Source organism: Muntiacus reevesi, chromosome 12 (genome assembly GCF_963930625.1).
Source record: "Muntiacus reevesi chromosome 12, mMunRee1.1, whole genome shotgun sequence".
Lineage (NCBI taxonomy): Eukaryota > Metazoa > Chordata > Mammalia > Artiodactyla > Cervidae > Muntiacus > Muntiacus reevesi.
The window spans coordinates 65565014-66141729 of record NC_089260.1 but is presented as its reverse complement, the minus strand read 5'-3'; the positions used below and the strand labels follow the sequence as shown (position 1 = coordinate 66141729).

General features: G+C 45.4%; 1 protein-coding gene and 1 long non-coding RNA gene across 17 annotated transcripts; one reads left to right on the top strand and one right to left on the bottom strand.

Annotated features, from left to right (window-relative positions):
- The first annotated feature begins 104900 nt into the window (after positions 1 to 104900).
- Positions 104901 to 105137, top strand: LOC136145102 (small ribosomal subunit protein eS27-like). The gene has a single exon (XM_065903331.1). It carries the CDS (start codon positions 104901 to 104903, stop codon positions 105135 to 105137), a length of 237 nt encoding a protein of 78 aa, XP_065759403.1.
- A 35279-nt stretch (positions 105138 to 140416) lies between these two features.
- On the bottom strand, positions 140417 to 561524 carry LOC136144681 (uncharacterized). Of its 16 annotated transcripts, XR_010658627.1 has the most exons (10): positions 561306 to 561524; positions 495148 to 495610; positions 421591 to 421723; positions 369264 to 369410; positions 330750 to 330813; positions 268587 to 268789; positions 161764 to 161991; positions 157319 to 157383; positions 145349 to 145615; positions 140420 to 144401 (listed from the first exon to the last, which is right to left on the bottom strand). It is a non-coding gene; the product is annotated as an uncharacterized lncRNA (long non-coding RNA). The 16 variants fall into 16 exon arrangements; XR_010658626.1 differs by having other exon boundaries at positions 140417 to 145615; positions 561306 to 561523; XR_010658623.1 differs by lacking the exons at positions 140420 to 144401; positions 145349 to 145615; positions 157319 to 157383; positions 161764 to 161991; positions 268587 to 268789 and adding exons at positions 320009 to 322977; positions 325238 to 325343; positions 367092 to 367241 and having other exon boundaries at positions 561306 to 561521.
- Positions 561525 to 576716: the final 15192 nt, after the last annotated feature.

Sequence of the window (576716 nt, the reverse complement as noted above, 5' to 3'; positions counted from 1 at the left end):
ATGTATAAAATATTTTTGGTTAGCAAATGTTCAAAGCCCATTCAATTTGTCTCATATAAGAGACAAGGACTCATTGGAAAAGACCCTGATGCTGGGAAAGATTGAAAGCAGGAGGAGAAGGGGACAACAGAGGATGAGATGCTTGGATGGCATCACCAACTCAATAGACATGAGTTTGAGTAAACTCTGGAAGTTGGTGTTGGACAGGGAGGCCTGGCATGCTGCGGTCCATAAGTTTGCAAAGAGTTGGACACAACTGAGCAGCTGAACTGAACTGAATGTTTCAATTTAATAAAATGGAAAGTAACTCCATTCTCTTTTTTCTAGTGTTAGTCTCTTCTATGTAGGCATCTCTCCACACCCAACGGTACTATATCCTAACTGCAAGGAAGAGACGTAAATACTATTTTGAGCATAGCTCCACAAACTCAAAGCTGTAAAGTGACCACAAAACACGTAGAGGCAATAAAGTTGGTCCCTTTTTTCTATTTAGGGATATTGTGAGAATAAATATATGTAAAAATTTTAAACCCTTCAGAAAAAAAGGTGTTATATAATCCAAGTGATTACTCACACCATTATCCAGCACAATCTGAGCCTCCATCCCTTAGAGACAGTTTCATTGTTAATTTCACTGACAGCAGTTGATAAAGTTGACATTTGGTTTTAATGGCACTGGCTAATAAGCTGTCAGAAGTTTTCACAATCTTATCAAGTAATATACTACATTACAAATATTAAAAATTACTCTTGGAATTAACATAATCTACTTTGAACACTCCATTGACTTCATCTGATAGGATATGCCAAGTTTTGTTCTTTTCTTTTTTTACTGTAGACTTACATAGGCACCCACTATGAGGAGGAATGTTTACAGAGTCTTATACATTTACACATGTGTATGATTTCTACATATGTACTTCTGATGATGAATATTCAGTCTGCATCAAAGTAACTGGCATTCTTGCTTGATGTTTTGATCTTTTGAAAATACACACACACCTGCAGCACCTGGTTCTGCTCGGATCCCTGTATAGCTTTCAATTTTTGAGACTACTCCAATCATTATTATGGAAAGAGTGTTGCATTTAGAAAAAAAACCTAAAGATGAAATCACAATGATTGCTTCTATTTATTGAGACTCTCCTCTGGATTAGTGCTTTTCATAATTATTCATTTTATCCTCACTACAACCCTTTAAAGATAATTTTATCAATTTAAACTCATGCGTACAAGCGACAGAAAACCTAGTTCAGACCTGCTCAAACAAGAAAGAAGATGTATTAACTTGTCTGCAAATTCAGGGTAGAATCCAGGAAACTCAGGCATGATTCAACCAATGCCTCAAATGATATCCTTGGAATCATTTTCTCCATCTGCATCTTCTAGATAAACTTGTTTTCTCAAAGTGCTTGTGGTGACCATTAGCTCTTAGCTCAAACTCACAAGTATAGCACCCAATCCAGCAGAAGAGACAGAATCTATTTCTTCCATCAGCTTAGAAAAGAAAAATCAGAATAAAATTTTCTTGGTTCTGATTGGTCAGGCTTAGATCATGTGACCCACCCTAAGCCAATTATCAAAGCCTTCTGGTATGTATACTCTAGATTGCTTTGTTTGACTTAACCTTAACCTATGTCACCTGTTTGCACTCTGGAGAGAAATGATTGAGATAAATTCATTCAAAGCCCAAGAACCAAGGGTGGGGTGGGATGGTACTATAAAAAAAAAAAAAAAAAAGAAATTGTGAAACTGTTGCTATAACAGTGGAATAGGGAGAAAAAATGGATAAAAGGCAGCAATATCAATAAATATCCATTACAAATTGACACTGTCTTCATTTTGCCCAGGAGAAAAGAGAGTTTTAGAGAAGTTAAGTGACTTATCATACATCTAATAAATGACAGGGCCAGACTTTGAAATAAAACCTCTGTGTCTCAAAGTTATCGTTCATTGTTGTCTTCTGCGATGCAGTAAAATGCTAGCCTATATGGGAAGCAGTATACCTAATTGAGCCTGAGAAAGTCAGGTCCCAGGTGTCCACTTTCTTTGGGAGAGAGAGAGAGAGCTAGAAAGCAATGCCACATGTAGTGCAGTTCACCTATACTCTCAACCGTGAAGCTGGTTCAGAGGAAAATCAAAGAATTTGCATTGATGGAAAGGACTGTGGGGTGGGAGGATACTGGTATCAGATGCTTTACACAAATTTTTGCTGCCCTTCTCGTCTTTAGTGAGAAGTTAGGAGAGTCATGTAACCTCTCTAAAATGTGAAATAAAGGATAATGGCACCTAACTCCCACACACTGGGCACTGCTCAAAGAAACTGATATATTCTAAAATGTCCTGTAAACAACCATGCACTTACAAATATAAGATACTGCTATGAACATGAAAAAGGATTTATATTCACCCTTATAGCTCACAACGTAGTGCTGGGTGGACAAAGGTATCTCCAAGCTTGTGAATTTGATTTCAATGATGAATTCTTTTCGCATTTTTAAAAGTCTCTCTGTTCTGCAATGCCAAGATCTTCACATATTTTATAAAAGTGACTCCTTTTCATTCTCTGCTGGCTCATCTTCTACTTGCCTTCAAAATGTTGGAATGCCTGGAGGTTCTGGCCAAGACTCTGCCTCTTCTTTGTAACCGCTTTCTAAGTAATTTCATCAAGTCCCGCTTTCCTATGGTCTGTATACCAGTAAGTCCAAGAGTGTCTTCAGTCCTGACCTTCCAGATATCTGCATCTAACTACCAATCTCACCTCCACTTAGGCTTCTAACAAGTATTTAAAAATTAACAGTGTCAAAACAAAATTCCAGATTTCTGTCCCCATTCACTTGTCCCCATCTACTCTCTCCCTACTCTTTCTCATCTCAGTGAGATTATTCTTAGTAACTGTTTCCTACATCGCTCACATCTGATATATCAGCAAGTCCCATTGACTATCTACTTTCACTCATCACCTTGTTCCAACCCTTCAACATTTCTCTGTATCCCTGTGATAGTCATTTTACCAATTCCACTCCTTCCCTCTATAATCTCTTCTTCGGACTCTAGTTAGAGTAATGCTTTTAATTGTGCATGAGATCTCCTGACTGCCTTGCTCTAAGCCTTCCAATGGCTCCCCATTGTCCTCAGATAGGTTACTAAATCCTGTGTCCTCTAGCCTTGGTACACTTCTCCAATGTCATCTCTCACAACTCTTCTCCTAACTCACCACGCTTTAGCGTTCTCAGTTGTCTTTCATTTCCTGGGATTCCTGCCTTAGACCCTCTCCACTAACTGTTTCCTCTGTGGGAAATCCTCTTGACCATGCAGATATAAGCTTAGATGCAAATCCCTCAAAATAGCCTTTCCTAATCATGCAAACTGACCTAGCCACCCATCACTATCACATCACCTACTTTAATTCTCTGCATATATGAATACATATCACTACTCACTTTTCTTGTTTATTTAGCTGCTCATCGGTTTGTCTGCTCCCACTATGATGTAAGTTTTATATGACCATAGACTCTAAATTATTTACAGTATTGTTGTCCAGGCCTAGAACATTGACAAGAACTATTGAGTGAATAAAAACAATGGAAAAAAAAAGATGAATGAATGTGTGAATGATAGACAAGTGATGGCTTTTATTTTAAAACTTGGGCCACTTGGACACTGACCTTGCCACAGGTGGTTACAGTATATATGAGATTGCTAACTCTGTGACGGCAGGAACAAGCCCTGAACTTCTGGAACTCTGGACAGGCTTTGTTAGGACAAAGGGAATTGAATCAATCTTTACATCTACCTCGTCACAGGGAGATTGCACAAAATTTTCTGTAGCAATGATTGGTATTTCTGCTTGGAGTAAAGGGCGGCATGATTTTAATGAAAGAGATTTGGATATAAAGTCAGCCAGGAATGGGCTACTCTACAGACTCTCATTCCTACTCTACCACGTCCTGGTCACATGCTCCTCATTAAGCCACTCAGCCTCTCTGACTTGCTCTTTCTCACCGATAAAATGGCAGTGATGATAACTCATCTTACCAAGTTCTTAGGATACTCAACAAAATGAAATAGTATACTCAATATGTGGAACATATCTAATAAATGCTACTTCTCTTTCTCTTGTAACCTCATTGGTCATGGACCATAGTAACTCTATAGTTTATTAGAATATTATATATGCCAAACCATGTAGGTATTGTGGGGGATGATCACATAGATGAAATGCTTTTGGTCCCTGTATGGCTTTCATTCACTTACCTTCTAGATTCATGCTTCCTCCTTCTCCCCATTCTTCCTACTGTGTCCTATGTGTTAAAACTATGTGAACCAAGTCAATAGGTTTTCTTGCCTTCTAGATTATGGTTGGGCTTGATTTTGATTGGGAAGCATCAGTGGTCAATTGGAGAGAAGGAAAGAATGTGGTCAGATAATTTATTTCCTTGGCTCCATCTCTTAGAGGGGGATGAGGGCTAAGTGCCTCCTTCAATAGAGTCACAGCCCTCTCCTGACCTGTTTCCAGGAACTGTCCCTTCTCTTTCCACTTTAGGTCCAAGAGTGCTAAATTCTGCCTTGATGGTAATTATTCCTTAGGGCTTCCAAACTCCCCAATGACACATTTGGAAATGTACTTAAACTTTCTTTGCAGTACCCAATTTGAGTGCATCATCTCTTCCCTACTCAGATCTTGCCCAAAACACTTTCTTGCCTTGAAGGGTTCACACCCTAAGAACACATCATACCACATATCACTAATAGTAGATGGACCAAAGCAAGAATTCTTCACTGCCATTGCACTGACCTTGTGTGTATCAATTCAGCAGGGGAGACTGACTTTATTCATTACCAAGCTTTCACAAAAAAGTCATCAAAAATACCTGTGTGTTTATGAAACAGCAGTCAAAATTAATAAGTTCTGTAAGTTAAATGTTATTTCTTTGGGATCACTGGTTCTCAACTGATCAAGTCTTCTGAAGAACTTCCAAAAATACATCTACCTACTTCTGGTCTATCATATTTCAGTACTGACAGCAATTTCATCGCCTGATTCGATTACAAGGCATAACTAAGAATATACTTAATTATAAAGCAAATATTCACAATGATGGGAAGATAGGAGAATAAAAAACCACTTACTCAAGCCCCTTCTGAGATAAAATGTTCCTTTTTGGAATAAGTTGTCCTAAGGTGTTTAAAAGCATTGCTTAAGGAAAACTCTGCTCCAAATAAAGTTATAGCTTAAGAAAAGAGATGCACATGCCTAGGCCAACTCTAAACCAAAAGAGCTGGAGTCTTAGGAGGTGGAGCCAGGCAACTATACACTTGCCAAAGTAACTCATGCATTTCTAATGTGAAGCCGAACTGAGGACAGTAGCTTTCAATGTTCCTGGAGAGTCCAAAGGAGAGGGACCCAATACCAGATCAAATGCTGTCATGCATTCTCACAATGAAATTGCTCCCAGACTCTCAACCTCCAAATTCCTCTCAGCCTGGCCTCTGCTTCACGTGATTTTGGTTTAGCAATCATTGTTCTAGTATTTCCAATTGACTTGGCCAACAAAGTGTGAAGTATTTGTCTTATAGCTTGTCTGGCATTTCCCTTGAATGCACTTAATAGTGGCCCTCTGGTTTCAAGATAAGGATGCTGCATGGCATCTGCCTAGAGCTCTCAGCCCACAGTCTGCCAGGACAACAGTGCCCTATGACCTCCACCCTCCAAGAATGACTAGACAGGTGGAGTATACACTATACTGCTATAGAAAAAAAAATCATTTTCAGGAATCTGCTTCATTGGAACACATTTTTCACATCTCTTAGCATATTGAAAATGTTCAAGAAGGCCTCATAATCACTGTGATCAAAGTATATTGTAATTACCCAAGCTTAAACAGACCAAAGTACTTTGGTAATGAACTCATTCAAATCTCTTAATGCACATGGATTTGTGCTACAACTGTCCTTACCCCCAGGAGCTAATACATGCGGTAGTTCTTTGTAAAATGTGGAGTCTTCTACACATGAATGCCCTGGAGAAGTGCATGGCAACTCACTCCAGTATTCTTGCCTGGAGAATCCCGTGGACAAAGGAACCTGACGGGCTACAGTCCATGGTATCGCACAGAATCAGACATGACTAAGGCAAGTTAGCACACATGAATGTGTTATCATTTTTATTTCTAAAATCATACTATAGACCCAAGAAAATGATGTTACAAACAAATAGACTTAAGATAAAGGAAGCAAAAGCAAATTAAATACATTCAAATCATTTAATAGTACTAGTGTTGAGAATGGAATAATATTCAATAATTATGTTCTGCTAATAAAGGCTTTACAGAACAGAATATTATGCATTTGTGTAGATTTAGGACTGAACATTCAAAAAGGCATGACATGACCAAATATCTGAAGCACATTTTCTTTTTTTTAATTTATTTTTATTTGTTGGAGGCTAATAACTTTACAATGTTGCAGTGGTTTTTGCCATACATTGACATGAATCAGCCATGTATTTACATGTGTTCCTCATCCTGATTCCCCCTCCCACCTCCCTCCCCATCCCATCCCTTTGGGTCTTCCCAGTGCACCAGCCCTGAGCATTTGTCTCATGCATTCAACCTGGACTGACGATATGTTTCACCCTTGATAATATATAGGTTTCAATGCTACTCTCTCAGATCATCCCACCCTCGCCTTCTCCCACAGAGTCCAAAAGTCTGTTCTATACATCTGTGTCTTGAAGCACATTTTCTTCAAGTTCAGATGGACAGAAAAAGTGGTCAATGGGATGGTTAGTGAAGAAAGGATGGTTCTTGGAGGCAAAAGTCACAGTGTTACAGATCTGAGTAATACAAATATGATATGGCTGTTGCTGACTCTCTTGGTGGCAAAGCCATCCCGACTAACTTCCCATTGGACAAGCCAGCCTCTCTTCCATGGTGACTCCACTGTTCCATAGTGGGTTTGCCAGTAGACTCCATCTCCAGCTAAAACAGAGAAGGCTGACTCTTCTCTCTGGAAGGACCTTAATGTCAATTCATTGTGAATAACATCTGTGAAATCTAAAGAAATAACTTGATGTAACTAGAACACATAATTAGAAACTGATATATCAGGGACTTTCATATATCTTGTTCATAAATCTATTCAGTAAACATTCTCTGAGCACCTAGGAAGCACTGGCCCCATTTTGTGCCCTAGTAAGCTCCAGAGGGCCCCAAGGCATGGTGCTTGCTGCTCTAGCATGCACAAGATTATATTAAAGAAAGATGTGTTTTCTTAACTAATATCTGGCAAGTGTTACAATAGACATATGAATAGAAAAAGATGGGGTCATGGAGATGGGAATGATTTGGCTGCACAGGAAATAAGCAGGTTTGGCCTGCCTTAACTTTCCTTCAGGTTGTGTCATAGTTTCCAGCCTAGACTGACTACTTTGACTAAACCTCTCACCCACTCTTAATGTCAGCACACCCCATTGCTTCCAACCCAGTTTTGCTGAGATCTATAAATTCCTGACCCTCAACCATTTGATAACATTTCTTGCTTCCTCAGATATCATCAGGCAATGTGATAAGTTGAGCCCAATAGTTTTGAGTTTGACTTTTGTTTGTGTCACTACTGGTAAACCCTGGAGCCAAAAGATTAAACACTCTGTTTAGAAGTTCTGCATCAAATGAGGCTTCCAGGAATGAGATGCTGAGACAGAGTTACAAGTGCAAGAGCCTTAAAGGGTGGGTGGTGCAGGATGAGCCAGTGAGTGACAGAAAGAGGAGGGAGTAGGACTGGGCAGGGAGAGCCTCAGTCTGCAATGCAGATCTGACAAAGTTTCAACCAACAGAGACAAAGACTACTCATTAGAACAAGGGCATTCCTTCATCAGCCACAATTGGGCAAAAATGTGTACCTCCTTGTGCCCCAGAAGAGCACAGTCTTGCTCAAATGTTTTGGCCAGTCCAAGAGTTCTATAGCTGGAATATGTCATCTGACCTTACTCCCTATGAATGAACAGTAAGTTCTTGGTTAAATAGTTAGCTGAGCCCTACATCCCAATGGTGAGCACCAATCTTCAAAGACTTGCTATAGCACCGTCTTCTCTCTAGTGATTGCTGAGTTAGCATATGGATGGTTATGCCTCACAGTTTTTGGAAATTGACTCCAAATCTACCAATAACTCACAGACAGTTCAGGCAACTTCAACCACTCTATATTTTAAACAGCTGAAATTTAAGATGCTCCCCTCCCCCCAACAAAAACAGCTATGACAACAAAATGTCATTTCTTTATGTGAAGTGAAATGCAGTCTCTCAGTCGTGTCCAACTCTTTGAGACCCAATGGAGTGTAGCCTACCAGGCTTCTCAGTCCATGGGATTTTCCAGGCAACAGTTCTGGAGTGCATTTCCATTTCCTTCTCCAGGGGATCTTCCCAACCCAGGGATCGAACCCGGGTCTCTCTCATTGTAGGCAGATGCTTTACCCTCTGAGCCACCAGGCACAAAAGGATCCTAGTTTTCACAACAAGCTATTATTCTGAGACCTGTGTTAACAATCATGAGAGTGTTCATTGTGTAAATAAATTATAGATTATTATATATAGTTGAGAGTGATGGAGTAACAGTAGACAATGGTGGGAAAGGAATGTATTTATAGTTAAAACTAGGTTTGAATCCTGAACCTGTCATGACAGGCTGTGTCTTCAGGAAAACTACATAGTTTTTGGAGCTACAGATTCCTCACCTGTAAAATAGAGATAATAATACCCATTTCATAGCCTGTACATATAGTGGAAGACTCTATATGATGAATTAAACAAGAATTTGCTCATTTCTAAGGACCGCTTACTCCTTGGAAGAGAAGTTATGCCCAACCTAAACAGCATATTAAAAAGCAGAGACATTACTTTGCCAACAAAGGTCTGTCTAGTCAAAGCTATGGTTTTTCTAGTAGTCATGTATGGATGTGAGAGTTGGACTATAAAAAGAGCTGAGTGCTGAAGAATTGATGCTTTTGAACTACAGTGTTGGAGAAGTCTCTTGAGGGTCCCTTCGATTGCAAGGAAATCCAACCAGTCCATCCTAGAGGAAATCACTCTTGAATATTCACTGGAAGGATTGATGCTGTAGCTGAAACTCCAATTCTTTGGTCACCTGATGTGAAGAACTGACTCATTTGAAAAGACCCTGATGCTGGGAAAGATTGAAGGCAGGAGGAGAAGGGGATGAAATAGGATTAGATGGTTGGATGGCATCACTGACTCAATGAACATGAGTTTGAGTAGGCTCCAGGAGTTGGTGATGGATAGGGAGGCCTGGCGTGCTGCAGTCCATGGGGTCACAAAGAGTTGGACATGACTGAGCGACTGAACTGACTGAAGGACCCCTGGTTGTTCCTGATGGTTATGTGGCTTTCTCTACCTAATGGTGCTCAGAAGGAAGACATCACTATCAAGCTCTGAGTTTCAAAACAGAGTGTTGCTTGCTTGAGTACAGGGAGATAATAACCGTGAAACCTAAACTGATTCTAGAAAGAGAAAAGGATGTCTCAGAACTCCCATGGTTGCTTTTTTTTTTCTCTTTCCCTTATTTATGTTTTTAATATGTAAGGAACTGGAACTTGGGGGAGGGACAGTAAGGAAACTATAGAAAGGGGAGAACAAAGTATAAGAGTGGGGGAAGCCACACTCTAAAAGGAAAACAGAAGTCTTCCCAAGTACAGAAAGTAACTGGAAAAATTTAGAATGGATGAAACCACCAGCTTGCTGGTGCTCTAAGAAGAGAGCTAGGAACAGTCCACCCATGCCAGGACTGGTGCAAATCTCAGGATTCTAAGCAAGAATCCAAAGACACAAGGCCCAGAAATGCTGATTGTGTCTATAGTTACTACCTCCAAGATCCAGCATGATTCCTTGTGGATTTTTTGCTTCACCTACAACTCTATAAGTAGTTCCTTTATTAGACTCTACTTAAATCATCCTAATTTCCACATGCCATCTGTTTTCTTCTGGGAACACTTCTTTTACAGGTGTTAATATTATAATGCCAGAAGATCACACCTATTTAGGAAGATTATAAAAATCAGATGCTTTTTTTAGACCATGAGATAACAAAGAGGTTAGAATCATTTTGGAAAATTAAGGACCGTGTTCTGACAAATATGCCAGAACTTTTTAACTAAAAAAAAAAAAAAAAAAAGTCACATTCATTTTCAAAGTCAAAGTTTAAAAATAATCAATAAAAAATAGTTTTCTCTATATGTTTCCTTCCCAAATGCGTGAGTGTGTGCTCAGTCCCTTCAGTCCCGTCCAACTCTTTGTGACGTCATGGATTGTAGCCCGCCCGTCTCCTCTGACCATGGGATTCTCCAGGCAAGAATACTGGAGAGGGTTGCCCTGCCCTCCTCCAGGGGATCTTCCTGACCCAAGGATCGAAACTGGGTCTCCTTCATCTCTTGCAATTCAGGAAGATTTTTGACCCAATGAACCACTTGGGAAGACCTTCCTTCCCAAATAATTCAATGCAGAAGCGATTCAGGGGGACATTGAGTAAGATAGGTGTCTGTGGGTGGAAGAGGCAGATCATAGTCACACAGCCCCAGCTTTGGAGTCTGAGCAGATTAAGGAGGGGACCTGCCCAGCAGGGCTGCCCAGCCCAGAGGATTAGAGCCCAATCAGATGTTGGGGAGCGCCCCAGGGGAAGGGCAGCCTGCCATGGATGTCAGAGTCTGACTGGCCTCTGGAAGGCATTTATGTGGGAGTGTTAACCTGCAGGGTTACTGCAGCCTGAACAAGGTAAGAGGCACCTACACGTTGGGGATGACCATATTGGCAGTCAGGTGTGGGATGTCAGAGTTCAGAAAGACTTAGGAAACCTGATGTAGAGGGCATCCCAGCACAATATCAGAGCCTGAGTGGGCAGGGAAGGGTTTCTACATGAGGGAAAGGATTAGCCCAATGCAGGGCACCAGAGTCTGGGCAGGGCAAAGAAGGCATCCATGTAGTGGAATAACAGTGGCAGCAGCCCAACCTGAGAGGTTGAAGCTCAGATGAGGAGAGGAAGGCATCTCTGCAGTGGGCAGAGAACTAGCAATGGCAGCAGAATTATGTTACAACCTGGGCAGGTGAGGAGGGTGCCCAGGAGGAATCAGGGCTAGACAGTGACAGAGAGCATGAGAGCCCAAGCAGGGTGCACAGGTGATCTCTGCAAAGGCAAAGGGCGACCTTTGTGGTAAGGAGCTGTTATCATACAGAGAGAATAATCAAGTAAGTAAGCGCATTAAGGATAATGGCGTCAAGATTCTCGTGAGCTGAGTTTTAAATATAAAAAGAGAGAAAACCAGAATGAACCTTGTAGTGTCAAATTGGAATTAGAAGTGCCAGTAAAATCTCATGGTTTTTAATATATAGATGTTACATATATATTTAATATATAGATATATAGGCACAGCAAAGAGGATCATGCAAATGTGTATATATGTATATCTAAAGTATATGCATATATTCTCATGCTCTGTCCACAAAAAGGACCAAAGTGCTGAGTCATTCTGATAGCAATGATCACATATGGCAGTCAGCTCTTGGTTTCTAAAAAGTACTGTTTTCCAATTAAAGGAGTCAGAGTTACTTGGAGAAATAACTGAATCTAAGGCTGATACAGGGACAATAAAAAAAAATGAGCCTGGGGCACCTTTTTTGGCCAGTGTAAAAAAGTGCTCAAAGATGGATGGGGACATGTCAAGAGGACACACATGTCAACCTAGAAGAGCTCCCATTCGTCAAATTACAGACAATTAGAACATCAAAAAATAATAAGAGTAATGGGCTATGACTTATTGAATAAAAGAAGAATCCAAGTGTCTACATTGATATAAATATATCAATGAATAAATTGAAAGGTTGATGAATAATGGGATATTTACATAGTTCCATATGTAACATCTCCCTTCAAAACATTTTTATAACTACAAAAGAAAAAGGAATAACTTTACAGTGGAGAAGCCCGGTAGAGTTCACTTAATCAAGTGGTTCATGCTAATATCACCAGTAATGGGACAAGAGGAAATGATGTGTAACCTGACAGAAACAGCAAAAAGGACACAGCACCACTTCAGTGGTGTTCCTACTGAAGATGCGCATCATATGTCTACTGATTAACAGGAGACCCGCCTACATCAAGGGAACAGTCTACAGAATAACTGGCCAGAAACTGTTCAAAAATATCAAAATCATTAAAGTCCAAGGAAGACTGAGAAATTGTTCCAATAAAAACAACTATTGTAGAATACCTGGAAAACCTTAATTGGGGCTGAGGATTAGACAGTAGTAATGTATCCATGTTACCTTCTGACTTTGATAGTTGTTTTGTGATCATAGAGAAGAATGTTCTTATTTACAGAAAATGAACCTTAAATGATTTGAGGGTGATGCAACTTCCTGTTGTAAATTACTCTGAAATGGTTCAGGGGGAGAAAAGGGAAATTCTTTATATTGTACTTGCAACTTTTATTTAAATCTGATATTGTTTAGAAAGCACTCTGAAAAAATTATTGAAAGGTGTCATCACGATCTAGCATTAAGCCTCCTACCCCTCAGTTGCTTTGAATATGCAAACTTTGTACTTGATAAGTATTTTTGTCTTTTATTGCTCCTTCAGCAAAAAGAACTCAGACCTATTCTTAGGAAGATAATCTGGGTCATATAATTTACAGGGTAACAGTTGGCAACATGACAGTCCCAGTGAGATTTCTTTCTCTTTTTTTCTTAGCTAGCTGCTTCTACTTAGAAATAAAACTTTAAATATTCTTCTCTGACCTTTTTTTGCCTGGGAGGAGAGTTTAATTACCTGCCCAGTTTACATAAATTATGTCGACTGTTTGTCTAAAATTGAATCCTGGGCAGAGATCAATATGGCCTCAGAAAAGCCAGAGCAAATGACTTCTCTCAAATGCCATCAAAGGTCACCAGAACCTTTCCTGCTTGGATGGGGACATGTTCTGTTCAACAACCTGGAGCGTGTCACAGGCCTGCTGCCTGCTGCCTTGGGTACCAACCACAAGAGCATGATTGATCATCAGTTAGAGGACATTGGGTACAAACTCCCTCAGGAGTCAGCTGTGTAGAATTAATTGAATACCATGACGAGTCTGATTCATCATCCTCTGAAAAGGAGAAAATGGCACAGAAGACACCCAGAGCTTGATGCATGAGGTTTCATGGAGGTTAACTGCTATTTAGACTTAGGGTCTTGATGGTCACAGACAGTGCAAGTGCTATTTGGTTGCAATTGTACAAAGAAGAACCTTTCGATCTCTCTTTAATTCTTCTTCTTCTTCTCAGGAAGAAGTTATTTGATGAGGGCCAACTCTTCTGTCTAGCTCTATTCAAAAATATTCCAGGGCAGTAAAATGAAATATTTCATGGTGGAGGTATAAGTAAAGTACAAAATGACTTTAGACTGCAATACAATTTTCATCCAAGAGATTCAGAGAAAGCTTCATAGTGGATAAAATGTTTGATCAGCAACTAGAAGAAGGAATATAATTACAGTAAATATTAAGAAAATGAAGGCAAGAGGAAATAGCAAGAGCAATGTCATAGATATCATGTAAATTTGAAACCCAGCAATTACTTTAGTATGATGAAGGCCTCACGGAAATAGTGTTGGAAAGAGAAAACAGCTCATGGATGCTGAAGTCAGGGGCTAAGAAAAAATATGCATTTAGTATAAAGCCAGAAGGAGAAGAACCAACTAAGAGGAATCAGTATCAGTTCAATTACTCAGGCATGTCTGACTCTTTGTGACCTCATGAACTGCAGCATGCCAGGCCTCCCTATCCATCACCAGCTCCTGGAGTTTACCCAAACTCATGTCCATTGAGTCGGTGGTGCCATCCAACCATCTCATCCTCTGTCATCCCCTTCTCCTCCTGCCTTTAATCTTTCCCAGCATCAGGGTCTTTTCAAATGAGTCAGGTCTTTGCATCAGGTGATCAGAGTATTTATTGGAGTTTCAGCTCCAACATCAATCCTTCCAATGAACACCCAGGACTGATCTCCTTTAGGATGGACTGGTTGGATCACCTTGCAGTTCAAGGGACTCTCAAGAGTCTTCTCCAACACCATAGTTCAAAAGCATCAATTCTTCGGCACTCAGCTTTTTTTATAGTCCAACTCTCACATCCATACATGACTATTGGAAAAACTATAGCCTTGACTAGATGGACCTTTGTTGGCAAAGTAATGTCTCTGCTTTTTAATATGACAGAAGCACATAGAAAAGCTGCAGTATCCCATAAGGTTAAAGACAAAAGAAGGAGAAGAAAAAATGATGGACAAGGTTAAATTGTAGGGAAAAGTCAAGGAATTAAAATGAAGAAACCACTGACAAAATGATTGCTAGAGCAATTCCAACCTCAAAAAACATGGAGCATGTCAAGTCTCAAGGGAAAGGACGAGGTTGAATTGAAAGTCAATGCAAAAGATGTGGAATGACTTTTCTTGTAATTTGGTAGTGAATGAAGACAGGATGGAAATAAAGACAATAGTAAAAAGAGAAAGAAATAAAAGGAGAGGTAAGGGGGTTGATTTGACAATGAAAAGCACACCATTGTGATAGCATTGAATGTTGGTTGCAACATAGAATGAGAAATTGGTGCTCTAAGGAAAAGAGCTGATAAATGTTATATCAACTTTTCTTGAGGTGATGAGAAGAGATGGAATTGAAAGCATAGGTATAAGGATATCTCTTCAGGCAGAAGAAAGAAGGTAAAGGTAAGAAATTTCAAGATGCGTATGATGATGAGCATTTGAGGAAATGAGATGAAAAAATTCAAATTAGGTGGCTTTACTATTTTATAAATGTGCATGAAGAAAAGCAGGTGTGTAAGGAAAGGAGATCTGTGAAATACACAATCAGTTCTGAATAGAAATTTTGGGAGGGAGCAGAGATTTCAAACAGAGCAGAAAGATTTTATGTTAATAAAAGAACTATATTAGGGCAAGATAAGGTATTTTATTGTAAACTACTGTGACAAAAAGAACTCAAAGAATTCAGTGACTTTTCAGCAACTGTGACGCTGTCAAGATCCCCCCCCATGCGCCGCCCCCCCCCCCCCCGGAGAAGAATGTTGGATCTCTTTGTCCTCTCAACCTTTCGATCCTCTCCCATTTTATTTCAACCCAATAAAATAGCTTGATCATCCCTCCCCCCTTAAATAAAGAATTCAGTGGCTAAGAGAACAAGATGCTTATTTCTTTCTCATGCTCAGAGTCAGGTCTCCAAGTTAGCAATTGTTCTTCCCCAGTTGGCCCCCACTTAAAACCCAGGTTTGTAATGGCTTTGTCATGTTCAACACATGACTTCTAAGTTTGTTCCATGTTATCATCTTGGTGGAAAACAGCTTAGAAGAATTTGCATGGGAGGTTTTATGCCCAGACCTGAAGTTAGAACACATCATTTCTGCCCATATTCCATTAGCTAGGATCCAGTTCTATAGCCCATCTGATGTGGGTGAAGAGCTAGTAGTCTCTGTGGAGAGATCTATTATTCTATTCTAAGGGATCAGGACTAATGTTAATACACCAGCTCTCTTAAAGCTTAGGAAGTTCTTTCACAAAGCAGACAATACTAAATTATTCATGATATAAGCTTCAAAATATGTAGGACTTCAAGGGCCACAGGCTTGCTGGAGCTCTCCTTGGTGCTGAACCGTGGGTAGCTGCCTGGATCTTTCAAACATAAGTAAGATTTCCACAGAAAAGGGTAAAGAGCACCATAGCACATAGCCCTTGAGATGCCATATAAAAATGAATATTGTTGTTCATACAGGAAATTCCCTTGAACACTTTAAGGTTTGTCCACTTGATAAGGATGATTGAGTCAAGGAGTGAAAGAAGCCTAAGGATGAGAATTAAATAATCTAGAATATAGTACAAATTTTGTTATTAAATCGCTAATGATCTAGCCAAGTCACTTCTTTCCTCTGTTTCTCAATTCCCATCTTTTAAACGCTGATAATGGGCTCAGTGGATCTCATAAATTCTCCTAGTTCAAAAATAAATGTGTAGTAAGGCCTTTTAGAGTTGATAATGTTTTATTGCCTCTGTGTCTCATGAATATGAGTAAGTGTTCAACAGTAAGGCATTCTGTAATACTGATGTTTGGAAGACAAAATATAACTCCTTTGTGGAAGGTACAGGTTTCAAGAGCCTTAAGTAAGCTCACACTGAAGGAAATACAAGAAACCTAGGCGTCTGCAGGGAATTAGAAATAGCTCTATATAATAGAGAAAAGTAAGAGCAATCAAAATGTCCAGATTCAATAGGAATATTAAATACAGGAATATATACTGTCATTAAAAATAGGGGTTTTAAAGTTTAGTTAACATAATGAATATTGAGGAGTCATTAAAATGTTTGGTTAATTGTTTAAGATAATAGAAGTATGTTGTGGCTTTCATCTCTAAAATGTCAGTCCTCTAAACAGTTTCCTGTATTTCCCCTGAGCCTCCATGACCTACCTGAAGTCTACATGTCCCACTAATTATGTTTATTTTTGCTTCATCAAGTTGGGATGTATGCTTCATGAGGGCCATAATATTTTTGTCTATTTTGTACTTTGTATTAGCTCCCAATTCTTAGAAAATTACTTGGCAGATAACATTCAATACTATTTCCTGAATGAATAAATTTAATGTCAAGTGAAAAAGCAGATAAACTTAGTACTGCACATGATGACTCTAAGTTTATAAAGTTAATATATATGTATATGTGAGTCTGAATGTATCTTGACTATCATAGATTTATTTTTTCTTGAGATGCAAAAGTATAAAAGAGGTATAAAACACTCTTTAAAAAAAAAAAAACCTCGGGTGATTTTATTTAACTTTAAATTCAGTCTGATCATCTGTGCTATTGGACTTCCCTGATGACTCAGCAGTAAAGAGTCCACCTGCAATGCAGGGGATGCAGGAAATGCAGGTTTGATCCCTGGGATGGGAAGATCCCCTGGAGTAGGAAATGGCAACCTGCTCCAGTATTTTTGCCTGGAAAAACTGTAGCTCCTCTAAGGGCAGAGGAGCCAGGTGGGCTACAGTCCAAAGTGTCACAAAGAGTAGGGTGCTCAGTGACTGAGCTCTTGCGGTTGGTCTGTGATATTTAGTTGCATCTGTGCATTTCTGTGTGTGGTGTGTGTGCATAATAATGCCATGTGGATGATTCTTGGTCCCGTCTTTCTAATTTTCTTCAACTCCATGGCCTCCTCTGTAGCCTAAGCTTCCACCATCATCTCACGCTTGAACTGCCACAGAACCTTTTAATAGTAATTTGTGTCATCACTTTTAATCGTATAGTCCACTCTTCACACAGCATTATAGTTGAAAACTGTAACATTGATTCTGCCATTCTCCTATGAAAAGCCCTCATCAGCTTACCTTTACACTCAGAATAAAATCCAAACTCCTTATTAACCATGACCTAAAGACTCTGGCCAAATCTTCCAACTTCACCTCTTGCTAAGCCTTCCCACACTTACCTCAAAACAAGAATTTTTTGTTGTTCTTTTCCCCTTGTCCTCAAAACACAAGATCTGAGGCTTCTCTCAAACCTTTGTACTGAGCTTATCTCTGCCTGAAATGCTTCTCCTTCAGATGATTTCAAGCTAGCTGCTTCTCATCCTCTAGGCTCCTGGTCAATATCGTTGCTTAGAGAGGCCTTCAGGACCACTCCTTTGCTCCAATTCCACATGAATCACCACCTTTCTACTGCCTAGCTGTATTGAAGTTAAGCATTTATCTTTCTCTGAAATTGTGCACTTCTTGTGTGTATCTATCTTCTCTAAAAAATAAATTTTCTGTGGGCAGGAAAAATTATCTGCTTTCTCTATATTCCCAAAACCTAGCATGACCCTATGTACATGGAGTTACTCAACAACTATCTATTCAGTGAATGAATGAATGATTCTGACCTCAGCTCATACCTTCTCCAAAGTGTAATATTCCTCCTATTTCATCCTTAGTATCTTTCATTCTCATCCCTGCTAATTAACCTCATTTTGACTCTTTAACTGTACTTTTATAAAATGTTTTCAATCTCATTGAGATATAATTGAAAGATAAAATTATAATATATTTGAAACATATATCATGATTATTTCATATATATTTACACATGTGAAAGGATTTCTCCCATCTAGTTAATTATCATATCCATCAGCTTACATATTTATCTTTTTATATTCTTGCTGAGAACACTTAGGTTTTACTCTTAGCAATTTCAGTTATACAATATAGTATTATCAGCAATAGTCATTGCATTATACATTGGACTCTCAGGCGTTAGCCATCTTGTAATTGAAAGTTTGTACTGTTTTACCAAATTCTTCCTATTTCCCTGGCCCTCAAGTTCCATCCATATTGTTGCAAATAGCAAGGTCTCTTTCTTTCTATTGGTTTAATAGTTCAGTTCAGTTCAGTTCAGTCTCTCAGTCATATCCAACTCTTTGTGACCCCGTGGACTGCAGCACACCAAGCTTCCCTGTCCATCGCCATCTCCTGGAACTTGCTCAAACTCATGTCCATTGAATCAGTGATACCATCCAACCATCTCATCCTCTGTCATCCCCATCTCCTCCTGCCTTTAGTCTTTCTCAACTTCAGCATCTTTTCCAATGAGTCCATTCTTTGTATCAGGTGGCCAAAGTATTGGAACTTCAGCTTCAGCATCAGTCCTTCCAATGAATATTCAGGACTGATTTCCTCTAGGATGGATTGGTTTGATCTCCTGGTTGAATAGTATTCACACATGTGTGTGTGTATATATAAAACATCTTCATTCATTCATTCATTCATTCATGGGCACTTGTGTTGTTTCCATATCTTGGCTATCATGGATAATGATGCAATTAACATGCTAGTGCAGATAACACTTCAATATCCAGTTTTCAATACTTTTTGGTATATACCTAGTAGTGGAGCTACTGGATCACATGGCTGTTCTATTTTTAAGTTTCTGTGGAACTTCCATACTGTTTTTTATCATAGCTGTGCCAATTTACATTCCCACCAAGAGTGCATAGTGGTTCCTTTTTCCCTGTGTCCTTGCCAACACTTACTATCTTTTGTCTTTTTGAAGACAGTCATTCTAACACCTGTGAGGTGATATCTCATTGTGGTTTTGATTTGCATTTTCATGATGATTCACGATAATGAGTACCTTCTGTGTATCTATCAGCCATTTGCATGTCTTTGGAAAAATGTCTATTCAGTTTGCCCATTTTTTAATCAGATAGATTGACTGGGGCAGATGGGTTACTATCAAGTTGTATGAATTCTTTGTGTATATTGAATGTTAACCCCTTATCAAATATATGACTTGCAAATATTTTCCATATACTCTAGTTTCTTTTCAGATCATATAAATCTTCCACCTTTCACTTTCATGAGATTTTGAAGCAAGGATTGGACTTCAAAAGATAAAAATATGAGCAGAGGACATTCCAGGATGAGGACATGTATGAGAAAAAGCACAGAGAAAGGTAAAGAATTTGATGATGTTCATTAAAGGCTTTTGTAGAGTCCATAGTCATCATATTAAGCAGAATTCTTTAGTTAATAAGGGCCAGACAGCCAAACCAAAGTGTTTTAAGCCAGAAAGGAAATTTATTGCTTCATCTTCCAAGAAAATTCTAGCACTGGCTTCAGGCGTTGGCCCATCCAGGTGATCAAAAAATATTATCAGAAATATTTTTCTTTAATCTTTTATATCTGTTTCTTTATGTTGGCATTTTTAAGTCATCTTTCTGTTGGTGGTAGAAATGACCACAAATAATTTCATCTTAAATCCTAATAGCTTAGCAATATTAAAAAATCAAGCTATTTTCTAATAGCTACAGAAAAAAATTTCAAAAGATTTCTGCTAGTCAGTTAGGCTAGCTATCTATTGCTTTGTAACCAATCACCCTAAAACTCATCATTCAGAACAATGATAATCTGTTGTTGCTTATGAGTCTACAGTTGAAATTAGTTGTTCTGATCGTCTCGGTTGGGCTCACTGGCGCATCTGAAGTCAGGAAGGGGACAGCTAGCTGCTGATCTTGTCTGGGCTCTCGGTCTTGTTTGGGCAATAGCAGACCGGCCGCTCTAGAGTGACATTAGTTAGAACAACCAGGCTTCCCTCCATATGTCCCTCATCTTCCAAAACTTTTTCTAATGGCAGTTGCATGGGTCTAAGAGAGAGGATGGAAATTCACAAATCAACTTGAGGTTGAGACTTAGAATTAGTGTAACATTACTTCTGCCACAATCTATTGGTCATACAAAGTCACAAGGCCAGTTCATATTGAGAGAATTGGGAGGAACTCACTGGAAAGAGTTTTTGGGTTTTTTGTTTGTTTGGTTGGTTGGTTGGTTTTCAGCTGTGCTTGGTCTTCATGCAGCATACAATCTCTTCATTGCAGCACATGGGCTTTCTCTAATTGCAGCACGTGTGGGCTTCTCTCTAGTTGTGGTGCACGGGCATAGTTGCCCTGAGGCATGTGGAATCTTAGTTCCCTAACCAGGAATTGAACCTGTGTGCCCCACATTGGAAGGTGGATTCTTTACCACTGGACCATCTGGGAAGTCCCCAGGAAGAGATTTAAAGTCACATTGCAAAGGGCATGGATACAGGGAAGGTGAGAAATGGAGATCGTTTTTGCAATCAATTTCATACTGGTCTTGTGTGAAAGTCTCATCTTAAATTAGTTTCTATGAACCAAGTGTGAACAAAAAGCTTAGCAGTGATGGTTTCTAAGGGAAAACGAAGAGCTGTTCCCATAAGAACTGATGATTAGAAAGCAAACTCAGCCATTTTCCACTATGAGGATGTGTAAGCAGGAAGTCAGTTTGTCATACTGTTTTAGAACATAAGGTTTTCATTCAGGCTGTTGATGTTGGAATCATAACCCTGTCACTTCCTCTGTGTGTTTAGAACATTACTTAACCTCCCAAATTCCAGTTTTCTCCTCTGTAGGATATAAATAATCACAATTTTCCCCTTTAATTTTGAGGATTAAATCAGACAATACAAGTTAAGTGCTTACAAGGGAATCTGGCACTTAGTAACTTAAATAGATTTTGTTTGTTTGGTAGGTTGGTTGATTTTGTAGCTCCCCATCCAAGTGCCGAACTCATAACCCCTGTGGTGGAGCGTGGAGTCTTAACCACTGGACCACCAAAGAAGTCCCATGTTTTGTATTATTATTTGACAAAAGTAAAGTTTTGAAAGATTATGACAAAGAAGGGATGTAGGAATATCATTTAAAGGAAAGAAACTTGACTTTCTTTACAGTGATGGAGATGCCTCCCTTTCAACTCCACTGTACTTGCCTTATAGAATTCAGTTTCTAGTATCATATTAGATCCCCAGGGGAAAAATGCCCTTCCACAAAGAAATTTAAGCAAATTTCAGGCTTAAGAAAACAAAAGCTATAAATATAAGCCGTGGCAAGGACACAAAACTGTGTCAGCATGGTTCCAGGCTAGTACCGGAGTTCGTCATCAATTATTAAACAAGGTCAATATTTGTGGCACAAAGAAGCGTTTTAGCATATATTATTTATGCAGATGGTTGTAGTAGGTTCTCCATCCTTGAATAGGGAGCTTTGAGAGTGGAATACTATTAGCAAGAAAACTACTTGGCACAGGAAATAGGTTATCTTCTTTTCCAGGAAATTGTTTCTCTCTCTCTTCACCATCTTATTTCTATACCAGGAAAGAATCTCTCATAAATCTGTAATTACTGTGCTTCTCTGTGCCTTATATTATGGAGAAGGTGCTGTAGGGAAGGTGGAGGGAGGAACAAAGAAATATTGTCTCTGGCCCTCAGGAAGCCTACAATCTGGCTGAGTAAATATAATTTCAAGTATGAAGCAGGAAAATGATATATATTAACAAATGCTGTAGCATGGAAAAGAGACAGATATTTAGTGGTTCAGTTCCAACAAGAAGTGATCAACATGAGCTAAAAATTTATGATGGGCATACCAGGGTATGGCATTTCTCCCAAAGTGTGATTGGGAGGTGATGGATACCACCCATTAAACAAGCAGAAAATAGCACAGGACAATGTGAACTCATGTACATTAGGTCCATGGAAAGAGCATGCAATGTGATAGTCCACTGACAACCAGAGAGGCTAGAAAACATATAGGGATTCTAATGGTTGTCTGTTAAATGACCAGATGGGGGATTTGTTTTGGATGTCAAAAGAACAGTAGTATTAAAAATAAGTGAAAAAAAGAGGCAAAGGACAGAAATCAGAATTCACAGAAATTGAAACCAGGTATATTGGACTCTTCCTCTCAATCACTGCCCTTCCCCACTTTCTGTTTGACTTCATCAATCCTCAGTTTTCCCATCTGTAAGATGGAAATTGCAATAGTAGCAACTGCATGAAATCTAAGTAAAGTGGTTAACACAGTGCCTACCACAAGGTAATCATTCAGTAAATGTTAGCATTATTCTCTTATTATAATTTGGAAAAGTCAAAGGATTAGAATGCGAGGGCTAGAAGAAATATGACACTCCATCAAACCTAACAGTATAATCTAGAGATAGGAAGTTCTCCTCTAATGATCTTATTTCTGAAGATAATGTGGAAATTCAATGAAGTTGAGTAGGAGACTTTTATTTGCATTTATCTACTGAGATATGTCTACTGATTTCCTCCATAGAGGGCTCTTATGAGACCAACTTAAGAAAGCACATTTCCCCAATTTTCATCAAGGATTATAACCAAGGTCAATCTGTATAGAGATGAGCTTTCAGCAGAAACAGTGATTTCATCATGCTCAATGAGTTTCATCGAAAAACTCTTCCAGATAATGACTAGAGTAAAATATGCCCAGGTTCCTCCTTTGTCTCTTTATTAATGAATCTGAGTACACAGAAACTCAGTAAAAGTGACAGAGAAGACTCAGGGACCTCATTGAAATCATCCTTACCAGGGGCCACCTGCATCTCACAAAACCAATTTTCCATTAATAAAAGGCCTTTTCCAGAGTGAGATGCTGCTGGGTTTGTACCGCGTGTAGTGAAGGGGCTCATTTGAATGGTGGTTGAGCCCCAAGCAAGCAATTTGAGCCCTGTTGCTACGGGATTCCATTGGCTTCACTCTTGTCGTGGCTTGGTCCTTTCTTGGGACCAAGGAAAGGGACCCTATCTCCACTTTTGACCAAATTCAAGCCCTCATTCTCTCTTGCATAGACTATTGGGAGAGCCTCTTCCTATCAATCCATTCTCTACAGGGCTAACTGAAATATCTTCTTCAAGCACAGACCTGCAAATTCCCTACTTTTTTAGAGACATCCACTGGTTCTCCACTTTACCTCTTAGATTTTGCTGCTGCTGCCACTATTGTTGCTACTATTGCCATTATTCCCTGTGGCCTGGACAGTAAAGAATCTGCCTGCGTGCGGGAGACCTGGGTTCAATCCTTGGGTTGGGAAGATCCTCTGGAGGAGGGCGTGGCAACCCAATCTAGTATTCTTGCCTGGGGAATCCCAAAGATAGAGGAGCCTGGAAAGCCACAGTCCATGGGGTCACAAAGAGTCAGACATGACTGAATGACTAAGCACAGCATACAGCACATTGCCATTATGATCATCACCACCATCATCATCATGATTATCATTTCTAGACAAAATCCAAACTCCTTTGAATATAATTCAAGATCTTCAAAATCAGTCACTATTTCAAACTTTATAATAATTAGGATAACTGCCGTTTATTGAAAGTTAATACATCATAGGTCCTGTGCACGATGGTTTAGTTGCATTATCTCATTTCCTTCTTACGACAATCCTGATAAGTAACCTTATCATGCCCTTTGTCAGATGAGGACACTGAGGCTAGGAAAAGTAATGTATCTTGCTTAAGGCTACACAGTCAATAAGCAACAGTCAGAATTCAACCCCTGACTTGTTTCACTCCCAAACCCATGCTATTCACCATTCTCTCAGGCTCGTCTCTGATCACTTTTCCCATCCTCCCATCTCACCCACACCTGACTGCTGGCCCTTCTATGAGAGAATGATTCTACAAATCTTTTGGAACTTTGCATGTACTTTTGCTTCTCCATAGGATGCTGGAGCATCCTCCAACCCATCACAGTGAAGAAGTGCCCTCAAATGCCACCCTAGCAGACTCTGTGAGCACCCTGCCCAGTGTCCATGTACAGCACTGGGTGAACTCATCCGTCACAGGCTGCAGGCACTGGCTGCTAAAGTTATAGCTTCCTTCTCCAGAAAGATTGCCCTTGGCTTTCCTGGAGATGTGGCACACAGACACCCACCCACCCAGAGCAAATGATTTGAGTGATGAAGGGAAATAAAACCTCAGATCCCTTGCATTAGGTAGGACCACCTCTGTGGGGCATTATGAAAAGACATCTTTGCATAGGTCCTTCCTCTGTCCTATCCCGCTTCTCTTATTACCTGGTTCCCCTAAGAGTACACCCTAAATAAATCCCTATCTCAGACTCTGCTTTCAGGGAACTGACCCAAGCCTGGCTCTTTTTCTGATATGTCATTCCTAACCTTCCCAGAAAGAGTTCACGTCTTCATCATTAGTGTTTGAATGACATATTTCCATCATGGCATTTTATCACATTGTTCTGATAATACTGTACTGAAAGTCCTTCTCTTTCAATAGATCATTGGTTCTTCTAGGTCAAGGACTATACCTTTGGAAGCTCTGTACCCTCACACAGTGACAGAAATTCAGGAGGCACTTTATTCTTTCCAGCTCATGAGAAACCCTCCATCCCGCCTCAGACTGGAAGCCCCCAGGTGCAGAGAAACTTGGCTGTCACTGTCTGTCCCATCTCCCAGCCCTCCTTCCCCATGACACAGGCTCTCATTATCACATTGTGTTTAGTTCATCTATTTTAGGGCCAGCTTTGCCTTTGCTTTCTCATACACAGACCCCTACTTGTCTGACTCCTTGCCCCATCTCTAGTTAATCTTTCCCTCTCCCTTACTTCTCAGACTTCACACAAGTCCAGAATTCAGGATTACAAACCATCTCATCAGAGCCAGCCCCTTGGCTGGATGCAAATGTATGACTTCTTTAATTTATAAATGTCATGTTTTTCAGAGGGAGGGAGAAATGTCCCATTAAATGATATTCATCTCCCCAATTCTGTTAATAAGCTAATAAAAAAGTTAAAGAGAAGTTCATGGAGAGAGATTGACTTCTATAACAGTAGGTTGGCTCAATAAAATATTAATAAAAAACACAACACAATCTGTCTGTGTCAGATTCTTCAGTGAGAAGGACTAAGATTGTAACTGACCATGTAGGTTTCTACTCATTTGTCTGAGATGAGGTTGCAGTGTCTTTTCTTTCTCAGTTAATTAATTTATTTTAATTGAATGATAATTACAACACTGTGATGATTTTTGCCACACATCAACATGAATCAGCCACAGGTATATATGTGTTCCCCCGATCCTGAACCCTCCCTCCCACCTGCCTCCCCACCTATCTCTCTGGGTTGTCCCAGAGCACCAGCTTTGGGTGCCTTGCTTCATGCATTGAATTTCACTGGTCATCTATTTAACATATGGTAATGTACATGTTTCATGAAGTGTCTTTTCTATCTGAGTTGTTTTTTTCATAATCAAATAGGCTTTAGAACACAGGCTGGATAGATAAAAAAGAATCATTCAGTGAGAAATAGGTTCTTTAAATATGACTCAATTAATGGTCACAACTCTATGCTAGCCCGGGTGCTGAAGCTCAGAGAGGGAGATTTGCTTTCCTATGGTGGCAAATATCAGAGCTGGATCTGAACCCTAGTTGATCTGGCCCCAAAGTCTACTCCCTTTACACTGCACCATTTTTATGAGAAAAAGTGAACTGAAGTGAGCTCAGCCGTGTCTGACTCTTTGGGACCCCATGGACCAGTGTTCATGTACATGAGCCATAGCCCACCAGGCTCCTCTGTCCATGGGATTTTCCAGGCAGAAGTACTGGAGTGGGTTGCCATTGCCTTCTCCAGGGAAACTTCCTGACCCAGGGCTCTAACCTGGGTCTCCCTCATTGTAGGCAGATGCTTTTACCTTCTCAGCCACAATGAGAACATGCTATAAATCGGGGAAAGGTCTGAACAAAGAAGTGATGATTGGAAGGAAATAGAGAAGGCCAGAAAGCTCCCTTAACTTTAAACAAATTTATGAGTTGGAGAAGCAGCTGAGGTGAGATGTGCTTCCAGCAAAGAGATGAAGTCTTTCAGCTAACAGTGTTCTATTTATAGCATTTGGTAATACAGAAGGTGGGAGACTAGGTAAATAGTCAGCGTTTTAATTAGTATTAGAGAAAATTGCCCAAGAATGTTGCACAGCCAAAGCAAAGCAAGAATGTAGCAGAGGATATGGTTCTTTGCTGGATGGATAAGCTTAGTCCAGCGATCAAGAGTGAGGTATTAAAATTCATCACTATGATTGGAGCCATGGATTGGGGAAAGGGGAGCTCCCAGAAGTAAGGGCCACCATTTGTGAAAACAAGCCATTACAATACAGGGTTCCCTGAATACGGTAAAAGGTACGAATGCAATTATTTGGACTTCTCAGTTTATTTTTATTGTTATTCAGTTGCTAAGTTGGGTCCAACTCTTTGTGACCCCATGGACTGCAGCACACCAGGCTTCCTTGTCCTTCGCTATCTCCTGGAGTTTGCTCACACTCATGTCCATTGAGTCAATGATGCCATCCAACCATTTCATCCTCTGTCACCCTCTTCTCCTCCTGCCATCAATATTTCCCAGTGTCAGGGTCTTTCCCAATGAGTCGGCTGTTTGCACTGTTTGCATCAGGTGGCCAAAGTATTGGAGCTTTAGCTCTAGCATGAGTCCTTCCAATGAATATTCAGGGTTGATTTCCTTTAGGATTCTTGGTTTATGGAGAAGGAAAAAAAAAATTAAGTGATAGCCAGACTAAAATTTGAAGTAGCATGTATATTGCAGAAAGCTTAGGTTTGCAAGATACTCCCCTCTCCCACAGCATCTGAGCCACATCGGCTTCCCTCCTGCCACAGGACCTTTGTACACACTGCTCTCCCTGCCTTGGGCAGAGATGCTGTACTTTTCTCATCAGCATGGGTCAGTCCACATGCTATTCTTTGAGTGGCACTGCTCTAACACCCTGTTTTCTCTAGCTCATCTGGCTATAATGGTTACTAGGTTTTAGGTTTACATGATCTCTCAGGAAGAAACATATTGTGTTTTCCCAAGATGCAAGTTGAAAAACTGCCAGCAGATGAGATGTGTTTTCAATCAAACTTTCTTGGCTCAAAGGTGAGACCAAACAGGAAAAAGTGATGGAGATGAGTACACAAACAAACTCTCTGATTGCACTCCTACAAAATATATCTTTGTATTAAAGGAGTGATATAAATTATTTGTTCACTACTGGAATATATAGATGATACATCACAACTTAGAGCAAGATTTATAGAAACGTGAACACTTAGGTACAGGCTGGTAGTTTTTCCATATATTAAACTTCAATTATCATCAATCATAGCTTAATCTAGCTTTGATTCTTGCATTATCTCATCCATTCTTCATAGGACCCAGGCTGTGTGTGGTAAACAACTTCTACTTTCCTATGCAGAGGGCAGACCAATATATCTATGCTAACCTAGTCTAGTCCCTTGAGCAATGTTTTAGATCATAGAAGTTCCTTTCTTCCATGAGATTCAGTGCTTGACCTTGCACAGCCTATCTAAGACAAAAAAAAAAAAAAAAAAATCTTTGGAGCAATCCAGTTGAGCCTCCTTTATGTGTGTGTTTGTGTGTGCATTTGTATAAAATCAACTCTTTTATTACTGATTGGGCTAGAATATGCTTCAGTAACAAAGAAGGCCCAAATCTCAGTGACTTAACAAAATGAAGGTTTAGCTCTCACCCATGCTATGTGTCCTGAAATAATCAGCAGGATCTCCAACTGAAGTTCCATTTGGACAGATGGTTTCATGATTACATGGAAAAGGTAACATGTTAAATCATATCCTGGTTCTTTTTCTGAAATTAACTTTTATTGGAGTATAGCTGATTTACAATGTTGTGTTCATTTCAGGTTGAACCCCTTTTCTTTCATGAAGTAAAACATCTGTCTCTCCTGCTTGCAGTGTTTTATAATGAATATAATTTCACATAAAAACATTGGGTTACAGAATGTTCTGCAGGGTTCAGTTCCCTCTTTCTTGTTTTTAGAATCTCCACGTGTGGAAAAGAGACAAAAGCAGGAGACCAGAAGCAGAAGATAAAAAAGATGGAGAAAGAAAAGATGGAAAGAGGTGTCAGACTGGAGAGACATAGAAGGAGGGCAGGTCGAATTTTGGGGAGAAGAGATAGAGGACAGCCAGAAGCCAAGTGGCTCATTAGAGCAGAGTGGAGTCCTAAAGGGCTTCATGGATTCAAACACAATCAACCGGCAGTAACTGAATTGTCACACTGCTTTTTCTATTGGGATTTCTCAACCACATGAGAAACCGCCAAGCTGTTCTTTAAGTGTAATAGTTGCTACTGTGGTCTGGCAGAGAGGGCTGCTGGCTTCATATGGTATGCATTCTTCTCTCTTCGTTGATAACAGTAATACTCTCAGCCCCAAAGTTACATCTCCTAGGCTCTCTTGCAGAGGAATGGCCAATGATTAGTAAGGCAAAGCATTTAGATGGATATTCCGGTGGAGTTACTGAAACATGAGCTGAATCAAGTAGGAGATGAGGCTTATTGCTCTTGCTTATCCCATCCCATTCTTTCTGAGCAGCTCGATGGTTAGAGACCCAGTGACATGGTGGGCCATGAGGTAGCCTTGAGATGCAAATAGGTGTTAAGGAAGTCTAGGTAAGACAGAGGAGTCTGAACCTCTGATAGATAGCTTTGCAGTCACTCTGTCTACCTTGAACTTGATTTATATGCATCAAAATAAAAGCCTTATATGTTGGGGCACTATTTTCAGCATTTTCATGTATGTAATTGTGCTTGATCCCCACTGGTGCATGCAGCAAATAAAATTTGGCTCACATTCTATTCTCAATGCAAAATCACTTTCAAAGTGATGAAAAAGGACAGGCAGTGGTATCAAACAGACTTACTTGTTGTTTGACCTTCGGCAGGGGTCTCAACACCCCCCAGCCTCTGTTCCTTCCTCTGTCAATTATAGTTAATAATTCCCTTGCAGGGCTTTTAAAAGGATTAGATCAAAGTGTAGAATGTGCTTTGCACAAATGAATAGCTCAATAGTTATCATAATTAAACAAAATTTCATTCTCTGGAAATAAGTCAATGCTCATTTATGTATTCAATCAATATTCTAAATAGTTATTTCAATGCCGAGCAGACAGAATTACAGTCAGGATTATTAAGGCAAATAAGGCTGATTGGCTGAGGCCAGATATTTTGAGAGATGCTACTGGCAGCTGTTAAACTGAAAAGAAAGAAGCAAATAGACAAAACATAGTTTCTGTATCTTTAAACAATTTCACATTTGCTAATTTAGTCATGAAGCTGAAAGTGTTCCCCTGCTTCTCGACATCTCTACCTGCTGTTGCTTCTGTCCAGGTTCCTAATTCCATTAATTACTACTGCCCTTGATGTGCACTTGAACGTGAATTTCAAACCCTTGGTGTAATTGATGTTTTGGAGCTGATAATCCCTTGTGGGGGCTGCCCCATGAGTGCATTACAGGATGTTCAGTAGCATCCCTTGCCTTTCCCCCCTAGACGCCAGGAGCACTTCCTCTACAAATCCTAGCAATAAATATGTCTGCAGACATTGCCAGATATCCTGTGGGGGCAGAAATTCCTCCAGTGAGAATCAGCACCGTGTGAGTTAAACTTCCGCAGCACAGGGAAGTTTTGCACTGGGGTTGTGTGCTTTGCGCTGAGGTTAAACTTCAGTGAGGACTAGCTCTGATTCACAGGTAGCATAGTTGCAGAAGCCCAGTTCTTCCCTCACAGCCTCTATAGGACCAACTTCCTTGGACCTATTGTTCTTGCCATAAAGGGCATCTTAGACCACTGTCTTTGAACATAAGCTACAAATTCCCACACAACCTGACTACCTTCATTTTGCTTTCTCACCACCTTGCCTTCAACCATCTTACAGTCACAATGGCCTGCCTTCAGCTCCTGGACAGTGTCAAGCTCATCTTGTTCCCCAAGACTTCACATGCCTTGTCCTGGTCCCACCTCCCTCTTGGCAGAGCTAACCCGCAATCCCACACACTCCCCTAGACAATCATAGGATGCCTTGTTGCAAGATTTCCTAGAGATTTTCATTTAATAGCACATCTTATCATTGGAATGAATGCACTGAAAAAGATTAGTAAAAGTCCAGTTTCCCAGCTCAATTTTCAGCCTTGATGTGGGCAGAACCTATGTCTGACCTGACTGGTACACTATGTGCAGCATCTTGCCCATGACCTGGCATGAGGCAGGTGCTCAGTAAATGCTAACTGGTTGAAAGGACTAATTTTATGAGCAAAAAAAATTTCAGTAAAATCAAATGTCTGTAGGAGACAAAGAAATTACTATAGTTATCACCCTATGTCTTTCTAAAGAGTCCCTATATGTCCAAGAGAGATCTGAGCATCTCTGGAGCTGGCAATTGCCAATCTTCCTTCTGTCAGATCCTCTTTTTTGTCTTACGATTGAATTGATGAGAAAAACAAAGACGGAAACACATTTGTCAGTTCCAGGAATATCACAACCCAGTGTAAGTTTTGGAAGCTTCTGGAAGCAAGCCGATCCTGAAATTCACAATGCGTTCATTTTAAAATGACCATCATCCATATTCTCTCTAAATTTGAATGTGTAAAGAGAACTTATTCTACAGGAATGTTCTTTAACACTTGATATTTCCCCAAAGTTCTATGATGTTAATAAGGAAAGATCTTGTAGGAAAGTCTCTGCAAAATTTTTGTTTCAAAACAGAGATCACAAACTGGACTACTCAAGGTTCCATCTGGCCAACAAGATTCTTTAGCCAGAGAGAAATGGTAAAATCAGTCTCCAACATGTAAAAAAACAGAAAGTCCCACATGAAGACTTAGATGTCCAGGTTTTCATAGAAAATCAGTCAGTCCAATAGCACTGGGATTACCTTCTCTCATGCTAACATTTGATTAGACTAGAGTGTAAATGCTGCTACTCAGAAGAGTCAGCATTCCACTTCTACTGTGCTGGCATCTACCAGTTACCACTTGGCCCTTGGAGGCAACCTCCATTTTCTGCCTTGTCTTGTTCTTATCATTATGAGGAGTACATATTCCTAATATTCATCTCTGATATTAAAAGCCTTGCAAACATGAACTCACATAAGCCTTATCTACCTCAAATCACAGAAGTGACATTTTTTCACTTTTGAGGAGTAATTGTTCCCACTTTCCAATGTATAGAACTTTGCTCTTCAGTGTGATTGCTGCTAGCCACATGTGGCTGTTTAAATTTAAATTAATGTAAGTCAACTGAAGTTTAGTGATAAAGCATTTCGAGAAGGAATCAGATGCCATCATCACCAAAGAAGTGAGACTAGTATGTAAGTCCAAACCAGGATCTATGAACAGGAGAAGTCAGATGGACCACAAGGCCCAGCCTTATATTCCCAAGGGCCACAAATGTACATGTTTTGATGTCGTCTCCATGTGAGGTCAAACAGAGTCGCAGAATTACAGAGGGAAGATAACTTCACCTGGGCGCATTAGACATGTAGACCATAACCAAACCCATCGTATAGTGTCAATTAATTCTCCCGAATAGATCAATTATAGTATGCTTTTGTATTAGAAGTATTCTTTTGTAAAATGTGGACTATAAAGTATGATCACTTTTGCTTAAAAATGAATTTAAACCAAACAAAGTTCAAAATTCAACTCCTCAGCCACAGTAACCACATTCCAAGTGCTCAACGGCCATGTTGGTGAGAGGCAGTCATGATGAAAAGCTCAGATAGGGAACATTTTCTTCATCACAGGAAGTTTTATTGGACATTATTGCTCTAGACTATTCCTGGAAAATGGAGGAAGTAGAAAAAGAAAGAAGAACAAGGAGTTTGAGAGACCTGATTCTTTGTATGGACTGCATGGTGTACACTCAAAAATTCATAGGTTGAATTCCTAGTCCTTAGTATCTCAGAACCTTATTTGGTTATAAGGTCTTTATAAAGATAAACAATTTAAAGTGTGGCCACTAGGATGGGTTAGTGTGATTGGTGTCCATATAAAAAAAGAGAAATTTGGACACAGAAACATGCATAGAAGGATGATGATACAAAGAGACACAGAAAGAAGATGGCCATCTACAAAGAGAGAGGCCTGGAACAGATCCTCAAAAAGAACCAACACTATTGACACTGTGACTTTTGACTTCAAGCCTTCAAAACTGTGAGATGATAAAATTCTCTTGTTGAAGCCACTCAGTTTGTGACCACAGACTTCACCCACTAAGACATTCATGGTTCATTCATTTGTTAACTGAATCAGTGGCTGCCACACACTTATTCAGTACTAAAAATAGCAGAAGGCATGAGGGAGTATCAAGATAATTGGATCTTCCTCTAAGAGACTCCTAGTCTAGTAGGGGTGATAAAAACATTATCTAAGTTAATATAACAAACGTAGAAAGAGATAAAGGCTCTGTGAAAGTTCTTGGGGCTCCCTGAAAGTAGATGGATGATTTAAAAGGATAATAGTTCTCTAGACCCTGCTGTAAGGCTCATTATGATGAGGCTGAGTAAGCTCTTAGAAGTAAAAGAGTACAATTTGCTACTTGTTTTAGTGGACAATACATGAATTAGTAGTGCTACCACTTCCTCCCTGCCTCAGTCTCCCATTTCTTTTCTGTGAGACCCTCATTGTCTCCATCCTCTACACCATGGATGGAGCTGGTGACAAATGTTAGTGATCCTGCTCAGGGTACAACCTGCTGCTGGTGTTCAGTTCAGTTCAGAGGCTCAGTCACGTCCTACTCTTTGCATCCCCATGGACTGCATCATGCCAAGCTTCCTTGTCCATCACCAACTCCTGGAGCTGGCTCAAACTCACGTCCATTGAGTCAGTGATGCCATCCAACCATCTCATCCTCTGTCATCCCCTTCTCCTCCTGCCTTCAATCTTTCCCAGCATCAAGGTCTTTTCTAGTGAGTCAGTTCTTCGCATCAGGTGGTCAGAGTATTGAAGTTTCAGCTTCAGTATCAGTCCTTTCAGTGAATACTCAAGACGGATTTCCTTAAGGATTGACTGGTTGGATCTCCTTGCAGTCCAAGGGACTCTCAAGAGTCTTCTCCAACACCGCAGTTCAAAAGCATCAATTCTTTGGGGCTCAGTTGCTGGTGGGTCTGCACCAATAGCACTTATCCTTAGCAAGACCCCAAAAGTCAGTTGGAATCTTCACACATCAGTCAGTGAGGAGCATGAGCAGTGCAAGAAGCCCCGGTATAACCAAGGCTAACTTTGTCAGATTTCCCTGCATCCCAGAGCCTCCTTTAAGCCTACTTTGTTGTCCATCTCCTCCAAGGTTGTTTCATCAAAATCAAGATCTTCTCCATAATTTCACTTACTTCTAGGACCAACTTCTTAGAATTAGCACCTAATTATCATTGGCTCAACTATTGGTTTCATTTAAAAAGATAATTCACTTTCTTATCAGAGTGTGAAAGTTTACAATCTGACACTCATTTGCATTTTCCCCTCAAATTCCCAGACACAATCACAAATAATAATGTCACTTGCTTAATTAAAGTCTTGCACACAGTTCAGCCTCATTGTGGGCAGAGACCACGTCTTGCATGGTCTATGTATATTCCTAGTAGGAAGCCCATACAGCAGGTTGCTGTTGCATGTTGAATGGTTGAAATATTTTTATGAACCAAGCATTTTTTTAATGTGAAAAGTTTCTCACTGTTAATAAATTAGTTTTATAGACAACAAAAGGACTATGCTATTTAAGAGGATGGAAAAATGACTTCCTGCCAAAATGATCATGAAAAGCTTTGTGGAGGAGGCAGCATGTGAGTATAATATTTAAGGATGAAGAGACTCCATATACGTGCAACTGGGAGGAACAAATGATACAGAACAATAAAAGCAAGGTCCAGAAGGCAAGAATGCATGAAAGACAATTATAATACATAAATCGGAATGGTCAATTGTTGGCCAAATTGGGAAGGAGCTTTCTATTTATATAAGTTTTCTACAAGTAGTAAGGAATTACTGAAAGATTTTGAGAAAGGGATTGATAAGTTCAAAACCTTTATCAGGAATATTAATTTGACAGTAATGCTTGAGATTGATTGAGTGGAGAGAAATTGGAGGAAAAGAGAACAAGTATGAGAGAGGGATATTTCTATGTCTCTATGTTTATATAGTTTTTTATACAGATGCTGTGACTATTGTGCAGTATTGACATATTCATCTGTCAGACTAGAGAAAGCTGACTATCATAGCATCAGAAACAGGTTTTACATTTATTTCCCTTCTGTTTAGTAATTTTTAAAGCCTTTGAAAATCTCCATCGTGCATTAATGTGCAACTTTCACCCACTCTTACAGTGAGAGTGGTGCTGAAGGATGTGCCAATCAAAGAACAGAGAGTTGAATTCTCTTGGTCTAGTTTGGTGGTTTTTCAACCTTAACTTCACATTAGAATTTCAGCTACAGAGCTTTTTAAAGTCCTCAGATTAATTAGGCTAGAGTCTCTTGAGGGCAGAAGCTAGGATTCAGCATTTTCTAAAGCTCTCCAGTAATTCCAATACAACCAAAGCTGGGAAACATTAGTCCAGAATCTCCCTTCTCCTCTGGAAAGTCTCCATCAAGAGGTAAACCCTGGGGACTTCCCTGGTGGTCCAGTGGGAATTTGCCTTACAATGCAGGGGATTCAGGTTCCATCCCTGACCAAGGAACTAAGATCCCACACCCTGCAGAGCAATTAAGCCCACTTGCCACAATTAAAGGGCCGGTGCACCACAATGAAAGACACAACATGATGCAAGGAAGATTCTGGGAGCCGCAACTAAGACCAAAAGCAGTCCAATCAATCAATCAATAAATAAATGAATAATTTTTTTAAAAAAAGGGGTAAATCTTGGCGGTCTGCTTTTCCTTTATAAATATTCATGATATTTTCTTTATGGCTAAAGGTCTGTTGCTTCCATGAGAGAAGAAATGTGGACCTGAATTAGGGTAACAATAAGAATGACAGAAGATGGCATGAGCGGTATCACAGAGGAAGGACTAACCACCAAAAAGAATTGGATTCAAGGGTGGGGAAAGGAAAGAAGTGAATCAAAGTTCGTGGTGAGCCTTAGAGTCTGTATCACTAGGTCTAAAATAAGAAGTGGGATGATGAACAGGATTTGTAGGAAAAAGATGAGCTCAGCATTGAAGAAATTCAGTTAGAGGTGTCAGCAGAACATTAGGTGGCGATGTCACAAGAATTAGATATCTACGGATAAAGCTTTGGAAAGAAGCCGTATTTGCGGAAATAGATTTGGGAATTAGACACATAGAGGTTAGGAGAAGACACAGCCTTGGATGAACTACTAAGGGGAAGGCCCTAGAAAGAGAAGAGGGAGAAGCCAAGGACAAGTCCTAGTCATATTTCATCACCCAAACCCACAAAGATCATCACTTCTGTTTATATGATTTTCAGTCCTTTGTACTATGTCAGAGCATTTCTCTCATCTCATTGATCTAATAATTGTCTCCCAGCTCCACGTTCAACTTCGTCAAGGCCAAGGCCATGAGCAATTAATCTTTGCACTCACCAGTGTTGAACCAATGCCCAACACATAGCCGGTCAGTGAACAAATGCAAAAGTGAATTAATTGAAACTATGCAGCCCCTGGCAGGAGCCACAGAAAAATAATACAGTCCTATCCCTGTAGTGACCCGGCCTATCACTATCATGCCACATTCTCTCACTAGCCTTTGCTCCAGTCACTCACTGTTCATTGTAATAAATAACATTGAGCCGGGGATCTATCCAGTACTTATGAGGCACATGTTACTGTGCTGGGCAAAATGAATAAAGCATCATTTTTTTTTTTTTTAGAAGACTTGGCTTCTGACTTCAAGGAGCTTATGAGCAAGCGTGGGAACGAAGTCACCCCCTCTGTAATGCCTTCCCTGATATTGCCAGGTAGACTGACGCACACCTTCCTTCACTCCCTTAAGGCTTGGCACATGTTAATACGATAACTTAACACACTTCCTTCTGATAAATTTTTCTCCTTTACTGCAGATGAAACACTATTCAAGAGAAATATTTTTCTAATTTATCCAGCTTCAATGTCTAATACACCTACCTTCTATTTCTCAATCTGCTGTTGTTTCTTCTGCTCCAGGGTATTTGCACAAGCTATTTCCTCTGTCTCGAATGTTAATTCTCGATTTCATCTAGTGTTAATCTATTTTATTTTAAAATGGTCAGCTTAGGTGTCACTTCCTCCAAGAAGCCATCCCAGATTCCAGGTTAACTGTGGGTTAACTGACTCTCCTAAATGATCCATGACCCAGAGTTCGTGTCTATGTCAACCGTAGTATATTGTATATAGTATAGTCATACAGCCTTGCACCCATTCACATTGTGTCATAAGCTGCTTTTTGATGAAGATTATGTCTTAGTTTACATTATGTCCCCAGAGGCTAATTTAATGTCTGTAATATATTCAGCTCCTCAAAGGAGTTGAATGAATGAATGAATGAATGAACCCACACAGTAGGCATTTAATAGGTTGCTAAATAAAGTGAATGTACAGATATGAAACAATTAAAAAGTTTAACTTGAGAAGAACATGTGACAATGTGAATGTGAGAGATGGATATACTGTGGAATATAGATCAAGAGTACAACAGGAGTCCAGAAATAAGGCTGATCAATGAAAATCAATAGCAACCAATTGTCTATAGCATTCTGAATGACCTCAATAGCAGATAATAATAATTTAGTCCACCTTCTATACTTTTGATATATTTTATTGTCATTGCAATGAACAATGTTTTTCTTTTCCAAGGCAACGTTTAATAAATCTAATGATCAAACTCTTGAGCAATCAATAAAAAGTTATTCATAAGTAAGCAAACTTTTGGTAATTTTAAGCAGATTTTTAAACATATACTGAATTTAGAAGGTGCGCACAATTTGTATAAATGCTTTCGTGAGTTCCAGTAATTCATAAAATTCCACTAATTTTCTGAGTTTAGAATATATGGTGTGTTTAATAATAATATGTGTTACAGAAATTCTATGTTTAATTTTAAAATGTTAAGCAAATAAATCCTCCAAAATAAGTGTAATTTATCCTGTCATTATCTATTTGTACTTACCATTGTCAAACTTTACAGATCGATGATTATTATAGTATTAGTGTGTCAGGTAATGATTTCTTTATTCATTGTTCCAAAATCATCATCTGGAAAGCACAGCAGATTGACTCTAATCAGCCACACATAACTCTGAGTTAGAGATATTGATAAGTGAATGGATAGATGATGAATAAGAGACAGACAAATGAAGGTATAATTCATTAACTGCTTCCTATGGGTGAAATATTATATAATGTGCTTTGTTCATACAAGCTAATATACTCTCCATTGCCGTGAGAGAACGGAACATTGTAATTCACTCATCATTAATTAGAATACTGGGCTCAGAGAGATTAATTAAGTCACTAAAGATTGTTAAACAAAGAGGTAGCTGAACCAGGTTTGAACCCACATTTCCTGATTCCAGAACTTTGGAACATTCCGTGCTGCGGTGCTACATTGTCTTTTATGACCAAAAATCGATTATGGTTGAGATCTGCTCACATTCCCTTACCCTGAACTCTGCTGTTCTTATCAAACAAGTGATAGGGCTGCAGACTTGCCCAGGCCCCGAAACTTGCAATCCAGCCTCAACATTAATCTTTAACTAGCTGAACCAAGCAGCCTGAGACGGGCTGTTGACCTTGCTATCTCGAGCAACCATGTAAGGGATGCCGTATCCAAATAAGAATTGTCCTTGGGGAGAGACTACCACTGATCCATTCTAGTCACCAAGAAGGTGAATGGATGGGACAGTTGAATCACTTCAATTCAGATTGCTCCTCTCATTGTTATCTTAGTGGATTCTCTAACTCAGGATTTAAAAAGCAAAACAAAGGGTTCATTGAGAGCTATCACCACCCCCTCTCTCCCTCCACACATAATTATATAATTTTTATACATACATATACATTATATATACATATCTGCATTTACATATATGTGTAAAATTATATAAGGTTACATGGAAACTGAAACCCAAGTGCTTATATGTACTCAACTATACACCTGGATTTTGCATGCAGCAAGGACATGGATTTTTGGTTTTGTTTGCTAGTTTGGAAATCTGTGAATCTGGCATAAATTTAGAACTAAAGGAACTATCTTCAAATGAGTAAATAAGTGTTAGTTGCTCATTTGTGTCCAACTCTGCAACTCCATGGACTGTAGCCCACCAGGCTCCCCTGTCCATGGAATTCTTCAAACAAGAATACTAGAGTGGGTTGACATTCCCTTCTCCAGGGGATCTTCCTGACCCAAGGAATGAACCTGGATCTCCTGCACTGCAGGCAGACTCTTTACCATCTCAGCCACCAGTGAAAGTGAAAGTTGCTCAGTCGTGTCCGACTCTTTGCAATCCCCTGGACTATACAGTCCATGGAATTCTCCAGGCCAGAATACTAGAGTGGGTAGCCCTTACCTTCTCCAGGCGATCTTCCTCAACCACCAGGGAAGCCCATAAATTGATAACTAAAGGAACCATCTTTTTTTTTTTTTTGCCTATAATCCTTTTTTTTTAAAATTTTTTATTTTTCAGTGGGTTTTGTCATACATTGATATGAATCAGCCATAGAGTTACACGTATTCCCCATCCCAGTCCCCCATCCCACCTCCCTCTCCACCCGATTCCTCTGGGTCTTCCCAGCAGGAACCATCTTTAAATGAATAAGCAACGCCCAGTTCTTCCCAGGTGGTGCTAGTGGGAAAGAACCCACCTGCAAAAGCAGGAGACGTAAGAGACTCGGGTTCAATCCCTGGGTCGGGAAGATCCCCTGGAGGATGGCATGGCAACCCACTCCAGTTCTTGCCTGGAGAATCCTATGGACAGAGGAGCCTGGAGGGCTACAGTCCAGAGGGTTACAAAGAGTTGGACACAACTGAAGCAACTTGGCATGCACGCACTCACTACAAAAGATTTTGTAAATCTCCATTGCTTTGGACAGAAAAAGAACAACTTCCATACTTCACGTTATGAGGATATTTTCCTCCTCTTCTGAGAAGACCATCTCTTCATGGTCCCTACAGTTGTGCTGTGATCAGTCACCTCGGCCACAGCTGTTGGAATTTAAAACACTCCCCTTGTCCCCTTGGAAAGACTTCTTTTTGACTATTACTTGCTTCCATGTGGCTTAAAGCCATACTGCAGACGATTCCCATTTTGGATACAGTGAGAAATGTTTCTAACTTGTAACAGCAACAAAAAGATGCTTTCTATAACATTGAAATAGAGAAAGTTGTCCTTCTGAATATTTAGCATAGGGAGGTTGCTGGGTATAAGAGATCCAATGGGCTTGCTCTGTGTGGTCACAATCAGAAAATATACCAAAGGTACCGGAGCAAATGAGAGTCCATCACAGACAAGCAAGGTGGCGAGCAGTCACGGAGCCTCTGTGCTTCATGAATAATGGATCATTCGGTCACAGCTGGCTAAGGGTGTCAGTCCCACTCTTGTGGCAAAATCGCTGATTGTAACCTTTTTTTGTTTTTTTTAACAACTAAGTTAACAGAGCAAAGAGAAATGTCAGTGGCTGTGTGACTTGCCATTAAGTGAAATCTCTTTCTGCTGAGAAAAAACCTTGTCATTTTAGTAAAAAGAAATATTTTCAGAAGGTCATTTTAGATATACAGTAGTACTCTTTTGACATGAAATACCATACACAGAGGAGGCCCACTGGGAAGAAAGGAGCACAGGGTTTTGAGATAGAGGAGCTGAGTTCAAATCCTGGATTCACCACTTACTTGCTATATAACCCAGTACAGTCATCTAGCCTTGCTCAGCCTCATTTGCTTCATAAATAAAATGGAGATGGTAACCACTTCTTAGAAGGGCTGTTGTAAGTATTAAATGGAAAACAGTGTTTCTTCTATAGAGCATATTTGTTATTTTGGAAAATATTAACACCTCCCTCTAACTCCATATGTGATCCAATACAGTAAAACTCAAGAGACAAAAGACAGATCAACCACATTCTAGCGACTGTCCTCATGACCCAAAGTCTGTATATCAAGCAATCATTAAACACAGAACTTCTCTAAGGTTTAGTGCCCTGGCTTGTAAACCAAGGGTAACAATAATAATGTCTGCTGTTCCTACTTCACAGAGTTATGCTAAAGCTCAGATCAGATAATGATGGTGAACAGTCTGGAAAGAAATAAACAGCTTCATGCACTCTTTTTTTTTTTTTTTTCCCCTTTGGTAGTCCCTGGTAGGTATGGAGAAAGACCACACAAGTCCAAACACTGTAGCTCATATTCATCTTTCTTGTTTATGTTCCTCAGTATCTTGGGGTTTCTCTTCCCTAAGACAACTGAATATAAGAGATTTTCAGCCCTAAGAAGACCTCTTTGGAACGGTATAAACTCAAGCATACTGGGCAGTCTGACTGCTTATGGTTGTTTGGTTCTAAACAAGACCATTCCAGTTTGGACTGAAGAGTAGAAAATGAAGGAATCAGTCAAATAACATCCAAATAATATTACAGAGCATTTTAATATCCATCTCCTCCACATGCCTTTGGAAAATGTTTGTTTATTATTAGCATTTTACAGATGAAAGAAGCAAGGTTCGGAAAGTTTTACAGCTGTCCCCAAGTCATGGAGTTCTTAAGTCATAGTACTAAGAAAGTTCATTACAAATCCTAGGTTTTATCCCCAAAGGACACTTTTTCTTATTCCACAAGGAGAATAGACATGATAGGAACAACTATGAGGAACTTTGTGGTACCATGAAGATGAGGACTATATGCAGGGTAGGGAGTTGGGAAAGAATTTATAGCATAGACAGGCCCCAGAGATGGAGTTGAATTGGACTCAGCCTGGCCTAGTGCTCCCTGTGGATGGATGCAGGAGTCAGGATGAGTAATCCACCAGAGGCAAAGCCTTCCTTTCATCTAGCTCTGTTTTGATTGTATGGATGCTCACTTACTAAGCTGTGTCCTGCTCTTTGTGACCCCATGGACTGTAGCCCACCAGGCTCCTTTGTCCATAGGATTTCCCAAGCAGGTATACTGGAGAGGATTGCCATTTCCTTCTCCAGGGGGTCTTCCCAACCCAGGAATCGAACCTACATCTCCTGCATTGGCAGGTGGGCTCTTTACCAGTGACCACCTGCGGTACATTCTGTCTTTCTCCCTACAGCAGTCATGCCTTGTTCTGTGACCATTTCATGAGCTATCCCTCAATTTCACAGACCAATTATTACTCTTGGAGCCACGGAGCCATAGTCTGCCCAATTTTACAGACCAACTATTACCCTTAGAGAAACAAAATATACCAGACATGCAGCGGGAATTATACAGGGAGTGGAAAGATCATGAGCTCTCTGAAAGGAAGCTTTTTCAAATCACTCCTTTGGACAGATTTGGATCAGAAAAATAAACATTTTGCAAGGTTAAGAAATTCACAATTCAGGGTTAGTGTTTTATTATGTCTTTGTCAACCAAATGTCTCCATGCTTCATTAACCCATGGACTCAAATTTAGACCCATATTTTGCTAACTTAGTTACTTCCCCTTTTCTAAGTTCATGACCTTATTTTACTCTTGGAGGTCTCTCTCCTTGGTCTTTTGGCTCCCTCTGAGTCCCTGAGGTTGACTTCCATGCTGCCATGGGCCTCATACTTCAGGGGAGGCTGTATTTGGTATTCCTCTTGGACCATACATCCCCTGCTCCAGAGTCACTTTTCTTCTCTCGATGAGAAAATGCTTCTCACTCATTCACTCCTCTTCTCAAAGCGGATTCCACAGCATCACTGTTCAGATTCTAAGGGTGAGTGGCAATCACTTTATTTTCTCTCCAGATGCAAGTGCCTTGCCCCGCAGTTGCTTAAACATAACAGCCATGGCACTAAAGCCAGCATTGTGATCTAGTCCCCTCCAAACCTTGGGTTGAGTTACTAAATCTATCTTCCTAGACCTTGATTCTGAGAAATGGAACATTTCCTGCCAAACGGGTAAGCACAGTACGTTGCAGTCACTGCAGCCACTCACTGACGGTGAGCTGGAGGGCCCTGAGGACACTCAAGGAAGAAAGAACACCTACCACACAGCAGTCCAGGACTGCAGCCACTCCCCACCGTGAGCCGGAAGGAGACTCAGGATCTGAAAACACAGGGTACTGGCCCCACACAGTTGAAGTGCATATCAAAGGAATGATTTCAGTGAGCCCAGACTCTTGCATCTTCCCATACATAAAAAACACTAAATTCCTCCACTTGTCATATCTGGTTTCTTTAATTAGCAGTAATCTTTTGATGTTCCCACCTACCTGTTCTTTGTTGCAAGACTCCTATATATCCTAACTCCTCCTCTCGCCTACTCGGAGCAGTTTCTCAGAGCTATCAAAAACATTTTCTCCTGGGCTGCAGTCCTCATTTTACCCCAAATAAAGCTTAATGTGCAACTTTCAAGTTGTGTAAGTTGTTTTTTGATAATACATATAAGAGACTTTCCTCAGGAGACCCACAGTTTATCTTTGAAATTTAGTTTCTATTGTCTCTCCTAACTACTCCTTCTTCATTCTTCTCTGTGAGTAAAGTTCAACATGTATATTAAAGGAGTTCTTTCTCAGACGGCTTCTAACCCAACTCAAATGGGCTTTTAGAATAATCACCTGAGCTCTCTCCCCAGAAAACTATTTCCATTCCCACCCTAAACCAATGGAAAATCCAAATGTTGCCTATTATACTTCAGGAAGAACTTCAGAATTATAACAATTTATGACTTTCTTCAAGATTTATGACTCTCAGGAATTAGCCTCTATAACACAAGCTTTTACTAATCTTTTTTTCTCCAAACCCCTAAAAGTACTAAAATTCAACAAAGGTTAACAAAGGCTTGTTTTGTGCCAATGACTGCATTAGGCATTTTCATGTATTTTTTCTTATTAAATATTCAGAATAACTCCATGTGGTAGGTATTATTATTATTGACATATACAGTTAAAAACCTTTATGCCCTAAGAGCTTAAGAAACTGGCCCCAAATCACTCAGGTTGTAAGACTTTTGATCTTTGTTATTTAAATGCAGTAATCTTCAAGGCCACTGCAGTGGCTTCCTCTAGTGATCATACTTACAAATATTTTGTCTTGCATTTTTCTCTTTTCTGTTGATGGGGTCTTTACTTATCAAGATATTGTCAACTGAGGAGATCTAATCCTTCTTTCTCCTTGGAAGAAAAGCTATGACCAACCTAGACAGCATGTTAAAAAGCAGAGACATTACTTTGCCAACAAAGGTCTGTCTAGTCAAGGCCATGGTTTTTCCAGTGGTCATGTACAGATGTGAGAGTTGGGCTATAAAGAAAGCTGAGCAGTGAAGAATTGATGCTTTTGAACTGTGGTGTTGGAGAAGACTCTTGAGAGTCTCTTGGACTGCAAGGAGATCCAACCAGTCCATCCTAAATGAGATCAGTCCTGGGTGTTCATTGGAAGGACTGATGCTAAAGCTGAAACTCCAATACTTTGGCCGCCTGATGCAAAGAGTTGACTCACTGGAAAAGATGCTGATGCTGGGAAAGATTGAGGGTGGGAGGAAAAGGGGATGATGGAGGATGAGATGGTTGGATGGCGTCACTGACTCAATGGACGTGAGTTTGAGTAAAGTCCGGGAGCTGGTGATGGACAGGGGGGCCTGGCGTGCTGCAGTCCATGGGGTCGCAAAGAGTCAGACACAACTGAGTGACTGAACTGAACTGAACTGAACTGAACTGAATCCTTCTTTTTGATCATGTATCAGTGCAAAACAAATTACCCCAGGACATAGCTAAAGACAGTAAATTTTATTATATCACATAGTTTTGTGGAGCAGAAATCCAGAAATCCAGGACTCAACTAAGTAATTCTCAGTGTGATGACTATGTCACTTTGTCAGTGATATTTCCCTAGTGGATGGACTGCTCTGGACTGTTCGAGAGCATTTGCTCACATGGCTATTCCTTGGCAGGAGTGGCTGGAAGGCTGGACTTCACTGGGACTGTCCACCAGGTCACTTGCCTTGGGTGTTCCAGCATGATATTCTCAAGAAGCCAGTCTTCCCACATGGTATTTCAGGATTCTCAAAGAGGATGTTCTAAGAGGCAGGGAGCAGAAGCTACTAGTTTCATAAACTGGCAGATGTTCATTTATACCGTATTTTGTTGTTCAAAACAATTGAAGAGTCTTCTTAGGTTCAAAGTGATGTAACAGAGACCCCACTTCTTAAAGGAAGAAGCACCAAAGAAATTATAGCCGTTTTTAATTTGCCATAGCTTCTTACAGATTTTCTAAATATATATTCAGTAAATATAAGTGGAAAGAGATAATGATTATATTTTAATAGTTAGCATTTTTACTGCCTCCAGATGGCCAAGCTTACTCTAAGGCAGATTTTCTCTACCTCAGCACTATTCGCGTTTTGGACGGGATGATTCTTTGTTTTCGGTGGGGGAGGGAGGTGCTGTCTCATGAATTACAGAACGTTTAGCAGCATCTTTAGTCTCTTCCGAGTAGATGGCAATAGCACACTACCCAGTTGTAACTATCGAAAATGTCTCAACACATTGCCATATGTCCCCATGAGGACAAAATTGCCCCTAGTTAAGAAACACTTAAGCACTAAACACTGGGATACCGTATAGTGTATGTGCTAAATCGTTTCAGTCGTGTCCGACTCTTTGCCACCCCTATGGACTGTAGCCCACCAGGCTCCTCTGTCCATGGAATTTTCCAGGCAAGAATATTGGAGTGGGTTGCCGTGCCCACCTCCAGGAGATCTTTCCAGATCCCGGGATCAAACCTGCATCTTTCACGTTTCCTGCATTGACAGGTGAGTTCTTTACCATCAGCACCTCCTGGGGAGTCCCCGAGGGATACAGTATAGTATCACATCTAATCCCCAGCAGGGCATAAGGCAGATACTAGAACTATTTCCACTCTATTGAAGGATAAACTGAGGCCCAGAGAGTTAAATGATTATCTATGGTCACTTGGGAGGATTATCTAGATCTGTCTGACTGTAAGGCCTAGGTCCTTTCTACCATTACATTAATTTCCACTTTCTATTTCAAAACGTCTCAAACCAGCTCAATATCATGGGCCAATTAACCAGTTCTCCAAAGTCAGTGGCAAAACCCCAATCGCCTGCCTCCACTGAGGACCAGCTGAGGCAGTCCGGGGTCCTAGCGTGATCCTTGACCTGTTTTAGGACATCTCCAGCAGAGAAGGCATTGACTCACTCAAAATTAGCTGGCACCTCTGTTCCCTGCCCCGCTGTTTGCTGATGGGGGAATTCAAGCCTGATCTGGATCGGCGCCCGCCTCTGGGCTGCGTGCCAGGCCTTGCACTGGAGCACGGGCACACACACGCTCACCTGGTGTGCAGTCTATTTCAGAACACTCCTCAGCTGCAGCTGCTGCAGATGCCTGACAGATCCAGCGCACACTGCATCCACCCTGGGCTAGAGACGCACCGTTTCTGGTGCAGGCTTGTCCTTGCAGCCCTCTTCTTTTCAGTCCTCTCACTCATTATGACCTCTGCCTCCCCTCCCCTCCCACTGTCTCATTCTCACCCACCCCGCCATCCCTTCCCCCAAACTTACTATCTTTTAGGAGGTGATTATGCAACTGGAAATTAACAAATGAAGGTAGAACAGAGCTGGGGACACAAAGAGGGGAGCCATGATCCTACTTGGAGGCCTGAGTGACTGCTCAGGGATGGCTTCAAGTGGAGGCAAAGAGGCAGAAGTTTTCCAAGAAGCCCAAGTGTGGGATTTTCCTGGTGGTCCAGTGGTTAAGGCTCCATGCTTCCAATGCAGCAGCCATGGGTTCGATCCCTGGTCAGGGAACTAAGATTACACCTGCTGCATGGCCAAAAGAAAAGAATAAGCATGAAGACTTCCAAACTAGAGAGGATATTTCAGGCAGAAGGAATCTTTTTTTAAAAATATTTATTTATTTATGTGGCTGCACTGGTTCTTCATTGCAGCACATGGGACCTTTAGTTGAGGTATGCAAACTCTTATTTGCAGTATGTGTGATCTGGGTCCCTGACCAAGGATCAAACCCAGGCCCCCTGCATTGGTAGTCTTAGCCACTGGACCACCAGGGAAGTCCCAAGCAGAAGGAATCTCATGTGAAAAGATGGAGATGCTCTAAATAATGCCATGTCTTGGAGCCACCCCAAAACTCTGGGATGATGAGAGCTTGAATTACGAAGAGGAAAGACCAGGGGTTGAAAATGGGGAGCTGGAATATTCTTTGTCTGTAAAGGAGTAGGACTTTAAGGAAAGGCATGAAAAGTAGGATTTGTACTTTACAAAGATTACCCCATCACCTCTGAGCTGCATGGTTTGGGGAGGGGATATAACCAAATACAAGGGACTGATGGAAACCCATTAGGAATATGTTCAAACAATTTTCAGTGTAATCATTCAACAGCCATTAATTTAGTACCTACCCTTGCTGCCAGACACTTGACTAGACAGCCAACATGGAGTGGTGAACAAGGCTGACGTTACCCACACACCTACCTGTGTCCTGTTCTGGTAAGGGTGACAAATGTTAAACAATAGGCACAATTAATCACATTATTAGAATGAAACGTTCTAGGAAGTCTACTGGCCTATGAAAGTGGGCCATGCTGGGTCCTGACACAGTCTGAGGGTGGCAGTCAGAGACAGGGGCAGTGGCTCCTTCATATTAGGTAGGTTAGTCCCCAGACAACCTTGCGAGTTATTAGTCATGATGCTACAGAAAGAAAGGCTTAGGGCAGGGAGTCAAAACTCTTCCTTGAGGCATGATTCCCAGATTCTGAGTAGCGACAGCAAGGGTGGAGAGCAGGGGGTAGGGGTGATTCGAAACGAGATGTCTTCATTCTGCCTGATCATGCCAGGTATGTGAACTGGAGGACTCAGGTTTCATCCTAGAGTCTAAGGAATGTCTTCCTCCCTCTCTCCCTCCCTCTCACCAGCTCCAACTCTCTCCCTCCCTCCCTCTCTCTCTCTCTCATGCTCACTCCCTCTATCCAGGCTAAATTATTTTATTGAACTGTGCGGACAGAGCCAGCCAGCGGGGTGACATTGACTCAGAGATGGAAGCTTGCTGTCCCTTGCATCAGAAAAGCAGAGAGTACCCATCTGGCAATTGGCAGCAGACGCAAAAGTAACTTATGCCGAAGATGACTCAGCTCTGGCCCTCTCAGCAAGGCTCAAACATCAGCTATTTTAAAAGAGACAAGGTAGCTTCAAGAAGACCTCAAACGGATTCGATAGCAAGCTACTACTCACTAGGAAGCTGGTGGGCAGACAGTGCTGGCTCTTTTATGAGGACGATGGCAGGGTGCTTCCAGGGACGTGAGCATAAGGGCTGCCAATCCAGGCAAGTCTTTATGTCCGGGTCGAGTGTGGCATTTGTCTCGGTCACCTGCAAGCTGGTCTTGAGAGCAGGCTTGTGACTGGCTGACTCATTCTGCCTGGCCCCAAAACAGCTAGGTGAAGACAGCTTAGAGAGTGAGGGAGGGGTTCATATAAATGCAAAAACATCTTCCAAGCACTTCTGATGGAAGCTCTAAGGCCCAGTGGGAATGGCACAGGCCAGGAACCACCTAGATGAACTGGGACGCTCAGTCCCACCCTCCGAAGCTGTGTGGCTGGAATGTCTCTGCACTCAGTGCCTCGTGACATGAAGGAAGGGAGAGAAAGATGGGCTGCTGTGTCATCGGCCTCTTCTACAAACCAGGCTCCTCACTCATCTCCCCTGGTTGGATCCTCTGTTTCCCCATAGGAGACCACTGAACAGATGATGACAATACATCCCTCCCTAGGTGTCTGTGAGAATCAATGAAATAATATAGATTAAGGGCTTAGCATCACAAATCTACAAAGTATGTATTGTCATGAGCATTATTACTATAAATACTGTTGTTGTTTAGTCGCTAAATTGTGTCCAACTCTTTTGCAACACCACGGACTCTAGCCCCACTTTGTAGAGGAAAAGCCTGAGTCCAGGAGGCCACATAGCAGGTGGTCTAATCCAGTTCTGCCTGACTTCAAAACCCCTCTTCTAAACCCTATCAAAATAGTGCTACCCTGCCTCTTGCCTCGTGGAGGTTGGCTAAAACCCATGGGAAAGAGTCCAAGAGGGAAAAAAAGAATTTAGTCAAATGTTTCTTGAACAAATAATTTAATGAGAATTAAAATCATTAAGAAACTATTAGTAAATCAATTTCATATATTAATAATTAAAAACCATTTCATAAATATTTATCAAGGTCTATTTATGTGCTAGTCATTGTGCTGCTACGGGAGATAAAAAGGAATTAGACATGAATTCTGCCTGCTTACCATGTATAGCCTAGCAAACATGCAGAAATTGCTCTAGTGACAGTAGGAGTAAATAATAATAATAATAAGATAATGCACTAGCCTAGGCTGATGTGCAGTACATTCCAGACACAATAATTGGCATCTTGCCAGCATCATCTCTTTAGCATTTTAAGCAATCTTATGTGATAGGAATTATTATTTCTGTTTTACAGGGGAAAGAACAGAGATCAGAGAGGTTATACAATGTGACCGAGATCATATCATCTGGAAGTGGGACAGAACCGAGAGGCAAACCCAGGTCTGTCTGACCCAAATTCACCCGCCTAACCTTCATGCTGGACTTCCTCATTCTCTCTAACTCACCACTGTGAAAACAAACTGATTTGACTAAATGACTTTAATAAAAAAGCAGAATTATACCAATTAGCGCTAATAGAGAACACCACCAAATAAAGATGTGTGAACTCTCTTTTGACCTTCCAGTTTCCCACTTTGGTACACACCAGGACTTTCTATTGCCACCCTGTCCTCCTGAAGGGAGGAAAGCAAGTGAAGAAAAAGCAAATCCTACAGCAGCGAGCCCAGCCACACTGCTCTTTACAGAAGCCTTTGTATTTGCAATGCATTCAAGACTGTTTAGGGACAGCAGGTGAGCGCCTTCCTAAAGACACAGGCCTCCATCCTGTCACTTTAAACAGCCCTTCTTTATACAGTAACGATAGCTTGATCCTTCTCCCAAAGCTATATTTGAATGACATTAATGAAAAGGAAAATAATCCTGTCATATCTGTCTCATTCTCTTCTTCTAAGTGGCTCCAAGATTTCCAAACCAGACACAGATAGGCTTGAAGTCGTGTGAAGCATATAATTGGGGGCCATAATAAGGGCAAGAAATTAAGTGTAGTTAATGGATTCTTCCCCTTCAAAAGCACACCAAGGAGACAGTTCTCAACAGAAACGTCACTGTCTTGCAAACTGCCGGCAGAGGGAGGAATGTAATTTTTCACTGGATTCAAGGTGCTTGTGGTGACTGACACGCTCTCCACACTCCGTCATCACAAAGTCTCCCAGAGCTGGCACAGCTGCTTACCAGTTTCTCTCTCCCTCCTGCAGCTCGTAGGCACTGTGCTTCAACTGCCCAGAGATCCTTGCATCACTCAACACACTGAAGACTCTGTTCCATAAGCCCTATCCACAAATCACATCAAGGTCAAGTTCAAAGCCCAGCTCAGAATTCACCTTACTGATGAAGCTTCCCCTGACCACCTAGCCTGAGAAGATTAAGGATTAGTCCCCTTGCCCCCTGCCTCCCTCTGATATGGTCATTATCGCTGCATACCTGGGGTATGCCTTGGAACATCGTTCTTCCCCACTTAATTGACAGTCCTAGAGACTGGGCTTTAGTGAAATCATTTTTATGTCTCTGTTTTCTGGTGAAAAAGAAAAACAGCTCTCATTCAAGTAGGGGAGACAGTCAATGAATGAGAAAGCAAACACATAAGCAAGCAAAATATTATAGATTGTGATAACTTCTTGGCAGGAAGATAAATGGATGATACAGAAGAGAATAGAGGGAAAAGGCAACCTCTAAGCTTGGGCGATCAGAAAAGAGCTGTTAGAGGAAGTCAAATTTATGCTGTGGTCTAAAGGAAAAGAAAGATTCAGGTCCACTATGAGCCAGGTCAAGGACAAGCCCATAGGAGCCCTAATGAAAGCTGTGGAAAGAGTTCAGTACGTGTAGGGAGCTAGGAGGCCAGTGTGATGATGAGAAGTGGTAAGAAACAGGCAGACAGAAGCAAGACTAAATACAGAGTAGACACAAGGCCAGGCCAGACCAGGCTCTGCCTTGCAGGCCACAGAAAAGAGTTCTGGATATTCTAAATGCAGTGGGAAGGTATTAAAATGTATTTGATGAAGGAGTGGGGCTTCCCTGGTGGCTCAGCAGCAAAGAATCCACCTACCGATGCAGGGGATGCAGGTTTGATCCCTGGGTTGGGAAGATCCCCTGGAGAAGGGGATGGCAGCCCATTCCAATATTCTTGCCTGGGAAATCCAGTGGACAGTGGAGCCAGGCAGGCTATAGTCCGTGGGGTTGCAAAAGAGTCGGACACGACTTAGCGACTAAACAATAACAATGAGAGAGTGACATTATTTGACTTGTGTTCTTTATTATTTATCTACTTATCTTTTTATTTTATTATTGGAGTATAATTGCTTTATAGCACTGTGTTATTTTCTTCTGTACAACGCTGTGAATCAGCCCTATGGACATATCCACCCCTCCCTCTAGAGCACCCCTGCCACCACTGTCCCCTCCTCAAGCCCCCAGGTCATCACAGATCACCAAGCTGAGCCCCCGTGCTACTCAGCAGCTCCCACTGGCTATTTCACACCAGGTTGTGTGTCTATGGCAACCCTGCTTTCCCAGTTCATCCCACCCTCCCATCCTCCATCCAGGTCCACACGTCCTGTGTCTCTACTTGACTTATGCTTTTTAAAAGCCCATTCCGACTTCTACACAGGAAGTAAATAGATTGAAGATCTAGGGGAACAAGAGTAGCAGTAGACAGTCCGGTTACAGGGGTTATTGCTCCATGACCAAACTCAGGGTCGCCTATGGGTGTGTATGTGCATAGTCATTCAGTTGTGACCGACTCGTTGCAACCCCATGGACTATAGCCCGCCAGGCTCCTCTGTCCATGGAATCTTCCAGACAAGAATACTAGACTGGGTTGCCATTTCCTACTCCAGGGGATCTTCCTGACCCAAGGACCGAACCCACATCTCTCGCGTCTCCTGCATTGGCAGGTGGGTGCTTTACCGCTGCAACACCTGGGACAACCCCTGTTCTGGGCAGAGGCACTCAATATAAAAGAGTGAGTGAAGGAATGGGTTAGATTACCCTGGGGCTTCCAGAAAACTTGTGGCCAGCCAGTGCTTTACCAGCCGCTTGTGATTAACATCTCTTCCTCCCCCCTAACACCTACAGCACCCGACTTATTCTGAAAAACGTTCATCAACCACATTCTAGAAATTCCTCATTCATCTCAGGCCAAGCTTTCCCATGTCAGAGGCTTGCAAGATCACCATCTTGTCCTAGTAACATGGTATCAAGTTTGACATCTTTTACTTGCCACTGTTCATTCCTGTGAATAAGAAACAGCCTCCTGTTTCCGGCAAAGAAAAACAAAGGGAAAGCAGGTTCTGCTCCAACCAGACAGAGAAGAAAAGGTGAAGAGAAGGGCGGAGGGAATTCTAATGGGGGCTTTCACCGCCCCCCGCCCCGCCCGCTAGGAAGCTGGCTGAGGGCCAGAGTTGGAGTCTTGACTTTAAATCCGTAAAACCTCAGCATCCCCGGAGCAGCCAGGAGGACGGAGTCCGGACGCGCGGCGGCGGAGGAGTTCCGGAGCAGCGCAAGGAGCCGCTTTTCCCCGCAGTCTCCTGGTTTATGAGCTGGCCGGCTCTGAAGCCCGGACGGGTGGGTGCATTTCATGCCGAGTTTAGGGTGAAAGCGATCTGGCAGTTTCCATTCTCAGGGTGCTCCGGGAAAGAGAACAGGGTGGTTGAACACAAGCCACGCTGGACTCGTTCCTAAACCAACAGGAATCAGCTGCTGTCTGACAGAGGGGTCTGCTAACAGATGTTAGCCGTTCTTTAAGAGGAACAGAAATAAAGGGAATGAGAAGGAGCTGAGTATTCCATACGGATATAACTCTAGTAGAACTGTTCCCCAGTAGCCTCTAGTCCTGGTAAGGACCATTACAAGGGATGCAGAAGAAGTTCTCCAACTGACATACTTAGAGAAAATGTAAAAGCCAGAAAGCGAAATGAATTTTTGAGCTAGAGGATTTTTTTTTTTTTTTTTTTTTGCTGTGTAACAACGTGAATCAGCTCTATGTATCCGTATATCCCCTCCGTCTTGAGCCGTCCTGCCACCTCTTTCCCCTCTAGGTGACCGCAGACCACCAAGCCGAGCTCCCTGTGCCAGGCAGCAGCTTCCCACTAGCTCTCCGTTTGACATATTGACACGTTTATATGTCACTGCTGCTCTCCCCGTTCATCCCACCCCCCCCAACCCGTGTCCACGCCTGTGTCTCTACTTGACATGTGTTTTAAAAGACCATTCTGACTTCTATATGGGAAGCAAATAGACTGAAGACTTAGGGGAACAAGAGAAGAAGAAGAGAAGAGAAGGAGAAGGGGAGAGTCCAGTTGCGGGGCAGTTATGATCAAATAGCACCGCTTCTTATGAGGAAGTTGGCATGCCAAGGCAGGGAGTGTCTTCCCAAAGCTGCTGAGCTGTTAAGGGCCCAGCAAAAAGGTGCCCCAGGAAACCAAGCTCCGCTCAGTCCGGCCTCTTTCCGACACCATCTCCTGTTTGTTGTTCAGGAAACACTGTAAAGTAGTCATGAAGACGTCGGCTCTCCATGCAGACCTAAGGTGGAATCTTTCTGTGACACCCACCAAATCTGTGACCTTTTACAGGTTTCTTCCCAGGAAACCAATGGGAACAATATCACCTGCCTCCTCAATATGAGAAATGAGACAATGGCTATACCGTCTGTGCCTTGTGCTCACAGATTTTTTTTTTTTTTTTCTGTTTGGATATTGAGGTAAATGGTTTTTCCAGACTTTGGCAGCTGGGTGGGGCCTTGTGATGAGTTCTGGCCATGATGAAAGTATACAGAAGTGATATGTCTGTTCCTAGATATCCACAGGCACCACTTTGCTCCTGCCATCTTTCCACACTGACTTTATTGAAGATAGCAGCATCCCAAAATAGCAGAAGCTGGATTCTTGAATCATTGTGTGGAGGAAAGTTACCTGATCAAGCATATCCATGTTGAGTTTTGTGAGTGAGAACAAAACATTTTGGGGTTAAATCATATTTTACAGTATTATTTGTTACAGCAGTTACTTGTTATTTACTCTGACCAGTAAAGTCTCATTAAATAATAGCTGTTTTATATGGCATATTTAACTTTAGAATCTACACAAGCTTATTTCAACAATACTATGAAGACCAACTCTGCTGAGAGACACCATCAGGTTCTAAAGCCTTTGACTTGTCAATCACTGAGGAATTCAACTGTGCTCCATATAATCCCTCTATAGATAGCATTTGAATTTGTCAAGTCATCAATTGAGGGGAGTTATCATTCTTTAAAAGCATTCTTTAAATGATTAGTAAGTTCCAGAGAGTGTTCTAGATACTATCACACATGGTGTCCTATAAGATTATGAATAACTATTATCACAGCCACATCCACTCCCACCTCCGGTGGCTTACACATTCCATTCTTTCTGCCAAGAATACCCTGGCTCCAGACATCTGCATGGCTCACACCCTAGCTTTGTTCAAGTCTCTGGCTACTTGGTCTGAAACAGTGTCCCTCTGTTACCCACATCAGCAGGCTCCATTCTTCTCTGTCTCAAGTGTGCATGTCTTGCCATTCATTCTCAGCTCCATTTGTCCCAGTGGACCAGAGCCCCAGTCACTGATGGAAAGGGTGCTTCTTAAGTAAGGTCACTCTGGGTTCTCATGTTCTTATTCTAAGAATAGGAAAGAAAAATATTGAAGGTTATATAAAAGATATAGTATGTTGAAATTTACATAAGCAATTGTGTGAATCACTATTTTATAACAAAGTAGAAAAAAACATATGCCTTTAGGAAAGCATGAATGGTCTCAGATTTTGTTATGTATATTTTTTTAGACCAGTCTTTAAAGATCTGGCCCTTTCTTTCAGTATCTACCTGTTAAAAGGTTATGATGACCCTTGCTCACATCAGGAACTATTGCCAGTTGTGTTACTGATGGGTCTTACCATTGATAGTGAAAACCAGTGTCCCTACTGAATAAAGGACACAAAGGCCTCGTGATAATTCTTCTGGAGAAGTGACTAGCGTTTGCAGCTTATTAGAAACAGTGAATAAGGATTTTTTGGATGTGCCTATAAAGAAAAGTGGGCACTTGGCCCCCATGAAAGTCTACCTTTTGCAGTAAGCCTGGTGACTGATGAAGTAGGTTTTATGTAAAATGTAAATTCACATTTTGTGGAAACTGGAAGTTCATCCATCTAAATCATTTCTGTTATAGTCTGTGACGGCTTCTGAAAATTGCCAGGGTAGGTCTTTTATTTGATCTTTCAACATTATTGGAGGTCATATAAACAGGATTATATGAAGTCTTTCACTGTCAATTAGTGTAATTCTAAATCAACATTCTGTCAACGATGTGCAGGTTTTACAGCATAAGGAGGAAGAGAGAAGAGCTCACTTTTTTCCTTCAAATGGATTTCCCTGCTTTTGGTTAATGCTTAATTAAAATGAGAAAACGGTGGGAGTTCCCTGGTGGTCTAGTGGTTAGGACTCAGTGCTTTCACTGCTTTCACCGGGGTTCAATCCCTGGTCGGGGAACTGAGATCCCACAAGTCATGTGGTGCAGCCAAAAATAGAATAAAAAAGAGGGCAGAAGGATGGAAGGTGAGACAGGAGAAGGGAGGGAAGGAGAGAAGGTGGGGAAAAACTCTACTAAATTTATTTTAAGATGTTTGCGGAAATTAATCCATTCCTTATTTTCATCATAAGAAAAAACTTAGAGTTACTGAAAGGTTAAAAATAATCCATTTTCTATGAAAACTGGATATATAAGTGGTATTCCAATTTTAGAATCTAAAATATGACTCTTTCTGAACCTAACATGTAGGAGACTTATTTTTAGCTAATAGATCTAACACAGGGCACTAATTTTTTTTCATGGAAATGAAAAACAGATCAAATTACATTTATTCATGGAATATCTGCCCTACCATTAAGTGTAATTTACTTGACTTACATTCACCTTCAAGGATTTCTGAGTGTTTCTGGGACAATACTTTCCATTAGTCTAACCGCTTTCACTTGAAAATCTTTATAAATTCTGGATTAAATTTTCTCCTTCTCCTTTATAACTGCATAAGAAATTTCCTCAGAATGGATGAGAAAAAATTTAGCATCAGGTAAATTATCTCACTTACCTCTACAATATCTGTGTTAAAAATAAATGAAATGCTCAAGCTAATAAAGTTGGGAAGAGTCAATAGATGAAATAGAACCATCCAGTGAACAGGTGCTTTCCTGACCTAGTGATCTGTGATCTACAAGGTCTGGCTTATTTCAGGCACTCCATGTTTTGTGCTCCAGAATACATTTCACCTCCAGAGTTAGACCCCCATGTTGGAATCCTCTTACTCCAGTAAGTCTGCCTCTTACTCTCTGTGTGACCGCCAAGTCTTCATCCATAAAACAGGGGACATGATATTCTCTACCTCTGGGTTGCAATGAGAACTGAGTCACCTAATATATGACAGTGACCAACTCCATGTCTGCCATGCTACCCTCATTACACAGTCATCCCCATTCACCTCCATAGCTTCAAAGTTAGCCCTGTGTCCATTCTTGCCTCCTTTAAATCCACTCTCAAAATTGCAGCCAGAGTAAGTTCTCTAAAATATAAACTTGGCCATATTTTTCCATGCATTAGGTAATGTAATGTGTCTCCATTGTTCATAGAATAGTGTCCAGGACCCCTAACGGGGCAGATTACACCTTTCCAAATCCAACCCTGACTTCCTCTTCTGCTCTTCCCCTGCCTTTCTTTTCTTCACCTATTTCCTGTCCTTTCTCAGAACTTCCGGTCACACAGAGCCATCCTTCTACCTACTTGTGCTCCTCTGTCTGTACTTCCCCTTGCCTAGGTCTTTCTTTCCAATCTTTTCTTGAAAAGATTGGATCCAAAAATAATTTTTTTTCTTCCTTAAAGCAGAAAACCTCAGAGACTTCCCTGGTGGTCCAGGGGTTAAGAATCTGCCTGCCAGTTCAGGGGACATGAGTTTGATCCCTGGTGCAGGAAGATTTCACCTGCTGCAATGGCGGCTAAGCCCGTAGTTACTGAGCCTGTGCTCTCGAGCCTGTGCTATGCAACAAGAGAAGCCACCGCGATGAGAAGCCTGTGCATTCCGACTGGAGAGCAGCCCCCGCCTGCTTTGCTGTAACTAAAGAAAGCCTGTACAGCAACGAAGACCTAGTGCAGCCGTAAATTAATTAATTTAATTTTTCAAAGAACGGAAGAAAACCCCAGTCTCTCCGATGCACAGAGAAGGGAAAGGTAATCTGCTCTAATGATGTTCAGAGAGGAGCAGGTGCCAGTTTGCTTATCAAAGAGAGGATCCATTATGGACTCAGCAGGCCTGCAGCTTTGCTGGTTCGCACTGTGGCCTATTTGCTTGCACTGCTAATGTAGTCATAATCTAAGCATTCCCAAAGTCACCCTGGCCAGCTTACAACATATCTTAAAAAGCATCTGCAGCACAGATTGAACCAATACTTTAGAAATATTGGGAAATGATAAACATATGATTTTGCTTAATTAAATACGTGGCTGCCTTTAAACTTGGAGAGAATTTCTTCTCATACGCTGCTAAGCTGTACTTGTACACACAGGCAGTGAGATAGCCACTACTCAATTGGACAGATAGCTGAAGTGTACTGACAGTTTCTGTTTGGGATTATGGTGAGTCTGGGGACACATATAGAGGGTATTTATAGGCCCCATGAAAACCCACACCCTGGCAAGGCTTTATCACCCCTTCTTATGAGGTCTTTTTTAAAAAATTTATTTATTTTTAATTGAAGGATAAATGCTTTACAGTATTGCATTGGTTTCTACCAAACATCAACATGAATCATCCATAGGTTTACATGTGTCCCCTCCCACTTGAACATCCCTCCCACCTCCCTCCCCATCCCACCCCTCTGGGCTGTTACCAAGCTCCCATTTGAGTTCCCTGAGTCATACGGCAAATTCCTGTTGGCTATCTGTTATACATATGGTAATGTATGTTTCCATGTTACCTTCTTATGGAGTCTTGAGAGAGATAGATGCACAAGAGAAAACAGAAAATAAAAAATCAAGGGCCACCTTATTTATTTATATATTATATAATTATATATTTTTTTATAATCATATGAGCTTTCAGCTGCTCCAATTATATGTTCTTCAGTTAATTGGGCTGGAGACATGGCTTGGCTCACACAGTGCACCAAAGCTTAAGGAGTTTCACCTACCCTCCAAGTTCAGACACAAATCCATGGTCCTCTGGGGAGGCCCCTTGGGAAGAAAGATTTGAGAGATTAACAACTACAGCATATGTTTAAGAATAGTAGAGCAAGAGTAACATGTATGGCTTCTGCTGTATAGAATTGTTAGATTACTATTTTAGTCTTTAACGAGAATAAGACAAAGAAAGTGTATCATGGCTATGACCACAATCTTATAACAATCATATGTATATACAACAGTTATCCTGCCCACTGGTCTGCATAGTCTGAATAGTGTTCTAGAATGTTACTTTTCCAGTACCCTCCAACTTACTTTTACATTAAACTTTTTGGGTCAACACTCTTGGTCTTGAAGTCCTGGAGGAAGTCAGTTCCAGACTCTAAACTTAACCTTATACATCTTTCAAGTGATGTATGAGGCAAAATGCATCTGTGGTTCTTTCTGGCTTGGGTGTTATATTATGTGACCGAAAATAAACTTGACCCTCTCTAAAGCAAGAGTATTAGTGAACTCCAGTATTTCTCCCAATAGCAGAATGCATTCCTTTCAGATGTAAATTTTCTTTTCAAGCCCACTCACTTCTATCCCTAGGCAACTCTTTTATAGGAGTCTGAATGAGAGGTGATTGACTCAGCAAACATGTATCTTCACTGCTAGAACGGAAGTCCCAAACACTTCAATTCAGAAAGCTTAGAGCATTTTAAAAAAACTAGGAAATCTACTTAATCTGCTTTCTAGAGAATTCTAATGAGAATCAACAGAGTCAAAAACAAGGATAAAATTTTCCCACATGAACATGATGGAATAGTCAGCATTTTTTCAGTTTTCTTTCAAGAAACCATGTTTTTAAAAATACAAGTAAAAAAAAAAAATACAAGTAATATCTTTAATGCTACACACTATATAGCATTTTATTTATTATAATTTCTGGATGACATGAATTATTACATGTGAATTTTTTAAGCAGAAAAAAAAAAGAACAAGATAGAAACATAATAGGAAGGAAAAGTAATAGGCTTGCTTCAACAATTTATGGATTCAGATGTGTTCAGCAAACTTGTACTGAATGCCATTCTGTGTCAGTCACCAGTCTAGTACTGAGTATGCAACAATAAGCAAAGCAGATAGAAACCTCTGTCTTTGTGAACTTTCATTCTAAAGAGGAGAGATGGACAATAGACCAAAAAAACATATTATACATCAAAAGATAAAAGATGGAGAAAAATAAAACACAGTAAGGGAGATAGAGCAGGCCAAGGGAAAGAGAAGTTGCTGCCTTAGATAGGGTAGTCAGGGAAGGCTTCATAGCTAAGGGGACACTCGGACAGAGACCTATAGGTGAGGGAGTGTGTGCATGTGTGCATACGTGCCTGTGTGCTAATTTGCTTCAGTTCTGTCTGACTCTAGAAGGAGGATGACAGACAAATATCCCGGAGAGAAGAAAGGGGAAGCATTAAATACCCCAAGGCAGAAATGTCTTAGCTTTTTAAAAACTGTGTGGCGCCCAGCATGGCCAGATTGCCTGAGGACAGAGGTAAACAGGAGGAAGTACAAATGGAGATTTTAGCTGGGGCCAACGTGTACATGGATTTGAATATAATTTTAAGGATTATATCTTTTTCTCTGAGTGACAGGAAAAAATGTTGAAGAGTTTTAAGCACAGACATGAAAAGATCTGATTTCTATTTACTTTAATTAATTTATTTTTTAAAGATTTTTTTTTTTTAACATGGACCATTTTACAAATCTTCACTGAATTTGTTAGAATACTGCTTCTGTTTTAGTGTTTTGGATTTTTGGCTACAAGGCATGTGGGATCTTGGCTTCCCGACTAAGGATCGAACCAAACCTGCACCCTCTGCATTGGAAGGCAAAGTTTTAATCACTGGACTGCCAGGAGGCCCCCTCTATTTAATTTCAAATGATCACTCTGGGTGCTAAGTTAGCTACTTGTGTGCTCAGTTGCTCAGTCATGTCTGACTCTTTGTGATCCCATGGACTGTAGCCCACCAAGCTCCTCTAGCCATGGGATTTTTCCAGGCAGGAATGCTGGAGTGGGTTGCCATTTCCTCCTCCAGGAGAGCTTCCCAACCCAGAAATTGAAACAGCACCTCCTTTGTCTCTTGCATTGCAGGTAGATTCTTTACTGCTCTGCTACCAGAGAAGCCTGATTTGTTGCCAGCATAATTGTAAATCTCTAGAATTGTCTCTGAAGTACCAGAAAAGAAGAGTAGAGAATTGGGAAGAGATTGTACAATGGGGATCTGCCTGAAGGACAGATGGACAAGACCAGTTCAGTTCAGTTCAGTCGCTCAGTCATGTCCGACTTTTCGTGACCCCATGGACCACAGCATTCCAGGCCTCCCTGTCCATCACCAACTCCCAGAGTATACTCAAACTCATCTGCATTGAGTTGGTGATGCCATCCAGCCATCTCATCCTCTGTCGTCCCCTTCTCCTCCTGCTTTCAATCTTTCCCAGCATCAGGGTCTTTTCTAATAAGTCAGTTGTTCGCATCTGGTGGCCAAAGTATTGGAGATTCAGCTTCAACATCAGTCCTTCCAATGAACACTCAGGACTGATCTCCTATAGGATGGACTGGTTGGATCTCCTTGCAGCCCAAGGGACTCTCATGAGTCTTCTCCAACATCACAGTTTAAAAGCATCAATTCTTTGGCACTCAGCTTTCTTTATAGTCCAAATTTCACATCCATACATGACTACTGGAAGAACCATAGCCTTGATTAGATGGACCTTTGTTGACAAAGTAATATCTCTGCTTTTTAATATGCTATCTAGGTTGGTCATAACTTTCCTTCCAAGGAGTAAGCATCTTTTAATTTCATGGCTACAGTTACCATCTGCTGTGATTTTGGAGCCCCAAAAAATAAAGTCAGCCACTGTTTCCCCATTTATTTGCCATGAAGTGATGGGACCAGATGCCATGATCTTAGTTTTCGGAATGTTGAGTTTTAAGCCAACTTTTTCACTCTCCTCTTGCACTTTCATCAAGAAGTTCTTTAGTTCTTCTTTAGTTTCTGCCATAAGGGTGATGTCATCTGCGTATGTGAGGTTATTGATGTTTCTTCTGGCAATCTTGATTCCAGCTTGTTCTTCATCCAGCCCAGCGTTTCTCATGATGTACTCTGCATGTAAGTTAAATAAGTAGGGTGACAATATACAGCCTTGATGTACTCCTTTTCCTATTTGGAACCAGTCTGTTGTTCCATGTCCAGTTCTAACTGTTGCTTCCTGAACTGCATACAGATTTCTCAAGAGGCAGGTCAGACCATTTTGCCTCCAAATTCAATTTCAAAAGGTATGGAAGTTGAGTCCCAAGAATGCCTTTAATCTCAAGACTTAGCAATAGACTGTGAAAGAAACTGGGGAGGTGTGGTGATGTTGGGCTCACCCCAGGGGCTTCTAAAGCAGGAACATATCAGTGTGGGTAGTAGACATAAGGAGAAGGTTATCATACATACTTTCTTGGCACCAGCTATATGTCTGCTGAGGCAGGCACCACATTTTATAGCAATGACAATGAGCTAGGATGCAAGTTTTGGAAGCCCAAAGGACAGACTTCAAGTGCGTCTAATAACACAGAGGGCATTTGTGTTTTCTGTCTCCATCTATGACATAAACTCTCAAACCTGGAGAAAACCACTTTCTATATATATATATATCCTTGTGCACACTATTTGCATAACTCTGTGATTACAAGGATTTTGCATGGAACATAGACAATTAAAATGAAAAAAGATTAATAGTGCATGTAATTTGCAGAAAGGGTCCCAAAATAAGGAGGTAGCAAAATGACTGAAATTTAGAAATCCATGATCCAATTCAATGCACTTACTGGATATACCATGAAAGTGAGGAAGGGAATATGACCTTTACAAGGTCACATAGGTAGCAGTGATAGTAATGTTAAGTAGAACACACAACTCCATCCTCTCACTTCACTGTAGGATCTCACAAAGCAGATCTCAAAACTGAGAAGCAGACAGCAGGCTAATCATATGACGTGAGGGTATGGGCATATTTATGCCCACAGCCATGTATACCATCTCCAAAAAATAAATGGCCACACAGAGAGAACATACAGAGCCATGAACCAAACTCTGGCACACTTACCCCATGGCATTATGACAATAATTTATAATGCTATTGCAATTACAGTAGAATTATGGCATGCCCAGTACCTAATAGAGCTGTGTGCATACTCTCGAGAAAGACAAATGGGCTGGCACGTCTAGCTGCAGAAATTAGATTAAATGGCTCCATCCCCAATCTTGCCATTGATTTTTGCAGCCTTCCCATTAACATGAGACTTCACATACCACCCCTCCATCATTTCTGGGAGGTGAAGACATGGTTTTAAAGTGTAAATAATTAGACCTTCAAAATCCAAGGTGACAAATCTTACACGCTTCCAGTTGCTACGAATCAGGGCCCATAAATCAGAGACTCTTTTGAGGATGGGTGCGTGAGCCGAAGACATGTTTACGGAGTGAGATTGCTTTGTGTTTCTCTTTCTTTCTTCCTGTTTCCTCCTCCTTAGGCACCCTTGCCATTGGATATGAATCAGCTTTATTGGGTCACTGTGTAAATCAGGACATTTTTGTAAAAAGGAGGGTGGGGCACTCTTACCCAATGACAGTTAGAGTAACCTGGGACAGTTCCTGGAAAGCAAGCTTGTGTGTTCATCCTAGTTTGAGGTCATCTTGCCTTATATCAGTAGTGTAGGTCTGTGCTTTCTCATCTCGTAAAATGCTTTTCTGTAGGATGTTAAATATTGCCAAAGAGATAATACAAAAAGAGGTAATAAACAATACCTACAGTGGCTACCTTTTATTGAGTGCCTACTTTGTGGTCCTAAATGTCTAGAGTTGTGATTAAGAACATAAGGTTGATTTTAACCATCTGGTAGATTGATCAGTCAGTTTGTGCCTCTGTCTTTAACAAACATAAAGCACTGGTGCCAAGTAGGATTTGAAGAGGTGAGCTTTCACAATTGCATGCAGAATTCTTTGTACATAATACTCTCTAATCCTTTCAGAAGCCTGATGAAGCGAATATCATCAACCTGATTTTTCAGATGAGAACACTGAGGGTCAGCAAAGGTAAGCTGCTTTCCAAAGTCACAGAACTCTTAGAAGTTGGAAAGTTTGTGTTCAAACTCAAGTCTGTCTGATAAGTCTTCACTTCACTATTTTACTGTTTTCCATCAGAAGTCCTAAATTAGTGTTAGCAGCAAGAAAGTTGAAATGCTGTTTAACCTAGGCTTACATACTTCTTAATTTTCTCACTTACCCATTCCACACTCTTCAGGCACTTTATATGTCTATTTATCTATTTGCTAGTGACTTATACAAAGACATGTCATTCTGAAAATATTTTTGGTAGTTTATAAAAACATGTGCATTTTGTAAAAATATGTTATGAACTCAGGAAGAAAGGAAGTCAGAGTAGAGAAAAAATAAAATGAAGGAAAGGATAAAGTTAGTATTGAAAACTTAAACAAACTTTTACTGAGCTGACCCAAGTAGGACTGGTAATTTAGAAGTAAGATGATAAGGTCGCATTACTTCATAAACTTGGATTCTAATGGAGGACTTTTAATGGATATTCTAATATGCAAACTATTACAGGGTAGCAGGGAAAATTTTAAAGAAATGTACAAGACCTGATTGGGATTGACATAAAACACAATACTATATATAAAATAAATAACTAATAAGGACTTACTGTATAGCACAGGGAACTCTACTTAGTATTCTGTAATGATCTATATGGGAAAGAAATCTTAAAAAACAGTGGATATATGTAAAATTGATTCACTTTGCAGTACACTTGAAATTAACACCACATTGTAAATCAACTATACTCCAATAAAAACAGGTTTAAAAAAAAAAAAAAAAGACCTAAAGTAGATCCAAGTAAACAAAAGCAAAGCAAACAAAAAATCAAAACAAAAAGACCCAGTGAGAGCATAACAGGAGGACCCACCCCCATCATAACTGCACACCACTCATCACAATCTGAGAGTTTCCTAGACTGGCTGTTGTCTGTCTTCCTACTATCTTGTTTGCGGGGGTATTTCCTCTACCTGCCACATTACAAGTGCTTAATGAACGAGGGAATGCATGAGGCTCAATTAGAATTGCAAAAAGTGTTCTATTTTGCGCAGCTTGTAAATTGCAGAGCCATCTCTGCTCTGACTGCCTCCCCAAGACCTTGGAGGTGACCTGCTCATGTCCTGCAAACACTGAAACAAGGCAAAGACTCAAAAATAGTCGATGAAGAGTGGGTCAGTGAGTATATATCAACTCAAGCCAAAAAGGGGATGGTGCTTACTAAGGGAAGAATGGTACTTCTAGAAAAACCAGCATGTCAAAGATGAGTGATTTGTCACTTGACACACCCGGCAAGAGACCAGTGAGGTGTTTAAACCCAACCCCCTCTGGCTTCAGGCCTGTCTCATTTCCACCAGAACTCCTGGCAGAGATGAAACTGGGCAGGAGATTTGAGAAAATACCCGGATAAAGAGAGTGAGAAGGAAAATAAGAGGTTTAGGGCACAAAGGAAGGACAAAGGAAGGTGGAAGTCAGAATATACAAACACTTATTGATTCACTGTTTTGTGTGTTTGTTTTTTTTTAAACAGAGACGGATTTCAGCAACTGAGAAAAATTGCTGTGCATTAATCAATGCATCATTAAAATGCATTGAGACAGAGTGATGGCCTTGGCTTTGTGAAAATTTACTAGTTTAGCTCCCTTTTTAGTTTCTTCACATTTTCTTGTATAGAAATCTCACCGTGTGCTTTGAAAATTGGTTTGTGAATCAGGAAAAACTCTTGGCCAAGTTCTAGAAATTCCATGTTCTAAAATGAGCTTTTTCAGCTGTTACAGAGAATGGAGGCAATAACTTCCCTGCCTTTGGGCTTCAGTTTCTGCTTGTGACAAGTGAAAAATTTGGATTCAGTTCTTCCCAAGGGTCTTTCTAGAGCTGTCCAGACCAGTAATGGGAGATCTGGTTCAGAGCCCAAGCCTGTGTCTTTTGTGTGTGTGTGCCTCAACTCTTTTCTCTCTCTTAATTATTCCCTGCTCTTATAAGCTGAGACGAAATAGAAAAAATTTCCATAAAGCTATAGAGTGTGAGGACCCCTTTGTATTAGCTTGTTTTGAGGCAGGACTATCATCTGCCAGCCCTATCTTACAGGTCTCACGAAACTATGAAAATCAGATAAAGCGATGTAAACATATTCTGGACACTATGCAAGAATATTCTGAGATAGACTGTTATTTCTGCAGGAAACAGTGGGAGGAAATTAAGCAGGAGATGTAAATGCAGCAAGCACCCACAGGAAGTTGATTTCCAAGAGTGTTCATTGTCTCTCAATGGACATAGAGTGTCTCAGTGCCTAGGTCCTTCACCCACCTTTTTTTGTGTGCGTTCTTTCTCATTCTCCTTTTTTAATTGAGAAACTTCCTTTCCTTATTCCCTTTAGCTGTTTCATATGTCATTGTTCTTTAGGGGTGGAAGCTATTTCTGTTATTCTGTTTCCTTTTCATCCAACCATGTAATACTTTTTCCATATCTGGTTGTCTCCCTCTGGAAGGGGAGCAGCAAATTGGATATCTATGGGAGCTTGGTGAAAGTCTCTTGCCTAGATTTAAATCTCCAGTAGCGTTTTAAATACTTAGTATCAGCCAGGTCCCTAAATATGTCTGAGATAACGACCATCATTTTTGTATGAGCAATGACATATAGCAAATTATGGAATTTATGGATTCCCTGCAGTACAAAGTATTAAAGGCAGAAACAATTAGTTGTCTGGAAGTTCAGGTCTGAGAGACTGTATCAGATACATTTGTGTGTTTTCGTGGAATCTTCCTAAGAGGAAATATTTCATTGTCTGTCTTCTGAGAAACAGTTACACTAGATGCCAAGAACCACTTCTCATGGTTTTTGTCTTCATAATGGAATAAAAGAATAAGATTTGTTGATTATTTTAAAATTCACTGTCATCTTCACTAAGATAATAAACCAAAGGATTACTTGTTTAGGGGGCTTACTAGATGGCACAGTGGTAAAGAATCCAACTGCCAGTGCAGGAGACACAATAGACAGAGGTTCAATCCCTGGGTCAGGAAGATCCCCTGGAGAAGGAAATGATGACTCACTCCGGTATTCTTGCCTGGGAAATCCTACGGACAGAGGAACCTGGTGGGCTACAGCCCATGGGATTGCAAAGAGTCGGACACAACTTAGTGACTAAACCACCACCACCACCACTTAAGATCTACAAATGTTTCTCTGCTGAAATCTCTTTCATTCTTACGCTTGAGACATTTTGAGAGCAAATGCCAAAAATGTTGGAGAAAAGGTAAGGAAAAAATTATGATAAAAGGAGGAATAGTGGCTTTTCAAAAAAGAAGATAAGGGAAGAAAAAAACAGCAGGCATACTACGCTCCATGAACTCTGTGCAGATCACTGACCTAGAGTTACCTGCTTTTATTAATAACAGTTGCAAACTTTATAGAACACCGATTCCATGCCACAGACTGGACTGTACACTTGGAGAGCATTGTTTCTTATATTCTCCTTAACAGGGAGATTAAGCAATTTGCTCAAGACCATCCATCTAATAGTTGAAGAGCTTTGTCTGACCAGGTGGGTAATTCTGCTTAATTCTGTGGGTTCTCTATTAGGGACTTCATGTGCCCACAGACACAAACCACATGCTAAGAGATAAAGGAATAACTTGATATTCAGACATCTTAACACCTTTAATATATTTACATATTAATTTAGATCTTGATCAAGAATGGATCCTGGACACTCACATATCCACTATCTATGCACCTTACCATGGCCCACAATGACCTGCTTCACATGACCTCTGGCATATCTCGAGTCATATCCTCCTCATGCGGTAAATTTTTGAAAGGTCACAAATACTTTGCAGTGCCTCCCCCACCAAGAAGTGAAGTCATTTTCCTGATCTTTTGATTCTGGACTGGTCTATGGCTACCTTTGACCTGTTGCAGTTGGTGGAAGTGATACTGTATGTCTTCTGAAGCAGGGCCTCACGGGACATTACAGCTTCTACTTCATAGTCTCAAATGCTCCGTCCACATAAAGAAGTCCAAACTAACCTATTAGAGACACGGTCCATCAAGAACCAGTAGCATCTGCCAGATCGAGGCCCTCCTTGACCAGACAGGCACCAGCATGACTAGAGTGCCAAGACACGTCTTGAACCACTAGGTCGGTAGGTGGTATGTTAGGCAGCAAAGGATAACGGGGCTACCATCACCCTTCAGGCTCTGGGCTCCGGCTTCTCTGGTCTTCTCTCGGTTCATTGCACACACTTTGTCATTCCCACCACAGGACTTTTTGAGCCCTGTACATGGGAATTTTCCCCTCCTGCCTTATCCACTGGTTTACTCCTTGTCATCCTTTAGGCCATGGCTTAAAAGTCACCACCAGAGAAAACCCTTTCCTGATCATCTACATACAGTAGATTTCTGAGTCTCCATACCAGTCCCTTGCTTGGCTTTTCAATGCATGCATATAATTTGCAACTGGTTTGTTATTGCCTATTTTCCTCCTACCCAAGTGTAAGGTCCGTGAGAGAAGGCAGAATATTTATCCCATTCTCCACTGCAGAGTGCCTGGCAGAGGGATTCGTCCACTTTCCCTTAAACTTCCTTTACCATTTTTGTGCACACTTCTGCCCAGTGGACTCTCACTCTCAACAACCAGCCCTTGCTTCTCCTTTTGGAGGGCTGCCCCCATGGCTGATGAAGGCCAGGTGGATTTACCTGCAACGAAGCACAGAGAACTGAAGACTGGGAATGTGCATAGCCCAGGCCACTCATCAGGAAATGGGGTGCGTGCGTGCGTGCTCAGTCATTTCAGTCGCGTCCGACACTTTGTGACCCCATGGACTTTGTAGCCCGTCAGGCTACACTGTCCATGGGATTCTCCAGGCAAGAATACTGGAGTAGGTTGCCATTTCCTCCTCCAGGAGATCTTCCCAACTGAGTGATCGACCTCACGACTCCTGCATTGCTGGCAATTCTTTACGGCTGAGCCATCAAGGAGGAAGTGGGGTAGTGGGTGTAAAGACTCCAACCTCTTTACCCCTAGGCCAGGACAACTCTGGGCTCTGACCTACACTGCCCGCGGTTCTCACCTACAGGAGTGAGCCAAGTTCTCCTCCACAGGACCTTCCTAGCTTATTTTCTTATTGTGTTCAAAGTAACTGTAGACCCTTGATTGGCTTGCTTCCTTTTCCTGTTTCATTTCCTCAATCTCCTGCAGGTTTTAATGGGAACTCTTCCTAAATGAGTGAGTTTCATGCAAATCCTTATGCTAGATTCTGCTTCTGGAAAAGTCACCCTAAGACACTGTGTTGACCGAATAATTTCATGACAGCAATTCTTGATTTCCACATGTTTCCTTTTCTTGTGGACTTTGTTAAAGCCATCTCATAATCAGAATCCAGATATATTCTGCAGCATCACTGGCCTTTGTAGCCGTGTTTGTGCAATCATTTCAGTGTTCTCCTGCACTTTGCCCTAGTGTTTTATAAAGACAAGTGGGAAGTGGAAAAACATAAGCACTGACACTAGCAGTTAAACGATTGAGACAAAGATAAAAACCACTCAGTGTGCTGAAACAAGCGAATCTTTGGTTATATCAGAGTCCCCAGTGGACTGAAGCCGGTCATCTTGATGTTCAATTGTGAAGAGACAGTACCAAATTAAAGAACATATAGGATATTCTAGAAATAGGCCATCTGGGACTGTATTGAAAAATGAGGCTTATTGAAAGATATGGAGAAAGCTTTAAAAAGTATGGAAATTATGAAAATTGTCACCAAAACCCCTTCCAGAGTTCCAAAGCCTGAGAAGTCCATGAAACCAGAGAGCAGTAATAGAGATGAGCTTGCCTTGTGTTCCTTTGTGAAGAGGGAAAAATAGTCTCATCCTCAGGTCTCATCTGACAAATGTTTGACAAAACCTTGCAAACTCCTGTTAGTCACCCTCACAGTCTCCTGATGAATTTCCTACTCAGTCCCTCGAAATCACCACCAGTAAGTCCTTCTTGTGCATTTTAAAATAAATTGCTTCTTCTTACCAAATGTCACTTTAAATAAGGTAAAAAAATTAAGTTTTGAAGGCAAGCAATTGTATAAAATGTGAGATCTACTTTTGCATTTCATGTTCAAACCAATTGTTAATGTTTTAAATATTCATTGCATAATTTAAAACTTTAGTAATGCTTCTGGATTCATGGAACAAAACTCCTCTGTATCACAGGCAAATTTTGAGTTTCTTCAGTCCTATTCTTCCCATCACACAACAGGTGGCTTGAATGATTTTGCAAACAATTGGACTGTCTTGGTTTGACGACCAAGTCTGAACTCCTCAGCATGACTCACAAGCCTCCACGTGATCTGACCTCCATGTTTCTGCCGGTTCATCAAACTCCTGCCCCTTTCCCCACCCATCTCTCTGCTGATAAAGGAACGCATGGAGCTACATATACCCAGGAAGAGCCCAGCTCTTCTCCCCTGCAGGTCTTCCCGTCTCCAACATGCCCTCCCTGGGACTTGGTCCAGAGGAGCCATTTTCCTTGGAGTCCCCAATTCCATTAGCCAGATTGGAGTGTCCATCCTGTATAGCCTTCCAGAACCCTGGTCTCCTTCTAACATAACACTTGTACCTTAGTTATAAAAATAACGCCAGCTCACTCCATTAGATTATAACCTCCCTAAATAAGGGTATCACCTTAACATATAATAGTATATTACATATAATAATATAATATAATAAGTAATAATAATATTATTATATGTAATATAATAAGTATATTACCTTATACTCAGGGCTTTAACTCATTTCCACATATAACCAGTATTATTGCAACAACACTACCAGATAAGTATTCACAGTGGCCCCCACTTAAGAGGTGAGAGAAAGAAAGGAGAAAGAGAAATTAAACGATTCTCCCATGACCAAATATCTAGTAAGCAACAGAGCCAGCTCTGTGACATTCATGTTCAAACCCTGCCTCCTACTCCAGGTCCAGGATGTGAGACCAACAAGTACCCAGTAAGAACTGAAATAGCAGACAATTCTACCTCAGGGAGGAAACCCAGATCTGAGCAAGGATAAAAACAGTTTTAAACCAAAGCCCTCACTGTCATAATCTGAAAGGAAGCAAAGAGCTAGCTAATAAAACCTAGAGTTTAGGGACTTCCCTTATAATCGGCCTGGATTAGTGGTTAAGAATCCTCCTGCTAATGCAGGGGACATAGGTTCCATTCTTGCCCCGGGAAGATTCTACATGCCATAAAGCAACTAAGCCCGTGGACCACAGCTACTGAGCCTGTGCTCAAGAGCCTATGCTCTGCAACTAAAGAAGCCACCGCAGTGAGAAGCAGGCTCACCTCAACAAACGAGTAGGCCCAGCTCACCGCGACAAGAAAGCCCTCACATAGCAACAAGACCTAGCACAGCCAGAAATAGATAAATAATTAATTAACTTTTAAAAAAAAAGTTGAAAGAAACCCTGGATTTGAAAGAACCTCTTACCTCCAGTGTCATGAATTGATTCTGGAATAATGGTGCATGCATTGCCTTGGGGACCAGGAGATCTGAATCCTAGTATCTAGCTGGGTGACCTGCCTCTTGAGGCACCTCAGCCACTTCATCTATGAGCTAAGCAATAGACGAAATTGATTTAGAAGCCCTCTCAAGATGAGATGTTCATGTTCTGTGATTCCAACAGAAGAGTTCTGCTTTAAAGACAAGCACTTTCTGCCCTTCTGTCTCTCAAAGGTCACCTCCCCATCATCATTGTTGTCTCAGTGCGAAATCCTGGTTTTGTAAGTTCTAAGCAGTGTGATCTTGGAGCTTACTTTTGACTACTGAATGCATCATTTTTGCATCTCTGTCTCCACCCCTGGAAAGAGAACTGACACATTACTGCTTAGCTGCCAACTTAAGTGTCTGCGGAGTGTCTACATGGCACTGGCCATAGGAGGGAAAAGATATTGATTTGCAGATTTTTACAGGGTCGTGATACATCATTATTTAAAACAATCCTAGCGAATAGATAGATAGGCTCTCAGAGGTAGTAGTGTCAGCTCTGTTTCCACCCTTTGGGTCAATGATTGATTGAAACAGCTGACAAAGGAGAAAATGACTGCTTGCCATCACAATTTTGTGTTCAAGTTTGATTTGAATTAACACATGGGACAAATGCAATGTTTATACAGACTGTGGTTGAAAAATATTGGCAGGATACAGAGGTCAAGTCCATTTAGCACACAAACACTGTTAAAAAATCAAAATGGTCAATTCCCATTCACAACAAATGTAGGGAAAATTTGGAAGTAAGATTTCATTTCCCTTTAATTTTCTTGGCAGCTCTTTGGTCTGATATGAAGCGTAGTCTAATTTGCATACTCATAGAGTCACACTAAAATTCCTATCTCCTGATTTACGTTGTGTGAACTAATCTTCATGGAGTCAGTTCATTTTAGGTGTCTCTGCAGCTGCTCAAGAAGATGAAAAATGAGAAGAGGAGAAACAAGAGGGCGAAAAAGAGAATGAGCAGAAGGGGAAGAAAGGAAAACTTGACCTCAGATTCAAAGCTTGCAGTTTCAATAATAGCCATGGGACTTCCCTGGCGGTCCAGTGGTTAAAACTCCACACTTCCTTTGCAGGGGACATGAGTTCAGGGAACTTAGACCCCACATGCCATGTGGTACGACTAAAAAAAATTTTTTAATAAAAATAAATAAGTATCACTTGAGCAAACCTCACTACTAAAAATAAATAAATAATAGCTAAAATATCAGATTCTTTTGCTCCTCAAGAAGAATAAAACCAGAATTTCCTTAGATAAGAAAAACTTTTATACACACAAATATATGTAAACACAAAACATTTACCTTTCAAGGTACAGTGGTGTTAAATTAAGGTATGTAGACTATTTCTAGATAAGGCTATAAAGAATTACCAAACTAGTATAATGTTAATAGAATGATTCAATACTCCCTCTGTTTTCTACTATCTGTGCATCTGTGTCTGTTGATGGATAAATGGAGTCTTAAATTTGGTGTGTCAAATAAAACCCAAGCATCTCTCAGTGTTCATAAACTTTTAGAACCACAGAATGTGTCGTCTTGAGGTCAAAACTGTCATTTTATTTATTTTTGAGACCCTTATGCTGAGAAAGATTGAAGGTAAAAGGAGAAGAGGGCAGCAGAAGATGAGACGGTTAGATGGCATCACTGATTGAATGGACATGAACTTGAGCAAACTCCGGGAGATAGGGAAGGATAGAGGAGCCCGATGTGCTGCAGTCCATGGAGTCACAGAGAGTCAGACACAACTTGGTGACTGAGCAGCAACAGTTGCTTTACAATGTTGTGTTAATCTCTGCTGCACCATGAGGCAGATGCATACATATGCAAGCATATATGCACGCAGATATCTGCTCCCTCTTGGGCCTCCCTCCCACTGCTCTGGGTCATCGCAGGGCACAGAGCTGAGCTCCCTGTGCTATATAGCAACTTCCCACTAACTACCTGCTTTAGGCATGGCAGTGCAAAGCCATCATTCTAATATTAAAGAACTGCCGCCCAGAGAGCTTTGTCTTCAGAGGGGCAGAGGCGGCTGGACCTTCAGCAATGGTTCTGCTCCCTTCACACAGCAGAGCTGCTGGGAGCGGGCAGCAAGTGTCTTGTGGCCTCTGCATCCAGATGAGACCATGTGATCACATCAGTGGAGAAGCTGGAAATGTCACTCCCAGACTTCTCGGCACCTTAACCATCTCAGGTTAAGAAGCAGCTGTGCTTTCTCCTACCTCCCTTCCCCCATTTCCTGACTAGACCCAGAGGATGCTGAGGCCCTTGAGGGTGCTAATTCCACAAGATGGGAAAAACCTACATTGCTGAATCATCAAGTGGAAAACATTCCTTGTAAACCAAGAATATCCATACAGTAGAGTTCTGGGAGCAAAAAGCTAACTTCACGCTAAACCACTGAAATGTTAGAGATTTTGCTTGTTCCTGTGGCTTAGTGTGACCCTAAGTAGCATGGGTCATTAGTACTGGTCAGATTTTCTGATTTTCTCCTCAGGATTCGTGCCATTATTCAGATATGCTTGCTGTATCCATGACTTCTTGTGTTTCTGGATCCAAACTGGACCCCACTCCTGGCCATGTCTTTTTCCTCTTTGTCCCAAGAACCTAGTACAGTGTCAAACTCACAACAAATACTCACTGAACAAAAGATCAACAGTTACATCTGCTGTAAAGTGGGAATTGAAACTTTTAAATACCTGAAAATCAAGACACTGGATCATATGATTTCGTGAGTTCTTAATGCTCTGAAATCTGCAAAATTTCTAGCCCCCAAATCCTCCATATTCTACTGCTTTGTATGTCTTCAGTTTACCTTAGTTCTGACTTTGTAAAATTTCATTCTTGTGATTTTCTTTTCTAATATCTGTCTATATTTAATATTGCTCAAGCTGTCTGGTCCTGGATTGAGATGGGGGCGAACATGCCTCTCTTTAGCTTGCTAAGGCACATCAGAGCAGCTAATATTTATTAAGGACTTAATTTAAAAAGCACTCTGCTAAGTGAATTATATGAAGTGGTTTACTTTTTCAACACTTCTATTAGCCCCATTTCATAGGTAATAAAACTTTCTCAGTGAGATTAGGCAACTTGTCTTATAATACCACATACTTGGTAAATAGCAGAATTGGGATAAGAACAGAGGTTTAAGAGCGTAGGTTTCTACATCTCCAGTCTCTGCCACCCAATTACAAGCAACAGAGATAGACTCTGGGTAATCTAAGCCAAAAGAGAAATTTATTAGAAGGATTAAAGATGAGGGCTAAGGAGCAGGCAGGGCTCAAAGCCGTTCCTTGAATCCAGTTCTTGTTCAGTTGTCAGGTCAATTCTGACTCTTTGTGACCCCATAGACTATAGTTCTCTGTTTGTGGGGATTCTCTAGGCAAGAATACTGGAGTATTGTCCAATAATGGTGGAGGGTTGTCATGCCTTCCTCCAGGGGATCCTCCCAACCCTGGGATCGAACCCGTGTCTCCTGTGTCTCTTGCATTTCAGGCAGAACTAATGACTTTTAAATGCTAGTTCATGCTTAAGCACTCCCTCATCTGCAACAAAATGAGAAAAATAAGTTCAATGAAGTTAATTTTTCTTGAAGTTAAATATATTGACATTTGAGGTAGGGTGTCAGTGTCTTTTAAGAATTCGTGGTGACAGAATATGCTGTTGGTTTGGGTGGTTTAATATATTTGTGTATTTTCTAAATGCCAAATCAGAATGTTGTCAGCCTTATGTCTGCCCATCAATTTTTCAAGAAAAGATAGCACAAAGCTAGTTCCAACTTTAGGACTCTTGGCATCATTTATATGCATAAGTCCTTGAGTATTAACACACAAAAATGCATTCCTTCTCATGACTTTTATATTCATCCCTTGGAAGTTCCTAACAGCCAATGCTCCAGGATTACTGGGAAGAGATAATTGTCTTAGTAATTTGTAAAGTGGGGAATAAAGGAAAGAAGAAGGGAAATAGGAAGAGAAAGAAGAGATGAGGAAAAGAAGGGAGAGAGACAGAGAAGGATGGAGACTTCAGCTCTATGCAATTGGTCCTAAAAGGTTGTTTTTCTCCCTTTGAGCTGGAAATCTACTCCAGAAAAATAGATACATGATACATACATAAACAGGTAGATACAGAGATAGGGAAGTAGATAGACAGAGAGACGGGTAGATAGATAATAAATAGACAATGGATAAATGGATGGATAGATTAAGAATATATGGTTAAATGATGGCTAGAGAGATAGATGAATAGATGGATGGATAGATGATGGATAAATAGATAATGGATCGATGGGTGAATAGATAGCTAATGGATAGATGGATGGATAGAAGATAGTGTCCACCGAAATAAAATGCACAGCCTAAAAGCGAGGGTGGGATGATCGGAGAGAACATCATCAAAACATGTATATTATCAAGTGTGAAACAGATCGCCAGTCCAGGTTGGATGCATGAGACAAGTGCTCGGAGCTGGTGCACTGGGATGACCCAGAGGGATGGGATGGGGAGGGAGGTGGGAGGGGGTTCAGGATGGAGAACACATGTAAATCCATGGCTGATTCATGTCAATGTATGGCAAAAACCACTACAATATTGTAAAGTAATTAACCTTTAACTAATAAAAATAAATGAAAAAGAAAAAAAAAAAGAGAGAATTTTGTTTTGTTTGGTAGATTTGCTGAGGACTTAAGCCCAGAAGGCAACTTCTCAGATAACTCTGAGAGTCTGCTCCAAAGAAGTAAGGGGGAGAGCCAGGATATATAAAAGGTTTTGCAAATCAGAAAAAAGAAAAGAGAAACAGTAGGTGGAACATCAAAAGATTCATGTTAGTTCAAGAAAAGCAGATGTCTCTAGTTAATGAATTTGCTGCTTATCTATGCAGGGTGGGGGGGGTGTGGGGGGTGGGAAATGCAAGAGTTTGGGCTTATTGAAATTATTCCTTTGATATGCACCTTCACTATCTAGGGCCTTCCTGCTCTTCTGTATCCCAAATTGCCTCACCATGCACAGTGGGGGGTGGCTGCAGTGGTTGATGACTTGATGGCCACAGCATCCTTTGTTTACTGCAGGCAGCTTCTTCATTCCCGATCGATAGATAGATAAATATATTTTTAAGGCTTCAGGAACAAAGATGCTCTAGCCAGATGTTCTTTGCTCTTACTAAACAGAGCAGAGGAGAGCAAACAGTCCACATAACCAACCTGTTATGCTGAGGTAGGTTAAACTGCAGCATAACTCCTCTGAAGAATTGTGGAGAGCAATTTAAATAATGTCTTAGGGTCATACAGCAACATTTTTAAAAAGATGCTATAATTTTATATTTTTAAAAGTAGTCTATAAAACTGAGCAAACAATATGGTCAAGGTATCATATTTCTTCCTAATTTTTTTTACACAGTCCAAATATCCTCTTACAAACATACATATTGATGGGTGTGTTTGTATGTATGTGTCTGTATGTTTTTTTCCCACCAGGATCCAATTGAGGCCATTGAGTTTGGAGGCTGCTGAAGTCAAGAGTTCAGGTTTCTCTTCGCTGGGCTCAGTGCCTCCCCTTCCATTCTCATTTAAGCATTAGCTGGGAGCTGGGGATGTCAAGATTCTTGCCATGGAGGGGAGGAGGATGGTCTCCATTGCCTGGAGATTCCAGGCCCATCCATCATCCAAGACAGAGCCATTCACATTCCTGAGAAAGAGAGAGAAGCCTTGCAGGGCAAGCAACTAATGGCCAACTAATCAACTGCCTTAAAGATCACCATTCAAACTACAGACAAATTGATCCAGCCAGCGCTGTGCAGTCAGCTGGCTGGAATTCTCCTCAACCAAGAACATTTGGCTTGCTCAGATACCCTGTCATGTTAGAAAGTGACTCGTTTGCTCTCTGCTTCACTCTGATGCATAGACCCAGTTGCTGTGGGTTTTCTTTAGACTGAAGATTTACCAAGAATGAGGGAAATTAAAAACTTGGCCTATATGTAAATCCATGGCTGATTCATGTCAATGTATGACAAAAACCACTACAATATTGTAAAGTAATTAGCCTCCAACTAATAAAAATAAATGGGGAAAAAAACAAACAAATTTGGCCTAACTTTCTAATGGTACAATTTTTAATTAACATGATGGGGGGAAGGAAAGAAAAAGTCTGTATCATCTATCCATATAGATATCAGTTGCCATTTAGTTGCTGTAGCTTATTTTTTTATTGCACTGAAAACTCCCAAGATATATTTTGAGATTATTTACCCTCTTTTATAATTAGAATTAGTAGGACCAGCATCTTTTCATAAGATAATGTTCTTAAAATACTCGCCATCATTTTGAAGACTTCTGCCTTTGTGAAACCTTTAATTCTAGCTTTTATGTTGCTGTGTTATGCTACTAAATTCATTTTAGATGAAAAAATTCTCTGACTCTTAGTCCAGAGTCACTCAAAACAGGCTGCAAGAATTTTTGAGGCTATAAAGACATATCTACTTTTTTATGATAAAAACTTAGTATGAACAAGGCTCTATACCATAGGGCAAAGGCCCTGACACTTAAAAATAACCAGCTGTCAGGGGTTAAATGGTACCTACCACTCCCCCCAAAAATATGTTCCTATTTTAACCTTTGAAATCCACTAATGTGAACCTATCTGCAAAAAGGGCCTTTGCAGATGTGCTTACGAAGAATATCAAGATGAGACCATTGTGGGCTATATGGATGGGTCTTCTATCCAGTGACAAGTGTCCTCATAAGAGATACACAGAGAAGACTTGGGAGAAAAAGAAGAGAAAGGTAGAGTTTTGCAATCACTAGATAAGCTATGACAAACCTAGAAAACATATTAAAAAGTAGAGACATCACTTTGCTCACAAAGGTCCATATAGTCAAAGCTGTGGTTTTTCCAGTAGTCATGTATGGATGAGAAAGTTGGATCATAAAGAAGGCTGAGTGCTGAAGAATTGGTGCTTCCAAACTGTGATGTTGGAATCCTCTGAACAGCAAAGAGATCAAACAACTCAATCGTAAGGAAATCAATCCTGAATATTCACTGGAAGGACTGATGCTGGAGCTGAAGCTTCAATACTTGGGCCACCTGATGCCAAGAGCTGATTCATTGGAAAAGACCCTAATGCTGGGAAAGATTGAAAGCAAGAGAAGAAGGGGGTGACATGAGATGACTGGGAGGAGATGGTTGGATGGCATCACTGACTCAATGGACATGAGTTTGAGCAAACTTTAGGAGATAGTGAAGGACAAGGAAGCCTGGTGTGCTGCAGCCCATAGGGTCACAAAGAGTTGGACATACTTAACGACTGAATAACAACAAGCCAAGGACACCTTAAGCATCCAGAAGCTGGAAGAGCCAAGGACTAATTCTCCCCTAGAGCCTTCAGGATCAAGTGACCCACCTGACTCCTTGACTTTGGGTTTCTGGCCTCCAGAACTGTGATGACAGAATAAATTTATATTGTCTTAAGTCATTCAGTTTATGATAATTGATCACAGCCAACCTAGGAAACTATTAATAACACACCATCTGTGTGATCTTGGATGTGGTACTTAAAATGGCTGGGGCCACGTTTCCTTCATCTATTAGATGAGGAAAGGCACACATATCTATAGGGTTTTAGGGGGAGTTAAACCTAAAATAACATAAAAAACCTGCTACTTAGTGGGTGCTCAATAACAGTATTTGTACCTATCACATTGTTGTTACTAATACTATGAATTTCACAAAAATTGAATCAAAGCAATAATCAGGGATTTTATTTCCTGTCCCCAAAATACGTGATGAAAGACTGGCCTGCTTTTAATGCAAGGTTTAAACTATTGAAAGCTTACATTCAGGGGTTTGTTTTTTTTTTTAGTGGCCTCACCCTACACTGAGATAATGATAAATGCTAAGCTGAGTAAATATTAAACTAAAGAAGCGGTCAAGGAAACAGGTATAATTAAGCTGGTGTTACAGTCTATTAACCCCCTTTATAGGAAGAAAACAATGGTCTTTCCAAAATAGAAACCAACTTGAACCATGGGCTGGAAAATCTCATGAGTATGTAGTCTGATTGGATTAGCCAGTCATGTTTCTCCTCTCCTTAAACTCTGTGGACACCCCATTTCAGAGAGAAGTTCCATCTCTCTTTTTGCCTTGCTCACGTGTCCTCTCAAGGCATTCATTCATTCATCTTTTCATTGCTATTGCTACCCTCCCTCGATTAGGATCATTCACCTTCATTTCCTTCACTTCCATCACCACCCTCCTAGTCCAGGCTTCAGGAATGCTTTCCTGGATGACAGCTGCTGTCTCGTGGACTTTATTTTTCCCACCTGGGCACCTCTGTAGACCGTTTGCATGCAGCAGCGAGATTGAGTAACAAAAACACAAATTACTCCATGCTGACACATAGCAATGGCTTCTCACTGCATGTGGAGCAAAATCCAAGTGCCTTGCCTTGAACTCTGCAAGCCTAACATGACCCAGGTTCACTTCCCACCTCTCTTACTAGTCTGGGTCTCTCCAGCCTCCTTCCTGCTCCCCGAACACTCCAAGCTTATTCCTTCCCTCAAGACTTCCCACATCTTCCCCCCTCCAATGGTCTCCGTGCCAGGCCCTTCCCTCCCTATGGCTGGCCCCTCTAGACCCTCATGTCTCACTCCCATGTCACCTCTCCAGAAAGCCTATCTTTGACCATCCACCACTTTCAATCCCATCACCCTATTTAATTTTCCCCTTAGTGCTTACCACCATCTGAATCAGAGTGTTTGTTAATTTGCTCACTTAGTTTCTGCCTGTTTCCCTCTACTGAGTATAAACTTCTTGAGAGTAGGAACTTTGTTCACCTCATTCAGGCTGTGTCCCCACTGCCTAGAATGGCACTTGGCTCATCCAAAGTGACCACAAATATCAACTGAATATTCAACAAGAACTGACTCAGGACAGTACTAAGGGATTTTTCCCCCCAACAGAGAATATTTGTTAGGGTCTGGAGATGAACCTAGGAGCCTGGTGGGCTACTGTCCATAGAGTCACAAAGAGTCGGACACGACTGAAGCAATTTAGCACAGAGATAGTTCATACTGTCACGTCTGATGTGTGTACTATTGGCATCTGTTAGTAAGCAGAGACCAGGGGCGCTGTCAAGCATACGGCAACGCACAGGAGGGTTCCTGCACTGACGAACTGTCCAATCTAAAGTGTCAACAGTATCGAGATTGAGAAAGCCTGACTCTTAGTCCTCAAGTTGCCTACCAAACGTGGTACAAAGTGTCGAGGATCAGTGCTTGATGCAAAAGATTTTAGGAGGGAGAAAACAGTAACCACAGTGTGTGATGACCGATTTATTAAGGATAGGTCCACAGTATATGGAGTCTTAGAAATGGCATATAATCCAGCCAGAAAGAGTTCAGAAATGATTTATGGTTGGGGTGGGGGGAAGGGAGGAAACAGCCAGGCTTTTTCCACCCTACCAGTTTTTCCTAAACTTCCAGGACCATATCCACATACCACCTGTTCTATGATGTAGACAGTATTTTTCTCTAAATCCACTGAGTTTTGAACTAAATACCTGTAAGATGTTGATCTCACTAGTTTTATGTCATTGTAATCCTCCTATTAACTCATTTTTAAGGAGTTTTATTGAGATTTAATTTATGTATCATACAATCCACCTGTGTAAAGGGTACAGCAAAGTGTTTTTTTATTCCAGCAAGAAGCAGAGTCACAGATATAGAAAACAAACTAGTGGTCACCAGTGGGGAGAGGGAATTGGGGAGAATTGATGATATTGAGATGGCAAAAGGGGGGTTATAACAGGATTTTATGAAATTATATGTGTGAAACTTTTGAATTTTGCAAAATGTAAAATTTAAAGAATACGTCATTCAATAAAAAAATGAGCAAAATTCAATTTTGCTAACTCCAATGATTAAAAAAAAAAAAGGAAACCAAAATTTTTTCAATGTGTTCACAGAACATGCAGCCATGACCATAGGCAAATTGAGAACATTTTAATCGAGACCAACTCTGTTTTGGGCTTCCCAGGTCATTCAGTGGTAAAGAATCCACCTGCCAGCGCAAGAGACCTGGGTTCGATCCCTGGGTCGGGAAGATCCCCTAGAGAAGGAAATGGCAACCCACTCCAGTACTCTTGCCTGGGAAATCTCGTGGGCAGAGGAGCCTGGTGGGCTATAGTCCATGGGGTCGCGAAAGAGTCAAACGATTTAGCAACTAAACAACAACAAACACCCTTTTGAAAATGCTCATGTGCATGCCTCCTGTGGGCCTCTTGCTGACTGACAGTGATAGAAAGTCCTGCCCTTTGGGAGACATCACGCAGCATCCAGCCTCTGAGCCAGGCAGGTGTGATCAGGCATCTCCTGATGCACTTGGCCTATGGTTGGCACAGGCAGGAATGAGTCAGAAAGGGCTAAGTCCTAAGAAGCAACACGATGGGGCTTTGTGGTTTGTGGAGAAGCCTGAGGTCAGGAAAGGAACCGAGAGCAAGGTCATTTCATTTGAGGTCTCGCCTGCACAGGTCATGGTGAGAAAGCCTTGGAAGTATCAAAGGTTAGGACCCAAGGGTGAGAGCAGGGGTCAGCAACTGCAGGAAAATGCTTATAGCGACAGGGAGCAGGGGGCCAAGCAGGTCAGCCCAGCCCCTCTGCTCAGGCCCACAATACCTGGCCAGCCACCTGGAGTCAAGGGTCCACCCAGGTCCTCTGACTGCACTTTCTTATTCCCCTTCTTCTGCAGCAAGGGGACAGGTAGGTGATGATGCCGCGTTCCCAGAAGATCCAAGCCCTCGCTGCCTCCCTCCTCTTCACCCCTGTAGGTCCCGGAAGATCTGTTTACAAGGATCCTGACAGCGCCACTCAGATGACCAAAAACTTTACAAGACAAAAATAGCACACTCAGCCTTGAGATATGAAAATACTGATAGAACGGCACAATTTCTGCACTGGCATCCTTGTCTGCTGAGAGATCAAGCCCTCTCAGGGTTGCAGGAGGCAGCTTGATAAGCATCACATAAACACAGAGCTGGCATGTGAAGCTTTCATTTCTGTTCTGACACCAGACAGTCTGTTACCATGGAAATTGTTCCGTCACCTTGCAAATGCAGTCTTCCTTCCAGAAGTGTGGAACAACCAAGCATGCCTGCATGGTTGGGAACTGAACTTGGCGAAGAGTTGTCCATCTGTCCTGTATAGAGCATACCACTCTAACCCCTCATTTTGAGCCTTTTGACCTCATGATCAAGGATTTCATTGCATTAATAAAGATTCTTTTTTTAAAAAAAAAAAAGAGTAGTTTCTTCTTTGCTGACAAAAGCATCTCCATCAGTCATCTCCTCTCAGCCATCAAAAAGATTCCTGGTACCTCACTGATCTCAAAAAACCCAGCACCAACTGAGGGTTTAACTAGCCTACTTCTGAGTCTTGGGGACAGTGTTGGAATTCTTCAGAGCTATTTGGCCTCTAAGAAGACATTTAGTCATCTCCTGAAAAGATACCTTCAATTCAAATCAGGCAAGACTGGGAGGTGGGGTGGAATGAATTGGGAGATTGGGATTGACACCTAGACATTACTGATGCACCCGTGCCTACTGGCTCAGTCATGTTCGACTCTGAGAGCTCATGGGACTGTAGTTTGCCAGGCTTCTCTGTCCATGGGATTTTTTTCCAGGCAGAATACACTATGGATACTATGTATAAAATAGATAACTAATGAGAACCCACTGTATAGTTCAGGGAACTCAGTGTTCAGTGCTGACTTAAATGGAAACGAAATTCAAAAAAGAGGGGATATATGTCTACATATAGCCAATTCATTTTGCTATACAGCAGAAATTAACACAACACTGTAAAGCAACTATACTCACTAAAACTTAATTTTAAAATATCAGACCAGACTGCCAATTTCCAGGCAGTGTTCAAAGTGTCATAAAGCTGATCTCAGCTCACCACTTGTTTCCACACAAAAGTAACAAACTTTGTGAACCTTCTTTCCAGTAACAAAATGCTGTCTGTATGTTTCCTGATTAGGTCTCATAAGATGGCTGAGGACGATAATGCTGCTGACAGTACCACTTAGGTTTCCCCCGTGGCTCAGAGGTAAAAAATCCGCCTGCTTTGCAGGAGACACAGGAGATGTAGGTTCAGTCCTCGGGTCGGGAAGTTCCCCTGGAAGAGGAAATGAAAACCCACTTCACTGTTTCTTCAGGAAAAATCCCACAGACAGAGGCGCCTGGCAGGGTAAAGTCCATGGGGTCCCAAAGAGTTGAACACGACTGACCACACACAGGCACCACTTACCCAGTGAGTCTGGGAAAAGTCAGACTGGTGTCTTTTGACTCCAAATTCCCAGATGCTCAGAGCATATCACATACCCTCAGGAAACAACGGTGCCTGGCAGAAGAGGATCAGTGCGGAGAACATTACAGCCAGGTGGTTTGGGGTCATAAAAGAGGCGAGGAAATCCTATTTTAGGAGAAATGAGGGTGACTTCAGTAGAGGAAGGAGTGTTTGATGAACCAGAGGTTTGAAAGTGGAAATCAGGAGGAGATTCTTAGTCACAGGGAATATTTACAGGTTTCCCTAAGGCTGGCTTCCCTGATACGGAATGAGTAAAAAGTTTGTCTTACGGGGCGCTCAGGGCTGGTGCACTGGGGTGACCCCGAGGGATGAGATGGGGAGAGAGGTGAGAGGGGGGTTCAGGATGGGGAACACATGTACACCCATGGCTGATTCATGTCAATGTATGGCAAAAACCACTATAATTTTATAATTAGCCTCCAGTTAAAATAAACAAATTAATTTTAAAAAAAAGAAAAGGAAGATGCTGAGATGTCATTCCTAGTAGGAGACAAAGAGGTGATGACACAGTTAGAACATAGAGGACCTAAACAGCATAGTCAATAAGGTCAATTTTGGGGTATATTATATTGTAATTTACACTCTTATAAAAAAAAAAAAACTGTCTTAAAGGCTTTCCACGTTCTTGATTCCCATGCTTTTCATTTATGTTTTGTGGATTAAATGAGTTAATCCAATAAAGCACTTAGTACTATTCCCAATGTGAAATAAGTGTTAAAAAGTTATCTATAGGATGGATCTTTGATGAAAATATTGATGATCACTGAATGTTTTCCCATGCTTGTCAATAGTTATTTCTTAAGAGGAAAAAAAAAAAAAAAAAAACCCTGGTTAGGAAAGAAATGACTGGCCATAAACTGTTTAGGAAAGAAATGAGTGGCCATGTATCTGTTTCACCCAGATTTTATGTGGTTGGTGCCTTCCTGATTGGCTGGAGAATGCACTTTGAAAGGTCAAGACAATGACAGTAAACTTGCACAATCTATATAGATAGTAGGCCTTGGCTCCTCCCACCACAGACTCAGACGCAAGGGCAAAAGTTTTTAAGCTGTCACAAAGCCCATGCATGTTATTGTCTTTAATTCCTATCAGTAGTGAGTGCTTCAGTGTATTATTGCTTTGCATGCATGCTCAGTTGCTTCAGTCATGTCCAACTCTTTGGGACCCCATGGACTGTAGTCCACCAAGCTTCTCTGTCCATGGGGATTCTCTAGGCAAGAATCCTGGAGTGGGTTGCTGTTCCCTCCTCCAGGGGATCTTCCTGACCTAAGGACTGGATCTCCTGCATTGTAGGCAGATTGTCTACCCACTGAGCCACCTGGGAAGCCCATATGATTGCTTTAGTATAGAACAAACTCACACTTAGGGAATTCTGAGGACCTGACTTGTCTCCAAGATGAAAATTCTGTTCTGGTTTGCAAGGGGTTGGAGAAGGTTGGAGAAGGGGTTGGAGGCACGATGCTTCGTGGCTTATGACCGAGTATCACACTGATTCGCTTTTACCCATCACTTTTACAGTGCAATGAAAATGGAAGAGCAATGTGACTGACACATCCACAGTTAAGTTAACCAGCACGTGTTAACACAATCACAGATAAGGGCCCTGAGCAACACACATCAGTGCTTGGGTTGGTCACTTGTCCAACACCTGGACACCTCTGTCCTCGAAGCCTGTGGAGAACATTTTCTCAACAGTGTCAGTCTGTAAAGAGGTTGCACTTCAGACGGTATTGATTCTTCTATAGTGTATAGAGTTCTCCAGAAGCTTGCTCATGGGATTCAGATGAATTCCCTTTCCATAGAGTTAGACAGAAACCTTGCAGTCCTGAAGGCAGCACAGCTGTTTCACCGTGTTAATTCCACCTATGGTGGTCCAGTCTCTTTGTATTTGCTGCTTGCAAGTCCTGTGGTCCAGTGTTGGCTGGTCCAAGTGATCATCTGAAATGCTGAATTATTCATCAACTCTCCCCCAGAGCCTAGGTTGGGGACGGGGGTGGTGGGTTGAGGGGACTGGAGAAAGGATGTCAGCAGCTGCAAAGTCTAGTTTTTTTTAAGGGATGAAAATAGATATAAGGCAGTAAAGATTAACACCTGAAGATCTGTGGTCTGTCATTTGTTCAGAAAACATTAACTGAGCACCCACCGTGTACCTGGCATTTTGCACAGGCACTGGGTATGCAACAGTGAAAAGATGGAGGTGTCTCCTCTCTTCCCGGAGCTTCCAGACTAAGACAAGATTGAATGCACACTGTCGCAACAATATTTAGCATCTGGATAGATTTAACATTTTCGAAAGCCCTCCTCTGGTCCTCAGATGACCCTAAGGAAATAAATATTATCATCTTTATTTTAAATGAAGTAAGTGAGATTCAAAGACCACTTAAAGAAAGTCAGAAGGTAAGACATCATTTAAGACATCATTATAATGGGAGATTGAGAGCTCTCATTATCCTTAGGGTAAGAAGATTGACCTCCCAGTTCCTCAGGAGCTGGGATGATATTGTACTTTAAAAACTATGCAAAAACAACAGTTTACCTCATACATAACTTCAGTATTAAAAAAAAAAAAACAAAAAAAACCTTTTTCAGGGTGGTTGACGTAGGGGTATGGGGGAGTGTGAAAAGTAGAGCACCTACACAACTTCCCCAAGGGTGAACCTCTCCCACACTACAGGGGCAGGGCTCAAGGCAGTAGAGGACCCTAATTCCCAATCACTAACTTTGGCATCACTCCCCAGGGAACAAGATCTAGGGGTGGCATGAGCTTCATCCGCTGCTGATTTGCGACTCTTTGAGACCCCACGGACGATAGCCCACCAGGCTGTCTATGGGATTCTCCAGGCAAGAATTCTGGAGTGGGTGGCCATTCCCTTCTCTAGGGGATCTTCCTGACCCAGGGATCGAACCCAGGTCTCCTGAATTGCAGGCGAATTCTTTACCACCTGAGCCATTAGGGGTCAGAGGGCAAGTGGCAGTACACCTGGATGTATTGAGTTTCTGTTACTTAGCCACCACTGGGCCCTGTAGGCATGTCACAGGATGTTTTCATTGTCACCTGCAGGAAAGGAAGATCCTGAGTCAAAGAACATGGAGCCTCTGACCCCAGATAGAGCTCAGAGGAAGGGAGAAGCCAAGGTGGCAGGAACATTCCCTAAAGTGCCCCACTCTCGCAGAAGCTCAGAGCTAATTAGTCAACATGCTTTTAATGGAGCCAAATACCATCAAAGGAACAAGCTTTTCCTCTCAAGGTTACATCCATCAATTGTTCCCATGTAATGACAATAGAGGGCATGAATCTCCAAGGAATTCAGCTTTGAGTAGAAATGGAGAGGTGGGGATTGGGGAAGTGGCATTTGGATTTGTCTATAGCTCCAATTTCTTTTCATGAATATTTCATTCAGATCCTGTATTAATCATTAACTAGACTGCCTCTGACTCCCCTGCACTCACTCTGTCACTCAAGCATCCTTTACTGTCTCCCATCATCTTTCTCTCCCTCTTCTCTGACTTTTTCCCCATCCATTCTCTATGCCACATCTTTGGCTTTCTTTCTGGGTTTCTTTCTCTCTGTCACAAGCACTCACACACACATACACACCCCTTTCTCTCCTGCTCACCATCTCATCTCACTTTTTGAAATGTATCTAAATGTACTGTAAAAGATGCATAAGGTGGGAGGAGAATACCCCACTTTCAGATAGCCAGGAGCCAGAAAAATCACTCTAAGAAGATGCTCACGTGTGCAGCAGGGTTCAGAGCCTGAAGGTTGCAAAGTGTTCCAATCATTAATAACCCAGCGGGCAACCTATACAATAACCCAGCACAGACTCCCAATTTATTTTGCAGGAGAGGACGATTCACTCAGGCACAACAATTCCACTGAGGACCAAAGTGCTCTCAAACTCTCTGTTCCCTTGACTAGAGGGAGTCTGCCTTTCCCATAGCAAATCTTGTCAATTTGTTTGAGAGAACTGATAAAGATTAAAAAAAAAAAAAAAAAGATCAGGATGTGAGAGAGCTGGAAGAAGAGACAGAAGGTTAAGGTTTTATGACTTTCCTTTAAAAAAAAATGTAGGAAGGGAAAGCTGTCGGTGCCCTTGCATACAGATCCATCTGATTCATCTCCAACTTTATCATCTGCTTCATTTTTTTCCACCCCTGACCCAAATGTTCTCCTTGTTCAAGCTAAGCCTCTGTGTTCAAATAATATTAAGTGATCGGAATTTTCTTTCTCTTCTATTTCACCAAACTAAGGCATATGTGAAAATGATTTCCCAGAAATGTTAACAAGCATTGGTTCTAAGTGATAAGACTAGAAATTAGTTCAATTTTCTTTTTTATAGTTTTGCCACATATGTTTCACAATGAGCATGCATTACTGTTGCAATGGTATGACAAAAACTTAAATATCAGCAAAAATCCTCTACATTCACTATGTCAAACCCACTTTCTCCACCACAATCTCTGGTGACTCCCCATCACGTTAACATCTGCCTGCTCAGAATTAGCAGCACCTTTTTGTCTTCATAGCATTCATTTTAGTCTTTAATTGGAGACTTCTATGCCTAGTTTCTCATTTAAACTTTTTGACAACCCTGTCAATAAAGATGATTGCTCCCATTTGACATATGAGAAAAATGAGGCTGAGAGAGATGAGTGATTTTCTTGTATTCACATACTTAGTGCCAGACTCATCTCTGGCAACAACTCTTCTAGACTTTCCTAGCTGTTGATAGTTGAGAGAGTGGCCACAGGATTTTTCTTAATGGTTCCACTGATCCTCAAAGGTAGGTTCCTTATTTTTCAGGGTCAGACATTAGACAGCTCTGAATATGCTGAACATAACCACAAGACGAAACTCTCTGGACTCACCACTCTCGTTAGCCCCTTCTACCCCTGAAATACATGGCCCCTAGAACGGGTGCCATGCACCAGTGACCCCCAAGCCCAGTCTAGCAGTGCACGCAGGCCTTTTGCCAGGTGTTCACCTTTCTCTACTGCCCACAGCCTGGGATCTCCAATTACAGGGTCCCCTGCTGCACTGTACTTGCCCAACATCAGTAATCACCACATCACTAGCATCTCCACAACCACAGGAAACCTAAATTGCATCTTTTAGATCTTAATATGATTTTTCTTTACTAGCTTGTGAGACGAGTGCAATTGTCCGCTAGTTTGAACATTCTTTGGGATTGGAATGAAAACTGACCTTTTCCAGTCCTGTGGTCACTGCTGAGTTTCCCAAATTTGCTGGCATATTGAGTGCAGTACTTTCACAGCATCCAAAATCACTGCAGATGGTGATTGCAGCCATGAAATTAAAATACGCTTACTCCTTAGAAGGAAAGTTATGACTAACCTAGACAGCATATTAAAAAGCAGAGATATTGCTTTGCCAACAAAGGTCTGTCTAGTCAAGGCTATGATTTTTTCAGTGGTCATGTATGGATGTGAGAGTTGGACTTGAAGAAAGTTGAGCGCCGAAAAATTGATGCTTTTGAACTGTGGTGTTGGAGAAGACTCTTGAGAGTCCCTTGTACTGCAAACAGATTCAACCAGTCCATCCTAAAAGAGATAAGTCCTGGGTGTTCATTGGAAGGACTGATGTTGAAGCTGAAACTCCAATACTTTGGCCACCTCATGTGAAGAGTTGACTCGTTGGAAAAGATTCTGATCCTGGGAGGGATTGGGAGCAGGAGGAGAGGGGACAACAGAGGATGAGATGGCTAGATGGCATCACCGACTTGTTCAACATGAGTTTGAGTAAACTCCAGGAGTTGGTGATGGACAGGGAGGCCTGGCATGCCGCGATTCATGGGGTCGCAAAGAGTTGGACACAACTGAGAGATTGAACTGAACTGAACTTATTATTTTTTCTGGGCTGTTTCTCATGCAACTCCTAAGAGGAGGGTATTTACTCGGCATGCTCAGAGCTACACTAATAACAGGGGTTCGGGATGGGGGTCGGGGGCGGTGTCGCGTTTATAGCCCAGGACAGCTGCATGTCTGTGAGTTGCAGCTTCTCCCTAGGACTGGACAGGTAGGGGACAGGAGGTCACAGGAGGGTAGGAAAGGGGGTCCTTTTCATGTGAATGTTGCTCACCTCTGTGGTTTTGTGGTTTTGTGGTTTTGTGAAGACATGAGAAAAAGAACTATGAACCTTAGATCAAGTTTTGGCATCCTGAGATGTTGGGGCATTAGTTTGTTAACATTGGGGTGGCCAAAGAGTTCTCTTGGATTTTTCCATAGTATCTTATGGCAAAACCCAATACTTTTACTCATCAAAAGGAAAGGGGGATGTCACAGAGCACCAGGCTACACAGCAGCTTCCTGCCAGCTGCCTATTTTGCACATGATAGCGAATACATGTCAGTGGTACTCTCTCAATTCATCCCAGCCTACCCTTCTCCCACTGTGTTCATCAGACTGTTTTCTATGTCTGCGTCTGCATTTCTTCTCTGTAAATAGATTCATCAGTACTATTTTTCTAGGTTCCATTTATATGAGCTAATATACAATATTTTTTTCTCTTTCTGACTTACTTCACTCTATATAACAGGCTCTAGCTTCATCCACTTCACTATAACTGAGAGAGGCTCAAGAGGGAGGGGATATATGGTATTATAAAGCATTTATCATTGTAAAGCAATTATCTTCCCATTTAAAAAATAAGAGAGAGAAGAGAGGAGAAAAAAGAGATGTTGTCACAAGCCTTTAGGATCAACCCAAACTCCAAGTAAGACATCAGAACTTCTACGATCTACACTCCACCAGCACCAGCATCCCCTTCTCCTTTCCTGGTTCTCAGCACTTTTCTCAATGCGTGTCCTACTCCCCAGGCAGGCTGGACTAGCAGCAGTTGCCTGAACAGGCTGCAATCTCTCCAGACCCCTTGTATTTGCACCTGCTCTTTTCCCATCATTTTTGCTTGCTAAATTCTACCCATTCTGTACCACTCACTTGTATGATACCTCCTCCAGGAAGCCTCCTTTGACCTCCCCAGTAAGCCTAGTCTGGACTAATGATCTCTCCTTTGTGTTCTCCCAATATGCAGGCTCACCTGCATCACTGCACATCATCACTGCACACCATCACTGCACCTATTGTGATACAGTGCCAGTTTCAATTTCAATTACCTCCATTCCAATTGATTGTCATCTCTTTGGGGGGGGGGTAGTTATATCTTTTATCTCTTCAAATCTAGTCTGCTGGGTGGAATGTGGCAGCTTTAATTTGAAGTCAAGTTTCTAAGGGGATGTCTTCAAATGTTTTCCGTAACATCAGGCTTTGCCCCTGATAAGAAGCCTGGGCAGTCATTACTGGAGATAAGATGAGAAGGGTAAACAGATGTTTCACTGGCAGATCAGGGCACAGTAGGACCTTCTCAACAAAGGCCAGAGCACAGGCCAAGACCTTTGACCAGGAGATTAGTCTGGGGTCTGATGTGAAGGAGAGTGGGAGTATAAATAGGATGAACCATGGAGCTCAGAGCTACAGCACAGAGAAAATGGTCTTTTTCACAGTTGATTCCCTAGTGCCCTGGTGATGCCTAGTACTTGGCAGGCACTTGATAGATATGTGCTATAGTAATCAGCCAAGAGACTTAACCATTGAGCTCCTTAGTATCTATTTGACTCCTGGGTTAAATGTAGTCAGTGTAAAAATGAAAAGTGGATTTACCCTTTTTCCCTTTCTTTCTTTCTGTCCTTTTTTTTTAAATTCTTCATTTCATGCCATTGAGTTTTGGAGAGAATTCAAAGCAGAGATGAGTCAGGAATGAGCAGGGCTGGTGGGAAGAGCATCCTTCTGGTACCTCTCTTCTGATGCTCCTCTCCTGTTCTGAAACCCTGTTGTCTAGCAGCTCCCAAAGGGTTAACTCCTGGCAGATTGCCAAATTTGCATGCAGGCTTGAGGCTGACAGTTTCCACTTTCTCTACCTATAAATCAATCAGACGAGAGATTTTCTGGAACTCTTACTCTAAGTTTTCCTTTGATCACCATCTTGTCCCGGTTATAAACTCATTCTCTGTCTTGTCGCAGCAGCAGGGGAGACAAGCTGCGTGTTAGCGGACTGACTGTAGATTCCTTGAAAGAGGCCACCTGCTGATACTTTCAGCCTGCAGGACTGCAAGGGAGAGCCCCATGCTTTTTTTTTTTTTTTTTTTTTTTTTATGCTTTTAAACACCATGGGAAGGATATGCTGGAAATAGACGCAAACTCTACCTAGCAAGGCCTGGCAGTGTTCTTGGGGCTTAACTTCTTCTCCCTAAGGAGCCACAGTGATGAAAAATATTGGATAAGTGGGAGGGAGGGATGCTATGAGCAGAAGTGGGATATTAACCAGTGCCACTGAGCTAAAGGTTTCTCTCCTCTGGGCCTCAATATCCTTACCCATACAGATTAATGACATCTAAAGTCCCTTCATATTGGAAGAGATATAGTTATTCCTGGGGAAATGGATGGACAGATAGATAGATAGCCTTTAAAAAAACCCAGAAAGAGAAATTGTATAAAGTGAGATGATAGATGATAATAAAGATGATGATAGAGATAGATGGATGATAGATATATAAGAGGGAGGGAAACAAGGAAGGAAGAAGGAAAAAAGGAAGGAAGGGAAGGAAGTTCACAGCAGAAATGGCATAAGAAGATATAGATCCGGACTAGAACAAGACCCGGGTTTGAATCTTTGTTTCATCTGTTATTAGCAGACTTTACTTAATTCCAAAATATGTGCATTATCTCAGATGTTTAACGTCTTTGGGTCCCAGTTTGCTCAACTGAAATTAGAGAACATTTCACTGCCTATCAGTCCAAGATAAGATAATATTTGGAAATTGCCTTGTATTACCTCATGAAAGTAAAAAAAGTGTTAGTCACTCAGTTGTATCCAACACTTTGCAACCCCGTGAATGGATTCTTTACCGTCTGAGCCACCAGGGAAGCCCAAGAATACTGGCATGGGTAGCCATTCCCTTCTCTAGAGGGTCTTCCCAGCCCAGGGATTGCATGGCAGGCAGATTCTTTACCATCTGAGCCACCAAGTATTGCCTCACAGATGCCTATTAGATGTAGCTCAGTATAAATTACTAAAGCATTAGAGAATCTCATTGGTTCTCAGAAGAAATGAGATATACATGCAATTGCCAGATTTGTATATTCAACTGCTACTGAACATCTCCACTTAGACATATCACACTTTCTCATACTCAACCTGTTCCAAACTGAAAGCTTCATCGAACCCCCAAACCTCCCCTTTGTCCTCCTCTCTCAGTGACAAGAACTGCCATCCAGCAAGTTTCTTAAACCAGAGGTATGAGAAACATTCTCCTTCTCCCTAACCTTCAGGCTAAGTTTCTCATAAATTCTTATCAAGTTGAATTCCAAAATACTCGAATCTCCCACTTTTCAACTCTTCAATGACCCTACCTTAAGTCAAGATGTCATCATTTTTTCTGGACCACCTGGGAGCCTTCTCACTGTTCTTTCTGCATCTATCCTTGTCCTTTCACTTTCTTTGATCCAATCTCCATATAGCAGCAGAGATTCTCTTCTCTGAATGTGTTAGTTGATAAGGCCGATTATTCACTAAAAACACTTCAATGCCCACTTTTGCATTTCAGATATTATCCAAATACAGTAAGTCCCCTACATACAAACCTTCAAGTTTCAAACTTTCAAAGATGCAAACAAGCATGCCAACGCCTGTATGCCAGCTGCCGTACTGTCCTACTGTACTTTAGAAGGTACTGTACTGTAAGATTAAACATGTTTTCTTTGTTTTTTGTCTTTCTATTTATGTTTGCATTATTTGTGTGAAAAGTATGATAGACCTATTATAGTACAGTACTGTATAGCCCATTGTGTTAGCTGGGTACCCAGGCTAAGCTAACTTTGTGGGATTTATGAACTGGGCTTATGAACTTGCTCTTGGAATGGAACTCATTCATATGTAGGGAACCTACTATAACTTACCATACCCAGCAAGGGCCCCTTGCCAGGGCATGTCCTGCCAACTTCCAGGCCCTAACCACACCACTCTGCTTCCATATCCTCAAACACACCAAGTTATTTCTCACTTCAGGATCTTAATTCCCATCTTCACCTATTCCTCTAAACTAACTTCACTCCAATCTGATTAAAAAATGGACAGAAGACCTGAATAGACATTTTTCCAAAGGGAACACACCACATGAAAAAGATGCTCAACGTCACTAATAGTTAGAGAAATGCAAACCAAATCCACTATGAGATACCACCCAACAGCTGTCAGAATGGCTATAATCGTAAAGGATACAGACAACAAATGTAGGCTAAGATGTGGAGAAAAGAGAAACATTGTACACTATTGGTGAGATTGTAAATTAATGCAGTCACTCTAAGCTAATTCCATCCTACAGGCTTGTTACTATCTACCTATCCTCCATCACGAACATCACTCAAAAGCCTTTCTCTGACTCCTTGATTAAATAGCCCCCAAGTTATGCTGTCTCTGAGAAGGCTCTGTGTTTCCTTATGATTCTCTCTTACAGTTTGGAACTCTGTGTTTTTATGTATATGATTCCTTATTTGAAGTCTGTTTTCCTGAATCAGATTACAATGCCCACAAAAGCAGAGATTATATATTTTTTGTTATTGTTGTTCACAACTGTATCCCCAGTACTTAGTTCCAAATGCATATAAATATTTAATATAATGAAATATTTGTTAAATGTTGGATAGATAAAGCTGCAACTTCAACCAATTCTAATAAAAATCAAGGCCAAGTTTTTGTGGTAACAATGTTTCATTAGTTTTTTCAGAGTTAAACCTCAAAAATACCAGGAAAACAGGATATCTCCAAGCTGAATTTTCTAGCCCCTTGAAATCAAGGGATTCCAGAGTTGAAGGGAAACAAAAAGTCTTCTCATCCAATCTCCAACCTGGAATGAGAGTTTTTAACTTTTCTAACCTTACAATCCTTTGTTTATAAAATATACTAATATCTTTCAGGGATGAAATGGTGGAACTAAAGGGTTTTTTTTTTTTTTTTTTTCTTTTTAACTACTTCCCAATTGATTGATATTTTATTACTGTTCATAATGCAAATAATATTTATAAATGCATTTTCAATTCTCTGGTTTATGTAGTGAATCTATGTGATAGGGAAAAGGTTTGTCCAGATTTCATGTAAATATCAGCACCATTATCATAAGCAAACTTTTACTGACCAGGGGCCTATATAATATGAAGCTCTGGGTTCTTGTTAGCAATAAGGTAACTGCAGTCTAAAAATATTGAGGATTTTCTCCAAGTTATATAACTGATAAAAAAAAAAAAAAACCCTAACTTGAAAATCTCACTTCAAAATCCACACAATGCATAGATTTAGAAACTAAGGCAAATCCTTGAGGCAGTTTATCAATCATCACACAATGACCATCAGGCTCTATATACATGCCATTTCTAGATTCTCAATTTTCTACTTACCTAATTTCTTCTTTTCCCTAATAACATTTTCTTTCTTAACAAGTTCATATTTTATCCCATTTTTAATGATTATAAAATCAATTACTTACTCCAGGAAAATCCTTGCAAAATAAAGAGATATTATCCCACAGTTCAGTCAACCAGAAGTAGCATTATTCATTTTTACAGTCCAGATGCATAAAGTTTCAGGCTTATAGTGTCATGTCTCCTATAGAGATTATTTGTGGTGACTTTTTTTTTTTTTCAAGGAAAAAGCAAATACCAATGTCTTTGCTATTTTTTAAATCATCAAAGAGTAATCAATAACCTCCCTTGAAATGTTGATCAAACAAATCCTTGCTGGTTAATATTGACCAACTAATTTAAAAGTTTCAAAGGAGATGTACACAATTTGCCCAAGCTGACTTCGAAACGATGCCCAATCAGGTTAATGTTTACAGCCGCAAGGTGCTCACCTCCACTAAAAACCAGCCTTGCACATCAGCCGCACAGGAAGGACCGCTTGCACTGGAGTTAAAGCAACGCTCCAAGATAAAGAGTAACCCAGCTGGAAAGCCGGGGTCCAAACACATCTGGTTTCCATTAACTGGGGATTGCAAAAGTCTCCTCAAAGGCAGAAGACATTCCTCCCTCCGTACCTAAAATCTCTTGCCTCCTCCAAGGTGGTAGTTCCAAAAGAAGGCCCTGAATCACAGAGTTGGGCTCTGAGCTAAAGAGTTAGCCTTTTATGCTGATATAATTTAAGGTTTTGTTTAATAACACAAATAACATATGCTTATCACAAACCAAACATAGAAAACACTAGTCATTACAAACAAGATTTAACTGATATCCCCACACTGTTACTGCCTTTGAAAATATATAATGAAGCAAAGTCATACCGATGGTTTCTCATATTGCTATTTTGTCATGTCATCCTTTCTAACACTTTAATCTTGCCTGGCTTCCAATCAAATTCCATCAATCCCTTTTAACATTTGTACATTTAGACCCGCATCCAATTTTTCCCTATTATGAACACTTTAGCAATGAGCATCCTTCCATTCAACAGCTCGTTTTACAGAGATTTAGAGTTCCTGCAATGCCAGGCACATAGGGCCTGAATATTTTGATCATCTTCACAATTACATCTTTAAGAAAAAGGTCCCAGAAGTGTAACTCTTGGTCAAAGCATACATTTTAGACTTTTTAAAAGCAATGTTTTGGAATATAGTTGCTTTATAATGTTGTGTTAGTTGCATGTGTGCAAAAAAGTGAATCAGTTATACATATGCATATATCCACTCCTTTTGTAGAAGAGCCTTTTCTCTTAGAGGTCATTACAGAGTATTGAGTTGAGTTCCTTGTGCTTTACAGCAGGTTGTTAATAATCTATTTCATACATAGTAGTGTGTATCTGATAAAAACTCTCCAGAAAGTGGGCATAGAGGGAATCTACTCAACATGATAAAGGCCATATACATCAAACCCACAGCAAACACTGTTTAGAGTTTAACTGGAATTGCCGATTGCTCCTCCAGAGAGGTTGTGCATGCATGTGTCCTCGGTCACTTCAGGCATGTCTGACTCTTTGCCACGCTATGGACCGTAGCCCGCCAGGCTCCTCTGTCCACGGGATTCTCCAGGCAAGAATCCTGGAGTGGGTTGCCATTTCCTCCTCCAGGGGATCTTCCCAACCCAGGGATTGAATCCAGGTCTCCAGCCCTGGCAGGCAGTTTCTTTACCGCTGGGTCACCTGGGCAGTCCTGGAGCAAGAGTATTATGTGCAAATTCTCAGGTGCTCCCCCAAGACCTACTCTACCAGCATCGGTGGGACCCAGTAAGCCTGGTTTTAACAATCTCCACATGATTCTTATGCTGAGTGAAGTTTGAGAACCATTGATTTAGAGCAGGAGAAACAGAGTTATTCGTTGTCCAACCAACTAACTCACATCTCCCTGACCACTCCTAGTGATTTCATGTCTCGGTAACACTTTCCTGAAGATGACTGATGGGTTTCCCAGGTGACACTAGAGGTAAAGAATCCACCTGCCAGTGCAAGAGACATAAGAGATATGGGTTTGATCCCTGGGTCGGGAAGATCTCCTGGAAGAGAACATGACAACCCACTCCAGTGTTCTTACCTGGAGAACCCCATGGACAGAGGAAGGAGCCTGGGGGCTACAGTCCGTGGGGTCGTAAAGAGTCGGATACGACTGAAGAGACTTAACACGCATGCACAAAGCTGACTAATAGCTAAGTCCTCAACAGAGACCCTGAGGAGTTATAAATGCAGGTTTGCCGACCTGGCAAGAAAGTGAACTCCAGAACTGAGGTGGGCAGAATACAGAGATATGTAGAGGGACAGAGGGAAGCGGTCCCCTGCAGGGGCACCAAGAAGAGAAACCACAGGGTTTTTGTGGGGGAAGCAGCATGTAGAGGCTGGGGCTTAGCTGGAAGACTGGCGTTAAAGGATGGTCCCATCCCATTTTTAACTCTGTCATCTTGTACTACCACTGAATTCTCTTGATCCTCAGTTTGCTATTTTGCTTCTCAGGAATAAAACATCCCATCTTGCCTGTTGTTGTGAGGTTCACATACACTAAGCTATGTGAAATGCTTTGGAAACTGTAAAACCCTGTCTGCATTCGAGGGTGACATCATTATCAGAGCCCCGGGCTCAGGGGAAAGTTACCCTTCCTGTGTAGTCCGTCTTCCCCATTCGGACCATGAAATTCACTTCTTCCCCAGCCTTCAAAGGCCCCATTTATCAGCCATGAGTGCACAAAGCAATCTGCCTCCTTGGCTCCCTTTTAAGGGGTATCACTTACACTTCCCAGTTGGAATATTATCTTTCTTATCTACAGACTGCAGAAATGCGTGGCCGACCAGCTCTCTAAATATGTATGGAAAATTACTTAGATGGAGCACTCTAGTTGCAGAAAAGGAAGGATACTGTGAAAGTTCAAAACCCTGTTGAGAAAGGCAGCATGATGTTTGGAGTTCAAAGACATGAGCTCAGATCACAACCTTCTCACTAGGATGAAGTGGGGGTCTTTGAACATCGCAAAAAATAATATGACCAAAAGATAAATCTTGATTTACTCTTGAAAACTTGCTTCCTCCTGGATTCCCATCTCAGGAAACAATATCATGGTTTCTTACACCGAAATCTGATTGATTATTTTTAATTTAAAAAAAAAAAGCTTATTTTTATTTACTTATTTGGCTGCACTGGGTCTTTAGTTGCGGCATTTGAACTTTTAGTTGTGGCTTGTGGGATCTAGTCCCCCGACCAGGATCAAACCTGGGCCCCTGCTTTGGGAGCACAGAGTTTTAACCACTGGACCCCCAAGGAAGTTACCTGAATTATTCTTGATTCTCTTCTTTCTCTCACCTTCCGAGTCTAACTGGTCCTTGTGCCTGTTGATCTTAAACAAGTTGCCTAATCACCCTGCGTGTCGGTAGCATGAGTGCGTGTGTTCTCACTTGCCCAGTCGTGTCCGACTCTTTGCAACCCCATGGACAGTAGCCCACCAAGCTCCTCTGTCTATGGGATTTCCCAGGCAAGAATACTGGAGTGGGGAGCCATTTCCTTCTCCAGGGGATCCTCCTGACCCAGGAATTGAACCTGAGTCTCTTTCGTCTCCTGCAATAATAGGCAGGTTCTTCACCACGGCACCACCTGGGAAGCCTGAGTGTCAGTTGCTGTCTATGAAAAAATAAAGGATAATAATGGATCTCATCCCAGGCTGTTCAAAAATTAATTTAGACAACTTCCTTCTAGTCCTTGACCATCTACCCTGCTGGAAATAGCAATAATCACTATTGAGTGTAAAGTGACACCTCTGAGACCCGAGGCATAAATTTTCATGGGGCTCAACTGTAGCCCAGGCACTACACAAAGAAACAGCAATGACAAAACAGGAGCGTTCCTGTTCCCCAGGAACTCATAATACAGGGAGTTAAAAGCGGGTGGAGGAAGAAATAGACAAAAGAAACAAGATGAATTTCAGGATAAGCGTTGTTTAAAGAGAGACTTATGATCCTTTGAAAAGTTATTTGACTACTTTAAACTGATGGGTATTAAAAGAAGACTATCCTCTCTAAAAAGGTCACATTTAGGCTGAGATTTGCATGAAAAGAAACCAGTCACATAACCAAAATGATGGAATAAGATGTTCCCGACAAGGGGAATAGCCAACGCAAAGGCCCTTAGGCCAGTGAGCTTAGAAAGCTTAAGGCATATCAAGGTTAGCATGGCTGGAGTTTGGAGAGTGCTAAAGAGCACTGTCGAAGAGGGTGGAGGAGGCAGATCACAGAGGGTTTCACAAGCCATGGGAAAAGTTTTGTTTTTTGTTTTTTTCAGTGATAAGGGAGACTCGCAAAGAGCTTTAAGCAGAAAGTGATTTAGTCTTATTTGCTTTTTTCTCTGGCCATGCCATGCCACATTCAGGATCTTAATTCCCTGGCCTGGGATGGAACATGTGCTCCATGCATTGGAATCACAGAGTTCTGACCACTGGGCCACAAGAGAATTCTCTCTTTTACGATTTTTAAAAGATCACTCTGAGTGCTTCATGGGGAATGCATCGTAGTCTGACAAGAGTAAAAGAGAGACCAGAGAGAAAAAGATTTGCCGTGATTCAGGTAAGAGAAGATGGTGGCCTAAACTAAGGTGGGAAGGAGGAAATAATTAAAAGTAGAAAATTCTAGATGTATTTTAACAGAAAATCAAGGGGACTTTGTGGCCAATGGGACCTGGAAGGTGGAAGAAAGAAAAAAATTCAGACTTTCCTAGTGGTCCAGTGGTTGGGACTTCGCCTTCTAATGCAGGGGGCTGTGGGTTCAATCCCTGGTCAAGGAGCCAAGATCCCACATGCCCTGAGGTCAAAAATCCAAAACACGAAGCAGAAGTGATATTGTAATAAATTCAGTAAAGACTTTTTTTAAAAAAATGGTCTACATTTAAAAAAAAATTTGTAAAAAAAAGGAAAACTCAAAGATAACTCAGAGTTCTGGCATGAAAAAGCATAAAGTTATTTGGTGGGCAAAGTTCAGGGGAAAACAGGTTTGTAAAGGAAAATCAAGAGTTTTTCTTTGGTCACGTTATTGTTATGATGCCTGCAGCATCCATGTGGCGATGTCAGGCTGGCATTTAGATATATAAGTCTGAAGAGATAAAAATTCAGGAGTCATGATTCCTTTCAAAGATCCATTTCTCTAATTTATTACAGATTGATATGATCCGTACTCACAGAGGATGAAATGGTTGGATGGCATCACTGACTCAATGGACATGAGTTTGAGTAAACCCTGGGAGTTGTTGAAGGACAAGGAGGCCTGGCGTGCTGCAGTCCAAGGATTGCAAAGAGTCGGACATGTTGAGCAACTGAACTGAACTGGTCCTCTTGGTTATATCTCAGGAAAACACAAGTGAAAGACATTTCTGCCTGCAAGATACTCTTAGAACCATGGGGAAAAGAGACAGCTAAAAAAGGATACCTTACTATTTGGCAAGTACTAGGATGGCAGGGTTCATAGGGTGCTAATCTGTGTGACCTTCAACCCCGCTCTTAGGTGCCTCTGATCCTCAGTTCTGCCACTCACTCATGGGGATGAAACCACCTTTTTTCCCAGCAAGACAATAGGCACATCTCAAAGGAAATAATGCCGATGGAAGTAAATGGAAAACAAAGAGCCTGAATTATTATCCCACAGCAAAAAAACAAGGGAGGGGAGAAGCTGGCTTGAAGAGCTTATTCACAAATTTACCAGCAAAACACAGGGCTAAGTTCTGGCTGATAGGGCTTAAATGAGCCTGACTATCTAATCACTGCAGCAGGAAATATAATTCTTTACAAAGCCAGTGCAGCTATGAGGGAATTTGCATGAGATAGGATGGAAAAGTTCCTCTGCAGTTCCTGCAACTGAGTGATAGCTCCCCAAAAACACACACAAAGGGCTGGAGGCTGTTTGTTCCAGACCAACTTACCCTTGAACCTGAGCACAAGTTGAACGCTTGCGTTTTCTACCCATGACATCACCCTGCCCAATCGCAAAAGCCATGAGCCACAAAGAGGATATGTCCCGGGTTAGAACTTTGACACTGACCCCTAATAACTGCCGCGTGTGACCACATCTCTTAGCCTCAGTTTCCAGAGTTGTAACATCATTATGAGAATCATCTCCAAGGTAACTGTGAGGATTTTGCAAGACAATGCAAGCACACAGCTTGGTGCACGGGACATAATGAATGTCCCAACAGTGGAGAGCAAAATGGCACCTGAGTTTGTTCAATCTTCACTCACTCAAGGAGGCCACAGATGGGTTTTGACAGCCTGGATACAGGCAAGCAGGGTATGTTTATGGAAGGAACAAATGGCATGCAGAATAACTACATGAAGTGCTTGAAGGAAACAATAAGAGACCTCTGGCTATAAGTACCTTCCGCTGTACTAGAGACCCTTTCCTACTGATCCCAGCTGGTGCCCAGAAGTTGGTAAAAATCAACTTTATAATTCACTGTTTCAATAGCCCCTTTGTTTGAGAAGACTGACATTGGTGCTCAATGGGAGAAAAATGAATAGCTCTCCCATCACTATGTAATTACCTCCTTTTTTATCCTCCCCTCTAACGAAAGGCAAGACTGACTCTGACAAGGGGGATGTTAAAACCTACTTCTGCTCTGGTGGGTTAAAAAGAAAATGTCATTTTAAGGTTCCTCTGAACCTCATTGGTTCAGACAGCAGGGAGAATATTCATTGAAATAAATTTTATTCACTTTGTAAAAGTTGAATTGCACAAATAGTGAAGGCCTGCTTAGGCTGACATTTTCCAAACTCTATTGATTGACACATTGGATCAGTATGAAGTTAGTAGATATTAGAAGGAAGAAAGGTTTGGGAAAGACTTAAATATAAGGTTTGGGAAAGACTTAAAACTTAAAAATGACTTAAAACTTGGGAAAGACTTAAAACTTAAAGCAACTGTAAAAGCTGAAGCATTCTTTCTATTATCAAGTTCTTTATGTTTAGAATGCTACTGTGCATTGCCAGCGTCCAGTAGAAGGTGAACCGTTGCCCAAATTCACTGGCTTTCCAGAGCATCTCAGAGGAATGAACCAGATTAACTTTACGAATCCCTTCTGACCCAAATCAGCTGTTCATTTCCTGCCACATAAAATTCAGTTGGGAGGTACAAATAGGCTGCAAATGCTTGCATTTTCCAGGAAATGTCCTCTGACAAGGACTCGTGACTCTACTCATATAATCATGTAAGGATTCCTTTATTCATCGAATTTACCTTAGATATCTGCTTTGGACCAGACACTGTGATAAAGGCAGAGAGCTGCTCTCTTAGAAAGACAGTGCTGTTGAATTAGAGAGGTGAGAAAGAGAAGGGGAACCCAGGTAGAATAGAGGATTTTAGGATTAGAGAAAGCCTGGCGAGGCAGAAGTGTGCAAAAGAAGAAACTCCAACAGATGGAGAGGTGAGAGCCGAATTTAATTATGTTTGTATTTGGTAAGAGTTTCCTGTTGGAGGCTCTTTGTAGAATGTCAGGAGCACAACAGTAAAAAGGCAGGAGACTTGTCTTTGAAGAGTTAATTCTTTGTTGTAAAAAAAGCAGATGGTGGAGTGGGATGAACTGGGAGAAGGGGATTGACAGACATACACTAGTGATACTATGTATAAAATAGATAACTAGTGAGAACCTACTGTATAGCACAGGGAACTATACTCCGTGCTCTGTGGTGACCTAAATAGGAAGGAAGTACAAAAAGGAAGGGATGCATATATATGTATAGTTGGTTCACTTTTCTGTACAGTAGAAACTGACATAGCTGCATAAACCAAGTGTACTCCAACTAAAAAAAGGAAAAAAAGCAAATCAGGTTTTTCTTTGGAAAGACAATATTGGCTAACACGTGCAAGGTGCAAGATCATGGCTTGGATGGAGGCAGTGTAATTTACACAAAAATTTTACAAGGCTCCCCTAGTTGGGGAGCTGAGATCCTACCTGCCTCATGGCCAAAAAAAAAAAAAAACATAAAACAGAAGCAATATTGGAAGGTGAAATCTTAACCACTGAACTGCCATTTTTCTCATTCTTATTTGCCTCTGTGTGTCAAAAGCAGAGCACATTCTCAGCATCCAATAGATGTCTGCTGAACGGAATGCAAATACATGCTCCCCTATGATGTAAGCTCTTATTCACCCTTGAGTCCACAGCTCGTAACACCATGCTCAACACATGACTGATGTTCAATAAAGATTTGTCAGATGGATGAATAAATTGATCATTGGAACCAGCCCCCAAGGCCTGGGCATCCCATAGACAAGTCAAGCCAGGATGACCAGAAGCACAATCTCACTGAACCCCTTAGAGAATTTCAGCCATCACACATTTCTGTTATCAAGAGATAATATGATAGAAGTCTCATCTGTATTTTACACCACAGGGGAAATTCTGTGGATGTTGCCAATAATGATTGCTCACATTTTCCAGTCTTAACAACAAACAAAATGCACACCCACCATTTCCCAGAGAGTCAGTGAGAGACAAAGATCCAATTGAGGCAATTATACTCCACCTCTACTGTCCACAATCATCTACCACTGCATAGAATCTAAGAGATCACATTAGCGCTAGAAGGGACCTCAGAGACCAACTAGTCCAACCCCATCATTTTATATTAACAGATACAGGAAAAAATAACCTACAGTTTTCTTTTCCCCACATCATTTTACTATGGTGTTCCCTGTTCTAAGACCTGATAAGACATGACACTATTTATGAATATTTTATTTCTCTTCTAATTACTTATCATCTTACAAATAAATGCATACATGCATAACTGACAAAAATTAAAAATTACTTGGGAGAAACATTGTTATGCAGCCAGAATCTAGAGAACTAGAAAGAATCTGGGATTCAATGTCACCATTTGTCAATAATGACAGTTCATGACATGGATATAGTTTTCTACAGGAATTTCTAAGCAGAGCCATGGTGAGCTGAATGCCCACATTTGAAGGAGTGGGCAGCGGTGGAGGAATAAAAGCATAAGTGGCTGTGCTATATCACAAACAATTGCCAGAGGGGAAAATTTGTGTTATCAAGAGTACTCATCACTCTCAGGGGAGTTTCCAGAGGCCTCAAGAGCTGCCTCCTGTTCTGACCAACTCTTACAGCTTTGGAAACTGGTTCCCCATATTCTGAGTCACCCCGGTGAGCCTTCCTTCTCTGCTGCTGGAAAGAAATGAAGAGCCCAATGAAGATTAATAAACCCAGTCATCAAGTCTGTTCTAGAAAACCAGAGGCAAAAATCTCTTAAAAATATAGTAAGTCCCCTACTTAAGAACCTTCAAGCTGTGAACTTCCAAAAATGCAAACAGGCATTCCACTGATGCAACCTGAAGAGGGTTGACCTGGAGTCTGGGAGGGAGACAGTTAAAGAAGTCAAAGACACCTGGATGGGAAGCTGCAAAAAAGAGAGAGCACTGGGCTGTGTAGTTAGTTGCTCCCTGGAGAGGCTTTGCAGAGGCTTCCTTGTCCCCTTCCACGAAATCAAGTGAATTTCCTTCCTTCTGCCTTCTTTGGATAAATATTTATTGAGCACCTGTAATTTGCTTGATCATTGATATCAGGGCCAGAGTCATTGCTGACCAGGCCCACTCTTATCCACCCCACCCCCGAAACTATGAAAACACCATTTTCATAGTGGTTACTTTTATTTTTTACCATTAAAATCTTTTTATTTAAAAAACAAGTGCATTCCACCAATGTTAGTTTTAAGTTACATTTCAACTTGCCCTCTGATTGTGTTAGTTGGGTACCTAGGCTAACCTTGACTTACAAATAAATTGGACTTACAAGTGAGCACTTGGAACGGAACTCTTTCATGCATAGGGGATTCACTGTAAGGTTCTTCATGCTTCTTTCATACCATATCTTGCTTCTTTCATGTCATTCCCCTCTAGTGCCCTGTGCAAACCCTAATCAAGCCGAACTTCACCTTTAGCCTGATTCAATGGCCCTCACACACTTCTCATTGCCTGGATCTTCTTTACTGGACCACTGGTCTTGCCTGGTCTGCTTGACAGCCCCCAGCGAGTGCTTCCCTTACAGCTTACATCCCAATCTTCTGTATCCATCAGTATTTATCTATCCACCAGTAGACCATGAGCTACTGAGGACAGGCTGTGACCCACACCTCTGTGTCTAGCACAGTGTCAGGGAATGCAAATTTGCCAACTGAATGGATGAAGAAGTAAAGCTTTGGGGAGAAACCAAATTTAAATAGGATGGGAGTGGAAGGTGACATTGTAGTTTGTCCAATAATTTGGAGGGAAAAAGTCAGCTAGATTTCATTATAAATGGACTCTCCAGATAGACTTTCATATGCCTTTGTGCTTAGTAAATATCCAAGGCTATGATTTTTATTAAGTGCTTAGTAAAGATGTACTTCCCAACATACTTGTCCAGGGAACACCCTCTGTGTGTGTGTACAGTACTTCTGTTAACATCTCCCAGAAATGATGCTCAGGAGATGAAGTTTTAGGGCATCCCCAACTGGACCATTTCCTTAAGGGTGAAACCATTGCCAGAACGTATGTTGTCTATCAATGTCTTTGTTATAAATCCCATATGCACCCTTTCCAGCAGTGACGACCTCCTCACGAGAACATGCCTCTCGCAAAGGATCTTCTTCATCCCTCTCCAGAAGAGGAGAAGAGGAAACAAAAGAGCCCCAATCCCTATTTCATGGATGTAAAATGCCCAGGATGCTATAAAATCACCACCGTCTTTAGCCATGCACAAACAGTAGTTTTGTATGTTGGCTGCCCTACTGTCCTCTGGCAGCTTACAGGAGGAAAAGCAAGGCTTACAGAAGGATGCTCTTTCAGACGGAAGCAGCACTAAAAGCACCCGGTATCAAGAAGAAAGGGAAACCATCCCAATAAACACGTTTTGGATAAAATAAATAAATCCCATATGCAAGGCAAAAACCGCTATGACCAACTGAGTTAAATCCAGAGTACTTCAAGTTAACTTCGACGGTGAAACTCCCACAAAGAAGTTCTTCCTCTGAAGTTATGAAACATCCACCTGGACCTTTGTCCCAGAAATCTCTTACACATTATTTGTGGAAGAAAAAAATAAATGACTTTACCCAGCTTCCTAGCTTGTACTCTTTTCAACTTTAGATAAGAAAAGGATACCAGGAACAGCTTCTCACAGTTACATTCATATAACCTAGTTCTGGGTTCTCTATAAGAAAATAATACAGAAAATAATGAACCAAAACACACCTTTTTAAACCCTGGTAATTTCTCCACCATTGATATTTTTGTGGGCATAAACTTCTTGTCAATTATTTATGCATGTTTTGAAGCCCTATAGGTGATTTACAAATGAATAAGGTAGAAAGGCAATATGATTTCAAAATTCATTAAAAAACCATTTGCTGACCAATTCCTCTAGCAGTGCTAAAGGGACAAATGCCCAGTTCTACTTTTTGAGGAGCATAATTGCTTACAGGGCTGCAGTAGTTTCTGCTGCATAATGAAGTGAATTTTTATATACATACATATATCTCCTCTCTCGTGAGCCTTGCTCCCTGCCCATCGCACCCCCCTGAGTCATCACAGAGCTTCCTGTGCCATACAGGGGCTTCCCTCTAGCCATCTATTATACGCCTGGCAGTGCACAAATGTCAGTGTTACCCCCTCAGTCATTCCCACCTCCCCTTCCCCTGCGGCATCCACCAATCAGTTCTCTACATCTGTGTCTCCAATCCTGCCTTTCTGTAGATTCCAGATATATGTGTTGTGTGTGTGCTAAGTCACTTCAGTCGTGTCCGACTCTTCGCAACCCCATTGACTGTAGCCCACCAGGCTCCTCTGTCCATGGGATTCTTCAGGCAAGAATCCTGGAATGGGTTGCCATTTCCTCCTCCAGGGGATCTTCCCGACCCAGGGATCAAACCCACATCTCTTACATTACAGGCATTGGCAGGCAGGTTCTTTACCACAGTCGCCACCAGGGTGTTAATAGACAATATTTGTTTTTCTCTTTGTCACTTAAGATGAGAAAATATGATCTACTATCAGGAAAGTTGCTGTGTATTTACAAAAATTAATCATAATTTTAAAAAATAGCTATGACAGTAATGTTATCTAGTTTATGAGACCACTCATAACATAAAAGCACATCAGTTCAGTTCAGTTCAGTTCAGTCACTCAGTCGTGTCCGACTCTGCAACCCCATGAATCGCAGCACGCCAGGCCTCCCTGTCCATCACCAGCTCAGATGCTCAATACATACTGAGGAAATAAGTGCATAAATGAGTGAATATGTAGACAACTTTGAAATGGATGTCTTGACATGTCAAGACTGGGCTACCCAAGGACTGGGAACGGAGAGGGACCTAGCAAATGAGCACTCTCAAATGGACATATTTTAAATATACAGAGAGGATGGACAGGAACTCTCCTAAGTAAGTAGGGTGGCAAGAGAAAGGAGGTGATTCAAGGGCAATGACTAGACCTGTTTGACCTGAACGGGGAGTCTGGGTTAGGATACAGCACTCACACTGGACAGTTAAATGGGGAAAAGTCCTAGAAGGTCACTAAATTCTCATTATGGAGCTAGGACTTTATCCTAAAGCTAAAGGAAACCACAGAGAGAAGCTTTGACCTGAGGAGTGACAGATAAAGTCTATTTCTTGGAAGAAAGATGTTTCCTCATTGATTTCAAGGAGGGAAATATTCATTGTTTAGATGTTGAAAGAAAGGATCTTTCTCAAATCTGAAATTCTAGGGAACACCATCGGCGCAAACCAGTAGTTCAACATTCTGATCAGGCAAGGAATTGAGTAGCCAGTCCCAGAGCAGCAGCTGTGACATCAGACAGGGTAGGTCTCTGCTGCTTAACAGTCATTAGATTTGGGGCAAGTTACTTAACCCTGCCAAACCTCAATTTCCTCCATTGCAAAATAGGGATAAGAATAGTATCAACCTCATAATGTTGGTGGTAAGTATTAAATTAGATGATGAATATCAACTGTTTACAAAGTACCTAATCCTCAGTAGGTAGTCAAAACATAATATCTATTATCATTAGGCTTGAGAGTACAATTAACATTTTATCCCCTCAATAGGTCCTTGTTAAGAGCATCATAAACCAATGAACCAACTTTAAAGATGCTAATTATTTAGTCTTCTCATGAGATTTCAGAATATGTTTTGAGGGACTCTTGTAAATCTGAGTTAATATCTTTGTTACTGCTATTAATAAAATTGTTACATTTGGGTTCTCTTAATTATATACTACATGGATGGAATGTTAAGTGACATCAAAGGTCTTTTTGTGCCCAGCCTGTTTCTTGCTATCCTAACTCAATTTCTATTTTCTGGTGACAAAGTTAGAAAACAGCAATGCCAACTTATTCCCCATGTCCATCTAGGGACTTGTCTAAGTTCACTTAATCACCAGGCAGTGAGGGAGCAGGATCTGAAATGTAGGTTTTTCTTACATTCAGGATGGTTCCCACGCACATCCATGAAATGGCTTTTTCCACCCCCACCAAAATATGCTAACTAAGCAGTGATACTAAAATGAGAACAAGTACTGAAGCATCCACTTGAAGGTACAGGATGCGCAGGTATTTCCTGACATGTGGCAAATCTATAGCATTCACTTTTCAAATGACTCAGATACGTATTCTGACGGCTTCATTCAATTTTTGCATTAAATATAGGAAATCTTATACAACAACCAACATGCAAATATCTAAAGTGGTGCTTTTTGGCTCACAATGCTTTCTCTGCACCATCTAATCAACCAACCGGAACCGGTGTGGAAAGAGTAGAGATAACTTTTATATTTTGGTATCAAAAGTTTCCAAGCTGTTTGCCACATCATCAGAGGATCTCATCTGGACATCTGTACTCTCCCAACTGATACACCAGGCTCTGCTGTTAAAGGACAGCCCCGAGCTGGAGAACACATATCTAAGTATAGATCACAGCCTCATACCTCTTCATCCCTATTAGCAGAAGTCATCAAACACTAACTGAAAATAACACTCAATGAGTTGGTCTTGGTTGGGTGAGAAGGTACATCTGGTCAGAAAGTATGACTTTGCAATTTCCTATAATAATTAGGAATTATTATACCATTTTAATAAATGTTCCTGTCATTAGCACTAAATGCTGCATACTAAATACATAAATAAATACTAAACACTAAATGCTACAGCTAGGTCAAAGTGCATCCCTTACTGCAAAACTCAGCTCAAAGGTCCTTTTGGTAAGAGCTTCCATAACTGGCCTCTGTGTTCACAAATTATTCTGCAAATACCTTTCTATTCCAGTACCGTGCATGTTGCACTGTGTTGATACATTAACACATCACTTTCACAACAAGCTGTGATCCCCTTCGAGGTAGGAATTGTCAAATTATGTTTCCTAGAGGACAAGAGGCTTCCAGCTCTGGGGAAGTCCCCACCCCTCGGACGCTGGAGCAGACCACGTGTTTACCCACAGCAGATACAATGCATGCATTCTCAATCGCTCAACTGTGTCCGACTCTTTGCAACTGCAGGGACTGAAGCCCAGCAGACTCCCCTGTCCATAGAATTGTCCAGGCAAGAATACTGGAGTGGGTTGCCATTTCCTCCTCCAAGGGATCTTCCCAACCCAGGGGTCGAATCTATATCTCTCGCATCTCCTGCATTGGCAGGCAGATTTTTTACCACTGCGCCACCTAGGAAGCCCATAGGTTAAGTGGTTGAATGCAAATCAAAAACAAGGAAGGTCACCACAGGAAGACCAAGGCAGACACAATCAGTGCTGTAAACCCAGAGGTAAAATATGAAGATAGATGTCCTCAGCCACAGTATTAGAGAATAAGCAGGAAGTGAAGTGTGATGTGAAATATGGTAGAAAGGCTTAGGACAGAGCGAAAGTAGGGTAGAAAACAGGAAGGTCATTTGTCGAGATCTTCAATTCTCTGGTGATGACTTGGCGATAAAGGAGAAAGTTGATCATCATAAAGGCACAGGATTAGACTAGAGATTTTTCTTTTTTACATTTCCTGTATCTGGCACATTCCCTGAAACAAATCAGATATTTGGTAAGTATTTACTGAATAAATGAAAGAATCAATCAATCATTCGAAGAGTCTTCTAAGGGTTGATCTATGTATTCCAACAATAATCTGTGCTTCACTTATACCGTAATTTGACCATCTTCATTGTAGCAATTCTCATGGCTTACTTTTATGTATCTATGGATCTCCCCTAATTAAATGATTGTCCCCAAAGAGCAACCCAGAGTCCTAGAGAAAGCATGATACCAAATCTTGCACAGAGTATGTGTACCATAAATGCCTGTAGAGTTGCACTGAACAATGCTGAATTTAAATGAATTGCTTTTCAGAACAAATTCGTTTAGTGGTTCAAAAGAAGAGCTTAGTTTTAAATCAAAGGCAAAAATAGAAACAGGAAAAAAAGAAGCACATGAAACAATATTCTATATCACTAATCTATAGAGAAATAGAAATCAAAAACCACAATGAGATATCATTTCATACCCATTAGCATGGATATTAAAGAAAACAAAAATAAGGACAAAAAAAAACAGAAAATAATAACTATTGGAGAGGATGCAGAGAAATTAGAATGTTGTGCATTGCTGATAGTAATGTTAAATGGTACAGTTGCTGTAAAAAATGGTATGGTGATTCTTCAATAAAATTACCATAGAATCCAGCAATTCCACTCCTAGGTGTATACCCCAAAGAAGATACTTGTATACTCATGTTCATAGCAGAATTATTTATAATAACCAAAAGGTAAAAGCAAGCCAAATGTCCTTCAACAGGTAAATGGATAAACAAAATGCAGCATATACATACCACAGAATATTATTGAGCCTTAAAAAAGAAGGAAATTCTAACACATGCTACAATATGGATGAACACTATGAGTATTATGCCAAATGAAATAAGCTAGTGACTCATATGAATGCACTTATCTGGGATACCTGAAGTATTCAGTTTTATAGACAGAAAACAGAATAGTTATCAGACTATTGTGGGTAGAGAGGAATGGCGAGTTATTGCTCAGCAGTAGAGTTTCAGTTTGGGAAGATGAATAAAAGTTTAAGAGATGGTTGTACAACCACGTGGACATACTTAATGCCATTGAACTATACACTTAAAAATCATTGAAATTAAAATGGTGTTTTATGTCACGTGTCTTTTGCCACAATTAAAAAATACATATCTTATTAGCAATTTTTTTAAAACTTTTATTGGAGTATGGTTGATTTATAATGTTTTGTTAGTTTCAGGTATACAGACAAGTGAATCAGCCAGAATTTTCAAAAATTGTTAATTACTCCAACTTATTAGGAGCTTACCATTTTGTATAACTCCCCTTTCTATCAATTTTAATAGAAAATAACTAACAGCCACGAAAATGTATATGAGCACTTGCAGATAAGCACCTCAACCACAACCATACTCATAGACACACACATACATTATCTTATAGTAAGGATTTTTTTATAAGCCAAATTTCTGACTCTAATAATAGAAACCAACGTATCTTACCTCCAAGACCTCTCAGTTAATTATCTTCCAAATGAGCAGACAGGTTTTATTCACTTTTCATTGCAAAGGACTCCTGCTCACAGGATCTCTCACATCCTTTGAGTATCAAGACTCAAAAAGCAGAAATAAGCCTAAGAGTGAGGTAGAAAAGGCCAGTGAGTGTTGGGTCTCTTCCTGATCTTGCAGAGAAAGGAGGTGTTTCTCTTCCCCTCCTACAAGAGACTCTACTACAGTAAAGCTCACTCGGAGGCAGAGAGAAGGTAGAAGAATTTCGTCTAAGGTATCTGCCCACACAAGACCTTGATGGATGTCACACATATGACCACAATACTAATGAGATGTCTGGTTCTGCCCCCAGCCAATCCTGAGTCTTGGACCCAGATCCCAGACTCAGATCCACCCAAGATCTCCCAGAAGGCCTGTGCTTCTGATTATGGGTTTAATGAACAGATAAACCAGTGCACAGAATGGGTCCCTGCTCACTTTAGAGGTTTTTCTCTTCTCACCAAATTTGGCCCCCATCCTTTAGAATCAAATCCAAGTTCCACCCTGTTCCTAAACCCTTCTCCCAATTAATTAGGTTCTCAGGGATTTCCTTCCTCTTGATTCCTAAATAATGGATCTGGGATGCCCTTCAGAAAGAGCCTTTGTGTAATGGTGTCTCTAAATAGTGTACTGAGCCCTTGCTCTAGTGTTTGATTCTCAGTTAGACTGTGATTCCCTAGTTAAAGCTCACTGCTGTGACTTTTCTTTCACCTCTGCTTGATGTCAACTACATCATAACATATTCCTGGAAATTCATTAAGTGAGGGAAACAGTTCAACAACAGCTTTATTGGGGGTAGAAATACAGTCTTTGCAATACCACCCACATTTAGCAGATCTTATAAATAGTAAATGCTCAGTAAATGTCTGGGAACTGACCATCTTGGGATAGCAAAGAATACTTCCTCTGAAGATCAGTTTTTGTCTCCATTAAGCCAGCAGTCCCCAACCTTTTTTATCCCAGGGATTTGTTTCATGGAAGACAATTTTTCCACAGATTGGGGTGGGAGGATGGTTTCGGCATGATTCAAGCACATTGTGTTTATTGTGCACTTTATTTCTTCTGTTATGACATCAACTCCATCTCACATCATCAAGCACTAGATCCTGGAGATTGGGGACCCCTGCCTAAGCAATTAGAAGCCAAAAGAAGGATGCTCCTGAACTAACCCCCAGAGCGGAGGAGAAGACATGTGGACTCCTTCAAGGATCAGAATTGTAGGGGAATTTGTGCAACTAAAAAGCATAATCTCCTTTTCCAGAAAGGAAATCTAGCTTCAGAAAGAAGTGGTGTATTTGAGGTCACACTGTGAGTTAAGCACAGCTCTAAGACTGGGGCCTAAGTCTCAAAAGTGAGGTAGGTTTGGAATCTTCTCAAAGGGTTTGTAACAGTCCATTTGGAAACTACTTTCTGTGATAGCAGAGAGAAGTTCTCAGCGATCTGTTGCACTTCAAGCTCTGTGTTATAGATTAAGAGCGTTGCTCAGAATCTCCCTGACTTTTACAAAGTTGTCCTCTAAAATCATTGTAATTCTGGGGGACAAAAATGATATTCTAAAGTCACCAAAAGTAGAAAGTTGTGGGAAGGAAAGTAGAAAGTTGTGAGAGGATGAAGATTCCTTCCAAACCTAGGTATTTGCTGCATTTTATTATGCACATGTGCTAAGTTGCTTCAGTCGTGTCCAACTCTTTGCAACACTATGGACTATAGCCCACCATGTTCCTCTGTCCATGGGATTCTCCAGGCAAGAATACTGGAGTGGGTTGCCATCATCTCCTTCAGGAAATCTTCCCAACCTAGGGATCGAACCCACATCTCTGATGTCTCCTGCCTTGGTTGGTGGGTTCTTTACCACTAGCGCCACATGGGAAGCCCACTTCAAGATAAATAAAACATCAACCCAGGAATTTTCAGAGAAGTAGAAGCCACCCACCCTCCTTGTTATGCTGCAGTTATTTCTTTCCTCTGTAAATTATTAAACTTTTACTTCTCATTCAAGGAACTTCTGTTCAACACCAACGAGGTACCACATACTGTGTTAAGTCAAAGGATCCAGAGATGAATTAGGCAAGCTCTTTGAGGAATTCCTTTGAGAATTCCTTGAGCTCTTTGAGCATTCCTTGAGGAATGCTGGAGACAGGCAAATAAACAAATAATTGAAAAACTGTGCAGGGTACCATGACAGGTGTTTTCAAGGTGCTTCAAACATATCCAGGCACAGAGGAGGCACTCAATAAACATTTGTTGAATGAATGAGTGAACTAATGAAATAGCTAGTAATCAATAACTAATTAATTAATTAAAATTTGCCCAAGGAATTTAGGGAAGCTATTTGCATTTATTCAGGGTAGATTTCCTTTTAAATTGGATTTCCATGTAGAGAAGAGGCTTGTGTACGCAGCAGGGGAAGAAGAGTGTGGGATGAATTGAGAGAGTAGCATTGACATATATACACCACCATGTGTGAAATAGACAGCCAGTGGGGAGCTTCTCTATAGCACAGGGCGCTCAGCTCGGGGCTCCACGATGACCTAAACGGGTTGGACTTGGGATGGAGATCCAAGAGGGAGGGGATATGTGTGTGTGTGTGTGTGTGTGTCTGTGTAGAGCTGATTCAGTTTCTTGTACAGCAGAAATTAACACAACATTGTAAATCAATCATCCTTCAAATAAAAAAAATGTTTAAGAAAATAAATAAATAATTAACTGGGTCTCCAAATAAATTTTTTTAAACTTAAGAAAAAGATTTAATAAAATAAACTAGGTCTCCATTCAATCAGTCATTCATTCAAGTGCTCATTGATTGATCCATGTGTTGAGCATCTTAATGGGTTACTAGACACTGTGAGAAGCTGAACTGAATAAAGCAAGGCCCTTACTCTCAAAGATTATAGAACAATAAAACTACTAACATTTTATGATACATGCTTTGTTCTGATCTCTGCACGCTCCATTAAAATGTAAGTTCCATGAAGGCAGAGTCATTCTCTGCTTCCTCTCTGCCGTATTAGAAACACCTACAAAGAGTCCCTGGAGCCAGGTCAGGCCTCTGCAGCTAGTGACAGAGCAAATCAATGAGTGATTGAAGGAGCAGATGGGCCGTACATTGACAATATTGTGAGAGCTTGGAGGAGCAGCATCTCATTAGCAACGTCTCAGGAACAGATGGAGGAAGAATTCAAGGAGGAACAGAGAAGGATCTGGGAGGAGAAAAACCAGAAGGGTGCGCTGTCATAAAAGCCAATAGACAGGACAGAGCTTCCCAGGGGAAAAAGCTGCACCCAAGAATCATTTTTGACCACTTTGGCCCCAGGGCAGGGACTAGGATGAGACAAGCTAGGAGCCTTGGGTGCAAACTTTAAAGGGACACTCACTCTGAATCGTTCAAGCTCAGTGTCAGCACCTGCAAGCTACACTCCCTTAATTTTGTGTCCATGATGCCTCCCTTGTCTCACCCTCCCCCAGCCCTGTGGGGCCCAGCTCTGTGCCAGAAAGATATTTCCCTTGTGGTCCAGTGGCTGAGACTCCATGCTCCCAAGGCAGGGTCCCAGGTTCATTCCCAGAACAGATCAAGTTCCATCAAGGAACTAGATCCCACATGTTGCAATTAAAGATTCCACATGCCACAACTAAGAACCAGTGCAGGCAAATAAATAATTTTTTTTTTTTTTAAGAAAAGACACAACCCCTTTCTCAAGAAGGTAAAGGTCTAACAGGCAGACAGACATAATAAACCCATCAATGATAATGCAGAAGGTGAGTTTTGGCAGGAGTAAGCAAAACGAGCAGGAGAATCAGGCAGGAGCACCTCAATTGGACCAGGGCTCAGAAAATGTGACGGTGATGAGCTGGGACTAAGAGATGATCACACACGCACAAGAGGAAGGGGAGCACAGCTTTCCGGCCACGGCGGCAGCACGCGCCAAAGCTACATCAAGTGTCCCGAAACGGTGGCGTGGTGGGGTAGCCGGAAGTGAGAAAAGACTGGTCTAAATGAGGCTAGGGATGTAGGTTCCCGTTATTCATCCTGTCAGCCTGAAACCCCATCTTTATGTTTACAGTTCTGTTAGTATCTGGGGCAGTTTTCCTTGGAAACGAGCTGCTGCCTAAATTAATTGACAGGCCCATCAATCTACTCTTCCTCCCTTCCTCCTGGCCTCGGAGAGAACAGGGAGGAGGCCCCCACTGAGTCTTTGCTGCTCAGTCAGAGGTATTTTTAGTCCCAGCAGAAAATAACGGCAGTGTGCATTTAATAAAAATATCAAGCTCTGGGAATGATCTAGGGCCAGCGTTGCAGCAATCAGGGACGGGATATGTTTCCAATTGAATTACTACTGTGGTCATGGTTATAAAAAGAGAGAGGGAGGAGAAAAATGTTAGGCTGGTCAGTTTCTCGGGAGCATTTAATCTTGGTTCACTCTAATTTTAATGTTCGAAGACACATGAGCCAGCTCTGTCCTTAGGAGTTATTTCAGGGGGAACTGGTCCATGCCCACAACTTGCAGTTGACACTGGACAGCCCTACTCCGTGAAGTTTTCTTTCTTTTTTTCTCTTCTTTTCTGTCCCCCCTCCCTCTCTCCCTCCCTGCTCCCAGTTTTGGCTGCCGTCAGCTCTGCTGCTCACAAGCTGATGGGACACAGTGTGAATAATTACAATGAGGGTAAATTTAGACTCTGATGGAACCGAGGGAATGTGAGCTCAGAAGCTGGGCTCAGGGGTGAAGAGGAGCATTTAGAAAGAGTCCAGGAGGTACAAGCTCGAGGTTGTCAAACAAACAAGTTACAGGGCTGTGAAGTACAGCTCAGGGAATACAGTCAATAATACTGGAGTAAATCAGTATGGCGTGTCGCCTGTAAAAGTCACTATATTGTATACCTGAAATGAATATAATACTGCGGGGGTCTTTCCAGGTAGGGCTGGTGGTAAAGAACCCGCCTGCCAGTGCAGGAGTTGTAGCAGACTCGGGTTCAATCTCTGGGTTGGGAAGATCTCCTGAAGAGGACATGGCAATCCACTCCAGTAGTCTTGCCTGGAGAATCCCATGGACAGAGGAGCTTGCTGGACTACAGTCCGTAGGGTCGCAAAGAGTCGGACATGACTAAAGTGACTTAGCACTCAGTGTAATATTGGAAGACAGCTATATTTCAATTTAAAACAGTAATTTAAAAAAAAAAAAGGCAGCGCCAACACGAGTCATGAAGATTGTGCTTCCCCAAGACTTCCTGGGGGGAAAATGTCCCCATTTTTTAGATTGTTATAACCTGCTCTTTTCAATCTGATCATGATTTATCTCCACAGCATGGTCTCTGTCTGTTGTTCCCCTTACACCCTTTGTGACCTTCTCTAGTGAAAAGAGTAATAATTAGTTGCTTCTTATTAAGGGCCTCCCTAGTGCCAGGCTCTGGCTAAGCAATTACAGAAGTTATGTCTCTTCATCCTGAAACTTACATCAAAAAGCAGAAACCATTAGCAATCTGTGACTGATGAGGAGACTGAAGCTTGAAGTCACTAGCTAATAACTGGCAGAACCTGGATTCTGGCTCATTCTAGAGCCCATCCACCCTCTGCCCACTGCCCTCTGACTCTAATCTCCCAGTTTGACCCAGTTCTTTAGAATGTGCTTCTTCACACCTCTCATATCTTACATAAGCTGCCCCTTTCCTTGGAATGCATTCCGACCCATTTTCCTAGAATTCTCTCCTAAATATCTTACTTTCTGTCCACATCTGTTGTAGCATGTGTTACTATTAGCATTAGTAATAATCACTATTGTATATTCAATTTATATCATACACCAGGCATTGTTCTAAGTGCTTTGCATGTATTATCCAATTTAATTATCACAACACACTTAAAAGACAGCTACTGTTATGATACCCACTTTACAGAATGGAAACTGACACACAGAAAAATAAACTAGCTTGCAGAGCTGGTGAGTGGTAAAACTAGAAAAAAAAAATCTCATGAATTGAGTAATCACTATGTAACAGGTACCAGACTTAACACTAAACATGTATCTTTACACGTTATCCTCACAGCAATTGTGTAATTAATACCCCCATATTACAGATGATAAGGCTGAGGCTCAGAGAAAGTTTTAAGTAGCTTCATCAGGGTAACAGATCCAGGATGGAAACTCAGGTATGTGAAGAGTCCAAGCCCTCTGCTCTTTCACACAGTACGATGAGTTGCCTCCATCACTGTCTTCTCAATGAATCGTCACTTTTTAAGAGAAAAGCCATGTTTTATTGATCCCTCCCTCCCCAGTACTTCACACAGGTCTCTGGTACACAATGGGCTTACAGTAAATGTTGGATGAGAGGATGGATAAAATGCAGGGCATCAGCAACCCATTTCAAATATGATGTGTTTAAATCACTGGGAGGAAAAAGAAAAAGATGACATGTTTATGAAGGGCGTTCTTAGGACAGAGGACTCTCCCCGTGTGTACAGCTCCTGCCAGCTGGTCCAGGCTGCCAGGGCAAGTCAGACTCGCACGAAGGAAGGCTCTTCCCTCAGACAGGTAGGCTGCTGCATGAAGAGAGGTCCAGCCCTGCCCTCTGGCCCCTCCTCGCTCGGGGTCTCCTGCCCTCTCTGAGCGGACCCTCCCTCACGAGGCCTTGACACCAAAGTCTAGGCTGTGTGCTGGGCTCCTGATGATGATGGCGGGACCACTGTTTGTTCTACACAGCATCCCCTGGGTTCCAGCTATCCTTACTGGCATCCTCTACCATATCCCTTCCCTGCTGTTTTGCCACATGCCAGGGTCAGAAATCCATGATGTCTTTTGGAATAAAGAGTTAAATGTCTGAAAATGAAATTTCGCTAGAGACACTTTCCTTTTTTTCAATTGGAGGATAATTGCTTTACAATGTTGTGTTGGTTTGTGTTGTTTTCTGCCATACAATATCATGACTCAGTCATAAGTACACATATATCCCCTCCCCCTTGAGCCTCCCTCCCACGCCCGCCCCCAGCCCACCCTCTAGGTCATCACAGAGCACAGAGCTGAGCTTCCTGGGCTCCGCAGCAGCTTCCCACCAGCTGCCTGCTTCACACGGGGCTGTGTGTGTATTTCCATGCTACTCTCCCGATTGGTCCCACCTTCTCCTTCCACGGCTGGGCCCTCAAGTCCATTCTCTACATCTGCGTCTCCATTCCTGTCCTGATGATAGGTTCATCAGTACCACTTTTCTAGATTCCATGTATATGTGTTAATATGCAATATTTGCTTTTCCCTTTCTGACTTACTTCACTCCGTATAATTTACAATAGTCAGGGCATGGGAGCCACCTAGATGTCCATTGACAGATGAATGGATAAAGAAGTTGTGGTATATATACATGTATGGCATCCCAATCCAGTACTCTTGCCTGGAAAATCCCATGGATGGAGGAGTCTGGTGGGCTGCAGTCCATGGGGTCATAAAGAGTCGGACATGACTGAACAACTTCACTTTCACTTTTCACTTCTATCCATTGGAGAAGGAAATGGCAACCCACTCCAGTGTTCTTGCCTGGAGAATCCCAGGGATGGGGTCGCACAGAGTCGGACACGACTGAAGTGACTTAGCAGTAGCAGTAGCATATATATATATATATATATACATATATACATATATGATATGTGGTATATATACATATATATATATATAATATATATATATAAAACAATGTAACAGCGCCATATTACTCAGCCGTAAAAAGGAACAGATTTGACTTTGTTGAACTGAGGTAGATGAATTATTGGAGACTTGAGAGCAGATGACAGAGTCCCCAGAGAAGCCACTGCCTCTTCTTCACACCTGCCACTCTTTACCTTTCAACTGAACTTGTATAGAGGTGCCCAGAGTCCAAGAAAGCTGGATTCCAAGCCTGCTTCTGTCACTGCTTAGTCACTGGACCTGGGCAAGTCACTATTCTCTCTAAGCTTCCATTTCCCATCAGTAAAATGGGTATAACATCCCCAAATTACAGTGTGGCTGAATGATCAGAAGACAATATGAAGGAGAGGCAAGAGAAGACAAAGTTCATAAGGATACTTCTTGCAGTAGATGCAGAATCTCAGATCCACCTCAGGTGACCAGATGTCCTGGCTGGTCCAAGACACAAAGATTTTGAAGGTGTGGAACTTCCCGTGTGAAACATGGGAAATTCCTAGACAAACCAGCACAGGTCACCTACCACATAGCAAAATGGGAATAATAAGAGCTCTTTCCTTACAGAGTGGGCTTGGGACTCTATGAAAATGTATGGAAAGTGCATGTTTCATTTCCTTGTGTTACCACAGTTCTCTGGTTCTGCCCATTGATTATTGTTATTTTCTAAACAAGGGAGTATGATGACTAAAGAAAAACCACGCTGCCCTTGTTAATCTCTGAAAGAAAGGCTCCCTCCTGGGACTAGTGGCTGTGTAGGTGACTACCCTGTCCTGAGGACACTGAGTGGTTCCTAGGAGCCCATAGGAACAGATTTCTGTGATGCTAAATTTAAGCTAACTTTACTCACCTGCTTCATGCCAATCTGGTACCTTGCAGCTGTTGGCTGGGAGAGGGCCAAGGCAGAAGACTCATTTAATGAAATGACTCAGGCCTTGAGCTGAGAGAACAGAGGAAGTAAACAGGTCAACTCTTCAAGTTGCACCCAGGAAGGATACACAATTGCACAGCATCATTTATGGGCACAGTTCAGGTTGGCAAGTCTGCTGATGATGCAGTCAACAGGCCCAGTGCCTGGCACAGAGAGAGCACTCAGTAACATGTTAAATTTAAAGTATGTTGACTTCGAAGTTATTTTGACAACCTCATTTGAAATATTAAGCATTAATCATAGTCTTATTTCAAATGTATTTTCCTACCAATATCTCCTATTAACATGTTCTTCCTACAAAATGGAAGGGCACAGCCTAGAAAGCTTTTACTTTAAAATCATTAAACCTGTTTGCAAATCCCCAGAATAGGATGGAAGCCTTCCTCACCTTGGAAAAATTTGTAAACATTCAAGTAAGTAATATCAGAACATTGTGGTAGAATCATGGTGATTGGTATATGAATGCTTTTAACATTTTTGTACATGTGACCATGTTCATAATGAGATTTAGAGGGAAAAAACGGAAATCCACAGATGCCAAGATCAATCCTCATCCTAATTCTCTTAAATCAGGCCAGAAATGGCTGAAACGTGTGACTTCATACACCTGAGTGGACAAGGGAACATTTGTCCAGAGAAAACCAGATCCCCCTCTAAAGTAGAAACAAAGTCACACCCTTGCTGAGTCACTCCTGAGCTGTGACGCTGCAGCATAAGGGAGTGAAAGTCAAGTGCATGTGATAATGGGCCCATGTACCCAGGGGGAGGCTGACATCACCACAGGCTCATCTGTTAGATCATCAGAGTGACCTGTTTGATGGGCCTGGAAGAGAACAGTCAGCCAAGGCCTCCCCAGGCCAGCAGATGAGGAGCTCAATCTTGGCAAACGATGACTCCATCCTCCACTGTGATCAGATTTTATCCTCTGGTTAGCTTTTATTTGGTTAGTTATATTCAATAATCTCCTCTGGTCTGATCTCTGGGTAGCTTATGTTCACAATGATGTAATTGTCCCTGCTCTTTTCTTAGAATAAGAACTGCTGGTCTGTGGACAAAGCTGGGGATATAACACCATATCATAGCTGATTTTATATATACAACCAGCTATTGACCCCATGTGAGTCCTTTAAATCACCTGGGCTCTGATTTCTTCCTGGCACCCTGGTACTAGATAAACACTGGTCATAGATTCACCATGAGCTCACCATGAGAACCGGATCTCCATCATATTTATATCCTCAGAGGCTAACCTAGTACCCTAAGACACATAAGGCTCACACAAAATAAATGTCAACTGAACTGAAATGAGGAACCAGCCACTACTGTGAATGCTGAGATTCTGAATCTGGTTTTTGTTCTTTCCTGCTTCCCAGGTGGTACTAGTGATAAAAGAACTTGCCTGCCATTGCTGGAGACGTAAGAGATGTGGGTTCAATCCCTGGGTCAGGAAAATCTCCTGGAGGAGGGCACAGCCATCCTCTCCAGTATTCTTGCCTGAAGAATCCACATGGACAGAGGAGCCTCCAGGCTACAGTCTAACATGACCGAAGGGACTTAGCATGCATGCACGCTGTGTACAGTGGTCTCGCTACACATCTGATGTTTGCTGTAACTATTTTTAATCCTTCTCACACCCTTATGAGGCACTCACCATCGCCCTCATTTTACAGTTTGGGAAAACTGAGGCAGACAGAGCTTTGCCACTGAGCCAGGATCTGAATCCGCACTGACTTGACTTCAAAGCCCACCCCTTCATTCTCATCATACTTCATTCTTTCCTCATGGGAGACAGTAAGTAACAGCTTTGTCCACCCTTGACAAAGCAAGAAAAACTGGGCAAGTGCAGGCCAGGGAGCTCTTCTTAGGAAACACTCCAAACACCCTTTGCTTCCAGCTACCTAGAAAGAACAAAGAAACAAATAAATCTCCTCTTCGTTGTGGGCCTACTGCAAGCTGCATCACAGTTTGGGGTCACCCAAGTGATGAGAAGTCCTTCCAAGGTGACACAAAAAGGCTGCAAGTCATTCAAAAATGGAAGCAAAGGGTCTTCAATACAAGGGGGCTGATTGATCAAAGCATGGGGAGAAGACGCTGCAGACCATGACCAAACAGTTGTGTCCATTCATCTTTCCTGACTACACCCTTTCTCCTCCCCAACACAGAAAATAAGTTCTAATCCAGAGCATGGCTACACCTGCCACATTCTGTCTCCATGGCTGTGGCTGCCCTGAGATTACTCTTTGAAGAGGAGATTAAAAACTTCCAGTCAGAAGAATGATTCCTAACATTGGTTATCCTTGAAAAATACCTCTGACCTGCAAGAAAAAGGGCAAATCACGCAATGATGCCAGAAAATTTATTCTGATCAGTACATCCCATTATTCCACAAAAGCCACACAATTGTCATGTCCCCAGCCTGAAGAGACTCGTTGTTTGTTTCTAGGCAAATGGTATCCAGTCAGTAGGACCCCTTCATCATCTGGATTGTGCCAGACACGGTGCATGGTACCTCTAGCCCTTTCTCCTCATAGCGACCTTTGAGCTAGGTATGCACACCCAATTTACAGATGAGAGAATTGGGGTTTCATGGGGCTTCCCAGGTGGCTCCGTGGTAAAGAATCCACCTGCAATGCAGGAAATTTGGGTTCAATCCCTGGATCGGGAAGATCCCTGGAAGAAGGAAATGGCTACCCACTCCAGTATTCTTACCTGGGAAATCCCATGGACAGAGGAGCCTGTGGGTTTACAGTCTGTAACTTCAAAAGAAGAATGCAACTAGTTTTTTTAACTTTTTATTTTATATTGGAGTACAGCCAGTGAACAACTTTGTGATAGTTTCAGGAGCACAGTGAAGTGACTCAGCCATACACATACACATGTATCCTTTCTTCCTCAATCTCCCCTCCCATCTAGGTTGCCACTTAACACTGAGCAGACTTCTCTGCGCTTATACGTAGGACACTGTGGATTATCTATTGTAAACAGAGCAGCGTGTTCATGTTGATCCCAACCTCCCTACCTATCCCTTCCCCCTACCCTTCTCTTCTGGTAACCATAAGTTCATTCTGTAAGTCTGTGAAGGAAGAAGACAATTGAAATCGGCTTCATATAAGCTTCATATAGGTTAAAGCGTCGGCCGGCAACTCGAGACCCGGGTTTGATCCCTGGGTCAGGAAGTTCCCCTGGAGAAGGAAATGGCAACCCACTCCAGTACTCTTGCCTGGGAAATTCCATGGACAGAGGAGCCTGGTAGGCTACAGTCCACGGGGTCGCAAAGAGTCGGACACGAATGAGCGACTTCACTTTCTCTTTCATATAAGTAGCATGGCGTCATGTAAGAGGACCGTGGCCCTTGGCTCAGTCACACTGGGTTTGAAGTCCACTTACCAGCTGTGTGACCTTGGGCAAGACAAAGAAACTCATTTACAGCAACAGGCACGATACTGCTTTTATCCCTGAAGACTGATCTGAATCCTACTTTCCCGCATTGCAGGCAGATTCTTTACCCTCTCAGCCACCAGGTAAGCCCCATATGTGGGACAGTGTTTGATATACTGAAGGCATTCAGTAAAAATCTGGTGACTCCTAAGAAGAAACAGAATCCAAAATAAGCAGAATACAAAGGGAGGGAAATGAAATAGCACTTCCCCCCAGAAGGTAAGACCCCCAGAGATCAGCTGAACTGAGACTGAAACAGCACGGGAAGGAGTTTGGGCTAGACCCAGGAAGGGGAAAATGGAGCCATCACAAGTCCTTGGGCAGAGGAGCGGCGTGGTGAGAGGAGACATATCTGGAGACCTCCCTGGTCTCGGGGACATGATGATAATTTTGGCTTCACTTTAGTTGCCCAGCTGCAGTACTGAAGCATTGTCATTGTCTGATGCTTATAGTATTACAATAGTTTTTCTCAAACTAAGACTGGCTGGCAGCAGAATTCATTACGGAGCCTGAGAAAATTACATGATCCTAGGACCAGCCCAGACTTAAGAATTCAGGCAAAAATTGGAGATAACACCCAGGAATTCACAGCCTTCCAAATACCGCAGTGGTTCTGATTCACACTGATGTCCAAAAGCCATTCATCTAAAACAAGAGGTTTTAAACTTAAAAAAGAGTCCTCATCAGAGCAAATCATCTTATCATCATCAGGGTTCCGGGTTTCCAAGGACCATTCATAGTATAATAATAAACCAAAGACAGTTGCAGCCCTCTTTTAAACTGCCAGACACCTAAAAATAAAGTCAGCAAGCAATGTGAGCCTCAGAAAAGTAGCCAGAGGAGGAATTACAATTAGTAGCTGACCCCCTGTTACAGGGCAGGACTTTTTTTAGACCTGTAGCTCATGCCAATTCAGTGGCCTAGGAGTAGGCCCAACTGAAGTGCCGCTTATGCTGCTGGCTAAACGGAGTCCTGGAAAGTGATCGCGTCTCTCGCCAGCTCTGAGATGTGAAGCGAGGCTGCAGAGCTGGTGGAGCTAAGTGGGAAGAGATTCAATCAGGTCAATAGCATTGACTCAGCACCTCACAAGAGGAAGGTAAACTGGAGGACACTCAGGTGAGAGCACTAAGGCCCAGCCTCAGGGAACTGCGATCCAGGGTAGTATAAAACCCAAGAATAGGATATTATAGTGGGGAAGAAAAAAAAAACATGATTAGGGGAACAAAGAAAAATAAGAAATTGATTTTAAATAGGTTAGGAAAGAAAGGCTCTGTGGAGGAGGTTGATAATTGAGCAGGATCTCAATAGCATGGTTGGGACTGTAACAGGAAGAGATGAGAATGGGCATATACAGGCAGAGACAAGGTTACCTGCAAACAAATAGTCAGGAAACTATGAAATGCTGAAGATTCTGATATAATGGAGGTGTTGCTTTCTTTCCCAGAAATAATGGGGCAAGTGCCTAGAAAGAGAGATTGGGGACAATTCATGAAATCTTTGAATTCCAGAAGAAGAAATAGGAATATTAGTTTGTAGGCAACACAAGAAACCCTATTAAGATAACTTTGAAAAAAAAATGAAACCTTGATGACAAGATGGAGAGTAATTTACAATGAGATTATGTAGAGGCATTTATCAATCTTTCTTATAGGTCAGATAAGTCTGTACCTCCTTCTAGGATGGGGTAAAGGAGAGAAGGACTGTATTCTTAGAGTGTCTGCTTCTTCTGAGTTTTACAGCCCCAGGGAGACAGAAGGCACTAGAAAAATATTTGCCAAATTGGTTTGCAGGCAGGCAGGTGTGGCTGGAGCTAACTTTATCGTCTAGGCAACAGAGATCGTGAAAGTAGTCCTTCTTTGGGCAGCATTGATAGCAAAGAGATAAGTGAGGAGAGAATCCACATTTTTCTTTTTCTTGGTTTACAGCATAACTTCCCTAGCTTAGCCCAAAGGTTATGTGAAATACTGATTGCAAACACATTCTAATTTCTATCGTCCCTGTGTCTATAGCATTTTGAAATGTGAAGTCTATACTTCTAAGCCCAAAATTTAGGCTAGCCTTATACCCTTGCTCTGAAAAAGAAAATGTGGAGGAAGAGAACCAGTTCTGAGCCTAGACTTCAAGAGGCCTTGAGTAATTCCACTGTCTTTTGGAAACATGCTACCTCCATGAACAGAAGCCCAGGTCAGCCTGTTGAAGAGTTGGAGATTTCCCATCAGATGGCATCTTATACCAGCCCCTCCCCAGCTGACGTAGCAGCTGGCATCTGATGCATGAGAACAGATAAGCCCAGCCAAGCCCAGCCTAGATTTGCAGAAATATCCAGCTGACCCATAGACTCATTAATAATAAATGGTTGGGATTTTTTTTTTTTTAGTGTGAATGTTGTGGTGGTTTGTCAAAACAATAGTTAACTGACACAGTGCTCCTCTCAATGAGAGTTTCTCATGGTCAAGGAAGCCAGGTCCTCTCCGGAGATACACTGTAAATCAGGTTATAGAAAGAAAAAGTAGAATTTTGAGCATCTAGCTGAAGTTGTTATTTAGTCGCTAAGTCGTGTCTGACTCTTTGGGACCCCATGGACTGGAGCCCGCCAGGCTCCTCAGTCCATGAGATTTTCCAGGCAAGAATACTGGAGTGGGTTGCCATTTCCTACTCTAGGGAATCTTCCCCCAGGGATTGAACCCGAGTCTTCTGCATTGACAGGCACATTCTTTACCATTGAGTCACCAGGGCAGCCTGTCTAGCTGAAGAGGATTTGCTAAATAACATAACTTTTTTTATTCTTTCATCAAGCACGTTGGCCATCAGCCATGTGGTTAGTAGGCACTTAGTACTTAAGTAAAAGCACTTGGTAACCCAAACAGGCCCCACCCATGCGGAAATATGGAGAGTGGTCCCTTCACAATTTACAAAGTGCTTTCATAGCCACTAGTTCGTTAGATTCTCATAACTTCTGGAGAAAGGCATTATTGTTAGCTCCCATTTACAAATAAGGAAATTGAGGGTGAGAAAGGCCAACTAATTTTCTAAAATGATGCAACCAGCTAGTAAGATTGCATGCCCTACTTCTCATCACTATGGGATGAGAAGACAGCCTATGGTTGCCCCAGCTCCTAGGACCAGAGCAGTAGATCCTATAATTAGATTGCAAAGGGACCAATGCAAGGACAAGGCTTCAAACCCACAGCTCTGACTCCAAGTCCTCCGCTTGCCTTCTAACATCAGCTCTGCCCCCCAAAATTTCTCAGGGCCTTCCCTACACAAGTCAAAGTCAGAGATAAGAAAGGAATGCACAACATTTCTCGGGGTCTTCCCTACACAAGTCAAAGTCAGAGACAGAAAAGGAATTCATAATCCATATTGCCAGCTCCCAACTCGAGAGCTGAGTGCAGAGAGGGTGTCTGCTCTACAAAGCTACAAATGTCTAGGGATTCAAGCAGGGTAGGATTCAGGTGAATGAATCTTGGCTTATAATGATTCAAATATAGATCCACTACTTAGAGACCAGCCAACAACAATTTTCCCCCTGCATTCCAAGAGCTGAGTGTCATCTAACCAATAACCCTTCCTGGGAAGCGAGATATGGCCTGCAATTCTAGAAGCATCTGTGCCCTGAGCATATAATTAAGTCAGAGGCAAGTACAGCTGGAGAAAGTAGGGAGGCATGCATAAACTCTTCAATCTAGGAATGTTGGTGAACCCTGTCATTACCTACCCCGCGTGCTAATCTATCCCACCGGGACTCCATAAACTCTGTGACTCTAACTGTTCTCCAGCTACAAATGCATGAGTCTTCTTCTGGAAGACTGTAGCTCCCCTCCTCACTCCCCTCATTGAGGGCTTTTCAAAATCATCACCAAGACGATTCCTGAGTCATTGGGAAAGAGACTGATCTAGGTGATTTAAAAGGAAGAATGTTAGCATTGGGAGGTGGGGGGAAGAGTAGGTTTTAAATTGAAAAACTCTATTAACTCTATTCTACATATTCACTGTGTGATCTTTAGCAGGTTACTAAACCTCTCTGAACTTCCATATCAATAGCAAAACCTGCCTCCTGTGGTCAGTTATTAGGAATAGGGCTGGCCAATGGCTGGTGCTGGAACATGACAAGTGTTTGGTCAGCATCTTTCCTCCTCTCCATTATAGATATGAAATGCTCTGGTTTTGCCCTCAAATAAAGTTAAAACAAAACCAACAAGCCCAAAACTCAAAAGAAACACATAAAAGGAATAAGTAAGTGAAAGTCACTCAGTCGTATCTGACTCTTTGTGACCCCATGGACTGTCCATGGAATTCTCCAGGCCAGAATACTGGAGTGGGTAGCCTTTCCCTTCTCCAGGGGATCATCCCAACCCAGGGATTGAACCCAGGTCTCCCTCATTGCAGGTGGATTCTTTACCAGCTGAGCCACAAGGGAATTTGGTGAAAATTACCCTTAAACTCTTGGTTGTTATTGAAATTCTGGACTTTTTGCTCCATCTCTCCAAATAAACCATAAGCTAAGCTAGGGAAAATTTTTAATACTTTCCACATTGTAAAATAACTGCAAATATTTTTTAAGTGATTTAAGAAGTGGGGATTGAAAAGGAAGTGTTATTTCCATTTTTCCTCTGATTATCAATTTTCTTGTGAAAAAATGCTTAAATTAAGGATGGCCAAGTTCTGGGATTCTTCTTTGAGTGCAGCCACAGTATCACACTGTCCACTTAAGCAAACCGTATCATGGCTGTTTTACCCATTTGTAAAACTGACATTTTAGTACTTTTCCATCTTAGTCACATTGTGAATGCATGTGACCCATACAAAGGCAGGGATCTTATGTATTCATTGTGTTCTTTGCATTTAGCAGGTTTTGACACATGGTATATAGTCAGTTCACGGCAATGGCGTAAGCAACAAACATTTGTTATTTCTCTTGAGCCGGCAGGTTTGGATGTGCTGTTCTGAAGTCATCTGGGCAAAGTGCATCGTGACTGGACATGCACATGCATCACCTACCAGCTAGTGGGGCAGCAGGGGCCTGTCTGGACCAGGAAGCCCTCAGTTGTGATCACTGTGTTTTGCTCTCAGAGATGATGGAATCTTCTGAAGAGCAAAGGTTTAGCAGGGCAGCTTTAAACTTCTAAAACAGGAGACGCGGTTCCATCCCTGGGTAGGGAAGATCCCCAGGAGGAGGAAATGGCAACCCGCTCCAGTATTCTTGCCTAAAAAACCCCCTGGACAGAGGAGTCTGGAGGGCTGCAGTCCTTGGGGTCACAAAGAGTCAGACATGACTGAGCACACAATAGCATTAAGAGCTATCCTGGGAAAATGACTCCATCAGACAGGTCCACAAGAGTAAAAAGAAAAGAGATAAGAAATCAGATGTTCTCTTTCCTTTATGTTCTGCTGGAGGAAATATGCAAACTTTCTAGAGGGCAACTTGGTGATATGTGTCAAAACGCAGCCTGGCTGCTCCGTTGAGCTTATGGCTGAAAGGTTGGGGAAAGGATAGACAGAAAGTGGCAGGGAAGAGGCAAAGGAGAAAAGATGGGAGGCTGGATAGGAAGTTGGGGGAAGCAGAAACCTGAGAAAGAATCCTGCATCTTCATGCCCTCTGACACCTCAGTCCTGAGCTCTTCCAAAGACAGCTGATGAAGACAGCTGATGCCCTGACCCTAAGCACTGTGTCTCTCCTCACTTCCTGGAGAGAAATTGTGGGCAATTAAACACTTATGTAGGAATCCAGGTGGAGCAAGCACAGGCTGCCTCCTGGTCATCTCCAGGGGCTGGAAGTAGAAGGCAAATTCCAGGGGACAGCCCTGAGCCTCCTGGCAAGGAAAAGAGCTATTGAAACTTGCTGAGTACTGAGCGTCAAGAACAGATCATACTGAAACCATGAGGTGGGTGTGTAATGCAGTGTCCAAACCTAACTGGATTTCTTAGCTTCCCATCTCTGTGAAATCTCCGCAGGGGGAAAAAATGCCTGTATTTTTTTTCACCCTCTCCCTTATCTGTTCCTGTGTCTGGCTGCTGGGGTTAGTAGCAAGCTCTGGAAAGTCTGGAATATGTTCTCTATTGTGTTCTTTCTGTGAAGAAAATTACAGCGTGAAAAGGAAAGGGGGTGGAGAGGAACATTACATTCTAAACAGTCTCGGGGAGATAATTGCAAAGTCTGTTAAGCACTCTCATTGCTCCCCCCACCCCCTCCCTCGGCTTCTCTGAATTTCTTCTGCTTCTAGAATCTGGTGAAGGACATGCTGCAGAAACTGCTGCTGCAGGTGGACCAGAGAGCTTCAGCCGGTGCTTCCCCGTGAGGCACCAGCTGCTTCTGCTCATCTTCCTGCAGCAGCCTGGTACCCACCCCTTGCTGCCCACAGGGAAGCTTTAGAAGGTCCTACTTAGGAAAAGATGGGCTGTTCTGTTTTTGTCCTTTTTCTTGGTGGTTTGGGTTATTCCTTTAGTACTCTGTCTGTTTGGCTAGGATTCAGTTTGGGGAGTGGGGGGTGAGGGGTGTGGGTCCAGAATTATTGTGTAACTGCCTCATTGTTCTGGGAATTTCCATGTACACAATATCTGTCATTTATTGATTCTTTACTATGTATTCAAAAGCCTGTCAAGCATCTATGTCACTTATTTCCTTTAACTCCCACAGACTTCTGGAAGATTGATTGTACTCTTATTTCCAGTTTCGGGATGAGATGTTGGGTCTCCAGAAGTTCAAGTCACTTGTCCAAGTTCACAAGCAAATAAGTGGCATAGCAGAGATTTGAACCTAGTTCTACCTGATTCTAACCTTTATATTACCATGTATCTGAAAGATCGAGGGCGGGAGGAGAAGGGGATGACAGCAGATGAGATGGTTGAATGGCATCACCAACTCAATGGACAGGAGTTTGAATAAACTCCAGGAATTGCTGATGGACAGAGAGGCCTGGTGTGCTGCAGTCCATGGGGTCACAAAGAATCAGACACGACTGAGCGACTGAACTGACTGTCCCCATACTCCCAAATTGATAAAAGGCCATCTCAGCCCTCCACGTTCTTGAAGACTTAAGAAAAAAATGGCAGATACCTTAAGTGAAGATGGTTCTACGGGTACCAACGTGATCCATTTCTGCCCAATGAGATGCAAACAGAAAAGGTTTCCAAGAGAGTGAAGGACTTCCCCAAGGTCACAAGGCTACAGATTGAGGATGGAGGAAGAAAACCACTGAACTTCTTCCAGCACAGAAATTTAAGGAATTGTGACTACCAGATCACTTAGAAGATGCTTGAAATTGTGCTTAAAATGGTCATCTCCCCCACTGCTGAGCACAGCTTGGAAGAAAATGCCACAAATGAACAAACAGTAGCAACAACGAAACAAATCCAGAAAAAACATTTTGGTTTCCTTTTTCCCTTCTTCTTTCTTTCTTTCTTTTTTAAATCTGAGCACTGGGTTTGTTGGGTCTGTATTTCCCCATTGCACAAATGAGGAAATTGAGACTCAGAAATACTGAGTCACCTGTGGTCTGAGGGCCAGGGGTCCGTCCTCCACACCAGTGTTTTTCCAAAGTGTGGTCCTGGGACCAGCATCATCAGTGCCACTTACCAAGGAACTGGTGGGAAATGCAAATTTTGAGCTCCACCCTAGGACCACTGAATCAGAAACTCTGGTGTTGAGGCCCAGCATTCCAGATTTTAACAAGCCCTCCTGGTGTTTCTGATGATGCTAAAGATTAAGAACCACTGCTTTACAGTGGTTAGTAACTAAGAGCTAATAACAAAATCCAGTTGTGAAATCTGCCATTTTAAAATGTTCTTGCTTTAAACTACAGATATTCTGCATGTAGTTTTGGGTTTTTTTTTTAATTTTTTGTTTTCAAATTTTTACAATGCTGTGTTGGTTTCCGCTATGCAACAGCTCAAGTTAGCCACAATCATAAGTATATGCCCTCCCTCTTGAGCCTCCCTCCCTTCCTCTAGCCCAGCCCTCTAGGTTAACACAGAAGCGCCAGACTGGCTCCCTATCTTACACAGCACTTCTCACCAGCCATCCACTTTACACATGTCAGTGTATATGTGTTGGTGCTACTTTCTCCATTCACCCTACTCTCTCCCTCCCCCCCTCCCTGGCTCCACAAGTCCTTTTTCTCCGTCTGCATCTCCATTCCTTTCCTGAAAATAGGTTCAGCAATATCATTTTTCTAGATTCCATATATATGCATTACATCACACCAGTCAGAGTGGCCATCATCAAAAATCTGAACGCCCTTTTATTTTGGCCTTGGAGCAATCAGTTGTGAAATAAGATCTTAGCAAACTTTCAGAAAGCTAATGGACAATAAAGGAGGCTGAGCACTGAAGAACTGATACTTTGAAACTGTGGTGTTGGAGAAGACTCTTGAGAGTCCCTTGGACTGCAAGGAGATCAAACCAGTCAATCCTAAAGGAAATCAACCCTGACTATTCATTGGAAAGATGAATGCTAAAGCCAAAGTTCCAATACTTTGGCCACCTGACCACACAACTTGCGATCCACTGGTGTGTTAGGTGTCTAGCATAGAAGAGCATCTTGCTGCATTAAGTACAAAGAGGTGGTTAGGGGAGGCTGTCCCAAGTTTTTATCCCTTCTTAAACTGTACTTAGCTGGAGCTGAACAAAGTGGAGTCCTTGCCAGCTGTCAAGGTATAAAAAGCCTTGTTCGATGTGTTCCTTTCAAGAACCTGGTACTGCTGAGAAACCGCAAAGGTGAAATGACTTGCCTGAGGTCACCCAGCTGCAGTGAGGTTGGGAAGGCAATCCATGTAGTACTTTCAGCACCAATACGTAGCGAGATGAGTCTGACTGCCAACTGGTTTTAGCAGATGCTGCAATACAGTGTTTGCAGTCATCACTCATTCTGCCTCCCTGCAAGGACTGTCACACAATTTGGAGGAAAATGTCATTAAAAAAAATCAAAGAACCACATCGGAGTAGGGTGTTTTGTTTTGTTTTTCTCCTATTTTTAAGCTTTGGGTTTGTTGTTTTTTTAATGTTTTCAAGATTTTTCAGTGGTAAAGTGATAAAGTGGTATTATAAGAGGACTTAGAAAATTCTTTCATTTTTCATAGCAAACAAAATCTGAGCAATGTTCAGTTAATATGGAGAGCAAACAGCTACTTGCAGTCTCTTTGCTCTCTGTCCTGCATCTGAATTACTGATAGAATCGACCCCCTTCCCACCCTAGCTCCACCTTCCTCTCTGCACTTTTTGAATTTCTGCTCTACACCCCTGCAGTTTCTCTTCAGCAATTACCAGCAGTCTTCTAGTCCAACCATTCACTGACTTTTGAATTCTCCTCTTGTCTTCACTCTAGTGCTTCACCTTTCTTTTTCATTCATCTCCTCCTAGAATCCATGCTGTCTGCCTGACTCCCAAACACTGGTGACCTCCAAACCTTTCAGACTTCAGTCCACATTCTTCTGGGATGACACATCTGAGTATACCAATAACCTGTATATTGATCCTGTGCTGGCTTCTTTTCTGGACCTCAGACTGGAATATCCAAGTCTTTGCAGGATTTTGAAGTATTTCAAACTTCACATGGTCCAAACCGAACTCATCTGTCCAAAAGCTGTTTCCTCCATAGTCTAAGACCAGATGTTGTCATTGTTATTGTTTAGTTGCTAAGTCATGTCTGACCCTTTTGCAACCCCATGGACTATAGCCCACCTGGCTCCTGTATCCATGGGATTTCCCAGGCAAGAGTACTGGAGTGGGTTGCCATTTACTTCTCCAGGGGATCTTCCCAATCCAGGAATCGAACCTTCATCTCCTGCATTGGTAGGTGAACTATTTACCTCTTAGCCCCCAGGGAAGCCCAAGACTAGATGTACCACATCGCTAACTATTCAATTACTCAGGCCAGGAACTTGGAGTTATTGTTAATCCTAACTGATTCTCACAAGGGTCACCTCCATAACATACACACACATACATGACCCAAACATACACACACAAGCCACACACATGCTTTCTCTCTTACACATATGTGCGCACATGTGTGTGGCATACACATGCTTCATTCATGCACACACATGTGTACCCATATGCTTTCTCTCCTACACACACATATACATGTACACACATGCACGCACACACACACACACATAAACCCCATATGCAAAGGCCAAGTCCTGTCAATTTTGCCTCTCTATCCTCCCCACCTCTCCAACCCTGCTACCATGACCCTTGAGCTGAGACCCTCATCATTGCTTACCTGACTATTGGGAGAACTTCCTGACTGTTCTCCCTTCTTTCTTTAAACCCAAGCTCCATATCAAAGCCAGAGGTATATCTCTAAAATGGAAATCAAGCATTGTACTCCCCTTCTGCACAGTTCCACATCTCCTATTGTCTGTAGAATAAAATTCAAGCTCATAGACATGGCCATCAAGATCCTCCTTGACCTGACTCTGAAGTCCCTTCATTAATAACCACAAGAAACTCTCTACTAATGAGCACCTTGATATCCTCAATTACTTCACTGAAGATCCAGACATAATTTGTGTCAATAGAAAACTAGTAATTCTATAAAAGTCTGATGGAAAGGTGATCTGTGAAATAAACATTTGAAACACATCATTTAGTTATACCAAACTACCCTACCCTCCATTGTCAAAGCATTTAACTAATTGAAAGATGTTGGTAAGAGAAGATATGCAACTACAGTAAAGAATTGGGAAATTCTTTTTGCAGTGACATAGATATACAGTAATTTATTTAACCAGCTCGCTACTACTGAAAATAAGCTTCATTACCAAGCTTTCCAATCAATATTTTTAGAATATCAGTGTGTCCATCCTAGGGAGAAGGGATTAAAAAAGCATGAGGGTAAAAGTGGGAAGACTTTTTATAAAGCAATAAATCAGCTAAGAGACAAATCGGTGAAAATGGAGATGGAGACAAAATCTTTAAGACCTAGAAGCCTTGGCCTTAAGAAATTTAGTACTCTGGAAGAGGCACAATCATAATTTTAAAGCATTCATTTATTGAACACACATGTATTGTCCACTTACTATATCTCTGGGGGGTTCTGTCAAGTCATGCAGATCTAGTATGGAGTAAACATGTAGCCAGTCTCTGCCCCTATGGAATTTTCAGCCTAAAGAAGAAAAATAAGTGAGTATGTCAAGAGCAGCTAACCTAGTCTGGGGTACGGGGTGGGGAGGTGGCTTATCACTAAGGAGATTCACTAAGCAAGTGGTTCCAGAAAGAGGAAAATCATTGACTCTGTGGTTCTCTAAGTCCTGACCCGCAGCAAGCACATGATCTGGGAATTTGTTAGATGTGCACGGCCTCAGATCCCACCCCAGACCTTGTGAATGAGAAACTCTGGAGCCGGGCAGAGCCCACAGTCTGGTCTTTACAAGTCCTTGGGGCCATCCTTACATAGCTAGTCTGGGAACTACTGCCTAGAAAGCCAAAAGATGCAGGAGCAACTTTGCTTGTCTGATGCCAACCTAGAAAGGTTTAAGACAGGAAGTGACCTTTGAACCAGGTCTTCAAAGGAGAGTGAGAGTTTTTCCAGGGGAGAAGCGGAGCTGGCCAGGAACATTCCAGGAATTTCAGGAGTTTGTACTTCTGAGCCAGCTTACAATACTACCACCATCATATTTCCTAAATAAATTTGGGATGAATTTTGGGGAAGTGACTTAGGCACAGTTATTCATTGCATGTTGCAAAGAATTTAAATGTTCATCAGCAGATGACTTCTTGAATAAACTCCAAGTCATACATGCAAATGAGTTCTATCCCTCTCTTTAGAAAAAGAGAGGGCTATGTCTGCTAGTGTGGGGTTGAACTTCAAAATCTAGTACTGAGTACCAAAAGGAAGGTGCAAATCACATATATGTCATGCTGTGTGTGTGTGCGCTCATTTGCTCAGTTATGTCTGACTCTTTGCGACCCCATGGACTGTATCCCACCAGGCTCCTCTGTCCATAGGATTTCCCAGGCAAGAATGCTGAAGTGGGTTGCCATTTCCTTCTTCAGGGGAACTTCCAGGGATTGAACCCGCATCTCCTGAGCCTCCTGAATTGACAGGCAGATTCTTTACCTCTGAGACACCTGGGAAGCCATTGGTATATCATGTATTTCTTGCTACTTTTGCGTGAAAAAATGTGACTATGTAAATGCTTGCAATACTGCAGACAGACATAAGAGCCAGGGAATTGGCTCTCTGGTGGGAAATTCAGGGTGCAGGACAGAAATGGGAGGGAGATTTTCATTGGATACAACTTGGCATCTTTTCATTTTTGATGTATGTGCATAGATTCTAAGAAATGGGCAAGGAATCTCATCTCAGGCATGAACAAGTGGTGGAGTCAGGGGAAGGCTCTGGTCTGTTTTGAGGGCCTCCAAGTAGGGTCCCCACATCAGTCTCACCCCAAAAGAATTCACTCAGGAAGTTCTATTTAAGATAGGGAAAAGATTCCCATTTTATCTGCTTGAGTAACCACAGTTTGTATTTGCTTCTGTAAAAATACCGGTTTATCAAGTCAATGGACTTGATGGTGACTTGATGGCAATCTCCCACCCATCCGTCACAAGAGTGTTCTGTTTGCACATTGCCCAACAGCTGGGTCCACATGACTCCATAGCTCTATGAGCTGTGTCAAGATAAAGGCTGGCTTGGAAGGGATCTGACCTTCTCTGGGGCTTAAAAAAGGGCGGGGGTGGGGGTGCTTTAAACTAAAAGGCACTTTGACTCCAGTAAGAAAAGGAGTATCTTGGATTTGTTTGCTGAGTCATTCAGCAAGGTTCATTGAGGACCTAGTATGTGCCAAGGATATCAAGATGACTAAGAGATAGTTCCAGTCTTTACAAATCTTTCATGGTTTCAATATAACACATGTATAACACTGAGAGATAAATTATAAAGAGATGTCTCAACAAGAGCTAGAGAGCACAGAGGAGTAAGGGGTGAATCCTTCGTAAGATTGGAGAGGTGGGACAGGGAGTGGAAAGGAAGGAATTGTGGGAAGTCTTTAGAGGAGGTGGCCTTGGTGATGAGCCTGGTAGGATGTAGAGAAGGACAGTCCAGGTAGAGAGAAAAGCAGCACCAAGTTTTTGGAGGGTTGAAAATTCATTTTTATGCAGGGATGATGCTTATGGAGTTGGAGTCTGTCTCCAATTCCTGTCCCTGCTCTCAACTTGCTATATAATACTAGACATCTCATTTAGTCTCTCTGATTTGCAGTCCCAAGTGTAACTTGTGTACATTGTAAAAGCCAAGAAAGAGAGAGACAGAGACCTGTCTCAGTTTGAAGCAGGAAGGGATACAGAATTACGTGTCACAGAGGGTCCTGCCTGGGTTTAGTACAGCGTATAGTCATCTCTGCCTGAAAACACTTGTGTTTGATTCAAAGGCCACAGAGTAAGGATTCCAAGGTTAGCTGGTGTCTGTCATTCACACTGCCCCATGTCTCCTGTATCTGGTCAATTTCTTAAGAAAATAGGAAGCAAAATAAAAGGGGTTAGACAACTGAGAACAACCAATTGTTGATGCTTGGGAAGAGCTGGAAGATGGACTATTCCCTTAGCCTCATGTTGGTTCCTCTGACTGTACCACCTGCAACCTCCCTCTATTACTGACCAGACTCAGCTTCAACATCAACTTTCTGCATCCCTTCCCCAATCCACAGAGACAGGTCAGGTTAGGGTCAGGTACTATGCATCTATGCTTCCCAACTCCCCATGCTTCTTTCATTATAGCCTTTATCACACTGAATTGTTATTGTCCACTAAGTTTGTAGCATTCCTCATTAGACTGTTTGTTTCACTAGGACAGCCATCATGTCTCCTTTCTACCCCCTAGTCTGTTACCTAACATGGAAAAAGTAACTGTTGACTTTGAATAAGTGAATGAGTAAATGAGAGAATGGAAGATGGTCAGTTCAGTTCAGTTCAGTTGCTCAGTCCTGTCCGACTCTTTGCAACCACATGGAAGATGGTCAGCAAATGGCAATTAGCACAAAGTGGTCAAAAAGACTAGTTCCTCAGAGCATGAATGATACCCTGGGATTCCAGTGTAAGGGGGAGCAGAAGACATCCCAGTCAAAGAAGGACTGTATTACAGTTCTTGTTGAGACCATATTTCATCCCCCAATGATGGGATTTCGAAAATTCAGGTGGGTTTTTTGGCCATTTTCTACAAGGATCAAAAGGTATAATTTGTTCCTATCCTCAATAGTTATTTTCAGATGACTGGGGCAAATGAGTTTTAGAAAACATGAAAGTTTTGTTTTAAAGAAAAGATAAGCCATTATTTAACGCAGGAGATGGCAGGCTAGAATAAAATAAATGGGAAAATTGAAATGGACCTCAATTGAGTCACTGGAATAAGTGGAGAAGTCAAGGCAGATCATGCTGATAAGGAAATTGATGATGTTCTTGGTGATGATAATTATAATTATGGTGAGAGTCATCAATATTTTGAGCAAATGTTCTACATTCATTATCTCATTTATCCCTCACAATAACCCAAAGAGATAGTCAGTATTCTTATCTTATTCTTCGGATGAGGAAAATCAAACTCAGAAAGGTTAAATAATTGCTCAGGATCATACAGTTCCTAAGAAGGATAACCAGAAGTTAAACCCATGTCTGACTCCAAATCTCATTCAGCTAAAAAAGGCTGTTCTACCACCCATGTTTCTCTTCTGGGTTAATATTCTCTTAGTTAGGTTCTTGACATCTTCATCCTATTATGCCTTTTATCCAGAATAACAGAGTCATTGCTAAGAAGAAATAGACTTTATATTAAACTTATTCCCTGGAAGTAGGTCAAAATAATCCTGACTACCCACACCGACTCAACAGTGATTTCACCTGAATATTCCAAAATAAAAGACTGCTGTTACATAGCAGTCAGCCTCCAAGACCTGATTTCAGAAGATAGAGGTAAGACCAGATGTGCTGGGATTAATACAGACTTCATAGAGGGCATATCATAAGACCCATGAACAACGGAATTTTCATATAAATCCCATCATGTCTGCTCGCTGTTCTTTATCTAAAGGTACTCTTGAAATCCTTTCTTAAACTTTTTCAAATCCTTTCTTTGGAAAGGATAATTATATTAGGTGCCTGATCATTTCCAGGGAATATAATCAGTATAGCCTTAACTAATTGCCAGCTCTTCAAAGACAGGAAATATGACCATTAGTTCTCATTTACCTAAAAGCCAGGAGATGGGATAGTCTCATTAATTTAATAGTCTGGTGAATTAAAAAAGACTAGAGATAGCAAAAGACGGATTTGTAGATTTCCAGATTGTAGACTACAGTAGAACACAGTACATTTAACCTCATATGATATAATAATGTTTTACAACTTAGAGAGGACTCTGAAGAACACTACCAAATAGGATACACCAATGCCATGAGGGAAATAATGGGATTATCTGCATTAAACATAGAAAATCTTAGAGAGATTTAATTATGTTTCCCAGGTCACCCAGCAAATAGGAAGCAGAACTAGAATCTGAGCTGTGTCTCTTAACTCTTCACTCTGTGAGCAATGTCCTACCCCATGTTTTTTTTATCATTCTTTCTTTCTAGCCAAGACAAGCATAGCCAACATGGATAGACAAGCTGAACTTACAATGAGCAAAAGACAGAAGTGCAGCTAGTCATCTGTCTTGGTACAAAGTAAATATGAAATGTTTATTACCAAATATAGATAGTTTAGAAGCTCCTTGAATACAAGAGCCATGTCCTGTGGACCTGTTTATGCCTGGAGCTCAGCAGAGTGAATGTTTGTTGAATTCAGCAACTAACATGTCACTATTCTATTTGGATAATAATGTGTTTGGAGGGAGTCCTGAGCTATGAGCCAACTCTCTTTCAATTAATTACTCTATCGAGTCAAATCAAATCAAGAGCTTGTATTTGGGCTGAAAACATTCCTGAAAAGAAATCTTTGTGACCTTTCACCTGGCAACGTCATCTGGTGCTGTCAGGAGATATCTCCTTGAGAGTAATAATAAAAGACACACTAAGTGACATCAGACTGATGACATCAGAGCCTCGTCTAGATCAGCCAGTGGGTACCAAACCAAGGTCTGGCTTCCAGCCACAGCTTGCATTTACATGCAGAACACACAAGATGTCCCTAAAAGAACCAGAGGTTCAGACTAGAGTTATCCCCAGCCTCCCGAAGATGCCCTCAGCCATGGAGCGCTGACAAAGCTTCCATGAGGACAAAAGACAAGACCACATTTTCAGAGATGACCAGTTTCCATCCCTGCTGTTGACCACTGACCACATCTCATGCCTATTGCCTCTAGGTCAATACAAATGGGAATGAATGGCCAAAGGTTTGGGTTTCAGACTGTTGTGATTTTAAAATCTTGATTCTGCTAGCTGTGTGACCTTGGGCAAGTTAATTAACCTCCTTGAGCCTTAAATTCTTCTTCTGTATAATGAATGGGCACAAAAATTACATGAGATAATGTGTGTAAAGCACCCAATGCATTGTAAAGGAGCTGAGTCACATACATGTAGAAGTTACATATAGTTCAAATTACCATTGAGAATCCCTTAAGTTGCCCAGAAAGGGCAATATATATTTTCTTTTATATATAACTTGCCACAGTAAAATAAATATATAAATATATGATATATACAGTAGTCAGCATATATGCAAGATATGTGCAGAAATATAATTTTACAGTATTATAATTACATACAAAAGAGTGCATAATTGAATTTGCATGGGTTAAGTAGACATAGGGGAAAACTCTACTCTAAATAGAAGTTGAGCATTTATAATGTTACTTTCCTGGGGGTCATAGAAGCAAAGATGCACAAATGACTAATAATAGTGAATTAAGCATATTCCCTAGTCAAGGCTCTCTTCTTCTATTTCATGTTTCTTATTTAATCTTCATAACAACCCTACAATGTGGTTTCTATTATTATCCCCATTATAAAGATGAGGAACCTAAAGAACAGAGAGGTTGAGTAACTTTAATAAAGTCAACACAGAGTCTGGCCCACAAAGAAGATTGTGACCTAGTTATATAGATGAACTAAGACTAAAATTGATACTACAGAAATACATGTAGGATGATAGTCTGGAAGGATAAAAATGAATAGCAAGGGAGTGATACAGATGACAATCCATAAAACTAGGGTCTCAAAGCTAGAAGGACCCTGAATACACCTAGTCTTATAAGGGAAGGAGAGTTCACTGAAGGATCAGCAGTTCAGAAAGGACATTCTGAAGATGAGACCTAAGTTGTGCCTTGAAGAATGAACTTTCCTAATCAGGCAGTAAGAAAATGGAAGCAAGAGCATGTATGTTGATTATGGGGTGCAAAACTGGAGGCAGGCACATGACATGCTGTTTTGTGGATATATATGAAAATCCTAGTTGTAGCTATGATGGGAAAAGATAGGGGTGGTGTGAAAAATAGACCAAGGTCATATTATGTTGGCCTCTGGTGTAACACTGCAAGGAATTTGACTATGGACCTTAGGGAACCTCTGAAGACGGCTGAATTATGGAGCAAAAAGAGAAAAAAGATATTTGGGGAAGATCAATCCTACCGCTAACCTCATATGTTTTGGGCCATCAAGCCAGTTGGACTGGCCCTCCCCAAGACACAGCTAAAAAGAGTTCTCCGGAGGTCATTTTTACTCAGCAAGCAAATAGTTAGACAAATATGTCTTCTTTCAGGATGAATCTGGACTTTCCAAGCCCCTGGCGGACATCTTCACACACAACCCACAGGGCTTCTGCTGAATGTCCTTTGTAGCTAATGACATAGTCATTTCTGGCATCTTACGGTGGCGCTTTCTTTTTATTGCGCCTGGTAAATTAAGTCTCCTGGAAAACACCTTCCCTGAACCTTCTCCCCTACACTTACGTCTCCATTTTCACTGCTTCCCCAAATTAAATTTATATGTGTACTTGGCAAATGGTTGACAGAGATGTAAACCTTGTCTACAGAGACATCCTGACTCCCAGTGCCTGGAGTTTTCATAGTAAAATAAAGTGTTTTGTCCCCAGTATCTCCGTAGTATAGCCATCCCATTTTAAAAAGATCCAACAATTTAGGCAAGTTTATTTTACAAAGCTAAGAACACAAAAATTTAATCAAATGAAGTTCAGGTCATTTTAAAGAAATTGAAGCTAACTCAGCATTAAATAGCTCCTGTGTTGCATTGCAATGCCTATTGGCAAAGTGTGATATTTTCATCAGCCCTGTCTATTTGAGAAGATAAAATGTAAATCCTTTGGCCTGGAATTTCAGGTTTCTTATATTTGATTCAAAATTACCTCTGGAAAATTTCATTCGTTCCCACATGTGGCACATGGAAAAATCTCAACAAGTGGTAGCTTTGAATTTCAAATACACAATCAGTGATTATTTAATTATTTTACATACCTCTTAGCACAGTACATAAGAATAGCTCCCTGTAAACACACATGAACTTGAATTCTCTCATTCTAGTTCAAATAGATGCATATAAGCACGATCATATTAACTAAAACTATATCACAGATATTTCTTTTGCAAAGCAGTTTTTTTTTCTGACCCCAAAGTTCATAAAGAAATAGCATTTAAGGTTGAAAAACTAGAGCTTAATCATCTGCCACCTTCTTCATAGTTTATCAGTTACTAAACAAATAAGCCTAGTAAGTGATTCATTGTTGTCAAGTGCATATATGTGTGGCAGGAGAGGGGGGTGGTGTGGGATAGGAAAGTCATTTAATCAAAGAAAGGAAAAGAAAAAAAATTAAGGGTCCAAGATGAGTGAAAAGTTAAAATCGTGTTGTTCTTTCTAAGTAGCAATCATGGTTTGTTCTCAGTTTAGATGGTGGGGTTTTTTTAATTACCCGAGATACAGGAACACCCATCAAAGAAAGAAAATCTCATTAAATATGCTCCAATTAACCTCCTTAACTCAGGCTAATAGAGAGGGATGAACAGATCATGAATTTGAAGGATTTTCAAAAATGCCATTGTAACACCTTCAAGTTCACATGGGGACCTCAGTCACCTCACTACTAATTAAACAGATTCACCCTGAAATTCTCTGAATAAGATATATAATAGATTAGAATACTGAGCACACAGTCTGTTCTATACCACTCTAGGGGGTAGGAGAGAATACACTCATAAAAAAGAACTAGGGTCTTCTCTGGGTGAGAGGCATTCAGATATCCAACTTCATTTTAAGATAGCATGAAATAACATAAAATGGAGCAAAAGTTTGCAAGCCGTATGAACTTTCAGAGTGAAGCCATTATTGTGGTTACAAATAACCAATTTCCTTTTATAGAGGAGATACTATTATAGCTGGGCTTTGACGATGAAACTCACAGGGAAAGTTAAGGACTTCATCTCTGTTGAGTACTTACTCTGTGCCATGTCTTTTATATGCCATGGTTAACTTAATTCCTACAGGTCTCTAAGGTGTGTGTTAGTCACTCAGTCATGTCTGACTCTTTGCAACACTATGGAGCCCACCAGGTTCTTCTGTCCGTGAAATTCTCCAGGCAAGAATACTGGAGTGGGTTGCCATTCCTTTCTCCAGGGGATCTTCCTGTCCCAAGGATCGAACCCAAGTCTCCTGCATTGCAGGCAGATTCCTTACCTTATGAGCCACCAGAGAAGAACAGTCTCTAAAGTAGTTATCAGTATTATATTCTCATTGTAACAATTATAAGAAGGTACTTTTCCCAAGGCCATACCACCGGATATTAGGACTCAGGATCCTAATATGGGCCTGGATCATCTCAGAGCCTCTGTTTTTACCTCTTCTTTGGCCTTGTGGCTTCTGCAAGCCATTATGAGGTCAGTTGCATGAGAGACAATGGCTAAAACCAATGGACCAGAATCTCCATCATTGTAAGCAGTGAGTGCATGAGAGCTTTGTAAGCAGTTCATTCCTTTAAATAGATTATGCTCATTGCCAATACTGCTTATACTATTCGTTACCCAGTATAGATTAACTAATTTACAGCTGACTTACAGCTAATTTATAAAATGAATGAGGATGATTGGAGTGAATTGAATGAATGTCTCTCTCCTCAGAGACAGAGTAAAGGTTAACTTTAGCCCAGTTCAAGGCTAATTATAATACATTTTGCAAAAGACAGAGTTAGTCAGAGGTCTAATGAGGTATTCCCAGGGCTTCGATTAGGGCATCAAGCTGCCAGGTACTATCATATAGCTGACATCTGTGTGAAAGACCAGGGAAAATATAAGAAAGCTGTTAGAATGTGGGTAGTAAAAATTTTAGAGTGCTTACAGATATAACAACTCCATGCCTTTCCCCCCACAGAATGGCTAAGGAAATCAGATTTCCTCCATACAGCGGGGTGGCACGCAGCCATTAAATACATCACATTATACCATTTTTCAATCTCCTCTACAGGCACCTCCTCATATCTCCAAAGAGGAGTACTTGGTTCTTTCTAATTGACTCTCGCCCATCTATTTGCATGACTTTTAACACAGTTCAATGCTCAAAACCTCTGAATTTATATCTCTATACCTCTCTCCTGCACACTAGACTTACTCCTCAACTTTTACCTTGACATTTCCCCTCAAAAGTCTGATAGACATCTCAAACATAACATATTCTCAAATGAATGATTATTCAATAATTATTCAATGATTATTCAATCAGAAGTATTGATTTTGGCCTCTCCTTGCCTCCCCTTTGCATCCCTGATCTGTTCTTCCCAAGGTTTTTCAGCCTGTTTGTGGAAACAACAGGTATTCCATTGCTAAAGCCCAAAGACCTTGAAGTCAACCCTTGACTGCTCACTGTCTCACATGCACATTCAATCCATCTACCTTTACTGTTATCTACTATCCAATACTGTACTCTCATCTCAACCTATAAAACAGATGTAGGGCAGGAGCACTTTTAGCTACCTTTCTACCACCTTGGCCTGAGCCACCATCACTTAGATTTGTGTAGATTTCTTCATTGCCTCCCATGATCTCCCTGCTCCCTCTCTGGTCCCTACATTCTAATCTCACAACAGCCTGAGTGGTACTGATGGCCCTCCATCTCATCAGAGTAAAAGCCCAAGTCCCAACTAGCAACGCTGGCACTTCTCTTGTGGCTCAGATGGTGAAGAATCAGTTTGAAATGCAGGCAACCCAGGTTCCATCTGTGGGTCAGGAAGATCCTACAGAGAAGGAAACAACTATACTTTCCAGTATTCTTGCCTGGGGATTTCCACGGACAGAGGAGCCTGATGGGCTACAGTCTATGGGGTTGCCAAGAGTCTGGACACAACTGAGTGACTAACACTTTCACTTTCACCTCTTTACTAGTAACCATGAGACCCTACATGAGCACACACAGACATTGTCCATCTGTCCTTATATCCTTGCAATGTATGTCTCCCTTGACAACTATAGTCTGGTTACACTGGTCTCCTTGCTTCTCCAAAAATGACGCACACCTTCTCAACTGGGTCCACCATCATGTAGGTTACTGGATCTGGTCTCCTTATCTACAAAACAAGGTAATTTTGTCAGAAAATCTCTCAGGTTCCTCCATGAAGATGTTATGACTTTATAGCTGTTTTCATCCACCAAGAGTGAAGACCATGAGACCCCAAACCTAACAAGGGGGCAATATTATGAGCTCTGACCAATGGCAAAGAAAAATCTGTCTTTTCATATCTCTTCACCATTGGCCCTGCAGATTGAAATTAGATCTAATATAAGCTATTTTTTACTGAAGAGTGGAAAATTAACAATAGTCCATGGAAATAGTATGTAACAATTAAATATTATGGCTATGGTCACTGTATTATAGGGGCTTCCCTGGTGGCTCAGAGCATAAAGAATCTGCCTGCAAGGAGCCTGGCATGCTACAGTTCAAGGATTGCAAAGAACTGGACATGACTGAGTGATTAACACTTTTACTGTATTATAATAATAAGGAAAATTATTCTGTTAAGATGCTAAGGGAAAGAAAGGAAACAGGTTTTACAAATACTGTTATAATGAAAATGTGAAAATAAGGAAGATTTGTGGAAGAAAAATCATCAATATGCTAAGAGTAACAGCACTGAAGTCACGGAATTAAGAGTGATTCTTTTTTTTAAAACTTTTCTGAATTTTCTACATATGGTTTCTAAGTTTATTTTATCACCATTGTAAATAATGAAGATATAAGTGTGTATGTGTATTTAATCTTTCAAACATTTAAACCTGGAGATTGCTTTCCAGCCAGAAATAATATAATATACTCTTCCAATTACTGAGTCCATACACCACAGGCAAATTGGAAACAGTGTTCTTTGAACAAGAACACGGTAATAAAAGATTAACAGGCAATTTCCCTACATTGATGTGGATCAGCCATGCAGTCAGCTCAGTTGGCAGCCAAGAGGCCAAACACACAGACTTGGGTATTTTCTCATTACATAGACAAGGTCAGTAGCATACTCACTAAGTCAAATTGATGGATATACTCAGAGGTCCTCAGAGGGATTCTATATTCTTTTTATTTTCAGTGATGCCAAGATGCTATCCGTAGGTAAAGCCTCATCATTTAAGAATATTCACTAAATTTCCCAAATTGCAATCAAGTCTATCCAGTATATTCAGTCTATATGGATCAAGGAATGCAGAGTCCAAAGTTGTAGATTCAAGGTCTTCTCTATAGAAACTGTTGACTTCGGCCAGGTTACTCAGTCACAGGTCCCAGTCTTCTCATCTACAAAATGGGGAAAGACCTTTGTCATTCTAAAAGAAAGAAAAAAGGAAAGAATAGGGGAAGGAATGTTTTCCACCTTATGGGATTGTTATGTGCATTCAATATTACGGCAAGTTAGCAGAAGATTGGAGTTATGATACACACTCAAAATGTCAATCCTTTATCCATTTAACAAATGTCTGTTAAAAATAAGATGTCCCAGGAGATGTGGATACACAGTGAACAAGGCTTATTCCTCTGCTCTAAGGATGTATCTAGCTGGTAGGAGAATTCACAGAGATGAAGAGTATCACAATCCTGTAAGATATGCATCAGACCTGCCCAATACAGTGTCATGGGGGAGAGGTGAGGATAGGACAGTGGGACAGTAAATATGCCCTAAATACACTGAAAAAGGATTTTAATATCAACAGCAACTTGGGCGTTCATTAAATGCTAGACCCTGTTCAGAAATTATCAAAATTTTTCATTGCATTATCTCATTGATTTGATTCTATTATTAATCTTCATTTTAAGGTAATTGAGTGACTGAGTGGTTAGGTAACTTTCTTGGAAACAACACAGCTAGTAATCATTGGAGCCAAGAATTTGAAGCCAGGAAGTCTGACTTCCATGGGCATTTCTTTTTTTTTTTTTTTCCATGTGCATTTCTAAGCACTGTGTACACTGCCTTCTTCACCGGCTATTGTGCTTGTCAAATTGAGGTAACAAGCGTAGAGTGTATAGAAATATTGTCTGTCACACAGTAAATGTTCAATAAATGGTAGCTAGTGTTAGTAATAGTAGTAGTAGCAAAAGCAGCAAGAGTAATAGCAAAAGTGGTAATGAAGTACTAATAGTAGTACTAAGAGCACTAGCAGTAGTAGTGGTAGTAATAACAGTAGTAGCAACAGCAAAATATAAAGCACTCTATAAATTCCAGTAGTTATTATTAGTCTGGGCTTAGAAGCATTCTAAGAAGGAAGGTGAAAAGTGTTCTTTACTTCTGTACCACATGGTTCCGTTCTCATGAAACCCGTTTCTTGGTACAGAAGAAGGACTCACACATATCCATATTGGACAGCTGGAGATTTAGAATGAAAATGATTTAAGTTTCAAATCGAAAAGTTGCATTTCCAAAAACGAAAATATTTATGAAAATGTCATCTTTTAGGGTCATTGCAGAGGAAGCACTGTAGTTAAGTCTTACGAGACAGTTCGCATGCCCAAAGCCCTATATAGCAAGCTCATCACAAGGACCAGATCATTTATTCCTCACAAGTGTTCTGTAGGATAGATATTATATCAGCCCCTCTCCATACACAAGAACACTGGGGTTCAGCAAAGATAAACTGCTGACTCAAGATGACATTAATTCCCAGAGCCATTCATTCTGCTCACATGGCCACTGGGATGAGGGGAAGGCACCACCCGAGTGGAGATGGCTCAGACTTGGACGAGGGCAGAAGACAAGCCAGGGCACCCAGAGAAGATGGGGCGCTGGAGCAGGAGGCTGAAAGGAGGTGGGTCTATAGAGATATAGGAGGTGTGAGCTGGACCAGCTGTCAGGAGGGACCCAGCCCTGCCTTCTCTGAGTTCCCCACCCAAGAAAAACCACACAGCAAGACACACTTGTTTAGAATGTCTTGTTGGGTTCTTTTTCGAATGTCTTGTTTTTAAGTTGCATTTTGTTTTGTCATCTATACCAAGGTATAGGTGTAGATGTCATCTATACCAAAATCAGAACACCAAGAGAGCTTTTGGTTTTTATTTGGTTCCTTCCAAAATGCACCCAAATGAGTAGAACATTTTTAAAATGCTGCTTTGGGTTTGGGATAATATTTGCAGCCACACTGATACACACATTTGACCCCCCTCCCCATTAGTACTCACCTGAAGCAATCACAGAATTTTCAGAATGGCAGCCACTCATTCAGTCAACAAACATTTATTGAGCATTTACTCTGTATCAGACCACCCACTCAGCAACATAGGCATGGCAGTGAACCAGAAGAGACACAACACTTGTTCCCCTGGAATTCACATTCTAGTTGGGAGAGAGATGGGTGTTAATTCTAAAACCAAATGATTAAGATGATACCAAATTGAGACACACTCTTGGGCAAGCAAGAGTGACATGAAAGAAAGCTATTTGAGTAGAAGACATATAATAGGTTGGGTGGTCAAGGTAGGCTGGGAGAAAGTGATATTTGAACTGGGGAGAAATAGGGAGACGGGACCCTCAATGTGAAGGTCTGAAGCCAAAGAGAGCCAGGGGGAGGGAAGAGCTATGCAAAGTGCTACCACTGCTGAAAGTTTGGAGTATTTGAGGACCACTGAGAAGGCCAGTTTGGCTGGATCACAGTGTGTAGGGAGAGAATAGTCGGAGATGAACTCCAGGGAGCAGATCAGGAAGAAGTTTGTCAATGTGGTACAAGGAGCTTGAATCATACTTGCAGAGATATAGATGCTATTTGAGGACAGTAAGCAGGCCAGAGAAGGAGCTTATTTTTATTGAGAAAAGCATCCACATGATAACTGTGTAGAGAGTGGATTATAGGGTGCAGAGGAAGGTGAGAAACCAGTCAGGAAGGTATTACAGAGGATAAGGCATGGACAAGAATGGTTTAGGTCTACTCAGAGCAAAGCAGACAGATCTGAAAAATGTTTTCAAGATAGAGGGAAGAGGTATCATTGACTGAGTGGATGTGGGGAGGATAAGGGAATTAGTGAAATCCAGGAAGATCCCTAGGTTTGGGCCTGAAGATCTGGTGTGTTGGTGTCAATCAACAAAATTGGAAGTTGGGTGAACAGCCGGTTCTGGTGCCACTGGGAAGGGAATTCAAGGATTCAGTTTGGACATAATAGGTTAGAGATGTTATTAGTGTCAAGTAGGCATTTAGATGCAGGAATCTACAGTTCAAAGGAGAAGACAAGGCTGGACATGAAGATGTTGACTTTTTCACCTTATAGATGGTAAGTTTGGCATGTGATTGGATAATCAACTTGGGGAGAGAGAAGGAGAAATTGTATTTGAACCATCTCAAGATGACCACTGTGAGCTTGTGTCTGTATTTATTCCTTATTTATAAAACAGAAGTAATAACAGACCCCCCAAAAGGTAGTTTTACAAATTAAATTCTACTTGTATATAAGGTCCTAATCTGTATGACCCCAAATCTTGATCTAGTCCAATGTCTTGTTAAGGTCCCAGAAAGGTCAATACCATAAGAGTTAGACTTTCTCAAGAGAGAGGGCTAATTAATTAGCTCATTTTCAAAGCCAAGATTCTGTGGTCCTAAGGTATCCACCCACCCTGCCTTCTTTCCTCTTTCTCCTTGAGCAATTGCATGTACAACACATTTTCACCCAGCACACAGACACACACACACTACTTTGGGGCCATTTCCCTGGGCAGCTGAATCCCAGGAAAGAATAGATCTTTAGGAGGGCTGACTCGATGGTACATGACTCTAGGGAGTTGTAACTGGCATGGGTCAAGTCCCATTACACAAGGTCAAGTGGCAGCTAAATCCCCTTGGCTAGAACAAGTCGTGGCTTTCCTTAGAGCTCTGGGTTCATGCCCAGAGGGTGAGAGGCCAGCAAAGGAGTCTTCAGTCAGAGGGGTACTCGAGGACACCACCATGCCTATTCCCTTCACTGCCCTCTCTGCCACACCCCAAAGTCCAAAAGAGACTGTCAGTGTCCACAACAACCCTAGCTAACTTTTGCTGAGTGCCTATTCTGTAACAGACACTTGTGTAACCACTTTCCGTATATAACCTTCTTCAGCCCTTCCAGGATCCTATAAGGTGCATATTATTATAACTACCAAGTTACAGATGAGAAAACCAAGACCCAGGGATGATGAGAGGTCACCGTCCAAGGTCAAACAACTGAGAAGGCATGGAGATTTGAACACAAGTTTTCTCTCAACCACAGCACTCTATCATTTCTTAGTGGTGTAGCATGTTTACCCCTTTCAGTTTATGTCAGCAACACTGACCTCCCAAGCATACAGAGGGAAGGGTCCTGGATGAGGAGTTGGATGAGTTATAGTTTCAGATCTGTTACTGGTGAATTATGTAGCCTGGAGTAAATTACTTACCTTCCCTAAGCCTTAGTTCTCCTATCTTCAGGGCAGAGTGAGTGGTCTCTGCCTCCTGAGGAGGGCTGGGAGCACAGAATGTGAAAAGCGACATGAAAATCATTTGCAAAGTCTCAAGGGAGGATTGTGCATAAGATTAGGAAGAACTCATGGTGATGATGTTGATATTGGTGCTACTGCTGATAATGATAATGGTGAACACACACAGGAATGAACACATCTCAGATGTCTCTTCCCTATTTATTAAGACAGAATAGAACCTGATCCATAGATAGTGTTCAATGAATATTAGTAAATAAATAAATAGTGAAGGAGAATGAGAGAATTAATAAAGGAGAATTCAAGAGATTCCATGCTCTTCAAACTTTTGGGCCCAGAAATGAATCACTTGAATATATATAAAGTTGGGATTAGCATGAATTTCAAGGTGGATTCTAAACCTTTATTCAGTTGTATCCTTCTGGGACTTCAGGAAGGTTTGGGGAAGGAAGCAAGAGAGAGAGGAAGGGAGGGAGGAAGAAAGGAAGGAAATGTCCAAATCACATATTTATTAATTTATTACAAACAGAACCTAGAGTTCAAGGTTCCCTGACTCCATTGGTGTTGAGAAGGCACAGTTCAATTCAGTCACTCAGTCATGTCTGACTATTTGTGACCCCATAAATTGCAGCATGCCAGGGTTCCCTGTCCATCACCAACTCCCAGCGCTTGCTTGAACTCATGTCCATAGACTTGGTGATGCCATCCTACCATCTCATCCTCTGTCGTCCCCTTCTCCTCTTGCCTTTAACCTTTCCCAGCATCAGGGTCTTTTCCAATGAGTCAGTTCTTCCCATCAGGTGGCTAAAGTACTGGAGTTTCAGCTTCAGCATCAATCCTTCCAGTGAATATTCAGGACTGATTTCCTTTAGGATGGACTTGTTTGATCTCCTTGTGTCCAAGGGAGTGCACAGATGAAGCCTTAAATCCTTGAATAACTTCCTGAAGATTCACTATCAGAGTTATTCAGCATAGAGTACAGGTTAAGATTGTGAATTCAGATTGATCTGTGTTCATATCTTAGCTCTAGGACTCACAAATTTCGTGACCTTGGCAAGTTATTTAGGCTCCTTGTGTCTCGTTTGTCCTAAAGAAAAAAAAAAATCTTCCTTGTAGAGTTAAATGTGATAAAGCATGTAAAGACTTTCAGAGAGCTCCTGGGAAATAGTCAAGGAAAGTCAGTTATTGTTACTGTAAAGTTTTGATCCCCAGAGAAGATGACCAGTTAAGCCACCATCAGAAGAATGAACATGAGAGGTCAGGATACAGACTGGAGGGTACCCAGAGATGAACTTGGAGTAGAGTATCCTCCCACCTGTTTGTGGACAAAAAGAATAAATTGAGGAGAAGCAGGCCCTCATGTTCCTAGATGTGCCCAGTTCTCTAGAATCATCACAATGGCCAATACCTGAAAGTGTCTTGTCTCCCATAGGTTTTCCAGAAAGTCTCAATAGTGGTAAAGACCATGTGATCCAGGAATCCCTGGGCTCAGAGGCAGTCATCTCAGGGGCTCAGTGAGACTCAGACCTGGTAGACCTAGGTTGCGTGCTTCCTGCACCAGAGCCTGAGAATCTTCAGGACAGTTACATCATGGAGTCACGCAGAGGCTGGCATCACCAGGCTTCATCCTCCTGCTGATTAGGAAGCGGGTTAACTACTATCATGCGTTTATTGTCTACAAAGCCTACAGATATAACTAGGGGTTGGATTAGCTTCCTCAGACACCCTCTTAAAAAAGCACAGCTTCTGGCTATTAGAACTAAGAAATGACCTCACACTCTTCACATTTCATATCCTTAACAATGATTCCTAGAAAGGGACTCAAACGAACCTCACAGCTTTACCTGACAAGTTAAAGCCAGAGGTTCAAGCACAGCACAAAGTTTTAAGTGTCTTTATGGGTCCTTCAACCGTATTCATCACACTGAAGCCTTTTATTCCTTTAGAGTATAACAGCAACCATAAGTAAGGCATTATGGTAGTTATTGAGTAAACAGAAATGCATCCTCTGTCTTAGCTGACCAGGAAGCTTGTGGATGATAGAAATGGCTTTTTGGCTTGGTTTCTCTTTTATATTCTTCTGCAGAGTTAGTTGAATTGATCTCCAGGGGGATATGTCTCCTTTCTCCTAAGATCCTTCCATGACCCTATTCTCAATGTGACTCATTGAAAAGCTCATGGAATGGGACTTTTGGAATGTTGGCAGTTGCTTTTTGTATAATTGTTACTCTTTTCAAGGTCAAAACATAGAATTCCTTCCCCTACTCAACCCAGACATCACCATGTTTGACTGTTATAAGGTAGATCACCGGCAATCTCTTAGTTTCTTTGAAATCTTTACTCATATTCTCTCTCTCTCTTTTTTTTTTTTTTTTGGAGTATAATTGATATCCTACTTTGTGCTGATTTCAGGTCAGCAAAACGACCCAGTTATATACATCCACATCCATTCATTCTTCCTCAGATTCTTTTCTCATATTGGTTGTCGCAGAACACTGAGCAGAGCTCCCTGTGCTGACAGTAGGTCCTCGTTGGTTATCTGTCTTACATACAGCAGTGTGTGCATGTTAGCCCCAAGCTCCTGAGTTATCCCTCCCCCTGGCATTTCCCCTCTGGTAAGGGTAAGCTTGTTTGCAATATCTGTAAGTCTCTTTCTGCTTTCTAAATAAGTTTGTTTGTATTGAGCTGGTCAAAAAGTTTGTTCAGATTTTTTCGTAACATGTTACAGAAAAACCCGAATGAACTATTTGGTCAACCCAAATGTCATTTTTTAAGTTCGATTCCACGTATGAGTAATAGCATATGTTATTTGTCTTTCTCTGTCTGACTTACTTCACTTAGGATGACAATCTCTGCTTCTTTGTTGTCGCTATTAGGAGTCAAAAGAAGGCAAAGAATCCTAGAAAACCCCTATTCTGCCATCGTCCAACCAAGTCTCATTTTCAAGTTAAGTATATGGGTCCAGAGATAGAGGCAGAGTCAAGAAGCCTCGAGCAGCGGGCTTGCACCAAATCCTAGTGTCTTAGTTTCAACCGAGTGCTGGGCAGCAATAACAGGAGTGGAGGACTCCATGGCTTGATGCCACGATATTAACTCAAAGAGGAAGTGCTGTGCTGAGGGTATATTGCCTCCAGGGCATTTTTCCCCTCAGTCTCATGGTTATCCCCAGGAGACCTTGGCCACTCTCAAAAACTTGGAAACGTAGCTTGGCCAGCAAGTTCATTACATGTAATTCACTGTCTCATTTGATGTAGAGAATCAAATTTGGTGAGAGAATCATGGTTCCCAGTCAATTAACATTTATGAAGATCCATCTGTAAGATAAGTTGATTCAGTTATTCCCTCAATATAGCTTGTGTCCTTTTCACATGGGAGAGGCAGCAGCGTGTGGTAGTCTTAGAGTTCCAGATTTAAAGCCAGGCAGCTTTAACTTGCCCCAGGGACTGGTTATTTACCAGCTAGTTGTTTGATTTGGGTGGAAATCCTCTCATCTTTATGAGCTTGACTTTCCTCAACACTAAATGGGAGCAAAAGTTTCTATGATATAGAACTTTTAAAATAAAATCATGATCAGATGATTCACATGGCACCTGGGACATTAATTACAAATAATAATAATGATAATGATAATAATAATATGTGCTAATTTAGGGCTAGACTATTTTGTATGAGCAGGCTGTTTCCTATCTCATTTAAGGAAAACTTTTGAGAAATCCTTCAGCTGTTTATTTTGCATCTGAAACAATGATCTCTTAGTAAAAGGGTAGCATGTTTGCATACGTGTCCTACTTGGGCCAGCACACACTGACACAGATGAGTTTCACTCTTGAATCTGCTCAGTCTTGTAATTTTCTTCTCACTCAGTGAGATTTTGACCTGACCTCAGTGTTTCCAGTAAATCATTCACAATAAAGACATTTTAGGGCATCATCTGTGCCTTCATCTCCTTGTCGCCGAATTGGAAGTACAGTCCATTGGAGTGGACTCTTACAGTGTCTTTCTGCTGCATACATCCTGAAATGAATTTATATCACACAGAGAAAAGATCATTTCTTCCAATTCAACAGCCAGAATCGAAGAGGAAGTGAAATGAAGTCAACGGATTTTTTAAGAAATTATAAAACAAGGTGTACAATGTAACTTCATATTTTCTCCCTTTTGTAAAGTGTGCTTTTACATAGCAAAAACCCTGGAAAAGATACACATACAACTACCAATAGTGGCAAACTCTAGAAAGTGAAACTGCAAGTGATTTCCTCTTATTGTGTCTTTTTTGGTACCTTCAGAAAAGACTCGATGACCCTGTGTTGTTTGTGTAATTAGGAATGGCACAGTTAAAAAATAGATTGAAAAAGCACTGTACTTAGTGCAGTGGGGCTCCTGCCAATGCAGGAGACGTGGGTCTGATCCCTGGTACAGGAAAATCCCCTGGAGAAGGGCAGGACAACCCACTCCAGTCCTGCTGCCTGGATGCAGTGCTATGGGCAGAGGAGCCTGGTGGGCAATAGTCCACAGGGTCACAAAAGGGTCGGACACTACTTAATGACTAAACAAAAACAACAGCTTAGCATAGTACCAGGCAAATCTTAGATGCTCAATGGTTGCCTAACGATGTAATGAATGGTCCACAATCTGGGCATTTCCTGAGGAGCTCACAGTTCAGGTTCTCTGGCATATCCATCATCCTGACTTCACCACCGAATGATCTCTCCAAGATAACAAGAGCAAGAGGAAGGAGAAAGAAATGGATAACAAAGATTTAGGAAGGACGGTGCAATAAGTGACAAGTTACATCCCTTGATCACAGAATGTTGCACCTGGGACACATGCTATGGAAACCCCACTTCCTGGGCACTGTGCAGGCACCTCACGGAGATCACAGTCTCCCACTCTTTCCCAACTCTCAGCATGCAGATGGGGAATTACTCAGACCCATCACAAGTGTAGTTAGTGACAAGGATTTGAATCAAGGCCTCCTAACCCAGTTCAGGGCTCCTTTGATAAAGAAATACATCTATGAAATATATGTGTATATATATGTATATATGTATGTAAATTCATCTTAATGTAGAGGCTCAGATGGATGATGGGAAATCAAAAACATCAAGAAGAACCAGAAGACTGAAGAAAAAGAAAAAGGTATATTTATGAGCTCCATTATAAACAATCTTCAGTCAATAGTATTTATGAAAGGCATGAATGTTTTCAGAGCCATGAGAGAATCACGCCACAAAGACAAAAGAAGTAACTCACCCAGGGTAGAGAACACCTCATCAGCCCAGATTAAAAAAAAAAAAACAGAGCCATTGAGCAACAATTTGTGGGAGAATCTCCTCTGTGCATTTAGGAAGTCATTCCTTGCTCTGTCAAGTTTTTTTGTTCAGAGAAATAGAGCAAAGTTTATTTGTCTTTTTAAAATCTCTGGATCCTTGCCTTCTACCCACCCCAACAAAACCCCTACATTAAAAGACAGAAATTGGTAGCTGACTCTATTGTTAACCCAAACCCCAAAACTGTACCCCCAAATGTCAAAGGGATGATTCATACATACATTGCAGATATACCTACAGACCATAATGTGCAGTCCATGAGAAGAAGGGGAATTGAGCCTCTTACATTGCAATTCTCTACTTAAAGGCTGTCCCTTCTTCCAGAACATTCTTTTTTTTTAAAATCAGACACAGGACACTGCATTTTAGCCAGGATCTCAATGTACTTCATGGATATTATCTAAAAGCCAGTATCAGTTTTTCTGTTCTTTAGACATGTTTTGTACACAACAGTTTAAATAATTTAAATGTGATACTGAGAGTTCATATTTTGACAGAGATAAAGGTCAAAAATGGAGATCATATTCATTCCTCTCTTTCCCAGGCATCAGTTCTCTGGTGGGAAAGGCTTGGGGAATGCCATAAGAATTTTGGAATCACTTGATCCCACCTGCTGAACCTCAGTCTCCTCCCCTGCATGGGCGCTGACTGATTCTACAATCTGGGAGACAACTCTAGACAATGATTGTCAGAAAACTTTAATTCCCTGGGAATCAACTCATTATAAACATGAATTAATTGAAATTTGGGTTTTGACTTTACTGTTATTAATAATAACATTACTGAAAGTATCATTATACTCTTATAAAGCTCTTATAAGCAATGTTCTACTCTTACAAACAAATTTCAAAATTTTATATTGCCCCAAACAGTAGAAATTTTCACACATGTCAAAGCCAAAATGGGTGGTACTGATCAGCCATAGTCATGGTCCTGATTCTAGCAAATAGGTTCCTCCTTCTCATTGCTCTGTCATCATCAACATGGGGCTCCCTGTTGAAGGTTAACAGCTTGTCTATGTCTGCACCAAGCAGGTCACCAGGAAAGAACATGAAAGGGACCATGAGAGATCCTTATGTGCTGGACCAGGAAGTGAAACATTTCACTTTGACCGCACTCCATTGGTTAGAGTTCAGACACATGACCACACTTAATACAAGGGAAGCTGGGAGATGTAGACTGTGTGTCCAGAAAGTAGAAGAAACAGACGTGTTGTGTTGCTAGCCAGTCTCCATGACAATAGGGAAATAAAATCAGTACAGTAACAACAGTTTCCAGACTATGCCCTTGAGGCTACAGAAGTGAGACCTAGTCTAATAACACATCTTCAGTCCTATGCAAGACCCCTGTGTAGAATAAAGATCTGAGAAGTTTTTTTCCTCTAAGAAAATATCACCATAATGGGAAAACTCTTGAGAAATGAAAGCAAAGATATATCATAGGGCAAAAGAAGAGTTTCAATAAGAGTTGAAGGAGAAAAAAACCCGAAATATCCCTAATTAGTTAAAATCTTTAATTTACCGCAAGTTACATTCCTTATTCAGTCCAGTTAATTGGGAGGTTACCCTAACCAGTTAATAAGCCATGGTTTTTTAACAGTGATATTGTAGTTTTGATTATCCTAATGAATTCCTATGTATGTATAATTCACCAGAGATTAAACTGAAGCCAGGGGAAAGAAAGAGTGAGGGAGGGAGGAAGGAGAAAAGAGGGGACAGAGAGAAAAAAAGAAGAAAGGGAGGAAGTGAGGAGTGAAGGATGGAGGCAGGAGAAAAGACAAGGGAGGGACGGAAGCGATTCCCCTGTGGAGGAGTGTTTTCTCCACCGTTTTCTGACTGGATAAGGACACTTGGGTTTGAAAGCCAGTCTCCCCTGCTCTAATTGAAGTGATGAAAAGTAGCTCTGAGGAAAGACACCCAAAAGTATTTGAAACCAGGTTACAGCCCCCTTTGGTAATTTGGTTCTGTAAGAAACATACATGCTGACAAATTATCTTTAACTCCTCCAAGAAGATATCTGGTTCTTATGGGAATTTGAATTTATTTCAAGGGTGGGATGGGAAGGAAAGTATTCATGACACCAGTTATTAAAACAGATTTCACGACTGGAAGCCTGAAGAGTCTCTGGCAGAAAAACACCTTAACTCTAATCAAAGCGAACTGATGTCCTTGATGTTGGAGGTGTGCAGGATGAAAGATGAACAGGTTGTGCCTGTTCACAAGTATCTACATCAAACCAAATACTCACACTGACTTGTCCCCTTGAATCTGATCCGTCATCCGAGAAACGGAAACACCGAGGTGTAGGTTCACCTGATATTAATGAAAGTAAATGAAATTAATGCACTCACACATCACAAATGGAAGTACAATTTGGAAGGTAGTTCCTTTGGAAATTGTATCAAGGTTAGATACACTCATATTTTTTGAATCAATCATTGAATTTCTAATCTGCAATGCTCTTAATTTCAGGGAAACAAAAATTCTTAGATATAAGATGCTTATTGCATAGTTACGACAGCAAATGCTAACAATGGGATTGTTTCAATCAGTTTGTCATATAGACTATAATAAAGGTGTGTGAAATTAAGCTGTAGCTTTGGTTTTATGCAGTTTATTACATACTTGCTGTTGCTGTTTAGTGGCTAAGTTGTGTCCAACTCTTTTGCGATCCCATGGACTATAGCCCACCAGCCCCTCTGTCCATAGTGCTCCCCAGGCAAGAAAACTAGAATAGGTTGCCATTCCCTTCTCCAACCTGCACTGCAGGCAGATTCTTTACCACTGAGCCACCTGGGAAGCCCTTATTACACATTGCAGATCAGTAAACTCGTAATTATTGAATTTTTAGAGATCTAGTGTCAAACAAGCTGTCACCTCAGTCTTTAGATTTAAATGAACACTTTGGTATGTGCTTTCTGAGTGGCTAGAATATTGTATTTCTCTTTCTAAGTTTGGGGCGTTTTGATGACTTTACATTTGGGAATGAATTGAAATTGAATACTGGGGTCACTTTGAAGTGGATGCAATTTTGCAAAGCTTGGAAACAGGCTTAAAAGATAACATCAAGTGAAAAAGTATGAACGAAACTTATTGGTAGAGTCTGGTGACAAAAAATGAAGCAGAAATTAACACTTTGAAGAGAAAAAAGTCCTGCTTTTTTTCAAGTTTCCTTCCTCTTTTCAAAATTTCTTCAAGAAGGAGGAGCAGGAGGTTGAGTGCCGAGCCTGGACAGCCGCAGCAGTCTGGGGGGCCAGAGGGGCTGGAGTCCTGGGGACAAGAAGTCTAAAAGGCACAGCCAGTGTAAAGAAGCCTATTCAGTGTACATCTACAGGGTGCAGAAGCAGGTGCATCTCGTCATCGGCATCTCCTCCAAGGCCATGCGCATCATGAACTCGTGGGCTGAACCATCCTGACATCCGAGAGGTCCAGACAGCTGTGCATCTGTGGCTGCCTAGGGAGGTGCCTAGGCACCAAATCCTTTGGCGCACGCTGTGTCCAAAGGCACCAAATCCATGACCAAGTACACCAGCTCCAAATGACCTTGGACCTGACCTTAATAAAGGCTGAATTGCTAAAAAAAAAAAAAAAAAAAAAAAAAAAGTCTTCAATAAAAAAATTAAAGTTTTCTTTGAGAAAAAAAAAAAATATATATATATATAAATTTGAAAAGAATTGCCTCTTCCATCTACACCTTCCCATACCTTAACTGTAACACTCATGTAGATTACATGAAGCCTGATATGAGCCAGGTGACTGCATTATCTTCTATGCAGCTGGGTGGGCTTCATTCCCAGAAGCAATGTGAGCCCTCGGAAGGACAGATATTTATGTTGCTAACCAAGTGTCCCAGGTCCACAACCACTTCATATGGAACAAGGATGATGATAATGAGCATCTATTTACATTCTTTCTATGGCTTTTTTGTGTGGGCCCTTTTTAAAGTCTTCACTAAATGTGTTACAATATTGCTTCTGGTTTTGTTTATTTATTACTATTTTTTTTTATTTTAAGATTTTTTAAACATTTTTATTTTTCATAGTTGTGCTGGGTCCTCGTTGCTGAGCATGATGTTTCTCTAGTTGCAGTGGCTTCTCTTGTTGCAGAGAACTGGCTCTGGGCCCCTCAGACCTGAGTAGTTGTGGTACATGGGTTTAGTTGCTCTGTGGCCTGCGGGATTTTCCCAGACCGGGGATCAAATGGGTGTCCCCTGCATTTCAAGGCAGATTCTTGACCACTAGACCACCAGTGAAGTACTGCTTCTGTTTTTATGTTTCGGATTTTTGGTCACGAAACATGTAGAATCTTAGCTCCCCAACCAGGGATCAAACCCATACCCCTTACATTGAAAGGCAAGTCTAAACCGCTGGACCACTGGGGAAGTCTCTGAGCATTCATTTAGAAAAGGAATTCACGCAAGAATCCTATTCAGTTCTGCTGCAGTTCTTTACCCTGGATCTAGAAATGACTTCTCAGGCTGACGACGTATAAGGCAGCGGGAGTGCCAGAACCTCCCTCGCCCCTCGTCTTTGATGTGACTGTACCATCAACACAGAGGCCAGCTCCTAGAAGGCGCGCTGAGTCAGGTCTCCTGGCCGTCAGGCTCCTTAGTGCTCCTGCAGGCAGAGGGAGGTTTTGTTTCTCTTTCGGTGACAGCGGCCTATCTGAGCCTATCTTGGTCAGGACCAACTGCATCATCCTAAAATGACTGCTTTTTATTTCTCCTGCATTTGATCAGATGCTCTGCCACTAAAATTTTAAAAAACAGTGCTTAGATCCTGTTGAACTGGGCGTGAAAGATTCCCTTTGCTCCAGGGTTCTAATGGAAGAGACTTAACCTTTAAATTGTGAAGAATCTCAAGGATCCTACTAGCCTGTGATCCCACTTTAGCCCCCAAGTCCTGTCTCCTCCTCAGTTCAAGAGTTGGGCTTGAGGAGGTAATGGTCCAAATTCACCACATCACTTCATAGTATTTCCTGAGAACCAGCTGAGTATACTGTCCCATGTTACCTCCCGGCTTAAGACAGCAGAGACATGCCTTAAACAAATGATTCCAGTAAGTTACTAACTAATTAACCTCAACATGCCATAGGAGTGTCCCACAGTGAGGCATACTTCAGTCTAAGTAAGTGATTTTTCAATCAGGGGCAATTTTGCCCCCCCTTCCCCCAAGGGGACATTAGACAATATCTGAAGACATTTTTGGTTGTTGCAACTTGGAGGGAGGTGAGGACGTGATCAAGAGTATTGACCTTGAATAGGCAAAAGCTAGCATGCTGCTAAACACCCTACAATGTCAGTAGTGTCCAGGTCGTGAAACCCTGGTAGTTTTCAGACATGCCTTTTTGATTCAGGATGTGTGGGGTGATCCCTGAAATCCGCATTTCTCCTAAGTTCCTAGGTGATGCTGCCCTTTTCTGGACTAAGGACAATGCTTGGAGAACTGTTGGTCAGTATTTTCAGAGACAATATCCCCAGGAAAATAACATGTAAAGGTTTAGGAAGAGTTGGCTGGAGAAAAAGGGAAAGATACACTTTTGCAGGCAGTATGTGCAAAAACAGAGATGGGAAGTTTTAGCATGTTTAAGTAATGAAACTAAGAAGCATGGGATTGAAGAAAGCTGGAGAGAAAGCCAGGGGCAGATTTCGCTGGGTTGTAGTAGAAGTATAGGACTTCTTAGGTGACTCAGTGGTAAAAGAACTCACCTGCCAATGTAGGAGACACAGGAGAAGTGGGTTCGATCTCTGGATCAGCAAGATCCCCTGGAGGAGGAAATGGCAACCCACTCCAGTATTCTTGCCTGGAAAACTCCAAGGACAGAGGAGCCTGACAGGCGACAGTCCACAGGGACACAAAGAGTCAGACACGACTGAGCAACTGAGCACACATTTTAGAAGTGTGGCTTTTATTCCATTGAAAGCATTGGAAAGACACTGGAGAGACTTTTAGCAGGGAATGGGGAATCTTGACCAGGCAGTTGAGGGTAAAGGAGAACTTGTTGCTTGTAGTTCAGTAAAAGAGCATGGCTTTTGGAGCCAGACAGTCCTGAATTTCAATTCTAGTTAAGCCTCTTTAACTAGTTACATGATCAAGGGCAAATTATTTCAGTTTCTATGAACCTCCGTTTCCTCATCTGTAAAATGAAACCATTCGGACCTGCTCCACTAGATTGTTGTGAGAATAAGTGAGATCACGTTCATAAAAGTGTCTGGCACACAGGAGGTGTGTGGCTCAACGAATGCTAATTCTCTTCTATTAAGCATCATGATGAAAGGACCAGGGGCCCCTCCAGGACCTAATCTGCATCTCAAAGAGCACTCAGCAAAGCATGATGTCAGCAGCCCAGGTCTGTCCAAAGAGTGCTTGCATCACCTGTGTGTGCCAAACGTATGTCAGGGCCTGCTGCTGGCAAGTTTACAGGCAAATGAGGCAACCACCAACCCACACAAAAATGCTGCAAAACTCATGCTAGGTTTTCAGATACCATCACAGAACTCAGGCCAAAGTTACCTAATTTATTGACATTTGGATACTTCAGAGGCTCTTTTATCGGCCCCGTATTGTTTTGTAGCCTGACAATGGGAAGGGGAAACAGCGCTTAAAACCACAATAAATAATAATAATATTTAGCACTTAAGTAACCTCCACCAGCTTCAAAGCCACTTATAAGCACTCACAAATTAAGACTCACCCAGCCCCAGCCTTGGGAAAATGTCATTATCTTAGTTTCTTCAACACAGCAACAGAGGATGAGACAATAGAGTTGTCCAAATTCTGGTCACATGGCTTCAAAATCAGCTGCTTTAATTCAATCCAGGCTTCTCTAGAGGGTCCATTCTAGAAGAATCTGAATATTTCCTTGGATCACAGTTTATGCAAAATGTTTGATGAGAAGAGCAAGTTCCACTTTACAAGACTCCTTTAAAATAATAATAAAAAAGACGGAGAGACACAGATATAGAGAATGGACTTGTGGACACAGTGAGGGAAGGAAAGAGTGGGACAAATGGATGAAGAAGCAGTGACATGTATAGGCTACCATGTGCAAAGTGTATAGCTGTTGAGAAGTTGCTATATAACACAGGGAGGCCAGCCTGGCCCTCTGTCATGACCTAGAGGGTTGGGATGGGGGTGTATATATGTATATAATGATATTGATGAAGCTATTTGCAGGGTAGGGCTAGAGATGCAGTCAGAGAACAGACTTGAGGACATGCCAGGGGAAGGGAGGGCTGGACGGAACTGAGAGGGTAGCACTGACATATATACAATCCCGTATATGAAACAGGTGGCTAGCAGGAAGCTGCTGCATGGCGCAGGGAACTCAGCTCAGTGTTCTGTGACCTAGATGGGAGGGATGCGGGTGGGTGGGAGGAAGGCTCAGGAGGGAGTGGGTGTATATACACAGATAGATGATTCGCTTCATTGTACAGCAGAAACTAACACAGTATTGCAAAGCAATCATACTTCTATTAAAATGTTAAAAAGAAAAGAAAGAGTTCCTTGTGAATCTAATTTTGTACAGAATTTCCCAGCACAAGCTGAGTTAGACTTAATTGGAAGGTTGGTTTTCTTAGCCAGAGAAGTGGTAACTCTGAATCCCCAACTCTCTCACTCTGCCATCTCTCAGAAAACTGAGTGAAAGTCGGGATTTTTTTTGCATGTGTTTGGTAATTATATAATGATGATAATAATGATAGTATCTCAAAGTTTCCTCATCTGCAAACTAGAGATAATGGACCACAGGGTTCTCATGAGGACAAAGTATGAAGAATGCCAGGATGGCAATCAACACAACAAAGCTTTCCTTATCATTGCTGTGGTTGATGCCATTGCCACATTTATGTGACTTTATTATTTTTCATATATTTCTCTTATGCTCCGTATTACAAGTCCATAACAGTCCTCTTGTAAAGATAAGCAGTTAACATTACCCTCTGTGCAAATGTGGGCTCAGAGACAGCAAATGGACTAATCTAAAACCACACAGCTGGTCGCTGTTATTATACCTCAATATTATTTGCACAAAAAAATGTATTAAATCTGAATGCAAAGTTCAGCTATGATGCTGCTAATATCTCTCCTATAGATAGTCTTACTGGTTATCTTACCAGTGGGCAAACTCACTGGTTATCTATGGTAAGAAAAATGAACTCCTATAGAATAATACAGCTACCCATGATCTAGTTGCAGAGATTAATTTCTTAAATTCTTTGTGTTTTTTGGCAGTAATTACAAAGCTCAGAAATAAGAAACCAACTCAAAGGAATAGAGTTGTTAGAGTCAGAGAGAGTGTAAAGCCCAGCTCTGTCCCTCACCAGCTGTGAGATGGTGGGGAACTCAGCTCTTCAAAGACTCTGCTTCCTCATTTATAAAATGGGAACAATAAGATCAACTTCCTAAAGTAGCTGTGGTACATATATACAATGGAAGTTTACTCGGCCATAAAAAGGAACACGTTTGAGTCAATACTAATGAGGTGACTGAAACTAGAGCCTGTAAGAGTAAAATAAGTCAGAAAGAGAAAAACAAATATTGTATATTAATTCATATATATGGAATCTGGAAAGATGCTACTGATGAACCTACTAGCAGGTCAGCATAGAGAACAGGCTTGTGGACACACTGGGGAAGGAGAGGGTGGGACAAATTGAGAGAGTAACATTGAAACATATACATGACCATGTGTCAAACAGAGACCAGTGGGAATCTGCTCTAGGTCTAGGATGCAATGAGCTCAATCCCTTGCTCTGCAACAAACCAGAGGAATGGGGTGTGGTGGGAGGTGGGACAGAGATTCAAGAGGGAGGGGACATGTGTATACCTATGACTGATTCATGTTGATGTATACACACACACACACACACACACACACACACAGGCAGAAATCAACACATTATTATAAAGCAATTATCTGCCAATTAAAAAATAATTTTAAAAAGTCAACTACCTTGGGTTATTGAGGAATTAATAAAATAGATAGATAGATAATTGAAAAGCTACAGGAGGGCAGAGTTGGCTTGAACTCAAGAAGAAATTCCGAGTGATACCCCAGCCTTTGTGGGCTCCAAGGAAAGAGAATTCCTCTAGGGACCAGAGGTTGAAAAGTGACCTCTGACATCCCTTCGAGCTCTTAGATTCTGTGACCCTCTCCAAGGAACAGACATGGTGGTGATTAACATTCCCTTTTTCCCAAGATGGGTGGTGCATGCTTTCATCTTTCAATGTTTATAAATGCCTTTGAAAATGGAATGTGCCACATACATACTAAGAGCTATTATTAATATGGTGTCTAAACACCTCTCTCCACATGATAGTCAAGGAACAAAGCATTAGGGGTGAGAGTAAGCTTGTGTGGTGCACACACCCGAGTTAAGGAATGTTTTTTATTCTCATCCTGCCTTGGGAGAGGCAGGCTACTTCACAGAGGCCAGAGATGGAGCAGAATCAGGGGCAAGCAAGGCTTGAGAGAATTGAGTAACAAGGTTGGAACATAATTAATCAATGAAGTTTTTATTTCTCCTGTTTGCTATAAGATACGAGCTAAGAACTATAGAAAACGTAAAAGCATCATGATACAAGGCCCTGCACCAAAGGACAAAAAAGACAAAGATATTGACCTAGTTATCTTCTGACGTTTGCCCTCAGAAGATAGACTTACAGGCCCGTAGTGGTTATTTAAGTTGGTAAGTCATGTTTGACTCTTTGTGACCCCATGGACTGTAGCTCGCCAGGCTTCTCTGGGCGTGGGCTTTCACAAGCAGGAATACGGAGAGGATTTCCATTTCCTTCTCCTGGGTATCTTCGTGATCCAAGGATCGAACCTGCTTCTCCTGCATTGGCAAGAGGATTCTTTGCCACTGGAGCCACCACGGAAGCCCAAAAAAGCCAGTAGACCAGGCTCCAAATGCAACACTGAGCAAGAAAAGATCTTACTTGTAGAACTCAGTGGGTAGGTCATCTAAAAGTTTTGCTGCAATTACAGGAGCCACGCTTCTAAATTTATTCATGAATACTTGAATCCCATTAAAGTTATTAACCCCTCTTCCCAAAAATATGCACGTGCAAATATAACCTTGCATGATATATCTCATGGAACCCCCAAATTTCCTAAAGCTTTATCCTCCTGGGCCCTTTTCCAAAGCTCTTGTGTAGCTGTAGCCCCTAAGTTGTGAAATTAACTAACTCTGAACAGATTCAAAGTAGAGAACAGATCTCCAACTCTGGGTTCTGGGCATCTAGCCCAGTGCCCAGCATATCACACACCTAAAATATGTGCTTGCTAAATAGATAAACACAGAATTAAAGTATTTAAAAGAACAACGAATCCTACTTTAGCTATATTTCTAAAGGTCTTTTTTATTTGTTTGATTTGGGGGTTGTTGTTTAATACTTCATACTTCTCAGGCATTTGACCCCCATAGGCTAGCAAGGCAAGAATAAATAAATGAATAAGTGAATTACCCATTATCTTTTCAAGAACAAAGGAAGATTGAAGCATTTGTTATCTTAACCCCAACATAGGATGCAAACACTGTCTTAAAGAGCTCCGAGAAACTGTGTAGATTGCAAAATTTATACCTAAAATGGCAAAATCAAAGAGGTTAGAGTTTCCCAGGTGGCGCTAGTGGTAAAGAATCTTCCTGCCAATGCAGGAGACCCAAGAGACTCAGGGTCAATCCCTGAGTTGCAAAGATCCCCTGGAGTAGGAAACGGCAACCCGCTCCAGTCTTCTTGCCTGGAAAATTCCATGGACAGAGGGGCGTGGTGGACTATACAGTCCGAGGGGTCGCAAAGAGTAGGACACGACCCAGTGACTAACACTTTCACTTTTATCACTTTCTCTTTGTAAATCCCAGAAAAATAGCAAACCAGCATGTAAAGTAAGCCCTTAATCTATCTGAGCAGAATCATCCTCAGTACGCATTTTTAAAATTAATTATCGGAGTAGAGTTTATGTACAATTTGTGTTAGCTTCTACTGTACAGCAGAGTAAATCAGTTATATGTACCTATATCCTCTCTTTTTTGTATTTCTTTCTCATTTAGGTCACCACAGAGCACTGAGTATTGTTCCCTGAGCTTTAGAGTAGTATTAGTTATCTATTTTATACAAAGTATCAGCAGTGTATATATGCCAATTCCAAATCTCCTGCGTGGTGAAGAAACGCCAGCAGGTCACAGCTTAAACTCACCCTGGCTGTGAATGTTGCCAGGATAAACCTCTCTACAAGACAAACGCCCCCTGGCAACATTCACCTGAAAAAAATGAATCCTGTCACTCATGCAAGGTCCTCACTTACAGAAGTCAAGACGGCAGGAGGGAGGGAGGCAAAGACGAGAGGAAGGAAAGATTGAGGCTAGGAGGATGGGAAGGACAGAAGGAAGGTTCAGAAAGTCCAGGCTTCTGGCTTCCCCTCGTTCTACATCAGTCATTCCCCTTCAAGAGATAAATAAAATCATGCCATATGGGTATGACAGGATGCAAATGAGGAGCAGGAGAGAAAACACCTTAATAGCTGCTGAGAGCCAAAACCCAGATGAGAAGCCGTGCGGTGCCTCAGCTCCGGGCGCCCCACCCCCAGCCCAGCGCCTTTCTTTGCATGCTACTCCAGAGCTTCAAGCCTCGAGGGCTTCCAGCTTCCGGCCACCTTGAGGGGCTTTTTAGTAAAATGCCACAAAGACAAAATTAGAAACCGGGCTTCCTTTTTCCCTCCCTCACTCTAGCAGTTACACAGAAATCGGCATCAGCTGAGAAACACACCCTCCCAGTTCTCTGACACAAGACCCAAGAGGAGGCTGGGTTTGAACAGCTACCGCCACTCTTGCCTCTATTAGACCCTCTCCACTTGCCTCTATCGAGCAAAAGAAAACCATGCCCTTCACGCCTGCATTCTCACCATTTTCCTCTCTTCCCTCTCCTTTCCAAACGTGTGACCCCAGGAAAATGGCTCAAGTTCTTTGACCCTCATTGGTGAAATGAGAATTAAAAAAAATCTTGTCTGCAAAGGGTACATGAGAAGATGCTCAACATCGCTAATCATCAGGGAAATGCAAATCACAGCCACAAGGCGATGTCACCTCACACCTGTAAGAATGGCTATGATCAAAATGAACACAGATAACAAATACTGATGAGCATGTGGAGAAAAGGGAAGCCTTGTACACTGTTGGTGGGGATATATATAAATTGGTGTTGCCACTGTGGAAAACATTATGGCGGTTTCTCAAAAAAAAAAAAAAAAAAAAAACTGAAAGTAGAACTACCCAGTAAAATTCCATTCCTCTGTATCCAGAAAAAAAGCACTAATTGAAAAGAAAGATATGTGCACCCTAATGTTCATAGCAGTATTATTTATAATTGCCAAGATATGGAAGCAATCTATATGTCCATTCACATACGAATGGATAAAGAAGATGTAGTGTATATATATTGGAGAAGGAAATGGCAGTCCACTCCAGTATTCTTGCCTAGAGAATCCTGTGGACAGAGGAGCCTGGTGGGCTGCTGTCCATGGGATCGCACAGAGTCGGACACAACTGAAGCAACTTAGAGTGAATGCATGCATTGGAGAAGGAAATGGCAACTTACTCCAGTGTTCTTGTCTGGAGAATCCCAGGGACGGAGGAGCCTGGTGGGCTGCCATCTATGGGGTCGTACAGAGTTGGACACGACTGAAGCAATTTAGCAGCAGCAGCCGTGTATATATAATATATACACTGAATACTACTCAGCCATAAGAAGAAGGAACATTTGTCATTGAACATGGGTGATCTTAGAGACTACTATGTCAAGTGAAATGTTAGAGAAAGTAAATTTTTTTAAAAGGCTGTCCACCTGCAAAGGTGCCCTTACTGCCAGTGTGAAGTTCAGCAGCAAGCTGGTCACTCAAAGCTTAGTGGTTTGCTGTCAGCAAGTACCATGGGTTCAGCTGGTTTATAACCCCCAAATCCAGCCTCAAACATAATCCTCAAGGAAAAGGACCTGCTGCACTTGTCACTTACTAGAGGGGCTTGCACACTTGCAGGTGATCAAAATACGCTGCAAACACCAGAGTTGGGAATAAAAGGATGCATTGATCCTTTTCTTTCCTCAAGGCTGCTTTTTTGTGTCATTTACATTTATGGAGAGAAGAAATAAGGGAAAATGCTTCATAAAGGTTGTTTTTTTGTTGTTGATTGTTTTGTTGTTTTTTTTTTTTCCATCAGAGTCAAGGCTTGGTTCATTTGTATGTAACTTGCATTCAATTTTTGGAGGTCATAGCTTTGTCAGTTAACCTGAGATGGAGGAAGGTGAGTCATGGAACCTGCAGCGTCTCTCCACAGACTGCTTCTGACGGGCGAGGTCTGCAGAAAGGCTGCTCCGTGCGCTCACATATGACCCACTCGGGAGGTGATTCGAAGTGGTGCCTAGATCAATGCTATTCCTCTCCTGTAAAGTTTTGAAGTGTATTTTAAATAAGTATGGGTCAGTATTGATACTCATCTTCCATTTGAAGTACTAAGATCAATTTTTCTTCTATCATGTTTCTATTTAAGCTTTTTAAAAATTACTCTAAAGAAACTATATAAGATGGACAGTAAAACAAGTGGTATCCAACTGAGTCAAAACTCTGGTTCTCCAGGGATAATTTATTTTTGAGAAGCCATGGGTGGTACAGAAACTCTGAAACAAAGACAAGGTATCTGGGCTCCGGTTCTAGCTTAAGTGATTTTTCTGTGAAAAAGTAAGCATACCATATTACATCTCAGTTCACAGATTTTTCCAATCAATGACAGTGGGGATAAAGCTACATAGTGGGAGAAACCTTTTCTCTCCCTCAGTCCGCTCATGCAAAGCATCCTTATACTTAAAGTTTTACCCTACCCTACTACTCTCTGTTTGAAAAATGTATTAACTTACTTATTTCAGTAATCACTTTGTAATATACACATACATCAAACCATTATATCTTAAGTTGCATAACACCTTAAAATTATGCAATGTTATATTTCAACTGTATTTCAGTGCAGCCGAAAAAATTTTTTTAAATGTACACACACACGCTCTCACACACATCACATAGTAAGGGGTTACATGACCAAATGAAAGACTTGATTTTCCAAGAAAAACACACCATCAAGTTTCCAGAAAAGAGGGATTTGTTGGAAATCCAGCAACCTCTGTTGTAACATCAGTCCCCATCAGAACAAGATCGGTTTTTACCAAGGAGCTGCCATTTAGAGCAGAGATCTGTAAACTACAGCCCATGGGGCACATCTGGCCAACCACCTGTTTTTGTAAACAAATTGCTTTTGGAACACAGTCAAATTTGCCCAGTTACTTATTGTCTATGGACGCTTTCATGCTGCGATGACTGAAACCTGACTCAACGAATACAACAGACAAAATAACTGACTGTCCCAAGGCAGGATTCAGTCATCTCCAGCCTGTGAGTTCTTCCTACATAGAGGAAAGCTAAAGGGTCAGTGAGGATGGAGTAATTTATTCAGTGCAAGACTCCTCATTTTACCTCTTTGACAGTCATGAACCAATGTGGTCAAGAAGAATGTCACAGTGGGTATGGGAGCAAGATATATCATAGGACTGACCCCCCCTCAGAAAATACATCCTCTGTGTAAATGTTTTCCTAACACCATCAAGATCACAATAGATTACTAATGCTACAAGTCAGTGTTATTAAAAATATTTGAATCATTAAATTGTGTGAATGACTAGTAATGCCGAAAGCCCTCAAGAGACCTACAGTTTGACTTCCGAGTCTAAAAGAGACTTTAAGTCTACTCTTACTAGCCAGTGAGCCCAGGGAGAGGATGAGAAAATAAGGAAACTGGAAGTTAGTAAATCAGTCTCTGAGTAAATGAGAGAGAAGAGTCTTCGATTCTTAGACCCAGCTACCTAAAATTTTCTTAAAGTCTCTGTGGTTTCACTCACTGCAGATTGCATTATTAGTCAGGAGACGTTCATGCTCCCAACACCATATCAGGGAGTGATGACCAGCCTCCATGATCCGAGCTTGGCCGCATGACTTGCTTTGCCCAATGAGCTACAAGTGGGAAGTGATAGGAGGTCAGAGCTTCGTGTATTTCCCATCTGTCTCTCCCGTTCCTGTATTCACAATGAGAAGTGGATGTCCAAGTGTCTACTGCTGCTTCAGCCTGGGTCTGGGAATGAGGGACATATGGAGGGCTCCTGAAACGACATGCAGACGAGACCCAGTCCACAGACCAAACCTGACCCATAGCCCCAAACACAAGAAATAAAATTCGTACTGAGGCCACTGATATTGGAGGTAATTTGATGCTACAGTAAATCTGAATAACACAGTTCCATCTTTGTCAATGAGCCTGTGGAAATGGTATGTTTATTAACAGATTCATAAATTAGATCCTTATGAAAGCTTGAAAAGTAATTAAATGTCCGTTACTTCATTTTTCACATAAGGAAGCTGAGATCAGAGAGTGAGTTGCCAGAGTCTGTGCCAGAGCAAAGAGAAGAGGCCTTGTGAGCCATAATTCTTACCCTGATTGGTTTGATTCATCACCGTGTCTTCTTAACCAACTGTGAACTTAAGCACTGTAATCTAATAAACACTCCACACTATGTAAAAGTCCAGAAATTGTTAGCAGGAAAAAAAAAAAAACCAGCCAAATTATTTTTGGATAAAAATAGGAACCAGTATATCAACAGTGCACCAGATCTCCTCAGAAATGCTCCATGAGATCTTGGCCAGATGAGTCTTAACACTAAATACAACCACATTTTATTTTTCAACCCAAGAGTTGACATTCACGTGCTTCAAGTGGTGTTCCAGATTATCTTTCCAAGTAATCTAGATGGTCAGCAGTGGTGCTACTCTCCAAATAGCTCAGACATATGCTCGGATGAGGCAACAGATATCTGATTCTTATCTGCTAACTCAAAATCAGTTCAGCTGATTTTCCCTATATTCCTAGAACTTCAAATTAGGAGAAACTATTTTAGAACATGGTTCTATGTTCTAACAAATAAAGCTGAAATTTGAGGATCTGAAAGATCTGGTTTAAGACCCCACCTCTGCAAATAGCTAGTGCATACCCTTGAGAAAGTCATTAAATCACCCTAAGGCTTGGGTTTTCCTTCTGGAATATGGAGACAACACTACTGCTACTTCATAAGATAGTTCTAGAATTAGCACAGATAATCAAAGCACCTGGCACAATATCGGGTACAGTGTGAACTTTCAATAAATATTAGCTATTAATATCTTTGTTGGGCTTCCCTGATAGCTCAGCTGGTAAAGAATCCACCTGCAATTCTGGAGATCCCAGTTCGATTCCTGGTCTGGAAAATCCACTGGAGAAGAGATAGGCTATCCGCTCCAGTATTCTTGGGCTTCCCTAGTAGCTCAGATGGTAAAGAAGCCACCTGCAATGCAGGAGATGTGGGTTTGGGAGACCTGGGTTGGGAAGATCCCCTGGAGAAGGAAAGGCTACCCACTACAGTATTCTGGCTTGGAGAATTCCATGGACTGTATAGTCCATGTGGTTGCAAAGAGTCAGATATGACTGAGAGACTTTCACTTTCAGTATCATTATTATTATTACTAGGTCCCCGAAGGATGACCATTTGCCCTACTTTTTGAAAATTAATTTTATTGAGGAAAATTGCGCATATAATAGGACTTCCCAGGTGGCACTGGGGGTAAAGAATCCACCTGCCAATGCAAGAAACACAAGAGATGCAGGTTTGATCCCTGGGTCGGGAACATCCCTTGGAGAAGGACATGGCAACCCACTCCAGTATTCTTCCCAGGGAAATCTCATGAACAGAGAAGCCTGGCAGACTATAGTCCTTGGGGCCGCAAAGAGTCAGACCCTACTGAGAACCTGTTAAGAACATGGCACAGTTTGGTGAGCGTCGGCAAATTTATTCAGTCATGAAAGCACCACCACAATTGCATTATAAAACATGTCCATGATACTAGAAAGTTCCCTTGTAGCCATTTAAAGTCCATCAGTCCCAGCCCCAGCCCCAGGCAACCACTCATCTGCTTCCACTAACGTGGGATGTCATTATAAATAATTGTTTCCTGGTCTAGAGCTCTAAGTATTTTGTGTCTGAATTCCATTCCTCAACATATTTTGAGATTCTTTCATGCTGTAGAGAATATCAATGGTTTAGTCCTTTTCATTGTGAGTAATATTCACCATTGCTTGGCTATATTACCATTTCTTCATCCATTCATTTGTTAATAGGAATTTGGATTACTCCATTGGAGGGCTATTATGCATAAAGCTGCTCTGAACATTTGTGTACAAGTCTTTTTGTGGGAAAGATTGAAGGCAGGAGAAGCAGGAAGCAGAGGATGAGATGGTTAGATAGCATCACTGACTTACTGGACTTGAATCTGAACAAACTCTGAAAGATATTGAAGGACAGGGAAGCCTGACATGCTACAGTCCACAGGGTCACAAAAAGTTGGACATGACTTACTGACTGAACAGCAACAATGTTTTGGGGACACATGTTTTAATTTCTCTTGGATAAATACCTAGGAATAGGATCTATTGGTTGATGACATGTGAACATTTGATTTAATAAGAAATGCCAAAAACATCTTCAAAGCAACAATAACATTTCATACTTTGACCAACAAGCCCAAGAGCTCTGCTTGCTCACATTCTTATTTACACTTGATAGGGCTCAGAGAGTAAAGAATCTGCCTGCAATGCAGGAGACTCAGCTTCAATGCCTGGGTTGGGAAGATCCCCTGGAGGAGGAAATGGCAACCCACTCCAATATTCTTGTCTGGAAAATTCCAAGGACAGAGGAGCCTGACAGGCTACAGTCTATGGGATAGCAAAGATTTGGACACGACTGAGTGACTAAGCTCACACACACTGTCAGTCTTTTTAATTTCAGCCACTTTAATGAGTACATTGGTGATTTATATGGTTAAGTTTGCATTTCTCTGAGGACAAATTAGATAGTGTATCTTTTCTGATATTTATTTGCCATCATAATATCTTTTTGTGAAGTGTCTGTTCATAACTTCTACCCATGGAGAGTAAAGGGCATTTTATTATTATTATTATTGTGTTGTAAGAGTTCTTTATATACCCTCAATATAAGCCCTTTGAGATATATATATATATATATATATATATATATATATATGCACATACCATCAAGAAAGAGTATTTTTGTCCAAACTGTACATCCAGCCTATTTTAAACATACTAAGGAAACATCACTCTTCTCTAAGACAATTAGTTCTGAAGTCTATGATGGCTCTATGTATTGGGTGGCTTGGACTTACCTAGAAAAAAAAAAAAAAAAAGACCATTTCTTTATAGCAAGAATTGAAAGACTATTGGCAAGAGTCAAACCTGGCCCCATCAAAGCTTGTTTTTGTGAATAAAGTTTTATTGGAATACAGCTATACTCATTTGTCTACATATTGTCTGCTTTTTGTTCCACAAAGGCAGGTTGGGTTTTTGCAACAGAGACCACAGGGCTTTAAAGCCTTAAGTATTTACATCAGTTCCTTTACTAAAAGAGTTGACCAGCTGGTATTTTATAGCATTAGCCTGTTTGTTCTCATCCAGCTGTTGGATAACAGAAAAGAAATCTGTCACTTCCTTCAAGAATTTAAAACAACTCTGTTTCCCCTCTATTCTTCAGACTAAATAAATATTGCTCACCTTTTCCTGAAATGGGTTTTCAAGCATCAACATGATCTTTGCCTCCCTTCAGCTTGTCAATTCCCCTTAAATTGCCTCGCCAAAGCTGTCAGCTTTCCTTATGATCAAATCATTACAGGAGATAAGAAAAACATTTATTCCTTTAACTTAGACTGCACAGATTTTTAACAACCTCATCCTATGAGTGACTTCAATTAGAAATGTGGTCAGTTACAACCCCAAGTGTGATTCTTCTGAGAAGGATCTCTCCCAAAGATTCTTTGCTCATTTGTTCATCAGTTCATTCAACAAACATTTGTGAAATAATTCTATGTTCAATGCATTGTATAAATGGTAGTTTGAATCAAAACATAAGATGCTACCTTCACACCAATTCAATTCTGTGAATGATAACTCACATTCCAGCATGTCATCTGTGGCACTGGCTATTGTTAAGATTATCTATTATCTTGCAATGTGCTAAGTTGCCTCAGTTGTGTCCAACTCTTGGTGACCTCATGGACTGTAGCCCGTCAAGCTCTCTGTCCATGGGATTCTCCAGGCAAGAAAACTGAAGTGGGTTGCCATTTTCTACTCTAGGACACCTTCGTGACCCAGGGATTGATCCTGCATCTTTTGTCTCCTGCATTGTCCGGCGGGTTCTTTACCACTAGCGCCACCTAGGAAGCAAACTGCTTAAATGTGACATGTAAATAAAACAGCCATCTACATAGTTCATGAATAAATAATTTGGGCCAACTCAACAGAGAAGCCTCAAATATCTCAGTTCTATGTGGCATCAGCTAGAGTCCTCAGACTTCACTCACTCCATGTGTTCTCTACAGCATGGTCAGCGTCACCATCCAAAAGCTCATGTCCTAAGAGAGAACCAGGCTGAAGCTGCGTGACTGTTTCTAACCTAGTCCTATAAAGGACTTAGGGCCACTTCTTCCACATTTTATTTGTCAAAGCAGTCATAAATTCCTGCCCCATTTCAAGCCAAAGAGAGAACTAGATTCTCCCTCTTGATAGTATGTGAAAGTAGACATAGTCAGGTCTTAAAACTGCCACAACTGCCATCGCTCTGACCGGAGTGATGGTTCTCAAACCAGGGCCATGAGGATCTCTGAGAGTCTGGGAACTGAACTGAGTTTCTTCACTATAAGGACAGAGTTTTAGCATTTATTCTCCTAATCATTTCTCTCAGTTCAGTTCAGTTCAGGCACTCAGTCATGTCCAACTCTTTGCGACCCCATGGACTGCAGCACTCCAGGCTTCCCTGTCCATCATCATTTCCTGGAGCTTGTTCAAACTCTTGTCCATCGAGTCAGTGATGCCATCCAACCATCTCATCCTCTGTCATCCCCTTTTCCTCCTGCCTTCAATCTTTCCCAGCATCAGGGTATTTTCCAATGAGTCAGTTCTTTGCTTCAGGTGGCCAAAGTATTGGAGCTTCAGCTTCAGCATCAGTCTTTCCAATGAATATTCAGGACTGATTTCCTTTAGGATTGACTGCTTTGATCTCCTGCAGTCCAAGGGACTCTCAAGAGTCTTCTCCAACACCACAGTTCAAAAGCATCAATTCTTTGTCTCTCAAATTTCTTTATAGTTCATTTCTCTCAAGAGGTAGCTATATATTTCTGTATATCTGGGTCCATTTATGAGGCTCAGAACCAAAGAAAGCATTCCAGTGGCCTGTATAAAATAGGACCCTTCAAGGTCCTTTTCTCCTGTCTGGAATCTGTCACTTGGAGCTCAGCCTCAGGAAGATGACCCCAGTGTCTTTATGCAAAGGGGAGGACAAATGTTCCTGCTTTCCTTAGGTCTCTGAAGGACACCATGGATTTCTTCTGATATAACTGGATAAAGGGGGCTCTGTATAATAAGTAAGCTTTCCCAGCATTGTCCCCTTAAATACCTTCTCAGATTCGCGGCCAATAGTGCATCCTGAGTGCATTTAAAGTAAACTGGGCTTTTCTATTTGTAACTAGCATTACTTTTTCTTTTTTTTAGCATTACTTTTTTAATGTTAACTATGAACCGTATTGGGCTTCCCTGGTAGTTCAGTGATATCTGCCTGCCAATGCAAGAGATGCATGCTCGACCTCTAGGTCAAGAAGATCCCCTGGAGGAGGAAATGGCAACCCATTCCAGTATTCTTGCCTGGAAAATTCCATGGGCGGAAGAGCCTGGTGGGCTGCAGTCCATGGGGTTGCAAAAGAGTTGGACAGGAGTGAGTGACTGAGAATGTACGCATGAACCCTATTACATTACTCAGGGAAAGACGGATGGTGGTTTGAAATAGACCCCGGAACAAAAGCAGTGAGAGTGCTAAGGAGTACAAGCATATGAACTTTGAAATTAACATTCCATCTTCCGTGACATTACAATGTAACCTGGTGAAATCATGTAACCTCTTCGTGCCTCAGTTTCCTCATTTTTCAAATAAGAAGAAGCCAATGATAAATGCTTACCAATGTTCCAAGCGACTTTCAATGAATATGGAGGACAAAAATGCTTTGGGCTTAATTTCTGCCTTCCAGGCACCAACAATAAAAAAGAAAGAGCAAAATAGAGCAAACATGTGACTTAGAACTAAAAATTCTGCTTCCAAATAACTTCACTTAATTTTTCTGAACCTCTGTTTACTCTATAAACTGCAGGTGGCCATCCTTGTACAGCCAGTATCCCACAACTATTGGGCTAATCAAGTGAGATAATGAATGCAAAAAAGCACCATAAACCATTATAGCCTCTGCACCTACATCTGTCAATGGTGGTATTAGACCAAAAAAAAAAAAAAAACAGATGTGTGAGTTGATCAGGTTCTAAGGTACTAGTGTTGAGAAAGTGGGAAGAAAGAGCAGGAATAAGAAGTCAGTTGAGCTCTGACCTTTTGGTCTGAAGCTATAAAACAACAAAGATTCAACCAAAGTATCTGAAGCATGCAACGATGTGATTACTGGACACAGAAAGGGGATAGGAGGAAGGGTATGGCTAACTGACTCAGATGGAGGACCAGCTGGAGAGGGAGTAAGGGATGGTGGCTTATTGTACGAATCCCCTTGCCTGGCTCTGATCCTGAATACAACACTTCTAAGCTGCATGAGGTTGGTAAGGTCATTAAACATTCTGTGCCTCAATTTACTCATCTTTAAAATGGAGATAATAATAGTGCCCCCTGCATGATATTGTGACAGTTATGTTTGCTACTGCAAGTGCTTAGAATTTGAATGCTTCCCGTAAATACTCACCATGTGTTATATTTATTTCACTCAGTTAAAATATTTATTGAGAGTTCAATCCATGTCAACCTCTGTTTTAGGGACTGGATACACAATCATGAGCAAAACAAGATTTCTGCCCTCAAGTAACTTGGAGTGTGTCCTAGAGCAGGAGACCCCAACCTCTGGGAGCTAATGCCTGATGATCTGAGGTAGAGCTGATGTAATAATCATAGAAATAAAGAGCACAATAAATGTTATGTGCTTGAATCATCCCCAAACCATTCTGCCCGCTCTGTCCATGGAAAAAATGTCTTCCACAAAACCAGTCCCTAGTGCCAAAAAAGTTGGGGACCACTGTTCTAGATAAGTTCTAGAAAGACAATAAATTCTTTTTTTAATTTTTATTGTATATTGGAGTAGAGTTGAGTAACAATTTCTGTCTTAGTTCCTGGTGCAGAGAAGAGGGATTCAGTTATACATATATAAGTATCTGTTCTTTTTCAAAGTCTTTTCCCATTTAGGTTGTTACAGAATACTGAGCAGATAAATTCTTATAAAGTATGTCAGTTCATGATAAATACAATGAATATCAGTCAGATGGGGTAGGAGGACATGAGATTAAGGGGTTGCAGTTTCAGTGGAGTGGCCAAGGACACTTCCTTGGTTCTGTGATATACTGAGAATGTAGGCAAAGGTCCAGTGGGCTGCCCAGGTACACCTCAGGATGGAGGCATTCCTTCTGCCTACTATCAGGACCTCTGGCTGCTGCTCTGAGTCAGTCAGAAAGATCTTTCATCTCAGACCCTTTCTCAGAAGGCAGCCTGCATCTATGACAAGAACAAGCACCTAACCATTTGTCCGCAACCAGAACAATTCTGAAGGGCCATCCCAGCTCCCTGTGGGGTTGCTGGAGGTCTCCATAGAAGCTGCACCACGGTCCAGCTTCTCCCTCTGCCCAGTCCTGCCTCCCTCCCCATCGCAGATGCTGTCTCTGAATTCACTCCCTGATTAGCTTCCTCCACACAATCCTCAGAGACGCCGTCTCTTTTTCCCAGGAAATGTGACCTATGACAAAGGCTAAGTAGCTTGGACCTTATCTTTCAGCAGAAAGTGGTGGAGCAAGGATTAGCTCCTGGGGCTGCCTGCCCTTGTGGTTATCATCAGCTGTGCTGCATTCCAGTCTGTTCTAGTCAGTGAGGCAGCAGGAAATTTGGACTTTCTGAGCAACCCAGAGCATGGCTGTGGATAAGAAAAGGAGAGGAGATGTTAACTTCAAGAGCAGAAGATATTAAGTTGCCCCCATGGAAACCCAAGGATGGTGAAAATGCATCAACCCACGTTGAAAAGAAACTTGTAATGTTTTAGAATTTGATTCATTTTTTTGCTATAAATTCTTAGTGATTTTGTTATAAACGTGCAATGGCTTATTCTATATAAAATTTTAAAAATAAACCTCTTTCCAATTAAGTGCTAGCTTTAGTTTGGTTTTCTATCAATTCTGTTCTCATACATTTTAGAATGGCATTTGTATCTTGGGATAAAGTAACTTTGGGGAGCCCCCAAATGTGATCTTCTTCCTAATCTCAACAATGCACTTTATATCTAGAAGCGTAGGATACACCTGCCTTTGGCTTCACCCTGGATCCCAGACACAGTAGGTCCAGGAGATGGCAAAATAGTAAGTAGACATCCCAGATAGGGAAAAGGAATAAAGAAATTCTTTAGGTGTTGGGAAAGTCTCCCTGCAGCCATGTCATGAGCCACTGGAGAGGAATTTAGGAGAAAAAAGAAAATCAGAATCACTAAAATAAAAATTTATGGAGAACAAAAACCAGTAAAAACATCTAACCCCTGAGGAAAACAAGCTAATTCCAAACTTACATAATTTTTATAAATATTTTGAACCCACTCTAGATGTCTGTAAGCTGCATTCTCACAACACCTCTATATGGAAGGGGATATTAGATTTACCTTAAAGGTGTATATACTGAGATTCATGGCAGGTAAGCGATTTCCCGAAGTTTACACTTGTAAATGGAGAGTGAGTGCTTCAATCCTGATTGGCCAGCTCCCAGTGACATTCTCAAAAGCAAGAATTCCTTTTTATGACCGTTGGAAGTGCTACTCAGGGAATAAGTTCCAATTCTTTCACTGTCTTACTCTTTGCTGCTCTGAGATGCAACATGGTAACCCTTGTTAAACTTGATCCAGCCAAGTGGATTCTTTTGAGTTTATCTGCAAGTCTGTGGAAAAGTATCACCCTCTCTGAAAATAGAGTTGTTCCCTTTATCTGTGGTTTTACTTTTTTCCGTTTCAGTTACCCATGGCCAAACTTGATATAAAAATAGTTAATAAAGAATTCCAGAAATAAACATTTCATGAGTTTTAAATTGTGCGCCATTCTAAGTAGCTTCATGAAATCTAATCTCATCCCACTGCTTCCTGCCTGGGATCCCCAGCCCTCGCCATCATCTGCTCCTGGCATCTGGTCACCAGCATCATCACAGTTTAATGGTCCAGGATCATTGGAAGCAGATGACCCACCTTCTGAAGCATCATCAGAAAGTCAGTAGCCTAATGCTGTATCATAAAGCCTACGTCAACCAATTCACTTCTCATTATAGGCATTTTCGTGTCACAACTTCCCAAGAAGAAGGGTGAGTACATTACAAGATATTTTGACAGAGAGAAAAAAAAAAAAAGGTCACATTATAACTTTTGTCACAGTCTACTTTATGATTAGTTATTGTTGTTCATCTCTTTCAGTGTCTAATTTATCAATTAAACTTTATCATAGGTATGTATATAGAGAAAAAACCATGGTATGTACATGGTTCGGTACTATCCATAGTTTCAATCATCCACTGAGTGTCCTGTAATGTATCCCTTCAGTGGATAAGGGCAGACAACTACTGTATTTGTAAAGACTAAAATTCCTTTCACTCTCCCAGAATCTTTCAGACCTCCTCTGTGGCATTAACATCCGTGAATGACCTCTGCCTTATCAGAGCTGATGTGGAAAATGCTACAAAAATTTTAGTTGCCCCACCATCTTCAAACAAGTCCCATCCTCCCCTAGAGCCAATGAAAAGAATGATACGTTGGTTCTGAGTAAGAAATGATTAAGGGAGAGGCCCAATGATCTCTCTGCAAATGACTCTGAATTTTACTGAAGCAGTGTTGGCCTCTTTCCATTTTAGAATCTTGGATGAATGTCTAAACCCTGGTAATGCCTCAGAGCAAATGCTATCTAATCTCTGACATTTATAAGAACTCAGTGAAATCCTGTCAGACTTAAGTATGAATCATGATGCTGAAATATTGTTTTTATCTTCTGTATTCTTTGAGCAGTGTGTCCTTGAGCATTTAATCTCTCCAAGCCTCTGCTTTCTCATCTACTAAATGGGGAGATCAATGGTGGTTCACATACTGTGCGGGGCTAATGTGAGCAACAAGTGATTCCTTCAGTCTTATCGTGGCTGTCAACTGCTTAATGAGAGAAATCGTAATCATGTTCCCTTCCTGCCTCCCCATGCTCAACAGCCATTGGGAGATGCCCATTGTCCAGATCTTTCATCACCTAGCTTCTACCCTCTACCTCTCCAGGTTCTGCAGCACAATCTTCCTTCTCACCACAATAAAAAATGTACCATTCCTGAGACCCTTCACCAGCTTTCATTTTGCATCACTCTATTCAGTCAGCTTTCTCTGACTGGAGACCCCTTGCCCTTGCTTCTGTCTGCCTGGTAAAATCAAGTTCATAATTTAAAATCCTAGTCTCCAGTGTCTCCCTAGAGTAACTTTCTCTGTGCCTCTCTTGTCAAGCCCTAAGCTCTATGGAACTTTGTCCATATCACCAGCCAAGACCAAAAGCATTCTGACTATACTCAAGTTTACCCCTGGAGTTACCAGGATCAGGACCCAGTAACTCAGGTCTCCTGGCTTCCCTGTTCTCTTTCCACAGAGGCTACTGTGGGAAAAAAATGCAAAATAATTCTAGGAATTGTGGGAGACTCTGATGAATGCCCAAGATACTTTTCCATGTTTCACAAAGCTAATCTACCCCGTCATTCTAATAAAATTGTAGAAATGTGATTGACCAGATCCTATGACTCACTCATGGCTGGCTCTGTCTCCTCAGATAAGGCAGAAGAGAGTTGGGTACAGAGCTTATCCAGATAATGAACCAGAACAAAAATGAACTCAGGGGCTGTTATCCCATCAAGGGTCTCTGATAGTGACTAAAACCCCCAAAGCAGGTTTCTGTGGTCTCAGGAAAGACCACCTCAGTGAAATCACTAGTCCCTGCTGTATTTGGCTTTGATTCTGACAGTGACAAGACTTGCCAGTTAAGGCCACTGGCTGCAGTCACAGGTTGGGTTTGGGCAGCAGAGCTGTCCACAAATGAAGGATTCACTTTACGTCAATGGAACCAAATGAATCTGCATTTAGTGGTGATTTGAGCCACAACCTCAAAATAGAATTGTGTCTCCTCCAACTAGAAACCGTTCCTGTACGCAAAAACTGAAACACGTCAGGATGCATTTAAGTCACAGGGAGCGAGATGCTGCTGTTTTATCCAGGGAGCCATAAATTCTCATTGGAGTGGGATGCCAAGAGATTCTGTAGGCAAAGTGAAAGTGAGAACAAAGTGATGACTCTGCCTTAGAACAATAACATGAGGTCTTTTGCATAACACTGTGTTACAATTATCTTGATAGAGCCTCACAAAACCCATAAACGTAGGCGAGCAGGCAACATAATTGTCCTCATTTCACACAGAAGAAAAATGAGGCTTGAAGACTGTGAATGAATTTCCCAAAGTCATGCAAAGGAGAATCAGGGCTGGAAACAGTCCCCAGTCTGACCCTTTTCCACTCCACTAAGCAGCCTTCTACCCAGGGGCTTTTGTGCCCCATCAAACAGAAATCAGAACCACTGAGCTTCTATAAAAGAAAATGGAAAGTTCTTTCATTCCAAAGGAAACCACTTGTTTCCGAGGCTATCAGGTGATAATAAGAGCTATTGATAGTTAGTAGTATTAATAACAAAGCTAGACGAGGTTTTCCTATTCGTATTTTTGGTCTTCACTCTCCGCAGAATGCACTTTAGTAGGAAGTGTGTGCATGCGTGCTCAGAAGCTGTCATGTCTGATTCTTTGCAACTTCATGGACTGTAGCCTGTCAGGTTCTTCTGTCCATGGGATTTTCCAGGCAAGAGTACTGGAGTGAGTTGCCATTTCCTCCTATAGGGGATCTTCTCAAACCAGGGCTCAAACCCTTGTCTCCTGCATCTCCTGCACTGGTAGGTGGCTTCTTTACTACTGATCACCTGGGAAGCCCACTAAGAAGAGAATAAACTACATCTGGAAATGCATGCAATTTGGCTTCACACAAGGGTCCAAACACGAACTCTGCTATATGTGACCAAGGACAAAACCATTGATTTCAATCTGAATTTCCTTACCCTGAAAATAGGGAAAATAAATTCATCACAGAAATAAAGCAGGAAGTGAACAAAATAGCATGTGAAAAGTGCTTCACAGGGTGTGCCTGGCACTTAGTAAGTCCTCAGAAATGTCTGAATCTGGAGAAACAAACTCCTTCGCCACATCATGTCTGCTAATGATGAATAGGCACACACAAGCTCTTTCAAAGAGAGGTTTCATGCAACATGGCCCCACCAGAGCACTCCTCTTTGCTCAACTTCTCACACTTTATGAAGAAGGGGCATGTTCATGATCAGGGAATCAAATCATTGTCTTTAGATCTCTGTCACTGGGAAAGGAATTAAATCAGCCTTTGAGCCACCAGTGAAAGGATAAGTCATTCTCGTCTTTATTGGTTCATATGAAACACATCCTGGCCATCTGAAAGAAACCCCAATACTGGGAAAATGCTAGATGTCAGTTAAAATTTTTGGAGCACCTACTAAGTGTTGGTCTCTCCATCCACAATGGCACATTTGAGCCTTGCAAGATTCCTACAGGTAGACTCTAGAAAAATAAGATTCTCTCCACTTTACAAGTTAGGGAATCGAGGCTCAGAGCGGTCCAAGGTCTTAGAGCACCTACAGTGGCTAAGCCAGGGTTTTAACTTTGATGCTCTTTCCCTTTCCTTTGGGACTAGGGCTTGCTGCCATTCAACCCTCATCAAAGTCAACATCCAACACAAAGTACCAGAAGTGAGCAGGGGCAGCTGAGAGCAGGAGAGGCCCCCACCATCGACTCATGACCCAGGGATCTGTGTCAGACTTTCATGCACCCTGCCTCCTCACTTGTCGAATGTAACAGTCCCTTACTTGGTTTAGATTTAAGTCAGTCTCAAGTTACCAAGTAACCTGATTCATTTCAGAATTTCACATGTGTAGTATGTTTCCCAGAAAGCCATTTGGAAGAGTATCTTTTCTTTAAGTTTGTTTTTTCATTATTCTACTCCGAAAAAAAAATGTCTTTTTCGCATTCATCCAATGTTTATGGAGTGAAAGCTATGTGCCTGGCCTTCTAGTAGATTCTGAGGATAGAGAAACCAATCCAACAGACTCCATCTCTGTCCTCATGGAGCTGAGAGTCTCCTGGGAAGAAAGGACTAGCAAACACTGAATTCTAAAAGAAGTTGGTGCATGCTGGTGCATGCGTGCTCATTTGTGTCTGACTCTTTGTGATCCCATAACTGTAGCCTGCCAGGCTTCTCTGTCCCTGGGATTTCCTAGGCAAGAGTACAGGAGTGGGTTGCCATTTCCTTCTCCAGAGGTTCTTCCCAACCTAAGGATGGAGATTGCATCCCTTGTTTTTCCTACATTGACATTGGCATGCAGGTTCTTTACCACTGGTACCACCTGGGAAGTCCCTAAAAGAGATTAGGTAATCAAAATTCTGACGACTGCCCTGCAGGAGCTTAGAATGCAATGAGAGCGTTATCAAGGGATGTACAGTAATCTCAGGGTCAAGGAGGGCTTCCCTGAGAAAGTGATGTTGAAGGGGAAAGCAGAAGGATGAGTACAAGTTAACCAATTGCATGGGGGTAGTGATACTCCAGGCAAAGGAAACAGCACTTGCAAAGCTGTGGGGGCAAGAAGGAGCATGAGTTGTTTGAGGAACTGAAGGAAGACCAGGGTGCCTAAATCCTAGAGACCCAATGTGGAAGGAAAGGATATGAAAACAAAAGAAGGATTCAGTCTATTAAGTTTTTTCTCCTTTTCTTCCTCTTCACTTTCTATTCTCCTGGATCATGATCTTGCTTTGTAAGTGTGGTTGGAGACACAGACAGGGAATTTCCTAAGAACTGTAAGTGTACAGAGGGTACAAATTTCCAGTTACAGGATGAATAAGTTCTAAGGATGTATATGCAGTGTGATGACTGTAAGTAATAATGCTGTGTTGTTTACTTGGAAGTTGGAAGAAAATAGATCTTGAAAGGGCTTCCCAGGTGGCTCAGTGGTAAAGAATCTGCCTGCCAACACAGGAGACACAAGAGACACAGTTTCGATCCCTGGGTTGGGAAGACCCCCTGGAAGAGGAAATGGCAATCTGCTCCAGTATTCTTGCCTGAAAAATCCCATAGACAGAGGAGCCTGGCAGGCTACAGTTCATGGGGTTGCAAAGAGTTGGAAACCACTGAGTGACTGAGCACACACACACAAACCTAGAAAGTTCTTACCATACAGAAAAAAAGTAGCTGTAGAGGTGATGGAGGTGTTATCAACCTTATTGCAGCAATTGTTTCACAATATACACACACAGTAAATCATCACATTGGGCACCTTAAACGTACACAATGTTACATGTCAATTACATCTCAATAGAGCTGAAATGGAAAACAAAATTCAAAAACCATGAAAAAACGTCTGCTGTGCACAGTCTTGTGTATGACTCTAAGGAAACAGGATAACCTTAAGCAAACAATACATTTCAGGGAGTTTTCCTTTCTTCTGCAAAACAAGAGTGTTTAAACATCTCAGAACACTTACAGGATTGAATAAGGTAATGCACATAAATCTACTGAGTGCAGTGACTGACATGAATAGTTTTGTGCTAAACTATTTAGCTTAACTATTTAGCTTTCTTATTCAGGTGACTTAGGAAACAGGAAAGATGCCTAGGTTAGGAGGGGCTCACTGGTGTAACAAAGAAATGTTATGCACAATGGCTCAAACATGATAGGAATTTACTTTTTTGCTCACTCATGTCTAAAACAGGTGTTCCTGGCTGATGGCCAGCTCTCCTCTGCACAGCAGAGAGGGAGTTTCATTCCCTCTCAGGTCTCCGTCATGTTCTTCTGCATCAAGTTGGCAGAAAGGACAAACTGTGGCCGAGGATGGCAAGGACTGTAGGAAGTCAAGCTTGTCAACGGCCCCAAGAAAGAGAGGAAATGGGTGTAAAGGAATAGCCAGCCACCAGGGTCACCCCACCAACATGATGGGGTGCTCTCTATTTTTAGATCAGCCCAAAGAAATCAATGTACCTACTAATAGGAACTACACACATCCTTCCTGCAACACCTCCTTGAATCTAGGATAAGTGTGGCAACAAGATCATTATCGTCCTCCCAACCTATGAGTTCCCAAGAAGTATGAGCAGCCAGACTTCCTCTCCTTGATCAATCACCACAAGCACCCAGTCATCAATTTTTTTTGGTTTTCTTTCCTAAAATATGTGAAAATCCTTCCTCTTCCCAGGATGACCTCTACTGTCCTTTATCTTCACTTCCCTGATTCATGATGACCATTCACTTACTTCATCTTTAGCCAGACTGGCTCCCACCCATCCACCCCAACTTCTAGCTCCAGTCCACCCTCCTCTCTAGGGCCACCAAAGGACTGGGCCTCAAATGCCAATCCCAAGTGCAGCTGCAAATGGCCTGCTTTAATCCAATTTGGTGCATCATGGTTTGCAATACAAAATCCAATTCCCTGAATGTGACAGCTAATGGGAACTGGTTCCATCTCCAAGACAGCCTCATCCTTCTCTGAGACCTGTATGGTATCCTGCACACAGCTGCCAAGCTGCTTCTCTCCGCCAGGTCCTCTTGGCTTCTGTTGACCTGTTGCGTGTATTTCAAGTCCATCACAGACATCCCCAACTCCCGGAAGCATCCATGACCTTCACCTTGCTACTATATATTTTCAAAATAACCTGTGTACTTATTTCTCTTTGGACTATCACTGTAGTGATAGTGTATCTACTGGTATTTCATCCATCCACCCCACCATTCCTGAAACTCTCAGCAAGTAGACAATTTTGAGAGCGTTGAATGCCATTCTAAGGGCTTGGAGGTTAACCCTGGAATATAAGAGGAATTGCTGAGGATTTTTGCAAAGGGAGTGATACTATGTGTTCAATATTTTAGTAGACTGTGGGCAGGACTAAGTGAATGCAGGAAAACTAGCATTGAAGGAAGAAGACACTAGGGTGGCATTTGTTCTACACTCAGGATCTCAAGATTTGGGTCCCAACTCAACCAGACGTTATCAGTGTGACCTTGTGCATGCCACCTCTTAGAGTCTTGTTTTATTTATGAACAAAATAGAAATAATAAGTCATTCTGAACCATATCACCAGGTAGATGTGAGGACATAGCAAAATAATGAATACTAAAGTACTTTCTAAATTCTGGTGAAATTATTAAGGTTAGTCATTAAAATCCAAATAAATCCAAAATAAGACAGTCTCAACATGTCCTCAATGTCAGACAGAGTCCCTTCTTGAAGTCAGATGCATCCCAGGATAGCCCCGTATTCCCCTGAGCCATGCAAGCCTAAAATTATCTCTGCTGGCCTGTCACCTGTGAGCTGACTTCCAGTATCTGAAGGCTTGTCATGCAAAAGAAGGGGATTAATTCCACGGAGCTGTGTGATGGTTCCCAGGAGACAAATACTGATTCAGCTTTTGGAAAAACTTTCAGACTCTCACAGCTGCCCAAAGGCTGCCCAGGGCTGAGAGTGCAGGTGGGTTGTGAACCCCCGAGACTGAAGATCACTGCGGCAGACTCCACGCATCAGTGGGGTTTGGACGGTCAGCCTCTACATTTCCTTCCAATTCTAAACCTCCACTGTATGCTGCCCCCATTGATACCTCTACAACTGTGCCTGTTGCTCAGATTGTCAGTGTATAACACAAAAAGTTTGATTTCGAGTTTTTCTTCCTCCACTAGGCTAGGGTCGTCCAAAGGCAAGGACTGGATCTCCTCCAACTTGGGATCTTCAGTGCCTGAAGCAGCTTTGGGGAGGCAATAAACCCTAAGTAATTGTTGGTAGAATGAATGGATGGATGAATGAATTATTCCAAGTGTGTTGGGATGACGCTAACACCCCAGAAGAAGAAACATGATGATGTTATAAAGTTCCGGCTAAGATAAGTATTTCATAGTGAGGCTTGTGTGTGATGATGTTGGTCTAAATTAATACTTTCCCACTGGGAGTCTTTCAGCTCCTAGAAGTCCTATTTTTAATATTAAGAAAAAAGCCAATAAAAGTCGGGAGTTTCTCCATGTTACTGTGTTCCCCAAATTCAAAACCATCCGTTTCCTCTGCATTTAGCTGGGAATTTATCAGTTTGGTATGGCCATTCTTTATCTCCTGTAGCAAACCATCATGCTGGAACTTTAGACATGTGATCTAATTTAATCTTTATGTGAAACCTGTATGGTAGAGCATGCTGTCTTTAACTTACAGACAAGAAGACAGGGACTCAGAGATGTTTGGTTACCTGCTCAATAATAGAAGTTTTTAGTGTCAGAGGCAGAATTTCAATTCAGTTCTGTCTTGCCTCTAAGCTCAAGTTCTCCCCACATAACACTCAGCTTCATTTCAGAGAAGGCCTCTCTGATGTGTGTTTCTATCACCGAGATGCTTGAGATGGAGGTCCATCTTGGTCATTAGTAGTTCCCTCCCTTTGATGAAAACAATGCAGTCTACTGACCACTCAAAAATCCCTGAGTTTCAGCCATAAAATGTAATGAGTTTGTGTCAGTTCAAGTGAGGTGGATAAACCACGAGCCTGTTACACAAAACGAAGTAAGTTGGAAAGAGAAAATATCTTGTATTAACACATATATATGGAATCTAGAAAAATGGTACTGATGAACCTATTTACAGGGTATGAATAGAGACGCAAACCTAGAAAACTGACTCGTGGACACAGTGGAGGAAGGACAGGGTAAGCCGAATTGAGAGAGCAGCGTTGAAACACTTACACTACCATCTGTACAACAGACAGCTAATGGGAAGTCGCCGTATAACACAGGGAGCTCAACCAGCGCTCAACCCAGTGACCGCCTGGAGGGGTGGGATGAGGTGGGGATGGGAGGGTGGTTCAAGAGGAAGGAGACATATTTTACTTAGGGCTGATTCATGCTATTGCATGGCAAAAACCAGCACAATGTTGTAACACAATAATCCTCCAATTGAAACATTCAGGGGAAAAAAAAACAAAAAACCCAAACTGAGTTTAATGAGAAGGCAGATCACTATCCATCAAAGTAGACCTGACCTCATAGACTTCCCAGCCTCAGAAACCCCGCAACCTCCCTCTTCCAGCTGAATCTCCTTCTTACTCTCAGATGTTATTAGGACTCCAAGAAGTCTCCCAGGCAGGCCCTCTATGCTAGACCTTGTATTTTGCTAGTGTTGACAACTTAATACATGTCCACACTTCCTTTTATGGGGAAAGATAAGACTCTGATGGTAATCAGAGCGCCAGGGTAGGAAGTGCCACATTCCTCCATGTAAATATTTGATTAAACTTTCTCCGAGCCATGCATCACTGTGCCAAGCCCCCAGAAAAGCTTCAGGTCCACAGATCTGCAGGTGAGATACCTCAGCAATGACTTATGAGAGGTTTAAAAACCAAGGCCAGAGCAATGTATTTCTGGAAGGGGTGGGGAGGCCTGCTCTACGTGACCGAAAGCTGTTCTGAGGAAGCCAAGAATAGAGGCTAGGTCTCAGCTGGGGTGGAATTTCTCCTTTGGTCAACGGATTCCTGAAAAGGGGGACCTGTTTGAATGTTGGTTTTTTTTTTTTTTTTTTTTAAAGAAATTACTGCAGCTATGTAGCTTGTGTCCATGTAAGTAAAAAAATTAATAAATAAATAAAAATGCAGAACTAATCTGAAAGTCAATAAGCAATTACTTACATCCATCAATGCAGTGGGCAAACAATAATGAAAGCGTTGATAATCATAGCTAACATGTATCAAGTGCTAGGAGTGTGCCGTTTTAGGTTCTTTGCCTTTAATCCTCACAACTTTCTCCTAAGGCCTCTTAAGGTGTTTACAAGGGAGGCAGGGAAAGGTTGAGTAACCTGGCCAAGGCTGCAGAGAAAGCAAGTGATGGAACAGAAAGCTATGCAGACATTGGAAATTCTATTGCAAATGAATATTTGTTGACTTTAAAGTATGTTCATGATATTAAAGGGAAAAATGTAGGTTCCCAGATTGTGTGATTTCTTATTTTTTTAATTATAAGAAATGAAAAGCCACATCATACCCATTAGGATGGCTGCTTTTAAAACACACACACACACACACCCCCCAGAAGATAGAAAGTGCTGGTGAGGAAATTGGGAGTGCAGAGAAATTAAAACTGTTGATGGGAATGTCACATGATTCAGCTGTTGTGAAAAACAGTATAAGGATTCCTCAGAAATATAAAAATATAATTATAAAATTTTTGAGCTTTACATTGAAAGCTATTTGTTGTTGCTGAAATAATTCCTTCTTACACTGGAGACCAGATGTGTTGGTCTTAAATCATGAAAATATTTCTGTCAACATGCTGTCTGTCTTCATGAAGGTCCTGAATGATAATCTATTTTTGACCTTATAAAGGTAGACATTACTCATACCTGAATTGTGGAACAACATATCCCATATACCTGGCTATCAGAGGCCAACCTTTTCTATTTTAGATGTTCAAAAAATGGCTTTCCCTCATTTTTGTTGCCTGTACTTTTGATGTCCTGTTTTCTTTCTAAGGGCCAACCAATTCTAAGGTTTATCTTATATGAACATCATTGAAATAAACACTTCTGTGACAGGTTGTGGTTCGTTGGAAAGTTGTTGTGATCAATTCCACTTCTGAGTATATACCCAAAAGAATTGAAAGCAGGACCTCAAAAAGATGTACAGATCTCATAATAGCACTATTTGCAATAGCGAAAAGGTAGAAGAAACCCTAGTGTCAATCAGCGGTTGACATGGTCCATACATACAATGGAATATTATTCAGCCTTAAGAAAGGAGGAAATCCTGATACATGCTACAATGTGGATGAACCCTGAAGAAATTATGCTAAGTGAAATAAGCCAGTCACAACAAGACAAATACTGTATGATCCCATTTAAAAGAGTTATCTAAAGTAGACAGATTCACAGAAACAGAAAGTAGAGTGGAAGGTGCCAGAGCCTGGGAGGAGGGGGGCAGAGGGAGTTAGTGTTTAATGAGTGTAGAGTTTCAGTCTTGCAAGATGAAAAGAGATCTGGAGATTAGTTGCACAGCAATGTGAATATCCTTAACACTAATGAACTACACAGCTAAAACTGATTAAAATGGGGCGGGGGGAGAAAAAGAGAAAAGGAGAAAGAGAAAAAACAATTACAATATATACGGGAAAGGACATTTACCTGTGTGTGTGTGTGTGTGTGTGTGTGTGTGTGAGTGTGTGTGTGTGTGTGTGTGTGTGTGTGTGTGTGTGTATGTTCAGTCACTCAGTTGTGACCACATGGGCTGTAGCCGACCAGGCTCCTCTGTCCGTGGGATTCTCAAGGCAAGAATATTGGAGTGGGTTGCCATTTCCTTCTCCAGGAAATCTTTCTGACCCAGGGATTATATCCATGTCTCTTGCATCTCATGCATTGGCAGGCAGATTCTTTACCACTGAGCCACTGGGAAGCCCCATATATATCAGTGTGTTGGTATATATCAAGCAGGCAAGTACTGTACATCCCTCAGTTAGGCCCATATACTCAGGTACTCAGTCTGTGTGAGTGAGGGGCTTACAAGGAGTCTGAATAATCAGAAACAGGGGGTCTTCCTCCATTGAAGAGCATGGATGGCTGGAGTAAGGAGTCAAAAAGGTAATTTTGAGCAGAATATGCATTGCCGGCTCAGACGGTAAAGCGTCTGCCTACAATGTGGGAGACCCCGGTTCCATCCCTGGGTCGGGAAGATCCTCCAGAGAAGGAAATGGCAACCCACTTCAGTTCTCTTGCCTGGAAAATCCCATGAATGAAGGAGCATGGTAGGCTACAGTCCATGGGGTCACAAAGAGTCAGACACGACTGAGCGACTTCACTCACTCATAGGCAGAAAAGTTTGCCTGCTCCTACTTTAAGATATATGTGGTATTTTGTCTAAGGGTGATTGACACCTGTCATTTTCTGCCCCAGTGCTCCAAGATGAAGCAGTGTAAAATGGCAAGACCAGCTGAAAGAAGTAGGACCTTATATTCTAAAGCAGACTGGGGGTCATCTTTTACCAAGTTCTTCCCACCTCTCTTTATGCTAGTGAGCACTGTCAAGTGCTGCAAAACAAGAAAAATGTGGTTAGTGGTAGGCAGTTGGGAAACTTATTGGTTTTCCACTAGTAGATAAATGTGTTGTATCCTAATCAAAAAAAAGCCAACACTCTAAGGCGCCCATAGCTATAAGAGTCGTAGCCTATCTGAGTGGTTAACCTGGTGGTACTGAAATGACTCATCAGAGTCTGCAAATTTACTGCTATTGATTTCATGGGTTTAGGTCCTCGTTCAATACTCAGACTATCTGTTAATGCTACAAATACTGCTGAAAACCTTCATATCAGAATTAGCTGTGGAGGCTCTTGATTTGCCCTCATGTTTTTCCTTTAGATTTCGCTGGCTATGCCATGTGGCATGCAGGATCTGAGTTCCCCAACCAGGGTTAAATCTGTGCCCCCTGCAGTGGAAGCAAGTCTTAACCAGGCTTCACCTTAACTGGACTGCCAGGGAAGTCCCACCCTCACAGTTTTTTATCAAAATAAAATATTTTTATTTGATCAACAGAAAGAGAGGGAAAAATCGGTACGTCTTCTTTATCATGAATATATATATATTTTAAACTTCTAATTTGGAGTATAGTTGTTTAACAATGTTGTGTTAGTTTCAGGCATACAATACAGTGATTCAGTTATGCATTTACATGTATCTATTCTTTTACAAGTTCTTTTCCCAATTAAGGTTTTTTTTAAAGAATCTTTGGCGGGTCTCGGCAACTGAAGACACTGAAAATTTACTCCACAGTCAATGGACTCAACCTCCGAGTTGTTGATCTGGGCAGTAACAGTCCAAGGTGCTAAAAGCTTGCCAAGAACAGAGTGCTTAATTCGGTCTGGGTGTTTCCAAGTATGAAATGGAAGACAGGAGGCTTGCCAGATATTTCAGGTAGAAAGAGACTTAACACTGGGAATTGAAAGTTGGAACAATGGTGGGATGGGCTAGAGTCAGGTTTGTAGGGAAATTTGCAAAGGCTAGAATGCAGTAAGTAGTGCTGAAGTGGTAAACTCTCAACAGAGCAACATCCCACATGTATTGACACCTACTCCTAGACAGAACAGCTGCTACAGAAAATAAAATCTTCTCCTCTTCGGCCTTCAAAACGCCAAACTGGCACCTCTGCCTAGCAGAATCTAACCTTAACCCCTGCAGGCAGAAACCGAGGGAATGTACTGTCAGACTAGCTTCTCCCAAGCAGAGGAGGATATAGAAGGGAGCAGAGAACAAGGTGGGGTTGGTTTTAATAACTCAACTTTAGAGAAGATTCAAGAAGACTTCTTAGAGAATGCGATGCCAGAGACGAGGTTTTGAAAGACCAGAGTTGGCCAAGCCCTGGCCTTGGTTAATGATTCATCAAAGGAGTTTCCCTTTCTATGCTGCAAGAGCCTGAATTAGGGAAGTACCACCATCCCAAGAAGTGTTCATCTTTTGCAACCAGAAGAAGAGGTGGCTATAAACAGCCCAAGTTTATCAGCATCCTATGTTCAAGATGGATCACTGCAAGCAACTTTTCCACAGAAAGAGAGTTAAGAATGAGAGTTACTGAATCAAAGAATTTGGTACCTTCCTCAATAGAAGTGCACGTGGGAAGTATTCCTCTGAAATCTCAGAACAGATTTCATAGGCACTTTGGAGTCGTTGTGTCAAGAGAAAGAAACTGTTGACTTCAGTGGGTATCAGGGTTAGCCTCTCCACCTTGACCTTAAACTCCATTTCCCTGGTAGCCCCATCCTAACCTTCCCAGAGACACGTTGGAACTCTCCAGAGCACCAGCCCACTGGCAGTTCATCTTTCATCTTTCTCTCAAAGTTTAGATTGACAGCAACTTTGCAGTGCTGGGAAGATAAGGGGAAACATAAATGAAGCACCTACAGTTTCTCTTGCTACATTAGATGCTTTATGCCCCTGATGTGTTGAATCCTTGACCTTTGAGATAAACATATTTCCCCCACTTGCCAGATGAGGAAGCAAAGACCAAGAGAGGTAAAATAATATTTCTGAGGTCACACACTCACTGCTCTCCTCAAAAGAAAATAGTGAAATCTTCATTCTTCTACTATAAGGGAATTCTGAATTCCATGGGACATTCCTGGAATATGGAGGTTGAAACATCCTTAGCTTTGCAAGACTGGAGAAGCTTGATCTTATCTTGCGTCCCCTCCTTCCCCCTTCATCCCAAGAAAATATCTCGCGATTGTCAGTAACATTAGCCTCAGTAGGGTGCCATCTCCAACCTGGCCTCTCTCTGTATCATTTTCCCAAAGACACAAAAGACAGAGAGGGCTCTTCTGAGACTAGAGCTTATGTAGATATTCAAAATTTCTGGTCAAATTCATCTCAGGGTGGTTTACTTCTTATTTTTTGTTATCTTCTTTAGCTTCTGCTGTTTCTTTGCTAGTCAAGTCGATACTTATTTGTGTTAGAAAGATAGAAAATATAGGTAGACCGAAAGAAAACTAATGGAGAAGGAAATGGCAATCCACTCTAGTGTTCTTGCCTGGCAAATCCCATGGACAGAGAAGCCTGGTAGGCTATAGTTCGTGCAGTCGCAAAGAGTTGGACAAAACTGAGCAACTAAAACACACACACACACACACAAAGAAAGCTAAAATCTAGAAACACATTACAATGATAAATTCATAGATCCTCTGTAAGGCAAGGAGTTCAGCACTTTATTTTTTTTCCACACACTGTCTCACGTAAGAATAAAATAATTCTCTGAAGTTTTGGGATCCAGATCATGGCTATGACACTATTATTTTATACATTACAAGCATTTTGTTTCCTGAATGAATATCTGACTTTAATTCAATTTTATAACCACAATGGTGACACTGAAGCTCATCTCTTCTTTAATTGCTATCACTGCTCACTGAGAGTCCTATATGGTTGACAAGCTCTTAACTGTATTTTATTGCCCAGTTTGCAAACACATCTTAAGGAAGTTTTTCAAGGAGAGATTGCAAATAATATATTTTATCTCCTTGGCACATCCAGTGATAGCATCCTGTTCACTGCATACATCAATGTTCACTGGAACATATATGGAATATTCCAAGATCACATCCTTTTCTTTTTGAAACTCTGCTGTGGTCATGGTCAGTCGATCAGTCCTGTCTGACTCTTGCAACCCCATGGACTGTAGTCTGCCAGGCTCCTCTGTCCATGGAGTTCTGCAGGCAAGAATATTGGAGTGGGTTGCCGTTTCCTCCACCAGGGGATCTTTTTGACCCAGGGATTGAACCCATGTCTCTTTTTGTCTCCTTCACTGGCAGGCAGATTCTTTACCACTGGGCCACAAGAGAAGCCCTTGCTATTAAATTATCTTCTGTCATTTCATGAGCTGGAAAGAAGATGAAGACTGGGTTAATTTTTATTGACATGAAACAACGCCACTGTTTCACCTCTGAATATTTACAGTTTTGTATTTACCTTGGGAGGCTTGTCCTTCTCACTAGGCTACTTGGACTTGAGGCTCTTATCCTTGTGCTTTCCTGAATGAGGGTATCTTGTTTCTGCCTCCTGCGGGCTTTCTCTCCCTTTAGTTTAGCAATGCTAGTATCCTAGGTGGAACAGTAGCAAAGGATCTGCCCGCCAATACAGGAGATGCAAGAGACGAGGGTTCAACCCCTCTGTTGGGAAGATCCCCTGGAGGAAGAAATGGCAGCCCACTCCAGTATTCTTGCCTGGGAAATCCCATGGACAGAGGAGCCTGGCGGGCACAGTCCATGGGGTCACAGAAGACTCGGACACCAATAAGCACACAAACATACTGGTGTCAGGCAGCTGTACATTTTCTGGCCAACATCTCTGAAATCTCCCTCATCGTTACTCTCGTCCTTTCAACACTTTGTCTCCTTTTTCCTAAATTCTGAGGGACTTTCTCAGACATGCCCTCCACACCCATGGTAAACTTTCGTGCAGCGGGAAATAGCGATACTGCCCTTCCTCGCCTCTCACAGGGACTTCATTCCAGACATTAGGCACATATATTTTTCTTGCTTCCTCCCATCATCATCCCTCAGTATGATTGTTTTGCCTTTTCCCCTCCAGATCTTTTGTCCAGATGCCGCTGCTTCTGTTTCAAAGAGACCTTCAGGCAGATTATGCGAGTCTCATATAGCTTTCTGAAATGACCACCTGGATTCTACGATAAACTGTTCTCTGGATTTCTCTGCCTTAGTCCTCCCACCTGATCTACCTTCCTGTGGCAAGATTTATCAATCCCCCCTTCTTTTGTTGATAATGATATTGTTGGTTTCACTTAGCCTTGGATAGGACCAGGTTGGTTTGCCATTGTTGGATAAAGCCAGGAAGAGTGATTTGCGGATTTCCCTTGTGGCCTAGTGGGTAAGACTCTATACTTCCAGTGCAGGGGTCCAGGTTCCATCCTTGGTCAGGGCACTAGATCCCACATGCCACAACTAAGAGTTCTTATCATGCCATAACTAAAGCTCCTGCATGCCACAAGGAAGATGGGAGATACCGTGTGCCGCAGCTAACTCCCAGTGCAGCCAAATAAATAAATAAAATATTTCTAAAAGAGTATTTGCTCCATGCATGCCCTGGGGGTCAAATGCTCTTCTCCAATCCACAATTTATGTTCACAGGTTGAGTCCACATCCTGCTTCATACCCGGCTCTCATCTGCGATGCAGGACGTTGAATATGCTTTCCTCTTGCTCAGCCTTCAGTCCTGCCTCTGGTTCTCAGAGCCAATGCAGGATGGAACAAGCTCCCCACCCCTGCCAGGCAGAGGCCACCCAAGACTCCACAACTAGGTAGCTACTTTCAGGCTTTGGCAGCATCTCTTGCTTCCCCGTGGCTACTTCTATCTCTCCCTGTTTTCTGTCCAGCATTTTCTGTGACTCTAGCATCCCTGTGACTTCATTCCTGTGATTTCCAGCATTTCCTAGCGCTTACCTGGACTGAGGAAAATGGGAGAAAAGGGAGAGATAATACTTCTAAAATCTCCAAAGTAGAATTTTTTCATGAAGGAAAGCAGCAGAGTGCCGTATGCTAGAGTCAAGACAGCTGGTCCCCAATCCAGATCCATCTTCTCCATAAACACTGTGAAACCATTCTAGCTCCTGTCCTCAGGCTGTTTTGTTTTGTTTTGTTTTTTAATTTTTTTATTTTTTAAGGCTGAGCTTCCCAGGTAGCACTCTGTTGTTGTTGTTCAGTCACTCAGCCCTGTCTGACTCACAAAGTGTCACACTCATGAGTGTGCGCGCATGCACGCACCGTTGCTTCAGAATATTGTGCTCGTTTTTGCCGTACAGCGAAGTGAATGAACTATTTGTGTACATATATCCCTCTTTTTTGGATTTCCTTCCCATTTAGGTCACCACAGAGCACTCTACAGTTCCCTGCGCTCTACAATAGGTCCTCATTGGCTAGTTTTACATAGTGAAAGTGAAAGTGTTTGTCGCTCAGGCGTGTCCGACTCTTCGCGATCCCATGGACTGTAGGCCGCCAGGCTCCTCTGTCCCTGGGACTCTCCAGGCAAGCATACTGGAGTGGGTTGCCATTCCCTTCTCCAGGGGATCTTCCCGACCCAGGGATCAAACCCTGGTCTCCTGCGTTGCCGGCAGATTCTTTACCATCTGAGCCACCAGGGAAACCTTTTACAGAGTAGTGTATACATGGCAATCTCAATCTCCCAGTTCATCTCACCCCCCTTTTTCCCTGCTTGCTGTCCATGCTTATATTTACTCAGGCTCAGCATTCCTCCTCATCTATGGTTTTAACAAGAAGAACTGAAATGCTCAGCTTCTTGCTAGCTTCTCAGCCAGCTACCATTTTGAATCAGAACTCAGCAGCAGTTAACTTTGAACTTTTTCAATTTCCAAGCACCTGTTATTTTAAAGGGGCAAAAATATGTACACCCCGAAACTGACGTCCGTGGTGGCCTGTCCTCTCTTCTACAGTCTGGTTGAAAACATTCACAGAGGAAGAGGAAAAAAAAGGGGCAAAGTTTTAGTTCAGTTTGGATTATTTTATTTTGTAAATTTCTTCACAGAAGCTTTCAAACTGCAAGTTTAGTTTTCACTCAGCACCTCAGCCTCTGCAGGCTGTCCCAAGCCGTGGGCTCTCAGCCTCTCTGCCAAGTGGCCCCGGCTGGGTCTGTGAAGTCTCATATCTCACAGCCAGTCATGCAACCTGCAGAAGAAAGCTCTTTCTCACCTAGAGGCCCACAAGCTTCTTCCTGGGCAAGGAGGCTGAGCCCCATAGTCAGAGAAGGGGGATGGAGCACCCACTTACCTGCTGTATGAAAGAGCATCTTTAGGAAAGACCTCACTGACATCCCGATATCTAAGCCAAGACTTGCGGGATGGAAGGGGAAGTCATGAGGCTATCTGGGAGAGAGCCGGCTAGGCAAGGAAAACCCCTGTTGGGAGCTTCTTAAGGAAGATGTGAACCTGGCACACTTGAGGCTCAGCAAGGGAGCCAGTGTATTTTAAGTCAAGGGAGGTGAGGGATAGGATGGTGGTACCAGGGGCCATCACACCAAGGGTCCAGTAAAAACTAGAGGACTATGGCTTTGAGTGATTGAGATAGGAAGATGGTGAACCAAGTCCATGGAGTCGCAAAGAGTCCGACAAGACTGAGCGACTGAACAACACAAATGGATTTGTGCGAGTGAGATGGGAGCCTTGGGAGGACTTTGAGCAGGAGAGTGGCAGAATATGATAAATAATGTTGAACAAATGTTATCACTCCTGCAATGAAAATAAAATACTGATGAGGTACAGAGGACTCAGCAGAAACAGGAAGAGTCACTGGGGACCAGCTTTTTCTGTAGCTTCATGCTGAGATGGTAGGATGAATGAAGGAACATCTACATGCTTGGAGGTGGGCCCCAGTCCAGGGTACTTTGTGAGATTCTAGAGGAAAACCTGTGTTAGGTCAACCAGCGAGCGGCTCGAGCCGAGCTCTCACCACATGCCCTGTATCCTCAGATTCCAGAAGCATGTTCAAAAACAAACATCCAGCCCGATCAATTTAACTCAGAGTAACAAGACAAGACTTCCCTGGTGGTACAATAGATAAGAATCTGCCTGCCAATGCAGGGGACATGGGTTCGATACCTGGGCCAGCATGATTTCACATGCCTTGGGGCAACTAAGTCCAAGCACCACAACTATTGAACCTGCACTCTAGAGGCCAGGAAATGCAATTACTGAGCCCATATGCCACAACTACTGAAGACAGAGCACCTAGAGCCCATGCTTCACAACAAGAGAAGCCACCACAGTGAGAATCCTGTGCACAATGAGAGAGTAGTCCCCACTCACCGCAACTAGAGTAAAGTCCACGCATGACAACGAAGACCAACCACAGCCCCAAATCAGTAAATACATAAAAGTGACAAGACCCCTCCAACTAATAAAAAAAAAACAAAATGACAAGACCACCCAATCCTAGATGAAGTCCAAAAGGAACAACCGCATCTTTCCACACTGGATCAGAGCAAAGAGAAGGTCTGGACAGAGGACTCCATGCTAAGCGTGAGAAAATAGGGAAGAAAATGGCATTTCAGCTATGCAAGCATTCTAGAACACAAAAGGAAAAGGCAAGACAATCTGCAAAAGAACAATAAAAAGCTCAGCATGAAGTCATTTATACAAGACTCAAAAACAAGATGATGAAGCAATACGCTGGGATAAAAAGGCAGATTACCAGGTTAAGGAAACACTTGAGGGTCAAAGCAGCATCTGTACGAATCAAATAAATAAATGTAAACCAGTGGAGAACAGGTTAGGTGCAACTGAAAGTTCAAATAACAGCCCAAAGCAAAGGCTTTAGAGCCTCACAGTGATGAAAAAGGAAAAGATAAATGAATAAATCAATTACAGATGATGATAAATAAAGACTTCAAAGCTGTCCCATATTAAGATCACACATATTTCTTAAAGAGAGTAACCAAAAAATGGGATTGTTTCAGAGACATCATTTCATATACATTTGAGTTATTAGAAAAATACTAAATCTCAAATCATAAGAAATTAATATATTAGAGAAAAACAGTACAATATACAAGGAGGCACTGAACTTACTCAGATCAACATTATCTATAGAGGAAGATTTTTTTCTAGGAAGATGAAAAGAGGGTGAGGTAGGCTCCAGGCAGTCTCTGACTTCAGCACAACCATATTCTTCCAGAAGAAATCAGACAAATGCCCACAAAGTCCTGAGTAAAAACATCACTTAAGAATGTTAAAACTGAAGATATTCTGAAACATGAGCGAATTGAGGAACTATTTGAGCCCTTTTGGAAAATACGCTGGAAGACTAATCGAATCACAAAATAAATTTATTAAAACACACAGACACACATCCCTGTAATGTGAAGACATAGTTCAAAGAACAAACTACAGGGGTTCAGTTCAGTTCAGTTCAGTTCAGTTCAGTTCAGTCGCTCAGTCGTGTCCGACTCTTTGTGACCCCATGAACCGCAGCACGCCAGGCCTCCCTGTCCATCACCAACTCCCGGAGTCTACCCAAATCCATGTCCATTGAGTCAGTGATGCCATCCAAACATCTCATCCTCTGTTGTCCCCTTCTCCTCCTGCCTTCAATCTTTCCCAGCATCAGCGTCTTTTCAAATGAGTCAGCTCTTTGTATCAGGTGGCCAAAGTACTGGAGTTTCAGCTTCAACATCAGTCCTTCCAATGAACACCCAGGACTGATTTCCTTCAGGATGGACTGGTTGGATATATATTCCTTTAAGTAAGAATAAACAACAGCCCAACAGCAAAAACTTTGATTGCTGAACAGAACATGTTATCAATCATTTTAAATTTAAAATTATAAAAGAAACTAAAATCAGGGCAAAGGAAAGGAGATAGGAGAAAGTATCAGAGGATGAATCATTTATCTTTTTTTATTTTATTGAAATATAATTGATGCACAATATTATATGTTACAAGGGTACAATATAGTGATATATAATTTTTAAAGGTTGTACTCCATTTAGTATAAATATTGGCTATATTCCCTGTGTTGTACAATATATCCTTGAATCTTATTTTATACATAATAGCTTGTACATTTTAATTCCTTACCCCATATTGCCCCTCCCTCCTTCCCTCTCTCCACTAGAAACCACTAGTTTGATCTCTCTGTGAGTCTGCTGCTTTTGTTATATTCATAAATTTGTTGTACGTTTTAGATTCCTCAGATAAGAGACATCATACAGTATTTGCCTTTGTCTGACTTTTAACTTAGCATGATGCCCTCCAAGTCCATTCATGCTGCTGCAAATGGCAAAATTTGATTGTTTTTATGGCTGAGTAGTATTCCATGGAGAGTGTGTATGTGTGTGTGTGTGTGTGTACACGTGTGCACATCACATCTTTATCCATTCATCTTTTATCGACTCAGGTTGCTTCTATATCTTGGCAATTGTAAATACTGATGCTATGAACATTGGGATGCATTCATCTTTTTGAATTAGCATTCATTATTTTGTTTTTTTTTTTTTCTTTGAATATATACTTAAGAGTGAAAGAGTGAAATTGCTGGGCCATATAGTAGTTCTGTTTTTAATGGGAGAAAATATTTTCAAGAGGTTAATACCCAAAATATATAAATAACTTGTACAACTCAACATCAAAAAAACAAATAACCTGATTTTAAAATGGACAGAAAACCTGGATAGACATTTTTCCAAAGAGGGGATGCAGATGTTCAACAGGCACATGAAAAGGTGCTCAGCATCAATAACACTGTGGAAAACAGCGTGGGGTTTCTCAAAAAAACACTTAATCTTTTAGAGTAGGAGGTTATATTTAATTAGTATTGCCTGAAAAATTGAAAGATGTCTATTAAAAGGGGGAAAAAGGAAACTAACTTACTTGGTTTCATTAAGTTTTTGCTTAATGTAACTTAGATATTTGAGGAAATAGTATCACTGCCCATGGAGAAAGAAAGAAACATGATCTAAATTTCAGCAATTTCTTCAGTTTCACTTCAGTTTATTTTTCTTTGGTTATATTCAAGTGAAATTATGTAATGTTTTATTTGAAAAAGCGTTATGATCTATAATTAGTTAGCTAATTTTTTATCCACCTAAGTAGCTTTACATACTTCCAACCTACCTATCTGTGCACAACCTACCTATTTTTGTCTGGAATGATGTCCTCCAGAGCTAATGTTGGTTATCTCTTGTTGGTGGCATTTTGAAGTGATTTGCTGATTTCTTGCTCATACTTTAAAAAAATTCTTTAAAACTGTTTTATCATGAGCATATAACATTTAATAAGAAATAAAGTCGTGATGTTTTAAAATACATATGGTGGGAATTCCCTGGTGGCCAAGGGTTAGGGCTTTGCACTCCCAATGCAGGGGACACAGGTTCAATCCCTGGTGTGGGAACTAAGATCCTGCATTCCACACAGTGTGGTCAAAAAATAATATAAAGAAGTACATATGCTTCCTTACATCTCAAGTAGTAATAAATCATTATTTGATGGTGTTCTGAAGTCAGAATTATTCCTCAATAGTAACTGATGCATTGGAGGTCTGCTATGAACCATGTTCAAGTTAGAGGCGGCTTACTACACGCAGAAACAGAAGAGCCATGTACCTCAATGGTAGTCGTAGATGCCTGTACTAGGGGATCAGAATCATGGCTGTCCTTAATAATATTTTTATTGTTCCTATTCTTGTCTAAATTATCACTACTGCAGAGGTAGAAATGACTGAAAGCATAGGCTCTGAATTCAAATTCTGCTTCTACCATTCACCATCTGGATAAGACATAGCTTTACTAAGACTGAGTTTCCCCCATGCCTACTTCCAATGATCTCGTGCAGGTCAACATGATCTGTTTGAAAAGCACTGTCAAGCAGTACACTTTAAGAGCTTAGTAAATGTGGGTGTTTACCACTAATGGATATATAATATCTGAAATATGAAAAAGAAGGTGGGTAGAAGTTATACCAAAAAAAGTGTGATTCCATTTATGCTTACACTTATTTTCATTAGCAGGGGAAGGTTATGAACAAATAAAACAGGAAAAGTGGGAGCAAACAATATAAGCAATTGCTAAAATTTTGTAACACTGATTCAAAAGGACATGAGTTTGAGCAAACTCTGGGAGATAGTGAAGGACAGGGAAGCCTGGTATGCTGCAGTTTGTGGAGCTGCAAAGAGTTGGACATGATTTACTGACTACACAACAACAAATTATATAAAACAAACCACAAATGAAGGCATTAGAAATAAAGAGAAAATGGAAGATGGAGGCTTGGTGGAGGGGAATGCATTTCAGAAGAGGCATGGCAAATTATGGAGAGGCTGAAGGGCAGGATTTAAGGATCTGAAATTCTGGTCAGTTCCTCATTTACTGAGTCCCTTCTCCATACCAGACACTGAAGACTCAATGCTGAATAAGACAGAATGTCTTCAGAAAACTCACAGTCCAGAAGGCAAGGATATCAGTCCGATTCTTTCACAATATCTGGTGACTTCAGGGGCGTTTAATCAACAGTGATTTATTGAGCAACTACTATGTACAGACAGAGAAGATACCAAAACCTGCTACCCTCACAGAGCTCATTACATACTTCAGGAGATGGACAATTAAACAGGCAATCTCAAGACAATGCAACAAATGCTAAAATGAGTAGAATATCTTTTTTTAAGAGATTACATGAGATGGAAGAGCAGAGGTGTGGTTTAGGGGGTCGACGAAGGTCACATATAAGCTGAGACGATATTAGGCAAGACAAGGGTTAAAAGAGAGAGTTCTAGTTGAAGGAACATCCTAAGCTCAGGATGCTATGTCAGTGCAAAGGAAGATGACATAACTGGGAGACAACAGGCTGGCGGGTGGAGGAAGGTTAATCAAGGCCAGATTGTGAAGGGTTCAAAACTGAAGACAATAGAGAATAGAGCTCATGCCTAACATTTGCAGAGAGCAATGACATAGTGTAGACTCTGTTTAAGGATGAGCTTGTGTTTCCCTCAGAGTAAGTGTGGCTGAGCATTGAACTCAGGGTCTGGGGAGGAGGTGACCTTGACATCAGAGGTCCAGTTTCCTGGACTCACTCTCTCAGGGTGACTCCCTTAAATTCCGATGAATTCTAGGCTGGAAGTCCGTTATAACTCCTAAATTCTGCAGAACCACATGATGTTTGTAGAAACAGTCTCACGTGTCATAGATAGGGTCGCACAGAATGGTAGAGAATAGAGCTTTCAAAACAAATAGAAACATACCAGGACTCCACTGGGGTCTTTGTGGAAGGCATATTTAATGAGGAGGTGACTGCATAAGCAGAATAGAGACAGAAACAGGATGGGAGAAGTCTACAGTCCATCTGATTTTCCTAGGCTGGAGCAAGGTGAGTTGGGGCTAATCTCTTAATCTTTTTGACTCAAGTTTCCTATCTGTAAAAGATAATAACCTCTATTTCAAAGGACTACTAGAGGGATAAAATGAGATTATCTCAATGAAAAAAAATGAAGCGCTATCCAACTGCAAGTGAATTTTGCTATTATTTTCATTGTTTAATTTTTAGAAATAATTGATGTATTTATTTTTGACTGTGCTGGATCTGCGTTGCTGCACAGGCTTTTCTTTAGTTGCGCGGGATTCTCATTGTGGTGGCTTCCCTTGTTGCAAAGCATCGGCTCTCAGGCTCGCAGGCTTCAGGAGTTGTGGCTCCCGGCTCTAGAGCACAGACCCAATCAATAGCTGTCCTGCATGGGCGTAGCTGCTCTGTGGAACATGGGCTCTTCCCAGATCGTGTATCTAACTGTGTCTCCTGCACTTTGGCAAGCAGATACTTTATCACTGAGCCAACAGGAAGCCCCACTATTATTTTCAGATAGGGAAGAGAGCATAATTCTTACTGCTAGGACTATGGAGTTTAAGTTTGGGTTCAAATCCCAGTCTTGCAATTACCAACTGTATGATCTTAGGCAAGTTTCTTAACTTTTCTGCATCTCCAGTTGTTTGCCTATAAAATGGAGAAAATAACAGTAGCCACTTCTTAAGCATTTTAAGAGGCATAAATAACTTAATCATGCAAAATGTTAAAACAATGCTGGTGTAAGTATTCTCAGTCATTATCAGCTAATAGTAGTTGTTGTTATTGTTGTAATAGTAGCACCTAATAGCATTAGTAGCAGTAGTATTTTTGGATTCTATGACCTTGATTTTTATAAGATACAGATGGGGATAGAAAAATAACATATTAATGCAAATGAGACTTAATTAGCACCTAACCGAAAGCTCATGTATTTTGTGTTTTTCAAATCTAATAGCAAGAATGCTGTATTATCCCCAAATTAAATATGAGGAAATAGACTTGAAGAAGTTACATGAATTTCTTATGATCACACACCCAGAAAAGGCTATGCAAGGGGCTGTCCTGAAGTTTCCTGATGCTAAATTTGGTGTTCTTTCTGATATGCTCAGCTGTCTCTCTGGGCTGGGTATGGCATGCTTTCAAAATAATAATTTTGAGGCATCTCCCAGCAGGAATTTCCTTTAGGATGAGCAAAAGTTAAGCCGGATGGTATGAGAAAGTCTTGCTGTTCTTTTTAAAAAGTCTTTGTCTAATCTACTATTGTCTTTCAGCTCTCTCCTCCAAGAAGAAATCTTCAATTAACCATTAGCTTATGTTGCAAACATTTGTTCTTAAATGCACTCATTCATTCTTGTAGGTGATTAAGGATGATGGGTATATAAATATACAAGTACATAAATGACAAGCCAAACCATGTACACATGGTAATTTAATTTTGAGATGAGTACCATGTTTATGCACTTCTATCAGGCCGCCTACTTTTGATGAATGTGCAATTTCTTTCTCACCATTTTATCACTGCCAGTATTTAAGTAAATATTCTAAGTGCACTGCTAGAGAAAACTGTGTATGCCATTCAGATAATTTGCAGCTGGGAAAAATAAGCAATGGGATCCTCTTTAGATTCAAGTCTGGCAAATTGATGCTCCTTGCTTTATTAATGTTGTGTGTTTAGCAGGTGTCCTGTGATTTGGAATATGCCATTAGTCTATGGCCAAACCATGCTGAATGCTCTTGATCTTACCTAGAACATGTCACTGGGTGATATAACATTGATCCTAGATGAGAGTATAAGATTTAAGATAAAAGTTCAATTATTTGACTGAAAATCACCAAGAATACTTCAGACATTATCACAGATTACAGAATTTTAGGGTTACTGAAGTAGACAGAGGGCTTCCTAGGTGGCTCAGACAGTAAAGAATCTGCCTGTAATGCAGGAGACCCAGGTTCAATGCCTGGGTCAGGAAGAACCCCTGGAGAAGGGAAGGGAAACCCACTCCAGTATTCTTGCCTGGAGAATTCCATGGACAGAGGAGCCTGGTGGGCTACAGTCCATGGGGTCGCATAAAGTCAGACACGACTGAGGAACTAACACACACACAAACAAGTAGACACAGAGGATACAAAATCTAGCTAAGTGAGATTAACCACAGATGAAAGAAGAGGCAGGGTATTCGGGAAAGTAGAAACTGGATGAAAAACTAAGATGATTCTGTACGGGAACCCAAAGGGAGTTTGGTGTTGCCAAAGACAGAATGTCAGAGATGAGACAGAGGTGGGCAGATGTCAAGTTGTAGAGGGTCTTGCATGCTTCACAAAGGGACGTGAGCTTTTCCCTGAGGCCATGGAAGGTTTTAGGCAAGGAGTGGCACAGTGAATGTACATTTCAAGTCAATCACAACAGCGGAACTATGAAGAGGAGCTGACACAATGGTGTCATTTCAATAGCAGGTCTAGAACTCCCAGCATCCCTTGCTCTTCACTCACTGTTGAATGTGGGTCTGAAGCTTTTGAAGCACTTCTTTTCTCCCTGCATAGCCAGGAGGCTTGGAGAGTGATTCCAGGAAGTCAGGAACCTTCTGGGTTGTCAGAATGAAAACTGAAAAATCATTCCCAACCATGAGCAAAGTCAAAATGTTTTTTGGTTTCATAGAGCCCAGTGCTGAAGGATTAATAAGATATAATATGAAACCAGAATGGAGACTCTGGGTGGCCATACACTCTCCTAGGGCTTTGCTGCATCCTCCAGGGTGTTGGCTAGAGCTGAGCTGTTGTACAACTGTGGGTTTTGCAAACCTGAGCTCATAAGTTTCTTTCCTCAAGCTGCCTCCTCCCCATACCTCATGTTGCAACTTCACCCCTCTATGAACCTCTGGGGTCTCAGGGTTTGAAGTAAAACTGAAAGTTCCAAAAGAACCACAAGAGACCTCTCCTCCCCAAACTTCTCCTCCCCAAAATACCCTCTTCTTGCACTGCATGTCTCTTTCACAGATGATGGGTTTGTCTTTAGTCTGGACTTTGTAATGAAAGGACTCTATGCTTGCAATCCAGGCTCTTGGTTCTGATTCTGGCTCTACAACTTTCTGACTGCCTGAACTGCAATCCATTTTACATGTTGAGTCCCAACTTTCCATCTGCAAATTAGGAAATTAACTAGACAATGCCTGAGGGAGCTTTCAGCTCTCTAATGTTCTGTGATTGTAAGAACATCCTGTTATCCATTATTGTCCTGGATGCTGAGGAAAAGTAAAATGAAACAATCCCCAAGCCCACATCACCATCATAATAGAGCCATGACATTGATAACAGATATTCAAATGATGTTGTAGGCAAATACTTATGAAGATTCTTCAGCTCTATTATCAAGTGAGGAAAAGGCTACAAAGAAGCACAGTGTGACCTCATTTTTGTAAAATAAATAAATACACAGAAAAAAATACCCAAAATATAATTTCACAGTCATCTCTGGTCATGAAACTTTCTATGTTTTTATGGTTGTTTATTTGTATTTTTTTTTAAATTTTTACAAAGAAGTTAGATTAGTATTACAAAGAAGGTACATTAGTATCAGTTTTACAGTAATAAAATAAACTTTATAATAAAATAAGCATATTCTACAGAACAGACTTTTGAACTCTGTGGGAGAAGGTGAGGGTGGGTTGTTTCCAAAGAACAGCATATATATTATCTATAGTGAAACAGATCACCAGCCCAGGTGGGATGCATGAGATAAGTGCTTGGTCCTGGTGCACTGGGAAGACCCAGAGGAATCGGGTGGAGAGGGAGGTGGGAGGGGGGATCGGGATGGGGAATACGTGTAACTCCATGGCTGATTCATGTCAATGTATGACAAAACCCACTGAAATGTTGTGAAGTAATTAGCCTCCAACTAATAAAAAAATAAAAATAAAAAAATATAAATAAAAATAAAAAATAAGCATATTCTCTGGAGAATCATGAATCTGTTGATCATTCTTATGAGGAATTAATGATGACTTTGCAGGGGACATGACATGTCCCCCATGTCTAGAATGTGATGATGAAATGAGAGTATTTCATTTCTCAGCAGTCCCTTTCCATCCATTGTCCTTTTCTTTTCTCCTAAATACAAGATACAGTTTCTTATGAATAAGCCTGACTTCCCCCACTGAGGCATGTACTACCTGAAGGCAAAAGGCAATTTTCCTGGCTCTCTGGTAACCTCTCTATACACACCAAGCATCTGTCCCCCAGAATATACAGAGTAAATGAACTTGCATTTATAATGGGGATTTTGTTGAAAGCAGAGATGTTGGTTTATACTCTGTTGATGCTTGTGCTGAATATTCCATCTCTGGAAGTTGGCTGGTGCACTGATTTCCTGAATCTAAGGTCATGGGTTTACTTCCTGATTCACTCAGTTTCATTGTTCTCTTCTGTAGCTTGGATCAAAATCTCAACAAGGTGTGGCAGTCATTGCACTGTGTAGAGGCAAAAAAATAAACCAGCAAAGTACAAGGGACCTAAGGTATGAATGAATGGTTCTATCCTATGAGTCTTCATTGAGCTGTCAAGGTAGGGCAGAGGTGGAAGCAATGGCGGGAGGAAAATTAATGGTCCCCACTAGTTCTCCTGTGCGTGTGTGTGTTACTTGCTCAGTCATGTCTGACTCTTTGTGACCCCGGTGGACTGTAACTCGCCAGGCTCCCCTGTCCACTGCATTCTCCAGGTAAGTATACGGGTGTGGGTAACCTTTCCCTTCCCCAGGGGATTTTTCCAACCCAGGGATCGAACTCAGGTCTCCAGAATTGCAGTGGGTTCTTTACCATCTGAGCCACCAGGGAAGCCTTTAGTGCCCTTACCTCATCTCAGCTACTCAGCTTTCCCCACGTGGCTCTCCTTCCTTACACAAATATCCATCGCTTACGCTTCATGGTTGTTTGTACACATCTTATCTAATTGTTGAGTAATACAAATAGAAAACCTTTGAAATCTCATATTGGTGTGGCAGTTAACAAATTACTTCTTTTTAAACTTTATTTATCTTTGGCTGCACTGGGTCTTCATTGCTGCTTGCAGGCTATCTCTACCCATGGCGAGTAGGAGTTACTCTCTAGATGTGGTTCCTGGTCTTCTCACTGTGGTAGCATCTCTTGTTGCAGAGAACAGACTCTAGAACACGCAGGTTTCAGTAGGTGCAGCATGTAGGCTCTAGAGCCTAAGCTCAGTAGTTGTGGTTAACAGATTTAGTTGCCCTGAAGAATGTGGAATCATCCCAGCCCAAAGATGGAGTCTGTGTCTCCCGCATTAGCAGGTAGATTCTTAACCGCTAGACTCCCAGGGAAGTTCAACAAATTATTTTTGTATTTAATATTTCATTAAATCCTCACAATAGTACTGTGGACCATGTATTCCTTTCCCTTTATAGGTAATAAATCTGAGCTCAAAGAGGTTAAGCAACTTGCCAAGAGTTATATGGTTAGTAATTGGTACACTTGTACTCAAATAGAGGTCTGTTTCATCCTAATGAGTGAAAAGAAGACTTGATATTGATTGACTCCTACTAGATTAAGGTACTTTACTTAATAATCGTATTTAATCCCCTTAATCTATCATCCTCTCTCCTTCCATTATGTCCTTCCCTATTATGTAAGGTGTCTTTTACATAGTGAAAGTGAAAGTCTCTCTGTCGTGTCTGACTCTGCAACCCCATGGACTGTACAGACCATGGAATTCTCCAGGCCAGAATACTGGAGTGGGTAGCCTTTCCTTTCTCCAGGAGATCTTCCCAACTCAGGGATCGAACCCAGTTCTCCCACAATACACATGGAATCTTTACCAGCTGAGCCACAAGGGAAACCCAAGAATACTGGAGTGGGTGGCCTATCCCTTCTCCAGCAGATCTTTCTGACCCAGGAATTGAACCAGGGTCTCCCACATTGCAGGCAGATTCTTTACCAACTGAGCTATCAGGGAAGCCCCTTTTACATAGTAGATGATCATAAAATGTTGATAAGCATCATTGCTGTCATCATCATTATCCTCATCTTCATATTGCAAACTCTATCTTTTGAGTCCTCACTTCTGGGTTTGATCCCTGGGTTGGGAAGATCCCTTGGAGAAGGGAAAGGCTACCCACTCCAGTATTTTGGCCTGGAGAATTCCATGGACTGTATAGTTCACAGAGTCGCAAAGGGTTGGACATGACTGGGAGATTTTCACTTTCACTTTTCAGTCATTATGGGTCCTGCTCTTTTTATTTCTTCATTCATGCACTAAAGAAAGAGACTTACGGGCAGCAAGGACAGATAGTTAAAATCAGTAGTAATAATTGTCTGTGTTTCTTTTTCTTCTTTCGAAAAATTGCTGCCTAATTGTTTCTACTGTCTGTGACCATTCCCAAAGAGATGTTTGGTTCATCGAATCCCTACCTAATTCCCTCCACCAGCAATGCAGTTAATTCCACTTGCAAATTGTCTGTTTCCAAGTGGCCTCACCATTGCCTTCTGCAAAAGTCAATAGGGTTTAACTCTACATTATTCCCTAAATGATTCACTTATATCCTGGGATATAATTCCTTTTCTTCCTTTTCAGAAAGTGTTCAGAGCCTGTTCAGTTTTCTAGTCAACAAGCATTTGTTTAGTGGCTATTGTAGCCCAATTCCTGATTTAGGAATTGGGAATGCACCAAGAGATGAGATCTTGACCTTCTGATGGTATAACAGTGGACAAAGATAGGAACTGAGGTAATTTTAATCTGTACCTAGGATATAAATATCTGAGATTTACCTAGGAGATCAATCTCCATTTTATAAACATTAAAACTGAATCTCACTTTTTTAAATGGTTTTCATTTTTATACTAATTATTTTTATCCCAACAGGTTGAAAGTTTTTAAAAGATCATGTACCCATTTTTTTTCAAATACTATTTTAAATGGTTTTAATGTTTCACAGTTTTCTTAAGATGCCAGTTAGAGCTTCTAATTAGCATGAGGTAGTGTTGCTCCACTAAATTGATTTCATTCTAGCAAAATTAGAAAAACTTGACATTTTGCTGAGCCTGTGCATTACTAATAAGGCTAAATATATTTTTTCTATTATACTCACCACAATTTGTGTGTGTGTGTGTGTAATCCTGGGGGTTCAGGGAGAGCACTTTAAGAAAATCTGTTAATAGGAGAATAATAATGCTAATGTCAAGACCAAGGACCTAAGTCTTGTGGTCTACTCATGTCTCTCCATTTATCATTCACTCACTAACCATTCCTTGAGCCCCAGCTGCGCTCTGGCTAATCTGATATATACTGTAACACAAAGAGATGCAGAAACTCTCAGAGAAGGAGGCTGAGAAGCGTAGGCTTGTGAGCAGCAAACCATTCAAAGAAGTTAGACTAATGCAGAGGAATACTGAACAGAGAGATGGAGGAGGCAGGAAAAGATCTGGCTTTTCAGAATTTATATTTCTGCTTCTTTTCAGACATTTTCTCTTTTGTCATGGTTTTCCTTTTAATTGTTCAAAATCCTTTAAACTCCGTTTGCCCCCCATCATTAGATATTTGAATTTGTACTATCTCACTGTTAAAAAGAAATACATAAGGCCTTCATTTATTCCATAAACACTTACTGAGCATCTACTAAGTGTAAGACACAATTCTCCCATGTGGGATTAACAAGCGGATTCAGATAGAAATTCTGCGGGCAAGAAGTTCTCTGTCTCATACAATATAGCTAGATCATTAGGTAGATATATTCATGCCATGAAAGGAATTGCTCAAGAGCTAAAAGAGATGCCCAGTTACACTTCTAGAACAAGTGACTCTATAATTCAGGGCTGGTGAATTATGAAACACAGGAAGACTAAGTTAGAATACTTAGGGCAAATCATGCAACTTGAACTCCATGTTAGAGAGCTTGGACTACTTTTAGTGATCAATGAGATGCCATCCATTGAGGCATCACAGAACAATGGTTAAAAGAGTACAGATCCAACAAAAAAAAGGTGTAAATAAATCACGATATGTGCAAATAAAGGAACTTATTTAAGCCCTTAAAATAAGTGATAGAAGAATAAGTAACAGCTTGAAGAGAATTTATAATTCTATCTGCATAGAAAAGCCAAATTATAAAGCAATATATCCAGTGTTATCCCAGTTTTGTATCAGAAACAAAATACAGAAAAAAGCTGGAAAGAGAAATGCAGAGATTTCTTCCTGGTTATTTCAGAGCATAGGGATTATGAGGGATTTCATTTTCTTCTTTGTGCTTTGCTTTCTTTTTTCTATTTTTCAACTGAGTACTTAATACATCCCTAATTGCTCAGTATTTGGTTTGTTTCCAACTTCCATTACTGGAAGTAATGGTTTGCTGAACATCCTTATACATAAATATTTGTGTGTGTACCTGTCAATTCATGTTAAGTGGAATTTGGAATCATGAGGGATGCCTACAGGACACATGTTAGCTTAGTATTAAAATTTTTAGCTTACAAAATAAAAGGAAACCTGGACTCCAAAGCCAGACTCCCTATGTCTGAACATGAACTCCACCACTTCCTAGACTGTAACCTCCAACACATTACATTTCTTTTCTGTGCCTCATTTCACTCTTTTTAAAAGGAGGATATTAATTGTACCCTGTTCATGAGGTCGTTAGAAAGATTAGATGCATTAATTCCTGTGAGGGCTTAAACAGCAGGGCCCAGCACATAGTGAGTGCTTAATAGATGTTAGAAATCATGGATTTCTATTGTTGACAATGCAATAAAAAGTTTTCTTATTTTGTTTTTCCCTGGTGTTCTTTTTTGATCATTTAATCTTTTCTATTAGGACAGTATCCCATAGCCTTCAATTAAAGCCTCCTCTTTTACTCTCATAATTTCTCTCAATAACCACTTTAGAAAATGATTTTTAAGGACAATCCCCAGGTCACAGCATACGAATCATTTATTTTTCTGCTCTTGATATGAAAACTTATTTTTTAAATATTCCTTCAACTCTCCAACCACTAGCCACAATATACTTTGGCACAGAAGTTAGTTAGGATGTAGTTCTATGGTGTCAAAATCAATTTTGAAAGAACACTGGGATCCCTAAAGGATTTCAAGCTTCACTTTTCAAGGGAATATTACAGCTCAAACAAGCATGAGTTCTCAACATTTCCCTCTGGGCCCTTCCTGAGATATCAGATGAAAGCAGGAGAAGAGGTCTTTTTTATAAAGTAGAAGATGCTCCTGCCAGAAGCAATTGCTTAGCATGGAAGAAAGCATCCTTTAAAATTTGGGGGTTTTGTAGAACATCATCCTATCACATAAAATGTTCTGTTAAACAAAGCCTTCCTTGCAATATGAGGCTCCTTTAGAATCCGAGTATTCTATACACAGGCAAAAAAAAAAAAAGCCCTTTCCAGAATCCTTTGTGCTTCCCTCGCTACATATCCATAACTGACAGAAAAATACATATGACTCACAGGAAAGAAGTGAGAGCTGCACATCATCATACTTGATGCTTCGACTCACCCTGCTACTAATTAACTGGGTGACCTTGCACTAACAGTTACAATATAACTTCTCTGAATTTCAATTTTCTATCTGCAGAAATGAGGCATAGCATCAGCCAATTTCCAAGTTCCTTTTGGTCCAACATCCTAACACGCCTTTCTTTCTTTTGTTGTTTCCTTCTTGACTTGGCTCAGAGTTAGGAATGCATTAAATGTTACAGCAGAATTCCCCTTGGCACTTGGAGAGGGAGGGTGAAAATTCCCACGCGAACGCTTTCTTCCTTAACACACAACCTATATTTATAGGAACCGGTGAGGTGTCAGATACCGTTATGAGATGGAGACAAGTTATGCACAAAATAAAAACAGCAGAATTCTTTTGAAGTTTACCATAGCTAAGACAGTTAAGCAAGGGATGACAATTAAATTTGATACGTGCTCTAACTTCGAGGATAACCAGCTTTGAGATGCTGTGATTTTAAAGTTGGACCAACAGGAGAGATGATTCTAATTGTCCTGATGTGTCAGTTCCTTCAGTCAGTCCTCCCTGACTCTTCTCAAAATCTCTAGTCCAGGCTAAGCAGATGCTCCACCTCAGGATTTTCACATCACCCTGTGCTTACTGCTATCTGATACATTGATTGAAAAGATCTCTGCATCTGTATTTACCCCAATAGACTGCAAGGACCTCAAGAAGTAGGACTATTTTCATTTCATTTCGTGCCTCTACCTATGTTAGCAGAAAGTACAGTCCTCGATGCCTAGTTGGGGCCTAGAAAAGATTTGTTAATAAGAAATAAGAAGTCATCCACGTACCATTTGAGAAGAGCTGTGACAGGTGGTTGGACTCAAGATCTATAAAGTTTGATCAGCCCAGAGTCAAGGTTCATCTCTGGCCAACATAGTACTCTCTTACACAGAAAGTGTCCAAAATTCATTCCCATGTAGAATTTTCTTTTCCTGCCCACGTATCTGTAATTCCCACCTTTAAAAGTCATCTGGGAGCACTGAAGCGTCAAGAAATGTTGTTAGCAAAGCTCTATAAATTCTCTGCAAGAAGGTGGATACACATACACACTGGCTATTTCTCTGGCTTTTTCTGTTCAATATTGAGGTCTTATCAGCAAGTCCCTAACTCTCATTTCAGGGTACATGTTTCTGATAAATTCAGTAGAAGTCCAAAATGAACAAAAGTACTTTAATACAACTCTAAGGCATTGGCACTACCATGCTGATTATCTGAAAGCTGATGAGTAGCTTTCTGATCAAGTTCTGGAGTATCCCTGCCAGGCAAGCTCTTCTGTTTACTTGAATCAGAAGAGAAGCTTCATGAGTTTACTGCTGGCTCGTTGTCTGGGAATGTGCAGGTGAGTTATCAGCAAACACCTTTGCCCCCGCCATTACCGGGCCCTGATCCATCTTTCCTCTCTGATTCCTTCTGCCCCTCCTTGTACTTGCTAAGCTGGGTCTCTTTGTTCTGTCTGAAAGCCCAGCTCTCTTCCACCTCCTTGCCTTTGCTCAGAATGAACTCTGACACTAACACTCTTCCACTTCCTGAACCATCTTCACTTTTTCAAATCTTTCTCATTTTCAAGGTCCAAATCACACAGTCAATGCTCCAAAATGTCTTTTCTGATTGCTCCAGCTTAGTATAGCTTTTCCCTCCTCTGAGCTTTATATGGAACTGTCTATTTATACACAGCCTTCTTATAACTTCCTGCCTGCTGTTCTGGGAATGCATGGTCTGGCCTTATCTTCCCTGCTAGCTGCAGGTTCACTGAAGGATGATTCATGGCTGTATTCCCAGCACCCACTACACAGAGGATGCTCAGCACGTTTGACAATGGACACGGAGTGGTATTCCCAATCTAGGGTTTCTCATTCTTCAAAATAATAGAGGAAACTGGTATTTGAAAAGAGTGAGGAAAAACTGAGAGATTTGGTGACTATAGAATTTCCTCAAATTGCATCCTTTGTTCTTTCTGGTCTGTGCTCAAGGTAGGCTGATTCTTGGGTGGAAAGCGTTCAATTTCAAGGAAACTATGAGCAAAAACATAAATATGTGAGGAAGCATGGACTCTTCTGTAAACTGTGGAGTGACTTGAATGCAAAATTCATAATGGGAGAAGAGATGTAACTGGAAAGGTGAAGAAAGCTTCAGATAGTAGAGTCATTCACATGCCATGTGAGGGGACTGGAATTTTACCCCATGGCCATTAAGGATGTTAAATGTGTGTGTTTCTGAAAGATGACCTGAATGTAGCTTGAATAAAAGCTAGAAATAGGCAGGGAGACCAGCTAAGGGAAAGTTCATTACAATTCATTGACTATGCAATTCTTTTGATTTATTCTGTAGTGGAAGAAGGAGAAATGGTAAATTTGGAGAGCATGCAAACACCTTTTTTTACAATTAAAAAACCTGCAAAATACAAATGAGCTAACTGTACATGGAAACCTTCAAAAAACCAAGGCAACACACAAATGCATTTCCTCAGGCTAAGGGAAGAAAGCAACTTCAAATTAAGCACTGTTTCCAGGCACATCATATTTATTCATTTTACTTACACAGTGAATTACACCTATTTTTATTTGAAACATCCATTTTTCCCCAGAAAATGAGGAGGACAAGGTTTACTACAGAAGCTGGCTGAACTGAGGGAGAGGAGCAAGACATAGATGATTAAAGTCAAAAATGATTTTCAAAGTAAAAATAATAAAAAATGTTTTCAAAGTAAAAAAAAAAAATTGGTTTAACTCTTCATGCTCACATATCATTGGGTAAATTTTGATTCATTTCTGTCCTGGGGTGAATAGCTGAACTCAAATGAAATAATTAGTGTTTACTGAAAAAGGTGTTTCCCTTCATCTTAGTTCCTTTTTTCTTCTGTTTTGGATATTCTGCATTCAGGGGCTGCCATTTTGAGAGTTCTAAAAATAATATGTAAAGAGAGGTGATAAGTGGAGACAAATCCGAGGTGAAGAAGGAACTCAGGGCTGGTCCCTTGAATTGTGGCCTTCCTCGCTCTTGACTGGGCCGAAGACTTGATGAAGAGCCACAGAGCAGACATTCTTGTCCAGGTCTGCTGTGAATACACTAAAGTCCACTTTCCTATCTGATAAGTGGGGTTAACAACAATAATATTTCACCTTGGGAATACATTACGCTATGGTACAGCAACTATAATCTGTAGACTAAATCATCAAGTCCAGCAAGCCCCTTGTTTTGGTTTCAGTTCAGTTCAGTTCAGTGGCTCAGTCGTGTCTGACTCTTTGCAACCCCACGGACTGCAGCACGCCAGACTTCCCTGTCCATCACCAACTCACAGAGCTTGCTCAAACTCATGTTCATCGAATTGGTGATGCCATCCAGCCTTCTCATCCTCTGTTTTTGTTTAGCCAAGAGCTAAGAGTGATTTTTTACAATTTAAATGATTGGGGGGAAAAGATCAAAATGATAATGATGTTTTGTGGTATGGAAATAATGCGAAATTAATTTTTGTGTCCATAAATAAAATTTCATTAGTGTACAGCTATAACTATTCATTTACCTATTGTCTGGAATATTTCCATATCGTCTTAGTTCAGGCTGCTATGACAAAATACCATAGACTGGTGACTTAAACAATAGAAATTTATTTCTCATGATTCAGGAGACAAAAGAGTCCAAGATTAACATGTGAATAGATTTGGTGCCTGATGAGACCTACTTCTGGGTTCATATTCAGCTGTCTTCTTACTGTCTTCCTCACATGGTAAAAAGCAGAGAGAATTCTATTCTTTGTCTTCTTATAGGGGCACTAATTCCATCATGTGGGCCCCACCCTCATGACCTCATCTAAACCTAATTACCTGCCAAAGGCCCCACCTCCAGATGTCATCACATTGGGTACTTAGGGTTTAAACAATGCAGGAGGGACACACATCTGCAGGAATAATACAGTGAAGTGCCAGAGTTCAGTAGCTACAACAGAGACCTCATGACCAGCAAACCTAACACATTTACTATCCGATCCTTTCAGAAAAGACTGACTGACACCTGCTGCTCCAAGATTTTCACAGCCCTACAGGTGAGTCCCCTCCATTTCAACATTTAACAGTGAGGAGACAAGGGTACAGAGAGTAATTTCTCTAGTTAACTATCATACAGGAAGTGGACTCAGAATCCACACCACCCAGCTAGCCAGACACCAAAGATTCCTTCTGTCCATCCTGCTCATTCTGTCTTCCTAATAATCTATATTGCTCCTCAAAGCCATCATTCAAAACCCGCTGAATGAGTCTTAAGTTGAAGTTCCTGGCTCCTGAGAAGTCTTTCTCCATTTACAGCCTCTAGGACTTGTTTTCTCTTACTGAATTTCCATATCACTGGTGGTTCCGTTCTTTTTGGCCCTTAGCCACCCACTGCAGTCACTGTTCCTTTCCCAGGAGAATGTGAAACCTGTCGAGAACAGGTGACGTGCCTTTATTCTTACACCCCTGCTATTAGCGTAGTGCTGACATGATATGAACTCAAAAGTGTGTCGATTAAATGAGTATGACTTAATAGGTGAGCGTGTTAGGGAGTTGGCAATCAACATGTCTACAATGCTGTATTTAAAATAGGTAACCAATAAGGACCTACTGTAGAACACAGGGAGCTCTGCTCATTATTATGTGGGAGCATGAATGGGAGGGGAGTCTGGGGGAGAACAGATACATGTATATGTATGGCTGAGTCCCCTTGCTGTCCACCTGAAACTACCACTACATTGTTAATCAGCTATACTACAATACAAAATAAAAACTTAAAAAAAATAGGTGACTGTGAATTTTTCCCTCTGCTGAAGTAAGATCATTTAGGAGAGGGATCAAAACCTCTCCCCACAGGGAAAAGAATAATGCTAGTTCCCAATTGTCTACAATTAGAGATTCCATGCATTGATTGACACACTTCCCCAGTGGCTCAGCCATAAAGAATCCACCTGCAATGCAAGAGTCACAGGAGACTCAAGTTTGATCCCTGGGTCAAGAAGGTCCCCTGGAGAAGGGCGTGGCAACCCACTCCAGTATTCTTGCCTGAAGTATTCATTCCATGGACAGAGGAGGCTGGTGGGCTATAGTCTATGGGGTTGCAAAGAGTCGGACATGACCGAAGTGACTTAGCATGCATGCTTACATGCACTGATTATAAAATTAAAGATATCCTCCAAGCAGTGCTTGTTGAATTGAGCTCACTGACCTTCCACCAGGTCTCCCTTCTCTTGGCATGAGTCTTCATCAAAAATTTCCCATACACTCTTGTTTTATCTCAATAAAACTTACTCAAACATTCAGCCACTTCACTCAATAAGTACTTATTTCTCACTCCGTTTCCAGTCCAGTGTGGGTCAGCAACATCTTCTTCTATTTAGAGTTATTTAGAGACCCTGGATTGTTCGTTCAGTGGCTCTGACATTTCCTAGGACCTTGGAGTTTCCATTGTACCCTCTGCATCCAGACAGCAGGCAAAGAGTGGGAGAGAACATGAGAATTTGCTGCCAGGGATGGCAGATCTGAAAGTGATAGTTGCCATTTCTGCTCATTTACTATTGGTTGTGACTTCATTACACAATCACATATAACTATAAGGAAGACAGGAAATTTCATCGAATGATATGCTCAGAAGGAAGAGGAAGAGGTTTGAGGAGTGTCCAGCTAATCTCTGCCACAATCCCCATCAATATAATTTTTCAATGGGAAAAAATAACTGATTTTCTGTTGAAAGAAGGCAACCTCTGTTCAAACATATAACACACAACCATTTTCTATGACTCTAGAATGCCAAATTCTTGTGCATTCCTTCAGAGATCACCCAAGCAGTATGCCATGATGATTACATATTTCAAGAATGCTATATGTTCGGTAAACCCTAGAGACACTTCCACTGCCTCCCTCTCATCATCTGTGGGGCTTCCCTGGTGGCTCGGATGGTAAAGAATCTGTCTGCAATGCAGGAGACTCAGGTTCAAACCCTGAGTTGGGAAGATCCCCCAGAGAAGGGAATGGCAGCCCACTCCAGTAATCTTGCCTGGAGAATTCCATGAACAGAGGAGCATGGTAGGCTGCAGTCCATAGAGTCACATAGCGTCAGACATGGCGCACACTCACACTTCTTGATCAAACCCTTTGGGTCCGTCTGGTCAGACTTGAAGGCAGAAGAGCAAAGTGACCTCAGTGAACCTTTCCCATATGAAAGAGTGATGAATGTGTAAAGCAGCAGAAAACACATGAAACTCCGAGAGCGTAAATCCTAATTCATTGTGAAGGTAAAACAAAGGAAGTTCGTGTGACTTGTTCACAAACAGCAATTTTTTAATTGTCAAATGAGGAACTCTACAAACCTGGGTGGGGTTTACAACATGTTTGGTCTAGCTGAAACAAAGTGGGAAGTGAAAGTCCTAGGATAGGATAGAACGTTGATTAGGGGTGCAAAACCTACCACAAACATTTGGGTTTGTTTTTCAAACTCCTTAAGATCTCTGTTTCAAAGGGAAAACCCCTGACAATTTGGAAGGTAGCCATGAAAACGTACTACTCAGGTTTCCTCCAATGGGAAGCACTGTTGACTGAATACCTCGTGGCTGGGTCCACTACTGCATTCAAGCCAAGACTACACCCCTCAGAAGCTTTCTGCAAATGATTGAGGATGGCAAGGGGAGCCCGTTTCTGCAGGACAGGGAGCTGCTGTCCTGAACAGTTTGGGCTCAAGAACTCCTATTGGCCAGCCAAATACTAGATTTTAGAAATGCACTCCAGCATGAGATTCTTCCTCTCCAATTCTTCCTTCTTCCTCTCCTTTCACAGGTGTAAGATCCGCATCAGGGTCTGAAGGCTCTCCCTGCCTCCTTCTACTTCCTCCTGTTTCTCCACAGGTGTTTCCTCCAGCAAATCTCTTGGGCATTGCTTCCAGTCCTCATATGAGCTTTTCAGAACCCTGACTTCCACATTAGTCCATTCAGATGTCCAGGTGATCAAATCAGAGACTTTTTTTTAAAAATAGCTCTTCCTTACATTTGGTGTGGATTTTATCCAGAAAGTTAGAAAGAACTGATCATACAAGGGCAAGTGTTAGGCTCCCCCAGTGGCCCAGTGGTAAAGAATCTGCCAGCCAATACAGGAAACACGGGTTCGATCCTTGACCCGGGAGGATCCCACATGCCACGGAGCAACAAAGCCCGTGTGCCATAACTACTGAGCCTGTGTTCTAGAGTCCAGGAGTCGCAACTAGAAGCCCCTGAGCCTTAGAGCCCCTGCTCCAAATCAAGAGAAGCCACTGCATTGAGAAGCCTGCACACTGCAACTAGAAAGTAGCTCCAATTCTTGTCAACTAGAGAAAAGCCCATGCAGCAACAAAGGCCCAACACAGCCAAAAATAACAAATAAATAGAATTTTTTTTCTTAAAAAGGAGGGCAAGTGTTCTCATAGTCCTTGACCCAAGGAATTTCCAGCATCCACTGAATAGCCACAATAATAAAAGCGATAGTGTTAGTTGCTCAGTCATGTCTGACTCTTTGCGATCCCATGGACGGTAGCTCACCAGGCTCCTCTGTCCATGGAATTCTCTAGGCAAGGATACTGGAGTGGGTATCCATTTCCTTCTCCAGGGAATCTTTCCAACCCAGGGATTGAACCTGTGTCTCCTACAGTGCAGGCAGATTCTTTACCTCTGAGCTACCTGAGAAGCCCATAACCACAAGAGATACCACAACAAAATCTTTTCATCTTAACTCTGCAATAACCAGGTAAGTTGTATGGGTGGAAATTAAATTCTCCCTTTAGACGTCAGAGGTCCTAGAATGATGAAATGACTTGCTGAGGTGACCACGTGTTAGCGGATAGCATAGTGAAGACCAACATCGTCCAGGCCCTGGTCTCCTACATCCTCCATGCTGTCACATTACAAAATTACATCTTTCATATCCAACTGCAAGACACAGTCAACTCAGTCAACATGAAGTAGCCATTTTGATTGAAATGATAAGCCAACTCAACCCAAAGAAATTCATTTCTGCAAAACAAATAGATGTCAATTCCATGGGTAGTTTTTAACCACCCCTAGTTGCGTGGTCAGAGTCATTTGCAGCAACTTGAAAGGCCCCTCATGTTCTGCATATAATGCCCAGCACCATGCCCAGAATTCACTTTATTCTTTGCCTTGCAGTTATTGGACTGGCATTGGGGTTTCCAATCTATTTTTCAAATATGACAAATGGACAGTTGTCTTTGTGAAAGGCACTCATGTCAATGGCAGACTGAAGACCCTAACATGTTGGCAAAAGCAACATGTTGGCAAAAGCAACAAACACTGTTTGTTGCAAACAGTGTGCCACAACTACCCTCGCTTATTGTCCCCATTTTGCAAATGAGAAAATTAAGGCTTGGAGATTAAACAACTTACCTAGTGTGTCCCAGTTAATAAATGATAGAGATCAGATTCAACTCAGATTAGACAATCACTCTATCATTCTAGCAAAAAAGAACTAAAGAACCTCTCGGTGAAGTGGTGAAGTGAAGAAGTGAAGAACTGAAGAGCCTCTTGATGAAAGTGAAAGAGGAGAGTGAAGAAGCTGGCTTAAAACTCAACATTCAAAAAGATAAGATCACGGCATCCAGTCCCATCACTTCATGGCAAATAGATGGGGAAATGATGGAAACAGTGACAGACTTTCTTTTCTTGGGCTTCAAAATCACTGCAGATGGTGACTGCAGCCATGAAATTTAAAGGTGCTTTCTCCTTGGAAGAAAAGCTATGACCAACCTAGACAGCATAGTAAAAAGCAGAGACATTACTTTGCCAACAATGGTCTGTTTAGTCAAAGTATGGTTTTTCCAGTAGTCATGTACGGATGTGAGAGTTGGACTATAAAGAACACTGAGCATCGAAAAAATGCTGCTTTTGAACTGTGGTGTGGGAGAAGACTCTTGGAGAGGCCCTTGGACTGCAAGGAGATCCAACTAGTCCATCCTAAAGGAAATCAACCCTGAATATTCAGTGGAAGGACTGATGCTGAAGCTGAAACTCCAATAATTTGGCCACCTGATACGAAGAACTGACTCCTTGGAAAAGACCCGGATGGTGGGAAAGATTGAAGGCAGGAGGAGAAGGGGATGACAGAGGATGAGATAGTTGGATGGCATCACCGACTCAATGGACATGAGTTTGAGCAAGCTCCGGGAGTTGGTGATGGACAGGGAAGCCTGGTGTGTTGCAGTCCATGAGTTCGCAAAGAATCAGACAAAACTGAGAGACTGAACTCAACTGAACTATCATTCTATCTCCATCCCAAGGATACTCCAGAATCAAGCATAAAAGCTTTGGCCCAACTGTGGGATTAAACAAGATTGAAATCATGATGAACCCAGGAGAATTGCCTGTTTTTTTAAAAAATATTTTCTACAGTTTCATTCAAGCTGAATGAACAAAGTGATACCTAGAAAGGGTGTTTAGACCTTTTGAACTATGAGCTCAATGGAAGAGGTTTATAATTATCTCATTAAATTCTTGATAACAAATGTCTGCAAGGTTCTTGGTGATTTCAAACCATTTCTCTTTAATATTTTCTGCAGGTCTCTGTGATTTTGTTCACATTCTAGTAGAGGAGTTTGAAAAGCCATCTTCTCCAGAGAGAAGATGAAAGGGAACAGTTTATCTTGCCGAAAATGGTCTTGGTCATGCCTGGGCATGTAGTCTTGCACTAGCGGTTTCAACCTCCCTGACTTCTCCTTGACCACAGTGATCAATCCTGCAAGTGGACAGTGTCGTACATTAGATTCATCTCTTACCATTTAACCAAACCTAGGAAGGCTCACCTTCAGACAGAAAGAATAGCTCCAGGACTGCCAGACTCTAAGAAATGAGGAAACAGGAATAAAAAGTGAAAAAAATAGGATAACCTGATCATAATGTATTCATTCATTCATTTATTAATTGCACAAGAAAATATATTCACTGAGTGTCTGGTTTAGGTCAAGCTTAAGAATTATGAACAAAACAGATATGTTCTCTAGCCATGAAAAGCAAAGAGAGATGCCAAAAGAAGTACCACCCATCTCGTGGACATGCCCCATTCCTGTCCCAGCCCTGGCTGACGAATCATGGTTCTTCACAGTTCATCATGGTTGCCACACTCCCCTTGCCAGAGCTTGGTCTGGGGCTGGACATGTGACATACTTCTGGCCAGTGGCACATAAGGAAATTTACAAGAGGCCTTCTTGGAAACTTTCCCTCCCTCATACATGAAAGGAGCTCTTTTTGCACCTGCTCACTTCATTCTCATCTGAGATGATGTCTTAGGAAGACATGATGCTTGAAACTGAGGCAGCCGTGTTGCAAACCATGAGGACAGTCATGGCCAAAACTCTAAGGATGGAAGAACAGAAAGACGTGCAGAGTATGGGACCTCAGTGATATCAAAAAGGTGACATGCGTCAGTGTTTAGCAAGTATATCATCAGCTCAGATGGGTTTAATCCTTCTCAGGATGTACAGAGCACCATGTTTTATGCATAATTACAATAGATAAACATGAAAACATGCCGCATCCCTTTATTCCAGTTCTATTTTGTACCAGGAGATGGACAAGGTGCTTTACACAATAACTTTTTTCTTCAGCACAACTGATGCTCATAGAATTAAGGTGGGGAGCCATGTCCTACTCACCCACATCGGCTACAGCTTTTAACCTCTAACATCCCTTCCCCCTTCTTCTTCTAATAACACCTCAATTTTCTTATAAGTAACTACAGTCCATTCAGTTCTGGATGAATCAGCAATCATGGTGTCTGGGTTCCCCTCCCACATACCTGACACATAGTAAGTCCTAAAAAAACTACTAAAGGTCTCTTTAAGGGAGACTCACCTTCTCCTAACCTCATTTTATATACTTAATATATATAAAAATTTGCCCTCTTCCCAAGATTTGGCTAAGTTTTGTTGTGTTTTTTTTTTAAATTGGATCATCTATTTCGTATATTTTCTAAGAAACCACTTATTCTAAATGGATTTACCACATAACTAAAGTTTCTGCTAAGCAGACAAGTAAAGCTCCAGTCTCCCAAATCCCAAGTTTTCTCACCACAGACTCGCCCTGGAGGTAGGTAGAGAAGGTACATGGTTACCAGGGAAAAGGGAGTCAGAGGAGAAATATGTGGGAAGACTCTTATCACTCACATGTGTTAAAGAAATATTATCAACAAACACCAACTCTGAGAACACAGATTTCCCTGAAAGCACACTGTCACTGCCAGGAAAAGACTGCGCGTGTTTAACACTGGAAAGAAATGAAGAGACAAGCTTTGCCTAGAAGGTTCACGGGTATTTGCAATCTGTTGATGTTCTTACTACAAACTTGTAGATTCACACTGCTCAGACTATTTACTGCAGAGATTAGCCAGCTACAACACAACGGCCAATCTGGCCCATCACCTGTTTTTGGAAATACGCGATTATTGGACCACAGCCAAGCCTATTTGTTTAGATATTGTCTATGGCTCTTTTCATGCCATGGGTTGAGTCTTTGTGACACAGGTCATTTGTCTTGTAAAGCCTAAAATCTTTACTCTCTGGCCCTTTACAGAGAAAGATTGCTGACTGTGGGTCTAGTATAACAGTATCAGCAGTGACGATCAGTTATTGAACATTTAGATACACTTAGGTCTCAGAACCTCTGAAGCAGGTACCCAGTCTCATTTTTCCAAAAAGGAAGGAAAATGAAGCACAGAGAACTGTTGCTGTTGCTGTTGTTTAGTCACTCAGTTGTGTCCGACTCTCTGCGACCCCATGGAATGCACCCTGCCAAGCTTCCCTGTTCTTGAGGATTTCCAGACAAGAGTATTGGAGTGGATTTCCATGTCCTTCCCCAGGGGATCTTCCCAGCCCAGGGATTGAACCCACATCTCCTGCAAGTCTCCAGCATTGCAAATGGATTCTTCACCAGTGAGACTTAGTAACCTATCAAAAGGCAACACAGGCAAAGCGAGGACTCAAGCCTAGACATGCACATCCATTTATTAATAGTTGTTGATCAACTGCTATGTGCCGGGCATGTGCCAAGGGCAGAGGACAAAGCAGGAAAACCACTGTATCATTGCATTGAGACTTCCCTGACTGTCTAGCGGTTAGGAGTTGGCGCTGTCACTGCCGGGGCTAGGGTTCAATCCCTGGTTGGGGAACTAAGATCCTGCAAGTCACAGGGCCAAAAACAAACAAACAAAAACAAACAAACAAACAAAAAACCCTGCATGATTTTGCCTCATGGAACTTATGGGGGATGGAGAGAAAGTGCTGTTATATAGATAATCACATGCATTTATATATTACATATGATTACCAGTTGTGTGAGAAAAGTTGTGAGAGAAAAGCATAGGGTATTAGAGAAAGAAAAAGAGGAGTCAAGAGAAGGTAGGAAGAGGGAGTCCCTTCAGCTGGGTTCTCAAGACAGCAGAGCCTGCGGTAACGCTTCCCTTGTTGTTGTTGTTTAGTCACTGAGTCGTGTCTGACCCCTATCACCCAATGGACTGTAGCCTGCCAGTTCCTCTGTCCTTCGGATTAAAGCTTATTTGTGAAGGCTTTCTTGGGAGGTGCAGCCTAGGGCCACAAGAGAAAAGCAAGGGAGAGCAAGATAAGAAAGAGGGAAAGCAGATGCGAGGTGATGTTGCCTAAGCTGGCAACAGTCTGGGGAAAAATATAGCCAATGGCTCGGATGATAGGCCATCACGGGAAATGTGGCAAGTCATCCAGGATGAAGGAAGGGAGAGAGACTCGTCTGCTGGCTTCTTCTCATCTCCTGCCTTCCCTGAGGAAAGCTGAGACAACCAGAGGTATTAGGAGGCCAGACGATCCTCAGGAGAAAGCCTGAGGTGTTGGGAGCCAGGTGATACTCAGGAGGTGGTGCTGTCCATTGAGAGAGTCACCTTAGTACAGAGGGTTGGAAGAGGCTCAGAAAACCTAGGAGACCCACAGAGTGAGTCAGTCAGGGGCCAAGGTCAGGGAGCCTCTCTGAGGAAGTGACCTTTCCACTTGAAACTTGAGAACTGAAGTGAATGAATGGGAGGAAATGTTACATAAGCTGAGGTGAAAGGAAGTGCAAAGGTCCTGAGGCCAGAGACAGATGGGCATATTTGGGGAACTGAAAAAGACTTGGGGCTCGCAAGTTCCATCTCACAGATCCATACTCCCGCTCCACCATTTATGAGCTGTGTGACCTGGGGAAGTTTCTGAATCTCTCTGAGCTTCTGTTTCTCCTCCAGGAAAATGGAGATCATCCTTGTTCTTATCTCACAGAGAGACTGTGGGATTAAACTAAGCTGCATCAGGCATTTAAGTACTTAACACAGTCTCAGGCTCATAACAAGCAAACAGATAGTGTTAGCCATCATTTTTATTTTTATTACTACTACTGTTATTATTTAATCAGGCCTATTATTAATAAATTAAAAAATAGCTGGAGAAGGGCCCTGGAATTGGCATGCTTAGAATATTCCTGTGATGGTCTATATTACACTTCATCCTTCTGTAAAAGGTTTGTGCATCTATACCCTTAAAAAACTTCCCTGCAGGGCAAGTGAATTTCCCAATTCTATTGTTAGATTTGGCCCATTGAATTTGTTTGGCCAGAGGACTGTGAGGCACACCCTGCAAAAGTCTGACTTGACTGCATACCTGAGGTTGCTTTCTTAGATTCTTGCCTTCTGCCCAACCAGCCCATTGTACCTTGGGGCTGTTCTTCCAATGCAGTCACAGGCCCAAAAAAAGCCTATGGATCTCACTCACAGTCAGCCCACAGTCCCAGGCAGAGGCCATGATGACTGAGTGAAATTCGCTGTCATGTCTGACTATTCGCGACTCTGTGGACTATACAGTCCATGGAATTTTCCAGGCCAGAATACTGGCATGGGTAGCCTTTCCCTTCTCCAGGGGATCTTCCCAACCCAGGGATCGAACCCAGGTCTCCTGCATTGAAGGTGGATTCTTTGCCAGCTGAGCCACAAGGGAAGCCCATGATGATTGTAGACACCATGTAAAATGAAAGGAAAATAAATTTTAGTTATTATAATCACTGAGGTCTGGAGGGTAGAGAGTTCTTTGTTATTCAGCAAAACTGACAGATGCACTCTCTAATGATTCTTTTATGCATGAAACTATCAGGTGGCAATAACGATAAAGAACCAGACTGCAAATGCAGATGTAAGAGATGAAGGTTTGATTCTGGGTTGGGAAGATACCTTGGAGGAGGGCATGGCAACCCACTCCAGTATTCTTGCCTGGAGAATCTCATGGACAGAAGAGTCTGGAAGGCTATAGTCCTAGGGACACAAAGAGTCAAACGCAACTGAGTGATTTAGCATACACACGAAAAAATAAACCACTGAGGTTTTATCATGGGCTCTTAAGGCAGTTTCTCTTGTGCAAGGAGAGATACTTGTGTAGAGACACAAGTAGATGCACGTATGTATTGAGATGGAAGTATGGGAGATGACAATATCAGAGAATTAGCTCTATAGGCTGACATTAAGAAATACCCAGAGCTAACAATGAATACCTTCACTCAAATCTCTCAGCCCTGTTTGTTAAAGGGGCAACCCCTTCCTACTTTTTACACACACCCTCCTTCTGCACATACCACCCAGGGTGTGATTTCTGTTCCCTTCTAGGCATCTTGAGATGGACATTTTCATTTTCTGCTGACAGCAGAGGGGTTTGATATCACCTTTCTAAGCTGCCAGATGGATGCTGTACTTTTTATTGTCGTCATTAACACTATCATCATCATTGTCATTACTGGGTTGGACTCAACAATGCATCTTGATGTGATGAATTAATTTGGGGGATCAGAGTCCTGAGACCAAGGTCACTGGTCAATAACTGCCAAAAGCCCTGGAGAAAAAGAGAAGCTGGCAGTATTCAGGATCTGGAAGGGGACATCAGCAGAGCTTGCTGACCTGGCGTGAACCAGGCCCTCTGAATAGGCACTTCACAAAGACCCACAGAACTTTGCCAGCTTGGCATCTCCATGCTACCTCACTGACCCTCACTGAGTGACCACACTCAGGGCTTTCCAGTGACTCTGCGGGGAAGCATGCCACCACCACTAGCTGAGGTGGTCATTCACTCTTTATCGGCATCACTGCAGTTTTATAGTCTCTCTACAGTGTTGTTCATTCAGCCTTTCTTATCTCCCAAGCCTTTTATAACTCTCCCCGCTCTTTTCATTCTTCCGACTATGCAGTCCAGGCAACTGGCTTTTCTTGCCTGCTTCCTTGCATGTCACAAACTGGCACTCCCCACAGCCTTAACTTTAATTAATTCTTTGTTTTGTTTGACGTCTAGCCAACAGCCAGCAACTCCCTGGGTTTTATTCCCGGTCACTCAAATAAATAAACTAAAAGTTAATTTGTTGTTCATTGATTATGACTAACTGCAGAGCTGGTATAACAGGAAATAATGTTTTTCTAGGCACCCACAGTAGCACAGTAGTGGTACTGGCTTTTGTTTTGGTTTAGCTTAGTCAGGAGTGGGGGGTAAGGATAGCTTTTCTTTAATGTTCATTATCTCATTTGATTCTCTCAACAGCCTGGCAAAGCAGACAGGATGGGAATTATTAGCTGCATTTCACAGATGAGGAACCCAAGCTCAGAGAAAGTAAATGACTTGCCCAAGGTGACACAGCTCAAAAAAAGCTAACTGTGGCTAAAATCCAGCCAACCGGACTCTCAGTTCAGCCAAATGGTTGTGAGTGGCTCCATCTCCCATCATGTCACATGGGATAATATTGATACTTTACATAATGCATCTGCCTTGACTTTATCTGGGTTATCCAGAATGGTTTCCATGGACCTGCAGCTGTGTGAGAGCTCTATAAGAAAGATTTTCTGGGGCCAAATATACATGGACCAGGTTGTATGTACTATGCCTCCCTCTGCATTTCACCATATTGATTCACATATGACAGGCTCTGAGAAGTCCTGCTGTACACGACTTAAACACGTGTGTGACCCGAAATTGTCTGAATATATTTGACCATAAGGAGGCAAGAGTGGAAGCAGAGAAACTACACCCCAATGAGACAGGCAAAAGGCGGGAGACATCTGAAAGAAAGGAGATGGTAGAGGAGTTGGTAAGACAAATAGATTCTGGAATATTTCAGATGCAGAGACAACCAGATTGACTGGTGGAGAGGATATAGTGTAAGAAAGTGAGAGGAGACAAGCTGTCCAGAGATATTAGGTCTGAGCAGCTAGATGAGCAGAATGGCCTCTTACTGAGAAGCTCTCCTGGACAAATAGCCCCGCCTTCCCTTACAGCATCAGATCCCTGGCCTTCAAGGATTGCATCGTTTCAGTTTTAACTTTGTGGTTGAGATTTTTACAATGGGTGAGGACTTAATACTGTGTCCCCTGTGTCTAACACACTGTAGTCAATAAATATGTACTGAATGAATGAATGAGCATAGGGTACTGTGTAGGAGCTATTTAATAAATTTTAGCTACTATGTTATTTGGAGAAAGAAATGGCAACCCACTCCAGCCTTCTTGCCTGGAGAAGCCCATGGACAGAGGAGTCTGGTGGGCTACGGTCCATGGGGTTGTAAGAGACTGAGCATGCATTACATGGATTAATAGTTCTCTAGGGGATCTACCCAATCCAGGTCTCCTGCATTGGCAGGCAGGTTCTTTACCACTGAGCTACCAGAGAAGCCCAATCCATCTAGTTCAGTTCCGTTCAGTTGCTCAATCATGTCCGACTCTTTACAACCCCATGGACTGCAGCACGCCAGGCCTCCCTATCCATCACCAACTCCTGGAGTTTACTCAAACTCATGTCCATTGAGTCAGTGATGCCATCTAGTATGTGGGTATTATTAACTTTACTTGTTGATTTAGTATGAAGTGGGGTGTTGGAGAGAAGTAGAAGAGCAGTGCCCACTGATGGGAAGGAAAAAAATGATCAGAAGACGTAGTTCTAATGGGAGTCCTGTCCCTGTATTTCTGTACTTGGATGAGTTCCCTCCCTTCTCTGAGTCAGTTCTTCCAATCCTATTCAGGGAGGGGTAGAACAATATGATTTCCATCAGCCCTGCACTCTGCCACCCAGAAGTCTAAGCAGAAGCCATGACCTGTGTCCTCAGGAACGTGCCTTGCAGCACGCTGCCCAGTACAGACTGGCTCATCAAATGTTCCATCATCCAGTGCAGCCTCAGCCCTTTAAGTGCAGCATGGAGAAAAACAGTGGTGACTTCCTGGAGGTTTTCCTTCTTCCTCCTTCCAAGAGCCTGAAGTACCAAAGGAATATGGTGCCATTTGTAGGAGGAAAAAAAAAACAACACATTTTCCTGGTCTGCTTATGCTCAATTCAGCTGACAAGTCTTCAGTAAGAACTTGCTTCTTTCCTGCCCCCAAAGAAGGACCACTGGGCAAAATTCATTGCTCTTCCAGACCTTGCCATTCTCTGAACCTTATTTCCTACATCAGAACTAGTACTTCTCTTTTTATCTAGATAGATATTTTTTTTAAAAAATTACATTTCTCGTCTGAACCTTTTGTGAACCATTCTCCCCAAAGGCTAGTTAGTGTTGGCTTCCTGGATCTGGGCAGCGTGCGTGACCACCTCTCCCACCATAGTCCATCCAATGGCTCCAGAAGGTTTCACTGGCTCTATGAGAGTCCTTGCAGACGAGGCTACTGGGCAAATGGTGTTCAGCTTCAGCTCAGTCAGTGTTGTCCTCACTTGGTTGCACAGAGGAAACATCTACCCTGAACGGGTCTCCCCCTGGGGACCATCTACTCTATCATTGCTTTTCTTGGTGCAGATGTTTTTGAAAAGTCCCCTGGTGTTAAGACCCTGCTTGCCTCTTCCTCTCCCCAGAAGATGTCACTACTTGATAAAGAAAAACAGCAGCTTGACCCCAACCCTTAGCCCCCCACTGCTATTTAGCATGCAGTTCTCAGCAGTTAATAGCCAAAACCCAAAACCTACCCAATCCTTCCTAATATTCTCACCATTGATTTTATTGTCACTGTTACTGTGAAAAATATTCATAGCACCACATCAGTCTTGCTTTGCAAAGACCCCATCATGACAGTCATTTTATTTCCTCCTCAAACTGACCCTCATGGCTACTTAGCCTAGTTTATAGGTGGGAGGACTGAAGAACAAGGAGATGAACTGGCTTACATAAAGATTATCAACCCATGTCTTCTTTTTTTTTTTAATTTTTTACATTTATTTTTTTATTGAAGGATAATTGCTGCATGGAATTTTGTTATTTTCTGACAAACCTCAACATGAATCAGCCATAGTTATACATATATCCCCTCCCTTTTGAACGTCCCTCCCATCTCCCTCCCCACCCACCCCTCTAGGTTGAGACAGAGCCCCTGTTTGAGTTTCCCAAGCCATATTTGCTTGCTATCTATTTTACATGTGGCAATGTAAGTTTCTATGTTACTCTTTCCATACATCTCACCCTCTCCTCTCCTTGCCCCATGTCCATAAGTCTATTCTCTATGTCTGTTTCTCTGTTGCTCCCCTGTAAATAAATTCTTCAGAACCATTTTTCTAGACAAGTTCAGGTGGTGAAAAAGAAGGCATCAGAGTTCATTGACTGAGCCACTCTTCTAAAGGCAGGCGAGAAAGACTGGAACATGATGACAATTCAAGACAAGAAGCACCACCCCATAAAGACAGAAGGGAGGTGATTTGAAAGCCAATGGCTTGGCTAGAGAGCAACCCAACATCCTTTCTATTTTCAGGATTTCCAGAAAGTACACAATGGAGGCCCAGGTGCAAAGACAATGGCAGCAGCAGAGCCCACCAAGCCATCATGGGGACGGGATGGGATCAGAGATCAGGCTGACGCTCCAAGGAGCCTTTGTCACCGAGTGAAGTGCCTGGATTGCATAGTTATGTCATGGTCAGTGATGCGTTTCAAGTAGCACATAGATGAAAAACAGGGGAGAGGGGACAGGCTTTACTGGAAGTTCATCAGCGACTCACCAGAACAAGAGGCTTAGAGAACAAGATCACAGTAGTCTGGATGATTAAGGAAGAGAAAGTGCAACAATGATCTTAGAGGAAAAAGAAAGAATGCAGTTGAACCAGCCATCAAAGCTGACCTAGTTGTCGGTGAATTCTAAGCAAGAGTTATACAGCTGGGATCCCAAATCTGAGAAGCCAGGTCTCAGAAGTATCCAATGGACCAAGCCCTGGATGTTTCAGCTCTGGTGGCTTAAGGATGAGGGTTGAGTGTATACTCTCTGAAATCTGTGGTAGGTAGAGGCCCCTACTCTGCAACAAGACTACAAAAAAGGTGCTCTTCCAATAGAGAAGGAGGTTGGATGCTGGACAGCTCCCTAAAAGGAAGTTCAAGAAAGCCTACTACCACACGTGAGGTTGGTATGAATGCTTATAAACCCAATGGTTCCTCCAAAATGTCCTAGAAGATGTGGAGTACTCTAATATTCATGGTCTATATCAGTAATATCTATAATTTAATAAATACCTAGTATGAATTGAGTTAGATAGTACTATATACACATATTATCACAATAGATTTTCAAAACAGGCCTACAATGGTTCTTATTCATTCTATCTTGTAGAAGAGAGATTTGAGACTCAGAGAGGCAAGACAACTTTTCCAAGACTGTACAGCTTACAGTTAAAATTACAACCCAGACCTAGACATCTATGCAAAACTGCAGCTCTTTCTACTTCTTGATACCAAGATCTCTGGGCGAGACCAGGTAACATGAATTTCCAAAGCAAGAGGTCTTCGATGGAAGAGGAATTAAGAAGCTGTGGCAGCCAAGTTGCAGAAGACACTTTTGATAGAAGTCCGAACCAACTTAACATCTGACATCACTCACCAAAATGAGAGGAAAGTAATAAACTGTCGGGATAATTCCAACAGTGCATTAGTTCTGGTGTGTGTGTTTTATTATATGATTCAAATAATAAATAGACAAGCGTGTGTTAAGCAGTACACTGATTTAAGTGGCGTGTTTTTAGTATTTTAAAGTCTTTATTGAATGTATTACAATACTGCTTCTCTTTTATGTTTTGGTTTTTTGGCCATGAGGCTCATGGGGTCTTAGCTCCCTGAACCGGGGTTGAACCTGCACTCCCTGCACTGGAAGACAAAGTCTAAACCACTGGACCTTCAGAAACATCCCAAGACACTGTATTATTAGATCCTATGGAGGATGCAAGAAGGTGTAAGCCAGGATGTTTCTCTGTTTTCATTCAAACACCTTGAAATCTTGCCGTCTTCTTATATGCTTAGAAAGGTCACTAGTAATTTGAATTATACTGGTTCAGATATGAAGTGACAAGGGTCCCTAGGAAGGATACTCAGGAGGGTTTCACAAAATTATTAACATCTGAGCTCTCCACTGAAGGTAAGATTTCAACAAGTGAAAGAGAGAGAGGACAGCATCCCTAGAAGAGATAATGCTAAATGCAAAGGCAGAGAGAGAGCTTGTTCCAGCCAGAGCTGAGAGGTGATAATATTATGGAGTGAGATAATTTTTAAAAAGACACTGCAATAAGTATATAAGCGATTTTGAATCTGAGGTAAAGAAGCTTGGCATTTATAGTAAAAGTGACGGGAATCTGAAGGAGGCGCTTGAACTAGTCAGGGACAAGTCCAGCACCAACTACAGTGCTCAGAACCATGTATCTGATACATGTTTTCTAAGTGAAGGGATGAATGAATACCATGTGTAGTATGTGCTGACAAGGAAAGAAAGAGAAAAAAATTACCACTTATGATCCTATGACAATAGCAGCCTACATGATATAGGTAGAAATAGAAAAGCTATATGGAAAGTTTGAAAGCAGTGAAAAGACATCATAAAAGGAAAAGAGGCTTATTCTGATTCTAGCTTTATTTCCTGAGCAGTAGTTTACACCAATAAGAGAAGGACAGGGAGTCTTCAAATAACCTCAAAATTCAAGAACCCATAATTCTACCAGCAGAGTTAAATATGCCTATATATGTCTCTGGAAGACCAGAGACTGAGTCAGAAGAAGGAAAGGAGAAGCAGAATTTCTAAAAGCAGAAAGTAAAATATATGAAAATGAACACATGCTAAGCTTTAGAGCTCGTGTTTCACCTTTTTGTTAACTGGGTAGTTGATCTTCAATTTACCTGTGATCTTATTATGCCCACTTTGCTGATTGGAAAACTGAGGGTTGGGGACTTGACTCCAGGAAAACTGATTCTAAATCCTGGTTGATTCTGTTGTTTGTTTGTTTCTATTTTCCCATATGGAAAAAGAAGAGAGTAGGTGAAAAGAAAAATAGAGAGAAAGATGAAATCCTAGGAAGTCTCATTGGTAGATGTCAGAAAATACATGGTAGGCTGTACCACACAGGGAGCCATATTTGAACCTATGCTGAATTTTTCTCTTTGACATCAGTTCAGTTCAGTTCAGTTCAGTCACTCAGTCATGTCTGACTCTTTGCGACCCCATGAATCGCAGCACGCCAGGCCTCCCTGTCCATCACCAACTCCTGGAGTTTACTCAAACTCATGTTCATTGAGTCGGTGATGCCATCCAGCCATCTCATCCTCTGTCGTCCCCTTCTCCTCCTGCCCCCAATCCCTCCTGATGAGATAGGTATGTATAATCATCTGCTCGCCTAGGAGAAATAGCAGTGAGTGACAATCATTTTCTCTCCTGAGAGTAATTTTTTTTTAATGCAAAGACATTTTATATATGTAGCTGATTTTTTTTTTTTTAACAAATCTGTGTTGAGTCAATAAACATCCATCTTCTCCATTTCTCCTCTCTGCACCATTCAGTCATCAAATTCCAACAGATGTTGAAGAGTTCTCACCTAAGCCAATAATCCCCAGAACGACATAAAGCTACAGTCATTCTCATCAAACAAGATCTGACCACTGGAAACAAGTACCATAGCTTCAGTAATTTGGTTTCTCGGGAAGAGCCCCCAAAATGTTAACTTTCCCTGCTTGGAAGGATCAGAAACCTGGGAGAAATCATAGATGGTGTATTCCTTGTGATCCGCACCCTTCTTACCAAGGGGATGACAGAGATTTCATAAAAGCTTTATGAGACACAGTGAAGCACAAAGGCTGTCAGCCGCAGTGGCCTTCACAAAGACCAGTTGTTGCCATCACTTTTTCTCTAATAAAGTTTTAATAGAAAGGTTATTCAAATTCTGTGTCTGCTAGGTCTTGGGAGGCCTTGTCATGATTCATTCAGACTCACCAGGTTCTGCCAAAGGGGAGGAAATGATCCTGAGTTACCCTCCACCAGTGACTTAGAAACTCTTCTGAAAAATGTGCTTGAATTTAACACCACAAACAGCTGGCTGCTGTTCTTCAGTCACTAAGTCATGTCTATTTTGTGACCCCATAGACTGTAGCCTACCAGGCCTTTTTGTCCATTTCTGGAGTGGGTTGCCATTTCCTTTTCCAGGGCATCTTCCTAGGGATCAAACCCGCCTTTACTGCATTGGCAGGCAAATTCTTTACCACTGAGCCACCAAAGAAGCCCTATTATTTGGTGAAGCCCTATTATTTGGTGAAGAGCCTTTTTTTAAAGGACAACTAAGCAGTATTTATCAAACGAGTGATAAAGTACATGCCCCTTAAACCAGACATGCCACCACTAGTGATTTATTCTAAACTAAAAATTAGATGCAAAAATTTTAAAGGATAAGGATGTTCATTTCAGAGTCATTTTTAATGAGGGCCCCTGAGAAACAACCCATATATCTATAAATAGGGATTTGTTAAACACACTGTGGTATACTCATGTGCTAAGCTGTGTCCGACTCTTTGCAACCCCATGGACTGTAGCCTGCCAGACTCCTCTGTCCATGGAATTCTCCACGCAAGAATACTGGAGTGGGTTACCATTTCCTTCTCCAGGGGATCTTCCTGACCCAGGGATCAAACCCACGTCTCTTGTGTCACCTGCATTGCAGGCAGATTCTTTACCACTGAGCCACATAAGAACTTTGTGGTGTATTCATACTATATAATATTCAGTGCTAATTCAAAATGGTATAAAAGTCTTTCCACTGATCTGGCAGGAAGTTTATGATATATTTTTAAGTGGAGAAAAAAGATTTCAAAATAATAGTTGGAGTCATATTGCATTTTTATTCAAAAATAGATTGAAATAGTCCTATATTCCTAAGTGCATATATTATGAATATAGTAAAAAAAAAAAACAACAAAAAAAAAACTGTGACATGATGATACTGGGACAGCCTGGTGCCCACAGTAATGTCCTAAGATTTGGCATATCTAAAGTTAGGTAATTCTAAAGCCCCTGAAAAGAAGAGAGAGGTATTTTTTTTTTTTTTTTTTGAAGTGGGTGCCATCCTGCCTGCTGTCCATTTTCCAGAGGGAAAAAAAAGGGCATCTCTTGGAAATCAAGCATTAGAAGGAAAGATTTCCTCCTTGGGTCTTTTGTCTCTGGGACACGGTCCTCAAAAGTTTTTAAGTCTCGTAACCCTAGAGAGTGAACTAGTTAAGGCATTCCCAGTGCTGAATTTTCTCTGTGCAATTCCTAAGGAGGCTGTAAGTTCTTTTCTACTTCTGATCTGTTCTGGTGAATCAACATTAGCAACAGTGATCACTACATTTACAGGACCAGGTGCATTGTGTCTAGTACCCAGTGCTCGCCACAGCTATAGGTGAGACGGGAGGGAGTGTCCATGTGTCGCAGGAAGGACTAGCTACCATTCCTGAGCATTTGGAGAAGGAAATGACAGCCCACTCCAGTATTCTTGCCTGGAAAATCCCTTGGACAGAGGAGCCTGGCGGGCTACAGTCCATGGTGTTGCAAGAGTCGGACACGACTTAGCTACTAAACCACCTGAGCATTTATGTGAAGCCAGATAGTCTCCTAAGACCTCTACTTAGAGTCTCTTGTGATCCTTGTAAGAACCTTTAGAAATAGCAGTATCAGGAATTCCCTGGAATCCAGTGCTTAGGAGGGAATGCTCTCACTGAATAAGGCTCAGGTTCAGTCCTTGTTGCGGAACTAAGATCCCACGAGCCAAAAGGAAAAGAAAAAGAAAGAATGGTATTCCCTCCACTTCACCACTGCGGAAACTGATGAAGGGCTATGGAGAGACAAGTAAGGTCACAAGGTCACACAGTGTGTTCATGGTGGGGATGGGATTCAGATTCAGGTAGTACGGCCCTAGAAGCTCTGAACACTATGCTCTATTCCCAAAGGACACAATCATAAAAAGGAGGTTTATCCCTGTTCAAACCGAAGTGTTGCATCAAGAAACAGAATGAACCGGAGGCCAACCTGATGGCGTTGTTCCTGTTCAGTTGCCAAGTCCCATCTGACTCTTTGCGACCCCATGAACTAGAGCTAGGCTTCCCTGTTCTTCACTCTCTCCTGGAGTTTACTCAAATTCATGCCATCCTCATCTCATCTCATCCTCTGCTCCCCCCTTCTCCTTTTGCCTTTGATCTTTCCCAGCACTGGCGTCTTTTCCAATGAGTCAGCTATTCTTATGCGCTTTCCACATGGCACTAGTGGAAAAGAACTTAGCTGCCAATGCAGGAGACATTAGAGATATGGGTTCGATCCCTGGGTCAGGAAGATCCCCTGGAGAGATACATGGCAACCCACTCCAGTATTCTTGCCTGGAGAATCCCATGGACAGAGGAGCCTGGAGGGCTACAGCCCATAGGGTCACAAAGAGTCAGACACAACTGAAGCAGCTTAGCACACACACACAACCTGAGGGTAGCACAAGGATTTAAAGGGAAGCCACCCCACCCCCAAATGTGAAGTCAAATCTCACCAGGACAGGTGGACACGGGCCTGCCCTGCACCACTGTGTCCACCCAAGATTCTCCGTCCAGTGCTCATTTTGGGGGCTCTGCTCTCCATTTTATTCTTTAGTAACATCAGGAGGAAGCCTACATCTCCCTGTGAGATGTGCCTGTTTGGTTCATCTGATACACATTGCTGACCCAGGGAATAGAGTGAGGTGCTGATGTTACAAGGCTAAGGTGCTCCCAGCCTCCTGGTGAACACACCAAGAGACCGGATTCTGGACTGTGACAGACATGTATGCAAGAGTCTGCAGAACAGAGAGGAGGGCCAGGGCAAGCAAAGCCCAGGGACACCTACACCTTTGTCACAAGTTGACAGGCATCGATCACAGCATATTTTCAGGCTTCTTGCCACTGATCTGAAAGTGGGAAGTGCTTTGGTCTTACCATTGAAGCAAGCTAAGATGTTTGAGGCAAGAATCTCTTAGCGGATCCCCTGAGATCACAGATGACCATCCCACAAAGTCATCATCAGCTGTTCACCTCTCTCTGACTATCATAACAGTGACAATAGCCGAAGTGACTGAAAGGCATCAAATAAACCTGAATCACAGACCAAGGCTGCCTTTAGACCCAGTACAATAGGCTTGTCTCACTCACCACATGCATCATCTCTTATAAAAGCTCTTTCCACTGGATATATATGCCCAAACATACACACATGCCCTGCTCACATCCCCTCAAACACATCCACTCATGCATGAGCACAGATTCTCCTGAAGCAAATATTATTTTTAAATATTTGAGGCCAGTGACCTGCGGGTCTGTAGAACTTGAATTATTCCTGCAGCAGCGATTTTCCTTTCAAGCCAAGATCAGATGCAAGTCAATACGTGTGGCCTGGATGCTGTGTCACTGAGTAAGAACTGCATGTAGATGGTGTCAAATTGAGCCCAGCATGCAACTGATCCATAATCGTGTTTGCTAAGAGCATTTAGCCTTCCGGCTCCAGGCTCTCTGATGTCTGTCTCAGAATTGTGTCAGGAGCTAATGGCAGAAAAAGAGCAAGTGTCATTTAGCTTAATTGAGCAATCATTAGGACTTCCTCCAATAAAGAAAGTAGGCAGGGGGTGGGGGTGGGGGGTAGGTGGGGGTCAGTGAGCAGCTGACCTCCCTGGAGCTATTCAGGGGTCTTGTGCCCAGGGTCTACCTTACACAGGACAAATACATCTGAAGTTGCCCAACTTCCCAGCTTGATCTAATTAGTAAACACCTTCAAAGGGATCAAGTCTACCACACACAACAAAGGTGGGCAAATAAATATTTAAAGAGCACATCTGTGTAGGTGGAGCGGGGAGAGGAAAAACAGACTGGAAACAAATATGAGTTCACTTTGGGAGCTCTGTTGTGTAATTGTCCTTGCCCTTGCCCCTGCACTGGCCAAACCTGCCCCTTCTCCAGGGTTTCGATGGGGCCTGACACCCCAGACACTCAGCCAGTCAGCCTCCAGAAAGAACTACCTCAAGACGCAGACTCAACCTGCCTTAACCCTGGTCACTCAACACCACCATTGTTTTGGATGTGAGAATTGAATAAGATCTTTATAAAGGCCTATTAATAGAATGGAACGGTGCTATTCAGCAAACTCTTATTAACATGCAAGTGACTGCTGAAATTGTTGTTTTTAATCGGGCAACAATTTAAGCTAAAGGACTAATTCTCCAAGGATGGCGTGTCAGGCAACACCAGCAGTTATCAACAGCACCTCTGCTGATGATCAGCCCCGTCTACATCATTTCCTGGCTCTTTGGACTTTTTCAGTGACTTACGGCCAATTATCACATAGCTTCACATCACGCTGCCCTGGAACAGCAACTAATGAGACCTCCCGGGTTCACCAAGGCTTTCAAAGACTCCGAGTACGTGGCTCACAAATGAATGACAATCAGCTCCACCTCCACGGCCGACACTGGAGCACCAAAGACATTTTCATAATTGAATTTAGGCCTAGGAGCCATGTTTGGAATGGGAGTTCAGTTCTCTGGAGTGAATTGTCTAGGTAGACCAATATATGCTTTTCAGTGCATTTTGTTTGCCATGTCAGAGGGGGAGGGTAGAGCATAGCATTCATGGGGCACCTGCTGCATGCCAGGTATGATGCTGGGCGCTATCCCTTCCTTCTCTCACTTAAGGCTCATGACGAACCAGAGGCTCGTCTCACAGAGGAAGCTGAGGCACCAGTGCATCAGTGGGCTACACACACTCCAGGGTGCTGTTTTCTGTTTGGTGTTCACTGGCTTGGCTTTGGTTTCTCTGCTGTACTGTGCGTACTTTGATCATTCATTCAGCAAAATTGTAAAATCATCAGTCCTCTTTCCATTAAATTTGCAACGTAGTTACAGTGCTGAACCTGTATTCAGTCATTCATCCATTGAAGACATAGTTATCAGCCACTAGGAATAGAGAAGTAAAAATTTTTTAAAGTATCTATTATTATGAAGCTTATATTTTGGAAGAGAGACAAACAATCAAGCAAATAAGGAAGGAAGGAAAGAAGGGATGAAGTTATTTATCAGAAAGAGATGAATGTCATGTAGGGAACTTGGACTGAACAATGTGATAGAGAGGCAGGTGGTATCATTGATTGGACACTCAGGACAGGATTCCTGAAGGAGGAGACCTTTAAGCCAGAACTGAATGACAAGAAGGAGGAGGTCATAGAAGAGCAAGGGGTAGAGATTGCAACCAAAGAGACTGCAAAAGTTCTGAGATGGGAAGGAGCTTTAAGAATACAAAGAACAGAAGAAAAGCCCAGTATGGCTTGAACAGGTGAAAGAATGAGGGTTAGAGCCACACAAAATGATGTCAAAGAGATGGATAGGAGCCAGATGGCACAAAGCTTTGTAAGTCAGGATAAGGCTCATTCATAAAATATTTGTTGAATGAATAAATGCACAAACCTTGAAGCACCATGGAAATGTAAATACCAACTGCATTTCAGGAGTTCAGTTTGTCAAAAAGATGAAAGGAATCTACACCCATTCATCCAAGAAGTATTTACTGAGGCCCTAGAGTGGTGCCAGGCATGGTACCTCATGGTGCCAGGCACCATGGTACATAGAGGGGGTACCAGAATGAATAAGCCAAATTCCTTGACTTCAACCAACACATGGCTTTAAAGAAAGATACAAGACCATAGCACAGAGTAGCAAGCTCTTTAATGCACTATGTGAGCACATGGAAATCTACCATCCTAGCCTGAAAAAGTCAAGGAAAAGGCTAAGACAGCATATGAACTGCATCAAGATGAAGAGCTCAGAGATAAGTTGATCTCTGAAGACTAGGAAGGTCAGGAAAATTCCCCAGAGAGAAAACTGGACTTAAACTGGGTCTTTAGATGTAAGCAGGAGGGGCTCCCACTTGAAAAACAAGGTCTTCAAGCTCCTGGTTTGAATAAAAGGTCAACATCTCGGTGGGGTATTTGAAGCTTCCCACACCAACTGCTTGTGGCTCAGCTGGTAAAGAATCTACCGCCAATGCGGGAGACCTGGGTTCAATCCCTGGGAAAATCCCCTGGAGAAGGGAAAGGCTACCCACTCCAGTATTCTGGCCTGGAAAATTCCATGGACTGTATAGTCCATGCGATTGCAAAGAGTCAGACATGACTGAGTGATCTTCACTTTCACTTTACCAACTGCTACTCCTAACCTACACTTTCTCTGCACACACACATGCTTACCCTCCTGCTTGTCCTCCCTCTCTGCTGAAACATAGATGAAGTGACCAGCTAGTCATTTCCCAAACTGGTTAGCATCTTAGCCACTCTGAATGAAAGTCCAATCCCCATTCAAACTAAGAAGACCATGTACACTTTCCTGATGTTTAAATAGCCCATGGATAGAAGACTCCTAATATAACCATATGTTTCACTTTGGAACGGTTCATTTTCCTCGGCAAAGATACCCATCTTTAAATGCAACGGAAGACTGCTTCCCCAGTGCAGCCATTCCTTGATTCTAAGTTTAATCTTGGAAGTCTTTCTGGTCACCTATGGCTGGGTAAAAATCAGTAGGAAACCATAGCAGCATATGAGTAAGCATTCATCTTTCATTTATGAATATATAGGTCACCCAGAAAGACTGTATTGCAGGCTCTAGGTGGCTCTGTTTCACATGGCTTTCATCCTCCTCTGGGACCAGTGGGCCAGCAGCATTCTGTTCCGGTGGTGATAACAAAAGTACAGAAGACTGAGTCCTCCAGAGGCATGCTGTAACTTCTGCCTCCATTTCATTGGCCAAAACAAGGGACACATCCAAACCCAAGCTCCAAGATAGTGCTCAAGAGAACATACACTCTGCCCACCATAAGGTGACTGCAAGAATAGATGCAGTGGGATAAAAATCGCAACCACGGACGTTAAAAAGAATTCATCCCACTTCTCCCACTAATGTCAAATCTCAGAAGGTAGAGCATATGTTCTTACAAATACCCATACTTTCCAGACTAAGCCTCCTCACTCCTCACTTGGTGTGTCCTCAGACACCCTCTCCTTGCTCCAAGCCCTGCAAATTCCCGTGTGTTAACATCTCTAGCTAATGTGGATGGTGATCAGATGTGGCCATGGTGCGTCTTCCAGCATGGATTTGCCAGAGAAGGAGAGTGGGTGCATCTGCAAGAATTTGCTGCTTAACAAAACACTTCAAAAACTACTAATAGCTCATTCTTGCAGTGGTCAGCTAGGCAATTCTTCCAGTTTGGGCTGAACGTGGTTGAACGCATCTGGGCTCACTCACGTTTCTGCCATCGGCTGGCAGATGGGCTAGAGGTTGGTTGGTCCAAGATGACCTTGGTTAGGACACCTGAGGTCTTTCTTACATTGCCTTCCTCCAGAAGGGTAATCAAGACTTATTCACATGCCTGTATCAGAACTCCAGTGGTTCCAGATTGTGTAGGCAGCATGCATGAGTAGGTTCCAGATGGCACATCACTTTGGCCACATTCTATTGACCAAAGCAAATCACAGGGTCCACCAAAATCAAGCAGAAGGGAAACAGACTTTTTCTAACTTGGGGAAAGCCGCAAAGTTCTTTGGCCATGGTAAGCAATTTCTCTTTACAGGGGTCTTCTATACCATATGTCCATGAACACATGATATGTAGCCAAGTTGACCTTAGGTTTTGGTCCACATGACACTACTGTACTGACTTACAGAGTTAGAAATCAGTTAACAAGTTCAGACTTTGAGTCATAAACTGTTATCAAGTAAATTCATATTACAGTTGTATTCATGCTGATGATCTGAACAAAAGTATAATCCTTTTTTTTTTCTATTTCATCTCCATTGCTTTAGCCAGCTTCTATCCTTCCATAACCATTCTTGTAACAATCCTTTGTATAACTTTACAAAAAGTGAAAATGTTAGTCACTCAGTTGTATCCGACTCTTTGAGACCCATGAACTGTAGCCCACCAGCTTCCTCTGTCCATGGAATTCTCCTGGCAAGAATACTGGATGGGTTTCCATTCCCTTCTCCCAGGGATCTTCCTGACCCAGAGATTGAACCCGGGTCTCCTGCATTGCAGGCAGATTTTTTATCATCTGAGCCACCTCAAAGAACCCACCAAATTCTGAACATCATCATCATGTACTCCTTTACCATATTTGGTGTAAGAAACAGTTGCTGTTATAACAATTGGTTCTTGCAACAAGTTCAAGACAGACAGATCACATTTTCTAATCTTGCTGCATATTTCAGTGGTGGCCATCTCATTGGCTGCACACAGGGTACTTGGCAACCACATGAAGTCACACAAGGATGAATCAACATTTGATAAAACACAGTTCAATGGTTAATTGGTGGCTCTTCAATTGTTTTTTTCAGAGTCCTTTTCTAAAAAGATAAACTATTATATGAAAATTCAACATGAAAAACAGATAAACTTGGGACTACTTTAGCTGTAAGAGTGATATTCTTGAAGCTCTTCCTACTCAACTTCTCTCATCTCCATTAAAGTATCTGTGGGCTCCTTGGGACAAAATTCAAAAACCACTGGATGAAACCAGTGTTTTCAAAGTCTGACAAGCATGACCCTCAGTAAGTAATGTATTTTACACAATGACCCAGAACACAGGTTCACGCAGATCAGTAAATCAATTGTTTCTCAACATTATTTCACCCTCAGTGCAATACATTCTATATTTTCCATTCTATGCATCTTACTTTGTAAATATTGATCATGAATTACCTGGTGGCTCAGCCAATAAAGAACCTGCTTGCATTGCAGAAGACCTGGGTTAAATCCCTGGGTCAGGAAGATCCTCTGGACCACCACCAAACAGCTCATACCCCATGGTTAGAAGCCACTGAGTTTGGAGACCTTTCAGTATTGTAAATCTCTAAGTCTATCATTCTAAAGCCATTCCCTCAATGCCCACTGTTTATTCTCAGGGATAAGGAGAGGTTGCTGATGGACATCACCTAAAAGAACAGAAGTTAAGTTCTGGAGAAGCTCTAATAATGCTCCCAAGAGTAATGGAGACCACTTGCCCTCATGGACACTAACAAAACCAGTAGATGCGTTTGTGAGAAGAGTTTACTCTGGAGTCAGACTACATAAGTTAATTTCCCAGTTATGCCAAGTGAAGCCTGGGTTACTTGGGCTTAGCAGAAGACTCTTGAGAGTCCCTGGGCTACAAGGAGGTCCAACCAGTCCATCCTAAAGGAGATCAGTCCTGGGTGTTCATTGGAAGGACTGATGCTGAAGTTGAAACTTCAATACTTTGGCCACCTAATGTGAAGAACTGACACATTGGAAAAGACCCTGATGCTGGGAAAGATTGAAGGTGGGAGGAGAAGGAGATGACAGAGGATGAAATGGTTGGATGGCATCACCGACTCAATGGGAGTTGGTGACGGACAGTGAAGCCTGGCATGTTGCAGTCCATAGGGTCGCAGAGTCAGACATGACTGAGTGACTGAACTGAATTGACTGAATCTATCTACAGCTCAATAATTACCTCCTGTGATATTTAGGCCTAATAACAAAGGATTAGCCTTTCAGGTTTGTGAATAGTATTAAATAAGATAATATATAATGGAGTTAGCACAGCCAGGTACAGTGCGTGCTCAGAGTTCCCTAATATTAATAAGGGAATAGATGGCTTTTTTCCCAAGGTAGTGGGCTTCATAACTAAGACAAAATATGAAGTGATCTCTTTCCTCCCCATTTTAATAGTCGGAGGGATCTCTGTTCAAATTTTTTCTCTGCCACTTGAGAGTTATGGTCTTAACAGTGGTCATGGATGACTCACACTTTCTGAGCTTCAAGATCCTCAGCTGTGAAATGGGAATAACAAAACCTATTTGGCAGAGTCGTTACGAGTAAAAATGAAATAATGAATGTAAAACAACTGGCACAGTGCCTGCTACCTAGGAAGAGCTCAATAGAAAAGAAAGAGAGAGACACAGAGCCCAAGAGAGAGACAAAAAGAGAGAGAGACACCCTGACAATATCTGGCTTTTTAAAAAGCACTTCGAAAAGCAACTGCTCATATTTGAAAATGATAGAAGAACATTCAAGTTGTGTGATAAACAGCCAACTGCAACTAAATCATATTGGTTATCTTAGCTATGATTTAGCGCTCTAAAATGCAGAGCCCTACCAAAAAGTTCCAGCAACATGAAGTCATAAAATTCATCATTTTGGGGTATGTGTGTGTGTATGTGTGTGTGTGTTTGTGATAGAGAGAGATCTCTTTGGCTCAGCAAACATAATTGTCTCCTGTGTGCCACAAAATATATTGGGGTTATATAACAATTAAAGTAAGTTCCTACCATCAAGAAACCTATAATCAATCAATATTTCAACCTCAACCCCCTTTTCACTGAGTACTTTCTGTGTAGCAGGCACTGGGCCCGCTGTTTTAAAGACATCATTTTACCTGATCCTCAGAGCAACCTGGTCACACAGGATTTGTTACTCTCATGTCACAGTCAAGAATCCCGAGGCCACAAACTATTAAGAGATGGAGCAGGAATGTGAACCCAGATCCCTCTGACCATGAAAGCCTAAATCCTCTGAAAGAAACATCCCAGTTCTGTTCCCATGGATTCATAGATATAGACAGAAAGATCACAAGATATTACATAACATACCAACCGCATTGGTTGGCACCTCTATAGGGCTGTGATTAAAAATATGGGTTTCAGGCTTGGCTTGACCTGGCCTCACATTCTTGCTCTATCACTTAACACTTAATAACACTAAGCTCAAGAGAAAGAGAAAGTCAGACGGGTGCATGATACAGCAGAAAGTTTATGTAAATATACACTCACACATGTGTACACTCAAACCATAGATTCAGTGCTAGAAGTTACCTGAGTAAACGTCCATTCAATGCCCTTACTCTGCATTTGAGAAAGCCAACAGGGAGAGGATCAGAGTTTTCCTGCCAGGGGTCCCAAGGTAGGGAGAACTGGGGTCACCAGACTCCCATCCCACTAATCCAGGGCTCTCTCCAAAGCCACACCCCCTTCTACCTCCCTCTATGAATGTGCTCAAGTTTTCAAACGGTGACTCCCCCAAATCAAAGGAAGTGCCCGCCCACAGATAAAGCCGATTCTTGCTGTGGAAAAATATCCATCTCGTTCTGAGATCGGCCTCTATCCGCTCATTTGTGGGGGTCACAAGAAGGGCAGGGGAATGCTTTCATGACGTGACTCCTGGGTCTCCACACCCAAGAATGCAGGAAGGTTTAAATAAATCAGACTGCAGTCAAGAATGCAGACAGGCTCCCCCACATGTTCTGTGTGTTTTTTTTTTCCCCCCCTGGGTGGATACCATCAGCTGTCCTGTTGCTAAGAGACGGGAGTGGGTGGGAAAAGCCAAGAGCCCTATTTTTCAAACTTATCTACAAAACCTGTTGTGCCTCTGCTCCCTCCAGGGGTTCGGCTTTCTTAAGAACAGGATGTTACAACTCGTTAGAGGGACAGAGTGAGAAGCTTTTTTTGGGGGGGGGCGGGGGGGCGGGACATGAACAGAGCTTTTCCTGGACCTCCAATGTCATCCAGCAGAGTCCTGGGAGCTGCCAGTGATGGGTCTGATGCAATGTTTGGGAAAGAGCCGCAGAGTACACATGACTCAACAAAATATTCGGATTTGCATTCCTATCTCTTGGGAAGCCGGACTTATCAGCACCCACAGTGCTGAGGGCCGGTGAGAGTGCTGGGTTGAGTTTGTCATCGGAGAATTAAAAGGAATTTTTTTTTTAAAAAAAAGAAAAGGTTGCGGGGAGGTGAACATTTGAATCACTCCGGGACTTTCCTTCTAGGTTACATTCCAATCCGACAGACCCAAACCTGGCAGAGCTATGCTATTGCTCAATGTCAAAAACATTCGCCTGGAATGCAGGACATGTGAACTTGGACACCCCCTGCAGCTCCCCTGTATGGCCCAGCAGGCTGCCTCCACTATAAACACACTGGTCCGGGGACCAGATGCAGAGCCCAGGACATGTTCCATAGAAAAAGGCAGGGACCTGAAAGGTAAGCTCTCAGCAGCATTCCTCCCCATCAGTCTTCGTAGACTCACCATCCACTCTGATGAGCCCAACAGAGATGTAAAATGAGCCCTTGGGAACAGGTCAGTGGATCTGTTTGCCCTTAGAAGAAAGCAAGAATATGAACTAACTTCCTCCTTCTCCAAGTTTGCCCTTGGCCATATGAGACTGGACCAAAAAAAAATTCCTGCTACAATTCCTTATTTCCAAAGAACTCTAAGAGCAACATATAAGAACATCTAATTCCCCATTGTGCCCCCAGCCCATGCACCCCTCCCACCTCAGTTTAAATAGTCAAGGTAGCAATCCTTGTTACACTGGTATAAATGAGAACATAACACATTGTACCCAAAAAAAAGCCCATTTAGACCTTGCAGCCTGTTCCAGAGCTCATTGCCCCAGCCAGCAAAGAACTAATGCTTGGCAGAGTCTTCTGAATAACTATATACACATCACAGCATCCTCCTTTCTACCTCTAAAACCAGCACAGAAAAAAGGAAGCCATCCAGGCCTTGTGCCATCAGCAACAGAGAGTAATAGAGTTGAGTGCGGGGTGTGAGGGTCAAGGATACACAGATTCCTAAAGACAAAAATACCTAACTGAAATCAAACGCTTACTGTAAAGAGGCAGATGGCAAAAACTTGATGACTGTCTACTATTTAATTTTCACAACAACCCAATGAGGTATCTATAATACCTTTTCAGATTTATCACCAGTAATAGCCTTTGAAGCCCCCCACTACTCAGAAGGTGAAAACTTACTGCTAAAGAGGGATGATTATTCAGGCCAGCTGTCACAGCTGATGCAATCTTTCACATAGGACAGCAATTAGCTGAAAGAAATCCCAAACCACTGATGCCCTCAATCCCTAATTACCCATCTGGGTTTGTGGTTTTGTCAACCAAAGAGACACTTGGAGTAGCAAGTGAAAGGGCTGTTCAAAGAAGATTTTTAAAAGGAGGCGAAGCATCTCTTCTTGGAAGACTGACAGGTGGGAAGATACCAGGCAACCAAGCTAAGTGAGACCAAAGGCAGGATGTCGAGAATTGAGCTAGTTGCCCTTTAACCTCTGGAGCTGGGGAGGAGGCGGTGGAGGTAGGAGGGGTTAGGAAGTTGGATTGTAATAACGCTGACCTCAGGACAGATCCCACTGTTGTTTTGGTTATGGACTGACTGCGTGACGTGGGCGTTTTATTTGTGGAGGCATCAGAATGCAGCAGCCTGGGCGCCAGCCACCATGTTTGTCCTGCCACTCTATAAAACTCATTGTGAAAAAATAAATAAATAAAACTCATTGTGTAACCAAGTCATTTCTCCCCTGTGGAGGAAAAAAGAGGGGTGCTGACCAAAGTGATGCATTCAGAGGCAGGGTTATAAACTTTATTCAGGTATTTATGAGTTGTCTATCACAAGATCAGGTTTGATCATATCAATGTATTGTCAATAGATATAACAATGAGTTACACTGACATCTAAATTTGTATTTTGAGAAGGCAATAAAAGTGTTTGAAATTCTCCGTTACATTGTCCAGAATATAAAAACTCATGCCATTCTCACAATAGATGCCCCTTAAATAGAAAGATGCTTTGTCATGAGCGGAAGAGAAGGGTGATCACTGCCAAATTAAACTTTAATACTATTTACTGAGCCTTTGGGGAAATGGCCAAAAGGAAGTGGTCAACATCATATTCCTAGCACCACTGCAATGCAAAGTGTATAGCAGTTGCTGAGTAAATCTTTCTTGAGTAAATCAGTGGCTCAATGGAACTCAATTAGATAGAGCAAAAGGAAATCTTTCTCTAATCAATATTTGGGATTTTGTCTATAAGGAACAACTTGAGTCAATCCGTCCAGGCCATGACTTTCTTTCATCACCCAAAATCTTACCCTCTCATTCTGTATTTCCAACATCGGTTTATGGAGTTTCCCCTCATGAAATGTTCTTCCCCTACCTTTTTTTTTTGGGGGGGGGGGGGCAAACTCCTGTTCCTACTTTGAAACCTTTCTCAAGTATTCCCTCTGTTGAAAGGTTGTTCCTGCTGCAACTCTAAGGACAACCAATGGCCTCCTATTTTGTGTCCATATCAATACACAGCACATAGCACAGTGCCTGGCAAATCAAAGCACCTCAAAACATTTTGATTAATAAACAAATAAATAAATAGATGGCCAGCAAGAATATAGACAATTGAAGTATGTCAATCTACAGCAATTAGGAAACTACTTTAGTTAGAATCAGATTCTACACTAAACATCGTGAGGGAGGTGGGTGGGGAAATCTGCAAAATGAAACTCCATGGAGCTTTTGTCGTACCCTCAACAGCCTCAGACTATTTGGATTGAGACCAATTAATAACTTTCTCCAAAGCTTTGTACCCAAAAGGTACATTAACACTAATATCACCATTGAAATATTAACCATGTTAAAGTAAGAGCTCCCAGCAAGCCCACTACTGGGCATATACCCTGAGAAAAACACAATTCTAGAAGACACATGTACCGCAATGTTCACTGAAGCAATATTGACAATAGCAGGACATGGGAGCTCTCTAGATGATCATCAGCAGATGGATGGATAAAAAGAACATAGTACATATCTACAGTGGAATATTACTCGGCCATAAAAGGAATACATTTGAGTCTGTTGTAGTGAAGTAGGTGAATCTAGAGCCTCTTTTACAGAGTGAAGTAAGTCAGAAAGAGAAAAACAAGTATCATGTATTAACGCATGTATATGGAATCTAGGAAAATGGTACTGATGAACCTAGAAGAGAAGGAACAGCCTGTGGACACAGCAGGGGAAGGTGAGGGTGGGACAAATTGAGAAAGTAGCATTGGTATACATATACTATCGTGTGTAAGACAGATAGTGGGAAGTTGCTCTATAACACAGGGAGCCCAGCCTGGGGCTCTGTGATAACTTAGAGGGGTGGGATGGAGGGAAGAGAGGGCAGCTCAAAAGAGAGTGGATATATATGTTTATATATAATTATGGCTGATTTGCATTGGACTTCCCAGGTGGCAAAAGTGGTAAAGAATTTGCCTGCCAATCAGGAGACATAGGAGATGCAGGTTTGATCCCTGGGTTGGGAAGATCCCCTGGAGAAGGAAATGGCAACCCACTCCAGTATTCTTGCCTGGAAAATTCCATGGGCAGAGGAGCCTGGTGGGCCATAGTCCATAGAGCTACAAAGAGTTGGGCATGACTGAGCAGCTGAGCACATGACAGAAACCAAAAATAGAACATTGTAAAACAATTTTCCAGCAGTTAAAAAATTTTAAAAAAAGTACAGGATCCAACATCACCTCTGAAGGGCTTCTGCTCACTCCCAAAAGAAGAGTCAAAGCAGAAGCAACTGCCTTCCTCCTCTGCAGACAGTATATGTTTTAAAATAATATTGAACATTTTCACAAGTCCCTTTGACTCATGCAATTTGTCATCCAGACACTTATTTCCTCCTGGGCCTGTCCTATTTCCCCTTGGATGGGGAAGGATCATTCTATTCAAAGGGCCCAAGTCCCTTAAGAGACAGATGTGATCTAAGGTGATAACCTCCAAAGCAGAAGCCCAAGGACCAGAGCGGGAAGTGGTGGCCACACGGAGGAAGTAGAATGTCCACTTCCAGCCATTTCTGCATTCGGGGGGCATTTGCACCACACAAGAAAAGTCGTGGGGAAACTACCAAGCCTGGGGAGCCTCTTCTTCCTTTCACCAGCATTTCATTCTCTCTGTGAAAGCTTTGTGAAGCATCCAGGTCACAGAACATTCATGGTGTTGGTGAGGAAGTATATATGCCTACATATGCACACTTCAAATCCCCAGCAAAAGGTCTAGAAAAGCACACAAGGAGACTGGTCACTGTGCTTCCCTCTGGAGACACGAATGCGATTGAAGGGTGACCAAGAGGAACTTTTGTTATTTATTCCAGATGCTCCTGCCTGGTTTGATGTTTTTTTTGTTTTTTTTTTTTTACCACAAAAGCATATTGATTTTGAAATTTTTTTAAATTAATGAAGATGTCAAAATGAGGATAAAGGATCCCTCTGGGCCAGTTTGACCTCAGTGACTGCCTTTCTCCCTGGCAGCTCTGAGTTTCTATTCTGTATGGTTTTCCCACCCTAGGCATGGAGCCTGTGGGTGCACAGATTGTCTTGTGTTTCAACATTTACCAAATCCCTCAGGTGGGAGTGGGGGGCTCACGAGGAAGAGAAGATGCTGGCTGAAATTGATCTCAGCACAAAGTTGAGTCTTTCATGATCTCATTTTGGTCTCAGACCTCCAGAACCGATGTACCACTGGCTGCGTTTTGAGGACGAAGTTCAGAGACTTCAGTAACATGCTCAGGCCACACAATGGATGACACAGCAGGAATTAGAAGTCAGAACAGCCAGGCATCCCCGTTTCTGTGATGGCCTCATGCTCCTCGCTCAGTTCTATTGACCACTGTCCCTCAGTGTCTCCTAGGAGCCCTGGCAGGCCAAAGACATCCTCCCTTGACCACTCCTGACCTCTCCACTCACCCACTCTCACATCAAAAGTCACTCTTTCCTGATTGAGTTGAGAAGGAAAATGCAAAGCTCATGCATTTTATTAATACTACCCCTGGGGTTCCAGGGTGTGAAGTCAGTGTGATCAGCAACTTCTCACTACCAAATTACAGGGCTTATTCTCGGACTTCCTCATCATTCATGGTATGATTTGAATGCCCAGGTTTCTCATCCACCTGTCTGCTCCATAATAAGTTCATTCATGTTCAAAAAATAAAAAAGATAAAACACAACAAAACGATAGAGGAGACATGACCAGTATGAAAATGTTTGGGGGGTTTTAGTCAAAATTGGTCCAGAATGAGTCAGCAGGGAGATGTGGATGACAGGAGAACAAATTTGAACTTGAACAACCTTGAAAGGACTGAAGCGGAGTGGAGAAAGTAAAATTAAGCCCCTTCACACAGCATAACGGCAAGTTTCTTAGCCTCTTTGAGCCTCAGTTTCTTCATTTATGGAATGGAGCTCATAATAAAAGCATGTGAGTAATTGTTTAGCAGGGCACACACTAATTCTCTCCAGAAACAAAGCCAGCTTCATCATTTTCTCATCCACACTAATAGGATACACTATTAGTCTCTGTAGTTTACTGATTAGGAAACTAAGGTGTCAAAGTTCTGAAATGATAGAAAATGACTAAAACCAGGTCTACCTGACTCTGAAGTCCATTTTCATAACCACTAAGCTATACTTCCTCCTTCAATAGAAAATTTAGAACAAAAAGAAAATCCCCATAATCTCATGTCCCAAGAGATAAACACTTTCACCCTTTTAAATACTTTTAGATTTTCTTCCATAAATTCATAAATAGTATGGTTCAAAGTTGGGGATCATCCATGACATTCTAGTTTATAATTGGCTTTTTTTTTTACATTTACCAATACATACTATAAGCATATTTCCAAGTCAATAAACATTTATTCCTCCAATCATTCTTGAAGGCTTCTTGCTATTTGTTCATATGAACTGTGAACACGCTGTAATCTATTCAACCAGTTCCCCATCATATGTATTTAAGTGGTCATGTTAAGTTTTTCACAAATGTAATCAATGCTTTAGTAAGTATCCTTGTTGCTAAGTCTTTCTTTTAGCTATTATTGTTAAGGTTGTACAGAACTGGTGGATAATGCCTTGTTTCCTGAGAACAGTTGACAGGACTGACTAGTATCATTATACCTAGAGAAATAAGACTGCAGAGGCAAGAATGGGAATAGGATAACTGTCCTCAGATGACTGGGGAGGTGCGTTTGGCACCATGACCAGACTTTCTCTAACAATTTTGAGCAAGTAGGACCACAGGACAGCAGAATTCTGCTGACTGCAAAAGCACTCTCCACAAGTTCAACTGTCACAGGACATATTAATTAACCTACCTCAAGAAATGACAAGTTTCCCCAAGAAGTAAGAAGTTCAATTTCATTGTGATCTCCCCCATTCTTCAAGGATGTTATAGAAGAAAATAATGTCTTCATTTTAGGGTTGCCCGAATTTGGAAAATCTAAACTCTGTCTCTGACTTACAAACTTACAATTAACGTAAGGAACCTACTAAAAGCCAAGCATGTTACAAACATCATCCTATTTAATTCACAGAGTGCTCTAATAAGAAATAGAGTGCAAGGGATAAACTAACTTACTTCAGTGAACACAACTGGTAAATCCCAGGGATTCAAACCTAGATTTTTCTAATACTAAAACCCTTGCAGGGACTTCCCTGGTGGTCCAGCAGCTAAGACTCTGCACTCCCAACACAAGGTGTCCAGTTCAACTCCTGGTCAGGGAACTAGATCCCACCATGATGCAACTAAGAGTTCATATGCTGCAATTAAAGATACCCTCATGCGGCAATGAAGATGGAAGAACCCATATGCCACAATTAGGACCCGGCCCATACAAACAAATATTGGTAAATAAGTAAATGTTTTAAGCAAAAAGAATTTCCTTCCTTAAAAAAAAAAAAACAACTTTGCAGTCAGGTATAGTGATTCAAAGAATGGCTTTCAGAGGAAAACAGACTTGGGCTCAAGAATATTCTTTCACTTAATACTAAAGTTTGCATACTTTATTCAGGAATATATTAATTCTTTTTTAAAATGAGCACATCTGTGTTATTTATTAACATTTTTGAGCTCCCCAGCTTCCAGACACAAATCCATAGCATGCTCATACACATCATTCATTCATTCATTCACTGCTCGACTATGAACTAGTGCCATGACTACAATGGATGACCAAGACAGTGGTAGAACCTGACCTAATGGAGCTTCTGGCTTCCTAGAGAAGACAGATCCTAACACATGACCATAGTCAAGAGTGGAGAGGCTACTATAGGGATAAACCAAGATGCTATGGGAGCACATTGCAGGCACCCCACTTTATCAAGGCAAGTGAGGATAAGCTTTATAAATGGGTCACATTAGGCTGATCTGTATAGGAAGAGGAAGTGGTAACAGAAAATGAAATACTGGGTGAGAGCTGAACTACTGAAGGATAAAGCACGAAGGGGTGAGAGGTCATGGGAAGGCTGGGAAGCTCAGCAAGAGCGTCTGTAGGTATTAAGACTTCACCTTGAGGCTGATGGTGACCCATAGTGTGGGGTTCAAGCCAAGAAGTGGTATGAAGAGACTGGCATTCAGAGAGCTCATCGGGGTACACGTGTGGACCAAGGTGGGCAGGCCTGGAAGCAGAGCCTTTGGAAACAGCTTCCCTCCAAAGCACCCAGGTGAACAGGGTGTCTCTGTGAATTCTGTGTGGAGCTTAGCAGGGTAGTTTCCACTAGGATTTTCAAAAGCGAAACCAAGAAATATCTGGGTGTCTGGACGTCTTTCTCCTTCTTTGGTTCCACATGTCTAAATCACAGCAATTCAGAAGACTCTCCTTGGCAAGAAGAGCAGGATTCTTCTCATTTCTGGCCCCAAAGGTCCACCTCCAGGGAGCCTCAGCCTCAAGCCAGTGCAGGGGATGGAGGGGGAGGGGGAGCTGGCAGAATCAGGAAAACCAGTTCTTAATAATAATGGGTCGCCTCCATATAATAACAGCTCTGGTTTACAGGGCACTTTCACAGACATTATCTCATTTGATTCTCACAGTAAATGGGGAGTCGGGCAGGGGAGGAGGGAACAGGGCAATTAGCATTGGCCCCACCCTTTCAAATAGGACCGCTGGTGGCTCAGAGAGGTTAAATGATTTGCCCGGGATTACAAAACCAGTGAGTAGTGGGGCTGGGAATGCGAGCTTTATGACTCTCATTTCATGGCCTCAGCTCCCTCCCTTGGAGCTCTATTTTCTGGAAAGTGAGAGTGATTCTTTCCGCCTGTGGATACCGTCTGTGTGCCCATTGTCTCCTAACAATGGGGAAGTCAAGGCTAGTAAAAGATGCCTGGGTGGATGGGGCACAAAACAGGACGGTTTTGAATGCCACGGGCAGGGGATTTGATGAGAAGGAAACGGGCTGTCAACGTGTGCCCAGGCTGGGGACCAGCTGGGTGTCCCAGAGGCAAGAAGATGCCAGCCCGTGTGCCTGCCCAACAAACAGGGAGAGGCGAGAAGAGCAGGAACTCCAGGGAAGAGTCAGGTGCTGCTGTGGCTGAGTTCCTTTTGCTGCCCTCCCCAAGCTATCACAACATTGTTAATCGACTACACTCCACGGTGGGCTTCCTTCCCTGGGGGCTCAGACAGTAAAGATTCTACCTGCAGTGCAGGAGATCTGAGTTCGATCCCTGGGTCAGGAAGATCCCCTGGAGGAGGGCATGGTAACCCACTCCAGTATTCTTGCCTGAAGAAGTCCATAGAGAGAAGAGCCTGGCGGGCTACAGATGTGACTGAATGACTAAAACTTTCATTTTCACTTCATACTCCAATATAAAATAAAAAGTTAAAAAAATCCACTACGAGTCATGATCCAATTAAGCTCCTATAGGTCACTAATTAAGGTATCTCTAAAGTATCTTAATCTACAAATTCACAAGTCTTTTTTTCATTTACTTTTTTTTCCCCTTGCAATCTATTTGCTCAAAAAACTGAGTTATTTGTCCTGAAGAATTTCCTAGTATATGAATTTTGTGGTCCAAAAAAGAAAAAAAGAAAGAGCTAGGGACTGCTAGAAGGATAAGCCCTTCAGCAAAGTCTGAAAGCCCATCTAGAAGTCAGAAACAAGAGTAAATTCCATGGACAGCCCCACCATTTTTGAGGAGGAGCATCCAGGTAAAGTGTGCTTGCTCTGGTGCTTGTTTATGTCACCAAAGAGTTGATGTGAAGAAAGACCTGAGGTTCTGTGTCTGGACAACTGGGTGAAATCCACAAAGCAGAAACCAACTCACGTGGCCCTGCCAGCCCTGGGGTCTGGCAGCTGACCAGGAAGCTGTGAAAGGTTCCTGTTTGGGGAGCACTTGAGCTGTGTTGCTCCCACCCCCAGAGAACCACAGAAAGGAATTTTGCAAGGATGATCCACAAACAGCTATGGGGGAAGGAAGGAGGGGATGGTTTCCCAGGATCCTTCTCGCGACCCACATCAAATTGGCCCTGTGGACTACATCCTGAAGTGGAGCAAATCAGGGGACACGCATGTCAGACCACAGGCACCCGAGGCACTTCCTGCAGACCTACCCTACCCCAAACTCTATGCAGAGCCTTTTATTCTTAAACCCATTCAATCCTTTTAACACCCCTGCACTGAGCTGAGGAAACTGGAGCCCAGAGCAGATTAGCTCTCTGTTCAAGGAAATGAACTGCAAGCGGAGATTTTTCCGGGAGGTCTGGAAGCTCGGAATCCATGTCCCTCCCACTCCCCACAAAGCCTTGTGAGTTTGTATGCTCGAAATAGCATGGCATGGGGGGGGAGAGGAAAGGGATGTGGAGCAGAGTGGAAACTGTGTCTTAAGCCACCACCCTGACTCACTTGCCTTAATAAGCATCTAATGACAGCTGAAGTGTCTGACTTGGGGGAGTGGGGTTTCCAGAATAGTCCTGCGGAGGGGAATCCAGACTGCCTGTGACTGGGGTGTGAATCAGCACAGCAACTTCCAGGTCAAAGAGGAAGCCTTAATTAACAGCAGCCCCAGATGGGAAAGGAACAGTGACAGGACTATCTGACAACCCTAGGACCCAAAGAGACTACATCTTGGTTTCCCAAGTCCATCTCCAGCGTTTCAAACCATTTTCTAAGATGCAAATTATTTGCAACCAAGCTTTCCTACACATCACTGATACATGGACCCCCATCCAGCTTCCAGTCTTTACTATTGCAATGACCACCATTGGAAATGCTCCTGACCTCTTCTCTGCCTCTCAACCTCTGACCCATATCCCCCCAGGGTGGGAGTGGGAGATAAATTTGGAGTTTGGGATTAAGGTATACACACTACTATATATAAAATAGATAAACAGTTAAGGACCTACTTTGAATTCTTTTATTGTGTCAGGTACTGTACCAAGTGTTTTATAAGCATGCGTGCATGTGTGCTCAGTCACTCTATCATGTCTGACTCTTTGTGACCCCACGGACTATAACCCACCAAGTTCCGAGTTCCTCTGTCCATGGAACTCTCCAGGCAAGAATACTGGAGTGGGTTTCCAGTGGGGATCCTGGAGATCTTCTCAACCCAGGGATCAAACCCACATCTCCTGCCTCTCCTTCAAGGGTAGGCAGATTCTTTACCACTGAGCCATCTGAGAAGTATATACCAGATGGCTTATATACCCACTTTATAAGTATAAACTTATTTAATTGTGGCTACAATATGATGAGCAGGTATTTTGTTAGCCCTGCTTTACAGATAAGGATCTCAAGGGAGGTTAAGTAATTCACCTAATAGGACAAGTTTACCAATTGAGGAGCAGGGATTCAAACCTTGGACTGTCTGAAGCAAAATCATTCTATAACATGGCCAGTTAGACAAGACCTGACGGCGACCTAAAGCCAGGGGTCAGAGTAAATAAACGGACATTGTTCTCATGTCACGCTGAAGGCTGCAGCTTATTGTGGGACAGCTATCTCTCTGGGATCTGCTTTTGTCACTTATTTTTCCTGATGTGGCTTTGGGGCCAACTCACTAAGGAGGCCTTTTGCTTCTTTGTCACAAGCTGCTAATTACAGATTAAAATAAAGGATAAAAAGCAGATTACCCAGGTGCATACCTCTGCAGCCCAGCTGGACACCACTCCTTACTCTACTCGTTCCTTTCCACCTGCATTTTATTGCAGAAAGGCGATAAGTTAATTTCAAATGCAAGTGACAGCCTCAGTCCCTGAGCAAATGCTGAGGAAGAGTCACTGTACCAACTATCTTTAAATAAGAGCATTGTTTTCATGAGCAAAAAATCTATATATTTTATAAACTTATTTTAGAGAAGTGCTTACTATGACAGATTCTCATAGCAGTTTACCAAAACCTGTTATCGCTTCTTCCTGGGCTCATAGGACTACATATCCCAATCTTCCTTGTGGTTGGTTTTGGTCATGTGACCAGGCTGCAGCCAATAGGAACTGAGAAAATATGATTCACACCACTTCCTGGTCTGGCCCCTAAGAACCTTCCTTGGATGCTGTCCTCCACACTCCTTTCACTTCCAGGTGACTGGGATAGTGATCAGCGTGACCTTGGAAGCCATGAGATGGAGATGGTGATGGTATGTAGACGGATGTTGACTCAGAGTCTCTGAATGACTCCATGGGGCAGATTTCCCAGCTGTCAGTCCTGGGAACCACCCTGACACTTACTCAAATCCTATACTTCTTAAAATGATTATAATTCGTTGTTCATGAATATCTTTACCCAGTAGAGTATAAACTCAGGACAGGCATATTAAGTTCCTGACTGCCTGTTAAAGCACCTAGCAAAAAGTGGTAACTCAATCAAGTTTTATTGAGTTGTCAATGTCAATTGACCTTATTAAATTCACTAACTGCTTCTTGACTTGTTTATTCTTCACTGGTCTTGTTTTGTTCATAACCATGTTTGAGGTGGTATTCTTAAGAGAATATAATTATCCCATACCCATAGGCAGATGCCTAAATTTCATCCTTAGAGTACCATCACTTGATGTAAACATTTGAACTCTCCCTTCCCTGGTGGATTAGATGGTAAAGCGTCTGCCTACAATGCAGGAGACCTGGGTTCAATCACTGGGTCGGGAAGATCCTCTGGAGAAGGAAATGGCAACCCACTCCAACCTTCTTGCCTGGAGAATCCTCTGGACAGAGGAGACTGGTTAGCTACAGTTCATGGGGTCTCAAAGAGTCGGACACGACTGAGGGACTTCACTTACATAAAAAGTGCCCTGAAACAGAATACTTTAAGCAACTTTGAATCACTGATACTTCTATGTGAAAGAGAAACTGGAGTCACTTCTTTAGAGGGCTAGAGAGAATGTAAGGCCCTAGAAAAGAGGTTTCTACTTCCAGTCAAATAGAAGTAACAGTGATAGGATTTGCTTTTACAAGTGAAATAAGCAAAAAGCAAACAATGAAACAATGATTCGCAAAACAAAGGGAATCAGAAAATGGGCATGATACCTGAAAGATGGTGTGGAAATAAAGAATACTGGGCAAAGAGGCAAAAAACCTGGTTTCTAGCTCAAGTGAGCCCTGAAGTTGCCCTAGCTTTCTGCCTTGAGAAAGTTTCCATACCTCACCATGGGGAGGGGGAACTCTGTTGGAGCCCAGCACACACAGTGAGCTGAGATGAAGCTAGAAGTTCAGTAGCACAGCTTGGCTAGAGCTCTTAGGACGCAGAACAAGACAGGAGGGAGCTGCACAAAAAGACAACTTCAGGACACATGAAGGCAGGCGTGGGTGGGATGCATTCAGAGAGTAGGGCTGACATGTACACAGTACCCCGTGTAAAGCAGACAGCTAGCGGGAGGGGGCTATACAACACAGGGAGCTCGGCTCAGTGCTGTGAGGACCTGGGGGTGGGATGGGGGGCTGCCGAGAGGGAGATTCAAGAGGGGAAGGATATATGTATACTTAGAGTTGGTTCACATTGCTGGACAGTAGAAACTAGCAATATTGTAAAGCAATCACACGCCAATAAGAAAAGACGTCTACACTATACATATAATTGAAAGGTTAAAACGTAAAAGACTGAGCATAGCAAGGAGTGGGAAGGATGCAGAGGTACTCGGAACTCCCCTCCATACTGACGGAAATGTAAATAGTACAAACGCTTTGGAAAACAAAGTGTTTAGCAGCTCTTTAAAATGTTATACATATACCTGTCATGCGACCCAGCATTCTATCCCTGGGTATTTTCACAAGAGAAATGAAAGCACATGTCCAACAAAGACTTGTACAAGAATGTTCATGGCAGCTTTGTCTGAGAGGCCCAAACACGGACAACAGCCCATGTGTCCATCGACAGGCAAATGGATACACATACCGTGATACATCCTTCCCTACAGTGGATACTACATAGCAATAAAAAGAACAAATGATTGATATATGCATCAATATAATTGTGCTGGTCAAAAGAAGCCGCATGCACAAAAGAGTGTAATGATTAACTCCATTTATATGAAATTCTAAGAGATGAAAACTAACATACAGCAACAGAAAGTAAGTCTTTGGTTCCCTTAGGGATAGATGAGCGTGGAGGGGTTAGACAGAGAGGGGCTGAAGGAAGGGATTATCAAGGGACACAGGAAAACTGTAGGGTGATTGATACACTCATTATCAGCATCATCTTGGTTGTAGAGATGTTTATATGGGTGAAAACACATGTTTCGAAACAGACTATACACTTTGCCTGTGTCAATTATAAATGGATAAAGTTGAGTTTTCTTTAAAAGAAAAAAGAAAGAATGAAAGAAAGAAGATAGAGATGTAGATGTCAGTAATAACGAAAGCTCCTCAATCTTGCATAAAATGAGGTCTGAGACACACCTGCCCTATGATTCAGTAATCCCAGGAAAAGTCACATTCAGACATCTGCTGGGACCTCCCCAGAGATGGCTGATGTAGAATACTGCTCAAGGAGAAAAAAAAAAAAAAAGACCTGGTTTCTAGCTCAGACCCTCCTTTTCCACACTGAGTGTCTTCAGAGGGAAAGGCTGTCACGAGTTGATGCAGCAAGAGCCAGGCTCTGACAGTGGAAGGCAGCAAGGATAACAGCAGAGCAGGAGTTTGCAAGAGACACACCTGGATTGGTTTTTCTGTCTTGTCATTGAAGAGAAAGGACATGAAAGGGTGTATACAAAGCTTCACACTGTGAACCTCCTTTCACAACTGACCCGCATTCAGGTCAAGAACCAGAAAATCATCACGACCCAGGAAGGCTCCTCTTGCTTCTTTTCAATCACTGCATCCACCCAGCAAACCTCAATTGGATTCCCACTTCCTCCCCAGTAGCAGTGTGACTTTCAGTACATTTTTCTCATCTATCAAGTGGAGCCAATAGTGCTAATTTACTAAGTGTTATTTGCTAATAAAAGAAGAAAGGGAAACAACATGTCTGAATAACCTAGCATAAGGCTTAACATGCCAGAGGTGTTTTACACCTGGGAGATCCCTCCCCAAGAAGAAGTTTGGAAGGGCTGGACCCCAGGGGCAGGGGAGACCAAGTGGGGAAGGCCTTGGCAGAACACCCCTGGGTGAGTCACTTAGCCCTTCTGGGCCTCTGTCTCCTGTCCTGCACAATGAAGGCCCCGTAAATGCTGGACTTAACATCACAGCCCACCAGGGCACCTTGTCCCAGGATGCAAGGATGAATAAGACACGGTCTTTGTTCCTTAAGAGCACAGACCCCAGAGCTCTCTGGTTCTGATCAGCTGTGAGTGGGAATCTAGTTTCTGTGCAATAGTGCAACCAGATATGAACGCCCAAACCCGGAGACCAAAGTCCCCCTTTATCCACCTGCTTATCACATACACCAGAAATCTTTGTAAAATCCTAGTGTTACCCCCTCAGCCTCCCAAATCAGAATGTGGATGAGTTACTAATGCCCAGGGGGATTCTGGTGCAAAGGGTCTGCAGAGAAGAGAGCACGTGGGGACCGCTAGTGATGGAGTTCCAGTGAAAGCTGTGCTGAGCCCAGGATAGACACGGCAAGTAAACCGCTGCTTTTTAAAATACATCTCTAAGGCCAATTTGCTTTCTCTTCATTTGCCTCTTCCCCCTAACACGTGCCAAAAACACACTCTCAAGAATGCCCAGGTGTTCGAGCTCCAATCAAGCAATTCATTTCTTCTTTCAAACAAGAGCTTGTGTTCTCCTTCCCCACTGAATGTGAGCTCTCATGACTTCCCTGGTTTTGAACAGCACCTGATGGGAAAGAGACAAGTCAGGCCCAGGACCACCTCTGAATAAACCGCTGCCCAGCATGGAGAGGCTGTTCTGTCAACCGGCAGGCCCCTGACACAGATGACCCTACACCTGTTGTCATGGTACCGAAGTTAAGTGACACCCAGTATTGAGGATGTCTGTAAGAGCCTGCTCAAAGAAAGGTCCATGGCATTCACTTTCCAGCCATGATTTGTTGCAAAATAAAGACTAATGATTAGTAATAGTAGTAGCAATAGCCAGCATTCACAAGGCACAGAACATAAACCCAGAAATCCCTAAGCACTTCGCATATGTCATTTCATTTAATCCAAGTTACTGATTGAATTATTGGTCCCAATTCTCTATGCTTTTTTTTTTTTTTTGCCCTTATCCAAGCTCCTTTTCAGATATCTTTGTAGTTCTTCTCCCTAGAGATGGAGTGTACTTCCCTACCCCTTTCCCTCAGACAAGTTTAGACTAAATCAGTCAACCCCCCAGATATCTGAGTAAGAAAAGTAGTTGTGATGTGAAATCACTGAGTATTGGGATGATCTGTTCCATAGCAACAAATAACCAATTCAGTCCCCTAGAATTCACCAGGATCCAGACCCAGATCTGTGTGACTTGGAAGATTTTCCCCTCATGTAGAAATTCCATGAAATATCTGTCCTGTTACAGTATAGATCAGCAGGACATTCTGGTCCAGACTGCAGTTTCATCTCATATGCAAATGTAATGATATCTGCAAAAGAAAAATCCCATAAAATACTCACTGCTAAAATGATGTTGGATATAATTGAATCTTGGTTTGATTGAAAAGCACCTCAGCATTTTTCAATGTCTCAAGGCCATTCATACAAACAGCACTTAGGAAAATAATCAAGGAACGTCATGGTTCTTACTTATCTAAATTTCTTGTGGAAACCATATGGTACTTGTCAGAAAGAGAGATAACCAGGTATCATCCAACTCCTGTTGGAAGTACACACCACCACTAACATAGGATTCTTGCTTGAAAATCAAACCTGAATCCAGTCAGGTGCCTAAGTACCATTTACAGAAAATGGAATAAACCACAGGATGCAACCTGAAAATCACAGACAGAACCAACAACTCAGTTTCTTCAACAGATGACATGTGAGGGGAGGGAGAGGTTCTGAGCTGAACTGCGTCTCCTATAAAATCATACGTTGAAGTCCCAACTCCAAGTACCTCTGATTATTACTACCATTGGAGGCAGAATCTTCAAAGAAGTAATTAAAATAAAATGAGGTGGATTTCCCCAGTGGTCCAGTGGTTAAGACTCCATCTTCCAATGCAGAGGATGTGGGTTCAAACCCTGGCTGGGGAACTAAGATCCCACATGCCACAGAGTGTGGCCAAAAATTTAAATAAATAAAGCTTGAAAGAAAGGAAGGAAATAGAATTTTTAAAGAGTTAAAATGAGGTCATCAGGGTGGGCCCTAATCCACCGTGGCTAGTGTCGTTAGGAAACAATAGGACACACAAGTACAAAGGGAAGGCCATGTGAGGATGGGAGAAGCTGGCCATCTACAAGACAAAGTGAGAGGTCTCACAAGAAACCAGACTCCCAACACCTTCCTCTTGGGCTTCTGGTCTCCAGAGCTGTGAGAGAAGAACCTTCTGCTGTTTCAGCCCCCTCCCCTAACCCACCAACCAATGTACTTTGCTATGGCAGCCCTGGCTAACCAACACAGGAGAGGGGAATCTATGATTGAAAGAAACCTAAGAGATCACTGACTCAATGGACATGAGCTTGAGCCAACTCTGGGAGACAGTGAAGGACAGGGAGGCCTGGCTCACTGCAGCCCTGAGGCCACAAAGAGTTGGACACGACTTAACGTATAAACAAATGAGACACACCAACCTACCTCAATGGACGGACTTCATTCAAATAACGATTCAAACAAAACACTGAATTGCACACACATGTTTGCTGAGCACATAGTAGGTTCTCAATAACTATATAGATGGATGAATTCATATTTGTCCCTTATATCCAGAGTTGGAGATTTGGGCGTTATTCAAACTTTCATGGAGCTGAAATCAGCCTCCAGTGATTTTCACCAGCTGGTCTTTCATCCCAATTTCTGATACTACCCAGAAAAAAAAATCTTACCTCTCTTCCAAATGTGAAGCCTTTCTGTGAGCCATAGGTCTCCTCTTTCCTGCCCTCCACACCTGCTCCATCACCTGTTCCCATCCCCTGCAGTTTCCTCCCTCATCATACTCTCTGCTCACCCCAGAAAGCCCAGGTCCCCCTCCTTTCTTAAGAACTTGCTGCTCCCTTTGCCAGGGACCAATCTGGCCCCAGCTATCTGCGCAACCCTCTCTTTCCCTTTGTTTGGGTCTCTGCCTAAATGGTGCTTCTTTGAAGTGGTTTTCCTGATGCTCCCTGCTATAAGGAGCACGTCCAGTCTCTCTAGTCCTTCTCCTTCATCCTGGGTTACTGCCTTATGCTTTTTGGCAGCACTGCGTGGCATGTGGGACCTTAGTTCCCCAACCAGGGATTGAACCCATGCCTCCTGCAGTGGAAGCGCGGCGTCTTCACCACCGGACCTCCAGGGAAGTCCCCCGGCTTCTGTTACAGCCCACGTTATACATTCATTTGCACTTTCCAATTGTCCATCTCCAGCCAACAAACCGCAAGCTCCCTGAGAGCAAGGATTCTGTTTGAACTCCTGCTGTGTCTGCAGTACTTAGCACAGACCCTGTCACATGGCAGAGGCTCCATCGATCCTTTGGCATGAATAGGTAAGTGACAGCTGCTGTTTGAGTGGGACTTTCTGGTTCCCGTGACAACTATCATTTTTTATTTTCCTTCTTCCCTTTAAAAGGACTCAGCAAGGAGCCCGGAAGCAGGGGAAGCTCTGTCAGCTGGCCACGCGGCCCCTTCAGCATCTCCTCCCACCGGACCGCCCAGGCTGCTGCCAGGCAAGCCCACAGCCACTCTGTGGCCGTCTGCAGGCCGCCCGGCCCCGGGCCGCGCGGAGCCAGCAGGGGCCCGTGTGGACACAGGCTTCACACCACCGGGACACACGCGACTCTCTCCTGCTGGCACTGTTGCATTGCGTCTGCCCTTGTGTATCTTGGCTTGCAAGGCCTCTGTTTACAAATCTGGGTCGAAGAAGGACAGGAATCCCAACAACTCGCGATTCACAGAAGCCGGCCAGGGCCTCCCGTTCCTGCTTTTCCTCGTAAGAAGACAGCATGGAGAAACGTGGTCATCAACTTGACTTTGAAGCCACGCAGACCCAGGTCACATCCAGCTGTCATGTTTATTTACCATCCACGTGACTTTGGACAAATCACGTAACCTCAGTGAGCTGCGATTTTTTTCATCTTGTAAAGGCAGTTATGCCCACTTGTTATCAGAATTACCACCAAGACATTGAAGAGAGTGGTCCATGGAAGTCCTTCAAAAATTTGACAGTATCATTTACATTTCCAACATGCCCCATTTCAGGCAGAAATCCCAGAGTTGTCCTTGACCCCGATTCCCTCATCAAGACAACAGAACTCTACTGGAACCATTCCACCTCCTAGTATGTATCATGAATCCCCCTTCTTCTCCCTCACTATGAGGGGCCCCACAAAAGACTGGTGGATACAAGAATAGACTCAGGAGCTGTCAGTCTGGAATTCTAATCATGTCTCCACCACTCTCTAGCTGGGTGATCTGGAGAAAGTTACTTCTCTTCCATGTGGCTCAGTTTTTGAATCTGCCAAATGGGAGTGACGGAGCTAACAGTGGAGCAAACAGAGTTGATAGATTATTTTAAAACCTTCCCCACCTTCTTCCCCTCCCACCCCACTGCGACCTCCCATAAGGAAACTGGGAAGCCGAAGAGTTCCTAGCTCTCCTTGCAGCCAGGAGTGTGTGTGACTCCTTCTGGCCCCAGAGATACAAGTCAAAATCAGCCACTAAGTTCTGACAGAGCTCGAGATTTACGTGATCAAATTCTTGCAAAGGTTTAGGGCAAGTCTTGACAAATAGTGCATGAGTGCTTGAGGGATGAAGGGAGAAGGGTACAAGCTGTGCATAACTCAGAATTCAGTCAGAGGGATGAGGTGAGGACTGGAGTAGTACTAGGAGGGTCCCAGGTGGTGGATGGTTCTAGAAGAGAGGATAGGATGAGGGTGGGTGCAGGACGCAGGCTTTGATCAGAAAGGGAAGAACCTGTGTTCAGGCATCCTTGAGCACTGGGCCTGGACACTCCCACCCAGGCTGTCCTGGGACTGTGTCAGAAGAAGTCTGTGCCTGGAGGAAAGCCAGTGAAAGGGTCGACACCAGGGACCCACCATCCACCAACAGACTGTGAGGTACTTACGAACTGGTCTCCACATCGCCTGGTTTACCAACAGAGCATTCCAGTCGCCATAAGTGTGAAGAGTGCCTTTCATCTACGCTGCCTGGTGGCCTGCTGGCCAGACAGGGTAAAGCTTTGCGGGCAGCCTGAGGGCAGAGGGCTGCAAACAGCAAGATTCCCGGGGCTGCCCTGGAAGAGCAGTAGTAACCACAGCCCCACTCAGGGTGGGGGTGGAGAGAACTGCCATGCCCGAAAGCCCCTCATGTACCCTGTCCCCAGCCACAAGCCTGAACCCGGGCCCTCCAATGGTACAGAAGTGATGGAGAGCAAAAACAGGAAAATTCTCCTTGAAGGGACCTGCCCTGGCCAAAGAATCCACTCCTCAGCTTCCTAAATCTGGGCAGGAGCCTCCTCCCCACCCAGCCTACCACAGGTCAGAACTGCTGATACAGGGGGGAGAAGCCGGTGAGCAACCAGTGGGGACCGATTCCCCTGAAAAAGCAGCTCTGGGGTGCCCCACCAGGGTGACCCATCACTGCTCGGAGGATGTGTCCAGAGGCTGATGCTGATTCTGGCAGGCACTTGCCCCAACTTGGAGAGTTCTCAAATATGTAAAAGGTTATATTATGCTGGGCACTCAGTAGCCCTTTTGAAAACATGTTTTAAATGCCTCCAGTGTCCAGTTACTTGCGGGCTTCACCTGGAACATGACCATGGGGAGTGTTGTTTCCAAAATGCAAACCACACCGAGTGGCTTTCCTACTCAGAGCCTTTGGTGGCTCTGCTTTAAGGATGAAACTGAAGCTTAGCCTGTTTATCTCTGTCTTGTTTTTCTCTGTGTGCTGGACATCTCCCACTAATTTATACCCCCCAAAATTTATACTTCCAGGTATGCCACTCATACCTGATTGCCTCTGTATATAATTTCATTCATTCATTGAACAAACATCTGTTAAGCAGATACTGAATGCTTTTATGTCAGATGCTAAGATACAATGAATGAGAGTGACTTCCTGTCCTCAGACACCATGGTCTTAGAGGCCGAAGTCCCCGTACCCAGCAGCACAGCACACTCTCCCGCAGGACTTCTTAAAAGCAGAGCAGTGTCCTGAGATGGGAATAAATCAGCAGGCAAAAATGTTACAAAAGAAAGTGGGAGCTGAGTTCAAATTTCTCCTGTTACCTTCCCAGGACTCCATATGATGAGTGGGAAAACCTGGGTTTTGGAGCTGAAAAGATTGGTTCGAAACAAAAGCATCCTTATATCCCGACCTGCTGAAACATTCCACTTTTACATCTGTTGCCTGATGAAATTCCTAAGAGTGCCCCCTTTCACCCTCAAAAGTGCCCATGCTTGGTTGATAAATTGTATGGTCACCTTATTCTAAAATCAGCTTAACCCATTGTATATACATACTATATCTTCTTTATCCATTCCTCTGTTGATGGAGATTTAGGTTGCTTCCATGTTCTGGCTATTGTAAAGAGTGCTGCAATGAACATTGCGGTGTGTGTATCCTTGGAATTATGGTTTTCTCCAGGTACAGTTAAATATGGTTAAAATAGTATGTTTAATATTATGTGACTTTTAGCACAATAAAACAAAAAAAAGCTCTCAACATCAAAGTATGGAGGAACTTCCTGGTTGATGATATGTTGGGAGAGTGATGCACCCTGATTCTGTAAGGAAAGCATAGCAACTCTGTATTCAGGACCCTGCCGGACCTTGTTCTATGTGCATCGTCATTTGGCTAGTTCTGGTTTGTATCCTTTATTAAAAAAAAAAAAACTGGAATAATTCTCCAAAAATCAACTTTACCATTCCTACCTGTGAGAACCTGGGGAGACTGTTGAAACTCTCCAGCCTCGATCCTGCCGTTTATGTCCCAAGGTGAGTTGTCCTGTGTTAGAAGGCGTAAAAGTGAGGTCACAGCAGCAGCCAGTGCCTGGGCGAGCGGGTGCCTGATGCAGAGCAGCTGCCATTATTCTCTGCCTTGTAGGAAGGAGCCCTCATTTGCTCTGCGTTGTTTCCTGACAAATGAAATGAGACCTTAACGACGAGAACGCATTCAGATGAAAAATAGAGCGTTTATGTTTGTGGAGAGAATGGACTTGCGTGAGCAAGACATCCCTTGGATCGTTGCTGGTCAGGATGGCAAACTTATCTTGAGTATCTCTGTGACAATATTTAACCTTCAGTTCAACCTTCTAGAAACTAAGGCTGTACCACCCTCTTTGTTGGCCCAAGTTTCTTATACAGTTGGATCACATGCCTCCAATGGTCCTAGATGTAGGCTATTGTGGTGTCGGGGGCCAAGCAGAGTTGACAGAGAGACTGACACATTATCTGCTCGATGACCATCTGCTTGGCCACACTCATGATTCATCAGATGGTGAGAAGGACCTGCCACAGCCTGTCTGCGCAGTGACTCACGGATGCCCACCGGGAAGCCCCCTTTTTTACGTCCTCTTTCTGAGCTCTTCGATAAGCATTTGAGGCCAAAGGGAACCTGGAGGAGAGAGAGGCAGAGAGCTCTGCCTGCTGGACGGAGTGTGGTCTGATGAAGCAGCTGCCAGAGGCAGGCAGAGAGAAGGAAATTCCAACGCAGCTGGACCTCCCAGGGCGGAAACTTACAAACAACCAGAAAAAAGAATGCTAATAAAGAAGAATGAGTACTCATAATATGGCAGAGATCCTTAAAGGTGAAGGATCTCAGCAAGGACAAAAAGAAAGGCTGGAGCTTCCCAGAAATCTAGAAATCTCTTTGGATGAGGTCATAGGAAGGAATAGCAGATTCTTTACCGGGTAAAGAATATGCTTGTAATGCAGAAGACCTGGGTTTGATCACTGGGTCAGGAAGATCCCCCTGAGAAGGAAATGGCAACCCACTCCAGTGTCCTTGCCTGGAGAATTCCATGGACAGGAGAGCCTGGCAGGCTATGGTCCATGGGGTCACAAAGAGCTGGACATGATTGAGCAACTAATATATACATAGCTACATGAGCAGATTGCTTAAAAGTCTAAGTATATCCATCAAACATGAAATGGATCAACATGGAGATGGTGTCTGGAGAGTCTAGAATGAAAGGCCAAGATGGGAGTTATCCAGCCTTGTTCTAGAAAGACAGGTGTTGTGGCTGGTAGCAATTAAGTCTCTAGAATTATTCTCCATTCTCTAGCATGAGTCTAAAAGCAGTGATTCATTTTCATAAAGTGTGGTGAGCACAACTAAGGCCTATACAGAGGGGAAAAAAAGCACCTTATTTTACTGGTAATGTAGAGGAGCCCGGGGGTTACAGGATATAGGGTCACAAAGAGTCAGACACAACTGAAATGACTTAGCACGCACGAATTCGCTGGGGCTTCCAGGTGGTGCTAGTGGTAAAGAACCCACCTGCCAATGCAGGAGACATAAGCAATGCAAGTTCGATCCCTGGGTCAGAAAGATCCCCTAGAGGAGGGCATGGCAACCCACTCCAGTATTTTTGCCTGGAGAATCTCATGCACAAAGGAACCACAACTGTAGCCACTTAGCACGCAGACAATGTGTTCGTTTATACCACCTGTATACTGAAGGCATCATATTATGTGCTATTTTTCTTTGAACAAGATTAAGTCAAAGTATATAAACTTCTCTCTTCAGACACACCAAGCCTCAGTGCCCACGCAATTGACTCTGCCTTCAGTCTCCTCCAGCCAACCTCCATCCACCCAGATCTTTGCCTGGCAGCTCCCATTCCAACGCCTCCTTCACAGAGCGAGGCTTTCCCTGACCACCGTGTCACATCATGGGTATCCCGGTGGTTCTCACTCCAATCCGCTGTCTGTTTCTTGTAAAACACGTCCAGCATCTCATCGCCATACCTTGGTTTGTTTGTTTATTGTATATCTCTAGCCTCCAAAATGTAAACTTCATGAGAGCAATTCCTCTGACTTACTCTTGCCTCAATCCTCAGCATCTTGCCCATTGCTTGGCTCACAATAAGGTTTTTGTGTTTATTTTTTTTTAATTCTTTATCGAAGTATAATTGCTTTATAGTGTTGTGTTCATTTCTGCTGTGCAGCAAAGTGAATCAGCTATTCATATACATATATCCTCTCTTAGACCCACAGAAATGAACTGTGGCCTTAAGAGTAGCGTTCTTGCATGAGAGAAACAAATATGAGTTGTGGCTAGGGCATGAATTATGTGTCAGCCTGGGTATGGCCGTGGGAGGATGTGAAATGTTTGCTGATAATTACACCCCTCGCCCCTCTGACTGAGCCGCAGACCTGGGAGTTATGTAGGAACAGCCTCTTTGCCTTTTGGTGTAAATATGGATGGAAGAACATAGCTTCCTCTCCTGATGGGCTCCCTCACCCAGTTGCAGCTACAGAACTTCAGGGCTTCCTCTCTTCTCCCCTCCCTCTCTTCCTTACCCCTCTCATCCTTCCCTCACCTGACTCAGGGTGCAGCCTGCTCCCATGGGCTGACCTTATGACAAAGGCAGGAACCAAGAGAACACATGTGACTCCAGAGAGAGAGAGAAACAATGAATAGCAGGTTAATGAGAGTCAGGGTCCTGATCTCAGCCTTCTAGGTGTTGTTATTCAGTTGCTCAGTCATGTCTGACTCTGTGACCCCATGAACTGCAGCGCACCAGACCTCCCTGTCCTTCACTATCTCCCAGAGTTTGCCTAAATTCATGTCCATTGAATCGGTGATCCCATCCAACTATCTCATCTTCTTCCACCCTCTTCTCCTCCTGCCCTCAATCTTTCCCAGCATTCAGGGTCTTTTCCAATGAATCAGCTCTACGCATCAGGTGGCCAAAGTATTGGAGCTTCAGCTTCAGCATCAGTCCTTCCAGTGAATATTCAGGGTTGATTTCCTTTAGGGTTGACTGGTTTGATCTCCTTGCAGTCCAAAGGACTCTCAAGAGTCTTCTCCATCAAAACAGTTTGCAAGCATCTGTTCTTCAGTGCTCAGCCTTCTTTATGGTCCAACTCTCACATCCGTACATGACTACTGGAAAAACCATAGCTTTGACTATAAGGACTTTTGTTGGCAAAGTGACGTCCTTGCTTTTTAATATGCTTTCTAGGTTGGTCATAGCTTTTCTTCCAAGGAGCAAGTGTCTTTTAATTTCACAGCTGCAGTCACCATCCACAGTGATTTTGGAGCCCAAGGGGAAAAAAATCTATCACTGTTTCTACTCTTTCCTCTTCTATTTGCCATGAAGTGATGGGACTGGATGCCATGATCTCAGTCTTTTGAATGTTGAGTTTTAAGCCAGCTTTTTCACTCTCCTCTTTTACCTTCATCAAGAAGCTCTTCAGTTTCTTTGCTTTCGCTATTAAAGTGGTATCATTTTCATATCTGAGGTTGCTGATATTTCTCACGGAAATCTTAATTCCAGCTTGTGCTTCATCCAGCCTGGCATTTGTCATGATATACTCTGCATATAAGTTAACTAATCAGGGTGACAATATATTGCCTTGTGGTACTCCTTTCCTAATTTTGAACCAGTCAGTTGCTCCATGTAAGATTCTAATTGTTGCTTCATGACCTGCATACAGGTTTCTCAGGAGATAGGTAAGGTGCTGGTATTCCCATCTCTTTAAGAATTTTCCACACTTTGTTGTAATCCACACAAAGGTTTTAGTGTAGTTAATGAAGCAGAAGTAGATATTTTTCTGGAATTCCTTGCTCTATGATCCAACGAGTGCTGGCAATTTGATATCTGGTTTCTCTGCCTTTTCTAAACTGAGCTTGTACATCTGGAATTTCTCAGTTCACATCCTGCTGAAGCCCAGCTTGAAGGATTTTGAGCATAGCCTTACTAGTATGTGAAATGAGCTCTTCCCCAGTAACATATTGGACACCGTCTGACCTGGGGGGTCATCTTCTAGTGTCATATATTTTTGCCTTGTCATGCTCTTCATGGGTGGGATTCTCACAGCAAAAATATTGGAGTGGTTTGCCATTCCCTCCTCTGGTGGACTACGTTTTGTCAGAACTCTTCACTATGACGGGTCCATCTTGGGTGGTCCTGTATGGCATGGCTCATAGCTTCATTGAGTTACTCAAGACCCTTCACCAAGACAAGGCTGTGTTCTAAGAAGAGGGATACCAGGCTTACCAGCAAAAAAGTCATTATTTCATGGAAAGAAGCAAGCCAGGATAGAAGCTGCCTCTCCTAGTGTTCTGAAATTGTAGAAGTTTCTATGTGGAAGTGAACTAACACAGGGATGGTTGGAAAAGAGAACAGTTCTCTGTTCAGTTAATGTCATGGTCATGCATGTGTCTGGGTGAAAAGGGAAGTTAAGAAACACCATGAGCAACCAGGAGCCTCTGGAGGTCATAGGTTATGTCTTTAACCATTACTTGGATACCACTGGCCCTAGCATTTATCTCTGCGCCTCGAAAACTGTAGTGGTCAGTAAGTGTGTGCTTAACAACGTGTGCTGAAGGAATGAGAGATTAAATGGATAATTAAATGCATTGCAGGTTGAGTAAAATATATTATACATCAGCCTTTTATCTGGTTAATTTTAATCTAATTTTAATTGCTTATCACCTTAAGATATACATCTCAAAATTGGATTTACAAATATTTAAGGCAGAGAACCAGAACTTAGATGGCAGTGGCCCCACTAATTTCTGCCCACATTGTGAACCCTCTTGGGAAAAGTTTTAGCTCCAAACCCGCTGAATTACTTAGAGTGAGTGATACACATCATCTGTGGTCAAGCAACAGGCTACTTCTGTCTGCCTCCCATCTCTTGAGCAGGGATTCCTCATTTGGGTCCATGGATTCAACAAGGATCAGGGGACATAGTTCTGTGGAGATCTGTGAGTTTGGATGAGAAAAAAATACAGCTTTATTTTCACTCACATCTAACTGAAATTTAGTACTTTCATTACTTGTGAATATAGGCAAAAATCCCAGTGTATAAACAATATCTGTGATTTTTGTCATCCACAAAAATTACGGATAATCTGCTATCATATGTCACATTGTTGTTGGTACAGGTAGACCTCATTTCATTGCACTTCACTTTATGGCACTTCACAGATACTGCAAATTTTCTTTTTACAGATTAAAGTTTTGTGACAACCCTGAGTTGTCAGATGATGGTTAGCTTTTGTTTTTTAAGCAATATTTTTTAATTATGGTCTACACTTTTTTTTAAAGACATAATACTATTGTGCACTTAATAGACTACAATAAGTATGGTATAAACATAGCTTTTATATGCACTGGGAAACCAAAAATTTATGTGACTCACTTTATTGTGATATTTGTTTTATTGCAGGTGTCTGGAACCAAACCTGCAGTATCTCTGAGGTGTGCCTGTACTCAAGTCTACTTCAAAGTCACCTGAGCTACTGAATCTCTTAGATCTTATTTAATGCCTCCATAAATAAGTGCATATTGTGCTTGTGTAGCTGGGCTTCCCTGGTGGCGTGAGTGGTAAAGAACCCACTTGCCAATTCAGGAGACATAAGAGATGCGGATTCGGGTCCTGGGTCAGAAAGATTCCCTGGAGGAGTGCATGGCAGCCCACTCGAATATTCTTTCCTGGAGAATCCCACGGACAGAGGAGCCTGGTGGGCTATGGTCCATAAGGTTGCAAAGAGTCACACATGACTGAAGCAACTTAGGAGGCACGCAGGTACTCTTGTAGCCAGGCTATAGGATGATCCTTTAGGATCTTCCCCAACCCCACTCATCAGCTATTCATGCCCTGGATAGTCCTCTCCCGTGATTGTGAGCTGAACCTAATGACTTGTTTCTAAAGAACAGAGTATGGTAAGAGTGAGAGGATGCAACTTATAAGATGAGGGTATCAAAGATGGTGATTTCTGTCTTAGTCTCTATCCCTCTCACTTGGTCACTCTCATGAAGCAGCCACCATGTTGTGATCTGCTCTATGGGAAAGAACTAAGAACCATCTCTGGTCAATAGTCATTGGGGAACCAAAGCTTTCAGTTTGACCTCCCATAAGAAACCAAATCCTGCCAACACTGAGTGAGCTTTGGAAGCAGATCCACCCCCAGTCGATCTGAAGATGACTGCTATCCTGCTCAGCTCCTGGCTTGCAGCCTTGTGAGAGATCCTGAACCAGAAGACTCAGCTAACCACACCCAGACTCTGGACCCACAGAAACCATGAGAAAAGAGATGTCTGTTGTTTTAATATGTATTTGATTCTCAGTAAAAGATAACAAATACAGTTATCTACCATCTGTCTATGTATCTATCATCTATTATCTATTAACTATCCATTGATTGATAACTATCTCTCAGCATGGTTCATTTCCTTTAAAGAGGGGTCATAGACTTCACCAATCTGCAAAGTGGCTCATGCCACCCAGATGTTACTGTTTTGGAGAAGATATGGGTTCTGGAAGGGGCATTAGGTCATAGTGTACATCTGAAGCCACATCCTTCTGACTTTGGGGGTAGTGAACAGTAGGAGTAAGGAGGACCAGGGGGTGGGGTTTGGTTCAGCTGATTAGGTATCACAGGTTGGAGCAGAAGATTCTCATCAAGATAGCAAGAGATGCCAAAGTGAAACAAGGGAGCAGAGAACCCATGTGGCAAGTTTGAGCCCAAAGTCAGAAGGGTGGTAGAGCAAAGGGCAGATGGAGAAGCCAAGGATGGGGCTGGGTGAGTCAGACCTGGGGAGAAAAGAGCTGGCCTGACTGTGCAGTGTAGGAGTTCCCAGGGAATTCTGCATCCACCAAGTGCTTTTTAAAGGGTAAGGCCAACAAAGAAAATATATCCCATCTCATTGAGAGTATAAATCCTATCTGTGTGATTGGCCTTGTACCCTGTTTTCCTGCATTGTTACCAAAGCCTGCCTTCTTGTCTAGATGGTAAACTCCTTGAGGGCTGGACCTAGAGATCAATGTACCCCAGAGATCAATCATAGTATAAATTTTCATGAATCAAGTACCTGCCAAGGAACCACTCTGGTCCTTGGGAACGAGAGATGAATTTGGTTCAGTCTCGGTCTCAAGCCATTCATAGTCTAAAGAAGAGCCAGATAAATACTGACATTGATCTTAGAAAACTCCAACTCAAACATGAACTGTACTTCTAATCAGGTCTGGTGGCTCTCAAAGCCTTGACTTTACATGGAATAAAGGAAGGGAGTAACTCATTTCCCTGATTTGTGGAACTTTAAATGAGATGATATATTTAAATTGCCCCACACATTGCCTGATATGTCACAGGAACTTCTACCTTGCTTCCTGTCCTCCTACTGCTTCCAGTTTTCTGGTCTCAAGGCCTCCAGGGTTTATGTGAGGTCTGATTCCTGTGTGGGAGCTGTGGCAGACTTCTAAAGGTGGGCCCCTCTCCCAGCAGGCTTGCTTTCTCACCAACAAATGATATGAAGCTACATGACATGTTCTCTGAGCTCTCAGAGGCAGGGGCCATGTGCAACTTCACTTTTGTAACTCCAGCAAGTAGGAGAGTGCTGCCTCTAGCGAGGGCCTGCTCAGCACGTGTTTGATGAATGATTAAAATGAGAAAAGAGAAATCCTCAAACACCCTCCAAAACTGAATGCAACAATGCTCTGCAAGAAAGGTTACCATGAACTGGAGGGGTAAGGGGTTTGGCCTGGCTCTTAAAAATGCAGAAGACTTAGATGAGTAGAAGAAAACTGGTGGTGGTAAAAGGAGAAAGATATGGAAGATGGAACACCAGCCTTAGAACAGGGGCATCTCTGGGCAGGAGGGAGAGGCGTGTGATGGGGGGAGGACCACAAAGGGAGCTTTAGTGGCCTCATTTAAAAAAAAAAAGAAAAAAAAAAAAAACGGAATTCACTGGTAGTCCAGTGGTTAGGACTACAGCTTCCACTGTGCGGGGGGCGGGGTGGGGGGGTGCATGGGTTCAATCCCTGGTGTGAGAACTAAGATCCCACATGCTGTGTGACATGGCAAAAATAAATAAAATTTAAAAAGCAAACCAAAATATCAGAGGCAATTGTGGCAAAATGCCAACATGTGTTAAATTGGACTGCTAGGTGCAAAGGTGATGATTATTCTATTCCCTATGCTTCCTGTTATGTAAGAAATATTTCATGGTAAGAGAGGAAGGAGAAGCAAACACAGAAAAACAGGGAGATTGTGGCAAGTACCCAACAGGGAAGCCCTGGGGTGGAAACCTTCTTCCACAGACTACAGACATAGTGTCCCCACTGAGGGGGCAGGGAACAAGTTGGAGCTGTCCTTGGTCCTGAACCAAAGCCACCCCCTTGCTGACTGCTATTTTTGTTTATCCTAAAACACTGGGGGTTTCTGCCCAACTCCCCCAGTGCTCACAGGTTTCCTGGGTATTCTCCAACATAATATTTTTAAGTCTGATTTTGCCCAGCTGCTGCAAAAACAGAAGTCTAAGAAAAGAATCTGGGTATTTTTCAGCCTAATAGGGTCTACTACTTATCAAGTTCTCACATGCACCAGCTTCTGTGATAGTGGCTTATATACATTGTCTTATACTATTTTAATGATCCCCATTTTATAGATGAAGAAACACACACAGAATGGCCAAGGTCAGATGGCCCATGAATGGCAGAGCGGAGATTAAGCGGGCCACATAAGTATACTTCCCAGGAATTAGCTAGTCACTCCTGTAGTGTATGTAAATGAGGCCTTAGCTCAGAGGAAAGTATCTCATGGAGTCACTGTCTCGATACTTCCTAGATTTTTTCCATATACAAAAGCAGAATCATGGATTCCATAAAAAGACAATGGAGGTAAAGGAATCCTGCTGCTGCTGCTGCTAAATCGCCGCAGTCGTGTCCGACTCTGTGCGACCCCAGAGATGGCAGTCCAACAGGCTCCCCCATCCTTGGGATTCTCCAGGCAAGAACCATAAACTATCAAATCCTCCACAAACATTGGCAGCTCGTTCTCTTTGTTTCTGATAGTAAAGATAATATGCCTTCTGCAGTTGTTAACAACATAAACCATATTCTGTTGCTCAAGGAAGTAAGCCATGGCCAACGAAAGAAAAAAGAAGAAGAAGGAGACCGAGAAAGCCCCTGAATGGAGAGGGACAGATCTGGATATATGGGCCCTTTTTCAACATGTATTAGCAGTGTGATCATGAGAAAATTATTTGATAACCTCCCAGTCTCCTTGTTCTCAGCTGAGAAATAGTTATATTAATGCATGCATGTATGTTAAATTGTGTCCAATTCTTTATGACCCCATGGGCTGTAGCCCACCAGGCTCCTCTGTCCATGGGATTTCTCAGGCAACAATACTAGAATGGGTTGCCATTTTCTCCTCCAGGGAATCTTCCCAACCCAGGAATAGAACCTGCATCTCTTCTGTCTACTGCATTGTGAGGCAAATTCTTTACCACTGAGCCACCAGGGAAGCTAGGCTATGTCAGTAAGGTTTCATATTTCCCAGAGTGACCAGGTAGCCTAGGATAACTATGATAACTCTGATGGTGATAAGAGCAACTGTTATTAATGACTGCCTGCTGCCTCATGCCAGACACTATGCTAGGCATTTTATGCATGTTAGCGTCCATCTTCATAATGGCCCTAGGAAATTTCTATTTTTATCTCCATTTCAAAGATGAGTAGACTGAGGTTCAATGAGCCCTCTAATAACTACCAGCTAAATCACATCCAAGTCCGTTCATCAAGATGACCAGATGGGAAGTAGCTGGGAGGTGGTGGCCCCACTCTTTAATTTTTTTTCTAGAATCTAGGCAAATGTGAGTAGCTCCCACTCAGAGCTAGGGCCTAGAGAGAGAAAGCCTCTCAAGCTGATGCATAATTTATCAACATACCACATTCTAAATATGGTAGAATCCAATCTGACTTCCCTGATGCTCAAAGAGCAGCTGCCCCTCTGTCCCTTCTCTGCCTCTCCTTTCCCCCAGTATCTGGATCTAAGGAAAACCTGCTCTCCAGACTGGCAAGAGCCCACACAAGGGAGCAAGGCTCCCGCCTCCCTGCACAGGAGCAAGGGAGGGGAAGGGAAGGAATTGTGCCAAAGGTCACACTGTTCCCGGTCAGTGTGTTCCAGCTTTGAAGTTGGAATGCTGTCAGTGCCCAGGCAAGAAAAACGCTGCAGGCAGCTCCACCTGCCAGACCTCTGACAAGACCCAGCTGGACCTGGGCCTCCATGGCAGCCGCACACTTCAGGGAGGGCTGTGTTCACCCAAGACCCCCTTACTAGCCCTGGCAGCGTGCAGCACACAGCAGCCTCACAGAATGCCCAGGTACCTCGCTCCCAGAATCTCTCCAAGTCAGCCACATGTGCCTCCATCACCAAATTCCACAGGGAGAATAAGTATTTCTACATTCTCCAGCTTTTTCTTCCTCCTCTCCCTTTATTCACAACTTGTCTTTAATTGTTTAATCTTCGAGCCCCCCACCCCTGCCAAAAAAAAAAAAAAAAAAAAAAACACATTTGTTGTGCACTTACTATGTATCTGACACAGGTCAAGTAATGGTTTAGGTCTAGTTATGAAACTACTGTTGTACCTGTTCATGTTAGAGTTTAGAGAGGGAAGAAGACATTAAACAACAAGTGAAGGAATTACTATAGAATGAAGAGTTGTGCCCAGCACCATGAAGGGAAGGGAGCAAAGTGCTTTGAGAGAAGAGAGCCACAGGGAAACCTGAAACTGGAGATCAAGGAAGTACTCCTCAAGGAGGGGCCAATGAAGTTGAGGACTGGAGGATCAGGAGGAAGCAGCCTTGTGAGACCACCTGGAGTGTGCCGTGAAGTTTGTCTAAGTCACAGCATGTGCAAAGGACCTGAGGCAGCAGAAACCACAGCATGTTTGAGAAACTGTAATAGAGCATAACGGGTACATGTGAATCCAAGACTAAGCTGAAAACTACACCTAAATGGGCTTCCCAGGTGGCTCAGTGGTAAAGAGTTACCTGCCAATGCAGAAGATGTGGGTTAGATCCCTGTGTCGGGAAAACCTTCTGAAGGAGGAAATGGCAACCCACTCCAAAATTCTTGCCTGGAGAATCCCACCAACAGAGAAGCCTGGTGGGTTACAGTTCATAAGGTTGCGAAGAGTCAGACAGCTGAGTGACCGAGCACACACGCGTATGCCTAAATTCTCTATACTCAGTTTTCTCAAGTAGGATCAGGTAAGGATTCAGGAAGGAGGCACATTTGAGCTGATCAGTCTGGGCAAATTAGAAGGGGAAGAATCAGATGGAAAATATTCTGAGTGAGAGGTACTTAGCAGACATCCAGTGTCTCACAATTAAAAGGGATGGAGTAACAACTTTAACCCACACCTATTAACTTAAAGTAAGATGCTTTTAAGAGCAACTAAGCGCGACTAAGAGCGCCGAAGAATTGATGCTTTTGAACTGTGGTGTTGGAGAAGACTCTTGAGAGTCCCTTGGACTGCAAGGAGATCCAACCAGTCCATCCTAAAGGAGATCAGTCCTGAATATTCATTGGAAGGACTGATGCTGAAGCTGAAACTCCAATACTTTGGCCACCTCATTCGAAGAGTTGACTCATTGGAAAAGACCCTGATGCTGGGAGGGATTGGGGGCAGGAGGAGAAGGGGATGACAGAGGATGAGATGGCTGGATGGCATCACCGGCTCAATGGGCATGGGTTTGAGTAAACTCCGGGAGTTGGTGATGGACAGAGAGGCCTGGCGTGCTGCGATTCATGGGGTCGCAAAGAGTTGGACATGACTGAGCAACTGAACTGAACTGAACTAAAGCACACACACACATTAATGTAAACGCACATATTTTTCTAAGTTTCTTGAGCCAGTCTCCACTATTCTTCAGCTTGGTCTAGAGGTACATTTGAGTATAGACCCACACTGGAGAAGCCAGGGGAATTCAACACTGCCTGTTTCCTGTCTCCCTACCACTGACCGAACTGGCACATGCAGGGGGGTTCTTGGTAAAGAAATGCCACCACACACATACTCTGCTTCCTCACAGCCCTGCTCACCCACTGAGAGCAAGCTCAGATGCGGGTACCTTGGTGATTGTCACTTCCTTGTTGTAGGGCAAGGTGGCACCCTCTCTGAGCCCTTGCTCACAAGAAACTGGGGCTGATGATGTAATGAAAATTGGTCCCATGTTGGAAATGCAGAGGGGAAAAGTGTCATGAAAGTGCTAAAATGTAACCCTTTTCCTTTTTGCAACAGTATCTCTCTCAACTTGTCATAGTGTTTCCTTCTCTGTTTTGCTTTTTTTGGTTTGTTTGTTTATTAAGACATGAATCTTACTGAACGAAAAGTCTCCAATGACTAGTTTGGTGTCTGTCTTTGACTTCTGCTAATGCCACTTTGGCACCCCTCCCCCTGCCAGAGAATACAGTGTACCAAGGACAGAGGCTATTTTTGTTTCTAAAGGAGGAAAATAGTTGCACGTGCCAAAGTACAGACTTCTTCAAAACAAGACAAAGTCCCAGACAAGGTCATGGCCCTGGCTTTTAGGAATTGGGAGGGAGGTGTACTTTCCAGTAACCTCTTGGTGGAAGATAATAATGGCATCGCTCAACCAGCACTCCCAAGTCAAGGTCTCTAGCCCTCTGGTCTAGCGCAAGGGTCATGTGCTTCCCTATTTGAAGCTGGGAGATTATCTCGCTTCAAACAACATCAGAACATCAGCCTTCGTCCTTGCAACCCTGGCGCCTTCTTCCCTCACCCTGTAACAAGGGGCTATTATGAACACTCCGAGTGCCTGATCCAGGTCACAAGGCAATCCCTGACTGTGCACCTTTCGATAAGACTCTGGTTTCTCCCAACCCAATCCAGGCTCACCTTGGTTAGCTCATTTTTGCAGTCAACAGACACTTGTTAGGCACCATGAGCCAAGCATCATGCTAGACACTCAGAGACAGACCCATTGAGCAAGATGCAATCTGCTTTTCTGTAAGCCAGACTTTAAAGAGAAGATTTCAATATACTATGTTAAATGCACTAAGAAGAAAGGAAAGAACCATGGAAACCTAGAAGAATAGAAGTGAGGTTTAGCCCTGTGTGGCAGCTCAGTGTAAGCTGGAGAAGGGACACAGATCTAACCAAGAAAGGAAATGACTATTTTTCACCTGTTACAATGCTGAGTCATTCATCTTACACACATGGATGACATGACCCTTCTTCCCCCAACCTACTCATACTCTCTTTTAGCTTCTTCATCCCACTCCCATCTTAGCCCTAGCACTTGTTTCCATAGGTACATATTTTATGTACCATAAGCTCTACAAAGGCAGCAACCAGGTCTGCCGTGTTCTCTGCTATGGTTATAGTAGTTAACACGATGCCTGGCATGTAGCAGGCACATGATCAACATTTATCCCATTAAAGAAAACATCTTTTGATGACCTAGGCAAAGGTGATACAACTTAGAAAAATATGCCTAAATAATTAACAATAAAAGTTGACAAATACAAATACTAAACGAATGGCACAGATTGTCAAAGTTAGAGTGACATGTACTAATCAGTTCAATTAAATTCAATCCAGCAAATATTGTGCCTTTTGTATGAAAGAAACATTCTATGAACAAGGGGGATACAAAAATATATCAGAAAAAGGAAGCCCTGACACCCAACATGTTATCCTACAGAAGAGGATACAAGCGCACAAAAATTCATGATCTATGTAAATTAGAGGCTATGAAGATTGAAGCAGAGGGATTCAGGATTTTAGAAGGTGATCAGGATGCATTTTAAGTAAAGCACTTCTTCCATGCATGTTCAGATGGAGTAAGAAGAAGAGATCATTCCAGGAAGAGAAAATATCAGAAATGAATAGGAAGGAAGATGGAACATGACTGGTGCTTTTTTGGAAAGTCCAGTTTGACAGCTGTCTAAAGACAGTGTTCAGAAGAAGGAACTTGACCTCCAGTATTCAGTGGCCCACAGACGTCCTAGAGCCACAGACTGGAGCCTCATGACCTCAGATCTCAGTCGCCACACTGAAGCATTGATCCCTTCAGTTCCCTGCAGCAGGGAAGTGGCACAATCAAAACCACGTCTTAAGAACATTCACAGGCATCTGTGCAGCGGATATATCTGCTTTTGTCCGCCTAAGACCTCTGCATCTTGAAGGAACTTCCCCCTCCTCTTGCAAACGGTCCTAAAAGAATTTCAATCAGAGTTGCCCACCCCAACCCCCAGGCTCAGGGATGGATACAAGGAGCCCCATCACAAAAACCAGTCCCCCTACAATAAAGACTTGCCCAGGGAGGGTTCTGTGACTCAGTGGGGACCATTAGGATCTTTTCCTGGATTGATACGCAGACATCAGGAAAGAGATGTAAGTGGGTAGGAAAATAAAGAGGAGTTCCATTGAGGGAAGCCGTGCAGAGCTGAGAAAAGTTACAGAAATGCACCTTGAGATGCTTAGAGGGGACTGAGTGAGCAAGTATGGATGGATGCAGCAGTGGCCCAGACACTCAAAAGGGGAAGATGCTGGGGAAGAGAGCGTTAGGGAGTGTGGGATGGACATGTGCACATTTGAAATGGATAATTAACAAGGACCTATTGTACAGCACGTGAAACTCTGCTAAATATCAGGTAGCAGTCTGGATGGGAGGGGGTTTTGAGGGAGAATGGATTCATGTATATGTATGCCCGAGTCTCTTCACTGTCCACCTGAAGCCATCACAACATTGTTAATCGGCTAGACCCCAGCATAAAGTAAAAAGTTCGAGAGGAATAAAGGGGAGGGGGAGAAGGAGTCCTGCTTTTGCGGGTTCGGCCGCCAGGCTTAGAGAATGACTCCCTCCTGAGTGGGCAATGGGGAAAATCATTAAAGGTTTTTGACAAGGGAGGGTACATAAGTGCATTCCTCAAGAAAGTGTGACAAAGTAGAAACAAGCCTAAGCGGGGCTTCAGGCAGTTGGTCCAAAGTTGCCCGGCAAGATCACGGGCAGCCACAGCAAATGTGTGAGAGCAGGGGGAGAAGTCAGAAACACATTGAGAGGGCCCCCATCTCCCAAGGGAGAGTTCTAGAACAGGGGCAGCAAGCTACTTTATCCTGTGAATAATTGGAACACAGACACACTGCCTGTTCACACATTGTCTTGCACATAAAAGGGACAAGACCAGTAACAGGCACAGAGGCCATATGACTGGCCATGTCTAAAACAAGGATCATCTGGTCCTTTATAGGCAATGTGTGCTACCCCTGTTCTAGAATCTCATGGGGTTAAAACTTGATGTCACAGGATGGTCACTGGGCCAAAAGAGAGAAAATGTTAATATAAAAATGACTTCTTGATACACACACAACAACTTAGGAAGGAGGGAAAGCTAATGAGATGGAGAATTCCCCCTAGGCTTAGGGGAAAAAATAATTTTCTCCTGACAGTCAATGGCAGTTCAGTTGTTGTTTAGTCACTGAGTCATGTCCACCTCTTTTGCAATCCCTTGGACTGCAGCCCGCCAGACTCCTCTGTCCATGGGATTTCCCAGGCAAGAACACCAGGGTGGGTGGTCATTCCCTTCTCCAGGAGATCTTCCTGACCCAGGGGTCAAACCCATGCCTCCTGCTTGGCAGATAGATTCTTTACCACTGAACCACCTGGGAAGCCACAATGGTAGTTTTATTTGGAGATACAGGACAGAAGCAGAATTGGAGAAATGGGTGAGCTGAAGGGACTGAAGGAGCCATGGAGACACATGAAGAGAAATAAAGACAGAGCTGAGAGCCAGGCAGAAGGAAGGCATGAAGGAAAACACCTGTGATGAGAGATGGGAGGCTGTATATATACATACATAAATTATACTTAAATATATAAATACTTTAGGTAAATCAATCTAGAACTATCTCTACTCATCTTTATAGTTTCTATTTATGTAATATATATATTTGTTACATGTGTATATATCTGTATCTATTAACATGCTGAAATTTAACTATGGCTCGATAAATGTAGATATCAGCATTGATAGATCATACATATGTGTGTCTGTGTGGCCTGTGTGTGCACGCATGTGTGTGTGTACATAAATATATAATTATAAATAAATAAATAAATAAATAAATAAATATATATATATATATATATATATATATATATAATATATAGAGAGAGAGATGCTGATAGCCTCTCTGGGGTTTTGGTAGAGTATCAAAAAATTTACCTTAACACAAAGAAAACTTCAGAAAGCCATTTCTTCATTCCAAACTGTCCTGAGATAGATAATCAGGATGTATTGATCCAAGGGGTAACCATGTTGACAGAGACCGAGACAAAATCAATACAAGGTTTCGATAGCAAAGTTTGCAGAACATCGAAGTAAATAAGAGCATGTTTCCTGCAGGCTTTTATCAGGAGTATCTGCTTCAGGTTTACAAGGCTTCCTTCCCAGTCTGTCTCTTTCTGAGCATATAAAAAGTGCTTTTAGGGGATGTCTTTACTGATTGCAAATATCACAAATGGGAGTAATGAGATTTCTAAGTCCCCACCCCCACCCCCAAAACAAAGATATTCAATGGTTTTAGAGACAGGAAGAGGGGCCTATTAGCCTGAGGAAGAAAATTCCTGCCGGCCTCAGAAAAAGTCACAGCCCCTCTCAGAGGGCACCCCATCACCCGAGCCCACAGTCTGATAACTGGACAGGATCTGAAGACTTGACAGAGCTGGAGGAGAGGGCTCGGGATAAAGGGAAGGAGAGGGAGATCGAGGGGGTCCTTCGATACCACTCACTATTTTAGCTCTGAATGATCCATAGTATCTGACGTGGTTGGGCTTCCCACATGTCTCAGCAGATGAAGAGTCCAGCTGCAAAGCAGGAGACGTGGGTTCAACCCCTGAGTCAGGAGGATCCCCTGGAGAAGGGCATGGCAACCCACTCCAATATTTTCTCCTGGAGAATCCCATAGACGGAGGCGGGCGAGAGTCCACGGGGTTGAAAAGAGACACGGCTGAAGCCACTGAGCATGCGCACACACGCATGCATGCTTGACATGGATGCAGGCCAGCCAGGATTTGAATCCCAAATCTGACACACGGAAGCTGGTCGATCATGAGCCGGAAGTTCCTTGAACTCTCCTGGCCTAAGTTTCTTTTGAGGAAGTACAAATAGTTTCCTCTTGTTGGAATAGGCAGCACTTTTGCGAATGTAGCAGGAGACAGTGGTGAAGGTTATGTAAATACATAATAACAACAATAATAATAACAATAATAACATAATAACAATAATAACAATAATAAATAAGCCATCATTTACTGAATGTATCATTTGTGCCCAAAACTGCTTTAGATGCCTTTAAACATAGACTCATTTTATTCTCACAACAGCCTTAAGAAGTACATGGTTAGCTCCCTTAGACAAATGTGCCTTTGAAAGGTTAGTGTGAAAAAGCCAAAATTGAATCCAGAAAGCCCAGTTGCAAGGTCTGTGCTATTGTCCACAATGACCTGTTGTCTCTACAAGGAGGCTGGAAAAATAAGTAGGAGTTAGATCACTGCATTAATTTCCTAGGTCTGGCATAACAAATTACCACACACTGAGTGGTATAAAATAACAGAAATTTATACCGTCACAGTCTGGAGGCCAGAAGACTGAAATTGAGGTGTTGGCAGTGTCCTGCTCCTTTGAAGGGTCTAGTTAAGGATCCATCCTTGCCTCTTCCAAATTCTGTTGGCTCCTGGCAATTTTTCAATTTCTTGGCTTTATAGGTGGCTCCCTCTAATCTCTGCTTCCATCTTCATCTATGCTGTGTCTCTGTGTGTTCCCATGTTTTCTTGTAAGGATAGCAACCATTGGATTTTGGGCCCCCAGCTAATTATTGCAAAGACCCTATTTCAAAATAAGATCACATTGTGTCCAGGCTAACATGAATCTTAACGGGACACTATTCAACCCACTACAACGGTGAAACCCGTAAGTTCTAATCTCATCCTGTAGGGGCTGAAGAGACAATGAATTGCTACAATTCAGGCAGGACTCCCTGGGTTATAAGTGACAGAAATGCAACTCAAATTGGCATAAGAATAAAAGAAATTTAAGGGCTTAGGTAACTAAAAAATCTAGGTATAAATTTAGCTGTAAAAATGCCAGGCATATCTGCTTTCAGAAGCCCAAATGAATGCCTTATCTCATCTCTCGAGTCTAATTTCTCTTGTGTTGGTTTCTCTGAAACAGACTTCTGCCAAGAGATGTCAAGGCAGCATTCATAGATCCAGAAACAGGATTGAAAGGACAAAGGGCCAGCTCTACATTTTTATTTTTTTTTTTATTTTTATCTGCAGTTATTGGTACTATAAAGTTGTATACGTTTGTTGGTCACTCAGTCGTGTTTGACTCTTTGCAACCCCATGGACTGTAGCCCGCCAGGCTCCTCTGTCCTTGGGGTTCTCCAGGCAAGAACACTAGAGTGGGTTGCCATGCCCTTCTTCATAGGATCTTCCCAACCCAAAGATCGAACCTGTGTATCCTGCATAACAGGCAAATGATTCTTTACTGTCTGAGCCACCAGAGAAGCCCTGCTGTAAAGTTAGTAAAGATTATATCCCATCTTCTCATCAGTTTCAAATGAAGGACTTCTTTTTCCCTAAGTTTCTAACAAAAGTCTGGGGAATGAATCTCAGTAGACCAACTTGGATCACATCTCATGCTTTAACTAATGATTGTAGTCAGAGGAGGGGATATTCTAATTAGCCTGAACACAGGCCCAGCCCCACTCAATCACAGCTTATGCGGTTGATTCCAAGATGGTTCCCCAAGGAAAAATTGGGATGTTGGGCCAGAAGGTAGGGTAGGTATTTGGCAGGCAAAAACAATACATACCGGTCATAGATTCAAGAGAGGAGAGTGACAGGGTTGAATAAACTTGGGTTTGCAAAAGAAAGCAGACAGGTGTTTTCCATGACATGCAGCCTTACATCTCTAAATCAACGTATTGCAAAGCAAATGGCACCTGAACTGCAGCACAATGGCTGGCAGCATGTTACTCAGCATTAAACTATGAAAGTTCCTGCAGGTCCATCCACTCGTCACCCCAGTGACACTGACTTCTCCTTATAGGCAAGGATTCTGATCCCTATTGCCTCTCTGCTTCCTCTAGCTCAATTGCATACAGAGCCCTAACCTCCTTACACATTACTTGGGGACAGCCTCTATAACTTACACAGAAGACTAAAAGAAATGAAATGAGACCAAAGGTCAAAGAAGAGGCTCAGCTCAGCAAGATGTCTGAAGTAGACAGACATGTCACCCCACCCTGAACACCTTACATTTTTCTCAGAGTCAAATCCAAGTAGAAGCAACAGCGCAAGAATGGAAGAGTCACATGATTCCTCCTGCAGATGACTTATTATAAAAACCAAGTAAAAACAAAAATTCCTTAAAGGCTTTGGAAAGCATCCAAAAGCAGAAGCCAGAGAAGAGTTTAATTAAAAACAACAACAACAACAAAAAAAAACAAACCCACAACTGTAAGGAAAAGAATTGGGAATTTGTGGCTTCCTGACCCAAAACTGCTCCACAGCCACCAGGGCTGCAACTGTGAAAACCCAAATCCTCTGTGACTCAAGGTACCAGAAATCAGAATACAGGGCTAGGAAAGCAGGTGAAAATTTAAGGAGGAATTCCTGGCAACAAAAGAATGACAGAAGTAGTGAGATGCAAGTGCTGAGTGTAATCTCTGCCCAAATCCCTGGCTGACACTAAAGGATACACGTTTAAAAGAGATGCCGAGGGATGAGGAAAAAGCATGGAGAAATCAGAAAGAAGCCTGCTCTTCAAAGGTGGAGCTGCAGAGTGTGAAATCTGTGGGTTTTCTGGGTGGTTTTGCTTTGTTGTTTTCTTTTTTTAAATAAATTTTTATTGGAGTATAGTTTCTTTACAATGTTGTGTTAGTTTGTTATTGTTGTTGTTTAGCTGGTAAATCATGTCCAACTCTTTTGCAACTCCGTGGACTGTAGCCTCCCAGGCTTCTTTGTCCATGGTATTTCCCAAAGCAAGAGTACTAGAGCAGGTTGTCATTTCCTTTTCCAGGGGATCTTCCAGACCCAGGGATTGAACTCACATCTCCTGCATCGGCTGGTGTGTTCTTCACCACTCCACTTGGGAACACCTGTGTTAGATCCTACTGTACCAGCCATAAACATACATATGTCCCCTCCCTTTTGGACTTTCTCCTCATTCAGGCCACCACAGAGCGCTAAGTAGAGTTCCTTGTGCTATGCAGTTTGTTCTCATTAGTTATCTATTTTATACACAGATTCAATGGAGATGGCTTTGAGCAACCTCTGGAAGACAGTGAAAGCAGAGAAGCCTGGCATGCTGCAGTTCATAGAGTCACAGAGAGTTGGACATGACTAAGTGACTGAAAAACAGCAATCAATAGTATATATCTATGTCAATTCCTATCTCCCATTCCTCCCACCCATCCCCTTTCCCCCTTGGTATCCATATATTTGTTCTCTACATCTGGGTCTCTATTCCTGCTTTGAGATTATGATCACCTTTAACTCTGTGTTTGATCAATTTTGCATAGCTTGGGTAGCAGAAAACTAGCTTTCTGGGCTTGACATACCAGTAGATAGGACCTGAGGTTAGCAGACAAACTGGAAAGTAGGAGGGAAATCCTAGGGGAAAAAAAAGAACTACTGAAAATGTGAGTCCCGTTACTGCCCAAATTCTTGCTAATAACCAACTTACACAGGCACCTGGGAGAGATCAGAGAGCCAGGCTAAGGGCGCAGTAGTGGAAAGCCATAAGAATAGAGAAAAACTCTCAGGTGCTATGTACCTTTGAATCCAGGCAAGTTGAGTGCTTACTATAACCCAAATCCAATAATCCTCAGAAGAACACAACAGAATACAGATGTGCTATTATATATTATCTGCAATGTCCAGTTTTCAACCAAAAATTACTATACATGCAAAGAGACAGAAAAGAGGAATGCATTCTCAGGAAAAGGTCAGGCAATAGAAAAGGTCATTGCATAGGAAAGGATATAGTAATTATCTGATAAAAGTTTAAAATAATATATCAATGAAGGAGCAGATAAAGAATGGAGAAAACAACCATAAATATGTAATAGAAGACAGATCATTAGAAACTATCCAACCCAAGCAAAAGAGATTTAAAAACATGGAGAGAAAATAAGTAGGAGCACTGAGACCTGGGACAAAGTCAAGCACTGTCTAACATGTGTGTAATTAGAACCCAAGAAGAAGCAAAGATAGAAGGGGGCAGAAAATGGTTTGAATATATAATGGTCTCAAGCTTTCCAACTGGATGCAAAGACAGTAGTCAGCTTTCTCTACATAAACTCAGATCTCCATCAGGATGGAATTAGCCTCAAGAACGTTTGTCTCAAAGACTCACAACTGAAGGATAGGCTTTTAAGTTGTGACCGCTGTTTTCTGAGGCTTCCTTGGTGGCTCAGACAGTAAAGAATATGCCTGCAATGGGAAGACTCAGGCCCGATCCCTGGATCTGGAAGATTCCCTGGAGAAGGAAATGGCTATCCACTCCAGTATTCTTGCCTGGAGAAGTCCATGGACAGAGGAGCCTGGGTGGGTACAGTCCATGGGGTCGCAGAGAGTCAGGCATGACTGAGCGACTAACACACACACATACACACACACACACACACACACAGCTTTCTGTGGGGGAAGTAATCTGGGAGTCAGAAAAATCTAACTTGGAAAGTTCAAGTCTTCCTTGTTACCTGTGTTATATGACCCTGGGTTGAGTCAGTTCACGTCTCCAATTTGCAGTTTCCTCATCTTTAATGTTGAGGTTATACTGTGCAGGACATCTTGCTATCCTGCCCTGAAGTAGGACATGTGAAACATATATTTGACTAATATTTTTTTGTCTCTCCCACCAGGACATAAATACCAGAAATGTGGGGACTCTTTTGTCTGATTGCTCACTTTTCTATCCCCAGAACCAAGGGAGGATATGTACCCAATAAATATTGGTTAGAAAGAGATGTGCATGACTATATCACAATGAATGAATTGCCGGCAGAGCCTGGTTCATGTAGAGGCTCCATGAATGCTATTTTCCTGCTCTGTTTTCCTTTCCTCCCACATTCCAGGAAAGGCATCTGCCAGTGATTGTGAGTCTAAGTTCACAGCTCTGAACCCATTCTCATTCCAGTCAAAATAACATGATTATTTGGCTGAGTGAGACGGGAAGTGACCAATAGCCACAACTAATGACACAGTCCCTGGCCAGGGAGACAAAAGAATGGCTTCTGTGCAGCGTAAGCAGCAAGGAGCCACAGGAATGTGAGACAGAAACATTTTTAATGATTATTTTTAATAAAAGGATACAGCTTGCCTTCCAGTTATCCTTTGATAAAACTGAAACTCAACTTATGCAACTCAACTGCAATTTAGTCAGACTGAAATCTCCTTGCCTCTACACCCACTTCTTCTAGCAAAAGAGTAAGTCATACTCAACCAAGAGAGTTCAAGTTCCTCCTCTCTAGGGTGTCACAGAACTTTTCCAGAACCTTATGAATAGCATGGATCCTCTACCCAGGGGGGAAAAAATTCACATACAATCGTTTGGCATACATTTCAGGGAAATAAGGATCCCATCCTTCAGATCCATGAGCCAGGTGGTCTGAAGTGAAGTGCTCCATTTTACAGATGAAAATACCAGGGGACAGAGCAAGGGGAAAAAAATGTATCCCAAGGTCACATAATAAGGTTGTTTGTAAGAAACAGCTGCAGCCTGACCGCACAACTCCTAATATCAAATCCAATGTAATTCTCATTACTTAATAATTATTTTGATTTTTCCTAAGCAGCCAAAATGTCTGTAGTCATCTCTGATGAGTCAGGTGTATGACTCAGCTTGTAAATATCCATTTTGGTAGGTAAAGTATGAGCAGAAAATAATGGCATTAGGGTTTGTGCCTCTGAAGAATGCAGATTTGAGTCTTGACCATCCTCTTAACTGTGCAATCTTGAATCATTACCGAGCATTTCTGAGATTGTGTTTCTCTGGTCTGGAAAATGGAAATTAAGAGAACATACCTCACGGGGCTGTTGTCAAGATTAAATAAGATAATGCTTGTAAAGCATTAGCTGTTATCAACAAAAGTAGTAATTTTATCATTTTAAAGCAGTTCACAAAATGGAAGTTTTACAAAATATTTTCAGTATTGACAATATCATTGGGATAAGTGACCAGCTATCTACAGTATAACTAGTCTGCTCAGGGGAGCACTAATCTTGTAATATTCAATAGAAAAAAATGTCTCCACCAGGATAGACTGTTGTCTCCTGAACTGAATGATCCTCCACAGCATGAAGGCTTGCGACAATAGAGATTTCTTTCTTATTCACATGGCTTGCCCACCAGAAGTTCCAGGACTTAGTTGCGGGAGCAGATTCTATCTAGAATATACTTCAGCATCAGATCACAAGGGGGCTTCCTTGCTGGCTCAGGGGTAAAAGAATCTGCCTGCCAGTGCAGGAGATGCAAGAGACAAGGGTTCAATCCCTGAGTTGAGAAGATCCCCAGAGAAGGAAAAGGCAACCCACTCCAGTATCCTTGCCAGAAAAGTCCCATGGACAGAGAAGCCTGGTAGGCTACAGTCCATGGGGTCACAAGAGTCGGACACGACTGAGAACGCAAGTACACAGGTCAGAAGTGAAAGAAACAGATAACAAACCACATGTCTGCCTGGTGGTAACAGGTATTGCTTCCACTTACATGTCATTGGCCAGAGAAAAGCTACAAGGCTGGGCTGTACATTCAGGTAGCATCATCCTACCTCCATGAGATGCCGTGACTATTTGTGAATCATCATGCAGTCTGCCTTAGTCGATGGAAGCTGTTCTCTGCAGAGACTATCCTAAGCAATGAAATGTAACTATGGAGCTGAAATATTCAAGTCTAATCAAAATGACCAGGTGAGAAAAAAAGAGTCCTCAGATGGCATAGAGTAAAAGCCAAGACCAAATCAAAATAATCCCAAAGAGGCAAATCTGAAAGAAGTAATTTAGTACAAAGACCATAGTCTACACAGAGCTGAAAAAAGTGGGAGGGTGGGGAGGGCTGGATGGGGCAATGCAAACTGTGAATGTCACTGTCATCGCTCAGAAGACAGAGTGCTAATCATTTGGCAAGAATATCTTGATGTGCTTGACAAGTATGATTTTGCCTGGGTGAAATCTATAAGATGGGGTCATAATAATTTATACTTCTCGGAGTGTTCGTTAACTGAAATAATAATTGTGATGTGCTTAACACAGTGTCTGGTCCATATTATGTGCTCATTAAATGCTAACTTCTAGAGACAGATAGAGACAGAGATACAAACATAGATTTACATGTAGATATAGATACATTTTCCCCAGGATCTGAAATCTGGACCCCATAAGACTAAGCCTCAGTCCTGACCTGACCCTGGTGATGCCTTCTGTCACAACACAGCTTGGCCTGGAGGCCTGAAAATCTATATTGTGCCTTGACATTTGCAAAGTTCATTCTTATCCATTTTTTCCCCATTTAATCCTTACAAGTGCAAGAAGTACCAGGTCCCATGGCTTGTAAGCGGCAAAGCTAAACTCCAATGCTAACTTCATCTGAGGTCTTTGGGCTCCAAATTCCATTCTCTTTCTCCAAGGAAATCCTGCCTGAAGCAGAGTTCTTGCCACATCCTTTGATCTCTCCCTCTCTCTCCATCTTTCTCCCTTCTCACCCTCTCTCTCTGCCATAGTTACTCCAAAGGGACAATATTTGAAAAATAATGATACTCAGCCACCCTATTTTTCATTCAGTGTGTGAATCTCCCTCTCAACTCTCCAGTGCATCTGACCAAAGATGTCACTGACTTTGGGTGGTGTGGGTCCCTGTTCTGGGCTCCATATGCCCTGGCACAGAAGGCCGGGCCTTCTTCTCATTGTAACAAAGTTGCACTAATTAGCTGCATTTGATTTTGCATATGGAGAGCGGATGCAAATGAATGCAAAGCAGTATGCAAATCAGCAGCATCCTGGCTCCTCAAGAGAAAGAGCCGGCAATGCTGATGTCATGAGGATGCTTATTAATAGTCTGTCCCAGCAAGGCATGCTATTTTTTCAAAACAGGCAGGCATTTGGGTTTTTATTCTTGGGCTGGGGAACGGGGAAATTAGTAGAGACTTTATATTGAATTCCAAGTTTATGATCCCTGATAAGAAGTCTATTGGCCACAATGCTATGTTCTCTATAGAAGATTCTCATAGGTAATGGGATTGGCTGCAAAGAGGCACAGGCTGGGGATCTGAGCCACCTGGACTGGGATTCAGAGTCCCGTCCTTTGCCTGGGCTGAGACCTGAGACTTAACGTTCCCAGCTGTCAATGGGGTTAACCATCCTCCCGCCTACGGAGCTGTTAGTGAGGACAGAATGAGGCAACAGGTGCCTGACACAGAGGAGGTGCTCAGTAGTGATCACCCCATCCTCCACACTCACTCTTTACTCCCTGGGGAGTCCAAATAGGCAGACAGAGGAGGCAGTTCTTGCTAACCCTTGCTGGCCCTGCCCTGCTCACCACCCCACTTCATCATCTTTCGGGCACAAAGCTGGATCACGGCTCAGTCATTTTTTAAAAATAATTTTATTTATTTATTTTTTGGCTGTGCTGGGTCCTTGTTGCTACGTGGGCTTTTCTCTAGCTGCAGTGAGAAGGGGCTACTCTCTAGCCGCAGTGTGTGGGCTTCTCATTGCGGTGGCTTCTCTTGTTGCAAAGCACAAGCTCTAGGGGTCGTTGGCTTGGGTAATAGCGGCTCATAGGCTCAAGAGCACAGGCTCGGCACTTGTGGTGCACGAGCTCAGATGGTCTGCAGCATGTGGGATCTTCCCAGATCTGTGATCAAACCGTGCCTCCTACATCGGCAGACAGACTCTTTACCACTGAGCCACTGGGGAAGCCTCAGACCAGTCACTTTTAATAAATCCTCCAAACATGAGTAGATGACTATCCTATGCCCCAAAGTACCATCTCCTAAAAAAAAAAAAAAAAGTCAGCCGCTATCCTGAAAGAGTTGGTGAATTTCTCAACTTTTAAGACTCAGTTCAAGCATCACTATATCCTGGAACGCTTTCATGGGGCCCCTGAGACTAGGGGCTCCCCTCTTTGCCCCCAGAATGCCCTGTGTTGCCTCCACCGCTGTGTTTAGTTACTGCAGCTTGCTTTATCTTTTCCCCAAAATACACTGACTGTTTCTCACTGATGGGGACTATTTCTGAATCATCTTTGCATCCTTAGCCCATGGCACAGGGCCTGGCAAAGAGAGGATGCACAGTGTGTGTGAGAGGGATGGGGGGAAGGAGGGGAGGAGGAGGGATAAAAGGAAAGAAGCATCAGCGCAAACTTATCAGGAGCCAAGCGCACACACACAGTTACCCACAGCGAATCCCTGGTTAAAATCAGACAGATTCTGGAAATGCATGATCACCTGAGTTTGAGTTTCCGGCCACCAGGTCCCATCTCAGAGCAGAATGAGGCCACAGGGACACAAAGCTGCTCGCAGACAAAGACTTCACTCTCACACCGGCAGTATGTGGATAGAGGGGCTTCTGTTCAAGGCACCAAGCTGCCCAGACCAGCCTCATCCACTCAGCTGAACATCTGAACATTCTGACTATATGCTAAGGATTCACATTCTGTAACTGGACCCTCTAGCTGGATGCAAAATAAGTGGTGGCTGTTGTTCAAACTGCCTACCACCCACCCAGGGGAAAGGTGCACATGCACACACTCATACACACACACGATTGCCATGTGCACATGTAGGCGTGCTTATGTGCACACAGACCTACCTACCATATACATGTACATGCACACAAATGCTCATGTGTATACACAGACTCATCTTCATACTAGCCAGTCAGACACAGAGACACGTGAGCGTGTACGTGTGCACAGACCCACCTTCACATTATACAAACACACTCAGAGGCACCCGTTCAGAGCTCCTCACAGGCAACAGACACACACCAGAGACTAGCTTTAGCTTCCCCTTTGGTTTAAGCACCCAGGCACCGCTCTCGACGGGTATTGGCATTTCTGAAAACTCCCCAGCCAGAAATGGTAAAGACAGCGCCGCAGGGCCCTGCCCGCTCCGCCTGCCCGAGCCCACAGCTCTCGGCGGGACTTAGAGCTCCACTTCGATGGCTGTTAATACACTTCAGGGCCGAACGGCAGAGGTGTCAGCTGAGTGACCTGGATGACCAGCGGGAAGGAATCTCTCTACCACCCTCACCAGTGTCTTTTCATCACGGCTCTGGGGAGACTGATTCTCACTCTGCAAATAAAGAAACTGAGATGAAGTGAGATGCCCAGGGACCATGAAGCTAGGAGGCCCAGAACCAGAACCGGACCTGAGACCGGCAACAACCGGGCCCTGGGGCTGGCCTTGCTCCCCTGCTCTGAGCTCCTTGCCAGATAAGCTGGTAGGAAGACAACAGTCCAAAGACCTAGGGTGAAACTTCTCAGCAGCCCCCCGCACCGCAGAGGCTTCTGAGGACCCCTCCCCAGGGGCGGACACTCACTGCCCTTCCCCTGGGAAAGCAAAGGCTCTGGTTCTGCTCGCTGCTGGCAGGAAGCTGGGTGGAAGGAGGAGAAGGCAGAGGAATCTGAGGAGTTGATGAAGGAAAAAGAGAAGGAGAGAGAGAAAGAGATAGGAGAGAGGAAAGGCAGGCAATTTACCTTCGCGAAGAGTGGGTTCTCCATGGAAACAAAAGTGCCTGTTTGTCTTAAGATGCCACTAAAGAGGAAAATTGGAAATCACTTTCCACCCAGGAGACAGAGATGATTGCCTGACTTTGACAGCTGAATTTGGAAAACATTCCTATCCATCACCCCAATGCTGTCTCCCACCTCGGCCAGGTGCTATGGGGCCTATTTTTAAAATGGCAGGCCTCTCACACCCTATTTTACCTTAAACCTTTCTTTTAGACAAATAATATTCTGGGATCATTTGATCACTTCTTCCGTCTTCAATTGCAAAGAAAAAGAAGGGAGAAACAGAGGGAAGGACCTAATAGAGAGATGTGGGCAAAATGCATGTACTTGCCATGACACTGGGAAGACTTTCATCCAGACAAAGGTGAAGAAGGTGGACAGACTTGAATCTGAAACTCAACAGCCCTTGTGCCAAGCAACAGGGCCTGAGGCTGCTCCTCAACCTCTGACTCTCTTACCTGGGAAGAAGAGGTAATTGACTCCTAAGCTCTGGTGGGAGGGACTCTCCACTTAGTTTATACATGGCTGGGGCTTCCCTGGTGGCTCAGATGGTAAAGAAATCCACTTGCAATGCAGGAGACCTGGGTTTGATCCCTGGGTTGGGAAAAATCCCCTGGAGGAGAGAATGGCAACCCATTCCAGTATCCTTGCCTGGAGAATTCTGTGGACAGAGGAGCCTGGCAGGCCACAATCCATGGGGTCGCAAAGGGTCAGACACAAGTAAGCGACTAACATTTTCACTTTTTCTTTCTGTGAAAGAATGTGGTGGAGGGTCAGGAGCAGTGAGACTGCCCCAAAATGCCTTTCCTTTCTTCCCACATGCAGAATATATGGAAACATGCTTGTGAAATGTGTTCCACCTTCTTTAAGCTAGAAATCCTCTTCCCTAGAGAATCTATGCTGATGAGCAGGTTCTCTTTCCCTTCAATGTTCTTACAGTCTGCTGTTCAGAAACAATGCATGTCCTAGTTATTCTCCATTTGCCTCAGACCCACCCAGATTCTCTGTGTCCAAGGAGGCTGACCTCCACCCCCGGCTCCAAAATGACATCTCCTGGTGTCCCTTCCTTCCTGGTTTCTGGCTAGGCTCAGCCAAAAAGAAGGCCTGGAAGGAAACTGGAGGGAAGAAGAGAGAGAGATTGGAGGACTTCCTTCTCCCCACTATTCGGTCTCAGCTGCAGTTCTGTGGTTTGGGGGTTCTGGGGCAGCCCCCTCTGAGGCCCCAGCCCCCACAGGGTTCCTGTAACAACACTGCTGCTCTGCTTCGGGAACTCCCACCTTGCTAGTTCCTGGAGGTCTCGGTACTTCTTGGTTCTTCAACTCTTTTAGGTTAATTGTATACTCATAAGAAACCACACTAGGGGCTTCCCTGGTGGTCCAGTGGTGAAGAATCCTCCTGCCAATGCAGGACACAGGGGTTCAGTCCCTGGTCCAGGAGGATCCCACATGCCATGGGGCAGCTAAGCCTGTGTACCACTACTAGTGTGCCCATGGTCTAGAGCCTGTGCTCTGCCGCAAGAGAATCCACCGCAATGAGAAGCCTGCATACGGCAATGAAGAGTAGCCCCTGCTCGCCACAACTAGAGAAAAGCCTGCATCGCAGCAGTGAAGACCCAGCGCAGCCAAAAATAAATAAATAATTTTCCCATAAAAAAGGTTTAGAAAAGAAAGTACTCTAAGGTTTAATGGCTTGAAACCATTTTTTGGTTTTGGCTTGAAACCATTAACCAGTTTTTATAAAATTCATAATTCTGTGGGTTGGGAATTTGAGCAGGGCTCAGCTAGGAAGTTCTTCTGCTCAAAGTGGTCATGGCTAGACTCACTCACTATACATTTATAACCAACTGGTGGTCAGTTAGAGGCCAGCTGGTCCCAGATGGCCTCGCCCATGTGTCTGGCGGTGGGTGTTGGCTGGTGTTCGGGCCTTTCTTTCCATGAGGCCTCCAGCAGCCTTCTGTATGTGATATCAGAAGCATTCCAAAAGGGTGAAGGCAGAAATTTCAAGGCCTCTGGAATTTACTCCAAGTCACTTTCACCACAATCTACTCATTCAAACAAGTCACAAAATCAGCCCCGATGAAAAGGGAAGGAAAAATAATTCCGCCTCTGGAAGAAAGGAGCAACAAAGGGAGAATACCTAATGGAATGGGAGGAATCTGTGGCCACGAAACAATCTATCACACCTGCCACCTCTGTGAATAGCACTTTCCTTTCCTGCTCTCTAGAATTCCAAGCGTGCCTTTTGTTTCCTGCTGGAACCCTGACTGGCACAACTTATTATTTATGACATCATACTCTACCCTACCCTTCTTCAAAGGGCTTTTTCTGCTGAGCAGTATGTTTTTGAGCTTCATCTGTATTTGCTACATGGAGCTCTAGTTCATTTATTTTCACTCCTCCATCATACTCTTTGTATGAGTTTATTTTGTCCATCCTCCTGTGGATGGACATTTAGCTTAGCAGTTCTTTTTTTTTTTTTTTGCATTACAAATAGTTCATTTCTCTTTCGCACATGAGAGTTCTCTGGGGAGTATAATTAGGAGTAAAGTTGCTCTAGTGTAAGACTGCCAAATTACTCTCCAAAGTCAATATGGTCTTTAATAGAACAAATAGAATCTGAGAGCTGAACATAGTTGAAAAACTGGGTTCATTTTACATTATGCAATTAGCTGTGTTTTGAAGAACCATAGCAATGGCTGGTTGGAATGAGCTTCCCACCCAATATAAGAATCCTTTCAACCGTGTTCCCGGGAGATGGTCAAACAATCCTTGCTTGAACTCTTGAGAATACACAGGGGAAGCTTGTTACTTTCACTGTGATTCTCTCTGCAAAGCAAGAATAATTTTGGGTAAAGAATAATCCCTTTCCTCTTGCAGTGTGGCTGAAGCTCAGGGAACATGGCCTAAAGGGGAAAGAGCAAGAGATGATGAAGGAAGGAGAGGAAGCTGGGGGAGTCCACAGGGGGACATTTCTGCCCTGGCATGGAGGGTGTACTTATCCTGGGGGCAGTGCGGAGTCAGGGGAGGAGGCTGGGCAGGAAAGAAGCAGGTTCAGATTTGGTTTTTCAAAAGTCAGTCTATCTGCAGTGTCCAGAATGGAAAGAATGGAGGCAGTGGGCCAAAGAGAGAACAGTAACGGTGACCCCAAGAGGAAATGATGATGCTCAAGTGAAGAAGTATTAAGGATGGGGAGAGGAACTGGTTCCCAGTGGCTGAAACTGAAATCTGGCATGAAACTCCCTATGGTATTTACTTACATATTTATTTATGGCATTTATGGTATTTGTTTACATACCTTGCTTACTTCCTTGGACATTTGCTTCTTTATCTGTGAAACAAGGATAATAATAGTACCTATTTCATAAGGCTGGTATGATGATAAAACGGGATCTTACATTTAAAAAAGCCTCATAGTGTATGGTCAATAAATATTGGCTGTTCTTATCATTGAATAGCCATGGACAAGACCACAGTAGTTAGGGTAGACTAAATGGCTATCGCTGAGGGACCCAGAAATGCATAGGATTACAGTGCTACAGGTGGGTGGCAAGTGGGAGGGAGGCTCAAGAGGGAGGGGACAGATGTATATACCTATGGCTGATTCATGTTGATGTGCGGCAGAAACCAACACAACATTGTGAAGTAATAATCCTCCAATTAAGGAATAAATAAAATTTTTTAAAAGTACAGTTCATTTCTTATTCCCATGACAGTCTAAGGAGAGCATCTCTGATGGGGAGACAGCTCTCCCCGGGTGTGATTTAGGGCCCCAGGTGGCTCTGCTGTCACCTGGGGCCTTGTTCTCTTCCTCCAACGTACAGAAGCAGAAAGAGGTGTATGCACTTATTAAAAGCCCTGCACCTGGGTGTGGGCACTGCACTCCTGTTCACACTCCATTGGCAAGAACCAGTCACATGACCACAGCCAGCTGCACAGAAAGCTGGGAAACGCAGTCGCTGGCTGAGAAGTCCCTTCTGTGTCCACCTCAGCACGGTTGGCGTTGGAGGCTGGGTGAGTCCTTGAGGTGGGGCTGTCCAGTAGGATGTCAGGTAACATCCTTGGCTTCTACCTCCTACATGCTAGTAACACACACACACCCAGCTCATGGCAAACAAAGCTACCTCCAGACATTGTCAAATGTTTTCTGAGAGCAAAATCACCCCCTAGTTGAGAACTGCTACTCTATCACAGAAGAGGAAAATTCTGGGATGCTGCTGGCCAACTCTGTAAGTGAGAGAAAATTCAAACTAATGGCTCAGTTCCTAGTCCCCACTAGGCAGTGAGCTCCCTTGAGGCGGGAGTCTCCTGGATTTTGTTTGCTGCAGAACTCTCACCCTCATCCTCTGCACCCAGAGCAACACCTGACCCCTAGAAGGCACTTAGTACATAGCTATCAACTAACAAGATGTGCTCTATCAACTAACCAGACTGGACCAACATTCACCATTCAAACATTTTCTGGGAGCTTTCCATGAAGCAAGCCCTGTGCTCATAAAGGATGCCCACTCTCCTTGCATCAGGAAATGTTATAAATAATAATAATAATAATCACCATTTTAAAAGCTCAGACCCACCGGAAGCAGAATATCACATGGGACCTGCCCACTCCCTCCCCACCTCTGCAGATATTGAGCCCCTGGTACTCAAGGTAGAGAGATCCCAGCTCAGGCTGCTCCTCCATGGTGGCTGATTTCATCTCTTTGAAGGACCTCCTGGTGCAAATCCCCCTGCCACGCCTAATGTCAAGCTATTGCCTTCTCTGAAGGAGGACCTGATTATGCCGGAGACAGCCACCTGCAATTTCCCGTCTGCTAAGTGAGGCTCCATGGGGTTTTAATTCTCTTGTTCACTTCAGAGGCCCTCATTCCTTCTTTTAAGTACCACCCCTCCTCCCAGTTCTGAATCTCTGTCAACATCAGCAGACAGGGGCAGGAGATGCACGACAACAGTATGGTTGCCAAGATTTAACTGAATGGCTATATTAATTCCTTGGTTACATCTGCTCCAAAAGAGCCATGAAGAATCAGCCCTTCAGGGTCTGGAAAGATTAAAAAAAAAAAAAGCCTAAGTGTACATTTTCCTTTCCTTCTGGGATATAATAACTACAAACAAATTAGCGTTCGAGCCTAATGTCTGGAAGCATTTACTACAGCGGACCATGAAACAAAAGCTCGGCAGTCTAGGCACATCATGTGTGATATCAAAGAAACCAAAGGCCCAAATAACCTGAAAAGGAACCTGCAAGTAAATACAAGGCAGGACGATAAAGGGGCAGACAGATTATATGTGTAATGAAAAGACACTTACCGGCTCTGTGAAATTAAAATCTCTGAGCCACAATTCCCTCACCTGTAACCTGGAGATAATATCTACCTTGCAGGATTATCATGAAGAATAAATGAGGCAACAGGTCTGAAAATACAAAAAAAAAAGTCTCTGACATATATTAAAATCTTAATATTATGTTTGCTTCATAGAGGGGAAGAAAAGTGAATATCCAGAAAATATCCCTGGCTTTAGGAAGGACAATTGTTAGGAAGAAGTAAAAGTATCATCAAAGCAATCTTCCATAAATAGTATTAGCGACAAAAGAAAACTGTCCATAAAACGATATACAATTCCTTTAAGACATAAACAGGCAGCAACTCATGCGTCCCTGTGAAGGGACCACATGGGATGGAAGCCAGACTCGGTCCTTCCAGTCCCCAAGCCCCATCACCAGCACAAGAAGTTCTATCCTGGACCACCCTGGCGGAGCCAACCTCCCATCCTGCTACCCCAAGAGGCCAACGAACCAAGCAATTACAGAGGGTAAGATAGAAAGAAGGCAGACTGAGGTCTAGAGCAGTCTTGCAAAGCAAGACTGGGCCTCAGCTACCAAAAAAATACAATTCATGAAAGAAAGGCCTGAAGGGCTGTTTGGGCAGAATGTCGCTACCCATACTATTAGACTAGAAACACTATCATTTTGCCTCCAAACCTTATCTCTCAGATGTGGCCAGTGGGAAAGGCACTCCTCCTTCCTCTCATCCTTCCTTCCCTCCTTCCTCCTTCTCTCTCTCTCTCCCTCCTTGATTTCCAGGTCCTGTGTTCTAGAAGACCCTGAGACAAATGCTCTGATGTGGGTCAGCAAGCATGGTAGTTGAGAAGTGTCTCATGAGTCTGGCGATGGTCCAAGAAACACAAGTGCAAATGACATCCTCTTGCACTTTTTAGAGGAGAGCCCCACCGATCATTTTAAATTTGGTCAAGCAGTACCAGGGAAAGCTTTCTGGATCAGAAAAAAAGTGAAAATTCCAGATATGCTGATTAAAAGTGACTCTCCTCCACTGGGAATTTTTGGTGATATGAATACAGAGTGATTTGGTTTCCTGCAAGAGAAAGAGAACCTGGGTGAGTACCCACAACATCCTAGGCATTGAGGCCAGATTTGGAGATGAGTAACATTTATGCATTTGTTCAACAAATATTTATTAAGCTCCTACTACATGTCATGTATGATATTAGTTTAGTCACTAAGTCATGTCTGACTCTTTGTGACCCCATGGGCTGTAGCCTGCCAGGCAAAGACACTGGAGTGAGTTGCTATTTCCTTCTCCAGGTAATCTTCCCCATTAGGAACTGGATTCAGAGCAGTTAAATCCAGTGGGGAAAAGTCATGTTTTTCTGCTCTCAAGTTAGTCACAGTGATACAGAAAAAGAAAACGGACTGCAAAACAGGAATGGTGAATCCAGTGGGGCTGGCCAGGAAGGGCTGACTGAGATGAGTCTCCAGTGTGAGTAGTTGAGAGCTCAGCAGAAACTTTGTTAAGTGAACAAATGAAAGGGTGAGAGTAGGGACCTACACCACCAAATGCAAAAGCAAGCACGGGGACATGCAAAATCACCAAAACTGTCAGCAAGGAAGTAAGTTGGTGTGGTCAGTGTGTGCCAAGGTTGAGAGGTAGTAACAAGAGTAGTGATGATAACAGAAAGATGCTTGGCATTTCTTGACTGTTTCCCGTGCCCCTGGCACTGTTCAGAGGGCTTTAGGTACATTATTTCATTGAATTCATATAACATGAATAGCCTATCTGTACAGATGGGAAAACTGCAGTCTAGCAAAGCTAAGAATTTGCCCAAACTTGCACAAGTAGCAGAGCTGGGACTCTAACCCATGCCAGAGTCTTCACTCTTCACCTCTGGGGAGGGTTTTGTATTTCACAGGAATGTTCTGTGAAACAGTCACAAGTCTTCTGACCTTAGTGCTACAGGTAATGAAGAAGACAGTAAAGGAGGCCATGTGGTCCTTGCTCTTAAACATCTCTTGCTCTTCAAGAAGAAACAGGCATGGGCAGGAGCCTTTAGAGTCTACACAGGCCCTGACAAACACCAGACCACAGGCAGAGACAGAGAGACCCATCTCTGCCTCTGCTCCAAAGTGTGGGCAAGTTGAATGTTCATTTGACTAAGTAAAGAAGGCTTCAGGGAGCTGGTGTCACTTGAATCTGGAGGGAAGAGAAAGCATTCAGGCAGATACCACAGTGTATACAAAGGCTATGACTGCAGCCTGAAATTAAAAGATGCTTGCTCCTTGGAAGAAAAGTTATGACCAACATAGACAGCATACTAAGCAGAGACATTACTTTGACAACAAAGGTCTGTCTAGTCAAGGCTATGATTTTTCCAATAGTCATATACGGATGTGAGAGTTGGACTCTAAAGAAAGCTGAGTGCTGAAGAATTGATGCTTTAGAACTGTGGTATTGGGGAAGACTCTTGAGAGTCCCTTGGACTGCAAGGAGATCCAACCAGCCAATCTTAAAGGAAATCAGTCCTGAATATTCATTGGAAGGACTGATGCTGAAGCTGAAACTCCAATTCTTTGGCCACCTGATGTGAAGAACTGACTTATTGAAAAAGACCCTGATGCTGGGAAAGATTGAAGGCGGGAGGAGAAGGGGATGACAGAGGATGAAATGGTTGGATGGCATCACCAACACAATGGACATGAGTTTGAGTAAACTCCAGGAGTTGGTGATGGACAGGGAGGCCTGGCATGCTGCAGTCCATGGGGTCGCAAAGAGTTGGATATGACTGAGTGACTGAACAGAACTGAACTGAACAAAGGCTTGAGAGCTCGAAAGAGCAGATCCTGGGGGCAGCTGCCTTTGGAAAGTCTGGAGAGGGGGTTGAGGGGAAGCAGAAGCAGTAGGCTTTCCGCCTGGAGCTTGTCTGTGGACCCTGAGTCCAGGCTTTAGGCCGTGAAGAAGCATAGCCAGGGATCTCCTCCAACATTGGAGGGGCCGGCTCTGTGTTGCTTAAGATGGTGGAAATGAAATTCGTGCAAGAAACCCCTACAGGCTTTCAATGTGCTTGACAGCTGTTAAGCTGAGCACCTGGGCCCCTCAGAAGATGCTGTTGGCAAGAGAATGCTCTGAAAGACCCAAGAAATTGTTCTTTCCTCTTCTCTTTTTTCAATTTTTACAGGAAAAAAAGCCCCTTGACTCTGGCTGATGTGAGAAAGCCCACTGAAAGCACTTGAACCAGGGACAAAGCAATAGATAAAGGGGGAAAACACCTGAGGTCAAGCCCTAGCCTGGCTCTGATCAGCTGTGTGCTCATCACAGTATAGCCTCTTCCTGAGGAAGACTACATTTCCCAGCCTCCCTTGCAGTTGCTTGGTGCTACGTGACTGAGTTTTGGCCAGTGGAGTGTGAGCAAAAGGCAGGAAATCCACTTCCAGACCTTGCCCTTTACTCCACAAGACCCCCTTTAGCTCTTTTTTCTTCCACGGTGACTTTGGGGAACCATGCGCTCCAAACAGAGTCAACTAAAACCAACAAGACTGAGACTTGGGCGTAAAATACATTTGATCTGTTAATCCACAGGGCTTCCCAGGTGGCTCAGATGGTAAAGAATCTGCCTTCAATGCAGGAGACCTGGGTTCAATCCCTGGATTGAGATGATCCCTTGGAGAAGGGCATAGCAACCCACTCCAGTATTCTTGCCTGGAAAATCCTATGGAAAATGGAACTGGACTGGCTACAATCCATAGGGTCACAAAGAGTCAGACATGACTGAAGTGACTTAGCATGCATGCACGCTGTTAATCCAGTAACATTTCAGGCTTCTACTGTCCCTGCAACATTGATTCGCCAGTGGTTCTAAAAGCAAGGTCCACAGACCGGCAGCATCAACTTCACCTGAGAACTTCTTGGAAATGCAAATTCTCCAGTCCCACACTAGACCTATTGAATCAAAAAAATTCTGTGCATGGGGCCTAGAAACTCTCTTTGGGGAATTTTTGATACAACCAAAGTCAAGAACCACTGGTTTATTCTAATATGCTACCGTGTGGCCTTCATCTTTTAAGGCTCAGTAACCCCCTCTGTCAAATGAGGGTGAGAACACCTCCCCTTACTGAGTTCAGGTGAAAGGTAAATGTTACAACATGGTTTGATGTGTATAAAGAGTCTGGCTCAGGAGCCCACATGTCCTACCTGCAATCCAGAGCCAGATGACTTGGGAGAGTCAGAGAAATAGTAGCTGGGTGTCCTGCCTTCAGGCACGGTAGGGGGCAGCCTCTACCATGGCCCCCGTGATCTCACCTCTCAGTATCCAAGCCCTTGAGTAATCCCCTCCAGGGTCTGGGCTGGACCTGGTGAGTCAGATCTGATGAACAGAATTCATAAGAGCAATGCTCCTTTCCAGGCTCAAGAGGAGAACTCTTTGCCTCTTGCAGTGTCTGAGAGCTCCAAGCATCCCTTGGCCTGTGGCTATACAACTCATCTCTGCCTCTATCCTCACATGGCCTTCTTCTCTTCTGTCTTCCCTTCTGCTTCTTGTAAGGACAGTTGTCATGGATTTAGGGCCACCTAGGTAACCCAGGAGCTTCCCCGTTGGCTCAAGTGGTAAAGAATTCACCTGCAATGCAGGAGACTCAGTAGACACAAGTTTGATCCCTGATTGGGAGAATCTCCTGGAGAAGGAAACGGAAACCCACTCCAGTTTTCTTGCCTGGAGAATCCCATGGACAAGGGACCCTGGTCGGCCAAAGTTCACAGGGTTGTAAAGAGCCAGACATGACTGAGCACGCATGCACAAGTAACCCAAGATGATCTCAAGAGCCTTAATTACATTACAAAAGCCCTCTTGTCAAACGAGCTCATGTTCCTAAGTTCTGGGATGTGGATATATCTTTCACTGGGGAGGTCACCATTCACCCCACCACATGGCCCAAAGACAGGACTATGAGTCTTGTTCAACATTGTATTACCCTAGTCTAGACACTTCATGCAGTGCTTGACACAAATGAGAATTTGACACAAGTTTGTGAACAGAAAGGCAACAGAGCATTTAAGTGACTGGGCTTTAGAATCAGCTAAACCTCTATTCAAACCTCAACCACTTACAAACGATGTGACGTTAGGCAAATTACTTAACCTCTCGGAACCTCAGTTTCCTCCTGTGGGCATTTTACTCGTATTGACCTCATGGAGTTACTATGAGCATTAAGTTAGTAAGTACAAACCACCCACACCATATGTAGCTTCTAATGGGGATGCCAAATGCAGGCACAGTGCCTGGCACACAGGGATCCTCAAGTAAGGCTTCTTATTCTGACTAGCATGTTGATGGCTGGTGTGGCTGTGGTTCCCACTCTCACAAACCTCCCAGCCTTTCACTCTGACTACCTTGGAGGCCCCTTCTGCTCAGGGTCCCTCAGGGCACCCAGCAGCCCTTCTTGGAGGCAGCTGTGGATGAATATTTGAGCCCCAACCTTCTACTCCCAGGCCGCCTTCCCTTCCCACTGCCTGGCTGGCCTCCTCCAGAGATGCCTCCCAGAGCAGGGCTGGCAGCAAGCTTGCCTGGGCCCCTCATTGTTATTCCTGGCAGGAGGTAATCCTGCCAGCACCCTCAGAGGCCTGTATAAATACCCACAGTTTGTCTTGCATGGGAGCAGCTCAAAACCTCGTGGCATTCTCCCGAAAAGACGGTGCTCCCGACTGGGTTCTAGGAGCCGGCTACTTCCCAGGATGGTCTGGTATTTGCAAGGCAGAGGGAGCGAGTATGAACTGAAATAACCCAGTCCGGGCACTGATGTAGCCAGGCTGCCGGGGAGATACAAGTCTTCGTGTATGGAGAGATTCTCCCTGGAATTTTCCGGCTGTCAAAGCTCTGAGTCACACACCAGTGGCTCTGCATCCCCACTCTGCTGTTGGGTAGCTGTGTGACGTTGGGCATTTTCTCAGCCTCTCTGTGCTTCAGTTTCTGCCTCTCTGAAGTGAAGTGGAGATGATATCCGCTCCCTAGGATTCCTGTAAGGATTAAAAGTGATAGCATAGACACAGATAGAAGAGATTTGCAGCACGTATATCTGACAAAGGGCTTGTATCTAGAATCTGTTAACAACTTTTGTAACGCAATAAGACAAACAAGCCCCTTCCTCCAATGTGGGTAAGATTTAAACAGAAGATATTTGTGATATATACATGAAAAGATGTGAAGGTCTCTATAGTCATCAGTGAAATGCAAATCACAGTGACAAGGCACCATTTCACACCCACTAGAGTGGCCAAAATGAGAAAGAATGTCAATATCAAGTGCTGGTGAAGATGTGAAGCAATTGGGACTCTTACACACTCATGGTGGGAGTGAAAAACTGATATGACCACTTGGAAAAACAGTTTGGTGGTTGCTTCTAAAGTTAAAAATACACTTAACATATGACCCAATGATTCCACTCCTAGGTATTTCCCCAAGACACACGTCTATAAAATGGCTTGTACGTGAAAACACACAGGAGACATTCATAACGACCAAAAAACTGAAACAAATGCCCGACAGTGGATCAAAGGATAAACAGAGTGCAGAATATCCGGATGATAGAATATTAGATAGCAATAGAAAGAAACAGTCACCAGTATACACGATGAACGCCGTAAACACTGCGTGGAGTCAAAGAAGGTAGACATGGGGGACTTGGGCAAACCTAAGACTGATTCATGTTGGCGTTTGGTAGAAACCAACACAGCGCTGTAAAGCAGTTATCCTTCATTTAAAAATAAATAAATGTAAGAAAATAATAATTAGAAAAGAAGAGAGACACTGAAGAGCAGAACTTCCGTCGAAAGTTTGAGAAGAGAGAAACAATCTGTGGAGGCAGAAGTCAGAGCAGTGGTTGCCTTTGTATGTGGGTGGGGAGGGAGGGCGAATGGAAACGGGGACAGAAAGCATTCTGGGGTGGTAGAAACACCCTGTATTCCTGTACTGGGGTGATGGGCACATGGGTGTACGCACCCAGCAAAACTCACCAAAATCTGTACTTCATGTTCCTTGCACTTGGCTGTATTTAAACTAAATCTCAATACAAAAGGTTAGAAAGGGACCATGCATGTTGAAAGCTCAGCAAGGGGGCCAAGGTGATAGACAGAACTCAGTACAAGTCAATGACTATTAGAAAACAGTAAAAAAAATAAAATAAAAAGGTAAGAAGCATTTCAATTATTCAACTGTAGGTTGGGAGTTCAATATGCTAATCTGGATTCTGACCTTAGAACCCTGTCTGAGATGTGGCAAAACCCACCTAAAAGCACTAAGTCTTTTGTGTCCACCTCCCTGCTCTTCCTACCCTTCCTGCTGTGGATGGAGAAGCAAGAGAGGAGTGCTTTGCTGCCTGAAGATGCCATTCTTACGAGCAGTGGGGCAGAGGAAAGGATACCTTTGGGGGAGGGCTGGAAACAGGCTGACTAACAACAAAGCTGCGCAGAGGCCTCCGTGGGCCCAGGGCCTCCCCCACCTCCACCCTTGCACTGCTACATCCGGGGTTTCAAGATGCCAGCTTGGAAACGAGACCGGCCCAGCTGCTTAGGCATCAGGCTCCTGAAGACAGGATGGAGTCCAAAGTCAGGCAACTGGCTGAGGCCCGGCTGTCCCCCAAACTCCCGTGCAATCCCAGGCCAACTGTCCCCGTGACTGGTCTCCCCTGGCAGGATCTTCTGTGTCCCTCGCTCTCTCTGGACGCTCCATCCTCACGATGTCATGAATGTGGCGGCCTGCACCCAGGCAAGGAGACACCGCTCCCACGCGAGCGCATCGGCCGTCCTACTCTTATCTGAGGCCTCTCACTGGCTGCCTGTCTCCAGTGGCCCCGCAGTCTCCGGGAGTTGCTTTTGGCTAGGCCCCCGGTGGTCTTCATCTCTTAGACGTGAGACTGACCAGGAGCTCTCCCTCCCCATCGCCCTGAGATCCCTCCCTCTTCTAGCACTGCGCCTGAGTCGTCTCCCAGGCGCCCTGAGGGTAGCATCGAGAGCTGCGAGCCCAACGGCAGGGCCTCCCTGCCCAGCCCACGCAGTCCACCTTCCAGACCTCGGAGGCCTGACTCCAGCCTGGTGAGAAACAGAGAGGCCCATATTTGCATAAAGTAGTCGCCCACAGCATCTTTTAAAGAGAACACTCTTCGTTGGGGATTACAGCCACAGAAGGAGGGGGGAAAAAAAAAAAAAACCAAGATTTCTCCATCTTCCACTACCAAACAGGGCTGCTGGCTGGGAAACAGCACATATTGAAGATGCAAATCACGTAAGGACTTAGGAAGCTTCGGGGAAGCTATCGTCATGGGAAGCAGCAAGCAGGCCCCACTCTCGGGGCCTTTATCAAAAGACTTTGTCTTTCCCTGCGGATCAGAAGTTAAGAACAGACTGCCCTGAATGACTGAACCTGGCATGTGCATTTGCTGTTGTTGTTGTCTTGAAGGAAAAAGGAGTTCCCATTTCATTTCCGCCCATGACTTGCTATGTACCCAGGACCACCTGCATAACTAGCAAGGCCCATCCAGTGCAAAATGAAAATGTAAAGCCTCTTGTTCAAAGAGAAAAAGAAAAGCTCTTTACTTTATTCTGCACTCTCTGTCTTTATCGGGGGTGGGGTTTTAATTTGCTAGTTCATGTCATGTGCCTCCAGCTCGGGATACTTGAAGGCTGGGCACAGCTGCTCACAGATGCCCTCGGCTTTGCCTCTCCCTGCTCCCGGGTCCCCACCAGAAGCAGAGGGCAGCTGCTGAGTGTGGCGAAGGCAGGGAACGAGACAGCCAGGAACCCATCTGGGGTGGTGAGAAGGTAACCAGGAGGGGAAGCATACATTCAAAGATAAAATTATTAAGAATTTCATGATGGCTGTGTGCAGCTCAGATGCTCAGCCGTGTCTGACTCTTTGTGACCTCATGGACTGTAGCCCGCCAGACTCCTCTGTCCATGGTATTCTCCAGGTTAGAATACTGGAGTAGGTTGCCATGCCTTCCTTAAGAGGATCTCCCCAACCCAGGGATCAAACCCACCTCTCTTATGTATCCTGCATTGGCAAGCGGGTTCTTTACCACTAGCGCCTCTTGGGAAGTCCCAGGTGGCTATGGCAGACCTTTAAACCCCAAGAGTAGACCTCCCCCATCTCTGCCAGTCATTATAGCTTAAGATTAAGACCCTGACAGCCAGCATGAAGGGAGATGTGTGCTCTTCCCCCTTTAAAAAACAAGGATCATAACAGGACCCCCTACATTCAGCTGATTTGAGAATTAGATGACCTAATAAGAATTCTTGGCTCTTATATAGCATACTATTTTATGTGCTCTACAGATAGGAACTTACTTAACCCTCATAAAAAGCTGATGGGTAGGTTGGTACCATTTACACTTTACAAAAGATGAAACCGAGACACAGAGAAGTAAAGCAACTTGCCCAAACCCACACGGCTGGTAAGCAGGTAATTCTTGGCTTTAAGAGTTGCAGCCAAGATTTGAACACATCTGCAGAGCTCCAGAGTTTGGGTCAAGACTGCATAGTTCAAGGCCCCTGGAAAGTAACAATGGTTACTGTTCCATTTCATGTAATCCTCACAATGAGCCAATGAGGTGGGGTTTTATACTCATTAGAGATCATTTCAGAGTGGACACAGAACCTCAGAGAGGCAAAGACACTTACCCTAGGGCCCCAACAGGATTAACTCTAGGAGAGGAGAGGGGTGAGCTAAAGGAATGAGGAAGGATGGTGTAGGTGTGGGGTACTCTTTCTACCCCCTTCTGATGTCTATGTCAGAAGCTTTCTCTATCTCCTCTATACTTCAGTGAAACTTTATTGCACAAAAGCTCTGAGTGATCCAGCCCAGTCTCTGGCCCCGGATTGAATTCTTCTCCTCCGGAGGCCAAGAACCCCAGTGTCTTTGCGTGATTCAGAAACAACCTTTCATCTTGGGAGCTTGTCCAGGATCCTTCAGGATAAGACTTTGTACTTTTCAGATGGGCCTGATAATCTATGTGAGCCTACTTATGCTGACTCCAAAAATCCTGAGTCTGCCATTTGATCCTCAAGACAATGCCTTCCTGTCCTGGGCTCACTCCCACGCTGCATTCCACAATTGGTCTAACTGCTGTGTCTGTGGACCACTCCCTTCTTCAACCGGGGAAGGCTTCCTGTGGTGGACATCTCCACTTCAAGGAAAGGACTTTCTCCAAGTCTGCAAATACCTTCAACAATTGCATGTGATGCCTCTTAAACTGATGGCATCTAACATCCCTAAAATGGACAGATGTAACTATAGACATAATGTGACTTTTCATTTTGATGACTATTTTCCCTTACATTTGTAACTGTATTATGGGGTTTTCTAACTGTCTAAAAGCTTTTAATTTACAAAAAAAAAAAAAAGAGAGAGAGAGAGGGAGAAAGTTTTGGTGTAAACTGTGGGCTCTAGATATAATTGAAAGATTTGAGCTTGAGAGGTATGAAACAACAGGGTATTGTAGCCTCAGAATGCTAAAACCCTAGATCATCAGGGCAGGAGAACAGTGTAAAGATCAATGAATCTGCATCCTGATTTTATGACTGGGGACAGTGAGGCTGGAAAAGAGATGTAGCTCGCCTGATGTCCCAGAGTCAGAAATCACAGTCCCAGGAGCAGATGACTTCCAGCCAGTGTTTGCCAGGTCTGTAGAGTGTCCTGAGTTCATACCAAGTGTCCTGGGTTCATAAACCCGAGAGTCAAAACTGCTCCCAAGAGGCTACTGCTTGATAACCACTGACACAGCGAAATTCTTATAAAGCCCCTTGCTACTAAATAGGCAATTTCTAGTTAGGGTTGCTTTGATCAGTTGTAAAATTTAGCTTAAAAGCCCCACTACTTGTGAAGTCAGACAGACTAGATTTGAAAGGGCTCTGCCACATGTGGCTGTGTGACCTCAGGCAAATTGCTTACCCTCTCTGAGTTTCAGTGCTCTCATCAGTAATATGTCTCCAAAAGGAGATCATTTTGTAGTGAACATGAATTTCTGGAACAGATTCAATGAAAAAAACACCTACAGAGTGTAAACTTGCCTAGTGTGAAAGCTGGCACATATTAAGTACCCAATAAAGGCCATCTTGAATCCATCAGAGGCCAAAGCTACATACCACGTGACAGACAAGTCTCAGGGGAGATGTCAATTCTAAAAGGACTAAAAGGTCTATGGGCGCCATTTTTTCCCCAACAGCATTTGCTCACTTCTTGCCCCTGTGTCACATTTTGGTATTCATAATTCTTGCAATATTTCAAACTTCATTATTATTGTATTTGTTATGGTGATCGGTGATCAATGATCTTTGATGCTTTTATTGTAGTTGTTTGGGAATTTCTTTTTTTTTTTTTTTTTTGGCAGTGAGGTTGTTTTAAGATTTATTTATTTATTTATTTGTTTACTGGCTCTGATGGGTTTTCGCTGCGACAAGCGGGTTTTTTCTAGTCGCGGGGAACAGGGGCTACTCCTCACTGCGGTGGCCTCTCTTATTGTGGAGCACGGGCTCTAGGCACACAGGCTTCAGCAGCTGCGGCTCAAGGGCTCTAGAGCACGGGCTCAGTAGTTGTGGCACATGGGCTTAGCTGCTCCACAGCATGTGGGATCATCCCAGACCCATTTCCCCCGCATTGGCAGGTGGATTCTTAACCACTAGACCACCAGGGAAGCCCAGTGAGATGCTTTTGAATTAAGATCTATGCATTTTGGAGGCAAAGGATACTTTTGCACACTTGGTAGACTACAGTACACTGTGAGAAAAACTTTTATAAGCCCTGGGGGAAAATGAATGAATAAATAAAAGGACTTACAAGCATCTACCAGACATCCCCATCTGCACACCCCAGGAGGGAAAACAGGCAAATTTGGAGAAGTCCACCATTCATCATGACCCAGGAGCCAAGCCCGGGAGGTCCTGGTGGATGGGAGGTGGGGAGGGGAAGTTTGAGGGGGGAGGGCAGTGTGAGAGAACCGGCAGTTTTGGAGTTTCTTTTCTATTTAAGGTTTGGCTAACCCTTTGGTAAAACTCATTTCTGGTTCATGCTCTTAGCAGGAAAATACATTCACGCTAAACAGTAAGAATGGACCCTGGCTTGGAAAGTTCTCAAAGGTTCTCACATCTCTCTTGTGTTTCCTGCAACTGAGGGGTGACATGAGTTATGACTCGATTTGAATAATTGTGCGCTGACGATTTACAGGGGAAACACCCAGGGCAACTTTCTGACTGGGGGGTCTTATGACAGGATAGATTTAAATAAAGAAAATCTGTGTCTGTAAGTGAGGAAGACTCTCCCTGGATGCAGAGACTGGGAACACACAGTGAATAACAGGGATGCTCCAGAGCATGGACATTATCAGAAGAAGCATCTAAAAGAGAATGGCACAGGGTCATAAGCACCAGGTAGAGAAAAAGTAAAATGTGTTGCAAGTATGTAACTAGAGCTGGGGCTGGGAGTTCAGGCGGGGTAACATTTCAGGCAAAAAGCAAAGGCTGTGGATGACCTTCTCAGGGCTGTTGTCACGAAGTATCATGCACTGGGTGGCTTAAAATAACAGAAATAAACTCTCACAGTTTTGGAGGTGAAAAGTCTAAAATTAAGGGTACAACAGGGTCACACTCACTCTAAAACCTGTAGGGTAAGATCCTTCCTAGGACTTCCCTGGTGGCTCAGCGATAAAGAATCCACCTGCAATGCAGGAGACGCGGGTTCGATCCCTGGGTCAGGAAGATCCCCTAGGGGATAAAATGGCAACCCACTGCAGTATTCTTGCCTGGAGAATTCCATGGACAGAGGAGCCTGGTGGGCTACAGCCCATGGGGTTGCAAAGAGTCAGACACTACTTAGGGACTAAATCACAACAAGAAGATCCTTCCTTGCCTCTTCCAGCCTCTAGTGGTCCTGCCGGCAATCCTTGGCATTCTGTGGCTTGTAGTAGCATCACTCCAATCTCCGCCTCCATCTTCAAGTGGCCTTTTCCCTCTGCATCTGTGCCTTTCTTATAAGGACTCACAGTCATTGGTTAGGGGCCATCCCAACCCCTGTCCAACCTCATCTGAACTGGATCACATCTGCAAAGACTGTTTCCAAATAAGGTGGCATTTACAGGTGCCTCGGGCTAGGACCTGAATCTGTCGTGTGTGTGTGTGTGTGTGTGTGTGTGTGTGTATGTGTGTGTGTGTGTGTGTGTGTGTGTGTGGACAAGGGAGACCCATTCTATGGAGTTCAGATAGCAACACAGTTGCATTAGCAGCTGCCCAAACCCTGAGCTAGAGCTGGAAGGGTGGGAGATGGCACCTCTGGGGACATGAAGAAGCCAGCGTGCCTACAGCACAGTGAGCGGAGGGAAAGCCAGATTCCACGGTCCTGGGGGACAGGGAGGATCTAGGTGGATTCAGCACTCTCTGAGAAAGGCACGCCTTTTCCAGCTCATGCCAAAGCGGACTGAAAGAGGCTGACGCAGGCAGCAGGGAGGGAGGGAGGCAGGCAGGGAGTCGCGGCCACTGGTGTTTTCATAGTCGGATGCACCGCACCTGCGCCCAGCCTGCCGCTCTGGAGAAGTGGACGTGAGGCAGAAGCCTCCTGGCAGGGGTGTGTTCTCTGCTCTGGAAAACCAGAGGCTAAAATTGTCCCCTTTACCGCACGGCTGCTGCCTGAGTGCATCCTGACAGGCAGCCGGGGAAACCAGAAAATGTTTTCCTGTGCAAAAATTATGGTCCCTTGGCTATATATAACAAATGTATTTTGGTCTTTGAGATATATATATATATATATAATGTATATCTTGGTAGATATGCTATATATATACATATAGCAATATTGAAAGTTTCAAGCATATATTAATACATAAAACACATGTATCTTATCACTTTATATATATATCATGTAGACCAAAAGGTTTATGCTTGAAATAAAAGTTTATGTTCTGTGCAGGCTGTCTTTGGTATTTATTCCACAAGTATTTACTGAGCGCCTACCACATCATACATGCTGTTCCAGGCAGGGGCTGAGATGAAAACTCCTGCCCTCTTGGAGCTGACTTTCTAGTGGGATTGCGGAAACTAATGGATCACCCAAAACAATAATAAAGCACGTTAAAAGGCACCAAGGGCCACAGAGGAACATCCAGCCAGGAAAGGAAAGAATGGGTAGCCTGGAGTGTGGTTGAGTTTGGGTGTTAAATACAGTGGCCATGCTGGCCTTGCTGATGGAGATGTCAGAGCAAAGATGCAAAGGAGGTGAGGGAGTGGGAGGTGAGGGCCAGGAGGAGACCGCGGGTGCAGAATCCCAAGGCAGAGCTCACAGGGAGTCTGCGGGACAACCCGGCAGGAGGGCAGGGTGGGATGTGCTCAATGGAAAGAGCTAGAACATGATGGGGCAGCAGAGCTGGATCTCATGGACTTCGTAGACCACTGTAAGGCTTCCCTGAACAGGATGGGAACCTGTGGGAGTCGGGGGTTGAAGCAGAGAGGTTCGATGCTCTGGCTTCCGTTTCAAAGAGTCACCCGGGCTGTCTTGGGAAGAGATTGTAGAGGGGCAAGGGCAGAGGCGGGAAGGATAAAGAGCTGTCATAATAATGCAGGCAAGAAATATAACACTAGCACCAAGGCAGGCGAGGTGGGGAGTGGGAGGAGTTAATAATCCGGGTATACATTACCGACCACCTGGAAGTGATGGGTGAGTGAGAGGAGTCGGAGGTTGACTGACACCAAGGCTGCATGTAGCCTGAGCAGCTGAAAGATGGCGTTGCCATTACTGGTGATGGAGAGGACCACACACGAGGAGCTGGGAGGAAGATAGGAAGTTTGTGATGACCCAGGTGGAGACATGAGGGAGGCAGCTGAAAGCCCCCAGGCTGGAGGGGGACAGAGCATTTGGAAGACATCTGAGTAAGGAGGACAAGATATCCCTGAGACCAACGGAGCTCTCCAAGGTCTTGTGCGTAGATATTGGTTGGCCAAAAATTTGTTTGGATTTTTCCATAGGATGTTATGGAATAGAAATAGAATATATTTTAGAAAACAGAGATAAATTAGAAAAGAAAGGCAACTAAGTATCAAGGCCTCAAGGCAAGAGTTGTGATTCTCTAAGATGTAGGTTCAGGAAAAGAAGGAAAAATGGGCTAAGGGACCTAGGTGGAGCAGTTGGGCAATCCAGGAAGGCAGACGAGGGAGCTGTTTCAAGGGGGGTTTACTGACTGCGTCAAAGACAGTTGACTGTCCAGTCAAACAAGACTGGGAACAAACACTGGCAAGTACACTTAGATTTTGAAAATGAGGACAAGACGCCTCCTGGCCCACATGGATTTTCTGTTCTTACTTCTTGCTTCAGACGCAATAATAACTAGGTTATCTTAAGTCTGAGTACAATCTTAGTTTCTGTCAATCCTTCCTGCCAGAAGTCCATTCACTCCTAGCATTATAACACTCCTGGTGTTATAGGCTGCATTGTGTTCCTCCGTATTCACATGCTGAAGTCCTCACTTCCAGTATTTCTGGATGTGACTTTATTTGGAAGTTGCGTGTGTGCTCAGTCGCTAAGCCATACCCAACTCTGCGACCTCATGGACTGCAGCCTCCTCTGTCCCTGGGACTTCCCAGGCAAGAATACTGGAGTGCGTTGCCTTTCCTTCTCCAGGGGATCTTCCAGACCCAGGGATCAAACCCAGGTCTCCTGCATTGGCAGGTGGGTTCTTTACCCCCGAGTCACCAGGGAAGCCCCTTTCTTTGGAAACAAGATCTTTAAAGAGGTGAGTAAAGTTAAAATGAAACCACTTAGGGTGAGATCATAATCCATAAGAGAGACATTGGAGATTCACACAGAGAAAAGGCCATGTGAGGACACAGAAAATGGCTGCCTGCAAGCCAAGGAGAGAGGCCTCAGAAGAAACCAAGTCCTCTGACACCTATCTTGGACTTCTAGGCTCCAGAACTGTGAGAAAATAAATTTCTCTTTAAGCCTCTCAGTCTGCAACATTTTGTTACAGCATCTCTAGCAAACAAATCCAACTGAAAAATAGGAAATTATTCTTTATCTTTGCATCTCTTACACCTAACAAAATCATGGCTCCTATGATCATAAAGCAGATGATTATTGAATCAAAGGATAAGAGGGCTTTTGATTTCCAACATACAGCAATGTGATTGGCTGTATTCCTTAAAATAAGGTTTGACTATCAAACAAGATGAAATGTATTTTCTCTTAATATACATGAAGTCAAGAGGGAGGGAGTTCAGGACTAGCAAAGGACTTCCTAGTTTGGGAGATTCTTTAATAGTGTTATATTACATTCTACCTCATGGTTCAATATAGCTGCTTAAGTACCAACAATTACTTCTACATTCTAACGAGCAGGAAAAAAGAAGGGGTGCTCCCTCTTTCTTTCCCATTAGGAAATCTTCAAAAGACACATTCAAGAAGGATACTTGTGTTTCTATCCTAGTGATGAGAAACTAGTCATGTGACCACACCTTGCAGCAAGGGAGGCTGGGAAGTTTAGCCTTTATTCTGGGCAACCAAGTGCACAGCTGAAAGACAGAGATTCTATTATTAATATGAGAGGAAAGTGTAGCCCTTCTGGGCACTACTCTTCCATGAGTTCTCCCAGTAGAATTCTGCAACCAGTGCAGCAGCCCAACCAAACTTCCCAGGGGCCTCTCTGCATAGCATCCTAGGGAGCAGGCTGGAAACCACTAAGCCTAGATCAACAGAGCGAGAATTTCCTCTGCAAATGGGACATACTATCTCTAGAGGTCCTCACTGGGATCCAGTGACTGGAAAGAGAAAATGGCAGAATACAAATGATATGTACAAGACTTAGAGAACGAATTTATGGTTGTCAGGGAGAGAGAAGGATGGGGGATGGAGTAGTTTGGGACTTTGGGAAGGTCATGTACATACTGGTATATTTAAAAATGGATAACCAACAAAGGCCTACTGTATAGCACATGGAACTCTGCCCAATGTTATGTGCCAGCCTGGACGGGAAGGGGTTTGTGGGAAAATGGGTACATGTGTATGTAAGACTGAGTTCCTTTGCTATTCACCTGAAACTATCACAACATTATTAATCATCTTTATTCCAATACAAAATAAAAAGTTAGAAGAATGATCTGTGCAGACTCCTTGAGAGGCTATCTGGGGCAGGGAGTACAAAAGAGTGTGTGTTGGGGGTTGGGGGGACATGGATAACCAGCCTCTTCTGTCCCAGAGATGAGATGTGATGGAACCTGTCCTGGAATCAATGAGCCACATTACCAACCTGGATGCAGAAGCAGGAAGAGATGATGAGGGAGGCAGAGGGAAGCCCCCTCCAGTTCTGGACATGTCCCCCGAGAGATCTGCCTGCCTCCTTAAGCGTGTCTAGGTGCCAACCATCAGAAGGCAGCACTGCTGTACCTCTGCAGGTCCAATGGGGGGTCAGCTGGAGCATCAGCTGTGGAGGGCCTGGAAGTCATGCCTCCTTGAGCTTGGACAGGAGTCTGTCGGGGCCACCGGAGAATCGCTATGAAAGTACTCCTGGGGCAGCTGACAGCTGCTCGCAGAAACTACAGAGCACACTCTTAACAGGTGAGGTTAAACACAGCATCCTACTAGGAGAGCCCAGGGTGGGAACAGGCTGGAAAGAAGACACAAGGAGCTCTGACGCGGGGGAGCTTCCTCCTTTCAAGTTCTGGTCCGCCACTTGCCAGCGAGGTGACCTTGGGCAGGCCACCTCCCTTTGTTGAGGCTCAGTCTCTAAAGCTAAAAGTGACAAGGCTGAATCGAATCACACCTGGGCTTCCAGTCAGCTCTGGAATGTCAACTTTGGCTCTGTGTGATTCTGCGTTACAACCACGGCGGTTGTTGACGTTTAATGGCTAAGTCGTGTCCAACTCTGTGATCCCATTGACTGCAGCACGCCAGGCTCCTCTGTCCTCCACAGAAGGTGGGAACAAGAGGAACACACGTGTGAGTTCTTCCTGGAATCCCCAGCCCTCCATGTTATTTTTCGCTGCCCCATTTTCCAGGGTCCTTGGCTTGTAGCTCCTTCAATGATCCAAAATAAAGCTTGTCTTCTTATATTTTCCAAGTCCCAGAGGCTTCATTTATTCCCTCCCCAATCAAAGATCAATTTCCACACGGCAGCTAGAGTGACCCTAAAATGCAAATTACCCGCAGAAAATCCCTTGCTGACAGTCCACTGTTCCTAGTGTAAAGCCAGTCTCCATACTAGGACCTACAAGCCCAGCATCGCTTGGCTCCTGCCCACCCCCCAGCCTCCCAACGGACATCACGCTCCCTCCTTGTTACACAAGGCCACACGTCTCTTCAGTTTCTCAATGCTACTAAAGTGTCTCCCATCTCAGGACCTTCGCCTGAACATCTACCCCATTCCCTGTAGCTGATCCTTCAGGTTTTGGCTTCAAGCTCACCTCTGCAGAGAGGGCTTCTCCCCATCTCATCTCGTGTGTTCCCTGTTTCCTCTTTCTCAGCCCGGTGTTTACTCCTGGTGTATTTAAACTGCTTTAGTGATCTATTTACTTTTCCTGTATTAATTTAATTTGGGTTGGCACACCCAGGGGAGCAGGGATCTCGTCTATAAATATGTATAATACTATATGCTAAGGGCTAAGTGCTGGAGGCAGTCACAGGATATTGAAATAAATGTGTGCTTGCATAAATATCTAAAACATTTAACAATGCATATGTTGAAGAAAGGACAGAGAGAGGAAGAGAGGATGGGAGGGAAGGGGAAAGAGAGGAAGGAAGGATGCAAAATCTGGGATTTTGCAGAACTGAAATCTAGGTCTGTCTACCTCAGATTCCACTTACTTCCCATGCCCTGCTTTGTCATCAATCAATAAACAAACCATCCTGAGGCTGGCACCAAGTTGGGGAATATGGATAATTAAGGAGCTTACAATGTAATTGAGGAAGCAAAACTAGCACGCATATAACAGGACAGTGGACGTGAAAAACAAAGAGAAGTCATTAGCAAAGTTTTTGTAGAAGCATGTTAATTATGGAGAATGATACTTATGACACATTTTTAACTAAAAGCAAATTAGAAAGCAGCATGTTTTCTATGTGTATATATATACATATAGACAAAGAAAAATGTTCTGGATGATTATACACCAAAGTGTCAACCGACTATATTCAAATGAGGTGATTACTTGTATTAATTTGTTTATTGCTGTTGATTTAAATTTTATGTAGCTATTATCATTTTTTTTTTTTTTTGTAACAAGAAAATTGTAGTCAGAGTTACTTTTTATATAACAAGTTACTTTTAAACACACATATAATTTCACAGGAAGCTGCAATGGTCCACTGTGATTCCCAGAGGAAGGGTAGGTCAATGGTCAAGAGTGGCTTCTGGAAGGAGGGGAAGGCATGAACTGAAGTGGTTCAGGCAGGAGGGGAGGACATTTCCTGCTGTCATTTGTTCACAATGACCCTGGCAGCGGTGCCTGACCCCTCATCAGTGTCTGCTTCTTCAGGCCTTAAAGCAGAAGTGTGGCATGTTGGCTGGGCCCTTGAGAGGCCTCTCTGGTCTGACCTTGACCTAGAGTCCTACACACCCTCAAATCCAAAGTGTCTTGATAGCATCCTTTTCTGGAAAAGCTCATGATTTTGTATCACCCAGGAAGAAGGAGCGAGTGAACCAGGTGGCGCCCTACGCAATGACGTGGAGATAGGGAATTGAGTGAAGTGGCCTTGGTGGGTGACCAGCTCCACATCAGTCAGCTGGCTGACCCTGGGCAAGTCACTTAATCTCGGAGCTTCCGGTAACTCATCTGTAAAATGGCACAATGGCTCTCTCACGGGGCTCTTACAGGGGCCAAGTAGGACAAGTTCTGTGAAATGAATGAGAAAAGGATAGAAACAGTTGCTTTCTAAGCAATAACTGTCCACACATGCTGCTGCTGCTGCTACTGCTAAGTCACTTCAGTCGTGTCCGACTCTGTGCGACCCCATCCCTGGGATTCTCCAGGCAAGAACACTGGAGTGGGTTGCCATTTCCTTCTCCAATGCATAAAAGTGAAAAGTGAAAGTGAAGTCACTCAGTCGTGTCCGACTCTCTGCGACCCCATGGACTGCAGCCCACCAGGCTCCTCCGTCGGTGGGATTTTCCAGGCAAGAGTACTGGAGTGGGGTGCCTTTGCCTTCTCCGGTCCACACATGCTAGCAAGTAATTATCCTACGGAAATTCACCAGGAGCAGCAGCAGCACACCTCTGTTGAATAACCAAGAGGGAGGGTACATCACAGACCCTGCCCGTTCTGACCTCTGACCTCTGGAGATTGAGATGTCTGGGCAGATGGCCATAGAGGGAATACCCATAGAATGTGCCCAGGAGGAAATCAGGTGCTGCCGGTTTGCTGGTCAGAAAGGAAACCTCTCCAAAGAAGGGGTTGGTGGATGAAGAGGAGCCTTGCAGAAAACATCTTCCTACTGAGCACCTACTATGTGCCAGGAACCGGATTCTCTCTAATATAAGACCCTTCCAGGAGTTGGCTTCCCAGGCGGTGCTAGTGGTGAAGACTCTGCCTCCCAGCGCTGGAGGCATAAGAGATGCGGGTTCAATCCCTGGGTCAGGAAGATCCTCTGGAGGAGGGCATGGAAACCCACTCCAGTACTCTTGCCTGGAGAATCCCATGGACAGAGGAGTCTGGTGGGCTACAGTCCACAGGGTCACAAAGAGTTGGGCCAGACTGAAGCGACTTAGTATGCACCACGTAGTTATCATCACCACCATTTGAAAAAAGAGGAGATCGAGGTGCAGAGCATGCGGATCACGCAGCCAGAAAATGGCCTCTTTGCTTTCACTCTGCTCACAGCGATCAGTCTCCACCGGAGTGGAGGGGCCACCACCGGAAGCGCGGGTTTTGTCGAAAGACTGATGGTGCGGTGAAGAGGGGACAGGGGTGACTTGAGAAGCTCTCTGTTTCCCTCGGCAGCTGTTTTTCCATTCTCACCTGTGCCCTGTATCGACCCTGTTGATCGCAGAGTCACCATCCCACCATCAGCTTTGAAAGTGCACAGTTCCCCTGGTGTTCGAAGCTTCCTGCGCTCTTCTTTGTGAGGTTCTAAACCCCGGGCTTTTCTCTCTCTCCCCAGAATGTGAGGGTCTCAGCCACAGCCCTGGGGCTACAGAAGGGCCAAGGCTCAGGAGCAGGAGTCAGCCACACCTCACCATCTTCACCTTTGTCCTCTCTTTGGGGTTAGGAGTGTCTGTTGTCCTGACCTTCTGGAGGAAAAAGGAAGAAAAAGATCTGCTGAGTATGAAATGGTAGCAAAACAAGGGCGTAGCCCGCATCTCTCAGCTGGCACAACGGGCAGGAATCCTTTCAAGTAAAGACTGCAGACTGCTCGATAAATGCCATGCAATCTAGAAAGATCCCCATCACCACATCACAAAATCAAGATCCTGAGAGGTTTCTAACTGTGGGTCTTGACTCTCAAGAGGAAAGACAACATATAACACAGATCTTTGATGATCTCTCTCCCAAACCAGCAAATATATGATTTACTGTGTTATAAAAATAGCTAGCTAGTTACAATGTTTTGGGCACCTGATACACTAGCTGATTTAATATCCACAGCCACCCAACTTGGTAAGTATCACTGTTGCCACTTTATAGACTGGAATATTGAGGCTAAGCAAGGCTAACTATAGTGTCCTAGGTCATTCCAGTGATAACAATGGGAGAGTGAATCAGAAACCTGAGTACTTTGTGCCCTGGACAGAGTGGATCCCTTCTGCTCCCTGTCAACATCCTATCCATGGGTACCATTTGGTCAGCTGTATCTAGTGGGTCATCCCTTTTTATCTTGACTCATCTCCTGTGTGGTTCTCTAAGCCTGAACTTGGTGCAGAACACAAGACCAATCCCTAATGAGTCTGCGAACAACTCACTAGTGGCTTGAGTTTCTTTTCACACAGAAATGAAAGTAACACTGTCTTAAAAGGAGAGTAGGAAAGCACAGAAAAGTCAGTTCTGCCCATGCCGGAATAATGTGGTAGAATTAGAGCGTCAAAGGAAAAATTAAGCGTCTTAGAGAGGGCAGTGAGAATACGTGCTAGCTGCTTGCTTTCAGTTGGTAACTGCCCACACACCTGCAATCAGGGGAAAATGAAATCTGTGGTCACCTACAGACAGGTTGCCCTTGACATTCAGAGCCAGAGCCACAAAGATTTGCTATTGAGTCTGATAGTATATATTTGAGGCTTTGTAGCTCATATGTTTCTCTCAAAACTACTCAACTCCATCCCTGTGGCAGAAAAGCAGCCCTAGACAATATATACACGAATGGGCAAAGCTGTGTTCCAATAAAGCTTTATTAACAAGATCAAGCAATGGGCCATTCTTGGTGTGTGAGCCATAGTTTGCTGATTCCTGGCTTAGAACAGACACAACAACAGACTATTTAATGAGAATTGGTAGTATGGTAGGCACTCCACATATTTGATAGGTGCACTCCACACAAAGTGTGAATAGACAGGTGCACTTCACACAAAGACATTGTGGGTTCGGTGCCAGACTACTGCAAAACGACAAATATCACAATAAAGTGAGCCACATGCAGTTTTTATTTCCTCAGTTCACATAAAAGTTGCATTTGCACTATGCTGTAGTATGTTAACTGTGCAACAGCAGTGTGTTTAAAAAACAAGGCTCAGGACTTCCTTGGTAGCACAATGGATATTTGGTCCAGGAAGACTCCACGTGACTCAGAACAACTGAGTCCAAGAACCGCAACTGCTGAGGCCTGCGCACCTAGCGCCTGTGCTCGGCAACCAGAGAAGCCGCCGCAATGAGAAGCCCACGCTCCTCAACAAAGAGTAGCCCTGCTCTCTGCAACTAGAGAAAGCTTACGCGGCAATGAAGATCCAGGGCAGTCAAAAATAAAGAAATAAAATTATTTTTTAAAAAAGTGTATGACTTGATTAAAACATACTTTATTGCTATGGATGATGAGGGTTGTACGACAACGTGACTGTACTTAGTACTCTGAACTGCACTGTTAAATATGGTTAAAGTAGCATGTTTTATATTATGAGACTTTTACCACAATTAAAAAAAATTTTTTTAACTTTATTGCTAGAAAATTGCCAAACCTGAAAATGCAAAGCTGCCACAAATCTTCAATTTGTAAAAAATGCAGTATCTGCAAAGCATAATAAAACCAGGCACGCCTGTATCTCCTTCCACTAATAGGTGTTTGCTGTGTGCTTACCACAGGCCAGGCACTATTCTAGGCACAGGACTTCAGTTCGGTAAAAGACAAAACCCAGCTCCCCAAGCTTACCTGAAGGGAAGCCAGTCTCCACCCCTCCCCAGGAGAAACTATCACCCCCACTTTCCAGATGCAGGAAAGAGGTTCAGAGAGGAAACATCTCAGGGCCCATGAGGAGCAGAGCTAGGATGCCAGGCTAGATCCCATATCTCAGTTCTTGGTACCACTTCATGCCATCCCTCACGTTAGAATCAAGACCCTCGACTCACCCTCCATGCCAGCCCCGGGTCTCACTCTTCCAAGCTGTCAACCCTGCGCTGAGCTAAACTGCAGCTGTGGGAAACTTCAGTACAGTGTAAGCCTCCATTTCAAAACCTAAGGCAAGAAAGGAAGCAGTGGAAACCAGCGACCTCTAAGAAATTCAGAGCCGCAGCCTCATCTATGTCTGGGATGCAGACATTCCCACCACTGCCCCAGCCTCTCCCACAGGGTCCCACAGACCTCGGCCTCAGGGAGGGCCCGGAGCAGGGGGAGGCGCTAAGAAACACAGCCCTGCTGTCTGAAGGCCGCCGTGCGGGGCCCTCTGCCCCAGCGGGCCGGCCAGCCTCTTCTGGTTTTGTGTGTGTGTGCGTGTGTGTGTGTGTGTGTGTGTGTGCGCAGCTTGGATCTCCAAATAAAAGAGCTCTCTGTGGGAGGGAATTAAGACAGGAAGGGAAAGAGAGGGGAAGAATGGACTTTTCTTGAGCTTCCACTTGATGCTCATTCTTTAAGAGCCATTCCGTCTCCAGACAAGGGCCTGGGTACACGCCGCTGCTCTCGTTTCATAGACCAGGGATCGGCAGACTTTTTTTGTAAAAGGCCAGGTAGTAAATATCTTTGATTTTGTGAGCCACGCAGGCTCTCTCAAAGCTACTCAACTACGCCATTATTGTGTGAAACCTCTTCACACATTGTTACTGTGTAGACAGTACATACATGAAGAAGCATGGCTGTTTATCAATAAAACTTTATTTATAGACACCAAAGTCTGATTTTCCTCCAATTTCCAAGTATTATGAAATAGTCTTCTCTTGTTTTTTTTAATTCAAAAGATGTAAAGATGTTTACGTTTCCATTTAACTTAATTTGCTTTTAAAATGTACATTCAGAGACATAACATTTTAAAGGTAAAAATCATTTAAAATGCAGCACCCATTCTTAGTTCGTGGGCTTCCTGCAAAGGTGTAATGGGTTGGATGTCGTCCAGAGGTCACAGTTTGCTGACCTCTGTCCTAGATGATGTCACTGCTATGCAGGAATGTTGGGCTTATGCCTTAATCACGTGGTATAAAAGTCTAACCCAGAACCTAAGCTTGCAAGTTGTTGTTTTTGTTCAGTCCCTAAGTCGTGTCCAACTCTTTTGTGACCCCATGGACTGTAGCCTGCCAGGCTGCTCTGTCCATGGGATTTCCCAAGCAAGAATACTGGAGTGGGTTGCCATTTCCTTCTCCAGAGTATCTTCCTGACCCAAGGATGGAATTCGAGTCTCCTGCCTGGCAGGCGATTCTTTACCACTGAGTCACCAGGGAAGCCCTAAGTTTGCAGATCACTGGTGTAGAATTCCTAGGGTTTTAGCAAAAGCTTATCTGTCTTTGACAATTGCAGGTAAAACAGTAAAGGCTTTCACTCATTGGTCCATTCATTGATCCTTTAAAATGTGCAGATCCAAGAGGTGGAAAGTATTCATGTCAAGAGCCCCTTTTAAGCCTTAAAACAATTCTTGAGACAGTTGGTTATTTACCACATTTATCTCCATTTTTCCAGATGAGAGCACAGAGGTATAGAGAGAAGCCGTGTTCTTTCCATTTTCTCAGCTGCTTAGTCATTGTGGGGGTGAGATGTTTTCCTTAAGGTGCTAAAGCATAACTGAAATACGCAAAATCAGAAGAACAGAAAAGAGAGAGAGATTTGAAAGTTTAAAAATACATATACCGTTCCAGCTGGAGCCAATGGGAAAATCTCAGAGGAGGATGGATTTGGACTGAGCAGCATTTCAACCATCAGAGATGGAGTACCCTGGGCAACAAGGAGCAGAAACAACAAGGTCCCAGAGAGGGGACGGAAGGCTATATAGAGAGCAAGGGATTTACTAAGCTGTGCAAACATTACAAAAGACCCTGGGGAGGTGGGCTGGGCTGGCCAGAGGAAGACCTGAGACTCTTGCCTGGGGGAGGGGATGAGCTTCAGGGAACTGGAAATTCCTGGGGGCCAAGTGCCTTAGTTTAGGAGTGTGACTGGTTTCAGAAGGTGCTAGAACGGGGTGTTGAAAAGGAGTAGGGGAGAAAATTCCACACAGGAGAGGGGCTGACCACCAGCTGGACATTCTCGGCCAGAGAGTTTGCAGCCCTTGTGGCGCTGGGAGGGTTTGCTGAGCCCACCTTCTTGCCTTAACAGGTGAGCTGGTGAAAATGGAGGTAGCTGGCTCTTCCAGGTTTAAGCTCAGGCACCTGGTGCACAAACAGGAGCAGAGCTCCATCTAATTTTTGACCCTGGGAAAGCCCAGCTTCTTCACCCCCTTTCATATCCTGATATTCACACCAGGGCGGCCATCAGCAGTCTGGCTTGGGGTTGTGAAACTGAGATCCTGAGGTCACAAAGTCTTGATTGAAGATACATCCCAAGTTTTCCCTATGACTGCGAATAATGATCGCATTTGGAGATCAAACCAGTCAATCCTAAAAGAAATCAACCCTGGATATTGCCAGAAAGACTGATGCTGAAGCTCCAATATTTTGACCACCTGATACAAAGAGCCGACTCATTGGAAAAGACCCTGATGCTGGGAAAGATTGAAGGCAACAGGAGAAGGGGGCTACAGAGGATGAGATGGCCGGATGGCATCACCGACTCAACATATATGAGTTTGAGCAAGCTCCGGAGATAGTTAAGGACAGAGAAGCCTGATGTGCTGCCATTTATGGGGTCGCAAAGAATCACACAAGAGTGACTGAACAACAAATAACAAATAATGGTTAGCATCGAGTGCTGGTGGCATGTTTTCACAGGCTATCCTATTTAACTATTTAATCTTCATAACCTGATGAGAAGGTATTATATATATATTATATATATATGTCATATTACATGATATGCCACCAAAGAATCTTAAGTGTAAGCAGTTGCTCCGTACTGTGCTGAGTCCACAGCTAGTATTAAACCCAGGCTGTTAATGCTACAACCTTTGTCTTTCAAGACCTTTTCACATCTTTACGATACCCCTCTAGGCATGAGACACACCCCAGGGGATATTCAGTAGAAGAGAGAAAGGGATGAAGGAAGAATCTGAGTCTGGGGGACACCGGAGTCCCTGCTGTCTCCCCGGATGAGAAGACCACGTGCGTGCAGGGGAGGAGCGGGTAAACGAGCTGCTGGGTGACGTGGGCGTTGGAAGGCGATTCTGGGTAAAGGTCAAGCTTTCCAAAGCGAGAGAGCAGGCAGAAGGGTAGTGACTCTATCCAAGTGGCACTGGCTTAGCAGGCTGCCAAGGCAAGTACTGAACGTGGCCTGGCATGTATCATTGTATAATCATCTCAGCCTTGCAGGGTCACTCCAGAACACCAGGGCAAACTTCGTACCAGAAAAACAAGCTCATGAACGCCTGCCAGTTAGGACAGTCAGAGGAGTAAACACAGGAGGAGTCACGCACCTGGGACCCCCTAGCAGCCCCCCTGTCCCGCTGGGCTGATAATAATCACATGGCAGCATTTACGGAGCAGGTGCACGACCGGCTTGGGAGGTCTCAGAAGCTGCACATGCACTGTCTCTTAGACCATCAAGAGGAGTCTTTGGGACTTCCCTGGCAGTCTAGTGGTTAGGACTCTGCGCTTCTACAGTGGGGCGGGGATTGGGTAATAGGTTGGGGAACTAAAATCCCACATGCAGCGCAACATGGCAAAAAAAAAAAAAGAGTATAAAAATAAAAGTCCGTAAAGAAAGTACTAAAATCATCCCATTTTACAGATGAGGGTCAAGAATTTGCCATGGATCCTCGAGCTATTCCACGGTGGAGCTGGAATTTGACCCCAGGCAGCCTGATCCCAGCAGGTACACCCGTGGCCTCTGTGCTAAAAAGGGGCAACAGGGCACAGGGTCATGGAAAGAAAGATCCCAGATTCTGGGACTGTGTGGAATCTGATCTCAGCTCTACCGCTTCTAGCTAGAGCTGGGTGACCTTGGATTAACTATGCTCAGTGTCTGTTAGTTAATGGGTAAAACACAGATTCCTGGGTTCTTGGGTAGTGGTGAGAATGAGGTATATAAGCAAAGTGGCTGCCAATAGTTCCTTCCTAACTGGTGTCTGGGTCTCATGAGGCACACTGCCTCTGCCACCTACCAGAGTACAGCATGGGTCTTCTCTGAACCTCAGGTTTCTCTTCAGCTCCCATCAGGAGTCACTTCCACTCTCCTGGGCTGCACTTTCTGTTTAGTGAACACCCAGCTAAAGTTGCATCAGGTAACCCCAAAGGCTACCCCCAAAACACGTTCTCTGATCATCCAGCCCCAGGTCTTCCTCCATCCCAGCACAGTCAGCCTTTAACCCCACCCATTCATTCTGTTCTGAAAGAGATGGGAATACCAGACCACCTGACCTGCCTCTTGAGAAACCTATATGCAGGTCAGGAAGCAACAGTTAGAACTGGACATGGAACAACACACTGGTTCCAAATAGGAAAAAGGAGTACGTCAAGGCTGTATATTGTCACCCTGATTATTTAACTTATATGCAGAGTACATCATGAGAAATGCTGGGCTGGAAGAAGCACAAGCTAGAATCAAGATTGCCGGGAGAAATATCAATAACCTCAGATATACAGATGACACCACCCTTATGGCAGAAAGTGAAGAGGAACTAAAAAGCCTCTTGATGAAAGTGAAAGAAGAGAGTGAAAACATTGGCTTAAAGCTTAACATTCAGAAAACTAAGATCATGGCATCTGGTCCCATCACTTCATGGGAAATAGATTGGGAAACAGTGGAAGCAGTGTCAGAATTTTTGGGGGGGAGCTTCAAAATCACTGCAAATGGTGATTGCAGCCATGAAATTAAAAGACGCTTACTCCTTGGAAGGAAAGTTATGACCAACCTAGACAGCATATTAAAAAGCAGAAACATTACTTTGCCAACAAAGGTCCATCTAGTCAAGGCTGTGGTTTTTCCAGTGGTCATCTATGGATGTGAAAGTTGGACTGTGAAGAAAGCTGAGTGCCAAAAAATTGATGCTTTTGAACTATGTATGGTGTCGGAGAAGACTCTTGAGATTCCCTTGGACTGCAAGGAGAGCCAACCAGTCCATCCTGAAGGAGATCAGTCTTGGGTGTTCATTGGAAAGACTGATGTTGAAGCTGAAACTCCAGTACTTTGGCCACTTCATGCGAAGAATTGACTCATTGGAAAAGACCCTGATGCTGGGAGGGATTGGGGGCAGGAAGAGAAGGGGACGACAGATGATGAGATGGTTGGATGGCATCACCGACTTGATGGACATGGGTTTGAGTAGACTCCGGGAGTTGGTGATGGACAGGGAGGCCTGGCGTGCTGCGATTCATGGGGTCATAAAGAGTCAGACACGACTGAGCGACTGAACTGAACTGATTCATTCTCTTGCCAGTTCATTACCCTCCCTCCACTCAGGGAATAACCAAGAAATTTAAAAGGTAGAAAATTCAGCTGAGGCAATCTGGCTTATTTCTAGAAGTTAAGACACTCAGTCTGGAGTGCAAAAATTAGAAATCTTGAACTCACCAAAGGCAGGTGAAGACAGTCTTCTATAAGGCTTTCCTGATAGCTCAGTCAGTAACGAATCCACCTGCAACACAAGAAACCCTGGTTCGATTCCTGGGTCGGGAAGATCCGCTGGAGAAGGGATAGGCTGCCCACTCCAGTATTCTTGGGCTTCCCTGGTGACTCAGCTGGTAAAGAATCTGTCTGCAATGCAGGAGACCTGGGTTTGATCCCTGGAGAAGGGAAAGGCTACCCCCGCCAGTATTTCCCAAACCAAATAGGTTTCAAATAGAAAGCAAAACCTCCCATCCTGCCTGCCTCAGAGGTAATCAGTTCCATAAACGTAGAATTACCAACCTCAGGAGACATTATATTTCCTCGTCAACCAAGAATCCTGCCACCCCTTCCTAAAAGCCAGGGCCCCCTCTCCTGGGGAGGGGCAGGGAGGTCCATGCATAGAACTGTGTTTCGACATAATTGCTCTCCTTTGTAATCCTGAGTGTTCTATAATATACATTTTAATATGCATTTTAAAAGCATTATTCTGAAAAGTCAAAAGGGTCCAAGGCACACACACACAAAAAAATCCAAAACTCTCTGAACCTGGAAGGACTAGACCTTAGGAATGCATGAGTCCCTTGTGCTTCAAGAGATAATTCCCTGAAGGTTTCTAATAGGTTTCCAGATAGTAGCATGTTGCCCCACCTTTCAGCTTCTTGGTGGAAACCCTCCTCCTTTGCCTATGGATGTGCACAACCAAGAGGAGAGACCAACAAAGCAAGAATGACTTTATTCCGATATGTACATCCTTTCTCATGATGCCTCTTGCCCTGCTAGGCATCACTGCACGTATTCCTCACAGCCTGCAAATCTGGGGAGGGTGGGGGCCAGGCTGAATCTTACAGATCAGCACCTGTATCTGCACCTAGGAAGAGCAAGTCTCTGATAAGTGTTTGCTGAATGCACAGGAGAGCAGGCAGGGAGCAGGTAGGGAGAGTGAGAGTCCTTGGGGAGATTGCCCTTCCCTCCAGCAAATTCCTAAGATGTTTTCTCTAGGCCTCAGTGGTCTGTTTAGAATTGTGGCCTTTTCTTTTCAATTAGGCTACGCCTTTGACAGGTTGGCGTATGACACCTATGACCGGATGGCATAAGGTCTGCCTCCTGGGGTCAGGGGTTGAGCGTGTCCCCTCACCCACATAGACAGCTGGTCCCTCATTCCTCCCCCGCCCCCCCCACCGAGGACCACGCAGTGTGATGACATTTGTCCATCAGTCAGACAACCAGGCCTTGCACAGTTAACATCCTGGGAACACTCCCACCCCAAACCTGGCGGGTATGCCTTCAAGTGCATGGGCAACATTCCTTAAGGCCAACCATATGCTGAGCCATAAAATATGTCTCAATACATTTCAAAGAACTAAAATCATGCAGAACACCTCTGAGCACAATGGGAAAAAAATAAAAGTTAGCAAGAGTAGATATGGAGAAAGTCCCCGACTGTTTGGAAGAACGTTCTTAGTGCTGGACACAGAGTAGGTCCTCAAGCATTTCCCCCCAGTGTTTTTCTACATTATGTCTATGATCCTTCCATGGCTGCTAGAGTGATGGTTGACTGCCAGCTAAGGACACAGCTGCACCCTATCACGGCACTCGCTGCCCCGTCTGTGCAGTGAGCTGGGGCAATGTGCTTATTTGGGGCCCCCTCTGAGCCCCTCAACTTTCACCAGGTGCACAATGAGACAGGAGGCCACCATACTGCCAAAAGGGGGTCCCTCCCCACTCTCCACTCTTAGGGCCCCCAAGCTTCTCTAGGGGTTGCCCAGGTGTGGGGCAAGAGCTTCACTTGGCAATGCCTTTTACTCTATTTACTCAGAATGTTCTCTGGCAAATAGAATCTAATTCATTTTGCTGAGGGAATTTAATTAACATTTCTTGAGGAAGAAGTATGCAGGTCAAGAGACGTATGCAGGAAGAAGTTTGCAGGTCTGAGAAATCTGTATGCAAGTCAAGAAGCAATAGTTAGAAATGGACATGGAACAACACACTGGTTCCAAGTCAGGAAAGGAGTACATCAAGGCTGTATATTGTCACCCTGCTTATTTAATTTATATGCAAGGTACGTCATGAGAAATGGTGGGCTGGATGAAGCACAAGCCGGAATCAAGATTGCTGGAAGAAATATCAATAACCTCAGATATACAGATGATTCCAGTCTTATGGCAGAAAGTGAAGAACTAAAGAGCCTCTTGATAAAATTGAAAGAGGAGAGTGAAAAAGTTGGCTTAAAACTAAACTTTCAGAAAACTAAGATCATGGCATCCAGTCCCATCATTCACAGCAAATAGATGGGGAACAGTGGAAACAGTGACAGACTTTATTTCGGGGGCTCCAAAATCACTGTAGATGGTGACTGCAGGCATGAAATTAAAAGACGCTTGCTCCTTGGAAGAAAGTTATGACCAACCTAGACAGCAAATTAAAAAGCCGAGACATTACTTTGACAACAGAAGTCCATCTAATCAAAGCTATGGTTTTTCCAGTAGCCACGTATGGATGTGAGAGTTGGACTATAAAGAAAGCTGAGCACCGAAGAATTGATGCTTTAGAACTGTGGTGTTGGAGAAGACTCTTGAGAGCCCCTTGGACTGCAAGGAGATCTCACCAGTCCATTCTAAAGGAAATCAGTCCTGAATATTCATTAGAAGGACTGATGCTGAAGCTGAAACTCCAATACTTTGGCCACCTGATAAGAAGAGCTGACTCATAGGAAAAGATCCTGATGCTGGGAAAGATTGAAGGCAGGAGGAGAAGGGGACAACAGAGGATGAAATGGTTGGATGGCATCACTGACTGGATGGACTTGAGTTTGAGTAAGTTCCAGGAGTTGGTGATGAACAGGGAGGCCTGGCGTGCTGCAGTCCATGGGGTCGCAAAGAGTTGGTCATGACCGAGTGACTGAACTGAACTGAACTGCAGAGGTTGGTACATGATAAAACCTCCTCAGAATTCATTCCATGGAAGATTTCTAGTGGGATTCCATTGACAGAGGAGTTCACAAAGATAAGAATAATGTTCTGTCTTATTCTAGCTGTGAGGCTGTGAGCAAATGACTTCATCCCAGTTTCCTCATCTGTAAAGTGGGGTTGGTAGTAAAAGCACCTGCTAGGCTGGTTATGAGAACTAAATGAGTGGATCCATAAAGATAATTCCCAAGTTTCTCTGTATAATAACAAGCAATACCAAGCCCTTACCATCAACCTAACCAAACACACTTCATTTTCAGGACAGTCCTGGAAAGTAGATACTCAGGTTATTCCCATTTCAAAGATTTAACAACATTAAAGCCCAGGAAGGCTAAGAAACATGCCCAAAGACACACGTTATAAATCACAGAGGTAGGATTCAAATTCAGTCTAAACACAGAGCCTCAAGAAACTTCCAGTCTAATAGAAGTGACCAATAAAAGCCACCAACACCTAGAGGACTGCCAAGCTTGTCCCAAGAACAATTAACTCGGATCCAAGGGCAGCCAGGAATCTCCCTGTGGGAACAAGAGTTCAGTTGCCCTGTTAGAGCTGAGCCTTGAAAGATGTTTTATTTTCATAGGAAGAGGGGGAGTCAAGAAAAGCCTCATAGGTAGAAAACTCACATTGGCAAAGGCAAGGTGGGTGTTAAAATGAATTCCCTGTTTAGGCAAGGCTGTAGAGACAGCTGGGCCAACAGACCTGGGCTTCCTGGAGTCTCCTTTGAATTCATTTCCATGTCTTTGCATTCTGACCAGCACAGTACTGTGGGTGAGAGCACAGGCTCTGTGTCTGATGGACGAAGAGGATGTCATGAGGCTGTGACTCTGAGCAAGAGACTTAACCCATCTTGTCCTGAAGGGGGCTCACCTTTCAAATGAGGGCCAACCACCAACTCTGGGCAGCTTACTGACTTCTTCCTGGTGCCTGCTAGCACTCATGCTTCTTTGCATCTCTGCTCTAGTTGACACGGCTTGAGTCTCCTCTGTCTTTCTGTTCAGACCCTTCTACTCCTTGGCTGACATCTCTTAGGAAACAACTACATCAAGTCCTAAAAAAGAAGAGACTCCCAAATCAAAGAGGAATGGGGCTTGGCCTAGTACCATTACTAGAGAAGAGTTTCCACTGAAAAGAACTTGTCTACTCACAGCCAGATTTGGGGATCTGACTTCATCCCTCTTGCAAAAAACACTTCTGCTAAATAACTGTGATGCAATGTTACCTGAATTGTAACCATTTGACAGCTGCCCAAGGAAGGCACTTTCTGCCTGGACCACAGGTTGTCTCCATTAATCTTTGTTTATAGTGCATAGAATGGAATGGCTAATTAGAGACTTTCATACAAAGATGCATTTGCTTTAATATCTCCTCTTGGTCCTCAAACCTCAAATTTGGTGGAGTGGGTCTTGTTCTGTGTCCAGGCTTAACTAGGTGTTTATGTTATTCACTCCTTAAATCAAAGGTCCTAAGATATACATCTTTTCAAATTTCAACATCTCCAAAAATGGTATGTGCCTTACAATCAATGGCATATAGAAGTCTATTTGGGCTTCCCTGGTGGCTGAGTGATAAAAGAATCCACCTGCCAGTGCAGTAGATGCAGATTCAATCCCTGGATTGGGTAGATCCCCTGGAGAAGGGAATGGCAACCCACTCCAGTGTTCTTGCCTAGAGAATCCCAGGGACAGGAGAGCCTGGTGGGCTGCCGTCTATGGGGTCGCACAGAGTCAGAGATGACTGAAGTGACTTAGCAGCAGCAGCAGCCAGTGTTCTTGCCTGGGAAATCCCATAAACCAAGGAGCCTGGTGGGCTATAGTCCATGGGGTCGCAAAGAGTTGGACATGACTGAGCATGCGCATACATCTCTTGTAGTTCACAAATTAATCATGAGGTGTGTAACTGATAGCATCTTAAGTTTGAGGCAATAGAGTATGTGCTGGGAGCCATGCGAGGTTTAAAACAAACTTTGCTTTTCCTCTAAGCAACCACCACATAAACATACTGTCACTCCTCACTTACATATGAGATCTGATGTCCAGAATATTTAAGAAAATCTTACTTATGACTGCCGTGTATGAGGGAGAAAGAGGGTGGAATTCTAGTTCCTATTGCTGAGTGCAAATGACTGCAAAACTTAGCCTTGTAAAACAACAATCACTTTATGTTACTCATGCATTTTTGATGGAGAATCTGGGAAGGGCTAGGCTGGGTGGTTCTCACTGGGGTTTCCCATGCCCTTGTAGTCAGATATCAGGCTGTGGTCATTTGAAAGTACAGATGGTCTAAACATCCAAAATGACAGTTTGCATGGCTATCAGCCAACCCTGGGGTGCTGGCTGGGAGCTCAGCTGAGAGCACAGACCAGAGCACCTCCATGCAGCTTCTTCAGCAAGGCAGTCTCTGTGACTCCCCAGACTGAGTGCCTAAGGAAGCCTGAAGATGCTGCATGACCATTGCCACTTGAACAATCACTGAGACTCAAGTAAATGATATAAATCCCATCTTTAAATAGGGAGAATATCAAGGAATGGGGCTGTTTTGTTTTTAAACCATCACAGATGAGAGCCCTGGTCTCAGTTATGCAAAGACACCATGTGTGGGACTGCTTGTCTGGTACCCAGGTTCAAAGGAAGGGAGAAAAAGAATTAAATGTGATGTAGATGATTATAAAACAAATGCAGGAGGAAGAATTCAGTCACCTATATGTTCACTTTCAAAGTATTCACTTTGGATTTTTTAAAACCCTGGTCCAGTGTTGCTTTTGTTGTTCAGACTGTATCCTGAGTTTTCTGGGAAGTAGAATCAGGGCCAACTTAACAGGATCACAAGAAACATCAGGCTTAAAACTTTGTCAGACACCATTTATCACTAACCAGACACACATTATGTTATCTAACTTAGTATTTACTGAGCATCAGTTACACAATGTTCTGGGTTCTGTGGATACCTGAATGGACAAAACCATGCCTCCTTCCTTTCAGGGCTGATATTCTTATGGGCAATATAAAAAGTCACCAAGGGACTTCCCCAGTGGTCCAGTGGTTAAGATTTCGTGCTTCCATTTCAAGGGTGCTGGGTTTGATCCCTGGTCAGGGAACTAAGATCCTGTATGCCACTTGGTATAGCCAAAAATAGTTAATTAAAAATAAATAAATAAAAAGTCACCAAATCTGTAATAATATCAGCGAGTCCTAAGAATTATGGCTAATAACAGAAAATGAGAAGTGAAGGAAGCTAAGTTCCAGTGGATGGTCAGAGAAGGCCTCTGTGAGAGCTGACATCTGAGCAGACACCTGAATGAAACGAGGAAATGAGCTGGGCAGGAAATACAAGGAACAGAGTCCCAGAGAAGGGAACCATAACGTGCAAACCTGAGGCCTACCTGCACTCAGGTATGTCTGGCCTATGGCACAAAGGCCAGTGTGGACAGTAGGGTCAGCAATGGGGAAAGTGGCAGAGAGGGTGTTGTGAGTCATACTAAGAACCTCGGATTTCATTCTAAGTGAGATAGGATTCCACTGGAAAGTTTGAGCAGGGGAGTGCCATGATTTGGCTTACCTTTTTATTTTTTTATAGTTTTTTTGTGTGTGTGTGTTTGTGCCTGCATACCTGTGGCATGTGGGATCTTAGTTCCTCTACTAGAGATTGAATCCACGGCCCCTGGAAGGTGAAATCTTAACCATTGGACCACCAGGGAAATCTGGCTTACCCTTTTAAAAGAATCCCCATGGCTGTTGAGAGAAAAGGTGGGGTATGTAGGGTAGAAACAGAAAGGCTAGGTAGGACACAGGCTTCTGCAGGGATCCAGGCAGAAGGTAGTGGTGGCTTGGTCTGGACTGTCATTGGTAGAAAGTAGAGGCCTGGGATGAGTATGGAGTCTGAAGATTCCACAGGATTTGATAACGGACACACCTCCCGATTGATTCTTAAGCCTCATGAACAAGCTAGGTTTCCAAAAGCGCTTAGTCATTGCCCAAATTCAAATCTGATCTCTGTGGAGGGTCGCTATGTGGGAAAGTGGGAAAGACCCAGGTGAAACCTGCCCCCTTCCATGCTGGCCAGGGGGCTCGTCCCTCCTGGCACAGAAGGGTCTGGACCTCTGGCATCACCCCTCCCTCTCCATCCTCATCCTCCCAACCACTGTCAAGAAAGATGCAAGGAGATGCAAAAGAATAAGCCACTGGCTGGAAAGACCCTTTCAAAAACAAGTTCAAAAATGTCTAGAGTCTCCTAAAAGGGCCGCCAGGGGAGACCCACACCCATTTGCATGGTCGAGTCTGGGTATTTTGGTCTTTCACTTCATGACACGACTTGGTAGTCACAGCCCCTCCTTCTTTACAAGTCAGTGTTCTCCCAGGAGCATTTTTTGTCAAAAAGAAACCACTACTGTTGCTGGTTTGAGACTGACTTTAGGGGCATTTTCATGCTCCATGAATTTCAGTGGCAATATTTGGTCAATGTTCTGCTTAAATACCGCAAGAGGCCTGATGGTCAGATCAAGACTTTGATAGTGGCTAATTTTTCTCTCAATTTTTCTTTCTTGACAAACATGTGTATAGCCACTTACTATGTGTCAGGCAATGTTCTAACCATTTTATAAAACATTTAGTCATTTAATGCTCCTAAACAATACAAGGCATGCACTGGTATTGTCCTTCATACAAAACTCAACACACTTTTAGTGAGGATTTTATCGACAAGGACAGCAGGCCACAGAGAAGCTGGGTGACTTGCCAGGCCATGCAGCTTGTTAGTGGCAGAGCTTAGATCAAAACCCAGAAACTCTGGCTCTACTACTTGGGTTTTTGAGCACCATATGAAACTCCCTCACCCTGTGCTCTGGTGGAAATCTGTATATCCATTAGAAGAGCTTTCATATGCAGATAAAAGACAACACTGCTTAGAGTGACCTGTGTGTGTATGTGTGTGCGTGCTTCGTTACTCAATTGGGTCTAACTCTTTGTGACCCCTAGACTGTAGCTTGCTGGGCTCCTTTGTTCATGTGATTCTCCAGGCAAGAGTACCGGAATGGGTAGCCATTCCTTTCTCCAGGGGATCATCTTGACCCAGGGATCAAACCCGGGTGTCCTGCATTGCAGGAGGATTCTTCACTGTCTGAGCTACCAGGGAAGCCCTTAGAGTGGCATAAACCAGTAAGAACTGTTTTAATAAGTCTGAATGTAGTCTTCTGTCTCAGGCTGGTGGAACGACTCAACAAGGCAATAAAAGATCCAGACTCTTTCTTTCTTTCCTGCTCCTCCGTCTCTGTCTGTTGGCTTGTCACCTCATGGTTGCAATATGGCTGCTGCACCTCCAGGTATTGCATCCAAGATCCATGCAGAAAAAAAGATAAGAATGACCCCTCTCAGTGTGTGTGTGTGTGTGTGCGCTTCGTCTCCCTAGCATGCTTCCCCTAACAAAACTAGATAACATACCTGCCATTACCATTTTTATCTGGTTTAAACCAATCTTGATTCATCTCATGAGGCTAGGATTGGGGCTTTTCTTCCTTGAGATCCGGGGCCTCCTTCTGAGGAGACCTGAGCCTATAAAGTTTCTGTGCAGTGCAGAGGCAATGGTTACTGAGGAGAAAGCAGAAAGAATTTGCCACAGGTAATTATTATTATCCCCATTTTATAGATGGAGATTCATTGCAATTAGAAACCACAAGGTCAAGGTCACATGGCTGGCAAAATGTTTAGCCTGAGAATATTAATCCAGGTCCATCTGACTCCTCATCTCATGTTCTTCTTGTGCGGTAGTAGATTGTTGAGTGTACTCAAGACTGGTTGGTCATTTGGCTTTCCACTAAGAGTTGTGGAGCCTTGAGCAAGCTATTCAACTTCCTTGAGGCTCAAACTTCTTACCTCTAAATTGTTGTTCATTAGGGAACTCCCCAGTGACTCAGCAGAAAGAATCCACCTGCAATACAGGAGCTGCAGGAGATGTGGGTTTGATCCTTGGATCGGGAAGATCCCCTGGAGGAGGGCATGGCAACCCACTGTAGTGTTTTATTAATCACATTTCAATAGTTCAGTTCAGTTCAGTCTCTAAGTCATATCCGACTCTTTGCAACCCCAAGGACTATAGCCTTTCAGTAAATTGTCACTAATTTAATTGTGCCTAATCAGAGAGTAGCTGTGATGTTGAAATGAAATAATACATGTAAAGAGCCTGACAACACTTAAGCAACCAATAATTTTGGACTTTTTTTTATTGTTGTCACTATTATTGCTGCTGTTGTTACCTTTGCTTGCTATGAGACTTTGTAGCCACAATGTACTCTATCCACTTGAACACACCACTTCCGGCTCTCAGGGAGACATGGTAGTGGGTGGGATTGCAAGTGAGGAGAGGGTGTTTGTTACAACAGTAAGGATGCATTCCTGAGTCCTGAAGCTTGATTTGGGTGAATTTAGTGATCCAGAGGGGCTTCCGAGGTGTTGCTAGTGGTAAAGAACCTGCCTGCCAATGCAGGAGACATTAGAGATGTGTGCTCCATCCCTAAGTCAAGAAGATCCCCTGGAGGAGGGCATGGCAACCCACTCCAGTATTCTTGTCTGGAGAATCCCACGGACAGAGGAGCCTGGTGGGCAGTTAGACATGACTGAAGTGACTTAGCATGCACAGTGATCGAGAGTCTGGTCACTCAAAATGTTGGTCCAAAAATTGACAAAGTGTGAGTTATCTCCTAGCACTGCTTCTGCCGTGAGTAAAATGATGTTTGGCCAGAAGCACTTTGCTTTCCTTTTTTGGATCTCTATGTTTTTATTTGTGCAGTGAGGTGGTATTTCAGTGTGTAATGAACATGAATCAAACACCTATTGCATGCACTATGCCATGGAGGCCTTGGAGGTGACACCAGAGGCAGATTTTGCTCTCAGGAAGCTAAGAGGTTTAAAGATCTTTTCAGCAATAAATCCTGAAAACATTAATCAGAAGGTGAAATTAATAACTTCCAACCCAGAGGTTATTTTGACGATTAACCATGTAAGTGGTATTATAACTAAAATTGCTTAATAAATGTTCAAAATATAAAGCTTTGATAATTGCTTACAAAGCAAAAGTAGTCTTACCATGTGATCCAGCAATCTGGCTTCATGAGATTTACCCAAATGGGTTAAAATTTTATGTCCACTCAAAAACTTGCACACAAATGTTTATAGCAGCTTTATTTAAAATTGCCAAACTTGGAAACAACAAAGACGTCCTTCAGTAGGTGAACTGATAATTAAACTACACTATAGCCAGACAATAGGAATTATTCAGTACTAAAAATAAATGAGCTATCAAGCCACAAAAAGACACAAAGGAGTCTTAAACACATATTGTTAAGTGAAAGAAGTCAAACAAAAGAGGCTGCATGCTGTATAATTCTAACTACGTGATGTTCTGGATAAAGCAAAACTATGAAGAAAGTAAAAGATCAGTGGTAGTCATGGGTTTGGGAGGATGGGGAGAGAGATTAAAAGGTGAAGTACAGAGCATTTTTAGAGCAGTGAAAATATTCTATGTGAAACTGTAATGGTGGATACATAAAATTATGCATTTGTCAAAAACCCAGAACTATGCAATACAAAGAGTGAACCCTATATGTAAACTACAGTCTTTAGTCCATCATAATACATCAATATTGGTATGTAAATTACAACAAATGTGCCACACTAATACAAAATGTTAAAAATATGCAGAATTGCGGGGGACTAGCATCTGGTCCCATCACTTCATGGGAAATAGATGGGGAAACAGTGGAAGCAGTGTCAGACTTTATTTTGGGGGGCTCCAAAATCACTGCAGATGGTGACTATAGCCATGAAATTAAAAGACACTTACTCCTTGGAAGGAAAGTTATGACCAACCTAGACAGCATATTAAAAAGCAGAGACATTACTTTACCAACAAAGGTCCGTCTAGTCAAGGCTATGGTTTTTCCAGTGGTCATGTATGGATGTGAGAGTTGGGACTATGAAGAAAGCTGAGCACTGAAAAATTGATGCTTTTGAACTGTGGTGTTGGAGAAGACTCTTGAGAGTCCCTTGGACTGCAAGGAGATCCAACCTGTCCATCCTAAAGGAGACCAGTCCTCGGTGTTCATTGGAAGGACTGATGTTGAAGCTGAAACTCCAATAATTTGGCCACCTGATGCGAACAGTTGACTCATTAGAAAAGACCCTGATGCTGGGAGCGATTGGGGGCAGGAGGAGAAGGGGACGACAAAGGATGAGATGACTGGATGGCATCACCGACTTGATGGACATGAGTTTGAGTAAACTCTGGGAGTTGGTGATGGACAGGGGGACCTGGCATGCTGCGATTCATGGCGTCGCAAAGAGTCAGACATGACTGAGCGACTGAACTGAACTGAATTGAGTAAATGGGAGCTCTCTGTAGCTTCTTGTAAACCTAAAATTTCTCTAACAGTCTATTTTTTAAAATATAGATATAGATAGATTTTGACAACATTTGTATCTTTTAATTCAGCGATTTTACTTCTGAGAATCTCTTGAAATGTAGGGCATAGCAGAAGGAAAATTTCATTCACAGAAAGGAAAATGGAAGCAATATATAGTTACCAATAACCACGTGGACAAAAGCAAATTAGAAAGCTGTAGCAGAAAAGATTGTGAAATAACATGAACAATGCTTGCAGAAAAAGGCAAATGGAAACAACAACAACAACAACAACAAATGGAATGCTCCTAAAGATAACCACTATGGAAAAACTTAGCATAAAACACCATTGACGGCTTATAGTACATTGATAATGATAATTGCTACTGTGCTACCAAAGATCATGATGGTACAGTTAGCTTTTTTAGTCTTTGCCCAATTTCTTATGAGATTTTGATATTATTTTCTTTAAAAAAAAAAAAAAGTCTATGAATCTTCTAACTAGGAAAAGATAAAACAGAAACAGGTGGCAATGCCAGTCACCTAATAACAATAGCACCATCTCCACCTTCCTGCCATTTCCTAGGAGCTTACTGCCTCCGCAAGCCACTGTTCTTGGTACTCTGATACGCTGTAACTCATCTGGATAACTCACTGAAAGTCACAGAGCTGCATGGGCAAGTTGCGTACATGGAACCAAATCAATTACCATCTGAAGCTCAGGCTTAGTCAAAAGATACTATTGAGAACAAGAATCAGTAGTTACCCTAGGCATACAAAGATAGATGAGAAACAGAAATTCAGAGACCAAGAGAGGTGGTGAAGAATTTACTCACTCACCCAACTCAGCAAGCCTGTATTTACTGGGGATGTACTTATGAATAAAATGAAACCTCTGACTTTCAGAATTCCTAATCTAGTCTCCCCAGAATCCTATATTCTGGTGTGTAGAAAGACAGGTTATCTGAGCAGAAAAGGTTGGACTAGGAGGCATAAACTGGAACTCTTCTAGCAGCCCTGGGCATGTGGTCACCTTGAGTTTCCCCCACCGTCCAATGCATTGTAGATCCTGGAAGGCAGGAAGAAACTCCACAAACCACAAGATGATAACTGCCCCCCACAACACCCCCATGCGACTTCACTGAAGCTGAATTTGGTTTCTGGTTCTGCTTCCCACCCTGGCCCCACACAACATCAAGCATTTCAGATCGAGGATATGTGAATCATATGTCAGACTGACTCATGTCCTCAAGTTTCCAGGTTGGGAACTTACAACACTATCGATAGGTTAAAGGAGGGTCAAATTAAGGAGAGACACTATAACTTGCTCTGCATTTCTCTGCAACGATGTAAAATAGATTCACTCCTATTTCATCCAAACAGAGTGGCAGGGCATGGAGGCAGTTCGGGAGAACGGCATGGTGGGCAGCTGTTGAAAAATTTGCAGTGTGCTATGGTAAATGGAAATGATCCATTATTCTTTTTTTTTTTTAACTGATTTAAGATATGTACCATGTTAATGATGTTCTTTCCGTTCATTGTGCTTTTCCTTTTATTTTGGTTCATGTGGAAAATGTTTATGGGAGGCTTTTGGAAGCTCGGTGACAAATTCAGAGCCTATAAAGTCCATGCTCTTCCGTTTAAGAAAGGGAAAAGGGAAGGAAGGTAACGAGGGTTGAGCACCTGAGTGAAGTCTTCTCAGAGAAAACCCAGCAGGGCAGGAAGCAGAGGTGTAAAGGTGAAGTCGCCGACCCAGGGGCTCTCAGAAGAGCATCAAACTGGCCTCTCTCGCACAGAGACCTGCTCAACCAGGGAGTGCTTAGCCCAAGGGGTGTTCATAAACAGAAGCTCACAGAAGGGGTGCAAAAGCATTCTGGGAACAGGAAAACCAACCCTCCCGAGACCTTGTGGGCTCAGCTCCCATTCAGCTTTCACACCCATTCACCTGACCTTTCACCTGCAGAAGCCCTGTTCTCTCCAGACCGACGTGTAATGCCAACACAAGAGGCCAGACCTCTGGCCCCACGTGAGAAACCTTACTGAGACCCCCAGGGAAGTATGCCCGAGGGTGATTCAGCCCCTGTGACCACTGTGGCATCTCCAAGTAAGGTAACACGCACTATCAAGCTAGCCTTGGGTTTCAGGGGGAAACTCTACCAATGAATCATGGCAGCTCAGAACCTTCTGGGGGCCCCCCTGGGAACCCACTGAAAGATGGTGCGTCACCAGGGGCCAGGGCAGTTGCACGATTCTCATGTGAAGTGAGCCCACTGCATGAGTTTTGGTGGTCTCTTAGGATGTCTCATCAGTTCGCGAGATGACCTATCTGCAGGTGATAGGGCTCAGAAATGTCAGGTCAAACATTCTCAAGTCGGTGTGGTTTTCAACTTTTTGTCAAGTGGATACCTGGCTAACTTGGACTCATACTATCAACAGATGGAAACTCAGAGAAGGTGAGGGACTTGTCCAAGGACACACAGCTGTAACTTAGACAAACCTGGAGGTGGAACTCTGGGATCCATAGTCCCCTTGCCCAACACCACCCTGGCTTGTTTAGAATGAAAAGACCATACAAAGCAAAGGAAACAAACACATACACTTTAATTGGATAATAAAGTAACAAGAAAGAAGAGTAAGACCCAAAGGTGATACATTCTTGGACAATCACAGACTGTTTGTGACCTTTAAGGGCTCTGGAACAGATCTCTATTTTAAAATTTTATACTATCTTTAAATTAAAATATAATAAAAACTAGTTAATTAAAATGAGCATTTAAATATAGTTTTAAATATCCCCTTTCCCACTCTGACACAAAATAGCATGCAAGCTAATATATTCTTTATGTCCATCTGGTGGCACTATCTAAACCCTGTTATTCAGACTCTAAGAGCTGAAAGACACTCACTGAGCCCACTATACAGATGAGAAAAGTAAGGTACAGTGAGAGGAAATGACCTGCCCAAGGGAACTCAAGCAGCTCAGGGCAGAGGCGACACTGGCTCTAACATCACCTCCTATCCAGTCCTGTGGAATTCTGAGGGCCAAATGCACTTCCCGAGCTTCTATGGACACAGGTGTTCAGTTTCCTCTGGCAATCCTTAGCATCTCACGTGATTCTGTCCATAGGTCTGGCATAATCTCAGAGGCAGGTGGCTGATTCTCTTGAAATGTGTTGTAGCTACCAAGAGACAGGAGTGAACATGGTTAGTCTGTCAATGTGTATGGGAGAAGGGACCCTGAACAGCAATGAGCATGAAAGCAGATAATGAGCGTATTCTCTTGGTCCAAATAAAAGGTATTATATCCACACAAATGTAATAAAACTATGGAGCAAGTGCCAAGAATAAGGTAGTTGACATGGACAGTACTCCTTGATATATGGCTGAGTAGGAGAAAACAAGCTGAAAAAAAAAATCTGTTTATCAAAAACAGTACTCGTGTGTGTGTGTGCGTGCCTGTGTGTGCATGCATGTGTAAATGCACTGGAAAGCTCTGCAAGGATGTGTTCCAAACTGATAACCTAAGCAGAGAGGAGGCAGAAACAAGAATTAGGGCTGTGATCAAGAAAAAACATTAGCCTTATCTGGACAGCCTTTTTGTCCCAAGCTAAAAAACATTCAGTTACTATTTATGTAATAAGTGATTGATTTGAAAAAAAAAAAAAAGAGAGAGAGAGAGAGAAATGGAAATGGAATAGTATTCATTCATCTACCATCTGTTCGGGCTTCCCCAGTGGCTCAGCAGTAAAGAATCTGCCTGCCAATGTAGAAGCTGCAGGAGACCTGGGTTCCATTCCTGGGTCAGGAAGATACCCCTGGAGGAGGGCATGGCAACCCACTCCAGTATTCTTGCCTGGAGAATCCCATGGACAGAGGAGCCTGGCGGGCTATAGTCCATAGGGTCAAAAAGAGTCGGACATGACTGAAGCGAATCAGCACATCATCTGTTCACTCAATTCTCTGAACGGCAACTCTGTGCCAGGAACAGAACAAAATGAAAAACACAGCCCCTGCCCACAAGGCGCTTCCACTGTAACGGGTGAAGGGGGAGGTCTGCCTGCTTGCTGTACATATTCAGGGATGCTCTATGTGCTCTGGTGAAAGAAAGAAACAGAGCAGAGTGGGGAAATAAAGTGATTTCCATGTTTCAAGGCAGATCCAGCAGCTGAAGCAAAGTACTCAAGTAAATTTTGCCAAGATCCGCCATCTTAGAGCTAAACAATCAGGACAACACGTTGCAAATGGACAAAGTTTTGGTAACGGTAAAGGAATCTCAGCTGTCTTTTTCACTTTTTGGCCACACCCCATGGGATGCGGGATCTGAGTGCCTAACCAGAGCACCTTCATCCTCTGCACTGGAAGGCAGAGTCTTAATCACTGGGTCACTGGGGAAGTCCCTCAACTGAATTCACAAAGGAATATGACAGCACCAAGGACAGTTTGCAGTTACCCCCAAATTTAACCTTCACAGAGGAAGATGGCTCAGAAGCCTTTTAAAGGCACTGAGTCTTTGGCTGTCTTTATCAGTGCATATGGTCTTCTCTGCTCGACTAAAGCATCGCTTCGCTCTCCCATTCGCCAGAATTGCTGTTTTGATTTGAACCTCCAAAAATAACTCATGAGAAGCCTGCTGTGTGAGAGGAAGATGGTTGCACATAGCTCCAGGGAGGAAAGGAGAAAGCGTTTGATCTGAATCACCTAAGAGCTGAAATGGAGTGCAAACATCTCCTGTAGCAACTGCTATATAATTAGCCATCCTTATGGAATCCTTTCAAAACCAAGGCAGTTCAACAAGGAAGTTTAATTGGAAAGAAACTTTCCAGACCAACTATCCTGTCAAAACCACATTAAATGAGGATAGTTCAGCAGTGACATGGGCTTCCCAAGTGGTTTAGATGATAAAGAATACATCTGCCAATGCAGGAGACAGGGGTTCAGTCCCTGGGTCGGGAAGATCCCCTGGAGAAGGAAATGGCAACCCACTCCAGTGTTCTTGCCTGGAGAATCCCATGGACTGAGCTTGGTGGGCTACAGTCCGTGGGGTCACAAAGAGTCAGACATGACTGAGCAACTAAGCACGCATGCACAGCAATGACCGTGTGACCACTAAAGGCTATTAGGTGCCTTGGAAGAGAGGATGAAAGGGAAGGTGTGTTCTCCTGTGTGAGTTAAATGTAATATTCTAGATTCCTTTTTCCAGTTTCATATGTCTTCTAGTCACCAGGCAAAAGGATTCATTTCTCTCTGGGTCAGTGTTGCTGTGGGGACCACCCACCATGTGAAGTGTCTCCTAGTCTCCTGGAAAGAAGAAGCCAGAATCAAAATCTCAGAGATAAAGAAGGGGAGAGAAAAGAAACTGACAGTCACCATCCAAACCTGTTCATTAAGTACAGACTGTCCCATTCTAGGAGGACCACATTCATATCTATGGGTTCATGGGGGACTGCAGTGACTGGGAACGACCTTCACCCTCGAACTTTTGTCTTTGTCACTTACTAGCTGTGTGACCTCTGCCAAGTTGTTTAACATCTCTGAGAAGCAGTTTTCTCATCTAAAAACTAAAAAATAAAAAAAAGGATTATGCTCGTGCACCTCACTGGATGGTGAGGAAGTCAGACTGCTGTCAACGTACATTAAACTGCTGATGGGTGATGGAGCCGGAATCTGTGCGTAGGTGACCTAGCGCTCCATAGACGGGGAGTGTGCAGTGTGGAGAAAGGTGGGACGGAGCATCCGGTGTTTCCTTGCTACTTAGAATGGGTCAGCCGTGGTCCAGCAGCATCACCACTACCTGGGAGCTCATCACTGGTGCAGAATATCAGCTCCACTTGGCGTAAGTGACATAGCACCTGCGTTTCACAAGGAATCCTGGAAGTTTATGCATGGCTCACATTCGGGAAACAATGCCCTCAGCCACCTCGCAGGTGTGTGATTCTGCACTCGGTGACCGAGTCAAGGCAAAGTGCGCTTTCATGGGGAGGGGTGGGTTCCCTAGAGGATCACTTGTGGTGGGAACCATTTCTGGATCCTGTCCTGGATTGCCATCCATTCTTCCTGCTTCCTGTCTGCAGGGGGGAAATCGGGGCAGACCCCAGGCCCTCCTGAAACCAAGGCATTCTCCATCAGCCTGTCTGGGCCACTCCGGGGTCCAGAGCCGTGTCATCACACACACCTGGAAATAGACCTTGAGCGTGGGAAGGAAGATGAAAACAGTTGGTAATAAGTAAATGGGAGTGGAGGCCTTAAGAGGGCGGAATGAACCACAGATCATGGGGCCTCTGTTATAAGACACAGCCACATCCAGTCAAGAAGGAAGCCCTATACACGCTCAGATCGTGCTTATATGTGCACAGACCATCTCCAGAATGACAGGCGAGAATCTTCTGAGAGTGATTGCCTCCCAGGAGGAAGACTTGTTATCTGGAGAAGTGGAACCTGCAGTGGACACTTTACTTTCACTGCATGTCTTTCTAGACCATCTGAATTTTCACTGGTGTGAATGTATTCCAAGGAAGGGATGGAGAGAGGGAGGGAAGGGAAGAGAGAAGGAAAAAAAGGAAAGGGAGGAGGGACATTCAATTTAAAAAAAAAAAAGATAACTGAGTCACTTGTTATGCAGGGTTAACTTCAAAAGTCCTCCCAGGAAAATTCAGGCCACTAAGCCTTTTTTTTTTTGGTTAAAGTCACATCACTTAGCCTGTGATCCTTCATTTAGGCTGAGCCCTTGGTCCCAGCATACCGTGTGTCTGAAAATGCTCAGAAATCTGGAGAAATTCAATCAGGGAACGTCCCATGTGGCAGAGCACTACCTTGTTTATTTATCCCCAGGCTCACAGATACTAGAGACACCCTCCTCTCTAAAGATGCCAGAGGGTCCTGACTCTAGCCCACTTAGCTCAGTGAGGCAAGGTAAGATCTCTCCCAGAAGATGCATAAGTCCTGGTTTCCAGAGATTTCCAGGGACTCAAGTGGAGTCAGGGGATGCAGTGCTTATACTTTGTATGAATGTGTAAGTGTGAACTGAGATAAAAAACAAAATGTAAGGTAGCATGGAAAATCCTAGTTGCAGAATAAGCAGTACTGGCCATGCTCAACTTATAAGGTGCTTCCTAAGTCCTTACTGGGAGGAACAACTGAAACCTGAAGCTAAAGATGAGGACTGAGGCCCCAGTGAGGTCAGTGGCAAGATCGGGAATTAAATGCTGTACCTTTGCCGTCCCCGGGCACACGCTTTCTTTCACGTCCCAGGGTCCCAGCCACCTTCAGAAAAGATCCACACATCTCCTGGTGCTGAACACGTGACACTATGTCTTTATGGTTGGTGGCTGGAAATTATTTCTTCATAAAAAGTATTACTGAGTCTTCAACAGAGCATTTATTCTACTGAAAAGGACAGCAAGGATGGTGTTGTTCCCTTGAGGCACGTGGCTACTACTGATGATGTCTAGCTGATTGGGTGAGAGGCCGGCTCTCGCATCACAAACTCTTGGGTTGCGTCCCTGTTACTTGCAGCTGTCGACTTTTGGTAAGTGGATCTCTTGAGCCTCTGGTTTCTTCATTTTTTAAAAATGGCAACAACAACAACTAGTATTTATCAAGTGTGAACTATGTGTATACTCTGAGCCAGCGTTATTCTAAGCACTTTACCAACTCACTGAGCACTCGTAACATACCATTATGGTTCTTGGCGTACACAGGAGAAAGCTGAGGCCCAGAAAGGTTAAGTAATCTCCCCAAGTTCACACAGCTATTAAACGTCAGTCCTGGGATTCCATGGGCGGTCTGACGGGAGCCTGTGCTTCAACCATCACACACAAATGCTCTCACGAGGCTGTCAGAGGCGGTGTTATGAGATCATAAAAAATAACACGCTTACTGGGCTGCCTGGCACAGAGTAAGGGCTGAGTAGGTTACAGAAGTTAATGATTACAAGTTAATTTCTTTGGTTAGGCAAAAACACAGGATTACTATGGCAGGCACGTGGTTGATGGCGGCGGGGGACAGGGGGCGGGGGGCGGGGCGCTGCTGCCCGCTGTGGTGCTATTCCCACCTGTCCCCAGCTGGCATTCTGCCTGGGAGTCTCGGCACAGGCAGGAACAGGGGCACTGTGCCCTTGAATCTCTGCACTGACCTCTCCCGTGGGGAGCTCACGTGGAGATCTACGTAGGGGCAGCCTGGGTCGGGGGCGGGGAGGAACAGGTCTGAAGTTCACCTGGTGGGAAGAACCATCAGATTCCAGAACCAACAGTTCTAACCTCAAGGCAACAGACATGTGCTTCTGAGGTTCTCCACAAATGGTTCATCACACAGATTTGGGGGGATGGGGCGGGAAGATCCCTCATACGGAAGAGGCAGAGTGATCTCAAAAAACTGCTACAGTTAGAGCCCTGGCGTGGCAGCCTCTATGGGCAGCGGGGTGACTGTCCCCTGCTCTCTCCATCCTCGGGCGGACACGCTCCGTTCTGTTCGGGTCCTGGGCAGGCAGCAACACCCACAGAAGGGGCCATCCTCTTATCTCTGTCAGAGGCTGGCTTCGGAGGACAAAGTGGCCCCAGCTGGCCAATAAGACACAAGGGGAAGTAGACTGGGGATTTCTGGGGAATTTTTTTTCCCTAACAGAAAACAGATAGTTGCTCCAAGAAGATCCCCCTCTTCCTGCCTGCCATGGTTCCTGCCCTGGATGCTGTCATGACCAGGTGCTGACTGCAGCAGAAAAGGGCGGCTCAGAGAAGCGAGCCCACTGCCCTCATGGGCCCGAGCTATCAGATGCCTCCTTGTTGACACACCTGACCACACCAGGTGCTGGGGACAGGCGGGAGCGGGACTGGGGGCGGTGGGGGGAGACGTGGGGAAACAGAAACCTCTGCGCACCGGCGGTGGGAGCACAAACAGGTAGTCATTCTGGAAAACAATCTGGCGGTACTTATGAAATGAAGCTTGAGTGGCACAGTGACTCACCCCCAGCCCTCCCAGCCCTGGATCCGTATCAGAGAGATTCTCCCACAGGCCACGCGGGGACAGAACTTGGCCGGGCCTCTCCCTGAAGTGTGTCAGCAGGGATGAAGAAAGAAAACAAGACACGGCCTGCAGTCAGGGGAGCTGGACACTGCCCCTCACACGAGCTCAGCACGCGCAGGCCAGCAGGATGGAGCTAAAAAAAGAAGACGGCTCTGAGTAAAAAGGAAAACAGAGGGAGATCTCTAACAGAATCCTGTTTCTCAAAATGAGAAACAGATACCTATCAGAACAGAACAGGAGGCACCACATGGGGCCCGTGGCAAACACACTGCGGGGAGTGGGAGTCTGAGAATCTCCTAGTGAAGAGCTGCTCTCTTCCATAACTTCCCCAATCCCAGGAAAGACACGATGCTGTGACTGTCACATCTCAGACTGACGTTGCTGTCCTTAAAGTGGTCCCCTCTTCTCCACGGTGATCCCTCAGACCTCTGGGAAAGATCTGGTGGCCCAGAAATACCATGTGGTCCTCCCCCCAGCACCATTTTGTTTCCAGTTTTGCCCCTAAGTGCGTCTGGCTGTAAAAAAAATCCCGTCCTGCACATCACTGCCTTCTCTCCTCCTGGAACATGTCTTTGAAATACATTCCCCAAATTGGGACACAAGGTTGGAGTGATGCTTTGATAACTCCTGGCAACTGGTTTTCCCCAAAGAATAATATAAGCTGCTGCAAGCCACGGAAGCACATGCCAGGCTCCCCCAAAATTCTTAGAATAAATTTCAAATCCTGTTAGTCTAACTCTTGGTGACTTACTTTTGAAATGTGGTGTTGGAGAAAACTCTTGAGAGTCCCTTGGACTGCAAGGAGATCCAACCAGCCAATCCTAAAGGAAATCACTCCTGAATGTTCATTGGAAGGACTGATGCTGAAGCTGAAACTCTAATACTTTGGCCACCTGATGTGAAGAACTGACCCATTTGAAAAGACACTGATGCTCGGAAAGATTGAAAGCGGGAGGAGAAGGGGATGACAGAAGATGAGATGGTTGGATGGCATCACCGACTCAATGGACATGGGTTTGAGTAAGCTCCAGGAGTTGGTGATGGACAGGGAGGCCTGGTATTCTGCAGTCCATGGGGTCACAAAGAGTCGGACACGACTGAGCAACTGAACTAACTGACTGCCTGGTGACTTACAGGTGGTGGGTCACCACGGTCACACTGTTCTGGTGAGCCTTACTTTCCCTCCCAGCTTCACTGATGCTCTGTATTTCCTTTTATGAGATCTGTCTGCCTTAGAAGATCTGTCTCCACATAAAGGGACCACCCTCACTCGGGTGGGCTGAGGGTATGGTGTGAAAGTTGGGGCGAAGGAGCGGCAGCCTGAGGTCACCCAGGAAAGAAGGAAAAACAGAGGAATACAAATGGAAACGTTTGCATGAAAAACTGCACTTTAAAGAGTACTACATCCGGGATTTCCACGGTGGTCCAATGGCTGACACTTCACCCTCCGAGGCAGTGGAGGGGGTGTGCGTTTGATCCCTGGTCGGGGAGTTAAGATCCCACATGCATCCTGGCTAAAAAAACCCAAAAAATTAAAAAAATAAAAAAAAGCAATACTATGGCAAATTCAATAAAGATTTTTAAAATGGTCCACATTTTAAAAAACCTTAAAAAATAAAAGTCCTACATCACTGAGAATGTGCCTCCGTCATAAAATGTCTGCACACACTGGAGGGATGGAGGGAACTTGCAGGAGTAACCGTAAGAGCTGGAGTGCTGTGGATTCTGGCTCTGGGGTTCTGGGCATTCTTTAGAATTTTTTAGCCTCCCTGGTTCCTGCTCACCCCTGACTCCATCTCCCCAGCCAGCACGAAGGCTTCTCTGCAGACTGGGAAGTCCATGGAGCGCTCCTCTGCCCTCGGATCAGGCTAATTCCCACACTTCCTTCCTGGCCCAGCTTCATCATCAGTTCCCCTGGGAAGAATCCCCCTGCCTCTGAGAGCTGATTCGATGCCTGTTCCCACCCTGCCCAGACATCCTGTGCTTACTGGTCCCAGAGTCTCTAACAGCAATGGCTTGAGCTGGACTGCTTTGACAATGACCTTTCAGTTAAAAGCTTAGCATTTCAGGGAGTGGACAGAAACACATGGACTGTGCCAGCCACAGCAGGAGAGTCTGGTCTGGGAGAGGCGAGAGCGAGGACACAGGGAGAGGTCCTTAGATGGTCTTGCTCTGGCTTCCCCCCTTCTACTCTCGACCCCTGCACCACCAATCCAACCAAATCTTCAAGCACTTATTTCTCAGGTGCTTGTTATTGCCAAGACACTGGATGAGGAACTGCAACACCAAGGCCATTCTTTGAGTGTTGAACGTAGGTAGGGAGTCAAAGCTCTGACATGAGGAATGTCAGATAACCATGGAGGAAGGGCGTGAGAGATAACAAGACGAGACAGTGGAAGATGGATGATGTGTGGGTACTGTATGGCCTGGGTGCAAGAAGGCAGGTCCCTGTGGGCTGCAAAGGGAAGTCCTCTGGGAACCTGGATGGGAAGGAGGGTCATAGGGCAGGGAGTGGGGGAGGGGCTGGATGGGGGAGGGGCGCTGCATATTAGGGGCCGGTGAGGAGCCCATGGGGGCTGGAACAGAAAGAAAAGGTCAGGGAGTCCTGGGAGGGTGTGTTGGGGCCAGAATTTTTGCGGATCTTGAAAGCCAGGCAGAGGAATCAGTGCTGGGAAGGAGCGGGTGAGGACCACGTATCGCCGTGTAGCTGATGAGAAAAGTTTCTGGGAAGACGGGTCTGGGGTAGCCCTCAGGGAGGACAAGGGAAAGAACCCAGTTATTTAGAGTAACTCCCGCAGAAGTCACAGCAGGGACTGAGACACAGGGGACCCGACCTTCCCTTCCCATCTGCCAGCACAGCTGCTGTCACCACCCGTCACAGCACACTGTCGCCGTGACCCCAGGTGGGACCGCAGAATTTTCTGCCAATTGAGGCTCCTGGCAGCCCCCTGCTGATCCATCCAGGGCGACAGGAGCTGTGAGGCAGAGATCTGACCTGTCACCCCCTTCTCATTAGCTTCTTTTATTAGTTTCCTAAAAGAAAATGTCTTGCTGAAATATTTGGCGTGTATACGGATCCATCACCTTGCTAACTGCCTGTCTCTCCAACTAGGATCGAAGCTCCACATCCGCCTTGTTCAGAGTGCTGGGCACCGAGCAGGGTGCTCAGCAGGTTATCTGGGGGAATGAATGGATGAAGGAATAAACGGAAGCCCCCTGAGGGCTGGGTCAGGTTTATACAGCTGCCCCCGCTGCATAGGATACCCAGCACAGAGTCACTTGTGGGGTTTCAGGGAAGTCTGCAGCTCTTCCTCATGCCTCAGCTTCAGGGAGTGATAAAGCCCTTCTTCCTCTGTGGGGATTATGCTGAAGACTGGCCTTGCCATGTACAATGTCTATTGTTAGCAGTTACAGCCTTGAGACCCTCACTCCCTTCCTCCCCTCCCTCAGGGCTTGGGACGGAGCATCAGACTGGTCTGAGGACAAGAATGAAGGGAAGAGAGGCCACAGTGAGAGAGACAGGAGGGAGAGACCCCTGGGAGATGTCACAAGTTCATGCACACTTGTGCACACGCACGTGAGTTGTGAAGGCTGGCTCTGGTTTGGATAATTCAAGAAACTTGCTATGTGACCATGGCTGAGTCATTCTTCCTCTAGGCTTCAGTCTCCCTGGTGATAAAACCTGACCAGTGAACACAAACATTTCTAAGGGTCCTTCAAGAAAGAAAATGCTAGGAATAAGAAATCACCTAGGGTTACACTTCAGAGAGCGAGGTCAATGGGACTGGAGCTTTTTCATGGCTTTTGAGGGCCTAGCATACAGTATGCCAAATATATTAAACCTACCCAGATCTCCCTGAAAAAAAAATTCCTATGTAACTGCAAAAGCTGAGTAGAACTTGATAAGCTTCTATAAAGCTACATATAAACACATAATGTTATTTCCATTTTGCAGTTTTCATTTTCATATTTTGAGACTAGTCATTGTATCAACATATAAGTTTTCTAACTTGCTTGTGGGGCCCCAGATTACTGAGATGTCCCAGGCACTCTGCTGGTAGAGCTTTACTAGTCAAAAGGACCTATCTGAGGTGTTTGGTGAAAACGCCCGTTTCCGGGCATAACCTCCCTCTTCCCCCTACCAGCCACTGAACCAGAAAATAGGGTGGAGGAGCCTAGGAATCTGCATTTTTAGCGAGATTCTCAGGTGATCATTTGCAAACTAAAGTTTGAAAACCACTGCCATAAAAAGCAGCTGAGGAAAGAACCTAGGGTAGGCAATTCTGGAGGACAAAGCAGGGTTAAAAGGGGACCGAAGAAAGAGAGGTGAAACAGAGATGACAGCGTAGAGGGTCCTGCTTTGCATGTGTACACACTGCTTCTGCCCACGTGCGTCCTGCGTGTAAACACTCTGCAAGATCCTGACTCACCCGGTGCCGAGCCCCTCCCCAAGGGGGCTACTCACACTCACACGGCCTGGGTCTACATCCGCTTTCATGATTTGCGGGAAGAGAACATTTTCAACATATGGAGTGCAAGGCTTGAAGACCGAAACCACCGCTACCAGGGACTGGAACTGCAGAAAGATATATAAATAGTGCTGTCACCCAGATGTTTGCCACAATCGGTGCTGCCTGTGATTGGTGACAGATACTAGCTCCAGCAGCGAGCAGTCTTAGCTCATTCATGGAGAGGGAGGTTTTGTTTAATGTCAAGCCATGCGCACCGGTTTTTACATATGTGCTTGCATGTGTGCATGAACATGTTGTTGTTGTTTAGTTGCTAAGTCATGTCTGACTCTTTTGTGACCCCGTGGACTATGCAGCCCGCCAGGCTCCTCTGTCCATGGGATTTTCCAGGCAAGAATACTAGAATGGGTTGTCATGTCCTTCTCCAGGGTCAATCTCTCTGACCCAAGATCAAACCCGTGTATCCTGCACTGGCAGGTGGATTCTCTACCATTGAACCACCAGGGAAGCCCATCCATGAACATATACACACCCCAAATGTTATTTGCAGGTGTCTGCCAAGTTTCTGCAGCAATTAGAGATGTAGCCCAGATGTCAGAGGTCATCTGGATCATAATGCTGAATGGTAGTTTCCAAGGTATCAGGAAGATGCTAGGCTATCAAGGGTTGGCAAAGGAGTGAACAGATAGGAAGGACCAAGTACCATGATGGCATTTTCCCATGTATGTTTCACATCAATTGACCGGGGAGAGTATTATCAGTTCCATTCTCGTGATGAGCAAAACCAAGACACAGAAAAGATCTGTGACTTAGCCACCATCCTGTAAGACTGAACTCTGACCTGGCTAACCCCAGAATTCACGTTCAATGCTTTATGCAGTGCTGCCTTAAAATTCTTAAGTTGTAAACATGGCGGAGAGGGGAAAAGAGGATCTATTCCAGAGAGAGGAAACTGATCTCTCTAGTCAGTGAGAAAACTAAAAGTAGTAAAAGTAACAATTTAATTCACAAACAATACGTGGTCATTGGGAAAAATAATTAGCAGATAAGCAATAAAAAAAAAAAAGCACGTAATCACATCTCTCCCCCCAAATAATAGTGGTGTTTGTTTATATTTCTAGTTTTTTCTGTCCATCAAATATATATTTTTTTCTAGCCTACAAATAAAATGATACGATTTTTGCAATTTTATCAACAGTGTTATAATGCTGATTTTTTCCATGGGTAATTAGTGATGCCTATCCAATCCTAATCTTCTGTGCTTTTAAGTCAATCCATATTTCTTTGCAGATTCTAAGAGGGAGAGATAAAACCTTTCACTTCTCTGTTGTTTGCTTCCTGTTGTCTGTTCATCAGCCAGGAGTGCATTTAGGAAGGATTAAAGAGTATTCTGTCTAAATCCTTTGTTCTGCTGAATGATGCAGCCTTAGAAAACATACTAAAAAGAAACAAACAAAAACAACAACAAAACAAACCCAGCAGATTAGGTTGACTTCTTCCACCCTGTGGATGGAAATGGAGCATAGGTTTTTGCAACAACCAAGAAAATGATCCAAAAAACTAAAAGTATCTTAACGCCAAAGGGAAATTGCAACTGTATTACGCAGAAGAGCTTGAGTCCGGCTCTCTTGCTGCCCCCTTCACCTACTGCAGGGAACAGCCCTCCAAATGCCACTCCCCCACTCACTTCCTGCAGTCCCCTAGTTGGGAGAGTGAAAAATAACCTCCCATCACCCACCCAGGCCGATGTTAACGAGGCTCCCTATTGAGACATAGTTAATCACATCAATTAGGAGTCCTTTACACTTGGCCTTGCCTGCCAGGCACAGGCCCTCTGTCCAGGAGAAGGTAGGTAAGATAAGTCAGGTCATGAGATAATTTGTGTATTTTTTTCTTTTTCCCCCTCCACCTAGTTGGGTTCCCCCCCCAAAACCATTTTTAGGGTTTTTTTTTTTTTCCTTCAGTTTAGGGATAATTAACACTCAGTGAAATGTCCAGATCTAAAAGGAACAGTTTGATGAGTTCTGACAAATGCACATACCAAACATACTAAACCACCAAGACACAAAACATTTCCCTCACCCAGAAAACACCCTCGGCCCTGTTCCCGGAGGCAACGATGGCACTGATTTCTAGCACTACTGATTAACTCTGTGTGCTCCAAAAATTCATACGAAAGAAATCATACTATGTTTAAAGATGAGCATGAATGATGAGCAAGAACAGGCAGGTCTAGTGGGAAAGAAAAACAGTTGTATACAGGTGCTTCAGAAAACAATCTGGCAGTTCCTCAAAAGGTTACCTAGACACCATATGACCCAGCAACTCCCCTCATAGGTGTACAAACTCAAGAAAGATGAACACCTACATCCACACCAAACCTTGTACATCTGAGCAGCATTATTCACAATAACTCCAAAATGGACAAACTCAGTGTCCATCAACTGACCAATGAACAAAATGCTTATATATATCCACACAGTGGAACACTGTCTGGGCATCACAAGGAATTACGTACAGATACAAGAGATGAGACGACGTGGATGAACCTTGACCATCATGCCAAGTGAAAGAACCGGTCACAAAAGACCCCATGCTAAGCTACACGCTGTATCTCATTTAAACCTCACCATCTTTGTGCGAGGTGGGTCACGTGGTAACTCAGCTGAGACTGAAGATTTTGCTGAGCAAAACAGCAGGGTCACAGTAAAACCAGGGCTTTCTGGCTCGAGCCCTTGCTTCTGACCATAATAAAACATCGTGCCTGCTGCCAGGACACAACAGGGAACCAGATCCACGCACGCTCAGCTCCAAACGCCACAAATCATGATTTCATTGATTGGAGACGTGTGCTGCAGAAACCACGGGCTGGAGGGAGGAAGAGCATGGTGCAGTCCACGGGGAGAGTGGGCCTCTGAGAAAGGGGCACGTGGGCTGGGCCAGGTGAATGGTGCTGTGCCAAATGCCGAGAGAAGAAGGTCCTGCTGTGGACGGCTCAGCACACGGCGGCATCACGCATGGGGGCCGAGGATAAATGCCCAAACTTCCTGAAGGAGAATGTGGCGAGTTATACAACCTCAAGAGTCCTTGTTTCAGATTTTCTATCTTATGGGAATGCATCTTAATAAAATAGGAAAATGTAGTTGCAAAGATTTAACAATGAGAATATTCAGTGAAGCACCGTTTGTATGTGCGTGCTAAGTCATATCAGTCACGTCCGACTCTGCGACGCTATGGATTGTAGGCGGCCAGACTCTACTGTCCATGAGATTCTCCAGTCAAAAATACTGGAGTGGGTTGCCATGCTCTCCTCCAGGGGATCTTCCCAACCCAGGGGTCGAACTCACGTCTGCTGTGGTTCCTGCATTGCAGGTGAATTCTTTACCGCTGAGCCTCCAGGGAAGCCCGAAGCACTGTTCACAGCAGGGCAAAAGTTGAATTCATATGTCTGTTCCAGATGCTTAAGAAACACTGAAGGGGCTTTGCCACTTATGTCTGAACAACACATGAAGCTGGGTGTCCCAAGAGTCAGTGATGAAGCGGAAGTGCACGTGTGGGAAGATATTTATCATGTATTTAGTAAAACAGCTATTTATGAGCTGATGTATAGACTGCCGTACTATTACAAGTTTATGTGTATATATATATACACACATACACATATAGACATACATATATACTTGCATATATATATATACACACACACACACATATATGCATGTGTTTTAATTCATTTAATTAGTCACCTTTGAGTGATAACAAGTATTCTTAGCTTCTCCTCTATGTTTGTCTGGGTTTGTGGATTTTTCTGGAGAAGATATTTTGTGCTTTGTAATAAGAAATGAAGGACAGCTGGTGCCAGACAGGAGTGAAATTCTCCCAAAGTGGTTTGATTGGTAAGAATTACTCCTCATTTATCTGGTGCATCCTCAGGAAGAGTCCACCATGAGCCTGGGTTATGCACTGGGAGATGGAGGGAGATGAGGCAGACAGAGCTCCTATTTCATGAGGAAGCTAGTCAGGTAAACACATCAGTGCAGTCTATGATATTTGCAGAGAGGCCTCCAGCTTATGAAAACGGGAATGATCTCTTCCCATACTTTGAATGCAGACTCAATTACACCTCACAAACTCAGCCCTAAAGATCTAGTAAACTGAAAGAGTCCCAATAGCTGTGATAAGACTAGCATTTTGACTTAAAACTAGCCTGATATCTCTACCATGCGGGCCTCTGTTTTCCTCATCTGCAAAGTGGGTGACTTCTCCAGGTGGCCACAAAGATCAGCTAAGGGCTCCACAATAACACAGCCCTGTACACAGGATGGACGGGGCTTAATGCCAAGATCTGAACCTCTCCCTATGAGGACTGACAACCTAGAATTTAAATCATGATGGATGCCAATGTGTGGGGAAGAAAACAAGTTTACGACTGAAAGACTGAACAGAGCAAGGCAGTGAGCAGCCTGATTCCAAGTCAGCGGCCCCAGCCAGCTCACGCCTAATGTGCCTTCCAACTCGGGCAGCGCCTGACTTTTGGAATGTGTTTGGAATCCCAAGGACAGTCTGTGCATGTTAAATTAGGAAAAAAAAAAAATTATCTGCGAGGTTTTGTTCACATGTTAAAGGGAAGTATTTAGGACCTATTGCCTTGAAAATAAATCTTCTATAACTCACCTCTGGGACAGTGAAAAAAAGGCCTTTCCCGTTAGGTGAACAGGGTTTTGAATGTGGGCTCTGTGCCCTTTTGTAGATTATTTATCTCCTAGCTTCAGGATAATACTATCTTTCCCGCAGGGTAATTATTTAGAGCAATGCATTTAGATGGCGTAGATGCTCAATAAATAGCAGTTGTTTTTTAATTCGGGGGGAGACTCAGAAAGCAAGGGGGTCTCATCACCCAGAAGGGAATCAGCTCATCATGAAAGGGAAGGAGGCCCGGGGTGGTCTGGCCACCCAGAGCTAAGGCTGACCTCAGCTCAGCCTGGGAAAGGTGAGGCCAGGATAGTGTGTCTCTGTCAGTGATGTGGGAAAGCTAAATTAGACTGCAAATCCAAATTTAAGGCTGGCCCTGTGCTCTGCGTCCCTCTGAGAGCCTGGTTGTGCATGAGCAGAATGCACTAGGTATTTCTTGGGGGAGGGGAAGGGACAAGTCTTCACTGGAGAGTGAAGATGGCTACATCGGAGGTGGCAAGGGGCAGCTGAGAGTCCAGCCAGGAGCAGAGTGCATATGGTGGGGTTCCATCAAAGTCACCAAGTGCGACTGGTTAAATATTCCCAGTCTGGGTCTAGTTCTTGGTCTCCAAGGCCTGGGCTGGAGTCTGTGAATAATCTGTATTTTACCAGGCCCCATGGATACTTCTGACACTTTCCAAGGGCAGGCTTGGGAATCACTCCCACAGTAGAGAAGAGCCAGGCGTTGGCCTCAGAAGGCCTTGGTTCAAGACCCAGCTGGGCACCAGCTTTCAGGACCAGTTTTAAAATTCTGGGACTGGACCCAGGGCAAGGCAGGCTGGGATGTCTCTGCAAGCTACAAACATAAACAGGGAAATAGTCATGTTAACTCTGTACTGTTATATGTATATGTGTGTGTATGTATATATGTATATGTGTATATATGGTTTTATATATATACATACACACATAACCATATATACACATATACCTACACACAATATGTTTTCATGTATACATATACATGTATATATGCATAAAACCACATTATCTGTGTACATATACATGTATATGAGTTTCCCAGGTGGCACTGCTGGTAAAGAACCTTCCTGCCAATGCAGGAGACATGAGAGATGTGATTTCAATCCCTAGGTCGGGAAGATCCACTGGAGGAGGGCATGACAACCCAACTCCAGTACTCTTGCCTGGAGAATCCCATGGACAGAGGAGCCTGGTGGGCTACAGTCCATAGGGTTACAAACAGCTGGACAGGCCTGAAGCAACTTGGCACAGTACATGCACGTATACATACATAAAAGCACATGTGTGTGTTCACATATATGTATGTATGTATATAAAGTCATGTGTGTATACACATGCACACATACAAGCCTATATACACACATTCACACTTATATGTGCAAGTGGATACACACATGCGTATGCATACATGCATGCATACACAGGTACAGGCACACACACATTATGTGCTTATGTTTGAGGATTAGTATTTCAGTTGATCCTCAAACATCTCTACTGTAGCACAAATAGCCCGTTTTCCTGATGAAGAGTCTGAGGCATGGAGAGAATATGAAACTTGCCTAAGATTATAGGACCAGTCAGTGGTAGAGGCAGGACTTGAAACAAGGCAGACTGACTCCAGAGCTCCCATGCGCCCTCAGTGCAGCAGGACAGATAACTAAGAGGCTAAGCAGAGGGGAGACTGAAACAGGCAACCCGCCCCCAGGTGGAGACGGTGACCACTGACGTCTGCCCCGAATTCCTCTCATTTCTGTACTTCTGTGTTGTTTCTTCATTGAGAGCTGGAGTCAATGTCTCCTGCCTGTGTACACACACACACACACACACACACACACACCAAAGCCTAGCCAAGCTGACACAGAAAAGTAACGCTCAAATTGCATCTTCCCCACTCTGTATCAATCCGTCCTGCAAACACAAACCCAACTTTCCTGGCCCACAGTCAGGATTACCATCATGAATCTCACAGTCAGCAGAAAGAATGACACTAGCAGTTAGAGCCCATCAAATTAAACCATGGGGTGCCTAAAGCAAGAAGGTACCAGCCCCACCAAAGCCACTGGCTGGCAAATAAGACTAGAGTATAAGGTCAGCAGGCATGGTTGAAATGGACCATCTGCTTCACTCAACAGGTAACAGGAACAAAGATGGCAGCATGAATGTCCACTCACAAGGAGGGAGGAAACCATGGTTGGTTCCAGGGCCTGGCTTTGCTCGCTACTGACTGTGTGATCTCAGACCACCCTTCACCTCTCTGGCCTCATTTCCCCAGGTAAGCTTGGCGATGTCCAAAGAACTATCAAGCTTTTCTCATGATTCTCTTTAGCTTCATCTTAAGCACTGGTCATTGCCATAGCATTTACTTTCGACTTGGGGGGAGACCCTGATGCTGGGAAAGATTGAGGGCAGGAGGAGAAGGGGACGACAGAGGATGAGATGGTTGGATGGCATCACTGACTTGATGGACATGGGTTTGGATAGACTCCGGGAGTTGGTGATGGACAGGGAGGCCTGGCGTGCTGCGGTTCATGGGGTCACAAAGAGTCGGACACGACTGAGCAACTGAACTGAACTGAACTGAACTGAACTGAACTGGGAGGAGAAATCCAGCAAACTCCACTCTACCACTGTAAACAAACGAGGGGACAGAGGGTGTCGTTGACCTTATTGTAACACAGAAAGTCACTGATGAAACCTCCAAACCCCAGGAATTCCCAAACCCAGGCTCTTTCCTTCCTACTGGTTAATACCGCTCTGCTCCCATGCTGGATTCTAACTCACCTTTGCAGGAATTCACACCCTCCCGCATTACTGGACATGTCTTACAGTCACTCAGCAGTTCCTCAGTTAATGCAGAACTGGTGAGAAGTTATCAATGTCACTGGAATTTGTTTCCTTGCCCCCACCAAAGGCAGCTGCTTCCTTCACACTGGTATCAATCGGGCCAGGAAGTTTCTTTTTCCCTGCAATCTATTGTATGCAGCAAGATCAGAGGGATCTGTCAAATGAAGGATGGAACAAGCTGGTCACATGGAGATACCGGCTGGCCCCTCTGGATTGGCCCATCCCAGCCCTGTTGGCCGGTTGGTCAGTCCCCTGTGCTAGGGGGTTCCTCTGTCTGATAGTAAGAACAAAAGGAGAGTCATTACGATAATTATCAGAAGCGCCGTCATCATGCTAAAGAACTTCTGGTCTGTTCCAAAGTCAGCTAGGAAACTGACCTCACCCCCTTCCTATAAACTCATGGCCTCCAGTCCATCCAAGACTGAGGGATGAAATGCGTCTCCTGGAGGCAATGTGTCCAGGAAAACAAAGATTTCCCATCAGATGGGATGTCTACTCATCTCACAGCTGAGAAAGCTAAGGTTGATCAATACCAATGTGTATACAAGTATACAGCGTGTGCAAGACTCTATTCTCTATTCTCATAGGCAGAATAGCAGTCCTCCAAAGATGCCTATGCCCGAATCCCTGAAATTTGTGACTATACTGGGTTACATGGCAAAGGGGAATTCAGGATGCAGAGGGAAATAAATGGCTAAAGTGCTCATCTTAAGACAGTGAGATCATCCTGGATTGTTTCTGTGGGCCCAATATAATTGGCAGTGTCCTTAAAAATGGAAGAGGGAGGCAGAAGAGAAAGATGAGAGAAAGGAAGAAAGGCATGGAAAGAGGACATGAAGCTGGCTTCATAGATGGATGAAGGGGCCACAAGCCTAGGGATGCAGGCAACCTTTAGAAGCCGGAGGAGCCCACAAGAGGAACCAGCACTGTGTTCCCTGATTTTAGTGAGACCCGCCTTGGATTCTAACCTATAGAGCTGTCAGATAATTAAATGTGTTGTTTTAAGCCACTAAATTAAAAAGGCAGACACATCACTTTGTCCAAAAAGGGCTTAGAGTCAAAACTGTGGTTTTCTAAAAGTCATGTACGGATATGAGAGTTGGACCATAAAGAAGGCTGAACATCAAAGAATTGATGCTTTTGAACTGTGGTGCTGGAGAAGACTCTTGAGAGTCCCTTGGGCTGCAAGGAGAGCAAACCAGTCAGTCCTAAAGGAAATCAACCCTGAATATTCATTGGAAGGATTGATGCTGAAGCTGAAGCTCCAATACTTTGGCCACAATAAAACTAACTTATTGGAAAAGATATTGATGCTGGGAAAGATTGAGGGCAGGAGGAGAAGGGGGCAAAAGGATGAAATGGTTGGATGGTATCATCAACTCAATGGATATGAATTTGAGCAAACTCCACGAAATAGTGAAGGACAGGGAAGCTTGGCATACTGCAGTCCATGGGGTCAAAAAGAGTAGGACACAACTGAGTGACTGAACACCACCACCATACCATAAACCATATACCAATAATACCATATACCAACCGAACTACATTCAATGAGAGAACAGATGACTCTTCCATTCCCTTGGTGTCAACTTCTCAATCACTAAATCACTGATTGCCACGGCCAAGCCAAAACCATAACCACCAGTCAATGCCCTAAATGAGTCCACATCATGCCAGGAAGTCAGACATGGGTAGAAAGAGAAGAGGTCTGTTCCTGTTCTCCAGACAAGAGGAGGTCAGAGGCCTTCCAACAGAGGAAGATGACTCCCAGGTGGAAGAGCCCAGAGAGAAGGCTAAAGATGGGATGGAACTTGAGCTCAGGTGCATCAGGATAGAGTGGGACAGGCCGTTAGAGAGCGGCGAGTCCCCACTTACTGAGGACCTGCCATGAGCAGGCCCCAGCAGACACCTTCAGACAGGTTCTTCTCACGAGAGCCCTGGCACAGGAATGAGATGCCCATGTCACAGCTGAGGACGGTGAGGCTCAGGGTGGTGAAGTGACTTGCTCACAGCCCCAGAGCCAGCCGCTGGTAAAGCTGGAGTTGAATCCAGCCCTCTCGCAGGCCAGAGCCCACGAACCCCTCAGACTTCCAAAGAAGAAAGGCTGCAAACAAGTCATAAAAGTCAAAGAAAGGCATTGGCAAGTTCGAAAGACAAGGATGAGGCCTTGCTTATCGTGACTGACGCTCCACACAAGGGTGACCGTGATCAAAGCACAGGGGTGGAGTGACAATCAGTTGGGCCTTAAATATCACGCTGAGAGGTCAGGCTATTTTTACAAGTGGAGAGGGACGGGGTCGGAGCTGTGCTTTCAGTATTTGGACTTGGCCATGGGGAGGAGCATGGAAAACAGCACAGATGACATGAGACCCGGGGCAGGAGGCGGGCCGGGGGTGCAAGGTGACAGAAGGAAACAGGAAGCAAGCAGAGGCAGGACTGCTGGCTGGAGAGGGGGCCAGGGAGAGGGAGAAACCACTTCTCCTGACCTTTCTGATGAGGATAAGATTATGCCTTGAGAACAGGGCTTCCCAAAAAAACAGGAGAGGAAGAACCCTGGGCACATGTCCCTTACATAGGCTGCAGTACTCAAATTGTGTGGTTGCTTGGACTGCCTGCATCCATGCGGGAGCTCCGTCCATCGGGCGCTCTGGCCTCAGGCCCTGGGTGACCCTGCGATGCCCCTGCCCCTGGTACCTTAGGGAAAAACCCAGGCACAGAGATCAATGGAACCCAAAGGCAAGTGATGAAAGAGGGCAAGAAAATGATGAAGAGACTGAGGCTCAGTGAAGTAAACAACTCACCGGATAATACAGCGAATGTGTCCCAGAGTCAGGGTGCTAACGCAGGCCCTTCTGTGCAGACCCTGCCTGTACCACTCAGGGACCCAGGAGGGAAGAAGCGAAGGAACAAACACTCTGACCTCGCTCCCTTCCTACCATTGGGCCTGCCAGTGTCTCTGCAGCAGAAGCCCGAGGGCACAGGAGCCCCATGCAGCACCCTGCCTATTGCATCCACACAGGTCAGCCTTCAGGTGGGGACACGGAGGCTACCCAGGACCTCATCACTCCCACAGCCAAGATCCACAGCAGGAGGCCACCTGCCTCTCTGTACAAGGCACACATGCCTCCACCCCAAGCTGGTCCAGCAGCATTATGCCTCTCCTTCCTTCCTCATTTCCACCCCGGGCCCTGCCCTGCTCCTATCACATGCAGAAATCTCATGTGGCCTTCTTTAGTCAAGGCAGGCCATTGGGAGTGGCTGTCTCGAGAGAACAGGGCCAGCTGATGCCACTGCCGGCCAAGCTGCCCACCTCCCGGGCCCTTGCCCACCCCGGGACCCTCCCTGCCAGCCCTGCACACGAAGGCCTGGCTGCCAGTAAAAAGAAAGGGCTCCTATCTCTGATTCAACAGGGCTCCTGATAAGAAATGTCATCCCTTGCTGTGTAATATTACCCGGCCGGATAAGAATCTCTATCAAGCTCAAACACATGGCTGGCCACAGAACACAGAGCCCTCTGGAGCAGGATCATTTATTTGCTTAAGCTGAAAGCCCTGGGCAGCCGAGAGGAGTACAGTGAATAAGAGACTAAGAGCCAAATTAGAATCCATCTGACTGGGGGAGTCGGGATTCTTTTCCTCCGGAAGGATGAGGCCCCAGAGGACACCAGCAGGCCTGCCTCACTTCTCTCCTGACTCAGTAGGCGCCTTCACCTTCTTCTTTCCTCAAAGGGCACATTCACTTATGTGATCACATTTAATCCTCACGACAACCCCAAGGGAAGCATTTTCAGCCTCCACTTACAGGTCAGGAAATTGAGATTCAGCAAGGTTAAGCAAAATGGCCAAGGTCACACAGGCAGCCATGCCAGCTCACAGAATCAGACCCGTCCGGTCTGACTCACCAACCTGCTGTCAGATCAGCTGCTGGGTCACTCGGCTGTTACAGCTAAATTAATCAATTCAGTCACATCAGCCCAATGGACAGAGTCAGCTACACAGTATCCTCTGGAAGGTCCATTTCAAGCTGCTCTCCCATCTCCTTCGAGTCTCTGTAACCTGAGGAATAAAGAAGCCTGGCAGAGCATCGAAACTCAAGGCAGGGAAGGGGAGGCCAGGGGTGGTACCCAGGAGAGGGAGGAGGGACACCCAGCGCTTCCACTTCTGCCAGTGTATTTGAGGAGTAGGAGACAGAGAGCACTGTGGAAAGAAAACTTCCCCTGCATTCATCATTCAGGTGTTCACAGATACTAAGGGAAAGGCTACTGTATGCTGGATCTGGGCTTGGTCCAGGCAATAATTATCATTGCAAATGAACAGACCCTGCCCTCAAGGAGGGGTCTGTCTTCTGGGACTCACAGATCAGCAGAGTTGGGAACCACAGATTGTAAATGCAGGCGCAGGAAGTCTAGGCAGCTGATTTGGGAGTGGCGGATGCGGACCATCGGAGCCATCAGCACAGTCTGCATGCTGTGCCATGCCCTCCTTTTTTCATTTTTTAAAGTCAGCTTTGTTAACTGGATGTGAGGGGAGTCTGGGGGAGAGAGAATGGTTGCATATCTATGTGTGACTAAGTCTGCTTTGCTGTGCATCTGAAACTAACACAATATTGTTAATTGGCTATACTCCAATATAAAAACAAAACAGTAAAAAATAAAATAAAAAATAAATTTAAAAAATCCACATGGTTAAGGCCAACAGCAGTGAGTACAACCTCAAGACTGTTCCATTTCACTACATAAAGCCACCCTTCCTTTTAAGAGCTGTATGAAAGTGACAGTGAAGTCGCTCAGTCCTGTTGGACTCTGGGCTAGGCTCCTCCATCCATGGGATTTCCCAGGCAAGAAGACTGGAGCAGTATTCCATTCTATGGAGGCACTGTGATGCAGTCAAGCAATACCCAACTAAGGAGCAGGTAAATTGTGTCTCACTGTGGGAGATGAATAGGTGAAGCACACGCGACTGCTAGGGAAGTGAAAATATGCCATATGATACCACCATGGTGGATACATGGCATTACACAGTTGTTAAAAAATGCTCAACCCCAGAGTGAATCCTAATACAAACTATGAACTTGGGTGATAATGATGTCAGTGAAGAATCCTAACACAAACTATGAACTTGGGTGATAACGATGTCAATGAATGTCAGATTTGTCAACTGTAATAAATATACCATTCTGGTGCAGGATGTTGCTGCTAAGGAGGTTGTACATGGGGACAGCGGATATACGGGAACTCTGTACTTTCTACTCAACTTTTCTGTAAACCTAATAATAATGATAATAATAATAAAAAAATAAATTGATCAGGCAAGTGTAAGTTTAGCTCAAAAATCTCAGTTCCATTTGCTTTCTATTGACAATTTTTTTCACCCTAAATTTGGGTCATAGTCTTCTGTTTCTTCACGTAGCCAGTAATCTGATTAAAAATCAGGCATTGAAGATAGGGTTAGGAGATTAAGAGGTATAAACTACTAAGTATAAAATAATCAACGAGCCTTTAGGGAACAGAGGTAACATTTTATAATTACTATAAATGGAGTATAATCTATAAAAATTTTGAATTACTATGCTGTAAACCTGAAACTAATAGTAGTATAACCAACTATACTTTTATTTTAAAAATAAAATAAAAACTAAGCATTGCATGTCAGTAAATAAATAAGTAAATAAAAACAGCTTCACCGTTGGCTGTTTCAAGCAATGTTGAGATGAAGACCCTATTCACATCACCTGCACCTATGCATGTGTTTGTGCAGAATATGTTCTAAGAACTCAGCCAGCCATCTCTAAGCCTGACTTTTCCTGCCCCCATCACAGTAGGCATAAGAAAGCCTCACTCTTCACCTTGGCAGCTGATGGCTCCTGGCGCACCTGCCCTGTTCAGACACTGGCAGGGACTCCCTGAAAAGTGCCTTCTTGCTCCTTGTTGAGCAACTGCTGACTTTCTCACAACAGCACATGAGCAAACAAATATGTACCTCTTGGGTCGCCAAGACACCATTTCTTCTGCCTCTGCCTTAACTGGCTCATGGTGATTGAATTCAGGAATCAAGCTGAACACAAAACAAGACACCTACCTCTCTTCATCCAAACTGCTCCTAGAACTGGTAGGCTTTCTTCTTTTTCTTCTGGACCCTGAGATGCTCAAGAAGGCAGAGAACCAAGGCTGGAGAGAGGCAGACCTTCCACGGGACCTCAGAACTCTTTCGAAATCACTGCTCAACCTAAGGAAACACAGTAAATCAGTGTCAGTTATGCACATGGAACCCAAGGCACCCTGAAGGAAAGCATCTGTTACAAACAGAAAAATCTTCTAATATCCAGAAGGCAAAGAGAATACATCTTCATGGCTGAAATAAAGTGGAAGCTAAGGTAAAGGAGATCATCCTACATGTGGGAGGCTGGCCATCCACTGGTAGACGCTGAGGGAAGAACAACCATGAGCAAAGCCCAAGACAGAGCCGCATTCCTCTGGGAGCTCTGAGGGCACTGAGGAAAACGCCGCAGGCCACGTGGTCCTGGATGGAGGGACCAAGAGCTCTGGGAGCAGAGGAAGGCATCACTGACTCGTCCTGCAAAGATGAGAGAAGAGGATATTTGAGCTAGGTATTGAAGAGCAGAAATTCACCAGGCAGGGGAAAGTGGGGAAACTTGCATGTGACATGAAGTCTGAAAGAACAGTCTGCCAGCACTCAGGCTGTAAAGGGAATCCCTTGCAGGCTGTGCTAAGAGTTCGCTGCTGCCCACCACCTGCCCCCTCACCCCCCTGACAGATGACCAGATACTATGGAGACTCACAGAGGCTCCTGAGCAACAGAGAGACAGATCAGATCTAGGTCTCAGCATCACCATGAAGGATGAGCTGCTGCTGCTGCTGCTAAGTTACTTCAGTCGTGTCCGACTCTGTGCGATCCCATAGATGGCAGCCCACCAGGCTCCCCCGTCCCTGGGATTCTCCAGGCAAGAACACTGGAGTGGTTGCCACCTCCTTCTCCAATGCATGAAAGTGAAAAGTGAAATTGAAGTCGCTCAGTCGTGTCCGACTCTTAGCAACTTCATGGACTGCAGCCCACCAGGCTCCTCCGTCCATGGGATTTTCCAGGCAAGAGTACTGGAGTGGGGTGCCATTGCCTTCTCTGGAAGGATGAGCTGGTGAGTGCCAATTCTCAGCCATGTGGGAACCAGTAAGCCATCCTGCAGAACAACGGACAAAGTGGCTACCACAGTGGCCTCTGGAGCCAGCTCTCTGTCTTCAAATCTCAGCTCTGCCCCTACCAGCTTGAGCAAGCTACTTACCTACTCCATGTGCAGCCTTCTCACCCATGAAATGAGGCAACATCAGCAGTGCCCTCTTAGTGCTAGTACCTGGATTGCGAGTTAGATGAGTTCATATACATAAGGTGCTTAGCACAGGGCTCAGGACATAATTAGGGCCCAAGACATGACAGCTTTGGGACCACTCCATCTCCCGGGTTCCCCTACAATCCTCTTTCATCACTGACACTTCATTTGAAACACAAGTGGTCATGAATCTGAGCAAAACAACATGGTTTGCTTTAGGAGGGCTGGAACCCTGGTTTGAAATAGAGTTTGAGAATTTGCCAGCATCTTTTCAGATTTCCCTACATTGCTGTAAGAGGATGACCTGAGACAGTGGTTCTCGATGCTGCTGCACCATAGCATCACAGGGGAGATGTTAGAACGCTGCTTCCCTGGGCTCTGTGCCTAAGTCAGGATCTTTGGGGGTTGGGTCCTGGCAGCAAGATTTTAAAACTTGCAGTTAATTCCAAGGGAAACCCTGTTTGAGAACAACTGTCCTATGAGCTTCCCTAGTGGCTCAAACAATAAAGAATCTGCCTGCAACGCAGAAGACCCAGGTTCAGTCCCTGGGTCGGGAAGGTCCCCTGGAGAAAGGAATGGAAACCCACTCCAGTAATCTTGCCTGGAGAATTCCATGGACAGAGGATCCTGGAGGGCTACAGTCCATGGGGTCACAAGGAGTCAGACATGACTGAGTGACTAACACACACCCATGACCTATGAGTCAAATTTAGCAGGAAAGGGAAACCGGGCAAAAGGGAAAGTGCACCCTTGGAGCTGTGTCGCTTCCAGAAGGCACTCAGCCCTCTGGGGTTCTGTTTTCTCCCCCAAAGGGCAGGTGTGATGATGCCTGGACTCCATACACCTCACAGGGCAGTGGGAGGCAACCTTGGGCTAACAGACTGAGAGAGCCTGGGTCACAAACACTGTGACACACCCCTCAAAGCTCTTCTGGGAACAGAGGAGGGTAACGCACCGTGGTGATGAAACCAGGAAGGCAACTAGTGGCGAAAGCACTGGTGAGATGCAGAGAGCTAGTAACGGTCCTAAGCCCTCTCACTAACCAGCTGGGTTACCAGCAGTCCCACCTTTTTGAGATTCAGTTTCTTCAGCAGTTGACTAGGAATAGCTGGATAACTAGATTGACCTGACCTACCATTTAGACAAGGGGAGGATGAGGGGCAAGACATGAACATGCAGGTTGAGCTATGAAGAGTCAGGCTCATGCAGAACATTAAAAAAAAAAATATTTGATATTCTGACTGTACTAGGTCTTTGTTGCAGCACATGGTTCTTTGTGGCAGTGTTTGGACTTTAGTTGCAGCATGCGGGATGTGGGATCTTAGTTTTCCAACCAGGGATCAAACCTGCATTCCCCTCCATTGGAAGGCAGACTCTTAACCACTGGACCATCGGAAGTTCCCATGCAGAACATTTTGACTGAGCATTTTCCAGATCTTTCCTGGAACGTGAAAGGTTCTGGAGGAAAAAATGGCCCCTTTAACAATAGCTGTGACTGAGAGGCTGCGAGTATTTCATGAAAGTTTTCATCTGGGCAGGCTGGGAGGGAGCCTGCCGGGGTCCAAGTGGGGTGGGTGATAGGCCAGCAAGGCAGGGTGTGGCCCAGGGCTGCCCCGGCCGAGACGTTAAGATAGGAAGTGCTATCTAGGAACAATGGAACCACAACACCGTTGTCCTAGCCTGAATCTGACAAGAGGGGATAAGACTCCAGGAAACAGTCCTCTGACAGCTGGCCAGAGCGGCTCTGACAACCTGTGAGCTGCTTTATTTGTTCATTCATTCATTCACTCATGTGCCCTGCAACAGTGCACATCAACCACATACCAAGAACTGTGTTAGATGGTGGGGATGCCGAGGTGACTAAGGTTCGGTCTGCACCCTTAGGAACCACAAAGATAAGTAAGGCAAAGAAAGAAGCAACATTTAAGTATAACACTATGTGCTAAAATACAACAATAATAAGATTGATGGCCGACTCTACACCAGGAGACATGCTTGACATTTTGTATTTAACACCTCAAATCCTCGATGTCCTCTCCAAGTCAGAGTCCATGTTCCATTTTACAAATATGGAAACTGAGGCTCAGAGAGGCTGACGACTCGACACAGATCACACAGCAACCTGGAGGCTGGGCTCGTATCTGAACTCAGGGCAGCGGTGCTCCGACACTGGAGCTCCTTCCCTACAGCTCATTGATGTAATTCAGAGAATCACATAAGAATGAGACAAAGGACCCTCCCCCGTGTACCTCCCACAAGCACTGTCCTCCTCCCTTCAACAAAACAGTTTAAAAACCATAACAAGCAAACAAGCGGAAAAAAAAGAAATGAGGCTTGGCACCCAGCCTGAGCTCATCACTCAATACATGCTGACAGGCCAGGATCCAACTCTCACAGTGTCTGAGCAGAGGAGGAGAGGTGGGAGGTATTCGGGAAGTAGCAGGCTTGAGGTTGAATCCCAGCTTCAGAATTTACACCTCCCTGAACCTCAGTTTCCTCATCTGAAAAACGGGAGCAATAAAACCCACCTGAGAAAACTGGGACAAGATCCAGGACACAGAGACAAGTTCCTGACCTTTAAAGTCCCGCAAAACACCCCCCAACAAATCTCAGGGGAAAGAAAACAGTAAATGAAAGTACAACTAGGAGAGACACTGGCACATTTTAAGGGCTCCCACCGAGTCTGGAAACAGACACCACATGGAAACGTGGTATCTTCCACAGAGCGCTGGTTCCCTCCCTCGGACAAGGCTTTGAGAAGGGGCAGGAGCTGGCTTCAACCCTGGTGCCACACCTGCCCACCTACCTGGGCATCACCCCCTTAACCCTCTCAGGATGGCAGCCACCAGCGCCCAAGTTCTGCTCAGAAAGCCGGGGTTCAACCAAACAGGGATGCCCTGGGACAGCTGCTGCAGGAACGATGATCACTACTACCTTCATTGAACATTTACTGAAGCCTGACTTTGTTGCAGTCACTACGCTTAGTTTTTCTTTTTTTGTTGTTTTACCAGCAGGAAGGGGTTCATGGTCTAAATCAGAATTTAAAGCACCAGACTTAAATGACTCCAGATTCCTCAACTTGCTCAGCCTTGAGCCAGTCACTTTACCTCTCTGTGCCTGAGTCTGGGCCTGCAGGTCATCTCTAAAATACACACTTCTGGGGGACTTCTGTGGTGGTCCAGTGGGTAAGACTCTGTCCTACAGGGGCGCAGGTGTGATCCCAGGTCAAGGAACTAAGATCCTGCATGTTGCACAATGCAGCCAAAAATTTAAAAATAAAATTGACACTCTTCCATTTAGCCCATATTTCCCACTATTTAAATAGTAGGGAATGTGAGTCCCTACTCACATTCCAGGGACTAAAGCATTAAGTACAACTAACAGGGACTTCCCTGGTGGTCCAGTGGCTAAGACGTCCTTCACCTTCCAATGCAGGGGGTGCAGGTTTAATCACTGGTCAGAGAGCTAAGAACCCATACATCTTATGGCCAAAAACCCAAAACATAATAATGGAAGCAATAAGGTAACAAGTTCAATAAAGACTTTTAAAAAATAAATTATAAAAAGAATTAAATACAAGTAACAGCGATCTCAGTCAGCATTTGCAGGGAGCGAGAGGGAATAGGGTTAGTGAAGATAGTCAAGTAAGTAACTACATAGAGGGTTAGGTTAACAGAGATCAACAGAGGAAGGCAGGCAGAGAGAGATGGGGGTGAGGTAGGTACTGTTTACAAAAGAGTGGCCAGAAACATCTCTCAGGTAAGGAGACATTTGTGCACATGTGTGTGTGTGTGCATGTGCACGTATGTGATATTTGTTGAGCATTTACCATACTCCAGGTAGCCATTCCAGGCTTCGGTTAGGTTTCTCATGTACAATAACTCATGTACCTTGTTGATATCCCTAGAAAGAAGACAGTGATAGGGTCCCCATTTTACACAGGACAAAAGTGAGACCCAGATTGCTTAAATAACTTGTTCAGATGACCGAGGAGATGAAAAGCAGAGTAGGCTACAGGTCTCTGAACCGCACACATTAATTCTTCCATTTCTAGAACCCTGTTTGCCAGAGAGTGAGGTTCTGTGGATCGTTACTGTGATCACTGTCAAGAGGCTCATAAGAAAAGAAGTAAAAAAGGCAGAGGATGAAAGAAGAGAGAAGCACAGAACGACTTACATCACAAAATACATGTTTGAAATCCATCTGGAGAATAGAGGGGCGGAGACTAGGCTCTGGGCCCTCTGTCTCTGAGATGCTCCACCTTCACTGCCTTTTTATTCATCTTAATTTCCTCTGAGGGAAGAAGACCTGAGTTTCCTCATCCATTTCAGGCTGACTTCTGATTTGCAACTTTGTTCAAAGTCCTCCTGGCTCCCACACCAAAGAAAAAAGTCCAGAACAGCTCGTGCTCTTCTCAAGGCCATCACTCCAGAGCCAACACTGGCACTTTTCTGCACAAAGTGTAGCTTCCGGCACGGGAAGAAGGGAAGGCTGGGCGGCCCATGATGGTCCTGCAAGGTCCCAGGAAGCAGACGACGTAACACAGCGGGCCCGAAAATTGACTCCTCCTTTGAAAAACGGGCACCTGCCTCAGAGACGCACACTCCAAAAGGCTCCTTTGTAAAGACTGTCGAAGAACTTGCTTCCAGGAAGTCTCCACAATGTGCTTTTTCTCTGATTTCCCCTCGGACTGGAGCTCCTGGAGGCAAGGCTTCAGGGTCTTGCCCTGTACATCTCACATCTGTAAGGAGAGTGTGCCTGACCAGTGGATCCAGAGATGGATGGATGCAAGGGAAGAAGAAAAGGGAAAGGGAGAGAGGGAAGGAAGGAGGGAAAGAGGTGTGCAGGAGGGTGAGAAAAAAAAAAAATCTGTGACATGACAAATGCGGAGGAAGGAATAAAAGCGGAAAACAGATAAAAAGTATTACCATCACTATGCGTGCATACTAAGTTGCTTCAGCTGTGTCCGACTCTGTGACCCTATGGACTGTAGCCCACCAGGTTCCGCTGTCCTGGGATTCTCCAGACTAGAATACTGGAATGGGTTGCCATTTCTTCTTCCAGGAGATCTTCCTGATCGAACCTGCCTCTCTTGTGTCTCCTGAGTTGGCAAGTGGGTTCTTTACCTCTAGTGCCACCTGGGAAGCCCGTCCATTAGTATGGAAGAGTTGGGGGGGCGGGAAACGTGGTATACTACACAACAGTTAAAAGTGAATAAGGTGTGTATGCACACAGAGACGAGCTACAAGATATATTGCTGAGTGAATACTGAACACACTGAAATATCTGATCTCCTCCAGCTCTGAACGCCACAGAGTCCATGGGATCAGGGACAAGGCTGGTGGCTGAACCTGGGGTTAAGTCCTAAGGAGATTAGCTGACTGAGTTCGCTGCCTTGCAAACACACCCATGAGAAAAGGAAGGTCACGCTTCCCTCTAGGCCTCCAGGCAGCATCCATCTTTTGACTCGACTTTGTATCCACAGTACCTTGAAAATACTTGTACTGGTTTCAAGACAAAAAGCATCAAATGTGCATTCCTCAGCTGGATTCCTCATCCAGCCCCCAGCCTGTGATAACCCAGTAAGAATAGTGCATATGTGTACAGAGTTACAAACTGAAGAACTATGGGCTCTTTCTGGCTACAAGTTTCACCCACAGGATGCTTAAAATACTTCTGAATTCACCGCTTACATCTAAAAATCCAGGAAATTTCCTTACAAAGTCCAAAAATGTATTTGGCAGCACTGGTCCCACACAATACAACACCTGGCAGGATTGCTGAGGGCAGGGTAGTCCTTTATTTAAGGTATGTGCCCTCCCAGAGGATGAGATGGTTAGATAGCATCACCAACTCAATGGACATGTATTTGAGCAAACCTTGGTAGATAGTGGAGGACAGAGGAGGCTGCAGACTGCAGTTTCTGGGGTCGCAAAGAATTGGACATGACTTAGTGACTGAACAAAAACCCTCCTGGGATGGCTGGAGTCCTATTCCTCAGAGAAAACCAGCCCAAACTCAACGCAGATGAAGACGTCACTGCGCAGAGAGGTGAGGAAACCTGCCTGAGGTCACACAGCAAATTAGTGGCAGGATGGGAACCAGGACTCGGCATTCCTTACATAAAGGCCTGTGTGCCTTCCACCTGCCAAGCTGCACTTCTGCTCATTCAGAACCAGTCACGGCCTTAGAAAGTAGACGATCCACACGACAAGGCGTCTGGGATCACCCTGAGTCCAGAGCAAAATCCAACTCAGGCAGAAGTGACGCCTAGGACGACACAGGGGCCCAAGCACACGGCACCATAATTAGCCCAGACCTGGTCATCGGAACACCTCTTGCACAATGTTATTCTTTGCTTCATGGTTTCCACATCCAGAAGACCAATACTTCCCTAAAAATCAATTGTCCCCAGCAACCCACCTACACAGTTCTTGGAAAATATGGGTTAAGCATTCTGCCTCACACACACTAAAAAAAAACAGAAAAAAAGGAACAACAAAGAACAAAGAGGGTGGGAGAAACTCATCACCACAGTCCTGTGTACTTTTCATTATTTGCCCCAAAGGTTTTTCGAGTCACCAAGTTCAAATGACCCTGTTTCTTGGGGTTGCAGAACTAGTTTTACCAACACTTGATAGAAAGGAGGCTTCACGGGTTTTAATAAATGCTATCACTGGCTGTCAAGAGATAGTACATGGCTTCAAGAGGCTGGAGGTTTAGGGAACTGAAGGTGGCCTGGCAGGAAGACGAGGCTGGGATAATCTGTTCCTGATGCAGGGAAGAACAGCTGATTCCATTCTAATGCCCAGAGGAGGTGAGACATAGGAAATGCAAAACATCAGTCAGATCAACAAGCTGCTCCATTGGAATCATTTCCCAACCTTCCAGAACAAACAAGGAGATAGATGGGTCCGGCTTTAAGAAGAGGCATCATCCAGTGATGCGGAATGCCCAGCACATGGTAAAGGCTCCATAAATATACACATATTTACATAAATAAACACATATACACACACACTCACACGGGTTCTGAATCTCTCGACTTCAGATGGCGAGACCAGTAGACCAACTCTCTCTGTCCATATGTGCTCTCTTGCTGCCCATGCCCAGTCTCAAAGCTTAAATAACATGACTCCCAAATAGGTACCTACATATGTATCCCTTTATTCCATGTCCTACACCATATTCTCAGGGTTCTCCAGAGAAACAGGCAAAGAAATAACGGGAGAGAATTGACAGATTTCCGTTGTTACTCAGTCCTGTCCAACTCTTTGTGACCCCATGGACTGTAGCACGCCAGGCCTCCCTGTCTATCACCAGCTCCCAGAGCTTACTCAAACTTAAGTCCATTGAGTCCGTGATGTCATCCAATTATCTCATCCTCTGTCGTCCCCTTCTCCTCCCACTGTCAATCTTTCCCAGCATCAGGGTCTTTTCCAATGAGTCAGTTCTTTGCATCAGGTGGCCAAAGTATTGGAGTTTCAGTCTCAGCATCAGTCCTTCCAGTGAATACTTAGGATTGATCTCCTTTAGGATGGACTGGTTGGATCTCCTTTGGATATTTTAAGGAATTGGCTTAAACATTCATTGTGGATGCTGGCAAATCCAAAATCTGCAGTATGGTAGGCCAGCAGAATGGAGACCCAGGGAAGAGGAGATGCTGCAGCTCATGTCTGAAGGCTGTCTGGGGGCCAAATCCCCACTTCCTTAGAGGTTTTCAGTCTTTTTCCCTTGGGGCTGTCAACTGATTAGATGTGGCCCACCCACACCAGGGAGGGTAAGCTGCTTCCCTCAGAGTCTACTGATACAGATGTTAATGCCATCCAAAAGACACCTTCACAGTGATATCTAAACTGGTGTCTGACCAAACATCTGGATATCTAGTTAAGCTGATGTGAAATTAACCTTCACACTGCAGATTCATTCAACCGACTGCTGCCTGGATACCTCCTACAGTATGTCTAACGTCCAACTAACATCTCAAGCATGATTCCATCCCTACCCACCACACTCGCTCACTGATCCTCCCTATGACTAAATGGAAACTTCATTCTTTCCTTGTTCAAGGGGAAATCTTGGGATCACCCTTTATCTGATACCCCATATCCAATCCACCAGCAAATTCCACCTTCGCAATATAGTCATTTCTGATCCCTTCTCACAGCATCCTCTGTGACCACAGTCACTGTCATCCCGCCCCTGGATTTCTGCGGGAGCCTCTTAACTGGTTCATCTGCTTCTGTCTTTGCCATTTTCAGTCCATTGCCAGTACAGAAGCTAGAAGGATTTAGTTAAAACACAAGTTGGAGCTGCTCTGAAGCCTCAACGGCCCTATCTTGATAGAGCAAGAGCCAACATCCCTTCTATGACCCCCTCAGCACTATTTCATCTTTGAATCTTTCCTGATCTTTGTGGCTGGACCACATTTCTCCCCAGGGTGGGGGTGGGGGCCTGCCCAACTCTCAGTACCCTGAAAGGTCATTTCCTGAAGCCCAGCCAGCACCCACCAGGGCCTTAGAAGTCAAGTAATGACCCTGAAGCTGAAGATGTTGGGGTATTAACCTGAGGACAGTACTGGGAGGCTGCCTGGGGAGCCGAAGGATATTAACTAAAATAGACGAGGGCGCAGGCTGGGGTGTGCATCTTTGAAAGACCTCCTAAAGCAGCTGGCATGGATTATTCTCTGAATCATGTTGTAAAAGAAGAATTAGTTGGCGGCCAGGTAAGAAGAGGTGGGGGATGGGTGTGGGGTGAGAACTCATGCAGGTGCGCGTCATCTTCTAAGAGCACGCTGCCAAGTGGCTACTGTTTCACACATCCGCAGCCGCGGCCGGAGGAAGCCAGAGAACAAAGACAGAAAGATGTGGTATCTGACCGTGGCCAGGAGGAAGAAGGCCTCCCGAAGGGCCAGAGTGGGGGCAGGGCATGGTGCCTAGTGGACGGCAGGGCCAGGGAACTTGTTCTCCCGCCCCACCCTCCTGAGTCCCTCTCCCTCTGAGCCCTTGTCTGAAGACTCTGAAGGAGGGAGAGAGCAACTGCCATCCTTCATCCTCTAGAACTTGGGCGGACCTCCGAGGACCTGCCTAGATACTGCAGGTGTTTCATCAGCTAGGCCAGGTTCCAGGTCCTTGTGGGGCCTTCCCCCCACTGCACCCAGGGAGACTCTCAGTGAGTGGGACACAGCCTGCCCCAGAGCTTGTTCTAAACAATAAAGGACTTAGCCCTCGACAAGGCAACTGATGGGAACTGTTCATGAATACAAGGAATGATCCTGAGAGGGGCTGAACCAGGGCTGAGCAGGAGGGCAGGGCTGGTGAGAGGGTGTCTTGATTACTAACAGGGCCCTGTAATTCCAGAGACCATCACCCTTGAGCCCAGAAATTGGGCTGCACCCCCTCTCAGCAGGTACCACCACCAGTAATTCTCCGATTTCTTTCCCAGCCTCCTGTTTATCATTGGCATGTTCCACATGATCACAGGCCCTCCCTGTAGCATCTTCGTGCCCAGGAGAGCACCGGGTGTGTGGAAAGTACTGAATGAGTAGGTGTTGAGCAATAACACTGCTCAAGGCTGCTCTAGGAAGGAGACTCCTGGAGAACCCTGGAGCTCAAAGGAAATTTCTTCCATGGTGCGTGCTGAGTCCTGTCTGATTCTTTGCGACCCCATGGACTGTAGCCCACCAGGCTTCTCTGTCTGTGGGATCCTCCAGGCAAGAATACTGGAGTGGGTTGCCATGCCCTCCTCCAGGGGATCTTCCCGGCCCAGGGATAGAATCCAAGTTTCCTGTGTCTCCTGCATTGGCAGGTGGATTCTTTATATACCACTGAGCCACCTGGGAAACCCCCACTAGAGATTCTAGTGCCAGAGTCTGGGTGCGGTCAGTAGTCACCGAAAGTTAATGACTATGCAATCCGAATGGAGTAAGCACTCAGTAAACACCACTGGATGACTGAGGGACCCATCAATTAGCGAGATGGCTGAGCCTGGTGAAAACACTCCAAGTTAATTAGCTGTCACCTTCTCGTTGAGGATCAGCAGGGATTTTCAGACGGACACAGAAGAGCCCTGACCGCACCATGCACCTGTGGCAGCCGCTCACCCCTTCTCCATCCAGAGAGCATGAGGGCAGCGGCAGGGCCCCTCTGAGTGCCAGGGGCCGAGGTGTCATGGTGTGGGAGGGTGGGGAGAAGTTAGCTCGGGAACACAGTACAGGGTGCTCTCCCCTGCATGAGCCATCCTTATTTCATCTAATTAGAGAAAGACAGAGGGGCCGGTACCATGATCACCTATTCAGCTTGAAGGAACTGCTCGGAGAGGTTCAGAGATTGCTCACGTCCTGTAGGGGGTAAAGGGGAGTGTCTGCTTCAAAACCGAGTCTTCCTACTCCCCATGGATGAACCTCTTCTCCCGGACTGCACCAAGCACATGGGCAGCAGGACGGCGGCTGCCTCCCTGGTGACAGAGATGGCAGGACCGCCACATGGAGGAAAATAAGGCAGGAGGAGCAGATCTCACCCGCCTCTCCCGACGTGCTGGCAGAAACACGTGAAATTCCCAGCGCTGCCTTCTGGAAGTCATCTGTATGCACGCACGTTTTCATTTTTACATCGTGCGCATACGAGATGATGTGCTTTCCCTGCATCACTCAGCATGTTATTTCAAGGATCTAAAAATGCTCAGGTGGCATTTAGTCAACCAATTTTATTTTGCACCTGCTAAGAACCAGGCACCCTGCCGGGCAGTCAAGAAAAAAATGGTGAGCAAAATGGGCACTGTCCCCATCAAATGAGTTGGGGAAACAGACAATAATTCGATAATCAGATAATTAAGTGATTATGAAGCATGGCAAGTCATATAAAGGGAAAGTATGGAGTCCTAAGACAGTTTGTAACGGGAACCTCAAAAATGATCATTTTAAAGATCTCATAACATTATGCTAGGTAGATAACCACAGTGGATTTAACCATTCTCCATTTAATTGTTTGGTTTCAACTTTTTATTACCCGAAACTGAAGCTACCTGAGATATATGGAAGTGAGATATCATGATGTCTATAATTTACTTTAAAATATATTAGGAAAAGATGAAGTAAATAAATACAAATGTTTATAATTGTTAAATAGGTAAATGGGTGCTCATTATACTATTCTCTCTACGTTCCTGGATGTCTGAAATTATCTATAATCCAAAGTAAAAAAAAAAATCATGGTTTAATGGGCATTTTCACAAACGAGTGCTTTTTTTTTCTTTCTTTGGATTATCCCCTTAGGATAAAACTGAGAAATGAGGTAATAGAATGAAAATACACAGACACCATCAAGGCCATTTGTGCACACTGCTAAGAAAACCCACTCCGGCGTTCTACCAACTGCCACGGCAGCACAAACATGTACCTGCTCTCCTCCAGCCTCATCACAGCAAAGGATGCCGATGTTTAAATTGTTTCCTCATTTAATTAGTGTAAATAGGCAAGGTCCCCTGTACTTCACATTCCTTCTGTTTTCCTCTAAGCATCTGAACCGCCTCTTGTAACCCCAGCAAGCTGCTCCGAGGAGGGGGCAGAGTGCAGAAAGAGGGAGGATGGGGAGGGGGGACCCCACTGCTGTTTATCTGGGTAAATGTTTGGACAAACACTTTGCGTTCTAGACTCTTACAGCTCTGAAGGTCAGAAGTCCAGAAGAAGTCTTCAAGTGCTAAGATCAAGGTGTCAGCAGGGCTGGTTCCTCCTGGAGAAAGTAAAAGTGAAGGCTGCTCAGTTGTGTCCAGGTCTCCCGCACTGCAGACGGATCTTTCACCAGCTGAGCCACAAGGGAAGCCCAAGAATACTGGAGTGGGTAACCTATCCCTTCTCCAGTGGATCTTCCCAACCCAGGAATCAAACCAGGGTCTCCTGCATTGCAGGCAGATTCTTTACCAGCTGAGCACCTGGAGATCCCAAGGCAAAACACGTTTCCTACCTCTTCCACGTCTAGAGGCTGTGGGCATTCCTCAGTTCCTGGCAGCATCACTCCAATACCTGCTTCCATGGTCATAATACCTTGTCCTTTTGTGTTGCCAAACCTCCCTCTCACAAAGATGCCTGTGATAACTATGGGTCCACCCAGGCAATCCAAGATAGTCTTACCATGTCAAGATCCTTAACCACATTGCCAAGTCCCCTTGGCCACGGAAGGTGACAGTCATCTGGGAGGCGGCTCTAGGATGCAGATATCTTTGGGGGGGGGGGGGGCGCTGTTACCGAACCAACCACGTGCATGGTCTTGTCTTTCTCCTGCAGCATGTGTCAGTCATCATCATGTTCCCAGCACACAGCATGGTGCCTGCCATACAGTGAGTGCCCAGTAAATGCAGGAAGAGGGAAGGATGGGAAGAAAAAGGGAGGGTCCAGGGAAGGAACACAATCCTACCAACCCCACATCATCCCTGAGTCCCAAGTGCAAGCAGGAGAAAGTTCCACTAGGAGATCTTCATCTACGAGGAACAAAGTGTAAGGTGTTGGCATCTTGCTGGAAGAAGGAAGTCCCTGATGGGTAACATTTGTCCCCCTGTTTCCGTGTGTTCCCACAGTAGGCCAGCAAGCAAGAGGTGGCTCTTACCCTGCCCACTTCCTGGGAACCCAGGCAGGGCTGGTTTAGCCAGCAGGCCACTGCTGTATGCTCATGAAGGCACCTTTCCCACAAGAAACAAACCCAGGGCTTGCGTGCATGCTCAGTCGTGTCCGACTCTTTGCGAAACTATAGACTGCAGCCCGCCAGGCTCCTCCGTCCACGGGATTCTCCAGGTAGGAATACTGCAGTAGGTTGTCCCGCCCTTCTCCAGGTGATCTGCCTGATCCAGGGACCAAACCTGCATTTCTTTTATCTCCTGCATTGGCAGGTGGGTTCTTTACTGTTAGCACCACCTGGGAAGCCCAAAACAAACCCAGCTAAGCCTCAAATATTGTCTCCTTGCCACAAATGCTTTTGTTGTCCCTCCTCTCACCCCCAAGAGATACTAAGAATGGCTCCTTTTCAGAGAAAAGTGAAGTCGTTCAGTCATGTCCAACTCTTTGCAACCCCACAGACTGTAGCCCACCAGGCTCCTCCATCCACAGGATTCTCCAGGCAAGAATACTGGAATGGGTTGCCATTTCCTTCTCCAGGGGATCTTCCCAACCCAGGGATCAAACCCAGGTCTCCTGCATTGCCAGCATACGTTTTAACCTCTGAGTCACCAGAGAAGCCCTAAAGACGACCACAATGATAGTTACTGCTAACACCAGGGCAATGCAAACATCATCTCTATTCTATTCAACAAATCAGGCAAAATAAACCTTTGTACGTCCATCTTACAGGTGGAGAAATGGAGGCACGGGGCAGAAGTAACTTACTCCAAATCACCAGCTGAGATAAGCAGAAAGAAGGAGTCTGTCAAGTTCTAAGGCTGGGCTCTTTCCACTCTGACACAAATCTGCCAAGAATGATGGTTGAACTACAGGCACGGAGAGTCAGTCATTCCAGCCTCCACTCCAGAGTTGAGTGATCTGGAGCCCCAGCCCAGTTGAGTGAGGGTGTCCCTGCTCACACAGTCCCACTCTGAACACACAGGTCTACTCCATGTGTGCTCAGCGCTGTGGCACTGGGGATGCTGAGTTAAATAAAGAAGTCGCCATTGCTGCTTTCAAAGGACTGGGGGGACACACACAAAGATAAACCAGAACAGTGCAGGAAGTACCACCTGGACTAGAACAGAGCCCTAGAGGGCTGGTGGACCTATGTGGAGAGGCAGCAACTTTAGCCAGAGGACAGGAAAGCCTCATGGAGAAGGGGGCTCTGTAGCTGGGTATAGTAGGATGAATAGGAGTTTTTCTGGGAGGAAGAGAAGGCTCATTCTGGCAGGGGAAAGAGCATCCTCTTTATAAACCTCTAGTTCACTTGAAAAAGTAAATAAATACCTGGGTTGATGTTTGGCACAGAGTAGGTGTGAAGGGGAGGCAGGGAGGAGAGAGAGAGGGTATCTCTGGTTTCTGTTTCCCCCATGCAAGGCTCTGCACTCTGCTTTTATCAGGCCAAAGTTGGGGCAAAAGAGGTGCAGATGATACCACTGTCAAGCTCACAGCTCAGCAGAGGTGTAGAGGCGGGCCTGCAAAGCGGATGGCTGCCCAGCCTTCCAAATCCGGCCACCCAGCCATCACCCTCACCCGTGTCTTCTTGGCCTGGGACAGCAAGCACAAGCGTGGACAGAGGCCTGAAGCAAGTGAGCTGAGAACAGTGCTCTTAGGGACCAGAGTCTGAGTTGGAGGTCAGAGACTGACTTTGGCATTTTTTATTCCTTGGGGCTCCGCCCTGGGTGAAGCAGGGCAGGGCAGGAGGAGAAAGAGTTCCAACCCTACAAGGAGGATCTACTTGCTTAAAGGCCATTTTTGAAGTCAGAGCCCCAAATGAGTTTACATCCTCCAGGCTGGAAATGCAACTGGAGAGGCCCCAGTCTGCGTGCTATGCTCAATCAATGGCTGAAGGGCTTTATTCCCCCAAGACAGGGACGTTTCAGCAGCTCCTTTTCCAAAGGTTCCCAGAGTTACAAGAGGAACCCTCTGCTGTATTCTATCCTAGATGTGGGGGGAGGTTGGCCCAGAGGGAAATTTGAGGGATACTGGTGTCTCTCTGCACCCCTGGGAAGAAGAGGACACTGCTTTTCTACCCTGCAGCTTCTTTCCTCCCAGCCTCTAATCCTCACAAGAACACAGAGTTTGGTCTTATCAAACCCATCTGACACACGAGAGAGCCATAGAACAGAGCAGGGGAGGGGTGCTAGCTTTGAGGTTAACGCCGCATCACGCCTGTGCAAGGTGCAGGCCAGAATGAAGGCCAGAACTGCTGCCCTGGCCTCCCCACTCCAACAACAAAACCCAGGAAACAGGCTGATAAGCTCCCTGGCAGTGTCTGGGTCGTTTTCAAGTTATTTGTGCCGCTTTTTTTGCAGCTTTTGTCTTCCACAAATGCACTCAGCGGGGCAGGCGGCCCTGGAGGGCATCAAAGGCCCCGCTGGCCGCAGACACAAGAGTGCAGCGGTGCCAAGGCGTCTCCCTTGCCAGCTACCCGCCACCCGCCATGCAGCCCGGGAGAGTCACGTAGGGGAGGTGCCTGGTCTTACAACCGTTCCAGGTATGACTTCACCCTCAGCCGCAAGCTCTGTTCCAAACCAGTCCAGGTGTATGCCAAGGCCAGGTGGGGTGGCCAGGGGCTGAGGTCCAAGCTGCCTCTGGACCAGTGATGGTTGGAAGATCGCCGGCAATTCGATAGGCCTGGGGAACTTGACCGCCGCCCGTGATGAAAGAGGGCAAAATAGGTTTGTGGCGAGGGCACTGCCTCAAATCCACGGGGGAGAGACCCTTGCTTCTGCAACCCACTATTCATTTACTGAGCACCTGCTCCAGGCCTGGCCTTGGAAATGGGCAGAGGGAAATTGTCCGCTTGTTGACATTCCCCTGGAACGAATGACAAGGCCCTGGGCTGAGGAGTTGATAAGCCAGTGAGGGCGGCCACGTGGAAAGACACCTTAAACCTGAGAAATGGAGCCACAGAGGAAGTGGGCTTTGTTCATTCACTCCATGACCACCAACAGAGGCCCACCTTGCAGCAGGTGCTGGGAGATGCTTTCAAAATTACAGAGTAAGAGCAGAGGACCCCTCATTGTCCCCTGGGTGTGCAGGGATGAGGCCAGGTCCCAGAGGCCACGCTGGACTCGCCCACGGCCTCTTGCTCTTCCCGGGCTGGGACTCTGGCATCCGCCACAGTGACCATCACCATCGACTGAGAACATGCTCCAGCAACTAGCGAGCAGACATTCACGACGGGCTAACAACAGGATGGCTCTCCTCCTCCCTGGACATCTGTGAACTAGAATGTTCTATTCTTCCCGCTTACAGAGGGGGCACTAAGGCACGAGGCAGGTGAGTCCCACGGCTGGGGACGGCAGAGAGAGGTGCTCAACGCAGGCCCGGGGCCAAGGCCCGTGGTCCGCCCGCTACCCCGTCCTGCCTTTCCTTAGAGAGCTCGGAACCCGGCCAGGCTGCCCCTGTTCCTCTGTGGGGCCCCGGGGGCCCGGGGTGGGGTTGAGAGTCTCACTACGGAGGAGGCCTGGGAACTGGACCCAGAGCCCATCCGGAAGCCCCGGATGAAGGCGCAGGCGAACATCCGGGCATTTCTGTTCCCGAGCGCGGGGCCTCGGCGCGGCCAGCTCCAGGGAGCCAGCTAGGCGGGAAGGGGCTGCCAGGGCCCTGGCACCGGCCCCGGGCCCTGTGCGCTCGGCCAGCTCCGTTGGCTGCCCGTCAAGGCTTCAAAGGGGTGGGTGAAGCGAGCCGGGGGGCCGGGCTGGCCGGGTCTGCCCGAAACCGAGACGGGAGAACAAAAGGAGGCCGTTGTGGCCTGGTTGGGCGGGAGCCCTGGCGGGAAGGAAGGTGGCAACCGGGAGGCCCCAAGGTGCAGGAGGCCCCGGGCGGTAGGCAGGAGCGTCCAGGCATGGCTCCTGCGCTGCGGGAACCCGGGCCCAGGAAAGGCACCTTGGCAGGTGGCAGTGGCCAGCGTCAGAGCCACATGCTGCGTCTGTCAGGGATCTGTAGGACTTGGGGGCTGTGCCTTGCAGAGAATTCACTCATCCCTCCCCTAGGCCAATACTCCCGCCCAGCCACCAGGAGCCATGTGTTCCTGAACGCCAGCCGTGAGCCAGAACAACAGGAGCCCTGCCTTGGCTGGTTTGCGCAGGTACAATCCCAGGGCCTCTCCAAGATAAAGACAGGGCAGAAGCCACAGAAGTCTGGGACCTGACATGGGGCCTAGAGACAGACACCTGGGCTCCCCTCTTGACTCCATCGCCAGCTGTGACCTTGGACAAGTGACTGACGCCCAAGCCTTAGTACCGGGCACACAATATGTGCTCAATAAACATCCCAGGCTGGGAGTACATTAGCATATTGGAAGGTGGGGGTAAGCCCTCAGTGTAGGACTCCTCTCCCCAACAAAAGGTTCCTGGCACATTCTAAGAACCCAGTCATGGGAAGCTGTAGTCATTGCTGCAGGAGAATACAATGGGAGTGGAGGGCAGTCACTACAGAGACAATAGGCAGCTTGCCCTCGGGCACATAGGCTGAGCGGGAACCTCCGACTCACAGCCCCGGTTCCAAAGATACAGTCACACCTGGCCCCCGCCTCTGAGGTCCTGTTGTTCTTCCTGGAGCTGATGATCAAGCATAAATGGAACTAGGGGTACCACACACATCAGCGTGTGGTTAAGGGTCCCAACAGGTGACTCTTCAGGAGAACACGAGGGATCAGAGGAAGCAGAGACAAAGAGACCAGGTGGAGGCAGGAGGGGAAAGGATCTCAGAGTACACACAGACCCAGGAGGCAGAGGGGTCTCGGATTCCATCCCAAGGTCTGCCATCCCTTCCATGGGATGCGGGGAGTCCCGTTCCCCCTGCCCCCAGAGTGTCTTCTTGGTTGGTAAGTGAGGGCCTGGAGCAGGGGACCTACAAGGTCTGGCCTTGCGCATCACAGATTCACGAGGCTGAACCGGAGGGCGGCAGGGAGGCTATTTGAGAAGGCTCGTGCCAGAGCTTTTCTGCGCAAGGACCAGCAGAGCATCTGCAGCTCTGGGTGCAGACCCAGCCCTGCCAGGAGGTAGCATTCTTGCCCCGCTGGCTGGCCCTGGCACATCGGTCTCAGCAGACAGGCATGTGGCCTGTGGAGAGGAAGGGTGAGGCACCGGAGGCTGAGACCTGGGCCCAATTTCTGCCCCCATGTCCACAGTAATCGGCACTTGGGGAAAGACATATCGCCTCTGGGGGCCCTGGCTTCTTGGGTGTCACATGAAGGTAAATACCTGCCTCCAGAGACTACATGGGACAACGGACACCACGAACTGTTGAGTCGCTCAGTCGTATCTGACTCTTGTGACCCATGGACTGTAGCCCAATAGGCTTCTCTGTCTATGGGATTTCCCTGGCAAGAATACTAGAGGGGGTTGCCATTTCCTTGGGATCTTCCTGACCCAGGGATTGAACCTGCATCTCTGTGTCTCCTGCACTGCAGGCAGATTCTTTACTGCTGAGACACTGGGGAAACCCTGACACCACATGTGGTAGAGCTTAAACAAAAGCAACTCAGGGAAACGTTCATGCCTTTCTCTCTGCTTGACTTTACTGGGATGCAACCCCCCTGGATAGAAAACCCATGTCTTCTTTAATGCCCCCTAATACTAAAGGGTGAATTAGAAGACTGGATTTTTAGGGCAAGACTTAACTTCCAGTCTCTGCCGTGGTGTTATTTCTTCTACTTTACTGAGTAAGTTACCTAAGCCCTTTTGGCCTCAGTTGCCTCACCTGTAAAATGGGGCTATTAAGAATCCTTCATTCACAGGGTGTGGAAGACTCGAGGCGAGGTCAAGTATGAGAAAGTGCTTATCAAGGCAGAAACCCTCTTGTTAGAAGAAGTGGCCTCGGAACCAACCTCCCTCGTGGTTCTACCAGGAAGGGAGTCATCCTGAGACTCTGGATGAACTGAAATTGCTCCTGATGTCTAATCCAAGGCTGGCAGTGTGTGTCAGCGCAGGTTCTTGCCAGAACTCCAGCAAACACTCGCTGATGTGGCACAAAACGGGCTGGGAATGGCACGGAGTGGGCCATTTGGAGGGGCCTGGGGTGCTGCCCTACCAGAGGGGGACCTCTCTTCCTCTGGGGCTGAACGGGCCTAATGCCGAGCTCCCGGGCACCCTGCCAGTGCTCCTTCTGTGCACGCTACCCAGGTCTCTTGCCATCTCCCCAGGGTGGCGTTAGGTGCTGGTCAGATTATCACCTGCTTGTCAGGTAGTTGAGAGAGGGAGGTACAGAAAGGGCAAGAGACAGCTCTTCATAGAAGGTGCCAGCCCCAGCAGCTGGCCCCCGGGGCCCGGAACGCCCAGGGCCCAACGGAAAGCATCCTGCTTCCTTTCCCGACCCGCTGAGCAAACACACAAGGATGGCAGGTGCCTGGGGCGACTGGCCAAGCAGGGCCTATACCCGCTGTTCCCTCCGCCTCCCGCCCAGCCAGCACCAGCCTGAGCCAAGGCCCGTGACCTCCCTGGCACCTGCCCCGCTCTCTCTCTCCGAGCTGGCAGACGGGAGGATGGACAAGCCAGTGCCTGGATGGGGGGCTCCTCGGGCAGCCCCTTGGTGGGGTGGAAATACCATACAGACAGCGTTCTTTACTGTTCTATGCGCTGTGCTTAGGTGCTCAGTTGAGTATGACTCTTGGTGACCCCATGGACTATAGCCCACCAGGCTCCTCTGTCCATAAGATTCTCCAGGCAAGGCTATTGGAGTGGATTGCCATGCCCTCCTCCAGGGGATCTTTCCAACCCAGGGATCAAACCCCGCACTGCAGGAGGGTTCTTTACCATATGAGGCACCAGGGAAGCCCATAGGGTTCTATACTGTGCATTTAAAGGTGCTGATGTGAAGCACAGAAAAATGACAATGCCTTCATGGGAAACTTACAAAGGCACTTCCATGATACCCACTGACCAATGAGATCTCAACCCTGAGGGCACTAGAAGGGGTGTCAGGTAACCTGATCAGAACTTAGAACCTTAGGCAAGCCACGCCCCCTCTCCAGGTGAGGTTTCCTGTTCCAGGTGATGAACAGACTGGCCTGGAGGACGGCTAAGGTCCCTGCAGAGTGCCATGGGGTTTAAAAGAGGCTGTTGTGCAGTCAGGCAGCCCTTGTTCAGCGGTTCAATGTGTCCGGCTCTTTGCAGACCCCATGGACTGCAGCACACCAGGCTTGCCTGTCCTTCACTATCTCCCTGGACTTTTGTAAAAGTTCACTCTGCCACCTTCTTAGCTGTGTGCCCCTGGTCATTCATTTGATGTCTGTGAGTTTCTTCATCTTAAAATAGGAAAGGCAATTCCTCCCTGCAGAGTCTTGTGAAAAATCAAACCAGAATGGCTAAAAAGGGCCTGCTGGGGAGCAAGTGCCCAAAATATGGGAGTGGCCATTTCTCTAACTCATCCATGGTAGGTTCTTAAACTAATAGCTGTGTCAAATCATGTTCCCCCTGAGGAATAAATCAGGAATTCCCTGGGGTCTGGGGCCCAAAGGACCCAGCAGATCAGCCGAGGCTTACCCTTTAGCTTTTGCAAACTAAGACCATGGCTACCCTATTTCCCAACACACACACACACACACACACACACACTCCCTCCCTCATTCTCTCCCCCCTTACTCTATTCATATCCACTAATGGCACCTCTGCTCCTATACAAAACCAAGTGAATAGGGAAATGGCAGTGATACCAGTCCATTAGAGATGCTCTGTGTAGAGGGAACAGCAAGTGCTTGTCATGTTCACAGAGGGGATACCTGATTTATCCTCATCAGATCTGTCAATCAGTCAGTCATATGTCAGATGTATCAGTTAATGCATACGGTACTAGACAACCCCTACCCTTACAGAATTCAACTCATCTAACAGTCATTAAGGACTTCCCATTCTATCTGTCACCAAAGATTATCGCATAATCTCAGCGGCATAAGCACCAAGTGTCCATGCTCCTGGGTGGTCAGGCAGGCAGTTCTGACGATCTTGGCTGGGCTTAGTCAGGGGTTTGGGAGCTGACTGGTTGTCAGCTGGTCTAGGCTGGTCTTAATTAGGATGATGAAAGCACCTTGGTTATGTTCTATATGTGTCTCTCATCCTTCTCCTGGAACCAGAAGGCCAGTCTGGAAATGTCCTTCCCGTGGTGATGACAGAGGTTCAACGGCACAAATGGAAATGCTTTTTCAAAGCTCTCCTTGCAGTGTACCTGTTAACACTTCACTGGACAAAACCAGTCACACGATGGAGTCCAGCGTCAGAAATACAGGGAACGGGTTATGAGTTGGACCATTCACGAAGTCAGTTCACCGCATTGTTTATTAGAGAGAAAAGGCAGGGTGCATAGAATTAAATAAAGTCACTAAGCTAACAGGGAGTCCCTGGCGGCTCAGTGGTAAAGAACCCACCTACCAATGTAGGAGACGTGGGTTCCATCCCTGAGTGGAGAAGATACCCTGGAGGAGAAAATAGCAACCCATTCCAGTATGCCTGCCTGGAGGATCCCATGGACAGAGGAGCCTGGCGGGCTACAGTCCATAGGGTTGCAAAAAGTCAGACATGACTCAGCAAGTAAACAGCAGCAACTGAGCTAAGCAGCCTGGTCAGGATTGGAACCAAGTGCCAAGTCCTAAACCACTGCCACTGGAGCACAGGCAAAGAGGAGAGGTAGTGACAACTGGGGACCCTGCCCGAGAAGGGACCTGCAGGCTGAGAACACACACAGGTTCTGGGCACTGAATGTCTTCCTCCCCCCAATACCGGATGAGAGCAAATAGCTGTGAGTCAAGTAGTTGGAATTGAGCACGTGGGTAAGAAGGAAGCAGTTCCACAGAAAGGAATGCAGTCTTCCCTGCATTTCCAAGCTCCATAAATCTAGGATCAAGGGCAAGCAAAGGTTCCATGTTCCTTGATCCACCTCCTCCCGTCTCCACCCCACCACGCCCTGGTTTTACTGAAGATGAGAAGAGGGGCAGCGAACCCCGCTTTGCAAGGGGTCTGCAGCTCTCCTGCCTCTGCTGGGTTGAGACTAGAAAGAAAAGGGCAGACAGGGATCCCAGCTCATGCCCAGCACCTGATCCGGTGGTGCTGGGTCCGGGCCCAGGAGACAACATTTTCCATCAACTCCAGCACAGGGATTCTTCAGCTCACATTTTGACCCCCTTCTCCCCAAGACGGGCAAAGAAATGTAGCTGTCCAATCACTCCACGCCTCGCTGAGTTGGTTATGTGCTCTAAGCTCTAAAGCATTCACATTCTAGTGGGAAACAGACATAAATAAACCCATGTGCAAACGCGTGCACAAACACCCACCCTCCCAGGTGTACACAAAGAGGGAAAGTTGTGATAATGGTGCTCGCAAGCACACACACTTCACACAGCAGGCAGCATTTTAAACCTGGGCTCACATTATCACATCTAAGCCTCGCAGTAACTCTGTGAGATGGGGCTATTTTTAGCGCCATTTTTCGGGTGAGAAAAATAAAGACACGGAGAAGTTCAAGCGTCCAAAGGCCCCAAGCCGGTAAACGTGGAGTCAGCAGGGCCAGGTCTGACCCCAGGGCTGCAGAGACGGGGAAGCATTAACTCTGCCTGGTGTTACTGACTGCCACCAGAAACTCCAGTCTGTCCTTCAGCGCCATTAAACACAGGAGAATAAAGTTCTTGAACTTGGCTTGTAGCCCCAGAGCCTTAGAGCAAGACTGTGGTCATGAACTACCTTCTGTAATACTTTTTCAGTGGGAAACAGCTTCATCACATTACGTGTCACGTTCTGCCCACCTCCTCATGCCAGCTTCCTCCACCCTTTCTGGGGAGCCATCATCCAAAGAGGGGGTGCCATGAGGAAGGCACTTACCCCTAGGCCCGCTGTGTGTGCACGCAGGCGAGGAACACGACTTTATCAATAGACTTGCTGGGACCAAAATCTCCCCTTTGACAAACACGGAACTGAAGGAGCCTCAGAGAGGTTAAGGAACTTGCCCAGGGCCACACAGCCAGACCAAGGCCCAGCCCCGTATTTGAACTTTAGTCTCATCTGATCTAGATCCAGAGCTCTCAGCTCCTCTAAAATGTGATTCACGCGTTCGTGTCGAGGGGCTGGGGGATTTGATGAAAACGTCAGTAGGTATGCTGAAAAGTGTGATGACCATCTTTCCTGGAGGGAGAGAAACTTCCTGCATGGTTATTAAAAGTAATGAAGAGGGCAGGGCATGACTGGGAATAGGAAGTCTTCAGCTTCCCAGCAGAGCGGGCGTTCTGGAGCCAAGAAGATGCTATGCTTTGGAGGGCACATTCCAAGACAGGGTCGGGCTGCCTGCAGCCGTCGATGCACAGGGCTGCGTGGAGGTCCCCGGGGCCAGGCGCCGGCTAAAGCTCCAGGAGCGGACGCGGCTTCTGAGGACAGGGACGGGCTTCAAGCCAGCAGCCGGCAGGATGGGCTCTTTGGCGGGCTTCCCTAGGATGGAATATGGAAAGATGTTTCGCCTCCTTACTTCACGTTTCCTCAGCTTGGGAAGAAAGAGAAGAAAGAAAAAAAATATGGACCTCCCTATCCTAACAGAGGATAAGAACTCACAAATGGAAAATCCACAGACCAGAAATGAAATTCTAAAGAAAACATCTAAAGAAAAAAACATCCAGTTCAGGCTGGTGCGGATACTTGTCGTGGATTCTACTATGGTCTGCCTGGTGTGGGAACAGCAGCGTTTAAAGTGGGGTGGGGCGGGGCCGGGTCAGGGGTCCTCCCTGTGGAAGAAGAGATTCCAGCCTGGGGTCAAGGAGTCCTGGGGCATAAGTTCTTGGTACGCAGTGGGGTTCAGTGGGATTGCGACCTTGGACTTGAGCATTTCACGTGGGACATATCTATGAAGTGGGAATCATTTTGCTGCTTGCAACAGCCTCACAACCCAGTGAAGGGCTAAGAACAGCAACAACCAACCAACTACAGGAACAATGTTAATGATGTTCGCCCAAGGGACACAGAATCGTTTCTCCTCTGTGTGTGCTGGTCGCTCAGTCGTGTCCGACTCTTTGCGACCCCATGGACTGTAGCCCACCAGGCTCCTCTGTCCATGGAATTCTCCAGGCAAGACTACTGGAGTGGGTTGCCATCCCTTTCTGATGAGCGGGACAAAACAATGGCTGTAGAGAGAGGCACACGGCACGATGTGGCTGCAAAGTTCTCAAGACAAACCACCTAGGCGGGAACTTGTGCTCTACAAGTCACTCAACCCCTCTGTGCTCTAGTTTCCTCATCCATGTAGTCCAACCTCAGTGTACTGTGAAAAGATTTAATGAGGATTAATGATGATCAATATGTGTTAGTGATTCTTATAAAATCGGTGATAGTCATACATAGTAAAATATTACTCATCAATGTTCGGGTCATCTTTGAACTCAGTATAAGCGCTCCTACAGAGTAGTTGCCAGGAGAGGGAGATACAAATGCTTCATGTTTCAGGATCTTACAGGCATTCATTTTAAGATGATACAACAAGAATCCATGGAATACTCATTTAAGGGGTAATTTAATGAGCAACTGCAGGCCTAACAGGGGAGACAGACCCTCAGTGTGCTGTCGCTTCCCTCTGTCATTCCGGAACCCCCTTGGCCAGGTAGTGAGCAAGGGTGATGGGTGTCATTATGTCTCCAGCATTGCAGGAGGTGCTGGGGGAGGCCAGGGGAGAACGGTCTTTCGAAAGCAAGGACGATCCAAGAGGGAGATGTACCTGGTGCCTCATGCATCTAAGTGGCCGCACCTCTGGGGATTCCGCAAGGGGAGCAAGGCTGAGATGGCATGGGGACAGGGAGAGGCCTGGTGGACCCATGGGGCATGGGGATGGGAATGCGTGGGCTTGCTGGGGGATAAGAGCAGGCTGCAAATGCACAGTCCTGCAAATGCAGGACCTGGGAGGCCAGGTTGCAGAGGCACGCGTCTGTTGTAAGGACTATGAATTCTAGACTGTGAATTCTCGCTGGGGTCAGCGAGAACAGGAAAATCACACATGCCTTCACTGGGAAGGGACAGATGTAAGCCAAGCTGGGCTTCTGGAAGATGCCATGGGCAGTGTGGAGGGTGAGTGGGAAGACAGTGGCTGGGAGGAGGCAAGGCCTGGAGTTGGAGGCTACTGCAGCATCTGTGACATCGGGAGCTGACCCCCAAGTTGTGATGGTAAAATCCACTGAGGAGTGACAAGTGGATGGTGGGAGAGATAAACTGGTGGCATCGCCTGATTCAGGAGAGCTGGAAGCCAGGCTGGGACACCGTGCAAGGGAGACGCCAGGACCTGAGGGTCTCTGGAAGAGGAGCAAACATTCTGGAAGTCAGAAAAGAGGAGCCTAAAACTTGTGTTCCCAACCACTGTGATTCTGTATTAGTTTTCTACAGCTGCCTGAGTGAATCAGCACAAACTTAGCAGTTTAAAATAAGATTTGGGAGCAACCCATGTGTCCATTAACGATGAATGGATAAAGATGTGATACACACAGATGGGCAGACAGACACACACACACACACACACACACACACACACACACACACACACTGGAATGTTACTCAGCCATGAAAGGAATGAAATTTAGCCATTTGCAACAACATGGATGAACCCAGAAGGCATTATGCTTAGTGAAATAGATCAGAAAAGAGAAAGACAAATACTGTATGTTTTCATTTACATGTGGAACCTAAAAAAATAAAACAATATAACAAAACAAAAACAGACTCACAATACAGAGAGCAAACTACTGTTTATCAGTGGGGAAAGGATTAGGCAAGGAACAAGACAGGGGAAGGGGATTAAGAGGTAAAAACTACTAGGTATAAAAAAATAAGATAGAGGATGTGATGTACAGCACAGGGAATGTAGCTTTTATTTCATAACAACTTTATGTGGTGTATGATCTATAAAAATATTGAATCACCATGTCATACACCTGATACTAATACTATGTTGCAAGTCAACTATACTTCCATAAAATAAAGTTTTTGGTCAAGTGTTGCAAGTCAACTATACTTCCATAAAATAAAGTTTTTGGTCAAATTCAGTTTGTAGGGCTGAGGCCCCACTACTTTGCTGAAAGTTGACTGAGGCCATTCCTAGCAACTAGAGGCCACCACTCTCTTTGCAGGTAGGACCCTACCCTAGTGCTTTCCAGGTGCCACTAGTGGTAAAGAACACGCCTGCCAATGTAGGACACGTAAAAGACACGGGTTCCATGAGTGGGTTGGATAGATTCCCTGGAGAAGGAAATGGCAACCCACTCCAGTATTCTTGCCTGGAGAATCCCAATGACAGAGGAACCTGGCAGGCTACAGTCCACAGGGTCACAAAAAGTCAGACACGACTTGGCAAGCATGTACCCTACTTATAAGTCAGCAGCAGCCCACCAAACCCTTCTCACACTTGGATACTCTCTGACTCTTCTTTGCAGGTATCTCTGCAATCCCATTCAGAGATGATTCTCTGCACAATCCAGGATAACCCCGCTGTACTGGCCCACTGATTGCTAACATTAATTGCATCTGCAAAGTCCCTTGTGCCATGTGAAGTGCCACACTCATAGGCATAACACCAGGGGTTAGAATATGGAGCTCTCCTACCAGGCTTCCTTGCTTCTCAATAGGAAACTGGTAAACATCATACAATAGACTATAAGGTATGGTGAGCATGATCACAGATGATAGCCCTGGGTTCTAAGGAATCCTGGAGAAGCGGCACTTTGCCACCTTGAAGATCAGGAAGTAGGGGAGTATCAGGACATGCTGGGCTTCTCCTGTGGCTCAGTGGTAAAGAATCTACCTGCCAATGCAGGAGACTCAAGCTCGATTTCTGGGTCAGGAAAAGCTCCTAGAGAAGAAAATGGCAACCCACTCCAGTTTTCCTGCCTGGGAAATCCCATGGACAGAGCAGCCTGGCGAGGTAAAGCCCATGGGGTCACAAAAGAGTCAGGTGTGACTGAGCAACTAAACAACAGGAAAGGCTTCGTGGAAGAAAAATGAGATTACCTAATGGAATCTATGGGTGAACAGGAGTGAAGGGAAGTGTCACCCCCAGACTTGACTAGCCTATGGATTATTAGAATACATGTTTACAAGAGGCAGGAAGCTGAACTCCAAGGGAACACCCTGGGTCGGAGATGTGGACAATGTCGCAGAAGCCAGCCCCCCTGCAGGCTAAGAGATGCTGTCCCTCTCTCCACTCCTGGTCAGGAGGCTCTGCCTTTCTAAGAATCTTCCAGAAATAACACAGTGCACCTTCATGGAAACCCCACTCCATGAAGGAAAGGATCTAAGTAAGTCTGCACTGCAGGTGCTGCTCTGGACAGAAGCCTGTGATACTGGAAATACAAATGATATGCAGATCAGTGTGCAGGACAGATTTCCAATTTCCCAAAGGAAAAAAGAAAGTGATCACTTGTGAATATGCAGGGCCTTGGGGAAGTCAACTGTCAACTATTCAAAACTTTTGCAAAATGGTTTTTAAACCTTTGGTAGCCTGAAAACGGCTGTGGCGGGATTTCCCCACAGAAATCAACAGCTTGGTGCATGTCATGTCGAAGTTGACACTGGGGAATGAAAGCACAGAGACCAAGCTCCTATCTACAGGTGACAGGACTGACTGAGGCTGGCTGCCAGTGTAAATAGGGTGTGGGTGCTCACGAGGAGGCAGCTAACACACTTCGTACTCGATCATGAACTAGACAGCAGGAGTTTTGGGGTATCATGCACCTACCCATTGTTGGCTATCCTATCACTGTTCTGGAACGCACTGAGAAGGTCCCCTGGACATGGTCCAGGAGAGGTCCATACACAGTGTTCAAAAGAACAGCACTCAGGGAGCTTGATACAGGTCAGGAAGCTCAACTCACCTGGACAGCTGGATCTGAGGCCAGCCAGGTTTGCACTCACCTTTCTTAAGTCCTTCAACCTCTCTGAGTCTCTGTTTTTCCATCTATAGGTGGATGGGTCTGAGATGATGTCTGAGATCCTTTATCTGATGCTCTATGAGCTTTGGCAACCCAAGAGAAGGCAGCTGCTGGCCTCGGAAAGGCAGGAGCCAGGTGTCCACACTTAGACCAGGATCGTGTGCACTCCCAACCTCCACAACACTGGATCGCTGATTCAGAGAACCACCACTGTCTGTGCAGGGTAACTACCCTGTGTCACCTGAGCGGTTTGTGGAATTGTAAGTATCCTGAGGGCAGAATATGTATGTGACTCACCTCTGCTTCCCTTGTGATCCTAGCTGAGTGGTAAGTGTGTATGAGAATTCATGCTGTATCCTTTGTAATAGCAAATTTAAAAAATAATCTAAAAGGCACCAGCAAAGAATGAGGTAACATAAATCATGATCCAGATGCGGAAGATAGTAGTTAGCTATCACCCTTACGATGAAGATCTAGACTTACTAACACAGAAAGATGCTTATGACATATTCTCCAGGCATAAATTCATTACAGGCCCACAGGAATGGTCCTGGTCAACTATGTGTGCCATGTATGGAAATCCATGGGTCTTGGGATTTTAGATGAATTGTTAAACTTTATCCTTTGTCCTCTTCTGAATTATTTCACTTTTTTCATAGTTACTAAGTATTCCTTTCTAGCAGTGTCTAAGGCAGGAGCTGGCAAACTTTGGCCTTCAGGCCAAATCTGGCTACCATCTGCTTTTTTCAGCTAAGAATGGTTTTTACATTTTAAAATGATTGGAGTAAAACTCAGAAGAACAGGGTTTTGTGACATGAAAATTATGTGAAATTCACTTCAGTGTGCAAAAATAAAGGTTTATTGAGCACTTCCATGCCCATTTGTTCTGTACTGTCCACAGCTGCTTTTGTGTTACACTAGTAACACAGAGATGGTGTGTCCTGCCCATCCTAAAATATTTACTCCCTTAACCTCTGCACAGAGTCTTCCAACCCTGGCTTTCTGGAAATCTTTCCAGAAAAAATTCTTGAAACTTACTCCAGAATTCCAGCTCACGGGGGTCCTAAGTCTCACATTTGATTATGACATATTTAGTCAATCCTCACTATTTGTAGATTCTGTATCTGTGAATTTGTGCACAGTCACTCACTTGTGTCCAGTTTTCTGCGACCCTTTGAACTGTAGCCCCCCCAACCCCAGGCTCCTCTGTCCATGGGATGATCCCGGCAAGAATACTGGAGTGGGTTGCCATTCATCCACTTGCTAAAATTCTTCTGTAGCCCCAAAGTCTCAGCATTTCACAGTCATTCACCAACATTCCCCAGAGGCACAGATAAACAAACAAACAAAAAAACTAGGGTACCTATCACTGAGGTCCCAGCTGAAGTCCACCAAGGAGACTCTGCTTCTTGCAAAAAAAGGGACTGTGCCACTTTCAGGACAAGGTGTCTAAGCATCTCTACCTTCCCTTTTCCCCTCTGCCAGCTTGATGGATGTCAAAGTCCTTGAAGGATGGTGGACCAACAACCTGGAAGAGACCTGGGTCTTCCAATCAGTGTCTGAAGAGACACCACCCACTGACGAGGAACATCCTCCTTGGGCTATTTTTAGGGTGAGAAATAGACATCTTTTGTGCTGAGCTACTAAGATGTTGAGGCTTATTTGCTACAGCATCTAGAGTTACTCAAACGAAACGTTCTCATCTTTTTTTTCCCCTTGAATGAGGAAACTAAGGCTCAAAGTGGTAAATTAAACTTGACAAGATTACACAGCTGGAAAATTATTGATTTTCTTGAGTTCCATGGAAAGTTTATGAAGATAATGCTTTTTATTTTTATTTTTTCCCCTTTGCAGTGCCTTGCCGCATTCAGGATCTTAATTCCTTGACAGATCAGGGATTGAACCTATGCCCCCAGCAGTGAAAATGCAGAGGCTTAACCACTGGACCATCAGGGAAGTCCCAATGTTCTTTCCGTAACACCCAGCTACTGACGTGCGAAGAGCTCTTTTAAGTGCTCTGAGAGTCTGAATGAAAAAGAGTTCAGGGGGGACATACTCTAAAAAGTACAAGGCACTCTAGAAATAACCAAGTCGCATTTATCATCAGCTTTCCTGTCCACCTTCTCTTTTTCTGGTCAAGTTCACTCCATCCAAAATTTCATTTTCAATGGAAACAGAGAAAGCGAATGTGGTAGCAGGCATCACCAGCCATTCTCAAAGCCTTTTTGTTACTTTGAAATGGGCTAAAAAAAGCCATCTTCTCCACCTACTGGGGCCCCACCTCCCCACCCCCCAGCCTGTCCTCGTGACAGGTTCACTGTGAGCACCGCCCACAGCCAGGCATGACCAGGCGGCTTCACAGAAGCCAAAGAAGTTATCAGAAATGAAGACTGGATCCGACAGTGAGGCCAGCTGTGCAGACAGGGGCATTTCGTGGCCCTCACTTCCTCGCTCATAATTAGTCAGCTTCTAGCAATGATGAGAATCTGGGGCTGTCGCCTAGTAGTGACCTTCTTGGTCACTGCAGTGAGGAAAGAGCATATCAGCCTCCACCATAGGACTCTCAAATGTGAACGCTGATGGAGAGCTTCACAACATTAGCTGACCTTCAGCTTAGAGATGAGGACAAACTCCTGGAGAAAAGATATTTAGTCTGTCCAGCGACTCTCCGTGCATTCGATGTGCACCTACTACGGACGTGTCAGGCTGCGAGCAAAACCCGTGGGAGACACGATTCCTCACCTTGAAAACCCAGGGCGCAATGAGAGACACAGACATGTCTGCTTCAGGTCCACATATTTTCAATGGCCCACTCCTTTTGGGTCCACATTCTCCACTGGACCAACAGCAATCATAGCAGCCATGACGGTCCAAACCTATGTGCACTTACACATCTGTCTTCCCCAGAAGATTATGAGGATTTCTGTGAAGTTCTTTTCATCTGCGTGACCCGAGCATCTGACACAGATCCTCACAATGTGTGGTGTGGGCTGAACTGAGTCGAATGAATGAATGAGTGAACTACGCTGGGAGTACAAAAGAGAACAAAAACACATTTCTGAAGCCCAAGGCAGTGAGAATAGATTAATATTGAGGATGCATAGGTAAATAATTACAGTAAATCCAAGAACATCAGACACGTAAAGAAACAAAGCAGGAGAAGTTGTCGGTTCTGGTAGGAGGAGTCACCGTATGGTGTGTGTGGCCACGTGCTCAGTCATATCCAACTTTTTGTGACCCTATGGCCCATAGCGCACCAGGCTTCTCTGTCCAAGGGATTTTCCAGGCAAGAATACTGGAGTGGGTCGCCACTTCCTACTCCGTAGGATCTTCCTGACCCAGGGATCGAACCTGAGCCTCTTATATTGCAGGTGGATTTCTTACCCACTGAGCCATCAGAGAAGCCCCTCCCCATGGTAACTAGGAACAATTAGGACCATTGGTTAGCAGATCTATGGTTTCCTGACCTGCCCCCACAGAGCATCCGCTTTGTTGTTCAGTTGCTAAGTTGTGTCTGACTCTTTGTGACCCCATGGACTGCAGCACACTAGGCTTCCCTGTCCTTCACTATTTCCCAGAGTTTGCTCAAATTCATGTCCATTGAGTCGGTGATACCATCCAACCATCTCATTCTCTGCCACCCTCTCCTCCTTTGGCCTTCAGTCTTTCCTAGCATTAGGTCAGCATTCACTGCATACTATTAAAACCTCTTGCTCATCATCTGTCCCCTTCAAAGACAAAATTCCTGTAGGAGTAGAGACAGCTCCTCTCCTGTCCATTCCCCAGCACTCAGCAGCACTCATGATCATTTTTGGAATGGATATTCCAAGTTAGAGACACAAAGGCACATTCCAAGTCCATAATGGATATAAGTATCTGTCTATCTACCAACAGTGCTGATATGAGAAGCAGTGGCTGACTCTGCCATGAAGGAAACATAAAGTGTGTATTATATAAACATACATAACATGTGGTTACCACAATGATAATCACAACCCATCCTTATGGAGCCCGAGCTGTTCACTGGGCGTGGTCCCCCAACATAAAGCTCACAACAGCCGCATGAGGAGATCGGCAGTATTATTCTCATGGTTCGGAGGAGGAGATGGAGGCAGAAGCACAGAGAAGTGAAGCTGGTTTTCCAAGGTCACACAGCTAGCAAGGACAAGAGTTATGGTGTGCCTGCATGGTATCCTGTGAAAGCATGACCTCAAATCGGGAGAACTGGAGAGAAGGAGAAATGAAATCACTTGCGCACAGCAAAAAGCATCCAGCACAGAGCTAGACAGACCCTGGGAACAAGGCAGACCATGGCCTTCACACCTCATCACAACAACCTACGTGCACAGATCTGCCCACAAATATCAATTTGGTGATTCTCAACCATCTGAAGAGATTTTTTTCACAAACCCTGAGGCCCAAATCCCTCCATAGGCCAACTAAATCCCAGGTAGTACAGTGCCAGGGCTTCCCTGGTAGCTTAATAGGTAAAGAATCTGCCTGTAGTGCAGGAGATCTGGGTCTGATCCCTGGTTTGGGAAGATCCCTGGAGAAGGGAATGGCAAACCACTCCAGTATCCTTGCCTGAAAACTGCCATGGACAGAGGAGTGTAGTGGTAAAGAACCTGCCTGACGGTGCAGGAGACACAAAAGACTTGGGTTCGATCCCGGGGTCAGGAAGATCTTTTGAAGTAGGAAATGGCAACCTGCTCCATTATTCTTGCCTGGGAAATCCCACAGAGGAGCCCAGCAGGCTACAGTCCTCGGGGTGGCAGAGTCAGACAGGACTGAGGGTGCAGCGTGCATGCGCTAAGAGGGCCAGCGAAAGGAATCAGGTCCTGATGTTCTCTGCAAGCTCCCAGGTAACTATATTTTGCATCCAGGGCTGAGAAACTCCAGTCTTCCCAGGAGCACAGAGCAGGACTCTGGCAGGAGGAACTGCAGACAGATCGCTGAGAATCAGGCATGAGTACAAGAAAAAAATGACTTCACTGCTGGACTACTGTTTCCCTAGACTAGTTACTCAATTTACCTACAACTATAACCTGAAACAGGCTCTGCATCATCTCGGCTTGTGGCCAAGAACTTCGTGCATGCCCACCAGCGCCAAGATGATGGGCTTGCATTTGCTTGGAGAGAATGCCCACAGCCCCCAAACCTAAGGCTCTGCCCCATAGGAGCTGGAGACCTGGCAAAAGTCCCCCTACTCTCTGAGCATCAATTTTCTCATCTGCAAAATAAGAATAATCATTCCTGTTTCAGAGGGCTACCATGAGGGTTGAAGGTGATATAGATGCTGAAGGATTTACTAAAATGAAAAACAAAAACAGAAAAGTACCACTCTGAGAGAAAGTGTTATCATTGCCAACTTGGAGGAAGTTGAGGAGAGATTGGTGTTCAAGCCAGACTTAGCCTTTACTTTTGAGGCAAAAAATCACTCTGCCTCTTCTGTCATCCACAGTATAGCAGTGAACCCCCTATTCATCCTCGCACTCAGCAGACTTGGACTGGGCATCAACCATCATGTCGTTCTATGGATCAAATTAGATAGTCCATATGAACTGCTTTGGAAGTTGCAATGTGTTCTACAAATGAGAGGAGATGGTTCTTGCTTGTAATGATTAATTATGGGCTCATGGAACCTTAGGGCCAATGGGGACCTGAGAGGATCATATACAGTGTGATGTTGGATCCCTCTCAGTCCCAGTGTAGTGTCTAAGTGGACCCCTCCAGCCATGATGCCCTGACCACTGTCTGAGATAATCCATTCATCCACAAGGCTCCGTTTCCTTTTCTTTGGTTGCTACCTGTCTGCTTGTCCTATTCTCTTTCCTATCTTAGTTCTGATCTCTGGGGCCATAAAAGACAAGTCTGACCTACTGCCTTCCTCTCAGTCTTTCATTATTTGGAGACAACCATCATGGAAGTCCACCTCCATTGCTCAATGTCCCTCCAGTCTTGTCTATGTGATGCTAAGGCAGCCCCAGACCCTGTGTCTCAGCTGGCTTAGGCTGCCATAATAAAACATCATAGACTGGGTGGCTTAAGCAGAATTCCTTTCTCAGAAGTGTGGAAACTGAAGTCCAAGGTCAAGGTGTAGGCAGGTCCAGTATCTTCCAAGGCCTCTTTGGGTTGCACCATGGCCACTTTCTTGCTGTGTGCACATATAGTGGGGAAAGAGAGAGAAATTAAGCTCTCTCCACTTCTTATTCACGGCACTAATCCCATCACAGGTACCACTCTCATCACCTCACCTAACCCTAAGCAGCCCCAAAGGCACCATCTCCAAACACTACTCCCTTGGGGGTTAGCACTTCCACGAATGAATTTGGGGGGAACACAACTCAGTCCATAGCACACCCCCCCCCCCCGGAAGGTTCTCTTGCTAAGCAAAAGCAACTGTTACTCAGACACTGACCTGGCGTGCACAGCGTCTACTAAGCACTGGTTGTATATGCCAAGGAAACAGATAAGCATTACTTGCCCTTAAGACGCAAAGAGGTTCACTGTCAACATGTAAGAGGTCTCTGGATTCTAAGAAAGACTGGGCCACAAACGGGGAGAGGAAGTTCACAAAGCATCAAAGAGCTGACAGCAGGAAGGCAGCACAGCCCTGCCCTTTGATTAGCTTTTATTATAGAGGGCATGACTGCTGAGCTGAAATCAGGAAATCCTTATCCATCCATATGGAAAGAGTGCCGTCTATACCAGACCCTGGGCTCTAAAACTGCAGGCACACCTTTTTGGGGTCAGTTTTGTCACTGATACATTCAAAGGATGTTACCTAGTACAGTTCCCCCTTAGTATCCGTGGAGGAATGGTTCCAGGCCCTCTACATATAGTGGTATGTGAGGATGCTCAAGTTCCTGGTATAAAATGGTATAGTGGCCACCACTTAACCCTGGTGATCCAGTAGTTAAGAGTCTATGCTTCCACTGCAGAAGGTGTGGGTTCAATCCCTGGTGGGGAACTAAGATTTCACATGCCACACAGCACGCCCCTTCCCCCCAAAAAGGAAAAAAAAAAAAAAAAAAAAATGGAAAATCCTTTTGCAGACCACCCAGTCTAGTCTCCTACTGATTGGTTCATCTAAAACACACAAAAAGGGCTCATTTCAGAATGAGTCATTCTTATTTTTTAAAAATGGTGTAGCATTTGCCTAGAACCTACACACATCCCCTGTACACTTTAAATCACCTTTAGATTGCATATAATACCTGATACGATGCAAATACTATGTAAATAGTAGCCAGCATGCAGCAAATTCAAGTTTTGCTTTTTGGAACTTTCTGGAATTTTTTTGCAAATATTTGCAATCTGTGGTTGGTTGATTCCACAGATGCAGAGCCCAAGAATACAGAGGTTGGACTGTAGAGAGGAGGTTCTATCAACATTGGTAACAGCTCACAACACATAGTAGGCTCTCAAGATGTGTTATTTTTGCCGTTGCTTCTCCCTTCTTGAATCAAGGAACATCTGCTCTGAGATGGGAAAATACACCTATACAAATAAATTTAAGTGAAATTTTACATGAACTACAAAAGCCTAGTGATCATTAAAAATTCCTGGGAGAAACTGACGGCGGTAGACTAATTAATCAGCTTTATAGACATCCAGCATCACTTCACGAATCCTTGCTCCTTAGAGGAGCAAATATTAGGACCGTCATTTGGCAGATTTCTAATTTACACACCTCTGGGGAGACCAGAAGGATACTCACTTAGGAATAAAGTTCTCCCTAAAGTGTTTGAGAGTAAACAATCGCCAGCTTCATAGGATAAAGATGAGGTAGCTGCCATTACTATCAAGCAGCGTGGTCTGCATCCTACCTTTGTGTCCACAACCAGCAGGCTTTGCTGAGGATGTGAGAAAGCAGATCATGAAGCAAAACATGGGTGAGTGTCCTTGAGGTAAGGCTTGTTGTTGCAGGGCGTTCACAGTGTGTGGAAGAAAATGCAATAGAAATTGAGTTGGATGGAAGACATTAAACCAGACATACACGTGCAAAAGCGCACCCCACTCCCCACAAACCACATGCGTATCACTTTCCCATTACAGTATTAAGTATGCTCTTTGTTTAAAAAAAAAAAAAAAGTTCACTGAGTAAAAGTTCCCAGTTTCTCACACCTTCCAATTACATTTCCCGGAAATGTCTGTCAACAGGAAGCTCATACCCTTCTCAGAATTTCTCTCATGTGCAAACATGCATGTGTACTATTTTGCTCTGTCTTGTTTTGACAAGGGTGGGCTAATTTTACACCAAAAAGACTACAACTTTTCTTATTCAAATAACTGATTATGAATACCTTTCCATACTAGTATATATAAATGCATCTATTTAAATTGTTTTTACTTTCGCTTTGAAATAATTTCACACTGACAAAGAGCTTAAAAACAGAATGAGCGTCTACAGCCTTGCAGATCCTCATATTTATATCTTATATAACCACATTATAATGATCAAGTTGTATCAGGAAATTAACACTAAACTACTCCTATCGCTTAGCCCAGAGACATGACTCAAATTTTACCAATAATGTCTTTTTCTGACCCAGAAGCCAACCCAGGGTCACACACTGCCTTTAGTCATCACGCCCCTTAGTTTTCTTGAATCTGGCATCATTCCTCAGCCTTGTTTTGTCTTTCATTTTTAAAAAATACTGGCCAGTGACTTGCAGAATGTCCCTCAGTTTGGGTTTGTCTGGTATTTCCTCATGATTAAACCCAGGTTATGCACTTCTGGCGAAAACAGCACAGAAGCAATGACTGAATCCAGGGCTAGGGCAAGGAGAGCATGGCATCAGCCTGGAATATCTCCTGGCTCTAGAAAGTAAAGCAGAGCTCAAAAAATGATCTGGAGATGTCAAAAGGACATAGAACCCAACTTGAAGGGCATCCCAGTGGTCAAACCTGGGAAAACTTGAGGGGAAAAAATGTAATCGTGCATTGTAACCAGTTAAGAATTTATGAGTTCATGCATCTTGCATGCGTGTGTTCTCAGTCATATCCGACTCTTCGCAACCCCATGGACTGTAGCCCGTCAGGCTCCTTGGTCCCTGGGATTTTCCAGGCAAGAATACTGGAGTGGGTTGCCATTTCCTCCTCCAAGGAATCTTCCCAACACAGGAATTGAACTCGAGTCTCTGGGGTCTCCTCCATTGCAGGCAGATTCTTTACAATAGAATATTTGTAAAGAAAGGAAAGTTCTTCCTTACGTTAGAATTCCAACTGATAATGTAGAAGTGATGATGGAAACAGATGCTGTTTAGCAATACCAGTAATAATAATTTCAGGCAAGAGTTATCAATGGAGGCTAAGATTAGTTAAGTAAAAGTATGCTGAGAAACATGATATTTACATACTAATTAAATTATCTCTTGATAAGATACTTACTGATTACAAAAGGAGAAATAGTAACTTGATGGTGGAAAAATCTGGCAGATACCACTTTCATCAAGAGATCAAGGTAAACATCATCAGTCCTAGGACAACCCAGCACCAAGGACCTCCAGATCTACCCTAGAGAAGGTCACAAGACCTCATTCTTCTCTGTGACTAAGGAGTATGACATGGTTACTCGGTGAAGCTGTCCCCCAGCCTCTGCTGCTTTATCAATGCTGTGACACAAACATCTCTTGAAATGTGCTTTACTATCCCTAGAGGACAGATTCATTGGCGGGGGTTGGGGGCTTCCAAGTCAAAGGGAGCACACGCAGTAAACTATGAGCTGTTGCTCCTGTGGTTGTTCAGTTGCTAAGTCGTGTCTGACTCTTTTCGACCCCCAGGGAAGCACGCCAGGCTTCCCTGTCCTTCACTATCTCCCAGAGTTTGCTCAGATTCACATCTACTGAGTTGGTGATGCTATCAAACCATTTCATCCTCTGCCCACCCACTTCTCCTTTTGCCTTCAGTCTTTCCCAGCATCAGGGTCTTTTCCAGTGAGTCGGCTCTTCACCTTAGGTGGCCAAAGTATTGGAGCTTTAGCAACAATCCTTCCAATGACTACTCAGGGTTGATTTCCGTTAGGATTGACTGGTTTGATCTTGCAGTCCAAGGGACTCTCAAGAGTCTTTTCCAACACCACAATTTGAAAGCATTCATTTTCTGATGCTCAGCCTCCTTTAGCATCCAACTCTCACATCCATACATGACTACTGGAAAAACCACAGCTTGACTATATGGACCTTTGTCAGCAAATTGATGTCTCTGCTTTATAATTAAAAACAACAACTTCGAGAAGTTCTGCCAAATCCCCCTTCAATGAGGCTGGTCCAACTCATCACCACCCAGCAGTGCCTAAGAAGACCCATTTTCCTTTGCCAACAACATTCATCACTACAAGCTGCCAGAAAAACTCAGAGCAACCCCCTTTACGGAGGTGACTGAGGTTAAACGAGGTCATAAGAATGGAGCCTTGATCCACAGAATTAGTGTACTTATAAGAAGAGACACCAGGAAGCTAGTGCCTCCCCTCCCCCACTCCCTTCTGTGAAGACATAGCAGGAAAGTAGCAGAACCAGGAAGAGAGCTCTCACCAAAAACTGAATCTGCTGCACCTTGATCTCAGACTTCCCAGCTTCCAGAACTGGGAGAAAATAAATTTCATGTTGTTGAAGGCACCCAATTTACAGTTTTGTGTTATGGCAGCACAGGTTGACAAAGAACCAAACCCTCCGTTAACCAGACCAGTGGCCTGATTGATTTGTTTTTAAATGATGTCCTCATCACTCACCGAGCATCGCCCCCAGCATCTGCATGTGTATGTGCGTGCTCTGTCATGTCCAACTTTTCGTGACCCCATGGGCTGCAGCCCGCCAGGCTCCTCTGTCCATGGGATTCTGCAGGCAAGAATACTGGAGTGGGTTGCCACGCCCTGCTCCAGGGGATCTTCCCAACCCAGGAATTGAACCCACATCTCTTACATCTCCTGCATTGGCAGGTGGATTCTTTACCATTAGCACCACCTGGAAAGCCCAATATCTGCAGGAGTACTTATAACTTACACACAGAAATGCCTATATTATTATAAAATGCATAACATTTTATAGGAAAGAAACAAAAATAGTTGTAATATTTTCTTCACATCCTCGATGAAGGGTGAACTATGTCCACCACCACCCCCCGCCCCCCCCCTGCCAAAGTTAGGCTGACATTCTAAGTTCCAGACTGGTGAGTGTGACCTTATTTGGAAATAGAATCTTGGCAAAAGTTATCAAGTTAAGATGAGGTCAGATTAGGGTGGACCTAACTCAGAAGAAAAGGGCAATTCGCGGATCAGATGCATGGGAGAGGAATCCAGACAGGTGAGGATGGAAGCAGAAACTGCAGTGATTCACTACCAGCTAAGGACAGTCAAGGCTTACCAACAACCACCAGGGAAAGACGGAAGGCAGGAGGAGAAGGGGGCAACAGAGGATGAGACGCTTGGGTGGCATCACCGACTCAACAGACATGAGTTTGAACAAACTCTGGGAGACAGCAAAGGACAGGGAAGCCTGGCGTGCTAGAGTCCATGGGGTCACAAAGAGTCAGACATGACTTGCAACTGAACAACAAGGAGACAGGAAAGGAAAGATTCTTCCCTAGAACCTTTGGACGGGAGGCAGTCCTGCTACCCCATGATGTCAGGCTTCTAGCCTGGAGAAACAGGAGAGTATATATTTCTGTTGTTTTGGGCCAGCTAATGTGTGCCATTTTGTTACAGCAGCCCAAGCAAACTAATACACACCCCAGTGAGTCCTCCCAGTTCACAAAGGCCAACACTGGATACAGCTGAGCATCACAATAACTGCGACCAACTGGGAGCTCGTGAGGACTAGCATGATTTATAATCAATCACATCGCACCCTGAAAAACATAAAGTTTCAGCATCAGGGTGACAAAAGGACCGTCGATGTGTCAGCTCAGGATGGTGAGTGCAGAGCCAAGGGGAAAACTGTGCGGAAAAGCTGGTTTGAAGGCACACTGTTGAGTGAGTGGCTCTAACTCGGGGAGGGAGCAAGAGATTCTCAGTCTGACAGGGCCGTGGGGAAGTCAGGGGTCCAGCAAGCCTGGCAGAGGCAGCCTTGCACAGGGCACTGGCATGGAGGAAACCCCCCAAGAATCACCCAGCCCACGTTTTCTCCTCAGGCCAGCCTCACTTCCCCCGTCAGCACAGCCCCGGCTTATTTTGACAAGGCTGTTTCCACTGAGCACGGGCGCATGCCCCTGGAGACTCAGAGAAGCCCCGCGCACCCTGGGGACTGGCGGGTGCTCATCATGGAAAACCCAAAGCATCACCTCCAGGCGCAGCGGGCTGTGGAAAGGGGGCATCAGCAAGCCCCCCGGGAGTGGCCGTGGTTGTGGGCAAGCAGTGAGCATCAGACAGAGGGCTTCCGGGCACGGGGCTGCAGGTGGGCGGGGGGTGGGGGTGGGGGTGGCGGCAGTCTGGGCCTCAAAGCGACAGGCTCGGAAATACAGAAATACACCTTGCGTATTCATCAAGGCTCCGCAAGAGAAGAGGAAACACACTCGCTGAATTTCAGGTAAAGGATGGACCATTTACTGCAAAGAGGGAGACTCCGAGGTATCTGAGAAGTAGGGGCTGCAGAGAGAGCAAGCACACCTTTTTAGGGATGGGGCCTGGGGCAGAGTTAATCAGAACTGAGAAGCCTGGAGAGCCCGGGGGAGTCCCAGCTGGGGGTGTCATCTCGAGAGCAGTCAGTGGCTGGTTCCGGGAGTGGGGGCAAAAAGAAAAAATCCCTGTAAACTGGAAGCAATTATTGCTCTTGGGACCAGTGCAGCTATCAGGGGAAGAAGTGTTGCTACCATGACAATCAGGAATGGACAGCAGTGACCAGAGCGGGGCAAGACTCTCCCATCTGCCCCGCTTCCAGTCTCCCTGGAATAGTCAGATCTGGCCACACTGGGCCAGCAGTTGTCCAGGACCACGAACAGCAGCCATGGACTGGGCACCAACCCCTTTACTGGGCAGGCATAGGGATGATGGGCAAAAAACTTAGGAACAATTGGCCAGGCACAGACCCCAGCCCACCAGGCAGGATGCTGAACTGAGGCGGGTGGCCAGGCCAGGGTGTCACAACACACATCCTGGCTCTTCATCGGCCATGGCACGCCTTTCAGTTGCCCTCCAATCCCCATTGACGGCCCACCAGGCCCACATCATTATTTATATCACCTGCCTGGCCCCTGTAGACAGTTCCTTGAGACCCTGACCCCAGCCAAAAGGTAAACGAGGTAGGGGGTTCTGTATTGTATGAGGATTCCTTCATTCCCATTTGGTATCTATCAGGGCCACACGACTTTGGCCACCTGATGCGAACAGCTGATCACTGGAAAAGACTCGGATGCTGGGAAAGATTGAGAGCAGGGGGGAACGGGGCGACAGAGGATCAGATAGTTAGATAGTACCACCGACTCAATGGACATGAATATGAGCAAACTCCAGCCGGTGGAGGACAGAAGAGCCTAGCATGCTGCGGTCCATGGGGTCACAGGGAGTTGGACATGACTTAGGGACTCAACAACAACAACACCTTCCACAAGGCAAGGACATGTGTCTCATCCACTGCTTTATTCCCCCAACCAACTTCACAACTGAACTCTGCTTTGGTTTGGGGTGATTGTGCAAGGGACTGCCTGGGAGACCTAGTGCTCCCCTCAAGGATGTGTTCTACTTGGGAGCAGTGGACAGATAGAGGGCTTTATAAAGTGGGTCCTTTTCTGATGGGGTAAGCCCTGGGTACTCTGGACGTGTGTGGGGGGTGAGGGTATGTGTTGGGGGAAATATGGGAGGGGAGGGAGAACAGTGAAGGCTTCCCAGGAGGACAGAAAGCCCAGAGACCAGGAAGGGCACCCAGCGGCCTGGTGTGCGAGCATTCTGGGCAGCTTTCTGAGTGTCCGTCCAGGTGCATCCAACTCTTAGCTTCTGTTCACGAGACCACACTGCCCCAAAAGGAAGTCTAGTGTTCTCAGGGCACCGCCCTGTGCCCAGGTGGACTTGCGGAATTCACTCTTCAGTACTGCCTCTTGCCAGTCAATGCAGGCAAAAATAAATTTGTCCAAAAGTGTATGGAGTGGTTATGGATTCGAGTTGGAACATCAGTTTGAATTCATGGTTAGCTTAACATGGAGACAATGGGTATCTATGGAAATATTTACACATGTGTGCATACACGTGGGTTAGGACGTTCACACGTATCTCCTTGCTCCGTCGGCTAAGAGGGCCTAGAAGCAGTGACACCCCAGCAGCAATGAGCACATCTCGAACCCATCTGTTGATTTCTAACACCACGCCCCAATAAGCAAACCAGATTGCTGCTCAGTCGCCCAGTCGTGTCCAACTCTTTGTGTGCTGCAGTCCATGGGGTTGCAAAGGGTCAGACACGACTGGGCAACTGAACAACACCACCATGTTCCAATAACGCGAACCAGGGCTCCTTAGGGAGGGGCTGATCCTAAGCCTGGTGCAGGAAATACACAAAATGAACCTGGAGCATCCTATAGTGTCAGAAAGTAAGGGAATGCACACAAAAACACAAAAAGCCAAAAACAAATCTGCTTACAATGATGGGGGTATATCAGAAGGACCCAGAAGCTAGCCGAAGAAATTACCAAAGGCCAAAGCTGATAAACATTGAGCAACAACATAAAGTTGTATTGAATTAGAATCCAAAATCTATTAAAAAATCAAACAAACAAACCACCAGTCCATATGGATATAAATAAATGGGGAGAAGAGAAAAATCTCCCACGGAGAATTCCAGACAATTTTTGTAAATACTCCACCACTGAGGTGAAGCAAAATGTCCCATTCCAGAGGTGTGACATAATTCTGAGCATGGTGAGAAATTGGAGCGAGGGTGCGTAATTTTATGGTGGAGAAATCTAACGAACAGCACCATAACCAGGTGATCAAGGTTACTTTACCCCTGTGGTCTTCCTCCCCAAACCCATCATCTCAGACTAATAATGAGAAAACCATAGGACAGATCCTAAGAGAGACAATCTATAAAATACCTGACCTGTACTCCCCAAAACTATCAAGGTCATCAAAAACAAGAAAAGTTTGGAAAAACCTTTTCAAAGGAGGAGCCTATGGAACCATAATGTGTGTGTGCATGCTAAGTCGCTTCAGTCATGTTTGACTCCGTGCGACCCTACGGATTGTAACCTGCCGGGCTCCTCCATCCATGGGATTCTCCAGGCAAGAATACTGGAGTGGGTTGCCATGCCCTACTTCAGGGGATCTTCCAGACCCAGGGATTGAACCTGCATCTCATGTCTCCTGCATTGGCAAGGCGGGTTCTTTACCACTTTCCCAGCACCACCTGGGAAGCCCAAGGAAACAATAACTAAATGTAATATAGGATCCCAGATGGGATGCTGGAATAGAAAAAGGACTTCAGGTAAAAATTAATGAAACCTAAACAAAGGTGTGGTCTGTATAGACTGTCAGTTCAGTTCAGTTCAGTTCAGTTCAGTTGCTCAGTCGTGTCTGACTCTTTGCGACCCCATGGACTGCAGCACGCCAGGCCTCCCTGACCATCACCAACTCCCAGAGTTTACTCAAATTCATGTATAGACTGTAGTTAAAAAAAATTTATCAGTCTGTAAAGGGAACTGGCGTGAAAGTGAAATGTGTAAGCTGGGAGGGACCGACTGGCCAGGGCAGCTGTCCAGTCCTCTGCTTTCAATTAATGGTGAGGAAAATGAAGTTCAAAGACCCAAAGCAAACAGCCAATGAATTCCTCAGCACAGTGCCTGTGGGTGGAGCATCTTCAGTGACTTAGACAAGTCATAGACGATCATGTCATTTGGTCCTCAGAACAGGAAAACAAAGTTTAGAAGCGCCTAAAGCCTTCATCCCAGTCCAGGGCTGGCAAGTGGCAAAGCAGAGAGACCTAGGCTCCCATCTCCTCTACTGTTTTCTATGCAGTGCCCTTCCCCCACCTCCACAACCCACCCCCACCCCACCCACACCATAGCCAGTCACTTTCCCAATTCCCTCCAGCTCCAGCAGGGGTAGGGCTGATACTCAGCGAAGAAGTCAGCTCAGAGAGGGTGATGCTTAGATTGGTTTTCCTTTTTTTCCTCTTATTTCTATTTTCATGAAACTTTTCCTTAAGCCAGCATTTTTTTGTAAGTCCCCTTTCTGATTTCCCAGGCTTCCCTGGTGGCTCAGATAGTAAACAGTCCACCTGCAACGTGGGAGACCTGGGTTTGATCCCCTGGAGGAGGGCATGGCATCCCACTCCAGTATTCCTGCCTGGAGAATCCCATGTACAGAGGAGACTGGTGGGCAACAGTCCGTGGAGTTGCAAAGAGTCGGACACAACTAAGCGACTGAGCATTTTTCATTTCCCACAGGAATGAAGCAAGGTGTCTCTGCTTTTCAACAGCAGGAAAATGTCCCTCTGAGTCCTTGCGGCCAAACGTTGTATGATGCTGGGACAGGTGGATCCCCTTAGTCTTACGGTTGCCACCTTTGGAGAGGAAAAAATATCCCCTGGATGCCATCCATCCAACAATGTTACCCACTTCTTAAAGGTACCCATTACAACTAGCTGCAGAAGAGAGATAAGACTGGGGAGAAAACAGCTAGGGGCCAAAGAATGTGAATTTCCAGCACACCGGGCAATAATACCAAGAGCAACAGCAAGGGCCCAGAGCCGTGGCAGTTCAGGGTTTCTGAAAGTCACCTGCACCCCAGAACCAGTTAGGGAGCTAGACAGTCGTGTACCTTGTGGGGCTCTGACATTCACTCCATTACAAACCAAGGATAAAACCTGCTGGACCTCAGACTCTGTTCAGTTCCACAGGGTATCCCTAGGTCCCACGGGAGCAGAAAGTGATGGGTGAGTCCTGGAGAAAACCAGGAGCCCAAGCTGGGAGGCCCCTGAGGGAACGGGTGGTACGTGGGGACATGGTCAGAGGCACGGGGAGACACACCGGAATGGGGTTATTGGTGATGTGTAGGACTTGTATCAGTTTAGCTGACGGTCTTCTCGTTAGTAAAAGCTTCTAAACATTAGCCTCAAGTTTAAAAAGGAAAAGAGCTTGAGACTGTGCAAAAGCACATAGCACGCGCGTGCTGATGTGTGCTTCGCATCCGTTCCACGGGGAGATGCGCTCATCTGCTGTCTTTGGCATGTTAGTTAATCCCCATTTCCTCGTATGCTCTGAAGAGCAGATGAGATAATATATGTAAAGTGCTGGGAACACTGTGAATAATACACTTGAGCTATTATTATTTTTTACTATTATTACTGGTGGTATTAGTAGCAGTACCTTCATCATACTATATACACTACCCTCACTCCTGTAAGGACAGGACCTTATTCGTGGTGCCTAATAGGAGCTGTTAGAATAACTACTACTTAGCTCTTCAGAGGCAAATTAGTTGCATATACCAATGACTAATGAAATGAACAATCTTCTATAATATGGGGAGAGCACCTTAAAAGGGAGGCAGCCCAGTGGATTGCAAAAAGCAAGACCAGGTGTCCAGGCTACCTCTGCTTCCAGGAACCTGGTGCTATGACCACAGGAGAGTTCAGTGTACTTACCTGATTATGTCTGAGCAAGGAAGAAAGGAGAAAACAAAGACTTCAGCCCAACTCAGGGAAACCTTGAACGTCAGGATATAGACAGAGCAAGCAGGACACGAACTTGGTTTGGGCTCCTAGTTTTAAACACTAGGAGCTGGGAAGGTTCAAAGGCAATAGCCTCATCTCAACACCAGAGACTGAGGAGTCAAGGCAATCAAACCAGCTTGCAGCCTATGACCCGAGACAAGTATGCACCTCATGGCTTGGTCAGCCCAGACTGCCCTAAGAAAACACCAGACGCTTTGTGGCTCACACAGCAATTCTGGAGAAGTCCAAGATCAAGGCTCCGGCTGATCTGGTGTCTGGTGAGCACCCTCGCCCTGGCTTGCAAACAGTGGCCTTCAGGCCCTGTCCTCACATGACAGAGAGGGAGAGGAGGTCTTTGGTGTCTCTTTTTACAAAGACACTAATCCTATCAGAACAGGGCCCCACCCTGATGACCTTATTTAACCTTAATTACTCCCTTAATTCCAGTACAGCTGCATTCAAGGCTAGGGCTTCAGTCTATGAATCTGGAGGTCTGGAGGGTAACAAATAGTCCACAAGGCTGTGCAAACAGGGGTTTGAATACACTGTGTCTCCCCAGGACATTTTTTACCTCCTCTGCTGTCTCCCATAGATGAGTGCAAAGCCTGGCTCACAGCAGGAAAGTGGAGGAGGGCAGGAGGGAAGGAGGACGTTGCTACATCACGCCAGTCACCACAGTAGGTGGATTCACCAAGACAGACACCACCCCAGGCAGAGCAGGAACACAGCCCTGTTATCACAGGTCCCTTTCACCAAAAAAAGGTCATATATAGAGAGAAAGATCCTTCTCTTCAGAAAGAAAAAAGCCGGAAGAAGGGAAAAGGGAGACAGCAGAGAAAAGGAGGGGAGGGGAGGAGAGGAGAGGAAAGGGGTTGGAAAGACAGATGGAGCAGTGAGAAGCAGCAAAGAGAAAGCCCAGACATGACTGCAGATCGGGGTCAGAGATGGTGGTGGGAGGCGAGCAGGTTCAGGGGCCTGGATTCAGAAGATCCACGCGCTTCTGTGGGACCCACCACCAACTAGCAGGGTGCTCACAGCAGCACGGCTGCTCTGAGTCTCCAATTCACTCATCTGTGAAATACAGGTGGCTCGTCTGCTCAGGCTGTGACCAAGAGATCACAGTCGGGGTGGCTGAAAACAATGGAAATTGATTCCTCACAGTTCTGGAGGCTGGAAGTCCAAGACCAAGGTGCAGCCCGCTCAGTTCCCGGTTGGCAGAAGTCTGTCTTCTGGCTATGTCCGCCTAGCTCGGATAGCAGAGAGAGACAGGACTCTCCCATGCCTCTTCTTATAAGAGCATTAACCTCATTGTAAGGGCTCCACCCTTAGGACCCAGCCACCTCCCCAAAGCCCCACCTCCTGACACCATCACACTGGGGATTAGGGTTTGACATCTGAATTGGATAGGATGGACATGAACGCACGGTAGAAAGCAACGGGAATCCATAAAACCAGCCTCCATCTCTGCATTTCCTTCAGAGCAAGAATGGTGATTTCTGTCCCTTATTGCAGGGACTCTGCACAGTGGCGCACTGCAAATTCTCAGAGAACAGTTATGGGATCAAAGAAAGAAAGAACTCCTATCAACTGCAAAGTCCTAAGCAAGCGGACCTTAGTTCCCTCCCAGATCCTAGAGCAGACTGGGGAGCCCGTGAAGGAAGAGCACTCTGTGCTTGATATCTGACATTGTAACCCCAACTTGGTGTCCAAAAATGCGGGAAATCTAAGAGGACATTCCCCGAGCATGTCACGGTGCCAAAAGCTGCAGCCAAAGAGGGAGCAAGACCCGGAGTTTGTTCTCAAAACACTCACGATCTGGGGAGACGAGCTGATGCTCAAGGAAGTTGGATGCTGCTTCTGGAGACAGAAGGAAACCAAACCCATGGGCGAGATGATAACACCTCCCTGACAGTCTAGGGGTCAAGATCCCACCTTTTAATGCAGGGGGTGAGGGTTTGATCCCTGGTTGGGGAGCTAAGTGGGCTTCCCTGGTGGCTCAGATGGTAAAGAATCTGCCTGTGTAAAGAATCTCCCATATATGGGAGACCCAGGTTTGACCCCTTGGTGGGGAAGATCTCCTGGAAAAGGGCATGGCAACCCACTCTGGTATTCTTGCCTGGAGAATGCCATGAACAGAGGAGCCTGGTGGGCTACAGTCCATGGGGTCACAAACAGCAACCAAGCAGCTAACACTTTTTTGGGGAGCTAAGATCTCACATGCCAAAAAACCCAAAATAGAAAACAGAAGCAACACTGTATAACACATTCGATAAAGACTTTAAAAGTGGTCCACATTAAAAAAAAAAATCATAAAAAAAGAACTGAAGGTTCTAAAGGCTGGCCTCTACTCCAATATTAATTATAATAATTATCACTCGTAATGATAACTGTGGTCAGTACTCAGCTCTGCGGCCAGCTGCTGGATAAACCGGAGTGAAAGAGACCCAGAAATGCTTTCATTTTCGGGGGTGGCTTGGACTCACTGCCTCTGCAAAGCCCATCACAGGCAGAGCCGAGGAAGCTCAGCGTTTGCTGGTGTGACAGATGTTATCAGAAGAAACAAAATTAGGCACATTTTCCCCTAGACTTATGAATCCCTCCTCTGCATTTGCCCTCACGTTTTGACATTAATTGAACTCTGTCTTCACGACTAAAAATAAATACCAGGTCAAATGCAATGAGCCAAAAACCTCACTATGAAACCACAAGAAACAGCAATAGTAAAACGGGCCAGCAGCAGAGGTGTTTTGCAAATCTGTTTCTGTTTCAAGGGGAGAGTTCCGAGTGGGTCAGGAGTTCTTTTGATACCGTGGCCACTGAATAAAGGAAGCGATCTTGACACATGTACCCTACGGCTAAAGCCCAGGGCTGGCTGGTGTCCAATGACAGGCAGGAAGGTGTCCTCGAACGCCCTCTCACCCATGGCCAGAGAGGGCTGGTTTGGGAGGATCCATTAGGAGCCAAGAGATGTTTCCAGAGGGAGGCAGGGGTGGGAGAGGAGTCCAAAAAAGCATGGTGAGAGGGAAAAAGGCAACCCCATGCACAGGCGCGAGGAGGGGCTGGGATGAGACGGAATAATGTGGCTGGGAGCCAAACAGGTTAGGGAAATGGGGGAGAGGCAGACAGCAAGGACACCTTCTCACTGACCATTTCCTCGGACCGGATTCAGCAGCTGAGGCAGAGGAGCGTGGCGATCTGTAAGGACTTACCCAGGGTCACAGCGGGGTGGGAAGGGGAACTGGGGTAGAATCCGGGTTATTGGTACTTCTGTTCCATGGCAGGAACAGTGCAAGGAGCCCCACGGATGTGGATGCCCTCGCTGGCGTGCAGCCCAGGTAAGCTGACTTCTAGGCAAGGAGGCGGGCAGACGGGCTCCCCGGAGGAGAGCAGCATCTTCAGAACACCTAGGACCGCAGGCATAAGCACAGAGCTTGGGCTCTTCTCGGAGGCCTGCCCGGGGATGCCTTCAGGACCGCGCGTCTTGAATTCTCTGCAACCACTCCTGCTCTGTCTGCTCCCAGCGGCTGAATTCTAGAGAAATTCCTCTCCCATTACCCCCAGACAAACCTGCCAAGCCTTTCCTCTGTCAATAGAACAGTTCTTCCAGCTTCCAGATCGTCCGCCCCAGTGCCTGAACTCCCATCGGCCATTCCCCTGGACACGGGAACAGCACTCCCTGCCCTGCAGGTGCTACAGGGAGCGGGGAGGATGCTGAGCGAGGCGGCTGCGTGTCCGCGGACACTCCTGCTCCCCGAGCTGACGGCCTGGACCGGGAGCGTGGGCTTCTGAAACAAAGCTTCAGGACTGGTCGTGTGCTCGAGGGCCCAGAAGAGGCATGCAGCACTTTCACAGGAAGGCCTGTGAGCCGTACCTTCCGCCCCAGCCTTCTGACACCAGAATGAGCACTTTGATCATGAAATAAAAGTGAACTGGGGAAGGGTTTCCCTGGTGGTCCAGTGGCTAAGACTCTATGCTCCCAAGTGTAGGGGCCCTGGGTTCGAGCCCTGGTCAGGGAACTATTAATAGATCCCACATGCTGCAACGGAGATCCCATGTGACACAACCAAGACTCGGCTGCAGCCAGACAGTTTTAAAAAATGGAATGGGGGAGGTGAGTGCGTCGGGCTGCGGAGCACCTGAAGGGGGAAAGGCTTCTCTAGCGCTCAGCAGCTCACCTCCAGGTAGCTCTTATTCACATGCATCATCCAAGAGTCTCAAGAGGCAGCAAGCCTCTCAGAATGAACAAGGGCCCCTCCCCAGGCCTCCCAGACATCTGTGAATCTGCAGCGTGTGCATGCTCAGTGGCTCAATCGGGTCCGACTTTTTGAGACTCCATGGATTGTAGCCTGCCAGGCTCCTCTGTCCATGGGATTCTCCAGGCTGGAATACTGGAGTGGGTTGCCATGCCCTCCTCCAGGGGATCTTCCCAACCCAGGGATCGAACCTACGTCTCTTGTCTCTCCTGCACTGGCAGATGGGTTCTTACCATTGCGCCAGGGCAGTGCCTTTGTGCGTCAGGGCTCCCACCTTGACCGAAGGCAGAGCCTCATGTTCTTCATCCCTGCTGAGGGTCACAGACTCCTCGACACCACAGGAGGTCAGAGATCCAAACGCACTTTGAAGAGACGTGAGATACAGGAGGCAAGATGACAGGAGGAGTCCCTCAGCACGACCCTAACCTGTTCCTCCCCAGTCCACACTTTATCACCCAGCTCTCCACCCTTGCAGAGCTTTGCCGTGTGTGGGGAGACTCATTTTTCCTTTTTCCATCAGGCTATTTATTCCTTACAGTACCTCGTTGAAGAAAAAAATGACAACGGACCTCACTCTTCACTCTAAATCTTTGAAAGCTTTCTCCTTCCAGTTCCCAGTCTGGCTTTTCCTCTCTAAACCCTCCTCCTCAATAATTCATTCATTTGTTCTGTCAGCGTCCACCACGGGAGGCTCAAGCCTGGGGTGTCAGGATGTGTAAGGCAGTTCAAGCTCACCAGTGACCGCAGGGACTCCCAGGGGGACGGGGAAGGATGGGGAAATCACACGGCATCCTAAAGGCATGCCTTCAACTGCCGGCTCCAGTCCAATGGAGGGAGAAATCGACTTTGCTCGGGGCAAGGGGCTATGCACGCGCGACCAGCCCTTTCCCAGGCAGACTTGGTGGCAGGTGGAAGGCAGAGAGAGTCACAGACCAAGGACTTGGAAACAGCCTGATGCCTGGCAGGGCCTTGAAATGGTGTCATTAATGAATTGAAAACAAACCCAAGAAAGAACCTTCTTCTGTTTCGGAGCATTTCCTCCTCCATGCAAGGCAGCAAGGTAAACTTTATCTTCCCATATCACTCAGCACCTACATCCTCCCAGGGCACTAATAGGATGCTGATTTTATAAATGAGGAAATCAAGGCTTGGGGAAGCTGAGAAAGGTGAGAAGCAAAACCAGGTAAACGGAGGTTTGCCTGAAGGTGTCAGTTTTAACCTCTTACCCTCGCCCCGCAGGCAGCCTGAGACTTGGAAGTTGGCACAGGCAGTTCGAGGAGGCGGAGACAGGAAGAGATTACATCCGGATACCTAGGAAGATCTGCTGACCTGATCACATAATCCCACCAAACCTGCCCAGTCTTTCCCTGGTGCCGGCTCCACGCACCTCTCCTTTCACCAGAAGGAAAAGTGTGGGATATCCACCAGGAGACTGTGAACCCCTCCCTCGGTTGGGGACAGAGGGATTGCCCCCTGGCACGAGGTCCAGGCAAACAAACCCTGAGAACTGGGTCTTGTGTACCAGGGTGGCCTTACAGGAAGCAGTCAGAAACCACCCCCCAACTTGTGTTGCAAAAGGTCACCAATTCCAATGGCCATCATTGGTTCCAAAAGGCTCAGGAGGAGAAAATTTCTTACCTTGATTCTTTAAATCCAATGATATTCCAGCTTTAGTTTAGAGAAGAGCAGTTTTCAAGTCCTTTTGGATTATTGAGTGGATATGTACTCTTTCTTAGATTAAAGGCCCCAAAATCCCAGGTGTAACAAGATTCTAGAAATAAACAAGAAGAGGGAACTATTAGTGTCAATGCTCACACGAATGAATTTGGTAATGAGACATCTCATTCATTGAAAGAAATAAGAAGTGCATCTTTACTATGTGCTAAATGAGAAGCATCAGAAGAGCAGGCATTTATCAAGTAGCTACTATGTGCCAAGGTGTCCCTGGTGGTTCAGTGGCAAAGAATCTACCTGCCAACGTAGAAGAGGCAGGTTTAGTCCCTGGGTCGGGAAGATCCCCTGGAGGAGGAAATGGCAACCCACTCCAGTATTCTTGCCTGGAGAATTCTGTGGACAGAGGATCCTGGCGAGCTACATGTGGTGACAAAGAGTCAGATATGACCTAGTGATTAAAACAACAACAGTTATGTGCCAAGCACTGTTGGACATTTGAATGCATGAAGCCATTTGATCCTATGACATTGGTCTTGGTAGTGGCAGTTTCAGACATCACGTAAGCACCCAGATCACATTCAGGTTAGGTTTTCCTGACTTCCAAGCCTCCATCTACTGATTGCAGTCCCATGCCTTCCCCGCTTAAGCTTTTTCATTCATCTGATTCCAGGAATTCTGGGCAGAAGGGAAGGAGAAACATACCTAACAACTTCATTCTGAGAACGGCCAGTCCCTGGAAGCCCAACCCATTCCACGGATGGTGGGGAGTTTGTGAACCACGGAACGACATCAGATTAACTCGGCTGCAGCTTTATCTGCACCCAACACTGTCATGTTGTCACATGTGACCAGTGGACATTGTGCATTGCTCAGGGAACCCAAACTGCAGCCTGGCCAGAGATTCTTATCCTAACTGCTGATGCAGGCAGCTTACAAGAAGAGGCCTAAAGCATGGGGCAGGGTGAGGGACAACTCACAACCAGGGGCTGTCCTTGGTTTACCAGCTCTGGGAGGACCTCCTAAGTTCCCTGGAATCAGGGCTGAATGCCCAGCTGGGGGGAGGCGGGCACTGACACAGACCCTGTCCTCTCCTTTAAGGGGTAGTGTGGCACCCACTGTCACATTGACAATAGAGTGATCCTTTCCCCTTCCAGACCTCCTTCCTGTCCTACCCCCACAAAAACTCCCAGCATCCTGGAAGCCAGATCATCAAGGAGATGGGGCTCAATGAGCCCACATTCAGGAGAAAGAAGGCTGACAAGTTCCGAAGGGGAATTCGCCCTGGAGTCTAGAAAGCTGGAGCAGCTCAGGACGCTGCTGTCCCAGCTGAGAGAGGAGGCCAGGCGGCTTGGGTGCCCCACCATCAAGTCCCTCTCTCTCTTCTCTGAAACCTTGGACCCAGGTTGCCTCTCTGAGGCCCACCGGTTGTCACACGCCTCCTCCGGATGTGTTAGCATCATGGACCAACCTACAACAGCTCTGCAAGCCCCAGAGAGTTCCTGTTTCCTCCCACTGAGTGCCAGTTTAATCCATCTGAGTCCCAGTTCCCAGCAGGAGAGGGTGAATCCCCCCTCCCTCGGAGAGGCCCCCTTGACTAGCCATGCGCCCAGAAAGATGCCCTCCTCAGCATATCCACGCTGAGCCGTGGGCAGCCTCCCACGCTGCTCTGGCATTTTGACCAGGAAAGCACTTTTTGCCTCATTGTCAAAGTGCACTCGCTTCATTGCCTACAAAAGGCAGCAGCCCGGCTTCCTGGTTGACTGTGGGCTCTTGTCAGGGTGCCTGGGTTGGCATCTTGCTTCTATGCCTGAAAAAGTCCCATGAGAAGCCTGAGCAAGTGACCAGTTCTCTGAGCCTCCGTTTCTCATCCTCGAGGTTTGTTCTTCGTGTGGAGTGAGAATCTTTGCAGAACTCAGCACTTGACCTGGCACGTTACGCATGCTATGAACCTGAGAAACGTCAGTCATTGTTAGTACTGAACTTAAGCCAATGCCTGGGCCCTAACTTCTCAGTCTCCTCCCAATACGAGGGGAAAACAAGGTCTCCTCTCTTCCTATCTCACCACCGTGACTTGCTCAGTGTGGGGGCTCAGGGAATAAGTGAAGCCAAGGCAAGTCATGCGAAAAGCTGAGGTTTGAGTCAAAGCCACTCCTCTCCAGACCTGGCTGTGAATCTTGGGTCTCAGTTTCTTCATCCGTGAAATGGAACGGATTATGACACTTAGCCCACCTCCCCATTATGCTGCCAGGATTAAACGAGAGTTCATGCAAAGGGGCTCTGGAAAACCACAAGTATTAAGGATGTAATTCATGAAATTCATCATAACGGCGTCATTTACAAGCACACTTGGTAAGGGACCCTTTGCTAAGGAATATTCCTCCAGACCTCACTGAGCACCTACCAGGACCCCAGGAGGTCTGGCCACACGTACAACCATCATCCCCACCTTACAGATGTGGAAACTAAAGCTCAGCTAAGGAGGCTGCCCAACACCAACCAGCAAATCTGCGGCTGAAGAGTCGGTTCTGTGTGTTCCCCCCACCCTGTCCTGGAAAAGAACCTGTGGGAACAAGAACATCAGCTCCTACATTAAAAGAACCTCTTTCCAAGGCAGCCAGACTGATTAATGGTTTTAATTAATGTTTTAAACCACACACATGGAGCAGTGTTCTGTGGAAATTAAGGAACTAAAATATCTAACTTTGTCCCCAAGAATCAGCCCAGCCAGAGCAGGGTGGGAGGCGGCCTGGGTGGCCGGGGGCCAGACTGGGCGGGTCACAACCTCAGCACCCAGAGCCAGCAGGCAGGGCAGTCACAGAGAGACAAGCCGGGGGAGAGGAGACCGGCCTGGCCCAGGGTGACAGCGTGTGCGGACCACTTCTCCCAGGGATCCGGCAAGCTCAGCAGAAGAGGGGGCGGGGGGCTGGGGTGGGGGAGAGGCCGGGAGCCTGGGCCCGAAGGGTGAGGGGGCTGCTGCTCTAGGACCCTCCTGCCTGACACGCTGTCCGGAAGACAGACATTCACCTGCACTGTGGCTCATGGAGATGCTCTGCGCTTGAGCCTGAACCAGGGGACCACGGGCTTCCGTGGGGATGCCGACAGTACTTCCCTGATGTCACACGGGATGGAGGAACATCACTGCTGGGTCCAGCGGCAGGGCCCTGATGGATGGGGAGCCTGAGTGCCCGTGCCAAGCAGACCCACTACCCCCCAAGGTCCTGAGGAAGCGAGAGACAGATGGGGGCCCAGACCCCAGCCCCTCGAGGGGGACCTTCCTTGCTCTGCATCACAGCTCCAGACTGTCTACTCTTATCCACCACCTGAGAAAAGGAACCATACCACCATCCCTTCTCCAACGAGAAGGCAAGGGGCACACAGTGTGACATGCAGCGCTGGATAACTAATCAGGAGCTCCGCTGCGAGCAAGGCCACCTTGTCACCAGGCAGCCAGCCCCAGTGCCGCCTGGAAGCTGCCTGGGCAGCGAGGTCACCTGGGCACACTGATGGGAGCCAGGACCAGCCGCCCCACAGGCAGAGCCCTGGCTGCTTGGCAGGAGACAGTAAGCCGGCCATGAAGTGAGCAACTGACCCGGAAACCATCCTTGTAATTTTTCCTGCCGTTCTGAAATCACGCTCAAATCAAAGATGACCGTGAGCTGAGGAGCAGGAAGGCGGGAGCAGGCCTAAAGGTCTAGTAGAGACCAACCGTCCAGGCCCAAAACACAAGGTTTTCCCACCAAAACCAGATGTAAAAGTGCTACGATTCACTGTATGGTGGTTTAGTTACTCAGTTGTGTCCAATTCTTTGTGATCCCATGGGCTGTAGCCGGCAGGCTCATCTGTCCATGAGATTCTCCAGGCAAGAACACTGGAGTGGGTTGCCATTCTCTTCTCCAGGGGGTCTTCCCCACCTAAGGATTGAACCCACGTCTCCTGCATTGCAGGCAGGCTCTTTACCATCTGAGCCACCAGGGTACTACAAAGGAACCACCACCACTCTCCCCAAGAAAAAGAAAGACAGCTGAGTGGCTGCTTTTATTGCCCTGCCCCAGGGCCAGGCTTGGAGGGCCCACATCCTTGCCATCCAGCAGCCATTCAGGAGGGGGGCAGGGTGAGGAGGAAGGCAGCGGCAGCAGGGACCAGTGCAGCCAAGGCTGACTTTTGCTATGTGCCAGGCAGCGCTGTGAGAGTGGTCTGCATCTGGAGTCATCTGATCCCCATAAGAACCCTTCAGGCAAATTCTACTGTTATTCCCCTTCCAGGAGTCATGTATGGACGTGAGAACTGGACCATAAAGAAGGCTGAGGGCTGAAGAAGCGATGCTTTCCAACTGTGGTGCTGGGGAAGAATTTTGAGAGTCCCTTGGACAGCAGGGAGATCAAATCAGTCAATCCTAAAGGACATCAGTCCAGAATACTCATTGGAAGGACTGATGCTGAAGCTCCAATAATTTGGCCACTTGATGGGAAGAGCGGACTCACTGGAAGAGACCCTGATGCTGGGCAAGACTGAGGACAGGAGAAGGGGGCGAAAAAGGATGAGATGGTTGGATGGCATTGTTGACTCAATGGACATGAGTTTTAGCAAACCCTGGGTGATAGTGAAGGACTGGGAAGCCTGGTGTGCTGCAGTCCATGGGTCACAAAGAGTTGGACAGGAGTGAGTGAGCGACTTGAGCAACAAGAACATTCTCCTTCCACACTGTGGGAAAATGAGGCTGGAGGCAGGCTACTGTCCAGGTTTTAATCTGGAGCATGAGTGAGCTGGGAGGAGCTCAGGTTGCATCCATGGGATTTCCACAGGCAGAAGGGAGGCTGGCACTCCAGGCCAAGGAGCAGCCTGTACCGAGTCCATCCTGCCCCTGAAGCCGAGGGACCAGCCCCTCACCACGTGGTTGCAGTCCCAGTGCAGCTGCAAGGGGCCTGAGATCCAGGCTGTCTACCCTGTGTTCTCCCACCAGGGCCGCTCTGCACTATATACACTCGATGCCCAACCCCTGTTTGGAGATGTGGTCACAGAAACACATCTTCCTTTTCAAGGAGTTTCAGCAACAACCAGATGATCTCTGGGGGATCCAGCCAACTGGGGACATCAGTGTCATCAGTGAGGAGACAAAAGGGTCTGGGGACAGGATAGGTAGGGGTCCTAATCGAAAACACTTTTATCCCTTCTGTGTTTTGTCCTGTGAATGACTTATCTCTTCAAAAAGGTTTGCTTGATGTTGTTTTTAATAGACAGGGAGAAAAAGAAATTGACCTAGTTCTGGTGAGAGTCTGCTCTGAGGATCTACCCTTCGGTGCTTGCTTGACAATGCCTTGGCCCCATCCACAGCTGTCACTCACCGCACATCCTCCTGTTTTCAGAGGTGCAGGGACCAGAATGATTAAAGACCCAGAAGGAGCAGCAGCATCCATTATATTTGAGGATGCTGAGATCTGGTCGCCAAGAAACCAGCCCGTAGGTCCCTGGAACTGCAGAGCTACTGTGAGAGCAAGGTGGGAATATCACCTGAACTAATCCCCCCAAGTTCTCTAACTCCAGGGCCAGGAACCAGGCAGAGCCCTCAGCCAGAGGTGACTCTTAGGCTGCCCATTTTACAGCTCAAGAAACAAAGGCACAGGGTGCTTGAAAACCATGCTCAAGACCTCTGCAAGGGGAGAGGCTGGTGGGGAGCACAGAAACAGCTAAGCCCTACACTTCCCCCAGGAAGGAGAGTGAGAACCCACTCTGTCCCTGTCCCAAGAAGAAAGGACCTGAAGCCAGAGATGCCTGGGTTCCCAGGTAAGCTCCCCCCAAATGGTGCAAAGGTGCAGGGGCAGACGGAATTTGAAAGCACTGCCCCATGTGTCAAAGGAAGCAGGTATCTGAGAAAATGCTTTGTAAACTATAAAGTACCGTGCAAATCCTCCCATCAAAACAGAGGGTGTGGTGGCGGCTGGGGGAGGAAGAGCCTTCTGGAGGGTCACCCTTTACTGGGCTGCTTTCCCTGGAGCCCTACAGCATTTTACTTCCTAACTCTCCAACCCAAACTCGCTTTTTCATAGCTGTACTTGCATTCAACTTTCTCTCACCACCCCTCCCACCCCAAAGATGTAAACTTATTAAATCAACCCCAAGGTAAATAGTTTTTGATTCTCCAAACACCCAAAACCTCCCTTCCTGCCACGGTACTTGGGTCTTGTCACCCAGAATATCAAAGCTATCGCTTTCGGTAACTGCCTCTCAGATCACTTGGTGACGACGCGTGCAGATAAAAGCAACCTGCTGTGGGCCAGGCCGTGGAGTGCATCTTGGGGTCCCGTGGGGCAGTGAGTGGACTGGGAAGAAACGACCAAATGCACCGGCCAGTGCCTTACAGGGAGTCAAACACCTTGCCCCTCTCTCCAAGGCCACTAGGTGACCTTGTCAGTTCCTTCCCCACTTGGGGCCTCTTGCAAAGGAAGGGGTTGGACCGCACAACCTCTAGGTTGCTTTCAGATCTAAAATTCACTGATTCCATCTCGCCCTCCTTGCTCAGAGTCTCAACTTCCTGAACTGTAATGACAGCTGATTTACATACAGGAAAAAAAAAAAAAAGCAACTACCCAGGGCTGTAGTTTTTGGTGACTCACAAAGAAGAAAATATATGTTTCCACTCAGATTAAAACAGTGTTCCCTCCGCTCTCCAATTACTCAAAAGTCACTGGGCCAATGGGACCCGTGGGGAAGTTCCAGGCTCCTGGGAGATCAAACGTCAGTGGACGCAAGCCGAGCAGGGAATTTCCCACAGTGGACAGGTACCCCGACAGGTGGGCTGGGTGGAGAGTCCCCTCCCTCCCTGAGAAAAACATCCCTTACCCGTTCACTCTCCATCTCAAAAAGTCATCTCCTAGGGAGCCAGGGAAACACTGGGTCCAACACTGGGCCAGGGCCCACCTTCCAGGAAGTCACACCCCTAGACTGAATGTCACCTCTTCCAGGAAGCCCAGTTGAACCACCACCCACTCCAAACCCCCTAGATTATAAACTCCAAAAGCATGATAATAGTGCCTGGTATATAACAGATGCTCAAAAATTATTGCTAAGATAGTCAATACTTGTTGGATGTGTTAATCATGCTGTATATAAAGTTTGTGTAATTCCAGCCCCCAAAATGCTGAGTGTCAGCGGTGTGCTGGGTCATTGCTGTGGCTGTTGTTCTGTCCATCAGTTGTGTCTGGCTGCTTGTGACCCCATGAACTGTAGCACGCCAGCTCCCCTGTTACTATCTCCCGGAGTTCGCTCAAATTCATATCTATTGAGTTGGTGATGCTATCTAACCATCTCATCTTCTGTCGTCCCCTTCTCCTTTGGCCTTCAATCTTTCCCAGCATCAGGGTCTTTTCTAATGAGCTGGCTCTTCACATCAAGTTGCCAAAGTACTGGAGCTTCAGCTTTAGCCTCAGTCGTTCTAATGAATATTTAGGGTTGATTTCCTTTAGGATTGACTGGTTTGATCTTCTTGCAGTCCAAGGGACTCTCAAGAGTCTTCTCCAGCACCACAGTTCAAAAGCATCAATTCTTCAATACTCAGCCTTCTTTATGGCCCAAATCTCACATCCATACATGACTACTGGAAAAACTATAGCTTTGACTATACGGACCTGCGTCAGCAAAGTGATGTCTCTACTTTTTAATATGCTGTCTAGGTTTGTTATAGCTTTCTTTCCAAGGAGCAAGCGTCTTTTACTTTCATGGCTGCAGTCACCATCCACAGTGATTTTGGAGCCCAGGAAAATAATTCTGTCACTGCTGGGTACAAGGAATAAAATGGTGAACAAAGCAGACATCAATCCATCCAGCCATCACCAAAGCAACTTATGAACATGCTGGCAGATGGCCTCAGCTCTTGGCTCTCTTTGGAGACCATCCTGGTTGAAGACACTGCCTTGCTAAGGTGGCACCCCCTTCCAAGCAAGCCCTCAACGACTGACCAATCCTCATCTCGATTCTGGACAATTCTGAAAGGCCATTCTAGCACCAGGGCTCCTAGGGGGTTGACTGGGGTCTTGGTCAGTCGTTCTCCCTGCTTAACTTCTCCCTCTGCTCCATCTTGATTTCTTCTCCATCAGTTTCATAGTTATTGACCCCAAAGGCACCCCATAGTAAACACCACATCTCAAAGGATGAGAACGTTAGACAGTATCACCAACTCAAAGGACATGAATCTTAGCAAAGTCTGGGAGATAGTGAAGGACAGGGAAGCCTGGCCTGCTGCAGTCCCTGGGGTCATAGAGTAAGACATGATTTAGTGAATGAACAACAAGAACAACCTTAGCATCTGCTTCCCAGGAAACCCAACTACAGCAAGATGGTTCTCATGAATGATGATCAGGTCCTGTGCCACCAGGATGAAGGCTTCAGGACCAGGCAAGTGAACAGACCATCCCTGATGGGGAACAGCTTCCTTAGAGTGCTTACTGACAAGGATGCCAAGACCAGGCTCAGGGCTAAGCCTGATAGAGGAGAGCTGTGAATTAGTAAACATCTGTAGTTGTTTTAATGTGTGATGAGTCCCAGATCCTTAAGGAAGAGACATACTCTTCATCTATGTTCCCTAGCACCTAAAACAGGAAAAGAGCTCTTCTGACTGATTCAATGATGGTGGAATGGATCAGTGGATATATATTGGGTTGAACAAGGCAGTCACACTTAAGCAGTTAGACAACAAATGAAAGATAATGACTAGGAATAGGTTAAATTATATAATCTGTGTAAGCATTTACCATGGTCCTTGAGAAACAGTCACACGATGAAGGTGACAAGCCACTCACAGAGAACTCCCTAGAGAAGGTGACCTGTGATCAATAGCTTTAAAGAAGTGAGAGATTTAAGAAGGCACATGAAACAAGAGAAATGAGCCGCTAACATCAGCCAACTGGGATCTGACTGCTCGTCAGATACCCAGTACATAACCATTCTCTCACCAGGCTGCTGGGACAGCCCGGGACATAAGGTAGGGGAAGCCTTCCATAACCATAGCATCCACCAACATGAATGTGGGCTGTGACTTCCCAGCACCAGGGCGAGTAACACTGATGGAAGGTCCTGCACACTGCAGTTTGGAGACTTACTCCTACAGCCCTAGGAAGCCATCAGGATCATGAAACCGAGGTGTTTGCAACCAAAGCTTCAGAACTGATGCTAGAGCTCTTAAGTCATCCATCCTTCAGGCTGTAGGCAGTTGCTCGGGATATCTAGTAGTTGGGGACCTGGGAGACGCTCCATTCTGAGAAAATAGCCTCTGGGGCAGAATCAACACAGGAGAACCCCAGATGCCAGACTCAGTTCTCCTAGGAAATATACAGATCCTGGGGGTCATCTTCACCCAGGCACCCACCTCACCCAGCGAGAGTCCTCCTTTCTGAGGATGATGCTTGGGGAAACAGATCGAAGTGCCAAGGGAAATGGAATAAATGGGAGCCTGGTGTTTGTGTAAACAAGAGTAAGTGATGAGGACAATGGGGAAGGGATAAAGTTTACTCGGGAAAATTACGAACTGAGTAATGTCACAGAAGCTATCTGTTATGCAGAAAGGTATACTCAAGAAAACACAGATGACTTTGGCCTATGACTCATCACTGAACTGGGAGCTCAAGGTTGGGGCCATCACAGGTGGAAGGCAGAGGAGACATACCTCCAGGGGAATGCTGAGTGTCAGGGTGAAGGTACAGGTCACAGGGAGGCAGTAAAGCTCAAGTTCAGGCAGACGGTCCATCCTGTTCAGTGATTTGGGCTCTACCACTTCCTTCCTGCACAACCTGGGCTAAGAACCCACCTCCCAGGTGGGAGTCATGCTCCAGAGAAGGACAGGAGGTTTCTTTAGAGCACCCTAAGATGCTCTAAGTCTAAACGGAAATTCCAATTCCCAACCAATTATTCAACCTAAGTTGAATACAGGCTCTCCTACCAGTGTAAGCCTTGCTCTTCATTAGGGACAACAAGGCTCTTTAATATCCATCCTGGTGTTTCCCAACTGGCCTCAGCCATCCCAGGGAGGAAGGTTCCAGCTAGGGAGCCAGGAGAGGACGCCAGGCACCAATGACAGACAGGCAGAGCTAAACAGGGCTTGGAGGAGCCTCCCAGCCCCACAGGATGTGGCAAGGTGAAGAAGTAAGAAAATCAGAGAAAGCTATCTAGAAACGCAAACAGCACCACAAATAAAGCGACTTAACAGGAAACAGACTTTACTTCATTTTTTTTTTTAAAGCTAGGAAGCCCAAAAATAGTTGAAAGACTATGTTGCAAAGCTTTCCGAAGACAAATCTTGCCTTGTTCAGAAGACAAATCTAGGGGAATAAGTCTGATGTCTGAAGTCATGAAGACTACAGGGGCAAGTTCAGATTGCAAGCAGAACTCCACAACACACAGGAGGAGCAGGGGGCTTCAGCCCAGCGTTCAAACCCAGAAGCCTGTGTGCTGATCAGCTGTTCACACAAAGGCTCGATTTTGAAGCTCACTCATTTTCAGTAAAGACTGACTTGCAGCTGGCTCAACTTGAAGGCGTTCACATGGAAAGTCATGAATTTGGCTGCATGAGGAGCCAACATCAGCATTCCCCAAGAGAGTTGGTAAACAAGCAGATGAAAAAATAATTGGCCTCATTAAGGATAAAAAAGTGTAAATGTAATGAGAGAACTGTTCTCCAATGATTGAATTATAATTTTTTTCAGCTAATAATACCCAGTGTTGATGAGGCTATGGTGAATCGGCAGGTCCACACATTGATGGGAAGAGTGTCAAAAAACCTTATTTGAGAGTAATTTGGCAGTGTTCATCAAACTCATAAAATGGTGCCTTTTGACTCAATAATCCTTCTGCTGAGCATGTGTCCAAAGGATTTTCCAAGAAGAGAAGAGGTATATGCACAAAGCGTCTCAGAGCACCCTCAAGTATTAGAGCAAACTCCTAGGAACCTTCATTTTTAACAACACAGCACTGGTTTAGAACATGATGAACTTTTAAAAAAATGATCATTAGTAAGGTGCTTGAACAAAATGCTTAGGATATAATGTCAGATTACAGAATATTCCCTACACCTATGTCTATATCAAGGCACTGTATAGGCACCTATGCTTATATCCCAGGTGGCTCATGGTAAAGAATTCACCTGCAATGCAGATGTGGGTTTGATCCCTGGGTTGGGAAGATCCCCTGGAGAAGGAAATGGCAACCTCAGTATTCTTGCCTGGAAAATCCCATGAACAGAAGAGCCTGGCAGGCTGCAGTCCACGGGGTCCCGAAAGAGTCGAACACGACTTAGCGGCTAAACAACAGATTGTTACTATATGGACAGACATATCAGATGTCTGAAAACAATCTGATTGGTTAAGTGGTTAGTGATTTCCTTTTCTAATCCATTTCTGTTCTTTGCAATCATAACATTATCTGTGCAACAAATGACAACAATAATGATGATTTTCACCGGTAAAACCTCACTAATGTATGGAAAAGGAGTGAGCAGAACTCCAGGGCATTAGAAATAGCACTCAAGGTATGAGAAATGATCAAACCCAGAGGCATCTGAAGATCAACACAAAGAAGCTGTGATCTCTAAGCAGAGCATGGAAAATACAGGCAGCCATGGGGCCACGTATCAGCAACGTCACCTTCCAGCCCCCAGAGAGCATCCGGCGGTATCTGATCATCTGAGCTTTCTGAGAGTCAGTCTTCCTCCTCTCCGCCATGCCCACGCACTCAAACAGGAATAGAAACCCCTGGATCTGTGTATATGTAAACATCTACCCTCCTAAAACATAAAACTCTGCTCAGAAACCTAGACATCATTTAAATACTGAATTTCCTCAATGAGGTATTTCTCAAAAAAGCAACCTCGACCAGTTTCTACACGTGGTGCTCAAGGCCACATGGAACTTTCATTTTCTATAGGGTGGGACCCAGATGAGATTTCCATAGTGCAGAACAATCTCAGTGAACAGCTGTCCCCGCCGCTACCAATCCGGGCAGGGGCAGTCAAGTCAGCGGTCAGCACTGTAGTCACAGTTAGACAAGCCCAACTCCAACCCTACCCGTCCTGCACCTTTGGATATGTATTTCACCCTCGTGACCTCAGTTTCTGCATCCATAAAATGGGGATTTTTCCAGAACATTATTCAGACAGGCATGATGAAGACCGAGAGCAGTACACACAGCACAGTGCCTGGTGCTTGCGGGCACTCACTCGATCCTTGCTTTCACCATCAGTCTTATTCTGGAGTCTCCTGTCTAGCAGATTTGTGGGAGGTCTTCATCAACCACACACGCCTATGTGGTGAGGGAGGGCACGCTTGTAAGTGACTCCCTGCAGCTCAACCTGGGCTGACATTCGAATTACCTAGTTGCTTCAAAAAGCACAAATGCCCCAGTTCCTTCCGGCACAATTACATCTGATTCCCTGTGGACAGGGCCCTTGGCACAGCTGTTTTCTAAAGCTGAATCCACCATGCCACTGGCCTGGGTCACATCTAATTTGGGTGGGAGTGACCAGTGATTTCCCTTCCAGATCCCTGAGCCTCAGAAAGCAGGAGGCAGGAGTCTTTCTTCATTGATTCAGGCCATAGTTCAGCAGCTCCTTTCAGAGAATCAAGCACTTTCTGAGTGATGGGCAGATGGCAGGGGTTCCCCCTGCTTTTACTGCCCTCCTGCTCAACCTGGTGATTTCCTGCAAGGCAGTGGGGTGGACCAGCTGAGCGCCCTGCCCCACAGTGACCACTAGGAAGCACCTGACCACTGCAGACAGCGACAGCGACGGGCCGGGAGTGGTTACAAATCCCCCGGCCACCCATGACCTCCTTCCCTACGTCGGCAAGCTCATGGAGCATCCCTGCTGCAGGGACAACAGACAGGCCTCCAGGAGGGGCACTGACTTCAGAGGGGGTGAGCCCAGCATCTCTGGAGGAGGCAGGTGTCTTGTGCAGGGGGACCACACCAGACCCCCCATCTGAGAAATGGGCACAGCCTTCCCCGAAGGGGGCCTGGGAGAGTGCTCCGGGCCAGGCTCTTGATCAATGTGGCAGGAGCTGCGGTTGGTGTGAAATGCCACTGAAGGGAGATACTGCGACCTTTTCTTCCCACATGAAACATGACGTTCCTCCCCCAGCACGCAGGCTTCCAGGCCTTGCAGCCTCCACCTCGGCCCCGGCGGCACAGTAAGAGATGCCGATGAGCCTGCAGGATGGCCCTGGGACCAGAACGCCTTCCCTCCCTCCCTCCCCAGGGCAGGGAGCCACACCAGGGCACGTGGCCTGGCCATGCCTGAAAAAAAGAGTCTGCCACACTCTGACCTGCCCGGAGGTCTCGCTGCTTGGCTGTTCAAAGGCCAGGAAGCTGCTCTTCCATCTCCATTCCTGAAGCAGCCTCAACAGATGCTGTCTGAGCTTCCATCCAAGAGTCTCTGTTTCCATCACACCGATGACTGGCTAAGAACCTCCTGTGCACTTCCCCCCAGTAACGCCCGGAACCCTCAGAGCAGACTTTGGGGGTTGGTGCTATTGTTATTCCCATTTTACAGATGAGGAAGGTGAGGCACAGTGGGGCAGCTACTCTGCCCAAGGTCATGTGACAGAGCTGGATCTTGGAGTCTCAGGGGTTCCAGGAGCCAGGCTCTGTTGTGCGACACCACGGAGGCCTGGCTCCACGGCTGCTCCTCCTCTGAGTCTTCCCTTCGGTCGCCTGCATCACCGGGCTCCTGCTGTCTGCCAGCCAGGGGCGGCGGGCCAGAGACTCTCCACGGGTAAAGATACAATCACCCTCTCAGGAGCTCACCTAATCAGATATTCCTAAATCCCTGATAAACAACCCTAGACAGATCAAGTACCCATGAAAACCTCTCTAAGCCATGAGGACCGGGGCCACCTCCCACAGGGGCTGGGCACAGGGTGAGGGCCACAGAAATGGGCTTCAGGGAGCAGCCTGTGAGGTCCAGACCTGGGTAAGAAAGCCATCTGCTTGCATACATGCTATGACCCCAGTTGACCCTCCTCTGAACCTCCTCTGCAGGGCAGGGCTAATAACAGGACCCCCTTCCAGAGCTGCCGTGAGGAGTCAATGAGAAAGTGTCTGTAGTGTACTCACTGTCAGCCAGGAGACATGTCTGCAAGACCGATGCCAGACTGAGAACCAGAGCCACAGGTGGTCCAACTCAGAGGACTGCTGGGCTTCAAAGCGGGGGCAGGGAGCCCTTGAGAGGTCTCAGAAGGTATCTTGGGAGGGGCCTGCCCCTGAGATGGATTCGGAGGTTTCAGGTAGATCAGGGAAGCCAAGGAGGAAGGCATAAATCAGAAGAGACCCAGAGGATGGAGCCACCACCTGGGTGAAGCAAACGATAGGCTGAGATTTGGAGAGTAGGACAAGGAAGAAGAGCTTTGAGCAGATTTCAAGACAGATCCCATGACACTCTAACTGCCCAACAATAATGAGTGAATGAGTGAGGGAATGCCAAATCTAACAGCAGAGGCACGTAGGAAAGTGCACTCACTAACTTACAACTGCAGACTCTAAATGGGGTCTGGGAAAGCCCTCGCCTGGGGACAGGATGGGATTCCCTTCTGTGCTCGGCTCCTAGAGCTTCTGTACAAAGTGACCACAAAGCAGGTGGCTTAAAACAACAAACTCAATTCTCTCGCGGTTCCGGAGGGCGGAGGCCCAAAATCAAGGTGTCAACAGGGCCATGCTCTCAGAAGGCACTAGAGCAGCATCCTTGCCAGCCTTTTCCAGCTTCTGGTTTGCTAGCAATTCTTGGTGCTCCTTGGCTGGGAGACACAAGGTCTAATCTGCTTCTGTCCTCACATGGCCTTTGTCCCCATGTGTCTGTCTGTCTATCTGTCCTTTTTCTTCAAAAGTACCATGGACTGTACTTAGGGCTCACCCTACTCCAACACGACCTCATCTGAACTCAGTGACATCTGCAAAGACCCTACTTCTGAATAAGGTCACATTCACAGATACTGAGGGTTAGGATTTGAAAATGTCTTTACGGGGTACACATCCCACCCACTCTACCCCTTTACCACTTCCTCCCATTCACATCCTCCCCTGGTCTGCTTTCACTAAAACCATCGCCCGGGTTAGCTGTGACCTCCCAGTGTCTTCAGTTAATGGGGACACGCGGAATCCCTAACACGGAATGAATCCTGACCAAGCAAAGATGCACAGTATGTTTGTAAGACCACCGGGGCCGCATGTATCGGCGTGGCGCTCAGCTCCAGAGCACTGAACTGCTGTATTCACAGCAGCACACGAGCGTTTCCGAAGAGCTAAGTCACTCACGAGACAAAACAGAGAAGAGGGTGAAGGAGTCTTCAGTGAAGACCCCCACCCATTCTGTCCCCAGACCCATTTTCCTCTTCCTAATGGTGTTTTTGAAAGGGGGCCACCCCCACCCCACTGTACAATGGGTCGAGAGTTCTGTGCTCAAGAGACACCCAGATCCAGGACCACAGAGGTCTCTGTACCTGTTGGAAGGAACAGCCGAGCACGGAGCCTGTTCCCTCAGAGGCCAGGTGGGCAGGTATCCCTGGAAAGGTGTATGTGCTCCTGGGCGCCTGCAGGAGGCTCCACCCGGCTCTGAAAGACCCCCAGCTTCTCCCCAGCTGCCATCTGGAGAACCGTGAAATCCGTGGGTCCAATCAGCCAGGCAGTCCTTCCACAAACACTTCTCAAGTCCCACTCTCCAGGCTGGGCAGACATGTGAACAGAGGAGAGCATGGAGGCCAAGGGATGGCAGGCCTGCGAAGCCCCTCTCAAGGAAGCGCCCGAGCATGACCACAGGCATCAGCAAATGTTAGGTGTGGTAAGCCGGGCACACAGACTTCTCTGTCCATAAACGAGGCTGCGTGCGCTCACAGACCTCCCAACCACCCTGCGGAGCGAGTTCAGAAGCCCCGTGTGTCAGCCCCTCTCCTCGCCCAGATGAGTGTGCCTGAGATTGAGTGGGGTCCTGCAGCATGAGGTACTCTTCCGTCTTGTCATTATGGAAGGGGCAGTAGTGACCACGGAAGCTGTCCCTCCTTAGGAGACATCTCAGTGGAAGCAGGGAAAAGCCAGTGTGAACCTTCCCCGAAGTGGCCTTGTTCTCAGACCACGGAGCACGCTTCAGACCCAGCCAGATGCAGCAGCCTGGTGGGGGCTGGGCAGGGCCACATGCGGACCCTGCAGTTTGGTCCAGAACACATACCTGATGGTGAGCATCCCTCTTTGTCGGGACGGACCCCACCTGAGTCTCTCCCTTTCACTCACAGAGTGTTTCCAGCCTACTTTGTGCCCCTGGGGCTCGGGAGATGGGGGGAGAGGGGAGGAGACAGAGACCCAGGCTTCATGGACTAATGCCTAGGTCCTCTCCTCTCCGACCCCTCCTCCAAGCCCAGCGGATGCTGAACTCCCTGCCTCTCGATTCATGACCAGTTCACTCCTAATCTTCCACTGGGGGCCTCAGATCCGGTTTTCCACTGGAGGAAAGGCCCTGCCCTCCTTGTGACCTCTTCCTCCATCACAGTGGGTGGATGCCCATCCTGAAAGTCACACAACCTACAATCAGCCAGGGTGATGTCCCAGGAGCCTCCAGAAAAAAACACTCATTACCCGAGGGGCTGTCAGGCAGTTCACCCTCCAGTGAACCTTCCAGGGCAGCATCATCAGCCTACCGATGCGGGGTGGGGGGGGTGGAGGTCCCTTCTAGAGGGTAAGGGGGTCTGGGACTCAGCTGGCTCAGGTGACTGCACGCCTGCCATGGCTTAGGGAACCATATGATAGAGGGAAAGGAGTCTGAGCACATCTGAGGGACAGGAAAAACACTCTGATGTCCCCACAAGCAGGGTTTACCTGCTATGAAGGTAGAAGAAACAGAGTCAAATTCAACAGACAAAGGGTTTCCACAGAAGTCCTTCCTACACCCCACTATGGCCTGAAGTTGACTTTCACATCCCACCAGAACAAGAACTCAGAGCTCAGAAAGGAGCAATAAGCAGGTACTGCCCAAGCTCTACCTGCAAGCGCTCAGAATTGCCAGCCAGCCCTTAACCAGCTGGAAGACAGAGCGGACAGCGGAGTGATAATGCGGCCACAAGCCAAGGAATGCCTGCAGCCACTGGAAGAGACAGAGATGCTTCCCTAGAGCCTTTGGAGAGTGCACAACCTTCCCAACACCTTGATTTCAAAGTACTGATCTCCAGAAGTATGAGAATACATTTCTATGCTTTTAGACCATTGAGTTTATAGTCATTTGGGCAGCCACAGAAAATTTATATGGGACCTTTTGCCTCCAGCATAGGAAGGAAGCAGATATGACTCGGGACAGAGGTCTGAAGCAAAAGGGGGTCAAGAGCATCCTGCGAACCTCCATCATCTGATTCCAGAACCGTCGGTGCCTTGGGTGGTCAGCAGCTGTACCGGGAGCTGAGAATGAGGCAGAAGAGGTATGACCACTCCTGGATGAACTAACTGCTGCCCTCCGCTCTGACCTCGGGAAGCAGGCCCACAGCAGGGACAAGGCCCCCGAGTCTGGAAGGATAACCGGAGAAAAGGGCTCCTGGCAGGTACTGCTGTCCTTGGACCTGGTGTAAGCACACCTTCCTCCACCCCTCTTCCTCACCCTGACTGCAGTCCTGCAGCCCAGCTGGTCCCGCCCCACGGTCCCCTCCACCTGGGCTCTCCTTCCCTGACTCTGGCCGGGTTTCCCCTCCACTGGCCAAGAACTCCCTGATGGTGGAGATGCCTCCACTCCCCTGTCCCCAGCCCTCGATGAGCATTGGTGGATGAATCAATAATCCCAGAACTGGAAAGAAACCCTGAAGACATATTTAATCTACCTGCTCACTCCACATACATGCACACCAAGGGCCTGTGAAGTGGAGAGATTGGGCAGCACGGGGTCCCAGGACACCCAGGCTCCAGGTCTTGCTGCCTCTGCTTCTGGCCAACCAGACTTCTTGTAGCATCAGCCTCCTGCTCAACAGATCGCTCCCTGAAGTGTTCTGAGTACTAAGAAGGTCTGGCACATAGTAGGTGCGTGGAATGTATCTGTTGAATAAGCAGTCATTAAATGAACACAGAACTGGGCAGAAGCGGGGAAAGGGTATGAAAAACTGGCCTTAATATTGGAAATGCTGCTCAAAACACGGGGACAGATTTCTGAGTGGGAAAATAAAAATAAAAACTAAGCGTGCTAATTCCCTCTGGGTTCGTACTTCTGGGAACTGCTGTGCCACGCTTTCCTCCGAGAAGGCAGGAAAGGGTGAGAGGAGGACTGAACGCTGTCCAATAACAACTAATGAAAATCACTGCCTTCACTTATTCACCACGCAGCCACCATGTCTCACTAGGGCCCAAGACCGAGAGAGACCCGAGGGGCCTGAAGACTGCAAATCCCCAGCTGCTGGCAAAGAATGCACAGCTGGAGGAAAGAGCAGACAGTTACCAAAGGGAAAGTGAATGATAGAGGGGAGTCTGGGGCCCCAGGACAAGAGAAGGGGCAGCCCGGGGCAGGGGGAGGAGAAGGCTGCCTAGAGGTGGTGACGGATCTCCGAACTTGAAAGACACCTCCATGAAGAAGATGGAGCCTCCAGGCCAGGTGAGATCCCGATTTCAAAAGAGACAGATAGGAACAAGGACTTGGGTCAGACCTAGATCCCACAGGGTGAAGGTCCACACTCTCCCCCGACTCCCCCAGTGGGGATCTGATGCCAGTCACCCAGCTGTAAGTTTCAGCTTCCTCTGCAGAAGTGGGAACACTAAAACTCCTAGAATATAGGGGAAAAACGTCCAACTGGAGCAGAGGAGATGCAGGTCTGAGTCCCTGGGCTTCGCTGGTGCTCGGTGGTGAACAGTCCACCTGTGATGCAGGAGACACAGCTTTGATCCCTGAGTTGGGAAGATCCCTTGGAGAAGCAAATGGCAACCCGCTCCAATATTCTTGCCTGGGCAATACATTGGATAGAGGAGCCTGGCAGGCTACCACCCATGGGGTTACCAAGAGTCAGACAGGACTGAAGAGACAGAGCACCCAACAGAAGTCCAAGCCCCTCAGAGAGCCTTTGATCCTCAGCCCTCATATCGACAGAGAAAGATCAGAGCAGAACTGGATGAGCTTCAATGATGCAGCAGAAGTTTAAAAAAAAAAAAATCAACAAGTTAAAGACACCTGTCTCAAAGGACTGGGTTAAGGATGAAGAAGGAAAGTGTTAAAAATCCATCAAGCTAGAAAGCAGTGTAACGCGGGGTATGTGGGGAGGGACAACCTCCTAAAGGCATGGCAGGTGCTACACTCGGAGTCCCCTGGCCATACAACCAAACTGTAAGATGCAGAGCTGCTATGATCATACCCATTTCACTAGAACGTGAGGTTATACTCCTAGTCACCACCAAAGCCAGGAGACAGGCCCAGGCAGAGGGACCCTGGAGCTCCATCACTCCCTCCTGCAGACTAGACAAGAAAGCTCAAGAGAAACATGGCAGGCAAATTGCTTTTCTGTTTTGCAAAACACTCCTTCATGCTATTCAATGGTTTGGGGAAAGAGAAATGTATGCTGGGGGAGGGGCCCAAGGCTCCCCCCAGGTGGCACCACCAAGGTGGCAGGTCTTGTCTCAGGAGCTTTCAATGCAACTGCTGGGAAGAACCTAGCCTTGGCTGGTGCCCTGGGCCCTGGGCAGGGGTCTCACCAGCCCTCAGCAGCTCGCCCACTGCTGCACTGGGGGGCCTCCCAGATCCACCAGCTCATCTCATACACCCCCACCCCCTGCCACACACACACACCAGCATGTCCCACCGCAGCGTGTAGCATCAAATTCATGCAGGTGCTTGAGCCAGACAGGTGGCAACACACTTAATTCTGCCTCCCGTAAACCCCCGAGCTCATCACACGCCACCTTCAGGGGATTTTGTCTCTCTTGGGCCTTTCCCAACCACTCCCGTCTCAACAGGGCATGCCCCCATCAGCACTCACTGCTACTTTGAGACCCTGCTCTGATCCCGTCTTACTGATCAGTCAGGGTAATGAGCTTTCTGAAATGCCAGCTTCATCCTCTTACGCCAGCACTTAAACCTCAGGTAGCCATCTCCTCTCCACTGCCCTCGGCACAAAGGCAAGATGAACTTTCCTTTCCAGGATCGGGTCTCTGCTTGCCAAATCCCTCTTCTCTCCCCTCTAACCTGAAGAGCTCCCGCCTGCCTCCCCCCGAGCCACCTCCTTGCTTTTCTGACCACTCCGGGTCCACACTGTGAGACAGTCTGTGTGCTTAGGGCAACCAAGAGCCCCAGCACTGCCCCCCAACCTTCTGATGTGACTGTCTGATTTCTTAACTAAAGCCACGCTGCCAGGTTTAGAGGAGAAGGGATACACATATATGTATGGCTAAGCACCTTCGCTGTTTGCCTGAAACCATCACAACGCTGTTAATCGGCTATACGTCAATATAAAATAAACAGTTTAAATAAACAAACAAAACTCCCCTGCCAGGAGAACCAAAGTTCCCTAGAGGAAAAGAGAGGGTCCTACATATTTCCATATTCCGAGAAAGCAGCACACCCGGGGCCTGTAGTATACGCTCAACTAAACTGTTGCCTAATGAGAAGCATGGGCTTCTCTGGTGGCTCAGAGGTTAAAGCGTCTGCCTGCAATGCAGGAGATCTGGGTTTGATCCCTGGGTGGGGAAGATCCCCTGGAGAAGGAAATGGCAACCCACTCCAGTAATCTTGCCTGGAGAATCCCATGGAGAGAGGAGACAGGCAGGCTACAGTCCACAAGGTCACAAAGAGTCAGACATGACTGAGCAATTTCAGTTTAATGAGAAGCATTGAGCATTCTGAGGAGTCCCAGGATTTGAAACAATGACATCTCCATCAGGATTTAAAAAAAAAAAAAACAGAAGCATTATCTATGCCTCAGTTTTTGCATTTGTAAAGTGGAGACAGATTCCAGAAGTCGGTGGGCAGGAAGGAAGTACCTCAAAGCAAACCCTGCAGACGCCTCCCTTGATAAGAGTTCTCTCTGCCTATCATGAGCTTGCTGATTTCCCTATCGGGGTGCATCCATCCACAAGGCTCACGGGTGACAAGCTCTGCCACATAGATCCCACCTCCTGCCAACCGAACTTCAAAAGCATCCTTATCTGGAGGACCGACCACAAGGAAGGTCCATTCCTAACTTCTCTCCGTAATCCTTTTATTCTGGGCCTGCCAGGCACACCCACTCAGCCTTATCTGCCAAGTCCCCAAACTGTTGTCCTTCCAGGAAGGGTGTCTCTTATCTACAGACCTCCAGAAGGCGAGAGACCAGGGAGGCAAATGGTAGGGAGCTGCGCCGAGGCCCGATCCTGGTTCCTGCTGCAGGCTGCCTCTCCAGCTTGTGACCTGGATCAGCCCATCTCTCGGGGGCTCGTGATCTCCCGTTTTCTCCTTTGGATAAGGAATGGGGTGCGACCAAGGCCCCTCCCACTTGGCAACTGCAATAATCATCATCATTTCAGGGGGCCAAGCTGGACAGGTGGAACTGACATCATGACTGCCTCTGTCAATTCCTCCCGTCAGAAGAGAACTGTTTGGCAGAAAGAAATCAGGGATTTTCCCAGGAATTCTGTTATCCTGGGTTGCTGCAGATGACAGCATCCCTGCGTGCAGAAATGTCCAAACAAGAACCATCTGCTGCATCTGGGAAAGACCAGGGCAAGTAAAGACGCGCCAGAGAAAGCCTCCATTTAGGGACAATTACATGAATGCCAACTCCCAGAAACTGAGTTCAACCCAGTAAGAATTCCTCTGGGGCTTCTGTCTCCTGGTCTTTGGGTGGCGAGGAAGGGCTGGTAGAGAAGCAGGAACACAGGCTCCTGAGGGGCCCGCTGACCTGGGTCCTAACCCCCTCCTGCCATTTCCCACCTGACTTGTTCTCAGATGCTGAGCAATACAAGGGAGAATATCTGTAATGTCCTCAAGCAGCACCCGGCATAGAATCCATGTTGGCTTCCTGCCTCCTCTCCTCAAGGAGGAAGAGCTCCTTTGAGTGCAGAAACGGAGTCTTACACCTTCTGCAGCTTCAGAATCTAGCAATATTTGGAAGACGGCAGTCGCTTAATGTGTATGTGTGTGTTCAGTCCTGTCTGACTCTTTGCAACCCCATGGACGGTAGCCCACCAGGCTCCTCTGTCCATGGGATTTTGCAAGGAAGAATACTGGAGTGGGTGACCATTTCCTACACCAGGGATCGAATCCCCATCTCCAGCATCTCCTCCACTGGCAGGTAGATTCTTTTTACCACTGCACCACCCATTGCTTAATACACGCTCAGTTAAAAACATGAACAAGATGAAAACACAGACAGGAAGTCACCTGAGGAATGGTGTCAAATGCACTCCTTGGCTGAGTGCTCAGCAGACACCCCCGCCCCTTCCTGTCCTTCCTCTTGTACAGACTCAGCGGCGCCCCCGCCCCACTCCACTGAACGCTTGGTCTTCAGAGCCACTGCAGGGTGGCAGCAAGAGTATGAGGACTCAAGCCAATGGCTGGGCTCCGTTCTTGATCCTGCCAAGGACAAGCTGTGTGATCGGGGACAACTTTCTGAGCCTCAATGGGCCCATTTCAATAGGGCCAGCTTCATAGAAGGTTATGGGGGCCCCATGAGTCAATACACGCAAAATGCTCAGAACTGGGCCTGGCACACACGGTACCCATGCTGGGGGCTACATAATTATCATGCTTACTGCTGTTACACAGTGAGGCGGCAGGCAGGCATAGTTTGAGAGTTGCTGAGTGATAGAAGGCACACATCTCCTAAGTCTAGATCTCAGAGGTCAAGACACACTTCCACTTTGAACCTGGATCCTAAATCCTTGGTTCAAATCCTGCCTTTCCCCCCTAAAGCCTCTGGGATATTATTTTTCCCCCTCTGGACCTCAGTTTTCTCATCTGGAAAACAGATCTATAAACCTTCTCTGCCTTCCCCAAAGGGAGGATCAAACAGAACAGAAAGTATAAAGCTTTCTAAGGTGGGTACCGAAGGTGTTAAGTAACTATATTTACTTAAATGAATGAATTACAACCTCACCCATGTTTAGATCACTCAGCCAACCAACCACTCTGTCCGTTCCTGCTTGATTCCTTGCCCATCACCCCCCTCCCCAATCCGAGTCATCCCCATTTGTCCCTGCACCCTTTCTTTTAGGTGCAGCCTGCTTTGATCACTCAGTTGAACTTTTGATGCCAGGGAATTGGAAACCGCAGCCAAGATGTGAGAACAGGCTGAGCCCACGGATTACACCGTTGCTCCCACCTCCTGGCCTTACCGGACGGGACAAGAAGCCGCAGGGAAGCTGGGAATGACACTCCTCACCCTCTGTCCCCGTCCTGCAGGAAACGCTCTCTGCCTGTGAACCACACTGGTCATCATAGCAGATCACAGCACAACCCACGCTGCCACCCCCGGAACAAGATGAGCTCTGGCCCAGCTGCACGTTGCAGCACCAGCAATGAGGCCAGGCTGCCTCGGGCCGATTCCTCCTGCTGTGTAAAAGCTGTGTGGCCTTCAACAAATGAGTTGGCCTCTCTGAGTCTCTGTCCCCTTTAGCTATAAAATGGGGATGCTAAATAGCACCTTCCTCTGAGGGCTTCTGTGAAAACTGGCCCATTTCTGGACAGGGCTGGCATCCAGGAAGGTGGCCGCCCTGTGGCCACGGTTGATGAGCTACACAAACGCTTAGAGCAAAAGGTGGTAAAATGTGGAAGACAAAGAGCATGGGGGTTTGCTCCCCTCGGGGCGTCCTCGCCCAGGCTCTGGAAGGGGAGCTGTGCTGGGTTCTGGAGAGAAGCAGCTGAGACGCTGGGCAGAGCAGAAGGGAGGAAGGAAGCCTGGAAGAGAAGGCGGATTGCCAGGCCTGTGCGGTAGGCGCCATTCCCAACGTTACCCCCACCGCATAAATACGACAGCAAATGGTTATCCCTATCTTCTAGACGCAGCTCAGGGAGGCTGGACACCTGGCCCGAAGCACCCAGAAGACTGCGGATGGGAACTGAGCTTGAGGCAGGCTCCCCCTGTCAGGGAGGGGGAAGGCTGCAAATGCTCTTTGAAAAGCATTGAGGGGGAGGGAGGTGGAGAGCAGAGGTTGATTCAGGATGGAGGAGACACATGTATACCTATGGCTGATTCACACTGACATATGGCAAAAACAACCACAGTACTATAAAGTAATTATCTTTCAATTAAAATAAATAAATTAATTAAAAAAAAAAAAAACACACACAGCACCATGCAAGAGAATTGCCTGATGGTCTAGACACACTTTCCCTGCCAGGACCCAGGTTGAATCCCTAGTTAGGTAACTAAGATCCCACAAGCCTCAAGGTACGACCAGAAAAAAAAAAAAAAAAGACACAAGCAACCAGGCCAGTATTGCTGGCTAATTTCTACAGAAAGAAAAAAATAATAATGACAGTGATAATGATAATACCAACAGTACCCATCATAAAAGTGAAGTCTATGAAATGAAAGTTCTTTTAAGAAAGTCAAAACTATTTTTTTTCATTGAAGTATAGTTGATTTATAAGTTGTTTTGTTAGTTTCAAGATCCAGCAAAGTGATTCAGTTATATATGTAGATATGTATATATATATTTCAGATTCTTTTCCATTCTAGATTATTACAAGATGTTGAATATAGTTCCTTGTGCTCCACAGCAAATTCTGTTGCTTATTTATCTTGTATATATGGTAGGATGCACCTGTTAATCTCAAGTTCCACATCTTTCTCTTCCCCTACACCTTTTCCTCTTCAGTAGCCATAAGTTTGTTTTCCTTGTCTGTGGGTCTGTTTCTCTCTTATAAGTAAATTCAGTTGTATTTGTTTTGTAGATTCCATATATAAGTGATATCATATAATATTTATCTTTCTCTGCCAGTCTTACTTAGTATGATCATTTCTAGGTTCATCCTTGAAGCTGCAAATGGCAGTATTTCACTCCTTTTGATAGCTGAGTAGTATTTCATTGCATATATATACCACATCTTCTTAAACCAATCATCATGGGCACTTGGACTGTCTCCATGTCTTGGTTGTTATAAATAGCACTGCTATGAACACTGGAAGGCAAGTACCTTTTTGGCTTAGAATTGAAATGACTATTCTTTAAAAAAAAAAAAAAAAAAATCAGATACACAACGAGGAGCCTCTACAGAAAGAGGTGGGTTCTAGCTTAGGTTTAAAGCAGACTGTGTCTTCATTCTTTTGCAGAGACACATAGGACTTCACGACAACAAAGCTACACTGAAGGGCCGTGTCTTCCCTCTCGCAGAGAAGATGGCAAAGACGTGGCTGGGCTTTCCCCTGCCATAGCTCCCTGCCTGTCCCCACACAGTCTGGAAAGACAAAGCAGGCTCTATCCAGAGCAAACACGGTGGGCTGCGGCTCCGGCCACACCGGCCAAGAAACAGTCTTTGATGGCGCTAGACAGGGGAGCGGTGGCTCATCTGCGGCCAGGCTCCCACCCCAGCCCCACCAGCCTGGCTCAGCATGGTCCTCCCTGGGGCACAAGTCCTAGCGCCCAGCCTGGAGCAGCTGAGTGCTGGGGCCAAAGCCGGGGCTCTGCCCACTTCAACATGAGCCCCAGACATCCTTCTCATATTCCATTCTAACTACACTGCAATTGCTGACTCACTTGTCTACCCCGGAAGCTCCTCTAAGCCACCGTCCCAGGCAACCTCTGTCAAGAGGTGGTCGAGTGCTCCAGAGTGTCTGTAAATTCACAGCTCTGGAGCCCAACTACCTAGGTTCAAATCCAGCTCTCACAGTAACTAAGGTGGTGCCTTGGGCAAGTTATTAAGCCTCTGTAAGCTTGGACCTTCCTCTGCAAAACAGTAACTATGACTAATACAGCCTCGTGCACAATTCCCAGATTTAAGATGCTCTCAAGATTCACATTCGATCGTTTAAGTTTTGAACAATGAGCTAACATGAGGCAACTTACTGATTTTATTTTTTTCACTTAATAATTCACTTAATATGAAAATGAATATGTTTAACTATAGCACACTTAGCTTGGTTGATGGCATGGCCCCAGATACACAATATATCAGATACCATAGACTGGGGGTTTTGCACAATAGAAATTAACTTCTTCATAGTCCTGGAGGTTAGAAGCCCAAGATCAAGGTGTGGGTGGGGCTGGATTCTCCTGAGGTCTCTCTCCTCAGCTTTTAGATGGCCACCTCCTCACTGTGTTTTCCCACGGTCGTTCCTGTGTGTGCACGCCACTGGTATCTCTCTGCGTGTCCACGTTTTCTCATAAGGACACAGACGGATTGGATCAGGGCCCACCCTAATGGCCTCATTTTAACTTTGCTGTTGCTGTTTGGTCACTAAGCCATGTCTAACTCTGTGATGCCATGGTCTGCAGCACACCAGGCTCCCCTGTCCTTCACTATTTCCTATTGCGTCAGTGATACTATCTAACCATCTTAGCCCCTAATTACTTCTTTAAATGCCCTAACTTCAAAGACAGTCACATTCTGGGTTATTGGGGTATGGGGCTTCCACAGATAATGGTGGTAGGACACAGTTCAGCCCATAGACCATAGTATGATACATGCCTGAGGTGCTCTTCTCAAATCTCAAACCATCACAGATTCAGACAGACTGTCCACCCCACATGATGTGAGTGAAAGATGGAGAACTCTGAGAACTCCATCTGAGGGGTTGTGCTCCAGGAGGTACCCTGGTCCAGGCCATGCAGGCCACGCTGCCCCCTGGGGAGGCCTCTGTGCAGGACACAACACCCGTACAAGTGGCTGCACGCTGAGTCTAAGTCACAAGGAACACACCACAACTAGATACGAGCTCATCAAAAAAACATCTCTATGGGCATTGCCAGGCCTCTCTTGCCTCTAATAATGATTCTTTAAGAATATTCTGAGACCAAAAGGAAGGCCAAGAGTGACAAAGGGTCAGTTTGACCTCCCTGGCAAGACTTCTCTTGGTTCCTTGCCAAAGTAAGGACAAAAGCCCGTGATTCTGCTTCCATATTTGCACAAGTTTGTGGCCTCTTTGCCAGTAACTAACAGTTATTCAAGATCAGTACTATTTGAAATTTGGTGGCTGTTTTCTCCAAAGCCCGGAAGCCAGCTCCCTTAGCCAAGTTTTGTCTTTATCTATGCATCTTTTGTAGATAAAATTCCACCAGGAAGGAGAAAGAGTGTGCCAGACGGCTTCTGACCACCTATCTGGGCTATCATCCAAAAACAGAGAGGAAGGTAGGGAGAGAGAGAGAGAGTTCCAGCTGTCTAGGAAATCCACACAGAAAGGGTCTCATAATGTGACACTCGGGGAACATTTCAACCCTGAAGTCAGGCAATCTGCATTTCAGCCCCAATTTTGCAGCTCTAGCCTCAGCTTCCTTATCTGTAAAATGGGAGCAAATGACCTGCTAAACCTATGGTAAGATGGGAAGGGTGTGACCAGGGCTGTTCCTGGCAAACCAAACACGAGGACAGCATCTGGAAGACTGGTTGTCTTTTACTGAACACTCGACCAATTTTAGTTATTGTTAACTATTCTTCGTCTCATCTCCACAGCCAACCTCTGATCGAGTTATTTATTACAAACAGCCTGATTTTTGCCCATGGAGACAGCAGTGGTGGGGCCGGATCAGGTTCCCAGGGCAAATCACAGCCTGGCGTCTCCAACCTCAGGGTCCCCCTTTCTGTCCATCTCACGCAGAGAGTCAAGCAAAGGCGTTCCTGCACCAGGGTGGGTGGGGAGGGGCGTGCAGTGGGGTGACCGCCTAACAAATCAGGGCCAAGATTCTTTAGAACAAAAAGGACAGACATGGTCCAGCCTACCCTTAGCAGCAAAAATGACTCATATACCGTAAGCATCATTTCAGGGCCCAATTCCAGGAGGGTCCTTCTTTCCTCCAGTTAAGACAAGCAGCACAGGCATGACTTTGGCAAGGCAGGAGCCGGAAAATACACACCCTGGAAAGGGACCCTGTCTGTCTTTCTAGGCCTTGGGACCTTGCCGAACTTCCCAATTTGAACCTCTTTTGCCTCGCCTGAAAATGGGAATACACAGAGCTTCGTAAGATGGCTGTAAGGGTCAAAGGAGTCAATGAACAAAAAAAGGTTCAGCACGAAATTAGCACCCACAGTATGCTTCTAGTACAGCAGGTGAACCAGGAAATTGGCAGGTCTTCAAGATGCAAAGGAAGCATCAAAGAAAATGCGTAAAGAAGCAAAGGGGTTGGAAGGAGGGAATGGGCTTTGCAGCCTGGGGACATTTTTGCTGAGTAAGCAATAAAAGCAGCGTGCATTAATACAGCCTCTGAGCTCAAGGGCTCAAAGGGCTTTAACAGACATGATCTCACTGGGATTTTTTTTTTTTTTATTAGCTTCTAAGGCAGGTTAACAGGTTCCTCCATCTCTGCTGAAACAGTGAAACTGCTGGCTTCCCAGCCTCCCCTGACACGGGTGGGGGGCGGTGCCTTTCTGAGCCTGTCTGAGTGGCAAAGACCCAAGATCTGCCTTCTGATCTACGATCTGTCATGAGTCAGGCATCAGAGAAGGAAATTAATTTCTTAAAAACTGAATTTACTAGAGCGACATGAAAGAAATTCTGGTTTTGTTTTTCTAAAGAGCAGAGCAGGGAGGGAAGAAGGGAGGTTTGGGGTCAGCCCCCCTAGATTAATCCTAGATGCAATTCCCAGTCTGCAAAATGGGGCAAATAGCCCTCCCCTTGTGGGGGGCTGTGCGGAGGACCCATACAGCGAGGGGAGTCCAGGCACATGGCCCCCCAGGTGTGGCACTGTTGCTATCCCACCGCTCTGTTCCACGCCTCTTCATTTCTCCTCCTGGAAGTCTTCATTCAGCTCTAGTTTCGAGACCACTCTGTGGCCTCCGGAGGTTCCTGAGACACAAGCCCCACACGGTGAGGCGATCTTCCTTCTGCTCATACTAAGAATGCATCAACTCCACCCAATGGCCTTGCCTGGGCTTCCTGCTCCAGAGGCCACTGCTGGGACTCGGGTAGAATGACGACTACAGCCCTGGACAGCGCAGTTCATAGTCATGCAATTGTGTCTGACTCTTTGAGACCCCATGGACTGTAGCCGGCCAGGCTCCTCTGTCCATGGGATTCTCTAAGCAAGAATACTGGAGTGGGTTGCCATTTCCTCCTCCAGATCTTCCTGACCCAGGGATTGATCCTGTGTCTTGTGTCTGCTGCATTGGCAAGCAGGTTCTTTACCCCTGCGCCAACCTGGGAAGTCTGTGCAGGGAACCCCTTGCCTTGGGATGACTGAGCAGCCCCGTGGGGTGGAAAAAGCAGGAGCTCTCTCTGCAGAAGCCGTGGTACCCCCTTTGTTAGACAGGGGCTTGAATCCCCACGTGACTGCTGAATGGGATGAGATCACATCTGTGAAATGCTTCATAAACTGGAAAATTGCTGAGTGGGCAAGGGCTGTGTCAGCCACCCTCCCACCCCACTTCCCTGCAAGAGATGCTCCTCTTGGTCACTGGGGAAGTGAGGTGGGAGGGAGACAGTGTGGGCTGCAAGGAGTCCGTGGACCAGACCTGGTCCCACGGCTGCAGCCCAAACCTGGGCTGGATGCAAAGACAGGAAGTGGGGGGCCCAGTCCCCCTTGAATGGAAGGTCAGTCCTCCCCTGGTCAATCTGTAGTAGTCTCTCCCCTAAGTGGCTACCCGCCACATCCTCAACCTCTGGCCTGCTCTTCTCCCAAGAGTCCCTTGAGCAAATCTGCTGAGTGTACTGGGCAACCACACAGCCCTCTCCCTGACGCCCATCTGGGAAAGCGGGAAACTCTGCCCAGCCCTGGGTCCATGCCCTGGAGGCAGCGTGGAGCAAGAGGGAGAGTCCAGGCTCTGGAGTCAGGGTACCAGCCAGGCCTGCTCACTTGGGAAACTCTGTTTGCATTTTCTCTCATTACAGCACAGCCCTGCAGCTGAGCGATCAACAGGCAAACCACACACATGAGCCAGGGGACCCAGACACGCTCGGGTCTCAGTGTCCCCGTCTGTGAAATGGGCATAATCTTAATAGCAACAGCATGCCTTTGCAGGGTTCCTGGGAGTTAAGCCAGGTACCTGGCACACAGTAGCACTTAATAAAGGTGAGACACTTTCTATTGTTAGTATTCACCTGGCTGAGCTGGTATTTCCATCAGTGAAAAGGAGATTAAAGGCACACCTGCCACGGGAGATTATTAAGAGGATTAAATGAGCAGATGCCCATAAAGGGCTTAGTGCAGTCTCTGACACTTAATAAGTGTTCAACAAATGAGAGCTCTAATGATTCAAGTAGGAGGAGAAGTCCACGTCCCACGGATGAAGTTTTTCCAGGAACCCGGGCAGTGGGAGGAGGGGCTGGACTCAGCCTGAACAGGGAGAGTCTCCAGCCAGTGACTAAGGCTCGGGGGCAGGATCCAGCTGCTCGGCAGGCAGGGCGGAGTTGGGCTGATGCCTCAGCTGGCCCGCGTTCAGGGTGATGCGTTTTTACCGTAAGGCCGGGGGAACTCCAGAGCCAGCGCCGGCCTCTGGGTCCCTGGGGCCCGATACTCAGCGGCCAGCAACGAGCGATGCTTCGTAAAAGAGGCTGAAACTCCACAGCCCTCAACGCTGCAAATGGTGAGAAAGATGAGGACGGAGCCGGCGAGGAGGGGACAGACTCGCGGGTGCGTGGCATTCAATAAATGCCACCCTCTGTTTGTTTAACCATCTGAGGTGCTACGATAGCACAGCAGGTCTGGGTGCCAGGCTGCGGTCTGGGACGGGAGCCAAAGTCAATTAAGACCAGCGATGGGGGCAGGGGAGGGCAGAATAAATAGGGAGAAGAGGTTGATGGGGGTAACAGTGAGGGAGGAACTGGGACCCAAAAAGGGAGGGGAGAAAAGAGAGAAAGATCACACACACATGGCTCCAGCCCTCTCTGCACCTAAATGGTAGAGAAAACTGCTTAGCAGCAGGTCCAAAACAGATGCCTGTTGGCAACAAAACTGAACTGGGAAGGGGAACCATTTCAGATAAGCAATGAATGAGCCCCGCCCATCTTCCTAGGAGTCAGGGGGTGGGGTGGGCAGGTGGGCTGGAAGGATGCAGGTGGCCTCTGGAGCCCTTCTCCACTGGGTCAGTTCACAAGGGCAGGCAGTCTGCCTCCTGGTCGTCCAGGGAACAACCAGAAACTGCAGCTCACCGACAAGACTGGCATGATGGCAAAAATCTAACGTAGCAAAGGTGGGTGACAAAGTAGGGAAAACAGAGCTCTGGGGCACAGCGGGTGGGAATGTAAATTGGAGGGGTTATTCCCGAAAGCAATTCGGTACCATCTGTAACATGGAGAACGTCCCACAGGCAGCAGTGTCAACTCTGGGTGTAAACCTTAGGTGCGCTCACACGTGCCCCAGGGAACTCAAGGAGGGCCCCCTTCCCTGCACACACAGCGGGGGGGGGGAGAACAGAAAAGGCATCATGCACAGCATCTCTCAACAGGAGGACAGCCAGTGCTTGAGGAGCACTCCTCAACTAGTCAGCCTTCATCCTCTTCACACAGACCCCCTTCCCGCTCACTGGCCCACTCCAGGTTCATTTTTATCAGCCTACTGCCCTGCCCTCCAGGGGAAAGCAGAATTCACATGTGAAAACAGAGCGCCAGACTCCCCGGAAAGCTTTTCAGTGTCTTTTCCCCAGGAGAGGTTCCCATTACAATGGGGTTTGGACCTCAGCCACGAGCCCAGAGAGGGGGAAAAGCCGATTTCATTCCACTTAACCCAATTTGCAGGGCCCAGAAGACAGCTAATGAGCCCGCGCCCTGAAGTCACTGATATCCCTTTCCAAATCAAGTTACCAAATTGGTCTTAAAATCGCTTCAAAGGGGCCTGGCTGACTGCTCCCAAACAGGCACCCCGCCGGCCATATGGCCACGATTCCTGAGGCTGGCATCTTCCTCCTGGATACCAGCAGTGAAGGGGACAAGCTGGTTGCCTTTGTCTCCATGTGGGGGCCATCCTTCCTCTGGAAACTTGATCCACCAGAATGGAACTCACTAGGGTCCCCATAAAAACCACAGAACAGCTGTGGCAGAGACACCCATCAAGGACGACGCATGCAGATCTCCGGCTCCCCCAGGAACTGAAGGTTCCCTCCTCAACACTGGCATTTGGATGCGTGTGAACCAGGAATGACAGGCATAGGTAAGAACCAGGCCTCCAAGTCACTAGGACTCGGTATGACCTCAGAGCAACCCTGGACACTCTCAGGGCCATGGTTCTACTTGCAGAATTGGGGAGCACACTCCCATGGGGGTGGTGATGGGTTGAGAAGGTGGTGTCACCAGCTTCAGGGCACAGAGCCGGTGTTCAGGTAAGTTCCCTCCACCGGCCGGGGGGGTCACACGCAGAAGAGGAAGCATTAATGAGAGGTGGCTACAGGACAGTGAAAAAAAACCACGTCTGAATCCTTTCCTAGGCCACAGGTGGACAATCTGGGTGTAGATGCCGGCTCGACCACTCTAGGCAAGTGGCACAGATTCTCAGAGATCAGCTAAATCTGTAATAGGCGAGACCTCGCGACTACTAGGAGCTGTCCGGTGCCAGGGTCCACCCTCAAAACGTCCATGAACCACACACAGGGCATTACAGAACTGGGGACACACATCCACACTCTCAGGTGACCAAAAGTCTGTGGGGGTGGGTGCCTGGGACTCAGGTGGCCCATGCAAAGAGAGTCACAGTGTTACTGACCCTGAACGTGGGCCCTTAACAGTGGCAACTCCATGCCCGGTTCAGAAAGCCAAAGGCCCAGAGGAAGGGAAAGGGTTCGGTCCCCAGAAGAACAAGAGGATGAACCTCCCACAGGAGGAGGGTCCTGGCCCACGTCCACATTCCAGAGCCAGGCCGGTGCTGGACAAGGAGCCAGGCAAAAAAAGGGATCCTTCCAGGCCAGCAGAAGTGGGCGCAGGGCTGTGAGCTGAGCATGGGGTGGTGAAGAAGGATGGCAAAGAGGAAACAGGCACTCCCCAGATGAGCTGTCCCTAATTTGTGAAAGACATGATAATGGAGATGTGTCAGGATGTGCACGTCAACATTACCTTGCCAAAATAACAACAACTCACTTGAGAAAGGAATGCATGACCACAGGAAACCAGAACAGCAGCAAACTGGTTAAATCAAGCATGACATTTCCACCACTAGAATAATGACAGATATAATTAGATTGACTTCTTGTAGGGAACAGTTGAATTGGAGCAATTTCATAGGACTTAACCTAATACTTTAAGCACTTTTCATGTATCAATTAACTTAATTCTCACAGCAAGTTTTATGCAGTATGGTGGGCAGAATAATTGCCCCTGTCTTCCAAAAACAGAGAGGTTCACATTCTCAGGGCTGAGGACAGAGACCACAGCCATTGCAGCCATGAAACTAAAAGACACTTGCTCCTTGGAAGAAAAGCTATGACAATAGCCTACCGTGGTGTGAAAGTTCACAGCCATCTGGATGTTAAGGCTCTGTTGGAAGAGTCTCGCTGCCAGGGTTCCACTATTCCTGTCTCCTGGAATGGTGTAAACAATGATTCATACCACGGTAGGCTGTTGTCTGGAATTTAAAAGGAGAGACATCACTTTGCTGACAAAGATCCATACAGGCAAAGCTATGGTTTTCCCAGTAGTCATAGTACAGATGTGAGAGTTGGACCATAAAGAAGGTTGAGTGCCGAAGAATTGATGTTTTCAAATTGTGGTGCTGGAGAAGACCCTTGAGAGTCCCTTGGACAGCAAGGAGATCAAACCTGTCAATCCAAAAGGAAATCAACCCTGAATACTCATTGGAAGGACTGATGCTGAAGCTGAAGCTCCAGTACTTTGGCCGCCTGATGTGAAGAGCTGACTCACTGGAAAAGACCCTGATACTGGGAAAGATTGAAGGCAGGAGGAGAAGGGAGCAGCAGAGGATGAGATGGTTAGACAGCATCACCAATTCAATGGACACGAATCTGGGCAAACTTCAGGGGATAGTGAAGGACAGGGAAGCCTGGAACAGGGAAGCCTGGGGTGCTGCAGTCCATGAGGTCCCAAAGAGCCAGACGTGACTTTATTGACTGAACAATAACAAAATATGAACGCTACCTCCTATGATAAAGGGAACTTTACAGATGTGATTCAGGTTAAGTGCCTTGAGGTAGGGATTATTCCAAATTATTAGGAGGACAGGGAGCTAATCTAATCATAACAGTCCCTAAGATCAAAGAAACTTTCCCTGCTGGGATCAGAGAGATGAGAAGCAACAAGAAGAATAGATTGGAAGTGTGAGAGGGACTGGACCCACCACTGCTAGGTCTCACCATGGAGAAGGAGGTCACCAGCCAAGGAGCGTGGGCAGCTCCTAAAAACAGAGATTTTAAGATACAGTGCTCAACTGACAGGCAGCAAGACAACGGGGGATCTCAGTCCTACAACCGCAAGGAATTGAATTCTGCCACAGCCAACCAGAGTAAGGAAATCCACCCTCCTCTACAGCCTCCAGAAAGGAACACACACCTTAACCTCAGCCCGATGAGACCTGAGTCAGACTTCTGAGCTATGCTGAATGTATGACAATGAATCTGTATTGCATTGGTTACAACAGCCATAGAAAACTAATACAATGCATTCACAGCCATGAATGCAGATGAGCAGATGAATCACAGCGCCTCAGGCCACACAGCCCGGAGGTGGAGAGCCAGGACCCAGAGTGGCAGACAGGCTCCAGAGACCTCTGGCCTCCTCGACCCTACTCTACAGTGTCACAGGAGAATGATTTCAAATCAAGTCCCCGAGAGCGATGCATTTTGGACTTACTCTTATGTGAAGTTTGTTTTTTAAAAAAATACATAATTATTACTTTAAAAGACTGAAATTGAGAAAAAGAATACTAATACAAAGTAGTACAATTGCAACTTGCCTCAGGAAAACAAAGGGGAAGATTCTATCTTGCCTCTGCCTGGAAGATGGTTAATAAAATGTGCCCAGGGAGACCAGGCCCAGTGTCCTTCAGGAAATCACCCATCGTGCAGTCAAGTTAAAATAACAGAGAAGTGTTCACAGCAGTGGATAAAAAGCAGCTTCCCAAGAGGACAGCTCCTGTTCTACCAGCTGGACCTGTCTCCTGGGCCACATCCCCCTACCCCTGCGTGTGTCCTCAGTTGCTCAGTCGCGTCTGACTCTTTGCAACCTCATGGACCATAGCCCGCCAGGTTTCTCTGTTCATGGAAATTTCCAGGCAAGAATAATGGAGTGGGTAGCCACTTCCTCCTCCAGGGGATCTTTCTGTACCAGGGATCGAACTTGCATCTCCTGCATCTACTGCATTGGCAGACTCTTTACCACTGAACCACCTGGGAAGTCTCCCCACCAACCCTCGACCGCCACAAAGTGCAGGGTTCATGCCTGGCACAGCTGGGAGAGTCCTGGACCCTGGCACCCGTGCAACCTGATTGCAAATACGTGAATATTTTGAACATAACCCCCAGAGAGACTGAGAGAAAGGTAAAAAACACCAGTTCCAGCAGAGAGATGGCCTCCTTCCTGAAAGGGAGGAAAAGCTTCCATTCTTCTGGGCCTCAGAGGGTCCGAGAAGTATGAGGAAAACACAAAGACCCCTTGACTTGGTCCTGAGCCTGACTCTATCATCGCCAATGAGCACATGGCCTCGGGGATGCCATTTCACTTCTCCAAATCTCAGTGTCCCCCATGGCAAAATGCAGAACCCAAGAGGGCCATCTGCTGTGCAGTTCAAAGTGGAGATGCTATGGATTCAACCCCGACCCAAAAAGAACCACCGTGATGGGTGGTATGTGCCAAGGCTACACGGGCACCTCAGAACATGGCTTTGGGAAGTGGGGTAACTGCAGAAACAAAAGCAAACCAAAGGCAAGCTTCACAGAGCAGCACACCCAGGGACTCGGGGCTTTGGAAGACCCCCCCCCCCTTACGTGGCTCAGCCACAAGCATCCTCGTCCACCTGTGCCCCTTCTTCCATCTCCTCTGTCCATGAACTATGGTTCATCTCCATTCCCAGCTCAGAATTCAGAATTGCAGAGCTGGAGGGCAGGGCTCCAGCCCAGCCTCTGCAATGGGGGACTCCTAACACATGTTGGTTAAAGAGAAGGAAGGTGGGAGAAAAGAACCTCTGAGCAGGTGGAACACATGCAGCTCTTTCCTTCTCAATAACCACAGAGCTTTGGCACCAACAAAGATGAAACAAGAAGATCCCCCCTGGTCCCTAGAGTCCAATCTAACCTCATCAGGAGAGGAATCACACACCAGAAAAAGAGAAGGAAGGGGCTTCCAAGACATCACACAGTCCCAGATCACTCAATCCCACCTGGCCTCAGCTTGCTCATCTATCAAATGGGCATGATGTCTGCCCTGTGTACCTCACCAGGGGGAGGGGCTGCTCCAGAGAGAGTCACATGGGAATACTCTTAGTGACCTGCCAGGGGTGTCCTACCACGTGATGACAGCAGCGCCAACAGAGACCACACACCTGCTGAATGCAGCCCCCACGACAAAGTCACAAACGTGCAATCAGCCCAAGGTGTTGCCCATTTGCACAAACAGCCTGCAATTTTCGTTCATTCCCAGGGAGGCTTCCATCTTTCTCAGTTTTGCAGCCCTGAGAACAAATGGGTTTTGCTTTTTAAAGGTGTCATTTTTTTTCTTTAAACACATTTTAAGAAATCAGAACCCCAAAGGAATCATACATTTAACCTCTGTGTAATCTGTATCACTGGGGGCTTTCAAACATATACTTTTTTGGAGCCACAGGGTAAGACCTTTCCTTCCCATCACAAGTCTCTCAAAACTCTGGGGGCATCTCTCATCTTCATTCTGAACAGCTGCCCTTGAGGAGCAGGCAAGGGATATGGATGTTTGAAATGAAGAAGGCTCATCTCTGGCCAAGAAGAAATACAATGCAATTCAGGCTTCTTCATTCCAGGATGAAAACTCCTCGGGGGGCGGGCGGACTTCCAGGGACCACAGCCCAGAGTGAAAGAGTGGAAGATGCAGGACAAGAGCCAAGAATGGAAGAACCAACAGAGACTGGGGTTCTTTATCATCCATCTCCAAATGGGCTAGGAACCAGACAGGACAGAGGAAAGGTCACGGTTTGGGGTGACAGAAATGCCTGGGTTCAAACCCCAGCTCTGTCACTTTCCCAATGAGTAACACCAGAAGTGTCTTACTTCTCTGACCTTCAAGGTTGGAACCCCACTTAACAACAACCTGGTCTGATGCTCAGAAAGATTATATGAGATGATGTGGCTGAGCGTCTCAAGATCTGCCCTTGAGACATGTCAGCTGTCTTGTCCCTGCTGTCACTGCGCTCACGGTTTACTTGGAGAAGAGGAGTGGTAACAAGGCGCCTGTAACAAAGCGACTGAACCGGGTAACTGAAGGTTCCCACCTGGCCAGTGATGCTGACGCCAGGCCCACACAGGTCAGCGACTTCAGTCTGGACTTGAAGGTGGGGATGGGGAGTAGGATGACAGTGGTCATCTCCAAATTAATTTTTTGTGCAAAACCTGCCCGAGGGGCGTGTATGAATGCACACAGGGCAAGGCTTAGCTGGCCCTGTTCTTCTGGAGCATCCAAGCAAAGGTAACCAAGGTATTTAAGAAGGAAGAGGGTCTTTGGTGGGGCAGATGGCCTGCAGGGGTGGGAGCTAAGCCAGGTCACAAAGAAGGGTATGTTCCCAGGCAAGGCTGTGGTGCGAAGACCTGCTCTGGCTCCCTTCTGGGTGAGGTCCTCCTGGAAAGGCCTCAAGCCACCCAGTCACCCAGAAGCTAGAGAGGAGGCAGCCTTGCCCTGTAGACTGCAGGCAGGCCAACAGCGCTCACCTCACTCCCTTGTGTAGTTTTGAGGCTGGATACCCATGGAGGAGGGCAGTGATGCCACCCAGACCACCGCCGGGGGACCTGGCCTGTGCCAAAGGCCGGGACAAGGCGCTAAAGCAACGGCGCACCAAATTCAGAGCGCGGCTAGCATCAGGGCAGCCATAGGAATCAGAGGCCACACCCAGTGGCCCAGCCTTCCTCCTTTCTGAGGAAGACCATCAAAGCAGAACGAAAGCTGCTGGCAGGGTGGGGAGCTCCAAGCCACAGAGGAGAGCTCCCGCCTGGGCCAGGCAGGGCTTCGGTCCTGCTGGAGAGGGCCGTGTCTTCCCCGTGCTCATTCCAAGACTGCTGCTCCCTCGGACCCCTACCCCTCTGCCTTCCATTAGCCATCTGGCCTCCCCAGATAAAACCTTGCTTCCTGGGTCCACTGTTCCCACCGACACCTTTCAGGATCATCTGGTGCCAGGCAGTCGTCACAGCTCCTGTCACAATCACCTGAACCAGCGTGATTGCAAGGGCTGAAATTGTCAGAGCACACACCGCCTGCTGGGCATGGTCCGGTGCTCCCTGTGGCCGACCTGACCTCAGTGGATGCTCACGGTGACTCTCTGGGGCAAGTGCTATACTCTCCCAATTTACAGGGAAGAACACTGAGGTCCTCCGAGGTTCAGGAACCTGTCCCGGTCATGCGCCCAAAGTGCATACCACTGGGCTGTGCCCACGTGACCGTCCCCTGCCCTGTGCACCAGACCCCTGGGTTAAGGGAGACTCCAACGCCGAGAGACCTCGGACAAGACCCTCCACCTCTCTCTGGAGCGGTCCCTCCTCCTCTGAAAGAGGAGATCATCACAGCACCTGCGCCGCACCTGGCTGCCTCAGTGCTGATGAATGAAGACACCCACAGCACCCGGCAGACGCTAAAAGTGGCGGCTCTTTGGTGAGCGTGCAGGCGAGGGGAGAGAGACAGACATAACACAGACAGACAGACGGACAGGCAGGCAGACTGAGCTGACCTCTCGAAAAAGGCAAACGAGCTAAACTTCAGAAGGGAATCGTGCGTGCATGCTCAGTCGTGTCCGACTCTTTGCAACCCCATGGTCTGCAGCCTGCCAAGCTCCTCTGCTCATGGAATTTCCCAGGCAAGAATACTGGAGTCGGTTGCCATTTCTTACTCTAGGGGATCTTCCCCACCCAAGGATCGAACCAGCAACTCCTGTATCTCCTTCATCGCCAGGCGGATGGATTCATTACCACTGCACCACCTGGGAGGCCCCCTCAGAAAGGAATAGCAGCCCACAGACACCTGAAGACACCCAATGCCTGGGGAGCCAGTTAGCACACTGATTATGCCATTTTCTTCCTTCCCAAGAGAAGAGAAGCCAAAAAAGAAGAGAAAATTCAGGAAGATGTGGATGGATTGCATATTCAAGCATCTGGGTGCATCAATGAAGACAAAACAAAACCCAAAACTATCCAATGTTATTTTTACCCAACCCCACCCAAACCCAAGGCAACCAAAGTGGAGAATGCCTAAACAACAAGCAATCCCACCCCAGCGCCAGGTTCTCTGATAAACTGCTGACAAGGAAACATCTGGAAGGAGCTTCTCAACCTCCCCAGCACCTTGAGGTGGATCTATATACCCTGAAGAATGAAGTCCTAGCCCTGTTTGAAAACTATGAAGGGGACCTGCAGACACACTGCAGAGATAAGGGAGGCTGGGCTGCAGGAAGGAGGCAGTCAGGATCCACCCAGAGTTCAGACCTTCCTGGAGAGGAAGAGGCACAGAGGCAAGGGGTTTAGTGGACCAGGGCACCCCACTCCCCATGCCCCCACCAGCCTGGTGACTTGATGCAGATGAAGATGGGGCTGTCTTATTTACTGCACTTTGCCAAGATGAGTACCTGGGAAAAGCAAGTCTCCAATAAATTTCTGTTAAATAATTGAATAAACAAGATCCTGGCCCCTAAAAGCTACCCAGTTGGTAAAGAATCTGCCTGCAATGCAGGAAACCTAGGTTTGATCCCTGGGTGGGGAAGATCTCCTGAAGAAAGAAATGGCAACCCACTCCAGTATTCTTGCCTAGAGAATTCCATGGACAGAGGAACCTGGCGGGCTATGGCCCATGGGATCACAGAGTTGGACATGACTGAGCAACTTAACTCACTTTCATATTTTTCACTGCCACCCAGGGAAATGCCTCCGTGAGATGAAGGCTGCTCCATCCTTTGGCAAACATGAAGGACGCATTCCCAGTTGCATTCAGCAGATAGCCAAGACTGAGCAAAGGAGACCCGCCAAAATGCCGTGAAATGCACGTCATGCCCTGGAGCGGAGGAACCTGAGCCTGCTGACTTCAAATGCTGACCTGAGGAAAACAGCAGCTCCAGGGCACTGTGGCCAACAGAGCCCAAGCTCGGCCCGGACTTGGAGGGGCCAGACGAGGGGGGCTGAGTCACTTGTCCAGAGAGCAGAGGAGGCAGCAGTTGCACCCAGCCCTGCCTGTCTCTTACTTGGCTTTAGGAAGCATAGTCACATCCAGAGGAAGTAGAAAGCAAGTGAAAAGAGAGCCCCAGCAGGCTCAAGGTGACCACATGCTGGGCAGGGGTCACAAGGGTTGGCCCCCTACCAAGCCCAGGAAGACCTCTTAGCCTGACAGCATCGGCTCCTCATTTGTCTCCCGTGTCCCACTCAACCCCACACACAGAGCCCCCAGCCCTGTTGGAGAGCTCTCTGCATGAGACGGTGGTCACAGAGCTGGTGTCTCTTCTGGGAAAGCAGGGGGCAGGGCTGAGTCCTCTTTCTACGCCCAGCACCTACAAGTGCCCAGCACACAAGAGGCACTTAAGAAAAATCAGTGACACTGAGTCACAGAATGGATCTCAAGTCCCGCCTTTCACGTGGGAAGAACAAGTATCACCTCCAAGGCTGATGAAAAGGTAAAATAACTGAGGAAAAGAACTTTTAGCTAGGGTCCTGGTTGATATCATAAATACATCCTTAATTCCTGACAATCTTTACAGTTGTTCAACACAAAGAAAAATTCACTTCAGTTCAGTTCAGTCACTCAGTCGTGTCCAACTCTTTGTGACCCCATGTACTGCAGCACGCCAGGCCTCCCTGTCCATCACCAACTCCCAGAGCTTACTCAAACTCATGTCCATATGTCCATTGAGTCGGTGATGCCATCCAACCATGTCATCCTCTACCGTCCCCTTCTCCTCCTGCCTTCAATCTTTCCCAGCATCAGGGTCTTTTCTGATGAGTCAGTTCTTCTCATCAGGTGGCCAAAGTATTGGAGTTTCAGTTTCAGCATCAGTCCTTCCAATGAGTATTCAGGACTGATTTCCTCTAGGATGGACAAGGGACTTTCAAGAGTCTTCTCCAACACCACAGTAAAATTAAGTATGGTGATAACTTAGCACAATACCCTCGCACACATGAGGGGTAAGCAAACATATATACATGCGTTCGAGTGCATGCATGTGTGTGGCATATATGTGCATGTATGCACATTCCTATCAAGACAGAATTGTGTGTATGTGGTTGTTTTTAACTGATGATGGAAGAAGTGCCGAAGATGCAGCTAGCAAAGCTGTACTCCATACTCACCAGGGAAACTGACCCCAAACATAACATCTGCACGGAGTTAATAGGAATTCACTGACCTGCCTGCAGAAGGCTAGGACTCCACCACTTCTGCGGGAGTTTGGTGAAGCCACTGCTAGGAGAGAAGTGAACAGGGCTGACTGCCTTCAGGACTCACCTTTGAAGTTGTGCAAACGGGATGGAAAGAAAACTCACACAACAAAAGTGTTTTTACATGCCCTACACTGTTCGTGAAAGAAAGACAGAGCTAAGTCATGTTCGACTCCTGTGACCCCACGGACTGTAGCCCACCAATTTCCTCTGCCCATGGGATTCTTCATGCAAGAATACTGGAGTGGGTTGCCATTTCCTTCTCCAGGAGATCTTCCCAACCCAGAGATCCGACCCAGGTCTCCCGCAGTGCAAGCAGATTCTTTACCAACTGAGCTACTCGGGAAGCCCCAGTGTTCATGACCACCTGAGAAAATCCATCCTGAACTGCTCCTCTGCCATCCCTTCCTCCATCCCTGGGCCAGGAGAGAGGCAGAGAAGGAGGAAGATTCTCAATTCAGTGCACACCTGTCAGGCATGGGAGGAGCTGACACCTGGCGAGCTGCTCACCCGAACCCCCGCCCTGCACCCTGAAGTCTCTGCACCCGAGTGGCTGGACTCCCACTTGCCACCAACACTGGAATTTCGGGAGGTGGGCTGTGAGTACACACCGACCCCAACAATGATGCAGGCTCTGCTCCTCACACCCCCTCCCATCCACAGTGCAGGCCCTCTGTGGGGGTGTTCTCAGGGATCTGGGGCCCGTTCAACAGAGGAAGCCCCGGGATGTGGCAGGAGGAGGAAATGGGGCACAGTGGCCCTGCCAATTTTTCCAGAGGAAATGAGTAACCCGTTGTTAGGCAGTTACACATCGCCAAGCGAGGAAGTGGCATTGTCTGGGGACCAGCCGAGGGCCTTACATAACAGGCAACCCCCCCCCTTGCATTCTGGCCATGGCCGTATTTGGGGATTGGCAAAAGCATTTGATGAGCACCTCTACCCCGTGTAAACACTGGCTTTATTAGGGTGGCGGAGAGAGGTCTGGACTGGAGTCCTGCTTGGCTCAGTGCTAGGAGTGAAACTGACTCAGTCTCAGCAGCCTCGTTCCGACAGCTCACATCCGCCGAGTGCCCATGCAGACCCGGTGGGTAAGTCTGGGCTCGGGGACCCAGGCTGCCAGTCTCCTCCTCCACCATCTGCCAGCAATGTGATTTGGGCAAGTTGCTCAACTGCTCTGTGCCTCAGTCGCCTGGAGCAGGGAAATCCTTGCACCTGAATCCCAGGGCTGCTGAGGTTGAACTGGGATCAAACGCACTCTGTGCTCAGAGTGATGCATCGCACAAAACAAGCTTCTGATGATGTTCCGAGTGGGGTCCCAGCGATAAAGGTCATGCAGCCCCCACCTCTGAGGACAGATAACAAAATACAAAGTAAAATGAAGGGTCTTAGGGTCTGTGCAGACTGGACAGGGACTAGTGGCTGCACATGGAGAAGAAGGAGGGTCACTTCCATCAGGCACCTTGGAAAAGAAAATGGTCAAGGACCTTTCTGAAGCAGCCAGCAGAGGAGGAAGGCACAGAAATAAACACTAAGTTCTTCCTGGAGACATCGGACGATGAGAGGCGCATTTAACAAAATCTTAAAATTCACTCCAAATCAACTGGCAGTTGGGCATGATCATGATGCCATGACTGAGGTGGGCAGAAGGTGCCCAAAGGGAGTCAGTTCTCCAGGGAGCCTGTAAATCCACCCACTTCTCAGTACATACATGATACACGTCCTGGAGAATGGAGAGATCCATGATGCCATTTGTGCACATTCACTGTGTCATTTCCTACACACCACCACCCCTTCAGGGACATACTATCTCACACATACATGAGCGCGCACACACACACACACACACACACACACACACACACACACACCCTTTATTTTGAAAGATGAGGAAATTGAGGCACATGGAGTTTAAGTTAAGCTTAAAGGTTCAGAATTCAAATCCAGATTTGCTTCATTGTCCACTAAAGGGATTTTTTTCCTCCTCTGCTGGTTGGTTAAATTATATTATTGCTATTATTTTGTTTAGAATTCCTTTTTTATTGAGACATAAATGACATATATTAGTCAAAATTATATCAGCTTCAAACAATGATTTGCTAGGTGCAAATATTGTGAAATGATCACAGTACGTCTAGTCAGAATCCACCAGCACACGTAATAACCAGTATTCTTACAAATAGTCACAGGACTTCCCTGGTGGTCCAGTGGTGAAGCATCCGTCTGCCAAGGCAGGGGACATGGGCTCAGTCCCTGGTTCAGGAAGAGTCCACGTGGAGCGGGGCAACTAAGCTTGCGTGCCACAAAGACAGCCTACGGGCCGAAGCTACTGAAGCCGGTGCTCTGAAACGAGACGGCGCCGCAGTGAGAAGCCCGTGCACTGCAACTAGAATAGCTCCTGCTCACGGCAACTAGAGAAAGCACCTGCACAGCCAACATAAATAACCACAAACGGAGAGAAAGGTTGGGAGTAGAGTGCAGATCCTTTTTCTTTACACACGGAGCAAGTGACTGTCTGACACCCCATCACCCCAGAACCATGTTTATTTCCTGAAGCCAGGACATTCTCCCCAGCACCACGTTTCCCCAGCAAAATTGGGAAGCTGACACTGACACATAGCTAACATCCAGTTCTCATACCCGATTCAAACACCACCAACTGTCTCCAATCAAGTGTCACATCCAGTTGTCACATCTCTTCAGTCTCCTTCAATCTGGAACTCTTCCTGTCTTTCCCTAACTCTCATGACCTTGATACTTGACAGATAAGGCATTTCTTTAGTTTGAAGGACGCCCCCCACACGGATGGCATCACTGACTCAATGGACATGCATTTGAGCAAACTCCAGGAGATGGTGAAGGTCAGGGAAGCCGGGCGTGCTGTAGTCCACAGGGTCGCAAAGAGTTGGACACGACTGAGCGACTGAACAACAATGCCCCTCTACTTAGGTTTATCAGATGTTTCCCCTGATTAATTCATGGTCTGTATCTTCATTAACTTGTTTTTTCTTTTTTTTGCATAATTGCAAAGTAGAGTTGGAAGGAAGATTTACTGGATGAAAGTAAATCCTCTAACTTGACTGTGATCCTGACGACAACCTTCACCCCATCATTTTTCACCGGTCAGGGGGAAAACAGTGAAGGGTCGTCTATGACTCAGGAAGGAATGGACAGTCTGCAGTCTGGAGAGGAACGATGGTTTCCATACAGCCGAGGAGATGCTGGCATCATTCACACATGCCAGCTTTGCTTACAGATAAAAAAGAAAGAAAGAGGAAAAAAAAAGAGAAACCTCAGAGTTCGGCTTAAAAAGATCTTTCAGACAGTGCCAGTTCGCTCCCTTTCCGAGCCCCCGCCTCTGTTGCAAAGTACAATACGTATGTTTATCTTGCTTCTAAGAAGGGGGATATTAAAATACTTGAGGATTTTCCCCTCCTCGCCCTGGCATGCTGACTCCCAGCGGCTGCACGGCCACATATAATGAAGTGCAAAAGCAACAGTCAATTATGGCTTTCGCAAACACAGGGACCTTTCCTGAGGTTGGAAGTCTCATCACTTGAAAGGCTGACTTTCTTCAAACTTCCAGGAACTGAGTGGCCCAGAGCCCGTCTATTTAAAGGTCAACCCAGCCCTGCTGTATTTGGAGGGCTGCCGCCAACACAAGCTTATTCTCGGCCCCTCTCCGCAGCCACCGCAGTGGTGCTGTGAGCAGCACTGGGTTCCTTTCAAAGGGAGGTGAGGGGCGCCCAAGACAGAGGCGGGGTCAGAGAGGGGAGATGAGAAGTGACTCACCGCCCTCCTGTTTCATGGGGGCTGGTGGTTAAGACAATGAACTCCTCCATGGCCGCCTCTGAAAGCAATGACCACATCTCAGAATCTAGCCTCGTTTCTAATTTCCAGGGACATCATGGTCCTTTTTGTCCCCCTCTTAGCTCAGCTCTCTGGGCCTGAGTGTTGGAGGAAAAGATGGAGCGCAGGTAGCAGGAGACCCCTTATAAGGTGACCAGAGGGACCATCTCACCCACCACTGACATACAAAACCTTTTGAAAATGTTTAACCCCTAGCTTGGTGTTAAGCTCACACAGCTCCGCATTTACTTAACCTCACTGCTTGCTAAGGCAGTAAAGAATCCGTCTGCAATGCAGGAGACCCGAGTTTAATCCCTGGGTCAGGAAGATTCCCTGGAGAAGGAAATGGTAACCCACTCCAGTATTCTTGCCTGGAGAATCCCATGGACAGAGGAGCCTGGCGGGCTGCAGTTCACAGGGTTGCAAAGAGTCAGACATGAGTGGACGACTAACACACTGCTCGTTCTTCGCTTACTCGTCCCACCAACTGCAGGCTGATTCAGAGGTGACAGGTATGGAGAAATCACTGCTGACACAGCATCTATAATGTGCACGGGGTCTGAGTGGGTGGTGGGTACAGCCGACCAGCCCCAAGTCACCCAGCTAGTGAGAGACAGGGTTAGAATTCCAATGCCTACCTGTCTGACTCCAGAACACACTCTGCTATTTCGTCATTATCCTCCACACAAACCCTTTGTTCAGGAAGTCAGGTAATGCTTTGCTGGAACGTATTGATTCCACATGCACCTGAGGGCTTCAGAGAGGAGGTGGCATTTGAATGTTGCCTTCAATGGGGCTCAGAGAAAAAAGGAAAGGGGGCCCAGGAAGAAAGCACAATGTGAGCAAGAGCCTGGATAGACAGATAACAACTGGTTGGCAAGGGTGAAGCCCGGAGTATCCAGGGCATCCAGGAGTCCTTCGGGACGCTTTCCTAGTCCTGCATGCTGAACTCAGACTCTGCCAGTCACTGCACTGTGCCACCCCGCTGGGTCATCCTGATCCTCACGACAATGCACAGAAATAGAGATTACCGAGGATTAGAGGAGTGTCCACTACTGCCTGCCTGGTTACAGGGAGGCAGGGCTTACACCAGACCCAGGGCCATTGGGTGCCAAGGCTAATGAGCTATCCACATGCCTTCTCAAGGTTTTTCTTTCCTTTCTGCTGAGGTCATTGTGGACACAGGAAAGGATGCTCGTGGGGAATGAAAGGAAGACGAGAAAGAAAGGAAATACAGAGGGAGGGGAGGAAGGAGGGAAAACATGCCAGGACTGTGATTCAGTGCAGACCTTTCTGAGGGTCCGATTAGCCTGAAAAGACTTTGAAACCCGAACCAACAAAACCAAACACTCAGGGAGCCAAGCCAGGAAGCTTGGGCAGAGAATCTCCAAGACCAAACGTCATCAGAAGCGACTCTGGAAGGGACTCTGTTCCGAGGTCAGGTCTCAGGCTGCACTCCCCGGGAACAGAGATGAGGATTCCTTTGTGCAAGCTCACTGGGGAATGTCCTCACGAGAAAGGAAGCGAGGGCTGCAGGACTCGCAGGCTGGGGGTGGCCTGGACTCCAGCCTCAGCCTGAGCTCACCGGCAGCTCTGGTAGTAAATGGGACCACAGGGCTCACTGCCACTTCGAAGCAGGGGGGCTGGCCTTTTGTACCCCTGAGTCAGCAGAGACTGGGGGTGGGGGGTGGTGAGCAACTTCCTGGATGAGGCAGCAGATCTCCAGAGAAGCGGACGCCAGACTGTGAACTTGGACAGCTGGGGGGTGAGTCCGGTAAAAGGGGCCGGGTGGGACATCAACAGCATCTATTACAATTAGTCATAATTAAATGACTGGGAGATGACCAGAAAGGACAACAGGTCCCGTTTTTTTAACATTTCCTGCAGAGTCGGGCTGCCTAAGCCAGAGCCTGGGTGGGGGCTGAATCTGCCCCCCCAAGTGAGCGTGGAAACATCTGGGAAAGTGACAAACACCGAGGGTGAGCACAGCCCCAGGAGACGATGGCCAGACGGAGACATGCGTCTGCAGGGCGTGAGACACCAAGGCTGGTTGGAGGTCATCTCTCTTCTCTGCTTCTCCCTCCCAGGGAGAGACAGCATGTGAAATCAAAGGCAATAGGCCAAGAACACAGACTTAACTCTCCCACCGAAAAAAACCTGGCAGGATGGTCTATGATAAGCCTGTAGATCTGTGCAAGAGATTCTATGATCAGATATTTCTAATGAATTACCAGATGGGTTTATGCCTGTATGTCTGGCATACAGCTAGAGCTAAATAAAAGCTGAGTGGCTTGTCAGCTGTACAGATTGTAACCTCCATCTCAGGCTTAACAACTACCTCCTAAGCTTTTCCCAGAAAGCTGGAAAGATTTGGAAATGAGGTGGAGAGCCTCATTCGTGCATGAGTTTTGCCATCATTGGATGGCTCTCAGTCGGCCTCCTGGTTCTTTTCAGCTGAAGAGTTCTGTTGTCTCCACACATCCAGCAAGAGATGAGAATAAACAAAAGAGCCCTCCCCATACAATGGAATATTATTCTGCCATGAAAAAGAACTAAGTATTGATAGATGCTACAACTTCCAAGGATGAATCTTGGAAACACTGTGCTAAAGAAAACAAGCTAGTATGTGTCCACGTGTATGAGATGTCAGAATAGACAAATCCACAGAGGCGGAAGGTAGATTGGTGGTTTCCTAGGACTGGAGGTGGGGGAGGCTTAGGGGGTGACTGCTAATGGAGACAATCTTTGGGGGTGATAAAATATTCTAAAATGGACTGCAGTGATAGTATCACAGTTCCACTAGTATGCTAAAACCTCTTACTGTACACTTTTAATGGGTGACTTGTGGGGTATGTCATTAAAGCTGTTACTTAAAAAAAAAGTTCTGCTCTCATAGGAAGGAATGACAACACCACCAATGATGGGCTCCATTCGCTGGACAGAAATGTTAGTTGGGGGACTTCTCTGGTGGTCCAGTGGCTAAGGCTTTGGGCACCCAATGTAGGGGGCCCGGGTTCGATCCCTGGTCAGGGAACTAGATTCCACATGCCGCAACTAAGGCCACAATTAAGAGCTGGCACAGCTGAATAAACAAATAAATATTAAAAAGGAAAGAAAGAAATGTTAGCTGGAATACAGCGTGCTAGGCCTGAACAGTCCCCAAACCATATTCTCCCACCCAAAAAAGAGAGACGACACCACCATTGGAAAGCCTTTGGACAAAAGGCTTCCAGAATCCAGTTGCCCTTCCACCTCCAAAACACCCTGATCTCACAATCCAAAGCCACTAAAGAGGGGCCACGCAGCAGCCCGCCAGGAACTCTTATTTTGTCTCCTGCCCCAGGCAATTCCTAAACAGTGGGAGTTAAATATTTATAAAGCAGTCACTGTTTGTTTAATGTTCGATCTGTACTTGCGAAGCACGGTGCAGGGAAATTCTGAAGTGACAGCTGATTATACAACCCAGGGAAGCCCTGCGCCGGGGAGCCTGACACTTACCAGGAGTCCAGCCTCACCTTCCAGCCCAGCCGGCCGCCCCTGCCTCCTCCTCAAAGTGCACCCGCAGGTTGGGAGGGGTCTCCAGTGTTTAGTCTCCTCTTCCCCAGCACCCGCCGAATAAGACAAAATAGTCCTTTCCTCCAAAAGCCACAGGGCACATGACTCTTACTGGGATAAAGCAGTTTCAGTGAAAGAAGGGTGCTGCAGGGTCACGGTCTGCCTTCCATAGACCCCACCACACAGAAAGGGTGGGGGGCTCCAGGCCAGAACGGCAAGATGCACATAGAGACCAGGAACGCCTTCTGAGGCCTCCCCGAGGTCATCCCCCTTGTGCTTGTCTGATACCTGATGTCAGGCAGCCCCAACCTGAACACCAGACAACAAAGGTGAATGTTCGGATGCAGCTCCCAGGCCTCACAGCTATTTCAACCTGATGCATCTCAGTTATCCCCACTGCAAAAGATGCCGGAAAGCCCCACCTGCTTCCCAGAGTTACTCCTGAGCTTTAATAAGATGATCCTTTATGGCAGGGGTCCCCAACTTTCGGGGTCTAATGCCTGATGATCTGAGATGAAACTGATGAGTAATAATAGAAATAAAGTGCACAATAAATGTAATGCACTTGAATCATCCCCAAACCATCTCTCCCACCCCCCGCCCCAGGCCATGGAAAAAACTGCCTTCCGTGAAACTGATCTCTGGTGCCAAAAAGGTTGGGAACCGCTGCTTTAAGGCATCATTGCTGTGTTGAGGAGGGCGACCACCACCACCTGCTTCCGACTCCTGGCTCAGCCCTCACCTGGCTGTGACCTGTGGCGATTCCGGTCACTGTCCCAGCCTTCTGCAATGGCTAATCAGCATATGAGCACAAACCAGACAGAGGGAGGAAATGTTCCCTGTGGAGTACCAAACACTGCCCAAAACACACGTCAGGCGCTCTCAGCGTTGCCGGGAAATTGCAGGGTGGGAAGGCAGCCATGAACGTTCCCCAGCTCCGGGACCCCTCGGCCCTCTGGGGCCTGGACATTCGGGAGAGCGGCTGATACGCGGAGATCACATTGCCTGTTATGCCGGGGAAAGGCTCCACCAGAACCTTTAACCCGCCTTGGCCATTCATTCTGGGGATCCCCACCCATCCTGTTTTCCCCAGGTCTGTCCGGCAGTCAAGGCAGAAGGAGGGCCAGCCCGCCACCCTGGCCCTCTGGTGGCAGTGCTGAGCCAGGGGGACTCGGGCGCACAGAGCTTCTCCCCTGCACCTGAGCCAGCTCACTGGGGGACCTCTGATGAACAGACTGCAGGGTAAGAAGGAAGCTGAGAGGTGCAGATGGAGCAGGGAAGTGGGAAAAGCAAAGACTTGGGGAGCTGAGACTTCATGGAGAAGAGGGCCCAGAAAAAAGCCACTTGAAGTGAAGCCACTGAAAATAAGAGCCAGATATTTAGGGCATGTGTGTGTCGTGGGGAGGGAGGAACTTTATCTTGAAAACGCAAACTGCCACCATCTGCTTCGGATTCCCGTCTCTACCTCTGACTGCGATCCTGGGCCACTCCTGTCACTTGTCTTACAGCCTATTTAGGAGGCTATCTTGAAAAAGGAAACAGTTATAAATACAAAATATTCTATATAAATTAAGCATTTATCTTTTACATATTGTAAGTGTATATCACTGATAACGAGTTCTAAACATAAAATGAGTCTTATACTTAAACCTGAAGCTGTCATTTGAAAGTTTGCTCTGAGTGTTAGGTCCCCCAAAACAATGAATCAAATCGACTACATTTCCATTTAAAAAAAAAGAATGAATGAATCTTACACTGAGCCTGTTGTAGCAAGTTTTTTCACAAAACACAAACTTCTTCACTCCTCATGATTAAAAGGATCATTTGGAAAAGACCTTTCAGGACTTCACTTATGTTCCTAAGACCTCTTTAAGTTTTTGGATTTTTCCGTCACTTTCTTGTACTTTACCTAGAGGGTCACCATCATTTTCTAATCTCTTCTCCACAGTTAGCTGGCCTGATTCTGCCCGGGTCCCTGAGAACTTCCCCAGAGCAGGACTCAAGTCTCTTCCTGTTTCTCTTCCCCTGAGAGCAGGAGTCTCCAACCTTCTTGGCACCAAGGATGGGTTTCGTGGAAGAGAGTTCTCTGCGGGAAAACTGGGGAGGTGGGGAAGGGGGATGTTTTCGGGATGATTCAGGTGCATTACATTTACTGTGCCCTTTATTTCTATTATTATTACCTTAGCTCCACTTCAGATCATCAGGCATGAGATCCTGGAGGTTGGGAATCCCTGGTTTAGAGCAAGCAGCTGGAGTAAGTACCTGATATTTACCCTTTACTTCCGCCTACAGTTCCCCCCACCCCCACACAGTGTGAGGTCCCAGGAGGGGAGGGACTTGTGTCCACTTTGTTGGCTACTCCCCATGGTCACCTCTGGTGTTACCTGACTCTGGATCAGTGCCTGGCTCAGAGGAGGCTCAGGGCAAGTGCAGGTAAGTCAAGCGGTCTGCCCAAAGCACCTCTGTCTGCATGGGGAAACCCTGCAGTCTGGGCAAGAGGTACAATTACTGGTTGTGGGCCTCCCTTGGACAGAGCAAGTCCTGTCACCTGTTTCTCCCAGCGCCATGCCACTGAACAAGTGGGCAACCGTAAATAGGACTGACACGTAGATATTTTACTATAGCTGCACATTAATGAGCCAGTCAAAAAACAGCTTCTTTCTCTGGCCCATGGACCAGAGATGCAGATGGTCTTTCTTGCGAAACACATCCTCATGATTGTACAATTTCTGATTTCCCTTTCTTTAAAGCAGTGCAAAAGTTGAGTCATCAGCCAAACATATGGAATACAGCTTCCTTCGAGTTTTACCATTTTTTCTTCCTATTTTTTTTCACAGCTGTTCTGTCTCTCAATGATTTGGTGACATGTTTTTAGCAAATCAACATTATCCGTGCCTTCCAAAGTGCTCAACCTCGTTTTTCATGCAACAGCTCTGTTCTCGTTGGTTTATATAATACGTAATTACCGACACAACTTGCTTTTGGCCAGTACATGAGTCAAGGGGCAGTAAAAAGCTTTGCGGGCACACCAGTTTCAATAGCTAACATTTAATGGGTGTTTACCCTGTTCCAAGAAACACTGTTCTAAGCCTTCACATGTATTAACTCATTTAATGCCATAGTCACCCTGGCAGGTAGGAACTAATATCAGTCTGATTTTACAGACAAAGCATACAAGCGCAGAGTGGTTATTTAACTTGCCCAGGGTCACAAAGCTGGAGGGGCAGGGCAAAACTCTGAATTGGGAAAATTGGACTTGTGAGGCTTCAGTGGGCCTGGGGCCTTGCTTGGTTTGCAGTACAGAGGGAATGGGCAGCGAGGAAGCCAAACGGAGGTCACTTAAGGGTTTCTTCCATCCTTGCCCTGGACTGACAGATGTTTACAACGTCTGGCAATCAGTAAATGACTGATTATCTTCAGATGTGGGTGGGCTGGACGTGAGCGGGGAGTTTATGAGTGCATAGTTTTGTGTTATGATGACTTCTGCTTCCCTGTGCAATCTGTCTACAGGAACACAGATAGGGGGACACCTCAATTTCGGTGTGGCTGGAATGGGAACTGCTAGTGGGAAGAGGGGGGCAAGAGCGAAGGCTGGGTTTGGAGTTAAGGGCAGACATGGCAGGCCAAGGGGTTTGGATCCAACCTTGTCTAGAGAGACTGGCCAGAGAGTGCTCCCAGCCGGCGGAAGCGCCTAGCATATGGCCTGAGAATCAAAGACCCACCCCCCTCCCCAACTGCTGGCATGCAGGCGGTGCAAGAGAAAGAGGAGAGAAACCTGAAAGCGGAATGGGGAGTTTATAGGTGAGGCCTTGGGGCTTTCTTTCCACTTTCCGACCTTCTCAGGGACCCCTCCAGGGCACCCACACTGCTGGGCTCGGAAAGGCTGACCGTCCACAGCTTGAACAGGTAAGGCCTTTTAGACAATGAAAACCTTGCACAGAGACTCTTCCAGGTGGAGCAGAGACAAGGTGCCTAGTCCCCAGACTCTCAGTTTCACGTCCTTTCCACTGCCCTGGGCCACAGTCTCCAACTGAGCTTGAGGGGTCAGCAGAAGGCCCCCCTGCAGACAAGGTCACAAAAGGAAGGAGGAACGCTCAGTCTTCAAGGGCCACCTCCTGAAACCCAGACAGACTGACTTAGTGTCACTAAATAAGTCACTTTCCAGACCAGAGAGTTACGAAGCGGAAGAGACTGCCACCTGATTCCCTTCCGTGTGGTAGAAGTCACCTCTCTCCGTATATCTGGAAATCATCAGCATCAAAGAGCAACTCGGGGGCCTTCAGCTCCTCGGCCGGCTGAACGGGCGCCCCCAGCACATCCTGTGAACTGGATGTGGGTGATGCGTCACTTAGCTTCGGCCTTAAATAGTGCTCAAGGGCTGGGGAGCCAGAGATACAAGGTCAAGGGACATAAGCCACACCGCACGAGCCATGCCACCCTGCTCAGTAGGCAGTCAACCCGATGGAGAAGACCCCGAAAAGACATGGCATCGGCCTTCATCAACTTGAAAATTCTCTGTGAGAGGGGGCCTGTTGCACTGGAGGGCCCCAAGGAACTGAACCCCAAAAGCTAGCCTTTGGGAAGGTCTCGCAAGCCTCGGGAGAGGGAGAACCAGTAGGACTGTCAACACCATCTTTCAGGGGCAGTGATCACTCCATCAGGGGAGGTATTCAAGGGCTGATGGGACAGGCAGGAAGCCAGGCTGCTCCAACCAGGGATTCAACTTATCTCAGAAGTGGTTAGATGGGAGTGCAGCAGGGCTTCTGTGAATGCATCATCTTCAGCATTTGCTCCCTAGATCAGGAACACTCATGGGTAAGGTCATATGACCTAGCGTATTTCAGAGACTTGAGTTACATGGCCTAACTCTTGGTTGGTTTATACACACACACACACACACACACACACACTCACACACATACTCCCTCACTCACTCTCTATCTCCCTCCTTTTTTCCCCGCTCCACACCCTGCAAAGCCAGAACAGGTGTATGGGTGGCATAAGCAAAGATTCCTTTCTTCATGGAGCCATCTGCCATTCACTCACAGAGGCCTGACTGCACGGCAGGCAGTGTATGGACAAAGCAGAGAAGAATGCGTGTCCCAGATCCAGTCATCTAATGCCTAGAGCATGTGTCAAGTTCATCAATTAGGGTGGAAGCTAATGAACACTTCTGAGAGTCTCCTGGGCTTCAGATGGTACACAGGATGAGCTGTGAAGACCACTAGAGTCTGTGATCATATTATTCCTTCTGACACAGATCAGAGAGGGTAAACTTCCTACCTTCACTCTGCGAGTAAGCAGAGAATCCAGCATTCAAATCCAGCCGGTCCTATCCAACTCCAAAAGGCACGCTCTTTTCAAAGGGCCCCACTGGGGACAGTCATACACAAGCTGCTACCGATGGGGAACCACCCCCCCACCTCCAACCAGGAGAGTCAGAACTTGCTGTGAGGCCGCCATTGCAAGGGTCACTTTACTGTTTCCTTTATATTTTACCATTCAGTTCAGTTCAGTCGCTCAGTCATGTCCGACTCTTCCCAACCCCATGGACTACAGCACACCAGGCCTCCCTGTCCATCACCAACTCCCGGAGTTTACTCAAACTCATGTCCATTGAGTCGGTGATGCCATCCAGCCATCTCATCCTCTGTCGTTCCCTTCTCCTCCCACATTCAATCTTTCCCAGAATCAGGGTCTTTTCAAATGAGTCAGCTCTTCGCATCAGGTGGCCAAAGTCCTGGAATTTCAGCTTCAACATCAGTCCCTCCAATGAACACTCAGGACTGATCTCCTTTAGGATGGACTGGTTGGATCTCCTTGCAGTCCAAGGGACTCTCAAGAGTCTTCTCCAACACCATAGTTCAAAAGCATCAATTCTCCGGCGCTCAGCTTTCTTCACAGTCCAACTCTCACATCTATACATGACCACTGGAAAAACCATAGCCTTGACTAGACGGACTTTTGTTGGCAAAGTAGTGTCTCTGCCCAACTCAATTCTGGTGGCACTGCCCGCCCCGGATGTGGGCCAATACGAGCTGGGCTTTGATAGCAGAGATGAAAGGCAAGGGCTGCAGCGTGCAGAGGGCTGAACAAATGTCAGCTGCTTTCATCAGGAAAACCCCAAATTACCCACTCTCACACACAGTCTTTCATCTCCTACTGGGCAAGCAGAGGCTGCTTATTAGAAAAGCTGCCTTGTCCACAACCCCCCTTTCGGGGGATGGGGTTGAGGGGCAAATGCCAGCGTCACCCTCAAAATTGCTGCATCCTGAGAAGCACTCTGCGGGGCAGCCGGGCTGTTGGAAACTCAGGCTCCCCTCTGCCCTCGGCCACAGGGTGTTGACACAGGGCCCAGAGAGGAGGTCTGTCTAGGCTAGCCGTCACCACTGCATGGGGCAGGTGCTGTCCCCAGGGACAGACGGCCGTCCCTGGGGCCAGTCAGGCCACCACGCCTCCCACACACACAGCCCACAGCCCCAGGAAACGGAGGTCTGGTCCCACGAATAGAAATGCGCAGGAGGGCCGGCCTGCCCCTCTTTCTCCCTTCTTTCTTTCTCTCCCTCTTCTCCAGCAAAGACAGCAACTGAGCATTCCACATCAAAGATTCCTGTGGCCGAAAGGGGCCACTTGAGGTCATCATCGACATTGCACCCCCCACCCCCCCAGCAAGACAAGCCCGTCCAGGAGCTGCCGCAGGAGGCGGCCCGAGTCCCTGATCGAAGATCTTTAAGGAGTGGCTGCAGGTCTCCTTTGTGGCCACCAGTCTCCCCTTTCTGGACCACAGTGCTCACTCCATTTGACGGTCCTCTTTTCTTCAAATATTTCTGTCCCACCGTGACTGTGAGCGTGTCAGGCCAGGGAGCCTGTTTGAATCTCTGCATCTTCAGGACTTGGCATAAGGCCAGGTCCAGAGGGGCTGCTGAGTAAAAGGGGGTGGGTGGGAGGATAAGCAGAGGGAAGGATGGGGATACAGGCAGCAAAGGGTAAGACAGAGGAGAGGGCCACAGGACGCACCCACTGAGGCCTGAGAGCATCATGAACTCTGGGGCCAAAAGGGGCCTGACAGATGTTCCAAGCCTCATGCCCACTCCTCAAGTGGCAGACGTGAATACTAAGACTCCAACACCACGTGCGACCTTGCCGAGGTCACGTGGCCGAGACTGAGCAAATCCACAGGAACACCCAGGGCCCCTGGGCAGCCTCAGTCAGCAAGGAGAGACGGCCGGCGAAGCCGGGGTGACCCTCACGCTCCCCTGACTTGTGCGTGGAGAGACACCGCCACTGCCTCCACCAAGTCAAGCTTCCTGCTCCTAAAAGCCTGATAGAATTGATAGAATCTGGGCAGAAGAAATGCAGGTCTCCCGCCGCCGTTACAACATCAGCCCGAGGTGACAGGCTGACAACGGCCCGCCAGGAACGGCAGTCCTGCTTCTGCCCTCTTCGGGGTGAGAGGGGGTGGGAGCAGAGTCCTCCAATCTTCCTCCAACCTGTCTCCCTGCAATAACTCCCGCTATGAAAGGAAAAGCGGCCCAGATCCAGGGACCAGGAGGAAACTGTCCGCCTCCATCACACCTCAGAGATAGTGCAGCTTTGGTTCCAGACCACGGAAATAAAGCGGCATGGCAACAAAGTGGGTCCCATGAATTTTTTTGGTTTCTCAGTGCACATAAAAGTTATCCTGTATATTATATATATATCCTATATATATATATCCTTATATATATCCTTATATATATATCCTTATATATCCTTATATATATATATCCTTATGTATCCTTATATATATCCTTATATATATATCTTTATGTATCCATATATATATATATATATATATATCTCCTTTTATATATATCCTATATATATCCTGTATATTAGGGCATATTTATGGAACCTAGAAAACCAGCCCTGATGAAATTATCCACAGGGCAGCAACAGAGATGCAGATGTAGAGACTGAACTTGTGACCGGTGGGGAAGGAGAGGGTGGGACAAACCTCGAGATTAGCATTGACAAATATCCAGTACCATGTGTAAAACAGATAGCTGGTAGGACGCCGCGGTGTGGCGCGGGGAGCTCAGCTCGCTGCTCTGTGATGACCTGGGGGGTGGGGATGGGGGTGAGAGTGAGACGCCAGAGTAAGGGGATACGTGTATACTTAGAGGTGATTCACACCATTGAACACCAGAAACTAAAACAACATTGTAAAACAATCATCCTCTAATTGAAAAATAAATTTAAAGAAACCTTTTTAAAAAGCTATGTTTATACCGTGGTGAATGTAGCCTGCCTATTAAGCATCCAACAGCATTATTTCCAATGTACATACCTTAATTTAAAAATATAAAACCAAGCGATTACAACACTAACCATCAAAGATCACAGATCATCATAACGAATACAATAGCAATGAAAAAGTTTGAAATATTTCAAGAACTACCAAAACGTGACACAAAGACACAAAGTGAGAAAATGCTGTTGAAAAAATGGCACCAACAGACTTGCTTGACGCAGGCTGCCTCAAACCTTGTATTTGTAAACGACGAAACACCTACAAAGTGCAATGGAACAAGGTACGCCTGTACAGACAGACCAGCTCACAGCTATTTCCTGACGACCTACGGTGCTTTCAGAGCACAAACAAAGGACAAATCTCAAATCTAACTCCTGGACCAAGCCTACAGTTGAGATCCCTGACTGCCTATGTGGCTCATTCATTGAATTGTTCGTGCAACAAATCATTGCCGAGTGCCAGCCATGCTACAGCCAACTGTGCTACAGTTTGGAGTTTACGTCTGTCCTCTGCTGAATATGCAAGAAACTTGAACTTGACTCAGAGTGATCATTCCCATCACTCGCGTCCATATGATGTTTTCCATGCTCAGAGCACTTACCCTGCATGGATGACCCAGGAAGGATGAGGTGGGTGTTCTTATGATCTCCCATTGCATGTTTATGGAAACAGAGGTCCTGAGAGTTTGAGAGACACAACCATGATCACAAAGCAGAACCATGACTCAAACTGCCATCTTCTGTCTCCTCCGGCTACAAATCTTTGCCTCCCTATAAGACATGTGAGGAGTCCGTGTTAGAAAAAGACTGCTGTAGATGAGTGGCCAGAGTGGGCTGGACCTCAAAGGACCCATAGGAAGAAAAGAGCAGGCATCTCACAAATGGACCTAGAACTGATTTCCTCAGGGTCAGCACAACTCATCCACAGAGCTTAGTATCTAAAATAAACAACACAACACAAAAGTCTCTCTGTGTTGCGGGGAAGGAGTATAGAAGAATGGTCAGAGGCAGGTCAGAGGCAGACAAGCTCTGGCTCGCTTGTGTCTGGGTCACTATAAATGGGAGTGCCCTAGACGAGCCTCTACTTTCTTATCTGGAAAATGGGAATACAAGGGCCCAACCGTACGCTATGGAACTCAGTGAATCCAGTGTCAGACACACCTGATCTGGCATGAATCAAGTGTCCCACATTTCCTCTTTTTACTACCTAAGAGCACCGTCAATGCTACCATGTTTGTTTGTCTGAACTGAGGTGAAACCCACATAAAGTAAAATTAATTGTTTTAAAGCATATAATTCAGGGGTGTTTAGTACATTTTACAATCTCATACAATCATCACCTTTAGTTCCAAAACATTGCCCTAAAATAAAACGTGACACCCACTAAGTTATTCCCCATTGTCTCCTACCTCCAGTAATAACCATCTGCATGCTGTCTTTATGGATCTACCTACTCTGGGTATTTCATATAACTGGAATCACATAATATATGACCCTCTGTGTCTGGCTTCTTTTACCTAGCATTATGTTTTCCAAGTTCATCCATGTTGTAGCTCTCCTTACAGCTGAATTAGATTTAATTGTGCGTACATATGCATGTATATAGATAGGCAATGGACTATATATTCATATATATATATATATTCCATTGTGCGTGTGCGTGTATATATAGATGTATACATACACACATTTATATGTTCATTTCATCCACTGATGGACATTTGCGTTGCTTCCACCTCCTGTGGTGAACAGTGCTACTATAAACATTCGGGTGCAGTTTTTTTCGTGGGCACATGTTTTCAACTCCCCGGGGTAATACCTAAGAATGGAATTGCTGGGCCAATGGTAACTCTATGTTTCACTTAACTGTCTTCCACAATGGCTGTGCAATTTTACATCCACACCAGCAACACACAAGGGTTCCAATTTCTCCATATCCTCACCAATGTTTGTTTGTTGCTCTTGTTTATCAAAGCCATCCTAGGAGGTATTAAGAAGGCTTTACTTTGCATTTCTCTCATTTCCTGTGCTTGCTGGTCATCTGCAAATCTCCGGAGAACTATCTATTCAAGTCCTTTGCTCATTTTTAACTTGGGTTCTTAACCTTTGTGGTTGAGTCTTTAGTTGTCTTTGACCAAAGGAGAAGCCAACTCCTAAGCTGCCCCAGGACTAGAGATTTGGTGGGGATGGGCCCCACAGACAGGCAGGGAGGACGCAGCTGCTGGAGGCTCTGGAGAAGACCCCAGGAGAGCAGAGACATGGCTAAAATGGCCTGGGGAGCAGGACCTGGGAGGAAGTATTAGAGAAGGACAAGAGAAGGAAGACTGGGAATGGCTTATGCCGTTTCGGGGCTTATTCTACTTGGAGAGGCTGAGGAGGTGATTTCAAGGAATCCTGGCCAGCTGGTTCCCATTTCCACAGCAGAGAAGGAAATGTGCACAGCGGGGAGTGGGTTAGGCTGAGCAGAAGGGAAATGCTTCCGGGCTGCAGAGCTTTGCGAGGCCCCTAAATGGGCAGAATCTGCTAACACCTGGCACAGAGCAAAGACCACCCACGGGGGAGACAGGACCCACTCAAGCAGCAGTGCCCTGACGCACTCTCTCAAACAGTCACCAAAGAGGTGGAAGTGGCCACGGTCACACGCAACCCGGCATTCATCTCAACACTGCGTGGCTTCTAGGTGCCAAAGCGCACACATCGGGCCCAGCTGAGTGGACCACGTTTTCTGATCACCCTACGTGCAGAGGGAGCTCTGGCTCGCCTGTGAGGTGCTAGGGCAGCAGAAGCAAAGCAGACACTGTGCTTGACCCCAAGGGACCGACATGGAGGCCACTGGGGAAACCTCCCGCTCCAAACCAGCAAAGAACAGGCACCTCACAGAGAAGCCAGCTGGACAAACGTGAGATGAGCCTCCAAGTTAGCAAGAAAGGGAGGAAACGATGTTCTAAGAGGGACCCAAGGGACTTTCCTGGTGGTCCAGTGGCTAAGACTCCGCACTCCCAATGCAGGGGGCCCAGGTTCGATCTCTGGTCAGGAAACTAGATCCCACATGCTGTAACTGAGAGTTCACATGCCACAACTAAAGACCCGGCATGCCACAACTTAAAAAATAAATCCCACATGCTGCAACAAAGATCGAAGATCCCACTTGCTCCAACTAAGATCAAATAAATTAATTAATTAAAAAAAAAAAAGAGTGACTCTATATTTGGAGTCAGTGGACCTGGGTTCAATCTTAATACTGCTATTTACAACCTGTTGAATACTGGCAAATTCCTTAATTACTCAGAGCCATCTTTTTCCTCATCTCTCAAAATGGGGATAAACCAGCTTCTCTGGTAATGTGGGGCAAAGGCAGCTCCAGACGGCTGGACCCTCCCCGAGTGCAGCTCTATAAGCCAGGAGAGTGTTGCCTGCGTGACTGTGTGGCCTCTCCCTGGGTTCACTTGGTCACTCGGCTGCTTCCTGGCCAAGGGTTCTCTGGAGCAGGTTACCTAACTCCCGCAAGCCTTGGTATTTTCATCTGTAAAATGGGAATGGTGATGATAATGTCAATCTTGCAGAGCAGTTCGTTGCAGTGGGTTTCATCAATTGACATGTGTAAAGATGCCTGGGAAGTGCTCAAAAATTTAGCTCTTATGATCACAGCCTTCAGTGAGACAGACAATCCTTCTTCCTAAACGGTCTGCTTATGTGTTTAGTACAGATTTCTGAACAGCAAGCTGAGTCCCAGCTCCAAATGCTCCAACTGTGGGATCACAGAATTGAAAAACGGACTCTCCCTTCAAGGCAGTAAAGAGATGGCCCAGGGCCCAAGGCTCACCCCACTGGGGGCGCTCAAATCCAAGTCTCTGCCAAAGGCAGGTCGCAGCCCTGCCCACCCCCATCAGCCAACATCCCGCACTGAGCCGCACCCACTCCTTATCCATCCTGAAACCAGCACCACCCAGGACCTGTGGCGAGGTTCAGTTAAAACAGTTTATAGGAACGAAAGCTGCACTTTCTGCCTTCGCCTGAGATAAGAGGAATCTGAGACCTGGAAGGAGCCAGGACGTCCCCTGCAGCCCTGACCTCCAGTCACACCAGACACACTCGATTTCCCAGACCAGGACGAGCGGGACGAGCTGCAGATACAGCTGGGCTGGCCTCGGTTCTGGGGCTGTACCCTCGGGCGATTTCCTTAACCTCCCTGGGTGGGCCTCAGTCTCTCGTCTGTAAAACAGGGGGTTGTAGGGATGACAAGAAATATGGAGTCCCAGGCAGGGCCCTTTTATATACTTACATATTGTATTTACTTATATACACAATACTTTGGCCACCTGATGCAAAGAGCCAACTCACTGGGAAAAGACCCTGATGCTGGGAAAGACTGAGGGCAAGAGGAGAAGGAGGGGGCGTCAGAGGATGAGATGGCTGGGTGGCATCACCGACTCAATCGACAAGAGTTTGAGCAAGCTCCGGGAGGTGGTGATGGACAGGGAAGCCTGGCGTGCTGCAGTCCCTGGGGTCGAAGAGAGTGGGACACGACTGACCGACCGAACAATGGCAATAACACAGTAGTGCCCGGCTCACCCGAAGCAGCGCCCGGGTAACCACGTTCATGGTCCATGGCCCCAGGGCTGGCTCCCCACGTTCAGGATCCATGACCCCAGGGCTGGGCTCTGTGGAGCCTCTGCTAGGCCAGCCGGCTAGACTTGGGAGCTGGGAGCATGGCCACAGTGCTCTGCTGTGGGGGTCTGGGGCACTCCGGCAGGAAGCAGCATGCCTGGGGGGGGGGGTCCCCAATTACAGGTGCACTTGGATCCACTCAACTAACACAGATCCAAAAAAGTAACGTCTGGAACAAAGGACCCCGGCTGTCAACCAGAAGGAGAAGTTCCTTAGAGGAGCTGGGCAGAAGTGGAGACCAGGGAGGGAGGTCAGATGGTTCAGGCCTCCTCTGCGTCCTGCGTGGTAAAGAGCAGGTGGAGAAGCGGGTGGGTGTCCATAGGCCCGGCCTCCCCCAGACCCTCCCAACGTAGGTCCTGAGACTGACAAACTATTGGGTAAAGCCCACATCCCCAGCCCTTCCAGAACCATCTTCTGTGGTTTCTTTGTCAGAGATTCTGCAAGCAAGCCTGGCCCACTAATATCTTAACATAGGAATACCTTACAATGACGTCCACTGCCCTCCTCCACAAACACACACACACGAGTTCCTCCCTCCTCCTGGAAGGCTAAGTACAGTGGTTACTAGCACAAGCTCTGGAACCAGACTGCTACGACTGGGATACCAATGCAGCCACTTTTTAGCTGTGTGCCTTCAGACACTGTACTCAACCTCTCTGAGCCTCAGTTTACTCATCTGTAAAGTGGGCCAATTATGGCACTATAATCCTAGAATGATGGCAGGAATTAAATCATATAACAGACGAGGTCTGCTTCACATTGCCCAGGACTTCATAAACACTAGATGAATGTCAACTCTGATCAGGAAGTCATTCAATGTTGCTGATCTGACTGGTACGGGCTTCACGGAGTGTCAAGCGACAGAGAAGAGTTAAGAAAAGAGGGAGGGATCAGCCCGTTTCCTACATTCCATCCCATTTCAGGTCAGGATTTCCCACTTGCCAACAAAATGGAGCTCCCCACCCTCAGTCTGCAGATCAGGACACCAAAGCTCAGAGGGGCCCAGACAACAGAGCAGGAAATGGGCTAAGAAACAGACAAGCTTTCCAGAGCGCCACCCTGCCAAGCACATCCTCATCACTCCACACCATTCACCCACCCCCTGCCGGCCCCCATCCCCCTAATCCTTCTCCCCCCGCCGACACCCCTCCACACAGCTGGGACACCCATACCTGTTCCTCTGACCGCAGTGGAGCAGAGCCGACCTGAAGCTGGACATGATGTATGGAGCCCTTGGGGCTGAGCACCCCTGCACCTCCCCGCCCTCCCCCCAGTGAGAAAGACTCCCCGCATACTCTTGCACTGCAGGCATGCATAGGATCCCACACTCGGGAACCACCGTGGCCCCTGCAGGTCTGGTGTGCCAGCAATCTTCTGTTTGCTTCCAAAATCCTCTGGCCAAACAGATCCTCAGAATCCTCCACTCCACGTGGCTGGTCACTGCCTCAGGAGGGCAGCCCCCGTGTCTCTGCAGGGACTGCCCACAGCCCGGCTTTCCAACATGCAGGCCTCCCCACTCCCAGGTCCCTATACCCGCCCAGCACACCAGGCCCCCTAGCAGAGCCCTGGTGGTTCTGAAAGGTCCATCCCGCCTGCTGAGCTCATATATGAAAAAAAGTGACCAGGGGTCACTTTCCAGAGAGCTCCCTCCTTGTATTAAACATGCATGTGCCAGCTCAGGAAGCCATCCTCCAAGTGTGTGTATGTGTGTCTGTGTTGGGGGTGCGGCAGTGAGGGATGGGGAAAGAGTAGCTCTAGTACTGCTCCCATTTTGCAGGTGGGGAAACTGAGGCTTGGAGAAATGCTCAGTCTAGGGTCACCTACTCATAAGTAACAACGCAGGCCTCCTCACTCTAAGTCACATTATTTTATTAAACACCTTTTATACTATTTTCAAGGGGCTTCCCAGGTGGCTCAAGTGGTAAAGAATCTCCCTGCCAATGCAGGAGACACAAGAGACCTGAGTTCTATCCTTGGGTCAGGAAGATCCCCTGGAGTAGGATATGGCAACCCACTCCAGTATTCTTGCCTGGAAAATCCCATGGACAGAGGACCTTGGCAGGCTACAGTTAGTTCATGGGGTCTCAAAGAGTTGAACACAACTGAGCATGCACGTGCACACACACACACACACACACACACACACACTGCTTTCCTGTTGCTTCCTCTGATTTAGTGAAAGGGAGGCATGTCTTTCTAGGATTGACCCTGAGAACACAGCAGATACCCACTTTTAACCAATGATTATCTGCCCAGGGCACATAGGGAAATGTGCAGGATCCCATCCCCTTTAATTTGAAAAAGTTGCAGCTGGGTCTGGAGAGGTCGGCATTCATCAGCAAACATGAACCTGCCCGACGTGGAAGGCTTTGAATACTAGGTGAGCCAAAGCCTTGTCCTCCCACCAGCAATGCTCCTGGGCTCCCAGCAGAGAGGGACCTATGCGGCAGAAGCACCCCAGAGAACAGAGCACAGAGACTCAGACCACAGAGGACAGAGCCCCCCAGCTCTGCCGGGAAAGTCAGGAGGCTTTGCAGAGTCCCCAGCCGGGTGAAGAGCCAAGACCAGTGGGGGTGGGGAGAGGTGCCGACCGTCTTCAACACAAGAAGCCCAGGTCATCTGAAAGCAACTGTGTGTGGAAGACGGAAATCTGGTGGGGCTTTGTGGAATCATAGTCCACATAACCTCAGCGCATTACCCAGAAAAAGAAACCAAAGAGGCAAATGCCAAAAAGATGAGGCAGTCACAAAGCAACGATAGAGAATGGCCTGGGGATGCAGGGCCCGCAGGATAAGTGGAATGGCATTTCCTCCTTAGTCACTGGAAGGCATGGGCTCAACTCCAGGCCAGTGAGGCCACTGGAGCCACGTGAATTGGCCCCTTGTTCCTGGGAGAGAAACTGAATTGGGAAGGAACTGGACGGGGAATGTGACCATTCCAGCCCCATCTTCCTCTTCCCCTTCTTCGGTCCGTACCCCTCCCCCGCCCTGCCCCATCCTGCCTCCTCGAATTCTCCATAAACTTAGAAAACCCCAAAGCCAGGATCCCCAGGGTGATAATGCAGAAAACAAAATCCTTTAAAAGGGCAAGAACTCCCGGAAAAAATCCACAAAGATTTCACATTATCTTTCTGCAGCCCAGGCTTCCTGACCCCAGTCTGGTCATTGAGTCATCTCACAACAATCCAGGGGTCTGTCCACTGCACGACCTAAATTGTTTGCTTGCTGTAGATTTTTTGGTTTTTTTTCCCCTTCCCACCCATCCTGCCCACTCTGCCCCCTCCCTTGTGGCAGCCGGGCTGACAGGCACCCTGCAGGCAGACCAGCAGAGCTGGGTACAGCTTCCTGTGCTGTCCTCCCCGAGTGCCGCCCAGCCGGTGGGTCATGACTTCCGGAGACACGGTAGGGGGGAGAACCTGGGACTGCAAATAGAGCAGGCAAGTGTCACTTCCATCAGGCGCAGAGAGCCAGGCCCCCCGCAGGGCCCCCTCTGTCCATCTGGGACCTGAGTCCTGACTTTTCCCGCAATGCAATCTGACATTTCTGGGGCAGGGAGCAGGCAGCCTAGGAAACAGGATCCCGGGAAAACTTAGAATCCCAGCTGCAGCCTTACTCGCTGGGTGTCTGAGCACCAGCCTCCACGCTCACACCTATAACGTGAGACTCAGAAAGCATTTCTACCTTCTGGGTGTGGGAGGATTATTTCAATCTTGGCACATGGTGACAGTAAAGGGTAACAGACACGCAAGCACTGTTCCATCAATGTCTACACACAGACACCCGCTATGCCTACCAAGCCAGACCTGACCACTTGACAGAACTGTTTGGGAGCAAGACCCACACACTGAACCACAGGAGCATCAGGAAAACTCCGTCTTCTGCAAACGGCAGCCATCACACCCTACTTTTAAGCCACTTCCACGAGAATTTCAAATATACAAAATGTGCCTCCAAATGCCCTCCAAATAGGTTTGTAATCCAAGTATAAGAAGGTGATGGAGGAGGGCATGGCAACCCACTCCAGTATTCTTGCCTGGAGAAGCCCGCGGACAGGGAAGCCTGGTGGGCTACAGTCCACGGGGTCCCAGAGAGTCAGATACAACCAAGATGACCAAGCACGCATGCACAAGAAGGTGACCTATCATAGCCCAAGTTCAGAAGAGTAGGACTTCTAGGAAGGGAAGGAAACAGAACGGAAGAAGAGTCCCCACCAACATCCACTTTATCTCTAGTTTTCTCTTAATATCTACAAAAGCAAGGATTCAAAGCAAACATGCCTCCTTGTTTACCACTGGTTAATCCTGGGGGTGGGGACAGGGCCATGGTGCAGCAGTCCTTTGTGGCTTCTCCTTTTGCGTTTCAGACCTGGATGATTCATGTGATACAAAGAAACCCCCAAACTCAGCAGATTCTGAAGTCCAGCAAGTCCCTGAGAAGGACGGAAGAGAATGGGAGCTGGGGACACCCAAAGGACCCCCGGGGCTCCACTACTTTAAAGGGAGGTGGGGCTGCCTGCGTCCTGAGCACACAGTGGTCCAGAGCTGCCTGGCCTGAGCCCTAAGGAAAGTGCTGGACCCAGTCACCTCCGCCCCCGCCACGCTCCTTCCCGGGGGAGCTGGCATGAAAAGCACAGCCAGACACGGCCAGGCTGCCCAGCTCTCGGGCACCTTCCCAGAGGTGACTCATGGGTCCTCTCGACAAGTGCACGAGGGGCACAGAGCAAGGAACACCACCTCATTGAAAGATGAGGAGCTGGAGCCTCAGAGAAGTCCCAAGAATGGCACGGAAAACAGGGCAGTCTCAAAAGCAATCTGCCTTGCAAAGCTGTCGTTTGTCCGGGATTTTCTGTGTGGGGATCTGAGGTCGGGGCAGGGGACTAACCCCCGGCCGGGTTTTACAACTCAGGTCATCTCATTTTCATGATAACCAGCTTCCCAGAGGAGGCGAGGAAGGCCCAGAGAGGCCGAGCATCCTACCCAAGGCCACACAGCCAGCAAACGCCAGGTTCTCTAACATACCCCCATCATCCCCCTGGAGCATGTCTCCATCAGGGCCATTCTCATGTTCCCCGAACATGCAACAAGAAGCTTCCAGGGGCCCTGGCTGAGCAGAGGGCTGGAAGCTTGTCCTGGCTAATGTTTATTTGTTTATGTCCTCGACTACCTGCTAAACCCAGTCTTGAAACTCAGAGTGACTCAGAGACCTCACCGGGAGCAGCTGCTCTGGGCTGGAGCCAGATAAGCCTCCACAGTGGCAGGAGGGGAGGGTCAGGGCAGTTCCTGGTAGTTAGGTGGAGCCGAGCCCCTCTCCCCAGAAAGGCCGAGCCCATGCGGAGTCATGGAGAGCAGCAGACAGGTAGACGGGAGGGAAAGACCCACTGCACAACCAGCTATTAGCATGGCTAACACTTTTACAAGACCAAGCAGGGGGACCAAGCTTTCCCCACCACCATGAGTGCCAGCAAGGCAACAGGTGGGAAGAGTGGACACCCGAGGATGGGAAAACAAGTGCACAGCCAAGACCCTGAAGCTCCTGCGGGCCCACAGCAGTCACCCAAGTCCCGGGGCTGCAGACGCAGGCAAAGTGGGACTCTGGCCTCTGACACCTAAGCTATGGCACATCACTGCCCAGCTCTGGCCTCTGAAGCCTTTTCTCAGAAAGTTCTCAAAAGCAGAAGTAGAGAACAGCTCCCAAAACTGCAACTACCCACAGAAGCCTGTTCTTTTACTCACGGGGAAGGGATAGTTGGGGGCCGTTTGGGGGAGAATGAATACATGTATATGTATGGCTGGGGCCCTTCGATGTCCAGTTGAAACTGTCACAATATTGTTAATTATCTATACTCCAATATAAAATTTTTTAAATACATTTTTTATTTAAAAAAAAAAAAAACCCTGTTCTCTTTATCCTACCCCAGTAGTCCTAAGTGAATAGACTGCATGGGTTCTAATGTCAGAATAATGAAAAAAAAAAGCTCCGTTTTTCATTTTAAGGTCCCCCTTTGGAGAAATTAAATATCATTCCTGAACTTTTTCAAATCTGCCCCTCTTCCCCCTCACCATGGCCTTTCTTGCCCTGTTGGGTTACTCCCAAAGCCTTTCTCATTAACCAGGTTAACCAGGGAAGAGGCTCAAACTCACACGCCCTGACCCTGCTTTCCAGGGGCCAAGGCCACGGTCCTGCCCCACTGCGTGAGAGCTCTTTTGTGCAGCGGCTATAAACCTTCCATTGCCTCTGAACGCACTCAGGGATAACAGGGTGTTGGGGAAAGGGTGAGAGGTCAAACAGAGACCCCCCTGGAATCTGCCCCCTTCATTAACTTCGGAATTCCGCAGGCCAGTGTTTTCTCAAGCCTTTCGATGCTAAACACTCACCCAGGAGGGGGACATGGCCGTTCTCACACTCCAGGCTCCAGCTGAAAAAGCCTGGGAGGACAGAGGGCTGAGGCCAGCAGCCTCTGTCCTCCTGGGGAGGAACTGATACTGAGAGAGCAAGAACTCTGGGAAGAAGTAGAGATTCTGAGGCGTGATGGTTCTGACTTTGCGGATGACGAAACAGAGACTCAGAGAGGCTGAGGAGCCACAGCAAGGTCACACAGCTGTGAAACAGCAAAGCTTCACAACCTGGCTGTGCTTTGCTCCAAAACCATAGTCTTCCAAAAACCACAGTGCTTAGCCAAAAGAGGGCAAGTATGTCCCAGCTGCTCCCCACCACCCTAAGAAGCAGGAACCTGGGGGCTGGGCCTGCCACTCAAATTAGCATTGAGGACCGTGTGGAATTCCAGGATTGGACGGGGCATCCAACACTGAAAACACTCCTCTGAAATGACACCCTATTCATGATACCTGACTTTTGTACAGCTTTGATGTTTTCCAGAACAAAACATTAAAGAGCTCATGGAAAAAAAAAAAAGACATCCGAAAGAGCCACCAAGATGGTCCCTTGCTAACACAGCACTTCCTACCAAAATGCACCAAATGTCTGTGGGTTTTATTATGGGTCAGCCTGAGAGGCTGGCACACAGTAAGCCCTCAACAAATGTCTGCTATCCACACAGGAGGAGAACCCAGAACGTGAAGTTCTTTCGTATCTTCCCTACAACCCCAGGGAAAACCCTATCATCCATATGCTGCTTAACAAGCCTCATACAAAGACTACATCTTGTAACAACATTTTCTCAGTGTTTATGATCCAGGAGGAGTCTCCTTTTCAAAAACAAACAAGTTTCTTACACTGAGACCAAGGGGCAAACTATAGCCTGCAGGCGCATTGCCAGTCCTTACAAATAAAGTTTTATGGGAACACAGCCATGTCCCTTCATTTACATACTGTGGCTGCTTTCCAGACACAAAGGCAGAACTGACTAGTAATGACAGAACCATAGGGCCCACAAAGCCTAAAATATTTACTACCCAGCCCTTGGAACAAAAGATTTGCCAAACCTTGATTTAGACTCTGTATGTTGCGCTAACCAGGAAGTCAGAACTAAATGTAATGTTCAACGTTAGTAACTCATGAATCCTCAATGGTCTTTATTTCCATAGGTTTGTATGTTTTGATCTTCTAATTCCATTTTAACACTTGGTTTAAAAATAACTAAGAACCCCTGAGTGCTGATCATACGTCAGGCACTGAAGTAATCCCTTCAATACAGTCTCTTATTTAATTCTCACAATAAATCCACAGGGTAGGTTATACTATCCCCTATTTACTGAGGAGAAGTGAATGGAAAAAAAAAAAATGAATGAATGAATCATCGACTGATTTGCATGTAGCAACATTTACTATTTCATAATCCAAAGCCAGGAAGTAATACAGGAGCTGATCTGAAAACTTTGGTGCTCAATAAGTAGAATACAGTTGGCAGAGGCGAGACCAGCAGTCACTGTCAATTCAAGCAGAATTATAGGATTTACAGCACTATCATTCAAGATTCCTTTTGTTTTCAGTCTAGCTTCAGACTGAGCTGTGCAATCGCTTCATCATGAATTTTCTGGATTTAGGAAGGATCACGGTGGACTGAACATCACAGCTGGCATGAGGTGGGACACAGAGCCACTCGATCAGTCTGGGGGACCCCTCGTCTCCCGTGACGTGGTCGGAGTCACACAGCCCAAGTGCCACCAGTAGAAGCAAGGACGTGTGCTCCGAACCGAGCCCCCTGCACGAGGGCCGCGTCCAGGTGTTGCCACCTTTATGCCAAACCGACCTTTTTCCAACTTCCGTAACTATTAATACGTCTTAAGCAGTAATATCTGCAAAATCACAGGCATGTTCTTTGTCTAATTCAAACGAAAATAAACATAAAACGGTTTTTCTAAAAGTCTGCCCCCCATGTAAGCTAGAGGCATCTTGTACACTTCACTGCATGCATGAGAACCACCAGCCAAGCAGAAGCAAGGAGGCGGAAAGCTGACATATCAGAGGGTACACACCAGCTTCTCCGCTCTCCTGAGACAAGCTTGGCAGTTCTCTGGGTCTCTCTGAACCTCAGTTTCTTCACGTGTAAAGGTGGGATGCCACCCACTTCCCCGGGTTGGAAGACTGATCAGGCGTTGATGAACACTAAGCAACCCCATGGCTCTTCACTGGGACTGGTTACACTCAGCTTGTGCAGACCCCAGGGGTCCAGGCCAGCCCTGCTATGGGGGAGCAGGTGCAGGTCACTAAGCTGTGTCCAGGAATGCCAGCTGGGGTGTTCGTGGATGTAGGGGGCAACACTGTATCCCCTAGGCCCTCTCCCTCGACTCCAATCCTCACAGGGGTCTATCAGTTAAGTAAATTTGAAAAAAAAAAAAAGTCAGGCCTGCTCTAGCAGCAGCCTGGGGTAGGAGGGCTCAAAGAGAAACGGGTTCTTCTAAGCAGCTAAAGACAGACTGTGCGATGAGGAGACTGTGCGCGTGCAAGCCAAGTCACTTCAGTCGTGTCCGACTCTTTGCAACCCTATGGACTGTAGCCCGCCAGGCTCCTCTGTCCATGGGATTCTCCAGACAAGAATACTGGAGTGGGTTGCCATGCCCTCCTCCAGGGGATCTCGATCAGGCCAGGCAGAAACACGAAGCGGCCACTCAATCGCAAAGGAGAAACTGAACAAGTCGATGTGGACCCAGAAATGGCAGCTCTGGGGGCAGCATCAGCACCACCACCGCTGCGGGCCCACCAGCCCCTCCGCCACGTGCCTGACGCTCCGGGCCCACGGCGGCTGGCCCGCCCAGCAACCTCCTGGCTGACAACTGTCATCCCAGACTAAGTGCCGCTGCCTTTGTGCTCAGGCTAGAAGAGAGATCAGACATTTCCCTACCCACGAGGGCAGCAAGGCCCAGAGAAGAGAGGGGATCTGCCCGAGGCCACACGATCGCTGGCAGGGGGGCCCAGGAGGGAGCAGGAGCTGTGTTGCTCAGTCCCAAGCAGACGGCCCCGAGGCTCTGCCATCAGTGACAACTGTGTTCTGGGGCCGCCTGTGGAGCCAGGGGAGAACCTGCTTCGCCAGTCTGGGCCCCCAGCTGCTCGGGTACCAAAAACAACCGCTGCGGTGCCAACCCCGCGGGTCTGGTCCGGGGCTGGAATGGAGTAAGGTCTGCCACGTGCCCTGCACAGGACATGGCTTAACAAATGGTGATTATTCGGACATCCGTGCCCACGGCGTGCGGCAAACCTGCAGACTCGGGGCATCTCCTCAGAGTAGTCAGAGGGGAGGGGAACGGGCACCTTACTTCTCGCTGCGACGGTTCCGAGCCTTCGGGTGCCCGAGCCCAGCCACCCCCTCCTGGGAGGAGCCTGAGATAACCCCAGACCACCACAATGGGGTTGTTCTAGGGAGCCGCTGATAAAAGGAGAAAGAAGCAGGGCTGCGGGCCGTGTGATAAGCGAGGGTGCCACTCTGCAGCGGGAGAGCGGGGGGAGGTGGCCGCAGAGACGCGAGGGGGTGCGCAGGTGGAAGCGGAAGGGCCAGGGTTGTGCCTTGGTGTCCACACTCGCCTCGCATCCCCCGGGCAGCTCTGATGGCCACTGTGAGACCAGCCAAGCCTCCCAAGCCTCCAAGGCCCCCCAGGCCCTCAAGAGCCCGCTCCCGGGGTGACTCCTCCCCCTGCCCCGCCGGGCCACGGGCAGCAGTGAGCAGAGCACCTGTCAGGCTGTGCTGTCCATTCCTCCCAGCAGACCTCCGGGGCTGCGCTGAGCTCCCAGCACACCTAGTCCCAGGGGACCAGGAGCCGCCTCCCTGGGGGGCACAGAGTTCATACTTATAGTCTGGCTCTCCAGATGACAAAGAGGACCTAGGGACCCTAAGAGTACTCCATCGCACGCAATGCCACACGCACACACACCCTCCTCCTCTGCTTTCTCTTAGATAAATAACCTTGGGCAAAGTTCTCAGCTGCGAACTGGGCACACCACTGCCCACCCAGTGGAACTGTTGGGATGGTTAAGTTCTACAGATGCTCAAAAACCGTGTCTCCCTTCCGTCTGTCCTTTTCACAGAAGCTGAAATCAAAGCACCGAGACAGATTTGATCCGATCACCTCCGACGCAGTGAATAAGGGGCCCGTGTGTGTTTAGCTGTGAGCAAGGTACACATGCCTCACGACCTCGGACGACTTCCGAGGATGGGAGGGGGACAAGAAATCAAACACCTTGCATAGACGGATATAATATTTCGACACAGGGAGGAGCTGTGGGCCGGGACAGTGGGCAGTAACCAGAGGGACGTCATTTCCATGAGAAGGTCAGGGAAAGCTGAGAAGTGCCGCGGGGCGTGAGCAGAACCGGGAATCCAACCTAAACGGAACCCCCGGCCCCGCCCCACATGCCTTCTCTGCAGGCAAGTGCCAGGCGGCCCCAGGTGACCTGAGCACATGGGACACTGGCTGTTAGAGCTGCCACTCTCCTCTGGGCAGCCCAACGCTTGGGCAACAACCCTTGGAGTCATCAACGTCACAGTTGCCCAGTCCGGACAGCCTGTCAGCTGCAGAACCACCCAGAACCCTGTGTTGCCTGGTCTGCCTCCCTCATACGGACACAAGGCTCCCTTCCCTCTCCTGCTGCCAGCCGGGCACTCAGCCCTCCCACAGGCTCTGGGGACTGGGACCTTTGATCAACTGTCCACGCCAGCCAGCAGCGCCTAGTTAAAAGGCCAGCACAGCCACCCCCCGGCTGTGATCAGAAAGATTTCCAAAGCCTGAGCAACAACCTCCTTCCAACCACGAGGAACACTCCCACTGCAGGCTGGGCATCAGCTGTGTGCCGGGCACGATGCTGGCTGGCCGCACACACACGAGTGTTCTGGGATCCTCAACACCGATCCTACGAAGGACGATGACACGTCACCCCCACTGAGGAGAAGGGAGCAGGGAACCCAGCAGTCACTGTGTCCCCGAGTCACTGGGTGGATGTGGGTTACAGATCACAGCCCAGGATCCTCTGGCTCCAAGGCACCCCGCTGACACGTGGCTCCTGGTTCCCGGCTATAGGAATAGACCCGGCTGCATTATGGTGACCTCTCCCGCCAGCCAGGCGGCGGCACCGGAAGCCCAGGTGGGTGCTGGACCGAACACACGGGAAATGCCTGCACAAGGAGGAGGTGGGTCTTACGTTTCAGAGGCAGCCCCTGGGGGAGCTGGCAGAGCTCCAACTGAACATCCCCGTCAGTGAGAAAGGCAGGAAGCATCGGTCCTCTGTCTCCCATCTTCATCCAGGCTACAGGAATCCACGAGGTGCTCAGCCAGAGCCCTCCTAAAACCATCATGAGCATCCAGAAATGTGGCCGGTGTGTGTCCCTGGAGAGCCTGCTTCCACCAGCATCAGTCCCCATGCAGGTGGCTGAGAATCGCTGTATATCCACAAGACTCAGTTCAGTTCAGTTCAGTCACTCAGTCGTGTCCTACTCTTTGCGACCCCATGGACTGCAGTACGCCAGGCCTCCCTGTCCATCACCAACTCCTGGGAGTTTACCCACAAGACTCAGAAGATCCTTAAAGGAGGCTCCGTGCAGCTGACAGATGCAGCCATCATGAGGGACCTTCTTTTTAATTCCTTTCTGGTCAAAAGATCAGGCCTGGGGATGAGAAGAAGAAAAACCAATCTCGTTACAATCATGCACCCAGAGCAGCAATTGTTCTTCCTTCCTGATGTTTGTCCAAATGGACCGAGAGGAAGGGCTTCCTTGGTGGCTCAGACAATAAAGAATCTGCCTGCAAGGTTCGATCTCTGGGTTGGGAAGATCCACTGTGATATTCTTGCCTGGAGAATCCCATGGACAGAGGAGCCTGGTAAGCTACAGCCCACTGGGTCACAAAAAGTCAGAAACGACTGAGCAACTAACATACACACACGTGCACAGAGAAGGAAACTCACTAAAAATAATGCACTGTAGCTCTGACACTTAAATACGGGTGAGGGCGGGGAGTGTCACCTCCCACCAGCACCAAAGCCCTCTCGCAAAGGGAACGGGGTTTCACTGCTTAGGGTTCCTCCTTAGGAACTACCCAAGGATAGCAGGGGGGCTGAGGTACGTCCACTATAAAGAGGAGGACAGCAAGTACCAGAAGGGTTAGGTAGCCCGCTTGGGGACTTAGCAGCAGGGGCAGGCCTGGCACACAGCCCTGGGCTCCCCTGCAGGGCCCAGAGGTCCCAGCTGAGGGGGTGTAGGGTCAGCTGGTAGGAAGTAGTTCTCTGCTTTGTTTCTTTTTAAAATAACCACAAAGCCCTGGCATCCTTCCAGGCCTTGTCCTGCACTGTGAGCCTCTTCAGAGCAGAGCTTGGGGCCTCTTCCTTTTTTTTTTCATTCATTCAGCAACTACTGAGCACCTACTAGGTACCCAGTACTGTTCTAGCCATAAGGAGAGACCAAGAGGACTTCAACCCAGCATATTCGAATCACTCTAAAGATAACTGATAAACAGACGGATCCACAATGCTTAGGGTTTGGGCCCGAAAGCCAGCAGCCCACCGATGATAACAATAACTGCCCTTGTGGAAGAGCAGTTATTCACCTTGCTTCAAGCTCTGGCCCCCATCTAATACAATTCCCAATCTCCCTGGGACTCCTGCCTTTATTTCCAGATGAGGAAACAGGGTCATAAACACCTAGAAAGAGTAGAACCTGAATCTGAGGCCAGACAATCTGTCTTCCTAGCCTGCACCCTGACCCACAGGTAAAGCCTATTTCCAGGCAATTCACATACATTGCTGTTGTTGTCATCGAGTCACTAAGTCATGTCCGACTCTTTTGCACCCCACGGACTGGAGTCCGCCAGGCTCCTCTTGTCTGTGGAATTCTCCAGGCAAGAACACTGGAGTAGGTTGCTATTTCCTTCTCCAGCGGATCTTGCTGACCCAGGGATCCACCCACATCTCCTGCACTGGCAGGCGGGTTCTCCACCACTGAGCCACCAGCAAAGCTCTTCATATGCATAGAATTCCCATTTAATCCTCACCATCACACCATGTGTTACAGAACACTCTTATCTGACTTTAAAGATGAAAACGCTGAGGCCCAGCCAGACAGCTTAAGCCACTTGCCCAAGGTCACACAGCTAGAAAAATCACAAAACAAGGATCTGAAGTCAGGCAGCCTGACTCCAAAGCCCATGAGCTTGACCATTACACCAATTATGATCAACAGCAACGACTGCTGTAATTCAGACTTTCCATTACTTCGTGGTGTGAAACAACACAATTCATGAGCTAACAGTTCTGGAGGCCAGAAGCCCAACACAGGTCTCACTAAGATAAAAATGAAGGTGTTGGTAGCTTATGTTCTTTTCTGAAGGTTCTAAGAAGAATCCGTTTCCTTGTCTTTTTCAGCTCCTAAAGGACGCCCACGTTCCTCAGCTAGTGGCCCCTTCCTCCATCTGCCTCCATCACAGCATCTCTCGGACCCTGTTTCCATCATCTCATCTCCTCTGACTCTTCTGCCTCCCTCCTCCACTTTTAAGGAGATTACACTAGGTCCTTTCAGATGATCCAAGATAATCTGTCTCAGGTCCCTGAGCCTTAATCTTATGTGCAAAGTCCCTTGTGACATGTAAGTAACACAATCACAGGTTCTGGAGACTAGGACATGGGCATCTTTGAGGGTCAGTTTTCCATCTGTCGTCATGACCATGACAAAGGGCATCCACGTTCAGCCTTAAGCCGTCCCCAGTGACCAGGAGTCACAGAATGAGCTCCTCTTGTTCCATGTAAACCTACCTGACACAACTTTTAGATCCAAGAGAAAGATGGGCTCAAAAGGAAGTTGACAGGTCTAAATATCAGCCCCTATGACAAAACTTAAGTGGCTTCCCAGGTGGCTCAGTGGTAAAGAATCCATCTGCCAATGCAAGAGATGAGGGTTCAATCCCTAGGTCAGGAAGATCCCCTGGTGGAGGAAATGGCAACCTGCTACAGCATCCTTGCCTGGGAAATCCACGGACAGAGGAGCCTGGTGGGCTACAGTCCATGGGGTTGCACAGAGGGACACGACTTAGCAGCTGAGCACACACAGCACAAAAGTACAGGAGAGAGGTTTAAGCATTAGAGTTTGAGGTCAAGTTACCAAACTTACTAGCTGTGTTATTCTGGGGAAATATTTTTAACCTTTGGTTTCCTCCTCTGTAAAATGGGAATAAACCACAACTACTCACTTCATGAAAATTTCGTGATGCCGACATGAAAGAATCAACACAAATCAGCATGTCTGCAGGCACACACAAAGAGCTCAAGGTCAGCCCTTATATCATGCATCAAAGGGAGGTGGCCACGGTCAAGCCAAGGCCGGTCTGTCACAGGACCCCTCCCACTCACCCATCTTTTCTCCTCGGTTTCCACAGCAAAACTACCAAGAGCTGCCAGCCCAGGAGTGGCATTGCACCAGAAAGTCAGGACCGGAGTCTCATCAGCTAATGGGCTGCTTATGGCAGGAAGGGAAACAGGGATTTATGGCACTAGCCCCAGTTAATGGCAGGCAAGAAAAGGGGGGGACACAGTCTGTTAAATATTTACTGAGGCCCACAGGCAAATCTGAAGCCAAGTTTGTTTTGTTGGGGTCAGGTGCATTAGAGCTCTGTCACCTGGGGAAGAGTTATGCATGGTCTGCTGGGTATTACTGCAGCCAAGCTGTGGTCCCTGACATGGGACAGGGGCAACGCTGATGTTCTCGCGAGAAGAGAGCCCCACAAGTCTCCACGGGCAAGAATGCAGGATGCGGGGCGCTGCACACCCTGGCTTCTAAGACCATCACACAGCAGCCCTCCTCTCCCGGTGAGCATTTGCATTTCCTCTGCCAGGTGAGTCCTTGCAGGTCATTTCCTCTTTTTGTAACAGACTGGCCAAAATAAAAGAGACAGGCAATACCCAGGATTGGCCTTAATGAGGAAGTGGAATTTTCATACAAGCTGGTGCACAGACATTCTGAAGAAAGACAGACAACCACTTTGGGAAGCTGTCTTGCATAATCCACTAGAGCTGAGTACAGGCTTTACATATTCCACGCTTAAGCATAAACTCACAGAAATGGGTACGTGTTCACCGAAAGATAAGCTGTCAGATATTCATGGCAGTACCGCTCAGAACAGCCATGCACTCTGGAAACGACACAAATGCCTGCCACTAGGCAAATGGATTCTAAACACACACGCACACATGCACACACACGTACACACACATGCACACGCACACACGCATACGCATGTGTACACACAGAAGGATATTACAAAGTCATGAGAATGATCTACAACCGCACACAGCCTGTGAATACATCTCACAAATGTAATTTTGAGTGAAAGAATCCAGACACAAGGGAATGCATTGTGATGTTATTTATATTAAAACCATAAACATGCCAACCTAATCGACACTGCTAGAAGTGAGGACAAAGTCTACCTGAGTGGGGGGGGAAGGGACCGTTGGTGATGGGAAGTGGTCAGGAGGGGGCTTCTCAGTAGTGCCCACTGCATGTCTTATCAAGCTGTTTTATATACTTACGATACGTGTGCTTTTTAATGCACGCAGCCTCAATAAAGAGTTTACTAGTGGACTTCCCTGATGGTCCAGTGGCTAAGACTCTGAGCTCCCGATGCAAGGGGCCCAGGTCCCATCCCTGGTCAGGGACCTAGACTCCACATGCCACAATTAAGACCTGGCACAACCAAATAAATAAGTTTTTAAAAAGTTAACCAACACCTTTTTTAATGCTTCCTGTGAAAGCACGTTTGCTCGAATACTGAAGACATAGAACCAGCCCCTCAGGCCTGGGAACGGACCCTTCCAGGCTTCCCTGCTGTGTCTTTTCATGCCTTGCTGCCTTCCAGCTGACCCTGCCCCGGGGAAGGCGCTCAGGGGAACACATCACAAATAAGCCTCTCTGGCCGGGTGACATGGAATTTGACACGGAATTGCCCCCACAAGAAAACAGCCCCTGGCCCATTTCTCTTGCTGCCTGTGTCTCTCTCTTCTCGGCCTCTGCCTCCATCAGGCCCAGATAAGTCATATGGTCCTTGACAACCCCTCCCCACTAGGTATTTCCAACAACCGACCCACCTAGTAGGGAACACGCTGAAAAAACTGAGAAACAGCCTGCCTTGATGTCCTACCCAACACTGAGAGAGGATCTTTCTAAAACACCAGCCTCACATGGAACTCTGCGCAGTGCTACAGGGCAGCCTGGATGGGAGGGGAGTTGGAGGAGAATGGATCCAAGTATATCCCTTCGCTACTCACCTGAAACTATCACAGAGTGGTTAATCGGCTATCCCCCAACACAAAAATGGGCTTCCCTGGTGGCTCAGATGGTGAAGAATCTGCCTGCAGTGCAGGAGACCCAGGTTCGATCCCTGGGTCAGGAAGATCCCCTGGAGAAGGGAACGGCAACCCACTCCAGTGTTCTTATCTGGAGAATCCCATGGACAGAGAAGCCTGGTGGGCAACAGCCCATGGGGCTGCAAAGAGTCGGGCATGACTGAGCGACTAACACTTTCACTTTTCAGTACAAAATAAAAAGTTTAAAAAAATAATAATAAATCAGTAAAATAAAATTTAAAAAAAGCTAAAAAAGCATCATCCCCGAAATATGGGGTATGCAGTGGGGTGCTCTGGGAACAGGAAGACTTCAGGGATCAGGGTTGGCAGAGATGGGAATGCGCAAAGCTGGGTCAGGCAGCTCCTGGCAATAGCGATCAGAGAGCAGCACAGCCCACGGTGGGAGCCAGAGCAAGCATCTCTGGTGCGTGTCTGGCTGGGCGTCACACCCTCTCTCTGCTTCTGTGCCTGTGTGTGTGTGTGTTCTCTCTCTGTCCTCCCCTCTCTTGCAGCAGTGATCCGTCACAGGCTTGATTTTAGCAGGACCAAGAGTCAGCAGAGGCCAAGGGGATGGCTGTGGGGAGGAGGGACCAGGTCCCCAGGGGAGGAGCCAGTCAGCGAAGCTCCCACCCTCTTAGCTGGCCTCCATTCCTCTCCCTCCACAGGCCTCAACACCAATGCTACCAAGCAGGTGTCTGCCTCATCTTTCTCTGAGGAAGGGAGAGCTGGCAATTTCTCCAGCTGTGTCCACATCATTTCTCGGTGATATCCCTAGAGCTGGAGCCTGCCCAAGCCTGGGCAGATAAATCAAGGAGGTTTGTTCCCAGGGCAAGTGACAGCTGTCCCACTGCTGACAGACTCTATCTTTGCTTCATTTCGGTTTCTCTCCAATGTGTGCTGGGGTGACACAGATCAGCTGCCTTGGAATTCCCAAGCCTTCCAGCACGTGATCCCCTGCCCGTCTCCACCCCCTGGCATGCATTCACCTGATTCCTCATTCAGGGGATGGGGGCTTGGGGCCCAGATAAACCAGGGTGTGAGTCCCAGTGCGGTCAGCTGTTCAATAGCCACAGGCACAGCCCTTAGGCTCTTTGGAAGTGCTTCCTCATCTGTTAATGAAAACAGGGAATTGAAACGCATGTCCTCTGGGCTTCATATGTGGAGGAGAGACTGTATATAAAATGCTTGGTGCCCAGACCTGCCCACGGGGGCTCCCTACTCAGCAGAAGGCCAGCATCACCCTCAACAGCCCTGATCAGCTACTATGGTTGCTCGGGAGGTGCAGACCGCACCCCAACCCACTCACTAAAGTGAGGGAGGGTCTTACTTCCTCTGCATCACACTTTGTAAGGCCAAGTGTTAATACTTCTAACTTCCCAGGTGGCACTAGTGGTAAAGAACCCGCCTGCCAATACAGGAGACATAAGAGGTACAGACTCGATCCCTGGGTTGGAAAGATCCCCTGGAAAAGGAAATGGCAACCCACTCCAGTATTCTTGCCTGGAGAATTCCATGGACAGAGGAGCCTAGAAGGCTACAGTCTATAGGGTCACAAAGAGTCAGACACAACTGAAGCGACTTAGCATGCACACATTAATACTTCCACCTATGCTGATTACAGCCATTCTTTAAAAATTCTGACACTGGGTTTGGCCAGGTTTGCAGAGACCTGCACAGCCCTGGAGAACTCAGTGGAGGCTCAGTAAATGTTGGCTGGAATAGTAAGTGATTAATTATAACCGTACACTGAATGCTCACGATGTCAGGCACGGTGCTAGGAGCTGGAAATCACATCAACCAAGAAAGACAGAATTCCTGCCTTCAGGGAGCTTCCAGGCTACACACCAAGGGATCCAGAGATGCGAATAGGCAGAGACGGTGCCTGGCCGTAACTGGGCATGTGGGTGGCGTCCGAGTTCCCCTGGCAGGGTAGTAGTGGGTGCTGGGCAGAGAAGGAGAGGCTGGCAGTGAAGGGGAGAGGCTCCAGTATGTCAGAGCCCACAAAACCTTGGGAATAATCTGTCCTCACTGAACAGCTGAGAACCAAGGCCCAGAGAGGTCAAGTGGTGACTTGCCCGAGGTGCCCAGCTAAGACCTGTGGGATGCGGAGTAAGAAGCAAATCTCAACCGAGAGGAGGGCGCTGGGCATAGCAGGAGCTGCTCCTGGAGTTGCGAGGTGCGAGGCCTCGCGTGACTGGAGGCCCGAGGGGCAGGTAATAACCCGATCTCCTGCGTGCTCACTCCAAGAGCGCTGGTTGTGTTATATCGTATAAAGCCAACAGTGCTGTGAGGGAGGAACTCATTTCCAAACGAGGATGCAAGTCACTCACCCAAAGTCATGTGGGGAATCAGAGGCCCTGAGATGGGAGCCCAGGCACTCAGCGCCCACGACCTTTTTGCCTAACCACGAGGCTGTCCTGCCATAGAAGGCTTATGTGGTGGGAAAGATTGGGGGCAGGGTGACAGGTTCTGGAAGACAAAGTTGGGGAGGGTGGGAGTTTGATCACTAGACAAGGCAACGGAGACTTTGGAGGCATCAATATCCATTGACCAGAACGCCCCCGCCCAATGACCTGTCAGTGGGTCTCGCTCTTTTCCCGAGGTACGGGTCTCTTGTGTCATCCACGACACGATCCTCCAGGAGGCTCCTCGTCAGAGCTGGACATCTGTCCATCACATTGTTCCCACCAGGCTCAGGGATGACAGGGTGGCAGTGGAGAGGTGGGTCTCCCCCCAAACCACTGACCCCTGACTGCTTCTCCCCACTTGCAGATGAGAAGACAGATGATCCCGGAGAAACCACGGGCAGCGCTCGCCCAGGTAGAATGTGGACACAGCCACCAGCTTTGGGGGTAGAGGTGTCCCGATTACACATCTCCGGGATTATTTCACAACAGCCTTCTTTCTCGCTTACTAGACCAGACCAGATGCTTCCCTGGTGGCTCAGTGGTAAAGAATCCACCTGCCAATGTAGGAGGCTTGGGTTCAATCCAAATTACAGAAGATCCCCTGGAGAAGGAAATGGCAACCCACTCCAGTATTCTTGCCTGGGAAATTCCATGGACAGAGGAGCCTGGTGGGTTCCAGTGCTTACCAAACAGCTGTGAAACCTTGAACGTCAGTTCTCTGAATCCACATGCCTCCCTGCAAAACAGGTCCTGCCCTGCACAATTAGGAGAAGAATCAGAATTAATCTACTCAAGCCTTTACACGTAGTAGGCTTTCTTTCAATCAAAGAAAACCTTTCATTTAATCAGATCACCTCCATGCTCCTTTACAGCCTGAAGGCAATTAAGGTACTGAAAAGAGCTGAGAAAGTCAGGAACACTTTCCTTGTACAAATGAAAAACCTTCAAAGTTCTTTTAAAAGTCCCTTTTGTTTGCTTTTGCCCACAAAGAACCTCAGGGAAAGGTCAGCAAAGATCCAACTGTCAATCAAATCCCATGAACAACGGGAGTAAAGTGCCACAGAACTGAACCACCCAATAGTGACTAAAGACAGAGTTCTCTACAGACAGTGGGATCCACCCTTAAAAACTACAAGTAGAGAAGATGTAGGGGTCATGTGTTCCCCATGAAAGTAACTTTGAAGGAGACTCAAGATCTCACATGGGACCCTGTCTGCAAAGAGCTTCAAATCTCATTAAAGCAACGGGGCTATGAGAAATAAACAGTCCATTGAAGGACAGAGCCCACAAGCTGCAGTTGACGTGCTCCAGGACCTTGGGGAGCTCCATGCCAGACTGGAGCTGTTTTCATGGATGGATCACGTACAGCCTGAGAGGTGAGTGAGTTGGGAAGAAGCAAAAAAGATATTCAGGGTAGGTGGAGGAGTGACGCTCCATTAAGGAGGAAGACGAGACTGGCATTTATTGATCGCCTTTCTAATTCTCCCATTTAATCCCCACTAACGTTCACATCCCAGGTCTCAAATCCCCAAATTACAGACATCAGCATGGTTTCACCGATTCAACGGACATGAACTTAGGCAAACTCCGGGAGGTGCTGAGGGACAGGGAAGCCTGGTGTGCTGCAGTCCACGGGGTGGCGAGGAGTAGGACACAGCTTGGCAACTAAACAACAAACAGGTAGGCATCTTGCCTGATGCTACTCAGCTATAGAGGGGTGGAACTGAACTCAAAACCACTGGGCTACAAGCCTCCTCCAGATCCACCATCACAACAAACCCTGGCCTCGCTTTAGGACTTGGGTCCTGGGCTCTCAGGGCTGGGGACTCCCTTCCTCAAGACAGAGCTTTCAACCCAGCAGGCCTGCCGCACCTGCCCTCCCCCACATCCTACCGTACACAGCCCTCAATCATCACCTTTGTTCCAATTCCTCTTAATACTTGGATTAGCTGGGCTTCCGGAGAGGTCACGCTTGTGACTCCGGAATGCACTTCTGACTTTCACAGAAAAGGTCTTTCCTTCAAGTCACAGGGGCACATGTCACTATGTAAACCCAGGCGGCGAGCTGCCTGCCCACAGGGCACTGGGAAAGTCCAAAGTGGAGGCGGTGGGGCAGGGGGAAGAGGTGACAGAACAAGAATCCAGACAGGGAGGCATCATTCGCGTGCACCAGTGCTCTGCGGAGGAGGGGAGGGGCTCACAGCACCCAGCGAGTGATTCGGCCAGGCAGAGCAGCGTAGAGCCCTCCTCCCCCTTCCCCTGAACGCTGCAGGCAAACCCCACTCACACCCCAGCATTCAGCGTCAGGAGACAGAGTGCACGGGGAACATGAACATCATTGAGGAAAAGAAAGGAGAAGAAAGGAAGGAAGATAGAAAAGGAGGAAAAATGAGCAGCAGACATTCAAACGCATTAAAAACACATCAGAATCACAGTCTAGATAAAAACCCTGACTTGGGGAACATCAGTCTCCAGAACTCCGTGGGAACTGAATGGTATTACAGCATTCATGGCAAGCCAAGTGCGACATCACACACACACTACGCACACAATCACACACACACACCACACATCACATACGTCACACATACACAACACATGCACATCACACACACACTACGCACACAATCACACACACACACCACACATCACATACATCATACATACACAACACACGCACATCACACACGCAGTACACACACATCACACACAGAATACACAACACACACAACACACACAACACGTACACATCACACACAGAATACACACACATCACACACAGAACAGATATACATCACACACAACATCACACAACACACAAATCACACACACAACACACAATACATACACATCGTACACAGCACAACACACACATCACACACAACACATACACACACACTGCTTTTGGGGATGGTGTATGTGAATCCCTCCACATTTACCAAATGCCTTCACTGTGTAAATTTCAGTACTAGGTTCACAAAAGATTTCTCTGGACCGGTGGGTCTGATACCTGAGTGGGCGTAAGAATCACCTAGGGTCTTATCACAATACAGACCTCCAAGGTCTACTACAGCAATTCTGTCCAGTAGAGCTGGGGTGGGGTGTACTCTACAGGTCCCTCGGGTGGCAGACATGCAAGGTGATAGTGAGGCAGGGTCACGGTGATGCAGAGTCATGCAATGATGCAGGACTGTTGTGATGAAGGATGAGATGCAGAATGATGCAGGATGATGCAGTGTTACAGAGTGAGGCAGTGTTGCAGAGTGATGCAGAGATGCAAGGTGATGCAGTGATGCAGGGATGCAGGGTGATGCAGTGACGTGGGGCCAGGGTGATGCCAGGATGTCACAGGACTCACTGGAAAAGCACTGTTCCTGGGGGCTGACTGCTCTCTCTTCAATGTGAGGCCTTTGAGATAAAGTGATGAGAGTATGAGTGGTTGCTGCTGGGAATGGAGTAAGGGGGATACCCTTAGCAAGCACCCTTCTGGGCCAGCCCCAAGCTGAGCTCCTAATGCTCAGGGTCTCGCTTCCTGCCCGCCCACTCCTCGGAAGCAGTTACTGATACCTCTTACAGATGAGGAGCTAAGGCTCACCAGGGTGGCTTGCCCACGGTCACCTAACTAGAAATTAGCAGAACTGGAAACTTTCTCTTGACTCAGAGGGAAAGGGTAAAAAGGAAGAGCACACTCTAAATCCTGAAGTGGCTTCGAGGAGAGGAAGGAACTGGAAGAGGAAAAAGGGAAAAGAGAACAGGAGCTTGAGTACTTTTTCCTTGCCTGCCCGGCCAGCCCTGCTAATCCTTCAGACGGGCATCTGGGAGCATGCAGCCCCCGTGAGCCCCCAGCTCCCACAAACTGTAACAACGGGAGAAGAAACGGGTCTCAGATGGTGCAGGAGGGGATGAGGTGCTACTTCCACAGTCACAGGGAAGAGGTGACTAAAACACCCTGATTTCTCCCCTAGTCACCTAGGGGAGTGACATTCGACACAGCTCACACAACACATCTCATCACTTCCTGCTTCCTCGTACACACAGGCGCCCAAAGTTTCACATCCAAAGAAACCCGCACATTGAGAGCACTGCGGCACGGCGGCACAAGCCTTGAGCAGCAGGCTGAGGACATTCCTTTGGAGGATGAACAGGGTCACGGGACACATCTCATCCTTCTTGGTCTCAAATCTGCAGGATTAGAGTTCACTGCTTCACAGTCGGGCTGAAGGGAATGCCCATGGCTGATATTTATGGACTGTCCTCTAGATCAGAGGCAGCACACACCTCAGATAGGTGTATTGACAAAACCACAAAATCCATAACACAGGTAATAATAAGCTGAACTGGGATTGATGGCCCAGGGTCCAAGCTCTTAAATTTGCAGCTTCAGCTACAGCCACCCTGCGTCGGGCACATAGGACATGTCACTCACTGACTCTCTCCTGGGCCTCTGCTCCTGCCATCCCTCCAGCAGTTCAGTCTTCTTGATGAACTCCTATTCATCCTGCAAAGCCTTCTCTGTCGCTGTGCAGCCTTCTCCAACCTTCTCATCATCCCCCTGGGACTCTCAGCTGAATCCGCTGCTGCCCCCTCCCTAGTGCGCTCACAGCATAAACGCAGACACCGTTTTCGATTCAAATCCCAAGTCTGTCATCTGTGGCCCACTCGCTCTTGGCACAGTGACCCAACATGGAGATCTATCATGCTCTGAAAGCACACAGGCCTTATTCTCACCAAGACCTGAGTCCCGCCTAGAGCATCCATCCGTCATTTGCACCTGGGCTTTCTCCACGACAAAACTGTGAGTGAACAGCTTGAGGATAGCAATTATGTTATCCCTAAATTCCGTGTTTTCCAGAACCCACCCCCACTGTGGCCTGGCAGCTAGTAGGTGCTCAATTAACATCCACGCTGGCTACTCATCCACTGGACATTTACTGCAAACATATTGTGTTAGTCACTGTGTTCGGCCAGAACGATGGAAACCACTTCTAGTGGAGAGAAGGCCGAAAGTCTCCAAAGGAAAAGTGAATGACGCTGAATCACCGATTCACAGAAGGAGTGGAGTAGAGAGATGCACAGAGATTCTGGAAGGGAAATTCCCCTTGGAGACCCAGGCTCTGGAATCACACCAGCCCTCCCATAGCGTGCCTCTTTGCTCGCTGTGTACACCAGGTGGCTCCTTTAGCAAGTTGAAGCTTCTCCTTCAGAAATTAACACCTGTCCTTACTTAATAAAGCCCTGGAGGCTCAGTTGGTAAAGAATCTGCCTGCAATGCAAAAGACCTAGGTTCGATTCCTGGGTCAGAAAATCCCCTGAAGAGACAGGCAACCCACTCCAGTATTACTGCCTGGAGAATTCCTTAGACAGAGAAGCCTGGTGGGCTACAGTCCATGGGGCCGCAAAGAGTCACACACGACTGAGCGACTTTCTTTCTTCACTTACTTAATAAGGCTGCTGGGAGGACAAAACGTGATGATCCAAGCAAAGCCCATGGTAGGTCCCTCACACACAGAAAGCACCCAATAAATATTAGCTATTACTACCACCCCCAGCATCTCAGTAACTGAAAGTTAACCAAAATGATTTCTCAGCAGCCAAGAACACACCTGAACGACGGACATGTTGCTCACACTTCCAGAAATTTCAAGGGATTTCCCTTCCATTCATTTTCCAAACTAGCTAAGGATGAGAAAGTGTTGTCCTTCAGGTAATTCAACGTGTGCCAAGCACACACAGGTCATAGGGCCCTTCGAGAGGAGTGTGCCTTTGATCTGAATCTGCCCGGAACCCCTCTTAAACCCTCAGGAGGACATGCCGGGAGCTGGAGGCGGGTCCGGGTCTTGTGACAGCGTAGCCAATCCAGGCCAGACGCCTTGCCTGACTGGAGTGGGAAAGCCAGAGCTGGCCAACCCAGCAAGCAAGTGGGCAGGGTTGGAGGGGAGAGGTGATCAGAGAATGGATGCTCTCAGGTGTCTGGATTCCTAAAAGATCAAAAGCAAGGGGCAGGGATGGGGTAAAAGAACATGCATTGAACCCACAAAAGGACGAATGACAGCCTTGGACAGAATTTCATCAAACATCTCCTGTAACGCTCATGAAGGCCCTTGGGGGTGGTAGGAGGAGTTTTCCCTCACATGAGACCTTTAAAAACCAAAATGGTCAAGGCAGGATTCCAAGCCAAGATTTTCTGACTCTTTCCATAAACGTCCTCTGCCAAAGGACAGGGGTGACCTTACACAGAAAGGTCACTTCCTCCTTGTTACATCTCTGTAGCCTGTGGAGGCCACTTTTCAACAAGCGTATATTGACACAAGCAATTTTTCAAAATTCCATTTTGTTGGTTTTGTTTCGAATCCGTATCTGGCGTTAGAATCTGCAGATATTCTTTGGGAGCTAGAACAGTTCCTGGCTGTGTAGGTCCAAGGGCATCAAAGAAGTGCATCCATTTCTTTGCATGGCAGATGTCCCACCCAAGCTGAGAGGCAGTCACACCCCTCGCCTGATCTGAGGGACTCCACCTCAGACAAAGAAAGCCTGGGGTCCCAGGCACCAGAAGTCTAACACATCCTGCCCCGCTCCCAGCAACAAGGCTGAAATCAGAGTCCGCAATCAGCTTGGCAGACATTACACAAACCTACAGTGTGAAGTAGCGGGCAGCCAGGGCAGGGCTATCTGAATGTGCAGGGCCAGGCCATCAGCCCCCTGACCTCACGAGCCAGGACTGGGAAGAACAGAGGACGAAGGAGTGTGCGGGCTGCTCGCAGCTCTGGGAAAAGGCCACGAAACCAAAGTAACCTGAGACCACACTTCCTAATCTATTTCCTAATCTGTAAGACAGGATTGTTGCGGGGAATGGCAAGAGCTAAGATTTCAGTACTTCCCTAGAACTCTTGCACCCCAAGGAGGCGGGATGAGAGACTGGGTGAGAGAATTTCCCTCTGCTCCTTAATGCTTATTTGATTATGAACGTTTTCATATCCACTGCCCCCACCCCCCCAATTTAGCCCGAGGTCGCCACCACCTGGGAGCAACTCCGGGGCTCCTTGCAGCAGCAGGACAGCTGTCTGGTGAGGCGGGTCACAGTGCACACGGGCAGCGTCTGCTCTGCACTGTCGGTTCCCAAACCCCACCTCCCTCGGGCTGGGCCTGAAGGGACCCCCGCCTCGAGCAATAACCATTCCTCTTCACTGCTTACTTCTGCTCTGCTCTTTTTTTCCCCTTGTGAAGGACGTAGACAGGACATGACTGCTCAACCCGGTGACAAGGGGATGTGGAAGGCAGTCTAAGAGGAGAGAAAGTGTCTCCCTGGGGGCTTCCTGCCTTCCCCTGTCCCTGGACAGAGGAGGAAGGGGAGGAGGTGGAGGACCAGGAGGAGAAAGTCAGGAAGGAGATGTGACCCTGCTGGTTTCAGGCTTATCAGAGAATGGGGTATGCACAGCAACACTGCTCATCTTTGCCAATAACGGTAATAAATGCTAATGCTCTCAGGGTAATAACCATGCCCCCAGGCTCTACGATCATCATCATGTATAATCATCAGCATGACCCAGGACATGTTTGTACTTTTTACTAGTAAGGTCACCAAGATCTGAGGATCTTTTTGAAGCCACTTTTGAAGCCACTTTTTGAAGATCCCACAGCTACTAAGTGGGAGGATGAGGTTCCCTTAGCTATCCAAAAAGAGGTTATTTGTCTGGAAGGTTCAAAAGCCCCCAGAGCCGTGGCCAGGGCGTGAAGGATGAAATCACAAAGTCCACTGAATTCTCAGTCTTTCTTTCATTCAGCAGACATTTACTGAGTGCCTATACCTAAGAGGGGCTTCCCAAGTGGCCCAGTGGTAACAAACCTACCTGCCAAGCAGGATACACAGGTGCTCCCTGGGTCGGGAAATGCCCTGGAGGAGGAAATAGCAACACACTCCAGTACTCCTGCCTGGGAAATCCCATGGACAGGAGAGTCTGGCAGACTACAGTCCACCGGATCACAAAGGGTCAGACAGAACTGAGCTCGCCACATGCGTACCTGAGGGAGAGCTGGCAGCCCTTCCAGGCACCTCGTCCTTTGCAAAGGGCGGTTGGTTCCGTGTTGGTGGCATCTTAGGAATCCTCCCTCGCCTCTTCATTGCTTTCAGAGGTTCCAGGTAATGTTGGGTCTCCCAGGGCCTAGAAATGCCCCTCTCGCATCTCTGCCTCAGCTGTCACAAGGCCTTTCCCCGTGTCTCTCCAGAGTGTTTTGTTCCATGTCGTTCCATCTCAGTCCTCTCCTCTCCTCCAAGGACACCAGTCATTGGGTTTAGGACCCATCTAATTCTGTGAGATTTCAACTGAGCTAATGACTTCTGCAAAGACCCTACACCGCAACAATAGCATTCTGAGGTTCCGACAGACATAACCTGGGGAGAACGTTACTCAACTCCAGTATGGCTGTCTACTCTGATCTTCCGTTAGAAACTAAAATTTGACAAACATTCTCAAACTTTTGGGTAATGGAGTTACAAGGTACGGTAAGATAAAACCAGGCCCTCAAGCTCTCAGGAAACCAAGAGGGAAAAAATGCTAATGGAAAACAGCGGCCATTGCCTTACACCGGCTTTGTTCCTTGGACTTTCCATGTTAGTCAAACACTACAAAGCATAATACTCAGTAATGAGACTTAAATAATTAATACTTGATAGCCTTAGCAACATCCTGTTATTTAATAATAAAAAATAATAATGTCAGCTTCATGATTTACTAATGACTGCTTAAATAATTAATTGCAAGATGTAATATGCAAACTGCAAGTTTGTTAACTCAATCACTGGACTTCCTGGCCCCTAGACCTCTGGTCACTCTCATCACTGCTGTCAACCCTGCCCTAAGCTGCCAATCTCTGTCCACCAGAAGCAACTCCCGAATAGCAGAGTATGCGCTGAAGACACTGCATTGACGAGTGCCTGTGGGCATGTTTGAGGGAATTTTAAGCTATTCTGAAATTCGAGTATACTTTTCAAAAGTAAAGAGACGGCACTTAAAAAAAAAAGTGAAGAAGAGAGACCAGGATACACAAGTATATATGCAAGAACTCTTTTTTTAAGTGACAGATTCAAATCATAGGAAATGAATCCTCCCCAGTGGCTCAACTGTCAAAGAACCCACTCACCAATGCAGGAGACACAAAAGATGAGGGTTTGATCCCCGGGTGGGGAAGATCCCCTGGAGAAGCAAAAGGCAACCCACTCCAGTATTTTTGCCTGGGAAATCCCATGGACAGAGGAGCTTGGTAGGTGGGGTTACAAAGAGTCAGACATACAATATGGTTAAATAAACTAGGATACAGCTATACTATGCCCCTAATTCTGGAAGTGGGATTAGTACTCAGAGCATTTATTTCTGGCTAGCAGAACTAACATTTTTAATTTTCTGCATTTCAAAGAGAAGGCCACAGACCCTGGGGCAGTGCTCCTGGTCTTCCCCCAGCAGCGGCCGTGTGCCCTCAGCAGCATCACCTAACCTCCGTTTCTTGCCCAGCACCACCTCCTAGGGCTGCCGTGGGGTTAAATTAAATGAGTTCATATTGATATTTGCCAAGAGCTTAGAAAGGTTGGCTAGTTCATAAGAAGTGCTACAAAATTCTTCGTCCAACAAAACAAAGCATTATTTTATAATAAGGAAAACATACTATTATTTTAAAAGTCAGGGAAAAAACTATCGGTGGGTGAAGACAGCATCACAGAAGCCCAAATGCTCCCCCCTCCCAGGCCCAGCCTGTCTCCACTCTCCCCATGTGCCCCAATCCTCTTCCCACCCCGACACATCTGCATAAAAAAATGAGACTGGACAGCCTCAAGGACAGATCTCCAAGTTCATCTTTCACCTGGAGCCAAGGCCAGTCCAGAGGGCATCACCATCCCAATGGCCTGGCTTTGTCAGAGAAGGAGAGGAGCACCGGCTGGAGAGGCAGAGGCAGAGAGAAGCTGGCTCAGCGGAGCTCTCCTCAAGGAGCACCTCCAGGACAGCTCATTGTCATTCCAGCCAGGTGTCTGCCCATCATCCTCCAACCCCAGGATGCAGGAAGCAGCAGAGGAAGGTAGCGGCCAAGATCAGAGATAATGCCCCCCATGAAATTCCTCACCTCCCACCCCTCTAACTGGGGGAGGAGAGGATGGTAGCCAGCTGGGCAGAGGAGCTGATCGGGTTTGCATATAAAAGAGCTGCTAGCCAGCAGTCTTGGCGCCCCCTCCTCCCTCTCTGCAAGGCAGCTTCTCCTGCTTCATCTTGCCTGACAACATGACTTTCAGTTCAGTTCAGTTCAGTCGCTCAGTCGTGTCCCACTCTTTGCAACACCATGGACTGCATCACGCCAGGACTCCCTGTCCATCACCAACTCCTGGAGTTTACTCAAACTCATGTCCTTTGAGTCAGTGATGCCATCCAACCATCTCATCCTCTGTCATCCTCTTCTCCTCCCTCCTTCAATCTTTCCCAACATCAGGATCTTTTCCAGTGAGTCAGTTCTTTGCATCAGGTGGCCGAAGTATTGGAGTTTCGACTTCAGCATCAGTCCTTCCAATGAGCATTCATGAATGATTTCCTTCAGGAGGGATTGGTTGGATCTCCTTACAGTCCAAGGGACTCTCAAATTGACTTTGATGGGGGCCAAACCCAAGCCTGGTAGCATCCCCAGCCTTTCCTCCTGTTCTGAGTGACTGAGCTCCAGGAAGCTGCAGGCAGCTCTGGAGCAGGACAAGGGCACCTGAGAGCAGCTGAGCCGGCCCTGGGTGAAAGTCACTTACTCGGGAGAGCCTCTCGGTCCAGGTGAGCAGCCCACACTCTGCCCTGATAGCTGCCAAGTTCAGGTGATGATGACAGAGTGCTGTCCTGCTTTGGCTTTAAGGAGGCATTTAAATGTCATCCTATGTTGTTGTTCAGTGGCTAAGTGGTGTTTGACTCTGCAACCCTAAGGGCTGTAGCCTGCCAGGCTCCTTGTCCATGGGATTTTCCAGGTAAGGATACTGGAGGGGGTTGCTATTCCCTACTTCAGGGCATCTTCCCGACCCAGGGATCAAACCTGTGTCTCCTGCATTGGCAGACAGATTCTTTACTGTCAGAGCCACCAAGGAAGCCCATGTCATCCTATACATGGAGCCCACGTCACACACACACACACACACACACACACACATACAGTACTAGTGCAAAAGCCCTCACAGATACAGCATGCCTTCTTCTAAAAAGGCCACACTGAGACAGGACCAGGGCCTGCATTCCAGGAGTGGGACAGCAAGGTCGAGGTCACCTCAGTCTGGCCCCCCTGCTGCCTGACAATCCATTCCTGCAGTAAAGTGGACAGGGGATGGGAGCAGGAGACGGGGGCAGGTGTTGACCTCCCACCCTGCAGCGCAGCTCAGGAGGGCCTGTCAGTAAAGACTGAGAAAATGCCAGGCCCTGAGGCCAGGAGCAGCCAGTGTGCAGGACGGACAGGCCATCGCTTGAAGCTCGTGTGCGTGCACCTGCCAAGTGCTCCCAAGATGTTTGAAGAAATACCTCCAACAGACCGACAATTAAAACAGGAGGGCAAGACGGGAAGGGTGCCTCCCAGCACCTGATGCACCATTACACTGTTCTCCCCAGGCTGCCAGAGCTGAAGGCTGGGCTGTCTGAGAGGTGATGGGCAGGCGGCATTCACACAAGGCCTTTATCACAGGATCTCAGCACACCTACTTACCTGAGCCACCTCCGCCAGGTCACAGGCAGGCCCCTGTGGACCCAGTTACCAGGGATCACACCCAAACACAGGGCTGTCGGCCACTTGCTGTTGCTCAGTCGCTCGGCTGCGTCCAGCTCTTGCGACCCCGTGGGCTGCAGCACGCCAGGCTTTCCTGTCCTTCACTGTCTCCCAGAGTCTGCTCAAACTCATGTCCATTGTGTTGGTGATGCCATCCAACCATCTCATCTTCTGTCGCCAGTGCCAACCCCCGAAGGACATTCCCCTTTGCCGGTCCCCAGCTCCCACCCCTCCCACCCACAAAGTGTGGCCATTAAATGCTTCCTCCATCGCATTAGACTCCTAGGGCTGTGAGAACAAAAGACCACCAGCTCTGGGCCTTAAATGCACACAAATTAACCAAAAACAGTCTGGAGATGAAAAGTCCGAAAGAGGTCTCACAAGGTTGTCTAAAGGGTTGTCAGCAGGGCAACATTCCTTTCTGGAGGCTCCAAGGGGGATTCCCTGCCTGACAGCTCGTCCAGCATCTTCAAAGCAGTGATGTAACTTCTCACATGGCATCACTCTAACCTCCTCTTCTGCCTCCCTCCTCCATTTCTAAGGACCCTTGTGATGATACCAGACCCACAGGAAAATCCTGGATAATCTCCCTTTGTTAAGGTCATCCTTCCTTCCACCTGCAATCTTAATACCCCGTTGGCCACATCACACGGAATATTCACAGGTTCCAGGGACTAGGATATGAAAATATTGGGGAAGCAGAGGTAATTACTGGATTATCCTGTCACCTACATCCGCATCTATGCCAGGCCTTGAGCTGCTATGTATCTGCAAGGCCTCCAGAAAAGCCGCTCAGAAAGAAGCCCCGAGTTTGCTGCCTACCACCCCCCTCCATGAAAAAGCCTGGCCAGCCCTGATCCCACCATCTCCCAGATGGCTTCAACCGCCTCCCCATCCCGAGGGTCTCCCTCCAACCTGTGGTGCAGGGACCCTCCTCTGCCCACTTCACGATAAGGGAAGAGTAACAAGACACCCACCCAGGGTCAGTCAGCTTCAAGTAGCAGGCCTGGGATTGGAACACGGGGTTCCAGCCTGCCCGCTCTCTGCCAACTCACACCAAACCCAAGGACTCAGACTGGTGCCAGTCTTGTGAGTTCAGCCTCCTGCAGGGGTCCCTCCCAGCACCGGGGCAGCCTTGCCACCCTCATCGGGGGCTCTGATGGCCCAGGGACCTGCGATGTGAATTCTCACTGACTCCACTGATGAGTCCCTAAGGTGAGCAATCTTCTGCCAAAGGCAACGGTGATGGGAGGTGGGTGGGCAGAGCAAGCGTAAAGGCAGCATCCACCAGGTACTCGCAAAGTGCCAGGAAGGGGCACCCTGCCACTGCATCTGCCCACAAGCCTAGTTAGTTCCGTTCTCCTGAAGGGAGGCTGGGGCTGCCGGAGGTGGGTACCACGCCCACAGGGGGTTGGCAGCAGCAGGATTCCAGCTGGGCAGGTGCTCTCTGCCCTCCATCAGGCCTTCCCCAGCCCTGCCCACTGGAGAGCCCAGCATTCCAGCCCTCGAGGAAGTTACCAGACCACCCGAAGATGTCCTCTCCCTCCTTCTGCTCCTCCCCCACGCCAATCTGCACCCCACCCCAGGCTCCTCCACCAGCAGGACAGGTCCCAGAGTGGTGGAACCGGAGTTCTCGGTTGGTTTCAAGCCTCGGCTTGTGACAGAGAAGCTTCTTTCTCCTTCCACAGCAGGCCTGCAGGAATCTTGCCAGGTGCCGGGCTTGGGTGCAGTCAAGCAGAGGGCACGGCTGGCTGTCACTGGGCACTCTCCGGGAGGCCAGTCCCAACCTTTCCCCTGGATCTTGGTCTGGCCTCGCTGAGCCAAGGTAACCTAGAGTGACCGATACCAGCGGGGTATGGGGACAAAGCCCTGCCACGCCAGCAGACCTTTGTTCCACTCACCCAGACACCAAAGCCAAGTTCTGGCTGGCTGCCGATGCAAAGGATCCCGGGGGGACCCAGCTCAAAGGTGGGCTCACATGCCCAGTCAAGTTCTGGGTCAGCCGCATCCATGCAAGGCATTGTACCACTCTGGGCACCCACTCCAAGCCCCACAGGAGGGGCTGAGGGAACACATATGATGCAGTAAGAGACAAGGTCCGTGCCTGGAGTCTACAGGAGAAGCAGACGGTCAACAAATGCTCCTACAAACCAATGTTGTGAAGGAGTTGCCAGCCCAACCTCCCCACTCCCAGCAGTTAATCTGGGGGTTCCAGGTGGAGATCTCTAAAGAGCTGACATTTACAACGACACCTGAAAGTTAGCAGGATTTTTTATTTTGCTTAAGAGGAAAGGAAGGAAGAAAAAAAGGAGAAGCTCCCAGCAAATACCACTTAGGGAGGAATATTTAAAATGGGCAAGAGCCCAGGTTAAGGAGACAGGCGCCCCTGCATTCATTTGTAAAGCATGATTTCGCTCCCACAATCAGATGCAGATGCCATACCCCACAGAAACAGAGGAGGTGTCATTTCCTGGAACCTCATGCCTAACAAAGAGTCCAGTGGGACTCCCCTAGATTCCGCATCTGTAAAATCCACAAGTTGGTCCAGACAGACCTTACCTCTTCATGGGCGGTGGCGGGGGAGGGGGGGGAATCTGCTAAATATGTCGAAGGAAATGACCGGTTGAGAATACACAAGTAGTTGAGACACATGAAAAGCTGGTCAAAGAAAAGCGGCAGGCACAGGGCTTTGTTTTGGGTGTTTGCGGGTCACAGAGCTCCACGCCCACTAAGGAGTTTGCTGCCTGAAGTAAGATGCTCACACATCAGGAGTTGCCCCAGTAACCGCTAGAACCAAGTGCAGCGGGATGACTGGTACCTGGAGAGGTAGGACCGATTCTACCCAAATGCTATAAAACTCCTCAGACCTTTCTGGGGGCTCTGCCAGGAAAACCACCAGAGACATGTGGAAAGGTCCATGCATTATAGCAGGCAGAGCTGCAGCAGATCTGGACGCCCGCACGTCCTAACTTGACCGAGCTGACCAGGACGGCAATGCTGGCAGCACCTGCGCTGTGCCTTCCAAGGCGGGGCACTCGGACGGATCTTCCCCACCTCTCTCTCACATCAGCCCCACGGGGAGATGGCTGTGATTCTCCTGTTTTCACAGCAGGAACAAGTGGCAGCACCTTTCTCACGCAGGTGCGTGATGAAACATGGGAAAGGTGCTTAAGAAAAGCTTTTAGAACTGAAAGACACTGGCGAACGGTCAGGATGTAATGCTAAGTGAGCAGAGTAGAGACGCAAACCTATCAAAAGCAGAACAAGAGGGCTGGAAGGGAAGTGTCGCTATTCCAGAGGGTCAGGAATATAAGATGTCTGTATCGTCCACTTCTACAAATAAGCAAGCTTCAGTTCAGTTCAGTCACTCAGTCAGGCCCGATTCTTTGAGATCCCATGGACTGCAGCACACCAGGCTTCCCTGCCCGTCACCAACTCCCAGAGTTTGCTCAAATTCATGTCCATCGAGTCAGTGATGCCATCCAACCATCTCACCCTCTGTTGGCCCCTTCTCCTCCTGCCCTCAATCTATCCCAGCATCAGTGTCTTTTCCAATGAGTCAGTTTGTCACATCAGGTGGACAAACTACTGGCCACTAAGCAAGTTTGGTGGGGGCAAAAAAGAAAAAAGATTTTCTTGCCAGTGCATCCCCCCACCCCACCCCTGATTCTGTGAGTGGGGCTTAAGTGAGGGTGGGCTTAAAGGGGGAGATTCAGGGCTATTCTGCCAGGACACGGCCCACCTCAGCCCACTGGGACATGTGTTTCTCACAGCAGCTGCTAACTCACCAGGCCAGCAACTGGACAAGGGCATGGATGCAAAAGGAACTCACTTCTGGAAAGGACCATGAGGAGGTCCTTAGCAAAGGAAGTGACTAATGGCTACCAAGATCATACTGTGTGTTGGGCAACAAAGATCTAACCAACATTTACAGGTTGGCCTCTGGACCAAGCCCACGCATGCCTTCAAGAAAGGTCATGTCTGATTCTTGCAACCCCATGAACTGTAGCCCACCAGACTCCTTTATCCATGGGATTTCCCAGGCAAGAATACTGGAGTGGGCTGCTATTTCCTTCTCCAGGGAAACTTCCCAACCCAGGGATCAAACTTGGGTCTCCTGCATTGGCAATGGATTCTTTACCATCTGAGCCACCAAGGAGGGTTGGAAGAAAAGAAAGGATGGAAGGTCAGAAGGAAGCATAGAAGAGAAGAGGGAACTGAAACCATCAGAAAGAGATGAAGACACTCCCAAGCAACTAGACCATGGCAGACAGAGGGAGCAAGGACAAAGATCTCCAGGGGCATCCCACGTCCTGCCTGTGGATCATCTCCAGCCATCAAATGTTTCAATGGAAAGGGCGCTCTGCAAGGAGTTCGCCTGCTCTTGGGAAGGTCACATAGCAGGAGAGAGAGACACCAGCATACAGCCAAGTGATGAACTCGGCAGGAGAGTAAGAACTCACGCGCTAGCACAGGGAGGTTATCAACTCCTCTTCTTTCTAAGACCACACAGCAGGCGACCAACCCACCGAGCTTTCCTGGGTACGCCCTTCCCCACTCCTAAGCCCCCCAGAAATCTGTTCCCTAAGCACCCCCAGCAGGGATGCCCAGCCCTCCCTGTGCCTCCCAAAGGTGCCTCTGGGGAGCAGCCGGTTCCCGGTCCGATACCGCACCCCAGCGCCTACAGCTGGGAACCCGCTGTGCCAGGAGGAGCCTGATCCTGCAGTACCACCTTCCCTGCCAAACCCTGGGCCTCCACTCTCCAGCCAGCAGCCCTGCCCAGATTCCCACACACCGATCCCCACAGCCCCTGGGGCCCCACTAGTTCCCATCACTGCTGGCAGTTGCCAGCCAGTCACGGGGTCCCACGTGAAAGGAGGTGCTCAGGGGTTTTATGTTACTGATGGGCTGGCAGGGCGGCTTTCATCCCAGGGCTCACCACACCCAGATAATACAAGCTTAAGGAGAGGGAGATGACACATTGAAGGAGGGGAGAGAAAGCCATCTCCTTTCAGGGACCTGTGAATCAGCAGCATTACTTGCAGGGACAAAGAAATGATGGCTGAGGGCCTCCCATGTGCCAGATACTTCATCCCGGAGAGGCTCATCCTAACCACCTTGATCTAGATGCTAGTACATCCATTGCACAGATAAGAAAACTGAGGCTAAGGCAGGTTCAATAAATACCAGACCCAAAGGGACTTTCCTGGTGGTCCGGTGGCTAAGGCTCTAAGCTCCCAATACAAGCGGTGATCAAGGTTCAATCTCTGGTCAGGGAACTAGATCCCACATAGAACTAAACATCTGCAACTAAGACCTGCAACTAAGGCCTGGGACAGCCAAATGAACAAATACTAAAAAAAAAAAAAAAAAAAAAAAAGACCCAAGGCCAACCTCAGATGATACTCCAGCCTGGATCTGACTTTGCACCAGTGCCTCCAAGTTCAGCATCATGTGTCAACTCCATCTGGAGACAAAGCACAAAGATACTGAACAAGACCCAGTGAGGAATCAGAATCGTCCACAGGTGAGCTATGGACATTTCTGCCCCAGCCTCGGGGCTTCTTAGGTACCACGGCTTGTGCTAGATCGGCCACTGAGTTATTCAGGAGGAAGACTCGTCCAGGGCAGTGGGAGGAAAGCAAGCTCAAGAGCAGAGATGTTCAGAGTTTGACTCTGACTCTACCTGACCATGATCAAGCTGGGCAACCTACAAGTGGGTCCTCAGAAAATAACCTGTACCACCTTGTGCGCATGGGTTGGGCATCCGGGAAATGCTGGTTCTTATTTCTGCTTCCACTTCCTAACAAGCTAAGGGCCCACACTGAGTCGTTCTGTATGTGCTAAGAATGTAGGAATACAGTTAAGGAGTTGGACAGCCAAGCCATCACCTGAAACTGTCCAAAATAAGACAGTCAACTGCTACCAAGCATGATAATACTGGGAGGAAATAAATACTCAGTTTTCCTCTCATTTAAAAGTGCCATTAAAAACAAGTCTTCAGGTGTAGCAAGAGGAGAAAGAGGCAGGAGTGGGCTGGGGAAAAGCGTGGTGGTCCAAGGTCACAGAAATGCTCCACATCAGGTTTCACTCAAATTCATACAACATTGGCCACCTCAGATGGGCCAGTCACAGTTCTGGGAGCTCATTGTCACCACCATTCCCTTACAGAAGATAGCCCTGGGGTACTTCCCTGGTAGTCCTGTGGCTAACCAATGCAGTGGACTCCGGTTCCAACACTGATTAAGGAACTAGATCCCACATGTCGCAACTAAAGATTTCACATGTCACAAGGAAGATAGAAGATCCATGTGCTGCAACTGAGACTCAGCCCAGCCAAATAAACAAATGTTTAAAAAAAAAAAAAAAAAAAAACCGCCCTGATACCAGATATCAAGACCAGAAGTCCCACGTCAACATCTGGCCTTTCTGCCAATACATCTGTCTTCCAGCAGCGTCCACTTCAAAACCGCTCCCCATCTCACTCACACTTGCTGCCGGTGAGGACCTCAGGTTCATAGAGACCTGAGAGCCACTTGCTGGCCTGAGTCTCCTGGCGTTTTACCCTCTGAGGATAACACCTGAATTCAGAATCCCCGGGCCCGTACAGGCGGCTCCAACAGGGGTGGCCTTCCAGCAGGGGGAACACAGGACCCCACCCAGCCACCCCAAGTGAAGCCAGAAGTCCCAGTGTTTATATGAAATAGATGGACAGCTGTAGTGAGAGATTTCAAACACAGACTCGACAACACTCTCTCTGTGCAGCCGGTCAGCCCTGAGCATCCTTTGTGCTGAGACCACCAAGGGCCGGAAGACAGGGAGGTCCTACCTGCATCTCAGGGGCTGATCTGCGAGGGTTCCCTCACCTGGGAGCTTGTTACAAATGCAGATCCCAATCCCCTCACCCTCTTGCAGATGCCCCACTCTCCTGTCCCCGGGGTAAAAGGAGGGGGGTATACTTTAGGCTCCCTCATCTAGCCCAGCTTCCTCTGTGCAAAAGATAACTGAGAACAGCAGAAAGAAAATGACCCTCCCAAAGCCTCCTGACAAACAGGGGGTACATCTAGTACCTGAACCCCCGGGGGTTTCCCCAGCCTCAACACAGGTTTCCCCTCAGAGTCAGGGAGCTACCCCCATCTCCTTGCACTGGGCCGCGCCCCCTCCCCACCTCCTAGACAGAGCCCTGGGGATCCTCACTGTCAAGGAGTTACCCCGAATCTCCTGGGCCGCACCCCCTCCCCACCTCCCAGACAGACCCCTGGGGGTCCTCACTGTCAAGGCCTCCAGGTTCTCTCTCCATCCCAGTGGATGGAGTCAATGCTCAGGTCGCCCCCAGGGCTCAGCCCGCTGAAGGACCCCAGCAGCCAAGGGGCAAAGGAGAGAAGAAGAAAAAAGAAAAGGAGAGGATGAAATGAGCACAACCAACGAACTTGACTTGGGAAGTCTAATTATAGAACTGAGGTCTGGGCTCAAACTCCAGACATGCCACTTTCTAGCTCATGGATCCCAGGCAAGTGCCTTCTACTAAAGCCTCAGTTTCTGCTGCCAGGAAATGGGGATAAGGACAGAGCCTGACATCTTTGGACAGGACTTAGCTGCACACAGCCCTCTTGGCTCTGATGTTACTGATGCAGTGCTCCCTCTCAGGGTGGGTCTTCAAGGTCATTCAAGACACACACAACATACCCAAGACACAGTCAGTTTCTGTGCTCTCACTGTGACTCTGACGGGACAGACGACCCGGCCTTCCCCACCTCCAGATCCTGTGGATGGCTCCCACCCTGACTTGCTAACTTGCCCACGCTTCTTTCCCGTAACTCAGCTGCTGGCTGGAGTCAAACTCCGGGGCTCTGGATGGCAAAAGGACATAACTGACCCCACCAGGCAGACTTGGGCTGGGCCTGTAAGGTGATGGGGGTGGTGAGAGGGTGGGCAAGAGACCTCGGGAGGGTGGCCAGTGGCACCGAGGGTCCTGGGACCCTCAGGCGCGGGAGACTCCCACAAAGGACTCTCACAAAGTCTGTGGAGAACAGGACTGCTGGGTGACTCAGAGGCCGCACTGCGGGCCGTGACTCAGCGCTCCTGTAGAGCTGGGCCAGCCCAGCGCGCTAGAGCTGCGTCCAGGAGCAGGGGGTCCCCTGCCAGGCAGGCTGGGACAGTCAGCCCCGAGGAATGCCCCCTCGTTCACCAAACCCCCCCTCCCTGCCTGCTGCCTGTGCCCACAGCCGGCGACTCACGCGGCTGGCATGCCAGGGGCCCCCACGTGACCCGATCGTCCTGTCGCTGTGCCAGGGTAAACAGGCCATGGGGGTGAGGTCACGCCGGCACAGAGCGACCAAGATCAGAGGAGGGTGGGCTGCCCATGGGACTGGAAATGGCCAGGATGCCGCTCGCTGGCTTCTGGGGCCCGGGAGTGAGGAGCCAGGGAGAGAAAGGACAGGCGTGCAGGACAGAGGAGGGAGGGGACGGAGCACGCCCCGGGGACGGTGGCCAGTAACGATGTGAGCTACTCTGTACGCGGTTCAGAGGCATAACTAGCATCCTGCCCCTCGCTCCTTCCCTCCCTGGATCCCTCTCTTTCACCCCCTCCCTCTCCTGGGAATCTCTCCCTCCCCTCCCCCGTCACCCCCGACCTCTCACTCCTTTTCAGACAGTCTGGTCACAAGCATATCCCCTACTGAAAGCCTCTGCTACTCACCCTGGGGTATCATCCCCTGCAGCCTCTTTGTAAACCTGAGCCTCTACCAGCAGAAGCCCCCACTCTCCATTCCCCACCCCACTCAAAGCCCTAGGTCAATCCCAGGTCACCTCTTCCAGGCAGCCTGCCAGAGATCCAGCCCTTCCCTTTCCTTTCCTGGCCTCCCACTGGGACAACTCACCTACTCACTCTCACTCATGCTTTGCATTTCCACGGCTGCTAGTTCTTTAGGAGATTCCACCTCCCTTCTCTCCTGGAGCCCAGGTTCCCCCCAAGACCCGCTCTCCCCCCACTGTGTGCTTCTAGGCTCTTGCCCAAGGCGGATGCTCAATAACCATATGCCCCCAAGCTTTCCAAATGGAAATCTGACAGCCACTGGACCAGGGAAGTCCTTCTGCTTCTCTTTAAATAATCTTAAATTTTTTAGAACGGTTCTAGATTTTATAGAAAAATCTGGAAATCTGAATATGGTACAGAGAGTTCACACACTCCACAGCAAATTATATTATCACATATCTCCACTCCTACTAACATCCTAACATTACTGTACTAGTCGCTCAGTCGTGTCTGATCCTTTGTGACCCCATGGACTGTAGCCCGCCAGGATCTTCTGCCCATGGGATTCTCCAGGCAAGAATACTGGAGTGAGTTGCCAATCCCTTCTCCAGGGGATCTTGTGGACCCCAGGATAGAACCCAGGTCTCTTTATGTCTCCTGCGTTGGCAAGTAGGTTCGAGCCTCCTGGGGACCCCACTCCTATCACACACTGTGAATAATCGTGTGCATTGTTCATTTTGCACAAACATCTGCAGGTACATCTCTGGGAAAAACATCCCCACGGGAGGTTGCTGGGTCAAAGGGCACCCGCACAGGCAGTTTGGTTAGGAAGAGCCACAGTGCCCGCCCCGTGGCTGGACCAATGCAATTCCCCCACACATATCCCAGCAATGGGAGCTCAACAGAGTTGCTTCTCAGCAGCTCTGTCAGCTATCCAGGACATGACCACCTTGGGCAGTTTGCGATCTCCACAGGAAAAGGAGGCATTTTTCATTGCCATTTCCCTTTTTATGACTGGGTAGATGATCTTATGTTTAGGTGCCAATGGAGATGCCCTCCTATGTACTGTCTTCAGATCTAGGGCAGCCCCACGGCCACAGGACAGGCTCTGTGGGTATTATATGTCACACAGGCTCAGCTCTGCACACAGCCTGAGGAAGCCTGCAGCGAGACTGCAAGGCTAAGAATCAGGACCATTCCGGAAAGGAAAAGCTCAGCGGTGGCTAGAGTCTCGAGGGAAGGTTTCATATCTAGAAGGTGGTACGTGGCCACAGCATCCAAGTTTCTTCTGTTCCTGAGAGAGACAGGCAGACAGGAGAGGACCTCACTAGGATAAAGGTGCCAGGGAGACCTAAGGGTACAGCAGACTCTGGGACCTGTTTACTCTACTGTTTCTTACATTGTTTTTATTGGAGTCTAGTTGCTTTACAACATCGTGTTCATTTCTGCTGTAGAGCGAAGTGAGTCAGCTAGACGTGTATATATATATATATATACCATCCTTATTGGATTTCCCTTTCATTTAGGTGACCACAGAGCTCTGAGTTATCGGGGCTATGCAGTAGGTTCTCATTGGTCATCTGTTTTACACAAAGTATCAACAGTGAATACACGTCAACCCCAATCTCCCAGTTCATCCTACCTCCGTTTTCCCTCCTTGGTATCTATACCTCTGTTCTCTACGTCTGCCTCTTCATTTTTTTTTAATTAATCTTTATTGGACTCATTGGAAAAGACCCTGATTGCTGGGAAAGATTAAGGGTGGGAGGAGAAGGGGACGACAGAGGATGAGATGGTTGGATGGCATCACCAACTCAATGTACATGAGTCTGAGCAAACTCGAGGAGATGGTGAAGGACAGGGAAGCTTGGGATACTGCAGTCCATGGGGTCACAAAAAGTCAGACATGACTTAGCTACTGAATAATGATAGTTGCTTTACAATGTTGTACTACATTTCTGGGGTCTGTTTAGAGGGAGAGAAAGACCAAAGGCAGCACAGACGCCGGCCAAGGCCTTAAAGTTACACCAATGAAGCCACAGAACTTGGTCTCACGGTGCAAATGGACAGGAATGCAAACGTCCTTTCTTCACATTCTAGAGCTATTTTGAGGGCAGTGATTGTATTCACTTTTATGACTGGTTAGTTCAGAGGCTTTCAAAGTTTCAATTACCCAAAGGCCTTTAAACGCACATCTTCCAGCCCTCAGCGGGGTCCGGGGTGCATACTTGGGACAGGCCCCCAGGTGGGTGGACACCTCTGATAAAGGACCCCCTCTGGCCCCAAGGTTGACAAGCAGCGGGACAGCCCGACACGGGTCCCCAGGGACAACAGGAATTTTCCCCAAGGAACATGGGAAGGTGAAGGCCTGACAGACAGTGATGACCTTTCCTCAAGCTCTGTTCAGGAGAGACAGTCACTGGTGCAGAGGAGATGTCCATGTCGGAAATCTCTCTCGCACACAGGAATAGGGGCCATGCCTTGAAGCTGTGGACAGGAAACAGAACATTCAGTTTCGCAAATACCTCAGGTCTACTTAGAATTCTCCCCAGACCAGAGACACCTTGGGCCGTTCATCTGCATATCGGATATATTATTTATGCTCCTGCCAGCTCCCAGCGTGCGCGGGGTCATATCACTTTCATAACCTCCTCCTGCAGACGGACGAATGGCAAGGTTGAGTCAGCTAGATGTGTGCTCAGGGTCAAGGGTGAGCGCTCTTCAATTTCCAGACTCAAATAATATCTCTGTCCCCTGATTCCTTCTCCCTCCCAGGATACTGGGTCGTCAAATGCATCTAGACTGCTTCTCAGGCTTTATCTTCACCCTCTCCTCCTCTCAGCTAGACTCAAGACCACACTCTTCACTCAGGCTGTTAATGCATCAGTAAGCCACCCTTTTACTCTCTCCAAGCTCATCCCCACCAGCCCTACTCAGACCACAAGCTCCAGAGAGAGGAGTCATCTCAGCACCCACAAGGGAGCCTCTGCTTCTGTCCTCCAGCGTCATTTCCCCTTCCCACACCCCCTCCCCGCACTCTTTAGACCCAGGGTCCCCAACCCCTGGGTGTGGACGGTGCCTCCTGTCAGAACAGCAGTAGCATTAGACTAGAAATAAAGTGCACAGTAAATGTAATGCACTTGGATCATCCCAAAACCATCCCTCCCTCCCAGTTCGTGAAAAAATTGTGTTCTACAAAACTGGTCCTTGGTGCCAAAAAGGTTGGGGACCAATCAATGCTTAAGACTATAGTGAAAGTCGCTCAGTCGTGACTCTCTGCGACCCCATGGACTATACAGTCCATGGAATTCTCCAGGCCAGACCGCGTGGGGTAGCCGTTCCCTTCTCCAGGGGATCTTTCCAACCCTGGGATCAAACCCAGGTCTCCCGCATTGCAGGTAGATTCTTTACCAGCTGAACCACTAGGGAAACCCAAGAATACTGGAGTGGGTAACCTATCCCTTCTCCAGAGGATCTTCCCAACTCAGAAATCAAACTGGGGTCTCCTGCATTGCAGGCAGATTCTTTACCAGCTGAGCTACCAGGGAATAATCTGCCTGCAACACAGAAGACCCAGGTTCAATCCCTGGGCCGGGAAGATCCCCTGGAGAAAGGAATGGCTACCCACTCCAGTATTCCATGAGGTCACAAAGAGTCGGATACGACTAGGTGAATAACACACAGCCAAATAAAGTTCACGTCTCAATTCAGCTTAAGAATATAGGAAGGGTTCAAATCCAATCCTACCTTCTTAAAGGAATCTTTCCCCACCACTGTAGTCAACACCCCATGAAGAGCACCTGCTAGGTGTCAGGTACCACTCCCAGGCAACGAGATGCACATAAAACACAGGCTCATCCCCACGAAGTTCAGTCTAGTATATGAAACAGACATTCTGATGCAAGGGGGTAAGACGGTCTCTGTTCTCAGTTTATGCAGGTGGCATTCTTAAGTCTATCCTAAGGAAGGGAGAACTTTCTGGGGAAGGTGGCATCTGAGTTGCACCTTTAAGAAGCCAAGAGGACTGCGGGTTGCAGGAGGGTTGTGTGGCTTACAGAAGCACGGGAGAAGAGTGGACTTTCAAAGGCCCCGTGGGTAAGGGAAAGGACAGCAACAAGCTGTGTGTGCAGCTTGAGTGGAAACACCAAAGCATCCAGACTGGTCCACACTTATTCAGACCAGTCGTGAGGCTGCAATCAGGAATGGCTTCCCCAGGCAGCTTTCTTATTCACAGGGGCTCCAAATTCAGCTAACAAATGCAAATAGCACCTTTTAATAATGCAGACATGCATCAATAATTCAGAAGCCCGGAGGCTTCCCCAAAGGAACCATGAAGAATATCAAGAATCCCCCACCCGGGATTTAGCAGCTTCAGAAAGCACGGCCCTTGAGGCTGCACTCTGGAAAGAAAGAGCTTCTCTCAAGGAATTCATCCCAGGTTCCACCTGAGGACCTCTAAGTCTGCCCAAGAAGATGATTCCGACCTAGTACACAAAAGTGAGCATCCTTCACAAGTGTGTGATTGATGGACTCCTGGCCCATTACAAACCTCTTCCAATCACATCCTCACAGCCACCTGAGTGGAGGCAGGGTCCTGCCTCTGGCCTCTGCAGACCAGGAAACTGGAGCTCTCACCTGAGGACTCACTGGATGATATGACAGATGGTTCCAGAGACAGGACTCTGACCCAGCCCTTGAGCCCCACTTGCTGTCCACTGGTGAATCCTACCTAGGACATCTGGAACTGGGCAGACCCCTGGAAAGCCACTTAGTCCAACTCCCCTTGGTACCCAGCAAAGGATTGGTGACCAAGCTGGGTCAAGATGCTGATGCTCTAGGGTTGATTAATTATCTGGGGGTGAACCAGGTCTTTTCTGAAGCAAGAGGGAGGGCTCATGCACACCAGTTACGAGGGGCCCCGTTGGGCCCCCTCAGGAAGGAAGACACAGATGACCTTTCAAGGAGCTGGGTCTGGGAGCAGAACAATGTGACACAGAGACATGGCCTTTTCAAGAAGAGTCCGGAATTGCTGCCCGGAACTGGGGCATCAACAAATCCAGTGTAAAGTACATCAAAGGGCAAAACAGTTTTCCAGCTTTTATCTTACAAATCCAAAGTGGATAAATGGTAATATAGGAGAGATGTAAAATTCCAATGATGTAAACATAAACCATACAACTTAAAAAATAATAATAAAAAAATAAATGAATAAATAATAAGAAATAATAAAAATTATTTTCAGACAATAGAAAAATGCACTAAATTGCCTTCACAAATAAAAATGCAGGTGTACGTCTCCTTAGTCAGATGACAGGATTACAGAAATATTGCTGTGATGAGGAGCGCACAGGCTCTCGGGTCAAACCTGGATTCTACATGATCTCACTTCAGGCAGGGTACCCAGCCTCTTGCCTTCTCATCTGACTGCCTATCAAAGGGGCCAGCAGTACCTGCTGCCCCTTCCTCCTGCCCTTTGACAGACAGAGAAAGATCTGACTCTGAGTTGAAAGGAAATTCATGGAGCACAAGCTTGTGCCAGACACCTTGCCTCCCTCCCAACATCCCTAGAGGTATATCATCCCCATTTTACAGGGGTGTAGACTGAGACTCAAGGACCTTGAAGCACTTGGCCCCAAACCATCTGTCCCCAGGGCAAGCTTTAGGGGATAAAGAAAGATTCCGGTCAGCAAAAGGCTTCTGGTATTCCTGGCCATAGCAGCAGAACCGGAAGCTGTTTGAGCCCCAGCCCCCGCCCCTCACTCAGAATCCCACTTGAGATGGACCCAAAACCCATGAGTGTGCCCTCCCGCCCCCAGGCATCCTGTCAGAACTAGCTGACCAAGAGCTGCCGTCTGGCCTGAGAAGACGCCAGGCAACGCTTGGTGCCTGGCCGGGCTGGACCCACCTCCCACGTGGGCAGGACCTCTTCGGGGAACTCGACCAGACAAGAAAGCCTCCGTGTGCCCAGCTCTGGGAGCAGGAGTGGCCGGGGCTGTCCCACCCAGGTGTGGTCGGCACAGTGAGTCCGTGACCTCTGCCCCTTCAGAGTCTGTCTACCAGCATCTGGTACTATTTTAAGACCTTCTGAGATCCAAACAGGATTCTGAGCTCGCCGGGGACAGTCTGTAAAAGTTTTCCACTGGCACAAAGATATTCAGTACTGTAACTCAAAGCATGACTTTACAATGGGACCTGATTATCAAGAGTTCCAGAATATCCTCTCTCGAGCCGCTCTGCTCCTTTCTCTTTCCTGTCCTTTATGGGCTGGCGGGCACATAGCACGTAGACCAGGCAAATGCCTCACGCAGGAGTTTGCAGGAGGACTTTTTCTCTGGACTCCCAGCCCTCCTGCTAGGGAGCTTCCGTCCATGCCCACCAAAGAGACGTAACCCTGAGAGTCGTGTTGATATTTAAGCACATCTGCTCCAATCCACTGACTTTGCACATCCCTCCTAATAAAGCCCGAAGGCTGCCAATGGCACAGACCCCCATCTCCCTGATTCCCCCCACCCCTCCCTCACCAGCTCATGCCTCTCCCCAACGTGAACCTTCCTCACTCTCTAGCTTATTTTCCTGTTGCCCCCTCCACCCAACTCCAACCCAGGGCTCACTCTTCTTCACCCCACTCTGCACCTGGCAAGCCAAGGGCTCCGTGCACCACCCCAGATGCGCCGGCTGTCAGCTGAGTCCAGCCAGTGGGAAGCACCAGCAGGAGGTTCGTGGGAGGACAGAGGAAGTGTTCAGGCTCCACACAGCGGAGCCTGGGTCCCCCCACATGACAGCCCTGCCGAGTGATCCCTCCTCCGCCCCTCTCGCCAGGGCTGGGCCTGCATGGTGCCCCATGTTGGTCCCTAACCCTGCCCTGCCTCTGTCCACCGCCCTTCATTAAGCCCTCCTCCGCTGAGCCCACTGGGACTCTGACTCATCCAAGCTCCTCCTGCCTGGTCTGGGGGTCTCCTGCGTCCTCTGCAGCCGCCGTCTGGGAGCCCTCCACCTGCCGCAGTGGAGAGAAAAAGCATTATGGGACTCAGAGCTTCCATCAGGAAGGCACAGCTTTCTGCACACATCTGATCGGCCAGAGCATGTCCCATGACCAACCCTCACTTCTAGGAGGAGGGATGTTTCCCCACCCATCGAAAGGGCAGCAGTGACACAGTGACCCAGAACTGGGATACCGTCTAAGCCAGGAATCTTTGCTTATATCTCTTTCTAACCTGGCTCACCTCCCACAGTGCCTGACAACCTGTCAAGCCACTCAGAAAAGTCCCTTCAACAAACAAACAAAAGCTTCTTTGTGCTTAACCTTCAGAGCCTGTTCATGAGACCCATAAAAAAGGCAGGCCCATCGCTGGTCTATTAACCCCGCGGTTAACTTCTCAGTCTCTGGTGCCTCCCGGCCTGTGGGGCCTGGGTTCAAATCCCAGTTCCGCCTTTTATTATCTGGGTATCCTTGGACCAAATTAATAAACCTCTCTGTGCCTCAGCTTCTTCAAATGTAAGGTGGGGGTGGTGATAACGGTACTTAGAACAAAGGATTGTTATAAGGATGAAACAAGTTACCCGACAGAGAACACTTAGAATTGAACCTGATAGAACTTCCATGGCGGTCCAGGGGTTAAGACTTTGCCTTCCAGTGCAGGGGGTGTGGGGTTGATCCCTGGTCAGGGTGCTAAGGTCCCACATGCCTGGCAGCCAAAAAACCAAAATGTAACACAGAAGCAATATTGTAACAAATTAAAAAAAGACTTTACAAATGGTCCACATCAAAAAAATATTTTTAACAAAAGGAGTTTGCACTGGACACGTGGTAAACATGCTATAAATAAAAACTATTATTAGTACTATTATCACTGGAGTTAGATTTTGTTTTGATCCCATATGCTTTGGACTAAGTCACTTGCTTTAATTTCTCAAAAGTCCTCCAAATGACAAACCTTCAAACTATGTGTTCCCAATACTTGCTGAGTATAGACCCACTGGTGACATCTACCTACAGCTCCTCAAGACAACTGCTTTGAAAAGGACCACTTTCAGTTATACTGTGATGCAGTATATAATTGTATACACATGATATGTGCATTTTGTTTTTCAGTCACTTGGTCGTGTCCAACTCTGCAACCCCATGGACTGCAGCATGCCAGGCTCCCCTGTCCTTCACCATCTTGTGCAGTTTGCTCAAACTCATGTCCATTGAGTCAGTGATGCTATCCAACCATCTCATCCTCTGTCACCCCCTTCTCCTCCTGCCCTCAATCTTTCCCAGCATCAGGATTTTTTCCAAAGAGTTGGCTCTTTGCATTAGTGGTAAAAGTATTGGAGCTTCAGCTTCAAAATCAGTCTTGTTAATATACTACATAGAGACAGATATAATACATAGACATAAATTATTTTATCTGATATCCACAATCCCACCCAAAACAAAGTCATGAGAGCAATACATGAACTTATCACCGCTGGCAGCTCCACACTTACAAAAGCTGGGGCCCAGTGTGAATCCTGGCTATGAGCAAGTCCCTCCCCACAGGGGCCACCCTCATCTGTAAAGCAGGGATACTCATTTCCCTGCCTCCCAGGATAACTCTGCAAAAGGCAAAACCAAAGTGAAAGGACCGTTGTGCCCGGCACACAAGATGGGCTCAATCAATCTTAGTTATCTGTCCCTCTGTAATAAAACTAAAATATTTGACATGGAAAACTCAGGAAATTTTTCAGGAATAATATAAAGTTATCCACAGCCTCCTAAAAGTCATCAAGGGAATTTTTCAGAAGTCCATCTTCCAAGAGCAACGGTTCATGAACTTCAGAATGGAGTTTCTAAATTTCCCCTTAATTTCTGGTATTCAGAAAAATATGTGCTTAAGTGATAAGATGTCAGCGGCAGCAGCTGAGGGGTCCACCCTGAACCTTTTTTGATTCTTTCCAGGTTAAAAGTATTGCTGGAAGTCCACAGTCCTTCTCCAGCAAGTCCTGGACCACACAGAAGGTGAGTCCACAGCCTCTTCTCCCCACCTGGTGGCCCCAGCCAGAAACCATCTCCTTAGTCAGGTCAGCCGTGGCTTGCCTGTGGGCACCGAGTGGTAATTTCAGCTGCCCTGGGGAAGGGGGCACCTGTCGGTCATGAAGTGGAACAAGACTCCAAAGAGCTCTGGCATTTGCTGGGAAAATAATAACTCAGCTTTGGGAGCCCTGGCTTCTGGCCCCATGAACATGAGTCCATATTCTCCAGCAAGACACAGGCTAGTGAAAGCTAACTGTAACCAGAACCAGCCACGTCCACCTACCCTCCAACTAGAGGACTTCACTGCATCACCTGTCACGGAAGCTTTGTAAAAAGAGAGTAGATGAGAGGACCATCTCCTCTCTCTCCTCTTCCTCATCACAGCCTCCTTAAATGTGATATGTCAACCCTGCAGCCGTGGTACTCGGATTTGAAGCCAGGCTCCCCTGCTTACTGTCTGGAAAAACATGTTTCTTAAGGGAAACTTAATAAACATAAAGCAGTGCCTGACACAGTACAAGCACTGAGCTGTTGTTGTTGTTTAGTTGCTCAGTTGTGTCCGACTCTTTTGCGACGCCACAGATTGCAGCCTGCCAGGCTCCTCTGTTCATAGGATTTCCCAAGCAAGAATACTTGAGTAGGTTGTCATTTTCTTCTCCAGGGGATCTTCCTGACCCATGGATCAAACTTGCGTCTCTTGCATTGCAGGCAAATTCTTTCCCACTGAGCCACCAGAGAAGCCCGCAAGCACCAAATTCTTATTTTATGATTAGCAATTAGCATTTTCCTACCACACCTAGCCTCTGGAACTGTCTAGCTCTAGTCATCTCGCCAATGGGGACATCCCATTTCCTTCCACAATGAAAAGCTTTCACTGCAGTCCCTTGAAAGTCAGATAACATGGTTTAGCCTCCACCTGATTCTCTACAGTCTGCATTCATTCATTTTTCATTCATTCATTGAAGAATATTTATTAACCTCTCACTAAGCACTGAACATGGAGAACAAGAAGGACCCAGTCACGGCTTCTACCCTCTCATGGAGGAAACATATCAAAAACAAGAAGCAAAATGAATCAATGAAGATTGTTTGAAGACAGTGGTTGGTGTCACGAGGAACATCAAGAGCACCTGGTGATTCAGATTAAAAGAGGTTTGGGGAAGGGGCCTATGAGACCGAGCGGTCTGAACAGGAAGAATGAACTCTGCTACTCAAAATGGGAGATGAGATCCTTAACTCTGGTGCCACCTGTGAGCTTGTCAGAATTCTGATGTTCCAGCCTCACCCTAGAGCCCTGGGTGTGGGGTCCCACCACCTGGGTTGTAACAAGCCCTCCAGGCAGTTCTGACATCCACTCAAGTGCTTGAGAAGCACTGGACAGGAAGACTGATGACATTAACAAATATGCAGGCATGTCCCCAGGGGGGGAACATTCTTTGCCCTTAGGACCAGACAAACTCCAAGCCCCAACACCAAGATACCGAGATCCTCGAGGTTGGTTTCTGGAAAATAACTGTCCATGGGGTCGGTGTCTACCTGCCCCAGCTGGGGCCAGCTGGAGGAAGTGGGAGGGACCGGGCCAAGCAAGCAGAACCGGCATGACCCGATCAGCAGCAGCGGAGCAGAGGGCAGGTGGACCAGGAAAGGTTCCAACTGCCCTGGAGCTGCCGTCATTGTGGCCACATTCCAGTGCCCTGAAAGGAATGCGGACAGTGTCTCAGAGTCCTGGGCAGCACCGTCCTGAGGTACAAAGGACGCTAGGATGCCTGCTGGTTGACCAGAAGTGGCCTATGGAATCTGGCCGAATCCCTGGCACCCCTTCTAGCCCTTGCCCACTTACTCCCCTTGACCACCTGCTCCCTGGGGCTCGGCAGGGCCCGGGGCAATGATCAACTAGCAGGTAACAGAGCCAGGACTCAGGCTGAAGCCATAAAAAGCAATTCCTTTCAAGGGCCCTTGGGGTCAGACTTGCTTTCATAGACTCTAAAGCATTCCATGCTCATCATCCAAGATAACACAGCAAGGCAGATTTCAGGGCCCAGAGTGGCCAAGAGAATCAATGGGGGAATCACAGAATCCAGAATGCCCCATGTTCTCTCTCCACTTGCTTGGCCACCACCCCAACCAGGCCACCATCGCTCTCACCTGGAATGAAGCAAATGTGACTTCCCCAGCTCCAGGGCCACCCCGTCCATGGAACCCACCAGATGCTTTATGCTGTCCTGTCTCCTCTCTCACCACCAATCCAACCTCTCTCCCTTCATTGGCCTTGCTGTCTGGCAGTCCGGGAATGAAGCAAATGTGGCTTCCCCAGCTCCAGGGTCACCCCGTCCATGGAACCCACCAGCTGCTTCATGCTGTCCTGTTTCCTCTCTCACCACCAATCCAACCTCCCTCCCTTCATCAGCCTTGCTGTCTGGCAGTCCTCCAAATAGCCAGGCTGGCTCCCATATTATTTGAGAAATATCTATCCAAACCTCTGGGCTTCCCCAATGACTTAGCAGTAAAGAATCTGCCTGCAATGCAGGAGCCACAGAAGACACGGGTTCGATCCTTGGGTTGGGAAGATGCCCTGGAGGAGGAAATGGCAACCCACTCCGGTATTCTTGCCTGGGAAATCCCACGGACAGAGGACCCTGGCAGACTACAGTCCATAGGGTTGCAAAGAGTCAGACATGACTGAAGCAACTTAGCACATACGTATCCAGACCTCTGATAAGGATTAATCCTAAGAATACCCAATGCTGACATGTGGCAAGTTATCTGTCATAATGAGCAAGCCATCTCTACCAGGTTAAATAATGCCCCCCCCCCCGAAAATGCATGTGTCCCCAGAACCTCAGAAGGTGGCCTTATTTGGAAGAGTCTTTGCAGGGTAATTTGTTAATGTGAGGTCATATTGAGTTAGTGTTTGCATGCTTGCTACGTCTCTCAGTCATGCCCGACTCTTTGCAACCCTTATTGTCTACAACCCGCCAGGCTCCTCTGTCCATGGAAGTCTCCTGGCAAAAATACCAGAGTGGGTTGCCATGCCCTCCTCCAGGGGATCTTCCTGACCCAGGAAGAATCCATGCTTCCTGAATTGGCAGGTGGGCTCTTTACCACTAGCGCCATCTGGGAAGCCCATATTGGATTAGGGTGGGCCCTAAATCCAGTGAGTGGCGTGCTTATAGGAACAGAAAAGGACATAGAGACACACGCCAGGAGGAGGCCCTGTGAAGATGGGGGTGGCGGTTGGAGTGACGCAGTTACAAACCAAGGAACTCCAAGCATCTCCAGCAGTCACTGGAAGCTAACGAGGCAGGGAAGATTCTCCCCTAGAGCCATCGGAGCGAGCACAGCTCTGCTCATTCCTTGATTTGGGGCCTCTGGCCTCCAGAACTGACGGAGAATAAATATCTGTTGATGGAAACCACCCAGTTTGTGGTCCGGCATTAAGGCAGCCCTGGGAAACCAATGGAGCACCTTATAAACACTCTCTCCAGTCCCGGCCCCAGCCCTGCACGGGCGGGGATCTCACTCTCCAGATGGGAAGCAGAGGACCTTCGGTTCAAGTTCACACAGCCAGTGAGTGGCAGAGCTGAGATCCAACTGAAGTCTGACTCCAGAAAACCAGTGCTTGACACTGGGCAAAGCAGACACCCTCTTTTTAAAGAATGGGTGCAAAAAAAAAAAACGGAGGCCTGTGAAGCAACACCTGAAGGAACATCCTGCTTCCTTAATAGGCCTTGCGCAGCTCTTCTGGCAGAAAGGGTTTCTGGGAAGCTCTGGGTACCAGGGAGCGAGGAACTGCTTCTGAGAAGCAAGGGAGCTTCCTGGTGGCCCAGTGGTAAAGAATCCACAGGAGACACGGATTCGATGCCTGGTTTGGGAAGATCCCAGATAAAGTTGTACCAGGACAACTAAGCCCATGACCCAAAACTACTGAGCCTGTGCCCTGGCGCCTGGGAACAGTCCATGCTCTGCAACAAGAAGAGTCACTGCGATGAGAAGCCCATGCACCACAACTAGAGAAAAGCCTGTGCAGCAGCAAAGGTCCACTGCAACCCAACATAAAAAAATAACAAAAATTAAAACAAATCAAGGCAGACAGAGGCTTCATTCTGATGTTGTAACATACATCTGTCACTGGGGCCATCCCATCTTGTATATATATATATATGATATGGGTATGTGTGTGTACACACATATTTAAAAGGTTTCATAATATGCAATATGCAATAATTATTTTTCTGCTCATCCAAGAATCCTCTGTAGCCCCTAACCTGATTCATTATTATTTTACTTGGCTCAGATGCTAACAAGCTTACCTTCTGAACAGGCCTCCTGGGCAAAAGATCCAAAAATCTTTAACGGGTTGAGGCGCAGAACTTGGAACAGCGTCTGGCGTGTAATTATTTTTAACTGGAAAAAAAATAGCCCATCCCGCCAGCCTTCCATTTTGAGTGGAGACAAACTGGCCACAAGCACATACATGAAAGGGTGGGCCGGGTGGGCTCCACGCACATCATCCCAGTGCTAACGCTCGGCGCTTCATCCAGATGAATGCGGTCATTCACGCGCTCCATGGACCGACTGTCCCTCTTGCCCCACGCATCAAGGGAAACTTGGCCTATTGGCCTATCTGGGCTCCCAAAACCACGGTGAGAGGCTTCATGCAAGTTTCCTAAAGCTTCTATGAAAACAGGGCTTGTTTGCTTTATCATTTAAGTTGCAAAGTACATCCCTGGTTGAGGAGAAACACAAATACCACACACGACAGAGGGGAAGCCGGAGCCCTCACTGTCCCAGCTGAAAAGTACAAGCCTTGAGCTTTGCAGAAGTTACTGCTACTCCTTATTGTTATTATTCTTGTTGTTACCAGGCTTCCCAGGCAGCTCAGTGGTAAAGAATCCTCCTGTCAATGCAGGAGGCCTGGGTTTGATCCCTGGGTCGCGAAGATCCCCTAGAGGAGGGCATGGAGAATCCCATGGACAGAGGAGCCTGGAGAGCTGCAGTCCACGGGGGCGCAAAGGAGTCGGACATGACTGAGCAGCTGAGCACGCATGCTGTTGTTATCAATAATAATAATGTTTTACCGGGAATCTTACAAGTCTCTCCCCCGGGAATGCCACATCCACTCTGGACCTGTGTCCCTCGTCTGTCCAGCAAGGAATTAGACCAACAGTCAGAAGCCCGTGGCCTGAAATCTACTCAGAGAAGAAAGAGTGGGAAAGGTTGGCCCTGCCCACGCTGCTGAAATGTGTCCAGGTATGAATGGCCAAAGAGCACTGGCCCTTCTTAAGAAGGGTCTTCCCTCCTAGGAAGTGGATAATCCAAGCAGTGAGAAGATACACCACTGGCCTGATCCTGGATCTAACAGAGTAATTTTCAACATAGATGGGAAAACAAAAAGGGAGCCCATAAATGCCTTCATGTTTCCTGAATTGGTCATCGGGTAGGAAAAACTGGCTCACCATTGAACTAGATGACCTCCAAAGACAGTGAGGAGGCTAGTGACCCGGTTCAACAGATATGAAAACAAGGTTGGGGGAATGAGGGAGGGGACTTCGGGCCTGGGCCAGGAAGGGTTGGAAGGGGCGGGGTGGTGATCAAAGGCTTTTGGGAGGGAGGAAGACAGGGTTTTCAGCTTTCTTTCCCTGCCCCACTGATGCAGCAGAACAAGATGCTCCTTTGGGATTCAACTCAAATAACCCCAAGGATGCACGGTCCAGGGCAGGGCGGGGAATCCACTCTGTGCGCCAGAAAGAAAAGGGAAAGGAAACTTTCCCAGGGAGCTGCCAGCTCCCTGCACGGGGCCTGAGGGAACAGCTCAAGCCTGCTGTGCAGCCAGAATGGCCCCAAATTCTCGGAAAGAGGCTCAGTTCAAAGGAGGCAAAGGAGGGTAAGGAACAGGCTGCACAGACTCCTTCTCCCGCGCTGGGAGGCCCGGAGACCAGGATGGGGCTGGGAGAGGGAAGCCAAGGCTTCCAACCTCAGGCCAGCTCGGTCAGGCCCAGGGCTGCCCACACAGGCCACCCCAGAGGTGGGGACAGAGGGGTGGTCAGCTGCTTGGGGGCCGAGGGTATCTAGGACTCAGGTTGGCAGATCCTAGAAGGTGAAGAGGGAGGCCAGCCGGGGGTAAGAGACAGTCTGTGTGAGTGGAGAAAAGCCCCCTGGTCTGGAGTTCAGGGAATGTGGGTTTAGACGGACAGCTGTAAAACAGACAAATTTTCAAAAACAGACAGATTTTTTTTCTTAAGTGGCTTGATGGTAAAAGAAGCCTCCTGCCATTGCAGGAGACGCAGGGGACTTGAGTTCCATCCCTAGGTCGGGAAGATCCCCTGTTGGAGGAAATGACAACTGAATTCAGTATTCTTGCCTAGAAAATCCCGTGGACAGAGGAGCCTAGTGGGCTACAGTCCATGGGGTCACAAAGAGTTGGACATGACCGAGGGACTGAGCGTGCACACACACACACACACACACACACACACACACGCTTCTTATTAATGCATTAGCAAGCAGGATGGCATTCAAAGATCTTTCACTACCCAGTGGATTTTCTAGAACTTGTTTCTTATTGACTGAAGAACTAACATAAGGACCTGGTAAAACCTTCCGACAAGATGAAAAGAATCACAGGATTAATGCTAAGCTTCCCTCCTGCTCCCATAAGCCTCCTTAGAAGCAGCCACGAGCCCCATTTCCAGAAGCATCCTTCCTGACCTAGTCCTTGTGTGTTTGAGAGAGAGGAGAGATCTCCCTCTTACACAGAAATGGTATCAGGGAGGAAATTCCAAGAACAACTCACCACCTAGAACTTGACTCTGTCACCCATCACATGACAAACATGGACGGTTCCCTCCTGACTTAGAAGAGTCCAAACTATGAACCCACCTGCCATGAGTCATGGGACACCAGCTGGAGAAGCTAACCAGCAGGTTGGTTTGACTCAAATTCTTGAGAACTTTCAGGTCTGCTGAAGTGCACTAGTAACTAACTAATTAACTAGTAAACTAGCCTTTACTGAGCATTCCCCAGGGCCAGGTGCTAGGCCAAGCAAGTCACAGGCACCATCTCATCCAACCTTCACAAACACCCCAGGAGGTAAGGACTGGCATTATTATCCCCATCTTATAGGGTTTAAAAAAACAAAACCTAAGGTCCAAGAAGCAAAGCAACTTGTCCAAGGTCACATAGCTGGTAAATGGTAGGTAGTTGTTGTTTAGTCATTAAGTCGTGTCTGACTCTTCTGCAACCCTAAGGAGGGTAGCCCACCAGGCTCCTCTAATACTGGAGTGGGTTGCCATTTCCTTCTCCAACAGATCTTAACTGACCCAGGGATCGAACCCCAGTCTCCTGTGTCTCCTGCATCAGCAGGCAGATTCTTTACCACTGAGCCACCAGGGAAGCCCAAATGGTAGATAACTAGGAAGCAAATGCCCTTCTCTCCTTTTCATCATTTGGGGGGACACATACATTGAGAGGAGAGGGAGAGCTGCTGGCTGAGTACAAGGAACACGCAACCAGCCAAATGTATAAAAGGCAGGACCTAAACCCTTTGGCTTTGTATCCAAGCCCCAAGCTTTTTTTTTTTTTTTCCATTTATTTTTATTAGTTGGAGGCTAATTACTTTACAATATTGTAGTGGTTTTTGCCATACACTGACATGAATCAGCCATGGATTTACACGTGTTCCCCATCCCGATCCCCCCTCCCACCTCCCTCTCCACCCGATCCCTCTGGGTCTTCCCACTGCACCAGCCCTGAGCACTTGTCTCATGTATCCAACCTGGGCTGGGGATCTGTTTCACCCTTGATAACATATATGTTTTGATGTTGTTCTCTCAAAACATCCCACCCTCGCCTTCTCTGGAGCCCATTATACAGAGTGAAATAAGCCAGAAAGATAAAGACCAACACAGTATACTAACGCATATATATGGAATTTAGAAAGATGGTAACGATAACCCTATATGCAAAACAGAAAAAGAGACACAGATGTACAGAAGCCCCAAGCTTTTGAGTATCGCTAAAGCAGCCTGAAAACAGAATATGGTATGGCCCTTCTCAGCAGTCAGATTTACATTAGCTAGCTTTACCCTCCAGCAGGTGTCATAATCTATCCTTTACTGACGGGAAATCAAGGCTGATGGAAGCTGAGGGACCTTCCTAAGCTCCCTTAGATGAGACTGACAACGATCGGTCATCATGCTCAGGTCAGAAGTCTTTCACTCAGCCACAGTAAACGTCGGGGCATGACCTTCATGGCAGGCCCACGAAAACTGCTCCCACCTCTCAAGCAACAAAGGGGGCTATTTAAGGAAAATCCAAAATCGGAATGAGAAGCAATGACCAGTACTAAAGAGCCACTCCCCACCCCCAACAAGACCCACATCTGGCTCAGAAACCCAACTAAACAAGAAGGCAACTCTGTCAAGGGGCAACCATCTGACATCGTTTCGAAGCTGCAATTTGACATCATTTCGTAGCTGCAATTTGGCAAAACCAAATGGGAAAGCAACTTAGATTAGCATCAAGAACCTTTAAAACGCCTAGAATCTTTGACTTCATAATTCTACTTCCAGAAATCTATCCTAAAGAAATCCGAAAGTTGGAAATAGCTTCACTCACACAGGTGTACGCCTACATACACATACACGAACATGCATCTCAGCACCAGTTGTGAGGGAAAATTACGGGAAATATTCTTAATCCTCAAAATTACAGGTAAAATTGGGAAAATGACAAAATATCCTTGCAACGGGGATGTTACAATGTTATGTTGCCTGCAAAGTGATACTTAAAAGCCTGCTTTTAACACCATGTGGAAATACTTCTATTACATTAAGAGAAAAATCCAATGAAAGTGTCAACATGAAGAGATCTCACATTTAAAAGAAAAACACACAGAAAAAAGAAAGGAAGTGCAGCTAAACGTGTTAACATTGTTTTCTTCTTTATCCTCTTAACACTTCCCCAGTTTTCTTTAAGACAGAGCATTCCTATAAAAATAAGCGTTACTTGAGAAAAGAAAAATAAGCATTATTTGAAAAAAAAAACGATGGCCCATGCTCCTGAATACAATGAGCAACAGGTGTAACTTAAGATGGTGAAAAGAACTTGCTTTCCTTTCCAGAGTATGCTCCTAACGAAGGACAAGATCCTGCAAAATAAGAGAGCCAACATAGAGACTGATGGGGGAGTCCGGTAACATGTGTCTCAAGCCCAGAAGAGCCATGGAGAACACAGAAGGGTGGTCCAGGGACTGTCTACCTCAAGGCAGGCCCACAGTAACAGAACCCTGGGGTGCAGGGGGATGGGAAGGCCCCAAGGGAGCAGCCTGAGAAACTGGGGGGTGCGGTGTGAGGAAGCCCACTGAGAGTTCAAAACACAGCTGCTCTCAGGACAGAGCCAAGTGGTTCAAGAAGGAGAAACAATCTGAAACCCCAAAAAAGACAGTGGTCCAGGCAGAACGCATGATCACCCACCACTTGGATGTACCAGGAAGGCCATTTAGAGGTGTGATCACACACTGTTTACCAGCATTGCCACTTTTAGAATGAATCCTGCAGATAAAGCACAGAAGGCTGAATCCCAGGTGTATACACACAGCAGCCTGCCATCCGTGTCCTAGTTTAGTCCGGTGCTGTCCAATAGAAACAATGCAAGACACGTAGGTAATTTAAAATTTTATAGTAGCCACAAATAAGAAATAAATCACAAAAAGAAAGAGGTGAAATTACTTTTAATCAGGTATTTTTACTTAACCTCGCTGGTAAGGAATCTGTCTGCAATGCAGGAGACCCCAGTTCGATTCCTGGGTCAGGAACTTCCGCTGAAGAAGGGATAGGCTGCCCACTCCAGAATTCTTGGGCTTCCCTTAGTGCCTCAGCTGGTAAAGAATCCACCTGCAATGCAGGAGACCTGGCTTCGATCCCTGGGTTGGGAAGATCCCCTGGAGAAGGGAACGGCAACCCATTCCGGTGTTCTGGCCTGGAGAATTACATGGACTATTCCATGGGGTCACAAAGAGTCGGACCCAACTAAGCAACTTTCACACACAATATATCTGAGTCTTATCATTTCAACATGTCATCAAAAGGAACACTTATTAAAGATATTATACATTCTCTGTGTTGTACTAAGACTTAGAAATCTGGTGCACATTTGACCCTCACAGTACATTTCAATGCAGACTTCTCCACCTTTCAAGTGCTCACCAACCACATACTGGCTATCATACTGGCTAGCACAGGTCTAGCCATAATTTGAATAAGCCCAACCTCTCTGGCCACTATAGTCCTATGTTAAAAACAAGGATGGAGTTAATCTGTTTTCTTTCATCGTCAAATGCAGTTCAACAACCTTTCATTGACTGTAAGAGTTAGCATATACACAGTCCCTTTCGGATGGTACCAGCAACAGTCCTTCCTTTAGTTCCTAAAATGTGCTTCAGAAACCAGATGCTCAGAGTGGTTGTCTGCTCAGCAAAAAGTCACACAGCCAGCAGGACCCAGAACTCAGGCCTCCTGTCTACAAATTCAGTTCACTTTATCTTCACTTACTATTACCACACTAGCAAATTGGTCCCTTCTTCCTTCCCTCCCCTCAGGAATCATAGGCAAGTTGTTGAAATTTAATAAGCCATTCTATGCAGCAACATTTTATTAATTTTTATCAGACTGTAGTTGCTTTACAATGCTGCACTGATTTCCACTGTAGAGCAAAGTGAATCAGATGTACGTATACATACATCCCCTCTTTGTTTTATTTCCTTCCCATTGAGGTCACTGCAGAGCACTGAGTTCCCTATGCTACACAGTAGGTTCTCATCAGCTATCTATTTTATACATAGTATCAATAGTGTACATATGTCTATCCCAATCTCCCAATCCATCCCATCCCTTCCCCCCACTTCCTGCAAGGAAATCAAACCAGTCAATCCTAAAGGAAATTAACTCTGATTAATCATTGAAAGGTCTGTTGCTAAAGCTGAAGTCCCAACACGCTGGTCACCTGATGCGAAGAGCCGACTCATTGGAAAAGACCCTGATGCTGGGCAAGATTGAGGGCAGGAGGAGAAGTGGGCAGCGGAGAATGGGATGGTTAGATAGCATCACTGACTCACCGGAATAAATTTGCGCAAACTCCAGGAGATAGTGGAGGGCAGAGGAGCCTGGTGTGCTACAGTCCACGAGGTCAAACACAGCTCATCAACTTAACAACAACAACCCCTTCCCCACCCCACTCTCATTATCCATACATTTGTTCTCTGCATCTGTGTCTATTTCTGCTTTGCAAATAAGTTCATCTGTATCATGTCTCTAGATTCCACATATAAGCGATACTACACGATATTTGTTTTTCTTTCTGATCTGCTTCACTCCGTATGGCAGTTTGTCCATCCATGTCTCTGTGTGACAGCTTGAGACCCCATCATGCACCTTCTCTGCTTCCTCAGCAGAGGAGCATCTAAAAATCTAAAACATGTAACAACTGAAAGATGTGCACATCCTTGAGAAGCATAATTCATCACCCCAGCAATGAAAACCAGACTGTCTGCTGGGTGGGGTGTGACTTACAGCTATCAGTTTCTTGGCTGCAAGGCAGAGTGCTTGCCTGGGTCGCCTGACCCACTGCAGTAAATGGAATGAGCCTGCCAGTAATCCTCTCGTGCTGATTAGGTCCCAAGCAGAGAGCGGAAGATGGAAGAGGACCTAAGGGCCATCTGTCATCTGCTCCCATCTCTGCCACTTCAGCTTGCCTTGGGGGGCTTCACTCCACGCTCTGTGATCTGGAGGGCCAGGCAATAGGACCCATTAGTAAACTTCTCTCAGTGCCCCCAAGCTCTTCCTCATTTCACAATCAATGCCCTGGAGCCCTGAGTGAGAGATGAACTCAACAGGCAGGACAGCAAACCAGTTAGACCCCTCAGATCCTGAAAGCAGGTTACCTGGCTTCAAATCCTGGTTCTGGTCCTGCAACTTAGTGGCTGTTCCCTTGGACAGCCACCTCCCTTTCTGCCTCAGTTTTCCCATAAGTAAAATGGGGAGATTAATACTGACAGCATACACTGTTGTAAGGATTAAATACATAGATTAGATACAGAGGCAGAGTGCTCTCGGAGGCAGGCCCATGGGCAGAGCTATTTACTTGAGAGCCGACAAGATCAGGGAATGAAGGAAGGAAATGATGAATGTCATGGACTGGACTCCAAAACTAGAAATTTAAGAAGCAAAGCAACAAGTATCAGCGGGCTTTTCAAACTGGAAAGTACACAACACCTTCGATCACTCAGCCCACAGTTCGTGAACCAACCCTTGGAGGCCAGAGACCTAGCACTCCTGTGCCCATTTGGGGCTCACAGATCAACTAGATACTGATAATCAGATCTTCAGTTCAGTTCAGTCGCTCAGTCGCGTCCGACTCTTTGCGACCCCATGAACCGCAGCACGCCAGGCCTCCCTGTCCATCACCAACTCCCGAAGTTTACCCAAACTCAAATCCATTGAGTCGATGATGCCATCCGGCCATCTCATCCTCTGTCGTCCTTTCTCCTCCTGCCCTCAATCTTTCCCAGCATCAGGGTCTTTACAAATGAGTCAGCTCTTCGCATCACGTGGCCAAAGTACTGGAGCTTCAGCTTCAACATCAGTCCTTCCAATGAACACCCAGGACTGATCTCCTTTAGGATGGACTGGTTGGATCTCCTTGCAGTCCAAGGGACTCTCAAGAGTCTTCGACACCACAGTTCAAAAGCCTCAATTCTTCGGTGTTCAGCTTTCTTTATAGTCCAACTCTCACATCCATACATGACCACTGGAAAAACCATAGCCTTGACTAGACAGACCTTTGTTGACAAAGTAATGTCTCTGTTTTTTAATATGCTGTCTATTAAAAAAAAAAAAAAAGCAGAGACATTACTTTGTCAACAATCAGATCTTACCAAGCACCTAATACTCACGGTGCTGGAGGAAGCCGCTAATGTACAAAATCTTATTCAATGCTCACAATAAAGTATCTAGTTGGTAGTACTAACCACTTCATTTTACAGATGAGGAACCTAAGACTCAAGATGGGGAGATCTGAGACTTTTGAAAGCAGACATATCCATTAAGCTGTTTTCCTATACTTCTCAGGCAGGTGAGCGATTATTTCTGGCTTTGGGTGGCCTCTGCTACGGAGTATCAGAATGATTCAAAATGCCAGGCAGAGGCCCGCAGTTGTAAAAAGCTCAGGCTCCAGGTCTCAGCCACAAATGAATGAATAAATCTTGCTGATGAAGCGGGTCCCTCTCCTGGAAGAGGGACTTGCCCTGCCCTGCTCCCATGATTTAGGCTGGGCAAGGCAGGCAGCCACGGAGGGATGATATGTAGTATTTTCCTCCTGGAGGCTTCCAAGCCAGGACAGACCTCTCTGGGGAGCCTATTCTCTTCCGATGCTGCCGGTTTATGTGTCAGTTTATCTGTTTCGGAAAGAATTATCCTGGCTGGGGGTATCTAAGCTGAGGGCTATTGTAAACACTGGAGGAGGTGCCTGACATTCCTACATTCCATGCAGAAGAGCTTGGGAAGTATAGATGGAAAGAGGGGGAAATCCCACCTGGGGAGGTCAAGATCACCTGAGGGACCTGGAACTTGCCTGGAGTCTTGGGTCCACTTGGATGGGAACATAATCTGGACCAAGGGTTGTTTCAGGACCCTTCTGGGCATCAGTTTCTACCCCAGCATCAGCCTGGGGCAGGTATAAGAGGTCCTGAACTGCCCACAGGAACAACGCTAACAGCAGGGGCTGCTTATTCAGTGTTTGCTATCACTCCAGCCCAGATGAGTTCATCACATTTTGTGTGCCATCTCATTTAAACTTTAAACTAATGTGGATCTTTTCAACTCAGTCCCCAGCTGAGGAATCAGGCAGAGGGAAGTTAAGTTCACTGCACAATGAACTAAGTAACAGAATGAGGCCAAGGCTAGAGGGAACCTGCGGCCATTCCATTCCAGGAGCCACGTTCCTCACCATCACACCAACAGCATTTCTTTTTAGATCATTTAGATCTTTTCAGATCATGATGAGGGTCAACAGTCCATGGCTAACGACATCTCTTCCAATTTTGAAAGTCTATGGTCCCAGGAAAATCCAAAAGCAATTGTTTGCGCCTCACACCAAAAGTACAAACAACAAAAGAAAAAATAGATAAATCAGAGTTCACCAAAATTTAAAACCCCTCTGCATCAAAGCACATCTTCAAAAGAGTCAAAAGACAACCCATAGAACAAGAGAAAATATTTGCAAGTCATCTAAAAAGGGACTCACATCCAGAAAATAGGAAAAGCTCAATAACAACCAAAAAAATACATTTCTCCAAAGAAGATATACAACTGGCCAATAAGCATATAAAAAGATGCTCAACATCACTAGTCACTAAGGAAATGCCAATCACCACCACTATGAGATGCTACTTACATACTTTTAGGATGGTTATTATAAATTTAAAAAAGAAGAACATAACAAGTCTTAAGGATGTAGAGATTTGGGAACCCTTGCTCACCCACGGCTGGTGGGGATAGAAAAGGGTGCAGCTTCTATAAAAACAGTATTCAGTTTCCTATCTATCCAACAGCTCACAATCCCCAATTCAGGTCTGTTGTCAGAAACTAAAATGCAAAGATCATTTGTATTCATTCACTCAGCCAATGATCTTTGGACTAGACATTGGGGAAAATGGAAGACAATAAAGTGAACAAAAATCCCTTGAGGCTTATTCTTCACTGGGGGCTACAGAAAGCAGGCAAGACAGATAACTCAGGCTGGACTTTACACAGTGGGAGGTAGTAAACAGGGAAACAAAGCAGCTCAGAGGAGCACGAGGTGTTGGCTGGATGAGTGACGCTGAAGGTGGAGAAGCCACAGGGAAACTGACAGTGCAGGGTGGGGGTGGGGCGGCAGACGGCTGCAGGTCCCAGAGCTGGACCGGGTCACAGGTCCAGCAGGCAGGGGCTCATCCCAGGGGAGTCCAAGGCTGAGGGGTGGGTTCTGAACAGGACTTACATGATGACCTAGGTTTCACCAAGACGATTCTGCTGCTGGAAGAACTTAAGGAGCCACAGAGAGTCACACCAATGGTCATTCATAATGACACGATCTCCCCAGGAAAGCACAGATTGACACCGGAAAGTAAAAAAAAAAAAAAAAAAAACTGGGCAAAGTCAGGGGCTTTCTGTGTATTCACTCATTTAATCCTCTTAACCATCCCAGAACAGCAAGGCTGTTATTCCCATTTGACAGATGAAGAAACTGAGGCACAGAGATTTGAAGGTTATGCAGCTCTCTAGTGATTGAGCTGAGGTTCCAACCAGACAGTCAAAGGTCAGAGTTTGAGGAGACAGAATCACCCATGCTGTCTGAAGCTTACATTATGATAATGAGCAGAGCAAAGCAAATGAAGAGAGTGCTGGTCTGGGTACCTAACAGTTTTCCTCCCCACCGGAGCTTCTTTGTCAATCTATTGTCAATCTATCCTCCCCACCCCCACTCTTGCTCAACACCACCAATTTCTAGGTATAATTAAAATGGGTGTATGGCACAGAAAAAATAAAACCTGGAAGCCCTTTTACTGTAACTCACACCACCTAGGACAACTGCCAGTTTCACTTTCCCCTTTTCCCTCTGAATCTCTATCCAGAGATCATCTAATTTAGCACCAGAGTTGTGGAGTTATCAGAGCTGAAATTTGCAGTCAAAACTGCCTACCCTTTTGAGGTATGAAGAAACAGGGAATGGGAAAGTGGGGCTGGAAATAAAGACAAACTTCCTCTAGGGAAAAGAATTCATATTTATACTTCCTGGGTATAGAGTTAATAGATAAGAGATTGGTGAATGGATTGATTCCAAATCCAGTCTTTGCATGCTGACCTGGGTTCCAACCTACCTTTTAACAGCTGTGTGAACCTGGGCAAATCAATTGATTTCTCTGAGCCTCAGTTTGTCCCATCTGAAAAATGGGGTTGATGATGGTTCCTATTCCACAGGAATAGTCTTCTGAGTATACATGGAATAATGGAAGGGAAGCCCTTGGCATTGTACCCATCACACAGTGGGCTCTCAGGATGCCAGCTGCTGTTATCAACCATACTATTATTTTTACTACAAATCCTCCCAACCCACCAGAGGCAGGAGATAGAGTTCCCATTCAGAAATAAGAAACAGAGACTGCAGCCCTTCTACAACAGGCATACCCATCTCCTTCTGCCACTCACCAATCCCACTGCTGGGCTCACCTACTCTAGAAGAAGCCTCCCAGACCAGCCGGACCTCAGTCATCCTGGCCTTGTGGGCCCATCTAAGGCATCTGCCATCTGAAGCCAAACCCGGTCCTCAACTACTTCAACCCCCAAGCACCAGCATCACTCTGTCCACCTCTGAGAACCAGACTTCACCCCAGTGTTGTCGCCATGCGCAAAAAGCATAGGTCTGTTTTCCTGCACTGGACTGGGAGGGGGGTTCTTAGAGGGATCCCCAAGTGTAGCTACATGTGCAGCACAGCGCCAGAGAGTGGCACGCAGTAAATACCAGGTGAGTGAATGGCACTGTTCCACTGTGAGTTTTCTGTGTAATTAGTTCAGAGCTATTACATGGATTAACACGGACAAGTTCTTAACAACAGCACAGAGGCAGGGCTTAATAACTCTATGAAGTCATGTTACTGTAGCTCCTAATAATGCTGAGTAAGGACTGTGATGCTCCACCATAACTGCACTAACGCCGAATCATCACTGTCGGTGGCTTTGCTCTGCCCGTCTGCATCTCTAAAGGCAAGGATGCACCTACCAGACTATCAAACCCATGGTTCTTTTTTGTTTCCCAAGAGCCTTGACCAGTTCCAGGCACATATTCAGCTCCTAGAGTTTCCAGATGAGTGTGCTCAGTCACTCAGTTGTGTCTGACTCTTTGCGACCCTTTGAACTGTAACCCACCAGGCTCCTCCGTCCATGGGGTATTTCAGGCAAGAATACTGGCATGGGTTGTCATTTCCTCCTCCAGGGGATCTTCCCTACTCAGGGATCGAACATGCATCTCCTGTACTGGCAGACGGATTATTTACTGCTAAACCACCGGGGAAGCTTAGAGCTCCCAGTCATATCCTTAATGAACTTTGCCTCCATAATGTGAAGAAAGATGACAAGATGGAAACACTGCACAAGATGGGGGGAGGGCTTTGCTTCCTCCTGGATCGGTTGTTTCTTTAAGTAACTTGGCCGCGATGGCTCACCTAAAGGAAGCGAAATCTGAAAAGCATGTATTTTCCCCTGATGGAAATCAGCAAAGGCTCACAGACTTCCAGGGCAAACATCAGTGAGCTGGCCGGAAACCACCACTGCCTAATAACAGCCGACCAACACTTTGGAGCCCAGCAGGATACAAAAGGTCTGGCTTCCTCCACAAGAAAAAAAAAAAAAGCTAACATGTGTTGAGGAGGTGGAGAGGGAAGGGAAAAGGAAAAAGGCAGTCAACATCTAGGAAATTACTACTTTTCCAGGACACACAGCCTATCACAAAAGCAATCAAGGAACTGAAAAAGCAACCTAGAATAGCATCATGTGCAAACAGCTCTAAGGGTAAGAAAGTGAATCACATGTATGCAAGAAGTGCTCTGCTGCAGCACATAAGTCAATAAGGGTTTAAGCCCACCAAGCCGAACCTGCAGTCTGCGAGGCGCTGGGGGCACAGCAAAGAGCCTATCGGGTCTGGTGGAACCTGTGCAACGGGACGTGGAGAGCCATAAGCAGGGGTTGCAAACTGCTGGCCTGAGGGCCACAGCTGGTCAGCACGTGTTTTGTCTGACCTGTGAGGGGGTCTTCAAAAATCTAAACTGAAATATTTGAAAATTAGAACTTGCCTTAAAAAAAAAAAATTCCCTGGCTTCTCTTTCACAAGTAGAAAGTCTGGCAACACTGAATCTCCTCTGTGGCCTGGGAGAAACAGGGAGGTGGGAAAAGGGAGTTGGACTCAAAAAGCAGCTGCCGGGTTTGGAGAGGGGACCAGTTGTGGGCTAGTCCTCACACATCCTACTGTGCTCCTTTGGGTCCACACGGTGCATTATATCATCTGCTCATCTTCCTAAGCAGCTGAGTCTGCAAGCCCTGATGGGAACCCATGGCTGCAACCCAGAACAATAGGGATGTGAGCTGCCATAACTCAAGGTGCGGGGAGGGGATGAAGGAAGGCTTCCTGGAGGGGATGAAGGCGTGTTTCCAGGAGGAGGTGACTCCTAAGCTGAGTCAGAAAGCATCAGTAGGAGTTAGTTTGGAGACGAAGTGGGAAAAGGAACTGAAGCCTGTCCCGTTTCCCCAGCTGGATGAGGCAGGGATGTCAGAAGTGAATCTGTAGGCACCTGTCTAAAAGAATCCCATCATTCCAAACCTTCCTCAGGCAGAACCCACATTCCCCTGCTGCCTCTGATCAGGCAAGCCCTCCTTCTGCTCCAAGCAAAGGCAACCATCTGGCAGGAAGCACTCAGCCTGGAGGGTTGGCAAGGGCGGGGTCCTTAGCCCAGCTCCACGGGTCCACACCCCTCAGCAATTCAATCTATAGAGGGGCTATTACACAGCAGGTGCTCGAACTCATAATGCGAAGCCATTAAAAGCTTTTAGGTCGAGTCTCAGGGTCTAGTTTGCCCTTTTGAAAGCCAGGAGGAAGGCAGGCAGGGAAGAAGGGAGACAGCTGGGGCCGATGACGGATGCTTTCCAGTGGCAAGAGGGTGCGCTCTGGAGCCAGCAATGTCACTGCTGGACCAAACTGGAGAGAGAGCGTAGTCACAGGTCAAAGGCGTCAGCAACTGCTCAGGTATAAAACACAAAGATCATAGGGTGCTGTCTAAGGTGCGGCTGCCAAGACCACCTCCACGCGTTGCCAGGACTGATACTGTGATCGCCCCCATCCTTTGGCATCCCTAAGTATGTAGGGAATGTCTGCAATCGAGAAAGCATGTATGGATTGTCCAGGCAAATGACAGGGAAGAGATACTGCCTGGGGCCACCCTTGAGGCAGGGGGAGAAGACAGCAAAAGCCAGGGGGCAGCCCTCCTACTTCGAGAGCGCTTTCTGGGAGACCGTCTTCTCTCTACTGACCCCCCATACCTCCCTGTCCCCCCCGCCCCCCATGCTCTGAGGGGAAGGCGGTCCTGCAAGGCTGATGAGCAGGATACCATCCCCGCCAGAGGCATCCTCTGAGTGTCAACCCAGCCGGGTCAGTCTGGCCTTCACCTCACAGGTTTGTTTCTTGGACCAAATGCAAACGTCTGCTTCGTTAGAAGCAATACACGACAAGGACAGGAATGATCTTGCCATGAAATCTCTAAGTGAGATGATTGGCTGAATGATCCCAAGGCTACCCTGGCCCCCACTGAATAAATTATGACTTAAGTGGACTATGGAGTAATGCCTAGCCCTAGTGGCTCAGCAGTGAAGAAGAGCCTGCAATGCAGGACACACAGGAGACAGGGGTTCGAACCCTGGGTCAGGAAGATCCCCTGGAGGAGGAAATGGCAACCCACTCCAGTATTCTTGCCTGGAGAATCCCATGGACAGAGGAACCTGACAGGCTACAGTCCATGGGGTCTCTAGAGTCGGACATGACTTAGTGACTAAACAGCAACAACAAAGAAGCTTGAATTTATGACCATGAGCACATGGTCATGGATGTACTCTGGCTGCTTTCCTTACTATATAGTTTCAAAATGCCTAAGTGATACATGTGGCTATAGTCTTCCTCTACAAAGCATACCACCTGCCTCATCTTCTTCTCCCTTCCAGGAGGATGAGAGTGAGTTTGATCTACATCCTTCCATTTTTTTTAGACATTCACACCCACCTCTAAGTATCCTCTAAGGATACTTAGAGGATACACAGAACATGAGCTGTGAATTCTCAAATGTACCAAGGCGAGGGGCTGCACATGTGTTTTCGATTTCACTGCCAGCTGCCAGTTGGTCTTTCAAGTGACCTCACATTCACTAGCTGAGTCAGGGGACCCCAGGCCACACACAGCCTTCCCAAGACTTGAGTCAGACCTCCTATTTTGGGCACATTTTGAAATACGGGGGAAAACGTGCCCCAGAAACAACTCAAGTGCCCTTCCAGTGGAAGATGGGTCAAGAAACAGTGGCATATCCAGAGAACAGGACACTAATTGCAATCTAATCCACAGAACGACTGACATATACAACATGGAAGATCTCACATGCATGAGAGAAAGCAGACCCAAAGAGCTACATTCTGGATGATCCCATTTACAAGCAAAAGACAAAACCATGAGGTCAGGAAACAAATTCGTGGTTGTTAGAAGCTGGGGACCAGGGAGGAGACTGACTACAAAGAAGCAGAAGGGATGTTTGGGGGGTGATGAAGATGTTCGTGATGTTGATGGTGATGACTCCAAGACTATGTTAGAGGGCTGTGTGTATTTATTGAATTACCTACCACTACCTACTAAAAAAAGCAGATTCTACTATCAACAGATCAGACCTCAACACATGCAGCTATATTAGGGAGATTCAGAATCTTTTCACGTGTATTATGCTTTTTTCTTTTGAGAACTATTTATTCATATCTTTTACTCACTTTGCTATGAGGCTGTTTAGTTTGTTATTGACTTTGGGGAACTCTTCTTTATTATTAAAGCTTTTCCTTTTTTAACTTAAATATTCCTTTTTTCTTTACTAGTTTCATCTTTATCAATCTTCTCCTTTCCCTCTTTGCTTTTCTCCTTCTTTGGTTAACTTCCCCAAAATCTTCATTTTCACTCAAATGTAGCATTTCAGTGTGAATCCCTTCCTCTCATACAAACTCTCTTCTATATTATTCTATTTCCTATTATTTCATATTCCTTATACTTCGGTGTATACTTGCTTGTCTCTCCACTAAGTAACAAGTTCCTTTAGAACTGGTACCGTCACTGCTGTCATCACTGCTGAAGATCCAAAACCTTGAGTAGTGTCTGGTGCACAACAGGCACCCCACAGATAGCTGCTAAATAAATGGAAGTTAAGTAAAAGCTAGTACAGGTGCATATGACGCATATGCACATATGCACACAACGCACACTATACGTCATGGCTCATGACACAGCGCATCACGCACGGCAATAGACACCACATGTCTCAACAGATAAGAGCAAGTTTGGCTTCGGTACGGATCTCATGAGTTGCAATGTTTACCTCAAACTTTTAAAATACTGAGATGCTATGGTGCAATGCGCTTCCCTAGTGGCTCAGATGGTGAAGAACCTGCCTGCAATGCAAAAGACCAGACTTGATCCCTGGATCTCAAAGATCCCCTGAAGAAGGGAATGGCAACTCCAGCATTCTTGCCTGGAGAATTCCACGGACAGAAAAGCCTAGTGGGCTTTGGTCCATGGGGTTGCAAAGGGTCGGACATGACTGAGTGACTAACACTATACTATACTTTGATGTAACAGTCCTAGGACTGAGGACTTATCCCAAAAAATTAAATGAAAAATATAAATATATATATTTATAAATATAATATTTTCTATAATAATATATAATATTAGTATATATGTTATATATTACATTTTATAATTTATTTTGTGATATATCATTTTATAATATATTATATAAAAATGCCATGGACAGAGAATTCCCCAGCAGTCCAATGAGTAGGACTCTGACCTTCCACTGCAGGAGGCACAGGTACAGTCCCTGGTCAGGGAACTAAGATCCTGAATCCCACATGCCGCATGACACCTTCACACCCCTCCCAAAAACCACTCGGACCAAAGCATATGTAATAATGTTCAGGAATGCTTACAACTTACAAGGTCAGACATAAACATACATACACAATTATAACTGTTTTTTTAAAAAACCACAGTAAAGACAAAGTAGTGATTGCATTAACTCGAGAAACAACACTTATCTTTACAGACTTGTCCCCTCAGATGTTTAGAGATAGGTTTTTTTTTTAATCTGTAAAAAAGATAATTCCAATTTCCCTAATTACAGTCTGTCCACCCAGGGCCATTTCAGCACCTCCCTTCTAAGATCCACCCTCTATAGAGTTTGTTATCTCTCTAACTGTAAATTTGGGAAGTTACTCCTCAGCTACGACCCCAGGGTGGGCAGGACCCACTCAGATCACTCCTGCCTGGTCATTAAAGCCGCCCCCACAGCAGTGAGAAGCCCTTGCACCGCACCTGGAGAAAATGCCCTGGCACAGCAATGAAGACCCAGCGCAGCCAAAATTAATTTTTTTTTTCTTTTAAGAAAAAGTTAAAGCAGCCCAAATCAGCTTTCCATTTAAAACCATTCCATGGCTCCCCATTTTACTGCGTACAAGACAGCATCTTTCATCTTTTAGAAAGGCCTGGAGATATTACAAGCAACACCGCCAAAGAGCGGTTTCCCCTTCTACCTCTGTCCGCCTTGCTCACACCACTCCAATTCATTCTTCATCTTGCTCCCCCATCACACAGTCCAGCCCTGCCCTCAACCTCTAACCTGACTCTTTCCTGGGCTCAAACACCATCCTCTAAGACGAATCCCTTCACCTCCTTCAAGGCTGCTCCAATATCAGCTTCTCAGCGGAGCCTGCCCTAAAGCCACCTTAACACTGACCTTAACACTCCAGACCCTGACCCTTGTTCCCACAGGACACATTCCCCTCGAATACACTGTTAATATCCTCAGTTTACTGTGTCTGCTGCTCGGATGTCTATTCTAGCTATAATGCAAGTACCATTCATGCAACATCTCTTTTGCTCCTTCCTGCATTCCCAACACTGAGAACTCTGCTTGGCACAGAGCTGGTATGCAATGTATTGAATTAATGAAAATGAATAGGGACTTCCCTGGCTTCAACCTTCCCTGGGTTAATGGTTAAGACTCCGAGTTTTCAATGTAGGGGTCACAGGTTCGATCACTGTTTGGGAAAGTAAGACCCCACATGCTGTGTAGTACAGAGGAATTTTTTAAGAAATGAATAAATGAATCCATGAGCCCTACCAAGTTAACAATTTCTGGAGAGAAGACAGATACACAATATACCAGGTAATGATCAGTGCTGTCTCAGTTTGCTCAGGCTGCCATAACAAAACACTATAGACAGGTAGCTTAAATGACTGAAACGCTATTTCTCCCAGTTTTGGAGGCTAAGAAGTTCAACACTAAGGTTGTGGCCAATCTGATTTTGATGAGAGCTCTCTTTCCGGGTTGTAAACAGCTACTTTCCTCCTGGATCTTCACAGAGACAGAGAGAGGATGAAATTTCTCTGGTATTCTTCTGGTAACAGCACTAATCACCACATAAAGACCCCACCCTAATGACCTCATCTATCCATAATCCATAAAAAGAGAAGGGGACGACAGAGGACTGAGATGGTTGGATGGCATCACCAGCTTGACGGACATGAGTTTGAGCAAGCTCTGGGAGTTGGTGATGGACAGGGAAGCCTGGCATGCTGCAGTCCATGGGGTTGCAAAGAGTCGGACACGACTGAGCAACTGAGCTGAACTAATCCATAATTACCTCCCAAAGGCTCCACCTCCAAACACCATCACACTGGGAGTTAGTATTTCAACATATGTATTTTGCAGAAAGACATTCAGTCCACAACAAGTACCATAGACAATAGTAAGACTCAGGCATGGAAATGGGAGGAGGGGAGGTTGCTACTTTATGAGGCAGCCACCAAAGAAAAACAATAACAAATATAGCAACCACCACTTACAAAGTCTCTACCACATCAGCTCTGTGCTAAGCACCTCACACCTCTTAATACAGTGGGGTCAGGAGTCGCTGTAGTATTTGCCTGTATTGCATCCATCTGTTCTCTGCCTCCTTGTGGGGACCACACTGTCCCTACTGTGTGACTTGGATAGAATGAAAACACCAGGAGAGCAAGGGTTTTTGTCTCTGCTTCTCTGCTGGACCTCCAGGAGCTAGAACAGTGCCTGCGACAGGGCAACTGCCCAGTAAGTAAACAGCTCAGTCAGGCCATCTTAAACAGAGCAGCAAATGTTAAGGGCCAATGTACCAAGGAAAGGAGGACTTCCCTGTTGCTCACTGGTAAAAGAATCCGCCTGCCAATGCAGGAGACACAGGCCCAATCCCTGAATCGGGAAGATCCCCTGGAGAAGGAAAAGGCAAACCCACTCCAGTATTCTTCCCTGGCAAATCCCATGAGCAGAGGAGCCCGGCAGGCTACTGGCAAGCAGTATAGTACACAGAGTGGCAAAGAGTCAGAGATGCCTTAGCAACTAAACAACAGCCAGGGAAAGACAGCCCTAAAGAATAACCAGTAAAAACAAGCGTTTTTCTGTCTTCCTCAAGAGCTTACTTCCTCTGTGCTAAGTGCAATTTTTTTTTTTTTTTTTTTTTGCATCATGCCTGAGAGGGAGACACTATTCTTCTCCCCGTGTAGCAGCTGAGAGCTGAAATAACGAAAAAGCAGGCTGCCAACTGAGGGGTACCTTCTGATTTCTGTCCTTTCTGAGACCTCTCCTGATTTCTTATCTTTCTTCTATTAGCCAGTGTTTCGTTCAGAGGCTTGCAAAGAACACTAGTAAAGTCACTGCCACTTCATGATCTACGTAACCAGAATGTTACTGTTACACATTAAAATGTATTCAGAAACCACCAGCTCCAAGCAGCCACAGGAAGCAATAAAACCCAGTAATTGCCACAGTAATATTATCAGTTACCTTTTGCTGAGGGCTAAGCAGGAGCCCAGGCCCCTGCTGAATGCCTGCCTGCTGGGCATCCTCTATTTCCTCCTCTCAGCCAGGGCAGAAGGTGGTGCTTTACCGTGCTCATCTTCCAGGTGAGGAAACAGGCTCCCAGAGGTGACGCAACCTGCCCCACAGTAACCCAGCTCTGCACTACCCCTCAGCCATCCCAGCTGCCTTCCTCTGCTTTCCAGCTTCCTTCCTTTCTTCAGAGTCTCCTCCCTGGGGGGCAAACCCTCCGCCTCCCATCCTGACGGGCTGCTCCACATCTAAAGAAGACAATGACTTGAGGGATGGGCATGGCTTGTTTACTTAAAAATAAAGTAGTTCTTCGATAACCACCTGGAGCCAGTCTCAGGGCTGTGTGAGCCAGCAGATGAAACAGCGACCACCCCTCCCAGCCCATCCCTACTCCTTTGTTGCTCCCAAGAAGTTCATGGTCCAAGAGGGAGAAGAAACAGATAAACAGATATAACAGGGGCTCTGATTACCCACCGGGCACCAACTAAACAACACCACCCCTACCTCCCCCCTTCAAAAAAAGGAAAAAAAAAAAAAGAGGAAGAGAAAATAAAAGAAAATTCAGAACTCTGAAATTAAAAAAATAACTGAGACCATTTGGGCCTCGTGACTGTGAATCTTGTGTTTATGGGCTGGCATTGTTTTTGTTTCTCAGGACGAGGTTGGGACGATACAATCTTTGTATTGTTAGGGTGGTTACAGGACCAAAACACACCCAAGAGAGAGGAAGGTACTCCGGATCGGTTGGGGGGGGGGGGGGGGGGCAGGTCGTGGAGGTGGAGGGTCTGGATCATTTGCAGAAACAGTTCTATCTCCCATCTGCTGTGAATGTTGTTAGTAATAAATGCTGGTCACAGAGCCAGGCCAGACACCTGGATACAGCTTTCTGCAAAAGCCCATAGATTCTGCACCAAGACAGAGGCTGTCCCCTGGCCCCAGAGGTCCCCAGACTCTCCAGTTTAGAATTTTCTGAGCACTGAAGCCCCATTCTCGTGGCTTCTTGACCCCAACCAGGCCAGCAGTCAGGGTAGGCGGGGTCTCCACACGAGGTGTGGGGTTTTTCTTTGTGCCTGGGCAAGGAGGGATGACTGGAGAATGAGCTTGACCTTCCCGCTCCAGGCGGAGCAGCACCTTTGTCTGTCTTTAGTTTCATTGTCCTCTGACTTCTATGAGTGGGCCTGGGGAGTCAGATGGCCAGTGCAAATCCGGGTGTCTCTGCCACTCCGTGGCTGTATGACCTGAAGGTGCGGGGCGGGGGGGCGGGGGTGGGGAATCCTTAATCTGACCTGTGGGCTCCCCATCTGCAAAACAGTCATGACAACAATAATTCTACCTTCCCAGGTAGCTGGCCAGGTGGCCAATGCCGGAGACCCGGGTTCAATCCCTGGGTCCCTGAAGAAGGAAATGGCAACCCACTCCAGTATTCTTGCCTTTGAAATCCCATGGACAGAGGAGCCTGGCGGGCTAGAGTCCATGGGGTGCGACCCCATGTCAGACACGACTTGGCAATTAAACAACAGCACAATAGCTGGGAGATTATATGAAATAACAAATATAAAGCATTTCAAGGCTGGCCCACAGTAAGAACTCCATCACTGCTGGACACTTTATTGTAACTGCCGTGGTGAGGCAATAGGAAGCATAAAATGGGAAGAACAAGCTCGGCCTGATATAAGATTTCAGTGTTATTACAAAAACTACTACTATTATCGGGAATTCCCTGTCAGTACAGTGGTTCAGACTTCATGCTTCCACTGCAAGGGGCAAGGATTCCATCCCTGGTGGAGGAATTAAGATCCTGCATGCCACGTGGCATGGCAAAAAAAAAAAAACCAGGGGGTAGGGAGGGGAAGAAAGAAACTACTACACTACCATTATGATCATTTACTATTATTGTTGTTAGAGTCTTAGATTATTTGGGACCCAAAAAATAGAAGAGACAGAGGCATAGTCTATCAAAGGACCCACCTTGGCAGTGCCTCCTGTAAGGCCTCAAACCCCTGACGTTTTTTGGGAAAGGGTAGAAATGACCATCAACAGGGCTCATCCACGTTCAAAATTATTCCATTTTGGGTCAGGAGTCCCCCCACTGACCCAGGGTATGTGCAGGAACAATCCTGGTTTCTTAAAGAGATCACAAACCTGCATCCAGAGGTTTGTCTTTTTTTTCTTATTTTAAAGGGGGCAGGTGGGGAGAACGCCATGTCCACAGCCAACGAGGACAGGAAATACTAAAGAAAAAGCTTGAGCACCCAGAGGCCATCTGACACCTAAAGCACAGAGAGAAGCGCAGCCATTAGCAGGCCCAAGGCTACCTCGCCGAGGAACATGGACCAGCAACCATCCAAGGTCCTTGCTCCCACAGGGAAGGCTCAACCACCAGCCATGGGTATCACCACTTTCAGGGAAACTCACACAAAGAGGAGTAAATATCATCCCGGAGGCTCTTTAGTTGAGCCGAGAAAAAACGTCCCTCCCGGTCAGGCAGAAAGCCCTGGGACACAGGCTCTGAAACCCAGCCTGCCTGCTTGCCTGCCATTTAGGAGGAAAAGAGAAAGCTAAAGCACAAGAGATCAGCTGAATGTGGCTGGTGAGAATTTACCCAGTTTTTAGATCAGCAAACTCACAAATCAGTTTCGGGGGATAGGGTCTGTCTGCTATTTCAGAATCGAGAAGAACTCCCTCTTTCCAGCCCAGAAAAGCTCTAGTCCCAATCAGAAAGGGCAAGCCCAGACAGCATGCGCCCAGGGGTGGGAGGGAATCAATCAGAAAAAGAAACTGATTTCTTCTCCTTTTCAAGAGAAGCCTGGATGATGCAAAATTTTGCACTCAAAGTCAGTAAAGCAACAACAATAAAAAGTTACCCTTCACCAGGCAAAACAAAAATGACCACAGAACAAATCCCGCCCCCTGCCTCGGGAATTCACTGGGGACAGCATTATGATCCACCCCGGACCTTCTTGGCCATGCCATCACCAGACCCATCCATGGAATCCCAGTCGTGCCGTACCAAGGCCTCAGACCACGAGGTACTCCTCACCTCCAGGATGTAATTGCTCCCAAAGAGTGGCGATCAAGCCAGGAGGCTCTTGCCCAGGCCAGCCACTCTGTGCTTGTTCTGCTGCAGCTTCCAGGAAGGTTTTTCTCCTAATAAATCTTTCAGGAAGTCCCACTGAGTGTTCAGAGGATCCATCCAACACCCTCCTTCATTGGTTAAAGCTTGAAACAGATTCGTTGTGACCACAGGACTGTGTCAGATGAACAAGCCTGAACTTGTCACTTCCAGTATGCAAAAGAGGGCTGCAACATCCTATAACAAACAGCGCAGCAGACACAGTCCCTACCTCCTCAGAGCCTCCGTGCACCCACCACACACAAACACACGTTTCTTCCCGCTTTGCTCCAACAACTGCGCAGCTCCAGGAGCCAGGACGCAAAGTGGTGGGGGAGGGGGGGATGCGAGAGGGGCCGCCAGTCTCCCTTTGGAAAACAGAAGACGGAAAAGAAACACCCAAATGTCCCCAAAACCCCTCACTTAAGGATTTCCTCTCTTCTCTCATCTTACAGACGGGCCTGAAGTCAGGGGCTCAAGTGAACAGAATATTCCATGCCTGTCAACTCGGGAAAATACCTGCACACCAACCACATGCACCCTCATGGTCGCCCTTCCCGAAAGTCTAGGCTTGCTTGGACCACAAACGCTGGCATAAATAAAAGCACATTAGCCTCGGGAGGGTAAACCTAAATAAACCAACAATCCATCCAAATAGAATTACCAGGATGAGGGTGTGGGGGCACCCGGAAAATCAGTAAATGTAAGGCACAAGAAGAGAAAGTTTCCAAAACCAGAGTTGCTGAGTTTTCGGAAATCACCTTGTTGGGGAGTTGGGGCGGGGTGGGGCGGGGGGAGATGGGCAAGAATGCAGGGTGTATCATATGGTTCACAGGCTTCTCAATTAGCAAAGGGGCCTCCCGACCTTGTCTGCGAATCCTAATCAGTACTGATCGGAGGGGGGTCTATATTTGGAGGTTACAATAAATACTTTTCATCAAGACCACAAATCCGGAATTATCTCTCTGCAAGGGCTATTTGATGTCACCCTCTTCCCCTCCCCCCGCCCCCAAACGCCCCAAACTCGCTGCCCGTCTAGAGTCTGGAGATGAGGAAAGTGCACGGTTAACAAACATATTGGGATCTGAAAGCTCTTTCCGTCGGTCCAGCTGCCCACCGCGCATCCCTCCCCGCAAGGCCAAGGCTGCCGACTCTCCAGAAAGGCGGAGGACAAAATTGTAACTTACTGAAAGGTGGCTCCAACCGTGTCTCCGCAGGTCACCGGGACCGCCAACATCCTCTCCGCGTGGAAATCCACTCGAGGGGGTCCGGGGCGGGGGCGTGCCGGGGATCATCCTCGCTCGCGGGCCCTCGCCCTTCCCCCGGGCCCCGCCGCCCGGAGTCCGCCCGGCCCGCGGGCCCATGTGCTCGGCGGCCGCACGCGCTCTGCCCGCTGGAGCGCGGGGCTGGCGGGCGGCCCCTGACGTCACGGCGGCTCGCGCTCCGGGCCGCGGGGGAGGGGAAAGCGCGCGCCGCCCGGCCGGCCGCGTGCGTCCTCTGCCCCGGCTCCGCCGGCGCCCTCCGGCTCCCCGCCGCCTTGCCTGCAGCCCCGGGAGCCCCTCCGCCCGCGGCCGGAGCAGCCCCGGGCATCCAGCCGCGGAGGGCCGCGCGCGGAGGCGGGGAGGGCCTGGGCCGCCGGGGGCCCCGATGGAGCGGGGGAGGGCGCGCTGCGCACCGGGCTGGGGGGTCCTGGCTGCGTTCGCACCACGGCCCGGGGAGAGTCAGCTCGAACTCGATGATGGTGCCCATTCACTTGTGCGTGGCGGTTTCAGCTGCCCTCCTCCCCACACCTCCACACCCTCCCCCCCTCCCGCCGGCGTCCTGGAGTCTTCCCACTTGCCAGATGTGGAAGGCGAGTTTAGGGAAATAAGATGGACCGAGACGCTCTAAGATGGGAGCTCTCCGCGCAGCAGACCTTGGCTTAGTTCCATCTCTAGAAACCCGAGCGCCTTCTTGGGTACCACCAGCATCTGCTGGCCTGGTAAGAGAGGCGCACACACCTTCTCACCCTTCTTACCTCCTTCGACGTCTCCAGCTGCCCGCGAGGGCTGAGGTTGGCACATCCGTGCAGAGGGCGTCTGTCTACACAGCTGCCTCCCCTCGGGTGTATTAAACTACCACCCCCCGTGAATGTCCAGTTCCCCGCCCCCTCCCCGCCTGAAGGAAAGAGAGAGCGCTGGCCTCCTGCAGGGAAAGCATTTATCTTGCTTTCTCTGCAAAAGCCCTGGACTGGACCGAAGCGAGGAGCTGCCTCCAGTTCACTCCATCATCTCGGGAGCCCTTAAGGGAACCAGGCGCCCTGCTAGGCGATTGGGAGGAGCGACTGAAAGAAGAGTTAGATACAAACCCTAGAAGAAGGTCACAGCCCGGTGAAAAGATGGACACGCAAGAGAGTGATTTGAGAATTATGGATGCGAAGACTGTCCCTCTCTCCCCGACCCAGTGCACTACCCTCGCTTTCAATTCCAGCCCACCCAGCAGCCTTCGGCCCATCCTTCCCGCTCTGTTGTATTCAGTTTCTCCTATTCCAAGGGCTTCTTCCTGACTTGACTGGTTCCCCTCTCTTGGGGAAAAAAAAAAAAAAGCAAAACTTCAGGTAATGCTCCTTGTACCATCTGAAACACAGATTCATTTATAATCACTGAACGCTTGTTTTGTGCCTGGTCTTGGAGTTCTGATGGTCAGACCTCAGCATCTGCATAAGGCACTGTCAGAACTGTGAGAACAGCCCGTTGGCTGCTTAAAGTTCTCCCTGGTACCGACCTCTGTCATCCCCGGGGAAGCTGGCCGTCCTCCTGTTCGATATCTGCAGGCCAGGTGAGGCCAGGCTTCCAATGACAATTCCATTCTCTGGCTACTGCATCCTTCCTGTTGGCTGTCTGCCCTGGGGCCTCTCTGGGCTGAAAAGACACTTTGACCCAGGACTCACTAAACGATGACCTTGACTTTCTTTGCTTGCTCTCTTTGGATCCCTGAAATATTCATCTTAAATTCACATTTTTCCATTTTTTAAATTCCTCTTTAAAATAAAAAACATTTTCAGAAGAAATGCAAAGAAAATATCTTACTATTCCTACCATCCAAAATTAACTAAAATGACATTTTGGTATACCTACTTCCAATTGTTTTTTTAAAACTTGTTCTCTTCTTGCATAAGGGATACAGTACAAGTACAATGTAAAAAATTAAAATTGCACAAGAAAGTATAGAAAATAAAGGGAAATAAAAATTTTATCAGCCAGAAATACTTTCCATAAATATTCTATAAATCCAAGACATCTTTTTAGTCATACTTATTTATGTATCCAGGTAGATGGATAGCTAGATGCAGGATTGACAGACAGGAAGAATATATTGATTTTGAAATCTTAATACTGTGTAGTTGCTATTTTTAAATTTAAGGCATTTCACTTTCTTTGAATAGAAGACAAAGAAGTCAACAAGAAGTTAAGGAATCGTTAAACTTTAAATCTTTCCTTACCACGTGAGAGATATCACTTCCTAAATAATTTGGCAAGTGGTCAGATGAACAAAAGGAGAGTGCAGTCATGGTGTTTTCTTTGTAGGTCTCTCTATATAATTATTTATGAGTAGGTATTTCTCCAAAGAAGACATACAAATAGTCAACAGACATATTAAAAGATGTTGATTATAAATTTCTCTTAGCAGGCAATACCTTGCTCCCACCTGCCCTTACTTCACCTCTTTTATCTCTTAATTTTCTTAATGTTTTTAAATCGTCACACTCCATTCCATAACTGAAATTCCCATGGTTATTTAATACTGGGTCTATAATTACATAATTTCATGCTCATGGTCAGTCCTTCCCTTTTCCTTCTTTCTTTAAAAATTTTATTTATTTATTTATTTACTTATTGTTTTTTTGGCTGCATCTCTTGGCATGCAGAATCTTAAGTTTCCCAACCAGGGATTGAACCGAAGCCCCCAGCATTAGACGGATGCAATCTTAACCATTGGACTGCCAGTAAAGTCCCAATCCTTCCCTTTACTACATCTGCTTCCTTATCTGCAAAATCCACCCATTCACTTATCACACATTTGGAACCCCAGTTGAGTATCAGGCACGAACTAGTCCCCTAGACTCTGTGGCAATAAGACAGACAAGAATCCTGTTCTTGAGCACCTTTCATTCTAGTGAGAAAGGCCAGACAAATAAGCCAACAGGCAAGGGAATTCCAACAGTAACGCTACCAAGATGGGTAAATCTGGGTGAAGAGCTAGAGTGGTTGGGGGCTGTGCAGACTGACCACAGAGTGTTCCAGGCCAAGGGAACCACAAGCGTCAAGCCTGGAGGCACATGAAAGCAAGATCATCAATCATTCCACAAAGGCATATGGAGTCAGATCGGCAAACAGTTGCAGACATCATTTTCTTTTGGGGCAGGAATCACGTGTGTTCAGCTCCCCATTTCACCCCCAGCACCAATTCAATGAATATATGTAGAAGCTATAAGTGAATGACTGAACAGACACCCTGGATCCTGTGGTAGCAGAATGAGGGTGGAAAAGTGCCAGGTGCGGTAGAAACACAGAGAAAGGCATCTGTTTGGCACAGGCCAAGAAGAATCCCCAGGGGAAGTGGAGACTGCAGCTTGAAAAATAGCTTGGACAGAGAGGAGAGTAGAGGTGTTTGAGCAAAAGGAACGTGCATCCTTGTAGAGTCTGACAAACTCTGAGTGGTCTGGTATCACTGGAGTATGAAATCACTGTTGGAAAAGTGAAGAAAGGGTAATTGGGTCAGAGGAAGGTAGATCAGATTCTGAGAGACCTTGAAGTCCAAGTATTCTCGCCTTTGACTTAAAGAAAGGAAGATGCCACTTAGGACCTGGGTGAGAAACAGTGAGAGCTTGGACCAGAGGAAAGCTGCCTTAGGAAGGAGGAGAAATAGGTAAATGCTTAGGAAAACACATTCACCCAGTAAATCTGGGGGAGAGCAGGGGAAGGCTCAAGGGTAAGTGCCAGATTTGGGATTTCAGAAATGGTGGGTTGGTGGAGTATCACTCTTTGGGTGGGAGCTCACTGGAAGATGCAAGCCTGGGTGGGGGAAGGGATGCCTCCATTGTGGACTGCGAGGGTTTCACAAACCTCTGGTCCTTCCAGGTGAAGCCTGGGAGGCAGGTGGCTCCCAGTGCCCTATATTCATGGGTAGTGGATGCCCAGAGCAGGACTGAGCCCAGGCAGGAAGTGTATGTTAAGGGAGGGGCCAAGGGTCACACTCAGAGGAACAAAGGCAGGGCAGAAAGAGGAGGTGCTGGTGTTCAGTTGCTCTGTCGTGTCTGACTCTGCTATGGACTGTAGCCTGCCAGACTCCTCTGTCCATAGGATTTTCCAGGCAAGATTATGGGAAAGGGTTGCCATTTCCTTCTCCAGGGGGTCTTCCTGACCCAGGATTTGAATCTCAGGTTCCTGCACCTTTTGCCTTGGCAGACAGATTCTTTACCATTGAGCCACTTGGGAAGCCCCAGAAAGAGAAGGAAGCTGCTTGTATTCAGAATACTCTCTGTAAACCTATGGTCCTTTCTTTTCTGCCTGAATTCACAGGCCTGAATAGCAATGAGAACAGGGTCCATCACTTGCTGGGGTACGGAACCTCCATCTTCTTCTCTTCCCAAGGTTTATCAGGTGATTACAGCCTAGAGGTTCACCCACCCATCTTTCCTGATGCTCACAGTCATGGATATGGAAGAGGCTTCTATCTCTCCCTCCTGGATTCTGCAGCCTAGCTGGTCCCTCTGCCTTCTAATCGCTCCTCTCTGATAGCCTCTAAGTAGTCTCTCCAGGGAATACCCTGGCAGTCCGGTGATCAGAGCTCTGTATTCTTATTGCTGAAAGCCTAGTTTCAATCCTTGGTCAAGGAACTAAGATCCTGCAAGCCTCAAGGTGCAGCCAAAAAAAAAAAAAAAAAAAAAGGTAGTTTCTGCAGATTTACCTTAAGAAGAAGCAAGTTTCTCCCCTCCGCTGTCCCCAACCTGCTACCCCCCACCAGTCATCTATTCTCTAACTGTCTCATCTCCTTTGCTTTTTCTTTCTTCTAGAATATCTTGCGTTAGGGGTCACCTGTGCTTTTTCGTGGATTGGTCCCAGCATCTCCTCTTCCACAAGCAATTCAGAGAATACCCTAGGCTTCTTCTCCTGGTCGGACTCATGATCACGTTCTCACCAGCCCTGCTTGGCGATCTCTAGGAGTTACTGAGTCCACCTCACCTCCCTCTTCAGCCTCTGAATAGCCCTTGGGCGGAGACTTTACCACAACTCTCATTCATCGAGTCAGTCAGGCAAGCTGAGACCCAGAGAGCTCACTGGTCTTGACCAAGGTCAGATCAAGCTTGTGGCTGCGCCAGGACCGGACACCAAGTCAACTGGCCTAGGTGGCCAACAGCTCATCTGCCTCCAGGTGAAATGAAAGTGGGTCAGGTTGTATTTTGGGCGCAAAGAAAAGAGAAAGTGAGCTCTCAATGCATGGACACTTCTGGACCATACAGATCAGCCTGTCACCATCCCACCGAGGGCACTGGGAAAACATTGATGTCAGGAAGATCTGAATTTGAATCCAAAAGCTATCAGATGACTCTTAGTGAGTTACTTCATCAAAGTCTCAGATTTTAAAAGTTTGATTATTTTAATTGTGGTAAAGTAAACATAACATGCCTGCAATGCAGTAGACCAGGGTTTGATCCCTGGGTTGGAAAGATCCCCTACAGAAGGAAAAGGCAACCTACTGTAGTATTCTTTCCTGGGAAATGCCATGGACAGAGGAGCCTGGCAGGTTACAGTCCATGGGGTCTCAAGAGTCAGACATAACTTCATAACTGAGTCACCACCAAACATGACATTAAAGCACCATTTTAACCATTTAAAAAATGTATAACTTATATTGACTTCCTGGTCTCCCCACCCCCAGTTCTATCCCCTGGCAATCACCATTCTACTTTTTATCTCTGCATACTTGACTATACTGAGCATCTCAAATAAGTGGAATCATACAATATTTTGGGCTTCCCTGATAGCTCAGCTGGTCAAGAATCTGCCTGCATTGCAGGAGACCCCAGTTCCATTCCTGGGTTGGAAAGATCCCCTGGAGAGGGGATAAGCTACCCACTCCAGTCTTCTTGGGCTTCCCTTGTGACTCAGCTGGTAAAGAATCCGCCCGTAATGCAGGAGACCTGGGTTCAATCCCTGGGTTGGGAGGATCCCCTGGAGAAGGGAAAGGCTACCCACTCCAGTATTCTGACCTGGAGAATTCCATGGACTGTATAGTCCATTGGGTTACAAAGAGTAGGACTGAGTGACTTTCACTTATGCAGTATTTATCCCTTGTGACTGGTTTATTTCATCTTAGCATAATGTCTCCAAGGTTCATCTATGTTGCAGCATGTTTCAGAATGTCCATCCTTTCTTAGGCTGAATTATATTCCATTCTCTGTATATGCCACATTTTGTCAAATCATCCATCAGTCTATGGACACTTAGCTTGCTTCCACCATTTGACGATTGTGAATAATGCTGCTATGAACATGAGTATATAAATAGTTCTTCAAGATCCTGCCTTCAATTATTTTGGGGATATACCCAGAAGTGGATTGCTATATCATATTGCAACTCTAGTTCTAAATGCTTTAGGACTCACCAGATGGTTCAGATGGTTTTTGTTTTTGTTTTTTGTTGTTGCTTTAAATTATTTGTTTGGCTGCACCGGGTCTTAGCTGTGGCACGCAGGCTCTTTGATCTTCATTGCCCCATGTGGGATCTTTAGTTGTGGCATGAGAACTCTCAGTGCAGCATGTGGGATCTAGTTCCCTGACCAAGGATGGAGCCTGGGCCCCCTGCATTTCGAGTGCAGAGTCTTTGCCACTAGACAATCAGGGAAGTCCCTGGTTCAGATGTTTTAAATAAGCTTTTTATTTTGGAATAACTTTAGATTTTCAAAAAAGTTGAAAGATAGTATAGAGCTTTCTCTTACATCTGTCACCCAAGTCTCATTTTTATTTGGCCACATTTAGTTCCCTATCCTTGGCAGTGAAAGTACAGAGTCCTAACCACTGGACTGCCAGGGCATTCCCAAGCCCCATTATTATTAACATGTTACATTACCACTGGTCAAAACTGAGAAACCAACATCTGCACAGAACTAAAAACGAAATGCCAGGATTTATGTAGGTTTCACCAGTTTTTCCATTAATATCCTTTTCTCATTCAAGGATCCCATCTACAATATAACATTATATTTAGTCAGTATGTCTCCTTAGTCTTTTCTGGTCTGATCCTTAGACTTTCCTTGTTATTCATGGATTTGCCAGTTTTGATAATTGATCAGATATTGTATTCTTGCCTGGGAAATCTCACAGATAGAAGAGACTGACCGGGCTGCAGTCCAAGGGGTCACAAAAGAGTCAGATATGGCTTATTGCCTAAACATCAACAACATTATATGAAATATCTTTCATATGGAGATTGTCTGATGTTTTTCTAACAATTAAGTCTTAGCATTAAGACTTTCATCAGTAAAAAAAAAAAAAAAGGACATAACTATTTCACAGGTTATATGTAATTAAGTGAGCTATTGTAGTTTAAGATTTGCCTTTCCAACATTGATTCCTGGATTGCCTGGTATGCTAAGTTCAGCTATTTTTTGAGAATATTATGAACTTTGATCAAAACTGATCATTTAGTTGCATTTAAGTCAGTAGTTTAAAACCCTTCTTATCAGGGAAATGCAAATCAAAATCACAATGAGCTATCACCTCACACCTGTCTAAATGGCTATTATAAAAAAGATAAGAAAAAAAAAGATAACTGATAACAAATGCTAGGAAGGATGTGGAGAAAACAGAACCCTTATGCACTGTAATGCTAAGACTTAATTAAGCAAGCTCTGAGAGTTGGTGATGGACAGGGAAGCCTGGCGCACTGCAGTCCATGGGGTTGCAAAGAACTGGACGTAACTGAGCGACTGAACTGAACTGAATGCACTGTTATCAAAAACGTAAATTAGTTTGGCTATTAAGAGAAATAGTATAGAGTTTCCTCCAAAAAAATTAAAAATGGAACTTCTGTATAACCCAAAAATCCCACTTCTGAGTATACATCCAAAGGAAATGAAAACAGGATGTTGAAAAGATATCTACGCTCTCATGTTCATAGCAGCATTGTTCACAATAGCCAAAATATGGAAACAACTTGTGTCCATCAAAGGACAAATGTATAAAGATGTAGATATACCCAATGGAATATTGTTCAATCATGAGAAAGAAAGAAACTCTGTTATTTGCAACAACATGCATGGACCTTAGAGGTGTTATGCTAAGTGAGGTGTGTCAGATAGAAAAAGGCAACTGCTGTTACATTCATGGAATCTAAAAATATGAACTTATAGAATCTGGTGGTCAAATGGTACTAGGGGCTGAGAGATGGGAGAATTGGGAAGATTTTGTCAAGGGATAAAAACTCAGCATTTAAAAGATGAATTAGTTCTGGAGATCTACCCACAGTATGGTAACTATAGTTATATATACTGTACTGTGTGTTTGAAAGTTACTAAGAGATAGATCTTAAATGTTCTAACCACTAAAAAGAGATGACAATAATGCGACGTGATACAGGTGTTAACCAACACTAGGGGGTAAGCGTATCACAATATATAACAAATCAGCACGTTGTACACCTTGAACTTAGAAAACATTCTGTATCAATTATATCTCAATTTTTTAAAAAAGTGACTCTGGGAAAAAGAAAAAACTCTCCCTCTTTACTAAATTTTTACAAAGGACTTGTTTATATCACAACTGAATAGCTCAAACCCCAGAAGATTCTTGACCTGTGTCTTGAGATAATAGCTAATCAACAAAAGTAAGGAGCAAAAAAGGTGTACTTATTACTTTCCTTCTAGAGGAGCAGTGTCTAAGTCAGTTCAGAATATGGGCCCTGGGGACTTCTCTGGTAGTCCAGTGGCTAAGATTCTGTACTCCCAATGCAGGGGGCCTGAGTTCAATCCCTGGTTCGGGAACTAGATCCCACGTGCTGCAACAAAGGTTGAAGATTCCATGTGCTGCAACTAAGACATTGCACAGTCAAATAAATAAATAAGTATTAAAAAACAAACAAACAAACAAAAAAACAGCAGCAGAATATGGGCTCTGGAGTCAGGCAAACCTGAGCTTGAATCCATTTGCTGAGTGACTTTGGGCAAATCTCTTCAGCTCTTCGTGCCTCAATTTCCTTATCTATAAAATTGGTTCCCAATCGGAACTTATATCACAGAATGGTTGTGAGGATGAACTGAAACAAGTCACGTATAGCACAGTTCCTGGCATTTTACAGGCACCTAGAAGATATTAGTGCTTATGAATCTCAAGAAGGCTTGTCACATAGGGCTCATTGGATATCTTTATAGTCTTTTTGGACTTTTTTTCTGGTTAGTAATGTACAGAGGAATGTTTCTTATGCAAAATTTGAGAGTACAGAAATGTGAAGAACACCAGAATTATTTATAATCTCACTACCTGAGATAGCTATTATTAACATTTGACTCATACTATTTCAGTCTTTCTTAAAGGTATACTGAATAGGAGTACATGAATATAATTTTATGTCTTTTCTTTGAAATTAGTATATCACATACGCTTCTTTATAACCTGCTTTGCTTTAGCTCATCTTCAAACCCTGAATATTTCTCTATAGCCTTAAACATCTGCAATTCAATATGCTTTCAAACACTTGCTTAATAATGTAGCATATGCATCCAGAATAAGAGATTTAGCCCTTTCTCTCACCCTGAACAAATTAGACTATTTCCAATCAGTCATTCTTCATGATGTAGGAAACTGGCATGGAAGTTCTGGGCATGAGCCTTCCTGGGAACCTCTAATCCCTTCCATAGACTCCGCGTTGTGAAATGGACTTGTTGGGTCCCTGTGAATGAAGATTTTTGAAACCTTGTCTATTGACAGATTGTTCATAGAAAAGTTTTTCCTGTGAGCTTGGGTATTTCATTCCATCCCAGCCATGGCATTCTCTTTTCTTGTGGGAGAAACACTCCAGTTCAAAGGGCAGGAAAGAAAGAAAAAAAAAAAAAGAAGGGAGGAAAAGAAAAACTTGCATGTCAGCTTCATTTTCCTTGCATGTTGGATCATTACCAAGAATGAAAACTCCCATATGTGATTTTTGGCTCGTTGCAGTTTTTTCATGAACCTATTTTGCTCAGACCCACTGCCCACTTTTCTGTGGAGGTGTTCTTTTACTTCTTGATATTTGTTCCCCAAATTAAATTCCTTTTTATCCCCTTTTATTCTTTAAAGAGAGAGAGAGAGAGAGAGAGAAGCAGCTCATTATAAAAACAAATCAACAAATGTATCACCTACCAGAAGTAGCTATTGTTAGCTTTGGGGTATGTATCCTAGATACTATATATACACAGACACCCTTACTTCTTCCCTCAGGAAAATAGAATCACAGATACACATAATTTATACTCTATTTTTGTCACTTAATAATGCATTGCAATGGTCTTTCCATGGCTGTACATATATTTCTACAACATTACTTTTTAATAGTCCTAAAGCATTCCATTGTAAGTTTGTATCATATTTTACTTAACTAGTACCTTATTGCTAGAAGTTCATCTCACTTGCAAATTTTCATTATTAAACACAGTACTGCTAGAAACATCCTTGTGACTAAATCTTTGCATATGTCCTTAATGATTTCCTTTGGGTAAATTCTCATAAGCGATTTATGATGTATTAACACTTCATTTGCCATATAAATTGCAAGTATTTCTCCCTGATCTCTCATTTGCTTTTTCTTTTTGTTTGTAATGGGTCACTTATGAAGGTTCTTTAATTTCCATAAGCTCACATCTACCAGTCCTTGAATGTGCCTTGTGTTCCTGTTGTCATTATGTTCAGAAAGTCCCTACCTAACCTGTGATCACATTTATCCACCTTCAAGCATGGTTTGGCTGATGCCTAAATAAATGTTTATTCCACTCAACAATCAGTGTAAATCTAGAGTGTCATGCTGTCTCCCTTGGTAGTGATCAATTCAAGCATGGACTGGCTGATCCAATTCTAGACAACAGCATGTGAAAAGAAGGCCAGGAGGGTATTGCTATGAAAACTTAAGCCTAAGGAAGAGAGGAAAGAAGGTATCATTTCTCTTCTTAGATTAAAAAAAAAAAGAATACATTTCTTTGTTGCTTAAGACAATGGTTACCTTTAGGAGTGCTTTTGGCTGCAGGGAACAGAAGGAGTTTAAACAAATAAGGATTTGCATTTCACACTAATCAGTAGTCTGCAGCCTACTCGGTATTAGTACAGTGGCTCATTTGTAGCTATCCGGTGACTCTCGCAGCCTTGGGCATCACGTTTGTGGTTAAGGGAGAATAAAGTGAAATGAGCAGCGTCAGCCAAATCTGACCCTTTTACCAGAAAAAAAGCAAGTCTTCCCAGCAGCTGTTGGTAGACATCCAGTCTCATTGGCTGGAGCTGTCACATGGACTCTGCTAGTTGCAAGTGAAGATACAATAGCAATACTTGGTTTTTCCAAACTCTGCAGCAAAAGGAGCTGTGTGGGAAGGGATTAAGAATAGGGTGAGGAGCTTCCCTGGTGGCCCAGTGGTTAAGAATACACCTTGCAATGCAAGGGACACAGGTGCAATCCCCAATCCGGGAGGATCCCACACATCTCAGGGCAACTGAGACCTGGTGCTGACAACTAATGAACCTGGAGTCCGGGAGCTGCAACTACTAAAACCCACATACCCCAGAGTTTGTGCTCCCAAACAAGAGAAGCCCTCACACCACAGCTGGAACGTGGCCCCCACCAGCCACTTGCAGCAACAAAGACCCACCACAGACAAAAATTAAAATAATAAAAACAAATGAATATTTTGAAAAAAAAGACAGGGTGTCTGCCTCGCCGGTTTCAGTTAGGTTTCTGTTGTTTGGAGAGAATCTTAAGTAAGAAGACCTGAATTTTTTTTTTTTTTTTTCCCTTCTAGTTGCTTTAATAGTTTTCTATTTAACTTCTTAACTTTTAAATCTGTCTTACATTGAGCTTTCTTAGGGTATAGAATTCTGAAACTTTTCCATGCAGGAGAGAATAGGAACTCCACTAGTAACTTGAAATATAAAATTGCACATTGTCACAGAGAATCCTGCAAAATAGTCTGAATGCTGAAGTTCAGAGGTCTGTGAAAAAGCCATGTCTTCCGTCTTACCTGCAAGGTCAGGACAACAGGGAGATCTGTCCTTGAATTTCATCCTGGACTGGGTGATTTACCATCCTAGGTTACAGTCAATGCTCCTGAGTCTTACTTAAGTTGTAAGGTCTATTCCCTAGCTTCCAAGTTAGTTAATTCCAAGCACAGAGAAATTTTGTTTCTTTTTTGCGGTTGCCTCTACCAGCAGAGAGTGTCAGGTGCCTTCCATACTGAGTGAGGTCTTTAAAACAGATGCTGGGTTTGATACATTGAAAATGATTCTAATAGACAAGAACTGCAAGGGAAAAAATCAGCTACCATTTACCAAACATCTAATCCTAATCAGCTATGTTATGTATCAATTGTATATATTGGTGTACATATTTTCATTTTTTAAAAAAACTCAATACAAGATACAGTGAAGCAAGGCATGATATTTATTTATTTTTATTTGTTTGACTGCATCAGGTCTTAGCTGAAGCACTAGGGATCTTCAGTCTTCATTGTAGCATGTGGGATCGGCCTGTGAACTCTTGCTTGATACATGTGGGTTCTAGTTCCCAGACTAGGGGTTGAACCTGGGTCCCCTGCTTTGGGAGAGTGGGGTCCTAGCCACTGGACCACCAGGGAAGTCTCAAGGCATGGTCTTTGGACCAGAGAGGATTTGCAATGGGATCTGCAGTGAACTTTGACCAACTATCTACCTAATTTGGAGCAAGTATTAATCTCAGTTCCTTATCGGAACAATGAAAATAATAATACCTACTCTTTAGCATGTTTGTGGAGATAAGATAAACTCCGGGAAGTGGGGTCTGTCCCCTCGTGTAATATAGCTTCCTACCCTGTATAAGGCACTTTTATCTTCTAGATAACACATCTGGGTATACTTTCGCTAGCACTATTTGATATTTTCATATTTACTTATGGTTTCTTAGCATTCTTCATCCCCCCATCACAGGAATGTGAGCTTCAAGCAGAGACTTTGTCTGTCTGTTCATCTCTGTGTCCCCAGGGCTTAATGCAGAACAAGTACTCATCACAACTAGCTCAGTATTTGTAGACTGTGTTGAGATCCTAGGGTGGAGTCCCCCACACAGTAAGTGCTTAGCAAATGATCGTTCCCTTCTAGTCTTCCTCCAATACCAATGCAGGAGGCTGTTTTGAAATAAATGCCATGCTCAGCATCAAAAAGCAGGGTCCAACTTACAAGCTTGCTTGTGTAGACCTGCGTGACTTAAATAAATGACTTTCCTTCTCTGCGCTTCTGTTCTATTCCTTCATCCGTATAATGAGAGGGCCCAAGGAGACAATCAATTCTAGCTCTTCTGCAGGGTACAATTTTGTGATTCTGAATGAGTTGCAGCCTCTATATATAAGAGCACACACAAGGAGGGATCTTCCTGGTGCTCCAGTGGTTAAGACTCCACATTCTCATTGCAGGGGACAGAGGTTCAATCCCTGGTCAGGGAACTAAGATCCCTCAGGCCACGTTGTGCAGCTAACATAAATAAATAAATAAAAGAAAGACGACACATTTTATCTTACTTGTCCTGCCAGAGGAGAGAGAACACCTAACATAGACCTATGCTCCAATGGAAAATTGCCTAGATGAACAACTGCCAATGACCAGATTGGCATACCTTCAAAAGACCTTGGAAAATTCCCAAGCCAATCTCCTGTCTGTGCTTGAGCTCTGAGAGGTGAAACTGACCTGCCCACAGTCACAGAGTTAGTTACAGGCCAAAACAGGATTATAGCTAAGTTTCTCTCAACATCCGTTTCCTCTGCTGTATATATGTCTCTGGGGTACTATTTCATTGGCTGTACCTTGCCTTTTATCTGTCCACTGGGTTTCAACTCATTTGAATGCATAAGTATCATTTCTCTGTTTTGGTAGGAATTAGGGCCACTCCAATCCACACAAGGGAAGTCAGATGAATGAATGGTCTCCGGACCATTTGAATGCATAGATATCATTTTTGTTTGGGGAGAAATTAGGGGTACTCCAATGTACACAGTTAAAGGAAGTTAGATAAATATTCTCATGTGACACGGCTTGATTCATAATTAAACATTTTGTTGTTCAGTCACTCAGTTGTGTCCAACGCTTTGCGACCCCATGGACTGCAACACGCCAGGCTTCCTTGTCCTTCACTATCTCCTGGAGCTTGCTCAACCTCGTGTCCATTGAGTCAATGATGCCACCCAACCATCTCATCCTCTGTCAAACCCCTTCTCCTCTTGCCCTCCATTTAGCCAGTTCATTGTAGGCAAGTGTTGTCCCTTCCCATCATGTTTCTTTGGGTACTGGTTCAGTTCTGATTCTTTAGTCACCATCTTTCTGTCGTTCTTAACTTCTCTACACTTTATCCAACATCCAGACTCAGTGGTCTTTCAGGTTCAAGGGTCCCTGCAGAAATAGAATCTTTTCCTTTCAACATCCTAGGTTTTTGTACTTGGGTCTCAGGTCAGAATGGGTTACCTGCCATCTACATGTCTTTCCAAACTTGTAGGACACAAGAAATCAATGCTGTGTGTGGTCATGATGCTGAATTTGGAGCCAAAATGACCTGATTCCAATCTGTTTCTGCCAGTCTTCAGACACATGATAAAAAATGTCATTGACCACATAGATATTCAACCTGTATATGTATTATGTGTGGTTATATCTATATATTGAATAATAACATGTGATTCACAGACTCATACGATGGGGCTAAAAGAGACTTTGTGGGAGTAGGTTGTGGTACAGTGTTTGGCACATAGTATACTCTTAATTGTTAAGAATTATCAGAGCTTAAACCCTTGACCTGTACCTATGTGCGTCAGTATCTCTTAGGTTTCACTTTAAATGAATGGAACAAACTCAGTAGAGAAAATAGCAAAGATTTTGTCCTTGACTAAACTCTAGCCAGGCTCAACTGAGCTCTCTTCTCCACTAGACCTTAACCTTGGACTGTAAAGGCTTAAAGAAACATGAACATAGTTTCTACAAGCTCAGCATGGCACCCATAGAAAGGCCCTAACCTGGCGAAAATATCAGTCTGAGAAAATTCAAGGCTGCCAAAGAAGGGACTGCTTGTTTCAGACAATGCCTGAAGATATATCCCTGTTTCCCAGTCTCTGCTGCGAGAGCAGGACCCCAATTTCCAAAAGTACTGGTTAGCAAACCCAGATGGGTTTCACATGGACCACCACCCCTTCCACTTCTTGATTTTTGTAATTTTTCATTTTCCTGGTTCTACCAAGCCCCCACTCACTTCTCTATTGCCTCCTTCTCCCTTTAAAATACTCAGTCACCTGTATGCCAATCAGGATGGAGCTCAGTTCTTCCCCTCCTGTCAGCGGTTACTAAATAATACCTGTTTTCACTGCTTTAA

Bases quoted from the DNA above. Each gene is read 5' to 3' on its own strand.
- LOC136145102 (XM_065903331.1), top strand. From the start codon at position 104,901: ATGCCTCTCGCAAAGGATCTTCTTCATCCCTCTCCAGAAGAGGAGAAG.